The following is a 576716-nucleotide window of genomic DNA, read 5'->3' on the forward strand; positions in this document are numbered from 1 at the left end:
TTGAAGCCTACTCGTGACAATAAGTGATTTTCTTTTCATTATCCACCAACACCCCCTCACCCTCACAGAATAGGCAGGGTGCCCGTCAATGCCTAAGAACCCCCCCCCCCCCCCCACACCCCCCACACTCGACCCCCCCACTATGTTGACCTCCGAGAGCTCACACCAGACTCTTTGCCGAGATATCTGCAGGTATAAATCCATAACTCCCGTTGGGAAGAGTATTCGGAAGGGAAAAAGAATCAAGGATCGGGGATGGGGGGGGGGGGGGGGGGGGGGGGTGGGGGGGCTGCAAATGGAACAATAGGCTCCTTGTCGGCAGAGTAACCCTGGAGGTAGGGTGGGTGTGGGGACATGGGGGGAGCTGCCGATTGATTGAAAAGCCAGTTAGAGAACACGAGCCCGAGGTGCTGGTGTGAGAAGAAATTGGATATGTCAGTCGATGTGTCAGTGGTGTGTATTTTCTCAGTTCTTCAGACGGTGACTAGTTTAGCTGCCGAGATGAGCTTTCGCCTTGTGAGCGTGTGCAGGCGGCAATATCAATTACAGCCTGTCAGTCAACACCTGACTGGCCCGAATATTCCTCCATCATTGCCTACCCAGACTCCCACTTGGACACGTCCCCCTGGCTCTCACTCTGTAACCCTAGGTCAGGCACGACCAGATCCCCAATGTGTTGATGCAGCTTTTCTCGTTTTCTAGCCTGACATTCGAGTCTGCCTCAACCTCAATTATCAGTTGGGTGTCATTCTGGGCCACACTGCCCTGACCCTCCCTGAGGCCAGGGAGGTGCACTGACCTGTGACCAAGGTACAGCACTTAACATCAGCCAGGTTCACCCTCCTGACCACTGTCCCCTAATGAGGCACACACATACAGCCTCACAGACAGGGAGAGGATCAGAGAGAGAGAGGAAGACACACACACACACACAGACAAACACAGGGATAGAGAGAGACAAAGAGGGAGTGACACAAACACAGATAGCGAGAGAAAAGGAGAGACAGAGAGGGAGGGAGGGAAGAGAGAGACAGAGAAAGACAGAGGCACACACGCACAGAGATAGAGACAGAGACACACACACACACACACAGACAGACAATGAGAGACACAGACAGACAGAGAGGGGGGAGAGAGAGAGAAGAGAAATAGAAACAAGGAGAGACAGAGACAGAGAGGGAGAGAAATACAGAGGGATAGAGAGACAGCGAGAAAGACACAGAGAGAGGGAGAGAAGAGAAATAGAAACAAGGAGAGAGAGACAGAGGGAGACACAGACAGAGAGAGAGAGGCAGAGAGTGGGAGAGAGACACAGAGAGATAGAGAGATGAGAGACAGAGACAGAGCGAGAGAGACAGAGAGAGACAGAGACACACACAGACAGAGAGACAGAGAGAGAGATACACACACTGAGAAAGAGCGACAGAGAGAGAGAGAGAGACATGGTGAAAAGAGAGGCAGGCATACATATAAACACAGATATGCCTGTAAACACACACTTACATGGAGGCATCAACACATGCAGGTGGAGATGATACGATGAGGGTTGGACACAGCTAACTCTGGCTGAGCGAAATCTTCTAATTTCTGGAGCAAAATTATTTATTTTCGTGATTTGTAAACTGGTCCTCAGATGGTGATAATTAATCTAGACTACCTCCAGTTGTGTGGTTTTGCCCTCTGTCTACACAGATGTGGCTCTCTCTAACCCTGCATGTGTTTCTCTATCGTTTATTCTACACTCTCTCAACATGTGACTTTTCTTCACCTTCTCTCGCTCTCTCTTTCTCTCTGATATTTGTTTCACATCAGTAACTGAGCTTCCATATGGCTCTTTGCCAATTTCCCTCCCCACGCCCACACACCCTTGTCCGATTTCCCTATGTGCCAGTGATTCACCCTCACATCACTTCACCGCCTCAATTGCGATGCTAGCAGAGTCGAACAGCCCACCCGTACTCGCTGTCATGATATGCAAACATGCAACCAATGAACACTCAGAATAGGACACAACCAATGGGCAGTCAGGACACTCAGAGGTGGCATCACCACAAGGGGGCATGACATAAACACTATAAAAGGGATGAGGCACTCGTACCCTGCCAGTCTCCACAGACAGACATCTAGAGAGTTAGACAGGATTGATCAGCAGCATCACACCCCAGCACGTGGCTTAGAGCAAGCTGGTACTGTTAGACTGAGTTACTACAGTTAGATTAGCAGAGAGTCGAACTCATTTGAGAACTGTGTTAATAGTTCAATAAACACGTTGAACTAATTTCAGAGTCTTGAGCATCCTTTAGTTAAGACTGCATCAAGTAGCAGCCTGTAGGGGCAGCACGGTGGTGCAGTAGGTTAGCACTGCTGCCTCACAGCATTGAGGTCCCAGGTTCGATCCCGGCCCCGGGTCACTGTTCGTGTGGAGTTTGCACATTCTCCCCGTGTTTGCGTGGGTTTCGCCCCCACAATCCAAAAATGTTCAGGTTAGGTGGATTGGCCACGCTAAATTGGCCCTTAATTGGAAAAAAAATGAATTGGGTACACTAAATTTATTTTTTTTAAAGTAGCAGCCTGTGTAACCCGAAGCAGTGTAACACAAGATTCGCTCTCGAGGTTTGCCATGAAGGATGCTCACTGGCACTGCTGCCTTGAGTGCCCACTGATGACCCACCTCCCCCACCCCCTGCACCCCTCAGCTCCTCCACCCCATGCCCCTGCTCAACGAGGGGTCATATAGTAGAGAGAGGGGAGCACACAGTGGTGACTGTAAAAACCAGGGGGGTGCTGCGCACCTCGCTCACCCAGGCCATGACCGCCATTTCCACTCTCCTGAGTTCTTACTGCAGGGGCCAGGAGGGGGAGAAGTTGCCTGCAGAAACTTTAACGAGTGGCAATCTGTGGCGGTCTCCAGGAGGTCAAGCAATTTCCCGGGTGGATCCAGCCGGTACATTGTAATAACATGTTATTCCACAGCATCCAGCGGGTTGGAGGACATTCCCGGGATTAAACATGCAGAACCGCTATTTGTGCGAGGCTGCACCGAAGGAGAGCCACCAACACTTCCCTTCCCCTTTCACTGGATCTCGTTGTCAAATCCAGCCTGCATTCTTTTTTTAAAAAGCTATCCTTTCACGGGATGTGTCCATCCCTAATTGCCCTCGAACCCAGTGTCTCGCTCGGCCATTTCAGCGGCCAGTCAAGAGTCAACCCCATTGCTGTGGGTCTGGAGTCACGTGTAGGCCAGACCAGGTAAGGGCGGCAGATTTCCTTCCCAAAAGGACGTTAGAGAACCAGATGGGTCTTTACAACAATCGGTGATAGTTTCACAGTTTCATTAACGAGACAACCTTTCTATTCCAGATTATAACAGCTAAATTTAAATTCCTTTGTCTGACACGATTCTCCCTGCCTCGAATGCCACTCGTTTGCTGATCAAGATCGTTACTCCCCTGGTCTTTGAGTCCAGTCCTGAGGGGAATACTTGGCTAACCCACCCCCTTCCTCAATCTCGTCTTGTCTGTAACCTTTAGGTGTGTCTCTTGTAGCATTGCCACGTCCGCCTTCAGTTCCCTCAAATGCGCGATCACGCGAGCCCTCTTGACCGACTCATTCGTTCCATGTGATCAGCCTGGACGGGGGCTTTACTCTGTATCTAACCACCCCCCCCCCCCTCACCGACTAGCCATCACCCTTTTTAGGCCAGCCTCGAGCTCGCGCCCTCCGCTTCCTCAAGTCCCCACTCAGGCTGTCGCCGTTCCCGACCTCCCATTTGTCCCCTAGTAACAGTTCCTCCCCTGTCAGCAAAGCAGCTCCCCCCCCTCCCCCCCAGGCAACAACAGGACTAGAAACCCAACCCCCAAGTCAAGCTCCAGCTTAACACCTGCTCACCCCCCACTGTGCTTCTGAGAGTCAGCTGACCCATGCTGACTCGATAGCTCCCGCCCCTGGCACCAAGCAGTCTGTCTCCCTATTGTACTCTCCTCTCTCCCCCCCCCCCACATGAATAAACATTTTAAAAGCATCACATTCCCCAGTAAACAAACAACAGAAAAAACAGTGAAGAAAAAGTCACTTTAGAAAAATAGTCACCCAAAAAGCAGAACTAAATTCAAAGCCCACCCCCACCAACAAGGTCCCTTCAAGACAGATCAGCCTTTAACCATCCACACAGCCCATTATTTCACGTAGAGCTACTTAAATTTATACAATCCAGCACTGCAAATCGCCGCCACAGTACTTCTCCAAGGCTTAAGTGTCTTTTAATTCGCCTCCAGCTTCATTTCTTTAATAAAGGTCCATACTTTGTCTGGTGTTTCAAAGTAGAAGTCCCGTCCCTCATGTGTGACCCACAGACAGGCTGGGTACAGCATCGCAAACTTTACCCCCTTCTTAAAGAGGGTTGTTTTTGCCCGATTGAACCCAGCACGCCTCTTGGCCGCTCCCAGGTCCTGATAGATGGGCAGCTCACAGCTCTCCCACTTGCTGCTCCGTTCTTTCTTGGCCCACCGCAAAACGTGTTCCTTGTCCATGAAACGATGAAAATGTACCACCATGGCCCTGGGCGGCTCGTTCGCTCTGGGCTTCCTCACGAGGGCTCTGTGCGCTCTGTCCAATTCCAGGGGCCGAGGGAACGCCCCAGCCCCCATCAACGTCTCCAACATGCCCGTCACATCCGATCCCTCACTGCCTTCAGGGAGGCCGACAATTTTGAGATTCTGCCTCCTGGACCTATTCTCCAGGCCCTCCAGCTTCTCCTGCATTCTTTTCTGGCGGTCGTTCATCATCCCCACCTTGCTTTCCGGCACGGTTATATACTCCTCGTGCTATCTGAACCACCAGCTTCAGCTTGGCGAAGCAATCCTCGAAAAACTTCCCCAGCTGCTCCCTCGACCACTGTGTCGCCTCCCCGCGGCCCTTGCTCTCCGCCAATGCTGTCCCCTGTTACCAGCTCTGCTCGCGTCTCCCTGAGAGGACTTTGTCTTCTCACACAACCACTTCTGGTCCAATTCTCCATACACCGGAGGGGGATTTCTCCTTACTGTCTCACTCTTCACCGATTTATCCCATAAAATCCGAAAAAAACGGGAGGAAAAGGTCCAAAAGTCCATTACAGGTGGGAGCCATCATGGCCGCCACCGGAAGTCCAACCTCTCTCTTCATAACTGAAATGTTCCATCCCAGGCAACATCCTGGTGAATCTCCTCTGCACCCCCTCCAGTACAATCACATCCTTCCTATAATGTGGTGACCAGAATTACACACAGTACTCCAGCTGTGGCCTCACCAAAGTTCTACACAATTCCAACATAACCGCCCTGCTTTATCAATCAAGGCATAGATTACAAAGGATAAGTGTCCCCTATTAACCTTCCCTTCTGCCTTCAGAGAGCTATGGACAAACACGTTAAATGTTACACAGCAAGATTCCACATACAACAATCTGATAACGGTCAGGCAATCTATTCTTGGGTGACGTTGGTTAGCGGTTAAATATTGATCAGGACACATGCGAGAACTCACATGCTTGACTTTGAAAAAGTGCCAGGGCGTCCTGTGTGCCTACCGAAGTGGGCAGGCAGGGTCGTGGCACTTCTGACAGTGCAGCACCTCCTCAGTATTGCCAGCCCGGGATTGGCGCTCCGGTATCGGGTGCGCCAAAGAGCATAAAATACTCCAGGAAACGAGTTTTTTAAAACTCCTCCTTCACCGACGGCCCCACTGAATGCTGAGGCTGCCCAGAGTATACACCAGACACATTCACATCCACTCCCCCAGCCACTGCCCAGGGGGCTGTCTGCTCCAGCCATGCAGAGGGCGGGCTTTGATCATCTGCCTGCCACATGTAACATTGAGCAGCGACCGTCCACATCCCCATTACCCAACCTCCACCCCCACCCACCGGCAGATTCGATTGAGGTCCCAGACAGGAAAGTTCACAGCCCATGCTGTAACCCAGATGTACGGTGTCACAGGCTGGAAGTATTGAACAGCTAGCTGCCTCCCCATGGGGCCGGAGACAGGAGTCTGTGACAAAGCAGTAAGCCAATTGTAATTGTATTAGTTGCAAGATTCCAGCAAGAAAACAGATTTCACACCTCCTCTGCTCAAATGTTAATCAAGCTTGCTTGACATCTCCCTGGTGAAGCCACGCAAATGGCTCTGCACATAAACACAGCACAGGCAACAGACCCAGTGCCACATGTACCATCAGAACCCCAGCTCACCCAACCTCCCTCTCACTACCCTTCAAAGATTGTGCCAAAACGGGACAGTGTAGAGGGAGCTTTACTCTGTATCTAACCCCGTGCTGTACCTGTCCTGGGAGTGTTTGATGGGGACAGTGTAGAGGGAGCTTTACTCTGTATCTAACCCCGTGCTGTACCTGTCCTGGGAGTGTTTGATGGGGACAGTGTAGAGGGAGCGTTACTCTGTATCTAACCCCGTGCTGTACCTGCCCTGGGAGTGTTTGATGGGGACCGTGTAGAGGGAGCTTTACTCTGTATCTAACCCCGTGCTGTACCTGTCCTGGGAGTGTTTGATGGGGACAGTGTAGAGGGAGCGTTACTCTGTATCTAACCCCGTGCTGTCCCTGTCCTGGGAGTGTTTGATGGGGACAGTGTAGAGGGAGCTTTACCCTGTATCTAACCCCGTGCTGTACCTGTCCTGGGAGTGTTTGATGGGGACAGTGTAGAGGGAGCTTTGCTCTGTATCTAACCCCGTGCTGTACCTGTCCTGGGAGTGTTTAATGGGGACAGTGTAGAGGGAGCGTTACTCTGTATCTAACCCCGTGCTGTACCTGTCCTGGGAGTGTTTGATGGGGACAGTGTAGAGGGAGCTTTACTCTGTATCTAACCCTGTGCTGTACCTGTCCTGGGAGTGTTTGATGGGGACAGTATAGAGGGAGCTTTACTCTGTATCTGTCCCCGTGCTGTACCTGTCCTGGGAGTGTTTGATGGAGACAGTGTAGAGGGAGCTTTACTCTGTATCTAACCCCGTGCTGTACCTGTCCTGGGAGTGTTTGATGGGGACAGTGTAGAGGGAGCTTTACTCTGTATCTAACCCCGTGCTGTACCTGTCCTGGGAGTGTTTGATGGGGACAGTGTAGAGGGAGCTTTACTCTGTATCTAACCCCGTGCTGTACCTGTCCTGGGAGTGTTTGATGGGGACAGTGTAGAGGGAGCTTTACTCTGTATCTAACCCCGTGCTGTCCCTGTCCTGGGAGTGTTTGATGGGGACAGTGTATAGCAGGGGTGGGCAAACTTTTCCGTGCAAGGGCCACATTCAGAAATTCACAATTTTAAAGGGCCGCATAGTATATTAATTAATAGTCCCGGTTGTAACCAATTAGCGTGCGGCATATACCTCAGCGCTTCCCCCGGCGGCATCCTGCCTTTAGCCCTCTTTTTCTCTACTTTTCAAAAATGGCGCTTCACCCGGTTATGATTCTGGACGCCTCATATAGAACATAGAACAGTCCAGCACAGAACAGGCCCTTCGGCCCTCGATGTTGTGCCGAGCAATGATCATCCTACTCAAGTCAACGTATCCACCCTATACCCGTAACCCAACAACCCCCCCCCCCCCCCCCATTAACCTTATTTAAAAAAAAAAAATTGTAATTTAAAAAAAAAAATTTTTTTTTTTATGACTTGACCTTGGTGGGCCGCATAAAGACCTTTGGCGGGCCGCATGCGGCCCACGGGCCGTAGTTTGCCCACCCCTGGTGTAGAGGGAGCTTTACTCTGTATCTAACCCCGTGCTGTACCTGTCCTGGGAGTGTTTGATGGGGACAGTGTAGAGGGAGCTTTACTCTGTATCTAACCCCGTGCTGTACCTGTCCTGGGAGTGTTTGATGGGGACAGTGTAGAGGGAGCTTTACTCTGTATCTTACCCCGTGCTGTACCTGTTCGGGGAGTGTTTGATGGGGACAGTGTAGAGGGAGCTTTACTCTGTATCTAACCCCGTGCTGTCCCTGTCCTGGGAGAGTTTGATGGGGACAGTGTAGAGGGAGCTTTACTCTGTATCTAACCCCGTGCTGTATCTGTCCTGGGAGTGTTTGATGGGGGCAGTGTAGAGGGAGCTTTACTCTGTATCTAACCCCGTGCTGTACCTGTCCTGGGAGTGTTTGATGGGGACAGTGTAGAGGGAGCTTTACCCTGTATCTAACCCCGTGCTGTACCTGTCCTGGGAGTGTTTGATGGGGACAGTGTAGAGGGAGCTTTACTCTGTATCTATCCCCGTGCTGTAGTTTTTGGGATGCCGCCAGTAAGGTGCATTTGTTGCCCATCCCCAGTTGCCCTTTGACCCGAGTGGTTTGCTCATCCATTTCAGGGGGCAGTTACGAGTCAACCCCATTGCTGTGGGTCTGGAGTCTGGTGTAGGCCAGACCGTGTAAGGATGGCAGATTTCCTTCCCTGAAGGGTGTATTGGTGAACCAGATGGCTTTTTACAACAATCGACGATTGATTCATAGCCACCGGTACAGAGACTTGCTTTATATTACAGAGCTATTAATTGAATTTAAATTGCACTAAATGCCATGGTGGGATTTGAACCCATGATCCCAGGCTGTTAACCTGGACACCTGGATTACTAGCCCAGTGACATTTCCCTTGGGTCCTTGACTCCCCCTTGTGCTAGGAGAATATTGGGTATTGGCTCATCGTCCACAGGAGGCATCATAGTCTTGTATTGCTTTGTACTGCCCAAGAGCAGTCACTGATACGTGGATCCGGCCTGGCCTGTCTGACCGATGACCACCTCTTGCTTGCCCAGGGAATGCTTCACAAAATGATGCTGTCCCAAGCAAACGCAGCCGGGTCAGCACGGGCATGGGCAGAGCAGGGAACCAAAATCCGGGTCGTTCCCTGTCTCTGTGGCTTCTGACCAGACTGGGCCACAGAGCGGAGGAAGCAAGGCAGTTCTTTTAGCACCAGACACACTCCTATTTATTGTGAGTAAACTCCCCAAGCAGATGCTAAATCGTGATAGGAACATTCTGTTTTTCTGCATTTCAGTTATAAATGTGCAGGGTCAAATCCCAACTTATTTTTACACCGAGTTTGGTTTGCCAAAACAATGTTCTGTTGGAATAAAGATTTCTGCAATCTGCAAAAGACTAATTTGCATATCTCTGCTTCGCAGTGAGTTTAGTCACAGCCACTTCTGACAGACGAACGCAAGCGGCTCGGACACGCCCAGTGATCCAGCGAGTGAACACGCTGCCCAGACTGGTGCCAACTCTGCCAGCCAAGGGCAGGCTCAGCTTCGATCATTGGTCCATGGCCAGGTTATTGTTCTCAGCCAGGCAGACGGTCAGGGGCTGTAAACTGCTTAAGAGTTCCTGAGCTAGGGTGTAGAGGGAGCTTTACTCTGTATCTAACCCCGTGCTGTCCCTGTCCTGGGAGTGTTTGATGGGGACAGTGTAGAGGGAGCTTTACTCTGTATCTAACCCCGTGCTGTACCTGCCCTGGGAGTGTTTGATGGGGACAGTGTAGAGGGAGCTTTACTCTGTATCTAACCCCGTGCTGTCCCTGTCCTGGGAGTGTTTGATGGGGACAGTGTAGAGGGAGCTTTACTCTGTATCTAACCCCGTGCTGTATCTGTCCTGGGAGTGTTTGATGGAGACAGTGTAGAGGGAGCTTTACTCTGTATCTAACCCCGTGCTGTACCTGTCCTGGGAGTGTTTGATGGGGACAGTGTAGAGGGAGCTTTACTCTGTATCTAACCCCGTGCTGTACCTGTCCTGGGAGTGTTTGATGGGGACAGTGTAGAGGGAGCTTTACTCTGTATCTAACCCCGTGCTGTACCTGTCCTGGGAGTGTTTGATGGGGACAGTGTAGAGGGAGCTTTACTCTGTATCTATCCCCGTGCTGTACCTGTCCTGGGAGTGTTTGATGGGGACAGTGTAGAGGGAGCTTTACTCTGTATCTAACCCCGTGCTGTCCCTGTCCTGGGAGTGTTTGATGGGGACAGTGTAGAGGGAGCTTTACTCTGTATCTAACCCCGTGCTGTCCCTGTCCTGGGAGTGTTTGATGGGGACAGCGTAGAGGGAGCTTTACTCCGTATCTGTGCTCACGTTCACTTTCTTTTATTAAATATAAATTTTTAGAGAACCCATTTCATTTTTTCCCAATGAAGGGGCAATTTAGCATGACCAACCCACCTAGCCTGCACATTTTCTGTGGGTGTCCACGCAGACACGGGGAGAATGTGCAAACTCCGCACAGACAGTGACCCGAGGCCGGGATCGAACCGGGGTCCTCGGCGCCATGAGGCAGCAGTGCTAACCACTGCGCCACCATGGTGCTCCCTCAAGGTCACTTTCAAGTGGACCCTTTACTGAGAAGCACAGCCCTGTGGAACGGTGGCCGAGGACCTGATCCAGCTCAGCTGTGATGCCTCCCCTGGTCCAACTGCCTGCTAATTCACAGGAGTGAAGTGGAAACAGTCTCTGAAATCAGATGTCCTTCTTAATGAAAACTGTCAGAGTCTTACAACACCAGGTTAAAGTCCAACAGGTTTGTTTCAAACACGAGCTTTCGGAGCGCAGCTCCTTCCTCAGGTGAATGGAGAGGTGGGTTCCACAAACATATATATAGACAAAGTCAGAGATGCAAATACTCGCATTCAAAGCATCGTATTGCATCTCTGACTTTGTCTATATAAATGTTTCTGGAACATACCTCTTCATTCACCTGAGGAAGGAGCTGCGCTCCGAAAGCTAGTGTTTGAAACAAACCTGTTGGACTTTAACCTGGTGTTGTAAGACTTCTTACTGTGCCCACCCCAGTCCAACGGCGGCATCTCCACATCTTAGTGAAAACTGGCCTTGAATCAGCTACATTCAGAGCACCAATTACGTCAGTGGAGAGTTTTGGAACAAGTGTAGAATTTTACAGAGCAGGGGCGGGATGGGGTTTTTATGTGAAGTGGCTTTCCAAAAATCGGAGTTGATTGCATAAGAGAATGAAACTAATTTAAAACACAATAGAGTCCAGTCTAATCAGCAATCAGCAAACTGCAGCTACAGACAGAATCTATGGCAGAGTCTGACCTGTCCCTACCCATTGCGAATATGTTCCAGATCAGAAGCTAAGTCAAAGTGAACATCAAAAACCGTTTGGACATCGAGTAAAATGCTTTATAATTATTTCAGCTTTTCATCGCTCATCCATGACTTGCTTCATTTGTTTCACAGTGAGTATGATTCAGATTAATATAGTTTACAGCTGCTGGAAGCCATTACCACAAGGGAGAATTCTTTGGACAGAGCTAAGGAGCATTTCCTTTCCATTTTCAATTTCTCAGCTCCGCTTTCTGACTCCACAGGTCCCCAACCAACAGCTCAGCCAAGAGGTCTTTCTTCACGTGAACCGCACCCACCGAACTCCCGGCTAACAAGTGCTGTTCCGCAGTGGAAGGAATCACAGAGTTATAGTCAAGTTTAAACCTGTCCTCATTCTCGGCGAATATCCGGGCAATAGAAATCCATAGGATCCCCCCCAATGCAGGAGGCCATTCGGCCAATCAAGTCTGCACCAACCCTCTGAAAGAGCAACCTAACCAGGCTCCCATTCTATCCCTGCAACCAGCACCCCGGAGCACACCCACGCAGACACGGGGAGAATGTGCAAACTCCGCACAGTCACTCAAGGCCAGAATCGAACCCAGGTCCCTGGTGCTGTGAGGCAGCGGTGCTAACCACTGTGCCACCGTGCTGCCCTTCTATACATTGACAGGGGCTGGTTGAACAGTGATCCAGAGAGGGATGGTCACAGGTCATTGCTCAGGGCAGATGGGGACCGAGGGCTCACAGCGGAGGGAGCGATGGCCACTTGCTGCCCGGCCAGGGGAGGGAGAGATGGCCACTTGCTGCCCGGCCAGGGGAGGGAGCGATGGCCACTTGCTGCCCGGCCAGGGGAGGGAGCGATGGCCACTTGCTGCCCAGCCAGGGGAGGGAGCGAATGGCCACTTGCTGCCCGGTCAAGCAGGTGTGTTACCCTCACAAATGTTCATTACAGTCGGGTTTGGTAACGATAAGTGAAGATTCTACAAGGAAACCACAGATAGACAGAAAGTCTAAGGTCATAAGAAAGTAGTAGGCCAGTCAGCCCATCGAGCCTGTTCCACCAGTAAATAAGATCTGATTGTGGCCTGAACCCCACTTTCCTGCTCTTGGTCAATCAAAAACCTATCAAACTGTGGCTGGAATATACCCGCAGCCTTCACTGCCCTCTGGGGAATAGAATTCCATAGACCAACGACCCTCTGAGGGGAGGGGTTTCCGCCCCCCGAGGACCCTTCAACTGAGGGCAACAGCTGTTCCCTATCCACCCTGTCCATGCCCCTCATAATCTTGTCCCCCTCGATCAGGTCGCCCCTCAGTCTTCTCTGCTTCACCGAAAACAGCCTACGCCTATCCAACCTCTCGTCATAACTTCAATGTTCCATCACAGGCAACATCCTGGTGAATCACCTCTGCACCCCCTCCAGTGCAATCACATCCTTCCTATAATGTGGTGACCACAACTGCACACAGTACTCCAGAATTCCAACATTATCGTGAGATTAGGCCTAACCTGATCAATCTTTCATCCGTAGAGAACGCCTAAATCTCAGGAATCAACCTAGCGAACCTTCTCTAAACCGCTTCCAAAGCAAATGCATCCCTCCTACAATCAGAAGTGTAAAACTCTACACAGTATGCCAGGTGTGTACACCGTATGCCAGGTGTGTACACAGTACGCCAGGTGAGTACACCGTATGCCAGGTGTGTACACCGTATGCCAGGTGTGTACACCGTACGCCAGGTGTGTACACAGTATGCCAGGTGTGTACACCGTATGCCAGGTGCGTACACAGTACGCCAGGTGTGTACACAGTATGCCAGGTGTGTACACCGTACGCCAGGTGCGAACACAGTACGCCAGGTGTGTACACAGTATGCCAGGTGTGCACACAGTATGCCAGGTGAGTACACAGTATGCCAGGTGTGTACACAGTAGGCCAGGTGTCTACACAGTATGCCAGGTGTGTACACAGTATGCCAGGTGTGTACACAGTAGGCCAGGTGTGTACACAGTATGCCAGGTGTGTACACAGTAGGCCAGGTGTGTACACCGTATGCCAGGTGTGTACACAGTAGGCCAGGTGTGTACATAGTACGCCAGGTGTGTACACAGTATGCCAGGTGTGTACACCGTACGCCAGGTGTGTACACAGTACGCCAGGTGTGTACACAGTACGCCAGGTGTGTACACAGTACGCCAGGTGTGTACACAGTACGCCAGGTGTTTACACAGTACGCCAGGTGTGTACACCATATGCCAGGTGTGCACACCATACGCCAGGTGTGTATACAGTATGCCAGGTGTGTACACAGTACGCCAGGTGTGTACACAGTACGCCAGGTGTGTACACCATATGCCAGGTGTGTACACCATACGCCAGGTGTGTACACAGTATGCCAGGTGTGTACACCATATGCCAGGTGTGTACACCATATGCCAGGTGTGTACACCATATGCCAGGTGTGTACACAGTATGCCAGGTGTGTACACAGTACGCCAGGTGTGTACACCATACGCCAGGTGTGTACACAGTACGCCAGGTGTGTACACCGTATGCCAGGTGTGTACACAGTATGCCAGGTGTGTACACCATACGCCAGGTGTGTACACCGTACGCCAGGTGTGTACACAGTACGCCAGGTGTGTACACTGTACGCCAGGTGTGTACACAGTACGCCAGGTGTGTACACAGTACGCCAGGTGTGTACACTGTATGCCAGGTGTGTACACAGTACGCCAGGTGTGTACACAGTACGCCAGGTGTGTACACAGTACGCCAGGTGTGTACACTGTATGCCAGGTGTGTACACAGTACGCCAGGTGTGTACACAGTACGCCAGGTGTGTACACTGTATGCCAGGTGTGTACACAGTACACCAGGTGTGTACACAGTATGCCAGGTGTGTACACAGTACGCCAGGTGTGTACACTGTATGCCAGGTGTGTACACAGTACGCCAGGTGTGTACAAAGTACGCCAGGTGTGTACACAGTACGCCAGGTGTGTACACAGTACGCCAGGTGTGTACACTGTATGCCAGGTGAGTACACAGTACGCCAGGTGTGTACACAGTACGCCAGGTGTGTACACCGTACGCCAGGTGTGTACACAGTACGCCAGGTGTGTACACCAAGGTCCCGTCCAGCTGTAGCATCTTCTTCATTTCTTTGTTTTAAGTTCAAAATATTGCAGAAAAATTGAACGGGTGATTTGAGGGACTCTCAACTGTTAAGGCGGTGACCAGCTGCGACACTCGAAGGGGACATTCTTTGAACAGAGGAAGCCAGCTGGTTTTTAACGTACCGACTGAAGCAGCACAATGCCTCCCGGGAGATTGTGCAGCTGAGGGACACCCAGCCGGCAGTTTGAATTCCACTGCGTTTGATCAAAGTCTCTCTCGATTTTAGTCCCGGGGGAGAGTTTGCCCAGAGGGTTTTGCCTGTTCCAGTGCGCAGGCCTCTATTTCACTGATTCTGAAGAAGGACAGGGCGTGGGTTGTACTGGCCTATCTCGTTGTTGAAGACCAATGCCAAATTGCTGGCTGAAGTGCTGACAATGCGGTTGGAGCCTTCCAGAGGTGATCTCGGAGGAACAGGCGGGTTTTGTCAAGGGTCGACCAATTTATGTTGATTAAACATCGTCCTCTCCCCCTCCCCGAACCGGAGGCGATTCTCTCGATGGACGCCGGAAAGGCGGTTGATAGGGTGGAGTGGGGATATCTCTTTGAGATTCTGGTGAGGCTGGCTTTTCGGTTCAAAGCGGAATTCTCCGCTGTCGGAATTCTCCACTGTCGGAATTCTCCGTTGCGCTGACAGTGTGCACACACCCGTGGGTTTCTCCACGGCGTGCGACGGCCACAAAGGGAAATCCCAGTGGCAGGTGGCGGGAACAGGGAATCCTGCTGCCGGGGATGGGACGCGCCCAGGAAAACACGGCTGGCGTACCGGATACTCCTGTCTTAGATCTTGGATCGGTCTTCTGTACAGGGCCCCATCTCAAGTGTTTGCACAAAGGGCTGGAGGCCGGGTTACTTTCATTTGAATAGGAGTACGAGGCAGAGTCCATTCCCTCTGCTTTTGTAGCTGATTCTAATTTGTTGTTTTATTATTGGGCAGCTAATAGTGAAAAAGTGCTGGGGGTGGCTCAAGATCCAAATTCTGTATGGGAGCAGGTGGATATAGAGGGCGGAATTCTCCGACCCCCCCGCAGGGTCGGGGAATCGCTCAGGGTCGGAGTAAATCCCGCCCCCGCCGTGGCCAGAATTCTCCGCCACCCGGGAATCGGCGGGAGCGAGAATCACGCCGCGCTGGTCGGCGGGCCCCCCTGCGGCGATTCTCCGGCCCGCGATGGCCAGCTCCGACGCCGGGCAGCGTAACGCCAAAGGCCGTTGGCGCCAGTTTTGGCGCCATCGGCGGATCGGGAGCCACTCCGGCGCGGGCCTCGCCCCTAAAGGTGCGGTTTGTGGAGGCCCGACGCTGGAGTGATCGACGCCACTCCGCTACGCCGGGACCCCCCCGCCCCGCCGGGAAAGGGAGAATTTCGCCCAAAGAGTTCATATTTAACAAACATGGTTTAAACTACAAGACAACTCTGAAAGTTGTTGAAACATGGTTCAATCGTTGTGCCAACAATAAAAGGACTCAGAGACAATAATATCGGCGGCACGGCGGCACAGTGGTTGGCACTGCTGCCTCACAGCGCCAGGGACCCGGGTTCAATTACAGCGACTGTCTGTGTGGAGTTTTCACTTTCTCCCTGTGGGTTTCCTCCGGGTGCTCCGGTTTCCTCCCAAAGTCCAAAGATGTGCGGGTTAGGTGGATTGGCCATGCTAAATTGCCCGTAGGTTATGGGCATAGGGTGGAATGGATTGGCACAGCCTCGATGGGCCAACCTGACTCCTTCTCCATTTGGGATTCTACGATTCTAATAGCAAAACACATGATAAAGGCTACATCCCAACCTCCCCCTTACCCAATCTCACAAATAAAGCTTACCTCCTGCTCCCCCCCCCCCCCCCAACAGCTGATGGTAATTGAAGTATGGGATCTACTTGACCTTTCCCCTCCATCCCCTGGTTGAACAGCCTGCTGACACCCCTCACCACAGCACAGACATGACAACATGGGAGAGATTTGCACCTCACAGAATCTCTACAGTGCAGAAGGAGGCCGTTCAGCCCATTGAGTTCCACTGGCTGCCTGAGAGGGTGTTTTACCTCTCCTCATTCCCCCCCCCCCCCCCCCCCCCCCCGCCCGATCAGTGCCTGTGGAAGGGAAAACCAGCCAAGACCAGAATCAACACTTCAAGCTGCAAGAAAGCAATGCCAACAGGCTAATATCAACCCACGGCACTGATACTCTGCTCGTATTATGCTATCCCCATGGCCGACAATCAGGTAAACATACCCAATGCAGTTCGAAATTGATTAACAAAATGAGGAACAGTTTTGTGTTCTAGAATGGGGGAAACTTCCCTCCATTTCCCCTTGCTTCTGCCCTTCTGCTCCCCCCCCCCCCCCCCCCCCCCACGCCTCTTCCCCCTTGTCAAACGAACTGCTCCTGAAACTAAAACAGTAAATCGGAATGGTAAACACACACACCCAGCACTGGAACATTCTTTGAATGACGGTTAATTAAACTCAGGTATTAGTCAACGGTGTTCATTCCGACAGCGTTGCCACCATGCGGGATGTTGCATACTTCTGTTACAACATTCCTTCACTCCCCGATGTTCAATCAGTGTCAACACCCCCCTCGGAATATAATTATCCTCTTCCTCCTAGATTCCTCACGTCCAACCTGTAATCTTTTCACCCTTGCAGTGTTGCAATCTCTTAACTCCTGCTTTGCCAAGAGACCGCAGATCTGTGTAGTTCCTCCTCGTCGCCCAAACTCCACCTTGGATGAAGGTTTGACGGCAGGCATTCCGGAGTGGTCTTTATCATGTCAATCCAGGCACTGACCTGCAATGTGAACCGTGACCCCTTTAACTGATGAACGACACATTTTTAAAAAAAAATTTAGATTACCCAATTATTTTTTCCAATTAAGGGGCAATTTAGCGTGGCCAATCCACCTACTCTGCACATTTTTGGGTTGTGGGGGCGAAACCCACGCAGACACGGGGACAATGTGCAAACTCCACACGGACAGTGACCCAGAGCCGGGATCGAACCTGGGACCTCAGCGCCATGAGGTAGTTGTGCTAACCACTAGGCCACCGTGCTGCCCTACGAACGCACACATAAAAGGCCGGGTAATTCGATGGCATCGGTTAAGTTTGACCCTTCTTTTTTTTTAAATATAAATTTAGAGTACCCAATTTTTTTTTTTTCCCATTAAGGGGAAATTTAGTGTGGCAAATCCATCTAGCCTGCACATCTATTGGGTTGTGGGGGTGAAACCCACACAGATATGGGGAGAGTGTGAAAACTCCACACGGACAGTAACCTAGGGCCAGGATTTGAATCCGAGTCCTCTACGCCGCAGTCCCAGTGGTAACCACTGCACCACATGCCGCCCCTAAATTTGACCCTTCTTCAACCACTCAGCCAAAGGACGGCACCGCTGACACCATGGCACCTCCCTCTGCACTGCACTGGCAGTGCCAGTCTGGACTGTGCTCTCAGGCTTCTGGAATGGGGACATGAACCCACAGGATTCTGAGCCCAGACTGACACTTAAAAAAAGCCCCAACAAGATCCTTAACCTCAACAAATGTGTAATTTTAAATGTAATGAGGCACTAAGGGAGCTCAGAGGGCAGGGGCACAGGGAAGGGATGTGTGAAATGAGGCAATAGTTCAGCCCTGGGCTTAATGAATGGAGGTGGAGGTTTGAGGAACCAAAATAACCCAATCCTGCTCTGTGTTGTGACGTTAATGTATTGTTATATTTTGACAGGTTCAGCAAAAGCTATCAAAGTTGGTAAAGTACGGGCAGCACGGTGGCCTAGTGGTTAGCACAGCTGCCTCAAGGCGCTGAGGACCTGGGTTTGATCCCCGCTCTGGGTCACTGTCCGTGTGGAGTTTGCACATTCTCCCCGTGTCTGCGTGGGTCTCACCCCCACAATCCAAAAATGTGCAGAGTAGGTGGATTGGCCACGCTAAATTGCCCCTTAATTGGAAAAAATAATTGGGTAACCTAAAATTTTTTTTTTTAATTGGTAGCGTACCAGTTTCCAGCAAAAACCTCTTGATAGAAGCTTGAATTTATTTTTAAAATATTAACGCACCCAATTCTTTTCCCCCCAATTATGAATTATACAGTGACAGACCTGTCCCCACCAGTACTGTACCCCAGTGTTATACAGTGACAGACCTGTCCCCACCAGTACTGTACCCCAGTGTTATACAGTGACAGACCCGTCCCCACCAGTACTGTACCCCAGTGTTATACAGAGACAGACCCATCCCCACCAGTACTGTACCCCAGTGTTATACAGTGACAGACCCTTCCCCACCAGTACTGTACCCCAGTGTTATACAGTTACAGACCCGTCCCCACCAGTACTGTACCCCAGTGTTATACAGTGACAGACCTGTCCCCACCAGTACTGTACCCCAGTGTTATACAGTGACAGACCCTTCCCCACCAGTACTGTACCCAGTGTTATACAGTTACAGACCCGTCCCCACCAGTACTGTACCCCAGTGTGATACAGTGACAGACCCTTCCCCACCAGTACTGTACCCAGTGTTATACAGTGACAGACCCGTCCCCACCAGTACTGTACCCCAGTGTTATACAGTGACAGACCCTTCCCCACCAGTACTGTACCCAGTATTATACAGTGACAGACCCGTCCCCACCAGTACTGTACCCCAGTGTTATACAGTGACAGACCCGTCTCCACCAGTACTGTACCCCAGTGTTATACAGTGACAGACCCGTCCCCACCAGTACTGTACCCCAGTGTTATACAGTGACAGCCCCGTCCCCACCAGTACTGTACCCCAGTGTTATACAGTGACAGACCCATCCCCACCAGAACTGTACCCAGTGTTATACAGTGACAGACCCTTCCCCACCAGTACTGTACCCAGTGTTATACAGTGACAGACCTGTCCGCACCGGTACTGTACCCCAGTGTTATACAGTGACAGACCCGTCCCCACCAGTACTGTACCCCAGTGTTATACAGTGACAGACCCATCCCCACCAGTACTGTACCCCAGTGATATACAGTGACAGACCCATCCCCACCAGTACTGTACCCAGTGTTATACAGTGACAGACCCTTTCCCACCAGTACTGTACCCAGTGTTATACAGTGACAGACCCATCCCCACCAGTACTGTACCCCAGTGTTATACAGTGACAGACCCATCCCCACCAGTACTGTACCCCAGTGTTATACAGTGACAGACCCATCCCCACCAGTACTGTACCCCAGTGATATACAGTGACAGACCTGTCCCCACCAGTACTGTACCACAGTGTTATACAGTGACAGACCCATCCCCACCAGTACTGTACCCCAGTGATATACAGTGTCAGACCCATCCCCACCAGTACTGTACCCCAGTGATATACAGTGTCAGACCTGTCCACACCAGTACTGTACCCCAGTGATATACAGTGTCAGACCTGTCCACACCAGTACTGTACCCCAGTGTTATACAGTGTCAGACCTGTCCACACCAGTACTGTACCCCAGTGTTATACAGTGTCAGACCTGTCCACACCAGTACTGTACCCCAGTGTTATACAGTGTCAGACCTGTCCACACCAGTACTGTACCCCAGTGTTATACAGTGACAGACCCATCCCCACCAGTACTGTACCCCAGTGATATACAGTGACAGACCTGTCCACACCAGTACTGTACCCAGTGTTATACAGTGACAGACCCGTCCCCACCAGTACTGTACCCCAGTGATATACAGTGACAGACCCGTCCCCACCAGTACTGTACCCCAGTGTTATACAGTGACAGACCCGTCCCCACCAGTACTGTACCCCAGTGATATACAGTGTCAGACCTGTCCCCATCAGTACTGTACCCCAGTGATATACAGTGACAGACCCGTCCCCACCAGTACTGTACCCCAGTGTTATACAGTGACAGACCTGTCCACACCAGTACTGTACCCCAGTGTTATACAGTGTCAGACCTGTCCCCATCAGTACTGTACCCCAGTGATATACAGTGACAGACCCGTCCCCACCAGTACTGTACCCCAGTGTTATACCGCGACAGACCTGTCCACACCAGTACTGTACCCAGTGTTATACAGTGACAGACCCATCCCCACCAGAACTGTACCCAGTGATATACAGTGTCAGACCCGTCCCCACCAGTACTGTACCCCAGTGATATACAGTGTCAGACCCATCCCCACCAGTACTGTACCCCAGTGTTATACAGTGACAGACCCATCCCCACCAGTACTGTACCCCAGTGTTAAACAGTGTCAGACCCGTCCCCACCAGTACTGCACCCCAGTGATATACAGTGACAGACCCGTCCACACCAGTACTGTACCCAGTGTTATACAGTGACAGACCTGTCCCTGCCAGTACTGCACCCCAGTGATATACAGTGACAGACCCGTCCCCACCAGTACTGTACCCCAGAGTGAAACAGTGACAGACCCGTCCCCACCAGTACTGTACCCCAGTGTTATACAGTGACAGACCCATCCCCACCAGTACTGTATCCCAGTGTTATACAGTGACAGACCCGTCCACACCAGTACTGTACCCCAGTGATATACAGTGACAGATCCATCCCCACCAGTACTGTACCCCAGTGATATACAGTGACAGACCCGTCCCCACCAGTACTGTACCCCAGTGTTATACAGTGTCAGACCTGTCCCCGCCAGTACTGTACCCCAGTGTTATACAGTGACAGACCCGTCCCCACCAGTACTGTACCCAGTGTTATACAGTGTCAGACCTGTCCCCGCCAGTACTGTACCCCAGTGTTATACAGTGTCAGACCCGTCCCCACCAGTACTGTACCCCAGTGTTATACAGTGTCAGACCTGTCCCCGCCAGTACTGTACCCCAGTGTTATACAGTGACAGACCCGTCCCCGCCAGTACTGTACCCCAGTGATATACAGTGACAGACCTGTCCCCGCCAGTACTGTACCCCAGTGTTATACAGTGTCAGACCCGTCCCCGCCAGTACTACAATTCACTATCTATCTCATGAATCTGCTTTATGAGTCAGTCCCAAGCAGGTTTTTTTTTGTAATTGCTTTCTGTCAATGTCCCACGTAGTTGATGGTGGATTAATTCCACGCCAGAGAGTTAATGATTGCGATTAAATCACTGCATGTTAATTTAAAAAGAACAGCAGGAGATGCTGACCACGGGAGCCGCTGTCCACTACCCTCACCCCTCCAAAACTGACTTTACAATCCACCTTTAAACAAAGAGGTAATAAGCATTTGGAGCACCATAATAACGTGTTTGTTTCAAACTCAGTACTTGGCAGAGAGAGAGAGAGAGAGAGAGAGACATCAGCAAATACAAGTTGAAACCTGGAGCACTTTCCGGAAGTGAGCGGAGACAGTGGCTGCAGACTGCTATTTGAAGGATTGGAAAAAAAATCACAAATCTTCACCCTGGGGTTTCATCCAGTTTAACATTCCCTCCCAAGAGCCAGTCCAAATTTGGAAGGACAGATCTGTCAGCACTAAGCCTGGGCATGTCTCCAAGTTGACAGTGTGTGAGAATGTAATCATTAAACCAGCACGCTTTCCTGAAAATTACAAGCAGGACATTTAACCAGCAGAAAGCAGGGAGGAGTTTTCACTTTGATTTTGAGGAAGGTTCCACTCAATACTGAATTAGCTGAATTCAGTCAGAAATAGCATCTCATGGGGTGCAATTAGTCCAACTAGTTAGAGCCAACTAGTTAACTGATACCCTTTAGGGAATGAACTGTTTGGGGGCAGCACAGTGGTTAGCACTGGTGCCTCACAGTTCCAGGGACCCCGGTTCAATTCCAACCTTGGGTGACGATGTGGAGTTTACACATTTTCCCCGTGTCTGCGTGGGTTTCCTTCAGGAGCTCTGGTTTCCTCCCACAGTCCAAAGATGTGCCGGTTGTGTGGAATGGCCGTGCTAAATTGCCCCTTAGTGTCAAGGGGCGTAAAGGTTAGGTTACGAGGATTGGGCCTAGATAGAGTGCTCTTTCAGAGGGTCGGTGCAGACTTGATGGGCTGAATGGCCTCTTTCTGCACTGTCGGAATTCTGTAGCTCTATGGTTCGTGAGCTGAGGACGGGGGCGGGGGAGGAAGCAGGCAGCGTCCCTGCTGTACCATTCAGTGACACCACCTCCCCATCTGGAGCACACACTGTGACCAATCCCTGGGCTAGAAAGTGGACATGGGGGAGGGGGTGAGAACACTTCTGTGGTGCTCCGCATAGGCAAGTAGCATGGTGGCACAGTGGCTAGCACTGGGACTACGGCACTGAGGACCTGGTTTCAAATCCCTGCCCTGGGTCACTGTCCATGTGGAGTTTGCACATTCTCCCCGTGTCTGCCTGGGTCTCACCCCGACAACCCAAAGATGTGCTGGGTAGGTGGATTGGCCATGCTAAATTGCACCTTAATTGGGGAAAAAAATAATTGCCTACTCTAAATTTATTATTTAAAAACCTTACTGCATTGCAGCATGGTGGCGCAGTGGGTTAGCACTGCTGTCTCACAGCGCCGAGGTCCCAGGTTCGATTCTGGGTCACTGTTGGTGTGGAGTTCACACATTCTCCCCGTGTTTGCATGGGTTTCACCCCCACAACCCAAAGATGCGCAGGGTAGGTGGGTTGAACACGCTGAACTACCCCTTAATTGGAAAAAATGAATTGGGTACTCTAAATTTTTAAAAACCCTTGCTGCCACACTGTGCCAGGCACCCGGATTCAATCCTAACCTTGAGTGACTATGTAGAGTCTGCACGTTCTCCCCGTGTCTGCATGTGGGTTTCCTCCGGGTGCTCTGCTTTCCTCCCACAGTCCAAAGATGTGCAGATTAGCTCTCTCAACCCAGATTGATATAAAGAGCCAGTTTACAGTGCAGGAGTCCACTTGTTCCCTTGGAACAAAGTGCTTTGAGCACTCCCCTCATATTCCTGCAAATGAGGCAGCACGGTGGTGCAGTAGGTTAGCCCTGCAGCCTCACGGCGCCGTGGTCCCAGGTTCGATTCTGGGTCACTGTCCGTGTGGAGTTTGCACATTCTCCCCGTGTTTGTGTGGGTCTCACCCCCACAACCCAAAAAGATGTACAGGCTAGATGGATTGGCCACGTTAAATTGCCCCTTAATTGGAAAAATGAATTAGGTACTCTAAAAAAAATTTTAATATTCCTGCAAACATTTGCCCAGTTTTTCCTCACAAGATCATTCTACAAACCAAGAGCCTTGTATCTCCAAAAAAAAACAATTCTTCCCTGTTCTCAGTGCCAACTCTAAATTGGTGACTCTTCCAAAGCCCTTTTAAAGAAAAAAAAATCTCTTCAGGAATGTCTGTGCATTCCCCCAGTCCCCCACACCTTCCCCAACTGCACATCGCCGATCCAAGGGACCAAGTGGGGATGGAGAGAATGCTGCAGACAGTCAGAGAGAGAGAGAGAAATTAATAAGTTTATTCTCTCTCTCGTGGGATAAGTGGTGAATTCAAAGAAACAAGATGAGAAAAGAAAATCTTTAATCGCAGCTCATTGCTGACACTGAAGAGTTGGAGGCCAAGTATCTTTTAAGAAAAATATTCGCATCTTTAGAAACAAAGTATTTCATTTGAGAAACAAAGTATTTGATTGTGGAAACAAAAAATATTTCTTTAAACAAAAGAAAAAGGTATTTGGTTGGAAACAAAGTATTTCATTTTGGAAACAAAGTATTTAATTGGAAACAAAGTATTTCATTGGAAACAAAAAGTATTTGTTTTTAGAAATAAACTATTTGATTGGAAACAAAGTATTTCCTTTTAGAAACAAAGTATTTGTGAAATACTTTAAAGATAAAGTATTTGGTTGGAGACAAAAAGTATTTCTGTTTTAGAAAGAACTATTTGATTGGAAACAAAGTATTTCATTGGAAACAAAGTATTTCTTTTTAGAAACAAAGTATTTGATTGAGAAATACTTGAAAGATAAAATATTTGGTTGGAAACAAGAAGTATTTCTTTTTGAGAAAGAACTATTTGATTGGAAACAAAGTATTTCTTTTTAGAAACAAACTATTTGATTGAGGAACACTAGGGCACTCCTGCAACACTCACCTTGCCCTGGCTGTTGTCCTCGGGAGATGTTGGTGACTTGCTGGAGCTTTTCTCGGGGTTTTCCACTTTGATGAGGCGGTGTTTGGGGGAGATGTATTTGACATGGGGAGAAGCTGCTTTCTGGGCCGGGTGGGGATGTGGAGAGGAGCCGGTGGAGGGGGCTCCTGGAGCGGTAGCAGTAGCAGCCTGGCCCGGGCTGGAGCGCAGACCCCGGTAGCCGCTGTAAGGATCCTCGAAGTCTCTCTCCTTCTGCAGCTTGTAGGCGGTCAGGATGTCGGGCTCGCCTGCAGCCCGGGGCCGGTAGTCGGGTTTGGGAGGCTGCGGGGGCCCCTTGCTGCTCCTGAAGCCCAGGTGCTCCTTGAACCATTTGGCCATCGCTGCAGCCGCGCATCGCTCTGCCCGGGCCGGTCCCGCTCGGCTCCTCTCACCGACTGGCACAGCCTCTAACCCGGCTCCAACTCACTGGGCGAGGCTCCCACACACAGAGAGACATCAGCGCCGCCAGCCGGCACTGCGGTCCCTTACAGCGGGCAGAGAGAGGGGGCTGGCACAGAGAGGGGGGGGGGGGGGGGGGGGAGAGAGGCTGGCACAGAGAGGGGGGGGGAGAGAGGCTGGCACAGAGAGGGGGGGCTGGCACAGAGAGAGGGGGGGGGAGAGAGGCTGGCACATAGAGGGGGGAGAGAGGCTGGCACAGAGGGGGGGGGGGGCTGGCACAGAGAGGGGGGGCTGACACACAGAGGGGGGGGGGGAGAGCGGCTGGCACATAGAGGGGGGAGAGAGGCTGGAACAGAGGGGGGGGGGGGGGGCTGGCACAGAGAGAGGGGGGAGAGAGGCTGGCACAGAGAGGGGGGCTGGCACAGAGGGGGGAGACTGGCACAGAGAGGGGGGGCTGGCACAGAGAAGGGGGGAGAGAGGCTGGCACAGAGGGGGGGGAGAGGCTGGCACAGAGAGGGGGGCTGGCACAGAGAGGGGGGGGAGAGCGGCTGGCACATAGAGGGGGGGAGAGGCTGGCACAGAGAGGGGGGGGGGAGAGCGGCTGGCACATAGAGGGGGGGAGAGACTGGCACAGAGAGGGGGGCTGGCACAGAGAGGGGGGGAGAGGCTGGAACAGAGAGGGGGGCTGGCACAGAGAGGGGGAGAGAGGCTGGCACAGAGAGGGGGGAGAGAGGCTGGCACAGAGAGGGGGGCTGGCACAGAGAGGGGGTGGAGCGGCTGGCACAGAGAGGGGGAGGAGAGCGGCTGGCACATAGAGGGGGAGAGAGGCTGGCACAGAGAGGGGGGAGAGAGTCTGGCACAGAGAGGGGGAGAGAGGCTGGCACAGAGAGGGGAGAGAGGCTGGCACAGAGAGGGGGGGCTGGCACAGAGAGGGGGGAGAGGCTGGCACAGAGAGGGGGAGAGGCTGGCACAGAGAGGGGGGGCTGGCACAGAGAGGGAGAGAGAGGCTGGCACAGAGAGGGGGGCTGGCACAGAGAGGGGGGAGAGGCTGGCACAGAGAGGGGGGGGCTGGCACAGAGAGGGGGGAGAGAGGCTGGCACAGAGAGGGGGGAGAGAGGCTGGCACAGAGAGGGAGGCTGGCACAGAGAGGGGGGGGGGCTGGCACAGAGAGGGGGGAGAGAGGCTGGCACAGAGGGGGGGGAGAGAGGCTGGCACAGAGAGGGGGGAGTGAGGCTGGCACAGAGAGGGGGGCTGGCACAGAGAGGGGGGGGAGAGAGGCTGGCACAGAGGGGGGGGGGCTGGCACAGAGAGGGGGGGAGAGGCTGGCACAGAGAGGGGGAGAGAGGCTGGCACAGAGAGGGGGGAGAGAGGCTGACACAGAGAGGGGGCTGGCACAGAGAGGGGGGGAGAGAGGCTGGCACAGAGGGGGGGAGAGAGGCTGGCACAGAGGGGGGAGAGAGGCTGGCACAGAGAGAGGGGGAGAGGCTGGCACAGAGAGGGAGGCTGGCACAGAGAGGGGGGGAGTGAGGCTGGCACAGAGAGGGGGAGAGAGGCTGGCACAGAGAGGGGGGAGAGAGGCTGACACAGAGAGGGGGCTGGCACAGAGAGGGGGGGAGAGGCTGGCACAGAGAGGGGGAGAGAGGCTGGCACAGAGAGGGGGGAGAGAGGCTGGCACAGAGAGGGGGGGCTGGCACAGAGAGGGGGAGAGCGGCTGGCACAGAGAGGGGGGGCTGGCACAGGGGGGGAGAGAGACTGGCACAGAGAGGGGGGCTGGCACAGAGAGGGGGGGAGAGAGGCTGGCACAGAGAGGGGGGCTGGCACAGAGAGGGCGGGAGAGAGGCTGGCACAGAGAGGGGGGGCTGGCACAGAGAGGGAGAGAGAGGCTGGCACAGAGAGGGGGCTGGCACAGAGAGGGGGGGAGAGAGGCTGGCACAGAGAGGGGGCTGGCACAGAGAGGGGGGGAGAGAGGCTGGCACAGAGGGGGGAGAGAGGCTGGCACAGAGAGGGGGAGAGAGGCTGGCACAGAGAGGGGGGGAGAGGCTGGCACAGAGAGGGGGGAGAGAGGCTGACACAGAGAGGGGGCTGGCACAGAGAGGGGGGGCTGGCACAGAGAGGGGGGAGAGGCTGGCACAGAGAGGGAGGCTGGCACAGAGAGGGGGGGGAGTGAGGCTGGCACAGAGAGGGGGAGATGATTGGCTGGCACAGAGAGGGGGGAGAGAGGCTGACACAGAGAGGGGGCTGGCATCAGAGAGGGGGGGAGAGGCTGGCACAGAGAGGGGGAGGAGAGGCTGGCACAGAGAGGGGGGAGAGAGGCTGACACAGAGAGGGGGGAGAGAGGCTGGCACAGAGAGGGGGGAGAGAGGCTGGCACAGAGAGGGGGGGGGGGAGGCTGGCACAGAGAGGGAGGCTGGCACAGAGAGGGGGAGAGCGGCTGGCACATAGAGGGGGAGAGAGGCTGGCACAGAGAGGGGGGAGTGAGGCTGGCACAGAGAGGGGGGGCTGGCACAGAGAGGGGGGAGAGAGGCTGGCACAGAGAGGGGGGAGAGAGGCTGGCACAGAGAGGGGGGAGAGAGGCTGGCACAGAGAGGGGGGCTGGCACAGAGAGGGGGAGAGGCTGGCAGGGAGGGGGGCTGGCACAGAGAGGGGGGACTGGCACAGGGGGAGAGAGGCTGGCACAGAGAGGGGGAGAGAGGCTGGCACAGAGGGGGGGAGAGAGGCTGGCACAGTGGGGGGAGAGAGGCTGGCACAGAGGGGGGGGCTAGCACAGAGAGGGGGGAGAGAGGCTGGCACAGAGAGGGGGGACTGGCACAGAGGGGGCTGGCACAGAGAGGGGGGAGAGGCTGGCACGGGGGGGGGGCTGGCACAGAGAGGGGGGACTGGCACAGAGAGGGGAAGAGGCTGGCAGGGAGAGGGGGCTGGCACAGAGAGGGGGAGAGAGGCTTGCACAGAGAATGGGGCTGGCACAGAGGGGGGCTGGCACAGAGAGGGGGGCTGGCACAGAGATGGGGGACTGGCACAGAGAGGGGGAGAGAGGCTGGCAGGGAGAGGGGGGAATGGCACAGAGAGAGGGGGCTGGCAGAGAGGGGGGGAGAGATGCTGGCACAGAGAGGGGGACTGGCACAGAGAGGGGGAGAGGCTGGCAGGGAGAGGGGGACTGGCACAGAGGGGGGAGAGAGGCTGGCACAGAGAGGGGGGACTGGCACAGAGAGGGGGAGAGAGGCTAGCAGGGAGAGGGGGACTGGCAGAGAGAGGGGGCTGACACAGAGAAGGGGGAGAGAGACTGGCACAGAGAGGGGGCTGGCACAGAGAGAGACTGGCAGAGAGAGGGGGAGAAAGGCTGGAAGAGAGAGGGGGCTGGCACAGAGGGGGGAGAGGCTGGCACAGAGAGGGGAGCTGGCACAGAGAGGGTGAGAGAGGCTGGCAGGGAGAGGGGGGACTGGCAGAGAGAGGGGGCTGCCAGAGAGAGGGGGAGAGAGGCTGGCAGAGAGAGGGGGAGAGGCTGGCAGAGAGAGAGAGAGAGAGAGTCTGGCATAGAGAGAGGGGGCTGGCACAGAGAGGGGGAGAGAGGCTGGCAGGGAGAGGGGGAGAGAGGCTGGCAGGGAGAGGGGGAGAGAGGCTGACAGGGAGAGAGAGGCTGGCGCAGGGAGGGGGGAGAGGCTGGCAGAGGGGGAGAGGCTGGCACAGAGAGGGGCCTGGCACAGAGGGACTGGCACAGAGAGGGGAGAGAGGCTGGCACAGAGAGGAGAGAGAGGCTGGCAGAGAGAGGGGGAGAGGCTGGCAGAGAGAGGGGGGACTGGCAGAGAGAGGGACTGGCACAGAGAGGGGGGAGAGGCTGGCAGAGAGCGAGGGAGAGAGGCTGGCACAGACAGGGGGAGAGAGGCTGGCAGAGAGAGGGTGGACTGGCAGAGAGAGGGAAGAGAGAGAGGGAGACTGGCAGAGAGAGGGGAGAGGCTAGCAGAAAGAGAGGCTGGCAGAGAGAGGGGGAGGCTGGCAGAGATGGGCAGAAAGAGAGGGAGAGGGAAAGAGAGAGAGGGGGCAGAGAGAGGCTGGCAGAGAGAGAGAGGCTGGCAGAGAGAGGGGGAGAGAGAGGGGGAGGCTGGCACGGAGAGAGAGGCTGGCACAGAGAGGGGGAGAGGCTGACAGAGAGAGGGGGGAGAGGCTGGCAGAGAGAGGGGGAGGCTGGCACAGAGAGGGGGGACTGGCACAGAGAGGGGAGAGAGGCTGGCAGAGAGAGGGGGGAGAGGCTGGCACAGAGAGGGGAGAGAGGCTGGCAGAGAGAGGGGGAGAGAGAGAGAGAGACTGGCAGAGAGAGGGGGAGAGAGAGGGGGAGGCTGGCAGAGAGAGAGGGGCAGAAAGAGAGAGAGAGGGGAGAGAGAGAGGCTGGCAGAGAGAGGGGCAGAAAGAGAGGGAGGGGGAGAGAGAGGGGCAGAGAGAGGCTGGCAGAGAGAGGGGCACTGGCAGAGAGAGGTGGGACTGGCAGAGAGTGGGGGAGGCTGGCAGAGAGAGGGGAGAGAGAGAGAGGGGACTGGCAGAGTGAGGGGAGAGAGAGAGGGGGAGAGAGGGGACTGGCAGAGGGGAGAGAGAGAGGGGACTGGCAGAGAGCAAGAGGCTGGCAGAGAGGGAGAGGGACTGGCAGAGAGGGGGTGAGAGGGGACTGGCAGAGAACGAGAGGCTGGCAGAGAGAGAGGCTGGCAGAGAGGAGAGGGACTGGCAGAGAGAGGGAGAGACTGGCAGAGAGAGGGAGAGGGGCAGAGAGAGAGGGGACTGGCAGAGAGGGGAGAGACTGGCAGGGGAGAGGGAGGCTGGTGGAGAGAGGGGGAGGCTGGCAGAGAGGGGAGAGACTGGCAGAGAGAGGGGGCGAGAGAGAGGGAGACTGGCAGAGAGAGGTGGGACTGACAGAGTGGGGGAGGCTGGCAGAGAGAGGGGAGAGAGAGAGGGGGAGAGAGGGGACTGGCAGAGGGGAGAGAGAGAGGGAGGCTGGCAGAGAGGGGAGAGACAGACAGAGATAGGGAGACTGGCAGAGAGAGAGGGCGAGGCTGGCAGATAGGGGAACTGGCACCAGAGAGAAAAAAGGACTGGCACTACAGAGAAAGAGAGACTGCCACGAGGGAGAGAGAGAGAGAGAGAGAGAGACTGGCACCAGAGAGAGAGAAACTGAAACTGGCACCAGAGAGAGGGCGAGGGATTGTCTGTAGAGAGGGGTTTTAACTGGCACCAGAGAGAGATACATCACCATTCAGTATCCAATGTGATTTATAGTCAGTTCAGTATTTCTGAAGTGTAGTCACTGTAGTAATGCAGGAAATGCAGCAGCCAATTTGTGCACAGCAAGATCCCAAACCGCAATTATGTATGAGCAGATAATCTGTATTTCTGATGTTGATTAAAGGATAAATACTATCCGGGACAGTAGGGAGAACTGTACTCCTGTATAGGAACAGTGATTGTACTGGCTACAAAGCACTTTGTGTCATCTTATCCAGGTGATCCATTCTCTCCTGGGCATGCTCAGGAACCATTTGTATACATAGCGGCGTGGGCAGCAGAGGGCACCAGTTTAAGCACAGCCCCTCACTATCAGGGGGACAGGAGTGAATGGGGTTTAGACTGGGAACGAATGGAACCTGACCCCAGCTTCGAGGAGCGGAACAGAGAAACACAAAAAACGAGCAGGGGAAAGAACAAATGAAATGTATTCTGTATTGTGTGGAAGTAAATAAGATTTATAACTGGGCATGCGGGAACAACTGCGACAGATAGAGAAATCATTCAATCTCCTCATGAAGAACATTTTGAAAAATACCACTGGCTTCTCGGGATTCTGTAATGGGTTCGGTTATCTGTTTTTTTGTTTCGCTCTCTTTGACTCTAATTTCAGAAAGCTTCGTATTTGTACAGCATCTCAGCACATTTCTTCAGGACAATCTTCTGTCTTTGCATGCAGGCTGCAGGTGGGCACCTCTACCAACGTAGAACATAGAATTTACAGTGCAGAAGGAGGCCATTTGGCCCATCGAGTCTGCACCGGCCCTTGGAAAGAGCACCTCACTTCAGTCCCACACCTCCACCCTATCCCAGTAACCCCACCTAACGTTTTTGGACACTCAGGGCAATTTAGCGTGGCCAATCCACCTAATGTGCACATCTTTGGACTGCTCCTGACACACGCAGTGCACTGCAGGACCAAGGGGGAGCTAAGATCTCTCAGCAAGACCTCGAGTTAAGGCCACATAACAGGTTGAAAGCTTTAGAACTATAGAATTCCTACAGCGCAGAAGGCTTTCATTTTTATTACATTAATTTGATGAAGAGCGGCTGGGGGTGCTGATGAGCTGCCCAATATTAATCCTTCAATCACTAATCTGGCCATTATCACTTTGTTGTTTGTGGGATCTTGCTCTGTAAAAATTGGCTGCTGCGTTTCCCACATTACAACAGCGGTGATAAAGTGTTTTGGGAGTGTCCGAGGTCGGGGGGGTGGGGAGGGAGAGGGGAGTGGGCACGATACAAGTGCAAGCGTTTCTTTGACTGCGATTTTGTGCATTGCAAGGTCCCAGGACAAACGTTTTGATCTGATGGTATCGGTGAAGGGAGAACATTTGCCTGCCAGACTCTGATTATCCACATGGGAACTTCAACACTGAGGTGAACTGAACCCCCACCACAATAGGTTGACGGAAGCGGGCCAGGGGTGGAGGGCGATGGGGCATGACACGGGCGCGGCGGTGGGAGTGGAGTTCTTGGTTTTCACCTCTTATCTAAGCAACGGCGCCAGGCACCTCCTCGGAGTGTCAACTAGAGCCTGGACTACATGGTCAGGACCCCGCAGAGCGTCTGCACATTCTCCCCACATCTGCATCGGTTTCCTCCGGGTGCTCCGGTTTCCTCCCACAAGTCCCGAAAGACGTGCAGTTGGGTGAATTGGACATTCCAAATTCTCCCTCTGTGTACCCGAACAGGCACCAGAATGTGGCGACTAGGGGCTTTTCACAGTAACTTCATTGCAGTGTTAATGTAAGCGTACTTGTGACAACGAAGATTATTAAATACTTCGATGTCCATGGATCAGGAGACAGAATGGTTCCACCTTCATGTAGCGCCATTCACAGCCTCAGTCTGTCCCAGAAAACTTTCCCCTTCTTGACCTTAATGTGGCTGCCAATCTATACACAGCAAGCTCCCACAAACAGCAATGTGATAACGAGCAGGTGACCTCTCCTTTTGGTGATGTTGGTTGCAGGTAAGGTGGCGGGGAGAATAGAGCCCCCCACCCCAATCTTGGGTACGATGGGATAAGGCTATTCGGGACGATCGCAGGACGTGACAACAGCTTGGCATTTATATGGCACCTTGAATGTCGCAAAATGTCCCAAGTCTCTTCACCAGAGCGTAATTCCGCCAGGTTTGGCAATGAACCACGCCATGAGATATTAGGGCAGGTAATTTAAAGCTTAGTCAAAGAGGAAGTCTTAAAGGACAAAAGAGAGGTAGAGAGAGACGGAGAGGTTTAGGAGGTAATTCCAGAGTTTAGGATCTTGACAGCTGGTGGTACAGCCATCAATGGTGAAGTGATTAAAATTGTGGACTTTGCACGTCCTCCCCGTGTGTGCGCGGGTTTCCTCCGGGTGCTCCGGTTTCCTCCCACAGTCCAAAGATGTGTAGGTTAGGTGGATTGGCCGTGATAAAATTGTCCCTTAGTGTTCAAAGGTGAACGGGCGAGGTGGGGTTATGAGGTTACGGGGATAGCGCGGGGGAGTGGGCCTAGGTAGGGTGCAGACTCGATGGGCCGAATGGCCTGCTGCTGCTGTTCTATGAAATGAAATGAGAAATGAAAATCGCTTGTTGTCACGAGTAGGCTTCAATGAAGTTACTGTGAAAAGCCCCTAGTCGCCACATTCCGGCGCCTGTTCGGGGAGCAGCAGAGTTTTCGATGGGTTCACGTTGATGAGGGCTGGGAGATTTCGCTTTGCCCTGACACTGAGTGGAGAAGGAGGTGAAAACTGCGGCGACAATGGAAAGAGCCGTGAAACTCTGAAGAAATGGAAAAGAAACATTCTGAAAACCCCAGCTAACAACACATGCATAAATAAACAGGATTTACTGGGGAGGGGAGTAAATCAAATTGAATTCAGCAGCAGAAAAGGACGACGCTATCATAAAACCTGATCTGAGGAATAGGTTTACGAAGGATTATATTCAGCTCCGTACATTATACATTATGCATGTATGTAAACAGCCGCGAAGTAGGACTGTGTAATAAATTCACAATATAATAAATAAAGTCACCAGCCTTTGCAGTGAACGCTGCTGCAGCCCATGTGGGATTTCTCACTGAATTTATTTTATTTTCAAACGCCGTTTTTGTTTTCTTCTCTCTCTTTCTTTTTCTATCCCCCCTGAGCCCCAGCGTGTCTTTGTACATGTTTGCCGCAGCCCGGGGTCTCCGTGCACAGGGGGCAGAGGAAAGCGTCCAACATTCGCTCTGTCACAAGGTCATGAGAGTTGGACTCGTGGGGCCGACATTCCCGATGCCAACACTGAGGGAGTGCCGCATCGTCTCAGGCGCCATCTTTCAAATGCAGCATTAGATGTCTGCCCCCCCCCCCCCCCTCAGCTGGGCACAGGAAAAAATCTTCCAAGGGCCACTATTTTTAAAAGAAGGCGCAGGAGGGTGTTGCTCGTTCTACTGTTAGTGTGATTAACACGCCTCCAATAAAGGACATGTGCTTAACACTGATTTGGCTCTGTATCTGTATCTATGCTCTGGAGTCACCAGGTGCCGTAAGAGACACCGTCACAAGTTATCAAGGTCAAGTTCAAAGCAATAAATCTAAACACCGATCAGTAAGTCCAAATAATTAGTGTTTATTATAACAAATATAATAAATACTCATGCACACACTAAAAGACTAATACTTATTCCTACTATTAAACGACTAAATACTTATCTAGAAAGGAACAGGCAAGGTCAGGGGGGCAAGGCCTTCGTCCCGTTCTTGGTCTGCAACTTCTGGTTATTAAAGTCGGCAAGAGTATAAGCAATGCCTGGGTCACGTAGCGATCGTTGTTTTGGCACTTACTGATAGATGGCTGATGCTCAACGGCCGGTGATGAAAGACAGGATCTGGAGGCTGGAGTCGGAGGCCGGAGTCAGGATGCAACAGCCTAGGCCGGAGTCAGGAAGCAACAGACCGAATCATGTGTGGGACCTTCTTTTAATAGGCCCCAGAAGGTCCAGGCCCCCTTGGGGCGGTTCCCTCATCGATTGGGTCTTTCCCGATCGATACGTTTTGAACTCCCCTATCCTGGGGTCGTTTCTCGATGGCTGGGGCGGTTCCTAGGGGTCATTGTTCTGGTTTCTCTGGCGCCATCCTGGCTGGGTAGCTATAGAAAAGTATCGATTGATACTTTTGTATCTATTGTATCTGGGACTGGCCGGTATCACCTCATTAGTATGCAGATCACTTTCCTATTTGCACCTTTGGCTGGGTTTCTGCCTTGAAACCGGTTTTGTACGTGCAAAATGCTAAATGCTTCTGCAAGCTGTGTGTCCTTACTATGGCTGTTTTTCCCTGTATTCTTTGCGGTTCTCCATTTTGTAGACTGGTGTCCATCTTAGAGGGCTACAAGGGCAGACCAATATTTATCCCTCACCCAATGTTGTGTTCTGCTGCTTCGGATAACACTGGCTGCTACTTCATGCAGTCTTAACTAAAGGATGCTCCAGACTCTGAAATGCGTTCAGCATGTTCATTGAACTATTAACAGAACTCAAATGAGTTCGACTCTCTGCTGATCTAACTGTAGTAACTCAGTCTAACTGTAGCAGCTTGCTCTAAGCCACGTGCTGGGGTGTGATGCTGCTGATCAACCCTGTCTAACTCTCTAGATGTCAGCCTGTGGAAAGAGGCAGGGTGTGAGTGCCTCATCCCTTTTATAGTGTTTATGTTATGCCCCCTTGTGGTGATGCCACCTCTGAGTGTCCTGACTGCCCATTGGTTGTGACCTATTCTGAGTGTTCATTGGTTGCATGTTTGCTTATCATGACACCCAACAATGCCAAAAACAGATCCTTGTCACATTCATAGAATTTACAGTGCAGAAGGAGGCCATTCAGCCCATCGAGTCTGCACCGGCTCTTGGAAAGAGCACCCTACCCAACACCACGCCTCCACCCTATACCCATAACCTCACCCCAACACTAAAGGCAATTTTGGACATTATGGGCAATTTAGCGTGGCCAATCCACCTAACCTGCACATCTTTGGACTGTGGGAGGAAACCGGAGCACCTGGAGGAAACCCACGCACACACGTGGAGAACGTGCAGACTCTGCACAGACAGTCCCAAGTTCGATTCCCGGCTTGGGTCACTGTCTGTGCGGAGTGTGCACGTTCTCCCCGTGTCTGCGTGGGTTTCCTCCGGGTGCTCCGGTTTCCTCCCACAAGTCCCGAAAGACGTGCTTGTTAGGTGAATTGGACATTCTGAATTCTCCCTCTGTGTACCCGAACAGGCGCCGGAATGTGGCGACAAGGGAATTTTCACAGTAACTTCATTGCAGTGTTAATGTAAGCCTACTTGTGACAATAATAAAGATTATTAATATTTTGTGTTTTGTATCTATTTTCGACATTCCTTTGGGCGAAATAAGCCCACCTTGTAATATCAGTTTTACATGTCGAGATTGCATTTTTATGTACGATAATTGAAGCTACTGTTTGTTTTGTAACTTTTGTTACATGTGTTGGTTTCGTCTTGTTCTGTGACTGTTGATATAAAATGTGAAAAGTCAATTAAAAACACTTTTGAAAGGGCAGCACGGTGGCCTAGTGGTTAGCACAACCGCCTCACGGCGCTGAGGTCCCAGGTTCGATCCCGGCTCTGGGTCACTGTCCGTGTGGAGTTTGCACATTCTCCCCGTGTCTGCGTGGGTTTAGCCCCCACAACCCAAAAAAATGTGCAGGGTAGGTGGATTGGCCACACTAAATTGCCCCTTAATTGGAAAAAATAATTGGGTAATCTAAATTTAAAAGAAAAAAAAAACACTTTTGAAAAAATTTGAAAGACTTGCATTATTATAGCATTTTTCCCGGTGACTGGACACCTCGAAGCAGCTTACACACAGCGATGCACCTTTGGTCAGGGCGGGCACGGTGGCGCAGTGGTTAGCACTGCTGCCTCATGGCACCAAGGACCCGGGATCGATCCCGGCTCCGGGTCACTGTCCGTGGGGAGTTTGTACATTCTCCCCGTGTTTGCATGGGTTTCACCCCCACAACCCAAAGATGTGCAGGGTGGGTGGCTTGGCCACGCTAAATTGCCCCTTGATTGGAAAATAATAATTGGGCTCTTCTATGAAATAGCATAATTGGATCTTCGACATCGACCCAAACAGGCAGGCAGGGCCTCAGTGGAAAGATGTACCAGACCCTCATTACAGCACTGGTGTCAGTCCAGATTACATACTCAACCCTTTGAGTGGGGCATGGAGGCATGTCTGACTGCACTCCAGGGCTTGAGCATATAACCTAGGCTGACATTCCAGCGCCTTCTGAAGGGGTCCTGCTGAATTGAAGCTCCCGCCCTCTGCATAAGAGTTTAAACCAAGCCCTTGTTTTGTCAGTTCAGTTTAAAGATCTCATAACACTGTTTGACAATGAACCGGGAGATTTGCTGGTGAATTCGGCAGTGCCTCAGCCAAGATCACATATCAACACTCCCTGGATTGTAAATTGTCTGCCGCACATGAAGTAGTTTCGGGATATCTCGGAGAGATGAGGCGCTCTACAAATTCGAGATTTTCTTTACCTTTTTTGGAAAATTCTCTGAAATACTTTGCATCTAGTACCCAGACATCACTGACTGCAACTGACAAGGTTTTGTTCTGATAAATTTAGTGCGTCCAATTATTTCTTTTCCAATTAGGGGGCAATTTAGCCTGGCCAATCCACCTACCCTGCACATCTTTGGGTTGTGGGGGCGAAACCCACGCAAACACGGGGAGAATGTGCAAACGCCACACGGACAGTGACCCAGAGCCGGGATCGAACCTGGGTCCTCGGCACCGTGAGGCAACAGGGCTAACCCACTGCGCCACCGTGCTGCCTTAAATTTCAATAACTTAAAGCGTCACTAATGAGTCACTGCTGATCTTTATGGTGTAAAACTGCAATTGTGGAATGATCTTAATCTTAGCACACAGGGCTAAATCGCTGGCTTTTAAAGCAGACCAAGGCAGGCCAGCAGCACGGTTCGATTCCCGTACCAGCCTCCCCGAATGTGACGACTAGGGGCTTTTCACAGTAACTTCATTTGAAGCCTATTCGTGACAATAAGCGATTTTCATTTCATTTCATTTCATCTAAATTTATTTCATCGTATTACAGAGCAAGTCCCGGGCCACTGTATGAGTGATGCCGCGGGGGCAGTTCCTCTCACAACCTGGTCAATATTTCTCCTTTCAGCCAGCATCATTGCAAAGCCGGATGATCAAGCCACTTATTTTGTTGCTCCTGGTGGAATCTTGCTGTGCAGAGCAGCGGCGGCACTTCGAGACGATTTCAGTGGCTGCAAAGTGCGACGAAACCATCTGAAGTCCTGCAAAGCACCTCGAGAATCGCAAACTCTCTCTTTCTCTGGTTCTGAGGAAGGAGACTCCCGACGTGGATCCCTCATCCAGAAAATCAGATGTGCTTGCTGTAAATTGTCTCACAGTTGATCAAGCTAATTGAATTTACGTGGAGGGAACTCAGTAATCAGGGCATTACCGAAATATACAACAATCCTTTTCATTATATTACCACTGACAAATTAGCACAGTAAGCACGCCAGCTAGGGGACTTTGATGCAATTACTTCACTAATTAATGACCGCAAATATCATAAGCATTTTACTAAATAGTGACCGCCTAGGCTGAATTATATCTTCAATGAGCTGTCGCGTTGTACAAGTCCTGTTAGAAATATTAAAAAGTTCAGACAGTTCCCTTTCCCCTGATCTCCCCGCTCACTCCGCCATCTCTGTGTTTACAATGATGGAAAGCCCATTAGTGAAAGCTGAATAGGGGAAAGAATGAAAGTGTTTATTGATCACTCAGTAAACACATCAATCAATGTGAAGCTGTTATCAATGAATACTGGATGCTCCTCCAGAGCATATGCCTTGCGGGGTGAAAGACAGAGTTCGCTTTTATATCGTACCATTAATGTCCTTGGAACATTCCAAAGTGCTTTTATTTCGATCGATTTACTTTTGAAACCGGCTCACTGTTGTAGGCAAATCTACCTACTGTGATGTCCAAAGCCGCAGCATTGAGATGAATGGCCGGTTGATCTGTTTTTGATCCTGTTGTTTCAGGGATAAATATTGGCCAGGTTGCCGGGAGAACTCTCCTGCTCTTCTTCAAATGCTACAATGGGAACTTCGCAGTGGGTGCAGTTCGTGGGCATTTTATAAACATGGGCACATTGGGTGTATCAGAGAGGATTTGGACAGGAGTTGAATAGGTTGGTTTGATTTAGATTTATTGTCACATGCACCGAGGTACAGTGAACAGTAAGTTGCCACACCAGGCTGTGATTCAGCCAGTTAGGATGCTTCTGTCTATGAACATAGAACATACAGTGCAGAAGGTCATTCGGCCCATCGAGTCTGCACCGACCCATTTAAGTCCTCACTTCCACCCTATCCCCATAACCCCTCCCTTTTTTTTATCTTATAAATTTAGGATACCCAATTTATTTTTTTTAACTTAATTCAGCATGACCAATCAACCCAGCCTGCACATCTTTTGGTTGTGGGGGCAAAACCCACGCAAATACGGGGAGAATGTGCAAACTCCAAATGGACAGTGACCCAGAGCCGGGATCGAACCTGGGGCCTCAGCGCCGTGAGACAGCAGGGCTAACCCACTGCGCCACCGTGCTGCCCTCCCAGTAACCCCTCCTAACCTTTTTGGTCACTAAGGGCAATTTATCACAGCCAATCCACCTAACCTGCACGTTTTTGGACTGGGGGAGGAAACCGGAGCACCCGGAGGAAACCCACGCAGACACGGGGAGGACGTGCAGACTCCGCACAGGCAGTGACCCAAGCTGGGAATCGAACCTGGGACCCTGGAGTTGCGAAGCAACTGTGCTATCCACAATGCTACTGTGCTGTCCGAGTCAATGTGGACATGCCAAATTTCCTTAGTTCCCTGAGGAAGTAAAGGCGCTGTTGTGCTTTCATGGTCGTAGGGTCGACGTGGGTGGACCAGGACAGATTGTTGGTGATGCGCACACCGAGGAATTTGAAACTATCCACCATTTCTACCTCGGCACCATTGATACAGACAGGGGCGTGGATGTCACTTTGCTTCCTGAAGTCAATGACCAACTCTTTAGTTTTGCTGACAATGTGGGAGAGATTGTTGTCATTACACCACTCCACTAAGTTCACTATCTCCCTCCTGTACTCTGACTCATCGTTGCTTGAGATCCAACCCACTACGGTTGTGTCATCGGCAAACTTATAGCTGCAGTTGGAGCTGAACTTTGCCACACAGTCGTGGGACTATAAGGAGTATAATGGGGGCTGGGGGGGGGGGGGGCTAAGTACGCAGTCTTGCAGGGCCCCGGTATTGAGGACTATCATGGAGGATGTATCACTGTTTATCCTTACTGATTGCGGTCTGTGGGTCAGGAAGTCCAGGATGCAATTGCAGAGTGAGGAGCTGAGTCCTAGATTTTCGAGTTTTGATATGAGTTTGGCTGGGATTGTAGTGTTGAAGACGGAGCAGTAGTCAATGAACAGGAGTCTGACGTGGGTGACCTTGTTGTCGGGAGGGTAGGGGCAGGGAGATGGTGTCTGCTGTGGACCGGTTGTGGAAGTAGGTGAATTGCAGTGGAACTAGGCAATCTGGAAGGTTGCCGTTGATGTGCTCTAAGTTATGAGATCTTTGCATACCAACCATCAGCTCTTTAAGCTGCGAGTCAGCGTTTTAAGCCATGTGTCAGCTTTTCAATGGTTTATAAGAAAAATCAAGTTTTATTTTGTGTGTTTATTTAGTTCTGCCCCTTCAAAGAATTCAGCCTGAAAGGAACTTCTGGGAGTGGGTCCAATAGTTGTTTTTTTGTGGAGGTTTATATCTTAAATGCAGATATAAATGAGGGGCAAGATTTTTTTTTTTTTTTTTTTTATAATAAATTTAGATTACCCAATTATTTTTTCCAATTAAGGGGCAATTTATTGTGGCCAATCCACCTACCCTGCACATTTTTTTGGGTTGTGGGGGCTAAACCCACGCAGACACGGGGAGAATGTGCAAACTTCACACGGACAGTGACCCAGAGCCGGGATCGAACCTGGGACCTCAGCGCCGTGAGGCGGTTGTGCTAACCACTAGGCCACCGTGCTGCCCTGAGGGGCAAGATTTTAACACTGGGTTAGTGAATAAGCTGGAGTTCCTGTTGTGCAGAGGGTGATACCCGTGCCTCTGAGCCAGACGCTCCGAGTTCTAGACCCACTTCAGCTCTAAATGGCCAACAGAGGTGTGTTCGTGACGCAGCCAAACAGGTTGATCATCCACCTGTAAACCCACACCTGGTGACAGAGTTCTGTAGAAAGGTAAATTGGGCTCGAAACGTTAACTCTGTTTCTCCCCACAGACCTGCTGAATTGATCCAGCATTTTCTGTTTTTATTCAGGCTGGCAGAGTTCCCTGGCCTTTTTTAAAACATCTATTTCTTTCTCTGAGTTTGAAAGCACGGTGGCACAGTGGTTAGCACTGGGACTACGGTGCTGAGGACCCGGGTTCGAATCGCAGCCCTGGGTCACTGTCCGTGTGGAGTTTGCACATTCTCCCCGTGTCTGCGTGGGTCTCGCCCCCCCCCCACAACCCAAAGATGGGCAGGCTAGGTGGATTGGCCATGCTAAATTGCCCCTTAATTGGAAAAAAAATAATAATTGGGTACTGTAAATTAAATTTTTTAAAAAGCTCTATTTATACAGGTACAACTGCTAATGATTCCCTCGCACCCCATCATTGGGGAACTCATACTCCCCAAGAGTTATGGGATAACCAACCTTCTGCTTCCGTGCTCGCTGGGCACCGCAGGGGTTGGACTGTTGTATTGACCCTCTTTGCACATTCAAATTTGATGTTTTAAGTCTCCAATCCTCTTTGTTCTTTTTGGGCTGTGCTTCTTTTAGCAATGCCCCCTTTAATTTACCCCTCAGTTAATTTCTGTTCTTCTTTTTTGACTGACTATCTTAAATTCTTGTTTGTCTAGGTATTGGCGCACTCAGAATTGTTCAGCAAGTGCTGTCTTTTCTTCTTTTTTTCAATTTAGAGCGCCCAATTCATTTTTTTCCCAATTAAGGGGCAATTTAGCATGGCCAATACACCTACTCTGCACGTCTTTTGGGTTGTGGGGGCGAAACCCGCGCAGACACGGGGAGAATGTGCAAACTCCACACGGACAGTGACCCAGAGCCAGGATCGAACCTGGGACCTCGGCGCCGTGAGGCAGCAGGGCTAACCCACTGCGCCACCGTGCTACCCTTCATAAGGTTGTTAATTGGCTGAAAAGCGCATTGAAGCCTCCAGTGGTTGTGGAAAGCGCTATACAAATGCAAGTTTTTCCTTCTCTCTCTCAAGGAGCCAGCACAAACGCAATGGGCTGAATGGTCTCCGGGACTGAAAGATTCTCTAATTCTAGATTGCAAACCCCTGGAAGTTCTAACTGATCTCCCAACAAACCCCAGCCCCCATGGCCTTTCCCCACATCCCTCGGCTCTTCTTTGTGCATTCGCCTTTAATTTTAAATTGCCCGACGTCTTATTTTATTTTCTGTGCTTTTTATTTTTACCCAACCATTTCATGCATGCAGTCCCAAATTCCCAGTTCAGGTTATTGAGAAAGTGTCTTTAAATAAAACATCATTTCATCCTGTACTCTTAAGCAGATTCTCAGGTGACTGGTTGAAACTATGAATAAAGGATTATGGAGAATAATTGCGGAAACTTGGGAAATCGAAGTTGCATTGCAAATTCATGGTGATATTTTTCTTCAAGGAAACAGTTTTAATTCTCTAGCATCTCGTGCCTGGCTGGAAATTGTTGAAAAATTGCAGACCAGATGTCCTCCTAGACTCATATTGCAAATTATGCAGATAAAGCAATAGCCCTAAATTAGGGTACTTTATCCGTCTTATTCTCTATTTTGCTGTGATCAGCATTGCAAATCACCATGTGTACAGCAGAGCTGGGATGGTTCAATGTTGAAACACTTGGATCAGAACACAAACTGTCTTTTAATGTTCATGCTGTCTCTCAGTGGATAGAAGAAGTTGCATTTCTGTAGCCTCTCTTGTGTTCCAAGCAACTTACGTTCGATGAGGTTTTTTTGGGGGGGATCACTGTTGTCGTGTAGGAAACGTGCCAGAGAATCTCCACACAGCAAACTCCCACAAACAGCAATGTGTTAATGACAAGATAGTGTGTTTTGGTGATGTTGATTGAGGGTGACTGCTTGGGTTTCCTCCCATAGTCCAAAGATGTGCAGGTTAGGTGGGTTGGCCGCGCTAAATTGCACCTTAGTGTCCAAAATGTTAAGTGGGGTTACGGGGATGGGGTGGGGACGGCGGCCTAGGTGCGGCTCTTTCGGAGGGTTGGTGCTGACTCGACGGGCTGAATGGCCTCCTTCTGGATGGTAGGGATCCTATGATCCTATAAATATTGGCATGGACCCCGGACAGACTTCCTCTGCTCTTCCTCGAAATAGTGGCCGTGGATACATTTAGAGAGAGCAGACGGAACTCTGTTTAACCTCCCATTCAAACGACCGCTCCTCTGGCTGTGTGGCATTCCCTCAGTACTGCACTGGGAGAGGGGGGTCGACCTGAATCGTGTGGGATTTAAAGGCACAACCCCCTGGTTCAGGTTAGAGGGTGCTGTCCTGAGCTATGACTGACAGCAGATAACCCAGGTTTCTGTTCAGTGACACTGTCCCATTAATGTGGTTGGATTTAGCAGTTGTCAAAGAAAGGTCATAGTGGAGCTGATTGATGGCAGGAAGCCGTCAGTTGGCAGCATGTCGGGAGATATCACACACGAGGTGGCTCCTGCCACCGTACTTGTTTATCGGCCCGTTTTGTGCAGTTTTGGGGGAATATTTTTGCATAAATTCCCACTGGATCGATGGTATAAGGTGCCCACATAAGGAAAATGCCCAGAAAGATCAGGGTAAGAAAACGTGCTGATCAAAATTCATCGACGGATTGAGAGGCTTCTCAAGGTTCCTCGGTGGAGAACATGGTGGATGGTCCCCCAGTGAGACAGGCCTGTGACTCGATTCAGCGATTGAACCATTGGCCGTGGCATTGTGACCTTCCAATAGGTGGAATGGGGTAGGTCGGGAGGGAGGGAACAAAAGGTCTCATTGGATGCAGACGATCTGCTTCTTTATATTCTCCACCGTGGATGGGATAATGAAGCTACTTTGGAATGTTAGCTCCTTTTCTGGGCCTAAATGTAACCTGGATAAGAGCAAATATTCCCAGTCAATGGGCGAGATGAGACCCCAAAGATCCGTTGGGCGTTCCTCCAGAGAGATAGACGGACAGGTGGTCTATCTTTCCCCAATTTGTTATTTTATTCTTGGGCTACCGGCATCTCCACATCACATCTACCGGTGGTAATCATCTCTGTGTCGGTGAGTTTAAACTCCACGTTTAGGTCACGGGAGGGGAGGGGAAGGGTCTGGAAAGGTTTGGGGACTTGTTTGTGATGGGAGTTGTTGGTAAAGGTTCAACTCTCTGGGATCAATTTATTTCTTTGTTTCCAGATTCGTGACCTTTCTGGTGGGGGGAGTACTTCGGGTATCTGTGGCCAGATTCTATCAGCAGAGTCGACCCCGTTGGACGAGGCGAAGACAAAGTGGGAGAGTGAATTGGGGGCGGCAGGGTAGCAGAACGGTTAGCACTGTTGCTTCTCAGCTCCAAGGTCCCGGCTTGGGTCACTGTCTGTGCGGAGTCAGCGTGGGTTTCCTCCGGGTGCTCCGGTTTCCTCGCACAGTCCAAAGATTTTTTTTTCCCTTTAGAGCGCCCAATTATTTTTTTCCAATTAAGGGGCAATTTAGTGAGGCCAATCCACCTACCCTGCACATCTTTGGGCTGTGGGGGGGGGGGGGGTGTGAAACCCACACAAACACAGGGAGAATGTGCAAACTCCACACGGACAGTGACCCAGAGCCGGGATCGAACCTGGGACCTCGGCGCCTTAGGCAGCAGTGCTAAGCACTGCGACACCGTGCTGCCCCCGCACAGTCCAAAGATGTGCAGGTTAGGTGGATTGGCCATGCTAAATTGCCCTTAGTTTCCAAAAAAGTATAGGTGGGCTTGCTGGGTGGAGGCGTGGGCTTAAGTAGGGTGTTTTTTGGACCGGTGCAGACTCGATGGGCTGAATGACTTCCTTCTGCACAGCAAATTCTAAGATTCTGGGTCCCTTTTCTGGTTGAGGAGATGTGGAGGGAGGTTCTTCGCAAGGTCAATTCCACATCCTCCTGTGCACGGCTCAGTTTAATCCTCACCTTTACCTCGTTAATAGGCCGGAGACGGATCCTGCTTCGGTGGAGATCTCCTAGCCCTGGTTGGGTGACCTCATGGGATTTTTACATTTGCAGAAGGCCAAGCACATTAGGGGGTCGGTTGAGAGGTTCTATCTAGTAAAGCAGCCATTCATTCCCTTTTTTAAAGAGTTTTTAAAAAATACATTTTTCGAGTACCCAATTCATTTTTTTCCATTTAAGGGACAATTTAGCGTGGCCAATCCACCTAGCCTGCGCATCTTTGGGTCATGGGAGGGCAGCGCGGTGGCACAGTTGGTTAGCTCTGCTGCCTCACGGTGCCGAGGTCCCAGGTTCGATTCTGGGTCACTGTCCGTGTGGAGTTTGCACATTCTCCCCGTGTCTGTGTGGGTTTCGCCCCACAACCCAAAGATGTGCAGGGTAGGTGGATTGGCCCCGCTAAGTTGCCCCTTAATTGGAAAAAATGAATTGGGTACTCTAAATTTATATTTTTAAAAAAATCTTTGGGTTGTGGGGGCGAAACCCACGCAGACACAGGGAGAATGTGCAAACTCCACTCGGACAGTGACCCAGAGCCGGGATTGAACCTGGGACCTCGGCGCCGTGAGGCTGCCCCACTGCACATCCGTGCTGCTCCCCTTTTTTAAAGAGTTAGTCACTGCCAGGTGTTATGGGAGGGGGGGGGGGGGGGGTTAGTTTATTGTTGGGGGGGGGGGCTTAGGTTTGGGATGTGTTCCAAGCTGTTGACTGTGTTACTTTTACATTGTAACTTGCAGCATCCATTTTATATCATACTGTTCGAAACAAAAAGGCTTTCAATTAAAACATAATTTCTAAAACTCTTCCCGCAGAATTGGAACAAAAGCCAGTGCCAGGAAAGGAGCGGGTGTGAAATTCTTTCTTTTTTTTTTCTCATAAATTTAGAGTACCCAATTATTTTTTCCAATTAAGGGGCAATTTAGAGCGGCCAATCTACCTACCCTGCACATCATTTGGGTTGTGGGGGCGAAACCCACGCAGACACGGGGAGAATGTGCAAACTCCACACGGACAGTGACCCAGGGCCGGGATTCGAACCCGGGTCCTCAGCGCCGTAGGCAGCAATGCTAACCACTGTGCCACCGTGCTGCCCCTGGTGTGAAATTCTGATGGGTAATCGGGAAAAGCAAAAAGGAAAATTGCACTGCAGGGTGCAGGATTGTCCCTCTGCTATGGTGCAGTTAGCAATTACTGGCAGAGTCCAAGTAAAGCCATCCACTTTTGATGGGCTGTTTTCTTTCACCCGCCCTGACTGCGGGATTAGTTTGTGTGTGTGTTTCTCTTTCACTGTTACAGAAAGGGACAAAAGCAACTGTGCCGTTTAATGGATTTCACTCAGGCACTTCAAAAGAGGGCTTGGTACAATAAACATCTTTACAATCCACACTTCAAGCGGCTTGTGAGCAGCAGACAAAAGATACAACCTCTTTGGTGTGCGCTTGGCAAATGGCTCCTTTTGTTGGCCATTTAATTACCTACTATGCCCCGAGATTCTGTGCGAAGATAACACTTGTACGTTACCTTCAATCTAAATTGCACAGCGGGGGTGGGATGGGACAGAGCCACCGTTAGCTTTGCTGGTGGAAATTAATTCACAATTGTCTGAGCATCGCTGAATTACAGAGAAAATAATTGACTTTTTTTTATATAGTAAGAAGCCTTACAACACCACGTTAAAGTCCAACATGTTTGTTTCAAACACTAGCTTTCGGAGCGCTGCTCCTCCCTCAGGCTCCTCATTCACCTGAGGAAGGAGCAGTGCTCCGAAAGCTAGTGTTTGAAACAAACATGTTGGGACTTTAACCTGGTGTTGTAAGGCTTCTTACTGCGCTCACCCCAGATCCACATCATGGCTTTTTTTTTTATATAGGAAGAAAGGTCACCGAATTAAATTTTAGTCATTCTGGGTAACCCAGAGTCGGAGGGAGGAAACTGCATTTGTTTGTCTTTAGGGCAGTGGCTGGAGGGAGGTGAGGTGACCACAGTCTGTGTCTGGGGCGGAGAGACTTACAACAATATATTAAAATAATGTCCTGTAAAAGGGGAGATTATGGGAGGGGGGTGGGGGGGGGGCTGTATAATCAACTTACAGTGACAGTGCTAATTGTGTAGAATATGTTCAGAAATAAATCGCTTTTCACAATCACCAGCCATCTCTTTAAGGCCGATTTAGTATTTTTTTTACGTCTGGCATCGATGGTTAGGCCAGCATTTATTGCCCATCCCTAGTTGACCTTCAGAAGGTGGTGGTGATGGGGCAGCACGGTGGCGCAGTGGTTTGCACTGCTGCCTCACGGCGCCGAGGACCCAGGTTCGATTCCAGCCCTGGGTCACTGTCCGTGTGGAGTTTGCACATTCTCCCCGTGTCTGCGTGGGTCTCACCCCCACAACCCAAAGACGTGCAGGGTAGGTGGATTGGCCACACTAAATTGCCCCTTAATTGGGAAAAAAAAATAATTGGGTACTCTAAATTTAGCTGAGATTCGAACCTGGGACCTCAGCGACGCAGTCCCAGTGCTAACCACTGCGCCACATGCTGCCCACCACTTGCCATCCTGACGTAGAAATATATTGGCCGTTCCTTCACTGTCACTGGGTCGAAATCCTGGAACTCCTCCCTAACAGCACTGTGGGTGTACCTACATCTCACAGACTGCAGCGGTTCAAGAAGGCGGCTCACCACCACCTCCTCTTCAATAAATATAGAGTAATCAAACATACACAAACACATATAAACACATATACACACGCAGACACAGACACATATAAACACACATACACACGCAGACACAGACACATATAAACACACATACACACGCAAACACAGACACATATAAACACACATACACACATATAAACACACATACACAGGCACATATAAACACACATACACACGCAAACACAGACACATATAAACACACATACACACACACATATAAACACACATACACACGCAAACACAGACACATATAAACACACATACACAGACACATATAAACACACATACACACGCAAACACACATACACACGCAAACACAGACACATATAAACACACATACACACGCAAACACAGACACATATAAACACACATACACACGCAAACACAGACACATATAAACACACATACACACGCAAACACAGACACATATAAACACACATACACACGCAAACACAGACACATAAACACACACACAAACACAGACACATATAAACACACATAAACTTGCAAACACAGACACATATAAACACACACAAACACAGACACATATAAACACACAAGCACAGATACTTATAAACACACACACAAACACAGACATGTATAAACACACAGAGATGGACACACACAATTACACACATAAACCCTTGCACATGTATACACAAACACAGAGCCACATAAAAACACATTTACATATACATGCATACAAACACGGAGACATACATAAACACACACCGAACTATGCACACACACAAACAAAAGATGCATATTGAGACACCCATAAATACAGACACACACACACACATTGACACATACACATTCACACACACATATGCAAAATACACAAACAAAAAGACAAACACAAATAAATACTCATAAACACAAAAATGCAGCAACAAACACACACATCGGCATTATCACAAACACAAACACACACACACACATGAACAAAAGCGCATCCATGCACACAGGATCACACAAATACAAACACGAACACACAGACATAGTTACTACACACATAAAATGCAGGTGGTGCTTTCAAAGTAATCATGGGCTGGATTCTCCGCTGTCTGGACTCGCCAATGCGCCGGCAGCGCCCCCATACCCAGGGATTTCCCGACGGCGTGGGGCTGCCCTCAATGGGAAACCCCATTGGCCGGCTGATGGGACGGTTGTTCGGAATATAGTGAGACTGGACAACCCGTGAGGGGGAGGGGGAAGGAGATGCAAAGGGAATCAGAGTTGGTCGGATGGAGCGTGCGATTGTTGGGGTGCAGGGCTGGAAGAATTTGCAAATGCAGGAAGGCAGGATGGCGGCAGCTGCAGAGACAGTGGGGTTGGGCTGGGAGGGTCTGGAAGGGTGTGGGAGGTGGGTTGGGGTGTGGGATTTGTGGGAAACATTTTGAACTTGACACATCATAGGGTGCAAACTAATCGAGGTGAGTGATACCATCAGAGGTGGGGGAATTGAGGCTGAGGCTCTTTGAGTGCAGACTCAATGGGCCGAATGGCCTCCTTCTGCACTGTAAATTCTATGATTCCATGAAACTGCAGTTTATGTGTGTGGGAGGTTGGCAAAGAGAGGATTTGAGAAGGTGACAGCATGGATGGGGGAATCGACCAATATCCACAATATGGAGCATTCCGATAACAGCTTCAGAAAAGCACAGGAAGCTGAACAGAAACATCCTGTAATCAAAAGGCAGTATATTGTAAGAGTCATCAAGGAGGCTGAAATTACCGCAAGGTAGTAATTTAAAAGTAGTCCAGAACACAGCTGTAAATCACTCACTTGATTTATAGCATCACCAGGAACTCACAGTGACATTACTGTCTTGTAATCAGTTCCCGAATCTTTATATATACCATGTAAATTTCATAGTTTACTTACAGGACCCGATGTTCAGCATATTAATTATTCCAAGGACGCCAAACATGCCGTAGTTCAGTGAATGACGACACAGGAACATAAAATCTTTTGCAGAATGGACTGTTTTGCAGTTGGAGTCTATCCCTCGGATAAAACATTGGGAGCGGGATTCTCCGGACCCACAGCCGCATGTTTCTCGGGAGTGTGCCGTTCGCTGGCAGCGGGATCCTCTCTTCCGGCCTGGATATTTTACATCAACGTCGGAATGTTACCCAGTCCACACCAGTGACAGTACCGGCCATTACAGACGCCGTTCATTCAGCCACCTCCGTAAACATCCTCCAGCCCCACAACCCACCCAGATCTCTGCATTCCTCCAATTCCGGCCTCTTTGCATCTCCACCGCCCCCCCCCCCCAATTCCCTTGTTGCTCTGCCCTTGGTGGCTGTGCCTTCAGCTGTCTGAATCCCAAGCTTTGGTACCCCCCTCCCCCTCCCCCTCCCCCTCTCCCCGCCACGAAGCCCTCTTTCCTCTCCCCGGACACTCCTTAAAACACAGCGGGCCTTTGAAGCCCTGTTCCAATATCTCCTTATGGGGCTGGAGGTGAACATTTCCTTGATAATACTCACTCTCGTGAAGCCCCTTGGGGCTTCTTTCAGTGGGGGTAAGGTCATTATTAAAGCTGGGTTCGATAAACTCTTGATTGACAAAGGAGTCGGCAGGAAAGTGGAATTCTAGAATCATTTTTTTAAAATTTAGATTTCCCAGTTCATTTATTTCCAATTAAGGGGCAATTTAGCGTGGCCAATCCACCTACCCTGCACATCTTTGGGTTGTGGGAGCAAAACCAAAGCAGACACGGGGAGAATGTGCTAACTCCACACGGACAGTGACCCAGAGCCGGGATCGAACCTGGGACCTCGGCACCTTTACGCTGCAGGGCTAACCCACTGCGCCACCGTGCTGCCCACAGTCACATTCCTTAACAGACAAATATAAATTAAACTTAAAGCTATACTTTGTTCCTAATGCTTACGAATGAAGCTGGACAATGCAATTCAGCCACTTCCCAGCCACCGGGAAACAGTCTTTCTGCATCTTCTCTGTCAAACCCACAAGGAATTTGCTGTTCAATTCTAAAGCGTGACCAGGGGATTACAAAAATACAAATAAAAGTGGCACCTCTGACAGGTGAAAAGCCTTCCCAAAGACGGTGGAAGCTGAACATAGAACATAGAACAGTACAGCACAGAACAGGCCCTTCGGCCCTCAATGTTGCGCCGAGCCATGATCACCCTACTCAAACCCACGTATCCACCCTATACCCGTAACCCAACAACCCCTCCTTAACCTTACTTTTTAGGACACTACGGGCAATTTAGCATGGCCAATCCACCTAACCCGCACATCTTTGGACTGTGGGAGGAAACCGGAGCACCCGGAGGAAACCCACGCACACACGGGGAGGACGTGCAGACTCCGCACAGACAGTGACCCAGCCGGGAATCGAACCTGGGACCCTGGAGCTGTGAAGCATTTATGCTAACCACCATGCTACCGTGCTGCCCTTTGAATATTTCTGAGGCAGAGGTGGATAGATTCTTGGTGAGTGGGGACGGGGGGATGATAGGTTTCCGGGGGTAAGCGGGATGCAGATTTGACAGCTATCAAATGGCCGAACAGGTTAGATGGGCTGAATGGCCTACTCCTGCTCTTTGTTTCCTTAAAATAAATTCAGAGTACCCAATTCTTTTTTTTCCCCAATATAGGGGCAATTTAGCGCGGCCAATCCACCCACCCTGCACAATATTTTGGGGTTGAGACCCACGCGGACACGGGGAGAATGTGCAAACCCCACACGGACAGCGACCCGGGGCCGGGATCGAACCCGGGTCCTCGGCGCCGTGAGGCAGCAGTGCTAACCACTGTGCCACCCTGCTCCTTGTTTGTATGTTCGGAAGGTTATTGAGATGGAGGAAATTACATTGATCGGGAGGGGCGGGGGTGGGGGGGGGGGGGGCAAGGTGAGAATTTTAGAATTGAGGCGTTGCCAGAAGAGGAACCTACTTGGCGATAGAGAGATGGGGGAAGAGGCAGGACGCGGACAGCCTGAATTTGAGTGAACGGAACATTGCAACACTTGCGGCGAATGTGTAACAGAGGCGCGGCTGCCATCTACTGCCACCGTCTGTGCCCGTGATTTAGCGACTGATTAGCAACCCACCAGACTCTTCCCATCCTGATTCCTTGCTCCTAATTGTAGGTCATTTGTCAAAAGGTTTCAATGCCAAACGCAGTTAATCTCTCTGAGCGAAATTTGTTTCACGGAATGAATAATTGAACTCCTTTCATCAGCAGAGCTTTTGAAACGATCAAAAAAAAGTCTTTTATTCGAGGCTCTTGCTGTTTGAAATTTTGAAATGAATGCATATTAAATCTCAAGCGGTATTCTCAAATCCCCTGATAGCTGGGTAAGGCAAGTTGTTTTTAGAATTGGTCTGGGCTGTGGGAGTCGCTAGAAAAAGTGGCATCTGTTGCCCATCCATAGTTCCTCAGAAAATAGGACAGTGAGGAACATGAAAACAAGGGGGTCATAAATATACGGTGGACTCCATTAAATACAAAGGGGGAGGGTGAGGAGAAATGTCCTTTGCAGACAATACTGAGAATGTGAGGGCAGCACAGTGGCCTAGTGGTTAGCACAACCGCCTCACGGCGCTGAGGTCCCAGGTTCGATCCCGGCTCTGGGTCACTGTCCGTGTGGAGTTTGCACATTCTCCCCGTGTCTGCGTGGGTTTCGCCCCCACAACCCAAAAAATGTGCAGAGTAGGTGGATTGGCCACGCTAAATTGCCCCTTAATTGGAAAAAATAATTGGGTAATCTAAATTTATTTTTAAAAAATAAATAAATAAAAAAATAAAAATACTGAGAATGTGGAACCCTCGACGACAAGAAGTAATCTAGATAATAATCTTTATTATTGTCACAAGTAGGCTCACATTAACACTGCAATGAAGTCACTGTGAAAAGCCCCTAGTCGCCACATTCCGGCACCTGTTCGGGTACACAGAGGGAGAATTCAGAACATCCAATTCACCTAACAGCACGTCTTTCGGGACTTCTGGGAGGAAACCGGAGCACCCGGAGGAAACCCACGCAGATGCGGGGAGAGCGTGCAGACTCCGCACAGACAGTGACACAAGCCGGGAATCAAACCCGGGTCCCTGGCGTGGTGAACCCACATTCAGTCTTCAACCAAAGTCTATTCAATCAGCAAACAGTCTACAGAGTCTACTTGAAAAGGCCCTTTATGAGCTATGGTAACTGTGCTACCGTGCTGCCCACTATGGCGTTCAGGAGGGAAATTGGGCTCCGACAATAATAAAAGAATAGCAAATAATGCCCTCACTGATCAAGATGGGGTGTTACTCAGATAGGAATTGGCAGACCATGATGTTCCTGCACTGGTCTGCTCAGGTCATTTGAGTTTGAGGGCTGGAGGTGACGTCAATGTACATCGAATATAGTGACAGCACTATTCCCAGACAGTCTGGAGATGACTGGTTAATTCTGCACCCCATCAATCAAACCAGAGACCGTGCTGCAATCGGTCATTGACTTTACACAGGTAACGTGTATTGTGTGACTGCTCTCCACTCACTGCGTTCTGTTACATAAATCACCCTGCTTTTATTGGGAGAGTTTGCTGTAGCTCCAGTCACCAGCTTGCCGTAGATCATAGAGGGTGTTTTCAAATAGACTCTGTAGACTGTCTGGTCATTGAACAGACTTTGAAGATTGAACATGGTGTCAAAAAACACCATGATCAATACCTGTTTGGCACTGTTGTTATGAGCCAGGTTTAGAAACTCCAAAGTGTATTATGAAGCTCACCTGACCTATAACCTTTATGTTGAATTTAGCTAGGATGAGCCCAAGAGCCTTCACTTCAGCTGTGATTCATCAGATTTCCGAGGCACTTTTATCAAAATGAACAAATCGAAAATGAAACCAAAACAATAAACCCTCTCTCATCTGGCAGCCACAACCCAGCTCCACCCACAAATGACATCACTGAAGCCATGCTACAAGCCATGTGATAAAACAAAACCTTTCATAAAGAGACACTCACATGACACTGTGCTATACAAAGAAAAGAGAGCTATATAGAGAAAGTAGAACTTGCATTGATCAAATGCTTCTCCCATCCTCATAACAGCAGAAAGCCCTCTCCATCCCTTAAATGCATCGATACTATTCACTTGCCCGTGAAACAGTGCGAGTCACCCTACCCTGCATCCACGGCAGTAGCAAAGGTCTCAATTTCCACATTTCACTGGCCTCAATTTGCTCATCTCGATTGGGATGCCAGGATTGATCTCTGGGAGGGCGGCATGTGGCGCAGTGGTTAGCACTGGGACTGCGGTGCTGAGGACTTGGGTTCGAATCCCGGCCCTGGGTCACTGTCCGTGTGGAGTTTGCACAATATCCCTGTGTCTGCGTGGGTTTCGCCCCCACAACCCAAAGATGTGCAGGTTAGGCGGATTGGCCATGCTAAATTGCCCTTTAATTGGAAAAGAAAAATAATTGGCTATTCTAAATTTTTGGAGTTAGTTCTTGCTGTCTTAACAATGCTTCTCTTAAACTCTCATCACTTATGCCATGCACAATTTGATCACGGATCAGCGAATCATGCATAGCTGCATTGTTACAAGTTTGTGGTAGTAATTTTAAATCGGTGACAAAGCTGGTGAATGATTCCCCATTTTTTTGCAAACGTTTGTTGAATCTGAATCTTTCAATGATTTATTTCATCTGCGTTTTACAATGGTAACCAAATTTGTTAATTAGTATGTCGAATTGTTTTTGTCCTCCCCTTCCGAATAGATAAAAGAGTTATAAATTTCTATTGCCTGCTGTCCTGCCATGGATAAAAGCTGTGCAATCCTCCTAGCCTCAGTAGCGATGGTTAAATCATGACCCTCTAGATAAATCTAAAACTGTTGTTTGAACAATTTCCAATTAAGATTACCAGTTGCCTTGAGTTGACGTGGAGCTCGTGCGTGGTCCATCGAGGTGACTTTTTTTGGGAAGGATCCGAGTGCTGTGAAGCTTTCCCAGTTTAAAAAAAAATTTAGAGTACCCAATTCATTTTTTCCAATTAAGGGGCAATTTAGCGTGGCCAATCCACCTAGCCTGCACATCTTTGGGTTGTGGGGGCGAAACCCATGTAAACACGGGGAGAATGTGCAAACTCCACACGGACAGTGACCCAGAGCCGGGATCGAACCTGGGCCCACGGCGCCATGAGGTTACAGGGGCAGCACGGTAGCATGGTGGTTAGCATCAATGCTTCACAGCTCCAGGGTCCCAGGTTCGATTCCCGGCTGGGTCACTGTCTGTGTGGAGTCTGCACGTCCTCCCCGTGTGTGCGTGGGTTTCCTCCGGGTGCTCCGGTTTCCTCCCACAGTCCAAAGATGTGCGGGTTAGGTGGATTGGCCATGCTAAATTGCCCTTAGTGTCCTAAAAAATAAGGTTAATGGGGTTGTTGGGTTACTGGTATAGGGTGGATACGTGGGCTTGAGTGGGGTGATCATTGCTCGGCACAGCATCGAGGGCCGAAGGGCCTGTTCTGTGCTGTACTGTTAAAAAGAAAAGGGCTAACCCACTGCGCCACCCTGCTGCCCAAGCTTCCCAGTTGAATAGTCGGCACAAATTTATTCTTTATCTCGCTTTTTCTAATCTAATCTAGTTAGTTTTCCTGACATCAATCTCTGGTACCATGTTATATTAAGTTGTGTAATATCTTGTTACTCATTTGCTTTCTGCCAGGATGGTCATATGCGTGATGTTCAGTAACACTCGAAGACTTCAAATAAAGCAAATACTGTTTATTGAGTAACAATAACAGTTTAATTATGAGTTCACTCTCTCTTCAATAACTAAACTGTAGATTAAATTAACAAGACTAAATATATATAATGATTAACTACACCTGCACACTAAGCTATCTCTCTCTACCTCTGTTCACTAATCACTCCTAACACAAAGAGACGGGAACTCTCCTTGAGTTTATCTTTTATACTGTTATGGGCCAGGGTTTAGAGAACCCGAAAGTGTATCATAGAGTTTACCTGACCCATAACTTTTATTAGATTGTGGTATGGGGAGCACATGGCCCACTCTACAGGTGTGGTACAGCAGAAATGGAAAAGTATTTTTTAAAGCAAAACAATGTTTATTCTTTGAACTCATGTTAACCTTTTTAAAACATACAGTGAACATCTTAGCAACCATAAATTCAAATACAACCCCCAAATAATACAACACTAAGTAATCCTTACTTTTCTTTTAACATCCATAAGACATTAAAAAAAACTTTTAACAGAAGCACATCAGGTTTAAATTCACTACTGAGAACAGTTATCACTCTGAATTCACCAAATGATCACAAGATAGTCTTTACATGGCAGAGAGGAGAACATTACATCTTCTGTGGCTGACTGCAGCTCCAACACTGAAACGAAACGAAGAAAACACAGACACCCAAGGTTTTCTCAAAGTGAAACGAAAGGCTGACAGACAGCCCAGCTCCACCCACACTCTGACACCACTGCAGTAACATGAGCCGACAAACATCTCTTAAAGTGACATTCTCATGACAATACCCGTATCTGGTGCTGCCATCTAGTGGTTATCTAGCTGTTACTTCTGCATGTTAACCCTTTACATACACGCAGATATGCAGATCACTACAGTGGCGACCCTGTGCGGAGACAACGGTCAACAAGATGTCTTGTGGGGCCGCACTCTGAATCCAGATGGGCCCATGAAGCCCACCGCCGTTTCACTCTGGATGTAATTATATTGAAAGCGGGGGTTCTTAAAGGGGTCAGTCCTTTACTTGGGAACCACAGCCCCCATTCTTTCTGCTACAAACACGCAACTCTATAAACACACACGTGTTCACCAGGGAGCGATGGCTGGGGTCCAGTGATGGATGGGGTGTGCGGGGGGTGGGGGAGAAAACGTCGCAATTAATTTCCCATACACTTAAGTTTTGTTCTTAAAATTGGGCTACAATTTATTTTCTCTCCAAGATTGCATCTCTCTCACTGGCTGCCTGCGTGAGATCATAAACTCGCCCCTTTGTGCGCACATTCATCCTCCAGCTGTGGGTGGCCATTTTTCCTGAGTACAGTCACACCTCCCGTCCAAACAGCAGAGACAGAAATTCTTCCCCTGGGAACAATAAAGCTGTTTCTACACCACATAAAGCAGAAAGACTGCCAGGCTGCCGACAGACACAAGCCTCTCTGCTTGTTATTGCTCAGTTGCACGTGGACAGGCTGCACGTGGAGGAGTGGGGCGATTGACAAGTGGATAAAAAGCCTGGCGGAATAGTGGAGCATTGAACAGCAGGCCCTTGAGAGCCCCTCAAACGGTTAACGCTACGCCTGTGAATTTTAGCAAGCGAGTATATTCAGCTTTGACCAGAATTGCCATCAGCAATGCTCGTTTATAACGAGTGAAACATTTCGATTTGAATCGGGTGGTTAGTACACCAAAGGCAGGCTGGCTAACAAACAGCTCCATTTGAAATACCTCAGACCAGATAAGGACGGCAGATTTCAACCTTTCCCAAAAGGACATTCGTGAACCAAATGACAGCCAACGATAGTCGTCAGTTTTCAATTCCGCATTTTATGAGTTAAAGTTCAATTCCACCAACTGCTGTGATGGGATTTCAATACGTGCCCCCGGGGCATTGGCTGGGCCTGTGGATTACTGATCCACTGACATCACCATTAGCCACCATCACCCCCAAGTGCTCCGAAGAAGCAGGTACCCAGCAAAGGCTGCTCTGGCTGCTCACTGCTACAGCTCACGCTGTGGTTCAAACCTCAGACTACAATGTGGGTCAGTCATACACAGGATCACTGGCACAAGAAATGAAATGAAAATCACTTATTGTCACAAGTAGGCTTCAAATGAAGTTACTGTGAAAAACCCCTAGTCGCCACATTCCAGCGCCTGTTCGGCAGGGGCTGGTACAGGAATTGAACCGTGCTGCTGGCCTGCCTTGGTCTGTTCTAAAAGCCAGTGATTTAGCCCAGTGTGCTACACTACCTCCACACTGAGGTATGTAGTCTACTCTACAAAACAGAGGATTGAGCGATGAGCTGAGAGAGAGAGCTTTCAAATGGCGATGAGATTTGATAGGGTGGACATGGGGAAGATGTTTCAACTTATGCAGAGTAGACCAACACTCGGGGTCGTCCCTATATCACAGTCACCAATAAATCCAATGGGGATTTCAGGGAGAAACGTCTTCACTCAAGAGAGTGGTGAGAATGTGGAACTGGCTCCCACCCGGAATGGTCGAGGGGAATATTGCAAAGGGGAATGTCACATTTAAAGGAAAACTGGATGAGCACACGAGGGAGAAAGGACATGTTGTTAGCGTTAGGTGAAATAGTTTGGGAGGTGTTATAATCCCCACGAGACCCACGGGGATGATCTCCCCGTGGGGCTCGTTGAGTTTGATAAATGCTCCAGATAAAAGCCAGCCCAGGAAGGGGCAGGAATCTCCGGATTGTCCCGGCTGGGACTTGAACTGTTGTTTAATCATTGTGCTTCCCAGCTGTGAGTCGGAAATAAACTACTTTTGACTCACCTTTTCGGAACTACTCATTTAAAAAAAAAAAAACTTGCGAGTATCCAATCCACTTTTTTTTCAATTAAGGGGCAATTTAGCGTGGCCAATCCACCCACCCTGCACATCTTTGGGTTGTGGGGGTGAGACCCACACAGACATGGGGAGAATGTGCAAACTCCACCCGGACAGTGACCCAGAGTCGGGATCGAACCCGGGTCCTCAGCGCCGTGAGGCAGCAGTGCTAACCACTGTGCCAGCGTGCCGCCTCTTTGGGACGTCTCATTGACCACAATGGGGAGAAGTATGTGGGGCAGCTCAATTGTCTCTGTGCTGGCATCTTGATGAAACTCAATCCAATTGCCCACAGCTCTGGATATTTTTTTTAAAATTTAGAGTTATTTTTTTTTCCAATTAAGGGGCAATTTAGCGCGGCCAATCCACCTAACCTGCACATCTTTGGGTTGTGGGGGCGAAACCCACGCAGAAACGGGGAGAATGTGCAAAATCCACACGGACAGTGAACCAGGGCCGGGATCGAACCTGGGACCTCGGCGCCGTGAGGCAGCAGTGCTAACCACTGCGCCACCGTGCCGCCCTCTCAGATCTATATATTAAACAAAACGCTTACTGTGTCGCAGGAACCTGCGAAAGCCACGAGCGAATTCCAAGACTTTAGCTGACAGGAGCTGAGAATTCACCTGAGGCAGGAGCAGTGCTCCGAAAGCTCGTGTTTGAAACAAACATGTTGGACTTTAACCTGGTGTTGTCAGACTTCTTACAGTAGCCGAGAAGGCAAGCTAGGTTGCTACCGAAGCAATCGCCAATTCTCAGTCGTCTTCTTGTTTTAATGCTCTGCTTTTGCTCTTTATCTGCGATGCTGGTTTTATTTTCCTCCAGGGTCAGTTTGGGTTTAATGTAGGTCAGCTGTTACCCAGCACAGCCAATGGCAGCTTACCAATGTTGTTTCTTATCAGCCAGTGAGTTACACAGTCATAAAAATTCTATTTAGTTGAGATCCCTTCCATTAGTGTTCATTAGCCCTACCTGCCATTTTCCAAAGCATTAAACAATAATCCATGCAAATATGCCTCATGAATATCCAATTATTACCGCTGCCTCCCACCAATTTAACTGGCGATCAGAACCTGACTACAGTCAATGTGAAGGAAAGAGACTTCCTTCCATAAACCAGCGATCTCACGTTTTGCTGCTGCCTTTGACTGATTTCCTAAATTGTATCTGGGGAACATAGCAAGTTAGCTATATTAACCCACTCCACTTAAGTGAGCTATCTGGGTGGTTGCCATGGCAGCAGTTCGCTTCTTGCATTTGGTGCTTGATTCGGGAGTTGAGAAGAATTAACCAGGGCCCTGGTGGCTGCTTCTGGGGAGCGTGGGTGATGGCCCAACAGCTGGATTTCAGGGTCCAACACCGACACAAAGGCCCCCAGGGGCCGGCAAGCCTGCCAAAGCTCGCTGTTTACTCTGACAGCTTGTCTGCTGCTGGAACCCTCAGCCGCGCCTTTGTTACCTTGAGACTCGTCTATTCCAACGCACTCCTGGCCAACCACCCACCTTCTCCATCCTCTGCAAACAAAACTCTGCTGCCCCTATTCGAACTTGCCTTAGGTCTGCTCCATCTATCATCCCTCAGCCGCCAACTTAAATTCCTCACCTTTGCATTCAAATCCCTCCATGGTCTTGCCCCCTCCTTAACTCTGCAACCTCTTTCAACCCCCAAACTCTCCAGGATCTGGCTTCTTGTCCAGTCCCCATCTCTTTCACCACAACAGCCACTTAGGGCTTAAGCTCTGCCATTTTTACCCAAAAAACTTTCTGCCTCTCTCTCTTTATTTAAAAAAAATAAATTTACAGTATCCAATTTATTTTTTCCAATTAGGGGGCAATTTAGCGTGGCCAATCCATCTACCCTGCACACCCTTTGGGTTGTGGGGGTGAAACACGGGGAGAATGTGCAAACTCCACACGGACAGTGACCCAGAGCCGGGATCGAACCTGGGACCACTGCGCCACTGTGCTGCCCTTCCCTCAGCCATAAGATACACTTTAAAACTTCCCCAGCCTCTGGTTACCCACCCTGATATGTCCTTCTGTGGCTCTGTACCAAACCTTGTTTGATAATCATAGACACATAGAATCCCTACAGTACTCAAGGAGGCCATTCAGCCCATTCAACATGCACCAACCCTACAAAAGAGCACTCAGCCTTGGCCCAATTTTCTGCCCTATCCCCGTAGCCCCACCTAACCATTGGACACTAAGGGCAATTGATCATGGTCGACCCACCTAACCTGCACATCATTGGACTGTGGGAGGAAACCGGAGCACCCGGAGGAAACCCACGCAGACACAGGGAGAACGTGCAAACTCCACACCGACAGCCACCTGAGGTCGTAATTGAACCCGAGTCCCGAGCGCTGTGAGGCAGCAGTGCTAACCACCGTGTCGCCCTGTTACTTCGGCAAAGTTGATAGGCGCTGTACAAATGGAAGTTTCTGGTGTGGCTCCCTGGACTCGAAGAATGACTTATTGGGGAGTTGGGTAGGGTGCTGAGGACCAGTGACCCCAAGTGACTCCAGCGGCGATGGACACGCCACCCCCACCCCCAACATACCACCCAGCAAATTTGCTATTGTAATGACAACGGCCAATTGAAAACCAATTTGTTTTGTAACGAACACAAGAGTCAGAAGGTGCTTGAACCAGGTTCCAGAGCTGATGCTGCAGCCGCAGAGCAGAGGATTAAGTGCAGGCGTTGCTTTTCATGGGATCTTGCTGTGTACGCAATGGCTGCAGTGTTTACTGTACAACATTGATTCTTCCGCCTCAACATAATACATCACGGGGCCTTCCCAAGAGTGGGGACAAGGCAATGTACAAAGGCAGGTTCTGTCCGTACCCGGTGCCCTCACCCCTTCGCCACCCCCCCCCCCCCCAGCTCAATGGTGTTGAAGCTGAGTAAAGAAGGGTGTCACGTGCTCCACTGGGCCACGGAGGATGCAACACGGAGTGGGGACGAACAAGGCAAATAATCAAGGCGAAAGGAAGTCTTTCATTGGCACGGTTAACAGTCCCTGCTTCCCCCCCCCCCCCCCCCCCCAACTCTCCGGCAAAGCTCCCCCAAGTGTTTTCACCTCCTTGCTGATACTGAAACGATTGGAGTTTTACTGTCATGCCATACTGGAACAAGCCCCCAAGGAACAATTGGCCTCAAATGTACTTGAACTTTACAGCATTTTAAATGAAACTACAAAATCCTCCAGCACATATATATCCTCTTCAGAAGCCTATAAGGATTCAGAGAGGTACTGGGGAATGGGCAAGAGGGGGAATCCTTGTTCTAGGGTTTATTGGGCAAGTTTTTTCAATGCTCTATCTGATACTGAGGGGAGCGTTTCCAATCTCTCTGCCCTGTAAGGTACAAGACAAAAGCGTTTCCCTCTTTCACCTCTCGCCTCCAGCTTCCCCTTTACAAACTCTCTCGTTATCTCATCTGAACTGCCATAATCGCTATTGCCCTGAAGGCTTCCTCCTGAGAGATTCAAACATTCCTTCCTAACTGTTCTCCAACGCCACCCCCCCCCCCCCCCCCCACCCCCCCCCCCCCATCCTCACTGTGTAGACAGTGAGAGGAAGAGAAAGAGTGGGAGAGAAGTGAGACAGGGGAGAGTCGGATAGAGAGCAAGACAGACAGAGAGAGCGAGATGGAGAGTGGGAGAGACTCAGAGAGCAAGATAAATAGAGCCCTGCTCATTGAGCGACAGAATGAGTGAGAGAGGAAAAGGCAGATAGACAGAGGAGAACGGACAAGGACAGATAGAAACAAATGGGGCTGGTTTAGCACACAGGGCTAAATCGCTGGCTTTTAAAGCGGGCCAAGGCAGGCCAGCACCACGGTTCAGTTCCCGTACCAGCCTCCCCGAACAGGCGCCGGAATGTGGCGACTAGGGGCTTTTCACAGCAACTTCATTTGAAGCCTGACTAGTGACAATAAGCGATTTTCATTCATTTCATTTCAAGTGAAGAATGCAAGACACGAGTGCGAGGCAGAGAAAGATTGAGGGCAGATAGAAAAAGAGAGGGCGAGGGCAGGCACGGTGGCGCAGTGGTTAGCACTGCAGCCTGACTCCACTGAAGACCCGGGTTCAATCCCGGCCCCGGGTCACTGTCCGCGTGGAGTTTGCACATTCTCCCCGTGTTTGCGTGGGTCTCACCCCCACAACCTTGAGATGTGCTGGGTAGGTGGATTGGCCAGGCTAAATTACCCCTTATTTGGGAAAAAAAAATTGGGTACTCTAAATTGGGAAAAATAAAGAGAGAGAGAAAAGCGTGGCCATTGGTTCAATGCATGAAATTCCATAGTGCATTGCCACTGGTGCAAATATTCACTGAGACATCAGCATATTTATTCAATATTTATCTTTTAAAAAATATGTTTAGAGTTAATCCAGCATATTACAATAATAGACCTCGCTCTGACCCCTTTGCAGATTTATTCCAGTAATATTGAGTTGTTTCAGAGTGCCTGTCCCAGGGAGATTGCTTCTCTGCAGTTCCTGAGTGCGAGGTAACGTGGGTTTCAGCTTCTTTCGGAGGGCAATGGAATTTACAATTACAGAAATTAGCATGGAAATGCCATCACCATTGGGGAAGAGTTCGGGAATTGAACTGACTCAGCAGGGGCCAGGACAGAAGTTATGAAAACTAAAATGATCATTAGCTCCTCCGTTCAAACATAACTTCAATTAAACACTAATTGGACTGTCTCTTCCGATTGATGCCAATACCACGGAGGTCGAGGTGAAGGTTCACAGCTGGATCAGTCTCTGCCAATCAAATCTCACGCCGCCATTGACAGCCCAACACCACCGTCACAAAAGGTTTTTAAAAAATAAATTTAGAGTACCCAATTATTTTTATTTTTTTATTTTTTATTTTCCAATTAGGGGGCAATTTAGCATGGCCAATCCACCTCCCCTGCACATCTTTGGGTTGTGGGGGTGAAACCCACGCAGACACGGGGAGAATGTGCAAACTCCACACGGACAGTGACCCAAGCCGGGATTCAAACCCGGGTCCTCAGCGCCGTAGGCAGCAATGCTAACCACTGCGCCACCGTGCTGCCCCTCGCGACGAAAGGTTAACCTCAACGCCGCGCTCAACTTGTAGCAGTCTCCATGGAAACCCAACTTTAGTCTTCAGTGTATAAGATGTTTGCATTTCTATCGCATCTTTCACAACCGCAGCAACCGCATAGCAAGATCCCAAAAACTCATAGAATCCCGACAGTGCAGAAGGAGGCCATTCGGCCCATCGGGTCTGCGCCGTACACCCTCCGAAAGAGGGCCCTAACCTAGGCCCACCCCCCCTGCCCCATCCCCGCCCTACCCACGCGCTGCTCATGGGGAATCCACCTCACCTAACCTGCACATCTTTGGAACGTGGGAGGAAACCGGAGCACCCGGAGGAAACCCGCGCAGACACGGGGAGAGCGTGCAGCCTCCGCACAGTGACCCGAGGCCGGAATTGCACCCGGGTCCCTGACGCTGTGAGGCAGCAGTGCTAACCAAATGACCAATGACCAGGTAATTGTTTTTGTGACGTTGGTCACCGGGTTAGTGATATTGTTGGGGGCTGAACATTGGCCAGGCCACGGAAGGTTAACTCTCCTGCTCTTCTTTCAAATAATGGTGATGAGATCTTTCATTTTAGTAAATTTAAAGCATCCAATTCATTTTTTTTCCAATTAAGGGGCAATTTAGCGTGGCCGATCCACCTTCCCTTCACATCTTTGGGTTGTGGGGGGTGAGACCCACACAAACACGGGGAGAATGTGCCAACTCCACACGGACAGTGACCCAGAGCTGGGATCGAACCGGGGACCTCGGTGCCGTGAGGCAGCAGTGCTAACCCACTGCGCCAGCCTGCTGCCCCCGGTGATGAGATCTTAAACATCTGACTGAGACGACAGGCAGGACCTTGGTTTCATGTCCCATCTAAACGAGGTGCCTCCAGTCTGTGGCACTCCTGCAGTGCTGCAGGCAAGAGCCACCCTAGTCTTCATGCTCTCGGACTTCGGCCCGCAGCCTGCCGACCTGGGCAAGAACGCTGCCCAACTGGTGCCTGTACTTGTCCTGGGGTAAGTGGGTCAGAGGTCAGAGTCCTGACGGGCCGGATGGTCAGGAGCTGACCGCGGAAGAACAGAATTAGGGTCACAGGTGGGACAAGGCTGGGTGTCGTGGTTGCTGAACATGAGGTGGTGGTGGTGGGGAGGAGGGTGGGCGGTGGGGGGTCTGGGGGGGGGGGGGTGGGGAGTGATACCAGTGTGGCACTGGACGGGCGGAACCCCCTCAATGACTGAACGCACTGGACTGAGAGTCTGCAGCACTGCAGATGGACTGAGTAGGGACCTGCGCAGAATGAGCGGAAACCGGGGACAGCAGCCTTTAAGAGCGGCAGCAACTTTGACAATGGCACTTCAGCCCAGAGCCTGAGCATCTGGCGGCCACTACAGCAACTGCCCCCTGCTGCTGACCCTTTGCAAACCCCTGCTAGTGACCATATTATGTGGGCAGCGGAGCGCTGATCCTTGAGCTCAGCTTCCAATGAAGTCGGGCAGGTTTGAGGCAGTGAGCGGGGAAAGGGATCAGAGGAAGTACTGCCTGGCCATGTGCTCTTTCACATCGCTCCTGCACATCAGCCAATACATCAACAGTACCATCCCACGGTTAGAACAAAAATGCACCAAAATAAACAAGGATCAAACACTGGAATTATCAAAAAGGAGCAGGCAGGGGTTAACCTTATTTAATGAAACTATGTTCGGGCGGCAGTATTGAACTGGTGGTGTTTTGATTGGCACAGGGGTATAATCAAATGTGAAACAGCTTCGACACTCAGTTGTGTTCTCATTTTTTAATTGAAGATTTCTGAGTAACTGGTATAGACTTTCCTTGGCGATGCCATCTGATTAACTTGCTGCCGTTCCACAAGCCGTTTTCTGTCATTGTTGGCCGGGGGGACTGTTGGCGTCCAGTGTTTTGTGTTTTATCTCACAGTTCCTGTAATATCTGAGCGATTGCCGATCACCAGGTTCGAACAACAGCAGATTATTTATTGGAATAACTACAACTTTGCTCAGAGTGCCGGAGCGCGTTTCCGGCTTCTCCAGCTCCAGGATCGATTCTCCCGGGAAAACCCTCGCTCCGCCGCCCAGTTCTGCAGGCTCTGGCGCTACTGGCCGATCGGTTCTGCACTGTAGTCATATCATGGTTGTGTTGTAATTCCCCGACTAACCATTAGGAGTCTCACTGGTATATAAATTAATGTTAGAGTCAGCTGACCTCAGACTGGCTGTAGGATGTTGAAGAGAGAGATTGCTTATCCATGTTTATACTGTTATTAATCTGTTATCTTGTATATAGTTTTCCCACAGTTAATGTTAATAAATCGTTTATAGCTTTCGCTACAAGTGTTCTTGGAATAAATCAGGCCATCCGACAAGAAAGACTCATTGGATTCAAAACGTTAGTTCTTTTCTCTCCCTATAGATGTCCCCATGGGGCTGGTTTAGCTCACCAGGCTAAATCGCTGGCTTTTAAAGCAGACCAAGGCAGGCCAGCAGCACGGTTCGATCCCCGGACAGGTGCCAGAATGTGGCGACTAGGGGCTTTTCACAGTAACTTCATTGAAGCCTACTCGTGACAATAAGCGATTTTCATTTCATTTCATTTCAGATGCTGCCAAACCTGCTGAGATTTTCCAGCATTTTCTCTTTCGACATGAACATTACATGCGTGACCCTTGGAAAGAGCACCCTACCTAGGCCCACGCCTCCACCCTACCCCTGTAACCCCACCTAACCTTTTGGACACTAAGGGGCAATTTAGCGTGGCCAATCCACCTAAACTGCACATCTTTGGACTGCGGGAGGAAACCGGAGCACCCGGAGGAAACCCACGCAGACACGGGGAGGATGTGCAGACTCCACACAGACAATCGCCTGAGGTAGGAATTGAACCCGGGTCCCCGGAGCTGTGAGGCAGCGATGCTAATTAGGAGTCTCACTCAGGCACTGTGCCGCCTGAGTTCAGATGTAGGAGTCGGCAAGCTTTCTTGGCCAGCTCGGTCTGTGGCCACGGAATGTGGAGAGCCAGATATAAAACAATTCTAACCAAATCATCTACCTCAAGTAATTGATATTGACAGACCTCAAGGTCCCAATTTAGGATTTGCCCACAAACAGAGCAGCAGCCATTTCCAAACCTCACAGTTTATTGGTAGTTTACAGAAAGGTTCAGCTTTTGTTTTAAACAAAGGCTAGCGTCGATTGCTGCTGTACATCTCTGAAGGAATTCTATTGTGCTACCTTCGAGTGGGGTGGGGGGTCCCTGCTCTATAACCCTCTGCTGTATTTACCTCTGCTGTATTTACACTCCCAATTAGCTTACAAACATCACAATGAAAAATGATGGGGAATGATTTAAATTAAATGGTGAGTTCAGTACGATGGATTTTCAGACTCCGCGTCTATTGATTAAAGACATAAATAATGAGTCACAGAGGCTTAATTCCATGTCTGTGTTAATGCCGTGGGTCCAGCATTCAGGACAGTCACAGTCCAAAGCAAGAAGCCAGTTTGATTTGTCGCCAAGAAAGATAATCCGATTGGAAAGCAGGACACAGGAATAAAAGCCAGCAGCTTCCAATGTGAAAAAAACTTAAATTTAAGTGCCTCCTTTCAGATTCGCAGGATGTTGCAAAGTGCGGACAATTAAAAACCTTTGACTTCATCATGTGGGCAAAAGCTACAAAGCAAGATTCCAAAATATCTATGAGTCAAATAAGTAATTTATATGATTGTGGTGGAGGGAAACATAATGGCCAGGACTCTGGAAAAACCCACTGCTCATCTTGGCATTGTCCTGTGCAAACTACAGCACTCAGATCAGCATCAGGAAACTCAGCGCTTCCGATAGTGCAGCACTCCCTCAGTACTGACCCTCTGACAGTGCGGCACTCCCTCAGCACTGACCCTCTGACAGTGCAGCACTCCCTCAGTACTGACCCTCTGACAGTGCGGCACTCCCTCAGTACTGATCCTCTGATAGTGCAGCACTCCCTCAGTACTGACCCTCTGACAGTGCAGCACTCCCTCAGTACTGACCCTCTGACAATGCGGCACTCCCTCAGTACTGACCCTCTGACAGTGCAGCACTCCCTCAGTACTGACCCTCTGACAGTGCAGCACTCCCTCAGTACTGACCCTCTGACAGTGCAGCACTCCCTCAGTACTGACGCTCTGACAGAGCGGCACTCCCTCAGTATTGACCCTCTGACAGAGCGGCACTCCCTCAGTACTGACCCTCTGACAGAGCGGCACTCCCTCAGTACTGACCCTCTGACAGTGCGGCACTCCCTCAGTACTGACCCTCTGACAGTGCAGCACTCCCTCAGTACTGACCCTCTGACAGTGCGGCACTCCCTCAGTACTGACCCTCTGACAGTGCGGCACTCCCTCAGTACTGACCCTCTGACAGTGCGGCACTCCCTCAGTACTGACCCTCTGACAGTGCGGCACTCCCTCAGTACTGACCCTCTGACAGTGCGGCACTCCCTCAGTACTGACCCTCTGACAGTGCGGCACTCCCTCAGTACTGACCCTCTGACAGTGCGGCACTCCCTCAGTACTGACCCTCTGACAGTGCGGCACTCCCTCAGTACTGACCCTCTGACAGAGCGGCACTCCCTCAGTACTTTTTTAAAAATTTAGATTACCCAATTATTTTTTCCAATTAAGGGGCAATTTAGCGTGGCCAATCCACCTACCCTGCACATTTTTGGGTTGTGGGGGCAAAACCCACGCAGACACGGGGAGAATGTGCAAACTCCACACGGACAGTGACCCAGAGCCGGGATCGAACCTGGGACCTCAGCGCCGTGAGGCAGTTGTGCTAACCACTAGGCCACCGTGCTGCCCTTCACTCCCTCAGTACTGACCCTCTGACAGTGCAGCACTCCCTCAGTACTGACCCTCTGACAGTGCGGCACTCCCTCAGTACTGACCCTCTGACAGTGCAGCACTCCCTCAGTACTGACCCTCTGACAGTGCGGCACTCCCTCAGTACTGACCCTCTGACAGTGCGGTACTCCCTCAGTACTGACCCTCTGACAGTGCGGTATTCCCTCAGTACTGACCCTCTGACAGTGCAGCACTCCCTCAGTACTGACCCTCTGACAGTGCGGTATTCCCTCAGTACTGACCCTCTGACAGTGCAGCACTCCCTCAGTACTGACCCTCTGTGAGGAGGGTCTGCAATGTGCTTTGGGGAAGGGGCTGGAGTGTCGACTTCGAACTAGAGCTGTCATTCCCTCTGTTGGCGGCTGATACTTCGGAGCCTGATTCTATCTCGAGACGTAAGTGTGAGTGCGTTAAAATGTCGCTCTGTCGGAAGCTGTGTGTGGAACAATGGCAGAGAGAATACCACATGAACACTCTCTCGGTCCTCGACCCATCTCCCCCCCCCCTTTCACCCACCTACACCCCCACCACCGCACCCCCCTCACCCCCGCCCCGTAACACCTCTCCCCTCTTTGGCCAGAGCAGTGGGTTTGCAAGGCATACCTTAAAGCAGGTGGAGCGGTTTAGGGAGTGAATTCCAGAGTTTGGGAGTCAGGCAGCTGAATGCGTGGCCTCCAATGATGGAGAGAGTAAAATTGGGGGGCACTCAAGGGGCAGGCGTGGTGTTGGGCAGCTGGCATTTCACATAATGGTGGCATTGAGGAGACTTCACACTGTACAGAGCTCAGTGCTGATGGGGTGGGTGGGAGGGGGGGGGGAGATCTCATTCATTTCGGTAGGCTAGGCAATGAGCCGATCCTCAAATGCTGGCCTGTGGGTGGAGTGTAATAAACAGGTAAAAAACATTGTTGAAATGATTCAGGTTGGTATGCACATGGACGCGCTAACCGAGGCCCTGAGCTGACTCCCAGGCTCTGTAGGTGAGCGGGAATTTAATAATAACACGCTGTGCCAGTGTGCAGATTAACACCCGTTTAAATTGGTATTGCAGACACGGACATTGCCACATGAAAACATCGCTTCCTCTTGTTTGTACATTAGCAGCACAAGTGCTTTTAGCAGTTAACGACTCAATCGGGCGGCACGGTGGCACAGTGGTTAGCACTGCTGCCCCACAGCGCCAGGGACCCGGGTTCGAATCCCGGCCTCGGGTGACTGTCCGTGCGGAGTTTGCACGTTCTCCCCGTATCTGCGTGGGTTTCGCCCCAACAACCCAAAGATGGGCAGGGTAGCTGGATTGGCCGCGCTAAATTGCCCCTTAGAGTCTAAAGATTGGGTGGGGTTACGGGGATAGGGCTGGGGAATGGGCCTAGGCAGAGTACTCTTTCAGAAGGTCAGTGCAGATTCGATGGGCCGAAGGCCGCCTTTTGCCCTGGAGGCATCCTGTGGTGAAATGGGATTAAACTGTGGACGTGGAGGAATAGCTGGACGTTGGGCAGGTACACCAGGGTGGAGTGTGTCTCCATAATGTGTTGCTGACTGACTGTCCCTTCATGCACTGGTTACACTGAAGACATGCTGCTGTTTGGCTCAGGGAGGCTGAGCTACAGTTCAACAGGAGTCACTGGTCCCCTAACCTGGGGTCAAAGGTTAATCTTAGCACCACTCGCTCCATCACCAACGCACAGGGGCTGGTTTAGCACACTGGGCTAAATCGCTGGCTTTGAAAGCAGACCCAGCAGCGCGGGTTCAATTCCCGTACCGGCCTGCCCGAACAGGCGCCGGAATGTGGCGACTAGGGGCTTTTCACGGTGACTTCATTTGAAGCCTACTCGTGACAATAAGCGATTTTCATTTTCATTTCAATGACAGCCGTGTGTGCCATCTGACACTGTACAAACTCGCCAGGGCTCCTTCGACAGCACCTTCCAAACCCGGGGCATCTACCACCGAGAAGGACTGAGGCGGCGGACACATGGGGGACATCATCCAGCTGCAAGTCCCCCTCCAAAGCACACACCACCCCGATTTGGAAATATATCGGCCGTTCCTTCACTGTCGCTGGGTCAAAATCCTGGAGCTCCCTCCCTCACAGAACCTTGTGACCACACGGGGGAAATTTAAATGAGTTTTTCACCTCGCAGTTTCCAAAAACCTTGCTGGGAAAAGCCACATTTCTTGCCAGGGTATGTGTGCAGCAGGATTAACACCCCCCCCCCCCCCCCCCCCCCCCCCCGGACACATAGCTAAGCAGACATTGGCGAGTGCGAGAAGGCAGCTCACCACCACCTTCTCAAAGACGATTAGGGATGGGAGATAAATACTGACCAACGTTCACGCTCCGGGATTGAATCAGAAAGGAATGCCGTATAGAGAGGGAGGCTGAGCGGTCCGACAATTACCCTGGAAAAAGGTTCTCTCGATAAAAGTCTGTGACAGTACTGATAGGTGAAGCAACTCCAATGATGAGATAGAAGCGAACACACACACACACACACACTGAGGTACCGAGGGGCAAGGAATGAGCGCTGTGGAATCTAATCCATTTTAATTACAGCGGGCTATCAAATACGAAGACCAGCCCTTTCCCGTATTTCTGCCTGGGATGATTTTCCCGATCAGCCTCCAGTTAGGAATACTGCTCCATTTAGAACGGCGCAGTGTCTCGCACAGGCACGAATCTCGCTCCAATCTGAACAGTTAACCATCTGCACAGGAAGTGGAGCAGGTGCTCGGCATATGGCTCAGCGAGGGAGCTGAGCCAGGAGCCCATCCTGGGCAGGGGGTGGGGGAAGGGGGGGGGGGGGGTCTCCTCCGCTCCGGGGGGGAGGGGGGGGTTACATTTACAACACCTCTCGCTTCTGGTTTTCCATTGCCGTTTTAACCCCAGCCCCGTGTGCCTGCGATGGAATCGTGTCCTTGCTGACTGAGTGGAAAGTGTGTTCTGACAAATCTTTTTCCCCCCGCCTGCTGGTCTTTCCTTGTCAGAGGAGCAGGTCAGAGCCTCCACCTCCAGGCCCCGATGGGGTGCTCGGGCCGAGACCAGGATCAAGCCAGCAGGAGGGGGAGAGGGGGGTCAAGGGGAGCGGGGAGTGGGCTAATGGGAATGGGGGAAGGGGTTAAAAGGAAATGGGATTAAGGGGTGTAGGGAAGGGGATTAAGGGGAGTGGGGAAGGGGATTAAGGGGCGTGGGGAAGTGATTTAAGGGGAAGGAGTTTAAGGGGAATGGGGAAGGGGTTTAAGGGGAAGGGGTTTAAGGGAAAGGGGGTAGAGGGTTAAGGGGAGGAGGTAGAGGGGAATGGGGGAAGGGGGTAGGTGGGAAGGGTATTAAGGGGAAGGAGGTAGAGGGGAAGGGGTTTAAGGGGAGTGGGGAAGAGGGTTAAGGGGAGGGGGTAGAGGGGAAGGGGTTTAAGGGGAGTGGGGAAGAGAGTTAAGGGAAAGGGGAAGGGGGAAGGGGAAGGGGAAGGGGAAGGGGGAGAAACTCTGATGTGAATCTATTCAATGATCAGACGGTAGGAGTTGGGTCCAGATTCCCCCAGGAGCAGCGATCTCACTGCCCCCGGGAGGTTTTAATGTTGGGAGCGAGGGAGGGTAACCCTGGCTTTAAGGGAGAGTTGGGGATTAGAATTAGAACAGTACAGCACAGAACAGGCCCTTCGGCCCTCGATGTTGTGCCGAGCAATGATCACCCTACTCAAGCCCACGTATCCACCCTATACCCGTAACCCAATAACCCCCATTAACCTTATTTTTTAGGACACTACGGGCAATTTAGCTTGGCCAATCCACATAACCCGCACATCTTTGGACTGTGGGAGGAAACCGGAGCACCCGGAGGAAACCCACGCACACACGGGGAGGATGTGCAGACTCCGCACAGACAGTGACCCAAGTCGGAATCGAACCTGGGACCCTGGAGCTGTGAAGCCATTGTGCTATCCACAATGCTACCGTGCTGTACTCACACCGACTCCCACCCCCAGGCATCTTTACTCCCTTCACTTTATCCCTTACCCCCTTTACACCCTTCCCCCATTCCCCTCTACCCCTTCCCTTTAAACCCCTTCCCCCTACCCCCTTCCCCTTAAACCCCTTCCCTTTAAACTCCTTCCCCTCTACCCCTTCCCCTTAAACCCCTTCCCCTTAAACCGCTTCCCTTTAAAACCCCTTCCCCCTTCCCATTAAACCCCTTCCCCTCTACCCCTTCCCCTTAAACCCACTTCCCCTTAAACCCCTTCCCCTCTACCCCTTCCCCTTAAACCCCTTCCCCTTAAACCCCTTCCCTTTAAACCACTTCCCCTTAAACCCCTTCCCTTTAAACCCCTTCCCCTTCCCCTTCCCCTTAAACCCCTTCCCTTTAAACTCCTTCCCCTCTACCCCTTCCCCTTAAACCCCTTCCCCTTAAACCCCTTCCCTTTAAACTCCTTCCCCTCTACCCCTTCCCCTTAAACCCCTTCCCCTTAAACCCCTTCCCTTTAAACTCCTTCCCCCTACCCCTTCCCCTTAAACCCCTTCCCCTTAAACCCCTTCCCCTTAAACCCCTTCCCTTTAAACCCCTTCCCCTTAAAACCCCTTCCCTTTAAACCCCTTCCCCCTTCCCCTTAAACCCCTTCCCCTCTACCCCTTCCCCTTAACCCCACTTCCCCTTAAACCCCTTCCCCTCTACCCCCTTCCCCTTAAACCCCTTCCCCCATTCCCTAGAACCCGAGGGCACAGCCTCAGACTGAAGGGACGATCCTTTAAAACCGAGATGAGGAGGAATTTCTTCAGCCAGAGGGTGGGGAATCTGTGGAACTCTTTGCCGCAGAAGGCTGTGGAGGCCAAATCGCTGAGTGTCTTTAAGACAGAGATAGATAGGTTCGTGATTAATAAGGGGATCAGTGGGCAGCACGGTGGCACAGTGGTTAGCATTGCTGCCTACGGCGCTGAGGACCCGGGTTCGAATCCCGGCCCTGGGTCACTGTCCGTGTGGAGTTTGCACATTCTCCCCGTGTCTGCGTGGGTTTCGCCCCCACAACCCAAAAGATGTGCAGGTTAGGTGAATTGGCCATGCTAAATTGCCCCTTAATTGGAAAAAATTATTGGGTACTCTAAATTTATAAAAAAAAAAAAAATAAGGGGATCAGGGGTTATGGGGAGAATAGAAGAGAATGGGGATGAGAAACATATCAGCCATGATTGAATGGCGGAGCAGGCTCGATGGGCCAAGTGGCCTAATTCTGCTCCTATTGCTAACAATGCTAACATTACTAAATGGAGTTTCAGGTACAGATTAGCTGGTATCTAGTTGAATGGGGCTGTGGGGGGGGGGGGGGAGAACAGGCTCGAGGGGCTGAATGGCCTTCTTTTGTGCACAGCTGGGGGGAAGACAGCCTGCTTTGGCTAAATGCCGCCACCCGGTGGCCACAAGGACATACTACAGGGCACTGAGCCGTTCAAGGAGAGCTGGTGACCCACCGGTGGAGTTGAGTTGTTTTAACTCCCCCTGCAATCAAATTAATCAGTGTGAGGTTCTTCCATTCTGTCTGCTTTCCCGTTGGAAAGTTTATTCTGTGTGGATCACAGCGGTGCAAGGGCAAATAAAAAAAAGCGTGCAATCCGACAGCATCTTCCACAGCCTCGCCAATGAAATATAGAATCACACAATCCCGACAGTGCAGAAGGAGGCCATTCGGCCCACCTGGTCTGTACCGAACCTCTGAAAGAGTGTCCTACCTAGGCCCGCTCCCCCACCCCATCCCCATAACCCCACCGAACCTGCACATCCCTGGACACTTAGGGACAAATTTATCATGGCCAATCCACCGAACCTGCACATCTTTGGACTGTGGGAGGAAACCGGAGCACCCGGGGGAAACCCACACACACACGGGGAGGACGTGCAGACTCCGCACAGACAGGGACCCTAGCCGGGAATCGAACCTGGGACCCTGGAGTTGTGAAGCAACAGTGCTAGCCACTGAGCTACTGTGCCGCCCTGTTTCTGTGCCTGGAAGGGGCCTGTAGTTAGAATCATACAAAGGTGTTTGTACGTGTGGGGGGTTGGTTTCTGTTCCAAGTGGATTCTAGTGTGACGTAGAGATCTGCAGCATGAAAACGCCACAGGCCAGCTGCGGTATGCAGGCGTTGCCGAGCAACTGGAGACCCTTGTAATGTAAAACCAAAATCTTCTGAGTGCCACGGGAGCACAGCGGTTAGCTCTGTTGCTTCACGATGCAGGATCCCGGGTTCGATTCCCGGCTTGGGTCAATGTCTGTGCGGAGTCTGCACGTTCTCCCCCGTGTCTGCGTGGGTTTCATCCGGGTGCTCCGGTTTCCTCCCACAAGACGGGCTGTTAGGTGAATTGGACATTCTGAATTCTCCCTCTGTGTACCCGAACAGGCGCCAGATTGAGGCGACTTTTCACAGTGTCTTCATTGCAGTGTCAATGTAAACCTACGTGTGACAATAAAAAGATTATTATTATTGTTATGATTATTTTGTTTGTTCTTAGTATTTTTTAAACGGAAAGGCAGGGCAGTTGGAGATAGACAGCCAGAGAGGAAACCTTTATCAGTTCTGCTGAGGGCGAGGGAGGCTGTACAATGGAGTCATGTCCAAGAAAGCAAGCCCCAGAGAAGGTAAACGACGGTTGGTTCTAGAAACCTGGAAATAGAACAGGATGCTGCTTATGAACACCACAGACAAAGCTGAGAAGGAATCGGCCAATGAGAATTTAGGTTTCTAAAGTAATCTTAAAGTGTGGAATGTTTAACCACAGTCTGAATAAACAAATGTTCACGTAATTGGGAAGACAGTATTGATTGGATATCAGAGTTTGTGTAAAAATGGAAGTCAGTCAAGGCAAAGGAATCCTCAAGCGGTTTGTGTAAAATCCTGGCCTGGATTCGCTAGTAAAAGTGGAGCAGACACTCTGTCCGCAAGAGTATTTTGGAAAATGTGGACTGGATTTTGGAATGCAAGCCGCCAATGGAACTGGTGATTATGGCAGAAGATTTCCAAGCATGTTTTGGGAGGTATCGTTTGGAAACTCCTATGTGACAATCACCTGGGGGTGATTCTGAGGAGGCATTCCCTTGGTGTTTCAGAGTGGTGTCTGTATTTGACCACAGGTATTTTGAATTTGTCAAAGGGACGTTTTGTGTAAGTGAGCCCATTTAGCTTCAAATGTACTCTGTTTGTTCATCTTCAAACCTCTGTGTATTTATTAAACCAAGGGGGAGCAAAGGAATATTGAATTGTAATCCAATTTTTCCATGGTTTAATAAGTGTTCCTGCACGTTTGATTAATAAAAGGTAAAGGTTATAGGGTGGGATTCACTGTCCCGCCGCACCTGTTTTCTGGCGTGGTGCGCCCCCACCATCAGCGAGATCCTCCGTACCGGCAGCCCGTCAATGGGGTTTCCCATTGTGGGCACCCCCACGCCATTGGGAAAGCCACGGGCGTGGGTGCGCTGCCGGCGAAACGGAGGCTCCCGCTGACGGAGAATCCAGCCCATGGTTTTTTGAACCAGGATTCCACTGGGTTTTATGCCGGATTTTGCACCAGCGGTATTTAACGATCCCAAAATGTTTTTTTAATAATCTTTATTAGTGTCACAGGTAGGCTCACATTAACACTGCATTGAAGTTACGGTAAAAATCCCCAGGTCGCCACATTCCGGCGCCTGTTCGGGTACACAGAGGGAGAATTCAGAATGTTCAATTCACTTAACAGCACGTCTTTCGGGACTTGTGGGAGGAAACCGGAGCACCCGGAGGAAACCCACGCAGACACGGGGAGAACGTGTAGACTCCGCACAGACAGTGACCCAAGCCGGGAATCGAACCTGGGAACCTGGCTCTGTGAAGCAACAGTGCTAACCACTGCGTTACCATGCCCACCCCCGTTTGAACGGTTCCCCGCATTTCAGAGCCCACCCTCGCCGCCAGCCCCCTACCCCACTCACCCCAGCTGTCATGCAGCTGGGAGGTATCGCCCTATACATTCCAATCAAGACGGGGGGATGGGGGATGGATGCGGGAGGGGAGGGTCAGGTTGACGCAGGTGGCTGGACAACAGTGTGGATCTTATTGGTGCCAGCAGCTCTCGGTTCCGACTGGGTGGATGTGGGACTGCCTCCATGCCCCACCCGTTGGGGGGGAGCCCACTGTGGGCCTGCCCTCGGTTCAGAGAAACAAAATCGAAAAAGAAGGAAGCGGCTAAATTTATATCGAACCTTTGTGGGACCCACTTGGAACGCAGTCTCAAAAAGGAGAACCGGAGACAGCGCAGAAAAGATTTACAAGGCGGCTACTAGAATGGGGAGGATGTGACCATCAGGAAAGATAGTGGATCTTACTGCTCTCCAAAAGAGATGATGTAGTATAGCTCTGAGGGAACGATTAGATTGAGTAAATCTTTAAAAACTGGTCCAGCCGGTGTGGAAGGGGGAAATCCAGGACAAGGTGGTCACAAACAAATCAAATAAAGAATGTAGCGGAATTTCATCACATTAATAGATTGTAGAACTCACACACCCTTGGAGAGGCCATATAGTTATGGACACGCTAAGGTGAGGTTTGGTGTGCGCAGCGATATAGGCGTCAGGCCTGGAAGAGATGATTCGAATGGAAGGATGATTGTGTGGAGTATAAACACTGAAATCTGCTGTACTGTCGACTCTGCAACTCATCTTTTATTTTGTGTAATTACCTCTGCCCTCCACAGGGTGGCAGTGGAACTCTAGCATTGATGTATCATTCCAGACCCTCAAGGAATGGCTTCCAATTAGGGCGGCACGGCGCGCAGTGCTTAGCCTCTCAGCGCCAAGGTCCCAGGTTCAAACCCGGCTCTGGGTCACTGTCCGTGTGGATTTTGCACATTCTCCCCGTGTTTGCGTGGGTTTCGAACCCCACAACATTAAGATGTGCAGGGTAGGTGGATTGGCCACGCTAAATTGCCCCTTAATTGGAAAAAATGAATTGGGTACTCTAAATTTAAAAAACAAAACAAAAAAAAATAAATGTAATGGCTTCCATTTATATAGTGTGACGAATGGAGGATTTTAGGAATATTGGCTTCTAAATATTTGGACTATTTAAGAGTTAAAGACCTGGGGTTATAGTGTGTTTGACTGCAGTGGTCATGTTTTTCAAAAGTATTGTGTTTTGTAAAGGCCTGGGAGCTGCTTGGGGCCAGCATGTGAAATTGACCAAAGGAACATGGTTTTTCAGTCTGGGAAAGTCCCTGGGGAGTTAATGTGCTTTCAGCTTGCAGCCTTAATTTGTTTTCCATCTTGGGGAGGTGACGTCTTTGCCGGAGGGAGCCAAGGAAGGAAGAGAGTCAGTTTTGGAGAAGGCTTTAGAGAGAGAAGAGGTGAAGTCTGATCTGTCTGACACCGAGTCCACCATTCTCTCACACTAGGATAGTTTGCGCAAGAGTAATAATGTTTAAAGCAGAGCAGTCTTGTCTGGGGGACATGGAAGAAGCTGAAACAGGCCAGGTGAACCAGCTGAAGATATTCAGCCAGAGTCTGAGGGGTTCTAACAGAAACTAATTCTGTTTTATCAAGCAAGTAGTATGCAAGCCATGTTTCTTTTCTTGTTGTTTAATGGGAAATTGAGTAGTAGTGTTTAAGGTATAATTGTGAGCCATTGTTTTTGGATGTGAAGCTAAAAAGTTTAATATTGAATCATTCTCCCGCACAGTCTTACAAAATATACTACAATATTGGGGTTTCGGTCCAGTACCCTAGTCACTGTTGGGGTTTGACCTGGGACCGTAATAATAGCATCTTTCACAATTCCACAACCTCGTGGCTCTGGGAATGGGGGTGGGAGGGGGGGGGGGGGGTGTACGGGGTGGTGAGGGTGGAATGGAGTATTGATAGTTCATTAATTGTTTGGTGTCTTTAAGAAATTAATTGAGTAGATGGCTGGTACTGAATGATTTTGAAAGAAAATACCTAGTCTGCAGAAATACAGTCACTGTTCTAGATAATTAATGAATTGTTGAACTGTGAGGTCATGCCTGCAAGATACAGACATTGTTTCAATAAATGTTCTATGTAAACTCTACCTAATGAAACATAATATGAATAAGCCATTGTATTGAAAAGGCTTTTAACAAAAATGTGCAAAGTCCAAAGATGTGCAGGTTAGGTGGATTGGCCATGCTAAATTGCCCTTAATGTCCAAAATTGCCCTTAGAGTCGGGTGGGGTTACTGGGTTATGGGGATAGGGTGGAGGTGTTGACCTTGGGTATGGTGCTCTTTCCAAGAGCCGGTACAGACTCGATGAGCCGAATGGCCTCCTTCTGCACTGTAAATTCGATGAAAAACTGATACAAACAACTATAGCAAGATTGATTGCTAGCCATGATGCAAAAGATTCTAGCCCGTGAGAAAGTGCGTGAAGATATTAGGTTATGCCAGGGGAACATTAGTTAATCTTGATTAAATGACAAATGTTTAATTAATTAATCATCTTTTAAGTAATTGACACTTATTTGAACAAATCAGGACGCCTTAGCTGAGAATTAGAACCAATGAAAAATGAACAAGGGACTAAACTATAGATAAGGATTCCCTTAAGAGTAAGACCCTATGATCAATAATTTGTTCTGAATTCTTGCTGCCCTTGTCCTTCTAGATGGTAGAAATGATGGGTTTGGAAGGTGCTGTCTAGGGAGACTTAGTGAGCTCCTTAAATGAATCTTGCAGATGGTACACACTGCTGCTTCTGTTCGTCGGCGGTGGAGGGTTTGAATGTTTGCGGAGTGGTCGGGGGTTCTATTTAAATAGATTCTGTTTTCATAGAATTTACAGTGCAGAAGGAGGCCATTCGGCCCCATCGAGTCTGCACCGGCCCTTGGAAAGAGCACCCTACATGGAGGAAGGGGGGGGGGAGGACAGCTGAGCAGGGAGATAGATGCCGTGCTCCTTCCTGACGCCAGGACATAAGCTGTCCCAACAGTGCGAGGGTACGGGGTGGGATTTGCCTGCGGCACTCCCATGATCCAACAGTGGAAAAGGCTTCACAGGCCGTCTGGTCTATTCTGCTCCTATTCCTTCTGTCAACAGCCTGTCAATACTCTCCACTTAGGCTGACACATGAAGGACACACACATACACACACACACACACACATAGATGGGGTACAGAAAGCCGACTGACCCTGGTGATAAATATCAGCACTGCCAGCGAAGCACAGAATTAAGTTTTTAACAAGATACTTTCAGCATCTGGAGCCTTCTTCCAGGCTTAGAAAGGGTTAACATCCTTGAATCTTGCAAGCAAATTGTCAGGGTGTTTACCAAGACTGTAATAGTTTAATGATAAACCACCTCGTCAACAACAATGAAAATGCAGCCAGATCTGACATCAAGTACTGTGTGATGCATTCGCCCTGGGATTCAATCTTCTTTATGGATTATGGAATAGTTACTTAAGGCACTGAGTGGGTACGAGGACTTCTCACTGGCACCAAGGTAGGTTTACACCATACAATCGATTCACTAATCTCAGGAGCCAACCAGCCTGACTCACTGCAAGGCTAACCTGAAGGGCTATGGCCCAAGAATTGGATTTCTGTAGCACCTTTCACAACCCCAGGATTTGAGAAAGCACTTTCCAGCCCAATGAGGTGTAGTCAGTGCTCTAATGGAGGAAACTTGGCAGTCGGTTTCTGCATAGTTAGATCTCACAAACAGCAAGGAGATAGTCATCAGAAAATCTGGGCGAAATTCTCCGACCCCCACGACGGGTCGGAGAATAGCGGGAGGGCCTTCCCGACATTTTTCCCGCCCTCCCGCTATTCTCCCCCACACCTGGTCTTGCCGTTCGTAAAAATGGCGTCACAAACTCGCTTTTCATAACCATGGCACCGATTGGCACGGCAGTACCACGGCCGTGCCAAGGGTGCCATGGGCCTGTGATCGGTGGGCACCGATCGCGGGCTGCGGGCCCGATGCCCGCGCACTCTTTCTCCTTCCGCCGCCCCGCAGTATCCATTCGCGGGGCGGCTGAGGGGCAACCCGGCCCGCGCATGCGCGGGTTTCGCGCAAATACGCGATGACGTCATCCGCGCATGCGCGGGTTGGAGTCTTCCAATCCGCGCATGCGCGGCTGACGTCATATGACGCGTCAGCCGGCGCTAACTCCGGCAAGCGGGCTTAACGATATTCGTTAAGCCCGTGATGCCGGAGCTTGCGGCGTCGGGCTGCTAGCCCCGACCGGGGACCAGAATCGGTTCCCGGTCGGGAAGGGGCGCGCTGTGCACCCGCCCGGGTTTGACGCCAGCTTTACGATTTCTCCCGTTTTGGGAGAATCGCGCCCTCTGTTTTGCACGGTGGAAAGGGAAGATGGGGTTTTAGCTGAAAGGATGTTGGTACCTGCGACAGTGCAGCCCTCCCCTCAATACTGCCACCAGCTTCCTGCACACAAGTAAGCGTTTCCTAAGCAGGATTTGGACCCACAACGTTTTGGATTGACAGACACAAGTGCAGCCCACTGAGCTGATAACAACAATGCTCTTGGCACAACGAAAGCTGTCTGTGAGATTCTCCTGAGCACTAATTTATGGGCCTACTTGAAATCACTCCCTATTTTCCCAAGTATTTAATTGTTTAATGAAACTGAAGGGGAATAAGGTGTTATATAACAGTTTCCTCTTGTCCAATTGCACTTTAAGTCTAACTCAAAGTTTAAAAAAAAATTTAGAGTACCCAATTAATTTTTTCCAATTAAGGGGCAATTTAGCCTGGCCAATCCACCTCACCTTGCACATCTTTTGGGTTGTGGTGGGTGAAACCCATGCAGAGAATGTGCAAACTCCACAAGGACAGTGACCCAGAGCCGCGATTGAACCTGGGACCTCGGCGCCATGGGGCAGCAGTGCTAACCACTGCGCCACCGTGCTGCCCACAAATCTTTTTTTTAAATATAAATTTAGAGTCTCAAATTCATTTTTTACAATGAAGGGGCAAATTAGCGTGGCCAATCCACCTAGCCTGCACATCTTTTGGGTTGTGGGGGCAAAATCCACGTAGACACGGGGAGAATGTGCAAACTCCACACGGACAGTTACCCAGAACCGGGATCGAACCTGGGACCTCGGCGCTGTGAGGCAGCAGTGCTAACCCACTGAGCCACCGTGCTGCCCTGCTGCCCACAAATCTAACCCAAAGTTAAAGGGTGTCTTGGCATGGAGCAGTGGTGATGTTAGAGCTAAGGAGCCAATCACATGAAAGTATTCACACGTACAGCAAACCAGGAAGTTGAAAGCAGTTAATATAATGATTTAAACGATAAACAAACTCTTTTTTGAAATAAATCTGTAGAATGTTAAATCATAATGGGAAAACAGGACATTGCACAAACACAAAATTTGTTTTTCTGGGACAGAGAGGCTGTTCTGAAGTAATTATGACTTAGTATTTTTGAGTATTGCTGAAAAGAGACATCCTGTTGAAGCTTTTCCTCTAGCACCCATCAGGACAAATGCAAGAATACCAAATTTCAAAGGAAGCAACAATTTATACATCATGAGAAAAGGGCGCTGGTTGGTTGGCAAGTTAGCTCTGATTGGTTGAGGCAGTGCCATGGAGAATACACCAGGGAGCTTTTTCTCTACCAATCAGAATGGACTTGACAACCAATCAGCACTCATTTCTCATGCATATTTCAAGTTCTGCATTACCAGATGGCTCAGTATTTAGTTAAAAATCCAGTTACACAGGATGGCACGGTGGCGCAGTGGTTAGCACTGCTGCCTACAGCGCTGAAGACCCGGGTTCGATCCCAGCCCCCAGGTCACTGTCCGTGTGGAGTTTGCACATTCTCCCCGTGTCTACGTGGGTTTCACCCCCCATAACCCAAAAGATATGCAGGGTAGGTGGATTGGCCACGATAAATTGCCCCTTAATCGGACAAAAAAGAATTGGGAACTCTAAATTTATTTTTTAAAAACAATGCTTTCATGCTCATCGTTAGACTTTTAAATCCTGATTTTTATTGAATTCAAATTTCACCATTTGATTTGAACCTGAGTCACTGGAACATTACTCTGGGTCTCTGGTTTGCTTGTCCAGTGAGAAAACGCACACCGTCTCCCCTGTGTTCTGGTCAGTGCGTTGATTTCTCATTGATTACAGTCTGAGATGCCTCAACAGCGCACCATCTGGGCAACAAGGGGATTGCCGACAGCTACTGCTGGATTTACACATGATGCTGTCCATGTGCTGGGTTCCAGAGGAGTTGCTGTCAGTTTTCGGCGAGTAGCAAACGGCGACAGTTACTGCCACACATTCCAAACCGCTGTGTTATACCAGCGGCCTCTGTGTTTGCTTTTGGCTGGAATTGGCCACGCGAAACGTCCACATATTGACATAAAACGTAGACGGGCAACCAGCAACAAGTACCTGCCCCCGACAACGAGCTCCCAACAAATTGCTTGCTGTCGACATTTAGCTCACAGCGGGCTAGAGTTTACAGAACAAACCATAAGTAATATATTTAACCCTGTCACTCTTCAGTGATCTGTTTTTGCAATGCTGACTGTATAATCTGTCAGTACCGCACACATCATCAAGTGACTGCCAGATATAGTTCAATCACACGCTCCCTCTCCCTTGTGATAATTCAGAAATGTGACACTTGGGAAGAATTCTAACTCTGAAATCCATAATAGATCTCCTGACATTTTGTCCCTGGGAGGAAGGGTGGTTTCATAAACATAACCTGCTTTCCTGTGCTTCAAACTGAGAACAGAAAATACAGAGGAAACAGAACAGAAGATAATAATAATAATAATCTTTATTATTGTCACAAGCAGGTTTACATTAACAGTGCAATGAAGTTACTGTGAAAAGCCCCTAGTTGCCACACTTCAGAGCCTGTTCGGGTACACAGAATGTCCAATTCACTGCCTCACGGCGCTGAGGACCCGGGTTCGAATCCCGGCCCTGGGTCACTGTCCGTGTGGAGTTTGCACATTCTCCCCGTGTCTGCGTGGGTTTCGCCCCCACAACCCAAAGATGTGCAGGGTAGGTGGATTGGCCACGCTAAATTGCCCCTTAATTGGAAAATAAAAAATAAAAATAAAAATAATTGTGTACTGTAAATTTATTTTAAAAAAAGAATGTCCAATTCACCGACAAGCCCGTCTTTCTGGACTTTGGGAAGAAACCGGAGCACCCGGAGGAAACCCACGCAGACGCAGGGAGAACGTGCAGACTCCGCACAGACAGTCACCGAAGCTGGGAATCGAACCTGGGACCCTGGCGCTGTGAGGTGCTACCCACTGTGCCGCCCAAAGGGGGAAGGGGGAAGGGTTGAGATTACTGACCCATTTGAAAATGGGACCTCCAATCGAAAAAGATTGAGAACCACAGAGTTGAAGGCGGGCAATGGTGCGACATACCCTGGTTTGAAGATGGCGAGGGTACTGAGGGTACTGAGGGTACAGAGTGAAGACCAATTTGAAGGTTGTGAGAGGAATAAATGAATAAAACTACTACGCGAACCATCAATGGCGGGTGCTCTTTCCTTAATTTCCCAACAGGTCAAGTGACGAATAATAAACAAGGGCCAATCTCCATAAAAACAAATAATAAGATCACTTTGCATGAAGTATTAAGACCATTAATTGTGCAATATAGCTGTTGATGGAATGATTGGAATTAAGCCAGGCATCAATGTTACAAAGAAAGATTGAGCCGGGATATTTTAGTTTGACAAAGCTGAAGGAGATGTGAGGGAGAAAGATAGCCACAAATTCTGGAAGTCTAAAATAAAATTGCTGTAAACAGTGTGGTTAAAAAGGAGGTGGCTTAACGCATATCCGGGAAATGTCGCTCAGATTTTCCCTGAAATTTCTTTCTTTTTTTTCCAGAATGCACCCTCAGAAGCAAAGTTCCCTGGATAGTGGTTGTTAAATTGATCGGGAGAGGGCCGGTGAAGTCTGAGACTGTACTGGGCACTGCCACTTTTCTCATAAATGGGTTTATTGGCTGAATGCAGCAATAGGTCTGCTTCCTACCTCCCAATACCTTAGTGTCCCAGAAGCCTCTCTTTGTAAGACAGCAAAGGTGGTAACCCCACCCCATTCCCCCACCCGCACCCTCCCCCCAACCTCGGAACTTCTCCAACAACCAGGCCTCGGTCCCTGAAGGACAAGCAGCCTCCCGACCTAATCGTGGTTGTCGTGACCAAGTCCTTGCCCTGCCCAATGAACATTGAGGCCGGTTTCTGGAAGGAGCTGAAGACTGGCGCAGACCTCGGAGATCTGTCATTGACCAATGGCATGGTCTGGATGAGGCCTGATGGTGAAACCGGCAAGAGCCATTCTCTGCCCCAAAACACTGTGCCTGATTTGGACAATGCTGAGCAACTGACGGCAATGTGTCCGTTTTGGGGACAAGGTCAGTTTGCCGCAGTCCTTGGCCAATGGGCTGCCACAAGGGTCAGTACTGGCACCAGGGCTTTTCAACGTCGACGTGAGCAACACGCCTCCAACAAATTCGCACACATGGGCAATCTTGCCGCGGAAAGCGAGCAGTCCTTCGACAATAAGAGTCCACTTTGAACAGGGACCTCAACATCATGTCTGAGTCCTTCCAGAAAAAGAGGCTCAAACCAAACCCCCACAAAGCAACAGGGGAGTCAGTAGCCCTGACCTAGTACCCGGGGAGATAATCTAGTTCACGAGTTCGAATCCCACCGCAGCAGATGGTTCGTCGCGCAAACTGCTCCGGCTGTAGAGAGAAGAATCCAGTTCTGGGACGCATGCACAAACCTACATTGAATTCAAATTCACTATGCTCCTGCAGAATCAATGGGAAAGCTGAAAACCAGGGGCTGGATTCCCCGATCCCCAATATCGCGTTCGGCGGCGGGGCGGAGAATCCACGGTGACGGTGAAATCGGGGTCGGCGCCACTTTCACGATGCTCCGCCCCCTGAACATAGAACATAGAACAGTACAGCACAGAACAGGCCCTTCGGCCCTCGATGTTGTGCCGAGCAATGATCACCCTACTCAAACCCACGTATCCACCCTATATCCGTAACCCAACAACTCCCCCTTAACCTTACTTTTTTAGGACACTACGGGCAATTTAGCATGGCCAATTCACCTAACCCGCACATCTTTGGACTGTGGGAGGAAACCGGAGCACCCGGAGGAAACCCACGCACACACGGGGAGGACGTGCAGACTCTGCACAGACAGTGACCCAGCCGGGAACCGAACCTGGGACCCTGGAGCTGTGAAGCATTTATGCTAACCACCATGCTACCGTGCTGCCCCTGAAAAGCGGCGTACTCTCGGACTACACCGCGTGCCTGAGACCCACCCTCCGTCCCCGACCGGCCGAGTTCCCGACGGCGTGGGACATATGTGGTCTCACTCTTCGGGAACATGGGGTGGCAGCTGCGGACTTGGTCCAGCGTCGCCACAGTCGGAGGAGGGCGGGGGGGGGGGCCATTATTCGGGGCTGGAGGCACTGTGGTGGGGCGGTCCAGGGTGTGCGGGCCCGGGTCTGTGAGCGGTATCTGGCTGAAAAGAAAAATGAAAATCGCTTATTGTCACGAGTAGGCTTCGATGAAGTTACTGTGAAAAGCCCCTAGTCGCCACATTCCGGCGCCTGTTCGGGGAGGCTGGTACGTGAAGCACGGCGCGACGGCTGTAGGCCGCAGCCATGCGCATGGGCGGCCAGGGAATCCGACAATTCTCCAGGCCGTATTGGCAGCTGGAGCTGGGAGCTCCACGCTGCCTCCCTGCTAGCCCCCAGCAAAACGGCGAATCGATGGCCGTTTTGTGCCAGATTTCCTGGCGTAAAACACCACCGTTTTCACACCGGAGTGGGAACTTAGAGAATCCTGGCCCATGACTTTGATCCAACCTGAGGAAATGGTCGGGACACTGGGAGGCTTGTTGAAAAACCGGAATAAATGGTTATCCTGGAAGCACAGGTGAGAGAGAACTCCCATTTGGACAACATTTAAAATGCTCCGTGGTCTGGCTCCAGTCCAGCTGGTGAGAAGCTTGAGGCCCATCAAAGCTCTCAAATCACCGAGAAGCAAATGTTACCAGACCCTCCTGACCAATGTACCATCTCTCGAGTTAACCTACCATCTCACACCGACTGCAATATCCAAATAAAGGAAGAATTGCATTTATATTGTATCTGTAACAACTCCTGGTCTTCGCCAAGCATGTTAAAGCCAATGGAGTATTTTTGGACTATGGCAATGTCGGAAACGTTCCTGTTAATTTGTGCACATCAAGATCACAGTGATGTGATAATGCCGCAATCGTGTGTTTTTGAGAAGTAACTATTGTCCCAGGGTGCCGGGGAGATCCCTGCTTCTTCTTCCAGATAGTGCCGGGGGAATCTCTTACATGGGGATTTCTGTCTACCATTCTGACCCCAGAGGTAAGTGCGCTACACGCTGAACCATGGAAGTATCGAAAGAGTTGCGTTAACTATTGCTTCTAGCAACACGTCAATTTTAGCCTGGTCAGATTCCTAGTGCACCTCAATAAAAACCACAAGGAAGGAGTCCAGCTCTCACAGGTAAACACTGAACCTCGTCGCCACATTTACATTGCCTTGTGATATGGCTACAATAGTTGAGGAGTGTTTGAGGGAGGTGAGCAAAGGAGCTCCAATGATAAACTGAGGAGATTAAGAAGGGCAGGGCCAAGCTCGTCCTCTAACATTCCCCAAATGAAAGTTCCTGCTGGGTAAGCGGGGTGGCTGGGCTTTGACTGATCCCAGTCTGAGTCCCGGGAAAAGGCAGCTGGATTCCCAACCCGCACCTCCGGAATCTAAAGGAAAGTTTCAGGCTATAAGACCATAAGACGTAGGAGCAGAAGTAGGCCATTCAGCCCATCGAATTTGCTCCGCCATTCAATGAGATCATGGCTGATCCTCAGCTTCACTTTCCTGCCCCATCCCAGAACCCTCGCTACCCTCACTGATCAAAAACCTTTCTCTCTCAGCCTTGATGTTGCATCAACTCTAACGGATGATGCAAAAGTCAAGGTGAGTGAGATAAATTTGGTAGTGAGCTCCACATTCTCTCCACTCTCTGGCTAAAGAAGCTTCTTCTGAATGTCCTGTTGGATTTATTGATGACGACCTTATGTTGGCGACCCCTAATTCTGGTCCCACCCACTGGTAGAAACACCTTCTCCATATCTACACAGTCTAACCCTTTCATAACCTTTTTTTTTTATAAATTTAGATTACCCAATTATTTTTTCTATTAAGGGGCAATTTAGCGTGGCCAATCCACCTATAGAACATAGAACAGTACAGCACAGAACAGGCCCTTCGGCCCTCGATGTTGTGCCGAGCCATGATCACTCTACTCAAACCCACGTATCCACCCTATACCCGTAACCCAACAACCCCCCCCCCCCCCCCCCCCCCCCCCTTAACCTTACTTTTTAGGACACTACGGGCAATTTAGCATGGCCAATCCACCTAACCCGCACATCTTTGGACTGTGGGAGGAAACCGGAGCAAACCCACGCACACAGGGGGAGGACGTGCAGACTCCACACAGACAGTGACCCAGCCGGGAATCGAACCTGGGACCCTGGAGCTGTGAAGCATTTATGCTAACCACCATGCTACCTACTCTGCACATTTTTGGGTTGTGGGGCGAAACCCACGCAGACACGGGGAGAATGTGCAAACTCCACATGGACAGTGACCCAGAGCTGGGATCGAACCTGGGACCTCAGCGCCGTGAGGCGGTTGTGCTAACCACTAGGCCATCGTGCTGCCCTACCCTTTGACAAGGTCCCTCATGGTAGACTGGTACAAAAGGTGAAGTCACACAGGATCTGGGGTGAGCTGGCAAGGTGGATACAGAATTGGCTAGGTCATAGATGGCAGAGAGTAGCAATAGAAGGGTGCTTTTCTAATTGGAGGGCTGTGACTAGTGGTGTTCACAGGGATCAGTGCTGGGACCTTTGCTGTTCATAGTATATATAAATGATTTGAAGGAAAATGTAACTGGTCTGATTAGTAAGTTTGTAGACGACAAAAGGTTGGTGGAATTGTAGATAGCGATGAGGACTGTCAGAGGATACAGCAGGATTTAGATCATTTGGAGACTTGGGCAGAGAGATGGCAGATGGAGTTTAATCCGGGCAAATGTGAGGTAATGCATTTTGGAAGATCTAATACAGGTAGGGAATACACAATAAATGGTAGAACCCTCAAGAGTATTGAAAGTCAGAGAGATCTAGGTGTACAGGTCCACAGGTCACTGAAAGGGGCAACACAGGTGGAGAAAGTAGTCAAGAAGGCATACGGCATGCTTGCCTTCATTGGCCGGGGTATTGAGTATAAAAATTGGCAAGTCATGTTGCAGCTGTATAGAACCTTAGTTAGGCCACACTTGGAGTATAGTGTTCAATTCTGGTCGCCACACTACCAGAAGGATGTGGAGGCTTTAGAGTGGGTGCAGAAGAGGTTTACCAGGATGTTGCCTGGTATGGAGGGCATTAGCTATGAGGAGAGGTTGAATAAACTCGGTTTGTTCTCACTGGAACGACGGAGGTTGAGGGGCGACCTGATAGAGGTCTACAAAATTATGAGGGCCATAGACAGAGTGGATAGTCAGAGGCTTTTCCCCAGGGTAGAGGGGTCAATTACTAGGGGGCATAGGTTTAAGGTGCGAGGGGCAAGGTTTAGAGGAGATGAACAAGGCAAGTTTTTTACACAGAGGATAGTGGGTGCCTGGAACTCGCTGCCGGAGGAGGTGGTGGAAGCAGGGATGATAGTGACATTTAAGGGGCATCTTGATAAATACATGAATAGGATGGGAATAGAAGGATACGGACCCAGGAAGTGTAGAAGATTGTAGTTTAGTCGGGCAGTATGGTCGGCACAGGCTTGGAGAGCCGAAGGGCCTGTTCCTGTGCTGTACTTTTCTTTGTTCTTTGTTCTTTGTTCTCCGAGGAGAACAGGTTAGTGGAGGCAGAGGGACACGCAATTGTGGAAGAACTTCCAATCTTGTGGTCCTGAAAAGGAAAAGTGAGAGGCAAGGCAGCGAGTCCTGACTTCAACACAGCGAAAAATTATTGCAGCCAAGAAATTGCAAGGTGATATCCGTAACTGCTTTTCAATTAGTCAACCATGCATCATCCAATCCCCACGTTAAAAAAAAAATCCTTTCAAATGGAAAGCACTCATCTAGTTTAAATTTACATTTTATTTATGGTTTGGATAAGATCCCAGAGATGGATACACTAATGCGTTCTGAGACCTTGCAAATGATAAGCCCTTCAATGCAACGAAGATCAGTTGACAGACTTTAAATTATTGAACTGTTTATAAAGACAACACACTTCGGCATTCACACGGACACTTGAACACAAGAGATCAGGAAACAAGCAATAAGGCGGGACATGGATTTGTAGGTAGTTTGATAATGGACTTAACCACTAACCTTTACGCGCACTCATGGAAGTCTGGGGGATATCTTTCAAAGGTGGTCAGTGTTAATTGGTCGCTAGTTTTCTCCTCTTTTGTCCCATATTCCCCCTGGTAAGCAATCCCATGATTTGTGCCACACAAAAGGTTGCTGCATAAGATAAAGATGCATGGCATTAAGGGTAGAGTAGTAGTATGGATAGAGGATTGGTTAATTAATAGAAAGCAAAGAGTGGGGATTAATGTGTGTTTCTCTGGTTGGCAATCAGTAGCTAGTGGTGTCCCTCAGGGATCCGTGTTGGGCCCACAATTGTTCACAATTTACATAGATGATTTGGAGTTGGGGACCAAGGGCAATGTGTCCAAGTTTGCAGATGACACTAAGGTGAGTGGTAAAGCGAAAAGTGCAGAGGATACTGGAAGTCTGCAGAGGGATTTGGATAGGTGAATGGGCTAGGGTCTGGCAGATGGAATACAATGTTGACAAATGTGAGGTTATCCATTTTGGTAGGAATAACAGCAAACGGGATTATTATTTAAACGATAAAATATTAAAGCATGCCGCTGTGCAGAGAGACTTGGGTGTGCTAGTGCATGAGTCACAGAAAGTTGGTTTACAGGTGCAACAGGTGATTAAGAAGGCAAATTGAATTTTTTCCTTCATTGCTAAAGGGATGGAGTTTAAGACTAGGGAGGTAATGCTGCAATTGTATAAGGTGTTAGTGAGGCCACACCTGGAGTATTGTGTTCAGTTTTGGTCTCCTTACTTGAGAAAGGACATACTGGCACTGGAGGGTGTGCAGAGGAGATTCATTAGGTTAATCCCAGAGCTGAAGGGGTTGGATTATGAGGAGAGGTTGAGTAGACTGGGACTGTACTCGTTGGAATTTAGAAGGATGAGGGGGGATCTTATAGAAACATTTAAAATTATGAAGGGAATAGATAGGATAGATGCGGGCAGGTTGTTTCCACTGGCGGGTGAAAGCAGAACTAGGGGACATAGCCTCAAAATAAGGGGAAGTAGATTTAGGACTGAGTTTAGGAGGAACTTCTTCATCCAAAGGGTTGTGAATCTATGGAATTCCTTGCCCAGTGAAGCAGTTGAGGCTCCTTCATTACATGTTTTTAAGGTAAAGATAGATAGTTTTTTGAAGAATAAAGGGATTAAGGGTTATGGTGTTCGGGCTGGAAAGTGGAGCTGAGTCCACAAAAGATCAGCCATGATCTCATTGAATGGCGGAGCAGGCTCGAGGGGCCAGATGGCCTACTCCTGCTCCTAGTTCTTATGTTCTTATGTTCTTATTAACCAACGTCACTAAAACTTGTTGCCATGTTCCCTGCAGGTATCAGCAACATTTATTTGGAAATTGATTATGAATGAAAAAATGAAAATCGCTTATTGTCATGAGTAGGCTTCAATGAAGTTACTGTGAAAAGCCCCTAGTCGCCACATTCCGGCGCCTGTCCGGGAAGGCTGGTACGGGAATTGAACCGTGCTGCTGGCCTGCTTGGTCTGCTTTAAAAGCCAGCGATTTAGCCCAGTGAGCTAAATCAGCCCCATATTTCCACAAGACCACAGGCATAGGAGCAGACGTTGGCCATTGGGCCCTAGCAGTGAATAGAGAGCTGAGTGTGTAAGCCTCTTCTGCCAGTACATAGTCTCATCATCCCTGGTGTTTTAAAAAAATCGGCGGCGCCCCCTCACCAATCTTCCTACCGGTGAGGGGCGAGCAGCAACGCCATGTAAAACACCCGGCCTCCACAAAATAAACGGGCGGAGAATGGCCCGTGTCCGTGGCCGCTCATGGCTGTAAAACAGGGCGCCGTCCATACAGGGATCCGACCTGTCAGATAGGGCAGCACGGTAGCACAGTGGTTAGCACAGTTGCTTCACAGCTCCAGGGTCCCAGGTTCGATTCCCGGCTTGGGTCACTGTCTGTGTGGAGTCTGCACGTCCTCCCCGTGTGTGCGTGGGTTTCCTCCGGGTGCTCCGGTTTCCTCCCACAGTCCAAAGATGCGCAGGTTAGGTGGATTGGCCATGATAAATTCCCCCTCGTGTCCAAACAAAAAAGAAAGGTTAGGCGGCGTTACGGGGATAGGTTGGGGTTTGGGCTCAGGTAGGGGGCTCTTTCCAAGGGCTGGTGCAGACCCAATGGGCCAAATGGCCTCTTTCTGCACTGTAAATTCTGTGAATAAAACTTCTGTGAAATAGTGCCCCCCCTGGACAACCCCTGGCCACCCCCCTGGCCACCCCCCAGCAATCCCCCATCCCTCACATAAGCCCACCCCCCCCACAGCCAGCGGCAGGGCTCCTGTCTAACTGTGACCGCTGGACACCGCCTACAGCCGCCACGCCGGATTCCCGCACGGCTGAGACTAGACGTGAACCGTGCCACCGTGAACTGGGCCCATCGGCGGTGGAGCATCGGGGGAGGATCTTCGGGTACCGCGCTGAGGCCATCCCAACGACGTGCGGCACGTGACACGGTGACGCTGTTTTGAAGGGGGCGGAGAATACGAAACCTGTGTCAAACAGGCATCAAAAGGGATTCTCCGCCCGATCGCCGATTACGAAATCGGCGTCGAAGAACGCAGAATTCCGCCCGTCGAGTTTCTCAGGTGTCGATTGAGTGAGGACTGCTGTGTGGCGGGGTCAATGGAACACACCCTCCTGCTCTACCCGCATTGTTCCACGGCATCGTTTATGTCCATGCAAGAGGGCCGATGAGTCTGTGGATTAACAGCCCATCCGAAAGACGGCCCCTCCAACAATGCAGCACTCCCTCAGCACCGCACCGGGAGTGTCAGCCGAGATGATGTCTTTAGCTTTCTGCTGCAGAGCTTGGAGCTTGCTTGTAGCAATGTAAAAGGCCCAGTTAGATTCTATACAGGGTGGCTAATTACTGCCTGAATCAAGGGAGGGCAGATTTACGAAATGTATTTAACGGAGTCCGTCTGTCTGTGCTTTTCTGATTCAAACCGGACTGCAAATAATTATAGGAAGTAAAATTGCAACAACCCAATCTGCCATTCAGATTCATTCCAAATACCTTAATATTATTTTCTTTACAGCAGAAGATAAAATTCATACAGTTTAGAACCATGTGGCTCCAGAAGATCTGCAGCCTCTGACATTTTTTGAACTACTTTTATTAATGAGAGAAACGTGTAACCCGGAACCCAGGTTCAATAAACGGTTTCGAGCTATCATACATTGCTCGCTATAACTGCACAGGCACCCGGTCAGGCAATGCTTCGATATTAAAATTCCCATTCTGTTTTGAAATCCCACTCCACAGACTCTCTCTTCTCCATCACTGTAACCTCATTCCGGCCCTTGCAATCCTCTGAGATTTCTCCACTACTCCAGGGCTGGCTTTTCGCTGTCTCCCAGTTGTAATCTGTCTTCAGGTACCTTTATAATAATCTTTATTAGTGTCACAACTCGGCTTACAGTAACACTGCAATGAGGTTACTGTGAAAAGCCCCGAGTCACCACACTCCGGCGCCTGTCCGGGTACACAGAGGGAGAATTCACCCAACAAGCACGTCTTTCGGGACTTGTGAGAGGAAACCGGAGCACCCGGATGAAACCCACGCAGACACAGGAAGAACGTGCAGACTCTGCACAGACAGTGACCCAGAGCCGGGATCGAACCTGGGACCTCGGCGCCGTGAGGGGACCTGTCTTAAAGACACTCAGTGATTTGGCCTCCACAACCTTCTGCGTCAAAGAGTTCCACAGATTCACCACCCTCTGGCTGAAGAAATTCCTCCTCATCTCTGTTTTAAAGGATCGTCCCTTTAGTCTGAGATTGTGTCCTCTGGTTCTAGTTTTTACTCCAAATGGAAACATCCTCTCCACTTCCACTCTATCCAGGCCTCGCAGTATCCTGCAAGTTTCAATAAGATCCCTCCCTCATCCTTCTAAACTCCCAACAAGTATAGACCCAGAGTCCTCAACCGCTCCTCATGTGACAAGTTCTTCATTCCAGGGATCATTCTTGTGAACCTCCTCCGGACCCATTCCAAGGCCAGCACATCCTTCCTTAGATACGGGGCCCAAAACTGCTCACAATGCTCCAAATGGGGTCTGACCAGAGCCTGATACAGCCTCAGAAGTACATCCCTGGTCTTGTATTCCAGCCCTCTCGACATGAATGCGAACATTGCATTTGCCTTCCTAACTGCTGACTGACCCTGCACATTAACCTTAAGAGAATCGTGAACAAGGACTCCCAAGCCCCTTTGTGCTTCTGATTTCCTAGGAGCCGTGCTCCGAAAGCTCGTGTTTGAAACAAACCTGTTGGACTTTAACCTGGTGTTGTAAGACTTCTTACTGTGCTCACCCCAGTCCAACGCCGGCATCTCCACATCCTGATTTCCTAAGCATCTCCCCATTTAGAAAATAGTCAATGCCTCCATTCCTCCTTCCAAAGTGTATAACTTGTGTCTGCTTGTGGAAACCCACCACCAACATTCTGAGCCTCAAATCATCCTTATCTAACCATCTTTATCTAATTGCATAGTCATCCTTCAAGCCTTTGCAACTAAGGACTTAAAACTGCTTTAAAAAGAAAGCAACTAAAACTTTACTTAAAGAAAAACCGTGAGTCGGGAATTGACCATCAGGATGTGAAGCAAGTCGCCAATCTGCTTACAAATTGGAATTCAAAAGCACCAGGACGTTCCCTTTCTCGTTCCCACGGTAAGTCTGGAAAATTAAATCGGACGGAGCATCTAAATTTAAGTATCTGTAATTTTCTAGCTGGAGGCCGGTGTGGGGGGTCCAGGTGAGTGAGTGCCTCACCTGAGAGGTCGCCTGTAGAGTCACTGCTGCTCTGTGATTGGCTGTTAAACCCGGTCTACCTGCACATGCACTTTTCCAACCCTCTCAACCTCCAGCATGGAAATAATTTAGCTGCGATGTCCCCATTATTGAAATTATTGCTGACAGAAAGGTGCAGATGCTGAGACCCCCCCCCCCCCCCCCCCCCCCCCCATGTCTATCTGGGTGGATATTCAAGACACGCCTTGGCCCAGACATATCTACTGCTTCACAAATCCACAAGTACGGATCCTCATGTCTTTATGACACGGGACGCTCCCACATCACGTATGAGCGGCCCGGTAGCACAGTGGTTAGCACTGTTGCTTCAGAGCACCAGGATCCTACGTTCGATTCCCGGTTTGGATCACTGTATGTGCGGAGTCTGCACGTTCTCCCTATGTGTGTGTGTGGGTTCCTCTAGGTGCTCCCACAAGTTCCGAAAGACGTGCTGTGAGATGAATTGGACATTCTGAATTCTCCCTCTGTGTACCCGAACAGGCGCCCGAATGTGGCGACTAGGGGATTTTCACAGTAACTTCATTGCAGTGTTAATGTAAGCCCACTTGTGACAATAAAGATTATTATTATAGACAGCATTTGTGTTGTTACCCTACCCACTGGGCACACTGGGCTAAATCGCTGGCTTTTAAAGCAGACCAGGGCAGGCCAGCAGCACGGTTCAATTCCTGTACCAGCCTCCCCGAACAGGCGCCGGAATGTGACGACTAGGGGCTTTTCACAGTAACTTCATTTGAAGCCTACTCGTGACAATAAGCGATTTTCATTTCATTTCATTCATTCATCATGGAGGACACATTTGGAGATATGCCAGTTTCTATTTGACCGTGTCTGTCTGGGTTTCCTGCTGGCAAAATACCACCAGTACTGGACAGACCGGCTAAAAACCTGAACGTCTGGTTACAGATCCAAAGGCTGGAGTCTCCGCTCCCTGATGGCAAAATTGCGTTCGGCAACAAGGCAGAGAATCCGTTTTGGCGCCGCAATCAGGAGCGGCAGCGGTTTCTGAATTCTCCACCCCCTGAAAAGTGCCGGACTCTAGGAGTCCGCCGCGCCGATTATCCACCGCCTCAGGCCATTGCCTGAGGCTCGCCCGGCAATGCTCCGTCCCTGACCGGCCGGGATCTCGATGGCGTGGGTTTCGTGTCCTCACTCCGCCCGGGAAGCTCGCTGTCCGGGGCCACCACAGTCGGGGAAGGGCCGATCGGCGGGCATGGGAGGATTCATTCGGGGCCGGAGGCAATGTGGGAGGACGGTCCAGGGCGCGCGAGCGTTCGGAGGGGGGGGGCACTACTTTGGTGGTCCAAGCCTGCAGGCTGAGTCCGCCATGGAGCAATCCGCGGCTGCTGTAGGCCGTCGTCGTGCGCATGCGCGGCCTCTGAGCCGGAAGTGCTGAAGGCCGAATCAGCGGTTGAGCTGCGAGCTCTACGCTGGCTCCCTGCTAGCCCCCAGCAAAACAGGGAATCAGTGGCCTTTTGACGGCAGTTTTCCTGGCATAAAAGACCGCCGTTTTCACACCGGCGGAGGAACTTAGTCTCCGTAACGGAGAATCCAGCCCCAGACTTTGGGCCTCCCTAATCTGCCCCGTTGAATCCATTTCATTGTCTTAAACACAAACCTGCTCTCTGTCTCGCTCAACAAGACCAACTGCGTCGATGTCAAGGCAACATTTGAAGCCATGCATAGTTTCCCCTTGGCAGGAGGCACTTGGAAAATTAACCCCTTATTAACCTCATCATGTTGTGGTGTGAATATCAGGAAAGTTAAATCAAAAGCTGGCAATTGAGAGGTTCATTAGTGTGGTCAATATTGTTTCCCAAACAGTGGAGCAGTATTAATCCCCATTGAAACTATCATCAATTGTTGTAAAAACCCATCGGGTTCCCTAATGTCCTTTAGGGAAGGAAATCTGCCGTCCTTACCCGGTCTGGCCTACATGTGACTCCAGACCCGCAGCAATGTGCTTGACTCTAAACGGTCCTCTGAGAAGGCCCCAGCCAGACATTCGGCCCAAGGGCAATGAGGGATGGGGAGGAATGTCAGTGACACCCACTACCCATGGATAAATAAAAGAAATAAAATTGTACCAATCTTAACACAAACCCGGGTAAAATCAACTAAGTCTGCAGGGCTGTACTTCAAACCTGGAATCTCCTGATCAGTATTATCCTTAATAACAAACCCAATACTCACAATTATCCATGGTCAGATATCCATGTTTCTTTCCCATTACAGTCAGCAACTGGATGGATTGAGAGAGTCACAATCCCTAATGGACACACTTGTAATATCACGTAATAGGCACTTGCAAAAGTATGTGATAGACATGCTTGTGCAACGGAACGAAACGTGAGGTGTTTCTCAGTGATGGTGTTGAGTTAAAATTAATCAGCCGAAGGGCAGCACGGTGGCCTAGTGGTTAGCACAACCGCCTCACGGCGCTGAGGACCCAGGTTCGATCCCGGCCCTGGGTCACTGTCCGTGTGGAGTTTGCACATTCTCCCCGTGTCTGCGTGGGTTTCGCCCCCACAACCCAAGAATGTGCAGAGTAGGTGGATTGGCCACGCTAAATTGCCCCTTAATTGGAAAAAATAATTGGGTAATCTAAATAAAAAAAAAAAAATTAATCAGCCGTTCAGCCGGTGGTGGTGAGGTTTAATTTGAGAAGGGAACTGACTATATTTCTACAGGAAACAACCACAGAGCCATGGGAAACGGCATGGAAGTGGGGCTAAATTGACAGATCTTTCAAAGGGCCAGCACAGGAATGATGGACTGAATGGTCTGATGCTCTGCTGCGCAAATAATTGATTGTATAAGCTTCCAGTTGCATGGAACTACTGTGTGTGTGTGTGTGTGTGTTTGTGTGCACGTGTGTTATATGTACGTGTGTTTGTGTGCATGTGTGTCTGTTTCTGCATGTGTGCGTGTCAGCACGTTTGTGTGTCTGTGTGTGTGGCTCCATGTGTGTGTTTCTGTGTGTCTGTTTCCGTGTGTTTGTGTGTTGCATGCTGCTTGTGTGTCTGTGTGTGTGTGCGTCTCCATGTGTGTGCACGTGTGTCTGTTTTCGTGTCTTTGATTGTGTGGGTGTGTGTCTGTGCATGTATGCGCATGTGTGTGTGTGTGTTTATCTGTGTGTGTAAGTGTCTTTGTGTGTGTCTGTATGTGTGCATATGTGTTTGTGTCTGTGTACATGTGCGGGTTTGTGCATGTGAGAATTTATTTGTGTGTGTGTTGTATGTGAGTTTGTGTGTGTGTACACGTGTGTATGTACTTAGAGGCCTGATAATTACCTTTAAATGTATTCAAATGGAGATCCCGATGTTGAAAGTCGAGATTCCCGTTATGTGATTGGAGGGGAGTGGGCACTCTCGCTGTGGGCAATCCCATCGACGCAAATCTCGTTTTGGGACTCTTGCGGGATTTTCCAGGCCGGCCGCCAATCCCGTCTCCCTGAAAACAGGAGGGGAAAATCTCCCCCCACATGTACTTTTTACATGTCGGATGAGGGCTAAATTCTGATCGATATACCGGGACGACAATTGCGCTCTTGTTCAAAACAGTGGCTGTGGGATCATTTCACCACGGAGCACAACTCCCTTTGCACCTTGGGGGTGTTATGCTTATTATGTTGTCAGCCGAGATTACATACTGAAGTCTTTGGTGTGAAACGCAAAGCTATACTCCAAGTTAAAGTCTGAATTAAAGCTCAACAGTTATCGTTACCAATATTATTGGGCGGCCAATGTGTCGATGGTGCACAAGTGGGTGATGGAGGGGGCGGGGGCAGCATGGAAAAGGTTGGAGATGGCGTCCTGTGGAGGCACAAGCCTGGGTGCCCTGGTAACGGCGCCGTTACTGCTCCCTCCTACGAGGTATACCACGAGCCCGGTGGTGGCGGCTACCCTCAAGATTTGGGGGCAGTGGAGGCGACATAGGGGGGAAGTGGGGGGCTCGATGGAGGCTCCGCTAAGGGGGAACCATCGGTTCATCCCAGGGAACATTGATGGGGGGTTCCAGGGTTGGCACAGAGCGGGCATCAGACAGCTGAGGGACCTGTTCATTGACGGGAGGTTTGCGAACCTGGGAGAGTTGGAGGAGAAATTTGAGCTCCCCTCGGGGAATTGTTCAGGTACCTGCTGGTAAAGGCGTTTGCTAGGCGGCAGGTGGAGGGATTCCCTTTGCTGCCCGCGAGGGGGGTGAGGGACAGGGTGCTTTCAGGGGTCTGGGTCGGGGATGGGAAGGTATCTGATATCTACAAGGTAATGCAGGAGGTGGAGGAGGCGTCAGTAGAGGAGCTAAAGGCTAAGTGGGAGGGGGAGCTGGGGGAGCAGATCGAGGATGGGACATGGGCGGATGCCCTGGAGAGGGTTGACTCTTCCTCCTCATGTGCGTGGCATAGCCTCATCCAATTCAAGGTGCTGCACCGGGCCCATATGTCCGGGACTAGGATGAGTAGGTTCTTTGGGGGCGAAGACAGGTGTGTCAGGTGTTTGGGGAGTCCAGCGAACCATGCCCATATGTTCTGGGCATGCCCGGCACTGGAGGAGTTCTGGAAGGGGGTGGCGAGGACGGTGTCGAGGGTGGTAGGATCCAGGGTCAAGCCAAGCTGGGGACTCGCAATTTTTGGGGTTGGGGTGGAGCCGGGAGTGCAGGAGGCGAGAGAGGCCAGTGTGCTGGCCTTTGTGTCCCTCGTAGCCCGACGAAGGATTCTGCTACAGTGGAAGGATGCGAGGCCCCCAAGCGTGGAGACCTGGATCAATGACATGGCGGGTTTTATTAAGCTAGAGAAGGTCAAATTCGCCCTGAGGGGATCGGTACAAGGGTTCTTTAGGCGGTGGCAGCCTTTCCTCGACTTTCTGGCTCAATGATAGGGAACTGGGTCAGCGGCAGCAGCAACCCGGGGGGGGGGGGGGGGGGTTTGACTATGTTTATTTAATTTAATTTATTTTCATGTTCTCTTGTTGTTTACCAGGTTTGGGGAGGTGGGGGGGGGGGGGCTCGATATATGCGTTGTTACGGTCTTGGGGGTGTTATGCTTATTATGTTGTTTTATTGTTGTTTTTTACTGTTTGTTGTTATATATTTTGTAAAAAATTTCAATAAAAGTTATTTTTAAAAAAACAGTTATCGTTACCAATATTAGCAAACTTAATCCAATATTAGCAAATTTAATTAATTCATTGACAATTGTTCGACCTGTTTATATCTGGTTAAGTCATTCTTGCAGAGAGCCAGCATTGAAGCAATGGGCCAGAAGGCCTCCTTCTGGACTAATAACCATCCAATGATCCTATGATTAATATGGTGGCAAAGGAACATTAAAGAAACTCAGGAATGTTTTGTCACTAAGATTGTGTGGCCTGATTTCAACCCACAACCATTTAAACAAGTCTCAATGAATCAATGAATTTAATCACTTCGCCTTCCCGACACAATATGGTGGGATTGAATATGATGTTTATCGGCTTTCAAGTGAAAAGGGAGCATGACATGTTTCATTTCTTGAAAGGTTAGCATTACCCTGTTACAGAATTATATTACGCAGCTGACATTAAGGGCATCAGAATGGATCCGTTGAGACACGCTCGCTCAGTTTCATTTCAGTTATGTTGAAGAAACACACCATATATTTCTCCCACACAGATTCATTCTGTTAAGTATAGCAACAGCCTGCCTTGGATTGAATAAGCGCAACAAAGCTTCTGTGGCTACTGCGCGTGGCTAAGGTTTGCTCTGCATCTGACGATGCTCTGCCTGGTCTGGGGACCCTCCATGTCAACACTAGTCACCCCCCCCCCCCCCCCCCACACTGCCCTCCGTCTGTGATCTTCACTACGCTCATACCTGGTATGCACTAAAGTGTAACTTTCTGGCACTTTGTAGACCCCAGACGTCACATTTTGGGATTTCTTTGGCCTATTTTTCCACTGAATGGAGTCACAATTAAACATTCGGAGTGTCTGTTGCCAGTCCAAGTGTTGGGAATGGGGCGCAACCAACAGCAGAATTGCAGCAAACAGTCTACAGAGTCTGTTTAAAAAGAGCCTCTTTGAAATAGTGGGAAATGAACTCATTTAAAAAAAAGTAATTTTAGAGTACCCAATTCATTTTGTCCAATTAAGGGGCAATTGAGTGTGGCCAATCCACCTACTCTGCACATCTTTGGGCTGTGGGGGCGAAACCCACGCAAACACGGGGAGAATGTGCAAACTCCACACGGACAGTAACCCAGAGCCGGGATCGAACCCGGGACCTTTGCACCGCGAGGCAGCAGTGCTAACCCACTGCACCACCGTGCTGCCCTCATAGCAATGGCATTTTGATTAACACTGATGGAAGAGGACAAACCTGAAGCCATTACTTGTCCGGATTGCTGTGTTCACATGATCCTGTCCATGTATGGAATTTCCGGGATTCACTGCTGTGGACTCGGGATCAAGAATGGGAATCGTGGTCGAATTTTCCCTCCCCTCACCCCATGTCCGGTGTACAGAAAGATCGAACCTTGCGAGATCAGCTAACCCGGCTGAACTCAGGGTGCAACAAAATTCCTCTATTCCCCAATCTGGGGAAGTTGTTACCACCGAAGCCACAGATGCGCGGGTTTCTATAGAGAAGTAATTAACCTCGGTCACCAGCTCTCCCTGTCTGCCCAGCTGTACTCTGCTATCAGTTCATCAGCAGAGGCTAACAACCTCGGCGCCCATCACTTCTGTTTGAAAGCTGCCTGGCTGGACACTGATGTTGGATTTGTTCTCGGAAGCTAATGAGATGTGTGTGCATCACTGTCTGAAACGCCTCAGGATACCAATGGCCTACTGCTTGCCCAGATTGCTCACTAAATCTTATTAAGTATCATAACCCTTGAGCTCACACTGTGCGCTTTATTGTATCACTCCTTCATTTACTGAGCTGATAGCCCCTGCCTCGCACAAGTAATTGAATTTCCTCTATCTGCTTATTTGTTTGAAATCCTAGATATATCTAAATGAGCATCAGATATCAGCGGTAGGAAGTAGTACATGGACTATTTACTTTGTTAGTCCCAGGACAAAAATGGGTTCAGGGAACTTCACGCCAAAAACAAAAATGAACAGTACCATTTAGCTTGTTGAAGACTTGTTAACAAAGCGTGGCTCCTGTAGTGTGTGTGATGGAATATTCCCCACTTGCCTGGATGAGGACAGTTCCAGCAACACTCAAGAAGCTCGACACCATCCAGGACAAAGCAGCCCCGCTTGATTGGTACCCCATCCACAAACATTCACTCCCTCCACCACCCTGGGGCACAGTGGCAGCCGTGTGCACCATCTACAAGATGCACTGCAGCAACTCGCCAAAGCTCCTTAGGCAGCACCTTCCAAAACCCCCGACCGCTACCATCTAGAAGGACAAGAGCAGCAGACACATGGGAACCCCACCACCTGGAGGTTCCCCTCCGAGTCACTCACAATCCCGACTTGGAAATATATCGGCCGTTCCTTCAATGCCGCTGGGTCAAAATCCTGGAACCCCTTCCGTATCAGCACTGTGGGTGTACCTACACCCCCTGGGCTACAGCGGGAGACGATCCGCCTTATCACAGTCTGTAGTGGTGCCAGGAATCGCATTTCAGGAAACAAGCGATTAAGGCCTCGCTCACCGACAGAAATAAAAACATTTAAATACAGCCACCATTGCTGCCTCGGCACTCACCACACCAGTCCCGTGACCCTGCTGGGCAGGGGTGGGGAGGGTGGCACCACGACCCACAGTTCGATAACCTCGCCGTCAGGATTGCCGTTGCGTGGTCGCTGCTGCCAGTCTTGCTGCCTCTTAAACAGACTGCGTTTCTTTCTCATTCTTCTTTGTTCTGAACACATGGAACTCTGGGGCTTAGATTGCGATGCAAGCACGGTCAGCCTAGACAGTGCCAGCGACGAGAATATATTTCATTTTCGTACTTTCTTTTCTGAAGGCAGAAGAGAAAACGATATCCTGCCCTGAAGAGCGACAGAGAAAGACACGTCCACTGGGCTGTTTCGCAGGAACAGCAACATTATTCTGTGTCAGGCGTTCAAGTGTAGATAAGCAGCTGGGCTGTAACAGCTTGAGATGGGGGCGACAATACATGTTAATAAGATAATAATCATAATCTTTGTTGTTACAAGTAGGCCTACATTAACACTGCAATGAAGTTACTGTGAAAATCCCCTCGTCGCCACATTCTGGCGCCTGTTCGGGTACACTGAGGGAGAATTCAGAATGTCCAATTCACCCAACAAGCACGTCTTTCGGGACTTGTGGGAGGAAACCCACGCAGACAGGGGGAGATCGTGAAGACTCCGCACAGACAGCGACCTAAACCGGGAATTGAACCTGGAACCCTGGCGCTGTGAAGCAACAGTGGGAAAACCCCGCCCTCTGGCCCTGGTGTTCTGTGTTCGAGGAGGTACAGGTATATGGTGACACGCGATATGTGAGGAATTACAGACAATGGCTGAGATTTTCTGGGCGTTCTCGCCGTTCCGGACCTGACGATGGCGATCTCCCCCCACCTAACCACATCCACCCCCCAACCACCGTGCCCCCCTCCCTCCCCCCAACCCCACCCCCGCCCACACCACAGGTTCCCCAGCGGCTGAGGGTGCAAACAACGGGTAAACCTGTTGACAGCCGGCCAATATCGAACTAAACATGCCCCCCCCCCCCCACCCCCGGGGGAAGGGGGGGGGGGGGGGACGTGCTGAAAATCCCGCCCTGTGACACTTGCAAACCTGCGTGGCCTTGCTCACGCTAGGTCAAGAGATTGCCGTTTTACACGGTTCACATTCACAAAACACTGGCCATTCGGCCCACCGATCCATGCTGGCACTTGTGCTCCATGTGAGCCTCCTTCTACCTCTCTTCATTTAATCCCACCAGCATCACTTTCTATTCCCCTCTCCAACTTGTAGCTTGCCTTTCAAATGCATCTTCGCTATTTGCCTCAATCACTTCTCAATAATGCAGCAGCGGTGTTTATTAACAAGAAATGACAGGGGAAATGTGGCAGGATGTAAATGTCATACATACAGACAGTGAATACCATAAACAAGGCATTTAATATTCAGATATTACTTGTTAACCTTCCATGACACTGCCTAGTAGACTTGAGTATATCGCACTTTTCATCGATCTTGTTTTTAGGAGCTTGCGATTCCGTGAAGAAGTCAGAGCAATGTGACTCCGTGTTGTCCTTTTCAATGTATTATGTCTCAAATAAAACACATAAAGTGCCTTACAATCCAGCTGGTTTCACAATTAGGGCCTGCACAGCTCAGCTGTCAGTAAAGATACATCTCAGCATAATTAACAACTCTGAAGATGATTCAATAAAACCAATTAAAGAATCTGACAGGCTAGTAGAAAATGAGTAACAGCCCAAAATGTCACAGCCAATATTGCAACCCAGTGGCTGCAACTTAAGTTATCGAAACAAAAGCGGTCACTTTCAAATGGAATATTTAACAGGTTTATACATAAATTCAGCATCAAATACCCAGCGCACCAGAACTTAATTTCCTCTGACGGTTGTAGATCGAGACAGAAAGAAACTTTTTTGAAAAATTCATTCGTGTCGATTGCACTTATTATCTATCACTACCTTGCTGGTGAAATGTCTTCTATTACACAAATAAGCGTCTTGCAAGGATAATTTCAGACGGCAGTTAAAAGTCATGGATGTGGAGTCACATGTAGGCCAAACCGGGTAAGGACGGCAGATTCCCTTCCCTAAAGGACATTAGATTTTTCTGATGATCCAAGTGTTTCATGGTCACCTCCCACAGCCCAAAGATGTGCAGGTTTAGGTGGATTGGCCATGCTAAATCACCTCTTAGTGTCCAGAGGTTAGATGGGGTTACGGGGATAGGGAGGGGGAGTGGGCGTAGGTGGGGTGCTCTTTCAGAGGGTCGGCACAGACTCGATGGGCTGAATGGCCTCCTTCTGCTCCGTAAGGATTCTATGCTATGGTGGGATTTGAGATAGTCTCTGAGCTTCTGGATTTTGTTAGAATAATATCGACGGTGTCGATAACTGCAGCCTAATAGCCTAGTGACCTCACTATTTAGACGCCTAAGGTCAAGGACGTACAGCAGAGCAACTTCCCAGCAACTGGGAAAGAAGTTACATCACTCACAGCCAAGGAAATGAAGTTGAAAAACATACATTGCTATGAGTTACATTTGATGACTTGGGGAAACATTAATGATACAAATGTGTAATGTATAATCACTACTTGGTTACATTTTACTTGCTTAACCCTCCTTCCTCTTTTAGCTTGTCCCATTTTACATGGGGTCACCATAATGTTCATTGGCCACCCTCCCTCATCTGCTCCTGTCAGTCACTCATTCCTCTCCCAAACCCATTGTGTTTACGTCTCCCGCCTCCTTATCTTTCCATCTGGTCAAAGAACAATGAAGCACAGGCCCTTCGGCCCTCCAAGCCTGCGCCGACCATGGTACCTGCCTAAACTAAAACCATACCCAGTTACGGAGTCTAGATGCCCCTTAAATGCTGATATCGTACCTGCTCCCACCACCTCCCCGGGCAGCCCGTTCCATACATTCACCGCCCTCCCACATCAGTTCTAAACTTTTCCCTACGCACTTTAAACCTATGTCCCCTAGTACTTGACTCTCCTATCCTAGGAAACAGCTATCCATTGTGTCCATGCCACTCATAATCTTGTAGACCTCTATCAGGTCGCCTCTCATCTCTGTCGTTCCAGTGAGAACAGACCGAGTTTATCTAACCTCTCCTCACAGCTAACGCCCTCCCTACCAGGCAACATCTTTGGTCTCCTCCTTCCAGGGCAATCCCATCCCCATCACTCACCTCACCGCATTCCCTCTCCCTCTCTCTCCAACAGAGAACCATCTAAAAACAGAAAATACCGGACCATCTCAGCAGGTCTGACAGCGTCTGTGGGGGGGAGGAGGGAGCGAACGTTTCCAGTCTGGATGACTCTTTGCCAAAGCCAGGGAGAACTGGAAATAGGGTCAGGCTTATACTGTTGTGGGCAGAGGGAGCAGTGGGGCTGGATAGAGGGCCAGTGATAGGTGGAGATAGACAAAGATGTCAAGGACAGAAGATAAAAGGAACGTAAATGTGGGTGATTAAGGCCAAGAAGGGGGCCCAGAAAGAGATTAGAGTGTGTGAATAGCAGAACAAAGGTGACCAGTGTGTCAAAGGGCAACTGAAAACTGATGACCCAAGTGGGGTGGGGGGGAAACAATGGTCAGGGAAAAACAAATCAATGGAAGAAATGAAAATAAAAATAAATTGATAGAAATAAAAATGGAGGAGAGAGTTCACAGTCTGAAGTTGTTGAACTTCTGTCCTCGACATCTTTGTCTATCTCCAGTAATCGCTGGCCCCCTATCCTGCCCCCCTGCTCCATGCACCCCCCCACTACAGTATATCCTCTCCTCCTCCGTACAGTATGTGGTGATATGATCTGCATACTCGTCTGCCATTGGGCCAGAACGTCGGCTTACCATTGACCCTGGTCGGTCATGTGCCTCTCGACCGATTGGCCGAGAGGCTGAGTTAACCACGCCTCTATTAACGAGGTATAAATGGTCAGACGACTGACGATCGTCCCTTTCCATTGTAGACGATCGCAGAGCTGTGTTCTAGTCAATTAAAGCCAGACTTTGGTAAATCACTCGCCTCGCGTACAATCGATGGTACATCACAGTATATGCCCAGGTCTGTGTACTGACATATTTGAACTGGAGAGCTGGAAGGAGATAAAATTGCAGCGCTCTGAGGAGTGATTCCTGGAGGGTGTGGGAAGGTAAGTAGGAGGTGGTGTCATCATGGCATTGGCACTGGGCTAGTAATCCAGAGACCCAGGGTACCCGGGTTTGAGTCCCACCACGGCAGATGGTGAAATTTGAACTCAATAAAAATCTGGAATTGAAAGTCTAATGATGTCCATGCCTCATGGGGTGGCACGGTGGTTAGCACTGCTACATCACAGCGCCAGGGACCCGGGTTCAATTCCGGTCTCGGGTAACTGGCTGTGTGGAGTCTGCACGTTCTCCCCGTGTCTGCGTGGGTTTCCTCCGTGTGCTCTGGTTTCCTCCCACAGTCAGGTTAGGCCGATTGGCCATGCCCAATCCAGGGATGTGCAGGTTAGGTTCTGGGTTACGAGGTTAGGGCGGGGTGGACGAGGATGTAAATGGGTCGAGTGCTCATTTGAAGGGATCGGTGCATGCTCGATGGGCCGAATGGTCTTCTTCTGCACTGCAGGAATGCTATGATTCTTTGAAACCATTGTCGATCGTTGTAAAAGTCCACCTGGTTCACTAATCTGCCGTCCTTACCTGGTCTGGCCTACGTGTGCCTCCAGATCCACAGCTTAATTGACTCTTAATTGTCCTGAAGTCCAGGGGCAATCGATGGGCAATGAATGAATTTTTAAAATACTGAATTGTCCTTTGAAAAAGCTGCTGCAAACCCGATGGCCTCTTTCTGTGCGCTGTGATTTTCCTGATTCTATGAACCTGTGGCTGAACATAATGAACTTTGCAGAGTTAGCCAGATCAACCCCGGTGTTATCTTGAACTTTTTCTGACTGGAAATCCTCACTTTGAGGCTAAGTGAGAAATAAATGCTGAATAAATAGAAGAAGCAAAAACAGCAGCGAAATCATTCACCAACCACTCAGCTGTCAGACAGAACAGACCCTCAGCACGGCATTAATTGTCAATGTATAGTTTACACTCTGTAGCGGATTGTTTTTCTGCCAGTATTAAACTGGAGCAACAGGGAGGGCTTTGCTGCAGTCAGAATCACACAGCCTGCCAGTTGAACTGCGTGACAACCTTTCCAAGGGCAATTAGGAGTGGGCAATAAATATTGGCCTGGTCACATTCCATCAACAAATTTTTTTAAAATGTAAGAGTAAGCCATATGCTGCCTCGAACCTGCTCTGCCTTTTTAGAGGGTCTGACTGAACCTTTACATTAACTCCACTCAGCCTCAAGTCAAAGAACAAAGAACAATAACAAAGAACATATAACAAAGAGAACAAAGACCAACAAACAAAGAAAAAGAACAAAGAACAATATCAAAGAACAATATCAAAGAACAAAGAACAAAGAATAATAACAAAGAACAAATAGCAAAGAACAATATCAAAGAACAATATCAAAGAACAAAGAACAAAGAATAATAACAAAGAACAAATAGCAAAGAACAATATCAAAGAACAATATCAAAGAACAATATCAAAGAACAAAGAACAAAGAACAAAGAATAATAACAAAGAACAAATAGCAAAGAACAAAGAACAAAGAGAACAAAGAACAGTACAGCAGAGGAACAGGCCCTTCGGCCCTCCAAGCCTGTACCGGTCATGATACCACCCGTGGCCAAAACCCTCAGCACCTTCTGGTGCCGTATCCCTCTGTACCCAAGGTCTTTTCATCCTGAGAAGCTAATGAATCTCAGTCTTGTATATACTCAACGATTGAACATTCAGAACCATCAGGTTGGAGAACTCTAGTGAGATTCACAACAGCCTGAGTGGCAACATTTCGTCTTCTCTCAGTTCGAGATGGTTGACCCCTTATTCTTGAACACTGCCTCCCCAGTTCTAGACCCTCCAGCCATGGGGGAAACAACCTCTCAGCTCCCACCCTGTTCAAACCCACAGGGAATTTCTTGTGTTTCAGTGTGATCTCCTCCCACTCTGCGCAGCTCCAGAGTCAAGTGTCTACGAGAGAGCTCGATTAACCACACTACAGCAATCTTGGGCTTTGGGGACCTTTTGAATGTAGCTGCCAAACAGCTCAGGCACTGTCTCAGGAAAGGCAGATGTGTTTGTAAATGTACATTAAGCACATCTCACTTTTGGAAATGTTTGGACTTAATCCCACACAATTTGGACCTGGTAGATGCGGTTTCCTTCGATAGTTGAAAGGAGTGTAATTTAATTCTGTTCCTCTGGATTTATTAACCTACCCAAGATGAATGGCTGAGGCAACGCTGAAGCTTTATTGTAAGTGGTAGGTCAGGCTGAACAAAGTCATCAGTGCATTCTGTGCGATTCTGCCAAGTGACTGATGATGAATGTGCTCTGGAGTTTATTGAACCTGGGGGAGGAGAGGAGTTTAAATTGGCTCCAAGTGGGAGACGAGTAAACATTACACTCACACTCAGAGAAGCTGGCTGGTATAGAGGAGCAGAGATCAACACGGGTACAGTAGTGGCGGCTCTCCAGAGTTGAGGGTAAATCATGTTTTTGAAACCATAGAGGGAACTTTACTCTGTATCTAACCCCGTGCTGTACCTGTCCTGGGAGTGTTTGATGGGGACAGTGGAGAGGGAGCTTTACTCTGTATCTAACCCCGTGCTGTACCTGCCCTGGAAGTGTTTGATGGGGACAGTGGAGAGGGAGCTTTACTCTGTATCTAACCCCGTGCTGTACCTGTCCTGGGAGTGTTTGATGGGGACAGTGTAGAGGGTGCTTTACTCTGTATCTAACCCCGTGCTGTACCTGTCCTGGGAGTGTTTGATGGGGACAGTGTAGAGGGAGCTTTACTCTGTATCTAACCCCGTGCTGTCCCTGCCCTGGGAGTGTTTGATGGGGACAGTGTAGAGGGAGCTTTACTCTGTATCTAACCCAGTGCTGTACCTGTCCTGGGAGTGTTTGATGGGGACAGTGTAGAGGGAACTTTACTCTGTATCTAACCCCGTGCTGTATCTGTCCTGGGAGTGTTTGATGGGGACAGTGTAGGGGGAGCTTTACTCTGTATCTAACCCCGTGCTGTCCCTGTCCTGGGAGTGTTTGATGGGGACAGTGTACAGGGAGCTTTACTCTGTATCTAACCCCGTGCTGTCCCTGTCCTGGGAGTGATTGATGGGGACAGTGGAGAGGGAGCGTTACTCTGTATCTAACCCTGTGCTGTACCTGTCCTGGGAGTGTTTGATGGGGACAGTGTAGAGGGAACTTTACTCTGTATCTAACCCCGTGCTGTATCTGTCCTGGGAGTGTTTGATGGGGACAGTGTAGGGGGAGCTTTACTCTGTATCTAACCCCGCGCTGTACCTGTCCTGGAAGTGTTTGATGGGCTAGAATTGCACAGAATCTATAACACTGAAACAGGCCATTCAGCCTATATTGTCTATACCAGCGCTTATACTCCCCCTATTCTTTTTTTTTAAATTTAGAGTGCCCAATTCATTTTTTCCAATTAAGGAGTAATTTAGCGCGGCCAATCCACCTACCCTGTGAATCTTTGGGTTGTGGGAGCGAAACCCACGCAAACACGGGGAGAATGTGCAAACTCCGCACGGACAGTGACCCAGAGCGGGGATCGAACCTGGACCTCAGTGCCGTGAGACAGCAGTGCTAACCACTGCACCACCGTGCTGCCCCTACTCCCCCTATTCTAATGACCAGTTCTCACCCAATCACTGTACGGTTCCGCTCTGTTCTCTGTCCTGCGCAGTGTGAAGGGACTTTTGTTCAGTGAGTAACCCTTGCTCGCTCGTCGAAGTGAGTTTGATGCTTAACGTGGGTGCCTGAATGGAACATTCTTCAGGACCAAGAGCTTTTACCCTAACAAACACAAGTCCCTCCCCTGAAATTAATTGCCTTGGTTTTAATAGACAGCGCCATCTGTGGAGATAAAATATTCCTCTTTATTGCGTTTAAATCCAAGACTATTCGGAAAGTTAGTGTTCAATAAGATAAATATGGGGGGATTAAAGTGGTAATCAAGCTGGTTAAAAAAGCCACACAGTAACAGAAATCTTTCATGATTCATTAGAAATCTCATTCTCAATCCAATATCCCAGCAGATAAGTAAGTGACTCTACGCACCATAACAAATGGTGCTGTTAAGGTTTAATTAACAACATTGATTGTAGAATCTACAAGAAGAATAGACTGCCAACGGGATTGAGTGATTCGCTGCCCCGTTGCACTTTTATTAATCAGTAAAGCCCACCAAAGTCTGAAGGAGTATTGAAAATTGTAACATGTTATTCCTACAAGATGTTATTTCTAAAAAGGCAAAGGCGATGTGATTGTTCATCCAAGATTAGTGCCAGGGAATGGGAGGTTATAGGAACAATATCCCTGTAATACTGTGCAGACGAGGAAATATCAGTGCAGCAGAGGACACAGGGGCAGGAGGAAGCCATCGAGCCTACTGCACCATTCAATCAGATCCTGGCTGATCTCGTTATGGTCCCACATCCACTTTCTTCTCTGGTCCCCATTGACTATCAAAAATCTACCACTCCCAACCGTGAATAAATTAAATAACCCAACTTCTACTCCCGTCTGGGGAAGAGAATTTCTACTCTCCAATGGCCCTCTGGGAGAAAAATATCCTCTTCATCTCTGACATAAATGGCATAATTTTGTATTCTTAAACTATGTCCCTGAGTTTCAGCTTCCCTCACAAGAGGAAATATCCTCCTGGAGCCCGAACTATTCAGTCCCCACGTGGGGCAGCACGGTAGCATTGTGGATAGCACAATCGCTTCACAGCTCCAGGGTCCCAGGTTCGATTACCCGCTGGGTCACTGTCTGTGCGGAGTCTGCACATCCTCCCCGTGTGTGCGTGGGTTTCCTCCGGGTGCTCCGGTTTCCTCCCACAGTCCAAAGATGTACAGGTTAGGTGGATTGGCCATGATAAATTGCCCTTAGTGTCCAATATTTCCCTTAGTGCTGGGTGGGGTTACTGGGTTATGGGGATAGGGCGGAGGTAGTGGAGGGTGGAGATAGGGTTGACCTTGGGTAGGGTGCTCTTTCCAGGAGCCGGTGCAGGCTCGATGGGCCGAATGGCCTCCTTCTGCACTGTAAATTCTATGAAACCTATATGTTTCAATGATGTCTCATTCTTATGAACTCCAATGGGTTTGGGACAAAACTGTTCAACCTTTCCTCATAAGTTAAGTCCTTCACCCCAGGAGTGAGTCATGTGAACCCGCTCTCAACTGTTTCTAAAGCCAGCTCGAAGCCCATTGACTTTTGGCATGTCGGAAGGCCCCGGCCAATATCTTTTCCGGTCGATAAGAGTGCACAATTGTACACAGTGCTCCAGATGTGGTCTTACCAATGTCCTTGTACAGCTGCAGTAAAAGTTCCCTACTTTTATCGTCCATTCGAGGAGGTGAGTAGCCATTTCCATTTTCTGGCATGCGGCTCAAGGGCATTGGATGCTCGGGGAGGGGGGGGGGGGAATGGGGTTGGGCTTGGTCGGGGGGCTGAAGTGTTCCAGGTTGGGGGTCGAGCCATCTTTAAGTATTGTGGATACCCACAATAGGGGAGTCTACATCTGTCGCCTGTCTGTCCCACCAAACACTTCCAGGACAGAGCTTCGCTCTTGGTTCTATGTTGACGGTCACGTTAACTCCCTTTGACAGTGAGCAGCCTCTAGCTTCACATCTGAAGGCTATTTCTAATGAGTAATTGGCCTTGTTAGTTGTGAGAGCACTTTAATGCTCACCAGTGATTTCTCGTGGGTACACGCGCCATGTCATGGGCGATAATTATTGCACCGCAATTCGATCAAACTTTGAAACCTGAACAGTGTGCATGAACTCTAGAACCGTCAGCACTATAGAGGCAGCAGCCAACAATCAGACACTCGAGGGCTGGGCCTTTCTGGGAAAACTGGGGTTTTCCCTCAACCAACGTGTGAATCAGGGCAGAGCAGCTGAGTACGGCCTCCCTAATGTTCCTAGCAGGAGTCTGGGGTGTAGGGGCTCCTGCTGTGGCCGGGGGGAGGGGGGGGGGGGGGTGCAGAGCGAGAGTCTCCAGCACAACTTGCTCGGTGGACGGCCGTCTTTTAGGTTCACTGGTGACACATCGACCGGAATTCTCCCGGCAACAGCGCACCCCCACCAGCGGGTTTCCCAGCGGTTTGGTGTGGCTTCAATGGGAAATCCTCATCGCTAGCGACAGGAATAGAGAACCCACCGCCAGCGAAAGACACGCTGCCTCCCGCCGCCGAGAAACACGGTGGCTGGGAACCCCGGAGAATTTCGCCCTCTCATTTTTGGCAATAGGGTTAGACAACACATTTGTGAAGCACACTGTGAGCCTGAGCTCCACAGCAAACGTGTGGCTCTGGACAACGTGAGCGTACACAACAGCACGGCCCGATAATGGACGTGACATTGAAAGCTAGGTCATTTGGCCAACCCTGCCTCTCTTAAAGGGCTGTCCAATTTGTCCCAATCTCCTGCCCCCTCTCTGTGACCTCTCACAGGCAGTCCTTAGTCTCACAACTGCAATTGGTCCCTGAAAAAGGCATCTCAAATCAAAATGTCTAACTTCAAACCGGTTTTCCGGTAAGAGCAATGTTACAAATCGGGGATCCGGTTCTTGGACCAGGGCCTGTTGCTCTATTTTGACCAGAATCTTTTACTCAACCAATTCTGAAAGAAGCAATATAGCAATAAATGAATACGATAAAATATCTCTGCACTTTCCAAGGGCAGGTGCAGACTCGATGGGCCGAATGGCTTCCTTCTGCACTGCAAATTCTAAATTCCTAAATTCTAAATAAATTTCAAGAACACATTTGGAAAAACAATGATCCAAGTGAAGCTGCATCAGGACAGCAAATCCGTGGCGGGTGTCGATTTGGGACCATATCACAAATCCCCGTCACCTCGACAGCGGCATCAAAGCGGTCCGCAACGCACGTACAGTAAACACCGTTTGCATATCATTAGTGTGCCCGACCCGGTATTCTCCGGGGGCCTCCGCGATTCACCACCTCCACCAGAGCAATTCCCGGCCGCGAGGTTCACTTGTGCCTTTAAAAACCGTGAAACAGGCAGCGTGGCTGCTGAGGGAGAGAGAGGAGGGACAGAAAGTTTTCTGACAGTTGTGTCGCTGGCCGGGGGAGCTTCTGCCAGGGTCGGGGGGAGTAGCAGGAGGTGGCCAGGAGGTGGGCTGTGGAGTCGGGGTGGACGGGCACGGAACACCATTGCCGCAGCTGGCAAGGCAGCCACGTAGCTGGGCACACCGTTAGCAGCCCACTGTGAACTCAGAGCTACAGGTCGTACAGGTGTCCCCCCCCCCCCACTGTGGGTGCCCTCTGGCCCCAGCCAACCCTTCATCTGTATGGGCGCGCTCCAGCGTAACCAGTGCCATCTTGTTGGCTGGGAAGACTGTGTGTGTGGGGAGTGTAATGTGTGTGCGTGCGGCTGGGATGAGTGCGTGTGGGGAGTGTAATGTGTGTGTGCGGCTGGGGTGAGTGTGTGTGGGGAGTGTAATGTGTGTGTGCGGCAGGGGTGAGTGTGTGTGGGGAGTGTAATGTGTGTGTGCGGCTGGGATGAGTGGGTGTGGGGAGTGTAATGTGTGTGTGCGGCTGGGATGAGTGCGTGTGGGGAGTGTAATGGGTGTGTGTGCGGCTGGGATGAGTGTGTGTGGGGAGTGTAATGTGTGTGTGCGGCTGGGATGAGTGCGTGTGGGGAGTGTAATGGGTGTGTGTGCGGCTGGGATGAGTGTGTGGGGAGTGTAATGTGTGTGTGCGGCTGGGATGAGTGTGTGTGGGGAGTGTAATGTGTGTGTGAGGCTGGGATGAGTGCGTGTGGGGAGTGTAATGTGTGTGCGGCTGGGATGAGTGTGTGTGGGGAGTGTAATGTGTGTGTGCGGCTGGGATGAGTGCGTGTGGGGAGTGTAATGTGTGTGTGCAGCTGGGATGAGTGCATGTGGGGAGTGTAATGTGTGTGTGCAGCTGGGATGAGTGTGTGTGGGGAGTGTAATGTGTGTGTGCGGCTGGGATGAGTGCGTGTGGGGAGTGTAATGTGTGTGCGCGGCTGGGATGAGTGTGTGTGGGATGTGTAATGTGTGTGTGCGGCTGGGATGAGTGTGTGTGGGGAGTGTAATGTGTGTGTGCGGCTGGGATGAGTGCGTGTGGGGAGTGTAATGTGTGTGTGCGGCTGGGATGAGTGTGTGTGGGGAGTGTAATGTGTGTGTGCGGCTGGGATGAGTCCGTGTGGGGAGTGTAATGTGTGTGTGCGGCTGGGATGAGTGTGTGTGGGGAGTGTAATGTGTGTGTGCGGCTGGGGTGAGTGTGTGTGGGGAGTGTAATGTGTGTGTGCGGCTGGGATGAGTGCGTGTGGGGAGTGTAATGTGTGTGCGGCTGGGATGAGTGTGTGTGGGGAGCGTAATGTGTGTGTGCAGCTGGGATGAGTGCGTGTGGGGAGTGTAATGTGTGTGCGTGCGGCTGGGATGAGTGTGTGTGGGGAGTGTAATGTGTGTGTGCGGCTGGGATGAACGTGTGTGGGGAGTGTAATGTGTGTGTGCGGCTAGGATGAGCGTGTGTGGGGAGTGTAATGTGTATGTGTGGCTGGGATGAGTGTGTGTGGGGAGCGTAATGTGTGTGTGCGGCTGGGATGAGCGTGTGTGGGGAGTGTAATGTGTGTGTGCGGCTGGGATGAGTGCGTGTGGGGAGTGTAATGTGTGTGTGCGGCTGGGATGAGTGCGTGTGGGGAGTGTAATGTGTGTGTGCGGCTGGGATGAGCGTGTGTGGGGAATGTAATGTGTGTGTGTGGCTGGGATGAGTGCGTGTGGGGAGTGTAATGTGTGTGTGTTGCTGGGGTGAGTGTGTGTGTGGAGTGTAATGTGTGTGTGCGGCTGGGATGAGTGTGTGTGGGGAGTGTAATGTGTGTGTGCAGCTGGGATGAGTGCGTGTGGGGAGTGTAATGTGTGTGCGGCTGGGATGAGTGTGTGTGTGGAGTGTAATGTGTGTGTGCGGCTGGGATGAGTGTGTGTGGGGAGTGTAATGTGTGTGTGGGGCTGGGATGAGTGTGTGTGGGGAGTGTAATGTGTGTGTGCGGCTGGGGTGAGTGTGTGTGGGGAGTGTAATGTGTGTGTGCGGCTGGGATGAGTGTGTGTGGGGAGTGTAATGTGTGTGTGCGGCTGGGATGAGTGCGTGTGGGGAGTGTAATGTGTGTGTGCGGCTGGGATGAGTGCGTGTGGGGAATGTAATGTGTGTGTGCGGCTGGGATGAGTGTGTGTGGGGAGTGTAATGTGTGTGTGCGGCTGGGGTGAGTGTGTGTAGGGAGTGTAATGTGTGTGTGTGGCTGGGATGAGTGTGTGTGGGGAGTGTAATGTGTGTGGGGCTGGGATGAGTGCGTGTGGGGAGTGTAATGTGTGTGTGCGGCTGGGATGAGTGCGTGTGGGGAGTGTAATGTGTGTGTGCGGCTGGGATGAGTGCGTGTGGGGAGTGTAATGTGTGTGGGGCTGGGATGAGTGCGTGTGGGGAGTGTAATGTGTATCTGCGGCTGCAGCTTATCAGCCTCCCGAGCGTCAATCACGGACCCGGCAAATCCCGCACCATTTTTCATTGGAATCGATTGTATTCCATGTAGCGCCGGTGTTAGCCCCCCAAGGGTACGGAACTCGGTCCAGGTTCAGTGCCAGTTTTGCTGTCATGGCAGTCCACGAATCCTGCGTCAGCATCAACACTGAGTCTCAGGAATGGACAATTCCACCCATGATAATTCGGAGACCCCATGGAGTACATTAATGTGTACACACGGAGTACATTAATGTGTACACACGGAGTACATTAATGCGTACACATGGAGTACATTAATGTGTACACACGGAGTACATTAATGCGTACACATGGAGTACATTAATGTGTACACACGGAGTACATTAATGCGTACACATGGAGTACATTAATGTGTACACACGGAGTACATTAATGCGTACACATGGAGTACATTAATGTGTACACACGGTGTGCATTACTTCTTTTAAAATTTAGAGTACCCAATTCATTTTTTCCAATTAAGGGGCAATTTAGCGTGGTCAATCCACCTACCCTGCACATCTTTTGGGTTGTGGGGGCGAAACCCACGCAAACACGGGGAGAATGTACAAACCCCACACGGACAGTGACCCAGAGCTGGGGTCGGACCTGGGACCTCGGCGCCGTGAGGCAGCAGTGCTAACCACTGTGCCACAGTGCTGGCCCTGGAGTGCATTACTGAATACACCTGTAGTGCATTAGTGCGCACATATCGAGTGCATTAGTGTATTCACATGGAGTGCATTAGTGTGTACGCGTAGTGTGCATTAATGCATAAAAATGGATACATTAATGCGTATACATGGAGTACATTAATGCGTGTACATGGAGAGTCCATTAGTGCGTACACATGGAGTGCATTAGTGTATACACATGGAGTGTATTAATGCATACATATAGAGTGCATTAGTGCGTACATATAGAGTGCATTAATATGTACACATGGAGTGCATTAATGAGTACATATGGAGTGCATTAGTGCATACACATGGAGTGCATTAATTGGTACACATGGAGTGCATTAGTGCGTACACATGGAGGGTATTAATTGGTACACATAGAGTGCATTAGTGCGTACATATAGAGTGCATTAATGCATGCTCATAGAGTACATTAATGTGTATGCATGGAGTGCATTTTTGCAAACACATGGAGTGCATTAGAGTACATATGGAGTGCATTAGTGCGTACACATGGAGCGCATTAATTTGTACACATGGAGGGCATTAATGCGTACACATAGAGTGCATTAGTGCGTACATATAGAGTGCTTTAGTGTGTGCTCATAGAGTGCCTTAATGTGTACACATGGAGTGCATTAGTGCAAACACATGGAGTGCATTAGTGCGTACACATGGAATGCAGTAGTGCATACACATGGAGTGCATTAGCACCTATACAGAGAGTATTAGTGAGAACACATAGAGTGCATTAGTGCGTGCACTTAGAGTGCATTAGTGCATACACATGGAGTGCATTAGTGCATACACGTAGAGTGCATTGGTGCATACACATGGAGTGCATTAGTGCATACACATAAAGTGCATTCGTGCATACACATGAACTGCATTAGTGTGTACACATAGTGTGCATAAGTGCATAAACATGGAGTGCATTAGTGCGTACACATAGAGCGCATTAGCACCTACACATAGAATACATTAGCACCTACACATAGAGTGCCTTAGTGTGTACACATAGAGTGCATTAGTGTGTACACATAGAGTGCATTCGTGTGTACACATTTCTACCAGTCATGTCAATATTTACAGAGGGTCCCTGGAATATATCGTTAATTTGTTGGGATTCCTTGTTCACAAACATCCAAATGCCATTGTCCTGACTCAGTTGTAAAATCCAGCCTTTCAGTATTTCTCTGCTCTGCCACCCATTCTCTCGCCAACATCTGCCTAACAGCACCGTGGCTGGACCTACAGCTCGGGGACTGCAGCAGTTCATCACCACCTTCTGAAGGGCAACAAGGGATGGGTAATAAATGCTGGGCCCAGCCGGCGACGCCAACATCCTGTAAAATTAATTTTTTAAAAAATAGACTGTATCATTGTAATGGGATTTGTGAAAACTTATTTGGCTCCATCAAGTGACTTGATGGTTCAACCAGATTTATATCCTGTTGCTGGAGCAGTAATTGCCTTTCAATAATTTCATTATGCCATCAATTATTGAATTCCAGAAGCACTCTGCAGCTTTGCAAAATACACAGGGACAAATTCGCTCATCACACATGCAGTGGGTATGATTCCTGCCGCTGTGCTTAAAAGATTTGAACTCAAAGAGTTGAGCACAACAATCCAGGTGCGGTGCTAAGGGAGTGCTGCATTATCAGAGGCCCTGTCTTTCGGATAATGTGCTAAACCTGCCCTCTCTGGGGAGTGTGCAAGATCTCATGACCATTATCCTTGTGGAACAGTGGGTATCATCCCTAACGCTGGACCAGCAACACCGGGTTCCAGTCCAGCACTGGCACTCATTGGCCATGGACAAAGTCTTCCAAGTGGTTCAACGGACTGATAATCAGCTCGGGGATCCTTCCCCCACTCCGCCCCAAAAGGGTAAAAACACAGTGTGGGTGTGAAGATACACTTAAAAGAAAAATGGAATGGCTACAACAAAGAATGTCTGTGCAGAAAACCCCGCAGTTTTCTCTCTTCAGACAATAATCCAATCACCCACATAACTGGAGTCCTTCATCCCTGGAATCATTCTCGTCAATCCCCTCTGCACCCTCTCTGATTCCATCACCTCCTTCCTCAAGTGCGTTGCCCGGAACTGGACGCAATGTGAGGCCGAACCAGTGTTCTGTAAAAGTGCATCGGACCGACCTTGCTTTTGTTCCCGATGCCTGATTTATAAAGCCCAGGATTCCATATAATAATAACAATCCCTATTATTCTCACAAGTAGGTGTACATTAACACTGCAATGAAGTTATTGTGAAACTCCCCTAGTCGCCACATTCCGGCGCCTGTTCGGGTACACAGAGGGAGAATTCAGAATGTCCAATTCACCTAACAAACACGTCTTTCGGGACTTGTGGGAGGAAACCGGAGCACCCGGAGGAAACCCACGCAGACACGGGGAGAACGTGCAGACTCCGCACAGACAGTGACCCGAGCCGGGAATCGAACCTGAGACCCTGGCGCTGTGAAGCAACAGTGCTAACCACTGTGCTACCGTGCCGCTTATTAACCACTTCCCCAACCTTTGAAGAAGGACATGGAGTTCTCCACTAGCACGAAGATCACGTGATGTGTGAGGAAATCTGTAATTACTGGGGAAACTCATTCTCCATGTGAAGGGCTTCGCTGTAAAGTGAATAATAATCCTCAACCGACACTAGTAAAAACAGATTAACCAATCAGTGGGACAAATTGGTTGCCACACTTCCCATAAGTGACTAATCGTCAGAAAGTTCTTCAATGGTTGAAAAGCAGCTGGGGACATCCTAAAGGTGCTATTTAAATGCAAGATCCCTTTTACAACGTACCAGCCCGTACCGGGCCTAAGGGGTGAGAATGATTTTTTTTCAATGAGCAGTCGGATCCCCAGCTAGGGCGGGGGATCTCTGTAACCTCAGTGCAAAAGGTCAGCCAGTAAGGGCTGTGTAAATAGCGTGTGCACCATCAAACACTCCCAGGACAGGTACAGCACGGAGTTAGATACAGAGTAAAGCTCCCTCTACACCAGGGGTGGGCAAACTACGGCCCGCGGGCCGCATGCGGCCCGCCAAAGGTATTTCTGCGGCCCACCAAGTCATTAAAAAAAAAAAAATTTTTTTTTAAATTTTTATTTTTTTATTTTATTTTTTTTTAAGGTTAATGGGGGGTGGCTGTTGGGTTACTTACTGGTATAGGGTGGATACGTTGACTTGAGTAGGGTGATCATTGCTCGGCACAACGTCGAGGGCCGAAGGGCCTGTTCTGTGCTGTACTGTTCTATGTTCTATATGAGGCGCCCAGAATCATAACCGGGTGAAGTAATTATTTTACTTAATATACTATGCGGCCCTTTGTGAATTGTGAATTTCTGAATGTGGCCCTTGCACGGAAAAGTTTGCCCACCCCTGCTCTACACTGTCCCCATCAAACACTCCCAGGACAGGTACAGCATGAGGTTAGATACAGAGTAAAGCTCCCTCTACACTGTCCCCATCAAACACTCCCAGGACAGGTACAGCACGGGGTTAGATACAGAGTAAAGCTTCCAATACACTGTCCCCATCAAACACTCCCAGGACAGGTACAGCATGGGGTTAGACACAGAGTAAAGCTCCCTATACACTGTCCCATCAAACACTCCCAGGACAGGTACAGCACGGGATTAGATACAGAGTAAAGCTCCCTCTACACTGTTACCATCAAACACTCCCAGGACAGGTGCACCACGGGGTTAGATACAGAGTAAAGCTCCCTCTACACTGTCCCCATCAAACACTCCCAGGACAGGTACAGCATGGGGTTAGATACAGAGTAAAGCTCTCTCTACACTGTCCCCATCAAACTCTCCCAGGATAGGTGCACCATGGGGTTAGATACAGAGTAAAGCTCCCTCTACACTGTCCCCATCAAACACTCCCAAGACAGGTACAGCACGGGATTAGATACAGAGTAAAGCTCCCTCTACACTGTTACCATCAAACTCTCCCAGGACAGGTGCACCACGGGGTTAGATACAGAGTAAAGCTCCCTCTACACTGTCCCCATCAAACACTCCCAGGACAGGTACAGCATGGGGTTAGATACAGAGTAAAGCTCCCTCTACACTGTCCCCATCAAACACTCCCAGGACAGGTACAGCACGGGGTTAGATACAGAGTAAAGCTCCCTCTACATTGTCCCCATCAAACGCTCCCAGGACAGGTACAGCATGAGGTTAGATACAGAGTAAAGCTCCCTTTACACTGTCCCCATCAAACACTCCCAGGACAGGTACAGCACGGGGTTAGATACAGAGTAAAGCTCCCTCTACACTGTCCCCATCAAACACTCCCAGGACAGGGAGAGCACGGGGTTAGATACAGAGTAAAGCTCCCTCTATACTGTCCCCATCAAACACTCCCAGGACAGGTACAGCACGGGGTTAGATACAGAGTAAAGCTCCCTCTACACTGTCCCCATCAAACACTCCCAGGACAGGTACAGCATGGGGTTAGATACAGAGTAAAGCTCCCTCTACACTGTCCCCATCAAACACTCCCAGGACAGGTACAGCACGGGGTTAGATACAGAGTAAAGCTCTCTCTACACTGTCCCCATCAAACACTCCCAGGACAGGTACAGCACGGGGTTAGATACAGAGTAAAGCTCCCTCTACACTGTCCCCATCAAACACTCCCAGGACAGGTACAGCATGGGGTTAGATACAGAGTAAAGCTCCCTCTACACTGTCCCCATCAAACACTCCCAGGACAGGTACAGCACGGGGTTAGATACAGAATAAAGCTCCCTCTACACTGTCCCCATCAAATACAGTTAGAACCTTTTTATTCTTTCCTGTCAATCCCATGAGGCCAGTTGGCTATTTGACCATGTGGCGCATCACTGAACACATCATTTGCTATTCACCCAAAAACTGCCGAAGAGCAGCTACCTAATCAAGGAATACGAAAGCTAAAATAAATTTAGAGTACCCAATTCATTTTTTCCAATTTAGGGGCAATTTAGCGTGGCCAACCCACCTACCCTGCACATCTTTGGGTTGTGGGGGCGAAACCTACGCAAACACGGGGAGAATGTGCAAACTCCACACGGACAGTGACCCAGAGCCGGGATCGAACCTGGGACCTCAGCGCTGTGAGGCAGCAATGCTAACCACTGCGCCACCGTGCTGGCTTTAAAATGGCATATTCACTGCTACCATCAACCTTGTAGCTCCTTTCAGTGTTTTGTACCCGTTGTGTCAGTATTCAACCTGTTACAATTTGGCACAGATCCCCAGGGCTTAAAGAACATAAGACACAGGAGCAGGTAGTAGACTGCGTGGCCCCTTAGCCTACTTCACCATTCAGTATGGTTATGGGTGCTTTTGGCCCTGAATGCCACTTGCCCACCCATTCCCTGTACCCCTTGATTCCCTGAGGGCCTTAAATATATTCAGCAATGGAGCACCATCATCCCTCTGGGGTAGCGAATTCCAAAGATTTTTACGTGAAGACCTTTCTCTTCATCTCAGTCCTATATGATTCAGCCCCTTATCCTGATGCTGTGCCCCGTGTTTTAGATTCCTCGTGCAGGGAAACAATTTCTCTGCGTCCACCGTATCAAACCCCTTCAGAATGGTGTGTGCTTCAACCACCCACACTTCGTCTCCTCAGAATATAGGCCCAGTTGACATGCCATAGGACAACCCACATGATAGGAACCAATCGAGTGAATCTTTGCAGCAAGGGGGAAATTTCAACTGCAGATTTCACCTGAATGACGCTTAATGGGAGCAATTGGGAAACACTCGCTGTCTAGGCTGACTTGGATAAGTTAACACCTTGGGAAAGATGCAGGTAAAGGTTGTCAGGCGCAGCTCCACACTGGCAAAGGCTGGGAAGAAGCTGGCGGACAAAGCAAGGCCATTTACCTGTTTTCGTTACATTTAATTTACGCTGCCTTGTTAAAAGATTATTCCGGAATGGATCACTGGAAATGGCTGGAGCTTCTTTCTGATTGAATAAGAAGAGAAACGCAGTCTCGTTAAGAGGCTGAGGTCAGTGATGCCAGTGCAGTGATTACCATTGTGAATTACTGCACTGCACGATTACATTAACATCTTTTGTCATGACGGGGCACCCTTCAACATCCATTATTGTGAATTATAGCTTTCAAACCATTATCATTGTATGAATTTTATCATGGATGTTATCACAATCACTTGTTATGCAGCAATAGAGAAAATAAATTAGACACTGAGCAATGAACAAGGTTAAGGCCAGGTGCTCATATAATCGGCACTTCGCACTGGTAACAATCTCAGTCACAAAGAATGTTGCTTGTGGTGGGTCCTGTTTGAGACACATCCATGACTGAGCTAATCCCTCCAACTGAGCATAGCCCCTGTTCATTTCCAAGATCACCCCCTCCTCCCTCCCTCCGAACTTCAGAGGAGGAGCGGGAGGAGGATAAAAAGAAACAGGAAGGAAGGAATCGTGGGCCAGGAGAGAAAGCTTGACTGATTCCATTTCACCCGTACCAGCTCAGTGGGACCGAGGACAACCCTACCAACCCCCGCCTCCCCCACCATCTCCACCCCTGGTTGAAATCAACAAACAGTACAGATGAACATGAATGCTCTTCATCTTTCTGGCACATCTGTAGAGGTCTAGAGGAAGGACATTTGGCAAGTTAGTCTCAATGAAGGTAAGTGAGAGTGCAGCTCAAAAGTGAAGTCCTTCAGCAATTATATTAATTAGTATTCCTATTGTTTGACACGCTAAATCATCCCAAAGTGCTTCACAAGAGCATTATCAAACAGAATATGACACTGAACCACATAAAGAGATATTAAGGCAGATGGCCAAAAGGCTAGTAAAACAAGTGCCCCAAGAGGAGGATAGAGTGTCGGGAATAGAATTCCAGAGCTTAGGGCTTTGGCAGCTGTAGGAACAGCCAATGGTAATGCGATTAAATTCAGGGATGTTGGAAAGGTCAGGCACAATTTCCTATCTGGGTCTGTGCCAAGATACATTGCCGAGGAACAGTGAATGTCAAGTTCATCATAAATTATCCGGACCGCTTTCCATAAAAAAATGTGGCATGTGAGCATTTCTGACCAGGCCAGTATCCATTGCCCAGCCCTCATTGCCCTTCAGAAAGTGGTGGTGATCCCCCTTCTTAAACCGCTCCTGCCCTGTCGGTGTAGACACACCCACAGTGGTCCTTCTGCCTTGGCTTAGCGTTGAGTATCTGCTCACAATGGGGCAAATGGTTCCAGCTAATTATTTATCAAATCAGAACCTCGGAATTGCCAAGGCGCTGCTTATGTGCTGCCTCTTCTGGGTACTCTTTACATTAGATCCCTTATTTTAATAGATCTCCCAGCTTCAGTAACTGCAGGTTTTTGTTCCCTGTCCATTCCTTACCCCTATTGGATGCCTGCAAGTTTGTTTTCCTTCTGCCACTTTCTTTCCTTTGTGGGCTTTCCTTTCCTTGCTGTGTGCCCCCGTCAGGTTGTCTAATAGGCTAGAACAAAGTCTCACAAAGTTGCACAGATCGGCAAGAGAGGTTTTAAATCAGTTTTGCTGCTGATTCATTGACAGAGCAGAAATGCCGTGCTTAAAAATGCAGCAGATGTTTTTATCAATTGTAAACACAGCTGTTTATTCGAGCTGCTTCTCCCTACACTTGTTTTACCGCTCACTGCCTAACATTCACACTTACGCACACGTATAATTGCTGAGGTGCTGCAATTCAAGGAAGGTTGGAACAATCGAACAAGGAACCGCAGGTTCAGATCTCCAGGATCTCTGCACTGCTCTGATGCTTGTCCTTTGCACAGCCCTGGGTACCATCGCTCCACCATTGGCAGCCGTGCCTTCTACTGCTGAAGTTCTGTGTCTGCAGTCTCTCCGAAACCTCTCTATTTCTCTCTCTTCCCTCCTCCTTTAAGACATTCCTTAGCATCTACCACTTTGACCAAGGTTTTGGGTACCAGTCCTAATGTCACTTGTGCGTCTCGATGTCAAATTTTGTTTGATAATGTTGCTACTTTACAGGTGCTATCTAATTGCAAGTTGCTGTTTTAGAATGTTAAGATGAAGAGAAATGACATAAAGAATGTCGCAGTAAGAAGTCTTACAACACCAGGTTAAAGTCCAACATGTTTGTTTCAAACACTAGCTTTCGGAGCACTGCTCCTTCCTCAGGTGAATCAGTGCTCCGAAAGCTAGTGTTTGAAACAAACCTGTTGGACTTTAACCTGGTGTTGTAAGACTTCTTACTGTGCTCACCCCAGTCCAACGCCGGCATCTCCACATCGTAAAGAATGTCTTAACACTTGGAGTTCTGGGATAGGGTAAATAAGTTGAGTAAATAAGTTGAGTTGTCCATTCTAGGGTGGCACGGTAGCGCAGTGGCTAACACTGCTGCCTCACGGCACCGAGGTCCCAGGTTCGATGCCAGCCCTGGGTCACTGTCCGTGTGGAGTTTGCACATTCTCCCCATGTAAGCGTGGGTTTCACCCCCACAACCCAAATGATGTGCAGGGTAGGTGGACTGGCCATACTAAATTGTCCTTTAATTGGAAAAAAATGATTGGGTATTCTAAATTTATTAAAAAAGAGTTGTTCATTATCACAGAATTGTTATGGCACATTCGGCCCATCGTCTCTGTACCATCTCTCCTAACGAGTATCGTGACATAGTGCCGTTCCCCTGCCTTTCACCCCTGCACATTGTTTCTATTGAAATAATCATCTAACACCCTCTTGAAAGTCTCGATTGAATCTGCCTCCACCACACTTCCAGGCCGTGCATTCCAGACCTCAAAGGGGCTGGTTTAGCGCAGTGGGCTAAACAGCTGGCTTGTAATGCAGAGCAAAGCCAGCAGCGTGGGTTTAATTCCTGTACCAGCCTCCCCGCACAGGCGCCGGAATGTGGCGACTAGGGGCTTTTGACAGTAACTTCATTGAAGCCGACTTGTGGCAATAGGCGATTATTATTATTATTATTATTAAACGCTCGCTGGGTGAAAATGTGTTTTCTCACATCACATTTAACCAGTTCAGTGCTACTTTAGCAAAACTGTCGGGCTTTTCACTCTGATAAGCTTGGGGTAGCATTTCACATCTGCATTGACTCTTTAAACCCTGGGGTTAACGTAACTTCACATCTGTACTGACTCTGTAATCCAGGGTTTAACTTCCTTGTGATGGTGGTTTCTGAGGGAGATGATGTGTCGACGGGGGCAACAGGATGAATATCCTCTTCCGAACAAATCACCTTTCTCGATGATTTGGTGAAGAATGCAGATGATGGAGGGTGGTGGTGGTGGTGGGGGGGCGGGGGGGAGCGGAGGGGCCTTTTTCACTCTGTGAACCATTTTCAACACCTAGCATCTATTGGCTCAAAGGATTCCAAGCGAGTTTAGATGATGCTGATGCTGTTGACAATTTCTCGAATTCGGGCTGGAGTATAACATTTTGCTTTACGACCAAACAGAGACTCTGCAGACAGGTGCCATTACGGCATTTAAACATCAATGGGCAAGTTGCCCCTCGTGCATTGGAACTCCTTTGGGCCCAGCAGATGGTACAGTCTTTCTTTTAAGCAGATGGCCATGCCTTCAGGGAGTCAATCAGTGCTGTGCACAGTTGTTGCCTCCGTCAAATAGTTGGCCGGGTTTTAAAGAGAAAGTCCATCCCTGTGGGTGTCCACCAGCTCTCAAAGGAGCAGATGTCCTTCTATCCAAAGGCCCCCTCCCTTTGAACAGTTTGGTACAGTTCTTTTAATTCAAGAAATCTACAGCTAAAATATATCTTTCATATGTATACCACTGTATAAAACGGAGGTAGACAGCTCCATCCTTCTAGAGTGCTGCCCTGGTATTGAAGACTAGACTTATATTCCATTGAGTACAGAAAACTAAGGGGCAATTTTGGTATGTAGTAAGTGTAGGACACCATCAAGCATCACTGACCAGGAGTCTTTCCCACTCCTATCACCTGCCATAGGCACATTGGAAAGATTTACCGGTTGATAAACAACCTGTTTGGCCACATTATGAACCTGCCTTCCTTAACCATCAAATCCTGGGCCAGGATTTCGTGGCCCCACCACAGCATGACTCCCCCTCGCGGACGGGGCAAGCCATTTAAATTGCCGTCCACTTTGGCAGGACTGAAATATCCCGTCAGTCAGGAGGGGGCTGTAAAAGCCTGGCCCTGGAGTCGGACTCCAACCTGGAGCTTCCAGTTTAGATATAGGGGCACGAACCACTGTAAAATGAAATGCAAATCGCTTATTGTCACAAGTAGGCTTCAATGAAGTTACTGTGGAAAGCCCCTAGTCGCCACATTCCGGCACCTGTCCGGGGAGGCTGGTACGGGAATCGAACCGTGCTGCTGGCCTGCCTTGGTCTGCTTTAAAAGCCAGCGATTTAGCCAGTGAGCTAAACCAGCCCCTAGCTAAACCAGCCACTCCACTAAAACCTCCACTACGACAATTCGAAAATGAAAAAAAAAAGAAAATCGCTTTATTGTCACGAGTAGACTTCAATGAAGTTACTGTGAAAAGCCCCTAGTCGCCACATTCCGGCGCCTGTTCGGGGAGGCTGGTATGGCGCAATGGTAATTCCTTGACTGCGAAGTCATTTAAATAATCCACAGCTCTTAAAATCCAGGCTTGGTATCATTTATCCACTATTAATTGCCCCTTTTACTCCTTTACCTCTTTCAACCTTGGAATTGCCCCTGGACTGCAGTTTTTCTCGATAAAGGCAATTTGTAGGAGTAACTGCTGTCCCTGTAAAAACAGGAGTTAATTACCCTGCAAAGTAATTGGCAAGACGTTAGCAACCACTGGCCTGGAAATGGGTGCTGAATATTACATTCAGCAGAATTACACTAATTGAATCACAGTCATGAAATTCTGCTTGTGGGATTCCAGAAACATCTTTCTGCTTTCGTGTGAGTTTCAAGTGAAATTGCTTAGCTCTGCCTCTGAAGTCAACCCATAAGAAAAAAACGAGTGCATTTGTCTGATTTTCCCCCCACTATATTTTGGGGGAATTAAGCCAGTTTTTTTTAAGTTCATGGTTCAACTTTAGTAATGTTACATTTTTAAAAAATAAATTTAGTGTACCCAATTCAATTTTTCCAATTAAGGGGCAATTTAGCGTGACTGATCCACCTACCCTGCACATCTTTGGGTTGTGGGGGCGAAACCCACGCAGACACGGGGAGAATGTGCAAACTCCACACGGACAGTGACCCAGATCCGGGATCGAACCTGGGACCTCGGCGCTGTGAGGCTGAAGGGCTAACCACTGCGCCACTGTGCTGCCGTAATGTTACATTTTAAATCTGCATCTATTTACTGTCAATGTTTTCCATGCTAAATCCCCATGTTTAGATTTATGATGGAAACCCCCGATGTAAACAGTCACACTGCAATTACATGCTTTGACCAGTGGAGGTGCTGCAGTTGTTGCTTCTCTTCCCACGCCTAGTTGTTCATAAAGCAGACTGTCATCTGTTTCCGCAGCTGGCTTTTCCTGAAACAGGTCACTACCCTGTCGCCAGAGGTTTATAGTTTGAGGAGTGCCGTTCCCACATCAGGCATGACTGACCAATTCTGACATTCTCCGCCGGCGGGATGCTCCGTTTTGCCGGCAGCCCAGGGGTTTCCCAATGCGTGGGGCTGCCCCACAATGGGAAACCCCATTGACCAGCCAGCATAACGGAGCATCCCGCCGGTGGGGTGGAACAGAAATGTGGCGCGGCTGGGGCGGAGAATCCAGCCACAGGAATCTCTCCTGCGCTTACCGCCAGCCATTCGGCGTGTGTTGGAAGAATTTGGTAATATAAATATAATCTTTATTAGTGTCACAAGTAGGCTTACAGTAACACTGCAATGAAGTTACTGTGAAAAGCCCCTAGTCGCCACATTCCAGCGCCTGTTCGGGTACACAGAGGGAGAATTCAGAATGTCCAATTCACCTAACAAGCACATCTTTCAAGGTTTATGGGCAGAAACCGGAGCACCCGGAGGAAACCCACGCAGACACGGGGAGAACGTGCTGACTCCGCACAGACAGTGACCCAAACCGGGAATCAAACTTGGGACGCTGGCGCTGTGAAGCAACAGTGCTAACCACTGTGCTACCGGGCAACAGGTTGATTTGATACTCAACCTGTTGGCCGCACTATGACCACACCTTCCTTGGCCATCAAGTCCCTGAGGTGGGACTCAAATCCTGAGCTTCTGGCTCAGAGATAGAGATGGCAACCACTGTGCCACAAGCCCTCATAACCATCGGTGGGAGGTTGTTATTACAATATTACTAGTTTACACATGGTAACAGTAAGTTATTTGGATCTGGAATCCTGTACCTGGAAAGGCAAATGAAGCAGGTTGTAAAACTTTCAAAAGGCTATTTACATTGAGTAGCTCCTTCATGATGAGTTGAATAACCTCCTTCGATGCTATATTAATCTCCGTGTCTAAAAGCTATTTTCATTATAAATGTGGCCATAGAGTTGTATAATGAAAATATAAAACTAAAGAATGGATTACTGACATTAAAATGAAGGTTTAATTACACCTGTGAGCTCAGGTCCAATTCACCCATCTAACCCCAAAATTACCTGAAAAGATCTCTTGGTCAGGACTCTGTGTACAATGCCACGGAATAGTTTATAATATGGAACTGATAGAATCATAGAATTTATAATGCATAAGGAGGCCATTCGGTTCATCGAGTCTGCACCGGACCCTGGAAAGAGCACCCTACTTAAACCCCGCCTCCACCCTATCCCGCAACCCAATAACCCCACCTAACCTTTTTGACACTAAGGGGCTATTTTGTGTAGCCAATCCACCTAACCCACGACTGTGGGAGGAAACCGGAGCTCTTGGAGGGAACCCACGCAGGCGCGGGGAGAAGGTGCAAACTCCACACAGACAGTCACCCAAGGCCAGATTTGGACCTGGGACCCAGGCGCTGTGAAATGAAATGAAATGAAAATCGCTTATCGTCACGAGTAGACTTCAATGAAGTTACTGCAGCAACAGTGCTAACCACTGTGCCACCGTGCCGCCCCTATCCTACCAATTGGCCTCCCTAGATATTGTGGACAGTGAGTTGAGAGAGTGTATCCTCAGGTGAAATGGGCTCAGAGTATTTGGAATAATCGATGCCGTGCATACAGATCAAAGATTTTTGTTTTACTAAGGTCTGTGGATATATTTTGAATTGAGTCGTATGTGTTGTGTACAATAACCAGATGCCTGAGCAATCCAATCAGCCACAAAATGAATGAGGGTTATAATCTCATCGGAGCGCCAGTAGTCTGGTTGCTCAATATATTTATCAGGTGGATGACACATTTCACTCACCACTCTCACTGTTATTAATAACACAAAACTACTTCCCTCAGCAGGCTACGTGGGAGATGAGTCATATCCAGCCCTTCCGAGAAGTGTGGGGGCCTCCTCGTTGTCTCAGTAACTAATGGGTTAGCTTTTCTGTAATATTGAAGTACGTTCAGTGGTCGGGCCCTGGCTTGTTCTGGATTTGCTAAACTCAGCTGAGGAAGGATTTCTAGAATTCCCTACTGGGCCTGAACCATTTCCATTTAAATGGTGCATTGGAAGCTGTACAATTGTCCTCAGTGGGATCCAGGCTAAGGTTGAGGGAGACCTCTGAATCTTCTTTTCCTGTTTGAAGAAATAAAAGAAGTTGCACTTAATGATGTCAGAGTGTCTTCAAGCACTTTACAGTCAGTAACGAACAAAAGAAGTGAACTTACTGTTGTTGAAGGCTAAATATTGTCCAGGACGCCAGGGAGAATCATTACTCTTTTTTGAATAGTACCAAGGGATCATTCACAAAGACCAGAAACAACAGCTCATCTGGAGGACTGCACCTCCAACAGTTCAGCACTCCCTCAGCGGTAGGCTCAGGTACCTGGCTGAGGTTATTCACGACGGCCCCGCCTTCTCAACTTTGCCCCTCGCCTGAGGTGTGGTGACCCTCAGGTTAAATCATCACCAGTCAGCTCGCCCCCCTCCCCCCCCTCCCTCAAAGGGGAAAGTAGACTATGGTCATCTGGGACTACGGCGTCTTTACTTACACACCCGCAAAATTGTACTGAATTATCAGTCTGGATTTTCGCTCAAGACTCCAGACTAGAAATTAAACGCATGACCTTCTGACTTAGAGGGTTACTGACTGAGCCAGGGCTGACACCCCTACTTCTTACTGCTTTCTTGTGATACCTGAATAAAATTGGAGATAGTGGATGAAAACAGATTGCGACCTAGCCTCGGTTCTCTTTATCACATAACTTATCACATAGCTGTATCAAATCCTTTTCCAAGCCACCGTATTGTGAAATAGTTTTATGTTTTATTCTTTCATGGGATTTGGGTATCGCTGGCTAGGCAGTGGCAGACCTACATTTCTGGGGCCCTGAAGTTTGAACTGTTATGGGGGCCCCTTCGCAACCAGCAATGAGGTTTGGGGCACTACTGTTATCTTCTTCAATGGGGTTGTTCCACGACAGATCACCACAAATTTTTTAAAAATTTAACCATTACATCTCAGATTTTGATTAAAATTGCTGTACTGGATTATCTCACATGTCAATGTCACTGGTGTGAATAAAAAATTCCTATGCCTTATAATCTTCGAGTTATGGGGGAGGAAAATTAGGGAAATGTTATATACATGCATGATGCATCATAGAATGATGAAATCAAACATAGAAAAGACCACAGTCAATATAATCTTTTATTTTAGACACCTATGACACATACTACATGAAGCACATTTTACAAAATACTCTTTTCTGTTTTTTTCTAGCAACATAGTCACTTTTCTAAATATAACATTTATTTTTGAGTAGGGGTAATTAAAATATTGTATCCTTATGAACACTTTATTGAAAAAAATTCTTGTCTAGATCGCTATCACGAGTGCTATCACGTTGAAAATTCACGTTAGCATTGTGAATGCCTTTTCAACGGCTCCGTCTTTTTTGTTACGACGCGTCATCTACTGTTTGTATTTCTGTCATAACTGTTATTAGTGTTTTAAATTATTTATAATTATTTTATATTTAATATATTTAGAATGAAACATCCTTAATTTGAACGTTTTTTCGTTTACGGCTAGCCTACATGATACTTAAATAACCTTTTAATTTTTATTTTAACTATTATTTTGTATTGAATTACACTATATTATTAATATTATTATTTTTTAAAAACCTCTTCTCATACAGTAGACCCAAAATTTTTAAGCAATGTGGACTAAAGTCTCTTCTGGGGCCCCTCCGGGATTAGGGGCCCTGAAGTTTAAGCTTCATTAGTTTCATAGTAGATCCGCCCCTGTGGCTAGGCCCAGCATTTATTGCCCACCCCTAATTATCCTCGAGAAGGTGGTGGTGAGCTGCCTTCTTGAACCGCTACAGTCCATGTGGTGTAGGTACACCCACAGCGCTGTTCGGGAGGGAGTTTCAAGATTTTGAGCCAGCGACAGTGAAGCGGTTGAGACTTACCCGTTATCTACAGACCCCGAATCGGGATCTCTCTGATGCATAACTGTAACTTACTGAAGGACGTGGCGGTTTTGTAGTGAGGTCTGGACTAGCTGACCAAAACTCCAAAGAAATTTAATCTGGAATACAAACCGATCCATTACTGTCTGCATTGACCAGGATAGCTGACACGAATAGTTGAAATGTCATCGTGCATCAAGCTCTTGCAAACCTAGTGTTCCATCTCACAAAGTCAAATGGTTCTGCTTCTTGTCATCATGTACCATCTTGCATTTGTTTCAGTGTGTCTGTAAGTGTGACTGGGGGCAGTCAACTCAATGAAACTCTTTAAAACATTCTTGTGAAAGTCATTAAGCAAAGATTCCAGATCCACCCATTTCAGCCAACTCAGTGTGAAACAGATTCAGAGGACTATAAATGAAAAGGGAGGCCATCTAACAGTTCAGATCATGCTGCCGACCAGGAAAAGTTTATTTCACGCTGACCAGTTTCACTCTGAGTCCAAGACCTTCACTGAGAGAGGTGCGGAGAACCTGGCTTTTATTTTAAGTAGGTTAAGCGGTTATTTGAACAAGTTTTCAAGGTACCAAAGAAAACAGATACAGTTGATTGGGAGAAACAATTCTGTTAGCTGGGGACTGGGGCTGGGAAGCACAGTCAAAAATTACAGCCGGCACATTCTCCCCGTGTCTGCGTGGGTTTCACCCCCATAACACAAAGATGTGCAGGGTAGGCGGATTGGCCACGCTAAATTGCCCCTTAATTGGAAAAATTTTTTGGGTACTCTAAATTTATAAAAAAATAAATTACAGCCAGATCTTTTTGGAGGGAAATTAGGACATTCTTCCGCAAAGGGCAATTGATTAATTGTTAACTATAAAACCGAGATTGATAAATTTTCATTAGCCAAAGGTATTAAGGGATACAGGGGAAATGAAGATATATTTTATAAAAGCAAAATGCTGCAGATGCTGGACATCTGAAATAAAAACAGAAAATGCTGGAAAAATTCAACAGATCTGGCAGCATCTGTGGAGAGAGAAACAGAGTTAACGTTTCGGGTCTGTATGGCTCTTCTTCAGAGTGAAAGAGAGGGAGAAATGTATAAGAGAGGGTGGAGCAAAGTAGAAAGCCAGTGATTGGTGGGAGAGAGGAGATTGCAACGAAGATGACACAGGAAATGTTCTTGGCAGTGCGAGGGACTATGGAAGGTGCTGACAGTGGCAGAAAGGTAGAGGGAGTTAGGTTGCAAATAAGCCATGATCTCATTGAACTTACCAAAGTGGTCATGAGCAGCACCTTCCAAACCCACAACCACTACCATCTAAAAGGACAAGGGCAGCAGATGCATGGGGAACACCACCACCTCAAAATGATCCTCCAAGTCACTGACCATCCTGATTTGGAAATCTATCACCATTCCTTCTCTGTCACAGGATCAAAATCCTGGAACTCCCTCCCTAACAGCACACTGGGGTGGACCTACACCACAGGGACTACAGCAGTTCAAGGAGGCTCCCCACCACCTTCTCAAGGGCAATTAGGGCAATGGGCAATAAATGCTGGATTAGGCAGTAATACGCACATCCTTCAAATGAAAAACAGAAAGGGGCAAAATGACATACTACAGTTCCGATATACCCAGGTATATAGCCATCTTTGATCAATAAGGTGTTTCAATGTTGAGCCTAAGTCCTATTTTACAGTCAGTAAGTTTTCACTAGCCCACCAGAAGGTGAATGAAATATACAAACAGAAAATACTCAGCAGTTACAAAGTTAACATTGCTAGTCTGTGATTCTGTCTACCTGATCCGTAGAGTATTTCTGCCACTTTCTGTTCATCCATCAGATTTCCAGCATCTGCACTATTTCCCTTTTTGTATTATATAGTGCCAGGGATAGGGTGAAGGTGTGGGCTTGGGTAGGGTGCTCTTTCCAAGGGCCGGGGCAGACTCGATGGGCTGAATAGCCTCCTTCTGCACTGTAAATTCTATGATCTATGAACAATAAGTCTAACACAACTATCCTCAGAACATAGGCATGAAATGTTAAAGGAATCACCGTTGAAATAGTAATGGCCTGCAAATGTGTTAATCGTTCTCTGCCAACATTGTTCCTGATTTGTAGACAAGGGCAGCACAATAGCACAGTGGTTAGCACTGTGGCTTCACAGCGCTAGGGTCCCAGGTTCGACTCCCAGCTTGGTGACTGTGCGGAGTATGAACTTTTTCCCAGTGTCTGCGTGGGTTTCCTCCGGGTGCTCCGGTTTCCTCCCATAAGTCCCGAAAGAAGTGCTTGTTAGGTAATTTGGACATTCTGAATTCTCCCTCTGTGTACCCGCACAGGCGCCGGAGCGTGGCGACTAGGTGATTTTCACAGCAACTTCATTGCAGTGTTAATGTAAGCCTACTTGTGATAATAAAGATTATTAAAAAATATTATTAGACTAGTATTTGGTAGAGGTCTAGCTTGTTGGGAGAAATATGGAGGGCTGTGGGGAAAAGGGTTAGACGAATTGGATAGCTTCTTCAAAGAGCTGGCAGGGGCACCATGGGCCGAATGGTCTCCTCGTGTGATGTCTGATTCTATATAGTCCAATACACGAATACACACACTGAGCTATTGTGGTACATCTGGTATTGGACAATGTTCAAGAGTTGTAGGCGCAGCAACATAAGATATGTAACTTGATACGGAGCTGGCGATGTTTATTAGCTCCGAGGCAGAGCTGTCGTTGAGTTGCCTGCTGACACGGGACTAGTTCTTTACCCGGAGCGGCTCTGTGTATCTCGCCTGGCTGCTATATCCTGAACACAGTGCCGCAGCCTGCGGTTGAGCGACGCCTCCCTCCATCCAGCCTTGCCCTTCCTGGACCGGATTCAGCACCGCGGACAGCTCCCAAGCAATTGAACCTCCTTTTCCCTTACCTCTCTCAGACGCTCTGCTAAATCCGTCCTCTTATCAGCTCCTGATCCTGACCAGAGGTTGTTAACTATTGACACTTTTTTAAAAAAAAAGACACATTGATGATTTGAAAGACTCCGGTCCCGAGGCAGAACAGCGTGGGGAGGTCCGCGGAGGAGATGGGTTCAATGCTGTACCTGTGCCTGCTGACTATTGCAACAAGTAAGTCCTTCATTTATCCCTCCTGGTTAGCAGAAGTTAGTCTGAACCCGTGCAGAATATGTAACTGGACGGGTTTGCATTGAGCAGTCGGGCAGGCTGTGAAGAATTCGTCTTATTTACATTGGAAACCGCGCGGGTCTCTCTCTCTCACACACACACACAAACACATTGCCTGTTGAAATTCTATTGCAATTGGGATCCGTGTGACTGCACCCGAACATTTAGGGTCAACTGTGAAGAATGGTCATTTTATGTATTTATTTATTCTGAGCCTTTTGAAGCAGAGGGAACTGAACGGGCGACTTCTGCCCAGCCCCAGGAGGGTGAAACTGGCAAATTGGTCAAAGAGACCATATGATAGTGACTTTCAGAGAAAGAATGAGTGGGAGAACAGACAAGGGGGGAGAAAAATACCTGCCAGGTCACCTCCAGGTCCAAAGTGTCGATCCTCCTTCGAAACCCGAAAGGGATGTTGAAATGTGCATTACTTTGAACGGTTTGGTTAAGATAGAATAACATTTGTGTTTCTCCCAGTCACTTTCAGTGTTGCAGTTTGGGAAGGGAGCAATGCTCTATATCAGTGTTTTCCAAACTTTTTTTCCCCGGACCCACTGTTGCCAACCGGCCGACATTTGGGACCCATGCCAACCAACACACGCCATGTTCTTCAATGCAAAATTGGAGCCTGCTTTGTCCTCATGATCTCACTCCAGTCACGTTCAGAGGAGGAGAGGGCAATGCGCATGTCAGATGCAGACTTCAGTCACATCCTTTGTGCCGTCTTCATCTTTATGAAAACGGAAAAAATCCAACCTCGCACATGTAAGTCGAAGTGAAATGCAATAGCAACAAAATGCTTGTTTTACTCAGCAGAGATGCTACACCAAAATGCTGACAGCGTCATGGGCTTTTGGCATGTTTTTAATGTGCTATCACAGGTCAGGTACAGCAGCGTAGTCTTTTAATTTGGAGTCAGCTCTAAGTTAATAACTGACTCTGGGGTCTCAACTGCGAAAGGAATTGTTCACCCACCACTTCTCTTTCAAAATTTGAAACGTCTCCTCTCATTTACCAGTACTTCCCTGCATATAACACGCATGGGCTTTGCATCCTTATTTGGATTGGCACAATTGACAAAACCATATATCAAGAAATCATCTTTATTTTTCTTTGTTCCCAATTTAAGTTTCTTCTTTGCAGGCTGTTAACCAGAGGTCCTGGAGCTCTGTACAGAGCCATCACTAGCACTGCTCTGTCCTGACCTGGACTCTCTTGAGCAGCTCTCTCCAGCAGATTCTGTTGTGATATCCTGTCCAATAGGTAAAGTGCCTATTAGATTCTCTTTAAGAAAATCATTCATCTTCACAGTCCGCTTGCCTTGCTTGCCAGTAACTGGAAAATGGAACCAAAATGCTCCATGATTTGCAGCAAAAACATATCCAATGTTCACGTAGGGGGCATTACCTGCTCTCTACTGCTGCTTCTGGCTGGAAGACTGCACACAGCCTCAATTATTTCCATTTAAGAGGTGCCAGAGACCACCATTCTCAATATAAAAGCCGGTAGAGGCTGTTGGCCACTTCTCCCACGATCGGGAACATTGCAGGAATGGCGTGACTGATTGGTCTGCGATCCTTCCAACACCCACCCGCAGGTCACGACCCACACTTTGAAAGACCCTGCTCTGTATAAATGCAGTTTACACTGGACTTGATTTGGATTGCACCAGGTCAATAGGTTAACATCTCTGAATTCACCACGAGCTCTGCTTCCTGGAACTCTCTGCCAACCGGGAGATTGCAATTCCAATTCCTTCTCTAGTGTCTTAGGGCACGTTAGAGAAGGAATGTACTACCCTCAGTGTATTACCCTGTATGAAGGTGACTACCTGGTTTGAAGCTTGACACCAGGTCACTTAATTGATTGAGTGCTCTCAGGATCACAGCTGATTAAAACAAATAAAGTAGAATCATAGTGTGTGTGTATGGGCGTGTGTGTGTGTCTATGGGTATGTGTGTGCATAGGGGTGTTGTACGAAAATGGACATGTGTGTGCAGGTATGTATGTTTGTATGGTTGCATGTGTGTGTATGAGTCCTTATGAGTGTTTGTGTGCACGAGCATCTGGATGTGTGTATGTGCATATGAGCACATATGTATGTGTGAGCCTGTTGGTATGTGTGTATGGGTGTCTGTGTGTGTATAGATGCATATGCATGTGTGGGTGTGTGTATGTATGGTTGTGTGTGTATGGGTGTGTGTGTGTGTGTGTGTGAGTATGTGTGCATACAAGTGTGTATGTGAAGGTGTATGTGTGTGTACGAGCCTGCGTGTGTGTATGGGCATATGAGTGTTTATGGGCATGCGTGTATATGAAATGAAAAATAAAAATCACATATTGTCACGAGTAGGCTTCAATGAAGTTACTGTGAAAAGCCCCTAGTCGCCACATTCCGGCGCCTGTCCGGGGAGGCTGGTACGGGAATCAAACCGTGCTGCTGGCCTGCTTGGTCTGCTTTAAAAGCCAGCAATTTAGCCGAGTGAGCTAAACCAGCCCCTGGCTATGTGTATGGGTGAGCATGTGTGTGCGTATGGACATGTGTATGTGCATTGGGGTGTTGTATGTGTATGGACATGTGTGTGCGAGTATGTTTGTGTGTGTGTGTATATGAGTGCTTATGTGTGTTTGTGTGCAGGAGCATATGGGTGTGTGTATGAGCACATGTGTGTGTATGAGCTTGTGGGTGTGTGTGTATGGGTGTGTGTCTGTATAGATGCATATGCATGTGTGGGTGTGTGTGTATATGATTGTGTATATGGGTGTGTGTATGGGTGTGTGTGTGTATGGGTGCGTGTGTATGTAAGTGTCTATGTGTGGGTGTATGTGTGCGTATGGGCACGTGCATGTGTGTATAGGCACACTGTGTATGGGCATGCATTTTTGGGTATGGGTGTGTATGTATGGGTGTGTGTGAGCCTATGTGTGTGGTTATGGATGTGTGTGTGCATGGGTTCATGTGCATGTATGGGTGTGGGCATGTGTATATGAGTATGTATGGGGGGGTGTTGTTATGATCTTCCCCTCCCCCCGGACTAGTGCATGGTCAATTCCAGCCCCACATGACCCAGAGTCGCAACATAATTGAATTAACCAATAATTCTTAGAAAAAGCCACAAGTTATTTTTGCTGCCCAACAATTACAATCACCAGGTTTGTAAATTCAAACACAAGGGACTGCATTCTCCATCAGCGGGATCCTCTGTTTCGCCTGCAGCGCACTCATGCCCATGGATTTCCTGAAAGCCTAGGGTGCCCACAATTGAACCCCATTGGCCGGCTGTTGGGATGGAGGATCACACTGCCAATGGGGCCGCACAACATCAAACAATGGGTGCGGTGGGACAGAGAATCCCACCCAATTACTTTTTATTTATAACAAGGAATATAATGAAATAGGCAGCAAATGCAACTAGTTAACTATTATCTAATTCCTAATCCCCCACATTAACTTGCTCTCACCCTCACATACACACACACACACACACAAGACAGACAAACATAGAGGCGAGGAGAGGGGTGAAAATAATAAGTAAAAGGAAAAATAGTCTTTGTTCAGATTGCTTGTCTTTAAGCAGATCTTCCTTTAAAGTAAGATTTCAGATCCAGGTCTCTGTTTGCCGCCTACTTGTGACAATAAGTGATTATTATTATTATTATTCATGGTTGATTCATTCATTCAGGTTCTCCGTAGGTTCAGAAATACATGAACTCATAGACTTTCTGGAGGGAGAGGGAGAGTGAGACAGGAAGAGAGAGGGAGAGAGCGAGAGCGAGAGAGAGGAGAGCAGGTCCTTTCCCCAGAGCGTCCAGGATTCAAAACTCTGCTTTACTTCGGTCTCTGGAAATCACCCCATCCAGGCAAGGTCCAATCACCACCTGTTACCGGACGGAATGAGGCCTTTTGGCCAATTCATTGACCACCAGCCAACCAATTGAACCGAGTCCCACCCCATCTCTCGGGGGCTGCGAAGTCTGAGTTCTCCTGTTCGAAAAGCCAGCACCATTTACCATGTTGCAACTTTTTGAATTCCTAATTCTCCCTGCTTCTTGATTTAAAGACACATGTCCATTAACCATCTCTGGATCAAAATGATAACAGCAAAAATAAAGGGGGAATAAGGGAATCATCAGGAAGAGCCCTTACAGCGTGTATGGGTGTGTATAGATGAGCATGTGTGTGTGGGTGTGGATGTGTGAGTGTGAGTATGGGTGTGTTTGTATGAGTGTGTGTGTGCGTGTCTGTATGTATAGGTGTGTGTGTATAGGTGTAGGAGTGCATGGGGGTATCTTTATATATGTGTGGGAGTGCATGGGCGTGTGTGTATGTATGGGTATGTGAGTATATGTGTGGGAGTGTATGGGTTTGTGTGCCTGTATGGGCGTGTATGTATGGGTGTGTGTGTAACTGGGTGAGTGCACATGTATGTGTGTGTGTATTGGTTCTGTGCTTAAATGTGTGTATGGGTGTGTGTATGAATGAGTGTGCTTATATATGTCTGGGCATGGGTATGTGTTTGAATGTGTGTGGGTCTGTGGGGTGTGAGTATGTATGAATATGGGTCTATGTGTGTATGGGTTTGTGTGGGTGTGCGTATGTATGCATAGGTGCGTGTGTATATCTGTGAGCATGGGTGTGTCTGTGTGTATGGGTGTGTGTGTATGTGTGGGAATGTGTGTGTGTGGGTCTGGGTGTGTGTGTGTATGTATGTCTGTGTGTATTGGTTCTGTGTGTATATATGTGTGTGTGTATGAGCATGTTGGGTGTGTGCATGTGTGGATATGGATCTATGTGTGTATGAGTGTGTGTGTATGTATGTATGGGGGCGTGTGCACAAGTGTGAGCATGGGTGTGCCTGTGTGAGCATGGGTGTGCCTGTATGTGTATGGGTGTGTGTGCATGTATATGTGTGTGTATTGGTTCTGTGTGTGTATATGTGTGTATATGAGTGTGTGTGGGTGTGTGTATGTGTGGATATGTGTGTATGTGTGTGCATATGAGTGTGTGTGTGTGAGTGTGTGTGGGGGTGTGTGTGTATGTGTGGATATGTGTGTGTGTATATGAGTGTGTGTGGGTGTGTATGTGTGGATATGTGTGTATGTGTGTGCATATGAGTGGGTGTGTGTGTGTGTGTATGAGTGTGTGTGGGTGTGTGTATGTGTGGATATGTGTGTGTGTATATATGAGTGTGTGTGTGTGTGTGTGTATGTGTGGATATGTGTGTATGTGTGTGCATATGAGTGTGTGTGGGTGTGTGTGTATATGAGTGTGTGTGGGTGTGTGTATGTGTGGATATGTGTGTGTATGTATGTGTGGATATGTGTGTGTATATGTGTGTGTGTGTGTATATGAGTGTGTGTTGCTATGTATGGGTGTGTGTATGTGAGTGTGTATGGGGGTGTATGTATGTGTGTAAATGTGTGTGTGTGTGTGTATATGTGTGTGTGTGGCTATGTGTGGATATGAGTGTGTGTGGATATGAGTGTGTGTGGATATGAGTGTGTGTGGCTATGTATGGGTGTGTGTGTGTATGTGTGTGTATGAGTGTGTGTGGCTATGTGTGGATATGAGTGTGTGTGGCTATGTGTGGATATGAGTGTGTGTGGATATGTGTGTGTGTGTATATGAGTGTGTGTGGCTATGTGTGTATATGAGTGTGTGTGGATATGAGTGTGTGTGTATATGAGTGTGTGTGGATATGAGTGTGTGTGGCTATGTGTGGATATGAGTGTGTGTGGATATGAGTGTGTGTGGCTATGTATGGGTGTGTGTGTGTATGTGTGGATATGAGTGTGTGTGGCTATGAGTGTGTGTGGATATGAGTGTGTGTGGCTATGTGGCTATGTATGAGTGTGTGTGGATATGAGTGTGTGTGGATATGAGTGTGTGTGGCTATGTATGGGTGTGTGTGTGTATGTGTGGATATGAGTGTGTGTGGATATGTGTGTGTGTGTGTATATGAGTGTGTGTGGCTATGTGGCTATGTATGGGTGTGTGTGGCTATGTATGGGTGTGTGTGTGTATGTGTGGATATGAGTGTGTGTGGATATGAGTGTGTGTGGATATGAGTGGATATGAGTGTGTGTGGATATGAGTGGATATGAGTGTGTGTGGATATGAGTGTGTGTGGATATGAGTGTGTGTGGATATGAGTGTGTGTGGATATGAGTGGATATGAGTGTGTGTGGATATGAGTGGATATGAGTGTGTGTGGATATGAGTGTGTGTGGATATGAGTGGATATGAGTGTGTGTGGATATGAGTGGATATGAGTGTGTGTGGATATGAGTGTGTGTGGATATGAGTGTGTGTGGCTATGTGTGGATATGAGTGTGTGTGGATATGAGTGGATATGAGTGTGTGTGGATATGAGTGTGTGTGGATATGAGTGTGTGTGGCTATGTGTGGATATGAGTGTGTGTGGATATGAGTGGATATGAGTGTGTGTGGATATGAGTGTGTGTGGATATGAGTGTGTGTGGCTATGTATGGGTGTGTGTGGCTATGTATGGGTGTGTGTGTGTATGTGTGGATACGAGTGTGTGTGGATATGAGTGTGTGTGGATATGAGTGTGTGTGGCTATGTATGGGTGTGTGTGGCTATGTATGGGTGTGTGTGTGTATGTGTGGATACGAGTGTGTGTGGATATGAGTGTGTGTGGATATGAGTGTGTGTGGCTATGTATGGGTGTGTGTGTGTATGTGTGGATACGAGTGTGTGTGGATATGTGTGTGTGTGGCTATGTGTGGATATGAGTGTGTGTGGATATGTGTGTGTGTGTATATGAGTGTGTGTGGCTATGTGTGGATATGAGTGTGTGTGGATATGTGTGTGTGTGTATATGAGTGTGTGTGGCTATGTGTGTATATGAGTGTGTGTGGATATGAGTGTGTGTGTATATGAGTGTGTGTGGATATGAGTGTGTGTGGCTATGTGTGGATATGAGTGTGTGTGGATATGAGTGTGTGTGGCTATGTATGGGTGTGTGTGTGTATGTGTGGATATGAGTGTGTGTGGCTATGAGTGTGTGTGGATATGAGTGTGTGTGGCTATGTGGCTATGTATGAGTGTGTGTGGATATGAGTGTGTGTGGATATGAGTGTGTGTGGCTATGTATGGGTGTGTGTGTGTATGTGTGGATATGAGTGTGTGTGGATATGTGTGTGTGTGTGTATATGAGTGTGTGTGGCTATGTGGCTATGTATGGGTGTGTGTGGCTATGTATGGGTGTGTGTGTGTATGTGTGGATATGAGTGTGTGTGGATATGAGTGTGTGTGGCTATCTGTGTGGGTGAGAGAGAATTGGAAAGGCAGAGTTCTGCTTCACTGGGAAAGAAGCCAGTTTTAATACTGCACTTTTCATTTAACTCACTGTGTTGGAACTGCCGACTCTGACATTTACAGCCATCGAGATGACGAAACTCCTCGCACACTGAAACCTTCAGCTGCTAATTGCCTACGCACCCAGTCCTGGTAAATGTAGCTTGAGGATGTTTCCAGAATGGTGTCTGAAATGTGATCAAAAATATAAAGGTGCCCAGCTGGGTTTCAGACACCATTCTGGAAACATCCTCAAGCTACATTTAGTTTTAAATAGTTATTTTAAATCAGATTTTTTTTTAAATTATCATTCTTAACAAGCTTTTATTTTTTTCAAATCCAAAACTACAGATTTGCCAATCTTATATCTCAGTTCGAGGAGTTGACTCTCTTGCCTCTTTCAGCTTCCAGCAGAGTCTACATCTGGTGCTTTGCTCTGTTCCTTTCACATTCCAATTCAAGAGAGTATCTCTCCTCCCTCAAGGGTGTAGTTCTACACAAACTGACTCAAATTTCATTCCTATTTGACAGGGTGCATTGACAACAATTACAGCCACTTTCATTTATGTAGTGTAGTCAAAGCTTTCTATCTCCTAAGATTAAGGAGTGGCACAGTAGCACGATGGTCAACACTGTTGCTTCACGGGCAACACGGAGGCGCAGTGGGTAGCACTGCTGCCTCACGGTGCCGAGGTCCCAGGTTCGATCCTGGCTCTGGGTCACTGTCCGTGTGGAGTGTGTGCATTCTCCCATATCTGCGTGGGTCTCACCCCCACAACCCAAAGATGTGCAGGGTAGGTGGATTGGCCACGCTAAATTGCCCTTAGTGTCCAAAGCTTAGGTGGGTTTACCATGCAGACACGGGAGAATTATATGGGATAGTCATAATGTCAAGGGCTTAGATGGAGGGAGTTCTTAAAATGCATACACTCATATAAAATGTATGCAGGGTAAAAGGCACATGGGACACTTGCCTTTATCAATCGAGGCTTAGATTACAAAAGCAGGGAGGTCATGTTGGAGTTAGAACATTAAAAAAAAATACAGCACAGAACAGGCCCTTCAGCCCACGATGTTGCGCCAAACTTTTGTCCCAGATTAAGTCAAAAGAAAGAATTAAAAACATGTTTGTCTTCTTTGGACACTTCCTTCAGTTCTAAAAGTACTGGAGGTGTGGAAAGCAGGCTATTTGACTGGGTGGGGCGGGTAATTCAGGAGGCCATGAAGCCTCCAGGAATACCTCCAACGAGAGTTGGCAACCTGACTAAGTTACACAACAAACACCAGGAGCCTCCACACTGTCAAATTGACATTGTTCAGCTGCCCCTCCCCAAGTTTGAGTCAGTGTCGATCCAGGGCAGCTGCTTTTACCTCCAAGCAGCCAGCTCCAGATCATTGAAGGGAGACTCACCAGAAAATAGATTGTGCTTGGGGAAGGAGATGGGAAAACGAAGAGCTTTATAAATCCGGAGCTTGTTGTAAAGAGAACTGTTTCTTTTTCTGCAGGAAGCCACAGTGCAGAGGTCGAGGAGAAACTTATGACTCACCTTCTGGATCCGAACAGGTACAATAGGCTGATTCGACCAGCTATCAACAGCTCGGAGCTGGTCTCTATCGTCTTTCAGGTTTCACTGGCACAGCTCATCAACGTGGTAAGTGGCATATTAACAACATGCATTTATGTCGTGCCTCTGGCATCGCACTCTGCTCAAAATTGGCACCGAGTGCAGAAGGAGATATTAGAACAGGTGACCCCTCAAACAGGTAAGTTAAAAGTAGTCTTGTAAAGGAGGAAGGAGGCAGGGGAGGGATTTGGGGGGAGAATTGCAGAGCTTAGGGCCCAGACCGTTAAAGGCATGACTGCTGATAGGGGATCGATGAAGAATTGCTGAAGAATTGATGAAGTGAGTTTATATACAGCAGTAGTCCAGATCCACCGACACACGATATCCACTTCTGAGCACTGGAACACGAGGGGGACATTTGAGCTTTGCCACGGCTACAAAGGGAACCAGACCAAAGGCAGTTTGCGCTTGGTGAAGATTCTCAAGGTCTGAAAGTGCAGATGAACTGAACTTTGGTCGATGATTTGACCCAATTGTGGACTTTGTTCAGCCAGAAGCACAGATTGCAGCTCAGAGGGTGAGACCTGATCAGACCAGATATATCTAACTGCTTAATGCCGAGGTGGTGATGTCCACAGTGTCAGTGGAATATACATTTAAGTGGGAGCAAGATCATACTTTGTCAAAATATGCGATCGTCATCTGAAATAATAGCCTGCTGGTGACAATAGCCTACTAAAAATTAGTTTTTGGATTGTGAGCATTTATGCCCATTCGTAGGGTAGTACGGTGGCGCAGTGGGTTAGCATTGCTGCCTCACGGTGACAAGGTCCCAGGTTCGATCCCGGCTCTGGGTCACTGTCCGTGTGGAGTTTGCACATTCTCCCCGTGTCTGCGTGGGTTTCACCCCCACAACCCAAAGATGTGCAGGGTAGGTGGGTTGGCCGCGCTAAATTGCCCCTTAATTGGAAAAAATGAATTGGGTACTCTAAATTTATTTATTTTTAAAATGTATGCCCATTCATGTTTGCTCCAGGCGTTTAACACTGCAATGAAGTTACTGTGAAAATCCCCTAGTCGCCACTCTCTGGCGCCTGTTCAGGTACACTGAGGGAGAATTCAGAATGTCCAATTCACCCAACAAGCACGCCTTTCGGGACGTGTGGGAGGAAACTGGAGCACCCGGAGGAAACCCACGCAGACACGGGGAGAACGTGCAGACTCCGCACAGACAGTGACACAAGGCGGGGATTGAACCGGGACCCTGGCGCTGTGAAGCAGCTGTGCGAACCACTGTGCTACCATGTAATACCCTTTACAAGGCCGTTAAGAGTCGCTCCGGACATGTGGGCACTGTAAACACATGTACGTCAGCCTGGGTAAGGACGGCAGATTCCTTTCCTGAAAGGAAGTTTTTTAATGGCAATCTAGCAGCTTTACGGGCACTTATACTGATGGGAGCTTTTCATTTTCAGTTATTTTAAGGTGAATTCGCAAGCTATTATGTGACTTCCTCTACCCACCAGCTTGTTGTAAATAGGTAAATGCCCGCATTAAGGTGACAGATAAAGGAATGTCAGATAAGAACTTGCTCACTATTTTGGCCTATAGCAATTGTTTATCAGAGATATTGCTTTGTAGTGTTTTGAATCCAGATTAAATGGTCACATCTAATGTTTCAAAATCAATACTGCCGTTCACTTTGGCAATGTATAACTATCCGCAAAGGCTGGAGGCTGGGCGACATCATAATTCAATCGTCCTGACAACCCAAAAGCTGAGCCAATGAGCTGCCCCGCTGTATTTTCATCCTACAATTAAAGAAAGACCTCGCCCTAATGCAGCACCTTTAATTTCCTCACATTAAACCTTGGAACGTCACAACCCATGAATTACGTTTGATGTGCAGCTACTGTTGTAACACAGGGAACCACAGTGTTCAATTTATACACAGCAAGCTCCCACAAACAGCAGTCATAAGTAATCATAAGATGTAGGAGCAGAAGTAAACCATTCGGCCCATCGAGTCTGCTCCGCCATTCGATGAGATCATGATTGATTTGATGTAATAATCCTCAACTTCACTCTCCCCCCTTATCCCTGTAACCCTTGATTCCCTCACTGATTAAAAATCTGTCTGTCTCAGCCTTGAACATACTTTTAAAAAAAATTTAGAGTACCCAATTCATTTTTCCAATTCAGGGGCAATTTAGCGTGGCCAATCCACCTACCCTGCACATCTTTGGGTTGTGGGGGTGAAACCCATACAGACACGGGGAGAATGTGCAAACACCACATGGACAGTGACCCAGGGCTGGGATTCGAACCTGGGACCTCGGTGCCGTGAGGTTGCAGTGTTACCCACTGCACCACCGTGCAGCCCCAGCCTTGAACATACTTAATGACTCAGCTTCTGCAGCTCTCTGTGGTAAAGAATTCCACAGATTCACTCCCCTCTGAGAGAAGAAATTCCTCCTAATCTCTGTCTTAAATGTTATGTTCTATGCATATGGACGATAAGGGAATAGTGTAGAGGGACTTTAGAGGGGTTTCACAGGACGGCGCAACATCGAGGGTTGAAGGGCCTGTACTGCGCTGTAATGTTCTATGTAAATATGTGACCCCTTACTCTGGGATTATGCCCTCTGGTCCACAAGGGGAAACAACCTCTCAGCATTTACCCTGTCAAGCCCCCTGAGAATCCGATCTGTCTCAATAAGGGTGGCCTTTCATTCTTCTAAACTCCAATGAGTACAGGTCAATTTTCTTTCGTGGTGTTAGTTGACAGATAAATACCAATCAGGCACCAGGGAAAAACCCCCCAGATCCTCTCTTACAGTGCCCAGGGACCAGTTTAACATTTTAGCTGAAAGGAAGGACCTCTGACAGTACAGCACTCCCTCAGTGTCAGCCTCGGTCAAGCAGTCAAGTATCTGGAGCTAAGCATGAATCCACAGCCTCTGACTCAGAGTCAAAACCACTGAGCCGTGGCTGAGGCTTAATTACCTCTGCAATCAAATAGTAGTTGAGGATTGCCTTCTGGCATGATGCGTGCAAGGGGTTGTCGGTGTTCCTTCCCCACACACAGCCTCTCTTCCCCTCCTGAAGGTGCTGCTTCACGCGGGCTTATAGTTTTGCAGGCATCTCCTCTGATCTTTTGCCCAAGTGGCTGGTCCTGTAACATGTGCCCAGATGGTGAGTATCGGCTGAATATTTGATCGAGTGAGTGGAAACAGCGAGATAGAACACTCCTGGGGATTCCTGTTGGATTTGGTGACACCCATGTAGAACCTAGGCCATTGAATAACCGCTGTTCCTAGCTGAGGTAGGTCATCGCTGCACAGACTGGGATTCTAACCATGTTGGCATTGTAATAGTGTATCAACCTGGGGCTACACGCTACTGTACATATAGGCTTCAGAGGGGTTCAAGTATGTGTAAAACCATTTCATGACATTTACAAATATTGTTCATGTTAACTCTACCTGTTCCCCCCCCCCCCCCCCTTTGTGTTTAGAACGAACGGGAACAGATAATGACGACAAACGTCTGGTTGAAACAGGTTAGTACCTCTCAAAATGTTTTGCTAATGTGTGCGAATGGCCACTCACAATATGGAGACTGGATCACTACAACTTGTGTGCTCCATTCTAGGAGTGGAATGACTATCGGCTACGCTGGGATCCTGAGGAGTTTGAAGGGATTCGCAAGCTAAGGATACACGCTACCAAAATCTGGCTCCCAGACATTGTATTGTACAACAAGTAAGTTCAAAGCTCATACACCAGAAGGGGGAAAAAAGAGACATTTCTATAGCATCTTCCATGAACTCTGGGCATCCAAAAGGACTTTATAGGCAATTTTATTTAATTATTTTATAAAATTTAGTGCACCCAATTCTTTTTTCCAATTAAGGGGCAATTTAGAGTGGCCAATCCATCTAACCTGCACATCTTTTGGGTTATGGGAGTGAAATCCACACGAACACGGGGAGAATGTGCAAACTCCACACAGACAGTGACCCAGAGCCGGAATCGAAACCGGGACCTCGGCACCATGAGGCTGCAGTGCTAACCACTGCGCCACCACGCCGCCCTTAATTAAATACCTTTAAGGTGTGGTCACTATTGAAATGTGGGAAACGCTGCAGCAATCTGCGCACAGTAAGATCCCACAGACAGTAGGCAAAAGCAAATTACTGCAGATGCTGAAGAGTGGACAATCTCAACTGGTCTGACAGCGTCTGTGGAGAGAGAAGGGAGCTGACGTTTCGAGTGTTGGATGAACCTTTGTCAAAGCTTCGGCAAAGAGTCATCCAGACTCGAAACGTTGGCTCCCTTCTCTCTTCACAGATGCTGTCAGACCAGTTGAGATTGTCTGGCCTTTTCTGTTTTTGTCCCACTAACAGTAATTTGATGCAAACTAGATATTTGTTTCCTCTTGTCGATTAGGGAATAAATATTTGCCCAATGAGAACCCCTATAATTCTCCTTTGAAATAGCATCGTGCTGTCTTTTAGGCCCAGCTTAGAGGACGTACCTCATCTGGAAGACAGTGCAGCATTCCCTCAGTACTCCATCCGAGTGGAGTGTTGTGCTCAATTGTACCTATCCATGTCCCGTACTGATGTAATGGAAATTCAACAACTCCTGGGGCAAATTGTGAAAGCAGTAATTCTGCGTAACATGTTTCAACTTTGCGAAGAAGTATTAACAGCTCATACAAAATGCTTCTGTTAAGACATTGTTAAACCATTAAAATAAACTGAAGCCTCTGTTGAATAGAAAATGGAGGGACTGCATGTCAAGACATTCATAGAGTATTACAGCACTGTAGAAGGCCACTCAGCCTGTGCTAGCTCAATCCAAAATGAGTCCCACCAACATGTTCCCTCCCCCAAGACTTTGTGTCTTCCTCTGCTTCAAACGTTCCTCCAATTTGTGCCTTAAAATTGCTACCAGCGGCTGAAAAGCTCCAATAACCATCAGTGAAAAGAAATGGCTCCTAAACTCCTGCATTAACAGTGATGATTGTAGCTGTGAGGAGGGATTGGGGGAGCTGGTTCTCCTTGGTACAGAGGAGGCTGAGGGAAGATTCAAAATGAGTTGTACAAAAGTGTGAGGGGCCTGGATAGAGGGGGTGGGCAAGGCTGATTTACTTTAGCAAAGAGATCAGTCACAGGTAGGGCATAGATTTAAAGTAATTGGCCGAAAGGTTAGAAGGGTGATGAGGAAAAGTCTTTTCACACAGAGGGTTGTGGGGGGGGGGGGGGGGGTCTGTAAATCCCTGACTGAAAGGGGGTAGAGGCAGAAGCCCTCAACCCATTTAAAAGCTGTCTGGTTCGACACATTAAGTGCTGAAACCAGCAGGAATATGGAACAAGTGCTGGATTAGGTTGGGGGAGGGGCTCCGTTTTCCAGCCAGTACAGACGCGATGGGCCAAATGGCCTCTTTTTGTGTTGTAAACTTTCTATGATTATTTTATATAATGAAAACATGCAGGTGCTTTTTTTTTAAATTATGCATTTAAAATTTCACCGGAGATGGCCCTCAGGGGAAGCAGCAGGCACATTTCTGACGCACAATATGTGATCTGCCCCACTCCAATTTATTTTCTTGTCCCCAGGCGCCTCCTTTTATTCATACTCTCTGCCTTCTTTATCACTTCCCTCTATTTGTGTCTGCTAACCTTTCTCTCTCGTTGTAGTGCTGATGGGACCTACGAAGTCTCTCTGTACACTAACGCCATTATCTCCTTCAACGGAAGCATCTACTGGCTGCCGCCTGCCATCTATAAAAGTGCCTGCAAGATTGAAGTGAAGCATTTTCCCTTTGATCAGCAGAACTGCCCCATGAAATTCAGATCATGGACGTACGACAACTCCGAAATCGACCTGATCCCCAAAACTGATGCCGCGAGCATGGACGACTTCACCCCCAGCGGTGAGTGGGACATAGTGACACTCCCCGGGAGAAGGAACACAAATCCATCCGACCCGTATTATGTCGACATAACGTACAATTTCATCATTCGAAGGAAACCCCTCTTCTACACCATCAACCTCATCATCCCATGTATTCTCATAACCTCTCTGGCCATTCTAGCCTTCTATCTCCCGTCAGACTGTGGCGAGAAGATGACTCTGTGCATCTCCGTCCTATTGGCACTGACTGTGTTCCTCCTGTTGATTTCCAAGATTGTCCCTCCAACATCCTTGGATGTTCCATTGATTGGGAAGTATCTCATGTTCACCATGGTGCTGGTGACGTTTTCTATCGTGGCCAGTGTCTGCGTGCTCAACATTCACCACCGCTCCCCCAGCACACACATCATGCCCCAGTGGGTGAAGACCATTTTCCTCGATAGGCTGCCTTCCCTCCTCTTTATAAAGAGGCCTCAAAACAACTGCACCAGGCAAAGGTCACACAAGTGCAGGAACAGCAGCCTCTGCAGTGGGCACATGAGCCCCGAAGAGAAGAACTCTGCTTTCTTTATAAACCCAACATCCTCCAAGGTTTTTGACTTCAATTTGATGGAAGCGTCCGATGGCTTTAGCTGTCGTCAAGACGCAAGGCTGAGAACATCCACAAAGTACCCAGCCGAGTTGCAGGATGCTCTCGACGGGGTGAAATTCATCGCGGATCACATGAAGAACGATGATGAAGATCAAAGAGTGAGTGTGATTTGATTGAATCAAGTGGGACCGCAGATCCCCAGGTTTTATTGAGATGGTATCCCTGACCCAATGATAGAGTGATAGAAATGATAGAGTGATCATTCTTCTGGTTTCTAGCAGCTCCATCCCCCATCAAGTTTTGGACACCTTTATGTCGGATATTTTTAATTTTTGAGTCACTAAACATTCCCAGAGGAGACCTTGTGGCGCAGAGGGTAGCATCTCCAGAAGGTCCGGGTTCGAGTCCTACGCCAAGACTTAATGGCCACGGAAGGTGCGTTCATAACTCGGCCAACCAGTTGAGTGTGTCAACCTGCCAATCCTTCCAAACATGCCAATGCCTGGCGGTAAGAATGCCACACTTGATGTGGAGTGGAGCCCCCTCAAGTTATATACCTTGGCGACAGACGAGTGACCTGTTCCAGGAATTACTAGCTAAGGAAATAGATGAAAGTTTGCCTTAGTTCACTATTGGGTGCGGAAAGAGAATTGGAATTAGCAAAATGCCCAGATCCACATATGATGTGGAGATGCTGGCGTTGGGCTGGGGTGAGCACAGTAAGAAGTCTTACAACACCAGGTTAAAGTCCAACAGGTTTGTTTCAAGCGCAAGCTTTCGGAGCGCAGCTCCTGAGGAAGGAACAGGGCTCCGAAAGCTCATGTTAGAAACAAACCTGTTGGACTTTAACCTGGTGTTGTAAGACTTCTTACAGATCCACATAGATTTGGCTCTGGACAATATGTGGGCCCTGAAATGGTCATGGGCTCACCTCACCAGCTACCCTTCCAGCCCCTGTCCCCTGCCCGACTTCACAGAATTGTCACAATGCAGATGTAGGCCATTCAGCCCATCATGTCTGGACTGGCCTAGTAGCCTGCCTCCGATCACAGAAACTCTTCATATTAACAAGATCCCCACTTGGTCAATGCTGAAAACAAGGCAATAACTCAAGACAAGCTCAGTCAGCTCAGAAAGGGGAAACCGAGACAGACTTGGGATAAGGGTTGCCAAAGAACTTTCACACAAAGAGAACCTGAACCCCGACAATACCTGGTTTCAATCCACCACCCCCGTGGATAAACTAGTCTGGGATATCCAGTCCCGTCGAACTCCCAAAGAAAATTCCAGATAGGCGGCACAGTGGCGTAATGCTTAGCACTGCTGCCTGACGGCACCAAGGACCCTGGTTCCATCCCGGCCCCGGGTCACTGTCCGTGTGGAGTTTGCACATTTTCCCTGTGTTTGCGTGGGTCTCACCCCCACAACCCAAAGATGTGCAGGATAGGTGGATTGGTCACGCTAAATTGCCCCTTAATTGGGAAAAATTAATTGGGTACTCTAAATTTATTTTAAAAAAGAATATTCCAGATATGGAAAAAACACTGCCATTTTGCAAAACTAAAGGCCCCATTTATTTATAACTAGTTGATGTTTGGATTTATATATTTTTTAAACTTTTGAATTACAAAATAGAGCGCTGAGCAGGTCTTGTGTCTGATGTTCCTGAGTTAGTGGCCATCTTATTTAGTGGGAATCACTTTTCAGATAATAAGCTTCTTCATTGATTGTGTCCATTAGTGACACTTAAGTAGTGGAGTTCAAAAAATAAATTATTCCATTCCTAAAGTTAAAAAGCCAATTCATGGTCTCCACAAAAGAAACATACATGATTCAAGCTGTTAGAATTTTTTGAGGAGGTAACAAGGAAGTTAGACAAAGGAGAACCAGTGGATGTGATCTATTTAGATTTCCAGAAGGCCTTTGACAATGTTCCGCATAGGAGGCTGTTAAATACATTAAGAGCTCATGGTGTTAAGGGTAAGATACTCGCATGGATAGAGGATTGGCTGACTGGAAGAAGGTAGAGAGTGGGGGTAAAGGGGTCTTTTTCAGGATGGCAGCTGGTGACTAGTGGTGTGCCTCAGGGGTCAGTGTTGGGATAGTATTGAGGAAGGACTTGGACAGGCTAGGAGAGTGGGCAAAGAATGGCAGATGGACTACAATGTGGAAAAATGTGAGGTATGCACTTTAGTTGAAAGAATGGAGGCATAGACTAGGCATGGAAAAGCCTTAGGAAAGCAGAAGCACAAAGGGACTTGGGAGTCCTTGCTCAGAATTCTCTTAAGGCTAATGTGCAGGTTCTGTCAGCAGTTAGGAAGACAAATGCAATGTTAGCATTCACGTTGCAAGGGCTAGAATAGTGATGTATTTCTGAGGCTGTATAAGGCTCTGGTCAGACCCAAGCAGGCCAGCAGCACGGGTCGATTCCCGTACCAGCCTCCCCGGACAGGCGCCGGAATGTGGCGACTAGGGGCTTTTCACAGTAACTTCATTGAAGTCTACTCGTGACAATAAGCGATTTTCATTTTTCATTTCATTTGGAGTATTGTGAGCATTTTTGGATCCCGTCGGAAGGAAGGATGTGCTGGCTTTGAAAAGGGTCCAGAGGAGGTTCACAAGAATGATCCCTGGAATGAAGAGCTTGTCATATGAGGAACGGTTGAGGACTCTGGGTCTGTACTCGTTGGAGTTTAGAAGGTTGAGGGGGGATCTTATTGAAACATAGGATACTGCGAGGCCTGGATAGAGCGGACATGGAGAGGATGTTTTCACTTGTAGGAAAAACCAGAGGACACAATCTCAGACTAAAGGGACAATCCTTTAAAACAGAGATGAGGAGGAGTTTCTTCAGCCAGAGGGTGGTGGATCTGTGGAACCCTTTGTGGCAGAAGGCTACAGAGGCCAAATAACTGAGTGTCTTTAAGACAGAGATAGATAGGTTCTTGATTAATAAGGGGATCAGGGGTTATGGGGAGAAGGCAGGAAAATGAGGATGAGAAACATATCAGCCATGATTGAATGGTGGAGCAGACTCGATGGGCCGAGTGGCCTAATTCTGCTTCTATTTCTTATGGTCTTACGATGACAAGAAAAGGGATTGCACCGCATCTTGTGCTAGAAATGCCGAGAAGCAAAGAAGTGAGATTATTCCAAATGTTTAATTAAAGGAGCTTTGCTCATTACAGTAGTTTATCCAGTTTGCTCCCTCACAATAACCAACCCCATTGTAGTGGGATTAACAGTTACTCAGTAACCAGTTTGTGCAGAAATACCAAATGATGGCTACGAAAGGAAATATAAATGAGAGTATGGCACGTTGCAGATTTTCTGTCACATTGGGGCTGATGTGGATTGTTGGGGAGAGGTGTGAGCTTTAACTGCAAATTGGGAAAAATGTTCCACTTGTTCAGCATGAATATCGCTTACTTGATGAGCACTAACTGCGCCAAGAATTAAGCAAGTATTTATTAAAGATAGGAGAGATTGAGTGCAAACCTAAATCTCGCCCTCAAGTCACGGAAGGCGGTATATAATTCTTCTCCCACATGAGATCAGAGGGATGGCTCTGATGAATGCTTCTCTCTCTGATTCTTCACGAGCCTTTGCCAGAGGCTTTGACTCGCTGATTCAAATTGAAAACCAGCAGTTGGAGGTTTACTGGAGTCAGCGAGTCAACATTTCCCAGAAGGATTTTCAGGCAGCATTGAGCAAATGTTAACATCTGCATAAATATACCAGGAAAACATTATAGAACCGCAGGACCATAGAATCTCTACAGTGCAGAAGGAGGCCATTCAGCCCATCGAGTCTGCACCGATCCTCTGAAAGAGCACTCTACCTAGGCCCACTCCTCCACCCTATCCCTGTAACCCCACCTAACCTGCGTATCCCTGGACACTAAGGGCCAATTCACCTCAACCGCACATCTTTGGACTTTAATGAGGGAAGTAACAAAATTACACTTTGAACACAATGCCGATAACAAACAGAAATTTTATTACATAGACATAGAATTTACAGTGCAGAAGGAGGCCATTCAGCCCATTGAGTCTGCACCGACCCTTGGAAAGAACACCCCATATCTCCACACTATCCCCTATCCCCTAACCCAGTAAGCCCACCTAACCTTTTTGGACACTAAGGACATTTTAGCGTGGCCAATCCACCCAACCTGCGCATCTTCGTACTGTGGGACGAAACCGGAGCACCCGGAGGAAACCCACGCACACACAGGGAGAACGTGCAGACTCCGCACAGACAGTGACCCAAGCCGGGAATCGAACCTGGGACCCTGGAGCTGTGAAGCAACTGTGCTAACTACTGCGCTACCATGCTTCCTTCATAGAACTGATTAAACATAAAGATGCGATCTGCCACTAACTACGTTCAGAGAGACACCATGGATGACCCCAGAGGTCTAAAGGTTCCCACTCTCCTGTGAGACAATCAGAATGTTACAATGGGCATTGGACTGACTCCTCTGATAGGAAGGTCAGTAATCAGAGGACACAAATGAAAGCTAATTAACAACCAGAGGGGTAGATGAGGAGATTTTGTTTTGACACACTGAAGTGGGATGATAAGATTATTACACATATAAAATGTAACATGTTACACTTTTTGGAATGCAGTGCCTCGAGAGGGTAGTGGAAGCAGATTTAACAGGAAGTTTCCAAAAGGGAAGTGCTTGAAAAGGGAATATTTGAGGGGGAATGGGGAAGAGCAAGAGAAGAAAGACAAATTGGATAGCTTTGACAAAGAGCCTGAAATGGTCCCCCTTCTATATTGTAAGATTCTATGGATGGTGAAAGAAAACACAATCAACCAGTGTTCCCTCTCTGTTCAGTTAACTTTCACCAGAATGCATAGATCAGAACTTGCCTGCTTGCCTGGCAGTCATACCCTCTGCAAATAATACCCGGCCAGTATTGCACATCAACTTTGGCTCCTGAGGTTATCTTTTTTATTATTCATTCACAGAATATGGGCATCGCTGGCTAAGTCAGCATTTGTTGCCCATCCCTAATTGCCCTTGAGAAGATGGTAGTGAGCTAGTTCTGGAATTGTTGCAATCCATATAGTGTAGGCACACCTGCAATACTGTTAGGGAGGGTGCCCCAGGATTTTGACCCAGCGACAGTGAAAGAACGGCCGATATATTTCCAAGTCCGGATGGTGAGTGACTTGGAGGGGAACCTCCAGGTGGTGGTGTTCCCCATGTGGCTGCTGCCCCAGTCCTTCTATGTGACAGAGGTCACGGTTTTGAAAGGCGCTGTCTAAGGAGCCTTGGTGAGTATCAACAGTGCATCTTGTAAATGGTACATGGCTCCCACTGTGCGTCGGTGGTGGAGGTGGATGGGGTGCCAATCAAGTGGGCTGCTTTGTCCTGGATGGTGCTAAGTTTAAGTGTTGTTGGAGTTGCACTCATCCAGGAAAGTGGAGAATATTCGATCATCTTCTGACTTGTGCCTTGTTGTTGTGGACAGACGTTGGGGAATCAGGAGGTGAGTCACTCTCCGTAGAATTCCCAGCCTCTGCTCTGCTCTTGTGATCACAGTATTTTTCAAAAAAATATAAATTTAGGGAACCCAATTTATTTTTTTTAAATTAAGGGGCAATATAGAACATAGAACAGTACAGTACAGCACAGAACAGGCCCTTCAGCCCTCGATGTTGTGCTGAGCAATGATCACCCTACTCAAACCCACGTATCCACCCTATACCCGTAACCCAACAACCCCCCCCTAACCTTACTTTTTTAGGACACTACGGGCAATTTAGCCTGGCCAATCCACCTAACCCGCACATCTTTGGACTGTGGGAGGAAACCGGAGCACCCTGGAGGAAACCCACGCACACACGGGGAGGGCGTGCAGACTCCGCACACACAGTGACCCAGCCGGGAACCGAACCTGGGACCCTGGAGCTGTGAAGCATTTATGCTAACCAGCATGCTACCGTGCTGCCCCATGGCCAATATAGCATGGCCAATCTACCAAGCCTGCACATCTTTTGGGTTGTGGGGGTGAAACCCACGCAGACACGGGGAGAATGTGCAAACTCCACACGGACAGTGACCCAGAGCTGGTTTCGAACCTGGGACCTCGGCGCCGTGAGGCAGCAGGGCTAACCCACTGTGCCACCGTGCTGCCCTGTGATCACAGTATTTATACGGCTGGCCCAGTTTAGTATCTTGTCAATGATAACCACCCAGGATGTTGACAGTGAGGGATTCAATGATGGTAATATCACTGAATTTCAAGGCACAATGGTTAGGTTCTCTCTTGTTGGAGGGAGATTGAGAATTGGTTTGTCACCTGTCAGCTGATGAGGGCCCTTATTCCCCCTGTCAGGATATGGCCTTTGAAGAAGCCTTTAAACAGTAATTACAACTGAAGTAGAGGGAGACTTTCCTCAGGCAGTGGAATACAAAAGAGTGAGATTCAAGAGAGGTGCACAAAAGCTGAAGGAGACACTGTGTATAAAAGAAAATGACTGCACATCGGAAACAAGAATAGAGCGAGTGCTGGGAAAACTCAGCAGGTCTGGCAGCATTTGTAGGGAGAGAGGAACAGAGTTAAGGTTTCGAGTCCCTATGACTCCTCTTCAGAGGTGAAGAGAAGGAGCAGTGTGGTGAAACAGCTGGAACTGAGTCGAAGGTCAGTGATTGGTGGGAACTGGGAGAGATTGCAACAGAAATGTAGCAAAGCCTAACAACAAGTGACAGATAGGGCGGCAAGGTGGTGCAATGGTTAGCACTGCTGCCTCACAGCGCCGAGGACCCGGGTTTGATCCCGACTCTGGGTCACTGTCCATGTGAGGTTTGCACATTCTTCCTGTATCTGCGTGGGTTTCACCCCCACAGCCCAAAGATGTGCAGGTTGGGTGGATTGGCCACGCTAAATTGCCCCTTAGTTGGAAAAAAAAAGAATTGGGTACTCTAAATTTTTTTTTAGAAAAAAGAACAAGTGACAGATGGCCCAGTGGGGGAGGGAGGATTTTCGCGTTGGGACAAAATATGTTTGGAATATATTTTTTAAGGTGGAGGAGAAAGAAGAACCAGCTGTTCCATCCTCTCTTATGCAGCATATAATCCATCACATTGTTCCCTCTCTTTAGCTCTGAAGAAGAATCATGCCGACTCGGAACATTAATTCTGTTTTCTCTCCCTACGGGTGCTGCCAAACATTTTCTAACATTCTCTGTCCTTGATACAATCTGTGGCCTTGTTTTGTATGGCGTGAAATATAAAAAAATGTAAGTGAAACTGGGATAGCTTGGGGGGGGGGGGGGGGGGGGGTGGAGCTGCTCCATGTGGGAATAAGGAACCTGATGTAACTATCACTAAGTATATAAAAGTGTATTGGATGTCTTGTCTTCCAGGTGACCGAAGATTGGAAATACGTGGCCATGGTGATAGATCGCCTCTTCCTCTGGATTTTTATTGTGGTTTGTGTTCTGGGGACGATCGGATTGTTTCTACAACCGTTTTGCCAGTCACAGTATCACTGAGCCCTGGTGGATCACTGCTGGTGGACACAAACGCAGGGCCTTTTAAACATGGAATGCCCTGTGCGAGAAAGGTGAATGGTCCAAAAATGATGTACATGCTTCATCTGTCCTCCAAAAAGCCCTCCCTTTATCGGCAAAATGTCTGTACTATATCAAGAGGCATTATTATATGAATTGTAGCATACCTTTGCCTTAATTATCAACTTTTATTAAATACGCAAGGCTTTGATTTGATACAAGATACTTTTGAATTTAACTTTGTAAATTTTTTTTCCAATTTTTGACAGCTGCATTGTTCTAAATAAACTCTAACACTGTAAAAAGTTTGTGATTCTCTTTGTGTCGAACTTCAAGAAGAAAGAACTTCCAACCATACAGTCCTTTAACGTTGCAAAGTTCTTTGACTACAATTACTTTTTTCAAAAGAAGGGTAGACAATTCAGACAAATGGAACAGCAATTTATAAGCAGCACTTAGCCACTCCTGGCAGTATGTTTAAAAAAGGCATACATTTATATCTTGCCTTTCATGACCAGCCAATACAGTTCATTTTCAAGCGCAGTCACTGTTGGAAACACAGCAGTCAAATTGCACACAGCAAGATCCCACTAACTGCAATGGACTAAAGACCAGGTTATCTGTTTTCTTTTCGTGAAATTGGTCAGGACTCCGAGGAAATACCCCTGCTGTTATTCAAAATAGTGTCACGGGAACTTTTTTTGATTTTTCCAATTAAGAGCCAATTTAGCGTGGCCAATCCACCTACCCAGCACATCTTTGGGTTGTGGGAGTGAGACCCCACGCAAACACGGGGAGAATGTGCAAACTACACACGGACAGTGACCCAGAGCCAGGATCGATCCCGGGTCCTCGGGACATGAGGCAGCAGTGCTAACCCCTGCCCCACTGTGCCGCCTTTGTCACTGGAACTTTTATGTCCCCCTCAGAGAGCAGCCAACAGCTTAACCGACGGGCAGCACCTCCGACAGTGCAGAACCCCCCTCAGCACTGCACTTAAAGCCTGAGTTATGTGTTTACATCTCTGAAGTGTGGCTTGAGCCCAAAACCTCCTGAACACAGAGGTAAGAAAGCTTCCTTAATTGTGACAATTAAAGGAATAGCAATTGCTTTTGATGGTTTTGATGGAGTGTGATGAATGTAGGAATTTCAGATATATTTGGTGCAACATGGGTTAAAAACTTCCCTGGAGTGAAACCTGAACTAATGAGCTTCAGATTCAGAACCAAGAGTACTGCCCACTGAGATTCAGCCAGAGAAACTTTCCCCGACCACAGTTTCCATTCATTGTCAGCAGAATCTGCCTTGGAGATACTAACCTATAATGGGCCTCAGGATGTGTCTGTACAGCAATTAGAGACACAGCAGTTACATCACAGCAGAACACTGTGTTGTGTGTTCCCTGGTATAATGTTCCTGTCCTTTGTTAAAATTATTCATTCAAGTGATGTGGGCATCGCTGGCTAGCACAGCATTTATTGCCCATTGCTAATTGCCCTTGAGAAGGTGGTGGCGAGCCACCTTCTTCAACCGCTGCAATCCACGAGGTGTAGGTACACCCACAGTGCAGTTAGGGAGGGGGTTCCAGAATTTTGACCCCAGCGGCAGTGAAGGAACGGCCGATATATTTCCAAGTCAGGATGGGGAGTGACTTGGAGGCAAACCTCCAGGTGGTGGGGTTCCCAGGTATCTGCTGCTCTTGTCCTTTGAGACAAGAATGGTCGTAGGTTTGGAAGGTGCTGTCTAAGGAGCCTTGATGAGTTCCTGCAGTGCATCTTGTAAATGGTACACACGGCTGCTACTGTGTGTCAGTGGTGGAGGAAGTGAATGTTTGTGGAAGGGGTGCCAATCAAGCGGGGCTGCTTTGTCCTGGATGGTGTCGAGTTTCTTCAGTGTTATTGGAGCTGCACTCATCCAGGCAAGTGGAGAGTATTCCATCACACTCCACACCCATGCCTTATAGATGATTATCATAGATTATCATAGAATTTACAGTGCAGAAGGAGGCCATTCGGCCCATCGAGTCTGCACCGGCTCTTTGAAAGAGCACCCTACCCAAGGTCAACACCTCCACCCTATCCCCATAACCCAGTAACCCCACCCAACACTAAGGGCAATTTTGAACACTAAGGGCAATTTATCATGGCCAATCCACCTAACCTGCACATCTTTGGACTGTGGGAGGAAACCGGAGCACCCGGAGGAAACCCACGCACACACGGGGAGAATGTGCAGACTCCGCACAGACAGTGACCCAAGCTGGAATCGAACCTGGGACCCTGGAGCTGTGAAGCAATTGTGCTATCCACAATGCTACCGTGCTTGTGACAATTAAAGGAATAGCAATTGCTTTTGATGGTTTTGATGGAGTGTGATGAATGTAGGAATGATGATGTGGAGATGCTGCCGTTTGACTGGGATGAGCACAGTAAGAAGTCTTACAACACCAGGTTAAAGTCCAACAGGTTTATTTTGAATCACTGGCTTTCTGAGCACTGCTCCTTCCTCAGGTGAAATGAAGATATATGGACAGGCTTTAGGGAATCAGGGGTGTGCTGCAGGATTCCTAGCCTCTGACCTGTTCTTGGAGTCGCAGTATTTATATGGTGGTCCTGTTCAGTTTACATAGAACATAGAACATTACAGCGCAGTACAGGCCCTTCAGCCCTCGATGTAAATTTACTCACCCATCCTTCTACGCCCTCCTCCACGGCATTTATAAAAATGACAAACAGCAGTGGCCCCAAAACAGACCCTTGTGGGACACCACTAGTAACTGAACTCCAGGGTGAAGATTTCCCATCAACCACCACCCTCTGTCTTCTTACAGCGAGCCAATTTCTGATCCAAACCGCTAAATCACCCTGAATCCCATGCCTCCGTATTTACAATAGCCTATCGTGGGGAACCTTATCAAATGCTTTACTGAAATCCATATACACCACATCAACTGCTTTACCCTCGTCCACCTGTTTGGTCACCTTCTCAAAGAACTTAATAATGTTTATGAGGCACGACCTACCCTTCACAAAACCGTGTTGACTATCCCTTAACAAATTATTCCTTTCTAGATGATTATAAATCCTATCTCTTATAAACCTTTCCAAGACTTTGCCCACAACAGACGTAAGGCTCACTGGTCTATAGTTACCGGGGTTGTCTCTATTCCCCTTCTTGAACAAGGGGTCAACATTTGCTATCCTCCAGTCTTCTGGCACTATTCCTGTAGACAATGACGACATAAAGATCAAAGCCAAAGGCTCTTACTATCAATGGAAGCTCCCAGGAGGTTGATAGTGGAGGATTCAACAATGACAAAGCCATTGAATGTCAAAGGGTGATGGTTAGATTCTCTCTTGTTGACGATGGTGCTTGCCGCACACTTGTGTGGAATGAACGTGACTTGGCACATGTCAGCCCAAGCCTGGATGTTGTCCAGGTCTCCTCCCCTTTCAGGGGCCCTGCCGAGGATAATGATCTGTTCCATTATATTGGACAAAGCACTGCTGTCTTTTTCCATTTCCTTCTGCACGATGGATACCCAGGGAACTCGCCCGCATTACCACCTGCCATCAGATGCATTGGAAGGATTTACAGGCTGATATTTGGTCTGTTTGTCCACATTATGAAGACACCTTCCATGGCCATCAAGTCTTGGGATGGGACTTGAATCCAGGCATCTGTCACACAGGTACTGATGCTTCCACTGCACCACAAGACTTCCCTCCTGTCCTTATAAAATATTATTATAACAAGTACGTCTTTGGGGACTTGTGGGAGGATACCAGAGCGCCCGGAGGAAACCCACGCAGACACGGGGAGAACGTGCAAACTCCGCAGACAGTGACCCAAGCCGTGAATCGTACCCGGATCCCTGGCCCTGTGAGGCAACAGTGCTAACCACTGTACTACCGCGCTGCCCCTTTCGCAATCGTGGTATGTGCCAAAGGACTTCACAGCCAAAGGAATATCTTTGCAAGGCAGTCAATGTTGTAACAAAGGAAAACATGCTCAAATTTGTGCACAGCAAGATCCCACAAAAAGGTCATGAAATAAATGGCCGGACGGTCAATGTTGGTTGAGGAATGGTCATGGCCCCATGGAGAATGTCTGGTTTGTTATCTTAAATAGTGGCGGTGGTATCATTTGTGACCACCTGGGAAAGCAGGGTTACGTTGGTTTGACATCTCATTTGAAAGATGGCGACTACAGCATTCCTTCAGTTCTGCTTTGACATATCAGCCTACAGATTACGATCTCAAGTCTCTGGAGTATGACTTGAACGAACAACTTTCTGATTCAGAGAGAAGGCAACTCACTGAGCTACAGTAGACACTGGTACAAACAGATATCGTATTCCTTTCATTATAGAATAACTACCAACCCAGCTACCATGAGTAAACCCCCATGGAGTTGTACTTTTCACTATTAAAATGGAAGAGGAAACGATGTATAGTTTTTAATCTGATTTGTCCAAATTAGGACCTTTAATTGGGCGACTATCAGATATTAAGAAAGTGGACATAACTCAATAAGAAACTGCTGACTCCTGGGAAATATAAAACAAGATATCATATTTTAAAAGATTTTTATTTTTTCTGCAGAATCTTTTCCATTTTTAACAATGTTTTTGTTAGAATTTAATTGGCGAATCATATTTGTAAACCATACAGATGTATCAATAAACCACATTGCAGATTTATCGATCCGGGTCTCTGCTTCCAGAAGGAACAACAATGTGTCAATTTATTTGCCAGATTGCAATATAATCTGATTAAGAATTCTCCAATGTCCCTGGATTTGATGGACCGTTGACAGAACCATAACTCACTGAGTGCAAAAACAGATTGGAGTTTAGTTTTAATATTTATCCACAGCTATAGAGCTCACAAAGACACACCCCGAGGAGTGTATCTGTTTAATTTATTGTGGGATTTAATAGCAATAAAGCAGAATAGTCTGTAGGTATGAATATCGGACTGATAGCATATGAACTGTTTTTAGGTGTGGGACAGAGAGAGGGTGTGGCAATTATATCTGTGTGAGAGAGGGTATGTGATGCACAATAAAGAGGGTTTATGAATTGTGTGTGTGAGGGTTTATGAAGTATGAAACAGAGCCAGGTCAGCTCTGGGGGCTAGACAGCTGGTTGGTGATGCAGAGCAAAGGGGTGGGTTCAATCCCCGTAGCGGCTGAGGTCATTCCTGAAGCTCCACCTTCTCAACCTTGCCCCTTACCTGAGGTGTGGTGACCCTCAGGTTAAACCACCACCAGTCAGCTCCCCCCTCAAAGTGGAAAGCAGCCTATGGTCATCTGGGACTATGGCGACTTTTATATGAAGTCTGTGTGAGTGAGAGGGTGTATGAATTGTGTGTGAGGGTGAGAGGCTATATGAATTGTGAGAGGGTACTTGAATTGTGTGTGAGGGTGAGAGGGTGTATGAATTGTGTGTGTGAGAGGGTATTTGCATTATGTATGCGAGTGAGAGGAAATGTGAAGTATGTGTGTGTTTGTTGGGAAGTGTGTGTTTGAGATTGAGCGAAGTGTAAGAGAGAAGAAGTGTGTGGTTGAGAGAGAAGGGTCTGTGAATTGTGTATGAGTGGGAGCGGGTAAATGAATTGTGTGTTTAAGAGGGTATATTAATTGTGAAACTGAGAGGATATATGAATTATGTGTGAGAGGGTATATGAATTGTGTGTGAGTGGATATATGAATTGTGAGTGAGAGGGTATACGAATTGTGAGAGGGTATATGAATTGTGAGTGAGTGGGTATATGAATTGTGTTTGTGGGTATATGAATTGTGTGTGAAAGGGTATATGAATTGTGTGTGTGGGTATATGAATTGTGTGTGAGAGGGTATATGAATTGTGTGTGAGTGGATATATGAATTGTGAGTGAGAGGGTATATGAATTGTGTGTGAGAGGGTATATGAATTGTGTGTGTGGGTATATGAATTGTGTGTGAGAGGGTATATGAATTGTGTGTGAGTGGATATATGAATTGTGAGTGAGTGGGTATATGAATTGTGTGAGTGGGTATATGAATTGTGTGTGAGTGGGTATATGAATTGTGAGTGAGAGGGTATATGAATTGTGAGTGGGTATATGAATTGTGTGTGAGTGGGTATATGAATTGTGTGTGAGAGGGTATATGAATTGTGAGTGAGAGGGTATATGAATTGTGTGTGAGAGGGTATATGAATTGTGTGTGAGTGGATATATGAATTGTGAGTGAGAGGGTATATGAATTGTGAGTGAGAGGGTATATGAATTGTGAGAGGGTATATGAATTGTGAGTGAGTGGGTATATGAATTGTGTGTGTGGGTATATGAATTGTGTGTGAGAGGGTATATGAATTGTGTGTGTGGGTATATGAATTGTGTGTGAGAGGGTATATGAATTGTGTGTGAGTGGATATATGAATTGTGAGTGAGTGGGTATATGAATTGTGTGTGTGGGTATATGAATTGTGTGTGAGAGGGTATATGAATTGTGTGTCAGTGGATATACGAATTGTGTGTGAATGGGTATATGAATTGTGTGTCAGTGGATATATGAATTGTGTGTGAGAGGGTATATGAATTGTGTGTGAGTGGGTATATGAATTGTGAGTGGGTATATGAATTGTGAGTGGGTGTATGAATTGTGAGTGAGAGGGTATATGAATTGTGAGTGAGAGGGTATATGAATTGTGAGTGAGAGGGTATATGAATTGTGAGTGAGAGGGTATATGAATTGTGAGTGGGTATATGAATTGTGTGTGAGTGGGTATATGAATTGTGTGTGAGAGGGTATATGAATTGTGAGTGAGAGGGTATATGAATTGTGAGTGGGTATATGAATTGTGTGTGAGTGGGTATATGAATTGTGTGTGAGAGGGTATATGAATTGTGTGTGAGTGGGTATATGAATTGTGTGTGAGAGGGTATATGAATTGTGAGTGAGAGGGTATATGAATTGTGAGTGAGAGGGTATATGAATTGTGTGTGAGTGGGTATATGAATTGTGTGTGAGTGGGTATATGAATTGTATGTGAGTGGGTATATGAATTGTGAGTGAGAGGGTATATGAATTGTGAGAGGGTATATAATTGTGAGAGGGTATATGAATTGTGAGAGGGTGTATGAATTGTGAGAGGGTATATGAATTGTGTGAGGGGCATATGAATTGTATGTGAGTGGGTATATGAATTGTGTGTGAGTGGGTATATGAATTGTGAGAGGGTATATGAATTGTGAGAGGGTATATGAATTGTGTGAGGGGCATATGAATTGTGTGTGAGTGGGCATATGAATTGTGAGAGGGTATATGAATTGGGAGAGGGTATATGAATTGTGAGAGGGTATATGAATTGTGAGAGGGTATATGAATTGTGTGTGAGTGGGTATATGAATTGTATGTGAGTGGGTATATGAATTGGGAGAGGGTATATGAATTGTGAGAGGGTATATGAATTGTGAGAGGGTATATGAATTGTGTGAGGGGCATATGAATTGTATGTGAGTGGGTATATGAATTGTGAGTGGGTATATGAATTGTGTGAGGGGCATATGAATTGTGAGTGAGAGGGTATATGAATTGTGTGTGAGTGGGTATATGAATTATGAGTGAGTGGGTATGTGAATTGTGAGTGAGAGGGTATATGAATTGTGAGTGAGAGGGTAAATGAATTGTGAGTGAGTGGGTATATGAATTGTGAGTGCGTGGGTATATGAATTGGGAGAGGGTATATGAATTGTGAGAGGGTATATGAATTGTGTGACGGGCATATGAATTGTGAGTGAGAGGGTATATGAATTGTGTGTGAGTGGGTATATGAATTATGAGTGAGTGGGTATGTGAATTGTGAGTGAGAGGGTATATGAATTGTGAGAGGGTATATGAATTATGAGAGGGTATATGAATTGTGAGTGAGAGGGTATATGAATTGTGAGTGAGTGGGTATATGAATTGTATGTGAGAGGGTATATGAATTGTGAGTGAGAGGGTATATGAATTGTGAGAGGGTATATGAATTGTGAGAGGGTATATGAATTGTGAGAGGGTATATGAATTATGAGAGGGTATATGAATTGTGTGAGAGGGCATATGAATTGTGAGTGAGAGGGTATGTGGAGTATATGTGTGAGTGAGAGAGGAAATATGAATTGTAAGAGGGAAGGGTGTGTCTGAGGGAGAAGAAGGGTTTGTGAATTGTGCGAGACAAGCCAGACAGGGAGTATGTGAAGAGCATTCTTTGTCTCGGTCTGGTCCCTTGGGGGCTGCCGGCTCCTCCTGCTCCCTCGCCAGCTCTTTGCAGACAGGGATTGCTGCGCTCTGCCTGTTCCGTCCCTGTGGTCGCTGTTCTTTCAGCACCTCCACCCTGTCCTGCGTTGCTCCTCAACCAACCCCATGGAAGGTAGACACTGGACACTGCCGCTGGCCAGTAGTGTCTTTCTCCTGTTTCTTGCAGGTAAGTTTGCCTTTTCCACCTGTTGCAGATTTAGTTTAATGGGATCAGATCTACTGCAGTGTGTGTAAGGTTATTTCTGACCTGTCTGATGTGCATTCCAGTGTTTAAACTAATTAAACACAAACGAGACAATTCCCAATATATTCTGGTCTTGGAAACTGAGAGTAACGGTTTGGGAATAAATATCTTTCAGTTACTCTCAAATTCAGTTTCTAGATCTGTTTTCCATCCATTTGGTGTTTGAAAGATTCTGAATCCAAGTCCAAATTTTTTTTGTGCACAGAAAGAACACAGTCCTGTCAGTAGTGCTTTCATTGACTGGTTGAGCTTTCTATCATTCGAATAAACGCTGTTTCCAACAACCTCCCTTTAACCAGGTGTCCTGTCCTCGGAAGCAGAGAGAAGCCTCTATAAAAAACTCTTCAACAACCACAATCCTCACATCCGACCGGTGGAGAACCAGTCTAAGGCGGTGGAGGTTCGGTTCGAAGTATCCCTATCTCAGTTACTGAAATTGGTACAGTAGCCTATCCATTCTCACAGTGCTCTCTGTCTGTCTGTCTCTCTCTCTCTGTCTCTCACTCTCTCTGTCTCTCTCACTCTCTCTCTCACTCTCTCTGTCTCTCTCCCTCTCGTCTTGGTCAATTGTGTAATCGGATTAAACCCTAACAAGGTCCTCAAGTTGATCTGAATATTTCCGTTCGCAGGACGAAATCAATCAAATTATGGAGACCAATCTCTGGCTGAAACATGTGAGTGTTTAGATTTGGTTGTGTTGACTGGTTATTTTCACAGCCAAGGGAGGTTGAACATTTGGGTATCTGATGAAGAATTACTGTCAGTGTCAAAATCGCCAACTCCCCCACCCAAATCCCAAACTCCCCCAAATCCCCAACTCCCCCAATCCCCAACTCTCCCAAATCCCCAACTCCCCCAATCCCCCAAATCTCCAAATCCCCAACTCCCCACCCAAATCCCCAACACCCCCAAATCCCCAACTCACCCATATCCCCAACTCACCCATATCCACAACCCCCCCCACCCAAATCCCCAACTCCCCAACTCCTCCAAATCCCTAACTCCCCCAAATCCCCAACTCCCCCAAATCCCCAACTCCCTGAAATCCTCCAAATCCCCCAAATCCCCAATGCCCCCAAATCCCCAACTCCCCCAAATCCCCAACTCCCCCAAATCCCCAACTCCCCCAAATCCCCAACTCCCCCAAATCCCCAACGCCCCCAAATCCCCAACTCCCCCAAATCCCCAACTCCCCCACTCCCCCAAATCCCCAAAACCCCAAATTCCCAACTCCCCCAAATCCCCAACTCCCCCAATCCCCAAATCCCCCAAATCCTCAATCCCCCAAATCCCCAACTCCCCAAATCCCCAACTCCCCACCCAAATCCCCAACTCCCCCAAATCCCCAACTCCCCCGTCCCCCAAATCCCCCAAATCCCCAACTCCCCCAATCCCCAAATCCCCAACTCCCCCAAATCCCCAACTCCCCCAATCCCCAAATCCCCCAAATCCCCAACTCCCCCAAATCCAACTCCCCCAATCCCCAATTCCCCCAACCAACTCCCCAACTCCCCCACCCAAATCCCCAACTCCCCCAAATCCCCAACTCCCCCGTCCCCAACTCCCCCAAATCCCCAACTCCCCCAAATCCCCAACTCCCCCAACTCCCCCAAATCCCCAATCCCCCAAATCCCCAACTCCCGCAAATCCCCAACTCCCGCAAATCCCCAACTCCCGCAAATCCCCAACTCCCCCATCCCCCAATCCCCCAAATCCCCAACTCCCCCAATCCCCCAAATCCCCAACTCTCCCAAATCCCCAACTCCCCAACTCCCCCACCCAAATCCCCCGTCCCCCAAATCCCCAACTCCCCACCCAAATCCCCAACACCCCCAAATCCACAACTCCCCCACCCAAATCCCCCACTCCCCCAAATCCCCAACTCCCCCACCCAAATCCCCAACTCCCCAAATCCCCCAAATCCCCAACTCCCCCAATCAACTCCCCAACTCCCCCAAATCCCCAACTCCCCTAATCCCCAACTCCCCGTCCCCCAAATCCCCAACCCAACTCCCCAACTCCCCCAAATCCCCAACGCCCCTAATCCCCAAATCCCCAACTCCCCTAATCCCCAACTCCCCCAACCAACTCCCCAACTCCCCCACCCAACTCCCCAACTCCCCTGTCCCCCAAATCCCCAACTCCCCCAAATTCCCAACACCCCAAATCGCCAACTCCCCCAAATCCCCAACTCCCCCACCCAAATCCCCAACTCCCCTAATCCCCCAAATCTCCAACTCCCCCAACCAAATCCCCAACTCCCCAAATCCCCCAAATCCCCAACTCCCCCACCCAAATCCCCAACTCCCCCGTCCCCCAAATCCCCAACTCCCCCAAATCCCCCAAATCCCCCAAATCCCCAACTCCCCAAACTCCCCCACCCAACTCCCCAAACTCCCCAACTCCCCAACTCCCCCAAATCCCCAACTCCCCCACCCAACTCCCCAACTCCCCCACCCAACTCCCCAAACTCCCCCACCCAACTCCCCAAACTCCCCCAACTCCCCCAACTCCCCCAAATCCCCAACTCCCCCAACTCCCCAACTCCCCCACCCAACTCCCCCAACTCCCCCAAATCCCCAACTCCCCCAAATCCCCAACTCCCCCAAATCCCCAACTCCCCCAAATCCCCAACACCCCCAAATCCCCAACCCCCCCAAATCCCGAAATCCCACAAATCCCCAACTCCGCCAAATCCCCAACTCTCCCAAATCCCCAACTCCCCCAAATCCCCAACTCCCCCAAATCCCCAACTCCCCCACCCAAATCCCCAACTCCCCAACTCCCCCAAATTCCCAACTCCCCCAAATCCCCAAATCCCCCAAATCCCCAACTCCCCCAAATCCCCAACTCCCCCAAATCCCCAACTCCCCCAAATCCCCAAATCCCCCAAATCCCCAACTCCCCCACCCAAATCCCCAACTCCCCCAAATCCCCAACTCCCCCAAATCCCCAACTCCCCCAAATCCCCAAATCCCCCAAATCCCCAACTCCCCCACCCAAATCCCCAACTCCCCCAAATTCCCAACTCCCCCAAATCCCCAAATCCCCCAAATCCCCAACTTCCCCAAATCCCCAACTCCCCCAAATCCCCAACTCCCCCAAATCCCCCAAATCCCCAACTCCCCCACCCAAATCCCCAACTCCCCCAAATCCCCAAATCCCCCAAATCCCTAACTCAAATTCCAATTGAATCCAATTCATGGTTGCCACAAGAGAGACATACCAGATCTGAGCCAAAAGGCACAGCAGATATTACACTTGATCTTCTCAGCCTCTCAAGTGCCAATCCCGATCCTGGGGAATGTTCTCCGTGGCCCTGGTTCTAGCCCATTCATGGTTGTGGAATTGCTCCGGGAGCAACGCTAATTTTGCTGTCGTAGAATTCCAGAGATTCTCTCCTGGCGTCAACACTTAGGGCTGGATTCTCCGATTGCCGACGCCGAAATCGCGTTCGGTGATTGGCCGGAGTATCCGTTTGTACAGCGAAATTGGGGACGGCGCTCCAGATGCTCCACCTCCTCTAAATAGCGTCATCGCTGAGTACTCCGCACGTCATTAGGACGGCCTCAGGACGTCACCTGAGGCCCTCCCCTGATGTCCCGCCCCAGATGGGCCGACTTACCGATGGCTTCGATCGCGTGCCCTCTGAGTTTTCATCAGCCTTTCGTGGCGGCTGCAAATTGTGTCCAGTGGCGCCGCAGTCGGGGTGCGGGGGGAGCCGGCGGGGGGTGGCTTCAGCAAGGGTTGGGGGACTAGTGGGGGGTGGGCCGGGGTGGCGAAGGGGGTTACGGGGGGCACTATCTGGCAGGCCGGGTCCACACCGGCGCCATGTTGTACGGCACGGCCGCCGCAGGTCGACGTTGTGCGGCCACGAACCCGACCATTCTCCGTCCATATCTGCAGGTAAATAAAGCCGGGGGCTTTACTTACCACTGGTGCTAGCCCCCCACCAGGCTGAGCATTGGTGCAGGGGTGCCGCCACCTTTTTGGTCAAAAGACCAGACGCTTCCTCCAGACATTACCTCAAAATGAGAGAATCTTGCCCTGTATGTTTGAGGCCAAAACATTGTGGGCGGGATTTACTGATCAACCCGCCGCGTGTTTTTCAGCGGCGGTGGTAACCCGCCAGCGGGGTTTACCGACTCCGCCGTTGTCAATGGTATTTCCCAATTACTGCACCCCTCTTATTCGGGAAACCCACACGCCGGCATGTGGCTGGAATATTTGCCGGCACAAACAGCCGGTAGATCGCACCCTGTATGTTTGAAGCCAAAACATTGCGTGTTTTCAAGAAGCAGTTAGACATTGCACTTAGGGCAAAGTGGATCAAAGAATATGGGGAAAGGTGGGAACAGGCTATTAGAACATAGAACATAGAACAGTACAGCACAGAACAGGCCCTTCGGCCCTCGATGTTGTGCCGAGCAATGATCACCCTACTCAAACCCACGTATCCACCCTATACCCGTAACCCAACAAACCCCCCTTAACCTTACTTTTTTTGGACACTACGGGCAATTTAGCACGGCCAATCCACCTAACCTGCACATCTTTAGACTGTGGGAGGAAACCGGAGCACCCGGAGGAAACCCACGCACACACGGGGAGGACGTGCAGACTCCGCACAGACAGTGACCCAGCCGGGAACCGAACCTGGGACCCTGGAGCTGTGAAGCATTTATGCTAACCACCATGCTACCGTGCTGCTATTGAGTTGGATGATCAGCCACGATCATAGTGAATGGCGGAGCAGGCCCGAAGGGCCGAATGGCCTCCTCCTGCTCCTATCTCCTATGTACCAACTCAAAGGGAAGGACTCACAAAATTAAGGAAGGCTGGGATGGGCAATGGGTGCCAACCTTGCGACACTAACATCTGTGAACAAATAATAATTAAAGACGGATCAGGTCACGTGAACATTGAATCCATGAGTGCTCCCAGGAGCATTGTAATATTTAACAAAGAATATGTTTGCATCTTTTGGGTAGGACAGAACATTGGGAGTCAAAACCTCAGTAAGAAAAATGTAATAATGTGACTGACTCCAGCAGGATTTAATTAATTTTATCTTACAGTTGGAAGGAGGACATTGATTTTCCATTCAACTAAAGGCTGCTCATTTCATGCACGGTGGCAGTAATATATTGGTGATGTTTAAATAATTAGTAAAACTTACATTTCCAATTCAAAGTGATAATAACATCATTCAAAGACACTCAACTGCAAACAAGCCATTTCTTAGCAATTCCACATGTCAATAATACTTGTTTATGTACAAATATATTCAAGAATAATCACTGGTGAAGCGTCAGTAATACTGTTCCGATCACAGCGTAGTATCGTGGAGCTTAATCTCCCTCCAGTTTCCCACAGTCCAGCCAGGAAACAAGTTCCTCTCCAGCCGCTTATTCGAGCATATGGGAGACCTTCAATTACACACAAGGTCTTGTGGTCACCAGCCATCCACTTCCCCTCATTTTTTTTTTTTAAATTTAGAGTACCCAATTATTTTTTCCAATTAAGGGGCAATTTAGTGTGGCCAATCTACCTATCCTGCACATCTTTGGGTTGTGGGGGTGAAACCCACACAGACACGGGGAGAATGTGCAAACTCCACACGGACAGTGACCCGGGGCCGGGATTTGAACCCGGGTCCTCAGCGCCGTAGGCAGCAATGCTAACCACTGTGCCACCGTGCTGCCCTACTTCCCCTCATTTTAAGCTTCCCCCATTTTGATACTCTGTTTAAATTTAATAAATCCCATTAATCTTTTTCCCTCTTTCATGGCGAAATGTCACAGAGCAGAAACACCAACTCTCTTTGTCTCTCTCCCAATGCTGCCTGGCATGCTGAGGATTTGCAGCATTTTCTGTTTCTATTGCGAACAGGACAGACTTGAGCAAGACAGTGTACATATTTTCTAATTTCCTGTGAATCGCTGGAGATCCACTGTGGCGGCACGGTAGCACAGTGGTTAGCACCGTGGCTTCACAGCGCCAGGGTCCCAGGTTCAATTCCCAGCTTGGGTCACTGTCTGTGCAGAGTCTGTACGTTCTCCCTGTGTCTGTGTGGGTTTCCTACGGGTGCTCCGGTTTTCTCCCACAAGTCCCGAAAGACGTGCTTGTTAGGAAATTTGGACATTCTGAATTCCCTCTCTGTGTACCTGAACAGTCGCTGGAATATAGCGACTAGGGGCTTTTCACAGTAACTTCATTGCAGTGTTAACGTAAGCCTACTTGTGACAATAAAAAGATCATTATTAAAGCTTGAAGGTTACAAATACTTTGTTTAGTTGCCTTCTGGTACACTATTACTGACACGGCCAAAACTCCAGCAATCTGAGCCAGGATGTTGTGGTTTCAGACACACATTCCAGGTCAACACTCCATAAATTCTATGATAATTTCAAATAACTGCAACTCCTGTCCTGGCTAATATTTAGCTGTCAATCAAAGTCACTGCTAAAAATAGATTGTCTGGTCATTATTGTATTGGTTTTTTAAAGTTTTTCCAATGAAGGGGCAATTTAACGTGGCCAATCCACCTACCCTGCACATCTTTGGGTTGTGGGGGTGAGACCCACGCAGACACAGGAAGAATATTATTGCATTGTCGTCAGTTGCGTATAAATAGGCTGCTGTGTTTCTCACATTGAAACAGTGACTAGAATGCAACAGGACAGGCTATTCCAATGGTAGACCAAATAGAAAAGAATGATGAAAGGCTGAAACTACAACAGGGCCATTTTAAAAAGCTATCCATGTTATGGTTTTGAATGTATAGTATACAAAAAAAGCGCTACATTCAACAATTTACCACGTTTGTGAAACATTTGGTTTCCTAAAAGTGTCACTTCTCCATCACAACCAAATATAGAAAAACGTTATCAGGCAATTATTTTTGCAGCAGATTTATTACTATACATTAATTGTGAAAAATTGAAGGGAAGTTTATTGGGATACATTGAGAGCCTGCCTCGTCACATAACGTATTAACGTCACACAGGTGTCACAAAGGCTATACCTATGTCATACATAGTTCATTCACCAAACAATTAAACTCTGACTGACCTCACCATGCACAGTTTATTCACCAAACAATTAAACTCTAACTGACCTCACCATGCACAGTTTATTCACCAATTAAACTCTGACTGACCTCACCATGCACAGTTCATTCACCAAACAATTAAACTCTAACTGACCTCACCATGCACAGTTTATTCACCAATTAAACTCTGACTGACCTCACCATGCACAGTTCATTCACCAATTAAACTCTGACTGACCTCACCATGCACAGTTAATTCACCAATTAAACTCTGACTGACCTCACCATGCATAGTTCATTCACCAAACAATTAAACTCTAACTGACCTCACCATGCACAGTTCATTCACCAAACAATTAAACTCTAACTGACCTCACCATGCACAGTTCATTCACCAAACAATTAAACTCTAACTGACCTCACCATGCACAGTTCATTCACCAAACAATTAAACTCTAACTGACCTCACCATGCACACAATTCATTCACCAAACAATTAAACTCTGACTGACCTCACCATGCACAGTTCATTCACCAAACAATTAAACTCTGACTGGTCTGACCAACAATAATTTTATGCGCCAAAAAGGGCAGGTTCACCTGGAGAGCAGAGTTATGGATCACAGAAATATTCTGTTACAGGAAGGTTTGTCAGCAGACTTGCCTTGAGCCAATTCTTGCACCTAGTGGACGTCTGTCACACACACAGTTGTCAAGTAGATTAGCTACATGACACCACATCCCAATGGGAGCTCAGCAATGCTCCTTGCTATCCATCTATCCTCATGGACCAATCAGATTATTGGAAAAACATATTAAAATTTGCAACACTTATGCAACTAAGCTTTTCACAGTAACTTCATTGAAACCTACTCGTGACAATAAGCAATTTTCATTTCATTTTTTCATTTTTTTCAACTAATTCAGCAAAATTGTGGGCATTAGATTAAGACGTTCCTTGAATAGGACATTTCATACAAAGATATTACATGTTAAGACCATAAGACCATAAGACCATAAGACATAGGAGTGGAAGTAAGGCCATTCGGCCCATCGAGTCCACTCCGCCATTCAATCATGGCTGATGGGCATTTCAATTCCACCTACCAGCATTCTCCCCGTAGCCCTTAATTCCTTGCGACATCAAGAATTTATCTATCTCTGCCTTGAAGCCATTTAGCGTCCCGGCCTCCACTGCACTCCGCGGCAATGAATTCCACAGGCCCACCACTCTCTGGCTGAAGAAATATCTCCGCATTTCTGTTCTGAATTTACCCCCTCTAACTCTAAGGCTGTGCCCACGGGTCCTCGTCTCCTCGCCTAACGGAAACAGTTTCTTTGCGTCCACCCTTTCTAAGCCATGTATTATCTTGTAAGTTTCTGTTAATGGATTGATCTGACAAACTGCAATTTCACTGCATTTGTTGGCCTCCACATTCTCCCCTCTGAAAACGTGAGGAAATTCAAAACTGTCCGGATCTTAACTCATGCCAAGTCCAGTTCCCCTCTCATCCCTGAGCTCGCTGAATAACATTGCCTCCCAGTTAATTAAAGTTCTCAACCTTGTTTGCTTATCCCTCCTTATCTCCGTAATCTCCTCCAACCTCACGACCAGCCAAGATATCTACACTCCCCTGATTCTGGTCTCTTCTGACTTTCCAGATATATTCCCCCTCCCCCTCCCCACTGGTGCCCTCACTGACCCCATCGCCTAGCTCTGGATTTCCTAGCTTACCCCTCTCTGTCTCCCTTACAGCAGCTTTTTAAAACCTACGTCCCTGACCAAACCTTCACTCATATGATTCGCTGTCACCTGATGTGTCTCGGTGTCCTACTTTGTTTTAATGTTCCTGTGGAGTGCCTTGGTTATCTCATTACATTGAAGTTGCTACATAAATATAAGTTGCTGTTGTTGCCGCAGGCATCACAGGCCACAATTGACTTCATGCGATGCCTGTCACCTATTTTCTGTTCTTCGTTTTTGCCTTCCTCAGGCCTGGAATGATTATAAACTCAGGTGGGATCCGGCTGAATACGGAGGCGTCGAGATAATTCGAGTTCCTTCTGAAAGAGTCTGGAAACCAGACATTGTCTTGTATAACAAGTAAGCAACGGAGGAACGTGGGGTCAAATTAACCAATTACTGGCAGAGATGAATGATCATGTGTGCCACCCAATCGCAGCAGAAAGTAACATTAGCATTGTTGGGGCCCTGCATTAGATGGGCAGCATGATAGCCGAGTCGATAGGCAGCACGGTGGCCTAGTGGTTAGCACAACCGCCTCACGGCGCTGAGGTCCCAGGTTCGATCCCGGCTCTGGGTCACTGTCCGTGTGGAGTTTGCACATTCTCCCCGTGTCTGTGTGGGTTTCACCCCCACAACCCAAAAATGTGCAGAGTAGGTGGATTGGCCACGCTAAATTGCCCCTTAATTGGAAAAAATAATTGGGTAATCTAAATTATAAAAAAAAATGATAGCCGAGTCGTTAGCACTGTTACCTCACAGCTCCAGGGTCCCGGGTTCAATTCCTGGCTTGGGTCACTGTCTGTGCGGAGTTTGCACGTTCTCCTCGTGTCTGCGTGGGTTTCCACCGGGTGCTCCGGTTTCCTCCCACAAGTCCCGAAAGATGTGCTTGTTAGGTGAATTGGACATTCTGAATTCTCCCTCTGTGTACCCGAACAGGCGCCAGAATGTGGCGATGAGGGGATTTTCACAGTAACTTCATTGCGGTGTTAATGTAAGCCTACTTGTGACAATAATAAAGATTATTATTATGATAAGCAGACACACATGTTTGCAGTGTAATCCCAAATTGGGACAGAATTAACTGCTCTCAGATGTGCTATTGATGGGAATATTAGGGACTTTCAGGGAAAAATCAGGGCTCCAGCAGCCCAATGATCCACAGTTATTTTTTATTCAATAATGGGATGTGGGCATCGATGGCTAGGCCAGCATTTATTGCCCATCCCTAATTGTCTTCGAGAAGGTGGTGCTGAGCCGCATTCCTGACCCGCTATGTGGTGTAGGTCCACCCACCGTGTTGTTAGGGAGGGAGTTCCAGCGACAGTGAAGGAACAGCCGATATATTTCCAAGTCAGGGCAGTGAGGGGCTTGGAGGGGAACCTCCAGGTGGTGGGGTTCCCATGTGTGGAAGTCAGTCAGATGAGGCTCTCATTTCAAATGGCCCAGTGTCCAAATGAGGCTGGGATACCCAAGCTCTCCCAGTGTCCGAGGAACTTTCCCCCAACGTACGTCAGTGCGGTCACAGGAGGAAATTCCTTGGGCTCAAAAACAACTGAACATGAAATTTGAATACACTAAAAAATTAGCCTTTCTTCTACCCAACATCTCCCGTACCAACCTGTCCCATGATGCACCCAACACATCGAGGCACTTGAGAAGCCATGAGCTTCCATACTACCATGACTTAGAACATAGAACATAGAACAGTACAGCACAGAACAGGCCCTTCGGCCCTCGATGTTGTGCCGAGCAATGATCACCCCACTTAAACCCACGTAACCCGTATACCCGTAACCCAACAATCCCCCCATTAACCTTACACTATGGGCAATTTAGCATGGCCAATCCACCTAAACCGCACATCTTTGGACTGTGGGAGGAAACCGGAGCACCCGGAGGAAACCCACGCACACACGGGGAGGACGTGCAGACTCCACACAGACAGTGACCCAGCCGGGAATCGAACCTGGGACCCTGGAGCTGTGAAGCATTGATGCTAACCACCATGCTACCGTGAGGCCCCTTGATGAGTTTTATCATCATTAGGGGCGGCACAGTGGCTAGCACTGCTGCCTCACCGCTCCAGGGTCCCAGGTTCGATTCCCGGCTGAGTCACTATCTGTGTGGAGTCTGCACATGTCTGCGTGGGTTCCCTCCGGGTGCTCCGGTTCCCTCCCACAGTCCAAAGATGTGCGGCTTATGTGGATTGGCCATGCTAAATTGCCCTTAGTGTCCAAAAAATGGGGGTTAAGTGGGGGTTACTGGGTTACGGGGATAGGGTAGATACATGGGCTTCAGTAGGGTGATCTTTGTTAGGGCCGGTGCAGATTCGATGGGCTGAATGGCCTCCTTCTGCACTGTAAATTCAAGATGTATGTTCTATGATCTATGATGTGGAGCAGGCATATTCATAGAATTGAACAGAGCACATTGGCTAGGCAGTAAAGAATCAGACCATGCGGTCCAACTAATCTGTGTTAGTGTTTATACTCTACACAAATCTCTTTCAAACGCAGCCTTGCATCATCCCTTTCTACAGTACTCCCTTTAACCTTGAGTACCTGTCTAGTTTCCCTCTGAAAGCATCTGAGTAAACTGTCTCAACCACTCCCTCTGGTGGTGAGTTCCATATCCTGACCACTCTGAACAAAAACATTTCTCCTGTTTCCCGATTGGAATTATTGTTTATGGTATACAGAATGGATCTATAATTTAATGTGGGACAGTTACAAAGTTATTGGATGCATCCAATATGAAGGATCGAATCAAAGTGTCGTCAAAGGATATAACGTAGAACTGGCTCGAAAAGACAACATTAATGAAAAAGTTATTGTCTCTAGACTTCCTGCAGTTATTGTTTTAGAATTAACGTAAGATAAAGCGACAGTTTAGAGGTGATTCGATCCATTTTATTTTGCTGAAATCAACCAGACAAAAATTCTGCCAGAGTACGATTGAAGCAACATGACATTTATAGGAACGTTAATTCGCATTAAAATCAATAAATTATTCTGCATGAGCTGCGCACTTAATGAGACCGGGCACCCATTTCATGAATAAGAAATATAATTCCCTTTGCATATTGATTTTCTCGCAGACGTTCTGTAAAAGTGATCTTGTTCAAACCCCAGTGTTTTTTTAATGCATGAGATCCACGGGATCGAATAACCAGGCCGGATTTGTTGCCTCTTCCTTGCGTGCAAGTTTATGGGCCATTTCCAAGGGCAGTTAAAAGTCAACCACATTACCGTTGGCCAAACCAGGCCAGGAGGGCAGGTTTTTTTCCCTAAAGGATATTAGTGGAACAGTTGGAGTTTTTAAACAAAAGAATTGGATGATCAGTGCCCAAATTCCATTCAAAGGCAGCAATTTAATTTTAAAGTGCTCCCGGATGGTTTGTGAAGAGGTGCAATTAGCAAAAACTCCCAATGGTGATTAGTCATCTAACAAGCATGATGACTTGGGTCAGCTTCTAACTGGAAACTTTTTTAATGATCCCGGAAGGGTGGCACAATGGAGGGGCACGATGGCACAGTGGTTAGCACTGCTGCCTCACAGCGCCAGGGAGCCGGGAGACTGTCTGTGTGGAGTTTTTTTCTGTAACCCCATAACCTAATCTACACATCCCCAGACACTAAGGGCAATTTATCATGGCCAATCCACCTAACCTGCACATCTTTGAACTTCTTGTTGAATGTTTTTTTTCTTGTGGGAGAGTCTTGGGCCAGGGAGCATAATCTCAGAGTAAGGGGCCACCCATTTCAGACAGAGATGAGGAGAAATTTCTTCTTCATAGAATAGAATAGAATAGAATCCCTCGAGTACAGAAAGGGGTCATTCAGCCCATCGAGTCTGCACTGATCCTTTGAAAGACCACCCTACATGGGCCCAATACCCTGCCCTGCAACCTCACCCTTAGGGGCAATTTAGCATGTCCAGTCCACCTCTTTGGGCTGCACATCTTTGGACTGTGGGAGGAAACCAGAGCACCCAGAGGAAACCCACGCAGACACGGGAAGAACATGTAAACTCCACACAGACAGTCACCCAAGGTAGTGAATCTGTGGAATTCTTTACCACAGAGAGCTGTCGATGCTGGGCCGTTAAGTATGTTTAAGGCTGAGAAAGACAGATGCTTAATTGGTGAGGGAATCGAGGGTTATGGGGATTAGGCAGGAAAGTGGAGGTGACGATTATCACATCAGATCGTTCATGATCTCATTGAATGATGGAGCAGACCCGATGGGCTGAATGGTCATAAGCAATCCCATGCCACCAAGGTTGCCAAACTTCCAGGGTTGGCCTGGTATCTCCAGGAATTGAAGACACTGCTTTGTACAATCCTGGAGAAAACTCATTGTCGTGCTAAGCACACTGAGGTAACACGGGCTGCAACTGGATGCAGCTTTACCTGAAAGATACTCCAGACCTTGAAGTTAGTTGAATTTGATTTATTGAACCTGTCAGTTAGCTCAGTTCTTTGAGAGTTCGACTCTCTGTGTGATTACTCTGTCTGACTGAACCAGACTAGCTCTTAGCCACGTGCTGTAGGTGTTATGTGATATATACACCTGACTCACTCTGCAGATGTCCCCAGTGGAAAGAGGCGGAGTGTGAGCGCCTCGTGCCTTTTATAGTGGGAAACCACTCCCAAGTGTTCTGCCGGCTGATTGGTTATGTCCTGTTCTCTGTGTTCAATAGCTGCCTGTCTGTATTTCATTATGTGCATGTCTGCATATCATGACACTCATGAGGGACATTTGAAAAAGATTGTATCTTTTTGGCCATTTCTTTGAACATTCCTCTTTACCAGATGTAAAAATATTGAGGGTGTGGGGGGGTGGGGGGGCGCGGGGGTGGAAATGTGTTTGGTTGAGTATTGCGTGCAGTTCTGGTCACCTCATTATGGGCAGCATGTGGAAGCATTGGAAAGGGTGCAAAAGAGATTTACCAGGATGCTGCCTGGATTGGAGGGTAGGTCTTATGAGGAAAGGTTGAGGGAGCTAGGGCTTTTCTCATTGGAGCGAAGGAGGATGAGAGGCGACTTAATAGAGGCTTATAAGATGATGAGGGGGATAGATAGAGTGGACATTCAGAGACTATTTCCTCGGGTGGATGTAGCTGTTACAAGGGGGCATAACTATAAGGTTCGGAATGGGAGATATAGGAGGGATGTCCGAGGTAGGTTCTTTACTCAGAGAGTGGTTAGAGTGTGAAATGGACTGCTAAACTGTTACTGGATAGGCACATGGAGCACACCAGAATGAAAGGGAGTGGGATAGCTTGATTTTGGTTTCGGACAAAGCTCGGCACAACATCGAGGGCAGAAGGGCCTGTTCTGTGCTGTACTGTTCTGCTGTACTAATTCCCCGATTGGATGATGCTAGTTTGTCAACCAATTCTTTGCTAGAGCAATTGATAAAATACGTCAGCTTCTCCAGAATAGTTCCACAAGTTCCATTGTTCCAAACATCTATTTGTTTTTCCTTTAAAAGATCCAGTGATCTCTGCCCAAATCACTCCCTGTGGTTATATATTCCATGTTCCAACAATTATCTTTTCTTCTAATTTCTTCTAATCTCTAAATTCCCTATCTCTTTTTAAAAAAAATTAAAGTCGCCAAATTTTTTTTTTTTTGCAATTACGGGGCAATTTAGCGTGGCCAATCCACCTACCCTGCTCATCATTGGGTGGAGGGGTGAGAGCTGCGTGAGGGAGAATATGCAAACTCCACACAGACAGTGACCTGGGGCTGGGATTGAACCTGGGACCTCAGTGCCGTGAGGCAGCAGAGCTAACCACTAGGCCACCATCCTAACTCCCTATCTCAATAACAATTTGATATTGATCACTTGTGGCTTAGACTGGGACTTTTTTTCCCCTGGAGCGTAGGAGGCTTAGGGGTGATCTTAGAGGTCTATAAAATAATGAGAGGCATAGATAAGGTAGATAGATAGTCAACATCTTTTCCCAAAGGTAGGGGAGTCTAAAACTAGACAGCATAGGTTTAAGGTGAGAGGGGAGAGATACAAAAGGGTCCAGAGGGGCACTTTTTTCTCACACAGGGTGGTGAATGTCTGGAACGAGCTGCGAGAGGCAGTAGTAGAGGCGGGTACAATTTTGTCTTTTAATAAGCATTTAGAAAGCTATATGGGGAAGATGGGTATAGACGGATTCAGGCCAAATGCGGGCATTTGGGACTAGCTTAGTGGTAAAAACTGGGCGGCATGGACAAGTTGGGCTGAAGGGCCTGTTTCCATGCTGTAAACCTCTATGACTCTAAAAAATACTTCCAGTCAGAGGAAATAGATTTTTCTTTATTAACTCTGCTAACTCTCATCTTAACCACCTCTGCTTAAGTACCCACTCAAATTACCTACATTTCAAAAGAACTTCATCGAGCTGTGAAGCATTTTCGAACATACTGTGGTCATGAAGGGCACACTTAGGGCAGCAGGGTGGCACAGTGGTTAGCACTGCTGCCTCACGGCGCCGAGGTCCCAGGTTCAATCCTGGCTCTGGGTCACTGTCCATGCGGAGTTTGCACATTCTCCCCGTGTCTGCATGGGTTTCGCCCCCCCAACCCAAAGATGTGCAGGGTAGGTGGATTGGCCACGCTAAATTGCCCCTTAATTGGAAAAAAATAATTGGGTACTCTAAATTTATTTTAAAAATGAAGGGTACATTGCCTGTTCTCACTTCCTTTGCACGAATTTATCCTCACCACTTTGTATTTTGTGCCTTTAAAATGTTGTCCTTCCCGATTGAGATCTCTATGAATTCCCATTTTAGCTGCACTGTGCATAAGACAGCAGCTGGACCTTCACTGCCTCCTTCAAAGCACCTCTGACAATGCAGCACTCTCTCAGTGCTGAGTATTAACCTGGACTATGGGTGGGGTTTGGGCTATGACCAGAGAACTGTAGAATCCCGACAGTGCAGAAGGAGGCCATTCGACCCATCGAGTCTGCACCAATCCTCCAAAAGAGCACCGTGGCTAGGTCCACTCCTCCGACATCCTCATAACCCCATCTAATCTTTGGACAGTATGGGGCAATTTTAGCATGGAAATCCACCAAACCTGTACATCTTTGGGATTTTGGGGGGGGGTGCAACCCATGCAGACACGGGGAGAATGTGCAAACTCCACACGGACAGTGACCCGGGGCCGGGATCGAACCTGGATCCTCGGCGCCGTGAGGCAGCAGTGCTAACCACTGCGCCCGCCCAGAAACACTGCAACTCACGGGTGGTATTCACAGCGGAATCTATACAATGCAGTAGGCCATTCAGCCGATCATGTTTATGCTGGCTATCTGAAAGGGTCAAGGTTATCTCCTCACATCAGGAAGTTGTAGTTAGTAAACCAGAAATAAGTCAAAATGTATTTGAGGTGGGTGGGGTGGGGTGCAGGAAGTTGTTGAACATTGGAGCGATGACCGATAATTGCATTCATTTCCTTTGTGACCCAGTGCGGTTGCCGATTTCCAAGTGGATGAGAAGACCAAGGTTTTGGTGAAGTTCGATGGCAACATGACCTGGATATCACCAGCCATATTCAAAAGCTCCTGCAGGATGGACCTGTCTTATTTCCCCTTCGATTACCAGAACTGCAGCATGAAGTTTGGCTCCTGGACCCATGACAAAAGCAAAATCGACTTGGTCTTGACTGGTAACGAGATCAACAGGTTGGACATCTGGGAAAGTGGTGAATGGGCAATTATCGCTGCCCCAGGTTACAGGCACGAGATCAAGTACAACTGCTGTGCTGAGATATATACAGACATAACCTATTCCATGTACATGAGGCGAATGCCTCTGTACTACACCATCAACATCATCGTCCCTTGCCTGATGATCTCTTTTCTGAGCATCTTGGTTTTCTATCTGCCCTCTGACTGCGGACAAAAGATAACTCTAAGTATTTCAGTCTTGCTTTCCCTCACAGTGTTTCTCCTGGTCATTACCGAAAGCATACCATCCACGTCTCTGGTCATCCCTCTAATTGGGGAATATCTGCTCTTCACCATGATCTTCGTGATCCTGTCGATTGTTATCACCGTTTTTGTGCTCAACATCCACCACAGAAGCCCCTCGACCCACACCATGCCGGCCTGGGTGAAAGCCGTCTTCTTGAAGTTGCTGCCTCGGGTTCTGTTCATGACCAGACCCACAGCCGGTGGGGACGCGCAGAAGACCCTGACGCCGAAGATTCTGGAGAGCTCCACCGAGCTCACCTGCATCAAGGGTTTCGGCAAATGTTCTAAACGTAGATGCTCAAGGGATGTCCTCTGCTGCCAGGACTCCCCCTGCGGCTGCTGCAGATTCGGTAAAGCGAAGGACCGGGGCGCAGGCACGAATTTGAGACAGAGCTCCGGCACGGAGGGCCTGCTCGCAATCTCCGCCTTCTCCGCTGAAATTCAAGAAGCTATTGAGAGCGTTACTTACATTGCAGAAAGTATGAAGCAGCAGAACGAGTCCAAGGAGGTGAGAGAGTGTACTCATATATTCTTATTACACAAACACACACAAGGGTAGGGGGGGTGGGGTCACAGGTGTGAGCGGAGTTCTCATGGCCCTGCTAACCACACGATCTGGTCCTGTCCGAGGATGATGAGCTGTTGGGTCTCCTTCTTGAGAACCCTGTTAGCGATTCTTAACATTGATCTGGGGCTGTGTCGGTGGGTGGCCATTTTCAGGGTGTCGGACTCGCCGTGGTTACGGACCGAGGGGGTGAAGGCGGATGGTCTGCCCTTTGCCTCGTTGATAGCCAGAGGCGAGTTCTGCTGGGATGGAGATTTTCCGCTCTGCCCAGTGCCTTGGCTTGGTTGGGTGACCTCATATAACTTTTATATCTGGAAAGGTTTGTACACAGTTAGGGGGCCAGTGGAGGGGTGGCGGCCATTAATTTCCTACTTTAAAGAGTTAGTCACAGTGGTGGAGGATGTAGTTATTATTATTGTGGCCGGTTAGTTTCGTCTTTCTTTGGGTGGGGTTTAGATGATTGGTTGTGCGTATCTTTGCAATATTATACTACGCAATATTCCTTTTCTGGGCTGTTTGGTGTTTACGTGGTGTTGGTTATGAAACTTTTAAGGGTGGCATGTGGCGCAGTAGTTAGCATTGCTGCCTCACAGCACCGAGGACCCGAGTTTGAATCCCGGCCCCGGGTCACTGTCCGTGTGGAGTTTGAACATTCTCCCCGTGTCTGCGTGGGTTTCACCCCCACAACCCAAAGATGTGCCGGGTAGGTGGATTGGCCACTCTAAATTGCTCCTTAATTGGAAGAAAAATTATTGGGTACGCTAAATTTATGAAAATAAAAAAAAATGAAACTTTCAGTAAAAATATTCTTTAAAAATCACACACAAGTGGTCAAGTATTCAGGTGAAGTAGGCTTTGAGAGTTGAGTGTAATTGAACCAGGGAAGCAATCCTCATTTTAAAGCCACATATCTCAGAATCACAGAATTGTTACCGTGGAGGAGATCATTCAGCCCATCGTCTCTGTACCGACTCTCCAAACAAGCATCATGACTTAGTGCCCTTCCCCTGCCTTCTCCCAAGTACCCCTGCACATTGTTTCTATTCAAATAATCATCTCATTCCCTCTCGAAAGCCTCGATTGAACCTGCATCCACCTCACTTCCAGGCCGTGCATTCCAGACCCCAACCGCTCGCTGTGTGAAAGTAATTTTAAATCTGTGTGTCTCGTTAGAATTTACAGTGCAGAAGGAGGCCATTCGGCCCATCGAGTGCACCGGCCATTGGAGCAAGCACCCTACCCAAGCCCACAGCTCCACCCTATCCCCATAACCCACCCAACACTAACGGCAATTTATCATGGCCAATCCACCTATCCTGCACATCTTTCGGGACTTGTGGGAGGAAACCGGAGCACCAGGAGGAAATCCACGCAGACACGGGGAGAACGTGCAGACTCCACACAGACAGTGACCCAAGCCGGTAATCGAACCTGAGACCCTGGAGCTGTGAAGCAATTGTGCTAATCACTATGCTACCGTGCCGCCTATAAATGTTCTCGATCCTTTTATGAATGGGAATAGTTTCTCCCTGTCTACTCTGTCCAGCCCCTCATGATTTTGAACATCGCTATCAAATCTCCTCTCAGTCTTCTTCTCTCCAAGGAGAACAGTCCCAATCTCTCCAATCTATCCTCATCTCTGGAATAATTCTGTCCTTCATTCTACATATTTCCATTATAAATTCTTCTATTCATTTCTCTATGTAAATTTAGCATGTTGTAATGACCAAAGCAAAATACTGCAGGCACTGGAATTCTAAAATAAAACAGAAAAAAATCCGGAGACCCTCCACAGGCAGCAACCGTGCAGAGGGAAGCAGAGATAGCGTCAGAACCAGAACAATTCAGAGGCACAGGAAGACTCTCAGCAATACTGAGGCAGGGAAAGGACAGAAGGGGGAAGACAGAACAGGGGAGGTCTGTGACAGGGTGGAGAACACGAGAGGTTAAATTAGGACTGTAATTATAGAATTTACAGTGCAGGAGGCCATTCGGCCCATCGAGTCTGCACCGGCTCCTGGAAAGAGCACCCTACCCAAGGTCAACACCTCCACCCTATCCCCATAACCCAGTAACCCCACCCAACACACTAAGGGCAATTTTGGACACCAAGGGCAATTTATCACAGCCAATCCACCTAATCTGCACATCTTTGGACTGTGGAAGGAAACCGGAGCACCCGGAGGAAACCCACGCACACACGGGGAGGATGTGCAGACTCCGCACAGACAGTGACCCAAGCCGGAATCGACCCTGGGACCCTGGAGCTGTGAAGCGATTGTGCTAACCACCATGCTACCGTGCTGCCCTTAATTGCCCCACCAGTCCAGTGATGTTACAGCTTTCTGTTGAAGGTATAATTGCAGTGTGACAGGATTACATAGCAGTTTTACTGTAAATGTGGACCTCTAATTTATAACAGGAAAAATTGATAAAGTGTGTGCAGACGCAATATTTTAATATATTTATAATCATGTTAAGGCATTAGTACTTTGAATTATAAAAGTAGGGAATATTGTCAACCAAATTGAGAGGGAAAATGATACCTAAGTGTAGCGCTTTAGGGAAATTGGTGTAATATGCATTATGGATAGAGGCTGAGCTCGTTATCTAACTCTTAAGTGCCTGTGGGAGCTCAGAGTCCCGGGTGGTCCTAATTCATAATGTTGTCACCAAACTATAAGACAGTAATAGGTGCATAATCTTCACACGAACTGAAAGAATTCAACAGGACAAACTGAGATCAGTGGGCACTTTCAGCAAAGCATTGCTTCCAATACAAGAAATCCTCCAATATAAAGGGGGCAGGAAATTTCAATGGCTTCTGAGCATCATCAGAGCAGGAATCCTTCCTTCCTTAATTCCGCTGGCACGATCTGTCTCCTGGGCTGGATCTTTGAGAAGTCTTCCCGAGTCCTGCTTCTTTCATCAAAAGGTCAAAATTAAGACCGGTGGCAGAAAGGCTTTCTTCAAAGTGTCACCAACTCATAGAATGGACTTCAGGTTAGAGTAGCAGAGAGGGAACCCTGGAATCACTTATTTATTTATTTTTTTAAATTTAGAGTACCCAATTCTTTTTTTTCTCCAATTAAGGGGCAATTTAGCGCAGCCAATCCACCTCGCCTGCACATCTTTGGGTTGTAAGGGCGAGACTCGCGCAGACACGGGGAGAATGTGCAAACTCCACACGGACAGTGACCCGGGGCCGGGAGCTGAATCATTTGTAAGACAAGTTGAGCGAGGGGCAGGAATGTCTTTCCGGGTGCCTTTGTGTAGGTGAGTTGCAAGGCTTTCGCTTATTGGGCCAGATCTTCCGATACCAACAGCGACGAATGTCCATTTTTCCCATCTAATGTCTGTTCTCTGTGACCTTCTCCCCATTCATTCAGCTCTCCTTTCGGAAGCACATTTCCTTTGAAGTCTGGCTCCTTTTTCATTACACTATTAAAAGTCTTCTCCTCCTTTTTGTTTCTGCTTCCCTATTGTTGGGAATGTGCCTGTAACCAGGAAACTAGGGCGGTACTGTAACACGGTGGTTAGCACTGTTGCTTCAGAGCACCAGGGTCCCAGGATCGATTCCCGACTTGGGTCACTGTCTGTGCGGAGTCTGCTCTTTCTTCCCGTATCTGCGTGGGTTTCCTCCGGGTGCTCCGGTTTCCTCCCACAAGTCCCAAAGACGTGTTTGTAGCTGAATTGGACATTCTGAATTCTCCCTCTGTGTACCCGAACAGGCGCCAGAGTGTGGCGACTAGGGGATTTTCACAGTAACTTCATTGCAGTGTTAATGTAAGCCTACTTGTGACAATAAAGATTATTATTATAAACCATGTTGTCCACAGCAACTAATTTGGATCACTCCTGTGCATGGTAGGGCATTGTCCTTTTGACGAGAGAGACCGTGACCAATTGCTTTGAAGAGTCAATGGTACAACTTCAACAAACGCCCGTGTAAAATGGTAATTAAAAGACGTCCTCTTAGAGCTTGGGAGTGAGACACTCAATCAGGAAGTACCCTTTGTAAGGGATAAAAATCAAAGGTGAAATTCCATCAAATGAACATACTGGAGACATTTTCATTCTGTACTGAATGGCGAAAACATGTCTAAGATTAATTATCAAAATCTATTTAGTAAATTGATTAATAGCCGATTTCAAAAGACAATTGGATGGGCACTTGGAAGGAACATGGCTAGAAGGGGAATGGGACAGACTGGATTGTTTCACAGAGACTGGATGGGCCAAATAACTTATTTCTGTGATGATTATAAGAACCTCTTTAAATGCACAAAGAACTGCTTCTCTTTTTAAGTGATTTTCTCCTCCCTCACCTCCGCTCCCCGAATTCCATATGCACAAGTTGCCATCTATTGGTGAAGGTTTGTACTGCACATGTCACAGTCTGCAAATCTGCAGCCGAAGCTGCTATCTTTAATTAAAACTGTGCTGAGTCACTGCGGGAAGCATGGCATTTTCAAAAAAAAAACATCACCATCTACTTCACCTTTTTAATCAATAGGGTTATGTTTCAATGGTCCTGTTTCATACTCGGTTCGGTGGTGTGGTACAGACCCAGGGTGCAATGTGCCAGTTTTGCCAATTTGAGCTCAGCTGGGTCTCAGCCAAGGCAGTAGCACAAATGCAGCTGTTGGCACAGTATGGCCGACGGTACAATCATTTATGGTTTCTGTTTCTGAATGATGTCCTGTTGGAGACTGTGCCTGACCATCAACAAGAATTGATTCAATTGTGATGCCTTCACAGTGGAACAGCAAAACTTACGGTGGCATCCAGAATTGCCACTTCGGCGATGTACCAAGGGACAGCGAGTTAAATTGTACCGGATAGCTTGAGTAGCAGCAAAGGGACAGTGTAGAGGGAGCTTGACTCTGTATCTATCCCCGTGCTGTACCTGTCCTGGGAGTGTTTGATGGGGACAGTATAGAGGGAGCTTTACTCTGTATCTAACCCCGTGCTGTACCTGTCCTGGGAGTGTTTGATGGGGACAGTGTAGAGGGAGCTTGACTCTGTATCTAACCCCGTGCTGTACCTGTCCTGGGAGTGTTTGATGGGGAGAGTGTAGAGGGAGCTTTACTCTGTATCTAACCCTGTGCTGTACCTGTCCTGGGAGTGTTTGATGGGGACAGTGTAGAGGGAGCTTTACTCTGTATCTAACCCCGTGCTGTACCTGTCCTGGGAGTGTTTGATGGGTACAGTGTAGAGGGAGCTTTACTCTGTATCTAACCCCGTGCTGTACCTGTCCTGGGAGTGTTTGATGGGGACAGTGTAGAGGGAGCTTTACTCTGTATCTAACCCCGTGCTGTACCGATCCTGGAAGTGTTTGATGGGGACAGCGTAGAGGGAGCTTTACTCTGTATCTAACCCCGTGCTGTACCTGTCCTGGGAGTGTTTGATGGGGACAGTGTAGAGGGAGCATTACTCTGTATCTAACCCCGTGCTGCACCTGTCTTTCGAGTGTTTGATGGAGACAATGGACTTTAAGAGTCCCTTCTTAAGTTCCACCCTTCTCCAGGATGACATAGCCTTTCACCATTCACTGAATGCTTTTAAATTAATTTAGTTCTAACTCCCCAAATCTCTCTCTCTGGGTTGCACTGGTGAGCAGCAGGTCAGCTCACTTGCTGTTTTCTGGCTCCATCTCTATTAAACATGGGTAACTTTCTGAACGGCCACTTTCTTTTAGGTGTTCTGCCAAGCTCTAAAGACCAGCATTTTAGTTACATTTCCTTCACAACAATAATCTTCCCAATGCTAGTTAGCCGGCACAAAACCCTGTACTGTATCGGTCTTGGGAGTGTTTGACAGGGCAGGTGGGTGAGCTTTATTGTGTATCTGATCTGTTGCTACAGCTGTCCTGGGAACAATTATAAATTCAGTCTCATCATTTCTGATTTTTCTCTTTATGGTACTCGACTCAGATACAGGATGATTGGATGTACGTTGCTATGGTGATCGATCGACTCTTCCTGTGGATCTTTATCCTGGTATGCATCTTAGGAACAACAAGTTCTTTCCTACAACCACTGATTGCAACACACGAGTTATGAATGTCACAAATGGGTATGTTGCCGTAAATACAGATAACCTTTATTACTGTGTGAAAGAGCCAGTCAGATACCTGGTGGCACTATGCACAGAGGGAGAGAAACTAAAGATGCTAAAGAACACCTCTCCTCCCTCTTTGTCTTTCAGATACCGGCCGTACCCTGCTGCAGATTGTTTTTAAGCTTAATATTAAAAAGGGCCAGTCACCAAGTGCTGCATGTAATAAATAGGTCATCAGATTTGACCACCCGAGTTACTGTTCTGCAGACCAACCTGCACAGGATGGGAGAGAAGGGGAAATCAGATCAGGGAGTCAGTGTGATGGGGATCATAAAAAGGTAATAACTGGCTAGTGCACCTCTCAGGCTCCAAACACCACACCGTGTCTTATATCAGAGACAGAAGATAGTTACCAAGTTCAAGAAGCAAGCATTTATTTATAGTGAACCACCTATTACAGAGCTGAGCCACACCAACCAGGAACAGAACTGCCTCTATCTTGTCCTGTGCCCAGAGAGAACTGATCGTTACTGGATCAGAACATAGAACATAGAACAGTACAGCACAGAACAGGCCCTTCGGCCCTCGATGTTGTGCCGAGCAATGATCACCCTACTCAAACCCACATATCCACCCTATACCCGTAACCCAACAACCCCCCCCCCCCCCCCCGAATTGGAATCATAACCCACCTGAGTATGGGAGGCTCAAAATCATCCCGCGAGTCCGACTACTGCCCCAGGACTCAAAACTTGCAACCGACTGGACAAAGCATGTCATCTCAAGGGGAAATTGAGAAATACAAATAGAACCCCACCCCTTTCGGTACAACTGGAAGATTTCTGACTGCTGAACTCTACACTCATTCCCATAGGTAATCACATACAGCCCAGGAGGTCACTCTGGCCCTGATTAATGGCTTACAGAACATTATGCATGAGGTGATCACTGCCTAGCAAGTGTATGTGTAAAGGGCAGCACGGTGGCACGGTGATTTGCACTGCTGCCTCACAGCACCAAGGTCCCAGGTTCAATCCTGGCTCTGGATCACTGTCTCTGTGGAGTTTGCACATTCTCCCCATGTTTGTGTGGGTTTCGCCCCCACAACCCAAAGATGTGCAGGCTAAGCGGATTGGCCACGCTGAATTGCCCCTCAATTGGGTACTCTAAATTAATAGAATAAAAGAAATAGTGTGTGTGTGGACGTCAGCTGAGGGCTGCATTAGGCTTGTGTGTGAAGGCCCCCCTGGTCAAACAGCCTGCTGTCTTGGTTCACTGGGCAGCACAGTGGTTAGCACTGTTGCTTCACAGCTCCAGGGCCCCAGGTTTGATTCCCGGCTTGGGTCTGCGTGGATTCCCCGCGTTCTCCCCGTATCTGTGTGGGTTGCTTCCTACAGTCCAAAGATGTGGTTAGGTGAATTGGCCATGCTAAAATTGCCCTTAGTGTCCCAAACATTGGGCTGGGTTGCAGGGATGGGGTGGAGGTGTGGGCTTAAGAGGAGTGCTCTTTCCAAGGGCCTGTGCAGACTCGATGGTCCGAATGGTCTCCTTCTGGGCTGTAAGTTCTATGGCCTAATGGGCTTGTAGACATGATGTTTGAGAAACTGTACCATGGCATGCAAGAAATACGGCACGTAGACAGCTAACATTCCGGAGAGTAAAAGTGGGAGCGATGTACTGACACGGTGAACTTGATGGGTGGCAAATGTGTTCATCAACTTGGGACGATATTCATCTAAATTTGCCATTTCAGCAGAGATGTTGATACGTACACAGGTTAAGGAATTTCACGCAGGTCCAGGAGCACATTTGTTCTTTCAAGGCACGGAGTGATGGAGTGTATAGAAGCCTCTGCCCTCTACGGCACTACTTACAACCCGACTGACAAAGGAACTTGCATGGTGGAGTTTTGTTTCTTGCAATGGATGAGACGTATTGCATTGTTTGCAGCTTGTAAAAGCCCATGTATAACCTATAACTGTGCAGGGGCTGGCGAGTGCAATGCTGTTGCCTGTTCTCTGATATCTAATAAAAGAACACTTAAACCATCACCGTACCGCTTTAACTAACTCTGCCTGTTAACGTGCCGCAGAAGCATCATCTTAATTCGGATCTTTAAACACCTCAAAATACAGCGCTAACATTTATATAGAGCAACCTTTGGCCCAAGGGCTAGAAGGAAGAGTGGAGGTAGAAAGGTGTAATGTTGGCAGTCTGATTTCACAGGCCTAATTCTCTGCCAGCTTATCTCAGCTAGTGGAGCTTTTAGCCTCTGGGGGAAACCTCCTTGTGCCCTTCCCATATCATCACCTAGACTTGGCTCCTCAACGCAGCATGGAAGGTGCTGCCCTTTGTATTAGGAAGTTAACAGAGGCCATCCAGCCTGTTCAAGAATTGCTTGGTGATAAAGATCAGAGAGTTTTCTTTCTACCCTATTGCACGATACAATAATAATGAAGTTGCTGATTAATCATAGTAATTAATGGCTAATAAACATGGAAAGGAAACAGGATCTTAAGAATTCCAACCCCCCCCCCCCAGGCAGCACAGCGGCGTAGTTAGCACTGCTGCCTCACGGCGCCAAGGACCCGGGTTCGATCCCAGCCCCGGCTCACTGTCCATGTGGGGTTTGCATTCTCCCCTTGTCTGCGTGGGTTTCGCCCCCACAATCCAAAGATGGGTAGGTGGATTTGCCACGCTAAATTGCTCTTTAATTGGGGATTTTTAAAAAAAGAATCATGAGCCCAAACTCACCTTATTTCTGACCCAAGCAGGTTGTATCTAACATATCAAATTACAATATATCCCACAATCTTTTTTTTTAAATACCTAATTTGCATTTGAATAAATCAAAACTGGCTGCTTCCACCAACACCACTGGAGGCCTGTTCCATAGAGTGACCCACTTGCTCTTCAAAGCATCAGGCTCTATTTTATCTCAATGAGTGTGTGGGTTTAAAATCTTGCCTGATACTGTTTCCGAAGATCAGTTTAGAGTTTACCCTTCTTTCCAATGCAGTTTGTGAGCTCTCGTCCGACTGTTTTGGATTATACGGTCCATTAGAATCCTACAGACAGTAAATACATCACCTCAATTTCCGTTTCCAGCAGGAGGATATCCACTGTACATCACTCAATCCAGTCCAATCCCTCAGATCCTGAATGCTGTCTTTTGTATCTTTTCAATAGCTGGGCAAGCAGCAAGTTCTTGCAATGTCGCAGCCAGCAATTCCCATTCCCGGCAAGCACGAGTTTGCTGTTTGTCGGATGTTTCTGCGCAGATTTAGCTGATAACAATGGTGAGGTGCACAACATGTTGGGATGTTCTGACAGATGGGGCTAAGCAAAAATGCAAATTCATTCTCAAAAAACATCAGCCGCACTTCGGAGGAAAAGATGCGAGAAACAAACAGCTCAAAAAAAGTGAGACACACGTCCGCAAAAAATGCATTGAAGTTTAATGGTCTACGTACTTGCAAATTAACAGCACACAGCAGTGATATCAGCCCGACAACCATTAATGGAGCAGTTATTTAGGAAGCTCAGCTGTTGAGGTTCCCAAGGAGAACTGGGTTTTACACTGACCACTGCGGAAAGCTTCACAGTTAACGAAGGTGCTGTCAGGTGCATCTCACCCAACGTTAAAATGTAACACTAGCCCACACAAGGAAGCAGTCATTGGGTAGCAACGGGTTGGCACCATCAGCTGCCGGTGGGTGGGTCCCATGCACTGGCTGGCAGCTTCCAAGTAAACCTGCCGGTCAAGGACAGGCGAGCCAAACACACACGGTGGGACCGTCCAGCACCATCATCAGGTTAAAAACAAGAACATTGTCGAAGAACGTTTCGGCATCCATTCATCTCTAAGGCAGATTGAACCATAACACTTATTTATAACAGCCTCCCCATGCACCCACCCCAACCTAAAAACAAACTCCCACATTTGGACCTCTGTCTTCATCAACGTCACAGCTTACGTCTAACATGAAAGAGGAGGCTGGAATTTTAACAAACATTCCAGTAAGAAACGCTCTGTGTTTGCACTTAAATCGATGCATTTTGAAGAGAGAGACTTTAGAGTGAAGATGTGGGTTAGCAGAATGGCAAGTGCTGACTGAAGGCAAGTTTCAAGCACCTCCACTTCTATTTTTGGGTGGTGGGGGTGGGTGGCATTGCTTTTTTAAATAGATTCCCATGAACAGGAGACTGTATGACCCAAACTAATAAACTGACGATGCTCAAAATATAGGGAAAGCGCCATGGCATCTGGGATTTTCAATATTTATCAAGCGTGGCATGTTCTGCCACTCATCAACGCAAGATAGTAACACTAGCGGTCTAAAGCTCCTAACTAATGGCTTATATTGACATCAGGCCAGGCAGTCCCACCCCACCTTATGGACTCTATCCCCACCCTCCGACACAGAAATTGACCGTAACATACATAGTGGGGCCTGTGACAGCAACATATTCCTGCCCCTCAGTTTAGCAGAACCAATGCTGGTCACGAGGGCTCTTGAAATGGGTGTATTTTTAAAACAAACTGGTGCCCCATCTCACACTCCAGACACAAACATCCCCGACACCTGAAGGGGCCAAGTGCTCAATAGTCCTAGTACTCTCCCCAGAGCGCCAGGTCCCTTTAAAACAAATGGGTGCGTCGAGTTAAACATTCTGCCAAGCACCCACTCCTCCTGCAGATTCTGAGGCACTGTCCAGCAAAGTTAAAGGGCTCCTCCGGCAAATATGAGTTCCAGAGCAGCCTGGATGTCGCCGCCGGTGGCTTGCAAAGCTCGCAGGCTCAGCTCGCTGTCCTGAATCCCCATGTCTCTCAGCTGTTGCAGTTGTGGCTGCCACTGGTTCTGAAAGAGGCAAACATGGCCAGAGTCAAATTTTATTCCCCAATCTGTTCCACTTGGTTGCGAACCAAAGGCAGCAAAGGAACGCAGTTTGACAAAAGATTATAAACAAAGGAGGTTCGACAGGTGCCGTCTTCCATTCCCCGCCCCCTCCAACCCCCCATTATCCGTGTGTGAGACCATCTCAGAGGGTAACTAGGAGTCAGCCAGTTGGTGTGCATGTGGAGACACGGACAGGCCAGAGTGGGCAACGACGGTCGGTTTATTTCCCGAAAAGGACATTAAAAACGACAGTTGGGTTTTTATTACAATTCAATTGTTTCATTGTTCTTTTTAAACTCGGGTGCTTTATTTTCGTCTCACCACTCCACCCCTATACACCCCCCCCCCCCCCCCCCCCCCATGCATGCGCGCTCACACACACCCTTAGACACACTGTCACTGGATTGAGATTAAGGGTATCTAGAGTCAATGTAAAAGGATCAGGATTCACGTGACTGATTTCTCCATGTCTGGTTCAGTGATAGAGGTCAAATGCAGCAGACCAAACTAACATTAGCCCACATGGCACAGACCATGGATCAAATTCACAGCCCGTCCTGATCTGTGATACACAACACCGGGTGAGTGGGGTGTCTCTCCAAAGACGTGAAAACCCCCTCATACTGCACAGCAGCCAGACGTTACTGGAACCTCCTTTAACTTCCAAGAGTGCGAGAAACGCAATTGAAAGCACTAACCTGAAGTGCTGAGATGTTGGAGGCTTGCAGAGCCTGCTGCAGGGCCTGGCTGAATATGTCGTGACTGATCGGGGCAGCTGACGGTATCCCCGAGTTCATCACTGGAGACAGACCTGATGTCGTGCCCTGCGGGGTGAAAAGCCGAGATTGGGGTGGTAAGTGAGGAGGAAGCGGGGAGGTGGAGGGGGGAAGCTGGTGGTCAGATGGGTAAGGCTCACCTGCGTTCCTGTGGTCGGGGTAGCGGCGCTGCTCTCCGGGGTACTGGCTAGGGCCAGCGCAGTGGCCAACTCGCTCTGTGTGATGGGCCGAGGTCCCACTGAGCCACTGTAGCCCAAGGTAGCTGGACGGGAGCCAGAGGCACCGCTTGAAGAAGCACTGCTCCGGGCCTGTGTAGACAACGTGAAGAGTTTTAATAGTTGGTGGCAAAAACTTTTGAGTGTTAAGTGAAGGTGCTGGTAAGCCTGTCAGGACAGTAAGGTTTATACAGCCTTCCATTTTTATCAGCAGCCAGAACCATTCGTTATCAGGACATCAAGGGGGGGGGGGGGGGGGGGGGGGGGGTTGCCTGCAAGATTCTCAACAGAGTACAGTATTGTAGCACAGCGGGTAGCACTGTTGCTCCACAGCTCCAAGGTCCCAGGTTCGATTCCCGGCTTGGGTGACTGTGCGGAGTCTGCATGTTCGCCCCGTGTCTGCGTGGGTTTCCTCCGGGTGCTCCGGTTTCCTCCCACAAGTCCCAAAATACGTGCTTGTTAGGTGAATTGGACACGGGTTAGTTCTCCCTCTGTGTATCCGAACAGGTGCCGGAATGTGGCGGCGAGGGGACTTTCACAGTAACTTCATTGCAGAGCTAATGTAAGCCTACTTGTGACAATAATAAAGATTATTATTAACAGGAACTCCCCTGCTCCCAGCAGAGGCCAGCACAGGAAAAGTGAGTTCAATAATATTGTCAGCCGTGTGAGAAACATATGGTTTGAGCTCCACTCCAAAGATTAAAGCACATCATTTAGGCTGACAATCTCATGTAGTACTGAGGGAACGTTGCAATGTTGGGAGGTGCTGTTTTCCAAATAGGACATTAAAAGGGAGATGACCACGCTTTCAGCCGGGTGCAAAGGATCCGATGGCACTATTTCAAAGAGCTGGGGTGCATGGTGTCCTGGTCAAATTACCTCAATTAAATCACCAAAACCGATTATCAGATCGCCATCCGTTTGCTGTTATGTGGGATCTTGTTGTGTGGAAATCAGCTGCTGCGTTTCCCACAGTACAACAGTGATATGCCTCAAAAGTATTTCACGGTCTAAAAGACAACGTATTCATACACCTTCCTAGCCCACGACCTCTAAAATCCAGAAGGACAAGGCCAGCAAACGTATGGGAACACCACCACCTGGAGGCTCCCCTCCAAGGCACACACCGTCCTGACTTGGAAATATATTGCTGCTCCTTCACTGTCACTGGGTCAAACTCCCACCCTAACAGCACTGTGGGTGGACCTGCACCACTCAGACTGTAAGTCGCTCAAGAAGGCAGCTCACCACGACCTTCTCGAGGGAAATTCAGGACGGGGAATGATTGTTGGTCTAGCCAGCGACACCCACATTGTATGAATGATTTTAAAAATTAAATCTTTCTTTACACAGTAAACTGTGTCATCCTGCACTCAACCAACCAGAATGATCTGGTAAGTGTCATTTCTGTCGACTCGATTTTTTAATAAAAAAGCCAATTACTTTGTGTGCAGATAACGCATTCTTTATAAAAAATAACTATTATTATCGATAGATTGTAAACCTGCAGTAGTTCTTTGATTTTATATTGAAATGAATAGATTATTGGGTCAGTTTTGGTTATTGCGCCCAAACGAAGCACCTAGTCTTGTGCCCGGAATAATGCAACTTCCCGATTAACCGACATTTTTCATTCACTGGCACCACTCATTCCCCAAGCATGCGGGATGACAAAGACTTTACTGTATTGCTGACCACAGATGATCATGCCGCATTGAACACAGCATTTAGTTCATGGAATCAAAATCAACCGTCAACTAAACAGAAGCAGTTAAAACGCACTTCGAATTACACAATATTTTCTGAAAACGAAGTTGCATATTCTTAACAAAACTGTTTTTCCTTCTGACCACATTAGAACGCTCTGCGTCCAGCAGCAACCCTGAGCTATAAACAGCGACGGTGTTTAATTCGATTCGTTTGAATCAGTTTAGGCCGCTTCAGGTGATCAAGGTGCTGCATACACACAGCACTCTCCTCAATTAGCTGGAACGTCACACTTACCTGCTGGAACTCATCCTCATCGTCAGAGAGCCCGTCAAAGAGGAATCCTCCTGGAACATGAAGCGGACAGGAATTGAGGCTTTGATCTATTGACGTCTCCCCCCCCCCCCCCCCAACATAAGCTTATTCAATAGTCGGTGCGCAAATAAGCGGCACATTGGTAACTAAATTCAGCAGAAATGACAAATGTTAAGTGGGTTTGGGGATGCGGTGAAGAGAGCGTGGGGATGGCTCCAAAGCAGAAGACCCCAACCAAAACGGGAACCTACTTTCCCTCTTTTCAGACACCAGGTGTGTGAATTCCAAGATTTTCTGTCCTGGTTTTGTACTTCAAGCTTTATTCCCCTCATTACAAACCTCCTTTCCCAAGAGAAAAGGGCGTGAAAAATGTGTGATAAAAGCAGTGCCAGAAAAATGCAGGACGGTCAAGCTGGGCTACGTTTTAGCGACGATCCCTTGCTGGAAATAAGAGGCCTGGGTCAGCCAGTTTGATGAAGGATCACAGCGTAAATACTAACCTGCCTGGAGTTTTTGCTTTGTAAATCTCACTCTAAACCTCTTTCCCCTACTTTAAGACGCTCTTCAAACCTATTTCTTTGACCTGGAACAATAATGCCACATTTCTGCCTGAATGCTTCTGTGATGCACTTTACTACAATTAAGGAGCTATATAAATTGCAACTTTCTCCAACACCGCAGATGTGGGACTTACCTGGTACCTCACTGTAAGAACTGGATGGGATATTCCTCGAGTTACTAGCGGCTGTCGGCGAAGGGGCCACTCCAGTCACAGAGTGCAGGACCAACACCATCGCATTGACCAGTGCAGGATGTGAGGAAACCAACCTGCAGGGGGGGGGGAAAATCACATACATTAAAGGCCCACACGGCACAGCAAGCAATTAGCAAATGGACTCATGCACAGCTTAATGCAAGTGAATGCTTGGCTGAATGACAAGCACTCTCTCTCTCTCTCTGAAATGAAATGGAAATCGCTTATTGTCACGAGTAGGCTTCAATGAAGTTACTGTGCAAAGCCCCTAGTCGCCACATTCCGGCTCCTGTCCGGGAAGGCTGGTACGGGAATCGAACCGTGCTACTGGCCTGCTTTAAAAGCCAGTGATTTAGCCCAGTCAGCTAAACCAGCCCACCAGGGATCAAGTTGTGGATATATGACCCACACACTGACTTCACAGTATAACCAAGGGTGTCCAAGAGAGTCTGGGATTGTTGTGCTGAGCCATTAGGTCAATGTTAAGCCTGATATATACAGGAGGATGTTAACACTCTCACTGCGGCGCCAAAGCTTCTCTCTCCTTTAAGACAGTTCACTGCCGATTCTGGGAAGTCGCAATCACATGAAAACAGACACTACATTTCAGATCAGTGATATTGTCGACCTGACATGCTGCGTGTAAATAAAAATGTTCGACAGTTACTTCCCATTATCAATGGAACATGTGCAGTACAAGACCAAAGGTTGAAGGAAGAGTCTAGATTGTCAGACTAAACAGAGGCAACTCCAGAACTGGGCAAGAGGAGGTGCTGTGCTCTCTAAACCAGGAGGATTAACAAGAGCAAAACTGCAGCCGAATGAATTCCATTGCCTCAATCCCAGGGGATTTCCAGGCTCGGAGGTCAATTTGCTGGTCCCACCCTGTAGGGAACTATGATCGAAGGAACACAGGGCAGAGACTCTGCACTGATGTAGTCCCGTCACAGTCTGCCTGCCCCCCCCCCCCCCCCCCCCCCCCCACACCACTCTGCAGCTCCCTGCTGGGTACATGCTTATTCTCATGCTTGAATTGTAGTCGTACCCAGCTTTCCCTTGAATCATCACCTCCTGCACACAATTGCTTGTGATAACCATGTCCAAAATGCATTGTATTAGAAGTCACAAAGCCGGCCCATCTAGTACACAATTGCGTGGTCACGCCACGTGGGGAGCGCGCGCTAACAAAGGGGAAATCCACCCCCATGAGTCCCACTGGGTGACTGTTCCATGCTCTTTGAATGGGAGAGGTTCAGATTGACGCTGGGCTGCAGACCCAAGGTCCTCGCAATGGGAGCTCTGCAAACACACAAGCGTTTTCAATATGATTGTCGGGTTTGACATTTACACAGTCAGCACTTACGTGTCCAGTAGGCTTGGGTCAGTGAAGAGCACAAACAAATCTTTGTCCTGCAACACACCTGGATCAAAAATGTTAAGAACACACAAGGTCAGAACTTGCACAAGATTCAGTGGGCTTCACGGGGGATGGGGGATTTTAATCTACATGTCGATTGGTTTAACCAGGTCGGTCAAGGCAACCTTGAGGAGGAGTTTATAGAATGTATCCGCGATAGTTTCCTAGAACAGTATGTAATGGAACCTACGAGGGAACAAGCGGTCCTAGATCTTGTCCTGTATAATGAGACAGGATTGATTCATGATCTCATAGTTAGGGATCCTCTCGGAAGGAGCGATCACAATATGGTGGAATTTAAAATACAGATGGAGGGTGAGAAAGTAAAATCAAATACTAGTGTTTTGTGTTTAAACAAAGGAGATTACAAGGGGATGAGAGAAGAACTAGCTAAGGTAGACTGGGAGCTAAGACTTTATGGTGGAACAGTTGAGGAACAGTGGAGAACCTTCCAAGCGATTTTTCACAGTGCTCAGCAAAGGTTTATACCAACAAAAAGGAAGGACGGAAGAAAGAGGGAAAATCGACCGTGGATATCTAAGGAAATAAGGGAGAGTATCAAATTGAAGGAAAAAGCATATAAAGTGGCAAAGATTGCTGGGAGATTAGAGGACTGGGAAATCTTTAGGGGGCAACAGAAAGCTACTAAAAAAGCTATAAAGAAGAGTAAGATAGAGTATGAGAGTAAACTTGCTCAGAATATAAAAACAGACAGTAAAAGTTTTTACAAATATATAAGACAGAAAAGAGTGGCTAAGGTAAATATTGGCCCTTTAGAGGATGAGAAGGGAGTTTTAATAATGGGAAATGAGGAAATGGCTGAGGAACTGAACAGGTTTTTTGGGTCGGTCTTCACAGTGGAAGACACAAATAACATGCCAGCGACTGATAGAAATGAGGCTATGACAGGTGAGGACCTTGAGAGGATTGTTATCACTAAGGAGGGAGTGATGGGCAAGCTAATGGGGCTAAAGGTAGACAAGTCTCCTGGCCCTGATGGAATGCATCCCAGAGTGCTAAAAGAGATGGCTAGGGAAATTGCAGATGCACTAGTGATAATTTACCGAAATTCATTAGACTCTGGGGTGGTCCCGGTGGATTGGAAATTAGCAAACATGACGCCACTGTTTAAAAAAGGAGGTAGGCAGAAAGCAGGAAATTATAGGCCAGTGAGCTTAACTTCGGTAGTAGGGAATATGCTGGAATCTATCATCAAGGAAGAAATTGCGAGGCATCTGGATAGAAATTGTCCCATTGGGCAGACGCAGCATGGGTTCATAAAGGGCAGGTCATGCCTAACTAATTTAGTGGAATTTTTTGAGGACATTACCAGTGCAGTAGATAACGGGGAACCGATGGATGTGGTATATCTGGATTTCCAGAAAGCCTTTGACAAGGTGCCACACAAAAGGTTGCTGCATAAGATAAAGATGCATGGCATTAAGGGTAAAGTAGTAGCATGGATAGAGGATTGGTTAATTAATAGAAAGCAAAGAGTTGGGATAAATGGGTGTTTCTCTGGTTGGCAATCAGTAGCTAGTGGTGTCCCTCAGGGATCCGTGTTGGGCCCACAATTGTTCACAATTTACATAGATGATTTGGAGTTGGGGACCAAGGGCAATGTGTCCAAGTTTGCAGATGACACTAAGATGAGTGGTAAAGCGAAAAGTGCAGAGGATACTGGAAGTCTGCAGAGGGATTTGGATAGGTTAAGTGAATGGGCTAGGGTCTGGCAGATGGAATACAATGTTGACAAATGTGAGGTTATCCATTTTGGTAGGAATAACAGCAAACGGGATTATTATTTAAACGATAAAATATTAAAGCATGCCGCTGTTCAGAGAGACTTGGGTGTGCTAGTGCATGAGTCACAGAAGGTTGGTTTACAAGTGCAACAGGTGATTAAGAAGGCAAATGGAATTTTGTCCTTCATTGCTAGAGGGATGGAGTTTAAGACTAGGGAGGTTATGTTGCAATTGTATAAGGTGTTAGTGCGGCCACACCTGGAGTATTGTGTTCAGTTTTGGTCTCCTTACTTGAGAAAGGACGTACTGGCGCTGGAGGGTGTGCAGAGGAGATTCACTAGGTTAATCCCAGAGCTGAAGGGGTTGGATTATGAGGAGAGGTTGAGTAGACTGGGACTGTACTCATTGGAATTTAGAAGGATGAGGGGGGATCTTATAGAAACATTTAAAATTATGAAGGGAATAGATAGGATAGATGCGGGCAGGTTGTTTCCACTGGCGGGTGACAGCAGAACTAGGGGACATAGCCTCAAAATAAAGGGAAGTAGATTTAGGACTGAGTTTAGGAGGAACTTCTTCACCCAAAGGGTTGTGAATCTATGGAATTCCTTGCCCAGTGAAGCAGTTGAGGCTCCTTCATTACATGTTTTTAAGGTAAAGATAGATAGTTTTTTGAAGAATAAAGGGATTAAGGGTTATGGTGTTCGGGCCGGAAAGTGGAGCTGAGTCCACAAAAGATCAGCCATGATCTAATTGAATGGCGGAGCAGGCTCGAGGGGCCAGATGGCCTACTCCTGCTCCTAGTTCTTATGTTCACGTCTGAGGTATGGGGTCTGGATCCTGAAAGAGTGACTCGCCAATTTCCCATTTAATTTATTCATCAAAAGTTGTCGATATCTGTGTCTTACCTGGAAGCCTACCATCAGTGAGGCCTTTCCAAATGCATGCATCTCAAATATCCAAGCACAGCCTGTTGCAGGATTTCGCTATGCACAGAACATTGTGTTGTTTATGCACATTAACCAGTGTCAGTCTGACTGGATTACAAGGTTTAACCCTGTTCCAGAAACCAAGTTCACATCCTAATGCAGTACTGAGGGGGTGCTGCATTGTCAAGGGGAATGCCAAAATGATGTTCCATCTTCCTATTCAGGTGTAAGCTAATAATCATCACAGGGAAAAACGGCAGCATGTTTTCCTGATGTCCTGGTCAACATTCCTTACTCAAGCAGCACCGGGGGGGGAATTTATCCGGTGATTTATCACAATGCTGCTTGTGGGATCTTGCATAAACAGCACGTGACAAATAGCAACAGGTCAGATCGAAGATCTGCAGTCCTGTCACATCCAGCCGTGGATGGCGGTGGACAATTAAACTGCAGACGAAGGCTCCACAAATATCCCCATCCTCAGTGACGGGGCAGCCCAGCGCATCAGTGTGAAAGACAAGGCTGAATCATCTTCAACCATCTTCAGCCAGAAGGGCCGAGCGGGTGATCTATCTCAGCCTCCTCCCGAGATGCCCAACATCACAAATGTCAGTCTCCCACCAATTCAATTCACTCCCACGTGATATCAAGAAACTGAAGGCACTGGATACTGCAAAGTCTATGGGCCCTGAAAACACTCCAGCAGTAGTACTGAAGACATTGCTCCAGAACCTGCCTCTAGCCAAGCTGTTTCCAGTACAGCTGCAACACTGGCATCTACTCGGCAATGTGGAAAATTACCCAGGTATATCCTGTATGCCAAAAGCAGGACAAATCCAACCCAGCCAATTACTGCCCTTTCAGACTACTCTCAATCATCAGTAAAGTGATGGAAGGGGTCATCAACAGTGCTATCAAGCTGCACTTACTCAGCAGTAACCTGCTCACGGATGCTCAGTTTGGGTTCCACCAGGGTCACTCAGTTTCTAACCTCATTACAGCCTTGGTTCAAACATGGACAAAGGAGCTGAAGTGAATGCGATTGCCCTGGACATCAAGGCAGCATTTGACCGAGTGTGTGGCTTCAAGAAGCCCTAGCTAAACTGGAGTCACTGGGAATCAGAGAGAAATCTCTCTACTGGTTGGAGTCATACATAGTATTTACAGTGCAGAAGGATGCCATTCGGCCCATCGAGTCTGCACCGGCTCTTGGAAAGAGCACCCTACCCAAGGTCAACACCTCCACCCTCTCCCCATAACCCAGTAACCCTACCCAACACTAAGGGGAATTTTGGACACCAAGGGCAATTTAGCATGGCCAATCTACCTAACCTGCACATCTTTGGACTGTGGGAGGAAACCGGAGCACCCGGAGGAAACCCACGCACACACGGGGAGGATGTGCAGACTCCGCACAGACAGTGACCCAAGCTGGAATCAAACCTGGGACCCTGGCGCTGTTAAGCAATTGTGCTATCCACAATGCTACCGTGCTGCCTGGCACAAAGGAAGATGGTTGTGGTTGTTGGAGGTCAATCATCTTAGCTCCAGGACATCACTGCAGGAGTTCCTCAAGGTAGTGTCCGAGGCCCAACCACGTTCAATTGCTTCTCCAGTTACCTTCGCTAAAGTGCAGAAGGGGGATATTCGTCAGATATTGAAGCAGCCCATATCCATATACACAGACTTGTACAATATTCAAGCCTGGGCTGATAAATAGCAGTAACATTCACACACACAAAAATGGCAGTGAATGACCAACTCCTGTAAGAGAATGGAACCATCTCCTCTTGCCATTCAGTGGAATTTTCAAAACTGACTTCCCTACTCTCGATATCCTGCGGGTTCCCATTGACCAGAAACTGAATTGGACTTGCCATATAAATACTGTGGCTACAAGAGCAGGTCAGATGCTGGGAATTCTGTGGCAGGTAACTAGCCTCCTAACTCGCCAAAGTCTGTCCATCATCTACAAATTACAAATCAGGGGCGAAATTCTCTGACCCCCCGCAGGGTTGGAGAATCGCCGGGGCCGCCGAAAATCCCGCCCCCGCCGTGGCAGAAATTCTCCGCCACCCGGCAATTGGCGGGGGCGGGAATCGCGCCACGTCGAGCGGCGAGCCCCCTGCGGTGATTCTCCGGCTCGTGATGGGCCGAAGTCCCGCCGCTGGGAGGCCTCTCCCGCCGCCGAGGTTTGAACCACCTCTGGCGGCGGCGGGATCGGCGGCGCGAGCAGGCCCCCGGGGGGGGGGGGGGGGGGGGGGGGGGGGGAGGCGCGGGGCGATCGGACCCCGGGGGATGCCCCCACGGTCGCCAGGCCCGCGATCGGGGCCCACCGATCGGTGGGCAGGCCAGTGCCATGGGGGCACTCTTTCTCTTCCGCCGCCGCCACGGCCTCCACCATGGTGGAGGTAGAAGAGAATCCCCCAGCACGCATGCGCCGGTGGTGACGTCAGCGGCAGCACCACCGGCGCATGCGCAAACCGGTGAAGGCCTTTCGGCCAGCCCCGGGCCTGAAAGGCTGCTGGTGCCGGTTTTCGCGCCAGTCAACGTGGTGCTAACCGCTCCGGCGCGGGCCTAGCCCACAAAGGTGCGGAGAATTCCGCACCTTTGGGGACGCCCGACGCCGGAGTGGTTGGCGCCACTCCCCTACGCCAGGACCCCCCGCCCCGCCGGGTAGGGGAGAATCCCGGCCCAGGAGTGTGATAGAATACTCTCCACTTGCCTGGATGAGCACAACTCCAACAACACTCGAGATTCCACACCATCCAGGACAAAACAAACATTCACCCCCTCCACCAGCGAGGTACAGTGGCAGCCGTGTGTACCATCTACAAGATGCAGTGATGCAATTCACCGGGGTTCCTTTGACAGCATCTTCCAAACCATCAACCTCTGCCACCTAGAAGGACAAGGTCAGCAGATGCAATGGGAACGCCACCACCTGCACATTCCCCTCAAGTCACACACTGTCCTGACTTGGGAATATATCGCAGTTCCTTCAGTCGCTGGGTCACAATTGTGATATACATCCAGGTTAGGACACTGTGATGAAGTGAATCTCCTGTAGAATGACTGCCAAGTGGCAAGGAAACCACTTAACAGCGAGTAGCAACGATCTCTCAAACTCACCTAAAGCAATGGGGTCATTGCTGAGACCCGGAGTGGCAACAATGATCTGATCCAGCGATTCCTTGTTGGCTAACATCTTGAAAACCTGCAATTTGATAAAGTGGGTTGAGAGAGAACTCAGAGCGTGACAAACACACTGGCAGAACCTATTCATTAGCCTCCCAAACTGCCAAAACATTTACTGCTTCTAGTTCCTTTGTGTAAATTTACAGTGTTGGCCAGCAAACCGAGATTTATAGCATCTTTCTTCACTGCTTTCCGGGCCGGGGTGTGTCACGTGGGTGAAGCAACATTTATTCCGTTTCAACTAGAGCAAAATACTGCTGGGAATCATTCTCTGGAGGAATTCATTGGATTCCAATTTCACGCACAGTTCACTCGTGAAATGCAGCACAGATGTGAAATCTGATCAATGTGGCAAATTAGATTTGAGCTGCAGCTTCTGTCCACAGCTTGCCGCGTGCAACAAGAAAAGGTTTCAAAAAGCCTGCTGCTTTATTTCACTGTATGGTCCTTGTTGGAGCACCGAGTATGGGATCAACATCCTCTCTGCACTCCTTTAACACAATTATAAACAAAAAAGAGTAAACAGCAGGACCAACAGAACAAAAGACACAAGTCTAACTTCGAATGGTGTTGGTCTTTGGGGTTTCTTGGCTGGCGGCGGGTAGGGCTCAAGCGATTTGGGGACCTCTTTTTGGGGGGGCAGTTTGTCGAGTTTAGAGGAATTGGAAGAGAAGTATGAGCTGCCCAGCGGGAATGGGTTCCGGTACTTACAGGTCCAGGATTGCATCAGGAAGCAGGTGCTGTCCAATCCCCACCTGCAGCCCCTGGGGTTGCAGGGCAAGGTGGTGTCGAAACCAGGAGTTGACGGGGGCAGGGTGCCGGAGATTTATAATGAGTTAATGGACTGGGAGGGAGCCCCGATAGGAGACGGCAAGCGGAAGTGGGAGGTTTTGCGAAGGGTGAATGTATTCTCTTTGTGTGCATAGGGTGCGTTGGCAGAATGAGTAGGTTCTTTGAGGGTGTGGAGGGCAGGTGTGGGCGATGCCCGGGCAGGCCCGCAGGCCATGCCCACATGTTTTGGGCATGTCCGAAGCTGAAGGGGTTTTGGCAGGGGTTCGCAGACGTAATGTCTGAGGTGCTGAAGGTGAAGACGACCCAGAGTCCAGAAGTGGCGATTTTCGTGGTGTCGGAAGACCCGGGAGTCCAGGGTCGAGAGAGGCCGACATCTTGGCCTTTGCCTCCCTGGTAGCCCAGACAGATTTTCTCCTTATATGGCTCAGTGTCAAATTGTTTGATAATGCTCTTGTGAAGTGCTTTGGCTATTAAAGCACTAACAAGTGGTTATTGGTTAACAGGTTCATTAATAATAATGAAGGAATCAAGCTCCAAACACCCAGTGCTCCTTGGAGAGGGTACGGAGCCATACAGACCACAAGGGTTTGATCTCTGGTCTTTTGTAAGCTGTTAGTGGCAGGAGCAGCCAATGCCAACCCAGCATGAAGGTGGGCAGGAAAAATAATTAACCCATTCATTATTATTCAGCAACTCCCACTGGTAGGTTCAGGGTAGGACAAGGCTGGGCTTAGCTGCAATGCTCCCACAGTCAAAGGGCTTGACATTCGGCCCCTCGAGTCTGCACCGACCCTCTGAAAGAGCACTCTCCCTAGTCCTACAAGTCTGCCCAAATCCCACAACCTCGCGCACTGATCATGGCCAATCCCCCCCAACCTAGAAATCTTTGGACTGTGGGAGCAAAGCGCAGCACCCGGAGGAAATCAACGCAGACATGGGGAGAACGGGCAGATTCCCCACAGTCACCCGAGGCCAGAATTGAACCCGGGTGCCCATGATCTGAGGCAGCAGTGCTAACCACTGTGCCACCCACCATCGGACCTTCACTGTTCAGACTCAGCCACCGTGTGCCAGACAATCAGATGAGGCAGCGGAGGTCAATGAGCAGCCAGAGCCTGGTAGGAAAGGAGAGCCAGTTCAGAAAGGGGAAGCGGACTAAGAGCCATGGTTCTGGAGATTTCCACTTACCGCTTCCCTGTAGGCTGGGCTGGCATGCAGTGCTGCCTGGAGTACACGGAACTCCCGAGCTGCGGCTGCCTGGTCGACGGGCTCTGCGGAGGAGAAATGCGTCAGTACGCGCCATAACATGCAGCTCAAATGCACAATGTGCCCAAATGTGCTTTCCCAGCCAACTCTATTGCTCCCGATTCCCCTGCCACCATGCATCCAGGGAGTGAAGCCACGTGCTCCTGGTTAATCCCGGTGCAGAGCAGACTAAAAGCCGGAATCCCATATCACCACGCACTGTTCTCAAACTACTAGCAATCTGCTTCCAAACCAGGTCCCAACCACAAGGACCATTTGGGGCAGCTCGTCCCAGTTCACTAAATCCTTCCTGATTTTGCTTCGAACTCAAATCTTCACACCCCGTGCCAGCCTGGCCCATCTGCAAATATTGTTCCAGGCTTATATTCTTTACTCAGTTAAGTCGTTTTGGTCTGTTTCTAGTTTCTCCTTTCGAGGCTGAAGAACCCTGTCCCACATCATAATTAGGATAAGTGTGAGGTTATTCATTTTGGAAGCAAAAAACAGGAATGCAGATTACTACCTGAATGGTTGTAAATTGAGAGGGGAGTGTGCAGCGGGACCTGGGTGTCCTTGTGCACCAGTTGCTGAAGGTAAGCATGCAGGTGCAGCAGGCGGTAAAGAAGGCTAATGGTATGTTGGCCTTCATTGCGAGAGGTTTTGAGTATAGAAGCAGGGATGTGTTGCTGAAATTATACAGGGCCTTGGAGAGGCCACACTTGGGAGTATTGTGGGCAGTTTTGGTCTCCTTTTCTGAGGAAGGATGTTCTTGCTCTCGAGGGTGTGCAGCGAAGGTTTACCAGACTGATTCCAGGGATGGCAGGACTGTCATATGAGGAGAGATTGACTAGGTTAGGATTGTTCTCACTGGAGTTCAGAAGATTTAAAAAAATATATTTTTTATTCTCCTGCTTTTCACATTTTATCCCAAATTTACACCCCCCAACAATAAACAATAGTCAGTAACAAATATATCAATCCCCATATCAATAACAACGATCCCACCCTCCTACCAAACCAACACCGATGTACCCCCCCCCCCCCCCCCCCCGCGCCCCTATCCTGCACATTTTTGGACTGTGGGAGGAAACTGTGACACCCGGAGGAAACCCACGAAGACACAGACAAACTCCACACAGTCTCCCAAGACCGGAATTGAACCCGGGTCCCTTGCACTGCGAGGCAGCAGTGCTAACCACCGTGCTGCCGTGTTCGCTGAATGCTTCTCATCGCTCCTTAAATAAGGAGATCCCTCTGGCCATGGCGCTCAGGGAGACGGGGAGGTGGAGGGGCCCGGTGCGGGGTGGGGAGGAGCACCGAATGTCGCTGTATGCAGATGACTTGCTGCTGTATGTAGCAGACCCGGTGGGGGGAATGCCGGAGGTGATGGAGATTCTTGCTGAGTTTGGGAGTTTCTCGGACTAAGTTGAACCTAAGCAAGAGTGAGCTGTTTGTTGTACACCTGGGAGATCAGGAGGAGGGGATTGGTAGGCTCCCGCTAAAAAGGGCAGGGAGGAGTTTTAGATACCTGGGGGTTCAGGTGGCTAGGAGTTGGGGGACTTTGCATAAGCTTAATTTTACTAGGTTGGTGGAGCAGATGGAGGAGTTTAAAAGGTGCCGCTGTCGGGTAAAGTACAGTCCGTTAAAATGACGGTGCTCCCGAGGTTTTTGTTTTTGTTTCAGTGCCTCCCCAATTTCATTCCGAGGGCCTTTTTTAGGAGGGTGAACAGCAGCATTCGGGGATTTGTTTGGGCGCACGGGACTCCGAGGGTGAGGAGGGTCTTTTTGGAGTGGGGCAGGGATAGAGGGGGGCTGGCGCTGCCCAACCTCTCTGGGTACTATTGGGCGGCTAATGTCTCGATGGTATGCAAGTGGGTAATGGAGGGGGAGGGGGCAGCATGGAAACGGATGGAGATGGCGTCCTGTGGAGGCATGAGCCTGAAGACACTGGCAACGGCACCGTTGCCGCTCCCTCCAACAAGGTACACTATGAGCCCGGTGGTGGCGGCTACCCTCCAAGATTTGGGGGCAGTGGAGGCGACACAGGGGGGGAAGTGGGGGGCTCAGTGGAGGCCCCGCTGCGGGGGAACCACCGGTTTGTCCCAGGGAACATTGATGGCGGGTTCCTGGGGTGGCACAGGGCGGGCATAAGGAAGTTGGGAGACCTGTTCATTGACGGGAGGTTTGCGAGCCTGGGTGAGCTGGAGGAGAAGTTTGAGCTCCCCCCAGGGAATATGTTCAGGTACCTTCAGGTCAAGGCGTTTGCTAGGCAGCAGGTGGAGGGGTTCCCTTCGCTGCCCCCGCGGGGGGTAAGGGATAGGGTGCTTTCGGGGGTGTGGGTCGGGGATGGGAAGGTGTCTGACATCTACCAGGTGATTCAGAAGGTAGAGGAGGCGTCGGTAGAGGAGCTGAAGGCTAAGTGGGAAGTGGAGCTGGGGGAGCAGATTGAGGAGGGGACATGGGCTGACACCCTGGAGAGGGTGAACTCCTCCTCTTCATGTGCAAGACTTAGCCTCATCCAGTTCAAGGTACTGAACAGGGCTCATATGTCCGGGACGAGGATGAGCAGGTTTTTTGGGGGCGAGGACAGGTGCATTAGGTGTTCAGGGAGCCCAGCGAACCATGCCCATATGTTTTGGGCATGCCCGGCACTGGGGAATTCTGGCAGGGGGTGGCGAGGACGGTGTCGAGGGTGGTAGGGTCAAGCCAGGCTGGGGACTCGCAATATTTGGGGTGGTGCCGGGAGTGCAGGATGCGAAAAAGGCCGGTGTTTTGGCCTTTGCGTCCCTAGTAGCCCGGCGGAGGATCTTGTTGCAATGGAAAGATGCGAGGCCCCCCAAGCGTGGAGACCTGGATCAATGACATGGCGGGATTCATTAAGCTCGAGAAGGTCAAATTCGCCCTGAGGGGGTCGGTACAAGGGTTCTTTAGGCGGTGGCAGCCTTTCCTCGACTTTCTGGCTCAGAGATAGGGAACTAGGTCAGCGGCAGCAGCAACCCGGGGGGGGGGTTCATTATATGCGTTGTTATGGGTGCCGGGGGGTGTTTATTATTGTTCTGTTGTTATACATTTTTCAAAAATCTCAATAAAAATTATTATTTTTAAATAAGGAGATCAAAACTACACACAGTAACCCGGATGTGGTCTCACTAAAGCCCTGTACAGCTGCAGTAACACATTTATATTACATTTCCCTTGCAATAAATACCAATGTGACATTTGCCGCCCTAATCACTTGCTCCACATGCATATGAACATTGTGATTCCTGTGTCAGGACACCCAGCTCCTTCTGTACTGTCAAGCTCCGCAGTCTCTCTACATTCAGATAATATACTGCTTTTTCTATTCTTTCTGCCAAAGTTCACATTTTTCCACATCTGTCAAATGTCTGCCCACTCACTTAACCTGTTTATATATCCCCTTGCAGATGTCTTATGTCTTTTGACAACTTACTTTCCTACCTATCGTTGTGTCGTCAGCAAATATAGCAACCATATCTTCTGTCCCTTCATCCAAATCATTCATTGTAAATAGCCCCCAGCAGTGACACTCCACTAGTCACGGTCTCCCAACTCAAAAATGATCAATTTATCCCTACTTCTGTTAGCACCCTCTGGGTAAAGTTTCTCTTGAATTCCCCCATTGGATTTATTGGTGCAATGATGTATAAACAACAAATCATTTTCCAAACCGGTTTTCTGTTCCGGTTCCGGCCATGACTTCCTCAGGACCTGGATTGTGGAGCCAGCCTGAATCCCATAGAAATCCAGTGTCTGCTCATCTTTCAGCTTCCGCCCACAGTACACCAGCTCTGCAAAATAAATCAAATCAAATCAACCAGGGTGGCAACAAACCGTTGGCGTGCTGCACTCGAATGTAGGCATATGCCAATCGGACAAGCGTAGGAACAGCAACAGCACCAGTTGTGGCCGGGACTCTTCGCTCAGTCAGGAGGTTGTGGGTTCAAGTCCCACAGGGGGACAACAACTTGTATTTACACAACTTTCAAATTCAACACATCAGCCAGGACAGGAGAGAGCAGGTCAGGGGGCAAGGTGTTGGGTCGGGGGCAAGGTGTTGGGTCGGGGGCAAGGTGTTGGGTCAGGGGGCAAGGTGTTGGGTCAGGGGGCAAGGTGTTGGGTCAGGGGGCAAGGTGTTGGGTCAGGGGGCAAGGTGTTGGGTCAGGGGGCAAGGTGTTGGGTCAGGGGGCAAGGTGTTGGGTCAGGGGGCAAGGTGTTGGGTCAGGGGGCAAGGTGTTGGGTCAGGGGGCAAGGTGTTGGGTCGGGGGGCAAGGTGTTGGGTCGGGGGCAAGGTGTTGGGTCAGGGCAAGGTGTTGGGTCAGGGCAAGGTGTTGGGTTATCCCCTCCCAACCCCTTCGCCCTCTCCTCCCACCACTTCTCCCTCCTCCCCCCGTCACTCTCTCCCCTCCCTATCGTCGGTCACTCACTCCTCCTCCACCCCCTCTCAGTCACTCCTCCTCCCTCCCCCCCCACCCCGTCAGTCACTCATCCTCCCTCCCCACACCCCCTCTGAATCACTCCTCCCCCCTCAGTCACTCCTCCCACTCCCCCCACCCCCTCTGTCACTCCTCCCTACCCTCCCCCACCCCTTGTCACTCCTCCTCCCTCCCCCTCTCAGTCACTCCTCCCTCCCCCTCTCAGTCACTCCTCCTCCCTCCCCACACCCCCTCTGAATCACTCCTCCACCCCCCTCAGTCACTCCTCCCCCCCCACCCCCTCAGTCACTCCTCCCTACCCAACCCCACCCCTTGTCACTCCTCCTCCCTCCCCCTCTCAGTCACTCCTCCTCCCTCCCCCCTCTATCACTCCTCCTCCCTCCCTCCCCCTCTGTCACTCCTCCTCCCTCCCCCTGTCACTCCTCCTCCCTCCCCCCTGTCACTCCTCCTCCCTCCCCCCCGTCACTCCTCCTCCCTCCCCCCCACTAACCCCTCTGTCACTCCTCCTCCCTCCCCCCCACTAACCCCTCTGTCACTCCTCCTCCCTCCCCCCCACCAACCCCTGTCACTCCTCCTCCCTCCCCCCACCCCAGTCACTCCTCCTCCCTCCCCCCACCCCAGTCACTCCTCCTCCCTCCCCCACCCCCTGTCGCTCCTCCTCCCTCCCCCCACTGTCACTCCTCCTCCCTCCCCACCCCCACTGTCACTCCTCCTCCCTCCCCACCCCCAGTCACTCCTCCTCCCTCCCCACCCCCACTCCTCCTCCCTCCCCACCCCCACTCCTCCTCCCTCCCCACCCCCACTCCTCCTCCCTCCCCCCCCCCACTCCTCCTCCCTCCCCACCCCCACTCCTCCTCCCTCCCCCCCACCAACCCCTGTCACTCCTCCTCCCTCCCCCCCCACCCCAGTCACTCCTCCTTCCTCCCCACCCCCACTGTCACTCCTCCTCCCTCCCCACCCCCAGTCACTCCTCCTCCCTCCCCCCACACTGTCACTTCTCCTCCCTCCCTCCCCTCTCACCCATTCCTCACCCTCCCCTCTCACCCATTCCTCACCCTCCCCCCTCACCCATTAACTCGGGCGCGGCGGCGGCTCCGGGCAGTTTCTGGACGATCAGCTCCTTCAGGGCGGAGATACGGACCCCGCCGCCAGGGCCCTGCTGCAGGCCCTCGGGCAGCGGCAGCAGCAACTTGGGGGCCCGCGGCTGCTCGGCCAGTTTGACGGCGATCACCTCCGGCCGCATCGTCACCGCGAAGCCTGCGGCCTGGGCCCGGTTCCCATGGAGACCGAGCGGAAGTGACGCCGGTTTCGCTGTGTCACCAAACCGGAAATAGCCCTGCACAGAAAATAAAAATTAATAAAAAGTTCAAAAAGAACCCGAATTAGATCATGTTTGTCCCCGAGGCCGGCGTGGGGAATCATTAATCTGAAAATTCATCAGTTTTATTACCATTTTTAATCGAATCAGGCTGGAACTACAAATTCCACAATGCATGGCGAATGGTCCTTGTTGTTGCCAACCCTCCCGGTTTGCCCGGGAGTCTCTCCCATTGTCTAGATAAGTCTCCAGCTTCTTTATTTGTCACATTGTCAGTCTCCTTGCCTTTTGCACCGTGAAATCTCTTTATTTTAACCTGTCCTGGCCCTCCACTGTATCACAAACTTCTTTTGTTTTTTTTCTCCCTTTTATTTACTTGACATCTGTGTGAGATTTCAATATTTTTCCCCAATTCTGATGAAAGGTCACGGCCCTGAGCTATTAACTCTGTTTCGCTATCTGCGGATGCTGCCGTACCTGCTGAGCTCAACAATTTCTGTGAGAATGCCACAATGTCACTTTTTAAAAAATTTATAGTTGAGAGGAACAAAAGCCTTCAGTTAGGCCGATAGCTTCACAAGGCCAGGGTTGTTTTCAAAGAGGCCACGCAGAGGAGATCTGATAGAGATGTTCAAAATGTTGAGGGGGGCCTGGACAGAATGGATAAAGAAAGGTTGTTTGCGGCAGCACGGTGGCGCAGTGGGTTAGCACTGCTGCCTCACGGCGCCGAGGTCCCAGGTTCGATCCCGGCTCTGGGTCACTGTCCGTCTGGAGTTTGCACATTCTCCCCGTGTCTGCGTGGGTTTCGCCCCCACAACCCAGAAATGTGCAAGCTAGGTGGATTGGCCACGCTAAATAGCCCCTTAATTGGAAAAGATGAATTGGGTAATCTAAATTTATAACAAAATCGGACACCAATATAAGGTGATTGATAAAAGGTGATATGAGGGAACATATATTTTACACAGTGAGATTTGTAAGAATGTGGTTCTAAGGTGCTTCAGTCATGTGGCTAAATTGGAGAAACGGGCTGTTCTGGTAAAAGAATTAAGAGAAGATTTGAAAGAAGTCTTCAAAATCATGAGAGATTTGGAGGGGACAGATAGGGAAATTCCATCAGAGGAACAGTCGAAAACCAGAGGATACTGTTGTAAGATGAGTTGCAAAGAAGGGAATGTGACATAAGAAAAAAGTTTTTAAAAAACGATTGAGTGGTTAGGATCAGGAATGAATTGTCTGAGGGTGGCACAGTGGTTAGCACTGCTGCCTTACCGCACCAGGGACCCGGGTTTGATTCTGGCCGTGGGTGACTGTGTAGAGTTTGCACGTTCTCACCGTGTCTGAGTGGGTTTCCTCCGGGTATTTCGGTTTCCTCCCGCGGTCCAAAGGTGTGCAGGTTAGGTGGATTGGCTATGCTAAATTGCCTTTAGTGTCCAAAAAGGTTAGGTGGGGTTACTGGGTTTTGGGGATACAGTGGGGGCATGGGCCTAGGTAGGTTGCTCTTTCCAATGGTTGGTGCAGTCTTGATGGGCCAAATGGCCTCCTTCCGCACTGTACAGATTCTTTGAGTGTGCTGGAGGCAGATTCATTCAAGGCATTCAACAGGGAATTGCATAATTGTTTAACATTTATGGGATTTGCGCATTGCTGGCAGACCAGCATTGATTGTCCCCTCCCTACCACCCCATTGCTATGTATCTGGAGTCACTGAGTTCCTTCTCTAAAGGGGACATTCATGAACTAAATGGGTTTTTACAACAATGGTCATCATTAAACTTTTAATTACAGATTTTTATGGAACTCAAATTTCACCATCTGCTGTGGCAGGATTCGAACCTGGGTCCCTGGAGCAGAACTCTGGATGTCTAATCCAGTGGCAACTGCACCACGCACGACCTCCCCATCAAAGATTGACCAGAAGAGAAAAAAATTGAGGTGATGCGGGAAATGGCAGAGGAAAGGGGTCAAATTAAATTGTAGAATAGATACACCAACAAGGGTGGCGGACTATGGTGTATCTGGGACTGCCGAGCTTCTGTACAAGCCGGCAGTACTCATAGGAATTGGGAGCAGAAGGCGGCAATTCAGCCCTTTGAGTCTGCTCAGCTATTCAATTAGGATTTGCAGAGCAGCAGGTTATTTGACCAATCGATTCTGCATTGGCTTTTGGAAAGAGCACCCCACTTAAACCCACGTCCCCACCCTCTCTGTACCCCCACATAGCCATGATCACTTCCTCGTCTCAAATCCACCTCGTCACCTGGTCCCCCTTTCCCTTCAACCTTTTTTTAAAATCAGAAATATATCTAGTCCCTTCTTGAAACCATTTGATGATTCAGATTCCACCGCACCATGGGGGCAGATGATTCAGATTCCACCACACCATGGGGGCAGCGACTTCCACAATTTCACCACACTCTACAAGAAGTAGTTCCTCCTCATCTCAGTTACAAATCTACCACCTCTCATCCCCTATCCGTGACCTCTCATTCCGGATTGCCCACGGAGGGGGGGGGCGGACACTGGGTCTGGGATGAGGGGATTGAAAGGAGAAAATTCTGGAGAATCTCATCCTGGAAGGAAAACATTTGGAGGAGCAGCTGGCGCCGGACTTCCGGTCTCGGGGGGGGGGCGGGAACTCGGTGTCATGGTGTCACATCCGGTGTCTGGAGGGGCGTGGCTTCCATCTTTGGCTCAGAGAATTTACAATGCAGAGGTCACTTCCGGTGTTTGGAGGGGCGTGACTTCGGCTCAGTATGTCACTTTCTGTGTTTAGGGGCGGGACGTCAATCTCGAGATGTCACTTCCGGTATGTAGAGGGGCGGGTCTTGGTATCGGTGTGTCACTTCCCGAACTTGGAGGCGCGGAGCTTCGGTCTGGGGTTCAGAGAATTCATAGTGCACTGTCACTTCCGGTGGTTTGAGGGGGCGGGACCTCAGTCTCTGAGGTAACTTCCGCTTGCTGCAGGGCGGGTTTGTGCTGACGCCGCGGTGGTTCCGGTTCCGTCAGGTCAGGGGTCAGCAGTTCTGGTTCCGGCTATGGCCTATCAAGAGGGTGACAGCCGGAGCTGCGCTGTCCGCGGCTGCACCAACACCCAGAGTGTCCTGAGCCAGTGGCGAGAGGCGGCCTGTACCCAGCACTGGCCGCAGCTACACCGCGAGTGCCCGTGCCTGGAGCCTTTCTGCTTCTACAGCTTCCCGAGCGGCTGTGACGAGCGGGGCCGGTGGCTGCAGGCGCTGCGCGGCCGCGGGCTGAAGCTACTGTCCGGCCCTGACCCCGGGCCCGAGGCCGCCGTCTGCTCGGTCCACCTGGAAGAAGGGACGCTGCTGCTGGGCCTGGCCTCCGCAAGAAGCCGCGGGCCGACCAAACACCACCGAGCTGGGAGGGGGGCGAGGCCGAGTGCCGGCACGGCCGGGAGACGCGGGCGTCGCGGGCCCGCAAGAAGCAGCCCGAGACTCCGCGGCCCTGGCGCTCGCCGCCGCCGCCCGCCGTCAGCGGCTCCTGGGAGCAGGCGGCCGTACAGGCCATCATGCGGCTCCGCTGCAGCTCCAGCCAGCGGGTGGCCCGCACCCTCATCGCCTGCCTGAAGGGCGAGAACGACCACCTGCGGCAGCGGAGCCGCCAGCTGGAGGCGGCGCTGGAGGCCACGTCCCGCCAGCTGGAGCGGATGCAGCGGGAGTGCCGCTGCCGGGAGCGGCCGGGGGCTGAGCCGGGGCCGCAGCTGGAGAGCGCCGAGCCGCTGGACACAGTGCCAGGGAACGAGGTAACGGTGGGCTGAAGGCTGGAGGGTGTGAGAGAGAGAGACAGACACCGGGGCCTCTGCCACCCCTCTTCCCCCCCCCCCCCCCCGGGGCCCCGGGGCTGGGCTGCCACCCCCACCCCCTGCCTGCTCTCTGATCCAGTGCATGAACCACCTCCTCCCTCCCTCTCCGGCTCCAGGAAGGGGCAGGAACCCCGCAAAACCCTCCGCATCTGGGCAGAAAGAACCTCGGATTCCCCACCGGCTGAGGGGAGTGAAGCTGCTTTTTTTTTTCTCCTCCTCCCCATCCCAATTCTGGGACAAATCGCCTCCTCCTCTTTGTTGTGGCGAGGTTGACTTTATTCTCTTCCTAATTATTCCAGAGATTATAACACAAACCGGATTGGAACTGTTCACTGTCACAGATCATCAGTTCTTTATATATATATATTTTGCAAAGGCTGGATGAGGGAATCCTCCGCTTGTAATGAGAATTAGACGAGTCTTTGGACTGCAGAGATTAATGGGGCACCCTTGTTGGCATGGTTTTTTTGGCATCGCCTGGACAGCGCAGACTGCATTCATCCTGGTGCCAACCCACGAACGAGGGGATTCCAGATAGTGGCAGGATTGCAGCCATAGAGCTTGTTTGCAAACAGGTGCAGAATGTGAATTGTGTTTTTAAACACTTGAACGGTTCTTGCTGACTAATGGAATAAGCGAAGCCTGGCAGAACAGTTAGACCCGTTGCACCTTCCTTTTGCGGACGATTTCCTCCAGGCGCTACTGGCCTTTTCCTCCCCCTTCCCCCTGCAGCACATGGCTTTAACCAGGACATCTGAATTAAGTTCTTCAGCTGAACACGGCCAGATGATTGTGGTGGAGGACAGCAGAACTATAAGAGATGGAGAAGCTGCCACAACATTTGGCAGCTGTGTGACACTAGTGGACTGGTAATGTACACACGATTTATTGTAGCTCTGTACCTGTTAGCTTTTTTAGGTCATCTTCAAAGCGAGTGTCTACTCATAGTTGGCACTAGGTTAACATGGTTACCAAAGGGGCTTACATTGTGCAATGTTCTTAATTCACCCTCTGTTCCCCAGTCAGTATTTCACATGTTTTACAGCTCAATGTTCCTTCCTGAGTGGATCTGAACCACGCTGCAAGTTGTGAAAATGGATTAGAATAAATCTAGCGACACTAAGTGACAAAACCATAACGTTGCCAGGTCATTCGAAAATCCAACCGAGTTTGCTGAAGGGAGCCTGCTTTTTGCATGGTCTAGCCTGTGTGACTCCTGTCTCGTGTCATTTACAATGGCCTCGCAGACCACTGAGTTAAGGCAGGGCCTGCAGCAGTTCCATCAGGTTTAACTAGGGATAGGCAATACCTATGGCCTCAGAGTCACCCTATTCGGAAAGAATTTGAAAGCGTGAAATCCAATTGCACAGCTATGTTATTCACAGTTCCATTATCAGTGACAGCACAGACATGTTCATGGCATCATGCATTGAAATATTTAATCACTCTATAATAAATGTAATACATGATTTAAGTCATCTTAGACTGGCAGCAGTTCAAGTTAAGGATTTGAGTTGTACTTTTCAGATCTTTTACAAGTTTCAATACTACTAAGTGAGCAGAAGCAGCGTTGTCTTTTTCATGTACTGAGACCTGACTGCAAAGGTGTCCTTGTTTACTGTTGGTTAACAAGCAGAGTGTTAAGAAAATTATATTAGGGTATGCATTCAGATTATTCCAATTTGTGTGTATATATTGAATTGTACTTCAATCTTACGGAATTGTAAAGCAAGCCACAGCAGATTTTTAAATGTTTTGGGAGAAAACCTACCCATTTACAATGTTTGTTCAGTTAACTACTTTGTCTAAAGACTGTACAGTTTAAAATTGGTTTTGGTTTATGTAAAATTCTGTTCAGAGAAATATTTTTTTAAAAGCATTCTGTATTAATGTAACACTTCATTAAAAACCTGTGCTGCAACACTTAAACCTCTGCTGCTGCATGTGTTGTCACTTGCCATCAGTGAATCTTGGGTTCATGGACATTATCGGCCAGCACTGTGACTTCACAGCGCCAGGGTCCCAGGTTTGATTCCCAGCTTGGGTCACTGTTCAGTTTGGGTTTCCTCCCACAGTCCAAAGACGTGTAGGTTAGGTAGATTGGCCATGATACATTGCCCTTGGTGACCAAAAAGGTTAGATGGAGTTACTGGGTTATGGGAATAGGGTGGAAGTGAGGGTTTAAGTGGGTCAGTGCAGACTTGATGTGCCGAATGGCCTCCTGCACTATGTTCTTTGGGGGTTTGACCAGACTTAGTTTTGGTAGCCAGGGATGGACAAAGGTGTGCAGAAAGGGAGGCAACTGTGCCTCTTGCAGTTCAGACAACCGTAATCCCAGATCTACAAAAGTATAGATTGTGATTAAGTCATGCACCCTACCTTTTGGATCAAGTAATGTTTCTGCCTCAACTAGCTCCTGCTCCCCAGAATGTGGATGCCAGCACTGAAGGAGGTGGCTGTAATCTGGGATTACTCGGTTTGCAGGCAATCTCAGAATTGACAGAAATTAGCATCAAAGCAGAGCCCACCTACTTTATTCAAACCCCTCACAGCTGGCTGTCCCTATTACGACTCATGGAAGAGTTGTGGATGCCTTGTTTCTAGAGGGCTGCCAATCCTCCAAACTTGAGTATATGATCCAGGAAGCAAAGATTAATCACAAAACCACTGCTGCAGGCAATCCAGGGGGAAACACTGGATTAAAATTTGCAACATTTTGGGCCAACATTCCTTCCTCAATTGCCAGCACAAAAGCTGATTCAAACAATTGTTTGCAATGTCTTGTACATGTGATGAATGCAATAAATCATTAAATTAAATGTTTGAGCTGTGTTCCTGAGGGATCTGAACTAAGACCTCTGCTGTTGGATGTATAATAATGGGATTCAGAGCAGTTTCAATTTGCAGACACCACAGACTTCAAGACAATGGCATCCAGTGAGATGTTGCAGCAGAAGAAATGGAGGCAAGAGGATACAAAACCAGAGACTGTGTTCAAGTATTTGAAGATCACTAGACTGGTTAATGAAAAATCAGGGATTGATAAGAGGCAAAATTAAAAAGCTGCCCTCCACCAGAATATTGTCTAATTCGGGTATCACGTGGACGGTGCAGAACACATTTACTAGAATAGTGCGAGCGGTGAGGATTAGCAAAATAGACTGGAGAAAGGGGCAGCACAGTGGTTAGCACTGTTGCCTCAATGCCACCCATGGGCCTGGTTTGGATCCTGGCTCTGGATCACTGTCCATGTGGATTTCTCCCCATGTGCTGGGTGGGGGGGGGACACATTGGAAATTCACTGCTGCTGGCTTGGGTGGTTGGTGGGGGTGGGGAGGAGAAACACATTGGAGATGGGGTGTTGACACTTAGTAAATTTCTAAAAGGAACTGGATAATTCATTCTTGGAGGTAAACTGCAGGGATCTGGACAGGTGCCGCTCTGATGGGCTGAATGGCCGTCTTCTGTGCTCCATAATGATTCTAGGGTCACGTAAATGCAAGTCATTCCTTCAGTTTCCATTTAGATACAGCTTTTTCCAATGACCTAGCCACTGAAAACACAAGATTCCATCTAATGTTGAACAGTTGTCACTTTTTTAATGAAACATAACCATTTACATTGTGATACAACTGAATGATTACAGAAATCACACCAGATTAGAATCTCAGCTCCCATTTTGAAGTATTGCAATTCACACCACATACCTCATGTTTTCAGCCAACCACTCACAAGCAGCAGAATATAAGTTCCAGGATGGCAGGGTGCTGCAGATTAGTTACACTGATTATTTAAATGCAGTAGGATCCAAAAAGGTTATACATATCAGATATTGAATACCGATGGCTTGCATTTTCACAAAGAAACACGGTCCTGCCATCAGCAATACAGAAAGCTATGTGCAGTCCTTGGGTCAGTTGCACACAAAATATTTGATTGTTTGTCCAAGGCAGCGACAAAAAGGCACCACTCTCACACCAAATTGCTTCACGGCAAAATTAATGGCAGTACTCGAATGAAAATAAGGCAATCTTCAACCTCTCGGGATTGTGCTATTTATAGAAACAAAGACAGCATGGACCAAAACAGAAAATGCTGCAATATACTCCATTTTAACAAGTACCCACCTGAAATATTAACAGATATTGAAATGTGCAGGGTGCATTTCAGCACCATTCTAATACTCGGTGTGAGATTTTTTTTTTTCTGGGATGGAGTCAGACACTAGGAACTGCTCCCTGAGCCCATTTACATTGGAAACCCTCATATTTAGTACATTACATTGAAATGGTCTCTACTGCTCGAGAAAGATATTCTGGCACTGTATAATTTTAGTACCAGGGAAATACATTCATCTAGGTCATTCAGCTAATGGAGTCTGGTATTTTAAAGTACCCTGTACATAAATGGTAGTAATATCTAACTTTGTAAACATTAGTTTGGCTACTTTTGACAGAAGTACATTTATGCACTCTGCCATTCTGTACACCAAATAAAAATGTATTTTAAGAGTCACATTATGTGCTATTTCTTGTCTAATACTGTTGCCTATAAACTAAAGAGAATCAGGCACTTCACTCATGCGCAACCTGTATTTGGGTTGCTTTCACCCGAAGTCCATAGTTTGGATAAGTGACGGGACCAGCACAGGGAGATTGATCTATTTGCTTTGTAAATTATGAAACTCACTTGACAGGTCCAAGATTACTGAATACTAGCAATCATCAACAGGAATAAATATGGGAGGGGAAAAATGCAACATCTAGTTCAGGAACTTATAGCACAAGAAGCTTTCAAAGTTTGAAATAATCCCATTCCAATTTATTTATTATTTTAAAAAATAATTTTAGAGTACCCAATTCTTTCTTCCCCCCCCCCTAATTAAAGAGCAATTTAGCGTGGCCAATCCAGCTACCCTGCACATCTTTGGGTTGTGGGGGTGAGTCCCACGCAGACACAGGGAGAATGCAAACTCCACACGGACAGTGACCTGAGACCTTGGTGCTAACCACTGCGCCACTCTAATCCCATTCAATTTAGTCAGCAAATGTGCCATTGAATAAATTCCTCAACAGTTCGACAGGCAAGTACGCCCAATTAAACAGCTACTTGTATTTCTTTTGCACCTTTCAAGTCATAAAAATATCCCAAGGCACTTCGTTGGAGTGTAATCAAACAATAGTTTGTGTCGCATAAGGAGACAATAGGGCAGAAGATTAAAAATCCTGGTCAAAGATTTCATAGAGCATCTTGGAGAAGAGAGGGATGAGGCACATAAGTTTGGAAAGGGTTTCTAGAGGTTAGGATCCAGACATCTGAGGCCATGGCCACTAATGTTGGATTAAAATCAGGGATTCTCAAGAGGGCAGGATTGGAGTAGAGGGTATAGAGACTGGGAAGGGCGAGGCCATGAAGAGATTTGAAAACCAGGATGAGAATTTTTTTCAAATGGAGGCATTTTCTAACGGGAGCAAATGTAGATCCGGAAGCATGGGGTGATCAGAGAATGGGAAATGGACACAAGTTTGGGGACACAATCTCGTGTTACAGAAACCGGAATGTGGGAGCCCAGACAGGAGTATGCTGGAATCTAGAGGAAATAGTGGGATGGATGTGGATTTAAGTAGGTGGTGTTGGCATGGATGTGGTTAGAAGGTCATTGGAGGGTCAAATATGACACCAAGGTTGCGGGCAGTCTGGTTCCGCTTCAGAAGGTCGGCATGAAGAGGGATGAAGTCGGTGACTAGGGAATAGAGTTCTTCCAATATGTAAATGATGGCAGTTTCTACTCATCCAATTTTATACCGTTATGTCAACAAGCAATCTGGCAATTTTATAAATTTAGAGTGCTCAATTCATTTTTTTTTCCAATTTAAGGGCCAATTTAGTGTGGCCAATCCATCTACTCTGCACATCTTTGGGTTGTGGGGGTGAGACCCACACAAACACGGGGAGAATGTGCAAACTCCACATGGACAGTGACTCAGAGCCGGGATCGAACCTGGAACCTCGGCACCATTAGGCAGCTGTGCAAACTACTGCACCACCGTGCAGTCTAACAATTTAGAGATGGTGGAGGGAACGAGAGAGATGGATGTGAAGAAGAGCCGGGAAAACCACGTGGCCATAGCATAAGAAATGAGAGCCAAGAATTGATCCTTGGGGGACACTGGGGTAAAGGTGTAGGTGCAGGGAAAGTCGTTGATGTAGGTGATTCTCCTGGATAGATATGAATAAAACCAGGTGAGTGCAGCGGTATGGTGGAGAGGCATTGGAGGAGGATGGCATGGGCAACCACATCAAAGGCTGCAGACAGGTCGAGCAGGATTAGGGCGGCACAGTGATTAGCACTCTTGCTTCACAGCTCCAGGGTCCCAGGTTCGATTCCCGGCTCGGGTCACTGTCTGTGCGGAGTCTGCACGTTCTCCCCGTGTCTGCGTGGGTTTCCTCCGTCTGATCCGGTTTCCCCCCACAAGTCCCAAAAGACATGCTTGTTAGGTAATTTGGACATTTTGAATTCTCCCTCTGTGTACCCGAACATGCGCCGGAATGTGGCCACTAGAGGATTTTCACAGGAACTTCATTGCAGTGTTAATGTAAGCCTACATGTGACACTAATAAAGATTATTATAGTTTACCTTTGTTACAGTCACAGAATGTCATTTCAGACTTCGATAAAAGACTTGGCACAAACCTGATCGGAGAGATGTAGTTCTGGGAAAGATGGGCATAGATTTGGGAGGCGACAGTTCGTTCAAAGACTTTGGAGAGAGGAAAGGGAGGTTTGAAGTGGGGCAATAGTTTGCAAAGATGGAGGGATCAAAGGTTGCTTTTATTTTGAAGACAAAGAAAGGTGATAATATCAGATTTGGAGACTGCCAGTGGAGAGAGAGCGGCTATCAGCTAGAATGGGAGTCAGGAAGGGAAGTTAGGCGATCAGTTTCATGGGAATACGGTTGAGGAAGCAGAAGGTGGGTTTCAAGGACAAGGTGAACGGAAGAGGGCATGAGGAGAGATGAGAGAGAAAGATGGGTCCCATGGGTTAGTAGGAGAAAGGGATGACATAGAGACAGTTTATTGGATTATCTGAATCTTAGTGACAAAGTCATGCATGAGCTCTTCACACTTGTTGGAGATTAGGGTAGAGGGATTAAAGGTAAATGTATGAAATGGGGGGGGGGGGGGGGAAAGCCAGGATTATCTTTCCATTCCAAGATGATCTTTATTCAGCGGATCTGGTGATGAATGGCTAAAATCAACTGTCCGCCATATCCATTCAAGGCCGTGTCCCTTGGACATATGGGAATGGAAATGAGGGCTGTATCTGGTCAGAGGGGTCTACTAAAGCGAGAGTAATGGACAAGCACAACTAAAGGATGAGCAGATTGGTAGCAGCATACACGTTATGGGGAATAGAAAACCAGAGGCTGAGATTTTGAAAGTGCAGTTTGTGTAAAGCGAGAAATGGTTTATTCCCCTGGTTTGGGGTGGGGGAGGGAGCTTTGGGTGGAGAACGATGGAAGGAAGCTATCAGTGCTTGACAAGATAGGAGTAGCAAGGCCACGTGAGATGGTTAAGTTTGGGGGTGCTGGAATTATAATTTTAGGATATTTAGGTGGAGAAAAAGGATGGGAGGGCACCAAACCTGGAGAGAGAACACGGTGAATTGAGATAGAAGTTGACAACAAAAATTAGGTTTTATATATTCAGACCATTTATAAAATAGCGATAATCCTCATAGCATCTCCATTGATGAAAAATGAAATGAAAATGAAAATCGCTTATTGTCACAAGTAGGCTTCAAATTAAGTTACTGTGACAAGCCCCTAGTCGCCACATTCCGGCGCCTGTTCGGGGAGGCTGGTACGGGAATTGAACCGTGCTGCTGGCCTGCCTTAGTCTGCTTTCAAAGCTAGCGATTTAGCCCAGTGTGCTAAACTATCTGACTAGCCAAAGGGAAAGGTTGGAATTCAATATGAATTAAATATTCCCATTCTCTTATTGTCAATGTGCAACTGCTCCAATGGGGAGAAAGCACAATCACAATTTAGAATTTGTTATAACTTAGGGAAGGTCTGATGAAGACGGGTGGTCTTAGCAGATTTCAGAAATAGACAGTGATTGGAAAAGACATGACCTACATCTGGAAGACTACAAAATGCAATTTGGCATCTGGCATGTGCAATTTTATTTAAGTTAATTAATGAAGGTCAGCTGTAAAAGCCTAAATTTCATTCTGTAAAAGGGACTCGGGAGCAACAGACAGTCACTCCTGCTTCATCAATCTTTTTCGTCCACAGCTTAAATGTGATCGTTGGAGAGTTAGAAATTAATACCTTCAATCTCAGTATCAGCATTCAAAGATTTGTAAGAAATTCTTTTGTTTGCCATGAACCTGTTTATTTTTGTGATTACTTTCTTATAAAGTAGGAACCAAAAGAATTTCATGTCACACCAGTTAAGTATTCCTACTAAAAGAGCTTGTTTTGAAGCACAAGATGAAGACAGGGTATGACAGCTTCCGGGGTCTGTGGCAGTCGGTTTCAGCTGATCTTTTATTGATTTTCTTTAAACCGGGGAGAATTGACACCATATCTATTCAGGACCGGTTGGAATTATGATACTGAAGCATGATATCACATAGAGCCACTGACAACTATACCTCAGCATACAATAACATGGCAGAAAATGTAATACATCTCTTTTGCCTTTGTGTTCATAAATATTTTGATCAGTTAGCTGTGCTAAAGTAATACTCTAATATTAACATAATTGTTCCTTTTAATAATCTTGTGTAATGAAAAATATACGTGATAAGGAAAATCTACCCACACATATACAATCGCCACAATCACTTCAAAATACAGGATCGGAAGTGCAGACAAGTGTTGCCAGGCTGTTGCTAGGGAGAAAACACAGTTGAAGATAGCGTGCCTCTTGAACTGAAGGTCGAGACAGTTTGCTGTACTGTACCCTGAACAGAGCACTTGCAACACTGCCAACAGGCACCAAGTTCACCCCTTTTTCCATTTCGCCCTTTATAGGAAATACAGGGGCTGGTTTAGCTCACTGGGCTAAATCGCTGGCTTTTAAAAGCAGACCAGCTGCACGGTTCGGTTCCTGTACCAGCCTCCCCGGACAGGCGCCGGAATGTGGCGACTAGGGGCTTTTCACAGTAACTTCATTGAAGCCTACTCGTGACACTAAGCGATTTTCATTTCATTTAAATTCCTCCGGGGTCACTCATACCCTCCCAGCACGCTATTGGCACCGTTTGTACGGTATTGCTCTAAACCTCCAAATGGTACATTGAGGCGTTCATGGGAGGGAACGCGAGCTGAAAAATTCCCAGAGAGATGCCAGTGATACCAGTGCCTCCAATTAGTGCTCTCTTTCATTTAAATGATGCCACACTCACCAAACTGTCTCGAAATCCAAACAATCCCAAGTAATAAGTAAGCAAAGCAAGGAACTCTATACATTGCCACTGTGTTTAATATATGGTTTTCCATTATCAGTAAAGATGAACTAAAATATTTTTTGCTGCAAAGTAAAACTAGCAGGGACAGGAACTATATAGATTCATGGTCGTATAAAGTTCATCCTGGAGTTCCATTACACGTCTGACTAAAGTTCAATGAAATGGCATTGAGTAGCTTACAGAAAAGCTTTCAAAGATATGACCGCCATGATATTAAAGATTTCTAACGCTGCATCCTTAATCACCGACAGACTCAGTACTACCAGATTCCAACTCTTCTTCATCTCCTGGCTTTCACCCTGGTTTGTCTATGCCTTTAAACTCCTTGCTTCAGCCATATGGGGGGGGGCTCCAAGTTCTCCATGATTGCCATGAGCCCCACGATGTAACGGGCCAGCGACTGACTCAAGCAAAACAAGTTGGCTGACTGCAGATGTGTTTCCCCCGCCCTGCAAAAATCTGATAAACTAAAATATTTCGCAGGTTTCTCAATCTACTTTTGTGCAACTGACCCATTAATGCAATTTTAGCAAAGTGGCTGTAGTTTTTTTTTCTCCACGGTATGATAGAAGTAAACATACAAATTGTCATAGCTTCAACAACAAACATCCAAGCATCCATTTTAAGAGCAAGTTACAGCTTGCATATGTGCCTAGGAAAGAAAAAAAAAATATCTGTTGCTTAATGTAGGCATCACATTCCAAAATGTAGAAATCTATTACATACACTTTAAATACTGCCATTTACAAAGTTGGAACATTTACAAAAAATTGCACATTAATCCAAATTTGGTGAGAGAGAGAAGTGGCGAGGAAGGAAAGCAAGCAGTAGTCACACAGGTTACTGGAGCTGGAGGAGCTTCACAATATGACTGAGGGATTCTACCGAGGCAAAGGCCAAGTACTGGCAACAGAGCCAGACCTCCAGGCTAACACTGCATTCGGTGTCTATGGCCTTCTCTGCAAATTTGATCATAAGTAGCGTCCGCTTTAGGTCCAGCCAGTTCTGCAGCACGTTATTCCTCTCTGCAGTGCTGTTGAGGGAGTTGAGTGTCTGGAGCAAGTCATCACGTGGTCCCCACAGGAGGCACTGTAAGTAGACTTTGGCATCTGAAATGAGGATGCGCTCCGAGGGATTGGGGTGCAGGAGCAGACCCGCCAGCTGCTGCAGCCCCTGCGAGTAGACAGAGCGTTTAGGGATGGCAGGTAGGTCTGTTCGAGTGTATTCCTTTTCTTTCAGTTCTGGGTTTTCTTCAAAAGGATTGGGTAGGTGCAACATCTCATAAATGAGTATTCCTGTTTGAAACTCGTCACACTTTTTGTACTGGGTGATGGTGATGATCTCGGGAGCGAGCCTCGACTGATCCCTTAAGACCTCGAGATCTACCACCTGACTCTTCTGCTTGGCCTGGGAGAAGTTGCTGACAATAAGTCGTGCCAATTGCGTGTTTAGGTTGGTGTTTTCTGATTCACAGTTTACGGAGGTTCCTTGTCGACATCGCACCAAAAGCAAATTCTCCAAACCTTAAGTCACAGTGGGTAACATGGTGCGGTTTTAAGTGATTGAGCCCGGCACACAGTTGCAGCAGTAGTAAGCACACTTGTCGCTCATAGATGTCGGGGCTCTTTGTATGCCGAGGGGCCGATTCATGCACAAAGTCAGCAACAGTTTGGTACGGAACCTCTCGCGTGATCACCACCACACGGCTCCTGTGTTTGCTGGAGGTTCCCTTGGAGGTGGAATTGTTCCTTTTTGTGGCATTTTGAATATCGGAGCTGTCTTCATCTTCCTCCTCTTCTAATACTGGGGCGTTGGGATCCTCCCAGGGAAGCATGCGGACTGGCACCTCGGCTAGGAAGTGCCCACAGTCCTGTTGGATGTTGAAGTGCACGGCAAGGCTCTGTCTTACAGCCAGACTGTGATAGTACAGCTGCTGGGACGCTTTTGCTTGACTTTTACAAATCTGGGAAAAAAGATAGAAGGTAAAAGTTTAAAGGTGGGGAAGAGTGGAAGACATCTTTCTTTGAAAGCACAAAAAAAATCTCAGCATTCTGTCACACAGTGTCTCCTCGAACTTCACAATGTTACCACCAGATGGAGCTTCATAATCTGCAGCTTCTCGGGCTCCACAAGAAAAAGCTTCCATTTACACTAGTCACTCTGAATTTATAGCTCAGAAACAGGCCATTCGACCTAATGCCAGGATTTATGATCTATGGAAGACTCCTCCCAACCATATGAATCGAACCCCATCAAAGCAATTATTATTATTATTCTAACCCTTTCTGTCCCATGAGTTCATCTAAATTCTGCTCAAGTGCCCCACTATTTTTTGCCAGCAGGTTCCACATTCTCACCATTCTCCGAGTGAAGACATTACCCCAGAGTTCCTTCTTGGATTTATGAGGACGGATGTATATTCAAGACCCCTAGTTTTGGACTCCCAGAATATTTTCACTGAAATTATAGAGGGGTATGACGAGGTAAAGTTAAAGACTTATATTAGGCGTACAACTGTGAGAAACATCACTTTCTGTGCTTAACTGACAGACAAGTGTGCATGGACACACACACACACACTCGCAGACACACACACACTTGCAGACACACACACACACACCCTCGCAGACAGACACACACACACACTCGCAGACAGACACACACTTGCAGACACACACACACACACCCTCGCAGACAGACACACACACACACTCGCAGACAGACACACACACACACTCGCAGACAGACACACACACACACTCGCAGACACACACACACTTGCAGACACACACACACACACCCTCGCAGACAGACACACACACACACTCGCAGACAGACACACACACACCCTCGCAGACACACACTCACCTTCGCAGACAGACACACACTCTCACTCGCAGACACACACACACACACCCTCGCAGACACACACACACACACCCTCGCAGACACACACACACTCTCGCATACAGACAAACACACACACTCGCAGACACACACACACACACCCTCGCAGACACACACTCACCTTCGCAGACAGACACACACTCTCACTCGCAGACACACACACACACACCCTCGCAGACACACACACACACACACCCTCGCAGACACACACACACACACACCCTCGCAGACACACACACACACTCGCAGACACACACACACACACCCTCGCAGACACACACTCACCTTCGCAGACAGACACACACTCTCACTCGCAGACACACACACACTCTCGCAGACAGACACACACTCTCACTCGCAGACACACTCACAGACACACGCAGACACACACACGCAGACACACACTCTCGCAGACAGACACACACACACACTCGCAGACACACACACACACACCCTCGCAGACACACACTCACCTTCGCAGACAGACACACACTCTCACTCGCAGACACACACACACACACCCTCGCAGACACACACACACACACACCCTCGCAGACACACACACACACTCGCAGACACACACACACACACCCTCGCAGACACACACTCACCTTCGCAGACAGACACACACTCTCACTCGCAGACACACACACACTCTCGCAGACAGACACACACTCTCACTCGCAGACACACTCACAGACACACGCAGACACACACACGCAGACACACACACTCGCAGACACACACACATACACACTCTCGCAGACACTCACAGACACACACACTCACTCGCAGACACACACACACTCGCAGACACACACACACTCGCAGACACACACACACTCGCAGACACACACACACTCGCAGACACACACACACTCGCAGACACACACACACTCGCAGACACACACACACTCGCAGACACACACACTCGCAGACACACACACACTCGCAGACACACACACACTCGCAGACACACACACACTCGCAGACACACACACACTCGCAGACACACACACTCGCAGACACACACACTCGCAGACACACACACTCGCAGACACACACACTCGCAGACACACACACTCGCAGACACACACACTCGCAGACACACACACTCGCAGACACACACTCGCAGACACACACACTCGCAGACACACACACTCGCAGACACACACACTCGCAGACACACACACTCGCAGACACACACACACACTCTCGCAGAAACACACACGCAGACGCACACACTCTCGCAGACACACACACACTCAGACACACACACCCTCGCAGACACTCACCCTCGCAGACACACTCACCCTCGCAGACACACTCACCCTCGCAGACACATACATACACACTCACCCTCGCAGACACATACATACACACTCACCCTCGCAGACACATACATACACACTCACCCTCGCAGACACATACATACACACTCACCCTCGCAGACACACACACACTCACCCTCGCAGACACACACACTCACCCTCGCAGACACACACACACTCACCCTCGCAGACACACACACACTCACCCTCGCAGACACACACACACACTCACCCTCGCAGACACACACACACTCACCCTCGCAGACACACACACACTCACCCTCGCAGACACACACACACTCACTCGCAGACACACACACACACCCTCGCAGACACACTCACTCTCGCAGACACACTCACCCTCGCAGACACACACACACTCACCCTCGCAGACACACACACACTCACCCTCGCAGACACACACACACACTCACCCTCGCAGACACACACACACTCACCCTCGCAGACACACACACACTCACCCTCGCAGACACACACACACTCACCCTCGCAGACACACACACACTCACCCTCGCAGACACACACACACTCACCCTCGCAGACACACACACACTCACCCTCGCAGACACACACACTCACCCTCGCAGACACACACACACTCACCCTCGCAGACACACACACACTCACCCTCGCAGACACACTCACCCTCGCAGACACATACACACTCACCCTCGCAGACACATATACACACACCCTCGCAGACACATACACACACACCCTCGCAGACACACACACACCCTCGCAGACACACACACACTCGCAGACACACACACACTCGCAGACACACACACACTCGCAGACACACATACACTCGCAGATACACACACACACAGACACACACACACTCTCGCAGACAAACTCACAGACACACACACACACTTGCAGACACACACACACACCCTCGCAGACACACACACACACCCTCGCAGACACACACTCACCTTCGCAGACAGACACACACTCTCACTCGCAGACACACACACACTCGCAGACACACTCACAGACACACGCAGACACACACACTCGCAGACACATACACATACTCACTCAGACACACACACACACTCGCAGACAGACACACACACACACTCGCAGACACACACACACTTGCAGACACACACACACACACCCTCGCAGACAGACACACACACACACTCGCAGACAGACACACACACACCCTCGCAGACACACACTCACCTTCGCAGACAGACACACACTCTCACTCGCAGACACACACACACACACCCTCGCAGACACACACACACACACCCTCGCAGACACACACACACTCTCGCATACAGACAAACACACACACTCGCAGACACACACACACACACCCTCGCAGACACACACTCACCTTCGCAGACAGACACACACTCTCACTCGCAGACACACACACACACACCCTCGCAGACACACACACACACACACCCTCGCAGACACACACACACACTCGCAGACACACACACACACACCCTCGCAGACACACACTCACCTTCGCAGACAGACACACACTCTCACTCGCAGACACACACACACTCTCGCAGACAGACACACACTCTCACTCGCAGACACACTCACAGACACACGCAGACACACACACGCAGACACACACACTCGCAGACACACACACATACACACTCTCGCAGACACTCACAGACACACACACTCACTCGCAGACACACACACACTCGCAGACACACACACACTCGCAGACACACACACACTCGCAGACACACACACACTCGCAGACACACACACACTCGCAGACACACACACACTCGCAGACACACACACACTCGCAGACACACACACTCGCAGACACACACACACACGCAGACACACACACACTCGCAGACACACACACACTCGCAGACACACACACTCGCAGACACACACACTCGCAGACACACACACTCGCAGACACACACACTCGCAGACACACACACTCGCAGACACACACACTCGCAGACACACACACTCGCAGACACACACTCGCAGACACACACACTCGCAGACACACACACTCGCAGACACACACACTCGCAGACACACACACTCGCAGACACACACACACACTCTCGCAGAAACACACACACTCGCAGACACACACACACTCTCGCAGAAACACACTCGCAGACGCACACACTCTCGCAGACACACACACACTCAGACACACACACCCTCGCAGACACTCACCCTCGCAGACACACTCACCCTCGCAGACACACTCACCCTCGCAGACACATACATACACACTCACCCTCGCAGACACATACATACACACTCACCCTCGCAGACACATACATACACACTCACCCTCGCAGACACATACATACACACTCACCCTCGCAGACACACACACACTCACCCTCGCAGACACACACACTCACCCTCGCAGACACACACACACTCACCCTCGCAGACACACACACACTCACCCTCGCAGACACACACACACTCACCCTCGCAGACACACACACACACTCACCCTCGCAGACACACACACACTCACCCTCGCAGACACACACACACTCACCCTCGCAGACACACACACACTCACCCTCGCAGACACACACACACACCCTCGCAGACACACTCACTCTCGCAGACACACTCACCCTCGCAGACACACACACACTCACCCTCGCAGACACACACACACTCACCCTCGCAGACACACACACACACTCACCCTCGCAGACACACACACACTCACCCTCGCAGACACACACACACTCACCCTCGCAGACACACACACACTCACCCTCGCAGACACACACACACTCACCCTCGCAGACACACACACACTCACCCTCGCAGACACACACACACTCACCCTCGCAGACACACACACTCACCCTCGCAGACACACACACACTCACCCTCGCAGACACACACACACTCACCCTCGCAGACACACTCACCCTCGCAGACACATACACACTCACCCTCGCAGACACATATACACACACCCTCGCAGACACATACACACACACCCTCGCAGACACACACACACCCTCGCAGACACACACACACTCGCAGACACACACACACTCGCAGACACACACACACTCGCAGACACACATACACTCGCAGATACACACACACACAGACACACACACACTCTCGCAGACAAACTCACAGACACACACACACACTTGCAGACACACACACACACACCCTCGCAGACACACACACACACCCTCGCAGACACACACTCACCTTCGCAGACAGACACACACTCTCACTCGCAGACACACACACACTCGCAGACACACTCACAGACACACGCAGACACACACACTCGCAGACACATACACATACTCACTCAGACACACACACACACTCACAGACACACACACACTGACAGACACATACACACTCACAGACACACACACACTCACAGACACACACACACTCGCAGACACACACACACACTCGCAGACACACACACTCGCAGACACACACACTCGCAGACACACACACTCGCAGACACACACACTCGCAGACACACACACTCGCAGACACACACACTCGCAGACACACACACTCGCAGACACACACACTCGCAGACACACACTCTCGCAGAAACACACACTCTCGCAGACGCACACACTCTCGCAGACATGCACACACTCAGACACACACACCCTCGCAGACATTCACCCTCGCAGACACACTCACCCTCGCAGACACACTCACCCTCGCAGACACACTCACCCTCGCAGACACATACATACACACTCACCCTCGCAGACACATACATACACACTCACCCTCGCAGACACATACATACACACTCACCCTCGCAGACACACACACACTCACCCTCGCAGACACACACACACTCACCCTCGCAGACACACACACACACTCACCCTCGCAGACACACACACACACTCACCCTCGCAGACACACACACACACTCACCCTCGCAGACACACACACACACTCACCCTCGCAGACACACACACACTCACCCTCGCAGACACACACACACTCACCCTCGCAGACACACACACACTCACCCTCGCAGACACACACACACTCACCCTCGCAGACACACACACACTCACCCTCGCAGACACACACACACTCACCCTCGCAGACACACACACACTCACCCTCGCAGACACACTCACCCTCGCAGACACATACACACACCCTCGCAGACACATATACACACACCCTCGCAGACACATACACACACACCCTCGCAGACACATACACACACACCCTCGCAGACACACACACACCCTCGCAGACACACACACACACACCCTCGCAGACACACACACTCACCCTCGCAGACACACACACACTCGCAGACACACACACACTCGCAGACACACACACACTCGCAGACACACACACACTCGCAGACACACATACACTCGCAGACACACACAGACACACACACACTCTCGCAGACAAACTCACAGACACACACACACACTCTCGCAGACAAACTCACAGACACACACACACACACTCACAGACACATGCACACACTCACAGGCACACACTCTCACACTCACCCTCGCAGACACACACACTCACCCTCGCAGACACACACACTCACCCTCGCAGACACACACACTCACCCTCGCAGACACACACACACTCACCCTCGCAGACACACACACACTCACCCTCGCAGACACACACACACTCACCCTCGCAGACACACACACACTCACCCTCGCAGACACACACACTCACCCTCGCAGACACACACACTCTCGCAGACTTGCTGCAAGGAACAATTCATACCATTCAGAAGCAGGATCCCTGGGTGATTTATCTCTCCTAACATATTTAGTGGTATTGTCGTCGAAAAAGCCCCAAGTTTGTCAGTGGCACATCTTTTTGGATTGCTGCCCATTAAAAAACAAGTTTGAGAAGCTGAAACCAAATGAGCCAGATTGTGAGTCATGAAGACGGGGGGGGGGGGGGGGGGGGGCACAAATGGCTTAAGGCACAGCTGTCAATGTTGAGGCAAAGGTAAGGGAGGTGGTCGGGCAGGAGAGGGAGAGCAAAATGCAGAATAGCAGTCAAAGCAGACGTGAAACAACAGATGACCAAGGATTGGAGAAACATTCAGACATCGTCAGTGGCTCAGTTACAAAATGATACATCTCGTGTTTGAGTCACAGTCTGTAATGTGTAGGTTGGCCTCAGTTGTGATGACAGTCAGAACATTGGTTACATTTGATTATTGCCAGGGCCGGCGCAGTGGTTAGCACTGCTGCCTCACAGCACCAAGGACTCGGGTTCGATCCCGGCCCCGGGTCACTGTCCATGTGGAGTTTGCACATTTTCCCCGTGTCTGTGTGGGTCTCCCCCCCCCATAACCCAAAGATGTGCAGGTTTAAAAAAAAGATATGCCGGTCAGGCGGATTGTCCACGCTAAATTGCCCCTTAATTGGAAAAATTAAAAAAACCTTGATTTTAAAAAATGACAATAAAAAAACAATTGAATGATGCCTGATTGTACCATAAACATGTGGGTGTGGGAACAATCTGGCTGAATTGAGATGCCTCCAGGACCGAATAGCTCACCGGTAGTCACGGTCCGGGCTAAAACATGGAGTCGGGTTACTTTGCACAAAATTCGGGGTGATGGCCACGGAGCAATGATCTGCTCTCAGTACTGGGGTGAGTCTGACTGAAAGACTTTGATCGTGCATCTCTTTGCTCAGTACTTCCCTTGCAAGGATGCATCATTTACAGCGATAAAGATCACTCCTGATAATTCAACATTGTTCACAGCACCAAGACATGTACATTTATCAAATCATGTGAACTTAGTAAATAACATAGCATAGTGGGAATTTAGTCTTAAATTCTGAATTATCAAATACTTTCAATTAAACATCTTTGCATTAAGATGATCTTAAGTGCACCGAAGCAATGTTCACCCTTGGTCACAAAAAGCTGTAATAAGGCAACAAATCGGTATTACAACTGACTGTAGTGAGGAAAGGTTTGAACTGGTCTCTGATGGATAAAGTGCCTTATAATTTACTTTAAGCAGGACAGCACGGTGGCGCTGTGGGTTAGCACTGCTGCCTCACGGCGCCGAGGTGCCAGGTTCGATCCCGACTCTGGGTGACTGTCCGTGTGGAGTTTGCACATTCTCCCCGTGTCTGCGTGGGTTTCGCCCCCACAACCCAAAGATGGGCAGGGTAGGTGGATTGGCCGCGCTAAATTGGCCCTTAATTGGGGAAAAAAATTAATTGGGTACTCTAAATTTATTTTTAAAATAATTTGCTTTAAACAATCTCAGGTGTCTCAAAGTTCAGACAGTCCAGCTGAAATCCTAATAGAAACCCGATATGATGGCGCTTGTTATCCATCAGGTCCCACAGGGAAAACATCACAAAAGGAAATGACAAATGAAAGGTTGACCTCCGAGCTGGCAGTAAAGTTCCTTTCGTTCAACTGCTTTAAAAGACAGTAGAGTAAATGACCAGGTAACTTAACTAGAGCATTAAAGTTACCCATGATCGCAGTAATAACACGCAAAGACCTGGAATTTCTGAAAGTGGAACTTTTGGTTACCTTTGAATGCGGAATATCCATTATTTTGGGATTTCCCATTCCCAATAAAGATTTTTCTCAGTTATGAGCTATGCAAATTCTCTCAGTAAAACGACAAAGAATTAACAGGAAATTAAAACATAAATTTTAGCAGAGCCGCCAATTGGAGATGGTACAGTACACACCACCAAGACCCGAGGACATACCTTCTTCTGATCAGAGCTTGACCACAGGAGCACAGGGTGGCAAAAGTCATAAATGACCCCCTGTTAACTCATCCACTTGCCTACTGAATCAGGAATGTCCACGGCTATTCGTCAGGGTGACCAGGTGGTGCTGGCAGGGGCACTGCCAGGGTGCCAGGTTGCCCGTACCAGGGATCAGGCGCAGGGGTGTCCTGGCCTTACGGACCCCCTAATCGGTAAGTTGGGGCATGGGGAAGGATCCAGAGGCAGCGGTGGAGGGGGTCAAGAGATCGGGGCGGCATTTTAAAATGGCAGCCCGATCGCTACCTGCACTGAATGCAAGTGTGGCCTCAGCGAGGTGTTTCCTGCAGAGGGCCCCCCAAAAAGAAACAAAGTCCGGTTTGATAGCAGGGTCGTTCTTGGCACTCCAGGCTCCGTAAACACCCTGTTAATTGCACCCAATGATTAGTCATTTGGATGAGGTACAAAATGGTGACTGGTTGAAAGCCACCCCAGGCCAGCGTAAGTCAGCACATCTGGGTGGCCTGGTGGGGGCGGAAATAAAATGATGAAATATTTGGAGTAACCACAGGTACATTCAGACTATTTCTGTATTGTCACTGTTGTGACTATGTAACATTTAAACTTGAGGAGAAATCTATTAGAACAATCATCCAATTAATATCTGTAACTTCAGCTGAAACAACAGCACCAAGAAACTAATCAAGGCACAAACTGGTTAAGAACAGAATATATAAAATTATAGATTTGCTAAAATAAACTATTTATGGGGGTTGCTAACCTTTAGATACACACTTCCAAAGAAGCATTTTCTGTTAAAATAAAAATTATCGACGCTACAGGCGGCACGGTAACACAGTGGTTAGCACAGTCGCTTCACAGCGCAAGGGTCCCAGTTTCCATTCCCGGCTTGGGTCACTGTCTGTGCGAAGTCTGCACGTTCTCCCCGTGTCTGCGTGGGTTCCCTCCGGGTGCTCCGGTTTCCTCCCACAAGTCTCGTAAGACGTGCAGTTAGATAATATGGACATTCTGAATTCTCCCTCCGTGTACCCGAACAGGTGCCGGAATGTTACAACTAGGGACCTTTCACACTAACTTCATTGCAGTGTTAATGTAAGCCTACTTGTGACAATAATCAAGATTATTATTATTCTCCATAGTTTGCTGGCATCAGACGTCATTCAAAATATGATAAACGTGGTCGAGTGAGACAAGGAAACGGGATCTGCCAAGCACTGACTTTAACTCAAATTGAAATTTCATTTCCCCACCAACAAAGCAAAGGCAAAATGCAGAGGCTGCCCGTAATCTGAAATAAAGATATAAATAAAAATAAAAATGAAATAAAAAATAAAGTTACATCACTGGAAATGTTCAGCTGGTGAAGCGAGAAACAGTGAAGATTTCTGATTGATTACTTTCCATCAGAACTGGGAAGGGTAGGAACATAATTGGTTTTAAGCAGAAGGGGGCTGCGGAAAAAGAACAAAAAGATGGGCCTTTGATAGGGTGGAAGCTAGGAGAGATTAAATAACCAAAAAGCTGGTGATGGGACCGGAAGATGAGGTAAGGAATAAGTTAAGAAAAGAATGTCTGGGACAGGTGTGGATGGCAGGATGACGAGTGCCATCCGAAAGCAGACAGCGTAAAACTAAAGTAAAATCAAACCTGCAAAGTAAAGTAACCAAATGGCTGCATGAGGTTAAATCATCGTACATGACCTGCTCAACATCAGAAGATAATTAATTTATGATCGGCCACCTTAATATAAATTCCAAACACATCAAATTGTTTTTAATGGAACCATGAACTGGTTTACTGCAAACTTGCTAATATTTGTGTTACAACAGTAGGGAGATGACTCACACAGGAACAGAGCAAACATACTTACAACAAAATCGCTTACAGCAATTTTTTGAACAAAGGGGCAAAGAAAGAGAACAAAGGCAATCTCGCACTTTACTGAGCTTCGAAGTCTATGGGGCTACAGAACGCAAATCTATTCTCGTCAGAAAAAAAAGGGGAATTTTTTTTCACGTTTAATGCAAAGACCATTGATAAAAGGTGACAGAAGAGGACTTAAGTAGTAATAATAATCTTTATTGTAACAAGTAGGCTTACATTAACACTGTAACGAAGTTACTGTGAAATGAAATGAAATGAAAATGAAAATATCTTATTGTCACGAGTAGGCTTCAAATGAAGTTACTGTGAAAAGCCCCTAGTCGCCACATTCCGGCGCCTGTCCGGGGAGGCTGTTACGGGAATCGAACCGTGCTGCTGGCCTGCTTGGTCTGCTTTCGAAGCCAGCGATTTATCCCAGTGTGCTAAACACTGGGGGGAAATCCCCCAGTCGCCAAACTCCGGCATCTGTTCGGCTACACAGAGGGAGAATTTAGATGTTCGAATAACAGCACGTCTTTCGGGACTTGTGGGGGGAAACCGGAGCACTCGGAGGAAACCCACGCAGACACGGGGAGAACGCGCAGACACGGGGAGAACGTGCAGACTCCGCACAGTGATCCAAGCCGGGAATCAAACCTGGGACCCTGGAGCTGTGATACAACAGTGCTAAACACTGTGCTACCGTACAAAAAGACAACAAAAGCTCGGACAGAGAGAGCTGGAGGATTTGAAGGCACGGACATTAATGTCGGAGCTAAGGAAATGGGGGATGCAAAAGACAGCAGAGCTGGAGGGTTCGAGTGTTCTGGGCTGTGGTGAGGGTGTGTCGGTTAGAAGCTCAAAAAGATGACCAAACATTCATAACTGGCCAACCTATGTGCTGAAGCCGTGACTAGATATTAAAAATTGCTACTGTACAATACTTGCCATCTAAAAAGAAATACCCTCCCAATAATTTGAAGACGTTTAAAATTCAAACCGTGACAAATGTCTAGTCCACCAACGTTTGGTCTTTCTTCATTGTAATAAAAGGGTTTCAGGGAAAAAAACCATTGCGGACTACTTGTTTTACTGCTGGTTGGCAGATTAAAAGTACTGCAAATTGGAGTTTGCAAACTGCTATTGAAGAAAGCCGAAAAATGTATTTATGGGATGTGGAATTTGCTGGCTGGGCCAGCATTTATTGCCCATCCCTTGGGTAGGTGGTGGTGAGCTACTTTCTTGAACCGCTGCAGTCCATGAGGTGTAGGTACGCCCACAGTGCTGTTAGGGAGGGAGTTCTGGGATTTTCACCCAGCGACTGTGAAGGAATGGCTGATATATTCCCAAATCATGATGGTGAGTGATTTGGAGGGGAACCTTCAGATGGTGGCATAGAAACAAAAAACAGGAGGCCATTCAGCCCTTTGAGCCTGCTCCACCATTCACTTTGATCATGGGCTGATCATCCAACTCAATAGACCGAGGTTATTAGGGGAAAGAAACTGGAATGAGACAGGGTACAGGGGGCACTCTATAATGAGAAGGCACAATATACATTTCTTTTGTAGATTATTATTTTGTTAATTTGCCTATTTTAAACATAAACATTCTTGATCATTCACAAGATTGTGAAGCTGTGTCATGAAGAGTAAGGTGGCATGGAATGAAAAATTAACTGCAACCATCTTGAAAGTCACAAACCCAGCTGAGAGCAAGAGGAAACTGAATGGTTCAAGTTGAGCATGACAGGATAAGCTGAGTTAACACTTGAGGCATCGGGATCTAAGGCAACGCTGAAGTTAATCTAATATTCTCAAGTTTTGAGTATGTACCTTAGATTCAAAGCACTTTTGAATCATAGGTCTGAGGAGGACACAGTAGGAACATGGTCCAGGCAAAACTTTGTCGGAACAAGTAGTTGCCATGCATCCGAGGAAGTGGAAGCAGATATGTTCGCAAGACCACCCAAGACAGAAAACCTGATATAAGCTGCCAAATTCTGCAACCAACAGCCACAGTTAATGAGCCTAAATTTTTAAAGAAAGTCGCATCTTTGCTCTTTTACTCAAAAGGCCCTAATCCAACAACATGTTGTTAATTACGCCTAAACTTTAAGAATTTGACCCTGCACTACTTATTTTAAGTAATTGAAAACTCATGTGATTTATCACAATATCATGAGGCAGGGGGAAAATGTGATGGTTGGACGCTTAAGTGACTACATTCCCAAAGAGGAATGTAGCCCCCCCCCCCCCCCCCCCCCCCCCAAACAGGACGCCCCCGCAGCATTCTCGCGCTGTTCACGCCGGCAGCGACCAGATGTAGTTGGCACCGGCAGGAACAGGTCGTATTGGGCAGGCCGCTCGGCCCATCCGGGCCGGAGAATCGCTGCTCACCCGTTACAAACGGCGAGCGGCGATTCTCCAAGCGGCCAGCCGTAAATCTCAGCGCGCCGGTTTGGTTGGGGGTGGGGGGGGGGGGGGGGGGGGGGTGGGGAAGAGAATCGAATGTGGGTGCCGGGGCGGCGTGGCAGGACTCGCCCGGCACCCCCGCGATTCTCCCACCCGGCGGGGGGGAGGGGGAGAGAATTGCGCCCCATACTTTCCATGAATGGTATAATATATTGACTCGTTATCACACTCACAATACTCACTGCACTGGCAAACTTTAAGTGCAAGAAGAAAGAATGAATTGACACTTATCGTTTAACTGGTCATAAGTACTCATGGAGATTAAACAAGTAGAAAGTCTGCTGACTACAGACTCATTTGAAATTTTGAACGTGGCATGATATTCCTTTGTTCGACTTCATCCAATAATGGTCACCTTTGAACAGAAGCACAAGTTGCCTTGCACTCTTGGAAGGAGCAGGAAGAAAATGATGTCGCTGTGATTAAACACCAGAAGAGAGTAAAAACTTTCTTTGGGCAAGTTCCGAGTGGTGATTATTTACATTTGACATTGTACAATGAAATAGCAGCAGAGGATAGGACATTCAGTCCACCGAGCCCATGCCAGTCTTTATGCTTCACACAAGTTTCTTTCCTCACCTCACCCTAATCCTTTGTCACTAATATCTAGCTTCCCCTCAATTACACCAGAATTCGGTGATTCTGTCCAAGTTCCTTGAAATTTGTTGCCTTGGCTATGGCTTTTTGATGACTATATTTATTTTGATGACAACAAATATCATTCAGGGAGCTTACCTTGATTGCATATTGGTTGTGGAGGTCCTTAGCATAGGATGCCGTGTAGTAAACTGCATCGCCTGCTTCACAGCAAGGTTTATCGCTCGTCAGTCTGAAGTCTGACCAGTTGTCCAATCCGAAGCGAAGCTGGTTCTTTTGGCCTTCCATAAACTTGTCCTCACATTTAGCTGCCAGTTTCCGCAGCGAGTCTGTATGGAGGTTTCGAATCTTCATGATCACTTCCTCTTTGTTCTCAATCCCTTTGTACAGTGCATGCCGTTGCGGCTTTTGTATGTTTTTACCAGGTCTCTGGGGAAAGCGATTCTTCTCGGAGAGCGAATCCAAGCTATTTGAGCACCTTTCCTTACTGCTGCTCATGGTGAGGCTAGACGTACTGTTGACCGACGACGATGCTCTCGCTTTAGTTGCTGACTTGCCCACTGCTCTTTCCAGCGAATCGCCTGACTCAATGTCACATATTCTGGCATCTGAACTCAGTGAGGAACAAGCACTTGATGCATCCCAGTTTGCATCCCCAGGATACTCAACATCATATAGTGGGTTTGCCAAGTTTACACTGTGCCCGGAATTTCTGACTTCTATCATTTTCTGAGAATAATCCTTTGAAGTGGGATCAGTGTTTGCTCGGATGATGGTTTTCTTTGGAAGAGGTGGTGGTGTTGGCTGACTCTCAGACATGGTTTCCTGTTCTGGGGAGCCCACAAATGCAATGGCATCATCTGACGCGCCTTTCACTTGTCTTGGCTGCTTCAGGGGTATCATATTGGCCCGCGATTGCCCTGTGCAATCACATATAAAAAGATTTAGAATCATACTAGTGAGGCAACATATTCACTTTGGTGAAAAATAGCAATTTTAATAGAAACACACTTTAGGTTGAACATGCCTTCTGAATGCTAGCTTAAAATTTTGCATTCCATTGATCAATTTTAAGAGTTTAGCCTTAACAAAATTACAAATGATCAGCAAAGCATGATGAAAATAATTGCAGTGTACTGGGGCCACAGTGCAATCATAGTTCATTACCCGGCTATGAAAACCTTTACACTTCAAACATCATCGCACTGATCCATAAATTAGTACCAAGTGAGTGGCAACACTTAATGAAGATCTTTATACAAGTAGATTATATACTGCTGTTAGACACATCTACCATCAACTGAGTTTAATTTCATTGGGGTTATATTGATTTTGATTCTCCCACTAGGGCAGTGCAATGGTTAGCACTGGTACCACACAGCGCCAGGGACACGGGTTCAATTCTGGCATTGGGTATCTGTGTGGAGTTTCTCCCAGTGTTTGCGTGGGTTTCCTCCGGTTACTCTGGTCTCCTCCCACAGTCCAAAGGTGTATAGATTAGGTGGATTGGCCATGATCAATTGCCCCTTGTCCAGGGATGCACAGGTTCGGTTACAGGGTTTGGGGATAGGGCAGGTTGGGTGGGTCTAGGTAGGGTGCTCTTTCAGAGGGTCGGTGCAGACTGGATGGGCACAAGGGCCTCCTTCTGCCCTGTAGGGATTCTATAAAATTCTATGACTTCTCACTTTAGGCTGTTTATGTGCAGCAGCAGCAGCAGCAATCCTCTATGCAATACAGAGAGCACATTTATTTTTTAGCAAAATTAATTCAAATGCATGCAAGTATCAAAGATGCAGTAAGATTGATTCCAGAGATGAAAGCAGGAAGGACCAATTTTCGTTACGGTTGTGATCCTAGAATTTAGGATTATTGTACTACAACTAGCCATGGAGTGGAACCAGTTAGTTAGGGAGCCAATTAAAAGGTGAGTAATGTATTGATGATGATTCAATACCTGGAATGAGCGGGTTGTCTTATGAGGAAAGGTAGGACAGGCAATGCTTGTACCCCTTGGCCGTTCAGAAGAGCAAGAGGTGATTTGACTGAAACATACAGATCCTGAGGGGTATTGAGAGGGTGGATGTGGAGAGGAGGTTTCCTCTTGAGAGAATCTAGAACTAGGGGATACTGTTTAAAAGTAAGGGGCCACCCATTTGAAACGGTGGTGAGGAGAATGCTTTTTCTCTCAGAGGATGGTAAGACATTCTCCTCCTGAGAGGTAGTGGAAGCAGAGTCCTTGAATATTTTCAGAGGAGGATAGATTCTCAGTAAGCAAGGGAGTGATAGGTTATGGGGGGTAGGTGGGATGGAGGTAGATTGGAGGTTTACTATCAGATCAGTAATGATCTTATTAAATGGCAGAGTAGACTCAAGAGGCTGAATGGCCTCTTCCTGCTCTTCAATCCAATGTTTGTATTTGAATTCATGACATCAGGTATGAGACAGACATGGCCACAAAGAAATGATAAAAGAATGTTTTGAGTAACAGTGAATTGATGATGAAGAGCTACAGGAGGGTTGAGTGATTAAAAGGGTTTGTGAAAGCAACAAAAATAATGGATATACTCAAAAACATGAAAGCTCTGGGCAAACTAAATACTGAAGCTTCATAAAGAAAAACTGGAAGTACCTCAAGAAAACCACCAACTAAAATGATTTCCATAAAAGGGGATTTGAAAAGCTACATTTAAGAAATAGACATCTGCATATATGGCTCACACTGCTGACATTTAATGTATTGCATTGAATGATGTTCACTGAAGGAATGTGGTTCTGAAGTGATGCTTCATTCTCTTGTAGAATGAGAACCCAGGTTCGTCTATTCCAGACGCTAGTGTTCAGGTCAGATCAGCATTTTCAAATTCAAAATTTCTACTGACAATTAAAAATTCTTACCTGTATTAATACAAACACGGTTCTACAGGTACTTGAATTACACATGGCCAGCACATAGATGCAACAAACATTTTCTATGCTGCAAAAACCACTACGTAACCATGATACATTTCACCACAGCCATTACATCAAGGAGCCCAAGGCAAACAACTGTGGGACAGCATTTCCGTCCATAGAACGATTTCAGCTGCACCTGAAATTTGTGATCTTAAATCAAAATTTCAGTAAAATCCGAAATCAGAGGACTTCTTACCAGGAAAAAGCAGGTCGAAATACTTTGGATGGTCTTTACAAAATACACCTGTCACTGTTAATGGTGAAAACTGAATAGACTTCAAAGCCACCTCACCCCTAGAAAGTTCAAATGCCCCTGTGACAGGTTTGGCCATCTGATTCTGCAACAGATTGATCAGCTAGTCTGCCTCATGAATGGAACCTTTAGTCTGTCACTGAGAGCTCATTCTTCCCACTCCATTCCAGATGGATCTACGAGACAATGCTTCAGTGAGCAGAGAGATGTTTACAGTCCTCTAAACTGGTAATACTCTCTTTCGCCTAGTTAAACTACATCAGTACACCCCTGCACAAATTTCAAGGCTGTCTAACCTTTAGCCCTGCCATCAATAATCTCGCCGGTAAAAGTAAGTGGGTATGTTCCTCTGGGAGGAGAGGTATTCTCTGAACTGTGTGGACAAACAAAATATTCTTATTAAACACTGACTAATCGCGACAAATACTTTTAACAGAGGGTGTAAGAAACTGTGCCATTGTGTGTGGCTTCTAATCCAACAACTAATTTCCAAAAATCTTGAAGCATTTAATTGGTACATGAGTCAATAAATCCATGTGATGTCATCCAGATACAAAAACCACACCCACTGGAATTATTCACATGGTCAGGATACATAAGCCGATTTAGCTCAACTAATTAATTTCTGCCCGAACTTCAGGAATACTCCAATGCTAGGCTTATTAGAAAAATACAAATTAGGAATCCCCATAAACAGCTCAACAGATGGTGAGGAAGGGAAGGTTTCAAATTCTTAGCCCGCTGGGTAACTTCTAAAGCTTTAATACTGGATTCCCTCAGTGAGGAGCCATATTTATCTTCACTCATTCAACTAGGAAGGGTTTAAACTCAGGAAGCAGGGAAGGGATAACTGTGTGCGACAAATCATTAGACATGAGTCATAGGGTGGCATGTGGCGCTGAGGACCCGGGTTCGAATCCCGGCTCTGGGTCACTGTCCTTGTGGAGTTTGCCCATTCTCCCCCTGTCTGTGTGGGCTTCACCCCCACGACCCAAAGATGTGCAGGTTAGGTAGACTGGCCATGCTAAATTGCCCTTTAATTGGAAAAAAAATAATTGGATACTCTAAATTTTTATTTTTTTAAAAAAGAGACGAGTCATGTGAATATAGGACGGAGAACGATGCACTACTGACAAGGATGTCAGGAGCAGAAGAAATAAAATTGGAAGTGATAGTAAATAGGGAGATAAGAATGTGCAGAAGAAACTTGCAGGACTCTGTTTCGGGAAGGATAGGGAAGAAAGGAAATGGGTGGATTGGCACTGTTTAATCAGGAGAAAAGTATATGTTGCTGAGAGGAAGGGACTAGGAATTGGCACAATCTCTTTGGATGGGTCTAAGGGGTCGATAAAGGGAAAACGTGGTAGATCGGGGATTTAACATGGCAGCGCAGTGTGGGGCAGCTGCACTTAACTTGAAGCAACTAAACAGAGCAGAAAAGCTGAAGAACTTGGGATCGAGAAATCTACATAGAATTTACAGTGCAGAAGGAGGCCATTCGGCCCATCGAGTCTGCACCGGCTCTTGGAAAGAGCACCCTACCCAAGGTCCACACCTCCACCCTAACCCCATAACTCAGTAACCCCACCCAACACTAAGGGCAATTTTGGACACTCATTGAACCTAATAATCTGTTTGTGGTTGCCAGAGATCCTCGATCCAGGGAGCATGTTCATATTTCGGAAAAAGAAGCAGCACCGACAGTTTGGATTGTTAAATGTAGAGGATAGAAACACTTGGAAAGAAAAGCATAAGGAAAGGTTGGAAATAGATATGGGGAAAGATTTAAGGGAGGATTGACTAGATTATTTGAGAGAATTGTCAATTGGTGGATACTGTATTAAATTTGGAATTAGCCGAATAGAATGCAGAGTTTTCTGGTCATCGTACATGAATATGTTTTAGTCCATGGTCAGTTCGTTTGACCACTATTATGGATAATGAAAGGTTCATTTTAGTGAAAAAAATTATAACAGCTAATTATGATCCATAGCACCAAATATTGATTTCCAATTCAAGTTATTATTCTCTTCATGCATGTACTCTTTCAGGAATGATACTGCATCCATGTTTCCAGATTTTAGCAATACTACAACCAAAGACATGCAGAGTGAAGGTACTCAGAATGTAGCCGGGGTCATTTACAGGCCCCCCTCCCCACCCCACCATCATTCCTCCTCACCTGTGGCCCTCAGCAGAGGCGTAGTTCCATGTGTCTCTGAGCCTCCGTCCACAGCTCGCCGGCTCTGAGATTTTGCTGGAGCCAGGATTACATACAAATAGAAAAGACAGAAAATAGAGGAGAGGAGAAAGAAAGACAGAGAGGAAGGAGAGCAAGATTGGGATTGTGAGATCCTCAACGTAAAGTTAGTAACAGATTACAAATGATCACACAATTAATCTTACCACTCAGCGCTGCTGCTTTCTGCATCGGTGCCTCATAGGAAATGCCTTTCATGGCTTGAGCGATAACCACAGGACCGATATTCATGGTGCAATCATTTGAAAATTGTTCAGGGGAACAATCACATAGTGATGGGGCGATGGAAGGGGAGGGAGGCAGTAGTATAGTGGTATTGTCGCTGGGCTAGTAATCCAGAGACTCGGAGTCATGCTCTGGGGACCTGGGTTCGAATCCCGCCATGGCAGATGGTGAAATTTGAATTCAATAAAACAAATCTAGAATTAAAAGTCTAAAGGTGACTATGAAACTATTGTCAACTGTCAGAAAAATCCCTCTGGTTCATTAATGTCCCTTTAGGGAAGGAAATCTGTCGTCCTTACCTGGTCTGGCCTACATGTGACTCCAGATCCACAGCAATGTGGTCGACTCATAAATGCCTCAAGGATGGGCAATTAATTTCCAAATAAATAAAAAAAACTGCTGAGACAATTGTAGGAATGATCCACGAGGCAGTGAAATATTCATTCGTCAATGTTAAAAATCTCAAGGTTGTTTTGGAACAAACAGAAACTCGTTCCTGGAATGACTGCGACGAGCTATTTCTCTGGAATGAATTCCATCCAGGGAATGACTGAAACTGGGTGTTATTATCCTGGAATTGATCCAGATGTAGGTCGACTGAACACCTGATGGATTCTTGGTGTGGCTTACCTTCTGGAAAGTTCCTTCAGTGACTCAGCATTTGCATCATCGGATGTGATTTCCCCCCCCCCTCCCCCCGAAAGAGTCAACGAAAATGCTGGCTCCTGCCTGGTATCTCTGCAGAGGCAAGTGCATTCTGGACACCACCTAGCGTGTGATTCATTATGTAAATACACCATCTCCATTCTAGCTATGCTACGACAGACACAGTATTGACACTGAATGGTCAGAAGTGTTGCATCGCAGTAGTTTGGAGCATGAATACCGAAGCTGCTTTGTCAATCACGTGCGTGGCCAATCAATGGCTGGTCAAATAGCAAAAGATTCCTGTCGGATTCTTTCTGGTTTTAGTCACAAACAATAATCACAAAAATCAATAAACCTGGACAATTTGCAATTATATCGCACATTTAACAAAGAAAACATCCTATGACATACAAAATGATCAAAGAGAACTAAATGGGCAAAGGATCTGTCACCTGAACAATTGGGAGAGAGAGAGAGTTAGGAAGCACGACCAAAAACTTGGCTGAGATATTGAATTGAGCAAACTTCTAATAGCTAGATGGAGAAAAGGAGGGCTTTTTAGTACAGTACTGCTTCATTAACCACTCAAGGCTCTGGCACCAGCAATGGGTTAAAGATAGATGAGATACACAAACGGCCTGGGTTGGAGGGTGTAAGGAAAAGGATAAAGCTACAGGAAGTTATGATGCTAGACAGAGTTAGGATGTAAAAGGGGTTTGAAGACAAGAAACATGATCTTAAATTTAATGTGTTTGGTTCCAGGGAACCCAGGTAGGTCAGAGAGGGCTGTAGTAAAGTTAAACATAATTTCACAAACTATGATTGCACATTCATTCAAAAATTAGATTAACACTGACTAAATCAGTTAAAACTGGGCCTTTTGACGAGAGAGAGAGGCCGCTTATTTGGTAGCTCCCGCTCGTGGTGGACCTTTGGGACCTTTCCTTCTTCCCCCCCCCCACCCCGATTGTTGGCAAAGAAGGGAGTGGAGTCTGCAGCACAGAAAAACATGGCGGAAGCTCAGGGATTGTGGGATTGCCGGCCCAGTGGTCAACGGAGCAACTGGTGGAATTCCTTCAGGAGAGCTTCGCCAAGCAAAGACAAGAGTACCTGGACACAATTAAGACGGGGATTGACCGGTTGCAGCAAAGATTGGAAGCCCAGGGCCAGGCGATCCAGAAGGTGGAGGAGGCAGTGGCTGAGCACGATGACCAACTAGCCGCGATGGTAGCAGAGATGGGGCTGTTGAGGGACCACCAGAAAAGGCTGCAGGAGAAGGTGGAGGATCTGGTGAACAGGCAGAACCCGAGGATCGTTGGCCTCCCGGAGGGCATTGAGGGATTGGACGCAGGGACATACGTGGCGTGGATGTTCGAGAAGCTGCTGAGGGTAGGTGTGTTTACTCGACACTTGGAGGTGGACAGGGCGCACAGAGCTCTTGCGAGGAAGCGGCGGATGAATGAGCCGCCGAGGACAATGGTGGTACGAATGCACCGGTTCCAGGATAAGGAACAGAGATCTTGAGGTGGGCCAGGCAGACGAGGAGCTGTAAATGGGAAAATAACGAGCTGAGCATTTACCAGGACTTGGGTTCGGAACTGGCCAAAAGAAGGGCGAGCTTCAACAAAGTTAAAATGGCCCTCTTCAAGAAGGGGGTAAAGTTCGGCATGTTGTAACCAGCTCGTTTGTGGGTCACTTATGAGGGTAAAGAACTTCATTTTGGATTGCAGGATGAGGCAATGAACTTTAAGGACAGAGGACTGGCAGGTGATGGAGGACATTGAAGTTGGGGGCAAGTAATTCTGTGCCTATGCTGCTAAAATTTCTTTTCTTTTAGGGCTGTGAATGTCGTGTTTTTGTCCCAATTTTTGGGCTGTTGCTCAGTTTTGTATGTGGGTTAACTTTGTTCTTGTGGGGGGGGGGGGGGTTGGGGGAGTGGAATTTTCTTCTTTGTGTTTGTTGGGGATTGTTATGTTTTGCATATGTATGTTTGAGCGGGTGGGTGGAGGGGGGGGGGGGGGGGGAAGATCAGTTGGGGATAGGATGCTTGGCGCCAAATGCGGGAGCTACCAGGCTAGCTGGGCGGGCTAGCTCATGGACGCACAGTGAGGTGACTAGTTTGGTATGGGGGGTTGGGATTGATGTTTTGTTAATGGGGGGGGGGACGAGATTGTTCTGCTGACAGGGGAGGGACTGCTGTTGGGAGACAAATTGGATTCCGGTGACGGTGGGCACCCGAGGGCAGGCCTGAGGAGACTCTGGACGCGAGCTGGAGGCTGGCCTAGGAAGGGTGATGGTTGATCGGCAGGGGTCGGGCGAGAGGGCTGAATGGGCTGGTGAAGAGGGCACAAGTGTGCGTGCATTTGAGGAGGTTGAAGGCGGACGTGGCAATGCTACAGGAGACACACCTGAGGGTAGTGGATCGGACGAAGCTGAGGAAGGGGTGGGTCGGGCAGGAATTTCGTTCGGGGCTAGACTCCAAAACTAGGGTGGGTTGCGATCTTGATCAATAAGCAGGTGTAATTTGAGGTAGGGAATATAGTGGCGGACTCAGGGGGTCGGTATATCATGGTGAGTGGGAAGCTGGACGGAATGTCAGTGGTATTAGCGAATATTTACGCACCAAATTGGGACGACGCGGAGTTTATGAGATGGGTGTTGGGGAAGAGTCCGGACCTGGACTTGCATCGGTTGATCATCGGGGGGGGGGGGGGGGGGGGGGGACGTCAATATGGTTATACATCCGAGGTTGGATCGGTCGGGCACGAGGACACTGAGGGTGCCAGCCGTGGCGAAGGAGTTAAAGAAGTTTACGGAACTGGTGGGTGGGGGGGGGGGGGGGGGGGGGGGGGGGGGTAGACACGTGGAGGTTCGGAGGCCAAGAGCGAAGGAGTTTTCCTTTTTCTCCCATGATCACAAAGTGTACTCCCAGATTGTTTTTTTCATTTTGAACAGGGCTTTGCTGGCATGGGTGATGGATGGCGAGTACTCGGCTATTGTTGTGTCAGACCATGCCCCACACTGGATGGACTAATGGGTGAGCAAGGGGGGAGGGGTCAGTGCCCACAATGGAGATTGGATGTAGGATTGTTAGCGGATGAGGGGGCGTGCGGGCGGGTGAGGAAGGCCATCCAGAACTATTTGGAGATAAATGATATGGGGGAAGTTTCTGCAGCAACGATATGGGAAGCGCTGAAGGCAGTGGTTAGTGGGGAGTTAATTTTGATAGGGCTCATAGGGAGAAAAAGTGGAGTGGGCAGAGATGGATAGGCTGGTTGGGGAGATACTCCAGGTGGACAGAAGGTATTCTGAAGCCCCGGAGGCAGGGTTGTTGAAGGAGCAGAGGGAAGGTGGTGGGGCAGGTGAGGAAGGCGAGGGGGGCGGTATACGAGTCTGGTGAGAAGGCCAGTAGGATGCCAGCACACCAGCTAAGGAAAAGGGAGGCTGCCAGAGAGATAGGAAGAGTGAAGGACAGACGGGGGAAACACAGTCTTGACCCGGGGGGGGGTGAATGGGGTTTTCAAGGAGTTTTATAGTCAGCTGTATGAGTCAGAGCCCCCAGCTGAGGTGGACGGGATGAGGCAGTTTTTGGAAGGGCTGGAGTTTCCGAAGGTGAAGGAAGGGTTGGTGGAGGGGTTGGGAGCCCTGATCAGGATTGTAGAAATAGTAGAGGGTTTGGAGGCCATGCAGTCGGGTAAGGCCCCGGGACCGGACGGCTACCCAGTGGAATTTTACAAGAGGTTTTCTGGGATGCTGGGCCTGCTGCTGAGGAGGGCATTTAATGAGGCAAGGAAGAGGGGTGTCCACCCCCAACAATGTCACAGGCCTCTATTTCATTGATTCTGAAGCGGGAGAAGGACCCAGAGCAATGTGGGACATATAGACCAATCTCCCTACTGAATGTCGATGCCAAATTGCTGGCCACATTCTGGCCTCGAGGTAGAGGACTGTGTTCCGGGGGTGATAGGGGAAGACCAGGGAGGGTATGTTAAAGGCAGGCATCTAACGGCCAACGTTAGAAGGTAAACATGATGCCCTCCGAGGGGGGGGGGGAGGCAGAGGTGGTGGTCGCTATGGACACGGAGACGGCCTTCGACCGGGTGGAATAGAATTATTTGTGGGAGGTCTCGGTGGCGAGTGTGCGGACGAACCGGGTGAGTTCGGACTACTTTAGACTGCACCGAGGGACAAGGCAAGGATGTCCCCTCTCCCCACTGCTGTTTGCCTTGGCTATAGAGCCATTGGCAATGGTGCTGAGAGCGTCAAAGGGGCAGGAGAGGAGACTGGGGGAGTTGCCATTTAAAGTGGTGGGAGGGAGCTTTCGCTACTTGGGTATTGAGGTGGCACGAGGATGGGAGCAGCTACATAGGTTAAATCTGGCCCATTTGGTTGAACAAATGAAGGAGGACTTTCAGAGGTGGGACATGCTCCCGTTGTCACTGATAGGGAGGGTGCAGACTGTAAAAATGACGGTCCTCCCGAGATTTTTGCAGTGCGTCCCTATTTTATACCAAAGGCCCTTTTTCAAGCGGGTGAATAGGGTGATATCTGGGTTTGTGTGGGCGGGTAAAACCCCGTGGGGGGGGGGGGCTGGAGCTGCCGAACTTTAGGAACTACTACTGGGCAACAAATATAGCCATGATTAGGAAGTGGATAGTGGGGGAGGGGTCAGTGTGGGAGCGGGTGGAGGTGGCCTCATGTAAGGGCACAAGTTTGGGAGCATTGGTAACAGCTCCTCTGCCGTTCTCACCGGCCCGGTACTCCACAAGCCCGTTGGTAGTGGCGGCCCGGAGAGTCTGGGGGAAGCATATGGGAGAGGAGGGCGTGTCAGTGTGGGCTCCAATCTGTGATAATCGCCAGTTTGTTCCAGAGAAGATGGATTGGGGGGGGGGGGGGTTCAGAGGTGGCAGAGAGCAGGGATTGAGACGCTGGAGGATTTATCTATTGATGGGAGCTTTCCCTGGTTGGAGGAGGAGTTTGAATTGCCGGATGGGAATGGGTCTCAGTATCTGAATGTAAGGGATTTTACGCAAAGGCAGGTTTCGATCTTTCCGCTTCTACCACCGCTGGGAATACAGGACAAGGTAGTTTCTAGAAAGGTGGTGGGGGAGGGGAAGGTATCGGGAATCTCTCAAAAATTTATGGAATAGGAGGGAACCCAGATAGGTGAGATAAACGTAAATGGGAAGATGAGCTGGGTAAGGAATTAGAGGCGAGTCTGTGGGAGGATGCTCTGAGCAGAGTCAACACAATCTCATCATGTGCCAGGCTCAGCCTGATACAATTCAGGTGGTTCACTGGGCACACATGACGGTGGCCTGGATGAGCAGGTTTTTTGGGGTGGGGGACAGATGTGTGAGGTTGGCAGGAGGGCCCGCAAACCATGTCCACATGTTTTGGGCATGCCCGAAGCTTAGGGGATTCTGGCAGAGGTTTGCAGATGTCATGTCCACGGTACTGAAAACAAGGGTGGTGCCGAGTCCAGAGGTGGCGATCTTTGGAGTGTCGGAAGACCCGGGAGTCCAGGGGGTGAGAGATGCTGGCGTTTTGGCCTTTGCCTCCTTGGTAGCCCGGAGACGGATATTGCTAGCGTGAGGGACTCAAAGCCCCCAAAATCAGGGCTATGGGTTAGCGACATGCTGGGTTTCTCAGACTTGAGAAAATTAAGTTCGCCGCGAGAGGATCAACTTTAGTGTTCGTTCGGAGGTGGCAGTCGTTCATCAACTTCTTCGAAGAAAATTAAACGGTCAGCAGATTCAACAAGGGCGGGGGAGAGAGAGTGTTAGGTTATTTTCCGACTAGATTAGGCAGAAACAGTGGGAGATGGAGGAATGTGTTACGCACTGAACTATGTTTATATTTGTATTTTTTGTTAGAAAACTATAAATGCCTCAATAAAATGTTTTTTTTAAACTGGGCCTTTCAGGCATTCTATCAGACAGCTACAATACAGCTTTGATGCCACAAGAGTCTCGATACATCTCACTGCCATTTGTCATGGTGCAAATATAGAACATAGAACATAGAACAGTACAGCACAGAACAGGCCCTTCGGCCCTCAATGTTGTGCCGAGCAATGATCACCCTACTTAAACCCACGTAACCCGTATACCCGTAACCCAACAATCCCCCCATTAACCTTACACTACGGGCAATTTAGCATGGCCAATCCACCTAACCAGCACATCTTTGGACTGTGGGAGGAAACCGGAGCACCCGGAGGAAACCCACGCACACACGGGGAGGACGTGCAGACTCCACACAGACAGTGACCCAGCCGGGAATCGAACCTGGGACCCTGGAGCTGTGAAGCATTGATGCTAACCACCATGCTACCGTGAGGCCCCCGCAGCTAATATACTGTCAAATTAAGTCTAGTTAATTTCAACTAGCAATTACCCTCTGCGGAAGAATGGAGTAGGTGACAAATGATACTTCTTTGGTATCAAATGGATACCAAAATGACATGACTTATAATGGAAAAATGGAAAAGTGGAACGGATTCTAACGTCCGTGGTAGACACAATAACCAGGTACCTGAGCCAGGCAGGTCCACAAGGGACAGCTGATGACTGCTGATCAGCCACGGTGAGTTCAGGAGGCCTGAACCCTGATGATATAATGCCTAATGATGCCTAACCACGGGCTGATATTTTTCTCACTTGGCTGAAAAAACTCCTGAACGTTCCAACAGGTCGGAGTGTCCTGGCTGGCATCGCAGCTGGATCCTCGCCTGTGTTCTGTGCAGTGCTAACTTGATAAAACTCCAGGAAACACAGGTTTTTTAAGTTATGGCTCTTGCTATGTTTTGCCAGTTTCGGCCTAAACTCTAGGGAGAGAGTGTATACTTCATCGGATAAACAGAAATTCCATTTGCATGGCTTTCTCAATAGCCAGATTTTTGAGCGCACTTTTCGCGTGCCAGATACCCAGCTAATCAGACAAAAGTCTTTCACACCAAAATATGCAGTAGTTAGGGCGGCGCAGTGGTTAGCACTGCTGCCTCACGGCACTGAGGTCCCGGGTTCGATCCCGGCCCCGGGTCACTGTCAGTGTGGAGTTTCGCACATTCTCCCCGTGTCTGAGTGGGTCACACCCCCACAACTCAAAGAGATGTGCAGGGTGGGTGAATTGGCCACGCTAAATTTGCCCCTTAATTGGGAAAAAAAAAAGAATTGGGTCCTCTTATTTTAAAAATAAAAAATGCAGTAGTCACGGAGGACTCCTGCTTAACAGATTTCTACAGACCTCACTTAACAGCATAGGACAATTATCAAATTTGGTAAAGATCTTTAGTACTCCCATGTTATTTACATAAATTTGTTTAGCTTGGGAAATATACATTTTTTTAAACTAAGAAAATCAGTGGACTGAAAAGCACATGACTTCTTTTGTAAAAGTTTGATCGTACATTCAGGGGAGAGAGAGAGAGAGAGAGAGAAGAAATAATTTATAAGCAAGTGCTGTGTGTACCCGGGCATCTCTCCGATTAAGAATAAAATCAGTTTTAACTAATAATTCTTAAACAAAAGACAGCCTCCAAAGCCTGCAAGTCAGATACCGATTGTTTAGTACGGTTCTGTACACCAGAACACGATGAATGAAAGCGGAATCTGAAACAATGAAGGTATTCCTACAGTGCAGTTAACATGTTGAAAGTGCACATTCCTGTCATATCACCCACAGCGTTTCTTCCCTCACCAGTTCCTCCGTTGGGTTTTGAGCAATATTCAGCATTTTCTAAGGTATAAAATGCGCAAAGTTAAAATGTTACGGGCCTACCTTTAATTGAAACCAGAAGTTGTCAAGCAGGGAACTGAGCGGTCATGTTGGCCCTTTATACACGGTACAGCATTTGATAGGGCGTTTAAACTTTAATCTAATCTCTTCCTGTTCGCTCTACCTAAACAGGATTGCCCACATTACAGCTGCATTCCTCACTCTGTAACCTACAATACTTACTGGCAGCCAGCAGGGACACTCACATCAATTAAACACACATACATGGCTAACAGTGCGAGGCTTGACTGATCAATTTTAAATGCAAGAAAGCTCTGGATGTTACAATAAGCCGAGAGCAAAGGGAAAGGAGAAACCGAATCCTCTTCCTCCACCCGCAACTTGTTCCTGTAGTCTCTTACCCAAATTACTGTAAGTCGCACTGGTGATGCTGTCGTCAGCAGATTCACTGCCCGTATCTTTATCGTCCTGAGATCCTGTGGTGACCAGCATCAAAGTCATCGTACCAGGTGTCTCTTGGTTCGCTAATGCTGATCTTTGAACTTCTGATACTTGTGGTGGCATGTCTTCAACGGTCATCTCACCCGGAAGGCTGCTGAATAAATTAAAGGTTTTCCTTCAGCTTCCATAATTCACTAAATGTTCACATATAATTCTTGGTCTAACAAAACAGGGGTATTTATCTTTAACACTGCACTCCAAAAATTTTCCTGACTTTTAACTCAACCATTGTTGAAACAAAAAATGCACAACTCAGGTACAGTTAAACATATGTTGAAATTTATTAAGCGAAGACTTGCAAGAACTTGTTTGTTCAAGGATCCCTGGGTGATTTTAGCTTAATTTTACAGTCTCTTCAATTAATCTTGTTCCAAGGCACAATCCAGCAGAACAGGTTTCTTTAAAACTTGTGATTTACCCTTATTTAGCCATAGAGAAAGTCCTAATTTGAAATCCACCATTTATTACAGTTTCTACAGGGCGCCATACCTCAACAAAGGTTTATACTTAACTAAGGTGTGTCCCAATTGATAACTACAAAACCCTTTGGTGTTTACACTGCATTTGGTCAAAGTGCCAACAATTTAAACTAAAGTTCTCCATGCGTTCTTAAGCCCTGAAGAACACTTTTTTAAAGACCATTCCTGGGATAATTTATTCCTTTTTTCTTCAGCTACTTATTTATGAATCGATTTTAAATTCTTCAGTTCAAATGCAATTAAGTTTCAAATCAGCAGAACTACAGCAAAAGGTATCAAGTTTGCTCCTGCACTATGCTCCCACTGCCGTAAAACAGAATTTGCAACTGTTAACTTACCTACTCAAATCACTGACACAACTTCCCATTGAAACAAGTGTTTTGAATTTGCTTCTCAACTTCATAAACATGTTTTGAAAGCAGCTGATTAACTCGAGCTCTAAAGTTCTGCACAGTGATATCATCAGCCAGACCTGCCTATCGAAGGTTGAAAATCTGCCAGCATTCTCTCTACCTGTCGTATTTTGAGGTCACTAACTGAGTCAGACTTATTAACACTTACAGAGCTGCTGTGTTCAATGTAATTTCTGGAGGCTCCAATTCAGTACAGTTGGAGAATAAGACAAAGCATGTGTTTGTGCCTAACTAGGAAGCACAATTCCTGCAATCCTACTTTTAAGTTTGAATGCAGGAACATTGAAAATATTTTTCTAACTGCAGCCAAAAGTTTTTTTGCCAGCTTTCAGTTATGTACAAAAACAAGTGTGCCTTCTAGAATCGTACCTGAATTTCTCAATAAGTAAATACAAAAGAAAATTTACCACAATGTGAACTGTCTTTCGTTCCCTCTTATTTTGCACACGGTTTTCTTAACTACCCATGTCTCTCTCCATTGTTGTCCTCCCCCATCCAACTCACTACAATCTCCCCCAGTTTGTCCCCCTAGCTTTGTTTGAGAGTCTCCAGATTCAAAACGTTATCTCTGTTCCCTTTCCACAGATGCTGTTAGACCTGTTGAGATTGTCCAGCATTCTGTTTCTGTGGTTAGCACTGCTGCCTCACGGTGCCGAGGACCCGGGTTCGATCTCGGCCACAGGTCAGTGGCCGTGTGGAGTTTGCATATTCTCCCCGTATCGGTGTGGGTCCCATCCCCACAAACCTAAAAGAAATGTATGGTAGGTGGATTGGCCACACTAAATTGCCACTTAATTGGGGAGGGGGGGGGAAGAATTGGGCATTCCAAATTTATTTTTCAAAAATCATTCTCTGTTTTTGTTTCAGATTCCTGCATCCGCAGTAATTTGCTTTTATCCCCAGTTGTGGAATAGGTATACAAGAGAGAAACTGGCTACATGATCCATGCCCGAGAACTGCTGTTGAGCACATTGGGTGATTGATATTTCACACACTGTTCCACTGGGGTAGAGGGGGGAGGGTAGATTAAGCACTCCATCTCTTACCTTTCTGCCTTTTCAGATAGCTGAGCAGAGAATAAGAGGGGCAAAGCTGTCATTTATTATTCTGGATTATTTTCCAGGGGTCTCTCCTGAAAAGAGATGTGATATGCCCATGGTTAAAGTTTGCCGATAGTCCATAGAATCCATACAGTGCTGGAGGTGGCCATTCAGCCCATCGAGTCTGCACCAACTCTGCAAAAGAGCACTCTACCTAGGCCCACTCCCCGCCCTATCCCTGTAACCCCACGCATTGATCATGGCCAATCCTCCTAACCTTCATATCGTTAGACTGTGGGAGGAAACTGGAGCACCCGGAGGAAACCCACGCAGACACGGGGAGAAACTGCAAACTGCACACAGTCACCCAAGGCCGGAATCGAACCCCGGGTCCCTGGTGCTGTGAGGCAGCAGTGCTAACCACTGTGCTACCCAAATTGAAACTCTACGATGAATGGGTCACACACCTGACTGAACTGGAACTCACAAGAAGATATGCTAAAGAAGAGGCATCACCTTTAGGAGGGGAATGGAAAGATTTGGGTGGCAATGTAATTTTGAAGTAGGAAAAAAAGTAAGCTTACTACAGTTTCACAAATCTACAAAAAGCAAACTTCACTTCCCAACTGGTTACCTGTAAATATGAAAAAAATATGAAAATACACAAAGAACAATACAGCACAGGAACAGGCCCTTCGGCCCTCAAAGCCTGTACCGGCCATAGTACCTGCCTAAACTAGAATAGTATTTACTGACAGAGTCCGTATCCTACCATTCCCACCCTATTCATATATTTGTCCTGATTCCTCTTAAATGCCAATATCGTACCTGCTCCCACCACCACCCCAGGCAGCACGTTCCATATATTTACCACCCTCTGTGTAAAAAACCTTGCCTCGCACATCTGTTCTAAACTTTTCACCACATACTTTAAACCTATGTCCCCTAGTACTTGACTCTCCTACCCTAGGAAAGAGCTATCCACTCTGTCCATGCCACTCAATCTTGTAGACCTCTATTAGATCGCCTCTCAACCTCCGTGGTTCCAGTGAGAACAGACAGAGTTTATCGAACCTCTCCTCATAGCTAATGCCCTCCATACTAGGCAACATCCTAGTAAACCACTTCTGTACCTCTCTCCAAAGCATCCAAATCCTTCTGGTAGTTTCACGACCAGAATTGTGCACAATATTCCAAATGAGGACTTACCAAGGTCTTGTACACCTGCAACGTAACTTGCCAATTTTTATATTCAATGCCCCGGCCGATGAAGGCCTGCATGCCGTATGCCTTCTTGACCACCTTATCCACCTGTTGCCACTTTCAGTGATCGGTGGACATGCACGCCCAGATCTCTCTGCCTGTCAATACTCGCAAGAGTTCTACCATTTGTTGTGCAAATTTCTACATGAATTGGACCTTCCAAAGTGCATTACCCCACACTTGTCTGGATTAAACGGCATCTGTCATTTCTCCACCCAAGATTCCAACCAGTTTATACCCTGCTGTATCCTCTGACAATCCTCTTCACTATCCGCAACTCCACCAATTTCTGTGTCGTCGTGAATTTACTAATCAGACCAGCTACATTTTCTTTGTCATGTGAGAGTACCTTTAAGAAATGGATTTTTAAGCAATGTACCTTTAAGAAATGGAGCAGCTTATATTACTGACGTGATGTCAGAGGGTGGGGGGGGGGGGGGAGCTGAGCTCACTTCTGCTTTTAGTTTCAGTTTGAGAGAGAGCAGCTGAAAAGTGCCTGGCTGGTTCGCTGCGAGCTGTTTGAAATGAGAAAGCCAGTTTTGATAAAAAGAGCTTGGGTGTGTCTGTGTGTGCAGTGAGCTGGATCTGCTGTGATCTCTGCCATGAAAGACTATCTCTGAATCATTTGGGTGACTTAAACTCATAATAGTGATGTCTTTAACCTGATGTGTTTCTGTTGTTAAAGGTAAAGTCTTTTGGAGGTTTGAAGGAACATTTTGAGGGATTATTTAGTGTTGTATTATTTTCGGGGTTATCTTTGAAGGGGTGTTAAGTGATCCAATGTTTATTTAAAAGGTTAAGTTGAATTCATGGAATAAACATTGTTTTGTGTTTAAAACCTTACGTGTCCATAATTGTAATACCACACCTGGAGAACAAGCTGTGCGCTTCAAAAGCAACAATACATTAAAGGGGGTGGTTGGTTGAATTCCATGGTACATTTTGGGGTTCTGAAAACGCCGCTCCCATAACATCTTCCAAATCATTTATATACACCATGAACAAGAAAGGCCCCAGAACTGATCCCTGTGGAACGCCACTAGTCAGCATTCCATTCAGAAAACCATCCTTCTACTGCTACCCTCTGTCTTCTGTGCCCTAGCCAGTTCTGTATCCAACTTGCCCACTCTCCTCTGATCCTATGTGCCTTCACCATTTGTACCAGTCTACCATGAGGTGCCTTGTCAAAGGCAGAAATGTTGCTGTAATATTTATTCCAGAGTTCCTTACACTCTGCGGTTTTAAACTTCACAACTAGTGAATTACGTGGGGAAAATAGGCAAGCAATAGAGACTGTTGTAGCAGAAAAACAGAACCTACAATGTTGAAAGTTACAAGCGATAGAACAAATTACAACTCTAAGACATCCCAAAGTACCTTACAACCACTGGAATGCAATTGAAGCACAGCCACTGTTGTAATTTAGGAAATACGTCAGCTTCATTTGTGCAGCGGAAGTTCCCACAAGCAGCAATGGGATAAACAACTGAATACAGTGTTAATGTAACCCTACATGTGACAATAATAATGACTATTATTATTAGAATCTGCTTTAGTGATACTGACTGAAGGATGAATATTGGCATAAATATTACAGGACAAAGTCCCCTCCCCTTCTTAAAATATCCCATAGAACTATTAAATGTCTACCCGAGAAGGCAGACTGGGCCTCAGTTTAACACCTGCAGCACCTCCAACAGTGCAGGATCCCTCAGAAGTGTCGGCTTCAATTGTTCGTCCATTTCTGGAGTGGGGACTGACCCACAACCTACTGCGTCAAAGGGAGGGTTGTGTCAATGAGCGCTGGCTGACAGCTCTGTGTTGTGAATAAAGGGATCATATAGTTGTTAACCTACAACTTTTCAGGCTATTTTGAAAGGCACAACTCAGGTCAGGGCTTAGTGCAGGAGTGCACTTTGCTCCACTCTCAGTGGACTATCCGGATTTTGGTATCTTCTATCTTACTGCCACTTCTCTCAGCCGAGAAGTCAACATGCCACAAATTAAACAGGGAACTTGAGAAACAGTGTGTGTTGCATATGTAATTAGCAAAAAATCTGGACTAATAGTTGTTTACAATTACCCATCAACAAAACTGACTAACCACAGTCAAGATTTCAGTCGATCATTATTATAATTAATATGTACGAAGCTATTCAGCTTCCAACCACACAGAACATTCCCACTAAGCTGCGTAAGTGCTGATGCAGCAGTCTGGGGGGCATTGCGCAAGTCTTGCTCTACGATAAATACCATGTGCCGCACCACAGAATGTAATTGAAAACAATCACCTTCTGAAAATACTGCGCATGCACAAAAACTACATTTTAAAGCAAAAATTGGCCACGCACAATATATACTTCAGTATCCATTATGAGAATGGAGTGTAATGTTACCAAATCGTGAAAGCTACTGAATCACCACGAATGTGATTCAAGATGATGATTGACATTCAAGTCACCTCTTCATTCAAAATACTTATTGCGCTTCTCTCTCCTCGCCACTATTTCACAATATATAGGACAGGTTCGTTTTAATATTGCTCATACTTCAGCAATAGGAAGTCACACAGACAGACGGTAAGTTGTATGTGGATTCACCCATGTCGAGTTCTTTTTTTCCCCCAATTTTTATAAATTTAGAGTACCCAATTCATTTTTTCCAATTAAGGGGCAATTTAGCGTGGCCAATCCACCTAGCCTGCACATTTTCTTTTGGGTTGTGAGGGGTGAAACCGACGTAGACACGGGGAGAATGTGCAAACTCCACACGGACAGTGACCCAGGGCCGGGATCGAACCTGGAACCTCGGCACCGTGAGGCCGCAGTGCTAACCCACTGCGCCACCGTGCTGCCCTCCATGTCGAGTTCTTTAAAACTTTGGTGGATTTTAAAGTTTGTAGGTGTAACATGCAACCTGCTAATCAGCTGGATGCATACAATTTGCACCTAGCATTAGCTTAATCTCAGGTTATGCTTCAAACACATTTGAAAAATTGAACTCCAAATCGTCAGTTGATTCTCATTCTCCAATTGGTACTTTTCCACACCTTCAGCATCAGGTCATCAGCGAGGTGTTAATATTGATATTGATTCACTCTCTGTTTCCTAGTGACAGACAGTTCGACAATGTAATCATTCTGAATTGCCTGATGTCACCACAACAACGCATGCAGGTTAAAAGCAATGAGGTCAACATTAGTTCTTCCCCGGTCGACAGGTTTAAAGGGCCCGTTGCCCAGGTGTGACAGGGGTAAGAGGGGCAAATTTGTTTCAAGGTCTTGGTCGCATTTAAATAGAACCAATGAGCCACCCCAAAGCAGCTTGCCATATCTGGTGCAATATTGGCACACCGACAAAAAAGTTAGTCCAGAAATGAGGGTCAAGGAAACTTGGGAGTGGCAACAACCAGATTATCTTTGGAGCCCAGAGGAATCCTTGCTCAACAATAATTTGCCTCTATACAACACCTTTAACAAAACATCCCAAGGCATTCCACAGGAGCATTATCAGATCAGAAACTTTGACACTGAGCCACTTTGGGGAAAAGTTTGGTCAAAGTGGTAGGTTTTAATAAACGTCACAAAGGATCGTCAGGATCGGGTAAAGGCCCTGCAAGCATTTTAAAACAAGGAGGAGATTTTTCAATTTCAAACAAGGGGGAAAATAATTAAACTGATGCTCAATTCAAAAGAGCATTAATGTACATTTATAATTGCATTGTGCAACCAACAAGACATCAATACAGTAATCAGATGGGAACTTTACTTGCCACAAATATGGTTTACTTTTTCCTGGTTTCACAGAATCCTCCACATTTCCCAGCAATATATTTCCTTGCTGGATTAGTGGGATTGTCCAAACCCCTGGAAGCCTTGGCAGTTCAGGTGCACAGAGGAGAGCACTGATACTGGGACAGTGGTCATATTGGACTCTCAATAGTTCACACTAATTCCCTGGCAGGCTAGGAAAACTTTTGCACTGGCCTGTAGAATCATTTTCTGCTGACTCGATAGATTTGGGTTATGAAAATCGGAGCTAGTTTAGAAAGGCATTGTTTCTTGCAAGCTCGATGCTGCTTGTGGGCTGGCACGGTGGTTAGCACTGCTGCCACGCAGCGCCAGGGTCGCAGGTTCAATTCCGGCCCTGGGTCACTGGGCGGAGTTTGCACGTTCTCCCCGTGTCTGCGTGGGTTTCACCCGGGGTGCTCCGGTTTCATCCCAAAGTCCAAAGATGTGCAGGTTAGGTGGGGTTACAGGGATAGGAGAGTGGCCTGAGTAGGGAACTCTTTCAGAGGGACGGTGCAGACCTGATGGGCTGAATGGCCTCCTTCTGCACTGTAGGGATTCTAAGCGTCATGTGTTTTTTAAAAACCTCAGATTTTCGACGTAACATTTCACAAGGCTGTGAAAACATCACCGAAGAAATTTTCGCCATTCTCTTGGTGCCACAGAAACAATATTAACTAATTTCTAAAAACATTTAGAGGTTGTTAGGAATGCCTTCCAACTCATTGTATCCTATCCCCAATTATTCCAGGCTCAAATTTGTTCAAGATTACAGTGCATATAGTGTATCCAAGCTTATATAAGCCCCTGGGAGCCTGAGCTCTCATGCTGTACTGCTGGTGTAAATGTTTTGAGAGCAGACACTTCTGCCAAGTATGATCCTGATTTAGAAGATAAAATGCAAGAGGGGCCTGGATATGCTACATCCACAAATATTAGAGGTTAGGGAGGAGAGAGCAGAGGCACAGCTTTAGATAAAATCATGAGAGAAGGGATGATGCCAAAGAACTGAGGGACAGCTAACATGAATCTAATATACTAAAAAGGAAGCTAGCCCCGTGTCTGCGTGGGTCTCACCCATACTACCCAAAAGACATGCAGGGTAGGTGGATTGGCCACGCTAAATTGCCCCTTGATTGGAAAACAAATAATTGGATACTCTAAATTGTAAAAAAAAAGGAAACTGGAACAAGTCCAAGGGACAGCCAACCAATGAGGTTAACCTCAATGGTAGGAAATTTCAAAACAAATTTAGAGTACCCAATTCTTTTTTTTCTCCAATTAAGGGCAATTTAGGGTCAATCCACCGATCCTGCACATCTTTGGGTTGCGGGGGTGAGACCCACACAGACACGGAGAGAATGTGCAAACGCCACACGGACAGTGACCTGCGGCCAGGATTGAATCCGGGACTTGGACGCCCTGAGGCATCAGTGCTAACCACTGCGCCACCCTGCTCCTGCCCCCCCCCCCCTCCCCCCCCCACAATGGTAGAAAAGTTAAGGAAATCTTTGCTCTAAGAAGTAGAAAAACAAGCAGTCATCAGCCTGTTCCAAGAGGAAGTGGTGGGGAGGAGGAAAGGAAGACAAGGGATGCACACACAAGAGAAAAGAGCTGGGAGGAGGGGGTGGGGAGGAGGAGAGAAAGGGACCCCAAGGGAAGCACAAAATGAAGCACAGGGACAGGCCACGTAGCCACCCCCACTCCTCCCAATAATAAAAAAATAAAATCTAAAATCCCTAGCAGAAAGAAGCGGAGTACAGTACGTGGCACCCAGGGCAGACAGCAACACTAAGAGGGGGACTAAACGACCAGCGAGGGATGGGGAGGGAGGGGGGGAATCTCATGTAAAAACTGTTGCAAATAAGACACAAACTTGTTGTAAAAACCAGATACACTTGAGCTGGGAAATAGCAATAAAATACTTTTTGAACAAAAGCAACTAGAAACGGAAAATAAAGAGCAATCACAGACTGCAAAAGAAGTCATGCTTGACCAACCTTTGAACAATTAACAGAAAGGGTAGATAAGGGATTATGCAATATATTTGGATTTTCAAAAATGCCTCATGACTAAAGTAGGAATATGTGGAATGGGGAGATAAGTAGTAGAAAGGATAGAAAGCTGGCTCCAAAACAGAAAACAGAAGGTAGGCATATTATAATAATAATCTTTATTAGCATCACAAGTAGGCTTACATTAACACTGCAATGAAGTTACTGTGAAAAGCCCCTAGTCGCCACATTCCAGCACCTGTTCGGGTACACAAGAGGGAGAATTCAGAATGTCCAATTCACCCAACAGCACGTCTTTCGGGACTTGTGGGAGGAAACCGGAGCACCCGGAGGAAACCCACGCAGACACGGGGAGAACGTGCAGACTCCGCACAGACAGTGACCCAAGCCGGGAATCGAACCCAGGACCCTGGAGCTGTGAAGCAACAGTGCTAACCACTGTGCTGAAAAGGTAGTTAGTTACTCAAGACTGGCAAAGCCAGAGTCCAATTATAAAATTTGTGGACAATATCAAATTGAGGGAAGGACTGAGACAAAATTGGCGTGTAATTACAAAAGTCATTCACCAAAGATAAATGTGAGGTGCTGCATTTTGAGAGGAGGCCTCATGGTACTGAGAAAATAAGTAGCTAAATGGGGCAGCGGGACAGAGGGATCTAGGAGGTACAGATACACAAATTGCTGCAACAAGGAATCGTAGAGTGAAAAGCATAGATGAATTTAAAGGAGAAGCAAGGTGAGCACATAATGGAGAAAATAATAGAAAGATTTGCGGATGGGGTTAGATGAAGGAGGTCCGGGGGGGGGGGGGGGGGGGGGGGGGGGGGGACACGACTATAAACCCCGGCATGGATCTGTTGACCAAATAGCCTAGTTTCTGTACTGTAAATACTTCTTTGTTCAACTTTGCAAAGACAAAGGTCTTTTGGTCCATCAAGCTTACTGCCTTCAAAAGATCAAATACAATTTGTAAGATACACTTTCTCCAATTTCCTAAACAAGGCTGAAAAGTAAAACTTCTGAGAGCAATTGTAAAATTCATTCCTGACCCTGAACAAAGGTGAGACTACCCCAATATTAATTCATCCTCAATCACAGATTCCCCCCAGCCATGCTAGATACCACCTTCAAAAGATGGAGGCGGGAAGGGGGCACACCGAGGAAGGGTGCTGAAACCAATGGAGGGAGGGGGGAAAGAGAGGAGGAAGGGGGGTTATCATAGACCAATCCAGAGGTCAATTAAACAATAATCAGATTATCCAAAATTTTGGCAAACACCTCATGGTCTTAATGAACGAGCAGTGAACACTCTCAAGTTCCGGTCTCGCAATGTTATGAATGCAAACTATGGTAATTCATTCTTGTTCAACGGGCTTTACTGGAGAAGAGTTGCACAATGTCACTGGGAGGGGAGCTACGCAACTGTCTGCTTCCAGTTTGCCTCCACTCAACAGCTTCAGAGAACAGGCCAGAGACATAACAGTTGATGAGATCATAAAATTATCTTTTACAATTTGGGATTGTATTCAGTACCAGCCAACTGAGAATATACCTCTCTTTTGTTCAAAAGTAAATATCAGTGGTTAACAATGTAATTAAATTCTACGATCATCTTTTTCTTTAGGGATGCACTGTATCATTTTAGTCATTTACAGGGTGTGTACATCACCGTTTGGGTCAGCATTTATTGCCCATCTCTAATTGCCCTCGAGACACTGATGGCGAGCTGCCTTCTTGAGCCACTACAGTCCCGGAGCTGCAGCCACACCTGCTGTTAGGGAGTGGATTCCAGGATTTTGACCCAGCGAAGTCCATGTCTATCCAGGCTTGGGCTGACAAGTGGCAAGTAACCTTCGCGCCACACAAGTGCCAGGTAATACCCATCTCCAACAACAGAGAAACTAACCATCGACATTGAATGAGATTACCATCGCTGAATTCCCCTGCTGTTGACATCCTGGGGATCACCATTAACCAGAAACTGAGCTGAATAAGCCATATAAATAATGTTGCAACAAGAGCAGGTCAGAGGCTAGGAATCCTGCAGCGATTGACTCCCCAAAGTCTAACCAACATCTTCAAGGCACAAAGTCAGGAGGGTAATTGAATACCCTCCACTTGCCTGGATGAGTGCAGCTCCAACAACACTTAAGAAGCTTGATACCCAGGATAAAACAGCCCGATTGATTGTTACCCATTCTACAAATATTCGCTCCCTTCGCCACTGATGAATAGTGGCAGCATTGCGCACTATCTACAAAATACACTGCAGGAATGTACCAAGGGTCCTTAGGCAGCACCTTCCAAACCCACAATTGCGATCATCTAGAAGGTAAAGTCGCCATAGTCCTGGATCACCACAGGCTTCTTTCCCCTGAGGGAGAGAGCTGACTGGTGGTGATTTCATCTGAGGAACGCCACACCTCATGTGAAGGGCAAGATTGAGGGCACAAGATGAATAACCTCAGCTGATATGAGAATTTAACCCGTACTGCTGCCTTAGCTCTGCATCATGAACCAGCTGTCAAGCCAACCGAGCTAAACTAACCACCAGCCGACTCCCATCTAGAAGGACACGGGCAGCAAATACCTGGAAACACCACCGGTAAGTTCCATGCTAACTCACTCAACCATCCTGACTTGGAACTTGATATCAAGGGAGTCACTCTCACCTCTGGATTTCAGATCTTCTGTCCATGTTTGAACCAAGGCTATAATGGGTTCAGGAGCTGAGTGACCCTGGCGGAACTCAACTGAGCTTCAGTGGGAAGGTTATTGCTAAGCAAGTGCCGCTTGATAGCTCCCTTCCATCACATCACTAATGATCAAGAGTAATGGTACTGCTTGTCTGGATGTTCCATAGACCCATGTGGCAGACTGTAAATCAAGTGTTCACCAAGAAAAAAGGTTCACTTTATTTACTATTTGTATGTCTTTAGAAAAATACATTTATTCCCAAAGATACCCCTGAGCCTTGCCCCAACCAAGAACAGTGGCCAGAGGCCCAGGCTAATGCTCTGCGGACTCAGGTTCAAATCCCACTATGGTAGGGGGTGGAATTTGAATTCAATTAATAAATTGGGAACATAAAAGTTAGTCTCAGTAGTGGTAACCATGACCAACACGTTTTTTCACACAATTAAAGAAAGGCATCTATGCAGCTTTTTAATGAGTGAACTACAGACAAGAAATATGCAGTTCAATGGGGTTGAAAAAAAAATAAACAAGCTCAGTTAACTAGATGATATTTTTAAATTGCACGAAACTATAAATTTCAGTTATAAAAGTTAAGCAGTTATACATATAGTGGCTGTGTGGGAATTTTTTTAACCTATAAACTTTTATAGTTTTATCGGCTATATTTATTTTAGTTTCAATGGGTTTTCATGGGAACATGAAAATTTGAGGGAAATAAATGTGACCATAGCACTTTAACATGTTTAAAACATCATGAAGCCAACATAGGAACGCAATCAACTAAAAGAAATTAATACGGAGCCAATGTTGACGACTTTAATACAGGCGCCCAAAAACTTGATGAAATATATTGCATTTTTTTTGTTAAGGAGTGTCTTCTCGAAGGTGGACTGGCAGAGGTTCAATGAGGAAATTCAAGAGCTTAAATACTAGTTGGTTGATGGCACAGCCACCTGTGGTGTGGTATAGGTAGTTAGGGATGAACAAGAGGCTATAATTGGCCAACTGGAGATTTTCTAGACTGGAGGTTGTTACAGAGATAGGAATAGGCGAGGCCATGAAGGGATTTGAAACGGAACATGGGAATTTTCAAACTGTAGCGCTGTCAGACCTGAGCCTCATAGGTGAGCGAGCAGGAGGAACATGGGTGAACAGAGCTTGGTGGGGCTAAGGAGATGAGCTGAAGTTTATGGAGGGTGGAAATGGGAGGTCAGCCAGAAAAGCATTGAAGTAGGAAATTCAGAAAGTAACAAAAGAACGGGTGTGATTTCAGCATCCGGAATGATATTTTCACCATAACCACTGCTGTTTTTAATTTTTACAAGAGTACTCTAAGTTCCAACATGTCTGGGCATTGAAAATTCCATCCATTCCTGCAGAATATCTTTCACTATAAAATAGTCTGTGCAGAAAGCTTATGTTATACTAGCAGCAAATACAGGCATGCCTTACACATTCTTATAACCTGCAAAAATCAATAGAAACACAAGCATTTTTCAATATGGCTCACTGCAAAATCTGCAATTTTAAGACCATACTTTATATGTATAAAATATATAATATACAAAATTAACAATATTCCTCACGATATTTGATCTGCAATACTTCAAACTATGAATCAGAATTTTATTTCCTTTTGCATGTGTCACAGCAAGTGGTAATATCCTTCCGGTGTTGTCAATTAGGAAGGGTGTAATTAAATAACTGATGAGCTTATTAGTGCAACGATTACTACCAAACCGTCAGGACATAACTGCAGATACTGGGAAGAGAGTTAATGATTGCAAAGCAATCTCAAGATTCTTACATCGGAATTCATCTTTCTTTCCCTGATTCGTCTTTATTTATTTTGCCAAGAAGGCAAAGGAATGTTAGTAGATATACGATATTTCCAAAACTAATCGAGCAAATGGCAAGATTATTAAAGCCTACAGCTTTAACTGAACCATCAGTCTGGTGATTTTTTTCCCCATCCGCCTCTTCAAGCAGGGAGAGTGCCGATCTTCATTCGGCAATTGCAAACAGGTGTGCAGTCTGAGGGAAAAACTGCAGGATCAATGCATCACTCAATGATTCCGTGCGTCAAAACATTACTCGGACTAGGTCTTGCAAAGCAACACTTTGGACTGTTGCTCTAGTCTAGACAAGTTAGTTTCAAATAGATGTGCTACTTGGCTTGCCAAACCCGCACTGAGTGGTCTTAATGCGTTCAAGTGAAGTGTTCCTACACAGTGGAGCAAGAAATTCAATCCCTCTACGGTGTTCCAGTGGCAGTGGAAACAACAGGCAGCACAGTGTATTTAAGAAATCAATGTTCAGAGTTTAGGCAAATCAGTCTGGTGATGCAAGTACAAGTGACTGGAATAAGAGGGGAGAGTTGCCATTCGTTGTCAGCCTGAAAACGTAGAGGCTTCACAAAAAGCTCTGCAAATCAAAGACCTGAGAGTTGGTTGGTTGAGAACTCCTAAGACAACAGGTCAATTCAAGTGAAAGCCAATTTATAAGTAAAGGTGGGCAATCTATTTTACTTCATTTTCGGAATGCTCAAAATGCTGCAGAAGGCTAACCAAGTAGTAGGAGAGGAAGAGGAACATGCAAGTCCTTGCTTATATTTACCCCCACTGTCCACTGCAATAAATAAAGAAATAAATGCACAGTTGCAAAACAGGTTTAAATACATTCACGTACTTGGTGGAGAAGGTTAGGAAGAGGACTGGCATTTGATAAGTGAAAAATAAAAGGCAACACTTACTTGTTACATTTCTTTGGTGGTGGAGGTGGGGGAGAATTTGGGCTGCTTGGACATCTGATTTCCTTTTCACTGTCAGAAACACCCACTGCAGACTTTTCATCATCTTGCAATGCAGATACAGTGACCTGTGCTTCACTGGGGGTAGAATGGATTTCAGTGTCTATTGCAGTAGCATCCAGTTTGCCAGTCTCAGCCTTTACACCATCCAGTCCAAGCTCCTGTTTGTAACTCAGTATGGTAGCCAGCTTCTCAGATGGTTCTAATATCTTCTGATCACTGCACAGGTGATGCCGCTGTATGGGTGGCGGTGGCAGCATGTGTATCACGCGTCCATTCAGCCCAACTAATTTGTCTTTGTCTTTCTCCTCCTCTTCCTCAGTTTTACGGCGACGGAAAAAGCTTTTGAAGGAGATCCACCGTTTTGGCTTTGCCTCCTGTAGCCGTTGGCGACCCTCTGGATTCAGCAGTGGAGATTCGGTCTCAGGTGTTCGTACAGGGCTGGTTGGCTTCCCCCAGTTACTGAAATGCTTGTGCAGAAGGTTGCTGGCATGGTATGGGGATGATGTAGAACGGGGTGGTGGAAATGGAGGCAATTGTTCACTCTTAGGGCTCAGGCTAGCTGCGCCAGGAGATTGTGCTGTACCAGGTTTAGATGTGGGAACAGTGATCTGCTTTGGTAGAATGCTTTCTTTCTGTCCTTTTGTAAGAGTACTGTCTATCACTTTGGACACTTCTGCTTCACCATTTGCTTGTGGGGAGAATAACGACTTTGGACGGATGTGTATGTCTCCATTGCCTTCGGAGACGGTAGGTGGTTGGGAGTAAAGCTCTTCTGCGCTACTAGCTTTCGACTGTGGCTGGGGATTTTCAGGGGGCAGTTGTGGAGGCTGAATAGATGCAACAATTTGGGAAAGCACAGTGCTGGCATTTTCCCTGCTTCCTGATGAAATCTGCCTTTCTGGCGTTTCCTCTTTCCTGGCTGGAGAGTCTTGAACAGATTTCTGAATTCTAGAAGGAGAGCTGTGATTGGATCCAAAGCTTTTATGCGGTGAGGACTGTGGCAGAATGTGCGGTTTGTTCTGTGCATTGTTGAAGTCCTGCACTTTCTGTGCAACAGAGCCAAGTGTCTTTCTATCTGTGCTGGCACTCGGTCCTTTTGGTTGAGGCATATCTGTGGATTTCCTCACTGTTGATCCGATTTCTTCATATGTGTGACTTGCTGCATTTTCTAAAGCTTCCTTTTTCAAACGTGATCCACTCGGACCCAAGAAGCTTTTATATATGGCCAAGTTATCATAGGCGTTTGGATTAATTACTATTGGTACTTTTATAGCCTTGTGCTTTGAACTCTGCGCATATGTTGGTTCATCATGTATGATAATAGGAAAAGGAGGCATCCCAGCATTGTTGTAACTATTGAATTTGATCTCAGACAGATTTGGAGACTTCACAGGAATAGTTTTCGAAGTAATATTTGTAGTAGTAGGTGAAGTAGGAGCTGATTTGTGACTCATTTGTCCCGGGGGAGGTGTAGGCCCAGAACTGCTTGACATTAAAGCCACTCTGGGCATTTTCTGACGAGGACTAGTGCTGGAAGTCCACACCTCCTGGTATCTATTGATACTTGACTTTTTCTGGTTGTTTATCTGGCTCGAAAGTGATGTGGGTGGGCTTGGACTAACTGGCGAAGTCTTTGTGCCTTGAAGAGATTCGGGTCCACCGTCAGACTTTTTATTGTTCATTGCGGCAGATACGTCAACTACGGTGTACGGCTTACACATACCTGGCGGTTCCAAATCTACAACTCTATATGGTTTTGCTTGTTCTTCCTTGGGAATAATGTTAATTGTCACGGTTTGCCCTGGATTGTCCATGGGGGTTATGGTGAATTCCTGCTTCTCGCTCTGTAGGGCTATCTTTCCATCCTTCTCTTCCAACCGCAACGCAAGGACAGCTTTGTGAGTTTCTAAAGACTTTACTGCTGTGCCCCTTGCTGGCTTAAATGGAGGCTGCTTAACTTGGGGAACCTGTTCATTTTCGTTTAGGCTTTCATAATCCGCCTGAATAAACTTGCTACTTTTGCCATCACTTGGAGAAAGATCGCCATTGCAAAGTTGTTGGTGTACAGATTTTGATGTCCCACTTTGAGATCCCTCAGTTATTGAGGAATCAGGAGATGTAGATTCCGATGATAAAATGCTTGGCATACTGTCCTGACCATATGGGATCAACGCTTCATCACCATATCCATTTAGAATTTCATCATAGCTATCATCATAGTCAACAGCACAAATTCTCTGCAGCGACTGCTTTCGTAGTGGTACCGTATTCCATTTCTTGTCACTGCAGAACCTGACAGGAGACAGGGTGTTGGCCCTAAAATTGGCAAACCGCGGCTGGCCGCGCATACGTATTTCCATTGCCAACAGCTCCTCATCACTTTCATCCCAACTTTCTCGCTCTTCGGTCACACTCTCACTTGACTGATTATCCACTCTTCTTATTTCGCTGCTAAAGGAGCAGCCCGGATAGCAGAAGAGTCCTCCCTCACTGCTGATGATATCGGAACAACTGCTGAGCACCACCCGCTTGCCCATATTCTCTTTCATACCTGCCACAATGCAGCTGGGAGGAAGCTTTCTTTCCAGTGAGCGCTGATAACACTTGTTGATCCTTCCAAGAAAGGACTCTCTGTCACACTCTTTGTTTTGTGAATGGGGCTCAGCCTCAAATCCAACAATTTCCTTCAATACATCAGTTAATCCGTTGTTGTTGTTGTTGGGTATCCTATTATTAACAATTCTGTCTGGGCCACAAGCTCTCTGAGAATTGCTGTTGTTTGCTTCATTGTTGTTGTTCATTGGTTTCCTGTTGAGGAGGACACCGTTCCTATTCCATCGCAGCTTATTTTCACAGCTTTCCGACACCTCCATTTCTGTACTCACAGTTTGCCCATCCATGACCATCATGGTGGGCTTCACAGCAATTGTGGGCTTCTTCGCAACAGGAGGGCGAAAGTTACCAGTGCCTGACCTGCCCCGGTGGTTGTTGCTGTGGTTCGCATTAGTTTTTGAATTGTTACACGAAAGAGGGGGAGTTTCAGAGGCAGCAGACAAACAATGCAAACTTTTGGGTTTAAAACAGTTCTTGCATTCACCAGGCTTCCATACGTGTTCAGTGAAGGCGTTGCAGGCGGACATTTTTCATAGAGCTGTTCATGAGATACCCCTCGCTTACTGCATTCTATTACACTCATTGAAAAGTCTCATTTCCCAATCATCACCAAGATCTTTCATCGGTGTTGCGTGTCAACTCCCACCTGGAAATTAAACAAAACATTCATTAAAGAAAGTTGCATTGAAAGAAAGTTCATGTTTTAATTTATATACAGATGAGTACTAATATTTAATTGCTCCGATTACACTCAATTCACCTCCAGTGAATAGAGGGAGCAATCTTTCTCCATCTATATCTTCTCAAAACAAACATTTTCCAGACCAGGAATGAGTTATAAATCAGAGTGTTCCCCACTTTCTTCGCAGTTCCAAAAATACAGGAGTAAAGGGGCTAACAGTGGCAGTGTTTTCATTTTTTTTTTTAAATTTAGAGTACCCAATTATTTTTTTCCAATTAAGGGGCAATTTAACGTGGCCAATCCACCTACCCTGCACATCTTTGGGTTGTGGGGGTGAAACCCATGCAGACACGGGGAGAATGTGCAAACTCCACACGGACCGTGACCCAGGGCTGCAATTCGAACCTGAGTCCTCAGCGCCGTAGTCCCACTGCTAACCACTGTGCCACTGTGCTGCCCACGTTTTCATTCTTTTAAAAGTGGAATGCGTGTTTGTCATTCCACCCAATAGTTTACAATGATATTATACTTTTTTCAAAATTTAGAGTACCCAATTATTTTTTCCAATTAAGGAGTAATTTAGTGTGGCCAATTCACCTAACCTGCACATCTTTGGGTTGGAGGAGTGAAACCCACACAGACACAGGGAGAATGTGCAAACTCCACACGGACAGTGACCCAGGGCCGGGATTCGAACCCGGGTCCGCAGCGCTGTAGGCAGCAATGCTAACCACTGTGCCACCGTGCTGCCCTGCAATGATACTATACTTGAGGTACATTGAGCCATCAGTTTCAAACCCATGTTCTCCTGAGCCACTGCCTATCTGGCCAGGTTAATGTAATTCTCCCTCAGGCGTTCCCCACCTTAAACTCAACCCCATAACCTCCTTGGGGGAGCAATCAGCATCAGATTGCCACTCCGTACCCACTTACCTGCACCAAATTCCACCCATGGCCTCTCTTACCTGACCCTCCTGGCTCAGGCCGGAGGAGGTGCAGGCAGCCCAGGAATCACAGGGGCTCAGTGTCAAAGTGTAAAAGAATTGGAGAAGGAAGACATGTCCCCCTTCTTTACTGCGCAAACTTCTGTAAAGCAGGCGAGTTTAAAGGTCCCATTGAAAATGACAGGCTTAGCACTGCTGTCTCACGGCGCCGAGGTCTCAGGTTGGATCCCAGCCCTGGGTCACTATCCGTGTAGAGTTTGCACATTCTCCCCATGTTTGCGTCGGTTTCGCCCCCACGTCCCAAAGATGTGCAGGGTAGGCGGGTTGGCCATGCTAAATTGCCCCTTAATTGGAAAAAATGATTTGGGTACTCTAAATTTAATAAAAAAATAAAATGACAGGCCGGTGCTGTTGGGGCCAGTGCACCTTCTCGCTCCACTCCTGCCGATGCTCCCACTCGCAGTCCTGAAATGACCCCCCCCCACCATTCCCACCTATAACACCCCAGTGTTTGCCCTCACCACTGTAGTGGTATTGTCGCTGGACTAGCGATCAGGAAACCCAGGGTAATGCTCTGTGGTCCCAGGTTCGAATCCCAACGTGGCAGATGTGAAATTTGAATTCGATAAAAATCTGGAATTAAAAGCCTAATGATGATCATGAATCCGTTGCCAATTGTCGTAAAAACCCTGTCTGGTTCACTAATCTGCCCTCCTTACCCGGTCTGGCCTACATGTGACTCCAGACCACACAGCGATGCGGTTAACTGCCCCCACTGAAACGACCTAGCAAGCCACTCAGTTCAAGAGCAATTAGGGATGCTGGCCCCGCTCGCCACACCCACATCCCAAGAATGAATTTTTTTAAAAATTCTTTGCTGACTCCCGACTCCTCTCCCCCCTCACTCCCATTTCCAGTTAAACTCCCAGTCAAATCCTGGGATGACGTCAGCTGCTACCTGCACCAACCAGTTTCTGCCAATAGATGGGTGCTGAGTCCATCCAAAACCAGGCAGCTGTCGAGTAAAACTTGTTACATTTACCTTACACAGTGGCCGGAATTTTCCGGCCGTTCACAGGCGGCGGGGTTCTCTGGTTTCACCGGCAGCACACCCCTGCCCGTGGGTTTCCCGGCGGCGTGGAGTGGCTTCAATAGGAACTCCCAGATGCGGGAGCAGGGAATCCCGCTGCCAGCGGACAGCGCACCACCTCCTGCCACTGAGAAACATGCGGATGGGAGGCCAGAGAATAAAACTTTATTTTAAAGATTATTTCATATTAATGCGGACATTTAATAATCAACAGCATTTCAACTTATTATGGCCTAATGGGCTTTTTTCTGCTGGGAAAGTCCTAAAGTACCCAAGCTTGTACAGCATTTCTTCTATATTTCGAGGTTTATTTTATTTTACAAGTTATTTCAGCTCGGAATGCACAATACTGCACACATACGGTATAGTATTTAAACTTGTACATTAGCTTCTCCAGGCATGAAATTTCAGAAGGAACCCAACTCCAGTTTCAATATCGATCGCTTTGATTTACTTAGTCATTTCACTTAAAGTCATCATTTTCAGGAAGGCAGCCACAGACTTACTGTGTCCATACAAACCGCTTCACTTTATTGAAGTCTGTTTTACAAGGCTGCTTTTAAGTTAATTGGGTATTTGTAATTTTAAATATCACATCATAGTTCTTCAAATCTAACTCACTAATACCACACTTGAGAAGTGCAACCAGTACCAGGTTCGAACACTCAATAGTCTGCGTGCTTTCATTTGATTTGTCAGAAATGTAGGGCACTTGTATTTGAAAACTACAGGAGGACAGCAACACGGATTCACTGCAGGTACGATGCCTCATCACGCTGTGATGTTTCACTCACTTTGCATTACTGTGTTCTGAACAGAGAGAAGCACAACTGAGCGAAATGACCTATTGCCCCAGATCTTTAGAAAACGGTTAAAAATCCAGAATATAATCTTTTGAGCAAGTATATGCTGCTCCTATTTAACCAGATCCAGTTTTGAAACTGAGCTATTCAGTTTTCATTATGCGTTGTAACTGTGACATTGGTCATGGAACAGTTCATTTTAAAATATCTTCAAACTTTGCTCATGTGAGTCAAGTTCCCAAGCCACTCAAAAACTGAATTTTAACAAGAGCTTAATCAGTTGGCAAGCCAGATCCTTCTCAGATTTACTGTAGGTACCATAGGAAATAGTTATTATGAACAACAATCTTAATCAATACAAATTACAGTCCAGTCACTTCATGGCTTAAGGATATTTAATTTGAGAGTAAATCTAGTACATACTAGATTTAGAATCACATTTCTCATGTGCTTACATTCATCAGGAAAAGCTTCCTCTACTCGTCCCAATGATTTACCTAAATTGCAAAAGGCCTATTCCTATGAATGAATTGGATATATTTCCATTTTCTTGCACCAGCCCAATTGGGGAAGATAGTTTATGCCATGGGGTTATCCTGGACTAATACTGACCAAATGTGTTTCCTGTCGGGACCTTGCATCTGGCGGAGAGAAGATTTTCATCTATGTCATAGAAATGAAGAGAGTGTCTGAATCAAGATGCTATTATGTATTCCTCCTCCCACACAACACCCACTTGCACCTCCCCAGGTCCCCAAAGGATTACTCTGGGTCTCTGCATTATGAGTCCAGAAACAATAGCACTGTGCCACCCTAAATTGACTCCAATTGCATCAATGAGTTGATTGCATGCTCTACCAGTGCGACAAAGGTAATGAGGTCCTCTAGCTCTCTCTGCTCAATGAAAAAAATTTTACCAAATTCTTACTGAGAAAGTTAGAAGGCATGAATGAAACAATAGTGGATCATTCTAATATACAATATACACCGCGTGGCCCCTTTAAGGGGGTGGACTTTGTTAACTACTGGAAGCCTCCAGTGTAAGTCTCAAGCCACCACAATCTCCAAAAGGACAATTGCTGAAATATTTTCTTTGACTATTAATCAAACAAAATGCAATTCTTCCCAAGAACTTTGGCTGGCTGCTTTCCAATCACATTTTCTTTGTTCCAGCACAAACATTCCACGTGCTCCATTAAAATGATGCTCGGATTTGCAACTCATCTTTTCAATCTTTGATCGTCAGACAATGCTCCTATTGACTTCCGGTGGCGGCAATGCGGAGCTAAGCCGCACGATCGTCAGCTCCCGCGAATAACGGACTTTGGGGCTCTTTTCAGGGCCCCCAACGGAACTTCGTCGACGAATCCCGACGTGGGAAATGGACTGGAGTCGATCCCTACGGTCCTATGGTCCGGACCAGGAGTGGGGTAAGAAGAAAAATGGTGGAAGCACCCCTGGAAAAGCGGGGGAAGAGAAACAAAATGGTGGCCGGCGGAGGCCTTGAGGAGCTGAGGCAGTGGGCGCAGGAGCAGCAGGCGACTCTGCTGCGCTGCTTCCAGGAGCTGAAGTTGGAGCTGCTGGAGTCGCTGAAGGTAACCAACAGGGAGCTGATGGAGACTCAGACAGCCCAGGGGGCCGCGATCCGGGAGCTGCAGCAGCAGGCCTCCGAAAGGGAGGATGAGGCCGTGGCCGTGGCGGGGAAGGTGGAGATGCGCTCCATAAAAGGTGGCAGGAGCGGTTCGAGGAGCTGGACAACCAGTCGAGGCGGAAGAATTTGCGGATCCTGGGCTTCACGGAGGGGCTGGAGGGGTCGGACCTGGCGGCCTACGTGGTTGTTGTGCTGAACTCGCTGATGGGAGCTGGGTCCTTCCAGGGGCCCCTGGGGTTGGAGGGGGCCCACAGAATTCTGGCTAGGAGGCCCAAGCAGAACGAGCCACCACGGGCGGTGTTGGTGCGGTTTCACCGGTTCGTGGATCGTGAGTGCGTGCTCCGGTGGGCCAAGAAGGAGCGGAGCAGCAAGTGGGAGAACACAGAGGTGCGGATCTTCCAGGACTGGAGTGCGGAGGTGGCTAAGCGGAGGGCCGGCTTTAACCGGACAAAGGCAGTGCTCCACAGACAGAGCGTGAAGTTTGGCATGTTGCAGCCGGCGCGTCTGTGGGTCACCTACAAGGACCGGCACCATTATTTTGAGTCCCCGGAGGAGGCGTGGGCCTTTGTGCAGGCCGAGAACCTGGACTCAAGCTGAGGGTCTAAGATGGGCGATTTTGTATGATAATGTACTTGTGTTTGCTCTGTTTAATGCAAGATGTGGGTTGGCTTTAGGGTGTGTGGGGTGTCGTTATGTCTTTTTGTATGGGTCTGGTGGACGGGTTCGGGCAGGGAGGTAAACGGGGAGTGCGGGGAGCTGGTGGGGGGGACTGGCAATGGGAGTTGCCCTAGAGGAGTCGGGGCTGGGCAGGGCGAAAGCGCGGGCTTTTCTCTGGTTTCCCGCGCTGTGGGATGGTGGGGGCGGAGTCGGGGCTGAGAAGCGCGGGCCGTTGCTGGCTGTTATTTTCCCGCGCAAGAGCGGGGGGGGGGGGGGGGGCCTGCTGATGGGCACGAAGGAGGAGGGGTAGTCCCACGTGGGGAGGAGTCGGAGGTAGGGTGGGAGTCGCCGGGGTCAGCAGAGGTTAGCTGGCTCACGGGAGTGCTATGAAGGGAGCGGCGCGGCTAGGAGGGGTCCTAGCCTTGGGGGGGGGGGGGGGGGGGGTACCGGGTTGCTGCTGAAATGGTCAGGAAGGGGCGGGAGGATGCGGGGGGGGGGGGGGGGGGGGGGGGGGGGGAGTTGCCGCCGTGGGGAACTGGCCGAGCGGGGTACGCTGGCCAGTGGTGGGCAGGGGGTGGGTTATGGCTAATCAGCAGGGGAGGGGGCAGGGAGCCCTCTGATCCGGCTGATAACCTGGAATATGAGGGGGCTGAATGGGCCGGTCAAACGGGCCCGGGTATTTACGCACTTGAAGGGGCTGAAGGCGGATGTGGCCATGCTCCAAGAGACACACCTGAAAGTGGCGGACCAGGTTCGGCTGAGGAAGGGATGGGTGGGCCAAGTATTTCACTCAGGGCTGGATGAGAAATGAGAAGAGTCGGGGAGGGGGGACCTCGGGCTGGGGGAGGAGGGGGACCAACGTCCGCTCTGGCGCTTGGAGGTGGGGCTGCTGGCAGATGAGGAGGTGGCCGAGAGGGTTCGGGGGTGTATTAAGAGGTACCTTGAGGCCAACGATACGGGCAGGTCCGAGTGGGGACGGTCTGGGAGGCATTGAAGGCGGTGACTAGAGGGGAGTTGATTTCCATCCGAACCCATAGGGAGAGGGGGGAGCAGAGGGAGAGGGAGTGACAGATAGGGGAGATGGTGCGGGTGGATAGGAGATATGCGGAGGCTCCGGAAGAGGGATTGCTGGGGGAGAGGCGTAGCCTTCAGGCCAGGTTCGACCTATTGACTACCAGAAAGGTGGAAGCTCAGTGGAGGAAAGCACAGGGGGCGGTGTATGAATATGGGGAGAAGGCGAGCAGGATGCTGGCACACCAGCTCCGAAAGCGGGACGCGGCCAGGGAGATTGGGGGAGTGACGGATAGAGCTGGGAAGGTGGTGCGGAGGGGGGTAGATGTTAATGGGGTCTTCAGGGACTTCTATGGGGAACTGTGCCGGTCTGAACCCCCGGTGGAGGGGGGTGGAATGGGGCGCTTCTTGGACAAGCTGCGATTTCCGAGGGTGGAGGAGGGGCAGGTGGAGGGACTGGGGGCGCCGATTGAGCTGGAGGAATTGGTTAAAGGGATAGGAAGCATGCAGTCAGGGAAGGCGCAGGGGCCGGATGGGTTTCCGGCGGAATTCTATAAAAGATATGCGGACCTGTGGGCCCCCTGTTGGTCCAGACCTTTAACGAGGCAAGGGAGGGGGGGGGGGGGGGGCTTTGCCCCCAACTATGTCACGGACGCTGATTTCCTTGATCCTGAAGCTGAACAAGGACCCTCTGCAGTGTGGGTCATATAAGCCGATCTCGCTGCTAAATGTAGATGCCAAGCTGCTGGCAAATATCTTAGCCACAAGAATAGAGAATTGTGTGCCGGGGTCATTCATGAGGACCAGACGGGGTTTGTGAAGGGAAGGCAGTTGAATACAAACGTGCGAAGGCTCCTCAACGTTATTATGATGCCGGCTGTGGAAGGGGAGACGGAGATAGTGGTGGCATTAGATGCGGAGAAGGCCTTTGATAGGGTTGAGTGGGGGTATCTGTGGGAGGTGTTGGAGAGGTTTGGGAAGGGGTTTGTCCGTTGGGTGAGGTTGCTCTATGAGGCCCCGATGGTGAGTGTAGCCACGAATAGGAGGAGGTCGGATTACTTTTGGCTGTACCTGGGGACGAGACAGGGGTATCCCCTGTCCCCCTTGCTCTTTGCATTGGCAATTGAGCCCCTGGCCATGGCGTTGAGGGAGTCAGGGAACTGGAGGGGCTGGTGCGGGGTGGGGAGGAGCATCGAGTGTCGCTTTATGCGGACGACCTGTTGCTGTATGTGGCGGACCCGGTGGGGGGGATGCCGGAGGTGATGAGGATTCTTAGTGAATTCGGGGGCTTCTCTGGGTATAAGCTGAACCTGGGCAAGAGTGAGTTGGTCGTGGTGCACCCGGGGGATCAGGAGGAGGGGATTGGTAGGCTCCCACTGAAGCAGGCAGGGAAGAGCTTCAGGTACCTAGGCGTCCAGGTGGCTGGGAGCTGGGGGGCCCTGCACAAGCTCAACCTCACAAGGTTGGTGGAGCAGATGGAGGAGGAATTCAAAAGGTGGGATATGTTACCGCTGTCACTGGCGGGGAGGGTGCAGTCCGTTAAGATGACGGTGCTCCCGAGGTTTTTGTTCCTGTTCCAGTGCCTCCCCGTCCTTATCCCGAAGGCCTTTTTTAGGAGGGTCAACAGGAGTATTACGGGATTTGTGTGGGCGCATGGGACTCCGAGGGTGAGAAGAGTGTTCTTGGAACGTGGCAGGAATAGGGGGGGGCTGGCGTTGCCCAACCTCTGTGGGTACTACTGGGCTGCCAACGCAGCGATGGTGCGTAAGTGGGTAATGGGCGGGGAAGGGGCAGCATGGAAGAGGATGGAGGTGGCGTCCTGTGTGGGCACGAGCCTGGAGGCGCTGGTAACAGTGCCGTTGCCGCTCCCTCCAACGAGGTATACCACGAGCCCGGTGGTGGTGGCTACTCTCAAAATTTGGGGGCAATGGAGACGACATAGGGGAGAAGTGGGGGGCTCGATGGAGGCCCCGATACGGGGGAACCATCGGTTTGTCCCAGGGAGCATTGATGGCGGATTTCTGGGCTGGCACAGGGTAGGGGTTAGGAGGTTGAGGGACCTGTTTGTGGAGGGGAGGTTTGCGAGCTTGGGGGCATTAGAGGGGAAGTTTGGGCTCCCCCCCGGGGAACATGTTTAGGTACATGCTGGTTAGGGCGTTTGCCAGGCGGCAGGTGGAGGGGTTCCCTTTGCTGCCCCCACATGGGGTACGGGACAGGGTGCTCTCCGGGGTGTGGGTTGGAGGAGGGAGGATTTCGGACACATACCGGGTAATGCAGGAGGTAGACGAGGCCTCGGTGGAGGAACTGAAGGGTAAATGGGAAGAGGAGTTGGGTGAGGAGATTGAGGAGGGGACGTGGGCGGATGCCCTGGAGAGAGTGAATTCCTCCTCTTCCTGTGCTAGGCTTAGCCTCATACAGTTCAAGGTGCTGCATAGAGCCCATATGACTTGGACGAGGATGAGTAGGTTTTTCGGGGGCGAAGACAGGTGTGCTAGGTGCACGGGGAGCCCAGCGAGCCACGCCCATATGTTTTGGGCGTGCCCAGCGTTGGGGGAGTTTTGGAAGGGGGTAGCAAGGACGGTGTCGAGGGTGGTGGGATCCAGGGTCAAGCCAGGCTGGGGACTCGCAGTTTTTGGGGTTGCAGTGGAGCCGGGAGTGCAGGAGGAGAAAGAGGCCGGTGTTCTGGCCTTTGCGTCCCTAGTAGCCCGGCGGAGGATCTTGCTTCAATGGAAGGATGCGAGGCCCCCAAGCGTGGAGGCCTGGATCAATGATATGGCGGGGTTCATCAAATTGGTGAGGGTGAAATTTGCCCTGAGGGGATCAGTACAGGGGTTCTTTAGGCGGTGGCAGCCTTTCCTGGACTTCCTGGCGGAACGGTAGGGAAATAGGCCGGCAGCAGCAGCAACCCGGGGGGGGGGGGGGGTTTGGCTCGGTGGGTGGGAGAATTGTGTACATGGGTTTGTGGGATGTGGCGGGTGTTATCTCTTTCCCTTTTGTTGTTTGTTTTTTTTTGTTTTTTCTTTTGTTTGCAGTTGCTTTTGTAGTTGGGTGGGTGTTGTTCTTGGGTTTTTACCATGGTTGTTTTGTTAATATTGTTTTGTTGTTTATATTTTGTGAAAATCTTAATAAAAATTATTATTTTTTTTTTTAAATACAATCCTCCTATTAACAATAGAATGTACATTTCACACCCGGGAGTCCAGGGGTAGAAAGAGGCCGATGTTTTGGCCTTTGCTTCCCTGATAGCCCGGCGACAAATACTATTGGCGTGGAGGGACTCAAAGCCCCCGAAAATGGAGTGGTGGCTTGCGGACATGTCGAGCTTCCTGGGTATGGAAAAAATTAAGTTCGCCTTGAGGGGATCTGTGCAGGGGTTCGCCCGGAGGTGGCAACCATTTATTGACTTCTTTGCGGGAGAGTGAGCGTCAGCAGGGGGGAGGGGTGGTAGAGTAGAGTAGGAGGGAAAATATGGCGGGTAGTACCGGTGGGAGAGGAGCAGGCTTGTGCAGTATGTTACGATGGAAGTATTGAAAGTACGTGGATGTTTGCACATTTTTGCCTTTTTGCTTTCTTTCTGTTGATGTCTGTAACTGTTTATAAAGCCAAAAACTACCTCAATAAAATTGTTTATTAAAAAAAAGAATGTACATTTCACAAGTGAATTAGATTACGTTTTAGAGAACTCAACTCAACCAAGCTGAGCAATTCACAGACTGTAATGTAATGCATTCTTCCAATTGATAATTTATAACTGCAATAGCAAACAATTCTACTTTGCAATAAGAGTCTCATCAGCAGCATGAAGCCACATCACATTCTTGAGACAATGTTCGTGTTTACACGTATTCACATTCTCAATTAGAATCCTACAAAACTTCAGATGGCTGCCTTCATGTTCGAGTCACAACTTCAGAGATGGTGTAGCAGGAAAGGTTGCAGATACAAATACAGCGCTTTGTCAGCTGTAGAATCAGGAGAAGATAGAGATGGTACAGGCCCACCTAAAATAATCTAGCATTGATATCCTGCTAGAAAGTAAATAGTACAATGTATGGGTGCAGAAGAGAGAGGCAGGGGAAGGAAGTAAAGGGATAGAGGTTGGGGTAGTAGAGGTGCAAATTTTTACAGAAACAGAGCCAGTTACCAGTAGCAGGGGTACTAATAAAGCAGGAAAGCAGTCAATCAAATCAATCTCGTTTCTACTGTTGTAAATCAGCTTAAATCAAGATAAAGAGATTTGATGCAGTCGTAATTAGAGGCTTTTTTGAAGGCTGGCAAGAATGGAAGCTAAATATACCAGGATATATATAAAATCATCGAGCAAGACTTCAATGCAAAAGTGGATCTTCACAATTTTGCCTCAATATTTCCCAGAGATATAATAAATCCAATAAAGTTTTTGAAATATTGAAGGGTGTTTCAGGATATAATATAGAATATTTTCTCCAGTTCATAACTCACTCATAACTCAAACTAAGGCAGTTAAAAAAACAAATCCAAGAAAAACTTCTTCACACAAAGGCTTGCAAACCTGGGGAGAATATTGCAGCAAAAGCTCCAAATTCAAAGTCAATAGGGACACATAAAAGGGATATCAGTATTTACTTGACAAGATGGAAAATAGACAGGGAATTAGAATTAAAAGCACCATTGCTAATAAAACGAAAGTACACAATAACGTGAATGGCAGACTACTGCTCGCACGTTCACCTCATCCCCTACACAATTAAGATCAAAGCACCCTCAATGCACACCTCAACATAGGAAGATACAGCTCAGCAAACATTACTTTCAGAGCTTTTTCTGGGTTGCAGTTAAACATGACTAACCAAATACGAACATCCACAAATGCTTCCGGTCTATAAAAATACAACAGATATGTATCGATATGACATGAAATCAAGAGTAAATCACGAGTTCACCAGACTACAATGGAACTGAAAGCATTTTGATCTCACAGGATGCAACCGAGCTGTTAACAGCCTATCAACCACTTTTAACTTTATAAGGAACGTGGTGTAAAGTTATTGGGGGGGGGGGGGGAGCAATTTCCCAGTCAGAAGCTCCCATAATATTAGTTATTTTACTCGAGAGAATACAGTTATTCAATTGTGTTTTTGAACAACACAATTGATCTGTAGCATCTGATAAATGTGAACTACTAGCATTTATAGAATAAGGCTGTTAGCTAGCATGTACAAGCAAACAGCATACATAGCAAACCAATTCTTTGTATAAGACACAATTGCTATAAAATGATTATTTAATCTCTACTTCAAAACACAGAATTAGAGTTCAGGGGGAAAATATCAAGCCGTATTTAAATAACCTATATGATATTAGGGTCTGAATAGTACACGTCTGTTCCAGACAAGAATACCAGTTAGGTTCACGATTTATAATATAGTAAAGGAACTCTCAAAATGAATTATGAATCATAAAAAATGTTCAATTTTATGACTGCATTCAAAAATTGTAAATTTGTTAAACAAATTTAAATGCTGCAGCGTTGAATATGAATCTTCCAGTCTTAAGCAAGGTGATCTGCATAAATAATGACTGAAGTCAGAAATCAATGCACCTTCCCAAAGTAATTTAGAATCTAGTGTCCATTTGTATCTTACTGAAGGCATGGGGTAAGACCGAATTTATGTTCAAATCTAGCAGGAACCCAAAGTGAAATGAATATCGTTTCAACCCAGTTCTCAGTATGCAGTCAGACAGCAATGGCTTCTCTTAATATGACAATAACTTGGTTGTCTATTCAGATGTGTCACAGAGATGGATGGCTATGAGGTGGAAATTGTCTACTGCCATAGTAGTTGGGATGAAGGCACTTCTTGCAAAACTCAGGGAATTTCCACATCTAAATCATGCCATATATATAATTCCAACCTCAGTGACTAGAATGGAGAATCATTTCATTTCCCAGAACCAACATTCTTCATCGACATAAGCAAAATATTTCACAAGACATCAGGTACATGAGTTTCTGGAATTCTGATTTCAAAGTAAAAGTGATAATTCTATTAGCCTTTACCACTCCTCATAAGCATGTTCCTTGACCCTGAGGCAAGATTACATTCATTTTTAACAACTACAAAGCTTACAGTCAGAATTTAGCTCAAAATCAGACTTCAGAGGATAAATGCTGCCAGATGTAAAAATCGATTGCACAGTCTTGACCGAACAGTACACGTGTCAATTTTGCTGAAGAATTATTCAACTGTACCCTAAATATGTTTTGTGTTTATAACTTGACTTATTGGTAATGAGAGCTTGAAACGTGGACATTTGTTTACACAATATATTTTTGTCACGGTGGATGTGGAAATCCTTAATCAATCATTGTTTATCTTTTTAAAATTTGATGAATCTGGATTATCATGGTTGCATTCAGAACAGGACTTTTTACCTCAGCCACTGAAGGTGGCTGGAGATAATGCTTTCTCCCTTGTTTATTAGTCTGTAAACAATATATCTCAAAAACTAATGGATGGATTTCAACAAAATTTGGTATACAGATAGGGTGCCAAGCAGAACTGATTATTTTCCGTGAAGATGTGGATTTGGATCGTGGAACTTTTTTTTTAAAAAAAAGGATTTGCAAACTTTTTTTTAATATAAAGAGTACCAATTATTTTTTTCCAATTAAGGAGCAATTTTTAGCGTGGCCAATCCACATCCAACAAACTGCACATCTTTGGGTTGTGGGGGTGAAACCCACGCAGACATTAACCCAGGGCCGGAATCGCAGGAGAAAATGTGCAAACTCCACACAGACAGTGACCCAGGGCCAGGATCGAACCCAGGTCCTCAGCGCCATAGTGCTAACCACTGTGCTACCGTGCCGCCCTGGCCTCGCCTTCTCAGCCTTGTTCCTTGCTGGAGGTGTGGTGAGCCTCAGGTTAAATCGCACCATTCAGCTCTCCCCTTCAAAGGGGAAAGCAGCCTATAGCTTCACCTTACCTTTACATTCTATACCTTTACATTCTATACCTTTACATTCTATTGGAGTCCGACTGCATGAGACACAAAATTGGGATGCGGGGAAAGTAAATTCAGGCACAGTTAGTACCTCTGTATTGTGTATGTTTATGTTGTCTGAATAAATAAATAAAAATCCTAATCAATCTGTTGGAGCAATGAAAGTTACAGATGTCACAATCAAAATATCAGTGCGTTGAATAAGAGGACTAGTTTCTAAACCTTGTACATGAACTCATCACAATAGAATATCTGCAATCAGGGACCCTCCCCGCAGTCAGGAGAAGTGTGTTCCACTGTAACAATGTAAATATCCACACCAGAAGCTCTGGTCACACCCCCTGTCCCTTATGTGCAAAGATCAATGAGATTCTGGGCGTTCAGAATAATCAGTGTTTGGATGCTACTGTTTATATACAAATTTACAGGGGTTCTGTTACTCGGTATTCGCACTGATCAGAGGTTAGGGTCATTACAAGCATGCAGGTGTATCTCCTGCCTGCATCTTTTCATTAAGGCACAATTTCCATGCTATCGCATTGAGGCTAAGTGAGAATGTAAGCAGCACGATTAGTAATTTAGTCTGCACAGCTGCTGCTGTCATTAACTACACATAGCTTCCTTCAGCCTAAGAAATTAGGATGATGGCACTTTGGGCTTTTTAAAAAAAAACCTCACAAGCTTACATCATCGCCTACACTAGAAGAAAAATACCAAAGCAGCTACTCTTGCCTCCTGGACAATGCATTCATGTAACAAATCAAAGTGGAAACACATTCAGGTTAGTGAGATTTGTAGGAATTGAAGAAACCTCTCTTGCACATTCTCCCCTTGTCTGTGTGGGTCTCACCCCAACAACACAAAAAGATGAGCAGGGTAGGTGAATTGGCCATGCTAAATTGCCCCCAATTAGAAAAAAAGAACTGGATACTCTAAAAAAAATTTTAAAAAGTAATTTCTCAGGAACAGAAGTTGCCAACTGACCAGGTAAGATACCCAAAATCACTTCTGGTCTCTCACATTAAAAAAATAATAAATTTAGAGTTTTTATTCAAACCAGCTTTTCATTATATGGAAGATAGCGTACAGCTGAGTATACAGCAAATATTCAAAGGTGGCATCGGAGTGTGCGACTCTGTGCGAGCTCTCTTAAACATACCCTCTTCTTACATCTCCTATAACCGTAACTAATCTCATAAAACTTAATTCTAACACTAACACTTATCACTAACCTCTTTCTTTGACGTTCCCTTTCAGGTTTGAAGATCCTCAGAGGCCTGTGGAATGGACCTGATGACCGGACCAACTTTTACAGGTGCAGCATAGAAAGCATCTTATCCGGCTGCATCACAGCCTGGTATGGCAACTGCTCGGCCCAAGACCGTAAGAAACTAAAGAGAGTCGTGAATATAGCCCAGTCCATCACACAAACCTGCCTCCCATCCATCGACTCTGTCTACACTTCCCGCTGTCTCAGGAAAGCAGGCAGCATAATCAAAGACTCGTCCCACCTGGCTTACTCCCTCTTCCAACTTCTTCCATCGGGCAGGAGACACAAAAGTCTGAGAACGCACACTAACGGATTCAAAAACAGTTTCTTCCCTGCTGTTACCAGGCTCCTAAACGACCCTCTCATGGACTGATCTGATCTCTTCACACATCTTCTCTAACGAGTAGCACTACAGTCCGTATGCTTCACCAGATGCCTGCGTCTATGTATTTACATTGTGCATTTTATGTTTGCCAAATTATGTATTCTCTTTTCACGTACGGAATGATCTGTCTGAGCTGCAAGCAGAACAATACTTTGCATTGTACCTCGGTACACTTGACAGCAAACAAATCCAAATCCAAAGATAATCAAATACAGCACACAACTCCAATGCAATTATTACACATGTAACAAGTTTCAAATTAGTACGAACGTCACATTAGGCAAGACTTTTAAGTTGAATAGTGATGCCTGCAAGAATCTGATCAGTTTAATTCTCCCATCTGTCAGCAAAAAACAAAGCGCAATATTGTTCAGCTATCTGAAGCAGTACAGAAGAGAAAACTCAGGCGAAAGAGGCCATGAGCTGAACAATATTGTGCAATTTCAGAGATTAATGGATATTTAGGTACACATTCAATACTTAAAAGCAGGGAGTTCTGAAGGCTTGAACTGCAAAAACAAAGCTCAGGGGTTTAGAACCATCCGCAAACTCATACATCAGATTGCAACGTAGCAGTTTTCATTCAACATGCTATCTAGTGCTACAATGCACTAAAGCGCCGATGGGTTGAGTGCTAAGCTGCAAGAGAAAAATCTGCTCAACAAATAAAAATAAATTGTTAATAAAAATGTACTCCCCTGGAGTACATAGTACAATGAGCATTTTAGGTGTTTGTGAGCCTGTTGTACCTCAAGGGGAAGTATTGATCAACAGCATCATACTCAGATGCATAATATTCAAAACATTGTTTTTAAATTAAGCCCAATTACTTGTTATATTCTCATCCTGTACCCAAGGTTGGTGCTAGTACGGAACAGAGAAGAAAACCTGTTTAAGCTTGCACGAAATGTTTCAGCATTGATTGTACTGAGTAGATAAATATATCAGCCATTTATGTCTACCTAATCACATAGCTAAAGGTTACAGGGCAAGCTAAATAGGTCTGAAGCCAGATCCCAGTCCATATTCTCAAGTTTCTGGTCATAGAATCATGCAATCTTACAGTATAGAAGGCAGCCATTTGGTTCTATGAAAGAGCTGTCCAACTAAGTCTCTCAAGGGCAGCACGGTGGCCTAGTGGTTAGCACAGCTGCCTTACGGCGCTGAGGTCCCAGGTTCGATCCCGGCTCTGGGTCACTGTCCGTGTGGAGTTTGCACATTCTCCCCGTGTCTGCGTGGGTTTCACCCCCACAACCCAAAAATGTGCAGAGTAGGTGGATTGGCCACGCTAAATTGCCCCTTAATTGGAAAAAATAATTGGATAATCTAAATTTATAAAAAAAAACTAAGTCTCTCATTCCAGATTCTCCCCCACTACCTTGCAAATTGGCCAAAAATATTTGTCCATTTGCAAGTTCTTATGGAATCTGCTTCCACTACATTACCAGACAGTGCACTCTAGATATTAATAATGTTGGGAAATTAATTATCATTTTCTTCAATTATTTTAATTAACTAATTAAATTTACTGCATGTGGTTAGCAACCCACTTGCCAAAGGAAACACTTCTCCCTATTTGCTCAATCGAAGCACCTCATTTTTTGGAGTATATGTATTAGATATCCACTTAGCCTACCTACTGTAATCTCTGGATTGAATTCCATTTGCCACTTCACCGCACACTCAACCAAACCACTGATATTATTCTAGAGTCCACAGCAATCCTCTTCACAAACATCTACATTCCAATCATGCCTCCCACATTTAAGTCCAAATCTACTATATACAACAAAACAGCAAAGGACCCAGCATTGAACGCTGTCGAAGGTACTGGAAACTGCTTTCCATTCTCAAAAACATCTATCGACCATTACCCTTTCCGTTCGGTGGCTGAGCCAATTTTGGATCCAACTTGCCACAATCCCCTGAATCCCATGGGCTTTTACTTTTCTGATCAGACTGCGGTGTGGGGCCTTGTTAAATGCTATACTAAAATCCACGTAGACCACATCCATTCCACTACCCTCACCAATCTTCTTTGTTACTTCCTATTTGATCAAATTAGGAAGACAGAACCTTTCCCTGACAAAACCATGTTGACTAGCGGATCAATCCATGTCTTTCTAGGTGACAGTTTATCCTGGCTCTCAGGATTTATTCTATTTGCCCAGCATCAAAATCAAACTGACCAGCCTATAATTATTTGGCCTATCCCTCACAACCTTCTTAAATAATGGTACAAAGTTTGCAAACCTCAATCCTCTTCACCTAATGGAGATTGAAAAATGATCTTCAGAGCATTCGCCAATTTCCCCCAGCTTCCTTCAACACCCTGGGATACAATCAATCTAGCCCAGGTGATATATCACCTCTGATGAGGTCAGTCCCTCCAGTACTTCCTGTCGCATTAAGCTGGTGTCTAATATTTCACATTCTTCCTCTTTAACTAGAATGTTAGCATCATCCCTCTCCTTAGTGAAGACAGGGACAAAGGCCCTTGGGTCCATCGTGTCTATACCAGCCATCTAGCACCTACCTATCTAACCAGGGGCTGGTTTAGCTAAATCGCTGGCTTTTAAAGCAGACCAAGGCAGGCCAGCAGCACGGTTCAATTCCCGTACCAGCCTCTTCGAACAGGCACCGGAATGTGGTGACTAGGGGCTTTTCACAGTAACTTAACTTGAAGCCTACTCGTGACAATAAGCGATTTTCATTTCATTTCTATTCTGATCCCGTTTTCCAGCATTTGGTCCATAGCCTTGTATGCTACATGATTTCTCTTTTTTTTTACAATTAAGGGGCAAATTAGCGTGGCCAATCCACCTATCATGTACATCTTTGGGTTGTGGGGGTGAAACCCACGCAACCATGGATGCTACGGCATTTCAAATGCTCATCTAAATGCTTCTTAAATGTGGTGAGGGTTCCTGTCTCCACCATCCTTTCAGGCTGTAAGATCCAGGTTCCACCACCCTCTGGGTGAAAAAGTTTTTCCTGAAATCCCTTCCAAATGCCCTCTGCTCTAAGGAAAACAACGCAGCCTAACCAGCCTCGCTTCATATCTGAAATGCCCCAGCCCAGGCAACACCCTGGTGAATCTCCTCTGCACCCTTTCTAGTACAATCAAATCCTTCCTATAGTTTGGTGACCAGAACTGCACACAGTACTCTAGTTATGGCCTAACAAACATTTTATACAGCTCCATCATAACGTCCCTAATCATTGATTCGCTTGCCTAATTATCTACCTCTACCTTAAAACTATTTAATGACCCTCTTCCTTTCCGCCAAAGGTAGAGTGTTCCAAAGTCGCAAACCCTCAAATAAAAATTCTCCCCATCTCTATCCTAAAAGGGCGACCCTGATTTTAAAGTAGTGCCCCCTAGTTCTGGACTCGCTCATCTTTTCCACATCCATCTTATCAGGACAGTTCCAGGATCATATATAGTTAGACAAAGCCACCCTTCACTCTTCTAAACATCAGCGGGAACACGCCCAGCCTGTCTAAACTTTCCCCATCATCTATATCCCCTTGCCAATCTAGTTTAAACCCTCTCAACAACGTGAGCAAACCTTCCGGCAAAAATATTCGTCCCGGCCCTGTTCAGGTGCAGGCCGTCCAGCTTGTACAGGCCCCACCTTCGCCCAAACCATTCCCAATGCCTCAGAAATCGAATGCCCTTTCCTCCTACACCAGCCTCCAGCCAGGTGTTCAATTCTTCCATCTCTATGCTCATGAGCACGTGTTCCATCTGTAACAATTCTGCGATTCTGTGAGAAACACTACAACATTTAGAGAACCTGATACAAGGCTATGTGGATGGTGCTTTGTGGTTGGTTGACGTAGGGGTATATGGGGATATGGCAATTGAGAGCAAGTCATGCAATTAACAGAAATTACCTTCCATTACAGCCTGCCTCAGCACTCCGACTGACTGGCTGTTGATTAGCCTGATGCATCTTCTGGCCAGGTCATCTCCTGCAACTGGTGATGGCAGGTATTTTCTGGAGCCTGAAGACTGGCAAGGCCCATTTTCAGGGCCAAGTTGTATAAAAGGCACCATACAACAATTTTGGACAACTTTCGTTGACATGATGATACAGTGGCATTCCCTTTGGTCACCTCAAACATGTGGTCATTTGCTTCAGAATGTCAATAAGATCCCAACCTAGATCTTGGCAGCAGCCCTCACTTAATTCCAGTTTTCAGATTGGCATACTCATTGGGCAAGCAGTCATGCCCCAGCAGGACAGCCTTGGTCCCCCAACGGTCATCCATCTGGTCTTGGCGGCCCTTCAAAGAATGGCAGAATCACATCTTGCTGTCATTAATGCCTTACTGTCACGTTCAGGAACCACTAACTATTTCTCCCATTGAAAAGAGAGCTGATTTTCCTTTAAAATCATTAAACGTTGATTTTAAAACAAAGTTTATTCACATAAACTTAAAGAAAGCTCTGATGTTTGAGGCTGTAAATAATAACAAATTCATTAGTTTGTGTGGGCAATTAAAAAACACCCCAACTGTGTTCGATAATCTCTGGTCGTTTTAAGAGGCAGATAAAACACAAGAGACACAAACTGACAAGACACGGCAGTCATACCCAGCAAAGGTGGCAAGGTGATTAAAATGCAGGATAGTACAATCAGAAATTATTCCCTTTAAGCACTTGCTTGTGCAGCAGACTAGCACGTTCAATATTTTGTATTAAGTGAAGTCAAGCTGTAATGATTGGATTCACTTTTATCAATCATAACTGATGTTTGCAAACCCATCTGCTGTGAAATAAAGCAGTCAAAAATTGATTTCTAACCTTCTTACCCCATAATCTGTTTGAAGTGCATTTCAGAAGAGATTGACAAAACAAATGAATGAATATCCAGTTAAAAGTCACAAGGATACCATTGCCGAGCTTCCAGGGTGCACTGTTCCATTGGTAGATATTGAGCAAGGCCAGTTAACTCTGGGATTCAACATGATCTGCAATAGTCAAACCCTGTGCCATAGCAGACCTTAAATCTGTACTGTTGGCATTATGGATAATCCACACAGTCCATAAAAACTGTGCGACTGTGCTTTCCACAGGGAAACCCATGAATCAAATGCCCAGCAAAAATAAGGCATTTGCAGCTTGCATCTTAACGTCAGAGATTTAGCATATTCTCCTGCAGTTGTTTGGATCAAACCCATTACAATTACAATTCAGGTCTGCAACCAGCTTAACTGTGACTAGGAAAACAGTCCTGTTGTTAACAAAATTTTCACGTGTGGCTTCAAGAGTATACACGGTACAGTGCGTTTGATAATCACTATCTCTGCGAGCAGATTTCACCCATCATGTATCTGCACACGTGGATGTCAACATAAAATCAGATATGGACTAACCAGAGCCTGTCCGGCATGATCACCTTCTACAAAAAGGGACTGCACAGTTCCTCTAAAGGCATAAAATAATGACTATTCCCAGGGCAAACAAGTGCAAGTAGCAGTGAAACTGAAAACTGAGCAAGATCATTTTTTCCACTAATTTTCCCCAAAAATTTACACAGAAATTAGCAAAACAACCAAAAAATGTCAACAAAAATCCAAATTGAAGGACGAGGTCTTTCCCGCAGTGCTCTTGTGGCTGCTGTACATCTGGAGTCCGGGCGCGTATACACCCATTTGTTACAGGGCATTACCAGCAGAGCTGTTAACACCACACAAATGTTTGGAGTGAAATTCATCACCAGCAAGCATGGCACATGTTGAATATTTATTTGTACATAGCAATTATGTCAATGAATCAAATGACACTAATTCCTTGAATGGCATTTCCTGCATCTAAATACTTTTTTCAAAATCTTGAAGCTGTTGCTAGAATGAGAATCAACTATTTATGTGGTTCAAACTTTCATTTACATGATATTCCCTACCAGAGTTGTTAATACCTGTGCCCAAATGTCTCCACAATGCACTTCAGTGCAGGGCTTTCCATTTCAGTGTAATCCTTTCCCACCTTGATGACAGCAGCAATGAGAAACAAAGCAAGCAAATGAGAGAAATAAGCTTTTATCCAACAATTTATCTAGACTCCCAAACATTTAAAAAGCACTCCAGTAACAATAAATTATCCTTTCATGTGCAATTACTGTCGTGTGGGTGACTTATGTATATAGGCTTGCACCATTAACATGATAGTTGATGCACAGTGTTGCACAATAATTGTGACAGATCAAAGGAATGCAAGCCATTAAAACATTGCAGAAAAGGAACAACAGGTTACAAGAAAGCACATTTTACAATGGACTTACTGAATCTAATGGGTGGCACGGTGACACAGTGGTTAGCATTGCTGCCTCGCGGTGCCGAGGTCCCAGGTTCGATCCCGGCCCTGGGTCACTGCCCGTGTGGAGTTTGCACATTCTCCCAGTGTCTCCGTGGGTCTCACCCCCACAACCCAAGGATGTGCAGGGTAGGTGGAATGGCCACGCTAAATTGCCCCTTAATTGGATACTCCAAATTTAAATCAAGACTTACTGAATCTAAACCAAAGGTATCATTAGACAAGTACTTTTCCTGTTACAGTAACAAGCTGGCATGAAAGATATGAACAGGTCTGAAATAGATTGAATAGTCAATGGGAAGTTGGATCCATGTTGGTGCCTCTCACCCTGTCAAAACTTTTAAAAAGCATCAAGAAGCCCTGCCGTCAGGGCGGCACGGTGGCGCAGTGGTTAGCACTGCTACCTCACGGTGCCAAGGATCCCAAGGCCCGGTCACTGCCCGTGTGAATTTTGCACATTCTTCCAGTGTCTGTGTGGGTCTCACCCCCACAATCCAAAGATGTGCAGGGTAGGTGGATTGACCACACTAAATTGCCCCCCAATTGGAAAAATAATTGAGTACTCTAAAATTAAAAGAAAAGCAACTGTTGACAAAGATGAGCATCACACATCCCAGTGCAGTAGTTATGTAAAAATAATTGAACCTCTTAACCCCTTACGAATTGAATCTCTAAGTTATTTTTCCACAAATCACCTGGTATATCTTTTACTCTTTAAATTGCATAATCATCCCCCATCTGTGCATCGGGAAGGTCAAACAAGGAGTGTAGTGGGAGATTACAACATGCATCTTGTAGTTCTGCTTACACAGCCACTGTTCAGCAGATCTATCTGGTGCAGAGATCAGCTAATCATATGAGGAAGCTTATCTCCCAATTCCTGCGTTTTACCTCTGGGTTCCCAAAGGATCTATCCTTGGTCACCTCCTGTTCCTCATCTACATGCAGCCTCCCAGTGATGTTATCCAAAAATACATCAGATTCAAGTGTGCTGACGACACCACTACTGCTCTTGAACCCTTCTGTCTCACAGGTCACCCAACAGCCAGAATCACATTGATCAAACAACATTGTGTGTAATTTCAAAGTGCTGATGAGGATCACACAGCCAGCTTCTTTTTTTTTTAAAAGAGGGGGGGGGCTAAACCCACCAGCAAAACTAGGATCATGGGCACTCCAATATTAAAGTCAAGTTAAAGGCCCCTCACCCTCAAAACATCAGGACCCCTGGCGGAAATGGGGAACACTTCCAACCAACAGAGGAGCAACCACCCCCTTCCCCAAACCAGTGGAAGATTGGGGCTTCCCCCCACCCCCTATTTACACCAAGCAAGCATCAGGGTGCCCCCCACCACCCCCCACCCCTTGAATGGGGCTACAGAGAGGGCCCACCCCGGCAATGCCAACCAGGTACTGCCAATTTGGCAGTGCCAAAGGAGCTGGGGAAATGCCAAATTGGCACTGCCAGGATGCCAGATCATGCCCCTCTCCACCGCGCCTCCGGTGTGGTCACCACGACTGGTTTGGGGGTTTTTGAAAACCAGTAGGGATTCCTGCCGGAAGCAATGATGCTAAACCATATAGTGATAATAAAATAAATTCAAATTCATGGAAGTCAGATTCATGCCCAGAAAGATTACATCGCTGGCAGGGGGCAGGCAAGATATCAAACTGAGATCTCACCGCTGCAAATCCAGTGTTGGCCCTCTCCCAAGATTTAGCGACCAAAATGGAATTTGTATCCGGACCCCGAGAATCTTGCCCATTGTCTTTACCACAAGCTCCACTCCCTAGCCCCCAACCCCATCCCTTTCCATGAACACGGTCTTTAGATTGAACCACAGCCATTGCAACCCTGGTGTCCACTACAATTCCGAGGTGAGTTTCCAGCCCCCAGGTTTGCTCAGTCTTCCACCTCCATAATTCTGCCGCTCCACACTCTAACCCCTCATCTGTATCTTTTGTAGTTCTAGTCACGGCTGTTCCAACGGTCTCCTAGATGACTTTCCATCTTCCTCACTTTATAAACAAGTACTTTCCTGTATACGCATTGGTGCCTTTTGGGTGGTTTTGGGGGGGGGGGGGGGGGGGGGGCCTGACTCACCAGCTGGCATTATTGTATTCTGTTTTTTGTGTTTTGGTTTTGTCTTTGGTGGGCAGCTGGTTTCCTCCTCATTTTCCTGTCTGCTTTGTGTTTTCTTTCAGTGCACGCTACTGGTGCTGTTGAGGGGATGTGATGTTCTCTCTCCTTTCACTGGACCCATGTCGGTATCCTTTTCCCGTGGTTGGAGTTGCTTCTTAGCATTCTCCTGCCGATGTAGGTCTGATGCTGGGGCCAGGGGGCGTAGCACTGCCTCGGCAGCTGGTGGCATTGTTAATTTGCCCTGGTTTTCGTCCTTGGTGTATGACTGGTGGCTTTGTCATCTTCCTGACTGTTTCGCTTCGGTGGTTATTCTGAATTTGGTTTTGTTTATAATGTGCCAGACCTGTTCTGGACTGAATTGTGCCCCTCTTGGCAGGGTTAGAGTGGTTTACTCTCTCTCCTCCGCTCGGTGTTGGAGCGGCCTTTTCCGGTAGGCTGGGCTGGTAAGCATTTCAATTGGTGTAGGTCGGGGGGGTGGAGAAAGTGTGTGTTCTGGGTGCTGTGATGGTGTCCTCATTGTATTGTCTTTTTTATTTTGATACAGTCAATAAACTAAAATATTTGCAAGTTGTTTGTGCCACTTGCTGCTGCTGGCGGCTGCTTTTGTTGTTTCCTTACTTTTGTGTAGCTGGAAAGAAGGACAATCTTTTCTAAGATAACTGGGTCCTCGAACAATCGGGTTCAGGGGGGCGTATGAATCCAGAAGGCAATCCAGTTTGAAGCAAGACGACGCTGTGGGACCTGGTGCGCGACACTGATCCAAATGAGCCACCTGATGATGCCATTGAAGAAATGCTTTTGGAGATTGCTGATGCTTTTGTTGTTGGAGGGGTGAGTGCTGCATGTAACAGGCACCTCACCGCGTGTTAAACACACCGGACGTCAAGGATGTTCAACTGCACCTTAAACATCAGTGGAATATGTAGATGCCAGGATTTGGTTCTGGTGAGATTGGGCTCCTTGGTGGCAGGCCTCGGCTTGGCCTCGAGTGCTCCCTCCTCCCTGATAGTGTCTGGGTCCCTGGGGGTCCCCATGGAACAGAGGGACAGTTGGAGTGAGCTCCAGGGTCCTCTCAGCCATCTGGCTTGGCCAGTGCTGGTGGCTCCACGTTGTCTGCACCACCCTCAGTGATGGTAGTCAGTGCCTCGGCAATCTCCACCTGCATCTGGGACATGTCCCTCAGTGACTGGGACATGACGTGGTGACTGAGACATGACGTTGAGGCCCTCAGCCATGGTTGTGACGGATTGAGCCATGCCTTGGGCACGACCACTCAAGTCGCTGACTTCGTGCTCCAGATTTTCCACTGCAGTCGCCATCCTAGCGGTGCTGGCCTCAATGTCACGCATCGGCAACATCATCTCCAGCACCCATAGTCTTTGAGACTTCTCCAATCAGATATGCACTCGCTGGAATGTCACTGGCATCCCCTCATGAATGTCATGGCTGTGTACTATCATCTGCACCAGCACTGGGAGAACCTCGTCCAGAGGCTCAGCATCTGACTGGGAGCTAGCCGAGTCTGGGATCCAGCAGACTGCAACTGCTGTCTCCCTTGGATATTCCTGCCTCCACCTGATGTGCATCAGCAAGTGTGGTGCGGACCAGGTTGTGCCCCAAAAGCCTGTCCAACAGTGTCACCCCGATACGGAGGTGTATGTCTCTGCGCTGGTGGAGAGTGCGGGCGATGATAGCTGTGATACATTGATGGTGGTCTCCTCTGAGCTCTCTGAAGGGGGCGGGGGTGGGGGCAACTTCAGATGGCTCAATGTAGATCCAGCGAGAGAATGGACATGTGGTCAGTGAGAGGGAAGAATAATTTTGTCTGACATGAACAAATCACTTGAGACAGTGCCATTAAATAGGGGCCATGATCTCGTCAACGCGGCCATCGCGAAACATCCCGCCAACGCGCCCAAAAAGGCACTTAGAAATTCTTCCAATAAATCGTGCCCAATAGTGTCCGAAAAGAAAGCAGCTATTTTCAGATTTTGCTGAACCTGAAGACCATTTCCCAGATGTGGCCACCTTAACCTGCTTGTGGTAATTATTTGCTGGATTTAAAATTAGATGTTGCTTGGGAAATGAGATGTCTCTGAGTCAGGTAAACATAGAACATTCAGTGCAGAAGGAGGCCATTCGGCCCATCGAGTCTGCACCGACCCACTTCAGCCCTCACTTCCACCCTATCCCTGTAACCTAATAATCCTCCTAACCTTTGGACACTAAGGGCAATTTAGTATGTCCAATCCGCCTAACCTGCACGTCTTAGGACTGTGGGAGGAAACCGGAGCACCCGGAGGAAGCCCACACTGACACGGGGAGAACGTGCAAACTCTGCACAGACAGTGACCCAGCGGGGAATCGAACCTGGGACCCTGGCGCTGTGAAACCACAGTGCTATCCACTTGTGCTACCATGCTGCCCAGGTTTGGTGATCAAGGGATAGTTTCATGTAAAATTGAGAGAGTATAGTCATCAGTATACTTATAATAATGATAATAATAATCTTTTTAAGTGCATAATAGTCCATCTTGAACATAGAACATACAGTGCAGAAGGAGGCCATTCAGCCCATCGAGTCTGCACTGACCCACTTAAACCCTCACTTGCACCCTATCCCCATAACCCTCTCCTAACCTTTTGGTCACTGAGGGCAATTTATCACGGCCAATCCACCTAACCTGCACGTCTTTGGACTGTGGGAGGAAACCGGAGCACCCGGAGGAAACGCTCGCAGACACGGCGAGAACGTGCAGACTCCGCACAGACAGTGACCCAGCGAGGAATCGAACCTGGGACCCTGGCGCTGTGAAGCCACAGTGCCAGCCACTTGTGCTACCTAAGGTTGAGGTTGTCCACAATTCCTCATTATACCAAAAAACACCTCACACTACTATCCTATTGGGTTTTGGAACACGCTTGCATTTATCGGCGTGGTTTGTAACAACTGACAGAGCAAATAGACAAAGAAACAGCATAAACATATTGTAAACGTGATTCTAATAATGAGATCCCATGTTGTCACACTGGCAAATTGTTACTTAAAATAATAGTTTAAAAAATAATAGTTCCTGTGAGATCTCACTAACCAATAGAGAAACCAAGCAGGTAATGATGCAAGCCATAATTATACTTCCACTTTTATGGTAAAGCTGTTTGTAATGTGGGCAAGATGACACATCACAAGGGCTCATAATAAAAATGTAGTCATCATTTAAATCTGTTTAAATATAAAACCATTCCCAAATTTTGTTCATATTCATCTGCTATCCAGATTGGTTCAACGTTAGTCTGACTTGAGAATAAAGTTAATTGTCTGTAATAACAATGAAAAAAAAAACACTTGAAAGTTCTCTTAACTGCTACTGCATAGTTTATTTGTTGTTACTGTTCCTTCCTTACAGCTGTTCCTATGAATTCAGTGCTCCCGTGACACAGCTCACATGTCAGATGGTACTGAGTAATCAGTCTAACACAATTAAAGTCATGATGTGGAGGCCCATTCACCTGAAGAAGGAGCCGTGCTCCGAAAGCTCGTGTTTGAAACAAACCTGTTGGACTTTAACCTGGTGTTGTAAGACTTCTTACAATTAAAGTCATCATTGGTTTAGGAAATTCACGTCAAGTGTCAAAGTCTGCACGATGAGCAATATTTCATTTTCTAGGCAAATTTCCACGTACAAGCATATATTTTACTTAAGCTACTGTCTTCCATTTCCAGCATGGACTGTTATAATTCAGGTTTCTCCCAACTCTTCACAGCCGAGATGTAATTCCTGTAAGCAAGCCAGTGCCTTCTGATGATCTGAAATTTACAAGTGCGCGCACTTTGGAAGGGAGTGCCAAGCTACAGAATTAACAATGATATCGTTACGGAGGTATTTTGCACAGGTGGTTGCATGGAAAATGTGAACTTGTTCACTTTGGTACAAAAAACAGAAACTGGAGAGATGTTGCAGAACTCCGAGGAGGGGTATAGGCTCAGAGTGCCTTGATGCATGAATCACAAAAAAAAATAGTATGCAGGTACAGCAAGTGATTAGGAAGGCAAATGGAATGTTGGTATTTATTGCAAGGGGAACAGAATGTGAAAGTAGGGAAGTTATATTACAGCTGTACAGGAAATTAGTGAGACAACATCTGTAGCACTGTGTATAGTTTTGGTCTTCTTATTTGAAAAAGGATATAATTGCGTTAGCAGAGCGGGGAAGGATCACTTGACTCATTCTTGGAATGACAGGATGTTCTGAAGAAATGTTGAACAGCTTGGATCTATGCCCATTGGAGTTTAGAAGAATGAGAGGTGACCTGATAGAAACATATGAGGGGACTTGATAAGGTGGTTATGGATAGGATGTTTCGTCTTCTGGGAGAAACTAGAACTAGTAAACGCAATTTACGAATAAGAGTCTCCCTTTGAAGAAGAAAATATTGTGCCTCGGAGGGTTTAATCTGCAAAATTCTCTTCCTCTTAGAGGTTAGGTGACTAAATTTATTCAAGGCAGAGTCAGGAGTCAACTGGAATACTCTCTACTTGCCTGGATGACTACAGCTCCAACAACACAAGAAGCTCAACATCATCTAGGACAAAGCAAAGCAGTCCACTTGATCAGCACTCTTCCAATACCTTAAACAATCATTCCATCCACCACCTACACAGAATGGCAGTAGTGTACACCATGTAGCACGGCAACAACTCACCAAGGCTCCTTAGGCAGCACCTTCCAAACCCATGATCTTTCCCATTAAGAACTAGTGCAGCAGATGCATGGGAACACCAACACCTACAAGTTCTCTTGCAAGGTACACACCATCCTGACTTTACTGTCGCTGGGTCAAAACCCTGGAACTTCCTAGTAGTAGTGCGCATGTACCGACACTACATGGACTACACTGGTTCAAGGAGGACACTGCCTTCTCAATGGCAGTTATAGATGGGCAATAAATGCTGGCCTTGCCAGTGATGCTCGCATCCTGTGAAAGAAAAATAATAATAATTTGGAAAATGTATGAATGTACAGAAAGAAAATAAATATGAAAAGATAGTGCTAGAATTTTTTTAAGTTTCCAAGTTGGAGGAGGTGTTGCCCATGATGGGGTTGGGGGGGCATCTCGGCAATTTATGGGAAGATTCTGGAGAAGGATAGAGCATCGTTGGAGGGTGCTAAGGCCAAGTGGGAGAAGAAGTTGGGGGTGGTGCTGGAGGAGGGGTCGTGGTGTGAGGTGTTGCAGAGGGTGAACACCTCAACCTTGTGCGTGAGACTCGGATTAATGCAGTTAAAGTGGTGCGCAGGGTACACCTGATTAGGTCAAGGATGAGCCGGCTGTTTGAGGGAGCGGAGGATACTTGCAAGAGGTGTGTGAGGGGCCTGGCCAACCATGTACATATATTCTGGTCCTGCCCGAAGTTGGATAAATTTTGGACGTCTTCATCAGCACCATGTCAGAGATCTCGCGCTTGGATTTGGAGCCCAGTCCCCTGGGGGCCATATTTGGGGTGTCGGACCTGCATGCCTGGGGGGGAAACGGATGTTTTAGCTTTCACTTCACTGATTGCTCACAGGCTGGTCTTGTTGGAGTGGAGGTTTGGAGCTCTTTTTGTTTTGTGTTTGTTTTACGCATAAAATGTTAAAAAATAAATTCAAATATTTTTTTAAACATTTTAAAAATGTTGAATCTGTCCACTGGACTACAGCTATTCTTCTCAAAGTTTTTGAAAAAATTGAGTACCCAATTAATTTTTTCCAATTAAGGGTCAATTTAGCGCGGCCAATCCACCTACCCTGCACATCTTTGGGTTGTGGGGGCGAAACGCACGCAATCACGGGGAGAATGTGCAAACTCCACACGGACAGTGACCCAGGGCCGGGATCGAACCTGGGACCTCGGCCCGTGAGGTGGCAGTGCTAACCACTGTGCCACCATGCTGCCCTTTCTTCTCAAAGTTGATAGTCAGATAATTTTCTAGTGCATTCAAATTTCCAAATGTAATATTTATACACAACATAAGCTGACGCTGCAGTGTAGTACAGAGAGAGTGCTAAACAACAAACTAAAGAGGAGTAACCACATCTGAGCCTTTTAAAAAGGGTTTTAATGTCACAGGTGCTATTATTTACACCTTCCTTACTTTCAAAAGATCCTGATGAATCAGCCATTATAGATAATGACTGTCACTCTGAAAACATTAACAAATCAAATGTGTGCCTCAAAGCTAAACAATTCCAAATGTCTGCTGGGTTGTTATGGGAGTTTATAGATTAAATGCCTATGATCTTCTTTAGAAACCATTGACAACTGGAGTGTTCAAAAGCTTCTAGAACATGGGCCAGGCAACCTAGTTGTGGTCTTCACAATAGCTACAGTAAGCTTCTTGCTAGAAATATGACTGAGCAAGATCCATTGTATATTCACAATATATTGGTCAATCTTAAATTTCATATTGAAAGAAATATGCAGTTTGAAGCAGGCTGGTATTCTGCATCATCACATTATCATTAGGGATGTGAAATAAATGTTGGCCTAGCCAGCAAAGCCCACATCATGTCAATGAATTTTAAAAAGGTCATCTATAACCATCCCAGCTCTAGTGAAATAAGCACTAGCGTAACTTGTATTCTTCATTCCTAACAGTCTTAGGAATTATTCAAGTCTTGAGCCACAATTCCAAAACTAAAATGATTTGCGAGAAACAAAATGGTCCATTTAGATTGACAAAGATAAACAACATATTCCTTTTAATTGAAATCGTATTAGAATAAAAAAATGCGGGCAGCACGGTGGCGCAGTGGGTTAGCCCTGCGGCCTCACGGCGCCGAGGTCCCAGGTTCGATCCCGGCTCTGGGTCACTGTCCGTGTGGAGTTTGCACATTCTCCCCGTGTCTGCGTGGGTTTCGCCCCCACAACCCAAAAGATGTGCAGGATAGGTGGATTGAACACGCTAAATTGCCCCTTAATTGGAAAAATATGAATTGGGTACTCTAAATTTATTTTAAAAAAAGAATTAAAAAATGGTTTAACATTAAATAGAGCAAGTCAAAGCCACATCAAGTATCTTGGGGAAATGGTTAAAAGATCAAAGAAAAACAGAAACATCATTAGGAAAATCCACAAACTTTAAAGTGCTTGGGGCCTGATTTAACCTTTCACTTCTCTCAACTGTAAAACTACGTTTTGTTGCAAATTAAAAAGAAAAACTTGCATTTATAAAGTGCATCTCCCACCCACTGGACATCTCAAAGTGCTTTGCAGTCAATTAAGTACTTTTCTGATATGTAGTCACTGTTGGAATATAGGAAACGTGACAAAGCTAACTTGCTCTCAATGAACCTCCACAAACGGTAGCGTGATATCAACCAAATAACTTGTTTTCTGTGATTGATTTGAGACAAATATTCATCAATACACATGGGATAACTCTTCTGCTCTTCGAATTAATGTCACGGGATATTTTACATCCACCCAAGCAGACCTCTATTTAAACAACTCATCAAACAATGGCATCTCTGACAGTGCAGAGTGCAGTGCTACTTCAGTACTTCATTAAAGTGGAAGCCTTGATTTATGTCCTCAAGCCTTAAAGTGGGCAGAGCCAGTGAGGGAAATCATGGCCCCCAGTGCTTCTCCTGTTTCAGGGCCCGCAGGAGCCTGTGAAACAGAACTTTCAGGAGGCCAGGTTGAATGGTTCAAAAATGCATTGTTTCATGATCCGCAAATCTGAAGAGTTTGCTGATTGCTTCTCCTCACTACAATTTTAAAATATCAACTATTCATCACACCTTCGCCATTTTAAGGGATTTATATGTGTATTGGTAAACATTAGTTTTAAGTGTGTTTAATGTTCCTGTACCTGGAAGGGTACAACTTATAGTTAGATTCATGTTAAACAAATGTGTTTGTATGTGGGGGGTTGGTTAAATTCCTACTGTATTTCTATTGAGCTCGAAGAGGGCTACGGCATGAAGGACAAATAAACCAACAGTGGTTGCTTAGCAACTGGGGCCTTGTAAGGTAGAGAAGCTTTTAAGTTTTAATTCAGCTAATTTGATTGCAGTTGGAGATAGGTCATGAAAGAGAAGGCAGCTCTCACAGCTCTGCTAGAGAAGCAGTTGGTGTAGAAGGCAAGAGGGGGAACATCTCTCTCAGCTTTGCTGGGAGAAAAGCCATACCATGGAGTAATGCTTAAGAAAACAAGTGCAGAGATTTGAAGAGCAGTTAGTTAAGGAAACTTAGAGAAATGATGAGAATTTTCCGATATGTCTGAGGTTCAAGGTACTAGCACAGTGAACTGTTCAGTAAAGGCAGGCAGAGCTGAGGAGAAGACGAAGACAATATCTGAAGGATTTTCAGGTTTGTCAGATTTTGCTACAGCCTGTGGAGTGAGAGTTGATATAATAACTATGGAAATTGTGGCTGGATCTCGGAGTTTGTGTAAAAGCAGTTAAGACAAAGGAAACCTAAAAGGGTGTGATGTGAAATCCTGGACGGCATTCCCTGTTAAAAGTGGAGCGGACGCTTTGTTTGAAAGTGTCATTTGGAAAACCTGGTCCGGATTTCAGAATGAAAACCACTAAGGGAAAGCATATTTATGAAAGATGATTTTAAAGCATGTTTTTGGGAGTGGCATTTGGAAACTCTCGTGTGAAAATCATGTGGGGGAATTCTGAGGAGAAAAACCACAGACACTAACTTGGGTTCAGAGTAGAGTGAGTGTATTTGGCCACAGCCAAACGGTGTGCTTAAAAGAGACTTTGTGTTAATGAGACCATTGCAGGTTAACGTGTACTTTGTAATCCATATTAATCCTTAAATCTGTGCATATTTGTTAAACTATTGTATAATAATCCAACTTTTCATGTTTAATATACGTTTTTGTCCTTGTTAAAACAAATTAGCGGTCCTGTGACTCTTCCTCCACTGTTTATTTTTTTTAAAAGGTAAAAGTTACAGTCTTTTAAGCCAGCTTTGCATTTTGGAATCTTCCTATCCAGTTATATCAACTGGGATGGTAACACAATATGCAAAAAGAACCCTCAAAATGCACCACAATACAGTGAGATATCAGGTAAGTAGACAAAGGACAAGATTGAAGACAATGGAAAAGACGTGAGAATCATGTGCAGTATAAAACTGGTTACTGATGCACTATGATCCACAAATAAATTACTACATTTATAAAAACAATTTAAATCTGTAACTAATCTCCTCCCACTTTCCCTCTCCAATCTTCCCCCAAAACCAACTACCAACAATGGTAAAATTGTAGGGTTTGACTGACTTATTTTTCAAACAGGAACACTCAGTTGTTGCTGTTGCTCATCTTCAGGCAGGTTTGTGGTTTCCTCGCAACTTAACAAAAACTGCCTGTATGTTGGCAGCAGCATCTCGAGAAATTGACCTGACACTGGCAGACCAACTTAAACATCTCTGGCTGTTCAGTGCGGACAAGGAGAAACTTTGAAACACAAGGAGCCTAGGCCCGGGACCTCCCCAGATCCCGAGCCCCAGTGTTTGGCACCATCTGATCCTCCATCTCCTGGGCTTTGGGAGTGGCACTTGAACCCTGAACCTTGTGAATCAAGAGCGTGTGCTACCAACAGGCGCCGGAATGTGGCGACTAGGGGCTTTTCACAGTAACTTCATTTGAAGCCTACTCGTGACAATAAGCGATTTTCAACAGCTGACACACAATTTGAAATCTTCATAGAATTCATGGCAGATTTTGCCTGCTGATGATAAAGTTCTTAAGATTGGATAGACATAGACATAGAACAGTACAGCACAGAACAGGCCCTTCGGCCCTCGATGTTGTGCCGAGCCATGATCACCCTACTCAAACCCATGTATCCACCCTATACCCGTAACCGAACAACTCCCCACTTAACCTTACTTTTTTAGGACACTACGGGCAATTTAGCATGACCAATCCACCTAACCCGCACATCTTTGGACTGTGGGAGGAAACCGGAGCACCCGGAGGAAACCCACGCACACACGGGGAGGACGTGCAGACTCCGCACAGACAGTGACCCAGCCGGGAATCGAACCTGGGACCCTGGAGCTGTGAAGCATTTATGCTAACCACCATGCTACCGTGCTGCCCACGATAATCGGGGCGGCACGGTGGCACAGTGGTTAGCATTGCTACCTACGGCGCTGAGGACCCGGGTTCAAATCCCGGCCCTGGGTCACTGTCTGTGAGGAGTCTGCACATTCTCCCCGTGTCTGCGTGGGTTTCACCCCCACAACCCAAAGATGTGCAGGTTAGGTGGATTGGCCACGTTAAAATTGCCCCTTAATTGGAAAAAATGAATTGGATGTTCTAAATTTATATTTAAAAAAAGATTGGATAATCATCCGGCTTGACATTTATAGAACATTTTTCAAGGTAGTCAATCAACCTACTTGGAAATGTTAATTTGCGCATTGATTTTCTATCCAGAATAGCAGCACATGTGCAGCTCACAGCATCTACCATGGTTTCAAGTGCCAGTGGTGTTCAAAGAAATACAGAGAAAAGTCACACCACTTTTAACTATCTCACCAATCTGACAACAATTAGGCCTTCGGCTGCCAATGCAGTCAGAGCCAAAATTTAGTATTCCTATGGAGTGGATGGAGAGCGTGCTGCCATTTGTGACATGTTACATCACAAGATTATCAGATCATCTGGCTGAGACAAGTCGCCCACAAGCTACAGTTGCATATCAGTCTCCTTCCCTTTCCAAATGCTACTCATGTGACCATGTGCATTTATTTGAAACAAAAAGCCTCCAGAAATATTATTAGTCTCTACTGTATATTGACTGGTATGTAAAGAGTTAACGATAAATGATTCATACCACTAGAGGGAACCACAGAAGAGTCATATATATCACGTGACATGGACATTCTGGGATTAGAAGATGATCAAGAGTTGAGAGTTAGGAGAGAGCTGGAAGAGTGTCAGGCGTAGAGCGCAGTTGTATACTTGACAGTTCTGTAAGTTAGAGATAGCATAGTTTTATACAATAACCTTCTACTTTAGGAATGTGAACGAATCTTAGTTAGTAGTGTAATAAATTTATAGCTTTTTTCGTTAACAAAGCTTTGTGTTCTTTAATCAACACTACGCACCCGAGCCATGCAGGTAAAGCAGAATACAGGACACAACATCTACTGCTCAAGGTAGATTTTTGTAAAAATGCATTCATTAGAAGAAAGGTTTTTTTTCCTTAAAATTTAGAGTGTCCATTTTTTTTTTCCAATTAAGGGACAATTTAGCGTGGCCAATCCACCTATCCTGCACATCTTTTGGGTTGTGGGGGTGAAACCCACGCAGACACGGGAAGAATGTGCAAACTCCACAGGACAGTGATCCAGGACCGGGATCGAACCTGGGACCTCGGCGTCGTGAAGCCACAGTGCTAACCACTGCGCCACCGTGCTGCCCTCCATTAAGAGAAAGTTAATTAACTTGTTAGCCAAGGTGCGCAGAACATTTATGCTGCATCAAGATTCAAATTCATCAGTAGAAAACCAATTATTTGTCAAAGGATGGGCAGAAACCTGGGGTGAGATTCTGTGATCCTGAGGCTGTGTTGGCGCCGTCAGAAACGCCATCGCGTTTCTCAACGGCTTCAACACAGCCTAAGGATCAGTAATTCTGGCCCCTGCCAGTAGTGGCACCGGCGCCAACGCGCACATGCGCAGTCGCTTCCTTCAAAGCGCCGGTCCCGATGCAACATGGTGCACGACTACAGGGGCTGGCACGGAAGGAAGGAGGCCGTCAGCCAGAGAGGCCGGCCCGCCAATCGGTGGGCCCCGATCGCGGGCCAGGCCACATCGGAGGACAATCTGCTCTGCAGAGAATCGCGTGGTGTGATTCGCACCGGTCGCGGGGATTCTCCAGCCTGGCCCCGGGCTGAGAGAATCCCACCCCAGCTTTGTTGTAAAGGACTGAAACTAGTGCAATAGGTCTTTCCCTAACCTAATATTTTTTTTTAAACTGTTGAACTCTGGCACCAGATTCTCCAGTTACAGCGTTTCCATATTGTTTTTTGCATCAATAAAAATCAGTGGTACATGGATAGATTACGAAAATTGGAAACACGCAGCTATACCTGAAACACTTAAACTTTCACCTCTCAACTAGGAACTAGATGATCTAAATTGATGGTCCTGCTGTTGGCAATTCAGAATTCATTTTTACAACAGAGCTTTTCGAGGATGATGGCTGCACTGGGGGAGGAATTGTAGCATGTTTGAGAATATTGGTCTGCAATATTTCTTTGCACTTTAAGTGCACAAAAATGGGTTGTGAAGCTATTCTCATATGACGCAAGTGAGTAAATCTTTTCACCTACAAGTATATCAAAATCAGATCCAGCATTCTTGAGCCTTCATTCTCACTTTCAGGCTTCCAATTATTGTACTCAGTCTAAAATATAAACATAGAGTCTAATATATACAACATTCACTTTGGGTGGAGACCTTCATCTGAAGTTTCCTATTTTTGTTTGATATCAAGCTTTTAGTTTCCTCAAAGTGGTGAAAAGTAAGTTTGGTGCAGCAATAATCTTCGGTGCCCTAGATCAAACTTTGTAAATCTGTTATGATATTAGAGGAAGTAACATCAGTCAATCTTCAGTTTTAATTTACTGACAGGCTGTCCAATTGTCAATGGTTCTGTTCTCACCATCAAAACTAATCAGAATCCAAGTTCCCCAAAGAATGGTCAGTTAGTAACTCGGGTCCATTACTGTAAACCTGCTACGAATACACATACAGTATTTGAACCAACAATAAATCTGAACCTCCCACATGCTGTTTCAATATAAAAGCACATGATCCAAGAGCATAAAAATGTACAATACTGATGCCAACATGCAACATTCTATAAGTACACTTTTATTTCTCATAGTAGTGAACGGTCTTCATATCATTCCCATGCTAATTTATTTGCAGAAAACTAATAGCAACATTATTTTGATCCAGATTCACCTGCAATGTAAGTCATTCAATGGGTTGAGGCACAAGTATTATATAAATTATGCCATGAACAACTTTAATCCACCAGGATTTTGATAATCTGGTTATTTAATTTGATGCAAGTGTTATGGACACCTGGTCAGCTCTCAGCAGTGGCTAAGATACTGGACCAGATCCATAATGGTTTTATGTTTAATGCGGTGAGGAAAGACCAACTCATTCCATGAGTGACAACATAAGAAATAGGGTTTGGTTATTTTATAAACAAACTTTATTAAAACAAAAGATAAACAAAATTTGAAACTTCAATCCTACAGATTACATGTAGTTTCTTAACTCTAACACACAAGTTCCCATTAAAGAGCACTTCAAAGTAACATGCAGCTCTCATACCACGTGCACTGGCAGGCAAAGATGATACTTGCAATTACAAAGCAATTTTTCTTCTGTTAAGTTACTTCAGAACCCTTTTCTGTCTCTGGAACAGCTTTCCATGACCTTTGTAACTTTTCAAATCCTTCTCCCTCAACCTGTTTAATCAGGATTCTTCCTCTCTCTCCGAGCTCCACCCAGCCCCTCAAACAAAGATATTCTCCGAGGTGTCCAGACTAGAACCCGTTATCTTTATTCTATGTTCTTTATTTTGGCTGTCTGATTTCTTACTCCCATTGATACAAAAGAACAGAACCTTGCAGTTGATACATAACGAACCTCCCATTTACAGACAAAAAAAGAGGCCATCAGACTCTGTAATGGGCTAATGGCTGGTCAACAAGAGTGACCCGAAGGACAATGGATCTTGAGTGGATCACCATGGCTGAACAGGGACATCCTGTGTATTCCCACTAAATCTGAATGGGACAGCTAACTCAGGCTAGGTGTGGGTGTATCCCTCTGACTCCATGCAGTTTTTTTCTCTCAGTCTGTTAACCCTTAAATTGCCTACTACATCTTTATATACATCAAATTGGAATAGTCAGAAAATTAACTTGTCGCCCTCACAACCCAAAGATGTGCAGGTTAGGTGGATCCCATGTCTGGAACCAAGTTCCTAATATCTCCCCCTCATAACACAAGAGCAAAATTAATGCAGATGCCATCAAATCTGAAATAAAAGCCAAAAATGCTTCAAATACTCACCTGGACTAAGCGCATCAGAAGGTCATCAACCTGAAACATTAACTCTGTTTCTCTCTCCACAGATGCTGGCCAGACCTGCTGTGTATTCCCAGCATTTTCTGTTTCTATTTCATTTACTTTAATGGTTTAATATATCAAATAAAATGGAGAACTATGGCATGCTGCTAGTTTGGAATTCCACATGGACCAAACTGCTAAGCACAGCTTTAATTTTTTGCTGATTAAATAAAGGTCTATAAAAGTACTAATCCAGAAATAAACTGGCTGGCTGTGAAGCAATTCTCTCCAGCTAGTACTACTTTCATTGGGTCAATCGGCAGGGAGAAAGAGACAAAAATAAAGCAGTACCGCATTGGGGCCAAGTTGGCTTGGGTACTGCTGAATGGAAAGGAGGTCAAGTTCACTAATGGTGCCTGTAGGTGTACAGCCATCACTGAGAACTGGAATATTTCTTACTTAAGCTCCAGAAAAACCTGCAAATAAATGTCTCAAAGCATGGGTCTGTCCCAGCCAAACAAGCAGCTGGAAACTTACATTCTCTATGCTGGCAAGCTGTACAATTTTAACTCACTAAACTCCAACATATACCTGTGCACACTTGTGAGCTGTTGCCAACGACCTGTGCACACTTGGGAGCTGTTGCCAACCTGTGCCAAAGCACTGTGGACTTGGCTAAATAGATTTTTCAATAGGGAGAGAGTGTGCATTCCATATGTGAGCAAGTCTAGAAAGCTTTGGTGGAAAGGTTTTCAAGTTAATTTTTTTTAAATAAATTTGAAACGAAATGAAAATTTAGAGTACCCAATTCATTTTTTCCAATTAAAGGGCAATTTAGTGTGGCCAATCCACCTAACCTGCACATCTTTGGGTTGTGAGGGCGACAAGTTAATTTTCTGACTATTCCAATTTGATGTATATAAAAGCTCTCTATAATTACTTCCTGACAAATATTTCTTATAGGAAGAAATCGTTCTCATTCTTTGCAATGAAGTAATTCAGTAGTCTAAACATCATCAGATATCTTTTCCATATACAAATCATGGCTCTTTCCCAATATGGAAAATTAATACTTTTTCCACTCGGCTATTGAAATTTTAGAACTCAGAACATAATCTACCATTTAAGGGACAATAATTCTATTCTCTTACCAACATCACAGATCCTGACAATATGCAGTTTACTTGATAAACTGTTCAACATTCATTTAAATTGAGACCACTTTTGAAATGTGAAGCATAGCCGCGATCTGCAATTTTTAAGCTTCGCATCCTTCCACGTATTAAGTCACTTACCACACTCCGATGTTATCCTGAATTCCAGCATTGCCACAGACCACAGCTTGTTTGCGACCATTGTTCGGGAGCTTTTAATGTTACAAGTAATAATATGATGGAACTCAACTTAAATTTGATATTTTCATATAATTTGGTACAGCTTTCAATGTGCTTTGCTGCTATATTGTTTGCTAGGTTTCTGGATGGACTGAATATGTGGGCTGGAGATAAATAGAGTCGTCATATGGAAAAAATGTACTGTGAAAAGAATCTTACTGTAGCCTACAATTGATGCCATAGCAACACAGCTAAAATATTGGGATCATATGCCAGAAACTAAAGCAACCACAAGCAAGAGCTTGAAGGTACATCTTTACAGCTGTAAATCACTTCAACCACTGGCCAGCTGTTACCTGCCATATTCAAAACCAATCTCAGACAACAATGGTGCAGATCTTTCCTTTTTTTGATGTGGTTTAACTGATGTAAAACTAAACCATTCCATTACACAGCCTGGTTTGCAGGACAGACCAATCTCATGACTATATAGGGGTTATCTTACAGCACTGTTTTTCAAACTATTTTGCTCAGGATCCATTTTTACCCATCGGCTATCCTTCGCAGCCCACCATTTTCTTTTACCTTTAATAAGACCATAAGACCATAAGACATAGGAGTGGAAGTAAGGCCATTCGGCCCATCGAGTCCACTCCGCCATTCAATCATGGCTGATGGGCATTTCAACTCCACCTACCAGCATTCTCCCCGTAGCCCTTAATTCCTCGCGACATCAAGAATTTATCTATCTCTGCCTTGAAGCCATTTAGCGTCCCGGCCTCCACTGCACTCCGCGGCAATGAATTACACAGGCCCACCACTCTCTGGCTGAAGAAATGTCTCCGCATTTCTGTTCTGAATTTACCCCCTCTAATTCTAAGGCTGTGCCCACGGGTCCTCGTCTCCTCGCCTAACGGAAACAGTTTCTTTGCGTCCACCCTTTCTAAGCCATGTATTATCTTGTAAGTTTCTATTAGATCTCCCCTTAACCTTCTAAACTCCAATGAATACAATCCCAGGATCCTCAGCCGTTCATCATATGTTAGACCCGCCATTCCAGGGATCATCCGTGTGAATCTCCGCTGAACACGCTCCAGTGCCAGTATGTCCTTCCTGAGATGTGGGGCCCAAAACTGGACACAGTACTCCAAATGGGGCCTAACCAGAGCCTTATAAAGGCTCAGTAGCACATCGCTGCTTTTATATTCCAACCCTCTTGAGATAAATGACAACATTGCATTCGCTTTCTTAATCACAGATTCAACCTGCATGTTTACCTTTAGGGAATCCTAAATGTAAGGGGTGAGCCTGCTTGGTCCTCACGATCTCACTTGCTTTCTCATTTTCAATGTTACATTTCTGTTAAGGACTTCAGCTGATGATTTAAGTTCTCACTGCATCACAGAACACAGAACACACAGTGCAGGAGGCCATTCGGCCCATCGAATCTGCACCGACCCACTTAAACCCTCACTTCCACCCTATCCCTGCAACCCAATAACCCCATCCAACCATTTTTGGTAACTATAGGCAATTTATAATGGCCAATCGATCTAACCTGCACGTCTTTGGACTGTGAGAGGAAACCAGAGCACCCGGAGGAAACCCACGCAGACATGGGGAGATTGTGCAGACTCCGTACAGACAGTGACCCAACAGGGAATCAAACCTGGGACCCTGGTGCTCTGAAGCAACAGTGCTAATCACTTGTGCTACCATGCTGCCCCGAAAAAAAATGCTTAGTCTTCAAATGCCTTTGAAGTTTTGAGGGTTTTAAACTTTTATTTGCCACTGCTTACCTGCATATAACACACATGAACTTGGCATCCTGATTTGCAGTGGCACCAATTAATTTTTTTTGTTTTTTTTGTTTTTAAATTTAGGAGTACCCAATTATTTTTTCCAATTGAGGGGCAATTTAGCGTGGCCAATCCACCTACCCTGTACATCTTTGGGTTGTGGGGGCGAACCCCACGCAGACACGGGGAGAATGTGCAAACTGCACACGGACAGTGACCCAGGGCCGGGATTCGAACACAGGTCCTCAGCGCCGTATGCAGCAATGCTAACCACTGTGTCACCGTGCTGTCCAGTGGCACAATTAATAACCCACACCTCAAGTAATCACCTTTATAAGACCATAAGACATAGGAGCGGAAGTAAGGCCATTCGGCCCATCGAGTCCACTCCACCATTCAATCATGGTTGATTTCAACTCCATTTACCCGCTCTCTCCCCATAGCACTTAATTCCTCGAGAAATCAAGAATTTATCAATTTCTGTCTTAAAGACACTCAACGTCCCGGCCTCCACCGCCCTCTGTGGCAATGAATTCCACAGACCTACCACTCTCTGGCTGAAGAAATTTCTCCACATCTCTGTTCTAAAGTGACTCCCTTTTATTCTAAGGCTGTGCCCCCGCGTCCTAGTCTCCCCAGCTAATGGAAACAACTTCCCTACGTCCATCCTATCCAATTTCTAGTTATTCCAATAACCAATTTCCAATATCTAGTTATGCTGCTTTGATCCTGTTTACAGCTCCTTCTTCATTTCATGGGTTGTTCACCAAAGGCCCTGGAGCTCACACCAGCACTGCTTGGCCTGCTGTGGACTCTCCTGAGCCGCACTCTCCAGCAGGTTTAGTTATGATATTCTGGCCTGTTTGTGTCTCTGGCCCCCTCTTCCTCATTACAAAATGATTCATTTTAAATTCTTCAGTCCTGTTGCTTGCTGCTAATAAAATGGAGGAATCTCTCTCATCCGAGGGCATGTGACGTCAGTGTATGGAGCACATGACCTGTTCTCTGCCGCCACTCCAGGTAGGAAGACTATCAATTTTTTTTAAAATCTGCTCCTGGATCAGCGCGCTGACATCAGGAGGGGAGGATCTGCCCCTTTGGGCTCCAGGCCTGCGCACTTCTGAGGGGGCACGCATGCGCGGGACAGCCAGTAATCTGAAAGCCGGTCACGGCCGTTGGGCACTACTTTCCGCGATCGGGAATGCATGGCCTTGCGACCCTCCCGACCCAGGGTTTGAAAATGACTGCCCTACAGGATCAATTGCAGCGTGTTGTCTTAATGCAGGCTTAGCCATTACTTCCAAGGCAAGCTGGCAGCACGGTTCGATTCCCGTAACAGCCTCCCCGGACAGGCGTCGGAATGTGGCGACTAGGGACTTTTCACAGTAATCAACTTTATACACCCAAGTATTTATGCATTCCTCCGGCCTTTAGATTTCTTGGACACAAATCCATTAGTAGCACTTTACCTCTCCTCGCGCCATGTTTTGAAAGCAAATCTGATCTTGTTCTCACCCGATAATCACCAGTGCACTTTCCAACAAGGATCATTAGTCACTCAATAGCAAATAGAAGCAGGAACACTGGTTGATCTTTTACTCCGAACAGTGGGGCCCACCTGTTGCTTCAAATGAAGATCAGTTAACTCAACACACATTGTAAATCAATCCAGGCACCCTTCTGGTGTGTATGACTTAGCGTCACATCACAGGATGCATTTGCTTAAAAAACCTTCAGAAGTGCTCAGTCCTGATTCAAAGTAAGTTGTTTAACTTCAAAAATCAATGCCACATGTTTAACTATCTAGTAATGGCCAGAACCCAAAAGACATACACCATTCTGTATTGAATGGTTAATCTTTGTTAATTTGTACTACAATCATTACAATCAACAATTAGCATACATATTTAATTGTGAGGTTAAACACTGAAATCATCCACAATCATTGTGTTTTCCCACCTTTATGGGAGCTGCTTCATGCCTGCAAATGTATTCATCAAGGATGTGCTTAGCAGTTAGTAAACTCATTTCATTTGACACTTTATAGTTACCAATGGCAAAGAAGTAAATTCAAATTTGTCCAGACCAAAATCCAACTTACTTCCATGGTCAAGAGCACAATGTTTTCCAATCAGCTCCACTGCAAAATCCACTTTTCTTCACTTTCTTTTCATCAGTTACATTTTTACGTGCTATCCCATCCTGCATCCAATTTATGCCACAAAATAAAATTTAGTATTACAGAAGTTATTCTATCTTCATATACATAGAGTTTACAGTGCAGAAGGAGGCCATCCGGCCCATCGAATCTGCACTGACCCTTGGAAAGAGCACCCTACTTCAGCCCCACACCTCCTCCCTATCCCTGTTACCCAGTAACCTCACCCAACATTTTTGGACACAAAGGGCAATTTAGCATGGCCAATCCACCTAACCTGCACATCTTTGGACTGCGCAAGGAAACTGGAGCACCCAGAGGAAACCTGGATCACCCGGAGGAAACCCATGCAGATACAGGGAGAACGTGCAGACTCTGGGAACCCTGGAGCTGTGAAGCAACAGTGCTAACCATCATGCTACCATGCCATATACTTAACCATATCAAATATACTGCTTTCTAAACATTACTACACAGGTTTTTAAAAAATTCTTCATCTACAATTTCAGCCTCAATTTTAACTCTTCCTTTCTAAATCAAAATAATCTAAAATACGAACTTTAGCTTTATTTCCATTCACCTAACATTTTCCCCATTGTTTTCATGGCTGATACACTTGGGCTGCCCCACATAGCTGCCCGAATGCTCAATTGGTAAAAGAAATACGCTGCTGGGCTGCCCTGACCACAATGCCCTGGGTCTATTTTGCCGTCTATGTTGAATTAGTTGTTCCGATTCTGGCTAACATGATCAGAGGTCAATAACTCCAGCCTGGGGAGGGAACAGAGGGTACCACTGGCCACTGCTGAAAGCATTAATTTGAACATCCAAGTGGAGGGAAATTGTGCTCAGATGTGATCCATCAAGCAACTGGAGAGCTTGGCAAAAGTCACTGTCGAAGCACGAGGTGAAATAATATACCAGAGGGAGTCTAAATGTGGAAAGATCAGCACATTGAGAAAAAGTGAAAAAAAGCAAAGAAAAATGGACTTCCAACCAATATGCATTCATACTGATAATGCAGTAGCTCGAGAGCAGGTCCTTTGATACAGATACATTATTATAGTCTAAAGTCTCCAGTGCTAAAATATGCTGTTACTTTCTATCTGCTCACAATAGGAACCAGATGTAGCAATAAAATATAGAATTTTGCAACAGAAAAGGGTCATTCAACCTACTGCTCCTGCTCTCTAAAAGATACTCTAAATTCTTACATGTTTCAAATATTTATCCACTTCTCTTTTAAAAACTATGCAAGATTCTGCTTCGACCACCAAGGATATTGTATCCTAATGTGTAAAAAAGGTTCTCTAAACATATCTTTAGGGTAAATATAAATTTATACCCTCTGGTTGTTGAGTCAGCAAACAGTGTAAATAGTTTTGGTGGACGAACATCTTACACCGTTTATTTTGAGGCCATCTTTTAATCCACCTTAACTTCTCAGTGCTCCTAAAGTTTCTTCAGTTTAATCATAGCTAACCCCTCTCTAGAACTTCATTTTAGATAATTTATTCTCCCTCGTGGCCTTGTAGAGTAGTGCATAAATGGACGGTATATTATCAGGCTGGCCTAACCAGCAAGATGCATAGGTTTCACATCACTTCCTTGATTTTATACTTTTAAATCTCCTAATTATAAAACCTAGGATTCAAATTTTTGCCCCCAAACTCCTTTTTCAACATGTTTCAACTTATTTCTAAAACAACAATGGCAAAATATTGTCACTGAACCTACATCGATGGTTCCCTTAAAAATTGGGGATAAAATGATCGTATAGGATCATGAAAATATCTGCAGTGTGAAATAAATATGCTAGCTGCAACTAAAATCTATCCAGCCTTTTGTTATTCTGCAGCAGTAAAACAATGAAGGTCACATTCCAAGCTTGGGTTACTTAAATGTCAGATATATCAGTGTTTGTACAGACCGAGGCAATTCTCACAGCTTTAATTCAAACCAGGTTGAGGAACTGCACTTCTCATGACAATCAAAATAATTTGCCAAGCACAAATACACCGACATATCAGACAGCATATTATTAGTGTTACCAAAGAGACAATCACAATCCTTCATTTCTGTAAAATCCAATTACTCGTGCAAGAACTTGTGAAATATCCAGACTTTTTATGCGGAAAGTACCCATTTTAAATGCAAACAATATTCGAGTGTAATACGTTGTGCCCAGACACGTTAATTGTGCAGTTTATAATATGTTACATGGTAATACTGTGCCATGCACAACACAATGCAGAACCAACTACTGAACCCTTTTATGAAGAAACAGGTTTTGCAGTTTTATAAAGGCAGTTTTAGAAAGGAAAATATTTTCAGTCAAGAGATATCTCAGGAAGGATTTGAAACGGTGCGTCACCCTCTTTTCCATCATCTATGTATTATAGGGCAGAAGGATGGCACTGGAATGCAGAATGCTTATAACAATTACAATTCTACCTTCAAACTATATTCCGAATCGCATTTCCTCTTTAACATCTTCCAGCACCTTCTAAAGCTTAATCAAAATCTGATCATGCTTCAAGTCACCCCTCAGAGTTCTCAATTTCTGCTAAATATATTACTTTTTTTTTAAATTTTAAATTTAATGTACCCAATTCATTTTTCCAATTAAGGGGTAATTTAGCGTGGCCAATCCACCTAACCTGCACATTTTTGGGTTGTGGGGGCGAAACCCATGCAAACACGGGGAGAATGTGCAAACTCCACACGGACAGTGACCCAGAGCCGGGATCGAACCTGGGACCTCGGAGCCGTGAGGCAGCCGGGATAAGCCACTGTGCCGCCCAATATATTACTTTTTAAGCTATTTTAACTGGCACTCTAACCAATTACTGTACTTGATACTTATATTTCACACAGTAAAATTCAGAAAAGAAGCAAAATGCAATGCAATAACAGGGGTATGTGTCTGTCATTAATCAGGCAAATGCTTGATAATTATTCATCACTAGTCTATGAAGATATCCAAATAAAGTTGTAAGAAGAGTTTTAATCAATTCGTTCACTAATATTTTTTCAGGTCCATCAGGTTTTTCTAAGTCCAGCCTTTCTAAATCGCTGAGAGATATTGAGAGCATTCGCTACTAAACATGCATGTGTCAGGGATGGTGGTCCTTTTCATTCTGCCACCTGCGGTGAAGGTATGCAGCAGCCCTTCAGACATCTCTGCTTCCCAATACATCTTGACAGCAACAATGAATGTCTTGTTAACTGGTATATCTAGCAGCTGAAGAATTGCTCAAATGAGGCCTCCAGGCACCACAGCTGGTGCGGTGTTTGTTCACCATGTGGCACTCCGCGTCCATTTTGCAGGTTTGCACAGACTTTCATGCCAAGCACACAGTGGGAGTAAACCGTTCTTTTCTTTGTACTGATGCCAGGCCTCCTTAACCCATCCCAGAATCAGCTCTCCTTATAGGTGGTCTCGAAGTGTAACCGTGATGCTGAAACACATTTTTCACATGCTAGAGCCTTCTGTCTAAAGTAAACAGAGGATTCAACATGGCATTGACCATATATGCCAATTCAAGCCAGTTGTTACCAGCACAGACTGCTTGCTTAATTCACAGTGCTGTTTTCTCTTTTGATCTGGCCACAGACCTAATTGTTTTAAAGTGGGTATAGTTTTTGTAAAAACCGCCCTGAAATATAAACAGATTTCTCTTATGTTACTCTTTGGTAAAGTATCGTTACTCTTTGCTTCGTAATCCAGAATGGCCTGATGGTGTGATTATAAAGAGACCACCAATCTCTAATTTAAAGCAAAACTGATTTATTGAATAACGATTGATTAATATTGAGTTTGCACACTCCACAGAACTATAACTAGTAATAAAGTAATCTATATTTAATTAATAACAAATTTAAACTACACGTGCTGCTTCTAACTAGTCTTAACTGTGCTGTGATCTATCTCTCTCTCTGCTTACACTTTACTGACTAGAACCCAAGATTCCCTGAGTTCTTATATTTATACTGGGAACTGGTGGTGCCCTCTAGTGTTTGTATTACACCGAGATGTAATAATTAACCCTTTACTTGTCTACATATATACATATCATTACAATTTCCACAACAGGTCAGGATTGACAAGCAGAGTTGGAAGAACAGCTTCTGGATGCTTTGCTGAAGGTGCAGGGCACAAATATGCAAAACCATAAGAAATAGGAGCAAGAATAGGCCATTTACCCTTGCAGGGCTGCTCCATCAGTCAGTAAGATCATAAGAACAAAGAACAAAGAAAAGTACAGCACAGGAACAGGCCCTTCAGCCCTCCAAGCCTGTGCTGACCATGCTGCCGTCTAAACTAAAATCTTCTGCACTTCCAGGGTCCTTATTCCCATCCTATTCATGTATTTGTCAAGATGCCCCTTAAATGTCACTATCGTCCCTGCTTCCACCATCTCCTCTGGCAGTAAGTTCCAGGCACCCACTACCCTCTGTGTAAAAAACTTGCCTCGTACATCTCCTCTAAACCTTGTCCCTCACACCTTAAACCTATGCCCCCTAGTAATTGACCCCTCTACCCTGGGAAAAAGCCCCTGACTATCCACTCTGTCTATGCCCCTCATAATTTTGTAGACCTCGAACAGGTCGCCCCTCAACCTCCGTCATTCCAGTGAGAACAAACCGAGTGTATTCAACCTCTCCTCATAGCTAATGCCCTCCATACGAGGCAACATCCTGGTAAATCTCTTCTGCATCCTCTCTAAAGCCTCCACATCCTTCTGGTAGTGTGGCGACCAAAATTGAACACTATACTCCAAGTGTGGCCTAACTAAGGGTCTAAACAGCTGCAACATGACTTGCCAATTTTTATACTCAATGCCCCGGCCAATGAAGGCAAGCATGCAGTATGCCTTCTTGACTATCTTCTCGACCTGTGTTGCCCCTTTCAGTGACCTATGGACCGGTACACGTAGATCTCTCTGACTGTCAATACTCGAGGGTTCTACCATTCACTGTATATTCCCTTCCTGCATCAGACCTTCCAAAATGCATTACCTCACATTTGTCCGGATTAAACTGCATCTGCTATCTCTCCGCCCAAGTCTCCAAACAATCTAAATCCTCATTCAGTCCTCATCGCTATTCGCAATTCCACCAACCTTGGTGTCGTCTGCAAACTTACTAATCAGACCAGTTACATTTTCCTCCAAATCATTCATATATACTACGAACAGCAATGGTCCCATCACTGATCTCTGTGGAATACCACTAGTCACAGCCCTCCAATTAGAAAAACACCCTTCCAAGGGCAGCACGGTGGCACAGTGGTTAGCATTGCTGCCTACGGCGCTGAGGACCCGGGTTCGAATCCCGGCCCTGGGTCACTGTCTGTGTGGAGTTTGCACATTCTCCCCGTGTCTGCGTGGGTTTCGCCCCCACAACCCAAAGATGTGCAGGTTAGGTGGATTGGCCATGCTAAATTGCCCCTCAATTGGAAAAAATAATTGGGTACTCTAAATTAAAAAAAAAGAAAAGCACCCTTCCATTGCTACTCTCTGCCTTCTATGACCAAGCCAGTTCTGTATCCATCTTGCCAGCTCACCCCTGATCCTGTGTGACTTCACCCTTTGAAGGCCGACCTGCATCAGTGACTTTCCCCACTTTATCCCCAGATCTTTTCAAACTCTTGCTTCATGCTTATGAGGTGCATTACATTTCTTTTCTCCACACACCATCCCCCCCACCTGAATCTGATTCTTTATTGAATACACTAAGTAACCTATTAACAAACAGTTGCATGGAGTCTAATGTGCAATTCAAAAAAGGCATTTTGTAAGTTTGAAAATTTTGTGTATGATATTTTGTACCAAATTGATAGTAAAATATTTAAAGCTATCAGAGATATATATTAATCTGAGAGAGGGATGAGAGATTTGTAGCTTTAGAAAAATTTGTTTTTTTTATCATTGAAGCATCTAGTCCAGTAGTTTTATTATTCAAGTGTTTCAAGTATGTGCCAAGTAGACTCATTTGGATGCTGACAGTAAACAAAGCGATGGCAATATATTTGACGTCACTTGACATTGATGCACCATGAAGATATCCTGTAAATGATTGGTAATATACATGCCTGTATCTATGTATAAATAATTCAAATGATAACTTTCCACTGGTTCAACTGGTTCAATATCAAAGCAGCAGTCACTAAGTCCATAACATCCACAGTTCATATTTAGCTTTATTCAAAAACACTTTAGTGAATCACAAGTGTGAATCACAGCTATGACCAATTCAAGGTACACTGCGCAGTGTAAATAAATCATGAGGAGAGTGATGGTCACAGTTTTGCATAGAGAAATTAAAACAGCTTGTTAACATGCCAATACTGTACTGTCTGCGAGCAGTAATGCACTTTTATCTGGCTAAAAGCTTGCTCTGTCAGTATCATGGTATTCAATGGGTATTGTTAAAAATTCAAAAATCTTACTAATAGTATTTGACTAATTGGAACACAAAATCAACTTTAAATGAAATAAATTTGTTTGGAATTGTGTACCAATTAGGTACCGTAAAGTCGCCAGAGTCCCAGATGACCACAGGCTGCTTTCCCCTTTGAGGGGGGAGCTGACTGGTGGGGATTTAACCGGAGGATCACCGCACCTCAGGTGCCAAATTGAGAAGGCGAGGCCTTCATGAATAATCTCCCATCTGTTAAGGCCTATATACACACTAAGAACGTAGTGCAGGATATGCCACTATACAAAATATACTTAGGATTAATCTATTTTCAATAAAAGACATCAGGGAGGGCTTCCAATGCCACTAATATAATTCGGGGCTATTTGGCAGATAAAAATTGCTCTGAGTCTTTATGGCACTGAACTTTAATCCCTTAGATTACAACCTCATTAGCCTCATGGCCATTCTTCTCTGTGGATATATTTCAATATGCAAAATTATGATTAGTCACACCATTGGTATCTCTTTCCTAAGAAGTCTCACCACACCAGGTTAAAGTTTGAAGGACCTGATGAAGGGGCAGCTCTCCAAAAGTTAGTGATTTCAAACAAACCTGTTGGACTATAACCTGGTGTTGTGAGACTTCTTACTGTGCTCACCCCAGTCCAACGCCGGCATCTCCACATCTTTCCTTATTGTAATAATCTATAATTGCATTACTCGCATATCAAAGCCACAATGAGACCTATATTAGAAATAACAAAACCATTATCGTCACCCTGGAATATTAAACATTCAAGCACTGCAGGTTACAAGATATCATTTTCTTCAAGAGGACATAACTTCAATTTTGTAAAATGTAATGCCCATTGTAAAGAATATTTAGCCTTTGCACAAGCTGATTCTCTAAACTCCAGCAGAATTCCAATCTAAAAGGTCTGCATAGTCTGACCTGTCCCAGACACTTCATAGAATCATACAGAGAGGCCCTTCGGCCCATCAAGCCTGCACTGACAAAATAGACTACTCCTCTAATCTACACCAATCCCACTTTCCAGCACCTGGTCCATGGCCTTGAATATTATGACATTTCAAACGTTCATCCAAGTACTTTTTAAAGATTGTGAGGTTTCCTGCCACAACTACCCTCCCAGCGCCGTGCATTTCACCACCCTGTGGGTGAAAGGACTTTTCCTCAAATCCCCTCTAAACCTCCTGGTCTTTCATTTTACAATTCTGTTCCTGGTTACTGACCCTTTAACCGAGGAGAATGGCTGATTTCTATCCACCCAGTCCATGCCCCTCATCATCCTATACACCTCAATCAGGTCCCCCCTCTCAGCCTTCTCTGCTCCAAAGAAAATGCCCTGAGCTTATCCAGCCTCTCTTCACAACTAAAATGCTCCATCCCAGGTAACATCCTGGTGAATCTCCTCTGCACCCTCTTCAGTGCAATCACATCTTTCCTATAGTGGGATGACCAGAACTGAACACAGTGCTCCAGCTGTGGCCGAATCAAAGTCTTGTACAGCTCTCCCTGCTCTTATATTCTATGCCACAACTGATAATGGCAAGTATCGGGTCTGCCTTCTTAACTCCCCTATTAACCTGTTCTATTGTCTTCAGGGATCTGTAGAGAAACACCCCAAGATCCCGCTGTTCCTCTGAGCTGTCGTGCCATTCGCTGAGTACTCCTTGTAATGTTACTTATTCTAAAGTGCATCACCTCACACTTTTCAGGGTTAAATTCCATCTGCCTATATCCTCCTTTATCCCAAGACCCTCTTCGCCGTCAACCACCCAGCCAATCCTTGTGTTGTATGCAAACTTACTTATCATGCCCCCCACATTTTCTTCAATATAATTTATATACATCACAAACAATACGGGACCCAGCACTGATCCCTGTGGTACACCACTGGACACCGGCCAAAACACGGCCCTCAGTTTGATCATTTGGAGGTGCTGTATTAGTGCATATGTTGTGCTTTCTCCAACATTCTCTGCTAATATCAGCTTTCAAGGTACAACACACTGATACAAAACATTTTGATGCCAAATATATTGAATGTTCCTTTCAGTACTGAAGGAGAGCGTATACTCAGGATGCTGACTGGTTTGCTGCACATTTCCAGCATTTTCTGCCTTAAAGTTTGTAGTCTCAGTTAGATTCGTTAGTTATTACAAAGGAAATTCTCTTGCACCTACAATAGTTCTTAAAGAAACTTCTGTTGCAACAATAATCCCAGTGTTTAAACGGTTAAACATTAAAAATTAAAATAAATTTCAGTATTCATTCATTCCTGCGCTTTTGTGAATCGTACATCTTGTTATTAACACCACTTCGCTATAGGCTGTGAAAGTCTCAATGCAATAAAGATACAATGAAATGAAGGCTCCACTTACAAGCTTGCTCAGATTTCATCCATTACAATTTCCAAAAGGATTTGGCGAAGGCTTTTCTCGGCCTCACAAAATGTTGTTCCTCCCCAGAAGATCCTTTTCTCTTTTCAATGTCCTCTTTCCTGGTGCTAGGAAATGAGAGCGATTGTTACTAACTTAAGGGGTCAATAGTCAAATCATCTTTTACTAAAAGCAGAGAATACCGATGTTAAAATCTCCAACTGCACAGGAAGATTTCTAATACAACACTCACTGCAAATTAGCTGGAACAAGTTCCTTGCAGCCCTGTGTGTGGCCTCTTGTCTGCTAAAAGAATAAATCTGCCTGAATCGCTTTCCCCTCATTCCTGATTGCAAAACCCTGGCAAATGTGTCTTGTTGTTTGATAATGCAGGCAGACAAGTATTCAAATTCTGCAATTGCACCACCCAAAAAAAATGAAGATAAAATCCAATCTCATCACTTCAAGTTATGGGGCAATATCAAATTGAAAAAAGGGGCAAGCTCTGTACACTAGCATGGATAATTACTTCGCAATAAAACCAACTGTTTGACACCCCACAAAGGGGGGGGGGGGGAAGCATTTTCTGCTCAGTTAAACTGACAGCTCAGTTCTTGATGAACATAGCTGGACTATGCTATCCAGCATACGCTGCCTGTTGACACCATATGGTGCAATTACTTCAAGTAATGATCCTGAAAATAGCTAGGTTTCCATGCAAGAAAACCTTCCAAAAATGTATAACTTAATCAGATTTTAAGATGTTCAATTTCCAAACACATTTCCATAACCCGGAGTTTAATTACTGACTGCTAGCTTAACTAACTGGATCACATTTGTCAGACAATATCCCTGCATTAACCAGTCATGCCTTCGCTGAAAAATATGATTCTATTGAAGGGTTTTAATTTATTTAACTTCATTATGTAAAGGAACTGTAGAGCTGAAAGCAGAACCTCATACAATTTCAATCATCTTACAGCTATTCTACACCATTTTGCAAAAAAAAGGAATTATCCTTAAATACCAAGTGTCAAACTCACATTTATGCAATGGAATAATATCATACACCAACAAGCTTCATAGAAAGATATTCATGATGCTTCTCAATGAACAAAGATGTCATATACATAACTAATAACTCTTCTTGCTCAAAAACCGGCCTGCATCAAATTTTATTAGATTGTTCGAAACATGGTTACTTTACACATTACTAAATTCATTTTTGACTCATTATATAACTGTTATAGCACACCAACTGGAAGAGTAACCTATTTTAGTAAATTTGGCAAATTAGAAGGAATGATCCCTATGGTCTTCGTGGTAACTTAGCTGCTTACAAGAAGGGGGGGAAAAAAAGCCTATCACATAGAAACATAGAAAATAGAAAGAGGAGGAGGCCATTCGGCCCTTCGTGGCCTGCTCCTCCATTCATTATTATGGCTGACCATTCAACTCAACAACTTATTCCCACTTTCCCCCCAGACCCTTTGGGTCACGTTTGCCTCAACTGCTTCTTGAAAACATACATGGCAGAATTCTCCATTCCTGAGACTAAGAGTTGGCACCGGGGGGGGGGATTCGCAGACTTCAACAACAGCAAAACTGGCATCGGACCTGGACCCATTCAGCAACTGTGCAGGGGCTAGCACCGGCGCCACGTGGAACACAATTGATTCCAATGAGAAACGGTGCGGGATTCGCCGGGTTTGTGATTGACATTCGGGAGGCTGACAAGCCACACATACACATTACACTCCCCACACACTATCCCAGCCAACAAGATAGCACTGGTTGAGCTGGAGCGCGCCCATACAGATGATGGGTCGGCTGGGGCCAGAGGGCACCTAGGGGCATGGCTTGGGGGGGGGGGGGGGAACACCCATATGATCTGTTGCCTTAAGTTCATAGTGGGCAGTCAGTTGGACATCTGTAACCTGTCCCTACTCCGCTCTGAGGTCCCCACCTGCTTCAAGAAGACCACCATCACGGTGCCAAAGAAAAACCAGACAACGTGCCTCAATCACTACCGTCCGGTGGCCCTGACTTCAGTCGTAATCAAGTGCTTCAGGAGGTTGGTCATGAAGCCTATCACCTCCATACTCCCAGAACGCCTTGATCCACTGCAATTCGCATACAGTCGCAACCGGTCCACAGCAGACACCATTTCCCTGGCCCTACACTCATCCCTACAGCATCTCGACAACAAGGACTCCTACATCAGCCTCCAATTTATTGACTTCATATCCACCTTCAAACCATAATCCCAGCCAAGCTCCTGTCAAAGTTCCAAAACCTAGGACTTGGCTCCTCACTCTGCAAGTGAATCCTCGACTTTCTAACCCACAGAGCACAATTAGTAAGAATAAACAACACCTCCTCCACAATACTACTCAATACCAGGGCCCCACAAGGCTGCGTACTTAGCCCCAAACTATACTCCCTGTACACACACGACTGCGTGGCAAAATTTGGTTCAAACTCCATCTACAAGTTTGCTGATGATACGACCATAGTGGGCCGGATCTCGAATAAGACGAGTCAGAATACAGGAGGGAGATAGAGAACCGAGTGGAGTGGTGTAACAACAACAATCTTTCCCTCAATGCCAGCAAAACTAAAGAGCTGGTCATTGACTTCAGAAAGCAAAGTACTGTACACACCCCTGTCAGCATCAACGGGGCCGAGGTGGCAATGGTTAGCAGTTTCAAATTCCTAGGGGTACACATCTCCCAGAATCTGTCCTGGCCCACCCACGACGTCACTACCACGAAGAAAGCACAACAGCGCCTATACTTCCTCAGGAAACTAAGGAAATTTGGCATGTCCACATTAACTCTTACCAACCTTTACAGATGCACCATAGAAAGCATCCTATCTGGCTGCATCACAGCCTGGTATGGCAACTGCTCGGCCCAAGACTGCAAGAAACTTCAGAGAGTCATGAACACAGCCCAGTCCACCACACAAACCTGCCTCCCATCCATTGACTCCATCTACACCTCCCGCTGCCTGGGGAAAGCGAGCAGCATAATCAAAGGCCTACTCACTCTTCCAACTTCTCCCATCGGGCAGGAGATACAAAAGTCTGAGAACACGCACAAACAGACTCAAAAAACAGCTTCTTCCCCACTGTTACCAGACTCCTATACGACCCTCTTATGGACTGACCTGATTAACACTACATTCCTGTATGCTTCACCCAATGCCTGTGTTATCTAGTTACATTGATTACCTTGTGTTGCCCAATTATGTATTTTCTTTTATTTCCTTTTCTTTTCATGTACTTAATGATCTGTTGAGCTGCTCGCAGAAAAATACTTTTCACTGTACCTTGGTACACGTGACAATAAACAAATCCAATCCAATATTCATATCCTCTCGCTATGAAGGCCATCATACCATTTGCCTTCTTTACTGCCTGCTGTTCCCGTGTGCTTACTTTCAGCGACTGATGCATGAGGACACCAGGTCTCGCTGAGTATCCACCTCTCTCAATTTACGCCCATTCAAATAATAACTGCCTTCATTTTTTTGCTATCGAAGTGGTTAACCTCACATTTATCCACATTATACTGCATCTGCCTTGCATGTGCCCACTCATTCAGCCTGTCCAAATCCCACTGACGCATCTCTGCATCCTCCTCACAGCTCACCCTCCCATCCAACTTTGTATCATGTGCAAATTTGGAGATAATACATGTGGCATTCTGAGATTTTAAAATGTGCAGTTTAAGAATTGAATTGTCAACTTTTCTGTAAAAATAGTGAATCTAAGGGCAGCACGGTGGCGCAGTGGGTTAGCCCTGCTGCCTCACGGCGCCGAGGTCCCAGGTTCAATCCCGGCTCTGGGTCACTGTCCGTGTGGAGTTTGCACATTCTCCCCGTGCTTGCGTGGGTTTCGCCCCCACAACCCAAAGATGTGCAGGCTAGGTGGATTGGCCACGCTACATTGCCTGTTAATTGGAAAAGATCAATTGGCTACTTTAAATTTATATAAATAAAAAAAATAGTTATATAAGGAAGTCTTGTGATGCAGTGGATATTATTCCCGCCTCTGCATCAGTAGCTCTGGATTACAATTCCCACTCTGGGACTTGGTTGGCTGCATTGTCCCTTGGCCATGAGATAGAGTATCAACCTGTAAATCCTTCCAAACACAACACAAATGGCAGGCAGTAATGAGCAGGGGAGATTCTTGTGATAGAGGTAAATGGGAGGTCGCACCATCATATCCATTGTCTCAGGCTATAACATTCATGTAAATGTTGCCACCGCAACTTGGACTCCTTGGGGGACCAATTGACTGGAGAAACCAAGCATCCAATTGATTAAATAAATATTCAGCAGAGGTCGTGCTAGTGCTATAGGGATGTATCGTGCTTGAAAAATGATTGTGGATGGATATACTATAGTACTGGAACTGCTTTATCCTACAAATAGAACTTTTCTTCCCTGTAATATCGGAATGGACGATTTTCTGTAGCTGCGCAATTATGAATTTTGTATACCGTAATAAGGTAAATGTACAAAACAATGAACATTTCATTAAAGAACTGCATTGGGAAAGGTGGCATTTACGCAGTCTAACCTCCTCAAGCAGCTCAAAACTTACCCTCTTGGGTACTCAGTATGTTTGCCAGGCAAAGCAGAGCTTTTTTTCTCGTGCAAATCTCTTTGCAATTCATTGTGCACATTTTTGCTTTGCGACTTCATTTACCCTGCTGCTTCAATATAAAGTGATACTCGAGGCACACATCAATTTAAAAATGGCAATCCAGCGCTCAAGTACCGAGCACACCAAAGCTTTGGAGCGCGGGTCTGCCTCAAAGATTTGTTTCACACTGGCGTCAGCTCCGAAGAAGTAGTTTACTAATCTAATTTTGCATTTGTACTGAAGCACCTCAAAGTGAAGCATGCCCTTCGGAGAAAAGTTGAATTTTATTGCAATTATTGTAATATTCAATTTGAAATTTCTTGCAATGTTTTTTTTTTCTTTTAAAAATTTTTTACAGCACCCAATTATTTTTTTCCAATTAAGGGGCAATTTAGCGTGGCCAATCCACCTACCCTGCACATCTTTGGGTTGTGGGGGGGTGAAACCCACACAGACACGGGGAGAATGTGCAAACTCCACATGGACAGTGACTCAGGGCCGGGATTCGAACCTGGGTCCTCAGCGCTGTTGGCAACAATGCTAACCACTGCGCCACCGTGCTGCCCTGGCAATGTATTTTTACAGATTTTCTGAATAAAATCTATTTGAGGGTGGACGGTTCTCCCAGGAGGATGAAACTGCTGCTGCTTCAGATCAGTGAAAGATTATCTTTGATCTGCCCAAAATTTGATGGTCTGCCAGTACAAAAAGCTGCCCCAAACTGGATGAATGAAGAGCACCACATTTGGCTTTTATTTGGTTGTAGGAGATGCCGGAAAAGATGACATAGCATCAGTCGCCTTTGGGCTCCACTCCAGATTTTCTGTCAGGGTTTATTTCCCTTAGCCCTCATCTCTCCCGGGGTATACAGAAAGCAGTGGGCTCTTTGCCTTAGCTGGGAGTTTTGTTCTTTGAGCGACAGGGTATGTGCACACACTGGCGGGCTTGCTAGCTGCATGCCCAGGGGTCAACCCTCTGAATTTCTCTGAAGCTTTAGCCTGGGGTGGCAAGAAACCCAGTTTCCGTGTGACACCATGAGGAGGCCAAGTCGAGGGCTTGCCTATGGAGAGGCTGTGTTCTGACTGGAAGAGACTCTCATTGTTTGGCTCTTTTTCGCATTGCTGATAGACTGCAGCGTAGGCTGAACATGAGAAACACATTAGCACACAAAAAGCAAGAAGCAGGCACTTTATGTAATGTCAAATTTGAACTGTTATGTAATGCACTTTTAGAAATTTTATAAATATATTTGGGGAAAGAATCCAGCTTTAAACTGAGGCAACAGGCCTTGTATACAGTTTATAAAAAAGCAACTAGTCGATATCCATTTACTGTCTTTTAATAAGCTCTGAAATGTTATTGAGACTCACAATTCAATAATATCGCAACTATATTTTATAAAGAATCAGCTTTGATATTGTTCTAACTACGGGCTCCCAAAGCCGAGGGCTCGAACAAGCAGTGGCTGAAAAACAATATTAAGCAAAAATGATAAAGCAAAAAATGATGAAATGTGTTCGATTGTGCATCGAAGTGAATCCATTTTTTCCTCAGGTCTTGGGTGTCTGATGCTGGTCTAGCTGTGCTTAGTAAAAACAGCTCAGAATGTTGACAACGGTTCAATTTGGACATACCCATTTTATATAATACAATAAAAAACATATTTTTAAATATATACCTTATATATTCATATCAGCCCATCCCCTTTATTTGGTGCATCGTGACATAACTTGATGATGACATCTTAATGCAATTACAACATGTCTATGCAATAGATAATTTGTCATGACCAGTCTACACAAGTATTACTTAATTGTTGCCAACATAATTTAAAAACAACTTTACGAGACTGATTTTCTAGGCATAACAATAGAAACCCTTAAAACATAAGCCAAAGATTCCATGTGCACTACACTATTCAAATCTGTGATGACTGAGCTTTCAGGTTCATTAAGTACATCTGGGCTGCCAGGTGATGGTTACAATCACATATACTGTCATTGACGGTACCATTCGCAGAAGAACTCTATCAAAAAAGAATGAGATAAATACTAATGGAGTCAAAGCTGGCAATGTTGTCCAATAAGAGGGAAACTAGTGTAGAATCAGTTTGTGATTAGTTTGTAGGTTCAAAATCCTGCTCCAAAAAGCAAACACGAAGGGCGAGATCTTCCAGTAGTTCACGCCGCAAGGTCCCGCCGTGGAGCACCCCTGTTGCGGGTTTCCCGGCGACATAGGGAAATCCCACCGACAACAGCAGGACCACAAGATCCCCCTGCCAGCCAACGGGCTGCCTCCCGCGCCACTGAGAAACACATCACGGGGAGGCCAGAGCATCACGCCCGTAATCCAGGCTAAGGGAACTCTGCATCGTTAATGACCCTGTCCGGAAGATAATTAAATTAAGGTTTTTTTTCTCTGCTCTGAAGTAAAAAGAAAAGCACTGGAAAAAGTTCGCTGGGGTCTGGCAGTTGTGTTTATCCAGCACTTTGGTTTTTTTTCATTTCAGATCTCCAGCATCCACAGTATTTCACTTTTATCTTCTTTGCTCTGTTAGTTGGGATGGACATGAAAGATCTCACAGCAAGAGTTGAAGGGTAGAGAGCACTTCCAGTTCTCTCTTTATTCCCTCAAACAACATCCAAAGCAGAGCTTAAGTGAACATTCATCTCATTGTTATTTGCCAAATTACTGTTGCCTTTAACTACATCAAGAGTGATCCATTCAAAGTCAAATGTATTTGATGTACTACACAATAAATGCAAGCTATTTATTTTTAATTGCTGTAGGTAATGGAGAAATTTCATTCTCTCTCAGCAGTCTGTTACAAGCTATTAGTCTGAAATTAGGTGTCATCCACTGGGAGAGAGGCACGTAGGGGAAACAAAGCAATATTCCAAGGCAAAAAGTAAGAAAATCAAGGTAACTTAGCCAAGAGGAAAGTAGACACTAAGCACGTGCTTCCTAGTCTGTGTAGCAAAGCAAATCCTTGTATTTTGCAGAAATCCTATGACAACCCTTGCTCCAGATACAACCTCCGGAGAACAACATCATTCCAAGTTCCCAATCCTCTTTCTACTCCCATGTTAATGTGCCCAATAATTTCGCAGGAAGTTTCAATATAAACAGAACTTCTCAATTTAACATTTAAAAGGTTCACAAATTAACAGATATCAATTACCTAGATATGCCCAATTTCGTCAACATTCATATATCACAATCCCTCCCAACCCAAGTAGTTCTTTTTAAGCTTGGCATCTTAATCAATTGTGTGAAGAACAATGGCTGAAGATTGCAGTGAAGATTGTGGCATATTGAAACAGATGCGATACGAAGACTCAGACACCAATAAAGCGAACACTGGAAACCATACAAGAAATTTTGAAATAAAAGCAGAAAATGCTACATAAAGAAATCAGCCCAGTGAGATAGTGCCTCTGGAGAAAAAGAACAGAATTAATCTTTCAGGTCAATGATCTTTCATTAGAATTGGAAGATGTTAAAGATGTCAGCTTCTAACCAAGTGCAGAACTATGAGGTTCAAGACACTTCAAGATTTCATTTTAATGTGACAAAATAACAACATGCAACATTCTGCAGTACATAAATAAAATAAATACCCAATAACATACAGCACATACATGGCTGAGCAGAGGGTGGGTTCGTCAGGAAAATTAGTAATGTGATGGGGTGGAGGGCAGGAATTATGTAATAACAAAAGTGGGTTGAAGACAAAATGAGCTGACATAGACCAAAGATAAGTCCACATGAGGTATAACTATAGAAATACAATGTGGAGATGCCGGCGTTGGACTGGGGTATGCACAGTAAGAAGTCTTACAACACCAGATTAAAGTCCAATAGGTTTGTTTGGAATCACTAGCTTTCAGAGTGCAGCTCCTTCATCAGGTAACACTCCAACTATTTTGACTCACCTTTCGCCTGAGATGGTGTTGGCCCCTGATGGGAATTTGATTTTACTGACATAATGGCAGTATTAATGCGATCAGATCATTAATTCACATTCAAAATATATATTTTTTTTAATTTAGAGAACCCGATTCATTTTTTCCATTTATGGGGCAATTTAGCGTGGCCAATCCACCTACCCTGCACATCTTTGGGTTGTGGGGGTGAAACCCACGCAAACACGGGGAGAATGTGCAAACTCCGCATGGACAGTGACCCAGAGCCGGGACCGAACCTGGGACCTCAGTGCCATGAGGATGCAGCATTGCGCCCCCGTGCTGCCCCACATTATAAATATGAGAACTAAATCAAATAATACATGTTGAAGCGATTATAACCATCACAACAAACATGTAACAGATGTATTGATCAGACTTCACCGTCTCCTTTGCACTGTATCTATGTCCTGTCTGCAACATTAAAAGAAACCCTGACCCCCACCGCAAATGGTGGGGCTGGTTTAGCTCACTGGGCTAAATCGCTGGCTTTTAAAGCAGACCAAGCAGGCCAGCAGCACGGTTCGATTCCCGTACCAGCCTCCCTGGACAGGCGCCGGAATGTGGCGACTAGGGGCTTTTCACAGTAACTTCATTGAAGCCTACTCGTGACAATAAGCAATTTTCATTTCATTTTTCAAATGGAAGTTGGGAATTAGACACAGGGAGGGGGAGATTAGTCAAAACAATCGAGCCTTTGGGGCAGCACGGTGGCACAGTGGTAGCACTGCAGCCTCACGGCGCCAAGGTCCCAGGTTCGATCCCGCTCTGGGTCACTGTCCGTTTGGAGTTTGCACATTCTCCCCATGTTTGCGTGGGTTTCGCCCCACAACCCAAAGATGTGCAGGGTAGGTGGATTGAACACGCTAATTTGCCCCTTAATTGGAAGAAATTAATTGGGTACTCTAAATTTCTAAAAAAAAACAATGAAGCCTTTGGACAGAGAGATAGATAAAGAGATTTAGGGAGAAAGTTCCAGAGCATGGGCTCAAAGCAGTGACAGAGTTCCTACTTATGGCGAGCTGACGCTGCCGTACTAAATCCAGCAGATTCATCATTGGAATACTGCTGGCTACACAAGATCATTGTGCGACTTGTGGGTAGATCCATACTTGTACTACCGTGGGCAGCATGGTAGCACAAATGGATAGCACTGTGGCTTCACAGCTCCAGGGTCCCAAGTTCGATTCCCCGCAGGGTGACTATCTGTGCGGAGTCTGCACGTTCTCCCTGTGTCTGCGTGGGTTTCCTCTGGGTACTCCGGTTTCCTCCCACAGTCCAAAGACGTGCAGGTTAGGTGGATTGGCCATGATAAATGGCCCTTAGTAACCCAAAAAAAGGGTAGGAGGGGTTATTGGGTTAAGGGGATAGGGTGGAAGTGAGGGCCTTAGTGGGTCGGTGCAGACTTGATGGGCCAAATGGCCTCCTTCGGCACTCTATGTTCTATGTTATATCATGGATATCACTGGTGCTACCATAGGTGCCACATAACATCCATGGAGTTTGAGAACTAGTAGAAGCAAATTCCATTCAACCAATAAGGTGAATTTCACAAGCTGCTCAGAGTCTCCTACAGGATTTGCAACACATCTGTCACCTCACAGCATTCTTCAAGACTTGTTAATGAGGTTCTATCTAATTTTCTTATGGACAGGACTGTGACTGCCCTAAAGTTTAGTGCTGACAACAAGTAACATGGTTGTAACAATTCACTTGTCCCTTGGACTTAAATAAATTGAGGCAGTCACTTTACCTTTGATTGACAAAGTAGAATATAACAATAATGTTATTCAACACCAAAATAGTTTCCAGTTTGTTTGATGAACAAGCCATCAGTGAAGCCAATGCAATTATCATAAAATGATACAATATACAAATGATACAATATAAAAATATTCGCACAGAAACAATTACAATGAAGCAACATTGTCTGGTTGAAATTTTACTGATCCAAAAAATAAAAGATGCATTAATTTCTGTGGCCCCAGGAAGTGGTCCCAGGAATTGTGGGACCAAGGTTAAGGGGGAGTTGTTGGGTTACGGGTATAGGGTGGATACGTGAGTTTGAGTGGGGTGATCATTGCTCGGCACAACATCGAGGGCCGAAGGGCCTGTTCTGTGCTGTACTGTTCTAAATCTAAATCTAAATCTAAATTAAAGTACAGGCTCATTTAGCTCTACTATCGTACAGTCTGAGAGCTACCCACTTCGCGACCCACTATTTTCGCTTAACTTTACTGTGAGAAGTGAGTCTGCTTGGCGCTTGTCATGATTTGCATAAGCAATCATGTATATAATGATGTAAAAGACCTCCGACCAACAGAGGCAGTGTAAATCTACCACATAACTCTACCTCGAGGAGTTGGGAGTTAGTCGTGCTAGGGGATAGTCATACTTGCTCTTGGGTAATTTATCAGTATTAGTAATTTGTAATATATTTCTTATAGTTACCTTTATCACGCATTTATTTTATAACAAAAAAACGAACTAGTCAAGAGCTAGACGTGCTTCTGTGCAACTTTCCTACCAGCCAAGCACTAGAAAGTAACAGTGCTCACGATCTCACTTGCTTTGTTATTCAATGTTATATTTCTGATAATGACTTAAGTTGATGAGTTACGGTCTCACTGCATCCATTGAAAAAAATATCAAGAGGTTTGGCCTCGACTCGTCTTGAAATGTTTTTGAGATTGAGACTTTTAATCTTTCATTTCCAGTGCTTCCCTGCAAATGACACACGTGAACTTTGCATCCTGATTTGCAGTGGCACAATTAATAAACACACACCTCAAGAAATCATCTTTAGGCTGCTTTGTTCCTGTTTTCAGCTTTTTCTTCATGGGTTGTTCACCAGAGGCCCAGGAGTTCAAAACAAGTACTGCTGCAGCTGCAAAATGGAGGAATCTCTCTCACACCCAAAGCACGCGATGTCAAGTACGTGACCTGCTCTCAGTTGTTGCTTCTGGACAGAAGACCCATCGATTTAAAAAAAATTTTTTTTAAAAAGAAACTGCTCCTGGATCAGCGCGCCAACGTCAGGAGGCGGCGGTCTGCCTCGCTGGGCTCCAAGCCTGCGCACTGCTGAGGGGGCACACATGTGCATCCCGCATAAACAGGAGGCCGGCATTCTGAAAGCCGGTCACGGCTGGCATTTTTAAAAGCCAATCGCATCCAATGTCCACTTCTTCCCGCGATCAGGAACGCCGCGACCGATGGCCCTGCAACCCTCCCGACCCACCCGCAAAGCACCCACGGGTCGCAACTCTGACTTTGAAAATGACTGCTTTACCCTCCTATTCTTCAACTCAGTAACATATCTTTGGATGCAAAGTAAATTCATTTCATGGCTAGAATATTCTGGGATGAAATTTATGCACAGTTTTGCACTAATTCCAGCCAACTCTGGAGCTATTAAAAATAGCGGGTAGGACCTGATTCTACGGTTCCCAACTCCATTCCACGTGGCAATTTTTGTCAGCACTGGATAAGGATGTAGAGTAGCAATCACTCACTCTTTACTCCTGACCTGGCTGGCTCCATTGTCAGGGGTATGTATCTCACAACGACCCCCCACCCCCTTGCAACGTCTTGCAAACGAATTGTAAAACCTGTAAAGAAAACTTCATTCTGGTGAAGCTTTATTTCTTCCAAGGGCAAAGCAGAGGTGAGGAACTCAAAAGCTACCCACCTTGGCAATAAAAATCCAGCCCTTAGTGCCCATACCAGTTAAACAGTCCCATTCCAGAACAAAATTAATGGAGAATCAAACTGTGCTTAAACAATTCTGGTATGGCAACCTAGCTGATGTTTGACTTCTTATTTTTACGATCCGCAGCAGATGTAGCTATAATTACTGTTGGCTAATGTACTCCACATATTATGAATGGCACCTTGTGTTCAATAATAAAATGGTTCATGGGTGAAGTGAAATACATCCAACTTCATTGCACTTGCAAGAAGCAATTTACATAATGTAATAGGATTGTATACACGAGTAACAGATACATGGGATCAAAACTCTGGCTTGCCCAGTCACAGCACCAGTAAATTATTTTAACTTTTTGCAACATCAATATAAAGTTTCACAATTTGGGCTACAGTTGTCACAAAATTGCATTATGCGTAAAAAAAAACACTGGTGCATTCTTAGAATTTTATTTACTGCCCAACTTGTAAACTTGGTTAGCCATATACCTTAGCTACAAACCAGGTTGAAACCAGTTATCGAGCCTAGATTGTGAGTAATCCCAAGTGAATTGTAGGGATAACAACACGGAATCGTTATCGAATCTTTTTTTTAAAGGAAGCTATTGAATAAATTCTTACAGATGACATTGCTGGAGCTAAGAAAGTATTTCAAACGATTTACTACATAACTACAAATTGTAAAAATCTTATATTCCAGAAAAAATTTATTCCTTTTGGGCATTTCAAGAAAATGAATTTTCCTTCCAATACTTTCACATATGCAAAGTCCACTCTGCTTTTTATTTTGCTCGATCAGAAAGTGCTCCAATGTAAAACCAAGTTTGATCATTCATTTTTCGACATTCATCAGCTTAACATTAAAAACATCTGCATTCATACCTTAAAAACTGGGGACAGTGGGTAGAAAAGGATCACTGCACAATCAAGAACTGACAAAATCGTATGCTAAAGTAAAAGTAAGCCTACTATGATCAAGGTTTACACTCACTTTCACAGTTAAGTGCGATTACATAATCGGCCAAAAACAGTTTCAATTTTGCTAATAACCATCAGTAATAAACACTTCAACATTTCAGCATTACAGGTTCCCAATCTACAACACATGTATATAGACAAAAAGGACACAAACGCTTGACATTTTCAAAGATGATTACTTCATCTGACACACTGAGGTCCAATAAAACATCAACGATTTCTAAAATTGTCCTTCTCTCTTTTCAAGGCCAGTCAATACCTGTGATAATGAGAACTACTTCACCTTTACTCTGATAATAATCACTGATACTGCAGATGCAATCATTTGCAGAACTTATATGCAAAAGAAAATCAAATTCTGCACATTCTCCCCGTGTCTGCGTGGGTTTCACCCCCACAACCCAAAGATGTGCAGGGTAGGTGGATTGGCCACGCTAAAGTGCCCCTTAATTGGAAAAAAATAATTGGGTCCTGTAAATTTATTTTTTAAAAGTCTAATTCTAACAAATTAAAATGTATCAAATTGCAGAGAAATTTTAAACTTACATATATATTTTGTTCAGCTTTGCTGCACACAAGATTATTTGATTTCTTGGGCCTCTGGCTCATTTATGCCTTGCCCGTCGCAAAGTCAGACTCCACATAACTCCCATACTATATACTGATGGAAGGAATTTTTTAAAAACTTACAGTTAGAGCAATCTGATCTGTAGACTGCATCTTAAACTTCCATTTTGAGGCTTACGCCTGAACATAGTAATGAGAATCAAAAAATCATCACGTTAGCACTGACTCACCCACTCACTGTACGTCACTTCATCGTGCTTCCTTTAAGCAGCTGGCTTCTTTTATAAACATTAATAATTTACCATGCATTGTCACCCAATGGGCTTGAGAAAAGCATCTCAGCAAGTCCCAGACCAAGATATCAACTTCCTAATGGAACAATAACTGTCATTTTGCTGGGCTAATGTGTAGTCTTTGTTCGATTCAAAGACTGCCCATCACCAATATATCCATTGGAGACAGATTTGCTGTGCAAAAAGTGCACTATTGACTAGTTTTAAATGCATCTAAATAACAGAAAATCATTCTGGCATATAAATCCACCATGCCTTTTTTATGGCAACATCAAAACAATCAATTTGGGGTTTTTCCTTGGCATTCAATAGTCTAGAACAGAGGTGGGCAAACTACGGCCCGCGGGCCGCATGCGGCTCGCCAAAGGTCTTTATGCGGCCCACCAAGTCATTAAAAAAAAAAATTTTTAAATTATTTTTTTTAAGGTTAATGGGGGGGGCTGTTGGGTTACTTACTGGTATAGGGTGGATACATTGACTTGAGTAGGGTGATCATTGCTCGGCACAACGTCGAGGGCCGAAGGGCCTGTTCTGTGCTGTACTGTTCTATGTTCTATATGAGGCGCCCAGAATCATAACCGGGTGAAGTAATTATTTTACTTAATATACTATGCGGCCCTTTAAAATTGTGAATTTCTGAATGTGGCCCTTGCACGGAAAAGTTTGCCCACCCCTGGTCTAGAAGGTTGCTAATGATACAATTGAGATTTTTACTGCTTTTAATACTATATTAAAATAGCTAGTTGCAGCCTGCACAGGAGCAAAGCTAGTCAGGCAAATGTGGTGCCCTAAAGGAGAAGGAAAATCTTCAGAAAGCTCTATGCGCAACTCATTTTTCAGGAGACAGAGTCCGAACACAACATAAAAGAATGAAGCAAGTGCAGCAAGTAAATGTCCTCACCGGTCAGCAATGCCATGCAGCAGCTTTGGAGGGAAGGAATCCAAGATACTGGGCTAAAGGTTCAAATAATTTTTGATAAGTTGAATTCAAAATGGTTTTTATCGGTGGAGGCAGATATTAGCAAGTAGTTATTTCCTTTTTATGTCATAATTATCTTTTAAATCAAGCTGTGGTGCTTGATTAATAAATTCTGAATCCTGAGGCATTTGACCATTTTCATTTTGGCCGGAAGTTTCTGTTGTTATGTTCAAAAGAAATATTCAATGATAGAGCCTTAGGATTTACTGTTGCATGTCTTTTTTTAAAAATTTAGAGTACCCAATTCTTTTTTTTCCCCCAATTAAGGCTGGCCAATTCACCTATCTTACACATCTTTTTGGGCTGTGGGGGTGAGACCCACACAGGAACGGGGAGAATGTGCAAACACCCCATGGAGTGACCCGGGGCGAGGATCGAATTTGGGTCCGTGAGGCAGCAGTGCTAACCACTGCGCCACTGTGCTGCCCTTGTTGCATGCTTTTAGAGAGAAAGACTCGCCTATTGATCATTCATACAGTCAATCATACTTTAAAAACAGGAAAAAGTAAATACATTTACATTTATTTATATTTGGGAGATATTCACTCTGTAGATAGCAGATGAGCAGCATCATGCAGTACAGCAAATGTCACTAGCAATAGGCCTTTTTAGGGGTCATGGTTTATGGGGCAAGGTATGAACTTTGAACTAGTGTTTAACGACAGCTCATCTATCAGCCGGAATGGGCAATAAATCTATGCAACTCTTCCATGGAGTTGAGCCAGAAGAAGTGCTCAACAATGCTTAACACGGAAATAAAACACTACTAATTCCTATCTTTTGTCTCCAGTCAAGCAAAATCCATCTCAGCTCAAAATCCACTTTTAAATACAGTTAGCCAACCAGGGTTACCTGCTGAACATCTGAACAGAGTTCCTTCTAAAAGACTTATTGAAGATGGAGACTGAGAGCAAGAACGAGAGGGAGAGGGAGAGGGATCGCTAAACTCATCACCTGACTGCTTCAGCCCCGGATCCTACCATCAGCTACATCATCTTACTTAATAAGCTAAAGCTAAACCCACAGTCTCTAATTATCTACTCCCCAGGGAACCTTCTTTGCATAAACAAAATTCCATTCAACCTTACTTTTACAATGCTTTAATTGTCCCTTTTCTGGCCACAAAGTCTGGCTGCCTTTCAAACAAGGATTTTTTTTTAAATGACTGCAGCATTCACACACACACTAATCCAGGCTTTAAACCCTTACTGCAGCAAGTGCATATAAAAACAACATGCATCTGAAATTCCTCCATTCTTCACAAAGAGCAGGTTGGTGACAAGACTATGGTGGTGGAGGATCTCTGATCTGGACTCGCGCACGAGCCCCTCATCGCAGCTGTACAAACAGAATCTGATATTGCCACCGCCGCCTGGGAATGCAGCCCCAAGACCTACTGTACAGTCACCAACCCAAATCACCCACCTGCTGAAAGAGGTGATGTGTCAGCCAGGATCTACACATGCGCAGACAGGGATGATGCAGACACGGAGGAAATCTGAGATAATATGTCTCAGGAAGGCCCGACTCCGGATGTTTGGTTGATAGTTAAATTATACGACATCCCAGAAAAGCAGGAATGGTTGGGCATCCTGAACTGGCAGGTCAACAACAGTTGGCAAGAATATTATGGGGCCAGGTGGGAAAGTCTGAAAATAAAAATCAGTGCCACGACACCATGGTTGTTAAAGTTCTCTCAGTCAGTGAAGGAGGCCTAAGTCAATCTTTAGTCAAGTTTTAGATCTGTTCACAAACTGGGACACTACAAATGTATAGTTCCTAACTCTGCAACTCACTACCAATGTCTGTGTGTGCACAAGCAATTATTCAATGAGTGCCTCCCACCTGTAGACATTTAGCCTTAATTTATACAATTAACAGCGGTGTCATGCAAGTGGCCTGGAACTTTGTTTCAAAGATTTTGGTAGGCCACTCAGTCTAAAAACAATGGACAAAGCAAACGCATGGGCGACATGGTGGCACAGTGGTTAGCACCGCTGCCTCACAGCGCCACGATTCCAGCCTTCGGTGACTGCGTGGCGTCTGCACGTTCTCCCCGTGTCTGCGTGGGTTTCCTCCGGGTGCTCCGCTTTCCTCCCACAGTCCGAAGATGTGCAGGTTAGGTGGATTGGCCATGAACAACGCGCAGGGCTATGGAGATAGGGCGGGGGAGTAGGCCAAGGCAGAGTGCACTTTCGGGAGGTCGGTGCAGACTCAAATGGGCCAAATGGCCTCCTTCTGCACCGTAGGGATTCTGTAAAGCATCGATACCTCAAAATTGTGCCAGAATCCTGCAAACGACAGAGGATCCTCAATTAGCCTAATAACGTGCCAAGAAACAGCTGGACACTTTGGCCGCTGATTTGCAGGGCTAATCAAAAATGGAGAGGCAACAAAAGCAGCATCGGAAATAAGGTGGCAAAATGCTGCACAGTGATTTTTGTCTCATTCCCACAAAAGGAGGCCTGAAAATTGACATTAAGTATTATACAATCTCAAGCAATTTTCCACATTACTCAGAAATATTTAATATCCATAGTTAGAGTAGCAGTTGGAGCAGACAATTTCCAATCCCTCCCACGGCCTCAATTGTATTAATGTAGAGGCTACACTGCTAGCTACAACCATCAATATTTAAATGCACTGCGGGAGCTCCAGCTGCTGATACAATATACCAAGAACAATATACCAAGAATATTTTAACATGCCCCCCCCCCCCCCCCCCCGGATGTTTTAATACTTTTGCCCATCTCTGAAGGTTTGCTATGATACAATTACTTCAATGGATACTAAAATTCGAATACAAGACACTGAACAAATGATAATTAAAAAGAGTTTAGCCAACAACTGTTCAAATTATTTTTAGCCAGACGGGTCAGTATATGCTTAATGCTTAGTGTGATTTGCATGTCTGCTTAAAAAGCCCCGTCACCTGGTACCATTTCATAGCAATACCCGTCGCCAATTCAACACCAACATCAGTCATACATCTATTGCTGTTTTGGATCTGCAATGCTACTGGGAACCAGCCACAAGAAAATGCATAAAATTGTGCCAAGGTATCACCAATGTATTTCCTCCCAAGTACAGACAGAAACCCAGCAGAAAAAGCGATCGGTTGTCAGTGGCACATATTAAATGCAAAAAGGGTATTTTAATTACTATTTCTTGATACTATTTTAATCTAGCCCTATGGCTGTGGGAAAATATAGCTACATTTTTTTTAAAATGTAAGCAGGCAACCGTTTCAAGCATAAGCCACAAGACATAATCTCTCCCTAATATGTGGCCAACCTTCATTTATTGAGGCCTTTCCCTCAGTTGTAGCAAGGGAATTCAAGTCCCCTGCAGATCCAACAAAAATCAAACAACATTTCAACTGCCCTTTTTGCTGCTCACATCTGACATTCCAACTCCAACCGGAGTTACACACAGCATACCAGAAATAACACAAAGATATTAAAATAGGGTCAGTAGCATCTACATCACGATGGGAGTTCAACTCATTTAGGTGCTGGCAACATGGACTGCATACAAATCAGAAGCTGCTCCACTGTGGCTACTCTATCAGCCCGGCAATGTCCTGATACAGCAGCTCTCTGTCTGGTTCTTCATCCAAATGGTAATCCTTAGTGAATGATCCTAAACAGTGGACATTTGGACTCTTATTTGGACATTTGAACTCTTATTGACAGCAGGTTGACACAATCCTGTCATCATTTAATGTATACACACACACACAAATTTGATCTTTTCTGAAGAGGAGAATGGATGTAGTGAGGAATCTAATTCTGATATCTGCCCTTCTCTTTAACAGGATGTAGGCCAAATACAGTGCTCTAGGCAACTCAGTACAAACTATGGATCAAACCAACATCGATTTTAGTATGTGTGGCTCATACCACATTAGCAGTGCATTTGCCCAATGGTCTTATCATGAGAGCCAATAATCACACAAGTTAATTTAGCAATGTCTCAACTCCCCTCCACATTAATAGATACAAGCCACATCACTATTTGAGATCTTGTTATGAGATGATAATCGGTACAATAAGGATGAGGAAAAATAAGTATTTCAATATAAATTTTAACTTTGTATTGACCTAATAAGCAGAGCACTCTTTTTTTTTTAAATTTAGAGTGCCCAATTATTTTTTTTCCCAATTAAGGGGCAATTTAGCATGGCCAATCCACCTAACTGCACGTCTTTGGGTTGTGGGGGGTAAAACCCACGCAGACATGGGGAGAATGTGCAAACTCCACACGGATAGTGAACCAGGTCCAGGATTCGAAACCGGGTCCTCAGCGCCGTAGGCTGCAGTGCTAACCATTGTGCCACATGTCGCCCCTGCATAGCACTCTTACAGCTCGGAGGATACCTTCATCCAATCAGTTTGATGAGATATGCGCCCAAATCCACAAGATGAATTACCAGTGCCTAACCCGCTGCGTGACCCAATCTCTCTATTCTCAATACTTGGAAACACAGAGAAAAAAATAATTCCTTTGAAATCAATAACTGGACAAACTTCAAGCTATATATCACAACTGACAGTCTTCCACAATGGTCATGGGTTGACGATCACAATTTTTCACAGTTTATGAGACCAGAACATCAAGTAAAAACTCCAAATGGATGAAAGATAAAAGGCTGTTTGGATAAAATGAAAGATAAATTGGCCTCCTCATTTATGTACAACAAATCAAAATAGAGTTTCTACATCAATTCTAACGAGCATTTGATCTGATAAATGTAAATAGGTGTCTTAGTGTCAGAGTCAGTAATTTATCATCTCATGTTGTGCATCATCCATTTGTTTCAAAGAAATGTTCCCATGCGTCTTGTAGGCCTTCTTTCAAAGATGAATTACTGAGCCAGTCACAATATTTTTGGTGTACTTGTTCTGTAATTGTTTTTGCATGACATTCACACACAGTACAGGGACAATTGAAGGCAATATGGAAAGTAGATAATCAGGATACACTAATTATTTGAATCTTTTTCGTTTGTCCTTTTGTGGAATTTTCTTATACATATAATCTATTAAATTATATATTTCACAAAAGTGAAATTAATTGAATTATCCTGATCTCTTTTCATGATTCAGCATCATCTCAAATTAAAACTTGATTGACAGTGATGTGCACAAAAGGTGGCTCTCCATTGAAGAACTAGAAAATTGACACTTTCGACCGAATTTAGCCCGCAAAAATAAACAGACAAAAAATTGCCTTCTTCTTCTACAACATACAGACAGAAAGGGATGCTGGGTAGCTCCAGATGCCACAAACAGACCAAAAGCAGCAGCAGAGGACAGGAGAAGCAAGCGAGCAGATTGGCGGACCCACAAGGCCACAAGAGAGAGAGAGCCCAACTAGCCGCAAAATGAGCTCGCCCTCGCCGAAGAGTAGATGGAAGAATTTCCTCATGAGGGAATTAAAAGTGCTGAAAGGTGAGATCAAGATTAAGATCAAGGTGGCGGAATGAGGGGATGGGTGAAGGAACCAGAAGCATAATGGGTGAGGATGGAAGAGAGTTCCTGCAGAGGGACGCCCCTCCGAGCCCTCACCACAGCAGCACCCCAATCCCCGCCAGCCAAACACTCCACAAGCCCAGTCGTAGTAGCCACACTCCAGACCTGAAACCAACGGTGACAGCACCTCGGTCTGACCGAAATGTCCACCATGGCCTCCATCTGAAATAACCACAAGTCTATGCCAGCCACGATGGACGCCACCTTCAAAAGGTGTAAACAGGACGGGGAGGCAGTCAGAGACTTCTACTACACGGACGATAGGTTAGCAATGTTAGACAAACTAACAAATTGACTCCAGCTGCCTTGGGGAAATGACCCACGGTACATCCAGCTCAAAACCTCCCTCCGTAGGGAAACAGCAACACACCCACTGAGCCAGGACACCCACTACTAGACCAACTGTTGGACGAGGGCAACATTGGAGAGCCGTGATGTCAAGATGCCGGCGTTGGACTGTGGTCAGCACAGTAAGTAGTCTTACAACACCAGGTTAAAGTCCAACAGGTTTGTTTCAAATCACTAGCTTTTGGAGCACTGCTCCTTCCTCAGGTGAATGAAGAGGTAGGTTCCAGAAACATATATATAGACAAAGTCAAAGATGCAAGACGATATTTTGAATGCGAGCATCTGCAGGTATTTAAGTCTTCACTGAAAGGGGTAATCCCAGGTTAAAGAGTGTTAAGTAATGGGTTAAGAGACATTGCAATTAGTTGTCTCATTTATGTTAAGTGTTCAATGATTGTCTCATTTATGTTAAGTGTTCAATGATTGACACTGATATGTAAAGGGGCTTCAGGTGGCCTCTGGATCAGGTGATGTGCAGCGTTCTGTGCAGAGTCAGTTGGAACAAATAAAAGTGGTTTGATGAAAAAGGAGTAGAACTTTTGCCTCTTCATATCACAGCATCGAATAAGTCTAATAATTGGTAGCAGAGGATGGTTGCTGTGTAAATGTGAAGGGTTGAAAGATACAATTTTTCCAGATCAAACCAAGGAGTGAAAAAAAAAGGGATATATGGCTGAACCCAGGACAAAGATGGCTGGATATGACTATCCTCCCTTATTTTCTGAAAAGGAAACATATGACCAATGGAGAAGTGCGGTAGTTACAGAACACAGAATTTACAGTGCAGAAGGAGGCCATTTGGCCCATCGAGTCTGCACCGGCTCTTGGAAAGAGCACCCTACCCAAGTTCAACACCTCTGTATGCCCCAGATTTGTCGGGTTCTGGACAACCTTCTTTGAGGCTATAGCCTCTTCAGGGTCTCAGAGCAGCCAGAACTCATCATGGGGGTGGGGCCGATGCACTTGCCTTTGCCTCCCTAATCTCCCACCAAAAAATCCTGCTCAGCTGGTGATCAGCAGCACCATCCAAAGCATTTAAAAAAAAAAATTTTAAGTACCTAATTTTTTTTTTCAAAGGAGCAATTTAGCGTGGCCAATCCACCTAACCTGCACATCTTTGGGTTGTGGGGGTGAAACCCACGCAGACATGGGGAGAATGTGCAAACTCCACACGGACAGTGACCCGGGGCCAGTATTGAACCGGGGCCCTCAGCGCCGTGATGCAGCAGTGCTAACCACTGCGCCCACCCAAAGCTGCAGACTGTCTGTCTGAATTACTTCACCTGGAGAAATCAAATTCGTCATACGGGGGTCAGAGAGGGCTTCCAAGATGTGGAAGCTATGAGGACTTGACAGTGCAGAATGGGGACAAACACACACCACACCCCAAACTAACCTTGTCTGGCTGCAGGGGGGGGGGGGCAGGTGCGCAAGCCACTGTAGACACACAAGGGTGGTTGGAATACAGGGCAATGTTATCCGGATACTTTGCACGTATGGGAGTATGATTGTACTGTCACATGTGAAAAACCTAAAATCCATTTAAAAAAAGAAATTCTATTGGAGATCCTTAATGAGAAAAGATCTAAAATAACATCATTTTATTACCAAAGTGCACGACTACAATTTTGTTCCTAAATATGGGAGCCTGCCATACTAAACACCCTACGCCCAATTATCTGCCCATTTCCTTTGATAACAAATGCAATTTTAAAAAGTAATTGTAAATTATCTTCAACTTGTCAAATTATTGTGACTCACGACAGTGCAGGAGGCGGCTATTTGGCCCATCGAGTCTGCACTGACCCTCCGAAAGAGCACTCCAACCAGACCCACTCCCCCACCCCATCCCTGTAACCCCAACTAACCTTTGGACATTATGGGCAATTTAGCATGGCTAATCCACCTAATCTGTACAGTTTTGGACTATGGAAGGAAACCGGAGCACCCGGAGGAAACCCACGCACGGGGAGAAAGTGCAGGCCCCACACAGACAGTCACCCAAGGCCGGAATTGAACCTGGGACCCTGCCACTGTGAAGCAACAGTGCTTACCACTGCGCCACTCATTCAGTCTTCCTCCTCTCTTCACTTGCATGCATTCTGCCTTCATTTTCTCAGTATTACTCCAACCCCAGCAAGTGAATCCAGCTCATGCATTGTAGAGAGGAGCTCTTGATAGAGTTGGAACGTCTGCCTACAATATACAGATGCCTGCACTGAAACTAGTTACTTAAAAAGATTACATTAAAATACAGATCTTAGGGCAGCACGGTGGCCTAGTGGTTAGCACAACCGCCTCACGGCGCTGAGGTCCCAGGTTTGATCCCGGCTCTGGGTCACTGTCCGTGTGGAGTTTGCACATTTTCCCCGTGTCTGCGTGGGTTTCGCCCCCACAACCCAAAAAAATGTGCAGAGTAGGCGGATTGGCCGTGCTAAATTGCCCCTTAATAGAAAAAATAATTGGGTAATCTAAATTTATTTTTAAAAATACAGATCTTCCATCCATGACTATCTAACTTAGTATCTTTTCAAACAATGACCCTTATTTTGCAGATGATGCTTTCAGTCTATGTTCATGTAGAGTAATTATATTGACCAGGAAAGCCTGTAAAATTATTTCCTACTCAAGATTGAACCTACAGTTTGAGTCACTAAGGAAGTACATGTTCCAATTTGCTTGCCTCACTGACAATGCCTAATTAGCAAAACATTTTATAGCCTCCAGGTTGCGTAAAGCAAAACCTAAATCAAGAACATCTATAATGAAGGGGATCAAGTCTTTGTTTTGTTCCACATTCAAGCTTCAAGTCATTTGACAACTCAATCAGTGGTGATGCATGCTCACTTTGCAATGTAATGACGGCAAAAGAAAGTCTTATTTTCTCATTTGTCCGCCTTGCCACCATCGTATTTAATGCATTGGCATGGTTCACGTGATTTTTTTTTTTTAAACACCCCCCCCCCCCCCCGGATTAAACATATTGTGCACTTAATGAGCAAGGCTATTTTTTTTCAACTTCTCCCATCAGTGGTACCACCAGTGATGAACATTAATCACCAGTCGTACTTCACTAGCACCGCCACTGAGAGGGAGAATGTAATTGTGACACGTTTACGTTAGCAGTTTCCATTATTAATTAGGGAAATGAATTAATAATGGAATATAAAAATAAGGACAGAAAATATGATATTAAAATGCGAATTCGATCTCTGCACAGACATGCGTCAAACCTTCAGCGGAGAATTGTACTTGGTCTTCACTCCCTTAGTACAATGCAATAGAAGATCAACTGGTCTCTCTACACACTCTTGCTCTATGACAACCATACACAGATAGCAGCACAGAGAAAAGGCGACAAGAGGAAAGACAGGGAAATTCTCAAGATGCAAAAAGAATTCGGAAATACATCTCAGTCACAATGACAGCAAGAGTGAAAAAGAAATAGAGGTGGACAGATGTAGACAGGCATTCTTCTTTTACTTTGCCCATGAGTATACATGTAGATGCACTCTTAAATCGTAACCTGTATTTATGTTAGAAAAGTAAAGGGAGCTTTAAGGGATTTATATTTGTATTGCTAAACATTAGAAATAAGGTATAGTTTTGAGTGTGTTTAATTTAATGTTATTTCTGTGCCTGGAAGGATAAAACGTACAGTTATATTCATGCTGGGCAAAGGTGTTTGTATGTGTGGGAGTTGGTTAAGTTCAAAGTGTGTCTCTATTGTGCTTAGAGGGGGCTGCAGTGTGAAAATAAAAGACATAAGCACGTGGGTGCTGCTTGGCAACTGGAGGCCCATCTAAGATAAAAAGCTTTTAAGTATTAGTTTAAGTAATTTGACAGTGGTTGGAGACAAGATCTCTGTAACATCTCCCAACTCAGCCAGACGACAGACTGCACGGGGGCAGGCAGGGGCGCAGAGGAGCTGCAAAGGGGCAGTCTTCCTGAAATACAAGTTACAGTCCAGATAACCAGGGAATTGCGACGTCAAGACTATCTCAGAAGACTAAAGTTAAGTGATCAGAGACAAAGGTATTGTTCAGAAGAATTCAAGGAAGAGTAAGCAAATTGTTCTGTGTTGAAGACACAATTCGAGTAACTAGATTTAAAGTGGGACAGCAGGCTTCAGAAGTAGATGAAACGTCTGATGTAATTTTAATACTGTCTGGGAATCGAAAGTTGAAGCAATTGTGAACAATTTGCATGGCAATCAAGGCAAAGAAATTGTAATGGGGTTCGCATGAAATCCTGGACTGGAATCACTGTTAAAAGTGGCGCAGGAACTTTGTTTGAAAGTGTCATTTGCAAAACCTGGACTGGATTGCGGAGTGCTAACCAACAAGGGAAAGCATCATGGTGAGAGAAGAATTTAAAGCATGTTTTTGGGAGTGGAGTTTGGAAGCACATGTGACAATCACCTGGGGGGGGGGGGGGGGGGGGGGGTGCAGAACAGTAGCTGTAGGAGGGGTGAATTACCAAGCGAGTCCATACTCTCACTTAACCGGCAGGTTTGTGTGGACTTGTAGCTTGCCATCCATGTTAAGTACTGGTCCTAAGTCAATTTGGCTCTAACGTGGTTTCCACTCAGATCAGAGACAGGTGCACAGGTAAACATTTTTAAAGCAGACCTTTAGTTACAAATCTGAAGTCTGGCTGACATAATACGCACACTGACTTGTGACTTGGATATTAACACATTCCCTGATGTTCCTCAGTTAGATTCGAACCATCTGGAAAACATTTTCTTTAGTCTCTCCAGTACTGGCAACTATAATCCAGTCTTTCAATCTGTTTTCTGACACCCCAAGATTTCTAAAGTCGGTATGGCAATTTCGATATCCGATTTCTTTTTAAATAGGAGAACGGAGGGTGGGTTTGCAAAAAAAGCAGCAGCTACTGAGAGCTCTTGTGCCAACTATTTTTCAGAGCAAGCCACTCCTTCAACCCCAAAAGCTGGAATTCTGCACAAGTCTCAGCCATCTTAGTTTTGTTGCCATGGTTAAGTATTTCTTTTACATACAATTCTGCCACATTCCCAGAGCAGTTCTGCAGTTGAAAATAAAAACTCATTAGAATGCGCCATTTCCCAGGCTACTGATGAGCTATTTAATTTTTCATTCCATTTTATTTTTGAAGATCAGTCTTAAACGATGCAAATGTTTCACCTGGTCACTCCAATCAAACAAACAGGTAAAGCTTAGATACTCTGTCCAGAAATTTGGCTCAGGTAAGTTTTTTTTTAAAAAGCCAACAGGGACTGTATTATAGGGATGCAGGTCTCGGTGCCAGAATCAAAACAACTGCATGGAGAGATGCAAATAAATTACGACTAGTACCAGAGACGGATTTACAGTTTGTGGGGGCTGACGCTTGTGGTGATTGTAGATCTGACTAGATGCAATACAACTGAGCAAGCACTAGAGGGAGCACGGGAGAGCTATATATACACAGGGACAGGAAGTGAGGCCTCACGCAAGGCAGAACTCGTAGCAGGACACAGACAGGCAGCATTTGAGGTAGCCGTAAGGTAAGCTCTGAAGAGAGAACGAATTCACAATAAAGCATCTTCTCCACCTTTGAGACTACGAACTTTATTAAGACACGATGAACACCACAACGCTCACCTTCATTTCTGCTCCCCGCCTCATACCCTTCTGACTCCATTCATTCTCATCCCACAGAATGCAACCTTGGCTAACCCCCTCACATAATCTCCTGTCTCTTCTCCCTCCTCCACTCCCCTCCCCCACACCCACCCCCGAAGAGTAGCAAGCTTGCTCACCTTATGCAAAAATGTAAAACCTCACCAGCCTTTGCCTATCCGCCCGTGCCATGTTACCTCGCTTCATTGCTTGCGCATAAGGTGAGCCAGCTTGCTACTCTTCGGGGGTGGGTGGGGGAGGGAGAAGGGACAGAGGAGATCGTGTTGGGGGGTTAGCCAAGGTTGCATTCTGTGGGATGAGAATGAGTGGAGTCAGAAGAGTATGAGGTGGGGAGCAGAAATGAAGGTGAGCGTCAGCCCCCACAAACTGTAAATCTGTCTCTGGTACTAGTCGTAATTTATTTGCATCTCTCCAATGCAGTTGTTTTGATTCTGGCACCAAGACCTGCATCCCTATAATACAGTCCCTGTTGGCTTTTTTTTTAAACTTACCTGAGCCAAATTTCTGGACAGAGTATCTAAGCTTTACCTGTTTGCTTGATTGGAGTGACCAGGTGAAACATTTGAATAGAAGCTATGGTGATCAAAATCTGGAAAATTCAGAGCAGCACGGTGGTGCAGTGGGTTAGTCCTGCTGCCTGATGGCGCTGAGGTCCCAGGCTCGATCACGGCTCTGGGTCACTGTCCGTGTGGAGTTTGCACATTCTCCCCACGTCTGCATGGGTTTCACCCCACAAACCAAAGATGTACAGGCTAGGTGGATCGGCCACGCTAAATTACCCCTTAATTGGGAAAATGAATTGGGTACACTAAATTTTTTTTCAAAAATCTGGAAATTCACCAAACCAAGTTGAACATGATCATTTTTGTACAAATATTATTTTTGGATTAATCAAATCTGCAGCTAAAATCACAGTTCGACACAAAACTATAAAGCCAGATCAAGTGCGAGAAGTTAGTTGTATTTTTAACTGAATGGAAATGTGGTTAAAACATGGTGGAATCAGCTACCCAGATATACACACTGTTGTGTATTGATGTCTATTCCTGGTTGAAACGGTTATTTTCAGAGTTTGATCACATGATGCATTGATGTCATCATCGGAAGTTTGGGCAGGCTAACAGTTAGGTTAATAAAGCAGCCTGCTGAAAAACACCTTTCCAATAAAGCTCGTGTGTTTGGATTTCGTGGTCTGCAAGCCTATCCTTTTGAAAATACCAATGAAACTGGCCACGACGAGGAGGTCGGAAGCACGTTGGCAGGCTCCCAATATAGACAGAAAATCATTGATCAGTGCACAGCCATCCAAAAAGGATGATAAAAACATTGCTACACCAAAGCTGGCAACGGAGGGATGCTGAGAAGAGCCGCAACTATCGAAGGACATTCAAACACAGATTTTGGAGAAAAGAGCATCGCAGGAAGCTTGCGATGTGCTCTGCCCTGAAAGTTCTGAAACAGTGCTTCCTTTACTGCAGGGTTTTTCAAAGTGCAGGTCGAGACCCAGGTCGCGGACGTGTGTCGGGAAGGTCCTGGAGCGATCAGTCGCGCCATTCCAGCGGTGGTCCCAATTGCGGGATAAGCACCCAACAGCTGCTACCGGCTTTTACATTGAGAATAGTGGCCGCTGTCACCTTTTATGAAAATAAATTAGGCTGGCCAGAAGTGGTAGCAGACAGCAGGTCATGCGCCCTGCATGTACACTTGATGTCAAGCACTCTCCATGTACATGCATTTGGTTCCAAATCACCAGAGCTGAGCTGCTTCCATTTTTACAGCTGCTAGCAAGAGCTCCAGGGCCTCTGGTTAACAGCCTATAAAGAAGAAACTTAACTCAGGAACAAAGCAGGATAAAGATAATTTCTTGAGGTATGGTTTTGTCAGTTGTGCCAATGCAAATAAGGATGCAAAGCTCATGTGTTATATATGCAGGAAGTACTGGCAAATGAGAGGAGAATTTAACATTTTGAAAGAGAAATGGTGGGGGAGGTCGAGACCCCAGAGTCAATTATTAACTTACAGCTGACTTCAAAATGAAACGCTGCTATACCCGACCCATGATACACATTAAAAACATGGCAAAAGCCCATGAGGCGGTTAGCATTCTGGAGTAGCAGGTCGGCGCCGTGGCACACTGCTGCCTCATGGCGCAGAGGACCCGGGTTCGATCCCAGCCCCGGGTCACTTTTTATGTGGAGTTTGCATATTCTCCCCATGTCGGTGCGGGTCTCACCCCCCAACCCCCCCCCCCCCCCGCCCCAACCCAAAGGATGTGCAGGGTAGTTGGGTTGGCCACGCTAAATTGCTATTTGTTTTCCGGGGACCCGTTTTTACCAACCGGCCAACGTTCAGGACCCAACCTGGCCGACCTTCGCAGCCCACGCCGGCCGCAACCCACGCCGGCCGACCTTCACGGCCCACGCTGGCTGACTTGCGCGACCCACCATTTTCTCTTACCTTGTTTGTTGCTGACAAAAATGGAGGAAATGGTTTTGGGTCCCTTTGGCCCCCCGAACTTGTCAAAAAAATAAGGCTGCGACTGTATTTAAAAAATTCGGCCGCACTGCGCATGCGTGCCCAATCATCGGGGCGCATGCACAAACTATGCGCATATGCGGGCACCGATGATCGGGCACACATGCGCGGCCACATTTTTTTTACTTTTTGAAGGCCGCTTGCAGCTGGCATAGTTAAAAGCTGGCAGCTGCGCTGCAGCTGTTGCGCGTGGATTTGCGCGATCGGGAGCGCTGCGACGGACGGATCCGCAACCCACGCGACACTTGCCCACGACCCACCCGCGGGTCGTGCCCCCGATTTGACAATGCCTGCTCTAATCTGACTTTGCTCAAAACAGTAACCACAAAGGATAAATTTGTCATGTTCTTAAAGGGGCGAGAACATTTTGGAAATCTTCAGGGGCAACAGCTTCAACGGGAGAGGTTAGAAGTTGCATTCCAGAAACAAGACCTAAAACGCAAGGGTGAATGCAGCAAGAATGAGAACTCGAGCGGAGACACGCAGTGTCTGGCAGAGGCACGCCACAATCTGGCAAGGCTCCGTACACGCTGCGCTATGAGATTCAGGTAAAGGAGACCCAGGCATGCAGGCTGGAGGGGCAGCGGTTGGTAATGAGGCTGGAAATGGAGCTGGAGCAAAGTCAGAGAACTCCAACGCCGCAGAATGCCAACTCCAACTTATTCCAGCTAAGGCTTATCCTGGGTGTACCACATTCAGCAATGCGGATGAAGGTTGGAAGTAAAAAACTCTTAAAAAGCAGTTAAATCAGGATTTGCAGCGTGAGATAAGGACTAAACACCGTGTTTTTCAGAAAGGTCAGACTTATTGGCAAGGAACTGTACCACCAGGGGAAGTGGATACCTGCTTGGCATTTACAGGACCGGTCCCCTACAGTGTTCAAACTTGGGATGGTGTGGTGTGCAGGAGACACGCTGATAAACGTTTAGCAACTAGAACAAGGTTGCCAGAGACAGTCAGCTGAGAGTCCGCAACAACGGTACCAAGTGAAGACCTGTTTGGGTGGGGGCGGAAGAAAGAGAAGAGAAGAGAAACCTGTATTCAGAAGACAGTACCTCAGTTGAGAACATATCAACACCGAGTAAACCTCCAAACCCTATGTCGACTCCGGTTGAGGCAAAGGACGATGTCTAAACCCAATCAAAACGCCAGAGGTTACACGAAAAAGCAGGTGCCTGAGGTTCACCGACCACTACACTGGAATCAACATCTTCCGAAACATCTAACTTATTGACTGTTATGTTTCTTAATTGTCAATTTAAAAAAATAATAATTTAGTGTACCCAATTATATATATTTTTCCAATTAAGGGGCAATTTAGCGTAGCCAATCCACCTACCCCGCACATATTTTAGGTTGTGGGGGAGTAAACCACGCAAAGGTTGTGGGGGCGAAACCCACACAGACACGGGGAGAATGTGCAAAATCCACATGGACGTTGATCCAGGATCGAACCTGGGACCTCGGCGCTATGAGGCAGCAGTGCTAACCACTGCACCACCGTGCTGCCCGTGTTGTGCTACCGTGCTACCGTGGCTGCACGTTAGCAGTGTGGATAGCACAATCGCTTCACAGCTCCAGGGTCCCAGGTTCGATTCCGGCTTGGGTCACTGTCTGTGTGGAGTCTGCACATCCTCCCCGTGTGTGCGTGGGTTTCCTCCGGGTGCTCCAGTTTCCTCCCACAGTCCAAAGATGTGCAGGTTAGGTGGATTGGCCATGATACATTGCCCGTGGCCTAGTGGTTAGCACAACCGCCTCACGGCGCTGAGGTCCCAGGTTCGATCCCGGCTCTGGGTCACTGTCCGTGTGGAGTTTGCACATTCTCCCCGTGTCTGCGTGGGTTTCGCCCCCACAACCCAAAAATGTGCAGAGTAGGTGGATTGGCCATGTTAAATTGCCCCTTAATTGGAAAAAATAATTGGGTAATCTAAATTTATAAAAAAAAAAAAAATGATACATTGCCCTTAGTGTCCCTTAGTGTTGGGTGGGGTTACTGGGTTATGGGGATAGGTTGGAGGTGTTAACCCTGGGTAGGGTGCTCTTTCCAGGAGCCGGTGCAGACTCGATGGGCCGAGTGGCCTCCTTCTGCACTGTAATTTCTATGATAAAGACCCAGGAAGCCAGGGCAGCACGGTGGCCTAGTGGTTAGCACAACCGCCTCACGGCACTGAGGTCCCAGGTTCGATCCTGGCTCTGGGTCACTGTCCGTGTGGAGTTTGCACATTCTCCCCGTGTCTGCGTGGGTTTCGCCCCCACAACCCAAAAATGTGCAAGCTAGGTGGATTGGCCATGCTAAATTGCCCCTTAATTGGAAAAATGATTGGGTACACTAAATTTATAAAAAAAAAAAAGACCCAGGAAGCCTAACAGTAGGGTGAATGCTAGTTCATTCACTGCGATACGAATTTTCCCTAAGGCAGTAAATACACACACACACACAGTATAAGTCCCGTTCAGACAACCAACATGCTGGTCCCTGCCCGGGCCGGCCTTTATACTAGATTATGAACCCCAGCTGGGCAGGCCTCCGTCCAGTAGCAGGGTAGCTCATATTCCACGATCAAGGTCACTTTAAGAGTTGATGACCTCATCAGCAGTTTGGGCGGGCCAGTCAGTCTATGCTTGTTTGTACCTTCGTGGTCTGCAAGCCTATCCTTTTAAAATACCACACATGCCATAAAGGAATCAGTGGCAAATGATTGGGTTTAGTCCTTTAAATTACCAGCAATCAGTAGAAATGCAGCTTCTGCCATATTCATTAAGTTATTCCAAACAGAAAACACAGTGGAATGATTAGAAGTAATTCACTATATCTTTGGCTTGCATTTGTCAAAATAAAGATTGAAAACAGCCCCAGGACAACTTTTTAAAATGCATTTTTCAAAATAATTACCTAAGTTCACTGGAAGGAGAACAAGAGCTTATAATTCACTTAGCTTTCCAGAACAAAACATTGAATGACAAAGAACACCACGATCTAATGCGATTGTAGGGACAAATGAGATAAATGTCACAACAGCTACCACAATAGATGGCCTCTTACATTTGGAAAAAATATTGTGCTCTTGAAACCATGTCCCCATGCAAAGTGTGTGTGGCTGGCACAATTATTTTTGAAACTGAAAACATGGTAAAATATTCTAAGAAATTCACAATCTGTGCAGTCAAGCAGTTATTCTCTCTATGTTCAATAGATGACTATGTTCTGGGCCACATCCTTTGCCATGGATTTTGCCAGAGTCAGAATATTATACTTTAAAGAACCACTCCAAAACTAGAACATATAATTGAGATCAACACCTCGGTAAGAGAAAGTGCTACATGTCACTTCTTGGATACGACAATAATTTGAGGCCTCATTTATTCAGCATCCACATACAAACAGGAGTATTTCAAAATCATATATATTTGACAGTTTATCTCTGAAGAGCTTAGTGATTATACCCCTGAGCAGTCAAATATACTTGGTAAAATATTTGAATAAAGGAAAAATGCATCACCTCATCACTTAAAATGGTTTTCATTCTTTAAAATTTCAATATCCAACATAGTTCCTGCCACTTGATCCCTTGAATAGTGTTGAGCAATTTTATAGTTTTGATTAATTATCTTGTTTTTATTACACCTGGGCAGAACCTTTTCATCATGATCTGAGTTAATGACTTGTGGGTGGCACAGTAAGTAACCCTCTGCATGTTAGCCGAATAAAACCACCAGAATTAACTGCCAACTTCATAATTCCGTAATATTTTTTCTTTGTTGCATCCCTCCTGTTTTTTTTAAAGTGTGTGCAGAGGTCACCAAGCCGGGCAGTAGCTTCCGCAATGGCTAAATGGAGCTCTCAGAACCCTTCACTGAATTTGGTCAGGGGGCAGCCTTCAATGATGTAGGTTATCGATTAGGCCCCGCAGCTAGTCTGGGTTCCCTTGCAAGGCCCCACTTGTGCCTATTTGCTGCACAAAGGGCTTAGCCAGTGTGGAAAGGGTTGAGGGGTTCCCAGTGTTGGTGTGGCAGGCTGAAGCTGGGTGGGCGGGCTGTGGGATCTGTGATGAGGAAATGGTTTATTTTTTAATTTTCAATTGAGGGGCACTTTATCATGGCCAATCCACCTAACCTGCCCATCTTTTGGGTGGTGGGGCGAAGCCCATGCAAACAAGGGGAGAATGTCCAAACTCCACACGTAGCTGGGACCTCGGTGACTTGAGGCAGCCATACTGCCCTCGGAAGTGGTGTTTGATGGTGATCCAGGTTCCATTCCAGCTGCCACAGGGCCTCGTTGTTATTTTTTGGCACGATGGTCTTAGCCATACAGGCTGGCAGAATGGGAAACGAGCAGCAGGTGGAGTGTAAGGTCCTTGGTAGCAGCAGGTTTGGGTTGAAGTAGACCTTATCCATGCCCTTTCTTGTAGCAATATCCCTCCTTACGTGAGGAGATGGGATGTGACTAAGAACTGGGAGCCAGGAAGCTGAGTTGATTGGAAGATACCAAAGGTGACACACATTGTTGTGTCAAGCTGGATATCTAAAAGACTAGTAGAGGATGACACTCTGCAGTAGCGTAGACAACGGCAAGAGCGGAGATCCTGAAGGTTGGAGGGTCTGCACCCCAAGAAGGGCCAGCAAGTTTGCAGAGGAGGTTGTTTCATAGAATCCCTACAGTGCAGAAGGAGGCCATTCAGATCATCAAGTATGCACTGAAAGAGCACTTCACCCAAGCCCACTTCCCCACCATATCCCAAAACACCTTAACCTAACCTATACATCCCCGGACACCAAGAGGCAATTTAGCATGGCCAATCCACCTAACATGCACATCTTTGGACTGTGGGAGGAAACCAGAGCACCCAGAGGGAACCTACTCAGACATTTTAATGGGAGAAGAGAAGAGGAGTGCAAACTCCACACAGACAGAGTCAAGGCCAGAACTGAACCCGGGTTACTGGCTCTTTGAGGCAGCAGTGCTGAACCACTGTGTTATTGTGCCGCCCTATCTTTGCTTCGATGTTTGGCTCAGATTTTTTTTGCAAGCCAATATTCAATCAAGGGTAACACCAAGATAAATGGGATGTTATTCATGATTCAGTCTCTTGCCTTTCAGGGGATGTCGAGTTCCCTCTTGGCACTGGCATTGTGGAAGTGGAAAACCTGTTTGGTTGCCGCTGGGCCAAAGATGGCATGTCTTACAGTAATTGGCCAGCTCTGCAACATCGTTTACTGTTGCTTCTAGTTGAGAAAATGTCTGAGCATGAGGGGCACAACAGGTATCGTCAGCACAGAAAGAAACCCGGAAACCGGGTTCGAGGCAGATGATTGATATCGACAAGTTAGTGCTTCCTTCCTTTAATTAACCCTTTTCCACTCAAAAAGAAAGATGGAAACAATACATTCTTTTGCATTTAATAGCAACATTAAGGCAAAGTCACAACTAAAATTTCTAAATACTTTTTTTTCAAAAAATATATTAGTCTAAATCATGTTTACGAAAATTTCCCCAGTTGCCACAATCCCTTGGGTATATTAGCGTAAATCTGTAGCAAAGGGTAAATGTATTTCCCATATTTAAAAGGGCCATGAAGAGCATTTGTCAATTGTCTTAATTGTCACTTAGTGCCTCATACATAAAGTGTTTTTCAGGTAATGGATTGGATAAATTTTAGATGGAATGGAAATGGGGCTGTTTCTTTTCAGACCTTTAACAGACGTAGGCAGGATCTAAATCATAGTATATGAATGGAAAGGTTCTATGCAAGTGTATAACACAAGAGTATCAACAGAAGCCAATCATAATAATCTTTATTATTGTCACAAGTAGGCTTACATTAACACTGAAATGAAGTTACTGTGAAAAGCCCCTAGTCGCCACACTCCAGCGCCTGTTCGGGTACACAGAGGGAGAATTCACAATGTCCTATTCACCTAACAAGCACGTCTTTCAGGGCTTGTGGGAGGAAACCCGAGCACCCGGAGGGAACCCACGCAGACACAGGGAGAACGTGCAGACTCCGCACAGACAGTGACCCAAGCCGGGAATCGAACCTGGGACCCTGGCGCTGTGAGGCAACAGTAACTTTGTTGCAGTGTTAATCTAAACCTACTTGTGACAATAAAAATTATCACTACTGGCTTATTTAAAAACAAGGAAGAGAGACAGCAAATGCTGGCCAGAATAATGACAGTCAAATTCCAAGTACGAATTAGACAAAAACCTAGATCTTGTTTTGGCTTCCACTCCTGAAAGGGACAAGAAAGCACAGTTGTATATTTTTAAAACCATAAAGGACACAGTACAAAAGGCTGAATGCTCCATCCCAATGTTTGTTTTAAATACAGTACACGCACACACCAAACTGACTGATCTTTTTCAGCCCAGGCTCCCAGCTTTTTTGTTCTAATATCCTTGAACTAGTAACATGTAACTGAAACCACAGTCTGAGCTGTAACTCATTTGGCAAAGCGCAACAGAATGTAAATGGTTTTTCAAAGTAAAGTCCCAGACAATAATGTGATTAGTCAAAAAAACTGTAGCTAAATACTGAAGCATTATAAAGATTAGATATTTCTGAATCACATCTTTGTTTGCTGAAACTCAAATAAAAGAATATTTTTTTGATGATGCCAAGACAAATCAGGTCAATAAGTGTTGACCTGATGACAACTTATAGATAGTAACTGGTGAAAAAAATGTTCATTTTGCAATCTTTAAACTCTCAATAGAAAATTGGATTCAGGTCTGGCAGATAATTAAAGCCCCAGCTTCTACAATTCTGTGTCTCATAGAATTTACAGTGCAGGAGGCCATTTGGCCCATTGAGTCTGCACTGGTCCTTGTAAAGAGCACCCTACTTAAGCACATGCCTCCACCCTATCCCCTGTAATCCAGTAACCCCACCTCACCTTTTTGGACACTAAGGGGCAATTTATCATGGCCAATCCACCTAACCTGCACATCATTGGACTGTGGGAGGAAACCAGAGCACTCGGAGAAAACACAGGCAGACACGAGGAGAAAGTGCAAACTCCGCACATCTCTGTCAAACAGCCCATCATCTCAGCGTAATGAAGGGACACACTGTACCATGTATTGGTAGAAGTAGATGCTCCCCAGGGATTCAAAGCCCATTAACCCCTATTCAGATGCAGCAGTATTTCTTGGTTCGGATAAAAAATGTAAACCTACTGTGACGTGTTTCTGCCTTGAAAATTATCCTAATTTCATGTTTACATTGCACTCACTTTTTTTTTCTTTTTTAGAGTACCCAATTCGATTTTTCCAATTAAGGGGCAATTTAGCGTGACCAATCCGCCTAACCTGCACATCTTTGGCTTGTGGGGGTGAAACCCACGCAAACACGTGGAGAATGTGCAAACTCCACACTGATTGACGCAGCGCCGGGGTCAAATCTGGGACCTCAGCGCCAGGCAGCAGTGCTAACCCACTGAGCCACGTGCTGCCTTGCATTCACTCTTTTGACTACATTGTTGGCTCTAAGCTTTGCTGATGTTCGCAACTTTTGGGTTGAGTTTGCAACAGGAAAGTTCCCACTGTACCAAGCCTTTCTAGGTAACTATATTTTTTAAATGTGTGTTACAGTCAACTCAAAGCAAACATTTGGTCTTGAAACTTGCCCAAGGATTTTGAAACATTTTCTTTTTTTTTAAATTTAAAGTGCCCAATTCCTTTTTTCCCCAATTAAGGGGCAACTTTGCCTGACCAATCCATCTACCCTGCACATCTTTGGTTGTGAGGGTGAGACAAGGGAGAATGTGCAAACTCCACAGGAACAGTGGTCCAGGGCTGGGATCAAACCTGGGTCCTCAGTGCCATAAGGCAGCAGTGCTAACCACTGTGCCACCCTTTGGCAGTGAAACTTTTTCTATGTGGGGACACCCCCTGCAAAGATTGACGCGCTACTAGGGACCATTCGTATCCTTATTAAAGACAGTAAGCAACTAAAAAAAAACTGGCATAACTAAAAAGATACATAGAGGAACAAAAACACGAAAAGAAGAATTGCAGAAATGTTCCAAAAATTTCGACGGGTTGACAGAAATTACACAATCGTGTAGAAATCCTGGTAATAACCAGCTTGAAAATCCATGACTAAATTGGACTCAGCATATCTTAAATGTAACAGAATATTTGCTTTGTAGGTGCAGGGAGCGGGGAAACATATTTTCTTCTCTTTTGAAGTCTCTGCCTGTCTCTCACAATCTAACTCTTCACACTCTATTCCTACTAAAGTCAGTGTTGCATTCCCCGCAGGTTGCCTAATGATCCCGTGTCAAAGGAATGGTGACGGAGCTTGGAAAGACCAGAAGGGAGAAAAATAAACATTATCAAAATATAAAGTTGAGAACCAAAATTTATGCTCATACTTGTAGACATAAAAGCCTGTTTGATCACTTGAATCTGAAGCCTTTTTTTGCATTAGATATGTACAACCTCACTTCAGGGGCCATGTACAAAGTTTAAATTATGTCTTATTAATTCTCACATATCTCAGGTTACTGGTACTAACACATACCCTGATTTATGAATAATCCCTACATAAAGCAACAGTGATCAGGGCATCTCTTCCCAAACTAAGATTCAAAATTCAAACAGAATTAGCAAATTAAAAATAAGCACACACTGAATAGACTGGTGGGATGCATTTTGAACACCAACTTAAATTAGTTTCTCCAATAAAATATATTGAATGAGTATTTTAATAGTGACGTACAGTTCTTCTCAAAGGGGAATGGTAAAAGCACTTTAGAACTGACAAAGAAATGAAGGAAATTGTGTCATCTTTTCATCTTCTGTAACAAGAGATGTGCTGCAGCTACGAAAGAGGATTGCAGTCTATATCACTCTCAGCTTCAACAAGATTCAATTTCATCCCTTATAGAAAATGTCAATTCATAAAACAGAGCCGAAGGCAGAATGAGATATAGCATAAAACCTAGTTATGAACAGGGCTTCATTATAACTGCTATTTAGAATTCCTTCCTGGGGTGCTGGAGTACTAACAGCTGCAGACTACAGTGTTTGTGCCAGTTATATGCCTGGCCGCAGCATTAAGCAACAGTAATTTTGCAGCACCCGAGTAAATTTTACCACGTTATTTTATACTGGAAGGAAGTGAACAACTGCCACTGAAGGGCTACTTTAAGCAAGGTTGTTAATATAGTACTCTTGCTCTCATTATACTTGATAAATTGGTATTCATCCAATCAACTATTTTTAAGGGCCATCTCTCATGAGCTAGAACACGCTGTCTACAAGGGCGGTGGAAGCGGAGACAATTAATGACTTCAAACAAATATTGAATGAGCACTTGAGGGAAATAAACCTGCAGGACTAAGGGGTGGGTGGGGAATGGCACTGACTGGATTGCAATACAGAGTGTTGTATGGACTGCAGCTGCACAGTTACCATCATTCAAGTATGGCTACTCTGCATGAACTATGAACAGCAATAAATTTGTCAAATGGTTAAAAAAAAATCTTATGTATTGCATTGAACATCATGAATGAGTATGCTAGGGGCAGCACGGTGGCCTAGTGGTTAGCACAACTGCCTCACGGCGCTGAGGTCCCAGGTTCGATCCCGGCTCTGGGTCACTGTCCATGTGGAGTTTGCACATTCTCCCTGTGTCTGCGTGGGTTTCGCCCCCACAACCCAAAAATGTGCAGAATAGGTGGATTGGCCACACTAAATTGCCCACTTAATTGGAAAAAATAATTGGGTACTCTAAATTTATTTATTTTTTTAAATGAATGAGTATGCTAGAAGGAATGAAGTCCAGAAATAATATACATATCATATTTGTATAATGCAAAAGAATCAAGCATCGTTATGTAATTTCTAATATGAATTATAAAACTGCGCAGCATCCTTCAAATGAAATGAATACAGCAGTGCGGAAGCAAAACTGAGAGGCCAGTATTCTTTAAAAATTGGTACGGATGAAATGTCTGGAAGATATTATGTGGGTGGGAGTGTCAACAGTAGCTTGAGCATGATAATGTGGAAGAGTCATAAGCAGTCCTAATGAAATAATGTATGGAAACTTACAGATACTCTTAAGGAGATTTGTATTATACTCATCTCCTACTAGGGGCTGTTTAGCACAGGGCTAAATTGCTGGCTTTGAAAGCAGACCAAGCAGGCCAGCAGCACGGTTCAATTCCCGTAACAGCCTCCCTGAACAGGCGCCGGAATGTGGTGACTAGGGGCTTTTCACAGTAACTTCATTGAAGCCTACTCGTGACAATAAGCGATTTTCATTTCATTTGTTTCAATTCATACTAGCAGAACTATATGGTACATTATATTTGTGAAAATTGCAGCTCTGGTTGAACTGTTACTTGTTTATTCATGGACTTCATGTGGGTTAAAAAGTGTGAAACCTGCAGCATACAAATTCATGCTTCTTCAATCAAAAATAAAATTGAATGACTGGTAACTGAACAGATGAGTAACGTTTTTGGAAGAAACAAGTAAAACATGAAATAAAGTGAGTTGAAAGAGAATTGCTGTGTGCATAAGGTGCACCTACACCCCCTAAACCATGAAACTTTGTTCAGTTGTCCCGGACACAGCAGGCAACAAAATCTCTACTGGGTTATTGGTGCCCATTGGAATGCAAAGTGCTCTCTGAGACAAACAGCTACGTGCATTCCATCAAAATTGCAATTTCTGATTGATCCAGTTACCCCAAAGGTTCCCCCACTTATTTTCTTAGTTGATCTAGCCAGGATCTAACAACCCGACCTTTACACTGTTTATATTTAATTGCTATCTAATGAAACCAAAATCAGGCTTCTAAAGATGGCAGCTAATAATGTTGCAGGAAATCACTTCAGAAACATTTGACTTGATCTCTTGTGCAAGTGGCTGAACAAGTTAGAATCTCAGCCATTGTCTAAATTTCTATTACAGGAGAAACAAAGCAATGACTAAAGAGAGTTTCCGGCACAAATACATTGATGGGTTGCATCTGCATTGTGACTTTCAATTGGTGCCAATTCTGAAGTTTAAAAATACAACTTCAATTAGGTTATCCATCATATAAACCACAGTGACAATATGCCATTGAATAACATACAATTATGGTAAAAAAATAATTCTTTAATTCCTGCATAAAGGTAATTATTTTCTTGAATTTTGTTTAATTCCCTTTTCTTCCATGTACTGAATGATCTGTTGAGCTGCTTGCAGAAAAATACTTTTCACTGTATCACTGTACCACAGTACACATGACAATAAACAAATCCAAACCAATCCAGTTGCTGTGTACTGGAGCAATGTCAGACAAACAAACTTTGATTTGATTAACTGATGATTATAAACTAAGGTCTGCATGAAGAACAAATGCAGCCATTATCTGCAACTTGATCAATTGGGTGGATACGTTATTGTAAGTGTCAGGCTCAGACTGAAAACTGCTATGTAGCTCTCCTGTTGCACAGACCAGTTTTCTCTCCAGATCTTGAGCCTCTTTACAGAAAAGATGTTTGTAATTTACGCCACTCCGGCAGAGCGTGGCCCGCCAGCACCTAGCTCCAGAGAGATTGGGGCACCGTCTTTAAAGGGTGCCTTCCTCTCCGTAATTGTCATTTTGCCCGACAGCTATCGTGGCTGAAAATCGCCCCTCTGGTCTTGGTTCCTTCTGCACTATTGCATCGATCATTTATTGCCATTATAAATACACTAACGTCTCAAACATCATCACATTTGAATATAGAATCCCTACAGTGTATGAGGCCATTTGGCCCATCGAGCCCTCTGAACGAATACCGTACCTCAGCCTACTCTCCCACCCTATCCCCGACACCTCATAACCCCACCTAACCTGCAATCTTTGGATTGTGGGAGGAAACCGAAGCACCCGGCGGAAACTCGCGCAGACACGGGGGGGGGGGAAAGTGTAAACTCCACACAGATAGACAGTCACCCAAGGCCAGAATTGAATCTGGGTCCCTGGCACTCTGAGGCAGCAGTGTTAACCATTGTGCCACCATGCAGCAGCCCAATATCACAAAGATGTCACACTCTTTCTCCCCCTCAATCTTCGCACCTTACCATTTCACTCCCAAGAATAGTAACGTTTGCTGGTATACATTTGCCGGTATACAAAGGCGCTGGCAGCTCTGTGGTGTGAGCCAGGACAGTGATTCCCAGCAGACTACTAGGAATGGGTGGATATGGAGAAGCAGTGGGAACTCCAGTATTTGCTATGTTGTTATTTGATAGCAGATTTGGAGCTCATGGAATGTGGTGCACATTGAGAGAATAATGAAAGCCATGCTAGGGGCACTTCCAATATTATTGATTTATATCCTGTGTAAATTACTGCGCATCTTTTTGTCAAACAGCCAGATTACCCTGAATCACCAACACTTAGATTTATTCAGATGGTATAAATTACACAGCTTGTTCATTGGCTTCCTGGAATGACAGCTTAAAAGTTGACTTTTGGTCCAGCCTTGATCCTGGAAATGGTTGAACAAGGGAAATTTATAGCGATTGAACTGGTCAGTGAACCCATCTGTCTTAATTTAACACCGATCTAGCATCTGCAGCTTGAGTCAACTGGTTACACTCTTATTGATGACTCAGAAGGTTGTTCGGTCAAGCCCCACCAAAGGGGGAGGCATTTCAGCTATACTAATAGTTCAGTGCAGTATTAAGAAAGTCCTGCATAGTGGGAGGTGCTTTTTTTTTGAATGACATTACACTTTTGAGACCTAATCTGCATGTTCAGATGAATGCAAATGATGGTATTATTGAAGGACAACAAAGAAGCTGAATGAAGTAGTTGACCACTCGTTTCCATCACTCTCAACCTTTTAAAAGCAATATTGCAACACCCAGCACCTCTTAAAAACAATGCAAATGCAGAAGCAGACTGATCGATTGGTAATCATAACTGGTAGGATTATGTATAATGCAGGACTGCACCCTTGCATAAGATGGGACTCCTGCCTTTCAGTTAAATCTGCAGTTTGAGAAAAATATGAGGAGTGCAGGGCATTAAATAAGGTCGCTCATAGGGAGAGAGCATTGAGAATAAGGAGCAGAAAACAGTGCTCATGACCGTGTGTGAATGGGAAAGGGATTTCATTGCCCCAGCTAACATAAACCAAGTGTACTCATGCACCAATTCTACAAGGTCAAAACTATCGACACATCAGTCCCAATTGGTCCCCCAAGCTTGGTGACCCTCTGTTGTGTTACCCTTAAAGGAACAATCACCAGGGGGGTAGACCATTTAGAACTGAGAGGAGGAACGATTTCTTCACCCAGAGAGCAGTGAGCCTGTGGAATTCTCTACCACAGAAAGTAGGTGAAGCCAAAACATTGTATGTTTTCAAGGAGTTAGATATATCTCTTGGGAGAGAAAGAGATCTGTAATAACTTTGTCACAGCCAGCCTAACAATAACTCCCTTTATTAAAGTAACAAAAGAGGACACTATCTCAGCATACAACACTTGCATTCCAGCCGGGAACCTACGGAGATGTTGATCCAGGTCAGAACCGCGTGTTTTAAATACCCACCACACATCTCCTATCAGGCGAGCCTTCGCCCGTTCAATAGGGGAATACATAATCCATAAAGCCCATTGGGAGATCTATTGTCAACCCCCTGTGTCCTTTGTTGTCCCCATAACAGGATCAAAGGATATGGCGGGAAAGTGGAATAGGTTACAGATCAGCCATGATCATTTTTATTTTATAAATTTAGAGTATCCAATTAATTTTTTCCAATTAAGGGGCAATTTAGCGTGGCCAATCCACCTAGCCTGCACATCTTTGGGTTGTGGGGGCGAAACCCACGCAAACACAGGGAGAATGTGCAAACTCGACACAGAAAGTGACCCAGAGCCTGGATCGAACCTGGGACCTCAGCGCTTTAGGCAACAGGACTAACCTACTGCACCACCGTGCTACCCAGATCAGCCATGATCATAATGAATAGCGGAGCAGGCTCAAAGAGCTGAATGGCCTCCTACATAGATAGAACAGTACAGCACAGAACAGGCCCTTCGGCCCTCAATGTTGTGCCGAGCCATGATCACCCTACTTAAACCCACGTAACCCGTATACCCGTAACCCAACAATCCCCCCATTAACCTTACACTACGGGCAATTTAGCATGGCCAATCCACCTAACCCGCACATCTTTGGACTGTGGGAGGAAACCGGAGCACCCGGAGGAAACCCACGCACACATGGGGAGGACGTGCAGACTCCACACAGACAGTGACCCAGCCGGGAATCGAACCTGGGACCCTGGAGCTGTGAAGCATTGATGCTAACCACCATGCTACCGTGAGGCCCCTAATGCTCCTATTTTTTTTATGACCCTCCTCTCGATGAGGACAGAGATCACTGATGAAACTCGACATCACCTCCTGTGTGCCAACACAGCCTTTAGCTGAATGAGGGGGTGTTTGTGACAAAGACCTCAAACCCAGCACAAAGCTGATGATCTGCAGGGCTGCAGTGTTACCTATATTGGTGCATATTACTAAAGATAACAAATGACTTCTTTATTTTTGAGTATTCATACCTGCATTGTCAGCAAAGAATAAGGATTATTCGAAGGGCTAACATCTCCGTCCTCGCCACTTATCAACTTACCGATTAACAACGTTCAGGGGACACAAGTAGCCCACCCTGTAATTTTCATCAATAAAGCTGCTGTTATTCTAAGAGGCAGTTTAAAATGGTAGCATGCAATGGACAGAAAAGTGAAGTACGAAATGAGTGCTGTTGTTGCATAACTATTCACCATGGCAACAATGTCCTTTCAGAGGACATTAGACCAGCTTTTCAATGATTTCGCAAAACACTGCCTGTGTCTTTTCATCTACGAACCTATTATCCATGGTTACCAAATTCAAATGCACAATTTTCATCTACTGTAGAATATCTACATTTATCAGCTAAATGGATACTTTTGTTCTGATTTGTTTAGCAGACATCGTAATGAAAATGTGTTCTATATGAAGTGCAGCAAGTATACGGTGATGTCAATAACCTCTACAGAAAATAATAGCATTAGCTCCAACAATTCTTTTTGAACCATTCCAAAAAGCTCATCATGTTCACCAATCATTGAAATTATATTGCATTTAAATCTTTCCAAGATTCACAGGCAGATATTTTAAACCAGATTGCTTTCTCGCAGAAGCCTTTAATAAAAAGAGACTTATCCTTACTCTCAACTTTGAATTAAATTTGGTATTTTGAACAGACTCTCATAATGAATCATACTGAACATCTCTTACTCTACAAAAGGAAGGAGCTGCGCTCCGAAAGCTAGTGATTTGAAACAAACCTGTTGGACTTTAACCTGGTGTGGTAAGACTACTTACTGTGCCCACCCCAGTCCAACCTGGCATCTCCACATCATGGCTACCATCTACAAAAGCCATATATTTAAAAAGGAAGAAAGGGGCAGCACGGTGGTGCAGTGGTTAGCACTGCTGTCTCACTGCGCTGAGGTCCCAGGTTCGATCCCAGCTCTGGGTCACTGTCCATGCGGAGTTTGCACATTCTCCCCATGTCTGCGTAGATTTTGCCACCATAACAGATGTGCAGGGTAGGTGGATTGGCCACACTAAATTGCCCCTTAATTGGAAAAAATGAATTGGGTACTCTAAATTTATTTTAAGAAAAGAAGAAAGTGGTCAAGGCAGCTAGCAACCAGTGTACATCATAAGAAGAGCAGGCCATTCAGCTCTTCAAGCCTGTAGCATGACATGCAGCACGGTAGCACAGTCGTTAACATGGTTGCTTCACCGCACCAGAATCCCAGGTTCGATTCCCGGCTTGGGTCACAGTATGTACGCAGTCTGCACGTTCTCCCAGTGTCTGCGTGGGTTTCCTCTGGGTGCTCCGGTTTCCTCCCACAAACAAGTCCTGAAAGACGTGCTTGTTAGGTGAATTGGACATTCTGAATTTGTCCTCTGTGTACCCGAACAGGTGCCGGAGTGTGGCAACTAGGGTATTTTCACAGTAACTTTATTGTAGTGTTAACGTAAGCCTACTTGTGACAATAAAGATTTTAAACCCACTCTGCCATTCAATGAGATCATTGTTGATGTCCTTCAACACCACTTTCATACACTATCCCCCTATCAATTGATGTTTTTAATATGTAGAAACCTATCAATCTCAGCCTTGAACGTACTCAACAACTGAGCCTCTCAGGCAGAGAATTCCAAAGACTCACTATGCTCTGAGTGAAGAAATTCCTTCTTATCTCAGTCCTAAATAGTCTGCCCTTTATTCTGAAACCGTGTCCCTGGTTCCAGACCCTTCTGCCAAGGGAAACATCCTTCCTGGATCTACACTGTTGAGCCCTGTAAGAACTTTATATGTTTGAATTTGATCATCTCTCAATCTTCTAAACTTCAGGGAATAACAGCCTCGTCCATTTCATCGTCCCTCACAGGACAATTCCACTAACCCACAAAGTTATTTAGTGAACCTTCATTGCACTCCCTCTATGGCAATTCAATCTTTCCTTGGGTAAAGAGACCAAAGATGCACACAATACTTCAGGTGCTGTCTCACCTAATATCTATAATTGCAGGAAGAAATCTTCACTCCAAAATTCTAATCCGCTTGTAATAAAGGCAAATGTAAAATTTGTTATCTTAATTGCCTCCTGTACCTGCAAGTTAGCTTTCAATGACTCATGAACAAGGACACCCAAGTCCCTTTGAAGTTCAACACTTTCCAGCCTCTCAGCATTAAAAAAAATAAATTTAGCGCACCCAATTATTTTTTCCAATTAAGGGGCAATTTAGCGTGGCCAATCCACTTATCCTGCACGTCTTTTGGGTTGTGGAGGTGAAACCCACGCAGACACAGGGAGAATGTGCAAACTCCACACGGACAGTGACCCAGGGCTGGGATTCGAACCTGGGTCCTCAGCGCCGTAGGCAACAATGGGTCTCAGCATTTAAGAAATACTCTTACTTTCCGGTCACTGAGCCAATTTTAAATGCAACCTACCATATTCCCCTGCATCCCATTCACTTTTCAGACCAGTCTGCCATGTGTGACCTTGTCAAATACCTTACAAAAATCCATGTGGACCATATCCACTATACTACCTACATTAATCCTCATTACTGACTCAAAAAATTCCAATAAGTTAGTAAGACACAAACTTTCCCTTTAAAAACCATGCTGACTATCCCAGATTAATTTGTGCCTAATTGACAGCTTATGTCTCAGAACTGATTGTAATAATTTGCACACCGATGAAGTCAGACCAAACGGCCTATAATTATTTGGCTTACCCTTCACACCCTTTTTATTTTTTTTAATTTAGAGTAACCAATTCTTTTTTTTCCAGTTAAGGGGCAATTTGGCGTGGCCAATCTACCCATGCTGCACATCTTTGGGTTGTGGGGGTGAGACCCACATGAGGAGAATGTGCAAACTCCATACGGACAGTGACCCAGAGCCGGGATCAAACGTGGGTCCTCAGTGCGTGAGGCAGCAGTGTTAACCACTGCGCCACCGTGCTGCCCACTCACACCCTTTTTAAATAATAGTGCAACATTCACTGATCTAAAATCCTCTGGTGCCTCACTTGGATCTAGTGAGGATTGAAAAATTATCCTCCGAGCATCTGGTAGTTCCTACCGAGCTTCCTACAACAGCCTAGAACACAACCCTTCCAGCCCTGGTCATTATCCACCTTCAAGGAGGTACTTCCCCTCTCATTATGCTTATTGTGTCTAATATTTCACATTCCTCCTCATTAACTAGAATGTCTGCATCATCTCTCTCCTTTGCAAAGACAGAGACAAAGTATTAATAAAGAAGACTACCAACATCTTCTGAACCCACACAAGTTACCTTGCATATTGCTGATAAGCCCTTTTCTTCAGTGTCCTCCTGCTCTTAAATGTAATGGTAAAACATATTTGAGTTTTCCTTGATTGTACCTGTCAATATTTTTTCACATCTTCTCTTTGCTTTCCAGATTTCATTTATTACTTCACCCGTCTATTTTCTATACTCCTCTAGGCTTTCTAATGCATTAATTTTTCATGACTGTCATAAACATTCTTTTTCTGTTTCATCTTACCCTGTATGCTTCTAGATAGCCAAGGGGTCTAAACTTGGCTGTACCGCCCTTTTTCTGAGCAGGGACATGTCTACACCATGCTGGTAGAATCTCATTTTTGAATGCCTGGTTTGCCAGAGATTTATCTTCAAATAGCAGGTCCACTTTCACCAGATCACCTCTCTACTTCATACAATTCATCTTTTCCTGTTCAACTTTATCCTTTTCCATAATTATGCTAAATCTAACCATATTATGGTCACCTTCTGCCACTTCATCCACTTGCCCAGCCTCATTTCCCAAGACTAAAATTAGAATCGCGCCTTCTCTTGTTGGATGTGTTGTGTGCTGGCTAAGTTATTTTGAATGCAGTTCAAGAATGTTGTGGCCTTTACACTGTCCGTATCCCAGTTGATACCCAACTTTTATTGCCCTATTATTTTCGCACTCAGGAACATTTGCCTACATATTTGTTCTTCTATCCCCCTCACTTTTTGGGGGTCTAGATAGCACACTCGCAGTAGTGTGTTTAAAATTTGAGATAAATTCAATTAATTCAGCTGTAATTGATTCTCTAATCAATAATGCTACACCCCAACATTTTTAACCTCAGCTTTATGCTGTCTGAACCCCCTATAAACAGGGATGCCAAGTTGGCAATTTTGGCCCTCCTTAAGCCAAGTTTCTATTATAGCAATGATATCATTCTGCCATGTATCCCTCAATTCATTGGCATAGTTTGCTACACTCCTTGTATTTCATAGAATTTACAGTGCAGAAGGAGGCCATTCGGCCCATCGAGTCTGCACCAGCTCCTAGAAAGAGTACCCTACCCAAGGTCAACACCTCCACCCTATCCCCAGTAACCCCACCCAACACTAAGGGCAATTTTAGACACTAAGGGCAATTTATCACGGCCAATCCACCTAACCTGCACATCTTTGGACTGTGGGAGGAAACCGGAGCACCCGGAGGAAACCCACGCACACACGGGGAGGATGTGCAGGCTCCACACAGACAGTGACCCAAGCCGGAATCGAACCTGGGACCCTGGAGCTGTGAAGCAATTGTGCTATCCACAATGCTACCGTGCTGGTATAAATATTTACTTATATACATCTTTTAACATTGCCAAATTCAAGGGCAGCACGGTGGCCTAGTGGTTAGCACAACCGCCTCACGGCGCTGAGGTCCCAGGTTCGATCCCGGCTCTGGGTCACTGTCCGTGTGGAGTTTGCACATTCTCCCCGTGTCTGCGTGGGTTTCGCCCCCACAACCCAAAAATGTGCAGAGTAGGTGGATTGGACACGCTAAATTGCCCCTTAATTGGAAAAAATAATTGGGTAATCTAAATTTTTAAAAAAAAAAAAAAAACATTGCCAAATTCCTGCGCTTTACACTTTTAAAAAAAAATTTAGTGTACCCAAATCTTTTTTCCCCCAATTAGGGAGCAATTTAGAGTGGCCAATCCATTTACCCTGCACATCCTTTTGGGTTGTGGGGGTGAGACCCACGCAGACACAGAGAGATAATGTGCAAACTCCACACGGACAGGGACCGGGATCGAACCCGGGTCCTCAGCGTTGTGAGGCAGCAGTGCTAACCACTGCGCCACCGTGGTGCCTCTTGCTTTACACTTTAAACCTTTGCTTCTTCCATCTTGCAGAGTCACTCACCAATGTTCTGACTCCCGCTCCCTATTCTGATCTTGCCCTTTCTGAATCTACCTTCAGATTCTCACTTCCCTTCCCTCCGCAACAAGATTAGCAAGTCTCCCTGCAAGGACATTCGTCCCAGTCCTGTTGGGGTGTTGAACATCCAGCTTGTACAGATTCCACCTTCCCCAATGCCAAAAATCTGAAGCCCTCCCTCCTGCACCATCTCTCCAGCCAGGCATTTCCTGGTGTAATTTCCTATATCTATATACACACTAGCATGTGGCCTTACACTTTTTTTAATGGGCCAAATGAGGAGTAGTCCGGAGATTACTACCTTGGAGGTCCTGTTCATTAATCTATTTCCCAACTCCCTACTCAGCCTGCAGACTCTCATCCCTTCTTCTACCTATATCATTGGTATCGATGTGGACCATCTGGCTGTACATACACACCTTCCAGAAAATTGTGTAGCTGTTGCGTGCTATCCATGACTCTGGCACCAGGGAGAGAACATGCCATCCTGGAGCCATCTCTACAAACACAAAGGTTTGCTCCTCTAACTAGCTAATGCCCCATCACTACTGCTCTTCCCTTCTTCCCCTCCTGTACAGCTGAGCTACTCATGGTGCCACAAACCTGGATCTGACTGCACTCCAACGAGCCAATGCTCTCACCAGGATCCAAAACCAGAAAACCAATTAGTGAGTGAGACCTCAGGGGGCCCCCTGCATCCGCATCACCTCTCCAAATTCCCTTGAAGTGCCTGAGCATCCTCCTCACATCTCACCAAGGCTTCTTAGACAGCACCTTCCAAACCCACGATCACTGCAATCCCGAAGGGCAAGGGCAGCAAGCACATGGCAATATCATACCTGGAAGTTCCCCCCAGAGACTGCAGTGGTTCAAAAAGGCAGCTCACCACCACCTTCTGAAAGGCAATTAAGAATGAATACTGGCCGAGCGAGCCTCCCTTAAATGAACAAAAACTCATGCTTCCATCTAGTTTTGAATGAAATGAAATGAAAATCGCTTATTGTCACCAGTAGGCTTCAAATGAAGTTACTGTGAAAAGCCCCTAGTCGCCACATTCCTGCGCCTGTTCAGGGAGGCTGGTACGGGAATTGAACCCATCCTGCTGGTCTGCCTTAGAACATAGAACATAGAACAGTACAGCACAGAACAGGCCCTTCGGCCCTCGATGTTGTGCCGAGCAATGATCACCCTACTTAAACCCACGTAACCCGTATACCCGTAACCCAACAATCCCCCCATTAACCTTACACTACGGGCAATTTAGCATGGCCAATCCACCTAACCCGCACATCTTTGGACTGTGGGAGGAAACCGGAGCACCCGGAGGTCTGCTTTAAGAGCCAGTACTTTAGCCCTGTGCTGAACCAGCCCCAGATTGTGCAATCTTCAACCTTTATTTTTATTTTTTTTTTTTAAATTTAGATTACCCAATTATTTTTTCTATTAAGGGGCAATTTAGTGTGGCCAATCCACCTACTCAGCACATTTTTGGGTTGTGGGGGCAAAACCCACGCAGACACGGGGAGAATGTACAAACTCCACACGGACAGTGACCCAGAGCCGGGATCGAACCTGGGACCTCAGCGCCGTGAGGCGGTTATGCTAACCACTAGGCCACCGTGCTGCCCTATCTTCAACCTTTATTACATTTGATCCCCAAATCCAAAACATTTTTTTTTTTAAATAATTTTTATTGAAAAATTTTGAATTTATACAACATTGAACCATAATAAAATACCAAAAATAACAATAATAATAGCAATCATAAACATCCAAATCCAAAACATTGATACAGATTGTGAATAGCTGGGTGCCCAAGCACTGATCCATGCAGTACACCCACTAGTCCCGGTGTACATTATAAAAAGGTGTTGGGTAGATGCAGTTGTAATTTGACATAACAACTCGCTCATTTCCACTCCTTCCCTCGATCAAGACAAATTGGTGCCTTGGGGACACACCATACCCAATCTTATTTTGTAATCTGACCAAGACCACAAGGTAAATAAGGATGAGAACGGCCATTCGGATAATGTTAGTCCACGCATCCAGAAAGACTCCTCAAATATCTTCTGGTACTTTTAAACTACTTACAATTTCCAAAATTGTTGCCAAGTTTTACTCTCAATTTAGTGTGGCCAATGAGTACGAAGAACGATCTTTCAATACCAGTTGGAAATTTGCTAATTTGATTCAGTAATTCATAGTCTATTCATACAATTTAAGTTGAAGTGATTTTCCATTTTTACTTTTTTCATATTATTTGCACACGTCTGTAAGGTTACCTCAGTCACCTGCTTTCAATCAGGAAAACAGTTTTCCGCAGTTATTATTTTTACCTCAGACACTAGGATTTAATGCTAAGGCTTCTTGAATTCCATTGCTTAAATGTCTCCATTGTGTCTCAGTGGTAATAACTGAACAGTGCTCGGAGCACAGCATGGTGCAGTTTGAGCAGAATTTCTGCTCAGAATCTATTTATTTTGTTGTTCTACAGTAATTGCGCTTTGAATTTACTACAACTCCTCGATGTTTTCCACTTAATTTCAAGCCATACAAATCATATTCTGTTCATTTTTCTTTCCTCTCTGCAGCAATTTCAATTACCCACATGAAAAGTCATCGGCCATCGTTCACTCCTATTTTATCCCCCTAATTTGATCTTTTGCACAAATCATCTGGCCCTCCTAATTTGATGCCATCTGAAAATGTGATCAATTTGCATTGAGTTTCTTAGCTCAAATCACTGATAGAACATAGAACATTACAGCGCAGTACAAGCCCTTCGGCCCTCGATGTTGTGCCGTCCTGTGAAACCCTTCTAAAGTCCCTCTACTCTATTCCCTTGTCGTCCATATGTCTATCCAATGACCATTTGAATGCCCTTAGTGTTGGCGAGTCCACTACTGTTGCAGGCAGGGCATTCCACGCCCTTACTACTCTCTGAGTAAAGAACCTCCCTCTGACATCTGTCCTATATCTATCTCCCCTCAATGATGTAACAAGAAGTGGCCCCAATTCTGTTCTGTGGGATATGTCACTCTGCATTTCCTCCCAGCTCCAACACAACTTCTCTGACAAACTACGTCTGCTTTCTACCTTTCAGCCAATATTTCAGCAATTCCCAAGATATACCCTGAAACCCCACTACAAAGTTCCCCACAAAAGGTTTAGCTCAGTCAAATGTTTATTGGAAGTCTAGGTACATGATGCCAACAGACTTTCCTCGGTCTCCTTAGGTTGAAAGTCAAGACAGTTATTCATTCAGGATCATTCTTCTCTCAGTCTATGTTAACCGCTATTTACTAAAGAATCAGTGTACCAGATTATCAAATGCATTGTTTTACATGACATTGAAGCAAGATTAATGAGTCTGTAGGCGTTTGTACTTCCTCTGTCATGTTCTTGAAAATGGGCACATTAGCCTGATGCCAATCTATTTCTACCATTTTAGTGCTCCTAGACTCCCATCACAATGATTGGTAGCACTTCACAAATATCCTCTCTTAGTATTTTGAGATAAGCACCATCCATCACTGGGAATTTGATTTTCTTGAAGTTAAACCCATCGTGACACGATCTGAAAAATAGCATCAGTCCCACACATACGTTTAATGCACCCAGCTCTAACCTCACCATCATCTCCTCCAAATCATCAGACTGCTTATCCAATGTCTAATACAGGATGACAAACATTTCTTTACGTGAACATTGGAAAGACTGAAGCCATTATCTTCTGTTTCGGCTCAAACAGTGATCCATAGCCACTAACACCATTCCTCCATACAGTTTGCAAACTTGGTGTCACCTTTGACCGAGACATGTGCTGCCAGCCACAGATCTACCTATACCATTGCCAAGACCACCAATTTCCACCTCCATAACATCAACTACGTCTCAGGCCTATCGCTGGTGAAACTATTTTCCGTTTCTTGTCACTTCGAGCTTTGACTGCTCTGACACACATCTGACTGTTTCCTATGTTTTACCCTTCATACTCCAAAGATGATTTAAAACTCTGCTCTCCATGTATTAACTCACATAAGGCCCTGTTCACTAATCACTCCTCTGCTCGCTGATCGACATTGCAGTCTGGTTAAGTGAGAGGTCTTGATTTTTTTTTTTTAATTCTCATCTTGGTTTTGAAATTCCTCCATTGCCCCTTCCCTCCCCATCTCTACATCACTCTGAGCCTTCCCTCCCCATCTCAACATCACTCAGCCTTCCCTCCCCATCTCGACATCACTCCGAAGTAGCTGTGCTGCTCCCATCTGGCCTCTGGAGCATCCAGATTTTTAAATCACTCTGGTGACCAGTCGTTCAGATGCCTGGCCCTTAGCTCTACAATTCCTTTCCTAAACATCTCCATCACCCTTCCCTTCTTCAAAATGCTCTTTAAAACCTACTATGTGGACCAAGCCGTTGGTCACTGTTTGTGTTATTTATAATTTTAATGATTTTCATCTTTTTTCTGACTGATCTCTTATTGGTAGAAAGATTATTTATATCTATGACTATGCTTTTTTTCTAGCTTTGTTTTGCTCGTGACTACCTTTTACTTAGGTTTCTGCATGTTCCTACGTTCATCTGAGAATTCCAGGGCATGTATGTGGCAGGCAGACCCGCTAGAGAATCTCAGGTAAGTGGTTATGCCCGGGCACTGCTGGATAGCTGGATTACTTGCATATCGGGGTAGCCTTAAAAATGACGCTCTGATCTTTCAAGCTGCTGACAAGAGCAGCATGACATTGTGGGATCCACCTCTTTGCTTTTTTTCCCAAGATGCTAACAATAAGGCAGAGAAAGCCACCATTTGGGGCTAGCAGCTTCAACACCGCTTTTCCTATCCGCTGTGACACTCTGGCTCAAACAGGGAGCATTCCGCCTATTGTCTGTTTGATCTAACACTACAAGCATCTCTGCAACACTACAAGCGCTTCTTTTTTTAAATTTAGAGTACCCAATTCATTTTTTCCAATTAAGGGGCAATTTAGCGTGGCCAATCCACCGAGCCTGCACATCTTTGGGTTGTGAGAGCGAAACCCACGCAACACAGGGAGAATGTGTAAACTCCACACCGACAGTGACCAAAGCCAGGATCGAACCTGGGACCTCAGCGCCGTGAGGCAGCAATGCTAACCACTGTGCCACCGTACTGCCCCCATTACAAGCGCTTTTACGAAGATCATCTACTGAGTTTTCATGTGATTTTTCAATGATAACCTCCACATTCAGTGCAAAACCTCCACATTCAGTGCAAGACCCATGAAAACAAATACGGTTTTTAAGTACTATACATTTAAAGTCAACCCCAGTCAACATATTGTGATCAGGTGTAGATATCAATATACACATTATGTCCAGGTGCAATTAATGTTCGGTGGTGGGGGAGGGGGCGGGGTGGTGCAATGGATAGCACTGCTGCCTACGGCGCCGAGGACCTGGGTTCAATCCCGGACCCGGGTCACTGTCCATGTGGAGTTTGCACATTCTCCCCATGTCTGCGTGGGTCTCCACAATCCAAAGATATGCAGGGTAGGTGGATTGGACACGCTAAATTGCCACTTAATTAGAAAACAAAATTATTGGATACTCTAAATTTGTTTTAAAAAGCAATCAATGTTTACGTTTAGGCTTTTTGAATCATACTGGTGCTCAGATTTGTGTTTATATGTGAAATTGTACAGGCCAGCAACATTAATTATAGATATTAAAAGAAACTCCAAAAAGAAAATCTAAAAAGTTGCATACATATTATTTTTAAACTCCAATTACAAGTAACACAAATCTGTTCAAGTTACTGATGATAACCAGGACTGGTGTCACAATTCACAGCTTTTCCATATTGAAAATGGCTGATCTAAAACCCCATTCGAATCAGGCTGACTAGATCAGCAACGGTTTGATTAATTCACAGGATTTCTTCAACCAAAGGGACAGTATCACCGAGAAAAGGGCACTGTCAAAGCAGCTGGTGCCCGGTAACCTCATGCTTGTGAGTCATGTCGCTATGTTGTTTAAAATGTTCAATCCACCACGTTGCACATTTTTGTCCATAAATCCAGCCACATCAATCAGTGCTGCAAACTCAAGGTTACAGGAAACAATTTTCTTTATCAGAACAATTGGTGCATAGAAGTTCTACTGTCCATTTAACTAGAAAACTTGCAGAAACTAGGAAACATCAAGCAGCAGTTTATCGGGCAGCATGGTGGCCTAGTGGTTAGCACAACCGCCTCACGGCGCTGAGGTCCCAGGTTCGATCCCGGCTCTGGGTCACTGTCCGTGTGGAGTTTGCACGTTCTCCCCGTGTCTGCGTGGGTTTCGCCCCCACAACCCAAAAATGTGCAGAGTAGGTGGATTGGCCACACTAAATTGCCCCTTAATTGGAAAAAATAATTGGCTAATCTAAATTTAAAAAAAAAAAAAAAAAAAAAAAAAAAAAAAAAAAAAAAGCAGCAGTTTATCAGCAAAGCACAGAACATTCAAAGAAATCACAAGCGATTAAATGATATGGATACATTTTAGAAAGATGAAGAGAGGAAATAGAAATTAAATTGCACAATCAATTTGAAAGAGAATGCAGGAACACAGACGGCAGGGAGATTCACATACAAAAATCGCTTGATAGTATGCTGCTTAAGTATTATTGGGGGGGGGGAAAACGGGTTGTCGATGAGGCGTTTTGCCTTGCACTCATCAGGACAAATGTAAGAATACCAAATTTCAAAGGGAGCAACAATTTATACTGCATGAGAAAAAGATGCTGATTGGTCGGCAAGTCAACTGACAGGTCAAGGCATTATGGAGAACTGTCTCCCACACTTTTTCCTTTCAAGGTGGCATGTTGCTCGAAAAAGAATTCAAATCCATCTTCTTTATAGAGGCAGATGGTACAAAATCAAGGAAGTAATGTTAATCCTTTCAAAATTACTGATGAACTCTCGGCTGGAGTAGTGTGTCCAATTCTGGGTACCACACTTTAGGAAGGGCGTCAAGGCTTTGGTGTGGGTGCAGAGATTTAACTGAATGAAATTAGGAATAAAGGAGGTTGGTTATGCAGAGTGTAGAGAAACTAGAATTTATTGCATTAGAGCAAAGGTGACGAAGGGGGATATTTAATAGAGATGTTCAAAATTAGGAAGAGTTTTGGTAAAAGTAGAAAATGAAATGAATGAAATGAAAATGGCTTATTGTCACGAGTAGGCTTCAATGAAGTTACTGTGAAAAGCCCCTAGTCGCCACATTCCGGCACCTGTCCGGGGAGGCTGGTACAGGAATCGAACCGTGCTGCTGGCCTGCTTGGTCTGCTTTAAAAGCCAGTGATTTAGCCTGGTGAGCTAAACCAAATAGGGTGAATCTATGTACATCGGCAGGAGGGCTTGTAACCAGAAGAGACAGATTGAAGATAATTGGGAAATGAACCAGAGCAGAGATGTAAGAGTTATTTCTAAATGCAGTGAGTTAGCGTGATTTAGAAGTTTATAGAGAAATACAGCACAGAACAGGCCCTTCGGCCCACGATGTTGCGCCGAACTTTTGTCCTAGGTTAATCATAGAATTTTGGACAATTTGTCATGGCCAATCCACCCAACCTGCACATCTTTGGACTGTGGGAGGAAACCGGAGTACCCGGAGGAAACCCACGCAGTCACGGGGAGGATGTGCAGACTCCACACAGACAGTGACCCAAGTCGAAATCGAACTTGGGACCCTGGAGCTGTGAAGCAATTGTGCTATCCACAATGCTACCGTGCTGCCCTTAAGAAGTTAACCTACACTCCCTTATTCTACCCTAATCCAAGTACCTATCCAATAGCCGCTTGAAGGTCCATAAATTTTCCGACTCAACTACTACCACAGGCAGTGCATTCCATGCCCCCACTACTCTCTGGGTAAAGAACCTACCTCTGACATCCCCTCTATATCTTCCACCATTTATCTTAAATTTATGTCCCCTTGTAATGGTGTGTTCCACCCGGGGAAAAAGTCTCTGACTGTCTACTCTATCTATTCCCCTGATCATCTTATAAACCTCTATCAAGTCGCCCCTCATCCTTCTCCGTTCTAATGAGAAAAGGCCTAACACCCTCAATCTTTCCTCGTATGACCTACTCTCCATTCCAGGCAACATCCTGGTAAATCTCCTTTGCACCTTTTCCAAAGCTTCCACATCCTTCCTAAAATGAGGTGACCAGAACTGCACACAGTACTCCAAATGTGGCCTGACCAAGGTTTTGTACAGCTGCATCATCACCTCATGGCTCTTAAATTCAATCCCTCTGCTAATGAACGCTAGCACACCATAGGCCTTCTTCACAGCTCTATCCACTTGAGTGGCAACTTTCAAAGAACAATGAACATAGACCCCAAGATCTCTCTGCTCCTCCACATTGCCAAGAACCCTACCATTAACCCTGTATTCCGCATTCAGATTTGTCCTTCCAAAATGGACAACCTCACACTTGTCAGGGTTAAACTCCATTTCTCTGCATTTGGAATGCAGAGCCTGAAAGGATGATGAAAGGCAATTCAATAATAACTTCAAAAAGGGAATTAGGTATCTGCTTGAAAAGGAAAAAAGTTACAAGGCTATGGGGAAAGAACGGGGGAGTTTGATAAATTGAATGGCTCTTGCAAAGAGCCAGAGGTACGATAGGAATTCTCCTGTGCTGTATGATTTTACATACAGATATTTATATTACTGCTGCAAAGGGACCTGAATTCCACGAATTACAACATGAAGCCCCACAATAAATGTTTGAAAGACTGCAGAAGTTGAGGGCGGCATGTGGCGCAGTGGTTAGCACTGGGACTGTAGCGCTGAGGACCCGGGTTCGAATCCCAGCCCTGGGTCACTGTCCGTGTGGAGTTTGCATGTTCTCCCCGTGTCTGCGTGGGTTTCGCCCCCACAACCCAAAGATGAGCAGGACAGGTGGATTGGCCACGCTAAATTGCCCCTTAATTGGAGAAAAAAATAATTGGGTACTCCAAATTTATTTTTTTTTAAAGACTGCAGATGTGGATTGCATGGCACAAATTGCAGTAAAAAGCTACAAATATTCTGAAAGGAATAGCATCACTGAATGATAAATCACAAGAGTTAATTTGGCCCATTTTGCCTGTGCCAGCTCAGAGTTTTCCCAATTAGTTCCACTCCCCTGCCCTTTGCCCAAAACCCCATCATGTTTTTCCTTATTTTAAAAACCAATCTGCTTCCACCAGCCTTTCAGGCAGTACATTCCAGATCACAACAGCTTGTGTCATTTTGTTTCCCCTCGTGCTGCCAGTCTTTGGTCATCAACCCTTCTGCCACTCTCTGCTCTCCTTGCAAGAGCCTGGATTACCTAACATGATAGATTCATTATACATGATGGAAGAACTCCAATCATCCCCGATGTACAATCTCACATGGGTAATCTAAAAGATACATGGGGCAGCAGGCAATTACTTTTCAAATGAGAAACAAATCGTTGCAATTTTCTCTTCTGGCTTTATTTTTAATCTCTCAAATTTCTCCCTCTTCTAATGAAAGCAGTTGTTTATCGTTTGGATGCGGCCCCACGGGCAGCAGAGACCCTTCCGCCCACCACCTAGTCCTTCATCCCAGCTGCCTTACGAGTCATGTGTGCACGCATTCAAAATAGTTATTAGGATTAGGGCCTATTATAAATTCCTCCTGTTTTCCCTCCCCAGTCCAGGAAAATGAAAACCAAAGCAGAGTGCCTCATTCATCCAGAGACTGGCTCAACTCAACACAGTCCAGCAGTTGGAAATGAAATTTTGCAGATGTATACGGCTTAGCACCACAACATTATACTACTCATGTAAGTGTACAAAACAAACCAATTGTTCAAATGGACTCTAAAATAAGCAAAATTCTCTGGAATCTGAAACAAGAACATAGGATACTGGAACAACGTAGGCCTGGCAGCATCTCTAGGGACAGAATATAGTGTTAACGTTTTGAGTTTGTTGAGCTCTTCATCAGAACTCAAGAGGTAGAAATATGTTAAATATGAAACTGCAAATTAATTGGGCACTCTAAATTTATTTTATTTTTTTTAATGAAACTGCAGCTGTGAGAGATTGCAACAAGATATGGAAACTTGAAGAACGAAAGATGGATGGCATTGAGGCAATATATGTATGGGACGTTTTTTAAGGGCTTAAGATGGAGAAGAAAGGTTACAGTCTAAAGTTGTTGACCGCCATTTTGGGTCCTGAGGGATGTAATGTGCTTAATCAAAGAAGTGATGCTGCTGCTCCAGTTTGCGTTGGGCTTCACTGGAACATTGCAGCAGGCCAGGGACAGACATGTGGGCATGAGGGCAAGGTGCGGAGTTAAAATGGACCACTGTTCTTGGTCAACCAGCCTGCTTTGAAATGAAATGAAATGAAATGAAATGAAAGAAATGTTCAACAATTTGTGTATCAAACACGTATAAAATTTTAAGGAATGTTGCAGCAAATATTATATCTACTAAATGTTATTTTGATCCGTAATAGTTTTAAAAATAAGTTTAGAGTACTCTATTCTTTTTTCCAATTAAGGGGCAATTTAGTGTGGCCAATCCACCTGCCTTGCACATCTTGGGGATGTGGGGGTGAGATGCTCGCAGACACGTGGAGATGTGCAAACTCCATGCAGACAGCGACCCAGGGTCGGGATCGAACCCGGGTCCTCAGCACAGTGAGGCAGCAGTGCTAACCACTGCACCACAGTCCCATCCTTGCATCAGTAATGTTGATGCAAATTTTAAAGCAGGAAACATTTCCAGTGACCGGCACAATCAATTATCTTTTGTTGCTTCCCAACAAAATGTATTAACATTTCACTAAAAAGTCTTTGGAAAGAATGGTTGCCAGCCTGTACCACAGATATGATGCCTCTGAATAACAGAATTGCATGCAAGAGTGTTTAATATTCAAGATTTTGTTGAGAACAAGTGATTAAATGCACCAAGGAAACATGCCAGACAGTTCTTTGAAATTAACTGTGGAAGTGTAGAGATGTATAAATCGTATAATAACCCACACAATAACATTCAAGGAAAATTCATGGGTTTAGAAGGAGTTAACTGCAACAAGTGTCCTGATTCACTTCACAATTAAATCGTGTACTTAATGCAGCTTTAAATGGCCCTATCACTAAACTTTATGGCTATTGTTTAAAAAATCTTCTCAAAATTTTGAGCATACCTTGTCCTCATATTTCACATAAATCCACTATATAAAATTAATTATTAGTGACAACATAATTGAGTGCATTTAATCAGACACTGCACTTAACTGCAGTCACATAATAGCTTCTTCAGCATGAGCTCTTTATTGTAAACATAAAAAGGAGGCCGGTTTTCTCCCATTTTAAAAAACACATTTTAATTGCTAAAAGAACTGGCTCCCCAATCAGTCCACAAACTTTTTAACTACCCAAGAAAGGAGCGGGAGCAGGCCCTTTGAACCTGCTCTCCCATCCAATAAGCATGGTTGACTGATTGTGGCCTTACATCCACTTTGCTGCCTGTCCCCCATAACCTTGGTCTCTCTTGTACATCTCCCAGCCTTGGATATATTCAATGACACAGCCTCAACTCCAGAGTGAATTCCAAAGAAAACCAACCCTCAAGAGGGGAAATTCTTCCTGATCTCGCTCGGAGACCACTTATTTTGAAATCATGCCTCCTAGCTCTAGATTTCCCACTCAAGGGAAAAGATCCTCTCAGCATCTACTCTGTCCAGCCCGCTCAGAATCACACATGTTTTACCACCCCTGGGGAGAGAACACTGCATCTCCCTGGATGCAGAAAAGGCCTTTGACAGATTGGAATGGAGCTACCTCCTCGAGGTACTGGAACGGTTTGGGCTAGGAGCGGGATTCACCGCCTGGGTGAAGCTCCTGTACAACGCTCCCAAAGCGAGTGTCCGAACTAACACCACCAGCTCTGAATATTCCAGCTACAGAGAGGAACAAGACAGGGCTGCCTCCTGTCCCCACTCTTGTTCGCGCTAGCGATCGAACCCCTGGCGATAGCCCTGCGGGACACAAAAAGCTGGAAGGGAATCCGGAGAGGAGACACAGAGCAGAGTCTCTCTCTATGCAGATGACCTGCTCCTCTATGTCTCAAAGTCACAGGAGGGACTGAAGGCAATACTGCAAATACTGAAAGAGTTTGGAACCTTCTCGGGCTACAAACTTAACCTGTGCAAAAGCGAGACATTCCCAGTGAACCCAAAAGGGGGAGGGGCAGAGCTGAAGGGGCTCCTGTTGAAAATGGTCCAGAACAGATCCCATTACCTGGGGATCCAAAAAGCCAGAAACTGGACACAGATCCACAAGTGGAACCTGACCAGCCTGGTGGAGGAAGTAAGGAATTACCTTCTAGGGAGGGGCTCACTCCCACTCTCCCTGGCAGGAAGAGTGCAGACGATCAAGAGGAACGTATTGCCAAGGTTCCTCTTCCTGTTTCGATCCATCCTGATCTTCATTCCCAAGGCCTTTTTCCAAAACATAGACAGGCGTTTGTGTGGTGGGGCAAGAACCCGAGAATTCCCAAGACGACACTGCAAAGAGGGAAAGTCAGAGGGGGCCTGGCTCTACCGAACCTACAATACGACCACTGGGCAACAACGGCAGAAAAAGTGAGGGGATGGGTACAAGAACCCGACACAGATTGCGTACAAATGGAGGAGGCATCCTGTAAAGGAACAACCCTCCGGGTCCTGGCCACAGCAGCACTCCCATCCTCCTCAACAAAATACACAACGAGCCCAGTGGTAGCGGCCATGCTGAGAATGTGGACCCAGTTGAGACAGCACTTCGGGATAACCAAAATGCCCCTTATGGCCCCCATCTGCGGCAATCACAGATTTCCCCCCAGCCATGCTAGATACCACCTTCAAAAGATGGAGGCGGGACAGGGGCACACTGACGGTCGGGGACTTCTACGTAGGGCGCAGACTGGCAACACTGGACAAACTGACGAGGAAGTGGAAACTAGCAAGAGGATAGGAATTGAGACACCTCCAAATAAAGCACTTCCTCTACACTTGTAGAGGACCTGATAGGCACAAGCAGTGAGAAGGGGGTGGGGGGCTATGTGGGGAAATATACAGACAGCTACTGACAGGACCAGACAAAAATGGGAGGACAAACTGGGGACAGAGGTAGGATGGGGACTCTGGAGCGAAGCACTGAGCAGGGTGAACTCCACTTCCTCCTGCGCAAGGCTAAGCCTAATGCAGCTCAAAGTGGTGCACAGAGCGAATCTGCCAGAAGCCAAATGAGCAGGTTCTTCCCAGAGGTGGAGGACAAATGTGAACGGTGCCAGAGGGGCCCGGCCAACCACACCCACATGTTTTGGGCTTGCCCCAAGTTTGCTGGGTTCTGGACAGCCTTCTCCGAGGCAATGTCCAAGGTTGTGGGGGAGAGGGTGAAGCCATGCCCAATAGTGGCAATCTTCGGGGTATCGGAGCAGCCAGAGCTACACATGGGGAATGGGGCCAACGCCCTTGCTTTCGCTTCCCTAATCGCAGGCTGGAGAATCCTGCTTGGCTGGCGATCGGCAGCAGCACCCAAAGCTGCAGACTGCCTCTCTGACCTCTAGGAATTTCTCCACCTGGAGAAGATTAAGTACGCCATCCGAGGGTCAGAGGAAGTTTCCTGGATACTTGGGGGCAGTCCGTCAGCCTGTTCCAAAACCTGTTTGAAGCCAGCAACGAGGTGTAAGCCAGAGGGGAAAAAACCCAAAAAGATGAAGAACCAAAGGACTAAGCAACCTTGCCGGGGGTGGGGGGGGGGGGGGGGGGGGGGGGGAGAACCACAAAAGAGGATGGGTGCTGAAACCAATTTGCACAGAATGCAGGATATAGGCCTATGTGAACTCAATTAAATTAAATTAAATTAAATTAAATTAGATTAGATTAAAAACTGTTCTGGAGACTTCTAGTGGTGTTATGTTGGGCAAGACAAGCACAAGGTGACTCCTGGCAGAGCACCGCACATTTAGCCCTTTTCTTTCACTTCCAGGGGGTATTTTCATTTGAAAACCCACATATTTAGTGGGATATTGATCTTATACAGGTGAAATGCCCTGGGTTGCTTTGGGGACCACCACAAATCGACAGAAGAGGCCTTGGCAGGGCAGCACAGTGATGCAGTGGGTTAGCCCTGCTGCCTCACGGCACCAAGGTCTCACGTTCGATCCTGGCTCTGGGTCACTGTCCGTGTGGAGTTTGCACATTCTCCCCGTGTTTGAGTGGGTTTCACCCCCACAACCCAAAGATGTGCAGACAAAGTGGATTGGCCATGCTAAATTGCCTCTTAATTGGAATAAATTAATTGGGTATTCTAAATTTTTTTTAAAAAGAGACCTTGGCTCCTATCCGAATGGCTTTGGAGAGGACCAACAAAATGGTACAGCATAGCGACCAGATTGCCCCACTGAAAGCAGAGATATCTCTGGTGGCCGAAGCGCAGGCCAAATGGAATGATTTGGGAGAATCATTCCAGAAGGCAAAACTTCCGAATTATGGCGCAGCTGGAGGGGATGGAAGGTTCAACTCCCAGAGAGCATTTTTTTAAAATATAAATTTAGAGCTCCTAATTCTTTTTTTTCCCCAATTAAAGGGCAATTTAGTGTGGCCAATCCACCAACCCTGCACATCTTTTTGGGTTGTGGGGGTGAGACGCAGGCAGACACGGGAGAATGTGCAAACTCCACACAGACAGTGACCCAGGGCCGGGATCCAACTTGGATCGGCGGCTCAGTGAGGCAGCACTGCTAATCAGTGGCCACTGTGCTGCCACCCCACAAGAGAATTTTGTGGAGATGTTCAGGAAGATGGTGGGGGACAGTGGATTCACGTCCCCTCCCATGTTGATGCTTGGCACAAAGAAACATGTGTTGCATGAGGTATGACTTAGTTTTTTGGTCATTGAAGATGGCATTTTGAATTGTTGGGGTTCCATGTTCATGTTTGTTTTCATTGGTTTGCATTTTCCTGTTGTTGGGGTTGAATTTTTTCAGAGATTGAGCGTAGGTTTGGGGTTTAGTTTTATGTGGGGTTCTATTTAATTATGAAAAAGTGTAGCTCTCTCTTGGGGTACAATGTTTTACGGATTTATTTTATACTTTGTTTTTTTTTTGTAATCATTCTTCTTCACTCTAGGAGGGAGTTGCCCTGCTGACTGAAAGGTTAGCCAACAGGAGCGGTGTTGACTGCAGCTCATTATAGCACTTTATGTTTTAGATAATGAGTTTAGTGTTCTTGTTTTGTTTAGGTTTATTAAAAGTAGGTTTTAGTTGTTTATGTACTGTTGTTATCTGTATGCGTAGTTGGGTGTGGCAGTGTCTGAGGGCGAGGACGAGGGGGGGGGGGGGTAGTTTGCTGAAGGTGACTGCAGATTTTTTAGTCTTGAGTGGGTTTGGCAGCCATCTTGTGTGGGCCTGATTGTACCTTCTATGTATCAGCAGAAATAGCTGATTGAAAGGGGTGGGAGGCCCCCAATTGTTTGGTCACACTGAATGCCAGGGGGTTGAATGGCCCAGTGAAAAGGGAGAGAGTATTTCCTCACCTTAAAAGAGTTTAAATGTCGACGTGGTTTTTCTGCAAGAGACTCGCTTGCGGGTCAAGAGAACAGACAAGGTTGCAGTAGGGGTGGGCGGGACATGTTTTTCATTCGGGCATTGATGGTAAGACCCGGGGTGCGGTAACGTCAATCAATGAAGTAATCAATTAATGGGCAGCACAAGTGATTAGCACTGTGGCTTCACAGCACCAGGGTCCCAGGTTGGATTCCCTGCTGGGTCACTGTCTGTGCGGAGTCTGCACGTTCTCCCCGTGTCTGCATAGGTTTCCTCCGGGTGCTCCGGTTTCATCCCACAGTCCAAAGACGTGCTTGTTAGGTGAATTGGCCGCGATAAATTGCCCTTAAGTGACCAAAAAAGGTTAGGAGGTTATATTGGGTTACGGGGATAGGGTGGAAATGAGGGCTTAAATGGGTCGGTGCAGACTCGATGGGCCGAATGGCCTCCTTCTGCACTGTATGCTCTATGTCAATCTAATCAAAGGTTTCAGTTTTCTGCCGCCAATTTCTTGGCTGACCCCATGATCGGCATGTTATTGTCGGTGGCTCTTTGGCAGGCACCTCGGTGATTTTGGTTAATATCTATGCTCCAAACTGGGGAGATACGGATTTTATCAACTGGCCTCCATCCCAGATTTGGATTCGCATCAGCTGATTTTGAGTGGGTGACTTGTGTTCTGGATGACAGTTTGGATCAGTCCAAGCCCAAATCTTCGACTCCCTCAGAGATGGCCAGAGCTTTGTTACCTTTCATTTAACAGACTTCTCTTTTGGGAGTGGGGGGGGGGGGAGCATATCTGTGGTGCTTTTTGCACCCAGATGATAAAGATTTCTGTCTTCTATGTGCACTAGGTATCGTCTTTTTTTGTGCTGGATAGGTCTCGCCTCCATTTGGTGGCGGCGACAGGTTATTCAGTGAATGTGATTGCGGACCATGCCCCCCACTATAATTTGTTATTAGAACCAGGTATCTACCAGCACCCACCATGAAGGTTGGATACGGCATTATTAGTGGATAAATGATTTTGTGAACACGTGTCCATCGTCATTGGGGAAGATATTACATTTTATAAAAGTGAACCTATCTCGCCTGCTACGCTGTTCGAAGCCCTGGAGGTGGGTTGTGGGAAGCCCTTAAGCTGGATATCAGGGAGTAGATCATTTATTTCAAAGTGCACATGGTTACAACTGCGAAGGCGGAGCAGTAAAGGCTGATGGACTCCACACTGGAAATGGACCAACGGTACTCACTCACCCAATGCCAGAGTTGCTGGCCAGTAGGAAAAAGCTGCAGTCACAATTCAGACTATTGTCAACAGATAGGACAGTGGCCAGTTGCGACGCTCAAGGGGATATATTTTATGAATATGGGGAGAATGCCAGTCACCTTTTAGCTCATCATCTGAGGCAACAGGTGGCATCCCGGAAGATCGCACAGGTAAGGGACTCCAACGACAACCTGGTTTCCACCTCAGGTCAATGCGGATTTTGAAATATTCTGTAGATGTCTTGATAGATCAGTTCATGTTGGATTTTTTGGATAGATTATCAATCCCAGCTATGGAGGTGGAGAGGCGTGAGGAGTTGGAGTGCCCATTGGGCCCAGAGGAAATTATGAAATTCATTGGGCTGATACAGACTAGGAAAGCTCCTGGCCCTTATGGCTTCCTTGTTGAATTTTATAAGTAGTTTGCAGAGGAATTGTTACCCCTAATTCTATATATGTTTAATGATTCAGTATCCCAGGATTTGTTGCCCTCTACCACTGCACAGTCAAAGAACAAAGAGAAGTACAGCACAGGAACAGGCCCTTTGGCCCTCCAAGCCCGTGCCGACCATGCTGCCCGACTAAACTACAATCTAAACTACAGACTAAACTACAGTCCTCTTATGCCCTTGATTCTCAAGAGAGACAAAGATGCAACAGGGTTGTATTGGCATATTTCACTTTTTAAATTTGGATGTTAAGCCACTTATCAAAGTGCTGGCACTGCAGTTGGGAGCCCTGCCTCTCAGAGGGGGTTAGACAGGTTTCATTAAGGGTCAGCAACTGTCGGCCAATATACGTTGTCTGCTAAATGCGGTCCTTCCCTCCACACACACACACCCCCCCCGGGTGCCCAAACTGAAGATGATTGCTTCCCTAGATGCCGAAAAAGCGTAATTTCAAATTAAATTAAATTAAATTATAATAGTCGGATTAATGGTGTTACATCTGACTTACAGAAGTGGAAAACCTCCCTCTGTATTTGTGGGCAGGATTCAGACGATGAAAACGAATGTGCTCCCGCGATTTCTCCCCAAGTCCTTTGTCAAAGTTAATAAATTAATTTCCGCATAGGAGGTTGCTCCAGAGAGATAGGCAGTCCTGGCTCTACCCAGTTATTTTACTATTGGGCAGCCAATATTCAGACGGTACAGTTGCGGTTCAGTGACCCAAAAGATGTGGATAGGTGGATTGGCCACCCTAAATTGCCCCTTAATTGGGAAAAATAATTGGGTAATCTAAATTTTTTTTAAAAGACATGGTAGGGGAAGGGGTTGGGAGAGGTTAGGGTGACCTGTTTGTGGAGGGAAGGTTTGCCAGCTTTAAGGAGCCGATGGAAAAAATTCAACTATCTGGTTCCGATCTCTTTAGATACTTCCAGATTTTAGAGTACCCAATTAATTTTTTTCCCAATTAAGGGACAATTTAACGTTGCCAATCCACTACCGTGCACATCTTTGGGTTGTGGGGGTGAAACCCATGCAGATACAGGGAGAATGTGCAAACTCCACACAGACAGGTGACCCAGAGTCGGGATCGTACCTAGGGGTGGGGAGAGAGGTATTTTGCGCATATACGGCCAGGTCCCATCAGCGGATGCCATTGCCTTTTGCCTCGTTAATAGCCCGGAGGGGAGTTCTGCTTCGGTGTAAATGCGGAAATTAATTTATTCGCTTTGATAAAGGACTTGGGGAGAAATCGCGGGAGTGCATTCATTTTAATCGTCGGAATCCTGCCCACAAATACAGATGGGGGTTTCCCACTTCTGTAAGTCAGATGTGACACCATTTATGAAATGACACCCAATCATGGGCCACCCAGACATCCAGATAATGAAAGCTACTTCTGACGAGTTGAATTGTCCCCAGACGGGCTCGCTTAGCCCAGGGGGGGGGGGGGGGTTGACTGGGAATTCGCTCTTACCCAAGTTCAACTTGTATCCCAAGGAGTCGTCAGAACACCCAAACAACTTAATTATTCCGCCCAGAGCCTCGGCTTGGTTGAGAGACCTCATATCGTTCTTACATTTGGAGGCAGGCAGTCAAGTACGCGATGAGGCGGTCTATAGAAGGGTTCTACCCAAAATGGTAGCCATTCATTCCCTTTTTTAAATAACTAGCTACCATCAGTTGTTAAGGGGTTTAGTTTTGGTTTTTTGGATTAATAGGTGCATTTTCTTGTTAAACTTGTTTCGTGCTTATTGTGCAAGTCTGGTTGGTATTTTTAGGATTTTGCTTTTATGAAAAATTAATAAATATATTTTAAAAAACCAAGTTCTGGAACGCAAATTCAACATACACAGCAAGTATCACAATGACCACATACTGAAATTACAAGGCAGCTGCTTAGCCAGGTACTGTATATTACTGAACAGTAACACCTACTGTGCAGTGTGAATTCTGTGCGATTATTCGTCAAATCTGATGTAATTGAAATGGTTGCAAATCCTTGGAAATGCACTATTTCATTTTTACATGTGGATTCACAATTAACAACTGAATTTTAGGGTTCTCATCCAGCAGTGTTCTGATAACAATTTAGTTTAGTTTTTAATGATGATCATCATTATGATATTAGACATCAGTAACTGAGTTAACAAAATATACCTGAGGTTCTTGGAAATGCTGGTTTCAAAAAGCAAAATGACACATTGGGAAACATAGAAATCGGCAAACGGGGCGGGAATGTGGCAACTAGGGGCTTTTCACAGAAACTTCATTGCAGTGTTAATGTAAGCCTACTTAAACATAGTTGTGACAATAAAAAGATGAAATGAAATGAAATGAAAATCGCTTATTGTCACGAGTAGGCTTCAAATGAAGTTACTGTGAAAAGCCCCTAGTCGCCACATTCCAGCACCTGTTCGGGGAGGCTGTTACGGGAATCGAATCGAACCGTGCTACTGGCCTGCTTGGTCTGCTTTCAAGGCCAGTGATATAGCCCGGTGCTAAACACAGGGCACATTGTGCCAGAATTTTAATTCCCTGAAATAGATGATTTATTATTTTATTCATTTAAGTATTTGAAATGATGGTTCTGGATGAGGAAAACATGATCAGGTGAAAGGAGGAAAGGGAACACTGAAATCACTTGGATTCCGTTTTCCCAAAGTTTGCAAGTGACGACATGCCAGCGTTAGAAATTTTAAATGCTAGATATAGCACACAATAGAAATGAATGCTAGGCTATTTACATGCTCTTCCCGGTTCTTAATCCTTTTCATTTTGAACTACTATGTATAGCTTCTCCAATAAATGGACTCAAGTTGCATATACTGTATTTCATCGCTCTCAACATGACATGCAGTAATTTCCATCTTACATTTAATTTAAATACAAAAAATGCAATATCTTGCCGTACAATTTCCCTCACAGAAGACTGTTTATTCAAATGGTAGTAAAAACATTCTAGCAATACATCAGTTACAGTGAAATAATTGTAATCACATTAGCACATAATAAACTACACACATTCCAGATTATGAGTTGATACTTTTGTGTATTTAATAGAAATCTTCAAAGGTAAATTAGAACAGTCTGTTAAAGGTCTTGGGAGTCTTCTTTGCGACATATGTTTATGTTGATCCTTTCACCATAAATAATGCAATGGTACGCTTAAATTGCTGGTAATGGCTTCATACCATCTATAACCATTGATCCAAGGTTCACAGGGAATCATTCAGCACTTGGTGAATTGTCAATTAAAAACACACAACTAAATCCAGAGGTGAAACATCAATAATTAATCTTTCTAAACAACCCATTCACTTGAGCAGGAGACAAACTGGATAAAGACACCATCTGAATTTAATTGATGCAGGCAGCGAGTGGCCACACCCCACAGGAAGGTCCTAGATTTGCTCCTAACTTTGTAACAAGGAAGCCAATCCCTGCTGAAGATAGAATAACAGCATAACAATTACCCACAGCACCCTGGAAAGTAAGGCATCTACTGGTACAAAATCAGGATTTTCTCACCCGATTGATCATTCCACAACACCAACAAAGGTTGATAAAAAAATAAAGGCGATAAGTGGCTGGGGGAACAGGGAGGTGAGCAGGTGGTGAAGATCAAGGAGAAATGGGAAGCGGAGTTGGGAGGAGAGATCAATTGGAGAGTATGGAGTGAGGGACTGCGTAGGGTTAACGGGACCTCCTCTTGTGCAAGCATGAGCCTGATACAGTTTAAGGTGGTGCACAGGGTGCATATGATTCAGGCCAGAATGAGTGGGCTCTTTCAAGAGGTAGCAGATGAGTGTTGAGGGTGTGGGCGGGTACTAGCGAATCACACGCACATGGTTTGGGGTTGCGAAAAATTGGGAAGATTCTGGGCAGGAGCGTTCAGGGGCTTAACCAGGATAGTAGAGGAGGTGGAGGACCCGGACGCTTTGGTGGCGATATTTGGGGTTTCAGAGAAGCCGGAGCTCATGGAGAGGAGGAAGGCCGATGTCTTGGCCATCGCCTCTCTGATTGCACGGCGGCATTGCTGGGAAGTATGTTCCCGGGGTATTTACTTGCTGTAACCAGTTTTGATACATGTTTGTAATAAAATACGTTTTAAAAATAAAATAAAATAAAGGCAAACGTAGGTGTAATGTCATTGTCGTGGTGGAATCGACTGTCAATATTCACTGTCGGGCTTACATAGATTAGCCAGGGCAGCACGGTGGCCTAGTGGTTAGCCCTGATGCCTCATGGCGGTGAGGACCCAGGTTTGATCCCGGCTCTGGGTCACTGTCCATGTGGAGTTTGCACATTCTCCCCGTGTCTGCATGGGTTTCACCCCCACAACCCAAAGATGTGCAGAGTAGGTGGATTGGCCACATTAAATTGCCCCTTAATTGGAAAAAATAATTGGGTAATCTAAATTTATTTTTTAAAAATACATAGATTAGCCATTTAGGTAAGATACTGGCATGAGGGGCAGCACGGTAGCACAGTGGTTAGCACCGTTGCTTCACAACTCCAGGGTCCCAGGTTCGATTCCCAGCTTGGGTCATTGTCTGTGCCTCGTCTGCACGTTCTCCTCACGTCTGCGTGGGTTTCCTCCGGGTGCTCCGGTTTCCTCCCACAAGTCCCAAACTACGTGCTTTTAGGTAAACTGGACATTCTGAATTCTCCCTCTGTGTACCCGAACAGGCGCTGGAATGTGACGACTAAGGGATTTTCGCAGTAACCTCATTGCAGTGTTAATGTAAGCCTACTTGTGACAATAAACATTTTTTATTTTATAAAAGGTAACTGGACACCTGCGAAACCACACTCTAGAAAGGAGACATCCTTAAAAAGAAGAATAAACAAATTATCAGCAGTAAAGAAACTTTTAAAAATATGAATTTGGTCTTTTTTTTGCCCAACTTACAACATAAATACAAATTACATGATAAACATTGGCTAATCAAATAAGGGATTTCTCGAATTTGATAGGCAAGTAACAAATAACAGAATGGATCTGTAATAGCGCAGCACAGTGGTCAGCACAGTTGCTTCACAGCACCAGGGACCCGGGTTCAATTCCCGGTCACTGTCTGTGCGGAGTCTGCACGTTCTCCCCGTGTCTGTGCGTGTTTCCTCTGGGCGTTCTGGTTTCCTCCCAAAAGTCCAGAAAGGCATGCTGAGAGGTGAATTGGACATTCTGAATTCTCCCTCAGTGTACCTGAACAGGGCGGAGTGTAGCGACTAGGGGATTTTCACAGTAACTTCATTGCAGTGTTAATGCAAGCCTACTTGTGACATATGTATAGAGCAGATTAAATACATTTGGTATAGCCTATGGAAATATAGATTGCATGACTCCAATTTCTCTCAATCCCATTTGATTATATGAATCCACTTTGCTTTTAGGGTATGGATGTTCATGGCTAAATGCCCAATTTATTATTCCATGCGTAAAACATAACAAGAATACGAGATGATTAATGGTTCTCATCTTTATCACAGCAAATGTGCAAACCTGTTAGTGTTTATCTACTGTAAAGGAGTACCTCAGTTACTTCGTTCTCTAGAGTTTAACCAGCATAACTGTAATGAATCCTTTCTCTAAACACAGCACTTTACTGTACTTTCCATACTTCTCAATGATTATCCACCATTTCTGTTAAGCATTTCTCCCCTCCTATCTTCAGAATACTGGCCAAGGTGTAATTTTACAGGCTTGGGGGTACCCTCTGATATCTTACCCAAACAGCTATTCTTAAAATCCAAGGCTGGACCGCGAATACCTGTTTGAAATGGCGATCTTTGGTGAAGAGTTTTATATCATTCACAACAGAAGTTGTATGGACGCTTTGCAACAATGCATAAATTTGGGGTAATCAGGAGCAGGAACATGACTGGTTTTCCTCTTGACCCAGAAGTCAAAATGCATTTCCAGCACAGAAGTGACAAAGTTAATTGATGAGGGAAGGGCTGTAGATGTCATATACATGGACTTTAGTAAGGCGTTTGATAAGGTTTCCCATGGCAGGTTGATGGAAAAAGTGAAGTCGTATGGGGTTCAGGGTGTACTGGCTAGATGGATAAAGAACTGGCTGGGCAACAGGAGACAGAGTAGTGGTGGAAGGGAGTGTCTCAAAATGGAGAAGGGTGACTAGTGGTGTTCCACAGGGATCCGTGCTCGGACCACTGCTCTTTGTGATCTACATAAATGACCTGGAGGAAGGTATAGGTGGTCTGATTAGCAAGTTTGCAGATGATACTAAGATTGGTGGAGTTGCAGATAACGAGGAGAACTGTCAGAGAATGCAACAAAATATAGATAGATTGGAGAGTTGGGCAGAGAAATGGCAGATGGAGTTCAATCCAGGCAAATGCGAGGTGATGCATTTTGGAAGATCAAATTTAAGAGCGGACTATATGGTCAATAGAAGGGTCTTGGGGAAAATTGATGTACAGAGAGATCTGAGAGTTCAGGTCCATTGTACCCTGAAGGTGGCAATGCAGGTTGATAGAGTGGTCAAGAAGGCATACAGCATGCTTGCCTTCATCGGACGGGGTATTGAGTACAAGAGTTGGCAGGTCATGTTACAGTTGTATAGGACTTTGGTTCGGCCACATTTGGAATACTGCGTGCAGTTCTGGTCGCCACATTACCAGAAGGATGTGGATGCTTTGGAGAGGGTGCAGAGGAGGTTCACCAGGATGTTGCCTGGTATGGAGGGTGCTAGCTATGAAGAAAGGTTGAGTAGATTAGGATTGTTTTCGTTGGAAAGACGGAGGTTGAGGGGGGACCTGATTGAGGTCTACAAAATTATGAGAGGTATGGACAGGGTGGATAGCAACAAGCTTTTTCCAAGAGTGGGGGTGTCAGTTACAAGGGGTCACGATTTCAAGGTGAGAGGGAGAAAGTTTAAGGGAGATGTGCGTGGAAAGTTTTTTTTACACAGAGGGTGGTGGGTGCCTGGAACGCTTTACCAGTGGAGGTGGTAGAGGCGGACACGATAGCATCATTTAAGAGGCATCTAGACAGGTATATGAACGGGCGGGAACAGAGGGAAGTACACCTTGGAAAATAGGAGACAGGTTTAGATAAAGGATCTGGATCGGCGCAGGCTGGGAGGGCCGAAGGGCCTGTTCTTGTGCTGTAATTTTCTTTGTTCTTGTTCTTGACTAGTTATGTTAGGAACAAGAATCTAAAATGAAATCTAATCTGGCTGACTCACTTGAACAAAGTAACACTGGTTTTGCCAACTGAGAAATTGGGGAAGGGACTTCAAATACAAGGCCAAGCTCTTTGCAGAATAGTTACAACACAACAAAGTAAATTAAACCGATAAAATGGGACAAAAAGCAAACCAAAGCAATATCACTAACACTTAGTGACAAATACAATCTTGAGGTGCAATGCCATGCCCAAAATGAATATCAGCAGTTAGCTATTCTGACTGGAGTATCACCAATAAGTATTATAGCAACATGGGAGTTCAGTGCAGAGTGCAGATCTGTAAGAGTGTAGAATGGAGTTGTGCAAATCTAAATGACGCCAAGTTTATATTCAATAACTGCCCATTAAGGTTCTTAGAAAAATAATTGAAGATTCAATCAATATGAAGATTAGCAGCTCATCCAAGATACTATGCAATCTTTTCAGTATAAATTTATTTCCAAAACATTTAGAACAATATAGATATATAAATTTATATCAACACTTATTTGGTAGAAGGTATCTGCCAGTTACAAGAATTAAAAGAGTTAATGCCTTTCAGCATTTATTTCATTAAAAGATTTTGAGTGCAATCAAAGGCAATTGGTAGCAGACAACATAAAGCGAGTGGAATAGCTTTGGGACAGCCAAAAAAGTCAAACTGCTCTAGTATTTCCGTTTGCACGATTAATTTACAGGAATATACATTTATATTTCTCATTAGTTCCACAAACCACCTTTGAAATTTAACAGATTGAATTGTAGATGAAGTTTATGACGAATAGTACAAAATTAATTCAGAGGAAACTATAGCATGCATATATACACAATGAATGAATTCAGACAGACGCAGTTGCAATTCAGTAGATTTTCCACTGAACAGGCATTTTAATATATACACTGCATGACTGACAGAAGAAATGAACTGTTTTTAATTTGTGTGCCTTCCTACCCTTCAAAACAGAGAATGAACAGTAAATTAATATTCTGGTGCATGCTTTTAAATTGTGTACAACAATCGCTCGATACTAAACATTATTAAATAAGATCATTTTAACAAAAAAACAGGTATCCTAGTTGAATAGGTACATCTCAGTCTTCCAAAAACAAATACGCACAATAGCTCAAAAGTACAGAACAAAGAACAGCACAGGAACAGGCCCTTCGGCCCTCCAAGCCTGCACCGACCATGCTGCCCATCTAAACTAAAATCTTCTACACTTCCGGGGTCCGTATCCCTCTATTCCCATCCTATTCATGTATGTGTCAAGATGCCCCTTAAATGTCACTATCGTCCCTGCTTCCACCACCTCCTCCGGCAGCGAGTTCCAGGCACCCCCTACCCTCTGTGTAAAAAAAAAAAAACTTACCTCGTACATCTCCTCTAAACCTTGCACCTCGCACCTTAAACCTATAACTACAACTTCTATTCCAGTACAAATGTTTTGGAGCCTTTTTTTTTAAAACAAAACCAATCGGGTTGAAGTATTTATAGGATCACAGCAAATGATGAGATTAAATGAAATAAATCTTCTGAAACTTGAGACGACATCAGCTGCAGCCTGTAAATCACCCCCTATGCAAGTGCTGTGTAATCTACAGCAGCTACATTATCTTTGTACCCTGGAGTAGATATAATGATTCAGAACCCAGAGGTATCATTACAATTTCACTAAGTGTTATGGATCAATGTGACATTGCCACAGACTAGAAATCTAGTTGTGTGCTCTCCTTGACAACCACCCCCACTAAAAATGCACTAAAGCGTTAAGGTTGGGCAGGTGACATTTTCATGGTAAAATAACACCCAGAGGAGTGCAGGTTTAGACTCTGTCCTTCCAAAACGCAAGTTGTTTAAGGAGGCATGAGTTGTGACACTTGGGTAACATTTGGCGAATGCAAATCCATCAATGGATCACTTTGAAGTCATGCGATAGGGTGCAATTGAAACAAGACAGGAGGAATAATTTTTAAATTAATTGCTGACAAGTTCAATCCTTCCATGTCGTGAACAATGACATTATAAAAGTAGTGACAATACAGCAATTTACAGTAACAGAGTTTTACTACTATATTGGCTTGTGATAGTTAGCTTCATAAATACACTAGCATTTTTATTAAGTGGATGAAATAGCTACTGTCAATACCTGGCAACACTGACTCTACAACCTTCGCAGGTCCAAGTTGTGGATAGGCACACCAAGGATACACAATTTCTGTCAGCTTGCAACAAGGACTTTAGGAATCCCACAACAACCAACAATGGATTCAAACATTGTGGCTGCTGGTCACCAGAAAAAGAAATAAAGGCAGTCTTGCATTTATACAGTGCTTTTCTTTTTTTTTATATACAAGTTTAAAGTACTGAATTCTTTTTTCCAATTAAGGGGCAATTTAGCGTGGCCAATCCACCTACCCTGCACACCTTTGGGTTGTGGTGGTGAGACCCACGCAGACACTGGGAGAATGTGCAAACTCCACACGGATAGTGATCCAGGGTTGGTATCAAACCCGGGTCCTCGGTGCCCTGAGGCAGCAGTGCTAACTATTGCACCATATGCTGCCCGCAATACAATGTTTTTCATGTCCAGAGAGCCCAAAGTAATTTACAGCCAATTAAGTACTTCTGGGTGTAGTTGTTGTTGGAATATAGGAAATGCGACAGGGCAACAGTGGTTAGCACTGCTGCCTCACAGTCCAGGGACCCGGGTTCAATTCTGGCCTCAGGTGACTGTGTGGAGTTTGCACGTTCTCACTGTGTCTGCATGGGTTTCCTCCGGGTGGTCCGGTTTCCCCCCACAGTCCAAAGATGTGTAGGTTAGGTGAATCGATTGGCTACATTAAATTGCCCCTTAGGTGTCCAAAAAAAAAGTTAGATGGGGTTACTGGGATGGGGGGGAAATAGACCCGTTTTGGGCAGAATAGCCTCCTTCTGCACTGTAAATTCTATTATAACTTCGGGGGAACCATAGATTTGCGCCAGGGAAGTGGGATGGAAATTTTCAAAGATAGGAGGAGAAAGGAATTAGGACACTAAAAGATTTGCTTCTTGGGGTTTGTTTTGCGGGATTGAAGGAGCTGGGAACGAAGTATGGGCTGGTGCAGAGGAGAAATATTTAGATACATGCAGGTTCGAGACTTTGCCAGAAAGAAGATACAGAGCTTCCCAGTAGAGCCCGCTTCCACATTGCTGGAGGAGGTGCTGACGGCAGGGGGGCCTGGAGAAGGGGATAGTATCAGCGGTTTACGGGGCTATTTTGGAGGAGAAGAAAACGCCGCTAGAAGGGACCAAGGCAAAGTGGGAGGAAGAGTTGGGAGAGGGTATGAAGGAGGGGTTCTGCTGTGAGGTGCTCTGGAGGGTGAACACCTCCACCTTGTGTGCAAGGTTGGGGATGATACAGCTGAAGGTAGTGGATAGAGCGCACCTAACAAGTGGTGCACGTGAAACTGGGCCCATGCCCTCAGGAGGCCATATTTGGGGTGTCAGACCGGCCGGGTAGGAAATGGGCACGGAGGCAGATGTTGTAGCCTTCGCCTCATTGATCGCCCGAAGACGGATCCTGTTAGGGTGGAGATCAACCTCCCCACCCTGTGCCGTGGAGTGGTGGGGAGGGGCCTGCTGGAATTCTTGAAGCTTGAAAAAGGTCAAATGTGAACTGAATTTAGGGCAGCACGGTGGCCTAGTGGTTAGCACAACCGCCTCACGGCGCTGAGGTCCCAGGTTCGATCCCGGCTCCGTGTGGAGTTTGCACATTCTCCCCGTGTCTGCGTGGGTTTCGCCCCCACAACCCAAAAACGTGCAAGCTAGGTGGATTGGCCACACTAAATTGCCCCTTAATTGGAAAAATGATTGGGTACACTAAATTTAAAAAAAAAAAAAAAAATGTGAACTGAATTTGATGGAGGGATTCTACAATTCATGGGCGTTATTCATGATGCACTTTCAAACATTAGAGGGGGGGGGCTGTATGTGTTAATGGTGACTATGGGTGATTCCTCATTCTTTTTTGTAATTTGTTTATGTTAACATGCGGGCTAATGTTTGGGGGTTTGGTGGGAGGATGGGATTGTTGTTATTGATATGGGGATTGACATTACATTCGTTACTGATTATTGTTTATTGTTGGGTGTAAATTTGGGAGAAAATGTGAAAAAGGAAAAGAATGAAAACTTTTTTTTTTTTTTTTTTAAACATGCGCACAGCAGACTTCCACAAAATGTTGTGTGATAACGGCCAGACAATCTGTTTCTACGATAAAAAGCAAATTACTGCAGATGCTGGAATCTGAAGCAAACCAGACAATTCTGGGCAATCTTAGCAGGTCCGACAGCATCGGTGGAGAGAGCAGAGTTGATGTTTCAAGTCTGGACGACTGTCAAAGCTAGAGTGAACTGGAAATGGGATGAGACTTAGACTGGTGTGTGTGTGTGTGTGTGTGTGTGGGGGGGGGGGGGGGGGGGGGGGGAGAAGAGAAAGAGAAGAGGTGGAGCAGTTTTAAAATCTGTTTTTATGATGTTGGCCAAGACACTACGCATTATTCTCTAATTCTTTGAAACAATGCAACATCCCAACAGGCCTGGCATGTCATTCAAAAACACTGTACCTTCAACAGTGCAGCATAACCTTGGTACTGCACTGGAGTGCCAGCCTAGATTTCTGTGGTCAAACCCTGCAGTGGGACTGAAAACTGGGACCCAGAGACAAGAGCACTGGCAACAGAGCCAAGGTTGTCAAAGTAAAGAACTCGTGTGCTCAAAGACGGCTGCTAATTCAATATTGGCTTTCACTATCTGTGTGGGATCCTGTGTCAGATGCAACTGCTTCCTCTGCTAGTGGGATGAATTTAGAGTGCCAAAGCAGTTGGCAAGAGATCCTGCTTTTGAACACAGGCATTTCACAGGCCTTGGGTTGTCAACAATAGAGGCAGTTTTTCTGCCTTGTATTCAATGCTTTGATCAAAGTGACAAAGTCAATCGTCAATAAGATCATCAGTGTTCACACCTTCGTTGTTTGTAGGCAGGGTAAAAGCATCATTGACACAGAAGGTTTTTTTGCAAGTCAAACTCCAGCAGCTTTATTCCCTGCCTGCCCACCCCCAACACTAGCCCAAACCACAAAAGCAATTTGCTGCTGAGCATTTTTCACTGATGAAAGCCAGTGTTCCACTTTGTGTAGCTTGTTTAGAATAAAGGACACTTTCATCTACATTAGGGATGTCTTCAGGCTTGTAACAAGATAAAATTTCAAAGATGTTAATCAATTGTTGACTGTCCATGAGAACTCCACTCGCTTCTCCATGTTTTGACCAGGGCTTAATTGCATGGTTGTTTTTGAAGTGGCTGATCCACGATGCAAATAGGAGTTTGTTCCAAATTCTTGGAAGAAATTATTCACCTTTTGTAGGAAGATGACGCGAGATAGCCCGGCTGTGCCCACTATAATCAGGTTGAATGTGAATTATAGCAATAGATCTCACTGGTTGGCAACATTTGGGTGGGAATTCAAATTAATTAATTTAAATTACTTTCTGGATAAAATCAAAAATTAACACATTTTCACAATTTCAATTCACATTAATTTTTGAGTTTTTTTAAAATATAAATTTAGAGTACCCAATTCATTTTTTACAATTAAGGGGCAATTTAGCATGGCCAATCCACCAACCCTGCACATCTTTGGGTTGTGGGGGTGAAACCCACGCAAACACGGGGAGAATGTGCAAACTCCACACGGACAGTGACCCAGAGCCGCGATCAAACCTGGGACCTCGGCGTCGTGAGGCAGCAGGGCTAACCCACCGCGCCACCGTGCTGCCCCCGATTCATATTAGTTTAAATTTGCAAATTACATTTTTTTTTAAAATTTATTACCATTTTCACCATTATGTACATTGACGTTCATGTTTATTTATTGTACAGTGTAATGCTAAAAGGAGTTTGTCTTGCTGTACTTTATTTACAGATTGCTGCCGTCTAGTCCGGTGTTCCCCCCCCTCCCCCAGCCCCCCTTTCCTGAATCACTCCCCGTCTCCCCCCTCCCAACCCCATTGGTCAATATAGAGGGGTTTCCCCATTTTCTTTGGTGGATGGGGGGGGGGGGGGGGGGGGGGGGGGGGGAGAGAGGGGGGCAGGTTACCCCCCCCCTCCCCCGTGCTGTCCCTCTTTGTCAGTCTCAGACTTTCTGCCCCCCCCCCCCCCCCCCCCCCCAAACGCCTGGGTTGTGCATCGCTGGCGTTGCTCCGTGCCTTTTTCTTTTCCCTGTTTGCTCTGTCCAGTTCTCCCTCTATTGGTTGTTGCTGGCCTCAAATGTGTTTTGGAACGGACTGACAAATTGCCCCATGCAGTAAGGAAACCTTCCTCCGACCCTCGGATGGCATATTTTATCTTCTCCATGTGGAGAAATTCCAAAAGGTCAGCGAGCCAGTCTGCAGCTTTGGGTGGTGCTGATCGCCAGCCGAGCAAGATTCTCCGGCGTGCGATTAGGGAAGCGAAAACTAGGGCGTTAGCCCCTTTCCCCATGTGTAGCTCTGGCTGCTCTGATATCCCAAAGCTTGCCTCTATTGGGCATGGCTTCACCCTCTCCCCCACAACTTTGGACATTGGATTTGCCTCAGAGAAGGCTGTCCAGAATCCAGCAAGTTTGGGACAAGCCCAGAACATGCTGGCGTGGTTGGCCGGGCCCCTCTGGCACCGTTCACATTTATCCTCCACCTCCGGGAAGGACCTGCTCATTCGGGTTGAGGCTGAGCCTTGCGCAGTTGGAGGTGGCATTGGCCATGCTCAGTGTTTCACTCCAGAGTCCATACCCCACTTCTGTTCCTAGTTCGTCCTCCCATTTACGTCTGGTCTTGTCCGCGTTCAAGCTCTGTCCAGTAGCTGTCTGTATATTTTCCCCCACAGAGTCCCCCCTCCTTACTGTCCGTGGTCATCAGGTCCTCTAACAGTGTAGTCTCCAGGGTATCCTATTGTCTCTTTGCAGAGGAAATGTTTTATTTGTAAGTGTCTCATTTCCTGTTCTGTCGGCAATTCCCATTCCTCACTCAATTTGTTCACCGTCGCTATTCTGTGCCTATGTAGTTAGTCCCTAACTGTCAGTGTTCCCCCATCCTGTCTTCATTTTTTAAACGTTGCATCTAGCATGACTGGCGGGAATCTGTGGTTGCCGCAGATGGGGGCCATGGGTCCCATCCCAGTTAGCCCGAATTGTTGTATTAGCTGGCCTCACGTTTTCGTGTGGCCATTACCACTGGGATCGATGTGTATTTCTCCGAGGGGGATGGGAGTGCTGCCGCGGTTAGGGCCCGGAGGGTCAGTCCCTTGCAGGAGGCCTCTTCCATCTGTACCCTCTCAGAGTTGGGCTTGTGCACCCATCTCCTGTAAATCTGAATTATAAAAAAGGATCTATTGTAGTTCATTTTAGAAACAGATATTAAAAAATATGTTAGCACTGTTGTTTCACAGCGCCAGGGGCCCAGGTTCGATTCCCGGCTGGGTCACTGCCTGTGTGGAGTCTGCACATACTCCCAGTCTCTGCGTGGGTTTCCTCTGGGTGCTCCGGTTTCCTCCCACAGTCCAAAGATGTGCAGGTTAGGTGGATTGGCCACACTAAATTGCCCTTGGTGTCCAAAAAAGGGTCAGGTGGGATTACTGGGTTCCAGGGATAGAGTGGAATTGTGGGGTTAAATAAAGTGCTCTTTCCAAGGGCCAGTGCAGATGTGATGGGCTGAATGGCCCCCTTCTGCACTGTAAATGCTACGGAATCTATGGACACGGGTTCGATTCCCAGCTTGGATCACTGTCTGTGCGGAGTCTGCACGCTCTCCCAGTGTCTGTGTGGGTTTCCTCCGGGTGCTCCAGTTTCCTCCCACAAGTCACGAAAGACTGCTTGTTAGGTGAATTGGACATTCTGAATTCCCGTGTACCCGCACAGGCGCTGGAATATGGCGACTAGGGGCTTTTCACAGTAACTTCATTGCAGTGTTAATGTAAGTCTTCTTCGTGACAATAAAGATTATTAAAAGCAGTTCTTTGTTCCAAGAGTAATTTTACATTACATGGAGCTTCTGTGGGTGATAAGCGGGGCCACTTCTTTACAGAGCATAAATAAATCAAATTCCATTTCCATTGAAATGGAAGCCAGGGATTTTTTTTGTTGTTTTAGAGGACCACATTCCAAGATTTGGTCCATTTATAACTGAAGGCGGTGTTAAGTGTTGCCAAGTTTAGGCATTCAACCAGTTCTCAAATAAAAAAAGAATGGCACTGGCCACATGTGGGTGTGTAGGTTATTTAAATCTAACTAATGGTGATGTTTCGTGGACAACCACGACACCTGGCAATTATCTCATTCCCTAATTAAACTGGTTTGTGAGAACTACATCACAATTACTTCTCCAATACTAATCATACCAACTAATGCATGAAATTTCACAATCTTGTATTTGCAAAGCATTTAAAGATAATAGAAGATTGCATGCAGCTTCTCACTAAGATAGACAAACAGAGACACAGTAAAAAGACCAGTTTTGCAGAAAAGGTGTGTTGGGGGGGGGGGGTAACTGTAGTCTCTGCCACCAATTGAGGAATGAGATTTGAAGGGAGGTGGGGTGTACAGGAATCTTTCTGCTCTCTCTCACATTCTAATGCAAATGCATTGTCAATATGATCTGGCACATTCCTTAGGTACCTGCTCCAAACACATTGATTTTGTCAGTTATTTATTTCAGGAATGCGTTAATAGGAGATCCAAAAGAAAAACTACTTTCAACACCGACAGCAAATTCAGTTGTCACAGTTTTTAAAAGAATTATGCTACCCAAAATATAAACAGTACTGAATATTCATTTGTGCTTTTAAATCAATAATATGTCAACAGTTTCCTTTCAATAATGCCAATTTCTGTGAAGAGATACGCAAATTATGTTGACAGTAGTTATCTTTGTGCTCTGCAGAAAAGTAAACATTTATAAAACATGCATGGAAAGCCAGCACTTGAAGGAGGTTAAATAGCAAATGCTCACCAAGCTAAATTATATCTTTCAGCAATGCGAATGCGGTCAGACCAGAATGTTGTCAGCACCAACCACCATCATGTCGTACAGACTGCACTCTTCACAACCCACTATATAGAACTGGATTCAAAAAAGGGAAAATAAACATCAATCCTACTCACACCAACCATTTCATTCGTAAATTTCTTCCCGTTTCATATGACAGTAAAAAATGATTTAAGAGTGGTCATGTTCAAGTTACACAGCAGAATATTATTTTCCATTTCAACAGCATATTAACAGCCAAGCCCCGAATATATATGCACATTCCTAGTCATAACAACATTCTCACAAATGACTGTATAAAGTTACCAGTGTGGCAAGAGACTATAGTCTGACTTTCCACACAGTTCTGCCTCCAATCCAACTTTATCGCTGTGGACAAGTTTTGATGCAAACGCTAAAAATGTCTCCGCTGGAGAAAATGAAATATCAGAGCTAAGAACCAGCTCAAACTCTCACCTTCTTGGCCGCGGTGGCACATCTAAATACTGCAAACATGCACATAATCTTTGCACGCACACAAATATTTCCATATAATTCCAAAATAAATAAATTATAACACTGCAGCCAACACAGATTCAGGAATGAAAACAGCTATCAAAATTATTCCCAAGTCTGGTGGGTATGTGGAGTGCTCTGAATATCTATAGTATAGTATGGTATAATATGGGGCAATTATATTAATGGTTTGATGTCCTTTAAATAAGAGTACAACTCACTGAATCTTTAAAAAGGTATATTAAAAAATTCTCATTCACAAGAATTTATCAGAAAATTAGTTCCCTTTTCGACAGTTTTTTTAAAAAAGGACACGGAAAACTGGACACCAACAATCGAAAGCGTTCCGTTTAGTGTTAAAGCAACTTCACATTCAATTTAAACTGTAAATACGCTATATAGCAACTCTGTTCTGGGATTATTCATCATCAACTCTGCAATCATATCTTTAATCTACCAAATACCCTATTATTGCACTATCATCCATGAATTGAGTTTGCATTCATTTTTATTTAAATCTTCTCCATGAGCAGCACAGAGAGCATCCACACTGTTTCACAAAATATTTCGAACATCAATTTTAAAACTATGTAATAAGAGATGGATTGCACTGCAGGTCACATGCCCGTCTCGCCTGAAATGTCTTTATTTAAAAATGACCTCAGTGGGTTTTTTTGTCTGCATCTTTTAATTTCCATTTTACATTCAACCAAATGATATCTTATTCACCTTAGTTTGTTTCCATGGTTTCTCGACTTCACCGTTTTATTTATTTTCCTGCATGTGTTTGCTTCTTCACACATATTCAATTATTCAGCCTCCCTGGTTTCTCCATGTCAAACTTTCCCCGAGTTGATTTTCCCAGGCTATCTTCTCCCCTCCCCCCAACTCTCTCCAGTGTCCAACTTCAAACAACATCAGTATGCTCAATAGACTTCACAGAAATAGGAATGGTGGGGGTGGGGCAAGGCTTTAATACTTCGGAAACAAGCCCTTAACAGTTCAGATGCTCCAGATAAATTCCATAGAACCCTTTTAAAATCACAGTCCACAATCCAAAAGAGGCTGTAAAAATATTCCATTTTTATCATATCTTGGATAAAATCTTGGTATACAGAAAATTGATTTACAAAGACCACCTTAAGGATATATGCAACCTTAGTAGGCAAGTGCTTCCCTTTATTCAAATCTCAGTATTAGTATCTTGACTATGTTGTCCTAATAACTCAGTGGATAAAAATATACCAAGCAGGATCCAATGCAGTTTAGGATGCTGAAAATGAAAATCGCTCGTCACAAGTAGGCTTCAAATGAAGTTACTGTGAAAAGCCCCTAATCGCCACATTCCGGCGCCTGTTCAGGGAGGCTGGTACGGGAATTGAACCGTGCTGCTGGCCTGCCTTGGTCTGCCCCTGTGGGCTCTACTTATAGCAGAGGTTCAAATATGCTGAAGGGACCATTGGAATAGCAGAATCTGAAAATGACAAAAGCATGGGAAATCAGATTGGATGAGACAGGGCCAGAGACAAGCAATATTACAGAATTCATAGAGAGTACTAGAAGTAGGGTTAGGGCGTGTTGCTGAACTTGGGAGTCAAATAGGTTGTGAGAAGCCCAGTTCGATCAGAGACAGTGGAGGGAATTGATGACAAGGACATGGATTCTGCAGCAGGCATCAAAAATAATGGATTTGATCTTACCAATGTTTAACTCCAGGAAATTAGGAAAGCGCTTACTGAAGGTAGTGGTGGTAGTAGTGTTAAGATCCCGGAGATGACCCCAAACTTTGTTAGCGCATCAGACAAGAAACCCCCAAATTATTTTTTTAAAATATAAATTTAGAGTACCCATTTATATTTTTTTCCCCCAATTAACAGGCCAATTCAGCGTGGTCAATCTACCTACCCTGCACATCTTTGGGTTGTGGAGGGGGGGGGGGGGGGGGGGGGGGGGGGGGAGACCCACACAGACACTCCACACGGACAGTGACCCAGGACCAGGACCGAATCCAGGCCCTCGGCACCGTGAGGCAGCAGTGCTAACCACTGTGCCACCCTCCAAAATCTTTTTTAATTTATAAAACTGAGGGGAAAGTATACGTTGCTGGAGGGGTGACTCCACTGACCAATAGGTATCATTTATATTAAAACAAACATTATTAATGCATTTAAAGGGGCGGCATGTGGCGCAGTGGTTAGCACTGGGACTGCGGCGCTGAGGACCCAGGTTCGAATCCCGGCCCTGGGTCACTGTCCGTGTGGAGTTTGCACATTCTCCCCATGTCTGCGTGGGTTTCACCCCCACAACCCAAAGATGTGCAAGGTAGGTGGATTGGCTACACAAAATTGCCCCTTAATTGGAAAAATAATTGGGCACTCTAAATTTATAAAAAAAAGAAAAAAAAAAAAAAAAGAAAAAAAAAAATAAAAAAAAAATTAATGCATTTAAAGTACATGATCACAGTACCCAATTCATTTTTCCAACTAAGAGGCAATTTAGTATATATCCCTTATTATTAGTCACCATCATTAAATCAATTAAGTTGCAAACCCGGGATACTACTTTGTTGGAATCAAGACTCCCGAGGTATCTGTTGGACCCTGGGGATCAAATAAAATTTCTGCACTACTAGTTTCCTGTCACTAGAGGGAACTCAATAATTGAGAACTTTGTATACTAAACTAGATTAAGGTACACCATCCGTCTGTGCATGAAGGCATGATAACCTAGTTGAAATATTACTTCCCATTAGGTTGAAATTGTTCCAGCTGCATCAACAATTTCTGTCCCCACAAGAACTATTGCCTGGCTGTCTTTACTCATGCTGCACAATATCTTAGCTAAATGCATTGCTGATAAGACCATAAGTCATAGGAGCAGAATTCGGCCACTCGGTCCATCGAGTCTGCTCTGCCATTCAATCATGGCTGATATTTTTCTCATCCCCATTTCCTGCCTTCTCCCCATAACCCCTGATCCCCTTATTAATCAAGAACCTATCTATCTCAGTCTTAAAGTCATTGATTTAGCCTCCACAGTCTTCTGCAGCAAAGAGTGCCACAGATTCACCACCCTCGGGCTAAAGAAATTCCTCCTCATCTGTTTTAAAGGGTCGTCCTGTTAGCCTGAGATTGTGTTCTCTGGTTCTAGTTTTTTCTACTAAGGCTCGAGACAGATATACTGTGTACTTCAAGTGTTATGACAACCTTGGGAGTTGCATGTAATATTAAGGCCCAACTCCTGCTGGTCACTCCGAATCGGGAGCATTCAGATTTAACAACGTGAAGCAGCAAAACCACATGAGTCCAACTGTGCCTAAACTGGCCTGTAAATACACTTAGTAGTTGTCAGACCAGCTAATGTAGTTCTTGGAGATAGAACTGCTTTCCTTCAATTTACTATAAATCTCCAAAAGCCTTGTGTTACGATCGGGAGATGTTCGGAAATTGGATCAGGAAATGGAATCAAAGATGTAGTGGGCAACTTAGAGGTTAACAGACTGAGGGTAAAACTGCTAGCACCAAGTCAGAGGTATATGCCCACAACTGGTCCGAGTTACATTGTCCTATTCCGACTTGGCTCATTAGTGGGAATAAACAGGATACCCCTGTTCAGCCAGGGTGGTTCACGAGAGATCCGTTGTCCTCTAGGACACTCTGGTCTGACCAGTCATTAGCCCAGATAGCAATGATGAGTTCAAGCCTGGACAGAACCATCTCCAAGGGACTGGGGGAGCAAAGCGAGATAAAATAATCCTGTTTGAACAGGTGGGGGGGGGGGGGGGGGGGGGGGGGGGAAGGAACGGTTTTGCAAAGCCACCGGGAGAGGTCATGAAAAACTACCATAGAGACAGGCTTGTGAAATTGGGTCCAGGGTCTGAAGGAGCTACACTAACAACAGGAATATATTCTCTAAATGCAAGCATCATTGTTGCCTGCATGCCTATGTGGCGTCGTGAGCTGTATGTTCATTTTAATATTCTTTAGTGGGCATTCTAAACAAAAAATAACCACATCCTGGACGGGATTATCCCATCGGGCGGCAGGCGTAAAAACAGGTGTGTTTTACTCCGGCGTCGGCGCCCGTTCCATGACCCTATTCTCCGGCCACAGTGGGGCAGCACGGCGCTGGAGCGGCCCACGCCACTCCAGCTGCTGATCCCTGCGTGAACTCGGCGCCGCGGGGTCCATGCATGCACAGTTGACCCAGCACCAACTAGCCCATGAGCAGTGGCCTTCTTCCCCGCACCGGCCCCATCGCCAAATGCGCAGGGCTGCAGGAGCCGGCGTGGAGGAAAGGAGGCCCCCCCTCCTCCCTCCCACAGGCCACCGGACCCTTCAATGCAGAGGTCCCGCTGGCTCATGCAGGACTCGGCATTTTGTTGATGGCTGTGCGGCCCATCCCGGCCGGAGAATCGCCGCGTCTGCCCGTTCGCATACCCCAACCGGCGCCGCGCCAACCACGCTGGCCCCAGTGGTGCCAATTCTCTGCTCTGCAGCGATCGCATCCCGGCATTGGGGCGGCATTACACCATTCACGCGGCCCGCCGATGATTCTCCGACCCAGGGGGTCGGAGAATTCCGCCCCCTATTCCTTATGCAATCACCTCTGGAGCGAGTCGATCTTTCTGCACAGTCTTATAATTTACAAATTGTTTTGTTTCTGGCCTATCTTCATCACTGTTGGGAAATTAACAGGCATCCATAACACTTGATGTCTAACAAATACCAATGCTGCAGTTCTTACACCACAACAGGGTCCTTCTCATCAGTTTACAGATCAGGATTGGGCAACACAATGGCGTAGTGGTTAGCACTGTTGCAGCTAGGACCCGGGTTCGATCCAGCCCCAGTTCAGTGTCTGTGTGGAGTGTGCAGGGTACGTGAATTGGCCATGCTAAATTGCCCCTTAATTTTGGGGGGGGGGGGGAGAAGAAATGAGGAGGAGGAGAATTGGGTACTCTACTTTTTTTTTAATTTTTAAGTTTACAGATCACTGTACTGTTGCAGGCCTGACCAGAAATATGAAACAGAAATATATTTGCTCCTCGGTCACTGTTTATTTAGCAAATTGTTATTGAATAAAATCAAATTTGCATTTACCGTTTCAATAAATATCACAAATGACTTCACAAAATGAGTTGACTGAAGAAAAGTGGCTTTGTAACCATGACATATTACTGTAGGTGTGTCACGTTTCCTTATATACACTGAGGTATTGCAGAAACGTGGTGACTAAGTTACTCTTCTGATTAATAGATTCAGGACAATTTAGAGAGGTGTGTAGCAGAGAGAAAATGCAGAACAGCTTAGAATTTTTATCCCTGCAACATAATGCACAACGTTGTTCATACCTACTTGGCTGCAGTGATACGAGTCTTTAAATTGCTGAGGTTTATGTTGAGTATAAACACCAGTATAGACCTGATTCTGTGTGTTAAATGCTATGTAATTCAAAATAAAACTATAAAAATAAACTTGCCAAAAGAGAGCCAAAGGACAATGTGAAATACTCAAACTAACAATTACCCATGTTGCCTTTTTTTGCCACCGGAAACATGGGTCCACACTATTGTAAAACGAGAAATTCCACAGCAGCAAAATGTGACAAGGATGTGCAAACAGGAATCTCCCTTTACTACATTCAAGGTTACAAAACTATTTGGTCAAGATGTACTTCCACCGTTAAGGGTTTGAACGAGAGCTATTGTAGCTCAAGTTGGAATGTTTTTTTTACCATCATGGCTGCCCATTCATTTGTAACAAGACCTAAATAATAATTCTACAAATCCATCCCATGAGGCAACATAAACTTTCAACAGGAAGAAAATCCAAAAGATGGCCATTGTTTTGAAGTGCCAGTCGTTACCCTGACAGGTTTATGCAGGTTGCAACTTTGTTCCCCAGGTCATAAATACTTAGCATACTTTTGAAGGCCTTGGGAGATAAGGAAACAATTACAGCAAACAAGCTGTCACACTAATTTGCACTTTGCAAAACTATATATGCATGAAATAGTAGTTACACATTTCCTGGTAATTCTCCATATCTCCTGTGTACGGCACTTTTCATCAAATTCATTTTTAAATTTAGTGTCTAAGTAGTTCAGATTGCAGAATTACATACACTGGCTTTCCACATATGACAGAAGTTAGCTCCCTCATCCCAATATTCTTGACCCACATTTTTGTCATCGCTTCCCTCAATATCTGGTCTCAGATTAGGAATCAAGATTGAGGCAATGCTATTTTTTGGCACCGACTTCAAACACCAAAGTCTGTTCAATGCTCCAATCCCTTTTAAAGGGTGGTAGACAAAACCTATCCAACACATTTTACAACACAGGACCTAATCTCTTAGCAGAGTTGGCTGAAAGACTGTACCTGGGCAAATACAGTTTAGTCTTGTATTTAGATTCACTTCTGGAGAAGTGAAATATTAAATCTGCATGCTGTGTACATTACATTACCCAGACCACGGGAGGTGGTACAGTAAGTAGTTTATTGGTCTCTACTTCAATAAAAGCTCCTCCAATTAGTTTATTAATTTACAGAATGTAGATGTGAAGAGTTTTTCCCCTCGTAACTAATTCCACCAATAATTAAGTTACCCTGATTTGCAACATATTTCATTTTTCCTTTTAAGTTTATCTGTTCTTTAACTTGCAACAACCTTTAAAGTGCAGCCCGAAGTTAGATGGCCAAAAGTTCCAATAATACTAAACACACGGCAATCAATTATGAGAACAAATGTTCTCGGCAGCACCATGTTGCCCATTGACCAGTAAGATCGTGTGGGTTGGTAATCCTGGCCAGCTGCAATGCATAAGAGGCCTAACCAAACCACGAAAGGCCAGTTAGTATGGAATTCAAAGATTCTGCCCTTTAGTTGCCAGAAATCCAATTGTGATGAACTTTGCAAGCTGCCAAGCAAATAGTTGAGCACGCAACAACCCAATGTAAAGGTTTTAAAATGGATTTGCTAAAATGAAATATCAGAGGTAATTGAACTGAGCTTTGAAGCTAGTGAACGCAATTCCATGGTAGACGTTCCTGATGAGAACTGTACAAAACAAAAATCAAGGTACTGACAATGCTGGGCAGCATGGTGGTTCAGTGATTCGCACTGCTGCCTCACAGCACCGTGGTCCCAGGTTCGATCCCGGCTCTGGGTCACTGTCCGTGTGGAGTTTGCACATTCTCCCCGTGTTGTCTGGGTCTCACTCCCACAACCCAAAGATGTGCAGGTTAGGTGGATTGGCCATGGGAACAAAGATAGGGAGGTTCTGGAATGCAAACAAGAACCTGGACAGCACTGTCATTTTCACCATCTGCACGCGCCCAACCAGTGACAGCTGGTTGCACCTTTTGAAAAGGTTCCACCTTTTGAAATCCGCCTTCATCCCTTCTACCAGTCGTGCCAAGGATCGTGCCAAGTTCAATTTGTACAGCTGGACCCTGTACAACAGCTGATTCCAAACCACAAACCCCTGGCCAAACCCGAACCAACACCTCCAACAAATATGCCCACTCCACCCAATCAAAGGCCTTCCCCGCGTCCATTGCCACTACTACCTCTACCTCCTGCCCCTCCAGGGGCATCATACTAACACACCTATGCACACTGGCCAACAACTGCCTTCCCTTCACAAATCCCACCTGGTTCTCTCCCATCACCTCTGGCACACAGTCCTATATTCGCAACACCAGCACCTTCAAATCGACAGTGAGCACAATAATTGGGTGGTACGACGAACACTGCTCTAATTCCTTAACTTCAAAGGATCAAAAATAATGATCATTTGAGAGAGGCTATCACCCAGACCCACAGCAAACAATATCTTTAGGAGAGAAAGAGGAAGAAGAGAGTGCTTGCTAAAAGAGGAAACATAAAATTCATATTTTTATTTACAATTTTATGCTATTTACATTTCACAAAGATGTCACATGGCATAAGCAAAGATTACAGGACCAGGGCAGCACGGTGGTTAGCACTGCAGCCTCACGGCGCCGAGGTCCCAGGTTCAATCCTGGCTCTGGGTCACTGTCCGTGTGCAGTTTGCACATTCTCTCCGTGGTTGCGTGGGTTTCGCCCCCACAACCCAAAGATGTGCAGGGTTGGTGGATTGGCCACGCTAAAATTGCCCCTTAATTGGAAAAAATGAATTGGGTACTCTAATTTTATTTTACAAATTACAGGCTCTTATTTGAGCTGTTAGTTACCAAAATATTCATCTTACTGTTTAGAATTAATAATTGCATTTCACATACTGAAAATTATGCATGTGCAATTAAAAATGCATCTCCCAATGATTTTACATTCTGCACAACTCCCAATGACACAAATAAAATCAGGCAATTAGTATTTCCTTCCCATCCTAAAAAGGTCACGGTCAAAAGGATGTTAATTCATCATCTCTGCACTACTCCCATTCTTGAGCAATGCAGGTGTGAAGATCTACAGTGCGTCATATTCCCAGTGCATGGACATTCACAGGAAATAATCAAAACATGGAAGTGCTGAGTTTTATAACTGGATGCGATGCAATAGATGCAGGAAGGGTCTGGTCAGGAAGTAAACACTATGAATACTACAAAAAGTTATCGGTTTTAAAAATAAAGTACATCTGTAATGACACATTAATAAATAAACTGAGGCGATGAATATTGTGGCGGACAATGGAGGTCGATACGTGATGGTGACTGGTAGGTTGCAGGGGACGCGGGTCGTACTGGTGAATGTTTATGCCCGGAATTGGGATGATGCCAGATTTATGAAACGTATGTTGAGTCGGATCCTGAGGTTTGGGTTCAGGGAAGGGTTCATAAGGTGGGTCAGGCTGTTATATAGGGCCCCAGTGGCAAATGTGGCTACGAACCGGCGGAGGTCAGTGTACTTTAGGTTGTACTGTGGGACAACCTTGTTGTTTGCACTGGCAATTGAGCCGCTGGCCATGGCACTGAGGGAGTCGAGGAACTGGAAGGGGGGGGGGGGGGGGGGGGCACACTGTTGTTATATGCTGATGACCTGCTATTATATGTTGCAGACCCAGTGGAGGGGATGGAGGAGGTTATGCGGATCCTTGGGGAATTTGGGGACTTTTCAGGTTATAAGCTCAATGTGGGGAAGAGTGAGCTCTTTGTGGTGCATGCGGGGGACCAGGGAAGGGGAATAGACGAGCTACCGCTGAAGAGGGCGGAGAGGAGCTTTCAATACCTGGGGATCCAGGTAGTTAGGAACTGGGGGGCCCTGCCTAAGCTCAATTTGGCACGGTTGGTGGAACAGATGGAGGAGGATTTCAAGAGATGGGATATGCTGCCACTCTCCCTGGCGGGTAGGGTGCAGTCGGTCAAGATGGTGGTCCTCCCGAGGTTCCTGTTTGTGTTCCAGTGCCTGCCCATCCTAATCCCCAAGGCTTTTTTTTTTTTAAAAAGGATAAGCAGGAGCATTATGGGATTCATATGGGCGAATAAGACCCCGAGGGTGAAGAGGGTGTTTTTGGAGTGTAGCAGGGACAGAGGGGGCTGGCACTGCCGAATCTATGTGGCTATTATTGGGCAGCTAATGTGGCGATGATCCGTAAGTGGGTAATTGAGGGAGAGGGGGCGGCGTAGAAGAGGCGTCTTTTGTGGGTACAAATCTGGGGGCGCTGGTGACGGCACCGTTGCCGCTCCCGCCGACAAGGTACACCACAAGTCCAGTGGTGGCGGTGACTCTGAAGATCTGGGCGCAGTGGAGGCGACATAGGGGCGAGGTGGGGGCATCGGTCTGGTCCCCAGTACAAGAGAACCACAGGTTCGTTCCGGGTAGGATGGATGGGGGAGGTTTCTGAGCTGGCATCGGGCAGGGATTAAAAGAGGAGACCTATTCATCGATGAGACTTTTGCGAGGCTAGGGGCGCTAGAGGAGAAATTAGAGTTACCTCCCGGGAATGCTTTTAGGTACATGCAAGTGAGGGCGTTTGTGAGATGGCAGGTGAGGGAATTTCCACTGCTCCCAGCACAAAGGATTCAGGACAGGGTGATTTTGGGCGTATGGGTTGGAGAAGGCAAGGTCTCGGCGATCTATCAGGAACTGCAGGAAGTGGAGGAGGCCTCGGTGGAAGAATTAAAGGGCAAGTGGGAGGAAGAGCTCAGGAGGAGCTGGTTGAGGATGCCCCGAATAGGGTTCATTCCTCCTCAGGCTCAGCCTAATACAGTTCAAAGTTGTTCATAGGGTGCATATGACGGGGACGAGGATGAGTAGGTTTTTTGGGGGTGGAGGACGGGTGTGTGAGGTGCTCGGGGAGCCCAGCAAATCACGCCCATATCTTCTGGACGTGCCCGGCGCTGGAGGGGTTCTGGAGGGGCTTTGTGAGGACTATGTCCAAAGTGGTGAGCACGCGGATCAAGCAGAGCTGGGGGATAGCATTATTCAGAGTATAGGACGAGCCGGGAGTGCAGGAGCCGAAAGAGGCCAGTGTTCTGGCCTTTGCGCCCCTGGTAGCCCGGCAGAGGATCCTACTAATGTGGAGGTATGCGAAGCCTCCAAGCGTGGAAGCTTGGATTAATGATATGACAGGGTTAATCAAGCTGGAAAGGATAAAGTTTGCCTTGCGAGGGTCTGTGCAGGGGTTCTCCAGGCGGTGGCAACCGTTCCCAGACTCGCTCACGGAACGTTAGGTGGAGGTCAACAGCAGCAGCAACTGGGTGGTGTGGGGTGGGGGGGGGGGGTCTCGTGGAGGTCAACAGCAACGGGGGGGGGGGGTGGTGTCACTGGCATGTTTATTTGTTAAATGGGGGTTATTGTATTTTGTAGGAAATCCCATGTATACTTTTTGCTTGTTTTGTGCTTTATTATTCCCTTTTCTGTCTAGTGTTTTGTTGAAAATCGCTGAAAATTTGAATAAATATATTTAATTTAAAAAAATAAACTATCATCTATGACTCGAATATACTGTATAGTCATTAAAATTATTTAAGCAATATTCAGAAAAATAAATTCATGTTGTCACAACACTTTTAGAAAATTGCAGCAAAAATTGAAGAATAGGCTTGCCAGTGGCGAGTTCAGTACATGTAGAATAGAAGGTCTCGAGTTCAATTCATTCTGCATTCACTTAGTTAAACTACCTGGGGCAGTCAAATTGCCTTCAAAGGGCTATGAAGGAGTAAAACGTCAGGAGCAAATGAGAGTGTAGTCAATGTCCCAAGGGAGGAACAGTTTGCTGACATTTTCTTTAAATCTACAATAACCTTTTATCTTTTTTGTCACAAGTAGGCTTACATTAACACTGCAATGAAGTTGCTGTAAAAATCCCCTAGTCACCACACTCGGGCGCCTGTTAGGATACACCAAGGGAGAATTCCAAAATACCTAAAAGCAGGTCTTTCGGACTTGTGGGAGGAAACTGGAGCACCCGGAGGAAACCCATGCAGACATGGGGAGAACGTGTACACTCCGCACAGACTGATCCAAGCCGGTAATCGAACCTGGGACCCTGGCACTGTGAAGCAACAGCGCAAACCACTTTGCTACCGTGCATCTATACTAATGCGTGAAGATTGATCAGTCAAGAAAGGCACAGACAGGGCAGCACGGTGGCACTGTGGTTAGCAGTGCTGCCTCACGGCGTCGAGGTCCAGGTTCGATCCCGACTCTGGGTCACTGTCCATGTGGAGTTTACACGTTCTCCACGTGTTTGCGTGGGCTTCTCCCCCACAACCCAAAGATGTGCACGGTAGTTGGATTAGCCACGCTACATTGCCCCATAATTAGAAAAAAATAATTGGGTACTCTAAATTATTAAAAACAAAAATTAATGAAAGGCACAGACACCTGTAACTCCAAAATACTAAACTCCCAGGTGAGGAGCTGCATGCAGAAGGTGGAAAGTTGAAAAATGAAGTCAAAGTTGAGTGTACAAAAATAGTCATTATATAACCCTGCAAGAATCAACTTCTTCAATAGAGAAAATGGAGACGCTAGCACAAAAGAACAAAGCAACAGGCAAATCCAAGTGCAAAATGGGGAAAGGTTAGTGAATGAGAAAATAAATGGAATGAGAAAACACTGTCCGTGTAGAGTCTGCACGTTCTCCCCGTGGATTTCCTCTGGGTGCTCCGGTTTCCTCCCATAGTCCAAAAACGTGCAGGTTAGGTGGATTAGCCATGATAAATTGCCCTTAGTGACCAAAAAGGTTAGGAGGGGTTATTGGGTAACGGGGATAGGGTGGAAGTGAGGGCTTGTGGGTCGGTGCAGACTCGATGGGCCGAATGGCCACCTTCTGCACTCTATGTTCTATAAATCCCTCTCTGCCTTATCCAGAAAAGTTTCCCCATTCATTCATCCACAACTTTTCAAACACCTTCTGTCATTTTGATACATTCCAGTTTTCCAAATCCAACTGCCTTCTTTTCACTGTTGGCATAATGTATCCATGGGAAATCAGCCAGAATTCCTGCTTATGATTATCCAGTGTTCTAGATATTATGCATGACCAGTCGTCAAACTCTGACAGACGCAGACGCGAGGCTACCATGGAAAACGAGCTTGTTCATAAACTAACAGCTAGTTGGGGCAAAGTACTGTAAGGTGGCCAGTGCCTAATGATCCACAATACAGCCAAGTCTTGAGAGGGAGAGAAGTAAAAGAAGAAAACTGCTCTTGGAGGCTAGAATTTAAAAATCATGAACATACTTTCACATTCTTCATCAGTTTAGACAGCTGCAATTCTTATGGGATAAAATGAGAAGAATGTTTCAGACTTGTTGTTAAATCATCAAACATTTGGTGGCAGTCACCTCTTCAGTATTTCCAAAACAGTACCCTTCATTCCTCTGTCCAAGACAGTATTGGTAGAGTGACCACCGAACAGATCTAGTTGAGACAAAATCCCATCTTCACATGGAGGATACCCTCCATCGTATTGTGTGGCACTACCACCTTGGTAACCGAGTAGATTTCACACAGATCGAGCAACTCAAGACTGGGCAACCATGAGACACTGTGAGCCATCAGCGGCAGCAGAATTGTACTCAACCACAACCTATAATCTCATGGCCCAGTATATCCCTCACTCCTCATTAATATCCTACAACCAACCATCCTCATTTGCTTCAATTACCTTCATTCCATCAGAAGGTCAGAAATGGGGATGTTCACTGATGATTGCACCATTTGCAACTCCTCAGATACTGAAGCAGCCCACGTCTAAATGCAGCAAAACCTGGACAATATCCAGGCCTGGGCTGACAACTAGCAAGTAACATTCGTGTCTCACAAGATCTCGGCAATGACCATCTGCAAAAGAGGAGAATATAACCATCACCCTTTGACATTGAACGGCGTTACCATAACTGAATCCCCCACTATCAACATCCTGGGAGTTAATAGTGACCAGAAATTGAACTGGACCAGCCAAGTAAATACAGTGGCTACAAGACAGGGCAGCACAGTAGCATTGTGGATAGCACAATCGCTTCACAGCTCCAGGGTCCCAGGTTCGATTCCAGCTTGGGTCACTGTCTGTGCGGAGTCTGCACATCCTCCCAGTGTGCATGTGGGTTTCCTCCGGGTGCTCCGGTTTCCTCCCACAGTCCAAAGATGTGCGGGTTAGGTGGATTGGCCATGATAAATTGCCCGTAGTGTCCAAAATTGCCCTTAGTGTTGGGTGGGGTTATTGAGTTATGGGGATAGGGTGGAGGTGTTGACCTTGGGTAGGGTGTTCTTTCCAAGAGCCGGTGCAGACTTGATGGGCCGAATGACCTCCTTCTGCATTGTAAATTCTATGTAAAGACCAGGTCAGAGATTAGGGAGCTTGTGACAAGTAACTAACCTCCTGACTCCACAAAGCCTGTCCACCATCTGCAAGGCACAAGTTAGGAAGTGATGGAGTACTCTCCACTTGTCCGAGTGAGTTAAGCTCCAATAAGAAGCTTGACACCTTTTCAGGACAAAACAACCCACTGGATTTACACATCATCCACAAACATTCACTCCCTCCACCATTGACACACAGTAGCAGTGTTTACCATTACAACAAGATGCACTGCAGGAACTCACCAAGCATCCTTAGATAGCACCTTCCAAACCCAAGACCACTACCATCTAGAGGGACAAGGGCAGCAGACACATGGGAGCACCACCAGCTGCAAGTTCCCCTTGAAGCCACTAACTATCCTGACTTAGAAATGTATCACCATTCCTTCATTGTGGATGGATCAAAATCTTGGATCTCCTCCCTACAGCACTGTGGGTGTAACCTACTCTGCAGTAGTTCAAGGCAGCAGCTCACAACCACCTTCAAGAGCAATTAGGGATGGACAATAAAGACAGGCCGAGCTAACGACGCCATCCTCAAGAATTAATTTATTAAAATAATAAATTCTATAAAATAATTATTTTATACAGAAAAAAAACTTTTGCAGAAATTCTCACCTGAATTCCTTAAGAAAGATTGGCATATGAATAAACAGTGCAATGTTCAGTGCAACATTGTCTGGAACAACATTTAGCTAATTCTACAGGAAAAGAATTACTGCAACTCAGTTGTCAAATTCAATGGTCAGAGTTCAAAACAAAATGACAGGATGTTTTACTGAGAAAATAACACAGAACATGTACAAATCACCACAAAACTCTTTATTCCTGTTGACCTGAAGAGATTTAGTTTATACACATCTTGAACAAGCTCAGAAACTGAAGTGTCCATCACATATTGTAATTCACGGAACACTTAATGAAATATATCCACTTGCAATACATTTTAAGCGCAGTACAGAAAACACACTTTGAATTTCAAATTGAGCATCTAAAATTATAATACCTCAAATTGCTTTGTTGGTAAAGACGGCAAGTAATTGTGCCATACAGAACAAAGAGGTCTCCGGTTAAGTCCTTGGTTGTGTCAAGTTAAAACCACAATGGGGAGAAGGGTGTTAAAAATGGACTGAGGACCGTTTTATTTGGAGTCGGGAGCAGGGAGAAGAAATCCCAGTTGCTATTCAGCCATCCTTGTTGAAAACTGCCTGCGTATGAACATTTGTGGAGGACACAATTAGTGTTGGTAGCGAATGTCCCCTACAACCCACCGCACACATTCTACAATAGTGTCCTGATATTCAAAACAAGGCATCAACAACATTAGTGACCAACTAAATTAGTGGGGAATCAGTGTCCCAAATTTGTTGTTAAAATAATGGGGAGGCTACTGGGGACCACAGTAACTTCAGAGGCAAGAGTAGATGGACAATTAAAAACACAAATCTGTGTCTGTATTGTATCGTGCCACCATCAGCTTTACAAAGAGATTATCTCGTTGTCCAGCTCCTCATTCAAATACAGTGAACAACATGAAGTTCCTGTAGTTGCATGGCGGATAAGATATAAACTCACCACAAAGTCAATTCAAGTTACAAGTACCCCTTTAACGGTGAGGTGTTAATTATAGCCATTCAACCTCCCTGGCACTGAAATTAACTGTCCCAGGTATGAGGCCTTATTCTTCTGGTTTTAATTGTTGCAGATTTTATTTTAAAACTTATGTCAATCCTTTTAATTTCTCACTATGCACCCCAACACTTTAATTTGCAGTTCCTCCTCAGTCGTTCACAGAATCATTGCAGCACAGAAGATCAGTCAGCCCATCAAGTCCATGTTAGCAGGGTGGCATGTGGCACAGTGGCTAGCACTGCAGCGCTGAGGACCCGGGTTTGAATCCTGGCCCTGGGTCACCGTCCGTGTGGAGTTTGCACATTCTCCCCATGTCAGTGTGGGTTTCACCCCCACAACCCAAAGGTGAGGGGTGAGATTCTCCGCAAATGCGGAGAATCGTAAAGGCTGCCGTGGGACAGGCCGTGACGCACGGCAGCCTTCACGCCCACTTCCGGGGCCGATTCTCCCCCCCCGGGCGGGGCTAGGAGCGTGGCCCCATGCGTCACGGCCGCACGTCAAACGTCACACCGGCTGACGCGGCCGATGTCCACCGCCAAACCGCACATGCGCAGTTGCTGTCTTTTCCCTCAGCCGCCCCACGGCACGGCCGTGGTACTGCCGTGCCAATCGGGCCCCCAGATGCCCCAAACGGGCATCTGGCTCCCGTTTCACGATGGCAGTGCGCGGGTGTGTTTGCTGCCATGTTGAAACGGGCGAGAAGGCCCGGCCGCTCGGCCTCGGAGAATCACTGCAAAAAACGGCGAGCGGCGATTCGTGGCGTGGGTCGGGCATGGGGTTGGGAGAATAGCGGGAGGGTGTGAAAAATGTCGGGAGGCCCGAGTCCCGCTATTCTCCCACCCGGCGTGGGGGCGGAGAATCGCGCCCGTGCAGGTTAGGTGGATTGGCCACGCAAAATTGGCTCTTAATTGGGAAAAAAAATAATTGCCTTCTCTAAATTTAAATTTTTTCTTATAAATTAAATTTTAAAAGCCCATGCTAGCGCTCTGTGGTGCAATCTGGTCAGTCTCTTTCCTCACCCCCCCCCCCCCCCCCCCCCAAATTTTAATCCTAAAGCCATGCAAGCTTATTTCCTATCCACTTGCTTTTCGAAATCATTAACCATTTCTCTGCTTCCATCAATCTCAAAAGCAGTGAGTTCCATCAGATTGGTTACGAAGATATACAATTATTCTCCCTGTTTGCTCAGATGCCCTGTGGAAGGTGTTGCCCAGTTTCCACTGCCAGCAACCTGCAGGGCAAAATATCATGGATTAAATGAGTACAGGGAAGTCCAGTTAACAGCGGGTACCATTCTGGGGCAGCACGGTGGCGCAGTGGGTTAGCCCTGCTGCCTCACGGCGCCAAGGTCCCAGGTGTGGGTCACTCTCCGTGTGGAGTTTGCACATCACATTCTCCCAGTGTTTGGATGGGTTTCGCCCCCACAACTCAAAGATGTGCAGGCTAGGTGGATTGGCCACATAAAATTGCCCCTTAAATCAGAAAAAATGAACTGGGCACTCTAAATTTATATTTTTAAAAAACAGTGGGTACCATTCTTTGGCAAGGTCAGATAGCTTCATGATACTTTAGTTACTTATTTTATCAAAGAGCAGTTTTCTCAAAAGTTTTCAATTCTTAGCATGGAATTAAAAGCCCGAGACTTGCATTGCAGTTATAATAAAGAAGCCGCCTGAATTGCCAGAAATGCAGGGTCAGTTCAGATGGTGCTGCTTGTGATATTTCATTGGAATTGTTAATTCGCTAAAAAGCAAATCATTTCAATTTCTTCCAACCATTCACCACATCCATATTATGGCATTTCTATTGCACAGTTGATGGTGTTCATTACATAATGCAGTTCAAGACAGCGCGCGCCAACTTCTTTTATCAGTACAGCAGTGTTAAAGGAAGTGTTCAAGGCCATTAAAAGTGCTCAAACATCCAGTTACCAAATACAGAATTGCTGAAAGTTTAACCGCCAGTGAATCCCAACAGTAACTTTCAGGCTGGAAAAAGCAGCTAAAAAATGTGGGTATAATTTTCATAAATTTGAACTTTTCTTAAATGCACTTCAAAAAGACTTCCATATCGTAACAGTGCAACTGAAAATCAACAAGAAAAATTCAGCTCAAAAACAAAATTTAAAAAAATAAATTTAGAGTACCCAATTCTTTTCTTTTCAATTAAGGGCAGTTTAGTGTGGCCAATTCACCTACCCTGCACATCATTGGGTTGCGGGGGTGGAACCCACGCAGACACGGGGAGAATGTGCAAACTCCACACAGACAGTGACCCAGAGCCGGGATCGAACCCGGGTCCTCGGCATTGAGGCAACAGTGCTAAACACTATGCCACCCCAGATAGATGTATTTCTGGTAGAAATGACGGATTAAAGGGATATTGGTAACATGTGGGGGAGGTGGATTTGACACCATGAAGAGATATACCATGATCTGATTGAATGCAAGCTCAAAGGGCTGAATTGCCTACTTCTGCTCCCAATTCAGATGCTGCTATATAACACACATGGGCTTTGTATCTGGATATGCATTGGCATAATTAACAAAGCCATACCTCAAGAAATCATCTTTATACTGCTTTTGTTTCCAATTTCAGTTTTTTCTTTGTTTAAAACAATCCATCTTCAGTTCTTCACTGTCCTGTTGCTTTGCTTGCAGCTAGAAAATCGAGGAATCTTTCCGTGACTTCATGCCAAAAGTATGGACAGATATGGCTAGTGTACGTACCAGGTGTCACAACCTGCTGTCTGCCGCCTCTTCTGGCCGGATGTCTGCACCGTTCTATTTAAAAGCTGGCTACAGCCAGCATTCTAAATTTACAAGTTGGTCACAGCCATTGGGTGCTTCCACCGCAAATCAGGAATGCCGCAATCAATCGCTCCGTGACCATCCTTGCACCCGCCTGCAGGTCGCAACCTGTAGTTTGAAAAGCCCTGCTGTGCTGCCATTGAAGTATTTCTGACACGTTTTTCCTGCTGTAATGTGAGAAACAATGCAGCCACTTTGCACACAGCAAGGTTCCACACCAAACCGCAATGGGATAATGGCCAGACAATCTAGTTTAGTGACAGTGACGGAGGGGTAAATATTCACCAGGATATCTCTCCTGCTCCTCTTTGAAACATAGTGCGGTGGTAGGTTTTTTTTATAATATGTCTACCCAAGGTTTAACATCCCACCTGGAAGACTGTACCTCCAACAGGGCAGCTCTCCCTCAGTACTGGTTCTGATTGTGCTGCACTCCCATGGTACTGCACTGGGGTGTCATTCTAGATTTGCGTACTCAAAGTGAGACTTGAATCCACAACCCACTGTAGGACAGTACTTGATGAGTAATCAAGCGACACATATCCCCTCGATCTTTTGCCAAGCTTTTTGTCACCTGTCCCCAACATCTCCCGATGTAGCTGGTCATGTTTTGATCGATGCCCGGTCCTGTGAAGTGCCTTAGATCGCTTTTTATTCTGTTAAAGTGACAGGTTCTAAACTATTTTGCTTTGGAGGTTGTGAGTAATATGGTGAATGTAACCAATGAGTGCTGATCACAAGTCAGAAGGTAGAACTCCTGAACCAAATACAGGTATGGGATGTTGATGTCCTGACAAGCCTCAGCCGATTCCTCATCTGTGACGTTAGGACAGCAGTTGCCCATTTCTTTCTGGGTGTGAGAAGCAAGATCATTTTTCCAGTACTTCCGCTTCATGCTTTACTTGTTCTTTACCCTCAACAGCACACAATATTATAGGATCCGATTTTAAGTTTTAAAAACTGCTGTACAACACAAATGCCATCCAGTAACAAACTTCCATCACAAGATGTTTGTCCAATAATCAAAATCAAATAGATTTTCATTATTTTTCTCTTAACATTTCTTGAGATCTCTAGTTTATTAGGCAACAATCCAACAAATCGTACAGCCTTATTGTTTATGATGTTTATGAAAAACGAGTCCTCAAAACACTGATGTGCTCCCCATCTTGTTGAAAGTCAATATTGCAAATAAAAAATAAATCTGTGCTAGTTGCAGAAGCATTACACTTGCTTTGCAACTTATAAAGTGCAACGGCATTTTATAACGAATTGAAAATGTATGCGCCAAGTTATACCTGTAGAATGAGGTACTTCCCATGACTAAACAGATGTGTCCGCTGGTATCACAATCATCATGAGCAAGTTGGTGGAATTTAGTAAGGTAGCAGCTTGAACAATTGGCCTGAGTGTCCTTATTCATAAAGGAGGAAACCAACCAGAGTTTCCACATTTGATCATTAACCAGTGATCATCATTGGAAAGAGCACGTGTGGAATTCTGATCAAGGAAAGATCACAATTGGATCTGAAGCCGTCCCATGCCCTGGAGATACCCAAGTGTTCATCCTCCATGACTAAAGGTGAGATTTAGGGGACATGCACCGTTGTGGTAAAGTTCCAAGTATATCAAATGTTTGAAACAAAATCATAAAAACTATGTTTGCTATTCGTGCTTTTTAATGACTAAAGGGAAAACATATGGCACAATAGAGAAAGTGTCACTGCACATAGCAAAACATGGGAGTCAGTTAGCTCAGTTGCTTCGATAAGAGTGTGGTGCAGAACAATACCAATGGCACAGGTTCAATCCCTGTACCAGCTGTGGTATTTCATGAAGGCTTGCCCTACTCACCTTGTGCTGTGCTTGATGCAGAGTGGTGTCCTTTCAAGCTATTTAACCATGAATCTCCCGCTGACAGAGTGGGATGTCTTCTGTCCCTCGTGGACTATGTTTAATTATCATTACAGAGCAGCATATTTTGGGACGATACAGACCAAATATTTAAACATTCTTACAATTGATAGTGATTTAAAAAAAGATTGTATTCTCAGCTAATGTTAATCGTTGACTTTAACCAGACTTCAAAGTGGAACAGAATTCCTCAAACTACAACACCATTTTTATCATGCTAGAAATGCAGCAGTTTGAACATCCTCATTGTGTTTTTGCTCATGGTTTCAGAAAAGGAGCCAATTTTGAGGAATCCCACCAGAATCGGGGTTGATAAATTATGACCCTCAGGCATACAACAAAATATAAAATTTATATACATTACCTTTCGAGAAGCCCCAAGCATTGAAAACTTTTCCATCAAGTGCAGCTAACCACCTACCATAAAACACTGCGCCAGAAAACCTGTTTTAGAAAAGTTTCAATTTAGTCATTTTGCACATTTTTATTGAAAATCATTCCAATCTGAAATTAGAGGATATAATGAGATTCTCAGAGCCCACACTCATGTAAAGAAAACTTGTCTGCAACACTGACAGAAAGACTAAAACTGGATGACTACACTACACAAAAAACTCCCAGTTCAAATTTGGGATAACCAAACCAATTAAGAAAGCACAATAATCAAGTAAAAATCAATTAAAAACTCCAAATACAAGTCGAAATGTTAATCACGTGAGGTTTTCTTCAAGGTCAGGTGTTATGGGCCAGGGTTTAGAGAACCCCAAAGTGTATCATGGAGTTCCCCTGACCCAAAACTTTTAATAGATTGTATTTATGGGGAGCACACAGGCCTACCTTACAGGTTTGATGCAACAGAGATCTACAGTACTTTTAAATTAAAACAATGTTTATTTATGAAACCAGTTAACACTTTTATAAACCCACAGTAAACATCTGAACAACTAACACCACCAATAAATCCCCCAAAGAATACAGTACTCGATAAGTAACTCTTAATCTTTCCTTGCAACATCCATAAGACAAAGAAAGAACCCTTTTTAACAGAAAGACATCAGGTTTAACTTCTCTACTGAGAGCAGTTACCACTTTGAAATCACCAAATGAACATTCTTTAGCTTGCAGAGATTCATACACATCTTGCTGTGACTGCTGCTTCACCAAATCTAAAACAAATCTAAAAATGTACTCTGTAGCAGACAGCCCAAAAGCGAAAGTAAAAAGCAGACAGAGAGCCCAACTCCACCCACTCTCTGACATCACTGCAGCCATCCGATAAACACCCATTGCTTAAAGGTACACCCACTACAGCTATCCGATAAACGCCCATTTCTTAAAAGGTACTCTCACATGACACAGGTAATGCTAAAAGACAACTATGGAGCTTTGATTTACAAACAAGGTTTTTTAAAAATGGAGATGTCTTATTGTGATTTAATATCAAGACTTAAGGACATAAAGATCTGCTTTGAAAGTCAAGTCCTTACAACAGTGTTAAGCTGAGAGGATTATTCTACATGACCGACAAAGTCTATACTGGTTAATTCGCTATTGGTGCATTGCATTCATACACAAGTGGAATGACTTTTCACTTCATCTACCAGTTGGCATGTTGCCAATTCATAAAGATGGAAATTCCACAACCATCCATCAACAAATTCCTTTTTTGAATGGCTAACCAAAGTTTAATCCCCAAATGAAACACTTAAATCCATCTAGATTTACATAAAAACTTCAGACCCATTCGTATAGTTGTGCTACACATCTTGAAAAATCCATCGAGCAAAACGTGTTTAATTTCCAAGAGGAGAGACAATGGAAGAAATTGCAACACCATAAACTGGTGAATGACAGAATGTTGAGACTATTTTAGTTAAGATATTCACAAATGCAAAATGGATTTCTCATGTCAGGCGTAAGAATCATTAACTTTGGTTTCATACTATCCAGGTAGGGAAGATTCAAAAGACAGAATCTGCTTGCCAAGTTGTTTCTATCACAGGTTTTAAATATTTCCACTAAATCAAAATAAATTTCATATCATTGTTCCTGCTCCTAAATGTGATGGGCAAGGTTTCATATCTTGTACAGACATTAACTAAAGCCTTGTTAATCAGGAGAACAGCTTGTAACACTCGCCATTTCCAAGATGCAATGGCAGGAAATCCAGAAGACTAAACTGGCCCTGGTTTGCTTCAAACTAACTGTTTAATACCCTAGCCTCAAAAGGAAACATGCCTTTATTTTTTAGGAAGAACAGTTAGGAAATTACCCTCTAGTATCCGACAGCATAATTTAAGGGCTAGAAAATTAGCAAGCTATTTAGTTGATGAACATACATTTTAAGCAAGATCACCAGATAGCAATCAGGAGTGGGCATCTGTGAAAATTTACACCAACTTAAGTGGCAAAATCAAGACAAAATTAGCCCACTCACCATCGGCAAACTCGAAACCCAAAACATCATAAAACAAAACAATGATCCAGCATGGATGCACCGAACATCAATAACTATTTGTGCCAAGAGGAGTAAAGAAACTAAGAACTGGAAGTATTTAACTTTTTTCATCAACTCATGGTTCCCCCAAATTTCTGTTCCCTTTCCACATCAGCAGTCTCCTCCATTTATCCGACTGTGTTCATTTCATTCTGCATGGACAGAGTGGCAGAGTGGTTAGCACAGCTGCCTCACAGCACCAGGGACACGGGTTCAATTATAACTTGGGTGACTGCGTGGAGTTTGCACGTTCTCCCAGTGTCTGTATGGGTTTCCTCCCACAGAACAAAGATGTGCAGGTTAGGTGTATTGACCATGATCAATGCACGGGATAATAGGGATGGGGCTGGGGAGCAGGCCTTGGTAGAGTGTTCTTTCAGAGGGTCAGTGCAGACTCAATGGGCTGAATGGCCTTCTTCTGCACTGTAGGAATTCAATGTAAATTGTTCCAAATTGCAGGTGTCTAATGAACTCAATCTTAACTCCTCAGAGTGCAATATCATTGCAGCCCGTTCTGTGCATTTTATATAGGTCACTTGAAGACAACTTCTTGACTATCTCTATAGTCACTATCTACCAACCTTGTTCACCTCACTAGCACGGTCTGTATAGTGGTACAACTTACTGTACAATGTTTTATATTTTTAAATAATTAAACATTTAAGGCAATCACTTTCAGCTAAAAAAAAACATCTGATTACAACATTTTGCAGTTTTCACTAACACAGTGGTCCTCAGTAATCCTCTAACACGGAGAAGGAGAAGGGCAGCAGGCACATGGAGCACCACCACCAACTGGAGGCTCTTCTCCAAGCCACACAAGATCTTGACTTTGAAATATATCACCATCCCTTCACTGTTGCTGGGTCAAAATCCTGGAACTCCCTTCATAAACAGCACTGTTGGTGTACCTACACCATGTGGACTGTAGCAGATCATGGTGGTGGCCCACCACCATCTTCTCAATGACAATTAGGGATGGGCAACAAATGCTGGCAACACCCATATCCTGTGATTGTATTTTAAATGACTTGTGATTCACTTTCATATTTGCTCCTCTTCCCCCTGTGGCTTATTTTCTGCTTAATATATTTCTAGGATTCCATTTATGATCTAACTGGCCGTAAAAATTACCCCTTGTGATCACATCCTCCTCCAGTGTCTCTCCACTGTGATTCAGTTAAGTGGGACTACACTCACTTGGTTCCATTCTTATCTAATCATATCCAGAGAATCGCCTGCAAAGGTTTCACTTGCTGCTCCCGCACATTTACCTCTTGTGCCTCATTGTCCACCCTTGACCTCTTCTCACCTGCATGTTATCCCTCATCAACAGCATCCAAAAGTAGATCCATTTTCATATACATGCTTACATATCTCTAGCTCTCTGGAAACTTCTCTAAACTGTCAGGGTGTTTATCTGGATGAGCACAAATTGCCTCCAATATTGGGGAGAATCAAAACTACTACCTTCCGTCTGTGTCAAACTCCACTCAAGATGCCAACTCCATTCCTCTCTCACAATTGAGAGACTGTATGAAACCTTGGTGTCACATCTGACCCCAGATAAGCTATCACATATCCACACCATCACTAAGATTACCTATTCCCACCTTGCCATCACAATTATCTATTTCCACCTCCATAACATTCCCCCTACTCACTTCTGTTCATCTGCTGCTGAAAGCCTCATCCATCCATCAGCTATCTGTAGATGTGACGACTTTAAATACACTTCTGGCTGATTCTCACATTCTATCTTCTGTAAACTCGGCATCATCAAAAATTCTGCTTCACCCATCACCCCTGTGCTCACTGACCTACACTGGCCCCCAATCAAGCAATGTCTTACATTTAAAATTCTCATTCCTCCATGCACTCGCACCGCTCCTCATCCCCAATTTTCTCTAGCCCCACAATCCTCCCATGGCTTTTCCTATTCTGGCTTCTTCAGCATCCCAAATTTAAATTGTCCCAGTGTTGGTAGCAATACCTTCACCTGACTGGGCCCTAAATTCTGGAATTCCCTCTCTAAATCTCTCCACCCTAGGTTTCCTCCAAAATCTATCGCTAGCCAAGCTTTTCGTCATCTACCCTTGTATCCCCTGATGTGGCTTAGTAACATTTTGTTTTATAGTTATAAACACATTGGGACAATATATTACATTAAAAGGTGTTATATAAACAAAAGTTGTTGTTTTAAGCATTCTGCTACAATAATTAATGTTGTTGACTGTCCTACCACATCTCCCAGAAATACTGTGAATTGCTTCACATGCAATAAATTACTTTGAAGTGCAGTCACTGTTTCACTTGGGTGTATTTACAGCCATGTTGTATACAGCCAAGTCACACAAAACAGCCGAGAAATGACTAACCAGTTAAAAGACAGAAGATGGTGAATATGCACAGCAAGTCTTTTAGGATCTGAGCTTTCCAGGTATGCTACATATTTCCAGCACTTTCTGCTCCTGGTTCAGATTTCCAATAGTTACAGTTTTGTTCATATTTATATTCTTTGTGATTGTGTTGGAATGTAGGAGGTTGGGGGAAGATCAGTCAGAACATCACAAGCACTCCCTATTCCTAATAGACTAAAAAATAGTGAGACTGATAATGTAACATTGCTACATGACTGTAAGGAACTGCCAGTCTAGGTTAGGTGTGCAATTGCTGCTTAAGCTCACACTGTTTGGACCCACGAAGTGCTGGTCCTTCTCCCTCTTGTGCTCCTAGCATTCACAGCAATAGTAATAGGGTCAACATAGAACATACGGTGCAGAAGGAGGCCATTCGGCACTTGGCAACCTTGTATGCTGGCACATGCAAATTGAATTCTAATATAATCTTAACATTACAGCTAGGGCACTTAGAATTTAGATTTGCCATGTGTACCAAGGTACACAGTGAAAAGTATTGTTCTGCGTACAGTCCAGGCAGATCGTTCCAGACATGAAAAATGTCAGACGAACGAATCAAGGGAATCAGGAACTCATTCCCCGCAAAAAATTGCAGATGCTGAGTCTACTGAAATTTTTCAGATTTTTGTTTGGTAAGAGTATCAAGGAATAATGCTGGTAAATGAAACATGCTCAACGGGTTAAAAAGTCGACTACTGTTACTATGTTACAATGAATTAAAGGGTATCATCACTGCATATATTGGGAGGTTAGTCCTCTGTCTAGTAAGGACTTGTTGCAATTTGGTCCATAAAAATGTGATTGAATAACACTGCTCACGCAGGTCACACAATTTCATAACCCCTCACATAATGCAACACTATCAGAGTGCAACTGGTGCCTGTGGAACCATACATACCCCAACCAGGTGCTCTGCCTTCAGGAAAACGGCAGAGTAAAGGCAATAAAATGGACGAAGAAGAAAATGATATCAATTGACATTTTTTAAATTATCATATTTCAAGATGTTATTACACATTGTATAAAGAATCTGCTTTGTGGCTGCTGCAGGGAAAATGCATTTTTGTTCTCTGCGTCTTATACTTAAAATAAATTGGATAATGAGGGGTGTGGGGGAGAATAAATTCATTTAGACAGCAAATTTAACATTCCAAAATGCCCCAAACCAAGACACAAACAAAGGAGGAAGAGATGGGTGGGAGTTGGGACGGAGAAGGCGTGTGACTGCAATTTCCACTATTTGTAAATGAACTATGTTGTGAAATTATAAACAAACAGATAAACAGTGAGCAATGGAAAATTTCTCTACCTTACAGTTTGCATCCGCTACGGTTTTCTGCCAGTTAGGTATAGCAGACAATTTTTCTGACTACTCTGTTATGGGTCAGGGTTTAGAGAACCCCAAAGTGTATCATGGAGTTCACCTGACCCACAACTTTTAGTAGATGGTGGTATGGGGAGCACACGGCGCACTCTACAGGTGTGGTACAGCAGAAATGGAAAAGTATTTTTTGAAACAAAACAATGTTTATTCTATGAACTGAAGTTAACCTTTTTAAAACATACAGCGAATATCTTAGCAACCATCAATTCAAATACAACCCCCAAAGAATACAACACTAAGTAATCCGTAAGCTGTCCTTTTGACATCCAGAAGACTTAAGAAACCCCTTTTAATAGAAGCACATTAGGTTCGCATTCACTGCTAAGAACATTTATAATTCTGAATTCACCAAATGATCAAGAAATAGTCTTTTGATGGCAAAGAGAACAGCTGTACACCTGCTTGGTCTGGTTTCAGCTCCAACACTGAAAACAAAAGTAAAACACACCCTGCCGCAAACAGCCTAAAACAAAAGTAAAAAGCTGACAGACAGCCCAGCTCCACCCACACTGACATCACTGCAGTAAAATGAGCAGCCAAACATTTCTTAAAGCGACATTCTCATGACAACTCAAATACCCATCCCCAAATGTGATTCACTCCTAAGCACAGGACTAGGAAACCAATCCCTTAGCCAACTAAATTAGAGGTTGGAAGCTAGTAGTGAAGGATTTCCTATTGCACTTTTTCTTTAAATTAGGGCCGATGTTTCAAAGCTTTCACGTTGATTAGTTAAGTTTTTCAAGGGATACATAATTTTCAGTTATTCAAACAAACACTGTTGCATATTAAAATGAAAAGAGCCAAAAGTACAGCATGAAACAAAATAAGAACAGGGTATTGCCTGCTGCTGCTGCCAATAGTGGGCTATAATGCAAGACAAGAGGAAACACAAATAAAAATAAATCTCACTTTAAAGTTATAACATGAATTGCCCATTGTCAGATTGAGTGAATGTCCCTTTATAGTCAGAAACAGGGGAATTTATAATGGGGAACAAGAAATTGCTGACCAACTCAATACATATTTGTGTCCTGCTTTGCAAAGACAAATGTAACACACCATAAATGTTGGGGAACACTGGGTTTAGAGAGAGGGAGGACTGAAGGAAATCAGTATTGGAAGAGAAATGGTACTGGGAAAAATTATGGGATTGAAGGCTGATAAATCACTATGCCTGATAATCTATATCCCAGAGTATTTAAGGAAATAGCTCAAAAAAAAAGAGTGGATGCATTTGTGGTCATCTTCCAGGATTCTATAGATTCTGGAACAGTTACTACAGATTTAAGGGCAGCTAATGTAACCCCACTATTTAAAAAAAGGTAGGTGGAGAGAAAACAGGGAATTAGAGACTAGTAAGGCTGACACCAGTACGGGGAAAATTCTAGAACTCATTATTACGGATTTTATAGCAGAGCACTTGGAAAACAGTGGGAGGATTGGACAGAATTGGCATGGATTTATGAAGGAGATATCATGCTTGACAAATCTACTGGAATTATTTGGGGATGTAACTGGTAGAGTTTTTTAAATATAAATTTAGTGCACCCAATTCATTTTTTCCAATTAAGGGGCAATTTAGCGTGGCCAATCCACCAAGTCCACACATCTTTGGGTTCTGGGGGCGAACCCCACGCAAACACAGGGAGAATGTGTAAACTCCACATGGACAGTGACCCAGAGTCGGGATCGAACCTGGGACCTTGGCGCCATGATGCTGCAGGGCTAACCCACTGCACCACCATGCTGCCCTGTAACTGGTAGAGTTGAGAGAGGGAGCCTGTGGATGTGTTTATTTTGGACCTTCAGAACGCTTTCAAAAAGTCCCAAATAAGAGATTAGCGCGTGAAATGAAAGTGCATGGGATTAGGGTAGTGTATTGAAATGGATAGAAAACTGTGGCAGACAGGAAACAAAGTAGGAATAAACAAGTCTTTTTCCAAATGGTAGGCAGTGACAAGTGGAGGACCATAGGAATCGATGCTGGAACCCGTTATTCACAATATATATTAATGATTTAAATGAGGGAACAAAATTAAATCTCTAAATTTGCAGATGACACAAAGCTGGATGGGAGGGCGAGTTATGGGAAGGATGTAGAGATCCTGCAGTGTGATTTGGACAAGTTGAGCGAGTGGGCAAATGAATGGCAGATGCGGTATAATTTGGATAAATGGGAGGTTATCGATTTGGTAGCAAAAACAGGAAAGCAGATTATCTGAAATGGCCATAAATTAGGACAGAGGAATGTGCAATGAGACTTGGGTGTCCTTGCACACCAGTCACTGAAGGTAAGCATGCAGGTGCAGCAGTCAGAAAAAGGCGGCAAATGGTATGTTGGTCTTCATAGCGAGTGGATTCAACTACAGGAGCAGGGATGTCCTGCTGCAAGTACACGGGATGCTGGTGAGCCTACACCTGGAATATGGTGTGCAGTTTTGTCTCCTTATCTGAAGAAGGGTGTTCTTACTCTAGAGGGAGTGCAGAGAAGGTTTACCAGACTGATTCCTGGAATGGCAGGACTGACATACAAGGAGTGATTGAGTAGGTTAGGACTCTATTCACTGGAGTTCAGGAGAACGAAGGGGGTCTCATAGAAACCTATAAAATTCTAACAGGACTAGACCAGGTGGATACAGGAAGGATGTTCCCGATGGTGGAGTGTCCACAACCAGTGGTCACAGGCTGAGAATACAGGTAGACCACTTAGGCCCGAGATGAGGAGAAATGTCTTCACCCAGAGAGTGGTTGGCCTGTGGAACTCGCTACCACAGAAAGCAGTTTAAGCCAAAATGCTGTTTTCAAGAAGCTGTTAGATATAGCACTTGGGGCAAAGGGGAGCAAAGGATATTTGCAGGATGTTGGGGGGGGGGGGGGGGGGGAGGAAAGAGAGAGAGGCAGGATCAGGTTATTGAGTTGGATGATCAGCCATGATCATGATGAAAGGCAGAGCAGGCTCCAAGGGCCAAATGGCCTCCTCCTGTTCCTATTTTCTATGTTTCTATGCTATCAATAGAGAACCGAGCCACAGTAATTTTTTTTTCAATAAATTTAAGAGTGCACAATTCTTTTTCTCCCCCCAATTAAGGGGCAATTGAGCGTGGCCAATCCACCTACCAGGCACATCTTTGGGTTGTGGGGGAGAGACGCACACAGACACGGGGAGAATGTGCAAACTCCATATGGACAATGACCTAGGGGCGGGGTCGAACCCGGCTTTTCAGCGCTGTGAGGCAGCAGTGCTAACCACTGCGCCACCCGAATCACAGTTATAAAGAATATAGATTTATACAGTGACTTACATGTCCGCAGCACTGCACAGCAAATACCTTGCTTTGGAACTATAGTTACAGTTGTTACAGGCACACAAAGCTCCCAATCTGGGTACAGAAAGATCCCTCAAATGAATTAATCTGTTTTTTGTGGTGTTGCCAACAGGATGAATATCAGCTGGAACATCCCTGGCCTTCAATTAATGCCAGGCCAGGGAGTATTTTACATTCACCTGTTGAAGCAGACTAGGCGTGTGTTTAACATTACATCTGAAAGACAACACCTCTGACAATACAGCACTACCTCAGTACTCTAGCGAAGTGTCAGCCTAATTTATCAAATTCCTGAACCATATGTTAGACAATACATGTTGATCCCTAAAAACTGGTGCTCAGCTCGGCCTCCACACCTGCTTAATCCTGAAAGCACCATAGTCAATCTGCTATGGAGAAGATAGGTCAATAGGCTTAGTAGTGCCATTAATACCTCGTATGTTTACTCAACAAAGTGAAACCACCTTTTATTTTACTTTCAAATTCTCTCTGAACGTGGAAAATTATGAGCCAACCTTTGGAGTATGTTTCTCTACCAAAATATATGCTAATTGGACAGGCGTTTATCTGAAAAGAAGATTAATTGCTTCAGCAGTTAACAACACCGAAAGCAGAATGCTACTTTATCCCTAAAACTGCCTTTTCTGGTTATTGTCACAAAAATAATGAAGCACTTCAGTCTATTCAGTATCAGAAGGAAATCAAGCCACAAGGATTCGAAATTAATTATTTAAAAAATAATCAGCATTCCCAGTTGGCTTCATGCCTGATAAGTACTCTAAATGTATCTATTAGTCTGCATTTTGCACTGTTCTGAAACACAAATGGGTCAAGTACTGTGAAACAGTATCCGACAGACTTTAATTCTTTCAGATTACTTAATAATTTAGAACATTTTTATTGAAAAAAAATAGTGATTCCTGCAAAGAATTTCAGCACCATAACCTTCTACAGCCTAGAATACTCCAAATGCATTCCTCCAACTCCAGCCCGTTATGTATCTCCACACAATGGCCTTTAGCCATCTAGGCCCCAATCTCTGGAATTTCCCTTGCAAATGCCTTACCCTCTCCACCACTCTCCTCTAAGAGGCCATATGAAACTTACCTCTTTAACCAAGGGTTTGGGCATCTGTCCTAATGTTTCTTTGGCAGAGTCTCAATTTATTCTTCCTGCGACATTTATAACATTAAAGGCATCTATACATGCAAATTGTTGAAAAGTATTTCAACCATCCGCTGGGATGGCAGCCCAATACTATGATATGAATCTGACCAGACATAAATGAAATGAATACATATATATTTAGCACAATCATTACTGTTGTGTTATGCTGCTTGGGATAACACAGGCTGCTACTTGGTGCAGTCTTAATTAAAGGATGCTCCAGACTCTGAAATGAGTTCAACGTGTTTATGAACTATTAACACAGTTCTCAAATGAGTTCGACTCTCTGCTAATCTAACTGTAGTAACTCAGTCTAACAGTACCAGCTTGCTCTAAGCCACGTGCTGGGTGTGATGCTGCTGATCAACCCTGTCTAACTCTCTAGATGTCAGCCTGTGGAAAGAGGCAGGGTGCGAGTGCCTCATCCCTTTTATAGTGTTTGTCATGCCCCCTTGTGGTGATGCCACCTCTGAGTGTCCTGGCTGCCCATTGGTTGTGTCCTATTCGGAGTGTTCATTGGTTGCATGTTTGCATATCATGACAATTACAGCACAGGGGGCAGCCATTCAGCCAATCCTATCTGCACCGTCTCTTCAAATGAGCATTTTGTCTAATGTCATTTCTCCTACCTTCTCATCACAGCCCTGCATTGTTAATTTTTAAATAATCATTCTCCCTTGAATGCCTCAACTGAACGTGCCCCCCCCCCCCCCCCCCCCGGCCTCAGGCAATGCATTCCAGACAGTACTGCTGGCTGCGACAAAAAGTATTTTTTGCATATTCGGGTGTTCGGGCCAGAAAGTGGAGCCGAGTCCACAAAAGATCAGCCATGATCTCATTGAATGGCGGAGCAGGCTTGAGGGGCCAGATGGCCGACTCCTGCTCCTAGTTCTTATGTTCTTATATTGTTTTTGCTTTTTTAAAACCAATTACCTTGAACCTGTGTGCACTGGTTCTCGATCCTTCCAAGTTTATTCCTATCTACTTTGTCCAGGTCCCCCTATGACTTTGAATGCTTCTTTCAAATCTCCTCTCAGCCTTCTTTTCTGCAAGGAGAAGAGTTCCAATTTCTCCAATCTCATCTTCATAACTGACTATTCTCATCCCTGGAATAATTCTTGCAAACCTCTTCTGCACATCCTTCCTAAAATGCAGTGCCCTGAACTGTTCACAGTACTCTAGCGGAGGTCTAATTTCTGTCTTAATCAAGCTCAACATAATCTCCTTGCTGTTGCTCTCCATGCCCTTATTAATAATCTGAATGTACTGTATGCTTTATTAGTTGCTCTCTTAACCTATCCTGCCATCTTTAATGACTTGTAGACCTAGGTCCCTATGCTCCTGTACCCTAGAGTAGTGCCCTTTATTTTATACCATCCCTTTTAATAGCTTACTATCAGATCTCCCATAGCATTGTATTATCTGATTTACCACAAATGATGTTTTCTAATGACAAAGAGTGTCATACCAAGTAGTCTCTGAAAATGTTTTATTGGAAGAAAAAGGAATATCTAGGCAAAAGCTATCCACTGCTAAATTGGGTGTGTTTAAATGGCATGTTCCTTTAAGGCCATGAAGTCTAGCTAACGAGAGCAGAAATTTAATCTAGTTGCTCACTAACTCTGGGAAATAGATCTAAATGAGTACTTCTTGATGTTAGAAGCTGTTTAAAGTGCATTTTTGTGTAAGATGTTACTTGCTCATTGATAGATGTTGGAGAATTTTGGTTGCATTTATTGCGAATTTGAGTCATGGCTATAAGAGTGAGATGCCTATTACATTTGCTTTTTAAAAAAAATAAATTTAAAAGTACCCAAATCTTTTTCCCAATTAAGGGGCAATTTGGTATGGCCAATGCACCTACCCACGCAGACACGGGGAGAATGTGGCCAACTACATTTGCGGTGACTAACTGTGACAGTCCCAAACTTCATGTGGCATTATTCCTTCATGGAGCGCCTATTAATTTTCTTCAATCAGAACAAAATAACTCATTCCACTTCCCAACAGCCATGCAAACGATTTAAACATGAGCCTCCTTCACCTTCAAGTTATACATAATGATATAATCGAGCAGTTTTAACCTATGAATTCCTTTTTCTTGATACTATTTGAATTAGCTACATTGCCATCCTGACTTGGAAATGTATCACCGTTCCATCAGGGTTGCTGGGTCAAAAACTGAGAACTCCCTAACAGCACTTGGATACGTCTACACCACACGGACTGCAGCGGTTCAAGGTAGTGGGTCACCATTCCTCAAGGGCAAATAGGGATGAGAAACAAATACAGGATTTGCCAGCTGTGCTCACATCCCTTGAAATATTAAAAACAAAATAGTTACATCTCCAAAACGCAAGTATTCAATAGGAAGCAAGTAATACCATGCAAAACCTATGCAGAGGTAATTTGACGTTACTATGGTCTAAATAAAGTACTTTTCAGAAAATAAATTACAGAAAATTCCCCGTCTGTAATCTGAATTTACAAAATATTCTTGTTGCAAATTAATGTAGTTAGTGCCAAAAGCCCTCAAGACATACTGTATTTAATGTAAACAAATGATTGGACAACATTAAAGCAGAAAACCATGCCAATTAAATATAAATTGATAGCACAGCATACTCCACCTATTTTACTTGTCTCAATGCCTATTAAAAATGTTAGTATCTTCAGATGTTGTATTATGTTGCATGTATTTTAGCTATTAAATTTTCAAGCTTCTGGAATAACTCCCCCAGTGGTTCAATGGGTAATTGTACAGTGTGGGGACATCAAATCGTCTCAACATTCTTAAGCCAGCAAAGGGAAAAAGCTAATCTCACTGGTTGGTAAACTTTCTCCTGATTAATGGCATTTGCTCCACAATTTATGCAGAAGAAAAGCACAGAATGTGTGCCAGACGGTTTATCATTGTCACCCAAAATAAATGACCGTTATAAAACCAACTCCACCAAATTACAATTTATACACGAACACAGGGCTTTCGACCATTTTAGCTTATTCCTTTACAGACAGGTTTTTGTGATATATACCAATGGGCAACAAGCCTAGTTCATGTGATTTCACGAAGAGTGGTAGCAAGATTTAACTGAATGGGAGTGTAAAATACACAGCTGCGTCAGCATCTAATCTGAAGTTAAGGCAATAAATCCATCAACAGAACTAGAAGAAATTTGTAACTGAATTTTGTAACAATTTCTAAAAGGATAGTTTTTGTCCCTGACGAGCCTGATTGAATATTTGAAGAGGTGACCAAAATAGTGGGAAGGATCTGGATTTCATTTATTGTCACCTGTACTGAGGTACAGTGGAAAGCATACAGCCCAGACAGATCATTCCATACACGAAAAAACAGGCCGGGCGGCACGGTGGCTAGCACTGCTGCCTTACGGAGCAGAAGACCCGGGTTCAATCCCAGCCCCAAGTCACTGACCGTGTGGAGTTTGCACATTCTCCCAGTGTCTGCGTGGGCCTCACCCCTGCAAACCCAAAGATGTGCAGGGTAGGTGGATTGGCCACACTAAATTGCTCCTTAATTGGAAAATTTTAAACAAAGAAAAAACAGAGGACAGATGATAAATACATAGACATCGGGTGAAGCATTCAAGTGTGGTATTACTCAGTAGAGAAGATGTGGAGAGGTGTTCAGTCAATAAAAAAGTCATTCAGGAGTCAGGCAGCAGCAGGGAAGAAGCCATTTTTGAACCTATTAGTGCGTGTTCTCAGACTTTTGTATCTCTTGCCTGATGGAAGAGGTTGGAAGAGAGAATAACCCGGATGGGACGGGTCTTTGATTATGCTGCCCGCTTTCCCAAGGTAGTGGGAGGTGTAGATCGAGTCAATGGATGGAAGGCGGTTTTGCATGATGGACTGGGCTGTGTTCATAACTGTAGTTTCTTATAGTCTTGGGCCGAGCAGTTGCCATACTAGGCTGTGAAACAGCCAAATAGGATGCTTTCTATGATGCATCTATAAAAATGGGTCAGAGTTGCTGTGGACATGCCAAATTTCCTTACTTTCCTGAAGTATAGGTGCTGTTGTGCTTCCTTGTTCATAATGTGGACGTGGGTGGACCAGGACAGATTTTTGGGGATGTGCACATCTCACAATTTGAAACTGTCAACCTTCTTGACCTTGGCACCATTGATGCAGACAAGGGTGTGTACAATACGACGCTTCCTGAAATCAATGACCAGCTCCTTAGCTTTGCTCACATTGAGGGAGAGATTGTTATCGTTACGCCATGCCACTAGGTTCTCTATCTCCCTCCTGTACTGTGACTCATTGTTGTTTGAGATCTGACCCACTACGGTTGTGTCAACAGCAAACCTGTAGATGGAGTTGGAACTAAATAGTCCTGGGTGTATAGGGAGTATAGCAAGGGGGCTAAGTATGCAGCCTTGTGGGGCCCCAGTTTTGAGGGCTATCGTGGAGGAGTTGCTGTTTATCCTTACTGATCGTGGTCTGTGGGTCAGGAAGTCGAGGATCGAGTGCAGAGGGAGGAGCCAAGTCCTAGGTTTTGGAGTTTTGATACGAGCTTGGCTGGGATTATGGTGTTGAAGGCGGAGCTGTAGTCAAGGAATAGGAGTCTGACGTACGAGTCCTTGTTGTTGAGATGCTCCAGGGATGCATATAGGGCCAGGGAGATGGCATCTGCTGAGGACTGGTTGTAGCGGTGTGTGAATTGCAGTGGATCAAGGCGTCTTGGGAATATAGAGTTTGAAGGGGAATGTTCATGGATGTTATTTATATCAACACCCAAAAGACATTTAATAAAACTCTCTAAGAGACCATAGCTATAATTGAGGCTCAAAATCAAGGGAAAATATTGACCTGGTTAGGAAACTGGCTGAATGGCAGGAGACAAAGAGTAGGGATAATGGTCAGGTACTTTCACTGGCAGGATGTGACTCATCGTAGCCTACATGGACCTGTAATGCGATCTCAACTAGTCATTGTATTTATTAACTATTTAGATTAAGAGATAGAAAGGCAAATGTAGACAGAAAGCATGGAAATTTTAAGATTCCGTGAATGAACAAAACTGCCCTTCTGGCAAATGAGGTCACCCATTTTGGACCCAAAAGGATAGAACAGGGTACTTTCTAATGGTAAAAGGCGAGAGACAGAGAACATCAAAGTCTTAAATCGAGGTACAAAGATCATTAAAATATAATGAACAGCTACATAAAATAATCAAAAAGGCTAAGGGAATGGAGACGTTGATATCTACAGGACTAGAATGCTAAGAAATGTGGTTGGATCCAGGGTCAAACCAGGGTGGGGACTCGCGATTTTTGGAGTTGCGGTAGAGCCGGGAGTGCAGGAGGCGAAAGAGGCTGGTGTCCTGGCCTTTTTTTTTAAACATAGAATTTACAGTGCAGAAGGAGGCCATTCGGCCCATCGAGCCTGCACCGGCTCTTGGAAAGAGCACCCTACCCCCTACCCAAGGTCAACACCTCCACCCTATCCCCATAACTCAGTAACCCCACCCAACACTAAGGGCAATTTTGGACACTAAGAGCAATTGATCATGGCCAATCCACCTAACCCGCACATCTTTGGACTGTGGAAGGAAACCGGAGCACCCGAAGGAAACCCACGCACACATGGGGAGGATGTGCAGACTCCGCACAGACAGTGACCCAAGCCGGAATCGAACCTGGGACCCTGGAGCTGTGAAGCGATTGTGCTATCCACAATGCTGCCTAGTAGCCTTTGCATCCCTAGTAGCCCGTCGAAGGATTCTGCTACAGTGGAAGGATGCAAGGCCCCCAAGTGTGGAGACCTGGATCAGTGACATGGCGGGATTTATAAAACTGGAAAGGGTCAAATTTGCCAAGAGGATCAATACAAGGGTTCTATAAACGATGGCAGCCTTTTCTGGACTTCCTGGCTCAAAGATAGGTATCTTGGTCAATAGCAGCAGCAATTCTGTAACTTTATATTGTGTTAATTTGCATTGTTGTTAAAATGCTGTATTGTTCATGGAGGTGGGGCGAATGTTTATGATTGTTAATATTATTGTTATTTTTGGTATTTTACCAAGGTGCGTTATTGTTGTATAAATTCAAAATTTTTCAATAAAAATGATTTCAAAAAAAAAATAGAATGCAAAGAAATGGAAGTCATGATTCAGTTATTCAAACCACTGGTTGAAACACACCCGGTGTACTGTGAACAGTTCTGTGCAACACACCTTGTATACTTCTGTACTGCCTTGAAGGAAGTACAACATAGATTTATCAAAATAATACCGAGACTCGAGTTAAATTATGAGAAGAAATTACACAAAGTACAGTTGGATTTCCCTGGAATTTAGAATGTTACGAGGTGACTTGATCAAAGTTTTCCAAGTATCAAGAGGAAAAAGGGATGTTAGACAGAATTAGTTCAGCTAGTTGAGGAATGTAGTACTGGGAGCAGTGTCTAAAACTAGAGCCAGAACACTCGGGAGTGAAATTCGGAAATATTTCTTCACGGAAAGGGTGGTAAAAATTTGGAACTCTACAAAACGACAATGGATGCCAGACCATTGTTAATTTTAAATCTCAGTGATAATATCTTTTGGTTAACAAAAGTCTACAGGAAATGGGGTAACGGTGGGGAAAGGCAGTTAAGCTATAATAAAAATCTTCATTATTGTCACAAGTAAGCTTACATTAACACTGCAATGAAGTTACTGTGAAAAGCCCCTAGTCGCCACACTCCGGCGCCTGTTCAGGAACACAGAGCGAGAATTCGGAATGTCCAAATTACCTAACAAGCACGTCTTTCAGGATTTGTGGGAGGAAACAGGATAACCGGAGGAAACCCACACACACACGGGGAGAAGGTGCAGACTCCGCACGGACAGTGACCCAAGCCGGGAATCGAACCTGGTAAAGCAATTGTGCTATCCACAATGCTACCATGCATCAGCAGGGCTTCATCTTTAAAGGACGCCGCAATCTGCAGTATAACGGCCCCAGCCCCCATCACGGAGGTATCGGGAGGCTCGCCCCCACACCTGACAATTATTGCTGGCATTCCCTCTATTCCCCCCCCCCCCAGCCTGACAATCAACAGCAGCATTCAACCCCTCCTCCCCATTGCCTGCTCTCTCCCCATCACACATCTATGAATGCCCCCATCCCCATGGGCTCCCACTGTGCCAGGGCACTGCCAGGCACGTCCCATTTCCCAAGCATAAAATGACGACTAGACACATAATTTCACACCAAGACAGGCCACCATTACTTAATATACTGAATAAGTAGAGCACTTCAGACTGACGTCCTCTACTTGACTGACAGCTGAAAATTGATCAAGGAGATGCCCATTTTCTCAGAGCAAAACAAGAAGCGTCAAATCTCTGCAATCACTTTACTGGGTGGAGTGCAGGCAACATTGGAGTGATTTCTCACTCATGAAAGGTAAATAAATTTGCAACGAGTACATGTAAAACAAATCCCGTGTTAATCTCCATAAACTTTACATGCGAAGGCGCATTGCCAAGGGAGGTGGGAAACATGCAACGAGAAACGCATTGCAATCCGCACATTTAAGGACTGCAGGTCACTTTTCCGGCTTCATAAAACGCACAACGAGCGGCAATACCTGGATTTCGTCTCCCACTTTTGGAACGGAACATAATTACTTAAGTCTATCCACTCAAAAAGCAGATGTCTAATCCTCCAGCTCACCACCTTTATGTCTGCACATAACGGATCGACAATGTTGCTACAGCTGTAATTAGCACCCATGTAAATCAGCAATGTAAATACATGTCAGACACGACGTGCCTTCCAAAACTGGCTTGATTCGAATCACTGTCACTGCACCAACTGGGGATATAATTCCTACATTCAAATACCCCCACATTCGTCCAGAAGAAAGCTCAACCGCTTTAAGCCCTAGCCCTCCGAGCATCACCGATGGGGGGGGGGGGGGGGGGGGGGGAAGAGAAGATGTAAACAACATGAAACTTGAAGATACACAAATGTTACTCTCTCCGTGCCAGAGTTCCCCCCCCCCCCCATAAAAACACATTCTCCAGCACCAAGAATCAACACAACTGATACAGATGTTTTTTAAATGAAGCTAACACTTATTCATGCAGACGTTTTTAAATATAATTTGCACAGCTCGAGTCCACACAAAATAACACTTTTGCTGATATATACACCATATATTAGCGTGCAGGCGCGTTTAAATATACTTTGCAAAGCTCGTGTCCATACAAAATAACACTTTTGGTGATATATATATATACACACACACACATATAAAAAAAGTAGTGTGAAGTATTTAAATATAATTTGCACACTCCATATGAAAATGGCACTTTTGCTGATACTGTATAGTGTCTTTCTCCCCCAAAATGCATGAAACTGCAGCAAGCAGCTAGGGGACAAGAGCTCAGCCCAAGCAACACAACTCTGTCCCAGTGTTCACAGAATAACACCCACCCCCGCCTCCTTTTACCAAAACCAATTCGATCAGAGGGACAAAACGGATGCAAGGTTTTTAAAAAGGCCAAGGTTTTTTAATTCCGGGGGGGGGGGGGGGTGAGGGAGAAGGGGGGGGTGAGGGAGAAGGGGGGGGTGAGGGAGAAGGGGGGGGTGAGGGAGAAGGGGGGGGTGAGGGAGAAGGGGGGGGTGAGGGAGAAGGGGGGGGGGGGGAGGGAGAAGGGGGGGGGTGAGGGAGAAGGGGGGGGGGGGTGAGGGAGAAGGGGGGGGGGGGGGAGGGAGAAGGTGGGGGGGGTGAGGGAGAAGGGGGGGGTGAGGGAGAAGGGGGGGGTGAGGGAGAAGGGGGGGGTGAGGGAGAAGGGGGGTGAGGGAGAAGGGGGGGTGAGGGAGAAGGGGGGGTGAGGGAGAAGGGGGGGTGAGGGAGAAGGGGGGGTGAGGGAGAAGGGGGGGTGAGGGAGAAGGGGGGGTGAGGGAGAAGGGGGGGTGAGGGAGAAGGGGGGGGGGTGAGGGAGAAGGGGGGGTGAGGGAGAAGGGGGGGTGAGGGAGAAGGGGGGGGTGAGGGAGAAGGGGGGGGTGAGGGAGAAGGGGGGGTGAGGGAGAAGGGGGGGGTGAGGGAGAAGGGGGGGGTGAGGGAGAAGGGGGGGTGAGGGAGAAGGGGGGGTGAGGGAGAAGGGGGGGTGAGGGAGGAGGGGGGTGAGGGAGAAGGGGGGTGAGGGAGAAGGGGGGGTGAGGGAGAAGGGGGGGTGAGGGAGAAGGGGGGTGAGGGAGAAGGGGGGGTGAGGGAGAAGGGGGGGTGAGGGAGAAGGGGGGGTGAGGGAGAAGGGGGGGTGAGGGAGAAGGGGGGGTGAGGGAGAAGGGGGGGTGAGGAGAAGGGGGGGTGAGGGAGAAGGGGGGGTGAGGGAGAAGGGGGGGTGAGGGAGAAGGGGGGGTGAGGGAGAGAGGGGGGTGAGGGAGAAGGGGGGGTGAGGGAGAGGGGGGTGAGGGAGAGGGGGGGTGAGGGAGAGGGGGGGTGAGGGAGAGGGGGGGTGAGGGAGAGAGGGGGGTGAGGGAGAAGGGGGGGGTGAGGGAGAAGAAGGGGGGGGTGAGGGAGAAGGGGGGGGGTGAGGGAGAAGGGGGGGTGAGGGAGAAGGGGGGGTGAGGGAGAAGGGGGGGGTGAGGGAGAAGGGGGGGGTGAGGGAGAAGGGGGGGGGGAGGGAGAAGGGGGGGGTGAGGGAGAAGGGGGGGTGAGGGAGAAGGGGGGGTGAGGGAGAAGGGGGGGTGAGGGAGAAGGGGGGGTGAGGGAGAAGGGGGGGTGAGGGAGAGGGGGGGGCGAGGGAGAAGGGGGGGTGAGGGAGAAGGGGGGGTGAGGGAGAAGGGGGGAGAGGGAGAAGGGGGGGTGAGGGAGAAGGGGGGAGAGGGAGAAGGGGGCGAGAGGGAGAAGGGGGGAGAGGGAGAAGCAGCGAGGAGGGGGGGGGGAGAGAGGGAGAAGCAGCGAGGAGGGGGAGAGGGAGAAGCAGCGAGGAGGGGGAGAGGGAGAAGCAGCGAGGAGGGGTAGAGGGAGAAGCAGCGAGGAGGGGGAGAGGGAGAAGCAGCGAGGAGGGGGAGAGGGAGAAGCAGCGAGGAGGGGTAGAGGGAGAAGCAGCGAGGAGGGGGAGAGGGAGAAGCAGCGAGGAGGGGGAGAGGGAGAAGCAGCGAGGAGGGGGAGAGGGAGAAGCAGCGAGGAGGGGGGGACGCTGCCTGCTGACAGACTGAAGCCGCAGTGAATCCAGTCAGGGGGGATTTGCTCTGCACCGGGGCGGCCGCCAACTCCCCCGCCCCGCGACAGTCACAAAGTTAGTCGGAGAGGGTCTTTAAACTTTGCAAAGAAGTTTTTTTTGTTTAACCGGCACGAATGCCGACTGGATCCCCCTCCCTCGGCTGAGGAGGTTCAGTAGAAAAAGTCTCTCACACGCAAAAAAAAAACATTGTCATTTTCATTCAGAAGAAGACGGATTGCGAGCCTTACCTGGGAGACCGGGTTGATGCCGTTTATTTTTTGGGTGGGGGGAGGGGTTTATATTTTATTCTCCGCCCGCCACCGGCTCTTGCCCCGGGTTGGAAGCGCTCGCTCGCCGGCCGCTCAAACACTCAGCCCGCCGGCTGAAAACAACTGGGCTGGCGCGCGCCCCCGGCGCCCAGCAGCGCGCGCTCACCGACACGGCGCGTCCGCGCCCGCGCCCGCGCGCGCCGCTCACCACCCCAGTCAACCCGCGCGCCGCGCGCGGTTGGGTCTTTTTCGCCGTTCCCACCCTGCCGACCCCGCCCCCTTCGCTGCCGGCCCCGCCCCCTTCGCTGCCAGCCCGCCCCCCTTCGCTGCCAGCCCCGCCCCCTTCACTGCCAGCCCGCCCCCCTTCGCTGCCAGCCCCGCCCCCCTTCGCTGCCAGCCCCGCCCGCACCTACGCCTTTCCAACGCCGCCTCCTCTCCCTTCTAGCCCCGCCCCTTCCCCTCCCGCAATTACAGCGCGGCCCCCTCTCTCCTTCCAGCCCCGCCCTCTCTCCTTCCAGCCCCGCCCTCTCTCCTTCCAGCCCCGCCCTCAATCCTTTCAGCCCCGCCCTCTCCCCTTTCAGCCCCGCCCTCTCTACTTCCAGCCCCGCCCTCTCTACTTCCAGCCCCGCCCTCCTCTCCCTTCTAGTCCCGCCGCCTTCCCTTTCAGCCCCACCCCTTCTCCTGCCCTGCCTTGCAACCCCGCCCCCTTCCCCTCCCGCAATTCCTGCACTGCCCCCTCTCTCCTTCCAGCCCCGCCCCCTTCACACTCCCACCCCACCCCCTCCCCTTCCAGCCACGCCCCCTTCTCTGTCCCACCCCACCCCCTCCCCTTCCAGTCCCTCCCCTTCCAGCCCCGCCCCCTCCCCTTCCCTATCCCACCCCACCCCCTCCCAGCCCCGCCCCCTCCCCTTCCAGCCCCGCCCCTCCTCTTTCCCACCCCACCCCCTCCCCTTCCAGCCCCACCCTCTCCCCTTCCAGCCCCGCCCCCTCCTCTTTCCCACCCCACCCCCTCCCCTTACAGCCACGCCCCCTTCTATGTGCCACCCCGCCCCCTCCCCTTCCAGCCCTGCCCCCTCCCCTTCCAGCCCCGCCCCCTCCTCTTTCCCACCCCACCCCCTTACAGCCACGCCCCCTTCTATGTGCCGCCCCACCCCCTCCCCTTCCAGCCCCGCCCCCTCCCCTTTCCCACCCTGCCCTCTCCCCTTCCAGCCCCGCCCCTCCTCCTCCTTTCGTCTTCCCCAGAGAACCAATTATTTTGGTCAGGGGCTGGTTTGGCACACTGGGCTAAATAGCTGGCTTTGAAAGCAGACAAAGCAGGGTGGGTTCAATTCCTGTACCGGCCTCCCCGAACAGGCACCGGAATGTGGCAACTAGGGGCTTTTCACAGTAACTTCATTTGAAGCTTATTTGTGACAATAAGCAATTTTCATTTAATTTCATTTTTATTTGTTTATGGGACGTGCAGGCTGTCCCAGCAACTATTGCCCATCCCTTATTGCTCTTGAGAGGGCAGTTAAGAGTCAATCACATTGCTGTGGGTCTGGAGTCACATTTATGCCAGACTAGGTAAGGACAGCAGGTTTCCTTATCCTAAGACTAAGAATGGGGTACGGTATGAATAAGAATGGGGTATGGGGAATATGTGGAGGAGGAGAATAGGGGTGCAATAAGATTTAGGGGAAGAATGTGTTTGATGAATGCAAAATTGCCCATTAGTGTCCAAAGATGTGGGGTTACAGGGATAGGGCAGGGGATTGGATCTCGGTAGGGTGCTATTTCAGAGGGTTGGTGCAGACTTAATGGACCTTTGTAACACTGGGAGTGTGAACTGGCAGCAAAGAATGGGGTGTGGAGAATGTTTGGAGGGGAGGAATAGGGGTGGGAAGACTGAGGGGGAGAATGGGTTGGGATGCTGAGTCACAGCGCCGAGGGCCCCAGGTTCAATCCCAACTGATCAAATAAAAATGGTCAGATGAGGGGCAGCATGGTAGCGCAGTGGTTAGAACTGCTGTCTCACGGCGCCGAGGTCCCAGGTTCGATCCTGGCTCTGGGTCGCTGTCTGTGTGGAGTTTGCACATTCTCACCGTGTTTGCTTGGGTTTCGCCCCCACAAGCCAAAGATGTGCAGGTTAGGTGGATTGGCCACACTAAATTGCCCCTTAATTGGAGAAAATGATTTGAGTACTCTAAAATTATTTTAAAAAAAGAATGGGTTGGGGAAGAATTGTGGTCGGTTAAAATAAGTAGTGGAAATAATGGGGGGTTGTGTGATGAATGGGGTGGAGAAAATGGAAGTGAAGATTTGGGGGGGAAGACTAGGGTGTTTGGGAAGATGGATTTGGAAAAACTGGGTGTAAGATTGCAGGTGGGAAAGATTAGGGTTTGGGGAAGAATGGTAGGTGAGGAATATTGTGGGGTGAAGAATGGAGAATGAGGGAAAATTGGAAGTGGGAGATGATTAAGAGGTAAAGAATGAAGATGGAGTAGATTGAGAGTTAGAGAAAATTAGGGATGATGGAATTTCGGGATGACCAGGAAGTGAGTTGCATGAAAGTGGGTAAAATAAAGAATATGGTGGCGGCGAAGGGATGGAGTAGGAAAGGTGGAGGGAAGAGAATAGGGGTAAGAGGAGGGGAGGACCACAGTTCCTAGTATACCATGAAAAACCATATGGTTAAACACAATAAAGCAGAGTATCCTCATGTTTAATGTGAAGCACAAAGTTTCCTAGAACAGTATGTAATGGAACCTACGAGGGAACAATCGGTCCTAGATCTTGTCCTGTGTAATGAGACTGGATTGATTCATGATCTCATAGTTAGAGATCCACTCGGAAGGAGCGATCACAATATGGTGGAATTTAAAATACAGATGGAGGGTGAGAAAGTAAAATCAAATACTAGTGTTTTGTGTTTAAACAAAGGAGATTACAATGGGATGAGAGAAGAACTAGCTAAGGTAGACTGGGAGCAAAGCCTTTATGGTGGAACAGTTGAGGAACAGTGGAGAACCTTCCAAGCGATTTTACACAGTGCTCAGCAAAAGGAAGGAGGGTAGAAAGAGGGAAAATCAACCGTGGATATCTAAGGAAATAAGGGAGAGTATCAAATTGAAAGAAAAAGCATATAAAGTGGCAAAGATTGGTGGGAGACTAGAGGACTGGGAAATCTTTAGGGGGCAACAGAAAGCTACTAAAAAAGCTATAAAGAAGAGTAAGATAGAGTATGAGAGTAAACTTGCTCAGAATATTAAAACAGACAGTAAAAGTTTTTACAAATATATAAAACAAAATAGAGTGGCTAAGGTAAATATTGGTCCTTTAGACAGGATGAGAAGGGAGTTTTAATAATGGGAGATGAGGAAATGGATGAGGAACTGAACAGGTTTTTTGGGTCGGTCTTCACAGTGGAAGACACAAATAGCATGCCAGTGACTGATAGAAATGAGGCTATGACAGGTGAGGATCTTGAGAGGATTGTTATCACTAAGGAGGTAGTGATGGGCAAGCTAATGGGGCTAAAGGTAGACATGTCTCCTGGCCCTGATGGAATGCATCCCAGAGTGCTAAAAGAGACGGCTAGGGAAATTGCAGATGCACTAATGATGATTTACCAAAATTCACTAGACTCTGGGGTTGTCCCGGTGGATTGGAAATTAGCAAACATGACACAACTGTTTAAAAAAGGAGGTAGGCAGAGAGCGGGAAATTATAGGCCAGTGAGCTTAACTTCAGTAGTAGGGAAGATGCTGGAATCTATCATCAAGGAAGAAATAGCGAGGCATCTGGATAGAAATTGTCCCATTGGGCAGACGCAGCATGGGTTAATAAAGGGCAGGTCGTGCCTAACTAATTTAGTGGAATTTTTTGAGGACATTACCAGTGCAGTAGATAACGGAGCCAATGGATGTGGTATATCTGGATTTCCAGAAAGCCTTTGACAAGGTGCCACACAAAAGGTTGCTGCATAAGATAAAGATGCATGGCATTAAGGGTAAAGTAGTAGCATGGATAGAGGATTGGTTAATTAATAGAAAGCAAAGAGTGGGGATTAATGGGTGATTCTCTGGTTGGCAATCAGTAGCTAGTGGTGTCCCTCAGGGATCCTTGTTGGGCCCACAATTGTTCACAATTTACATAGATGATTTGGATTTGGGGACCAAGGGCAATGTGTCCAAGTTTGCAGATGACACTAAGATGAGTGGTAAAACGAAAAGTGCAGAGGATACTGGAAGTCTGCAGAGGGATTTGGATAGGTTAAGTGAATGGGCTAGGGTCTGGCAGATGGAATACAATGTTGACAAATGTGAGGTTATCCATTTTGGTAGGAATAACAGCAAACGGGATTATTATTTAAATGATAAAATATTAAAGCATGCCGCTGTGCAGAGAGACCTGGATGTGCTAGTGCATGAGTCACAGAAAGTTGGTTTACAGGTGCAACAGGTGATTAAGAAGGCAAATGGAATTTTGTCCTTCATTGCTAGAGGGATGGAGTTTAAGACTAGGGAGGTTATGTTGCAATTGTATAAGGTGTTAGTGAGGCCACACCTGGGGTATTGTGTTCAGTTTTGGTCTCCTTACTTGAGAAAGGACAAACTGGCACTGGAGGGTGTGCAGAGGAGATTCGCAAGGTTAATCCCAGAGCTGAAGGGGTTGGATTATGAGGAGAGGTTGAGTAGACTGGGACTATACTCGTTGGAATTTAGAAGGATGAGGGGGGATCTTATAGAAACATTTAAAATTATGAAGGGAATAGATAGGATAGATGCGGGCAGGTTGTTTCCACTGGCGGGTGAAAGCAGAACTAGGTGACATAGGCCTCAAAATAAGGGGAAGTAGATTTAGGACTGAGTTTAGGAGGAACTTCTTCACCCAAAGGGTTGTGAATCTATGGAATTCCTTGCCCAGTGAAGCAGTTGAGGCTCCTTCATTAAATGTTTTTAAGGTAAAGATAGATAGTTTTTTGAAGAATAAAGGGATTAAGGGTTATGGTGTTCGGGCCGGAAAGTGGAGCTGAGTCCACAAAAGATCAGCCATGATCTCATTGAATGGCGGAGCAGGCTCGAGGGGCCAGATGGCCTACTCCTGCTCCTAATTCTTATGTGTCCACAGCACAAAAAACAGGCTATTCAACCTAAATGATCAATGCTGGTGTTAACACTCCACAGAACACTCTCCCATTCCTCTTCATCTAACTCTTATCAGTTTAACCTATTTCTTTCCCACGCTTTTTTGTCCCTTAAATTATATCTATAATATTTAGAACAGTACAGCACCACACAGAACAGGCCCTTCGGCCCTCAATGTTGTGCCGAGCCATGATCACCCTACTCAAACCCACGTATCCACCCTATACCCGTAACCCAACAACCCCCCCCCTTAACCTTACTTTAATTAGAACACTACGGGCAATTTAGCATGACCAATCCAACTAACCCGCACATCTTTGGACTGTGGGAGGAAACCGGAGCACCCGGAGGAAACCCACGCACACAGGGGGAGGACGTGCAGACTCCACAGAGACAGTGACCCAGCCGGGAATCGAACCTGGGACCCTGGAGCTGTGAAGCATTTATGCTAACCACCATGCTACCCTGCTGCTCCTCGACTACTCCTTGTGGGAGCACATTCCACATTCTAGGGTCTGGTTTAGCACACTGGGATAAATCGCTGGTTTTTAAAGCAGACCAAGGCAGGCCAGCAGCACGGTTCAATTCCTGTATCAGCCTCACTGAACAGGTGCCGGAATGTGGCGATTAGGGGCTATTCACAGTAACTTCATTGAAGCCTACTCGTGACAATAAAGTGATTTTCATTTTTATTTCTTACTAGAAATTAATAAAGATGTTTCTGCTGACTTATTGAAAATCTACAGGTGGAGAAAATGATTCAATTTCAGGTCTGTGGAGGTAAAAACTTAATTTATTTTTAAAATATTTTCCCCGGGTTTGCAAGGAATATACAGGAAAACTCCAGCAAGATTAATATCTGGACCCAGGTGCCAACTTTGTAAAATAGCTATGTTTTTCATTATATTCAGCCTTTCACACGTGAATGGTGACATACTTTTGGGCCAAACAAAATGGCAATCCATTGGAAGAAACGGCAGACTTTTTGCCCCCGAGCATATGGCTGGTTAATTATTTTCACAACCCAAAAATGTGACCATCGATGAACAGACTTCAGTCTGCACAAATACATATGCCTGTCCTCCAATCTGCTTGGCCCTGTAAACTTCAGAGAGGAGTTAAAGGAGAATAGTGCTGTCAATCATGTCAGTGATTGAGGAGAATATATAGGACTTAGGAACAGGAGTAATCCACCATTCAATGAGATCAAGGCTGATCCAGTCAGTTGTAGCCTCAACGTCAGTTTGTTGTCTGCCACCCGTAACCCTTGACACATGGTCATAGACACAACAGCTCTTTTTTTATTCATTGGACGTTGGCATCACAGGCTGTGCCAGCATTTATTGCCCATCCCTCATTGCCCTTGAGCAGCAGTTAGGAGTCAACCACATTGCTGTGGGTTTGGAGTCACATGTAGGCCAGACCGGGTAAGGACGGCAGATTTCCTTCCCTAAAGGACATTAGTGAACCAGATGGGTTTTTACGACAATCGACAACGGTTTCATGGTCATCGTTAGACTGATAATCCCAGATTTTTATTGAATTCTAATTTCACCATCTGCAGTGGCGGGCTTTGAACCTGGGACCCTGGAGCAGTACTCTGGGTCTCTGGATTACTAGTCCAGTGACAAGACCACCACGCCACGACCTCCCCAATGTCAAGAATGATTTTTATTCGGACAATTTTTGTACATTTTTAAAAAATAAATTTAGAGTACCCAATTCATTTTTCCAATTAAGGGGCAATTTAGTGTGGCCAATCCACCTAGCCTGCACATTTTTGGATTGTGGGGCGAAACCCACACAAACACGGGGAGAATGTGCAAACTCCACACGGACAGTGACCCAGAGCCGGGATCGAACCTGGGACCTCGGCGCCGCGAGGCAGCAGCACTAACCACTGCGCCACCGTGCTGCCCCAATTTTGGTACACTTGATTAGAGAGAATCATGGAGGGATTTACAGCACAATTTAGCATTGAATTGCAAGTTATTTATTCAACTGTTGAATTGATTACTAAGATTCATTGCACAAAAGACAACATTAGGATGAGGACCGACACCTTTTGTGGAACCATGCCGCGCATGATTTCAGAAGAGGAATTCTTTTTAAAGTATTTTTTGGATAATATTAGCAACCCCTTGCATCACATAAATCCTATTATATTAAAAAAAAACAAAGACCTACAATGGAGCTACCCACCATTGTGCAGTGCATAAGTTTAATCGCTGAGACCACATTGTGCAACAGGCCCCTGAATATATTAGACAAAAGAAAAATGAACAACTTTGGTTTGAAAGATATGTGAGAAAAATTACTGTTTATGTGTTGGACCCTTCTGGTATATATTTGAGATGAAGCAGAATATGGACAGTTTTTTATGACCACGCGTTCTGGAAGTTACTTTTATGACATTTTTCTTCAAGAAAGGAAATGGATTAAATTAAGACACACAGGGCAATTTGAGAGGGGAAAAAACAACCAAATTATCATCACATCATCAATGACATTTTGATTACATGTCTGACTTGTTTAGTGAATCCAGTCGCTAAATAACAAGAGATCCCTGGTGAGCAGCACAGAAATGCAAATCTTTCATTGGCATGCACATATTAGATGTATATATGCCATACATAATTAACACATTGACGTATGTTGTAATGTAACATTTCAGCCCACTGATGGTTTTGTAGCAACCCTGAAAATAAACAGAATATTTCATGTTAAAACCTGTTGAGTTTATCCAGCATTTTCTCTTTCTATTTCAGATTTCCAGCAACAGCAGCATTTTGCTTTTCTTACAGCAGAATATTTTAGTTGCATTATTGTTACTGTTCACCAAGTTATGGACGCCGAGTAAGACAAATGAGAGGGCCATCTGTATCTACAATATCCTGGCAACTGTCAGCACGTGCATTCGACAAGAGAAAAAAATGTCCAGCCCACAAATCCATATTATCAAATAGATCACTGCCAATTAGACCAGAAGACATAGGAGCAGAATTAGGCCATTCGGCCCATCGAGACTGCTCTGCTATTCAATCATGGCTGATATGTTTCTCATCCCCCGGTCTCCTGCCTTCTCCCCATAACCCCCGATCCCCTTATTAAACAAGAACCTATCTCTGTCTTAAAGACACTCGGTGATTTGGTCTCCACAGCCTTCTGCGGCAAAGAGTTCCACATATTCACCCACCCTCTGGCTGAAGAAATTCCTCCTCATCTCAGTTTTAAAGGATCGTCCCTTCAGTCTGAGGCTGTGCCCACGGGTCTTACTAGTGGAAACATCCTCTCCACGTCCACTCTATCCAGGTCTCTCAGTATCCTGTAAATTTCAATAAGATCCCCCCTCAACCTTCTAAACTCCACAGAGTACAGGCCCAGAGTCCTCAACCGTTCTTCATGTGACAAGCTCTGGTTTAGCTGGGGCTGGTTTAGCACACTGGGCTAAATATCTGGCTTTTAAAGTAGACCAAGGCAGGCCAGCAGCACGGTTCAATTCCCGTACCAGCCTCCCCGAACAGGCGCCGGAATGTGGCGACTAGGGGCTTTTCACAGTGACTTCATTTGAAGCCTACTTGTGACAATAAGCAATTTTCATTTCATTTCATTCCAGGGATCATTCTTGTGAACCTCCTCTTCCCTTTCCGCATATCCTCCCTTAGGTACGGGGCCCAAAACTGCTCACAATATTCCAAGTGGTGCCTGACCAGAGTCTTATACAACCTCAGAAGTACATCCCTGCTATTCTAGCCCTCTCGACATGAATGCTAACATTACATTTGCCTGCCTTTTTTAAAAAATGTATTTCATACAAACATGTATCAAAACAGGTTACAGCGGACAAACAGCCCAGGAAACATACTTCCCAACAATCAACTATACAGTCTGTGCAGATTTTTCCCTTTTTTCACCCCCCCTCCCCCGCGATGAACAGCCCCTCAAACACGGTCACAAACATCCCCCACAAACATCCCTCAAACCCCCCCTGAAGAGCCCCTTAACTCATATGTTAACTTCTCTAATCACTGGAAGTCGTACAGATCACCCAACCAAGCCGCTACCCCCGGTGGCGATGCCGACCGCCACTCCAGCAAAATTCGCCGCCGTGCAATCAGAGAGGTGATGGCCAAGACATCGGCCTTCCTCCTCTCCATAGAGCTCCGGCTTCTCTGAAACCCCAAAAGGGTCCGGGTCCACCTCCTCCTCCAGTATCCTGGCTAAGACCGCGAACACTCCCGCCCAGAATCTTCGTAATTTTTCACAACCCCAAAACATGTGCGGGTGATTTGCTGGCCCCTGCCCACACCTCTCACACTCATCTGCTACCCCCTGAAAGAACCCACTCATTCTCGGCCGAGTCATAGGCACTCTGTGCACCAACTTAAACTGTATCAGGTTCATCCTTGCACAAGAGGAGATCCCGTTTACCCTATGCAGTGCCTCACTCCATACTCCCCAATTGATCTCCCCTCCCAACTCCGCTTCCCATTTCTCCTTGATCTTCACCACCTGCTCACCTCCTTGCTCCCCCAGCCACTTGTGTATATTCCCACTTCTTCCCTCCCCTTCCACATCCGGGAGCAGCAGTCACTCCAGCAGGGTGTATCCCGGCAACCTAGGGAACCCGTCCAGACCTTTCGCACAATGTCCCTAACCTCCAGATACCTGAACTCACTCCCCTTCGGCAGCTCCAACCTTAGCTCCTCCAGACTGGCGAACCCTTCCTCCAAATACAGATCCCTTACCTTGACCACCCCCACTTCCCTCCACCTCCTGTATACGCTATCCATTCCAAATGTCCAAATTGCCTAACAGCACGTCTTTCGGGACTTGTGGAAGGAAACCGGAGCACCCGGAGGAAACCCACCCAGACACAGGGAGAATGTACAGACTCCACACAGACAGTGACCCAAGCCGGGAATTGAACCTGGGACCCTGGAGCTGTGAAGTGACAGTGCTAACCACTGCGCTACCGTCCTGCCCCAGTTATATGGCACTGTAGAGTTTTCTGTTGGTCATTACCTTATGGAATGTTCTGTGTGGCAGAAAAAATTATTTATAATTTCAGATAATGTTCTACTATTGTCATTTCAGAAGTTGAGAATAATTTGGCCTACCGGATAAAAAGAAAAGTATGCATACACAGTCCCCTCCATTGATAGGTCCACAGTTTGTCACAGACCAAGAACAGCACAGAACAGGCCCTTCGGCCCTCGATGAAGGTCCAAGGTTTGATTGCCAGTCCATGTTTGAGCTACCTGGTCTGAGCAGATACAACAATAGGGGTATCTCTGGTATCAAGAATAAAAACCACAGCATTTTGTACCATTATCCACTGAACGTTGTGGTCAATTAACCAATATTTATTGATCATGAAGAATGCCATCTGAACAATGCACTAGGGCCATTCAATCTATCAAGCAGCACCCCAGAGTCAACACCGTTGGGACAGTGAATAAGGTCCACATAAGAAACATGGGGCGTTTCAATTCCAAATGCTCTTTCTCTTTATGCAAGGATGCAACAAGCACCTTCTAAATGTGGAGACAAAATTCAGTAGACGCAACATCAAAAAACTACAACAAAATAATTTATGTAGCATCCCGTACCAGCCTCCCCGGACAGGCGCCAGAATGTGGCGACTAGGGGCTTTTCACAGTAACTTCATTGAAGCCTACTCGTGACAATAAGCGATTTTCATTTCATTTTCATACCCTTGGGTCAGAATCACGCATTGTCCTTTATTTTAACATAGAACATACAGCGCAAAAGAAGGCCATTCGGCCCATCGAGTCTGCGACGCACCTAAGCCCTCACTTCCACCCCATCCCCGCAACCCAACAACCCCTCCTAACCTTTTTGGTCACTAAGGGCAATTTAGCACGGCCAATCCACCTAACGTGCACATCTTTGGACTGTGGGAGGAAACCGGTGCACCCGGAGGAAACCTACAAAATTTTTATAAATTTAGAGTACCCAATTTATTTTTTCCAATTATGGGGCAATTTAGCGTGGCCAATCCACCTAATCTGCACATCTTTGGGTTGTGGGGGTGAATCCCACGCAAACACGGGGAGAATGTGCAAACTCCACTTGGACAGTGACCCAGAGCCGGGATCGAACCTCGGTGCCGTGAGACAGCAGTGCTAACCACTGTGCCATCGTGCTGCCCTACGCATTGTCCTTTATAACATGCAATTGTCAACAAGGGTCACTGGGTAACAATCAGGAACAGGAGCTCTGGCTAATTCTGCATTGCAATGGGGCATTGAGACCCTTATCACTTCCTCAGCTTAATACAGATCTCAAATCATCCTGCTTGTTGTACACTGTTCAATTTGACACACCCACCTAGTAATCAATCGAGGAAGCCAACAAAAAAAAGCAAGCTATTTTCCACCCACCCATTCAAGCATGGCCAAGATAAATTTAAATTGAGGAAATAAAATGATAAAGTATATTAAAAATGAAATGGTGGTTAAAAAAAGAACATAAATCGCACTCTTCGAAATAGCCCTGGGCTACCATGTCATCCTTGAACAGGTTGCACAATCAAAATGGGGTGGAGCAAAGCAGCAGGGAGTTAGGATTCAGCTACAAGCAGGCCAACTTTCAAAGAAGTCAGTTTGGATTGAACAAATACTACATGCTGTTTGGGTTGTCCTACTCCATTACTCTTAAAACAATTTTACAGAGATAGACAAGAGCAGTTACATCGTTGGAATATCATCTGGAAGCTCCCCTCCAAGACACACGTCAGCCTGATTTGGCTGTATATCAGCATTCCTTGGTCATCACGATCAAATTGTGGACTTTCATACCTGTCGCCATGATCAGAGCAACTGTTGAATAATACAGTCTAGTGTTTCAAATATAGAGACTGTGTTCCTTCAAAAACTATGTGTAAATCTGAAGACATTGAAAAAATCTTTATGCTACAATTCGAATATGCAAGCCATGTCAAAGGTGTGCTTTGCAGTCTATGCTTTATAGTCATAGGGAAGGGCAGCACGGTGGCACGATGGTTAGCACTGGTGCCTCACGGCACGAGGTCCCAGGTTTGATCCCGGCTCTGGGTCACTGTCTGTGTGGAATTTGTACATTCTCCCCGTGTTTGCGCGGGTTTCACCCCCACAACCCAAAGATGTGCAGGCTAGGTGGATTGGCCACGCTAAAATTGCCCTTAATTGAAATTGGGAAAGCTAAATTTAAGAAAATAAATAAATTTATAGTCATAGGGCGCGATTCTCTTCCCGCGTTGCACTGAGTGAGAGCACAACATGGTCGGAGAATCCTGGGGGAGCCCTCCAGCACCTTGCGGGATTCACTCCACCCAAAAGGAGCGGGACCAAACGGCGCTCCCGGAACTACGTCTCAAACCTATTTAAGATCTACTCACCGAGGATAGACCGGCCTCCCTAGATTCTCTGGCCTCCCCAGGGAGGCTGCAGCTGGACACCAGTCAGCACTGGTCCATGCAAACGTGGACCAGGTGGAACGGCACCCGGGGCTCTCCTGGGCCATAGGAGACCCCTGTGTGTTGGGGTAAGTGCAGGGTGGACCCCTGGCCCTCCCCCTGGAACATGGGTACCTTGGCACTGCAACACTGCCAAGGTGCCCAAATGGCACTGCCAAGCTGGCGAGCACTGCTTGGATGCCAGGGTGGCAGTGCAAGGGTGCCCAGATGCCAGAGTGGCACTGCCAAGGGTCAGGGGCCGAGGGGGGCCATTCCCAAAAAGGAAGCTGGAGGGAGGTTTGAAAGGTGGGGGTGCAGGGCAGGTAAATAGGGGTCTCCAGTGGCTGGGGTGGTGATGGGTGGGGGTCCTGGAAGGGAGGGAATGCTGTCAGGAAGTTTGGGGGTCCTGTAGAGAGCTCACCCCAGGGACCTCATAGCAGGGTGCCCTCACTTGGGGGGTATGGGGTAGTGCCCATATGTGTGGGGGTGACATTGCCCCTGGTGGGGCATGGTGCCCACAAAATGACTTCGAGATTGGGGCACATTTTCAAAGTGGCAGCCCGATCTCTGAGCTCAGCTCCCCTGTGCTAAAAAAAAGTTCTAAGTTTGGGCTAAACCAGCAATAAACTCCCCAGGGCCCAAAAAAGTGACTAAGTGTCATTGAATAGAGGCGGGGAACTCACTGGCAGAGGTGGCAAGAAGCTCCCTGGAAAACCCACCACAAATTAACTTAGACATTTTCCCGGTGAATCGTGCCCCTGGTGTTTCACAGCACAAAAGGAGGCCCTTCGGCCCATAATTTCTCTACCTGTCATCTTTTAATCCCATTTACCAGAACTTGGTTCGTAGCCTTGTGTGCGATGGCACGTGCTCGTCTAAATGTTTTAAAATGTTGCAAGGGTGATGTTTCGTTAGTTTATCTCTTGCTAAGTGCAACTCAAGGCTATTTGCACTGCAGCAATAGGAATGCTCATGACTGAAGTAAAACATTTTGAAGAAAATAATGGATAGTTTTTTAAAATAAATTTAGAGTACCCAATTATTTTTTCCAATTAAGGGGCAATTTAGCGTGGCCAATCCACCTACTCTGCACATTTTTGGGTTGTGGGGGCGAAACCCACGCAGACACGGGGAGAATGTGCAAACTCCACACGTACAGTGACCCAGAGCCGGGATCGAACCTGGGACCTCAGCGCCGTGAGGCCGTTGTGCTAACCACTAGGCCACCGTGCTGCCCTATGGATAGTTATTTTACCCGTAATTATGTAGGGGCAGGGGTGGCATGTGGCACAGTGGTTAGCATTGCTGCCTACGGCGCTGAGGACCTGGGTTCAAATCCCGTCCGAGTGGAATTAGAACATTCTCCCCATGTCTGCGTGGGCTTCACCCCCACAACCCAAAGATGTGCTAGATTGGCCATGCTAAATTGCCCCTTAATTGGGAAATAAATAATTGGGGTACTCTAAATTTATTTTTTAAAATTATGTCGCGGGAAAAATGAAAAAGGACATGTTAAAGAGGATGGAATGCTTTTTCTATTGTTGAAATATTGTATTTTCCAAAACATAATGTACTTTCAATGCATAGAATAGGAATGAATAAGTCCATTTCAAAAAGGCAGCACGAGTTCCAGGCTCACTCAATGCGGGCCGCGCGCTGCATCGTGGGATTGTAGTTTCCCACTGCCTTCCCAAAGCCTCTAACCCCGGGGGTCAAAGTTTGACGCAAACTACATCTCCCGGCAGGCTCGGCGACGAGCAAGAGAGGGGGGGGGAAGAGGCGAGGGGCGAAACACAACCGCTCAGGCGAAAGAATCCGGCGGCGCTCGGGGAGCGTCGGGTTTTCCTCCTGCGGCCTGAATGAGAAAGGATCGAGGGAGGCATCAGCGGAGGGGGCGAACGATATTTTTTTCTTTGAAAGCGCTCGGGTTTCCCACCCACCCCGGTCCTCAAATGTCGAAAGTAGTTCCGGTCCCCAGGGCGGCGCGGAGCGGTTGGGTCCGCCGCGGTTCCCGGTGAAGCGGTGCTGGAGGGGTTGGCGCCATTTTGTTCATTTGTGGAACCCCCCCTATAAGGAGCAAGAGTGCAGCCAATAGTTGGAGGCCGGCTCTGTACCAGGTCAGTGTGAGGCAGCAAAGGGGGAATGGGCTACTGTGCAATGTCCTTACTCACTTGTCTCTGATAATTGTCAACCTCAACTGTGCTTTTTCTCTCAAGAAAAAAAAAATATTGACTTAACTAAAGAGGCAGATTTATTTTTAATTAAAAAAAAGTAAATATGGCCAGACCTCCATCTCATGCAGGTGAGGGACCATTGAAGTCCCACCAGCAATATTGCACCCAGCAGCCTCTCATTGTGCATGGCTGATGAATAAATGTGTGGGGTTTTGGCAGAGTTTCATCGGTTTTTTTGGGGGGGGGGGGGGGGGGGGGTCACAAAACAGCTGGGGTCAAAAGTGAACAGTTGTCCAGCATTGCTCTGGGTCACTGGCCGTGTGGAGTTTGCACATTCTCCCCGTGTCTGCGTGGGGTTCGCGCCCCCCCCAACCACAGCCCAAAGATGTGCAGGTTAGGTGGATTGGCTATGCTAAACTGCCCCCTAATTGGGGAAAAAAAATAATTGGGTATTCTAAATTTTAAAAAAAGTGAGCAGTTTTCTTCCGTGTGGCGTTTGCACATTCTCCCTGTGTTTGCGTGGGTTTTGACCCCACAGCCCAAAAGATGTGCAGGGTAGGTGGGTTGGCCATGTAAAATTTCCCCTTAATTGGAAAAAAATAATTGGGCACTCTAAATTTTTTTTTTAACTCTCAAATTTTACCCCTCCAATTTGATTATCTTTTCATCAAGGTAGGTTGTCCATGATGCAAGAGATGGATTTGGTTCCAGCTTTATTGCTATGTAACCCCCAACTAGTCACTTGGGCAGCATGGTAGCACAGTGGGTAGCACTGTTGCTTCACAGCTCCAGGGTCCCGGGTTCGATTCCCGACTTGGGTCACTATGCACGTTCTCCCTGTGTCTGCGTGGGTTTCCTCCGGGTGCTCTGGATTCCTCCCACAAGTCCTGAAAGATGTGCTTGTTAGGTGAATTGGACATTCTGAATTCTCCCTCTGTGTACCCGAACAGGTGCCGGAATGTGGCGACTAGGGGATTTTCACAGTACCTTCATTGCAGTGTTAATGTAAGCCTACTTGTGACAATAAAGATTGTTCTAAATTATATTTGGCTCTGCTGTCCCCGCACGATGTGCAACCCACCCAAAAAAAAAACAATACTGGTGTGACGAGACTGGAAATGCTGCCTTGTTGCATGCAGTTTGCCATCTTGGAAGCCTGCTGTTGGATTGTGGCTTTCACCAAATTAAAATTGCACCCCAGGGCGTGACTCCTGCCATGTGCTGAATTTAGAAGGTGGCCAAATGTAGGTGGGTATGGTGTTGAGATCTGCAGCCAACATGCATGCTATTGGCTGAGTAAGAAATGGCTGCATTTCTGCTAAAATGGTGACACTTTTGGCTGACCCATGGTTGGCTAAGTTGTTTGCCAAATGTGGTGAATTGTATTTTTGATTATTAAATAAAAATGGAATAATAGATACTGTCAGTGGGCTTGAAATGTCATTTCTTGTATTCACGTTGGAGAGTGCATGTGCACTTTAACCTTGTGTATCTGTTGGCAAATGGTAAGATGCAAAGCTGAACATGCAAGTATTTTGACTGTTGTGATTACTTCCTTGGTTACCAAATGGTGGTGGGTGTTAAGTAAGTATACAGCACATGGAGTGTATGTATGCAAGATATTTCCCATGAGTGATAATGCATAAAAACTGAAAAGTTTCATGATAGTGCAAAAAAAAGGAAATGTTTGAACAAGTGGACTCTACCATGTACAGAATTTAGGCACAGGTGATTGTTTACAAAATACATGATAACAAATGAAATTGACAGGATTTTTTTTCAACTAAAAGGTTGATCGGTATGTGCGGAGGGAAGAAATGGGTTTCAAGGAGGAATGAGACAGATTCTTGTCGATAAATGGGATTCAGAATTATTAGAAATTGAGAAAGGGGCTGCTGTGGATGGGGTGGGCTTTCTGATCAAAACTTTCTGCCTGAAAATTGCAATATGAAATTAGTTCCCATATCACTGCTGCCCAAGAAAATGTGAATTAAAAAATTACCTTATAGTAACTGTAAACTTAATTTTTAATGAGCCAAATTCTTTTAAAATAAATTCTAAAATAATACAGTTTTGCTTTGGTTATTTCTATATGACAGTTTATTTTTATATATATATATTTTTAAAAAATGTGTGTGTATATATATATATAAAACAGGTTGTAGATAATAGGTTATTATATATAATGGGTCTTTTTGAAATTGGCAGGCAGTGATTAGTGGGGTACTGCAGGGATCGGTGCAAGGACTACAGCTATTCATAATGTTTATTAATGAGTTGGATGAGGGAACAAAATGTAATATCTCCAAATTTGCAGATGATACCAAGCTGGGTGGGAGGGTGAGCTGTGACGATGTTGCTGAGGTCCTTCAGTGTGATTTGGACAAGTTGAGTGGGTAGGCAAATGAATGGCAGACGCGGTACAATTTGGAGAAATGTGAGGTTATCCACATTGGTAGCAAAAATGAGAAGGCAGACTTTTATCTGAATGGCCATAAATTAGGGGAGGGGAATATGCAATGAAACCTGGGTGTCCTCGTACACCAGTCGGTGAAGGTAAGCATGCAGGTAAAGCAGACGGTAAAAGAAGGCAAATGATATACCGGCCTTGCAAGAGGATTCGAGTACAGTAGCAGGGATGTCTTGCTCCAATAATACAGGGCCTTAGTGAGGCGACACCTGAAATATTGATGCAGTTTTGGTCTGAGGAAGGACGTTCTTGCTCCAGAGGGAGTGCAATGAAGACTTACCAGACTGAATCCTGAGATGGCTGAACAGACGTATGAGGAGAGTTTGAATCGGTTAGAATTGTATTTGCAAGGTGGTTAGCACTGCTGCCTCACGGTGCCGAGGACCGGGGTTCGATCCCGGGCCCAGGTCACATTCTCCCCGTGTCTGCGTGGGTCTCACCCCCACAACCCAAAGATGTGCAGGGTAGGTGGATTGACCACGCTAAATTGCCCCTTAATTGGAAAAATAAATAATTGGTTACTTTAAATGTATTAATAAAAAGTGACTCACCTGATGAAAGAGCTGCGCTCCGAAAGCTAGTGATTCCAAACAAACCTGTTGGACTTTAACCTGGTGTTGTAAGACTTCGTACTGTGCTCACCCCAGTCCAACGCCGGCATCTTTACATTTGTGAAAGCAAAAGAGGAAACAAAACAGCTGGAATGACAAATCTGAACTGCCTTGGTTTCTGGATCTTACTGCTTGCTATGTTGGTCCACTGACATCTCCGCTGCATCACAATAAAGTCACAGGTTTAATTGCCTGAGTGGATACTACTCCACTTTAATATTTTCGATCCATACCCTTTACCATTGCTGAGAACTTGATTGTTGTATCCCACTGAAATTGCAGTGTTGTTTTGGCTTGCTGTGTTGTAACATAAAATTAGACTGTCTAAAGTGCTTCCAGAAGGCAGGATCAACACCTATCCCGTTGCTTTAATTTCCTGCATCTCGGAGCAAAGCGCTGGCAATAATAAAAGTTGCCACTGCCACCACTTGCTGCTGTTTTGTTTTGTCTGAATTTGAAATTCTCTGGGGGACAGCATTCTGAAGGGGGCGGGGGGGGGGGGGGGGGGGGAGTTGGATACATTACTGCAGAATCGCAGGAACACATGCCACGCCTGACCTTGGAGTTCTTGTTACCCATGGCATGAGGTCTCAAGACAGCAGGGTATGCGCAGCGAATAGAATGATACATTTCAAAATGTGTCCAAAACTGATGCAACCTACTCAATTAATTTTCAGATTTAACAGTCTATCGATGGTTGCATACAGTTGGTTGCACATTGAAGCTCTATTGAAAAAGGGCCCAGAGCTTTGGCTGACTGCCAGTACATTGTCTTGCTGAATGAACAGCAGCTCAGGCAGATCACATTTCTGAGTAATGAGTGTGAATTGCCCAGCTAACAAAGTAGACACCAATACCACATTTCATTTTATTCGAAGGACAGCATTGAATGAAGTCTTCTTTCAAAACGTATTTGTGGTCCTTTGGACCTTCCTGTACCCCTTTAAAGGAGTCTTGAATGGCCAGACATAGGTACAAACTCTACCAGGGTACCGTTCCAAAGTTAGATAGATGCATGGGTTCCCCAGTGGTTCAGCCAGTTAGAACAGTAAATATCTGAGCCATGCAAATCAGGAAGATCCTCGGATTAACCCCCTGTCTGTGTGGAATTAGCTGATCACAGCTGCAAAAGCTGTAGGTGTGCAACAATTGGTCACAGCACATCTCTGTAGAACTGTAGACAGTCACATTCTTGGTCACTAACCAGTGCCGCTTGCAGGAAATTCATTTGTGGAAAGGACCGGGGGCCCTAGGTCACTGTCTATGTGGAATTTGCACATCCCCCCCCCCCCCCCCCCCCCCCCCCCCCCCCCCCCCACCCCACCAGTCTGCACGGGTCTCACCCCACATCACGAAAAGATGAGCAGGACAGGTGGATTGGCAATGCTAAATTGCCCCTTAATTGTGGAAAAAAATAATTGGGTACTCTAAATTTATATTAAAAACAAAGATGCTGTCCACTGGCCAGCTAACCCACAAACACCTATCTCGGCTTACAAGCGCAAAATAGGCACAGTGAAATATCGAAAGTGCCTTTACTGATGTGTCAGTTTGAATCAGCAACTTTGCCATACCACATTGCTGCTGTGGTTGTGATGAGAGAACAAACCATGGACTGTTTGTTATCCTTGGAATGCGCCCTTATTTAATTGGTCATCACAAACTTCAAAAGCTTTCAAATTTAATTATTTGCTCGTCGGCTTCTTTGATACCACAGCGCTAACTCACTGCCTTTAAACTTGACTTTTGTGATAGTTTATGCCGGTTCTGTTCCCTCCAGTGGCCTGTTTGGGGTGAGGATCCCGAACTGTCCCTATTCCTGTCTCTTACTGAAATTGGTGTTTCTTCCCATATGTATGAACAATATGCAGCACTCTGTTCACCCATGTGAATGAACCTTGATGTAAAGGCATTGAAGTAAATCCGAGGTGGGGCATCTGATGTGCGGGGTGGAGGGGGGGCAAAGTATTGGGTGAACCTTGAATGAGTTGCCCAGACTGAACAATGACAGTGGAAGATCACAGCATTAGATTTAATGATAAAACAACTGGAGGGAAAAAAGAAGACACATGGTGAAAGAAACAAAATAGCCACTCATAGGAGCTAAGTAAATAATCTCAACGTGACCAGAAACATTCCAGAGATAGATTTGAAAATTTTACTGCCATTTTCCCCCCACTAGTTTATTATCACTCGGTGACTGTCTGATATGGTGGAGCAATTGTAAAATGCCCGAAAACAATTAGAATGTAAGGGTGTTCAGGTACAGCTTTACCCATTATCCCAGCTAGCTGTTGATTATTATTAGGCGACAGTTTCACCATAGCCATGCCGGGAATGATTTTCTGATGAACAGTTTAACCAGACTTGGATGATGCACATTTTGAGTCTGCTGTGTTAAAAAGTAAAACCTAAAAATCCTTTAAGCATTAAAGTCAAAAATTTAAATAGGTTAAAACAGTTAAAGAATAATGGATAGATGGTTGTGACTTCAAAGCAGAATCTTGGACCAAGTGTCTGACATATTAAGCTGACATGGACCATAAAATAAGACTGCAAGTCCATCAATTTTCATTGTTTATCTCCTGAAGGGGCTCACAGTTTAATGGTTGCCAGCAATGATCCAGTACCTCATCCATTCTTCATGTGCGAGCTTAGAAGGCAAATGTCAGCAAGCTATTTAATCATGAGGATGACGCAGCCAAGAAGACTGTCATGTTTTCACCTTTCATCCACCCACACGCATATTCTGCAGTTTTGCACTGTTACAGAAAGGAACAGGAGCGGTTAGAACCAGAGAATCCCTACAGTGCAGAAGAAGGCCATTCAACCCATTGAGCCTGCACCAGTGCTTTGAAAGAGCACCACTCGCCTGCCCTATCTCCATAACCCCACCTAACCTGCACATCCCTGTACTGTGGGAGGAAACTGGAGGGGCAATTTAGCATACCCAATCCACCTAACCTCTGCAACTTTGGACTGTGGGAGGAAACCGGAGCACCCGGAGGAAACCCACGCAGACACTGGGAGAATGTGCAAATTCCATACAGATAGTAGCCCAAGGCCGGAATTGAACCCAGGTCCCAGGTGCTGTGAGGCAGCAATGCTAACCACTGTACCAACATGCCTACCATCTACAAATGGGAAACACCAGTTGGGTCGGTAACAGTAGTGTTGCCTTGAGTCAGAAAGCTTTGGCTCAAGCCCCACTCCAGGACTTGAGAGCATAATCAAGGCTGACACTTCCCTGCGGTATTAGTAAAGATCTGCCTTTTTATGAGGTGATGTCTTTCAGATCAGCTTTTAAACTGAGGACCCCTTTTCCCTGACAGGTGGGCGTAAAACCTCCCACTGTCAGTTTAGCATCAGTTATGGGAATGTTACTGGAATTTGTCATCGGGGCAGAATGAATAGCCACGGGGTATGAGCTGATCAAACAGCCAGAATGAATTTGTGACGGGTAGGTCCTGCCTGACAAATCTATTTGAACTTTTGATAGGGCAGCACGGCTTTGATAGGGCAGCACGGCTTTGATAGGTTAGCCCTGCTACCTCACGACGCTGAGGTCCCAGGTTCGATCCCAGCCCTGGGTCACTGTCCGTGTGCAGTTTGAACATTCTCCCCATGTTTGCGTGGGTCTCCCCCACAACCCAAAGATGTGCAGGGTAGGTGGATTGGCCACGCTAAATTGCCCCATAATTGGAAAAAAATGAATTGAGTACTCTAAATTTAAAAAAAACTTTTGATGCCGCCCGTGGAATGGGAGATGGGGTGTGAGGTTCTGCTTTTAATATTGTCTATATGGACCTCCAAAAAATATTAGATGTGGTTCCGTACAAGAGATTATCTCTCAAAGGATACCACCAAAACAGAATGCCTGGTCATTCATCTCATTGCTGTTTATGGCACCTTGCTTTACGCATTTTAGGTGTGGCATTTGGCTAAATAATAGTGACTACACTTCAAAAGTGATTCATTGTCAGTTGGGATATGAAAGGCACTATATAAGTATAAATGTGTTTCTCTTCTCTCTCTCTTTTTCTCTCTCTTCCATTTCCCTATCAAAGTGGCACAGAGGTCAATTGTATCCCTCCCTTTACTGCCTGAAGTTTAGGAAGTTGGTCTAGAGGGTGATGAAAACAAGGAAGGAGGAGGCAGCAGGCCACCCTGGCGCCATTTATTTCTGATTATTTTTTTAAGAAGTCTATCAAACATAATTTATAAAATATATTTGCAGCTAAATGTTTTCTGGCCTCCGGAATTGGAATAATTCTATCCTAATCGGCCCATTCTACAATCGGCCTGATTATAAGTTTCTGGTGACTTCAAATAACACTGAGAAGCCAATTCAATTCCATTAGATTCCCACTGGGGGAGTGAGATAAAAATCATCACTCTGATATTAAACCCCAGTCCTTAGAGTGTGCACATTGGGCTGTGATTCTCTTTAAAATATGCAAATGCAGGTTCCTCAAAAACACAATCACTCTAAACTAATAGTACAGTAAATGATTAATATTTCATAAGATCTCGGTATTCCTGAAAGAGAAATAGTTCTTGTTCTGCTTTGCCAATGTGCTGTTTGATTGATGGGCAGCCTTATTCTTGAGTGCTGTTCAATGTGAATTGAAAGTGTAATTAGGCTTGTCTGCCAGAAAGTAGCCGAAAGCTGCAGTTTACTCTTTCTTTAAAACCAATTTTCTATCTCCTTCCTCACGAATCCATTGAACCACAGTCGGGTATGGCTCTATGGGCATCAGTCTCCCTTTGGCATCTCACCCACGTTTCTGATCACTTTCCACTGATGCCTACTTGAAGTGCTGGACTTTGGGGTATCAAGCAGGATTTGGCTGTGCTCGGGCATTCCCTGCAGACAAGTAGCCCACTGGAACTCATTATTTTAGCTAATCCATGAGTGGTAGCCACTTTCATCACTTATGTGAAATAATTATTAAAATAAGCTTGTCAGTGCACTACATTTGTTGCTACTTTTGAGTGGGTCATGTAAAACAAGAATCTAATCATGGATCTGTTAAAATATGGCAATTTTAAACGACAAAGCTTCCACCCTTCCTCTGACTCATTTGCTGTTCATTCTACGAAGGTCCATGGGGCACTAACTGCAGTGAGCTGCTCACCTCACTTAGGGAGCAGCTATAATTCCCTTCTGCATCTCTGAATCAGGCCTGAGGGAGAACCCTAATTGTTCATACGGGCAGCACGGTAACACATGGGCAGCACGGTAGCACAGTGGTTAGCACAGTTGCTTCACAGCTCCAGGGTCCCAGGTTCGATTCCTGGCTTGGGTCATTGTCTGTGCGGGGTCTGCACGTTCTCCTCGTGTCTGCTTGGGTTTCCTCCGGGTGCTCCGGTTTCCTCCCACAGTCCAAATATGTGCAGGTTAGGTGGATTGGCCATGCTAAATTGCCCTTAGTGTCCAAAAAAGTTAGGTGGGGTTACTGGATTGTGGGGTTAGGGTGGAGGTGCGGGTTTGGGTGGGGTGCTTGTTCCAGGGGCCGGTGCAGACCCGATGGGCCAAGTGGCCTCCTTCTGCACTGTAAATTTTATGATTCTATGTTCCTGTACCTCGTGGCTATTCAATGTGCTCACTGCAAGAAAGTCCCCTTGTACGTCTGTCAGGTGGAGAGGATCCAGCTTTGTTATGATGGAGCTTCATAGTTGCCTAGCTTGCTGACATTCAGCACTTGGGTGAGACAATGGGAGTGGCTGCCACAACATGGAGCAGTATTCAAGGAAGAGTCATGACTTTAAAAGTATCCTAAACTGTATTCGCTGCACACAATACAGTGGCCTGTACATGGGGGAGACCAGACAGAGACTGGGTGACTGCTTTGCAGGATATCGGTGTTCGACTTGCAAGATGTTGAGCTTCCTTTTAATTCTTGACCTTGTTCTCACACTTGCATCTCTGTCCTCGACTTACCACAGTGATCCAGTGAAGCTCAATGCAAGCTTCAGGAAATCACCTCATCTTTAGACTAGGCACTTTACAGCATTCTCGACTTAATATTTGTGTTCAACAATTTCAGATTGTAATCTCTGCTCCTCATTTTTTTTCCTCTTCCTTTCATGTGTCAGTCCCAATCTTATTTTTCTTTGTTTTGCTTTTGAATGGCAGCTGTTTATTATTCTGCTATTCTTAACCCCTCTGGATCCACCTTTTGTTTCTTTACTTGACCCATTGCCATTCCTTTTGGCTCTGCCCCAGCAACTCTTGTCATTTAATGTTGTCTTGTTCTATCACAGACCTTCCCTTTTGTTCTCTTTCCATCTCACACTTGTACCTCCTTCCTACGATACACAAATAGAACTGTTTTGGTAGATCTAGCAGCCTGCTCCTGCCTTGTCCTGTCTCTGCCCATCTCCATCCATGAGTCTTGGAACCATAGAAAAGTTACGGTGCAGAAAGAGGCCATTCAGCCCATCGCATCTACGAGCCGCCTCTCAATCCCACTTTATGCCTCATGTCATTTCAACAAATTCCAGTATGCTCACTCAGTTTCTGTCTCCACAGTACTGTCCAGCTGAGCTTTTCCAACATTTTCTGCTTTTATTTCACATGTCACGAGGTTTGCTAGTGTCACATGGGAGGGCTTAAACTAGTATGGCGGGGGGTGGGTACCGGAGCAATAGGTCGGAAGGTGAAAAAAATTGAGGGAGAACTAGGGAATAGGGCCAGTATGGCTCTGAGGAAGAGCAGACAGGGGGATGTTGCTGAAAACAGTGGGACTGGTGGCCTGAAGTGCATATGTTTTAATGCAAGAAGTATAACAGGTAAGCCAGGTGAACTTAGAGCTTGGACTAGTACTTGGAACTATGATGTTGTTGCCATTACAGAGACCTGGTTGAGGGAAGGACAGGATTGGCAGCTAAACGTACCAGGATTTAGATGTTTCAGGCGGGATAGAGTGTGAGGTAAAAGGGGTGGAGGAGTTGCGCTACTGGTTAGGGAGAGCATCACAGCTGGACTGCGGGAGGACAACTCAGAGGGCAGCGAGGCTATATGGGTAGAGATCAGGAAGAAGAGGGGTGCAGTCACAATGTTTGGGGTTTATTACAGGCCTCCCAACAGCCAGAGGGAGATAGAGGAGCAGATAGTAGACAGATTTTGGAAAGGAGTAAAAGCAACAGGGTTGTCATGATGGGAGACTTTAACTTCCCCAATATTGACTGGGACTCACTTAGTGCTAGGGGCTTAGACGGGGCAGAGTTTGAAAGGAGCATTCAGGAGGGCTTCTTAAAACAATATGTAGATAGTCCAACTAGGGAAGGGGCTATACTGGATCTGATATTGGGGAATGAGCTCAGCCAGGTGGTAGAAGTGTCAGTAGGGGAGCATTTCGGGAACAGTGAGCACAATTTTTGTGTTGGTGGACAAGGATAAGAGTAGACCTCGGGTGAATGTGCTAAATTGGGGGAAGGCTAATTATAACAATATTAGGCGGGAACTGAAGAACCAAGATTGGGGGCGGATGTTTGAGGGTAAATCAACATCTGAAATGTGGGAGGCTTTCAAATGCCAGTTGAAAGGAATTCAGGATCAGCATGTTCCTGTGAGGAAGAAGGATAAACATGGCAAATTTCAGGAACATTGGATAACAAGAGATATTGTAGGTCTCGTCAAAAAGAAAAAGGAGGCATTTTTCAGGGCTAGAAGGCTGAGAACAGACAAAGCCTGTGTGGAATATAAGGAAAGTAGGAAGGAATTTAAGAAAGGACTTGGGAGGGCTAAAAGGGGTCACGAATAGTCATTGGCAAATAGGGTTAAGGAAAATCCTACGGCTTTTTACACGTGCGTAAAAAGCAAGAGGGTAGCCAGGGAAAGACCCACTGAAAGACAGGGGAGGGAATCTATGTGTGGAGCCAGAGGAAATGGGCACGGTATTAAATTAATACTTTGCATCAGTATTCACCAAAGAAAAGGAATTGGTGGATGTTGAGTCTGGAGAAGGGTGTGTAGATAGCCTGGGTCACATTGAGATCCAAAAAGACGAGGTGTTGGGCGTCTTGGAAAATATTACGGTGGATAAGTCCCCAGGGCCTGATAGCATCTACCCCAGAATACTGAAGGAGGCAAAAGAGGAAATTGCTAAGGCCTTGACAGAAATCTTTGGATCCTCACTGTCTTCAGGTGATGTCTCGGAGGACTGGAGAATAGCCAGTGTTGTTCCTTTGTTGAAGAAGGGTAGCAAGGATAATCCAGGGACCTACAGGCCGGTGAGCCTTACATCAGTGGTAGGGAGATTACTGGAGAGAATTCTTCGAGACAGAATCTACTCCCATTTGGAAGCAAGTGGACATATTAGCGAGAGGCAGCAGGGTTTTATGAAGGGGAGGTTGTGTCTCACTAACTTGATAGAGTTTTTCGAGGAGGTCACAAAGATGATTGATGCAGGTAGGGCAGTGGATGTTGTCTATATTTATTTCAGTAAGGCCTTTGACAAGGTCCTTCATGGCAGACTGGTACAAAAGGTGAAGTCACACGGGATCAGAGGTGAGCTGGCAAGATGGATACAGAACTGGCTAGGTCATAGATGGCAGAGAGTAGCAATAGAAGGGTGCTTTTCTGATTGGAGGGCTGTGGCTAGTAGTGTTCAGCAGGGATCAGTGCTGGGACCTTTGCTGTTCGTAGTATACATAAATGATTTGGAGGAAATGTAACTGGTCTGATTAGTAAGTTTGCGGATGACACAAAGGTTGGTGGAATTGTAGATAGCGATGAGGACTGTCAGAGGATACAGCAGGATTTAGATCATTTGGAGACTTGGGCAGAGAGATGGCAGATGGAGTTTAATCCGGACAAATGTGAGGTAATGCATTTTGGAAGATCTAATACAGGTAGGGAATACACAATGAATGGTAGAACCCTCAAGAGTATTGAAAGTCAGAGAGATCTAGGTGTACAGGTCCACAGGTCACTGAAAGGGGCAACACAGGGGGAGAAGGTAGTCAAGAAGGTATACAGAATGCTTGCCTTCAGTGGGCGGAGCATTGAGTATAAAAATTGGCAAGTCATGTTGCAGCTGTATAGAACCTTAGTTAGGCCACACTTGGAGTATAGTGTTCAATTCTGGTCGCCACATTACCAGAAGGATATGGAGGCTTTAGAGTGGGTGCAGAATAGATTTACCAGGATGTTGCCTGGTATGGAGGGCATTAGCTATGAGGAGAGGTTGAATAAACTTGGTTTGTTCTCACTGGAACGACGGAGGTTGAGGGGCGTCCTGATTGAGGTTCTCAAAATTATGAGGGGCATAGACAGACTGGATAGTCGGAGACTTTTTACCAGGGTAGAGGGGTCAATACTAGGGGGCATAGGTTTAAGGTGTGAGGGGTAAGGTTTGGAGGAGAGGTACAAGGCAAGTTTTCTACACAGAGGGTAGTGGGTGCCTGGATCTCGCTGCCGGAGGAGGTGGTGGAAGCAGGGACAATAGTGACATTTAAGGGGCATCTTGACAAATACATGAATAGGATGGGAATAGAGGGTTACGGCCCCCGGATGTGTAGAAGATTTTAGTTTACAAGGGCAGCATGGTCGACGCGGGCTTGGAGGGCCGAAGGGCCTGTTCCTGTGCTGTAATTTTCTTTGTTCTTTGTATGTCTAACTTTTTCAAGTTCTGATAAAGTCCAAACCTGGGATGTTATGGGTTTTCTCTTTCCCCAGGTGCAACCAACCTTTTTTTTTATTAAACTTTTTTTTAAAATTTAGATTAGCCAATTATTTTTTCTAATTAAGGGGCAATTTAGCGTGGCCAATCCACCTACTCTGCACATTTTTGGGTTGTGGGGGCGAAAACCCACGCAGACACGGGTGCAACCAACCTGATAAGTGTTACAGCATTGGCCAAATGGGCTGAATGGCTCATTTCTGTACATGTAAACTCTGTGTATTCCACTCCTATACATAGAAAGCAATCCCAATATCACAGCAGTTGAAACTGTGTGATTCACTAACATTTTGATTCTGATTGTGGATGGTGGAGCTTGCTGTTCGTTGCTTTCTGCTGTGTTGTTTCCTGCTGGCAGATTGAAGAAATGTTTGCAGCTGAAATGGAGTAAAACCAATTCTCGATGGCATCTGTGTGTTTATATAAATGTCACACATACTCTTCATGTACCTCGGGGGGGGGGGGGGGGGGGGGGGGGTTTGGAGGGTGAGAAATTATTCAAGCTTTGTGCCCCTCACTCTCCAGGCCCTCTTTGTAATTTGTATGTTACCCTATCTATGGCGATTACTTGAAGACTAAACTGCTCTAAAAGGTGTTAATGCCCTGATGTTTGCCTTGAAAGCTATAGGTACTATTTCTTACACTGATGGATCACCCAAGTTCAGACTCTTAGCTGCCCCCCCCCCAATGGGAGTATCACATATATCACATTAAAATCAATATAGCTAATTTCAGCTCATGATTTGGGGTGATAATGTAATCAATTAGTATCAAGTACCTCATTTTCTGTTAATCTGTCACCTATCTAATTATTGTGGGTGTTGATAATCACAACAGGCATTGAGCAGATGGCCTGGGTTTGATTTTTTTTGGTATGTTGTAACAACATGGCATCTCCGCATCTAGCATGTCTGTAACTAGACCACCTATGAGTCACTCAGTGTCCACAGCTCAGAAGCCAGGGTTCCCAAAATCCATCCCTGTTTCGATCTGTCGCCTGTCTTTCCCACCAATCCTTTTCAGCTTGAGGCGTGTGAAGTACTCAATACGAATTCCCACCACTGAGCACCTGTTCACTGCCACTAGAAGTCCTTTGGTAAATATTTAACAGTCGTACGTAGCACTGCAGTGCATTCCAGTGACGTGAGGCAGCAGAACCAGCTTCTGCTGCTGTATCAAAACTACTTGTGCAGCAAAATATTTTGTCCCGTTCCACCTCCTTGTGACATTCCCTCGCTACAAAATGTGTTTTTTCACCGGTTTCAGGACTAGCTATTAGCACACAACATTCTGCTTACAAATCCTTCGGAAAATGGACTAAAGGGCGAATAATTGATTAATTAGGGGTAGCTTTGAAGAAATAAAGTTGAGATAACTTTGAATCATGAGACATGATTACTGCTTTCAGATGTTTATTTTGAAAGTGTTTGTGATTGCTGCCTTGAACTGATTTTTATTTTGCAATTTTCTTTTTCTCGACTTCTGCTAAAGGTGCTCCTAGCCAGCGTTTAGTTATCCAATTTTGTCTGTGGGCCTGACTACTATGAATGTGGGACAGTTATTTGACTGCCCGGCGGGTCACATCTGAACCTGTTGTCACATAAAAGCAGTTCAGCAGAGCCATCCGATGCAGGTCAGGAGAAAGAATCCTGGCTGTTTTTTAAAAATTTTATCTGAGATGTAATGTCAGTCGTAGACCCCCGCCTTGCCCTGCCCATTTTTACCCTAACAACGAGTCAGCATCAAAGTTTTTTCACAGATTCACAGAAAAATTTAGTGCAGAAAAGGCCCTTCAGCCCATCGAGTCTGCAGCGCCGCCTGAAAGGCACCTGATCTGCCAATCCTAATCCTACTTGCCAACACTTGGCCCATAGTCTCGAATGTTAAGACATGCCAAGTGCTATTCCAGGTTCTTTTTAAAGGATGTGAGGCTACCATTCTCCCAGGCAGTGCATCCAGACCGTCGCCATCCTCTGGGTAAAAAGGGTTTTCCTCAACTCCCCCCGAACCTCCTGCCCCTCCCCTTGAACTTGTGTCCCCTTGTAACCGACCCTTCAACTAAGGGGAACAGCTGTTCCATATCCACCCTATCCATGCCCCTCATAATTATGCACACCCCGATCAGGTCACCCTTCAGTCTTCTCTGCTTCAGCGAAAATAACCTAAGCCTATCCAAACTCTCGTCATAACTTAAATATTCCATCCCAGGCAACATCCTGATGAATCTCCTCTGCACTCACTCCAGTGCAATCACATCCTATAATGTGGTGACCAGAACTGCACACAGTACTCCAGCTGTTGCCTCACCAATGTTCTATATAACCCCCAACATGACTTCCTTGATTTTGTAATCTATGCCACGATAGATAAAGTAAGAAGTCTCACAACACCAGGTGAAAGTCCAACAGGTTTGTTTCAAATCATCAGCTTTCGGAGCACTGCTCCTTCCTCAGGTGAATGACTTCTTACTGTGCTCACCCCAGTCTAACACCGGCATCTCCACATCACGATTGAAGGCAAGGGTACCATATGCCTTTTTCACCACCCTATTAACCTGCCCATCTAGCTTCAGAGATCTATTTACAAGCACACCCAAGGTCTCTTTGTTCCTCAGGACTTCCCAGTATGAAGCCATTCATTGAATATTTCCTTGTCAAATTGCTCCTTCCAAAGTGTAACACCTCATACTTTTCAGGATTAAATTCCATCTGCCACTTATCTGTCCATTTGACCATCCCGTCTATACCTTCCTGTAACTCAAGACTCTCAGCTTCACTGTTAACCACCCAGCCAATCTTTGTGTCATCTGCAAACATACGGGTCCTACCCCCACATAGTCACCATAGTCATTTATATAAATGACGAATAATAGGGGACCCAGCACAGATCCCTGTGGTACGTCACTGAACACTGCCTTCTAGTCACAGTTGAAACACTCCTCATTTTTTCTTCCCTCTTCCTTGAAGATGATCATAATGTTTGCCAGGGCAATGGCATCCTCAGTTTTCACATACGACTCTTGAACATTTCAGCCAAAGTGGGCTTTGGCTAAATTGATTCAGATCTTTAACAACCTTTAATAAAAATTCTTCATGGACAGTTTGGGAGCACTGATAACGGCACCTCTTCCGTTCTCGCTGGCCCGTCCGGTGGTGGTGGCGGCTCTGAGAATCTGGGGGCAATGGAGGAGATAAGAGAGTGGAGGGAGCATCGGGTCCTTAACTTTGCTGTCTGCCTTTCCGAGGCAGCGGAATTGTAGACAGAGTCGATGGATGGGAGGCTGGTTTGCGTGATGGATTGGGCTACATTCACGACCTTTTGTAATTTCCTGCGGTCTTGGGCAGAGCAGGATCCATACCAGGCTGTCATACAAGCAGAAAGAATGCTTTCTATGGTGCATTTGTAGAAATTAGTGCGTGTGTTATGGGCCAGGGCTTAGAGAACCCCAAAGTGTATCATGGAGTTCACCTGACCCACAACTTTTAATAGATTGTGGTATGGGGAGCACACGGCCCATTCTACAGGTGTGGTAGAGCAGAAATGAAAAAGTATTTTTTAAAGCAAAACAATTTTTATTCTGTGAACTCAAGTTAACCTTTTCAAAACATACAGTGAACATCTTAGCAACCATTAATTCAAATACAACCCCCAAAGAATACAACACTAAGTAAACCTTTAAGCTTTCCTTTTTAACATCCATACAACTTAAAAACAAAACCTTTATCAGAAGCACATCAGGTTAAAGTCACTACTGTTATTAGTTTTAAATCACCAGGATCGATTTACAGTCTTTAGATTACAGAGAGAGATTCATACACCTTCTGGCTGTGACTGCAGCTATCCAGCTCTGAAAACAAAACTAAAAACACACCCTGCAGCCTGCTCAAAAACAAAAGTAAAAAGCTGACAGACAGCCCAGCTCCACACATTTTCTGACACCACTGCAGTAGTAAATACCCATTTCTTAAAGGTTCTCTCACATGACAAGTGTCGTCGGTGACATGCCAAATTTCCTTGGTCTTCTGAGAAAGTAGTCATTGGTGGGCTTTCTTAACTATAGTGTCGGCATGGGGGGACCAGGACAGGTTGTTGGTGATCTGCACACCTAAAAGCTTGAAGCTCCCGACCCTTTCTACATCGTTCCCATTGATGTAAACAGGGGCATGTTCTCCACTACGCTTCCTGAAGTCGATGATAATCTCCTTCGTTTTGTTGACTTTGAGGGAGAGATTATTGTCGTCGCACCAGTTCACCAGATTCTCTATCTCATTCCTGTACTCTGCTTGTCATTGTTTGAAATCCGACCCACTACTGTGGTGTCATCAGCAAATTTGAAAATCGGGTTGGAGGGGAATTTGGCCATACAGTCATAGGTGTACAAGGAGTATAGTAGGGGGCTGAGGACACAGCCTTATTGGGCACTGGTGTTGAGGATGATCGTGGAGGAGGTGTTGTTGCCTATCCTTACTGATTATGGCCTGTGGGTTAGAAAGTTCAGGATCCAGTTGCAGAGGGAGGAGCCGAGGCCAAGGCCACGGAGTTTGGAGGTGAGTTGCGTAGGAATGATGGTGTTGAAGGCTGAGCTATAGTCGATAAATAGGAGTCTGACATAGGTGTCTTTGTTATCTAGGTGTTTCAGGGTAGAGTGCAGGGCCATGGAGATGGCATTTACTGTGGACCTGTTGCAGCGGTAGGCAAACTAGTGGGTCAAGGCAATCCGGGAGGCTGGAGTTGATTTGTGCCATGACTAACCTTTCGAAGCACTTCATGATGATGGATGTCAGAGCCACTGAACGATAGTCATTAAGGCACGCTGCTTGGCTTTTTTTTGGTACAGGGATGATGGTAATCTTCTTGAAGCAGATAGGGACCTCAGATTGTTGTAAAGAGAGGTTGAAGATGTCCGCGAATACGCCCACCTGCTGATCCGCGCAAGACCTGACTGCCCATCCGGGCCAATGGCTTTCCCTGGGTTGACCTTCAAGAAGGCTGCTCTGACGTCTGCAATGGTGATCTTGGATACAAATTCATCAGAGGCTTCTGGGGTGGAGGGCTAGCTCTTGCTGACCTCTTGCTCAAAGCGTGCTTAGAATGCGTTGAGGTCATCAGGGAGGGGTGCATTGGAGCCGGTGATTTTACATGCCTTCATCTTGTCGCCCATTATGTCTTGCAGACCTTGCCATAGTCGGCGGGGGTCCGTGTGGCTAGCCTGGGACTCGAGCTTGGTCTGGTACTGTCTTTTGGCATCTTTGATGGATCTCCTTAGATCATATCTGGCTTTCTTGTATAGGTCATGGTCGCCTGACTTGAATGCCTCAGACCTAGACTTCAGCAAGCAGTGGATATCCCTGTTCATCCAGGGAGATAGCCATGAAACCAGCCATTCAGTATTTGCTAATAAATCAACTCTGAAAGAACAAATTCCACAGAAAATAGGGATGGAAAGAATTAAGAGTGGTGCCAGATAAACAATAGTTTAAGACAGACATACCCAACTGATAGAGTCAGCATTGGGCTCCTTTACTAAATATGGGTATTTCACTCAATCTCATGCCAAGATACTCTTGTGATTTGCTAGCTCTCAACTTCTACCACTGAGAAATATTTTACTGTTGCTTTGGAGAGATTCTCCTTTACCCCATTTAATTGAGCTGGCATTTCGAATTCAGCATTGCTATCATTCAGTGTTCCAGTTTCTGTAATTGTTTCAGCTCTGGCAGCACTAGTGAGGTCTGTAAACAGTGTGGATAATTCCCAAATAAAATAGGGTATCTTCACTTTTAGCTGCCGCTTTTTAAAATCCCTATTTTGTCCCTTTCTCCTGAAGGCAATGACTCCTGCTCAGATCTCCGTCCATAGGTTCACCATCCTATTGCAGAGGAACCTGATGCTGCATCACCTCCATATTATCCTCCTCTTTATCCTTATGATATCACTAAAAAAAAATCTAGAATTATCCTGCCACTGGACACAACCAAACGATACAAACACCTGTGGGATTTTTTCATGAATGAGAGGAACTGGTTTAGTTTGTGATCTGACAAAGAGTGTTTAGATTCCCTTCTTCCCAATGGGAATGGTTTAAATGTCGAAACAGTTTACTTAGCTGAGCAGAATGCAGTTTGTATAACTTGAGTCTTTTATTTTGTTTTATCCTGTTGTAAACCTTTTCCAGCATTTCCTCCTTGGTCTTGGGCTGATTGTTTGCTTTAGTGATGCGGGTCAGCATTAGCCAGATGTTGATTCTGTATGGGAACTGAATTAAGAGCTCAACATGGGAATTGAAAAAATATTCTTCCTGCTCTTCAGACTATTTATTCTGTAGAAGAAATATAAGGAATAATATCAAAGTCGAGAACCTCTCACCTGCCCCTTCCATGGGGCGGGATTTCTCAGCCCGGAGCCGAGCCGGAGAATCCCCGCGACCTGCGCGAATCGCACCACGCCACCCCGACGCCGGCACGCGACTCTCCGCAAAGTGGAGAATCGGCGCCATTGGCGCTGGCATGTTTGGTGCCGTCGTGAACCGCTTCAGTGCCGTGCTGGCCCCTTTTGCGGGCCAGAATTAGTCGTCGGGTCGGCCCGTTCACGCTGTCGTAAAATGCAACGGCGTTTACGATGGCGTGGACACTCTGCCGCGGGATTAGAGAATCCCGCCCATGATGTCTGAATTGTATCAGTAATTCGCTGTAACAAAGATGTCTCATTTAATGCATAGTTTGATGCACTGTTTCCCAGTTACTGAAACCATCTATTTACAAAGTTTGAATACTCTGACCTCCTCACTGTTCCAAACCTCAGCAGTGCAGCATTCCCCTGGGCTTTGCATTTGGATCTCAGTTTATTATTTCTGGAGGCCCAGAAGAGGACAACATTTCTGAAACTATCAGTCTTGGGAAACAGACATTCTTTCCTTTTTCTCCCCTACCTCTTCATTTCTATTAAACATAATCGGATCATGTACTGAGCATTAAATAAGCGTGAAGCTCTGCTCCAATCACCCTTATACTCTTCAATGTTGTTATCCCATTTGCTACACCGCTCTGAATGACAGCGTCCCCATTCATACTGAGTCATGGAACAGAAGAATTAGGAGCAGGAGTTGACTAATTGGCTCCTCAAACTTGCTATTCAATAAAATCTAGTCTTGGCTGCAACTCCACTTTCCTGCCTGTTCCCCCATGGCTCCCCTATAGTTAAAGAATCGGCCTATCTCAGCCTTGTATATATTCAATGATCCCCGTCCCTGCTGTTGTCTGGGGTAAAGAATTGCAAAGAATCATGACCCACTGAGAGAAGAAATTCCTCGTCACCTCCATCTTAAATGGGTGACCCCTTATTCTGAAACAATGCCCCCTAGTTCTAGATTCCCCAGGGAACATCATGTCAGCAGCTACCTTGACAAGCTCAGAATCTTATACGTTTCAATTTGATTACCTCTCATTCTTCTAAACTTCAATGAGTACAAGCCCAACCTGCTCAACCCTGCCTCATAATGTAACCTATTCATCCCAGGAATTAGACGAGTAAATCTTCACTGAACAGTCTCCAATCAGCAGCGGCCCTAGGGTTGCTGGCGCCCCGGGCAAGCTGAACTTCAGCGCCCTTACAAGTGCCAATTTTATAGGCCTCCAGCGCTGCGCTCCATCACCTTTCCCCGCTGCGGATAGCCTTTTCCTGCTCCCCTCGGCAGCCCTCCTCCCGCCAAGGACCCTCCGTGCAGCCACTGCCTCACACAGACACTGAGCAGCCGCCAGCGGCTGAACCAGACCGGCAGGCGGCCGAGGCCAATCAACATGGCGGCCGCACAGGGGACAGGGCCGGGGCTGAAGGAGCACCCCACGTGACTCCGGGCTGCACGTGGGCAGCTACTGAGCATGCGTAGCTGCCATCAAGCGGAGGCAACATGTTGCAAATGCGCAGATCGTCCTTAGAATCTTACAACCTCAGTACTGATGGCGCCCCTTAGCACATGGCGCCCCGGGCGACTGCCCGAGTTGCCGGTACCTTGAGCCGGCCCTGTCTCCAATGCAAGTATATGCCTCCTTAACTAGGGAGACTAGTTTTTTTTTAACAAACAATTTTATTGAGGTAATTTTTTGGCATTGTAAGCAATTACAGATTACAGAAATATGCAAACAACAACAGAAAACCAACACTTCAACCAAACCATAGTGCACATAACCGCTCCTCTCCCATTAGCACTACCCGCCTATTTATCCCTCCTACTCTACTCTAGGGAGACTAGTAGTTATAGATAATAATGGATAACCTGCATTGGGGAACTCTCAGTGAGACCTTTGCAGAAGTTGCGGAGAAAATCTTCAGTCTGGAATCAATTTGAATCCAGGCAACAGAAATGAAGAGGCAACATGAAGGGGCAGCACGGTAGCACAGTGGGTAGCACTGTTGCCTCACAGCGCCAGGGTCCCAGGTTTGATTTCCGACTTGGGTCACTGTCTGTGCGTCTGTACATTGTCCCTGTGTCTGCGTGAGTTTCCTCCGGGTGCTCCGGTTTCCTCCCGCAAGTCCCGACAGACGTGCTGTTAGGTGAATTGGACATTCTGAATTCTCCCTCTGTGTACCCGAACAGGTGCCGGAATGTGGCGACTAGGGGATTTTCAAAGTAACTTCATTGCAGTGTTAATGTGAGCCTACTTGTAAAAATACAGATTATTATTATTACATTCGAATTTGTTATATTACCAGCCCATTTAGCCAGCAGAAGATAACCCAAATGCATTGGACATTAGAACATTTTAGAATAACTATTTAAATACCCTTAATGTTGGCGATTGGTCAAATCATTGCAACATGACCGTTTGATCTCCATACCTATGCTGATAGAACAAAATTAGTAGTTCAGATTGCCTCTTCAGTGTGCTACAATGGTTATCTGCCATCTGCCAATGCAATCTAAGAAATAGATTAGAAGTTCCAATACGTCTTTCCTGATACTAATTATCAGGATTATGTCACTGTGAAATGCACATCATTTAGATATGTCTCCTGTACTTCCAGTAAAGTTCCTGATTGTATGTAGATGATGCGATCTAAGTGACAAAGTACAGTACCAGCCTTAGTTTGTCGACAAAGGCATTACATTAAAGCTTGTATTGTCTAAAGGTCAGCTGTATTGTGGCACCGTTCAACGATATTCCTTTCAGGGCAGCACGGTGGCGCAGTGGGTTAGCCCTGTTGCCTCACGGTGCCGAGGCCCCAGGTTCGATCCCGGCTCTGGGTCACTGTCTGTGTGGAGTTTGCACATTCTCCCCGTGTTTGCGTGGGTTTCGCCCCCACCACCCAAAAGATGTGCAGGGTAGGTGGACTGGCCACGCTAAATTGCTCCTTAATTAGAAAAACTGAATTGGGTACTCTAAATTTATTTTAAAAATAAAAAAACTATATTCCTTTCCAGTAAGAATCTGGGAGCATGAAAGAAAGGTTACTCTTTAAGCAGAAGTCTAAACTGTTTTCAGTAGTTTTTCCAAACCCAACCACTTCAAAACAATTCTGTAAATCACTCCCTAAATGTTCTGCACTCATAACAGCCTATGGACTGGCACATGAAGGGGCAGGAGTGAATCTGAGTTGACTTTCTCTTCTCATTTTTGCGGGTGCACTGAGCATTTGGAATTGGTGACAAAAGTTGTGGTCTGTTGTTGCAGCTGCAGGAAATGTTTTAATTACAAGAGAATGGAAAGTGGGCAGAATATGGGCTCCAATTTGAGATTTCTGATGACAAACTAAAGAAGTGTAAGTTCAAGTGGTTCAGGTAATCATGGCCTGTAATTGATCCCTTTTTAGCTTCAGTTTTCACTCTGTTACTGCCTCCACATCCCCTCAAGGCTGTGTCTCGCACCTCAGTAAATTCCATAGGTTTTGGTAACCCTACTATGTTCCCTCAAGTGACCATTCATCTTTTATTAGCCTAGAAGTAAATATTGGCAGGCTATTAAGCCATGATGTGTGTCAGAGCTGATAAGAAACTTGCCAGACATCCACAGATGTACATGATCAAGCAAAGGTTCATAGAGTAGTGATCTGAACCTAGCCACATTCTTTGTTTGTTTTCTCTTCAAATTCAGAGAGACTGTAGTGACAACCCCTTTTTCTGCAGTTCTTTTTTTAAAAATTAAAATTAATTTAGAGAACCCATTTTTCTTTTTCCAATTAAGGGGTAATTTAGCATGGCCAATCCACCTAACCTGCACATCTTTGGGTTGTGGGGGTGAAACCCACACAGACACAGGGAGAATGTGCAAACTCCACACAGACAGTGACCCAGGGCTGGGATCAAACCCGGGTCCTCAGCGCCATAGGCAGCAGTGCTAACCACAATGCCATCGTGCCACCCTTTTTCTGCAGTTCTAATTCAAATCATCAGTTCACTCAGCATAGATCAGCATTAAATTGAGGGTGTTCATAATCTGTACTGGTGACAGAAAATGAAATGAAATGAAAATCGCTTATTGTCACGAGTAGGCTTCAATTAAGTTACTGTGAAAAGCCCCTAGTCGCCATATTCCGGCGCCTGTCCGGGGAGGCTGGTACGGGAATCGAACCGTGCTGCTGGCCTGCTTTAAAAGCCAGCGATTTAGCTGAGTGAGCTACCAGTGGAGTACAATTACAGGAAGCAATTACCAGTGGAGGAACATTAATAATCTCTTTTTTGTCTCGTTTTTCTTTTTAATTGTGACTGTTAGAAAGGAATTCAGCCCCACAAATAACCAGTCCTAATCCTGTCAACTCCTGAGGTCGGGCCTTGCAGAGCTCTGGCATTGGTCACTGGATAGTGACCAGAAGTGAGATTTTCACCTCCCAGCACAGCACGTTAAGAGCTATTTTAAAACCATGCCTGCCACCATAACTGAAATCAGCAAAAGTAGGGAAGAAGCATCACTTCTTCAAGGGCAGCACGGTAGCATGGTGGTTAGCATAAATGCTTCACAGCTTCAGGGTCCCAGGTTCGATTCCCGGCTGGGTCACTGTCTGTGTGGAGTCTGCACGTCCTCCCCGTGTGTGCGTGGGTTTCCTCCGTGTGCTCCGGTTTCCTCCCACAGTCCAAAGATGTACGGGTTAGGTGGATTGGCCATGCTAAATTGCCCGTAGTGTCCTAATAGTAAGGTTTTTTTAAAATAAATTTAGATTAACCAATTATTTTTTTCTATTAAGGGGCAATTTAGCGTGGCCAATCCACCTACTCTGCACATTTTTGGGTTGTGGGGGCGAAACCCACGCAGACACGGGGAGAATGTGCAAACTCCACACGGACAGTGACCCAGAGCCGGGATCGAACCTGGGACCTCAGCGCCGTGAGGCGGTTGTGCTAACCACTAGGCCACCGTGCTGCCCTACCTAATAGTAAGGTTAAGGGGGGGGGGAGTTGTTGGGTTACGGGTATAGGGTGGATACGTGGGTTTGAGTAGGGTGATCATTGCTCGGCACAACATCGAGGGCCGAAGGGCCTGTTCTGTGCTGTACTGTTCTATGTTTTATGTTCTAAGCGTGAAGCATCCTGGCCTATACAGCTTCAGGTCTCCACTGGGGCTTATTTTCATGGCCTCAGTTATGCAGACATTGGGCAGTAGCATTCTTTAAAAACTCAATTGTCCCATTTCTGCTGCTGATGCACCTGTCACCATTTCTGGCCAGTGAGGACAGCCAGAGGACTCGGTGCCTGTCTCAGGTGAGTACCTCAATACAGCATGCAAATAAGTCGCACACACCATGTCACAATTTTCAGGTAATATGTGGTGCCTTTATAGAAAAAGCTGCAAGATTGTCACAGGAACTACAACCTTATTATTTCACTGATGATCTTTGTGTGTGAATGTGGCTGCTGGGCAGTTTCCCCAGTGCCACACCCCCCTGTGATTTCTCACCTTTGCCTCACTCCCCAAAAGTCTCCTAACTTCCATTTTAGCTCGATGAAGGAGTCACGAGACTACGCTTCACTCCCCTGATTGGCGAGCTGCGTATAAGCACTGGTTCAGTATGTGTAGCTCACCTGTATAAGGCCAGCCGATTTAAATGGTTGGGCTCTCTCACTGAGGACACGGGCTGCTACTGCAGTCAGAGCCCCACTGAATGATAAAACCAGCTCCACTAGGGCAGCACGGTCGCACACTGGGTTAGCACTGCGGCCTCACAGCACCCAGGTCCCAGGTTCGATCCCGGCTCTGGGTCACTATCCGTGTGGAGTTTGTACATTCCATCTGTGTTTGCGTGGGTTTCGCCCCCACAACCCAAAAATGTGCAGGTTGGGTGGATTGCCCCTTAATTGGAAAACATTAATTGGGTGCTCTAAATTTTAAAATAAACAGCTCCACTACCTTAAACACACTTGATCTTTTTGTCAGCTGACTCTGTTTCTGTACCGTGTTAGCCATGTCTCAGTTGTCAGCACTTTCATCTCTGAGTCACCAGGTTTCGGGTTCACGTCCCACTGTGGGACCTAAGCAAATTAATAATAATCTTTATCAGTGTCACACATAGGCTTACATTAACACTGCAATGATGTTACTGTGAAAAGACCCTAGTCGCCACATTCCGGCACCTGTTCGGGTACACACAGGGAGAATTCAGAATGTCCAATTCACCTAACAAGCACGTCTTTCGGGACTTCCGGGAGGGAACCGGAGCACCCAGAGGAAGAACAAGGCTGGCACGCCAGTGCAGCAACATCTCTCTGATGAGACGTTAAACCAAGGCCCCATCACTCACCTCGGGTGGATGTGAAAGATTCCTCTTTCAGAAAAGTGCACAGCCAAGAATGGCCAGTATTTATCCCTCAATCAACATCACAAAAAAGAACATTACAGCAGTACGCTTCCAGAGTACTTCACTGACCGTGAAGCGTTTTGAGATAGTCTGTGGTGACGAAAAGTGTTATGTAAATGCAAGTCTTTCTTTCTTTTGTATTCATTCGTTCATGGGATATGCGTGTCACTGGTTAGGCCAGCATTTATTGCTCATCACTAATTGCCCTTGAGAAGGTGCTGGTGAGCTGCCTTGAATTGCTGTAGTCCCTAGTTCCTGTGGTGTAGGTCCACCCACAGTGCTGTTTGGGGGGGGCGGGGGATGGAGAGGCGGAGAGAGCAGTCAGGCCTGTGATGGGGGTGGAAGGAAAGAGCGTTTGGGCCCTGGTCAGGAGTGTTCGGGCCTCAGTGTTTCTGTGCGAGATGAGAGTGTGTGTGTGTCCATGCAGATGAGAGTGTGTGTGTTCCCTGTGAGATGAGAGTGTGTGTGTTCTGTGAGATGAGAGTATGCGTCCTTGTGTGTGATGAGAGACTGAATGCATGCGCATGAGATGTGATAAGAGTGTGTGAACGTGTGATGAGACTGCATGCATGCAAGCCGAGAGGTGCGAGCTGAGAGACTACTTGCGTGCGAGCTAAAAGACTGCTTGCTTGTGTACCTGTGAGATGAGAGACTGTGTGCGCGCGTGCCCATGATATGAGAGACTGTGTGTGCCTGCGTGCCCGCCTGTGAGATGAGTGAGTGTGTGTCTGTGGGTACGATGAGGGAGGGAGTTTGTGTGTGTGTGTTTCTATGAGCTGAGAGTGTGTGTGATAGCGAGATGAGAGTGTGTGTGTCAGAATCCAGCAGCGCTCTTCCCATTTGAACCAAAGGAACAGCAACGCCCCCCCACCCCCCCATTAAAAATGACAAAAGCTAAGACCTATGTACATTTTTTAATGAAAACTTTTAAATTATAGTAAACATATACATATAAGAAATAGAAAAGACCTCGATAAATTTGTTTTTGCGCCATGCGTACAAACCCTATCATTTTTTTGTGGTTTGGCTCTTCGACATAGTAAGAATGTTTCTCGGGGATTTCTTCAGTATCTTGGGAAGTCAAAAGGGTTCCATGGCTGGAAAAAATTGAGAAACCATGGTTTTAACTACTTGTGGCATGTAGAAATATTGCCAAATACGGTCATCTTGGCACAGATTCTGAACATATAAGAAGGAATAGCCTCAACATCACGGTAGCACAGTGGTTAGCACTGCTGTTTCACAGCTCCAGGGTCCCAGGTTCGATTCCTGGCTTGGGTCACTGTCTGTGCAGTCTGCACATTCTCCCTGTGTCTGCGTGGGTTTCCAACGGGTGCTCCGGTTTCCTCCCACAAGTCCCGAAAGATGTGCTGTTAGGTAAATTCGACATTCTGAATTCGCCCTCTATGTACCTGAACAGGCGCTGCTGGAATGTGGCGACTAGGGGCTTTTCACAGTAACTTCATTGCAGTGTTAATGTAAGAAACTGGTGACAATAAAGATTATTGTATTATATCAGTCAGACTGTTTCATCTCCCACCATTGAGCATTTCCTGGCACTGTGGTGGTTCAATACTGAACCTAGGAGGTTGCAGCTGGTCGAGATGTTGCTGATATGGCCACCCACCCTGCAGACGTTCTTGTACTGAACCATTTCTTGGGATGGATGTCAGTCTGTCGGTCTGTCCCTGAAAGCAGTATCCCTCTGCAGCTTAATTCTTCACTCCCGTGCTTGGCTTCCTTCAGGATATTTGGTACTGTGTATAATGTGTTAATTTTAAATGTATTTCACATTTTTTCTCCCCGTTTACTGATGTGTGGTGAATTATAACTGATTCCCACGGTCTGAGCATACATCAAGCAGCACAGTGCTCATAAACTTCAAATTACTTTCACAGGGCATTAATTGTTTGTAATAGTCATGGAAATTTAATGTTGAAAAGCAAGACTGATTTTTCAGTTCCAATCACTGACTTACCCAATCATAAACCCCGTGCTGACATATTACAGTAAGCATCAGTGGAGACCTCCTCTTAGAAACTTAGACTTCAGTGTTTCCCGTGTCATGAGGCAGACAAAGCACACATGCTAATGTCTGTTTCCAGATCTAATTTTTCCCAAGCGTCGCCAGAGGCTACAGCTTGAGGGACGCCACCCGACATCAAACATAGCTGTTCAGGGGACTCTCCTGTTCTTGCTGCCTGCCACCAGCACATTGGAAGGATTTGCAGGTTAATAATCAGCCCCGTTGGCCACGCTATGAATGTGCTTCCCTTGGCCATCAAGTCCTGAAGTGGGACTTGAACCTGGAATTGCTGGCTCAGATGCATTAACGCTACCCTTCGGCACAAGACCTGGTGACCTCTTCAATGCACTGATAGTTACAGAGGATTTACAAACTTCGAATTCAGTGTACTTAAAATATGTATTTTCTAAAACATATTTTCATAAGTGCATTTGGAATATTTTCTTTACCTACAGTGAGAACAAAACTGTTACATTCCTGCATTAATTGTTTGTAATACAATCTAAGATTTGAACTAGTATTTTAGTTTGCTTTGCTGTGACTCTATATATACAGTCTGACCTGTGATCTGACCCCACGGCACTGGGGATTCAGAAATGAAACCCTCAGCTCCTCTACTTGCAGCGCATGTGTGATCGGGGCAGTTCAGTTGCCAAGCTTCTATTTCCTTCACACTTGTAACATCAGGACACCGTGACATAACCTGTTAATTAGGTCTCACAGCGATGAGCTAAAAATACCAGACAGCATCCTGGTAAATCTCCTTTGCACCCTTTCCAATGCTTCCACATCCTGTAGTGAGGTGACCAGAATTGCACACAATATTCCAAGTGTGGTCTCACCAGCGTCATGTATGTTTTGCCGAGCTTTGTCCGAAACCAAGATCAAGCTATCCCACTTCCTGTCATTCTGGTGTGCTCCATGTGCCTATCCAATAACCGCTTGAAAGTTCCGAAAGTGTCCGACTCCACTATCACAGCAGGCAGTCCATTCCACACCCTAACCACTCTGAGTAACGAACCTACCTCGGACATCCCTCCTATATCTCCCACCCTGAACCTGTTCTGTGCTGTACTGTTCTATGTTCTATAAGTATGTAAGAGCCAGAGCAACTGGGCTGTCTAGACTCGCAACAACTTCATACTCAAGCCTGTAGCAAAACTAGCATTTCTACAGTCGCTGTGACATCTTGTGAAAAACCGAAGTAATGTGGCAGCAAATGGATTCCAGGCAGTGAGTGCAGAATGCTGCAGGATATCACACTGACCCAAATACCATGGCACATTATTGTCAATATTGTTGGAAAAGATCAATTTTATAATCTTGCCCAAACTTATCAAAAAAAATCTTAGTACCTCAGACTGGATCTTGGCTATGATGTACTGAACTTACATTTCCAGAAGGCATTTGATAAGGTGCCACATCAAAGGTTATTGTGGAAAATAAAAGCTTTTGGTGTAGTGGATAACATGTTGGCATAGATAGAAGATTGGTTAGCTAACAAAAAACAGAGAGTAGGCATAAATGGGTCATTTTCTGGTTGGCAAGATGTAACAGGTGGTGCGTCACAGGGATCAGTGTTGGAATCGCAACTGTTTACATTTTATATAAATGACTTGGATGAAGGGACCAAAGATATGCAGCGGGGTTCTCTGAGCCTCTGCACCAAAATCGTGATCGGGGCGGAGAATGGGCGGTTACGCCGAAATCTGGTCCGACTCCGCTCCCGCAATTCTCCGGTCCCCGGAGAATCACTGCAAATCAGGCGAGTGCAGTTTACATGGCGCGGGTAGGGGGCCATTGACAGAGGCCCCCCGCGGTGATTCTCCCAGGAAAACTGGCCATGTTCCCGACAGCGTGGTTCTAACCACAGTATGCCTGACGGGAGCGGCCGGTGGCGGCTGCGGACTCAGTCCATGGCCGCCCTGGTGGGAGGGGGGGACGACACAGGCAGCCAGGCAAGCGATTGGGCGGCACCAATCCGCGGGCGCGCACGATCTTGGGGGAACCTACTTCGTTCATCATGGTCTGCGATGTGAGTCCGCCATGTCGCACAGGGCTGCCGCCGCTGTGCGCATGCGCAGACTCCTGACCGGAAGTGCAGGGCCCCCTAACCGCAGCCAGAGCTACGAGGAGCCCTCCGGGGCCCTGCGAGCCCCTGCAGGTCTTAAGGAAAGTCCAGAGTGAAACACTCGCGTTTTGACATTGGCGTGGGGACATAGCCCCATTATTGGAGAATGGCGCCCATGGTTGTTAAATTTGTTGATGATGCAGTTCAGAGAAGGTTTACAAACGTAGGAATGAGCAGCAAGAGTGGGCCACGAAGATTCCATAAGATCATGACTGATCTGATTGTAGGCACAACCCCACATTCACACTTACCCCTGATAACCTTTTACCCCCTTGTTAATCAAGAATCTATCTCACTCTGCCTTAAAAATATTCAGATGATAGTGTGTGTGATAGCGAGATGAGAGTGTGTGTGTCAGAATCCAGCAGCGCTCTTCCCATTTGAACCAAAGGAACAGCAACGCCCCCCCACCCCCCCATTAAAAATGACAAAAGCTAAGACCTATGTACATTTTTTAATGAAAACTTTTAAATTATAGTAAACATATACATATAAGAAATAGAAAAGACCTCGATAAATTTGTTTTTGCGCCATGCGTACAAACCCTATCATTTTTTTGTGGTTTGGCTCTTCGACATAGTAAGAATGTTTCTCGGGGATTTCTTCAGTATCTTGGGAAGTCAAAAGGGTTCCATGGCTGGAAAAAATTGAGAAACCATGGTGTCTTGGCAAATACATGAATAGGATGGGAATGAAAGAATATGGGACCCCGGAAGTGTAAAAGGTTTTAGGTTAGATGGGCGGCATGGTCAGCGCAGGCTTGGAGGGCCGAAGGGCCTGTTCCTGTGCTGGACTTTTCTTTGTTCTTTGACTGTGTTTCCACTGCCTTTTGAGGAAGAGAATTCCAGCGACACTCAACCCTCTGAGAGAAAAACAATTCTCATCATCTCTGTCTTAGATAGGGTTTACTAGACTAATGCTTGGACTGGGCAGGTTGTGAACATAGAATCCCTACAGTGCAGAAGGAGGCCATTTGGCACATTGAGCCTGCAGCCCACCCAGGACCACTCCCCCATTACCGTACCTAACCTTTTGGACACTAAGGGATAATTTAGAATATCCATTCCACCTAACCTGCACCTGTTTGGATTGTGGGAGGAAACCGGAGCACCCGGAAGAAACCCATGCAGACACGGGGAGAAAGTGCAAACTCCACACAGTCACGCAGGGTCGGAATTGAATCCCGGTCCCTGGTGCTGTGAGGCAGCAGTGCTAACCACTGTGCAACCGTATCCCCAAAAGTTTTGAAGGCCAAGGCATGGCTTGAATAGAATCCATACAGTGCAGAAAGAGGCCATTCGACCCTCAAGTCTGCACTGACCCTCTGAAAGAGCTCCCTACCTAGGCCCATTCCCCCGCCCTATCTCCGGAATTCCACCTAAGTGCAATTTAACATAGCCAATCCATCTAACCTGCACATCTTTGGACTTGATTGAAATATTTAAGTTCGTGAGGGGTCTTCATAGGGTGGATTGAGATAGGATGTTTCCTCTTGTGGGAGAATCTGAAACCAGGGGGTCACTATTTAAAAATAAGAGGTCACCCGTTTAAGACCGCGCCAAGGAGTTTTTTTTCTCTCAGGAGGTCTTGAGCTTCTGGAACTCTCTTCCTCAGAAGACAGTGAACGCAGTCTTTGAATATTTTAAAGGCAGTGCTCGATAGATTCTTGATTAGCAAGCGGGCGAAAGGTTATCAGCGGTAGGCAGGAATGTGGAGTTCATGTAGCAATCCAATCAGCCATGATCTTATTGAATGGTGGAGCAGGCTTGAGGATTGAGCGTTTCGCACCCGCTCCGAATTGGCCTGATTGTATGTTTAACTTGGTCATAGTTCAGCAGCGTTCCAGTATGTTAAAGCTCCATTAACTGTCAGCACATTATATTATTTATCCTGCTGCATGGCGAGGTGCTTCTGCAAGGTATCGGATGCCTCCTGTTTCTATCTCGTTTTTAAAAAAAAACTCTTCACCCCAGAATATCTGTCGGTTTAAGGCATCAAACATTTGATTTCCCCAATCACTGTCCCATTCTTTCCTGCCAAACTATAAAGCTATGCAGATTAAAGAGAGTCTTTCACCATGCTACTGGATTTAAGAAATCAATATGAATATTAATGAGTTTCAGAATAAAGAATGAACAAACGGATGAAACACCCTTTTGAGGCTCACCATTTATAAAATGTATCTCTCATTTGTAACACCAACATATATTCACTGAAGGTCGTGCTTTTAGTTTCAAATCCCTAAGCAGTCCAAATGTTTGATCCAGAACTGTCAGTTAGCAATTTACAGATGGGTAGATTGAGTCAGATGATATTGGCACAGTTACAGCATTTTATGCATACAGGATTCTGTCTTTCTGATTTTTAACTGAAGACGACAAACAAGCCGTGTTGTGATGACAGAAGTGCTGAAACATAGATTTAAACCTTTCATTGATCCTTAAGGCCCTATGAGTGGCATAATAACCCCAACCAAACTATTATTGCATTTGAAGCAATATTTTATTTTAACTTAATAGAATCATGAACTATTGAAACGATGAATAAAATGATTAATTCTCAAGGGCAGAAGTGAATGAACTTCCTTTTTTTTAAGAATAAACTAAAACGTAATCTTTTCTTCTTAGAATGATGGATGGACTTATGTCGAACACAGCATTACCTCCCCTTTTTGCTGATGATGATGTATCAAAGGAGAGTGCAGATCTGACAGTCGATGCAGGGTATGTCAGATACATTCTTGCCAAAAGGCACACAATATTGCACTGTATTTAATTAATTTGCACATGAGAGGATACCAGAGCCTGGAAGGTAATTGGGTAAGCACTGCCTTTTTTTCACTTGTTCCCCTGCATGTAGCGACTGTTGTTGCAGTATAGTCCAACGGACGTTAGCAAGATCGATTAACCTGTTCACATTCTCTATGATCACGTGCAGTATATGCGTTGGCAGGTGAGTGAACTGTGGAGGTGTGCACACCTTGGCTTCAAGTCTTTGAGTTAGCTGTTGCCTACACTAGACTAGCGCTACGGGTAACAGAGGACAGAAAACTCCCCTCAATATGCAGCGGTTCGCCTTGAGGAAGGCTGCTCTCCATAGCCTCCTGACGGCTACCGATAGGCTCACAGAGCAATAATAAAGACTTAAGAGCTGTGTTAGTGTGTGCCTTTTGTCAATGGAACTGTACCCCAGTTAAAAGTTAAAATGTCTTTGGACAATGAGAAGAAAACTAACTAGAATTTATTTTGAGAAGAAGGGATTTGGGGGCAGGGAAAAAGGTATACCGCCAGATAGGCGTCCATCTGTTGCAACACATGCATATCCCACCTCCTCTCACACCACATTAGTGCATCCAGGCCCTCTTCCTTAGAGCCACTAAATATGACTTCACAGCAACTATCCACCGTCAGAGCCTCACCCAATTGGCCATCCTTCAGGAGATATCCTATACAAACAGCGTTAGTGGGCCATTGAAAGGTGGGCACATCACAAAAGATTAATCCTGTCCTTGCTCAACATCTACACAATAGCTTGCATTCAGAGGCAGGATAACAAATCCGCAGCAGTAGATTTTAAAAAAATCTTCCATATATAACTAGTTATATAACTAGTCAGTAATTGCTGTAAAAGATGCTAGCTTGGAATGATGCCACGCATTCTCACTTTTTACTTTAACCTATTTCTACAAAAGCAACCTTATTCCATGACATTTTCCATATGTTGATGTTTTTGCCAAAAGTTTGATGCCTCACTTTTTATTCTGCATTTGTGATTGTAACAAGCTGTGTTAAGCTATGTTTTTTGATCATTGAAGATGCTGAAGTGGCCTCAGCCTCTGATTAACTCAGTCAGGACCAAAGACTCTTCTTTATTGAAACCCAGTGAGAACAATGCACCCGGACACACAAACGAGCATTTATAAACATCAGTATTCATTTTTTAAAAAATTTAGAGTACCCAATTATTTTTTTTCCAATTAAGGGGCAATTTAGTGTGGCCAATCTACCTAACCCACAGATCTTTGTGTTGTGGGGGTGAAACCCACGCAGACATGGGGGGAAAATGTACAAACTCCACACGGACAGAGCCGGGATTCGAACCCGGGTCCTCAGCGCCACAGTCCCAGTGCTAACTACTGCGCCACATGCCGCCCCCTCAACATCAGTATTCATAATGTGAACAACCATATTGTAAGGGATGGATTATACGGGTTGATGCCCGTTGCCTCATTTAACCTTAATTCGTACTTTAGGATTACCTGTCAGAATGGTTGAGAAGTACTTGAGAATCAGAGCAGTCACTGGACTTTAGTGAATGGATATACTGTAGAAAGATTTGGAGTTACATGTATCTTCTCTACTGTGTGACACAAGTATTTAGATGTGCACTTCAAATGTTGTAGACCTCTATGACTCTCTGCAGTTGATCAGTTTGAATTGCTCTCGCCATCACCACTACCAGTGACTGACTTGCAACCAGTGGTGCTGCTTCACTTTTGTGTTATAAAGTTGAATTAAGAGACTTGTAGCACTTTCTGTTGATTCTCCACTGCACTGTGCTGCCAGGAAAGTCGCCTGCCTGAAATGCGCTCAACAAACTGATCAATTTCTACTTGTGCCGAAGCAGTTGACCTATGAAAGTGCTAATGAAACATAGTGGAACCACAATGCCTCAATATTTGCTGCAGTAGGGCAGCACGGTGGCCTAGTGGTTAGCACAACCGCCTCACGGCGCTGAGGTCCCAGGTTCGATCCCGGCTCTGGGTCACTGTCCGTGTGGTGTTTGCACATCCTCCCCGTGTCTGCGTGGGTTTCGCCCCCACAACCCAAAAATGTGCAGAGTAGGTGGATTGGCCACGCTAAGTTGCCCCTTAATTGGAAAAAATAATTGGGTAATCTAAATTTATTAAAAAAATAAAAAATAAAACTATTTGCTGCAGTAAATTGATGATCATCATTGAACTTCACAGACCTCACTAAAAGACAGGCTCGTGTGTTTTGAGCCACGCACAGCAAGTGTGGTCATTAGATTTCAGTGAAGGGCAATTGAGTTTCTGAAATTTTCACCGCAAACTTGTTTTTTTTTCTTTGGTGTTTGTTTTTTTTTCAGTGAAGGATACTGGTGGGTGTGTGAATAGTTTGTGCTATATCACTGTGGACTGCAAAGAGCACCCAGCAGTACAATTACAGATTTTGTCCTTCCGGAATTGTGACTTATGCCTGGAAGAGAGCATCTGAGGTACATAATACCAGGGTGATGTCATGGTGGTTACAGACCTCTCTCACTGGCGGTGCTGGTGGGAACGATTTGAGTTGGGCAAGTTAAGAGTATTGCATGAGAAGCACTTAGACTGAAGTAAAGTTTTGGTTTTGCTGCAACATATTTGTGTTAATACGTTAAACAGACCGTGTGACATTGGTGCACTGTACTCTGACCTCCTTCGCACAGCAGACTTTAAACCCTTTTCCTTTCTAATGTAGTTTTTCAGGCCCAGAAGGCTCATACAGTTCAGGGGTGTCTCAGTCCCTGAACAATCCAGAGTTTGTGGAGGATCTGTCGCAGGTGCAGTTATTACAGAATGAGTCCCCTCAGGCAGCAGACAGCAATGAGCAAAGAAGTGAGGAGGAGGTGAGTGTGAAAACCATCTGTGTTCATCGCTGAGTTGCTAAACAGCACAGTAAAAGTATTGTTTCCTCCAGCGCAAATAATCCTATTAATTTTTTTCCTTGCAAAAAAAAAAAAAATTCACATTTCTGTGACAATTAATTTGGGTAAATTCAAATTAAGTCTTTAATGCCATCTAAGAGAATTTAATGAAATAATTGAACAAGGTGAACATGAAATGGAAATAAAAGTAATAAGGAAGGGACAGGTTGGAGTCATGTGGAAAAAGATCAAAGAGCCCTAGCTCAGGCTTGTCCAACCTTTTCGCTTGGGGTTGGGGGCACACTTCCATTTTTTTTCTCACTCGAGGGGCTTATGAGCAGATTTCGGAAAGGCAAAGGGTTGGCACAGCATAATCTGGATTTCAAATAAGGTTGAACTATTATCAAAATAAACAGCTTGGTGAGTGTAGGGGTGGACGGTAGTCTTAATGGCGTGAGGATCCAGGTTCGATCCTGGCCCCGGGCCACTGTCTGTGTGGAGTTTGCACATTCTCTCCCTGTCTCCGTGGATTTCACCCCCACAACCCAAAGATGTGCAGAGTAGGTGGATTGGCCACGCTAAATTGCCCCTTTGTTGGAAAGGAAAAAATGATTGGGTACTCTTAAATTTATTTAAAATATATATATATATTTTGTGGAGTGTCTTAAAAGGAGGAAAGTGAGATAGAGAAGCAGAGAGTGACCTGGGGTCAGGATTGAACCCGGGTCCTCGGTGCTGTGAGACAGCAGTGCTAACCAAAGGGAAGAAAAAAGTATATATCTGGGCCCTAAGGGCTTCCCTTTGATCTCCTCCACAAAATTCTGTTTCGTACTTAGATTATGGTAACCAGGGCGGCACGGTGGCGCACTGGTTAGCACTGCAGCCTCAGGGCGGCGAGGATCCAGGTTCAATCCCGGCCCAGAATCACTGTCCATCGGGAGTTTGCACAATCTCCCGTGTCTGCGTGGGTCTCACCTCCACAACCCAAAGATGTGCAGGGTAGGTGGGCTGGCCACACTAAATTTCCCCTTAATTGGATCAAATTAACTGGGTACTTTTTGGTAACCATGACAGTAGCAGTTCCTTTTGTACTTCACCCAAGTTGCATATTTCGGTCGTGACCTAGCACCTATATGTGGACACTCCCCATCAGGAGTGACTGGACAGTGATTGGGTACAAGTATCCAGGCGGGCTGTTTGTTTTCCTTCTGTTACTTGGCTACACTATGACTGGGAGGAACATCCTTACTATTGCTCTGTCTGAAATCAGTCAATTCAACACAAACGTAGGAATAAAATGGACTTCCATTGTTTCAGTACACTTCATTATTCGATCAGCCATTTACCAACTACTTGTCCATTTTACCCTGCAAAGATTCATCTTTTTGATTCATGAAGGTTCAAGCTAGATGTCCAGCTTTAATTCTGTAAAATTGTAATTTTTCAGCAAAGGATTTTTAAAAAATATAAAATTAGAGTGCCCAATTCTTTTTGTTTTCAATTAAGGGGCAATTTATTTAGCGTGGCCAATCCACCTAACCTGCACATCTTTGGGTTGTGGGGGTGAAATCCACGCAGACATGGGGAGAATGTGCAAACTCCACACGGATAGTGACCCAGGGCCGGGATTCGAACCCAGGTCCTCAGCGCCGCAGTCCCAGTGCTATCCATTGCACCACATACCGCCCCCCGCGAAGGATTTTTTGAGCAAAAATTGTTTAAATCCAGTTCGATGGTTAAAGAAATCTATTTCCTACATTTTCTATTGTTCTCTTCTGGAATGACTCCATGGGGCACCAGGGCGATTTAATAAAAAATCTAATTTAGCTCGGTGATCCTGAGGCCAGTTATGGCTCTTCAGCTGCTGCCTTAGCTGACAGACTTCCTCACAGACCAGGAATTGGACCAGCATCCTCTGGACTGTGTGGCTCACTGTCAAGTGGCACATTTGCGTTGTAATAAAGGGGAGCTAGCTTTTCTCCTGATCACTTGTATTCCTGCACTATTTCCATGTGGGCTAACTAACTCTTATGTTGACGGCTAGGAGTACGACTGATGGATTTACCTTCAGATTATTTCCCTCTCTAAATCAATGAATTGCCAGCAGCTCAGCCAAGTGGAGAGTTCATTGACCCTCTGACTCAAATGAGTTACTTGGGGAGTGGATAATAGCTGGAACACTGGGGAGCTGGTCGTTGAGATCAATGTTGAAATCGAACTCAGTCTGGTGGGATGAAAGTCTTTGTCTCCCAGCTGTGAGAGTTACTCCCTGTCATGCTAACGGCGTAAAACACTCCCTGGCTTGGCTGGAAATTAACATTTGCTCCATCAGAGTGGCCAAAAGCTGTTTGCTGGAGACAAAAATGACACATTAGTACAATCAGAGGTACACATCTCTGCACCTCACTGTGCCTCACCTGACCTGTGAGTACTCAAAGGTTGGCACTTTGTGCCTGAAATGGTTCTGTTCCCCAGCATTGATGTCCTTTACATTGATGAACACAGAATTCACACCGGAAAAGAGTCACATTAATTCACTGTGTGTTCAATGAAGTCGATCTAGCATGATGGAGCAGTGATGAGCATTTGAAGTATTGCACACTGTGTAAGCCTTTTGTTGTTCAGTACAGTGCATGCCTTTGTGTTTAAAATCACATTGGTGACCTCATGATTTTCACCCTGCTTATCTTTCTTGTATGTATTACAGACATAATATATTTGCAGCCTCCCAACATTTCTATGTGTAACATGATCGGCAGCTCTGTGGTTAGAGTGAAATTGGGAAAATTTTAAATACCATTTCAGAAAAGGGTGCAAAAGTGAATCAAGCATAATTTGGACTTTCAGTAGGTGTCGATCCTCCTCCCTGTGGGGAGTGTAGTAAAATGCCTGTGAAATTATATTGTGCTCATAGTTTGAGGTTATTTATCAAAACTGTACATAAAGCTTGTAATGCAGTCACTATCTAGCAAAACGTTAAATATTGCAATTATTTCTATTCTTTCAAGTACCACAGCTGGCTTCTAGGGCATTGCCCAGTTGTCACTTTCCCCATAGCAGTGTAAATGGCATGCGATTGAACAGTGGGCGATACCACACCTGAACCAAATATCCTTCTCACTCAGCATTTTGAGAATGGTTGGGACAAAGCGATTAGCAATGGGAACTCTAGTTCCCTTACCTCCTGCCTTCCTCAGACTGCCCAGGGTATCAGTAGTAACTTGGCTAAGATCAGCTAACTCAGCACAAACTGGGAATTGAATTTGTGGCGTTCTTTGTTCTATGACTTGGTCTTGGCAGTGTCTTAAGCAGAATACCTGTATGTGTTCAATTCTTCTATCTGCCCTTTCGTTGCTCAGAAAGAGGGGCGACGTATGGTGCAGTGGTTAGCACTGGGACTGCGGTGCTGAGGACCCGGGTTCGAATCCCAGCCTGGGTCACTGTCCGTGTGGAGTTTGCACATTCTCCCCACGTCTGCGTCGGTTTTACCCCCACAACCCAAATATGTGCAGGGTAGGTGGATTGGCCACGCTAAATTGCCCCTTAATTGGAAAAAAATATCTAATTGGGTACTCTAAAAACAATTTTTTAAATAGTTGCCCAGAAAGGGAGCTGGTTAATGGAGCTTTGTGAGAGCAAAGACTGAAATGTTTGCTCCAATAAATAAATGAGCATCTTTGAATACTGTACTGGGTTGGTTTGATTCATTCCCGCTTCGCTAATCTTTCTGTGGTCACAGTAGATTGGACTTGAAATAAGTTAAGTTGCCGTTTTGCATGAAATGGCAAGCTGGATAAGTGAATGGAAAAATAGAGGTGATCCAGCTGGTGAGGGACAGATCCTAATCTGAGATGCACATGGGTTGGTTTGTTTTTTTTGATGGGGCTCTGGTATCGAGCTACTGCTTGTAATGTGCTGTATGATGTTGGGAACTTTCACTGCAACGGGGATTTTGTTTAAAGTGCCTTCTGCCGCTACTCGGTCTCTTTGACATTGTAAAGCAGGCTGTCTTTGTGTTGTTAAACAGAAAACTGGCAAGAAAGGGGGCTGGCCCAAAGGAAGAAAAAGGAAAAAAGCAACCAAGGACAGCAATGCGCCTAAAGCTCCACTGACTGGCTATGTGAGATTCCTCAATGAACGTCGGGAGCAGCTTCGAGCACAGCGGCCAGATGTTCCCTTTTCCGAAATCACCAGAATGTTAGGGAATGAATGGAGTAAACTTCCTGCAGATGATAAGCAGGTACCGAGTTGAACAACGCTTGTATCTAATGTTGGGCACAACTGAATTCCCACAACTGCAAACCTCATCTGACCATGGTTACAATCTTGTAATATTTATCTGTAGCAGCAGAGCTTTAACAGGACCACATGAACATGTGGGATGGGTGGCTTGAAGATGTAGCCCATTGGTGTGCTGTGCCACAAGTCTCCAGGTCCACATGGTAAACTCTCATTGTAAACCAATCTAACATTTATGCAGTAGAGCTAAAATTCCCCACTCACCCACCCACCGAAAACAAAACTTTTGAGGGCCGTGAGTACTGAACCGAGGCCCCTATTTGGGGACAGCATCAAGGTGAAGGGGATGAGGAGATGAGGGCAGCACGGTAACACAGTGGGTAACACTGTTGCTTCACAGCTCCAGGGTTCCAGGTTCGATTCCCTGCTTGGGTCACTGCCTGTGCGGAGTCTGCACGTTCTCCCCGTGTCTGCGTGGGTTTCCTCCTGGCGCTCCGGTTTCTTCCCACAAGTCCTGAAAGACATGCTTGTTAGGTGAATTGGACATTGTGAATTCTCCCTCTTTGTGCCCGAATAGGCACCGGAATGTAGCGACTAGAGGCTTTTCACAGTAACTTCATTGCAGAGTTAATATATGCCTACTTGTGACAATAAAGATTATTAAAGAAAAGATAAATTGGAAAGCTTCAGTTATATGATGGGTTTTGAGAACTTCAAGGGCGGTGAAGAATGAGAACAAGACGGGGAATGGCTTGTACTTTGCAGTGGTTGGAATTAAATAAATGCCTCCTTTTGGGAATCATCGATCTGCAGCAGGTTATGTGTTGGTACAAGGGCACGTTGTACCATCAAGGTGGCCTGTCCGCTTACATTTAGCAATAAAGATGTCTACAGTAATGAAAGTGACTGGGGAATTTATATGGTTCATTATGATTTTTCACACTTGTAGAAATCATGCACGAACCAAGTAGAGATCACTGTGAGAGCACTGCGTGCATATATTCTTCATCACTGTGTGCCTGTGTGAATACTCAATTTGTCTGTCTGTGGTAGTTGTGTGTTAGTTGTTATCTAGGTGAATATGTGATCAGTCTAGTGTTCTCTGCTTAGCTCCCAACACTGTAAATTCCAAATGCATCCCATCTCTATAAACCCTTTGTGTGTCATAATCAGTCTGTTCTGTCTATCCAGCACTATTTAGATGAGGCGGAGAAAGACAAAGAGCGCTACATGAAGGAGCTGGAGCAATACCAACAAACCGAGGCTTACAAACGGTTCAGCCAGAAAGCAGATGACAAACGACACACAAAGGGACTGAGTCAAGGTAAAAGTAGGGAGGCTTGTTGCTCACTGAAGTGCTGTCAGTGGTTTAATTCCGGGTACAGCTGAATCCTGTCAAAACCCGAAATTCCGTTTCTTTTAACCCCCCCCCCTTTTTGTTTTGTTGCTGTGTTTCCTTATGCCAGACCGCTGTACAACTTTTAGGCAATTTCACATGAGACCAGTAAAGACAACTTCAGGCACAACTCTTCCTCAGTTGGCTGCATCCCAGGATGTAAAGATCGGGTTCAGAGAACCAACAATAGCTGTGTTCAGGAGAGAAGGATGAAATTCACCAAAAGAAAAATGCATTTATTTGTCTTGTCCTCTGATTTAAACCAAATACCAAACTAACATTAAGGCCTCACATTGTCAATGGGTTGATTCCTTTGAGTACTAACACAAATGGCATTTTATTATTATTTTTTTATATCTCCTCTGTCCTTTAGATGAAGGATCCCGAGCTAATAACATTCCTGTTGCCGAGGTAGGACTGCTAATTCATTACTTTTACCAGCACAAGAGTTAAGAAATGACGAATGTATTAAAAAATACACCTGGAAAATAGAATAGATTTGCATTTATTGTTATTGAACACCATAGAATTGTAGAATGGTTAGAGCACTGTTGTGTCCTTGCCGGCTCTCTGTCCCACAGCCCTTCCTTTTCCCTGCAAATCTTCTCTCTTCAGACAATTGTCCAATTCTCTTGAAGGCCTCGATTGAATCTGCCTCCACCGTACTCACAGGCAGCACATCCCAGAAATCTAACCGCACACCGAGTAGAAGGTTATTCTTCACGCCATGGCTGCAGCTTTTGGCCAATCGCCTTAAATCGGCATCCTCTGGTTCTTAAACTTTCCGCTGGTGAGAGCAGTTTCTCCTTAGCTTCTCTGTGCACACCCCTCATAATTTTGAACACCTTGGGCAGCACGGTGACGCAGTGGTTAGTGCTGTTGCCTCACGGCGCTGAGGTCCCAGGTTCGATCCTGGCTCTGGGCCACTGTCCGTGTGGAGTTTGCACGTTCTCCTCATGTTTGCGTGGGTTTCGCCCACACAACCCAAAAATGTGCAGGTTAGGTGGATTGGCCATGCTAAATTGCCCCTTAATTGGAAAAAATTAATTGGGTACTCTAAAATTATTTTTTAATAATATAATAAAAAATAATTTTGAACACCTCAATCAAATCTGTTCATCTTCACATCTCCAAGCAGAATAGCCACCACTGGGGAGGACGGCAATTTACAGTTGACCACGCCACCAGTTTTTTGGGCTTCTTTTACTGAAGTCACTGGACTACAGTTCTATAGGCAGCAGCTGTCTCCCAGTACCGGCCCCACTTGACCATTCTTCATTCACCAGCGGTCAGCCTAATTTGAAGGTGGTTTGTGGAGGGGCTGTTGTCAAGTGACAGTTAAACCTGAAACACTTTGTCAGTGTTTCCCACCCTACCTCCCCCTATGAACCAAAACCCCCGCCCAAGCGGGCGCAGGAGCCTGTCCTGAAGGTGAGTGAGTGCCTTTAAATTTGCTTACCTTTCAGCGGGAGCAGGGTTTGAGGGAATACCAGGTAAGCTCTTCCTTTATTTTTATTTTTCTTGTTTTTTTTAAATCTAGAGGTGATGTCAGGGAAGGCAGTACAATGCTCCTCCTGCAGAATGTTTGAGGTGAGGGACACCATCAGTGTCCCTGTTGATTTCATCTGTGGGAAGTGCACCCAACTCCAGCTCCTCAAAAACCGTGTTAGGGACCTGGAGCTTGAGCTGGATGAACTTCGGATCATTCGGGAGGCAGAGGGGGTCATAGATAGGAACTTCAGGGAAGTAGTTAGACCAAAGACTGGAGATAGATGGGTAACTGTAAGAGGGACTGGGAAGAAGCAGTCAGTGCAGGGACCCCCTGCGGTCGTTCCCCTGAGTAACAAGTATACCGTTTTGGATACTTGTGGGGGGGGGGACTTACCAGGGGTAAGCCATGGGGTACGGGCCTCTGGCACAGAGTCTGTCCCTGTTGCTCAGAAGGGAAGGGGGGAAAGGAGTAGAACATTAGTAATTGGGGACTCAATAGTCAGGGGCACAGATAGGAGATTTTGTGGGAGCGAGAGAGACTCACGTTTGGTATGTTGCCTCCCAGGTGCAAGGGTACGTGATGTCTCGGATCGTGTTTTCCGGGTCCTTAAGGGGGAGGGGGAGCAGCCCCAAGTCGTAGTCCACATTGGCACTAATGACATAGGTAGGAAAGGGGACAAGGATGTTAGGCAGGCCTTTAGGGAGCTAGGATGGAAGCTCAGAGCGAGAACAGAGTTGTTATCTCTGGGTTGTTGCCTGTGCCACCTGATAGTGAGATGAGGAATAGGGAGAGAGAGCAATTAAACACGTGGCTACAGGGATGGTGCAGGCGGGAGGGATTCAGATTTCTGGATAACTGGGGCTCTTTCTGGGGAAGGTGGGACCTCTATAGACAGGATGGTCTACATCTGAACCTGAGGGGCACCAATATCCTGGGGGGGAGATTTGTTAGTGCTCTTTGGGGGGTTCAGCAGGGGCATGGGAACCTGGATTGTAGTTTTGGGGTATGGGAGATTGAGAGTATAGATGTCAGGAGCACAGATTTGACTTCGCAGGAGGGTGCCAGTGTTCAGGTAGGTGGTTTGAAGTGTGTCTACTTCAATGCCAGGAGTATACGAAATAAGGTAGGGGAACTGGCAGCATGGGTTGGTACCTGGGACTTCGATGTTGTGGCCATTTCAGAGACATGGATAGAGCAGGGACAGGAATGGTTGTTGCAGGTTCCGGGGTTTAGGTGTTTTAGTAAGCTCAGAGAAGGGGGCAAAAGAGGGGGAGGTGTGGCGCTGCTAGTCAAGGACAGTATTACGGTGGCGGAAAGGATGCTAGATGGGGACTCTTCTCCCGAGGTAGTATGGGCTGAGGTTAGAAACAGGAAAGGAGAGGTTTTCTATAGGCCACCTAATAGTTCTAGGGATGTAGAGGAAAGGATGGCGAAGATGATTCTGGAAAAGAGCGAAATTAACAGGGTAGTTGTTATGGGAGACTTTAACTTTCCAAATATTGATTGGAAAAGATATAGTTCGAGTACATTAGATGGGTCGTTCTTTGTACAATGTGTGCAGGAGGGTTTCCTGACACAATATGTTGACAGGCCAACAAGAGGCGAGGCCACATTGGATTTGGTTTTGGGTAATGAACCAGGCCAGGTGTTAGATCTGGAGGTAGGTGAGCACTTTGGAAACAGTGACCACAATTCGGTGACCTTTACGTTAGTGATGGAAAGGGATAAGTATACCCCGCAGGTCAAGAGTTATAGCTGGGGGAAGGGCAATTATGATGCCATTAGACATGACTTAGGATGTGTAGGTTGGAGAAGTAGGCTGCAAGGGTTGGGCATACTGGATATGTGGAGCTTGTTCAAGGAACAGCTATTGCATGTTCTTGATAAGTACGTACCAGTCAGGCAGGGAGGAAGAGGTCGAGCGAGGGAACCGTGGTTTACCAAAGAAGTGGAATCTCTTGTTAAGAGGAGGAAGGAGGCCTATGTGAAGATGAGGCATGAAGTTTCAGTTGGGGCGCTTGATAGTTACAAGGAAGCGAGGAAGGATCTAAAGAGAGAGCTGAGACGAGCAAGGAGGGGACATGAGAAGTCTTTGGCAGGTAGGATCAAGGAAAACCCAAAAGCTTTCTATAGGTATGTCAGGAATAAAAGAATGACTAGGGTAAGAGTAGGGCCAGTCAAGGACAGTGGTGGGAAGTTGTGTGTGGAGGCTGAGGAGATAAGCGAGATACTAAATGAATACTTTTCGTCAGTATTCACTCAAGAAAAAGATAATATTGTGGAGGAGAATGCTGAGACCCAGGCTATTAGAATAGATGGCATTGAGGTGCGTAGGGAAGAAGTGTTGGCAATTCTGGACAAGGTGAAAATAGATAAGTCCCCGGGGCCTGATGGGATTTATCCTAGGATTCTCTGGGAAGCCAGGGAAGAGATTGCTGAGCCTTTGGCTTTGATTTTTAGGTCATCATTGGCTACAGGAATAGTGCCAGAGGACTGGAGGATAGCAAATGTGGTCCCTTTGTTTAAGAAGGGGAGTAGAGATAACCCCGGTAACTATAGGCCGGTGAGCCTAACGTCTGTGGTGGGTAAAGTCTTGGAGAGGATTATAAAAGATACGATTTATAATCATCTAGATAGGAATAATATGATTAGGGATAGTCAGCATGGTTTTGTGAAGGGTAGGTCATGCCTCACAAACCTTATCGAGTTCTTTGAGAAGGTGACTGAACAGGTAGACGAGGGTAGAGCAGTTGATGTGGTGTATATGGATTTCAGTAAAGCGTTTGATAAGGTTCCCCACGGTCGGCTATTGCAGAAAATACGGAGGCTGGGGATTGAGGGTGATTTAAAGATGTGGATCAGAAATTGGCTAGTTGAAAGAAGACAGAGAGTGGTAGTTGATGGGAAATGTTCAGAATGGAGTTCAGTTACGAGTGGCGTACCACAAGGATCTGTTCTGGGGCCGTTGCTGTTTGTCATTTTTATAAATGACCTAGAGGAGGGCGCAGAAGGATGGGTGAGTAAATTTGCAGACGACACTAAAGTCGGTGGCGTTGTAGACAGTGCGGAAGGATGTTGCAGGTTACAGAGGGACATAGATAAGCTGCAGAGCTGGGCTGAGAGGTGGCAAATGGAGTTTAATGTGGAGAACATAGAACATAGTACAGCACAGAACAGGCCCTTCGGCCCTCGATGTTGTGCCGAGCAATGATCACCCTACTTAAACCCACGTAACCCGTATACCCGGTAACCCAACAATCCCCCCATTAACCTTACACTACGGGCAATTTATCATGGCCAATCCACCTAACCCGCACATCTTTGGACTGTGGGAGGAAACCGGAGCACCCGGAGGAAACCCACGCACAAACAGGGAGGACGTGCAGACTCCACACAGACAGTGACCCAGCCGGGAATCGAACCTGGGACCACTGGAGCTGTGAAGCATTGATGCTAACCACCATGCTACCGTGAGAAGTGTGAGGTGATTCACTTTGGAAAGAATAACAGGAATGCGGAATATTTGGCTAATGGTAAAATTCTTGGTAGTGTGAATGAGCAGAGGGATCTCGGTGTCCATGTACATAGATCCCTGAAAGTTGCCACCCAGGTTGATAGGGTTGTGAAGAAGGCCTATGGTGTGTTGGCCTTTATTGGTAGAGGGATTGAGTTCCGGAGCCATGAGGTCATGTTGCAGCTGTACAAAACTCTGGTACGGCCGCATTTGGAGTATTGCATACAGTTCTGGTCGCCTCATTATAGGAAGGACGTGGAAGCTTTGGAACGGGTGCAGAGGAGATTTACCAGGATGTTGCCTGGTATGGAGGGAAAATCTTATGAGGAAAGGCTGATGGACTTGAGGTTGTTTTCGTTAGAGAGAAGAAGGTTAAGAGGTGACTTAATAGAGGCATACAAAATGATCAGAGGGTTAGATAGGGTGGACAGTGAGAGCCTTCTCCCGCGGATGGAGGTGGCTAGCACGAGGGGACATAGCCTTAAATTGAGGGGTAATAGATATAGGACAGAGGTCAGAGGTAGGTTTTTTACGCAAAGAGTGGTGAGGCCATGGAATGCCCTACCTGCAACAGTAGTGAACTCGCCAACATTGAGGGCATTTAAAAGTTTATTGGATAAGCATATAGATGATAATGGCATAGTGTAGGTTAGATGGCCTTTAGTTTTTGACTTCCCATGTCGGTGCAACATCGTGGGCCGAAGGGCCTGTACTGCGCTGTATCGTTCTATGTTCTATGTTCATTCATGAGGTCAGGGGACAAGCGCAAGTGGATTAATATATCTGTGGAGGTATTATAGCAAGGAACAATCCTCCTCTCTTCTGACATACAACTCTGTGTTCTTTCTAACTTGGATTCCAATCAGATGCAGGAAGCCCGGTTGATTTTCCTAGTGCAGGATGTTGAAGACAATGACAGTGCTGCTCACATTGCTCCAGTTAAAAACAGACAATCAGTCCCTCTCTTCTATGTTGGGAGCTGCACTGGGCAGAGTCCTCGCCGTTTAAACACATAGGATCTCCATAGAGTTCTTTTCCTTAGTGGAAAATGCCTGAGCTCCTGACACCATGGTTATGATCAGGATAGAGTTAAAACCGCATTTCTATCCCTACCTCATTCCATCTACTGCTGAAACCTGCATTCATGTGTTGGTCACCCCCAGACTCCACTATCCCAGTGCTTTCCTGGCCCAGACCCACCTTCCACCCTCCATAGAATCATAGATTTTACAGGTCAGAAAGAGGCCATTCGGCCCATCGAATCTGCACCAGTCCTTAGAAAGAGCACCCCACCCAAATCCACACCTCCACCTATCCCTGTAACTCAGTAACTCCACCTAAACTTTTTGAACAATTTAGCATGGCCAATCCACCTAACCGGGCATCTTTGGACTGTGGAAGGAACCCAGAGCACCCGGAGGAAATCCATGCAGACACGGGGAGAACGTGCAGACTCCACACAGGCAGTGACCCAAGCCAGGAATCGAACCTGGGGCGCTGGAGCTGTGAAGCAACAGTGCCAACACTGTGCTACCATAGACTTTTAAAAAAAAAAATCCAATTAAGGGGGCAATTTAGCGTGGCCAATCCACCTACCCTGCACACCTTTGGGTTGTGGGGGTGAGACCTACGCAGGCACGGGCAGAATGTGCACACTCCACACAGGCAGTAACCTCAGGCCAGGATCGAACCTGGATCCTTGGCGCCGCAAGACAGCAGTGCTAACCACTTTGCCACCGTGTGGCCCCTCACTCTCCATAGACTTAAGCGCATCATAATCACTGCTGCACTGACCCTCTGAAAGAGCACTTCACTCAAACCCACTCATCTTCCCTGTCCCAATAATCCCTTAACCTAACCTACACATCTTTTTTGAACACTAAGGGGCAATTTAGCATGGCCAATCCACCTAACCTGTACATCTTTGGACAGTGGGAGTTAACCCACGCAGACGCAGGGAGAATGTGCAAACACCTCACAGACAGTCCCCCAAAAATGGAATTGAACTAGGGTCCCTGGCTCTGTGAGGCAGCAGTGCTAACCACTGTGTCACGGTGCTGCTCCTCTTTCTGCTCATGTTCAACCAATGGTACTAATTCAAACCCAGATTATAATCTTTAAAGTTCCTTTTGAATTGTGAGCATTTAAAAAATCTTTGATTCCTTGAGTCATGAATGAATCACAAAGTGATAGCGACACTGCTCATTTCGCCATATCCACACCTGAAGAATCACCTACGAATGAGGCACTGGTGTGACATAAATGTTAGTTTCTTAAATCAGAAGCAGTTACTCTGCAATTTTGTAAAGAAAGATATTGGCAATTGTGAAATAGTTGAAAACACCACCTTTTCCCCAAAACAAACAGGGAGCAGTGACGATGGGTGTTATTGTGGCTTCAGATTTTTTAAATCGAAAAGGAAAGATCTTCGCATTAAAAGCAGAGAAATAAATCCGAAACATGGGATTTCATGTTTTTACGTTTCTTTTGTGGGTCAGCTTACCTTTGGGAAATTTCTAGCAGTGTCCTCATAAACACAGACTGGTAACAGCCCAGGAACAGACGCAGCTTCCACTGAAGCCTTTCACACAGTCGGGTTTGGTGAAATGTTACACTCTAGGTGCATGCAGCAGAGGATGCTGCAACACCCTCAGCCACGACCACGGCTGACGAATGAAGAATGAGGAGAGGGCGGCACGGCGACGCAGTGCTTAGCACCGCTGCCTACAGCGCTGAGGACCTGGGTTCAATCCCGGCCCCAGGTCATTGTCCGTGTAGAATTCTCCCCGTCTCTGCGTGGGTTTCACCCCCACAACCCAAAGATGTACAGGGTAGGTGGATTGGCCATGCTAAATTGCTCCTTAATTGGAAAAAAATAATTGGGTACTCTAAATTTATTTTAAAAAAGAATGAAGAATGGGGAGTGAGGGAGATAGAAATCAAATTGAGAAAAAAACAAAGAGGTGTAGCCAAATTATAATGGGGTTAAGGTCAACAAATGACATGGCTGAAAATGTTTGCACAACGGATCAGAAGTAGGCTCTGCATTTCCTAGAATGAAGCAAGAAAGAGTTTAAAGAAAGCCCTGTGGACTGCAAGGTTGGCTTTCACTAACTTGGAAGTGACAGCATCTCCGCAGAGGGATGTGCTATTTCCACGAAATAGGAATTGCTTTTTGTTCATTATGGTGACATCTTGAAATGATGTTCTGGACAGAAATTCATTGAATGCTGTTGTTTGCCAGAATTGATGTTGCAGAAATAAATTGTAGAATGTTGGCCCATTAACAAAGTGGAGTGACACGGTTCCACTCGTTATCCCCATGGATTAAACTTTGTTTTTTTTTGTGTTTTGCGCTTGGGCCAGGGCTAGCTTTATCAGTAAACATTAAGACTGTGTATCCTGTGGAATTACGCACAGTCCTGAGTAGATTCAATTATAGGTCATTGATGCAGGCGTGATAGCTGATTACTGACCATTTTGTCAACTATTTTTATATTACGCGATGCAAATGTGACTCTCAACAATCGTACCTAGGTGAATTTGACACCAGATTAAGTAGATAGTATTTAGTCAATGAAATGTCGGGGTCCGTACAAGACCAACGCTGCTTCTGATAACCAACCCTGAAACCAGTGGGTGCTTGCAAGTGCAAGAGATCACATTAACATGGATACATTTGTTTTCCTTGGAGAAGAGAAGGCTGAAAGAAAATTTGATCGAGGTATTCAAAAAAATCCCGAGGTGTCTGGCCAGAGTAGACTGGGACATACTTCCCACTCGTGAAAAGGTTGCGAATAAGTGGGCACAGATTTGAAGTAATCGGCAAAAGAAGTGAAAGAGGCATGAGGAAGAACTTGCACACTGAGCGTTAAGGTCTGGAGTGCACTGCCTGCGAGTGTAGTGGAGGCAGTTTCCATTGAGGCTTTGAAAAGGGAATTAGAGTGTTATCTGAAAAGTAAGAATCTGCAGGGTACAGAGAGAAGACTGGGGAAGTGGCACAGGAGAGCCAGTGCAGATATGATTGGCCGAATGGCCTGTCTACGCATGTGACAATTCTGTGAAAACGCACCAATCTTTTTCTTTAGCCAAACCTGTGTCTTCCTTATCTTTGCCTTCAAATAGATTATTGATTTATCTTTGCAATAAAGCAGAGTTTATGCTTTGTGCTCCCCATGTTCTGTAAATAGTCTTTGGGATAAGAAGCACGATGTACCTTCACCGAGCGATGCACTGTGAGAAAAACAACATGCAGCTCATTGGGGTTAATGGCACAGCATTGCTGAAATGTGCCGTGGGAGGGTGGCAAATGGGATATCAATGACTTCCTGAGCAGTATGCAGGCCACTCTTGCATGCTTCCTGGAAGCCTTTTACTGAGTGACATAAGCAGAGCCTGGAAGAAGATCTCCAGCCAAACCTCCTATTCCAGCACATGGCATGGAAAGAGAGGTGAGGGGAAGAGAAAATAATGTGTCTCACAAAATGTACCTGTGGAACTTGTTCCAATGTGTTTTTGTGGAAGTTGTTTAATTTGGTTTCTATATGATTACGCTGATAGACTCCTGGTAACATGCGTAGGTACAAAAGGAGGGGGAAACAGTGGATTTTCCCAGATGTATAGAAAATGGATGATGATTCTGCATTTTTTTTTACAAAAGCAAGGCGAGCTGAAGGATCGATCTGTGTTGGATATTCCTATTTTCTCTGAGGAATTTTTAGACCACAGCAAAGGTAGGAAGAGCCAACATAAATATTATAGCGCAGGGCATTTAATTATCGGGGGGAAATAACATCTAAGCTTCCCATTGAAATAAATCGAGAGCTAAAACATTGAAGCTGCTTATTTTGGCCAGACTTATCTGTGCCGGCGAGCAACTAGTCCTCATCACATTTACCCACCGTGCTACAGTATCCCTTCAATTCATTCATCAACCTATCCAGTCTAATCTTGAAAGTTCAGTTTCTGCTTAAACCATCAACACTGGAAGTCAATGCCACAGCCTCACAACTCTGTACGCAGATGTTCTTGTGCTGCCTGTTCGAAATAATTTGCATTTAATCTTGGATCTTGACCCCTTACTTCTATCTACCCCTATTCCATCTTTCATAATTTAAAACATTTTTATTGTATTTCCTCATTCTTTTGAGAAAGGACAGGATTTTTTAAGTTTCTCCTTGCATCTCTCCTATTAAGGTTTTATATAGGTTCATCATTATGTCTTGGCTTTTATATTCCATATTTCCTAAACTGAAGCCCGGAATTCTCCAGACGTTGGGATTATTTTTTCCTGCTGGCAGCACACCCCCTCCTGCGGGTTTCCCGGCTGCGTGGGGTGGTTTCAATGGGAATTCTCATTGACGAGCAGCGGGAAGAGAGAATCTCGCTGCCAGCGAACTGTGTGCCGCCGAGAAACACCGTCACGGGGGAACTGGGGAATCCCGCCCAAAGTCTAGAATTAAATTAGCTTTTTGTGTTCTGTGCACCTGTATCCCCAAGTCCTTCTACTCTTCCACACCACCCAGCCTATTTAAATTCAGGGTATAATTACTGCTGTTTATTTTAACACTTGTTTTCATTTCTTTCTTCTGCATTGTCGTTTGAACCCCCACCCCAAATATAAAATTTAATCACTTTGTTTTTCTTGAATGGCAGCTCGGGAAAGGGAGCTTCGGCAGCTGAGGAAGTCCAATATAGAATATGAAGAAAGGAATGCAGCCTTACAGAAACACGTGGAGAGCATGAAAACAGCGGTCGAGAAGCTAGAGATTGATGTGATGCAGGAACGAAACAGGAACGTTGTCCTTCAGCAGCACTTGGATACCCTGCGGCAAGCACTAACATCAAGTTTTGCCACCGTACCATTGCCAGGTATTCCGTCTTTGAGCATTTAGGACTGTCGGCTTTTAAGTTTGACGGGCGAAATAATTTCCAAGCCAAGCATTTTCATAAATAGAAAATAAATGTAATAAGCATCCTTCGTGCCCGCTTGATGTTGCGATTGCTATGGAGAAGCATCAAGATCAGAGCTGCACACAGGAGGGGCAAAACGAGCAAGCTTGAGCAATGTACACTTTGTATGTTCTGCCTAGAGGCGAGGACAATCCATTTATGTGGATTCCTCAGATTGATCCATGGTAATTCAACCCCAGGAGTAAGCTGAGGATGTACTGTTTGAAGAATGAAGATAGTATGACTCACCGAAGACCACAGTATAGTTTTGACAAAGTGAGGATAGAGTTAATCTGGAAGTTTAGTTGTGAAACCGAGGCAAATGGGAAAGTCTCCATGTTCAACCTCCAGTCTGAAGCCAAGACGGGTATTGCGGCACCACAGTTTGTCTTCATGCCCCTTTATGAATGAGGGGGTAAGAAAGTCCGGCAAATTTTTGCTGCTGAATGCTATCCAAAGATTCCTGTTGGAAAGTGCATGTGGGTTCAGACAAAGAAAACAACAGGCATGCAGGTGGTATGGTCACTTAGGCCCAAAATCAAAAAGCTGCCACTGTTAAAGGAAGCATTCCAATAGGAATAAACACTTTCAAAGTAAAAAAGGGAGAAAATGGGCAACAACAAAAAAAGGCAGTGCTTGTTCACAAAGCTCACCTAATGACGGGGTGTTGTCTGTTGTCGATGTTCTTTTCGTAAACTAGAAATGTCCGTTGAAAAGATATTATAAGTCCAAAATATCGTGAGTCCAAGTACAGCTTTGCTGAAATGACATTGAAGACAAGGTCTGATTGTAGGTTATCGAGGATCCTTTGTACTTTTAAAGTCGGAGGAATAATTGGAATTTAGGATTGCCCTGGGAATGGAATGTTCCATATCGAGTGTCTGTAACGGTGCCAAGATTTCAAAAGCTGAACCTGATCTCATGGGGGCTGTGTGCTCAAAGTTAAAAACGAGCAGTGTATATTTACTGCCAGTAGATTACTGCTACATTAGACTAGACTTTGTGCCATTGATGTTAACGAGGGTGGCGGCAAATGGCTCAGAAAGGAACTTGCTACGAACAAATGATGACGGTTAGGTGGATTGGCCATGCTAAATTGTCCCTTAGTGTCCAGGGATGTGTAGGTTAGGTTAGGGAGTTATTGGGATAGGGTGGGCAAGTGGGTTTGGGTGGAGAGCTCTTTCAGAAGGTCAGTGCAGACTCAATGGGCCAAATGGCCTCCTTATGCACTGTACGGATTCTATGATTTCTATGAAGGGATGCAATTGCTCTCCTGGAGTGTACCAGCGCACACCAGATTCTCACCATGATTTCTTATCAGCGGGGTCTCCAGTCTTAACCAGACTAGGGAGGAGGCTAATAAAAGGAATGCAATGATAAGATGCTCTGTGCCATTTCCTGTGCACCTTCTAGCCACTTTATTAGGAGTGATTTTGATAATCATAGATTTTGAAGATTCAGTATGGTATGTTTCCTTATTTGTTATTTATTACTGATTAATGTAGAGATATACAAGCCTATTTTAAAAATCTTTTGGGAAGAATGTGTTATCTTTTTCCTAAACCCATATCCTAGTTTGACTAAATAGGGTATTTTTATTTTCCAATTTTCTCCTTTCCCGAAGATGTGAATATAGTTGGGTGCCTCAAGTGCCAACAGGGCATTTCTCTGCATCACAGGAAAACCAGATCCTGTTGCCATCAGGTAGCACGCAGAATCAATTTTCTGCTGGGAATGTGCGAACACCAGGAGGGAACAGGATGTTAAGCTGGTTAGGCTTGAACTTGAATAGTTGAATATTCTGCAAGTATTCCTCGTTAGTGAATGGTTAACTGGAGGAGCAGAGGGTATGTCAGCAGGTTCTTATTCTTTAAGGCAAGGAATCTTGACAAATTGTCTGGAATCTATTGAGCTTGACAAATCTTCTGGAATTTTTTGAGCTTGACAAATCTTTTGGAATTTTTTGAGGATGTGACCAGTAGAGCGGACAAGGGTGAACCAGTGGATGTTGTCTATTTGGACTTCAAAAGGCTTTTGACAGTGTCCCACACAAGAGACTAAGTGAGCAAAATTAAAGCTCATGGTATTGGGGGTAATGTAGTGACGTGGATAGAGAACTGGTCGGCAAACAGGAAACAGAGAGTGAGAATAAACGGGCCCTTTTCAGAGTGGCAGGCAGTGACTAGTGGGATACCGCAGGGTTCAGTGCTGGGACCCCAGCTGTTCACAATATACATGAATGATTTGGACAAAGGAATTGAATGCAATATCTCCAAATTTGCAGATGACACTAAGCTGGGTGGCAGTGTGCGCTGTGAGGATGATGGAAAGAGGCTGCAGGGTGACTTGGACAGGCTGGCTGAGTGGGCAAATACTTGGCAGACGCTGTTTAAAGGGGGTAAATGTGAGGTTATCCACTTTGGTGGCAAAAACAGGAAGGCCGATTATTATCTGAATGGTGGCAGTTTAGGAAAAGGGGAAATGCAACGAGACCTGGGTGTCACGGTGGAACAGTCGCTGAAGGTTGGCATGCAGGTACAGCAGGCGGTGAAGGTTGGTATGCAGGTACAGCAGGCGGTGAGGGTTGGCATGCAGGTACAGCAGGCGGTGAGGAAAGCTAATGGCATGCTGGCCTTCATAGCGAGAGGATTTGAGTATAGGAGCAGGGATGTCTTGCTGCAGTTATACAGGGCCTTGGTGAGGCCACACCTTGAGTATTATGTGCAGTTTTGGTCTCCTAGTTTGAGGAAGGACATTCCTGCTATTGAGGGTGTCCAGTGAAGGTTCACCAGACTAAGTCCCGGGATGGCAGGACTGACATATAAAGAAAGACTGGATCGACTGGGCTTGTACTCACTGGAGTTTAGAAAAATGAGAGGGGATCTCATAGAAACATATAAAATCCTGATGGGACTGGACAGGCTAAATGCGGGAAGAATGTTCCCGATGTTTTTTTTAAATTTAAAGTACCCAATTCATTTTTTCCAATTAAGGGGCAATTTAGAGTGTTCAATCCACCTGGCCTGCACATCTTTGGGCTGTGGGGGTGAAACCCACGCAAACACAGGGAGAATGTGCAAACTCCACACGGACAGTGACCCAGAGCCGGGATCGAACCTGGGACCTCGGCACCGTGAGACTACAGTGCTTACCACTGCGCCATCGTGCTGCCCTCATGTTCCCAATGTTGGGGATGTCCAGAACTCGGGGTCACAGCCTAAGAATAATGGGTAAGCCATTCAGGGTTGAGACGAGGAAGAACTTCTTCTCTCAGAGAGTTGTGAACTTGTGGAATTCTGTACCTCGGAACGTTTTTGGGGCCAGTTCATTGGATATATTCATGAGGGAGCTGGACGTGGCTCTTGCGGCTAAAGGGATCAAGGGGTATGGAGAGAAAGCAGGAGTGGGATACTGAATTTGCATGATCAGCCATGATATTGAATGGTGGTGCAGGCTCGAATGGGCCGAGTGGCCTACTGCACTTATTTTCCATGTTTCAATGCTTCTATGAATGCAAGACAGTTGACAAAAGAGCAACACTAGCCTCTTTTCTGATGCTGTTGTAACCCTATTATAAGTGCAAGTTTTCCCCTTTTTACAGGTTCTGGGGAGACACCCACCCTGGAAACCATTGATTCCTACATGAGGAAATTACACGGTATTATTCTATCCAACCCTCAAAATAATGAGAATCTCATTGCCACAGTGCGCGACTTAGTAAGCCGACTTGACAGGTGAGGACGCAGTATTCAGCATCCAAGAACACTTTGTGTGTTGCCCCTTCTGAATGCTTTGTGAGAGTGCTGGCGACTATTGTGAATCTCTGTGTTTGACTCTTAAATTGAGACCCTATTTGATATTCAAAACCATCCACCCTGTGAAATATTTGCAGTGTGCTATTTGTACAGTGAGTATGGACCGTGGGGCTGTGTGGGGCAACATGGGATAACAATTCTTTACAGATACAGCACGAAAGCTCCAAAAGATGATTGTCACCATAACATGATGATTGGCAGAAACCAAGGCCACTGACCAGATTAACCCCTCTGCTCTCCCATCCCCGTCTCCAAACCAATAAGGGACGTACAAACGTATAAAATACTTTATATACAACAATCTCCTTGAAATTTCCTATTTCAACCTCCACCCCTAATACGATGGTTGCTGAATAATTCAAGAGTGCAACCACTTGACTGAAATGTTGAGAAGGCTGAAGGTTGAGCCCTGGGACTCCTCTCCAAGCCCTGAAATCTTCGGAGTTACAGGGAAGCTGGGAGGTTTGGTTGAGCACACACATCTATTTTTATTGCAGTCCTCTCAAAATGAAATGCTGAAATCAAGTGAAAACAATTTTTAGCATAGAAGCCACTACCAGCATTTTGTATCAAGTGTTGTACACCTACCAGAATGGCACATAATAACAAAAATAAGAGAAACACACAACACAGTTGACTGTCTGGTGACGAATTGCAGCTGACGTAGGATTGTGTAAAATTGGATTGGATTTGTTTATTGTCACGTGTACCGAGGTACAGTGAAAAGTATTTTTCCGCGAGCAGCTCAAACCGATCATTTAGTACATGAAAATAAAATAAAATAAAAAGAAAATACATAAAAGGGCACAATACATAAATACATAAAATGAGCGGCAATCTCTGACTTGTGCAATGTCACAATGGTCACAATCCAGGAATGCCCTCCCTCACAGTGGCGTGGGTGTACCGACCAAAATGAATTGCAGCGGTTTACCACCGCCTTGTCAAAGGCAATCAGGGGTGGGCAATAAATGCTGGCCTCGGAAGCGACACCCGTACCCCACAAATGAATTCTAAATAATAGGCCTGCCGGAATCGAGCAGAAGAACTGCAGAAACGGATCATTGAAATGGAGGTTTGCGGGTTCCTTTTGGAAGGTGACCCTAACATGGCTGGGGGTCCCCCCTGTGCTTTTCCTTTTAGAAAATAAATGCAGAACTTGAAACCATGGGAACTTCCAACAAGCCACAAAATCCCTGGATGAGGTGCAGCATGACGGCTGACACCTATGGAACTTGACCCCGACCCTGCAAGAAATTGATTCCATCATTGAGGGAGGGGGGGGGGGGGGGGGTTGGTGTGTGTGGATAGACTCATGGTTAAAACATAGCAATGTAACATTGTTTTAAAATTTAATGCCTGCATGTTTTCAAAATATTGCTGGATCGGGGCTGAAACCAGATGTGAAGGGGGAAGAAATGTTGGATAATTAACCAGAAAGGTTTCAATGTTCTAATTCTGGTTAGATTATGAAAAATTTGACAGGTTATAAATCTGAATGAAACTTGTAAAAAATGTTTTAAATTGCTTTTTTTCTCCCTTCCCCTTCCCGCTTGCCCCCTATATCCAGTTGAAATGGTGATTGACTATGGAGGCATCAGCGTCTGTTCACACATCTGGATGGAAGGTGCCACTTATAGACTTGCAATGGGAATGAAATGGCAGCTACTGTCTGAGGCTTTGGATCTCAGCCTATCCCGGAGAAGAATTGTTCCCAGCTGCGGGTCCCCTCCCATTTCCAATGGGCTGATAAATCTGCCGTCCTACAGGGGTTCTGTTGTGTTGCCTCTTGTTAGCTGGAAGCATGATGTCTTCTACCTCCTTTGCTGGGTGACTCAAGCCAAATGTTCCTGTATTATTTGTGTGAGGCCTTCTCTTGTGGCATTGGACGTCTTGGGTGCTTAATCATCAAATTCATCTATTCATTGCTTTTTTTTTATTGACTCTTTTGGACTCTGTTTTCCCTCTTCTGCCCTGAAAGTGGCAACATGTACATAGAAACAAGCTCCTGGATGAAGCTGGTTTTTCACGATTTTAATTGATGTTCTTCAGAAATACTGACAATTACCAAGCCCAGAACTTTTGAAACAAGTTGACCGAGTGCCCCGGTGGTTGAATTGGAATGCATAGAACTGAGTCAGACAGAGTAGGGAAGGCCCACATTCGGTTCCTGATCTGCGCTGGCTTCCCAGATCTCAACTAAGTAGTGGTGCTGCAATTGGCCTCCGCTCTCCTAAAGTGAGCAAAGAGGAAAATGATCCAGAGTCTCCACTCCTGATTGCTGTCCAGTTCTTCCTGCTTGAAGGAACATGTTTGGCGAGGGGACACATCAAATGCCTCTGAAGCACCTTCCGATGAGAAGAGGAAACCAAAAACATTACAGTCTTTACAGTGCATTAAATCCAAAATGAGATTGAATTGGTGCAAATTGTATTGTATCTAAATCATGAACACCAGCTAAATGATGCAGGGAACGCTGCTGTTTTTGTGGTGCTCAGCCACATCATTGTTGAGACTGCGGCATAACCCCAGAGAATACACTCCTAGACTTGTCTGTCATTTTAAGCGAGGCTGGTTTATTTTCAACACTCTTGGGTTTCAGAGTGTTGAATTGTCTGATCTGGGTTTGCTGTAGGGAAAGGCTGACATAATAGCAATGGGGCTTCTCCGGTTGTACTCGGGTGTTTGAATCAGAGCCAAAGTGGATCCTATTTCCTAGGTGGATCTTGGTCACGCAGTGCCAGTGGGTCGGGTGGGTCATGTTGTATCTCAGGTTGTGCTTATTGTTTCAGAATCGTGCCAACTTCTGTGGTGCTTAGCTGTGAATGTGACTGATTAACTGATTCAGTACCAGAAGCTCTTTTGAGTGTTTTGGAATGTACACCTCAGGTGGAACTTTTACTCCCAAAGAATAAATAATAATCTTTATTATTGTCACAAATAGGCTTGCATTAACACTGCAATGAAGTTGCTGTGAAAATCCCCTAGTCGCCACACTCCGGCGCCTGATCGGGTACACAGAGGGAGAATTCAGAATGCCCAGTTCACCTAACAGCACGTCTTTTGGTACATGTGGGAGGAAACCAGAGCACCCGGAGGAAACCCACGCAGACACGGGGAGAACGTGCAGACGCCACACAGACAGTTTCCCAAGCCGGGAATCGAACCCGAGACACTGGCGCTGTGATGCAACAGTGCTAACCACTGTGCTACCGTGCTGCCCAGAATGGACTGTCTTCACCCATGAACTGGGGAGGAAGTGGCCTAATCCCAAGTGCTATCCAGTGATCTCCATTAGAAAAATGCACGCGTAGACATCATGGCAACATAGAAATAGAATTGTATTCTTGTCATATGGCCTCCCCCATATTAAAGGAGTAAAACACTGCCTCATCTGGATGCTGTTCCGTAGGTGTCCAGATAGCCTCTGAAAGCTCACAGCTGGCTGATGTTTAGAGGAGCTCCAACTGGCCTTTCGGGGGAAAATTAGCTTGGGTTCCCATTTCCTCATCACCATCCAGCTACACGTTCTGAAAGTGGTCTTGCTAATTGAGGGTAGGGTTGAACCTAGTTTCTCAGTCTTAATAGTCCACTGATGCTCATTGTGTATGCTTTCATATGATGGATCGCATTTTGTATGGTCACCACTACCTATGGAAGCCAAGTTTCGGGAAGGGAGAACAAATGCTTCTGCCAATGTAAGATATTCTGGTGTAGCGAATGCCTGAAAATCTGGAGTGTCCTCCATCTAATATTTCATCCACCTTAAACATCAAAATGTGCAGAAACTTAACTCTCCTCTTCCAAAACTCTGATTATCCCCGATCGCATTTGCTGCACTAAATGAGAAGAATGAGTTGGTCAGCCTCACAATTTCCTTCAAAATCCCTGCAATTTCTCCTGCAACCTCCATCGTTTCTTGTTTACAGTCTATTTAATCCTCTGAAGTCTGGATTTTAAGGTTTTATTGGAATACAGATTAATTTGTAATCTTAAAAACTACCAACCTTCTTGGGCCAAGCCACACATTTTCCACTCGCAGAGGAACTGTGATCTCTTACTGTTTTGAGAAACTGTCTCCTGGAGGCTGTTAGGAAACACAGAATGATCTACATCATTGCCAATAGACATGATGGTAATAAAGAGAATAGTCCAGAATGGTCCACAGCAGTACAGATGTACTTTCAAGCTGTTAACCGATAAGAGCAATTTATGCATACAGAGATCGCATTTTGAAGGAGTTACAGTGTAACTGCAGTTAAAAATGAAAACTATTAAATATTTATGGAAGTTGATCATGTATGTGTTTTAAGAATGTCCACATCGCTCCCAAGGACAAGATATGGGTACAACAAGTCCTTTTTTGATTTTTTTTCTGAAGGAATTTTGCTAACTCTTGTAATCCTCCCCACCAGAGGGACAAATCTATCCCTGTGAAAAATAACAAATGGAATAATTTAAGAACAGCTTCAAGAATCGCTATGTGGAGTTCCAGCCAAACTGCAGATAGGATAATCCACATTTTGTTTGAAGCATTTTTAAAGAATTTTCTGCTTGTTCTAGTCGAATCTTAATTAAGCAACTTTAGGTAGAGTTTGCTAGCTCAGTTGATAAGTACGCAGCTTACTGTGGTACAGACCAGTGAAGTCCCAGGTTTCGATTGTGGCCCAAACGGTTTTACCTCCATGTACGTGGACTAGGAGAGAATCAGTCCCTGTCCGTATGTTGATTACCATATGCTGGTGCCTGCTGGAAAGGAGGCTTGTGCAGACAGGGGCAGCTTCAGTTGTGACCAATGCTTAACCATTGCATAGCTTGGCAGCTTTTGTTGTTGAGGCTCACGCTGGAAGAATGGGTACTTGTGCTCAGAGGATGCGCATGAAATCATGCCAAAGGGCATAATGCATCTCTTATACAGAGTAAAGGAGAACGCCGAAGAATAACTAAAATCAGAAAGACTACTAATCATGTGTTCTGTTTCATCTGCTGGGTCACTGTCTGTGTGGAGTCTGCACGTCCTCCCCCTGTGTGCGAGGGTTTCCTCCGGGTGCTCCGGTTTCCTCCCACAGTCCAAAGATGTGCGGGTTAGGTGGATTGGTCATGCTAAATTGCCCATAGTGTTCTAATAGAAGTAAGGTTAAGGGGGGGGTTGTTGGGTTACGGGTATAGGGAGGATACGTGGGTTTGAGTAGGGTGATCATGGCTCGGCACAACATTGAGGGCCGAAGGGCCTGTTCTGTGCTGTACTGTTCTATGTCTATGTCTATCTACAATGGGGAAGTGACTTAGGTTAATTGAGGATTAAATATAACTGCAACCTCCGTGTGTTTCCATATAAGGAACATGGATTGTTCAAACATGGTCATTTGGCTCATCTGATGAGCTCAGCCATTGCTATCCCTTGAATCATAGAATTTACTGTGCAGGAGGCCATTCGGCCCATCGGGTCTACACCAGCCTCTGAAACAGCACCCTACCTAAGCCCACACCTCCATCCTATCCCTGTAACCCAGCAACCCCACCAAACTTTAGCACACCACAGGGCGACCAATCCACCTAACCTTGCACATCTTTGGACTGTGGGAGGAAATCAGAGCATCCGGAGGAAACCCATGTAGACACGGGGAGAACGTGCAAACTCCGCACTGACAGTGTAACCCAAGCCGGGAATCGAACCCAGATCCCTGGCGCTGTGAGGCAGCACTGCTAACCACTATGCTGCTGTGCCGCCCATGGTGGTCCCAAGCTACTGATTGAGCCTCTCTTAATCTTTTTGATGCAGTCCTGATGATAACGCAGCTGGAAATATTCATGTTGAAGCTGTCGCAGGGCCCCATCTGTGCGCCCCGCTGCCAAATTGCTTTATACAGAGCCTTATTGATGTATTTGAAACACATTTTTTGCCTTCAGTGGCTTCTCCCAGACAACCAGAGCGCCCAGTGTCCAAAAGGGAACAACAATTAGTTAGCACAAGAACAACATTCACAACAGGGCCCGAGCATTTCTGCAGTGGTAGTCACTCAGTCCAAATCAACAGCATCCTGTGACTACCATGTGAAAGCAGCTTCAGTCTGGTTCACAAATCTCTCTTTTCATTATAAATGGGGTTTAAGTACAAGTGGCTATTTTTATCGCTGCATTGAAACTATTTGTCTTTCTTCTTCAGACAAGTTTTCTTTATCTGAGTTTATTTCTGTGCTGCATTTTTTTTTCTCCCGTCCTTTTTCATGGGGATCCAGATTGCAGCTGTACTGCGCCTTTTGCCTCACTGTGAAGTGATTATTATTGCTGTCCTGCTGTAAGCCTGTGACCCTAACACATTGAAGCCATTCCTTAATTCTGCCTTGGCACTTTGCTCAGTCATTATGCCATTAAAGTTCAGCGCCCTTATAATAATAATCTTTTTTGTCACAAGTAGCCTTACGTTAGCACTGCAATGAAGTTACTGTGAAAAGCCTCGAATCGCCACATTCCGGCACCTGTTTGGGTACACAGAGGGAAAATTCAGAATGTTCAAATTACCTAACAGCACGTCTTTCGGGATTTGTGGGAGGAAACCGGAGCACCCGGAGGAAACCCACGCGGACACGGGGAGAACGTGCAGACTCCGCACAGACAGTGACCCAAGCCGGGAATCGAACCTGGGATCCTGGTGCGGTGAAGCAATAGTGCTAACCACTGTGCTACCGTGCTGTGTTTGTTCTAAACCATTTCACATCACTTAACTTTAAAAACCTATTCTTTAAACACTTGCATTCGTTTCTTCATCCCATTGCTTTAATTTATTCCGTCTCCACTCCGTGTTGCCATTATCCTCGTTAAATGCCAAAACTGGTGTACATAAATTGTTGAGATGAAAGCGCTCTAGTCAAGGTTTCAGACCTGCTTCCCAGTGTATGACATGCAATTTTGCATTTATAAGTCCTTTTATATCATAACATTGTCTTGATTCAAATGGTGCTCTATACCCCTATCCAAACCCCTTGTAGATGTCAGTTTGGCATCCAGTTATAGATTTGACATTGCTTTGGCATCTTCTAAGAGAAAGATGATCCTCGTATCTTTTATTAAAATAAATCTAGTGTATCCAATTCTTCTTTTCCCAGTTAAGTGGCAATTTAGCCTGGCCAATACACCTACCCTGCAATCTTTCGGTTGTGGGGGATGGGACTCACTCAGACACGGGGAGAATGTGGAAACTCCAGGCGGACAGTGACCCAGGGCTGGGATTGAACTCGGGTACCTGGTGCCGTGAGGCAGCAGTGCTAACCACTGCGCCACCGTACCACCCTTCTTATCTTGTAAATTCTGTACATCATGATCATCTGCTCTCTGTTGTACGCAGTAGATTAATTTATTTAAAGAAAATTATGTGTAACGGATAATAGTACTGCAATTCAAGATATTTCCCTCCAGGAACTGTAATAGGATCAAATTTATATAGATGACAGCACAGAGGAGACCATCGTATTCATACTCCGTAACTGGAGTTCACAATTACTAATTCCATTTTCTTGTTACTATTTTACAGTTCCTTCTAAAACACTTATCTAGGCCCCTTTCAAGTGATATAATCTCTGCCTCCAAAGGTACTTGTGATAAAAGAATTCTGTATTTGAATAGAACATTGGAATATCCTTTATTTGAGTTTATTTCTGTTCCGCACTTCTGTTCTTTAGTCCTTTTCCATGGGGATCCATACTGCGCTTTTTGCAACGACGTGAAATGATTTGTGCTGCTGTTCTGCTATAACTGGAGTCAGAGTGGTGATCTGATTCTAGCGCATTTAAGCTGCAAAAAACACTTCCTTAGGGCAGCATGGTGGCACAGTGAGTAGCACGGCGCCGAGGTCCCAGGATCAATCCTGGCTCTGGGTCACTGTCCGTGTGGCGTTTGCACGTTCTCCCCGTGTTTGCGTGGGTTTCTCCCCCACAACCCAAAAGATGTGCAGGGTAGGTGGATTGGCCACGCTAAACGGCCCCTTAATTGCAAAGAAATAAATTGGGTACTCTAAATTTATTTTAAGAAAGGTTAGGTAGGGTTACGGGGATAAGGTGGGGAAGTGTACCTAGGTAGGGTGCTTTTTCGTAAGGTTGGTGCAGACTCGATGGGCCGAATAGCCTGCATTTTGTGGGGGGGAAATTAAGTCGAAGGAACCTTACATTATTTTTAATTTTGAAACCATCTATTATAGTGGGGTGAAGGAAGAGGGAGTTAAAGCCATTTTTAAACCCTTTGTTCTGAACATTAAGCTTTCTGACGTGAAAGTATTCTAATGGATCTTAGCTATACCCTTCCATGCGAGTGACAACCTTCCGTTAATGGGTAGAGGTGGGTAATGGGCAGGGTAGCATGGTGGTTAGCATAAATGCTTCACAGGTCCAGGGTCCCAGGTTCGATTCCCGGCTGGGTCACTGTCTGTGTGGAGTCTGCACGTCCTCCCCCTGTGTGCGTGGGTTTCCTCCGGGTGCTCCGGTTTCCTCCCACAGTCCAAAGATGTGCGGGTTAGGTGGATTGGCCATGCTAAATTGCCCGTAGTGTCCTAATAAAAGTAAGGTTAAGGGGGGGTTGTTGGGTTACGGGTATAGGGTGGATACGTTCGGTTTGAGTAGGGTGATCATGGCTCGGCACAACATTGAGGGCCGAAGGGCCTGTTCTGTGCTGTACTGTTCTATGTTCTAAACTAGGCCAAAATACTTGAAATTTGCGAAGACAGGAGGAAAGGGCACAGGTTTCAGTTGTGGAATACAAGCTTAAAACAGATGGCAGGAAGTATTTCTTTATAAACAGCTGGCTGCCTTTAGAAGCAGATGGTTGATTTAATGGGATATTCCGGAAGGATGAGATCAAATGAGCTAATGGGCCTTCTGTATCTGATTCCAATCTGAAACTCTTCCAGGTATGTTTTTATGACTACTTCCATATTGGAATGGTGCCTTCTTATTCTAACTCATTATTCCAGAATCCCCCGCCCCCGGTTGCAGAGAAAGTAAAAGCAATACCTTAAAGAGTTTTACTGGAACAAATAGACCAATAAATGAATTATTTATTTATATGCAGTAGTGCATTTCATGTCTCGAGGTGCTTCACAGCCAATCAAGTACTTTTTAAATGTAGGCTGGGATTTCCCTCACTGCGATGGGTCTTCCCACAGCGGAGGTGGCTTACCATTGGTCACCAGGTCCACATTAACCCTTACCAATTTTTACAGATGCACCATAGAAAGCATCCTATCGGGCTGCATCACAGCCTGGTACGGCAACTGCTCGGCCCAGGACCGCAAGGAACTTCAGAGAGTCGTGAATACCGCCCAGTCCATCACACGAACCTGCCTCCCATCCATGGACTCCATCTACACCTCCTGCTGCCTATGGAAAGCGGGCAGCATAATCAAGGATCCCTCCCACCCGGCTTACTCACTTTTCCAACTTCTTCCATCGGGCAGGAGATACAGAAGTCAGAACACGCACGAACAGACTCAAAAACAGTTTCTTCCCCACCGTCACTAGACTCCTAAATGGCCCTCTTATGGACTGACCTCATTAACACTACACCCTGTATGCTTCATCAGATGCCAATGCTTATGTAGTTACATTGTATATCTTGTATTGCCCTATTATGTATTTTCTTGAATTTTGTTTAATTCCCTTTTCTTCCCATGTACTGAATGATCTGTTGAGCTGCTTGCAGAAAAATACTTTTCACTGTACCTCAGTACACGTGACAATAAACAAATCCAATCCAGTGGGGTCTTCCAGCCCTGTCGAAGCCAATGGCCACTTGAGCTGCCCACCGGCCACTCCCACGTCCCAAAGATGTGCAGAGCTGGTTTAGATCAATGGGCTAGGCAGCTGGTTTGTAATGCAGAACAATGCCAGCAGCACAGGTTCAATTCCCGTACCGGCTGAGAATTCTGAATTCTCCAGCCGCCGGAATGTGGCGACTTGGGGCTTTTCACAGTAACTTCATACTTGTGACAATAAAATATTATTATAATTTTGTGCAGGTTCAGTGGATTGGCCACATTAAATTGCCCCTTAATTGGAAAAAATAATAATTGCGTGCTCTAAAAAAAATTTTTAAAAAGAAAATCGTGCCCACAGTCAATGTTGTAATGCAGGAAATGTGGCAGTCAATTAGTACACAGCACGGTGCAACAACAGCTGATATTCCATTTTATTGAGGGTTAAATATCGAATTAACTCACCTGCCCTTCAAAATAGTGCCACGGAATTTCTTAACTTCAAGGAAGGGCCTTGTGGGCAGCACGGGAGCACAGTGGTTAGCACTGTTGCTTCACAGTGCCAGGGTCCCCGGTTGGATTTCTGGCCTGGGTCACTGTCTGTGTGGAGTCTGCACGTTCTCCTCGTGTCTGCATGGCTTTCCTCTGGGTGCTCCGGTTTTCTCCCACAAGTCCCGAAAGACGTGCTGTTAGGTGAATGGGACATTCTGAATTCACCCTCTGTGTACCCGAACAGGCGCCGGAGTGTGGTGACTAGGGGATTTCCACAGTAACTTCATCGCCGTGTTAATGTAAGCCTACTTGTGACAATAAAGATTATCATTATGAAAATCGCATGTGGTGCCAGCACTCCATACTACGTTGGAGTTTCCGCTCAAGTCTCTGGAGTGTGACTTGAACCCACAACCTTCTGACTGAGAGGCCAGTGTGCTGCCCACTGAGCTGCAGCTGATACTTGTTCCATACTGGCTCTCCGTGAATGTGATGGTTCCTGGAGAAAGGAACACATTGCAGAATCAGAGCGGCTCCACAAATGGATGGGGGGAGGTTTGTCAAACACAAAAGTTGCATTCACGCCTAATTTTGAAGCCTGCTCAAACTGCTGTGCTTATGCAAGGACAAAGAACCTAAACTCCCAATGCTGTGTGCACATGAATTCAGTCCAGCTTGGGAGAGGGGGTTGGTGGGGAGTGGAAATTCCTGAACTCCCTGCATGTCATTTCCCCTGCAATGTCAGGTGCTAATTATCGGTACAACTGGTCATTAGATTTTGCGAGTTAAGGTACTGAGAGCACAACTTAAAAATGTCAACAGTTTCCTGTTGTGTGAAACAGCTGGAAAACAGGCATCTCAAAGTGGATGTGGGATCTTTCCCCACTGTGTGTCAGTTAGCTCAGGGAAGTAATTGCTTTGAGAAACCCCCCAGAAAAACAGGCTATTTATGGCCAGGAGTGACGAAGATTGCAAAATCATTAATTAGTTTGCTTTCGGGCAGCACGGTGGCTCAGTGGGTTAGCACTGCAGTCTCACGGCGCTGAGGTCCCAGGTTCGATCCCGGCTCTGGGTCACTGTCCGTGTGGAGTTTGCACATTCTCCCCGTGTTTGCGTGGGTTTCGCCCCCACAACCCAAAGATGTGCAAGGTAGGTGGATTGAACACGCTAAATTGCCCCTTAATTAGAAAAAATTAATTGGGTACTCTAAATTTTAAAAAAAATTAGTTTGCTTTCCAGTGAATGTTGCTGCTCTTTACCATCTGTTTCTCTTTGGGCTTGTGTCCTAAACTTGTATTTATCTAAAGTTTTACATCCAAACAACTGAGCAGGCGATGGTCATCCCTGATGTCTCCATGGTCGGCCATGTCAGGTCTGTCATGTGTGCTTCGAAGCACAAATCTGTTCCAAAGAGTCATATGGGCTCAAAATGTTAACTTGGTTCCTCTCTCCACAGATGCTGCCAGACCTGCTGAGATTTCCCGTTTTATTTCTCAATGAATCTGTGTCTCTTACGCTCCACGACGTAACAGCTGCTGGACTATCCCAACTGCCTTTATGATGGCTCAAATATATCTAAAGCAAAACAATATTGTGTGCAGCCACAGATTGTAGGAAATATGTTTTGTTTATTTTTGGTTTACCACATACCCTTGTGTATTGTTGGCTTACCAATCTTTTTTGAGGGTTTTGTTTAAGCAGTTTGATCTGTTTATATAACATTCCTTTTTCTTTTTGTGTGTCCCTTTTTTTTCAGTCTGATTTTGCTCCGATCTTGAAGAATTGATTCATGATAATTTAGAGACCAAATGCCTTACTCAGGATTCCTGAGTGACTGTTTTCCCTATGAGTCTAAACTGTAAATGATAGCTGTTGACTCGGTTTGAAGCCAAATCTGACCATGTCCCTTTCCAAATTCCAGACTTCTCCCAGAGGAACTTGGTTGGTTTACTGACTGGCGATCAGAGTGAGAGAATTGGGCATCCCCCCCCCCCCCCCCCCCCCTCTGTTTAACCCAAAGATGGTTACACTTTGTAACCACTCTCGAGATCAACTAACTTAGGGCGAGCCAACAGTCAAATCTTACTACCGGTAGTCTGTATCATCCAGCAACTTACTATTTCCCCCAGTTGAAGCACCGTAGACTAGTTTCAGCGTAAAGAATGGGCGGCACGGTGGTTAGCACTGCTGCCTCACACCGCCAAGGACCTGGGTTCAATTCCGGGCTTGGGTGACTGTGTGGAGTTTGCACATTCTCCCCATGTCTACGTAGGTTTCCTCCGGGTTCTCCGGTTTCCTCCCACAGTCCAAAGACGTGCAGGTTAGGTGGATTGGCCATGATAAATTGCCCCTTGGTGTCCAAAAGATGTGCAGGTTAGGTGGGGTTTTGGCGTTACAGGTATAAGGTGGGTGACTGACTGGTGCCTAGGAGTGTGCTCTGTCAAGGGGGGTCTATGCAGACTCAGTGGAACACATGGCCTTCTTCTGCACTCTAGATATTCTATGATTCTTATTATGGGAGCGGAGTTTTAAGAACCCCAAAATGTATCATGGAGTTCAGCCAACCTCTCCCTTTAATGTATTGTTGCTTTTGAAGCACACGGCTTGGTCTCCAGGTGTGGTATTACAATTATGGACATGTGGGTTTTTAAGCACAAAACAATGTTTATTCCATGAATTCAACTTCAAATATAACCCCAAAAATAATACAACACGAAATAATCCCTCAAAATGTTCCTTCAAACCTCCAAAAGACTTAACACCTTTAAACAGAAACACATCAGGTTAAAGACATCACTATTATGAGTTTAAATCACCCAAATGATTCAGAGAGTTTCATGGCAGAGATCACAGCAGATCCAGCTCACTGCAAACACAGACACACCCAAGCTCTTTTCCTCAAAACTGAAACCAAAACACTGCAAAATTGCTGAGCAAAAAACCCAGCTCCACCCACACTCTGACATCACTTCAGTAATATGAGCTGCTTCATTTCTTAAGGGTACATTGCTTAAACATCCATTTCTTAAAGGTACTCTCACATGACATTCTATTTAGGACTTAGATGAAGAGAAATTTCTTCATTCAGATGGGTGTGAATCTTTGGAACTTTCCATTGTGGAGGACTGGGTGCTCAGCTGAAGTATATTCATGACTGGACCGGATAGGGAAACGTCGAAAGAGCAGTGGAGTTAAAGTTAGCTATGATCATACTATGTTTGCGAGGGTTTCGCCCCCACAACCCAAAGATGTGCAGGGTAGGTGGATTGACCACGCTAAATTGCCCCTTAATTGGAAAAAATTAATTGGGTACTCTAAATTTTAAAAAAATATATAAAAGCTATGATCATACTGAATGGTGGAATAGGCTCAAGTGGAGTATAGCCTGCCTCCATCCCTGTTACTCGTGTTCTTGTGACCCGTCGACTGAACAATAACAAAATGTGTATCAAAACATCCATGTTTATAAGTTTTATGGCACCAATCATGCCTGTCACTATATCGGTAACTTTCCATGAATAAGGCTCCAACCACAAATTGGCAGTAAATCCTGAAGTGAAACAATTGCCAGCATCACAGCTTGGCTGGGCAATCTGCGCAAGATTTATTCTCCTTTGGATTCAGGCCTTTACCACCCCTTCATGCCTGAAGTATTTGTGACTCTTTCGGTGTTCATCACTTGTTAGAATCTGTATTCAGGGGCGGCACGGTGACACAGTGGTTAGCACGGCGCTGAGCAACCGGGTTTGATCTCGGCCCTGGGTCGCTGTCCATGTGGAGTTTGTATATTCGCCCCATGTTTGCGTGGGTCTCACCCCCACAACCCAAAGATGTGCAGGGTTGGTGGATTGGCCACGCTAAATTGCCCCTTAATTGGAAAAAAAGAATTGGGTACTCTGAATTTTTAAAAAAATAATCTGTACTTAGTGCCCCCCCCCCCCCCCCCCCCCCCCAAGTGTTGTCAGTTGACTCAGTGTTCTTCTGGGTTCAGATGTCTGCCTGGTGAAGCGCACAGGGGCTGCCCTGTGAATCAGTGCTGAACCAGGTGTTGGTAATGGTTTTACATTTGGCCTCCATAATGTAGTTGTAACTTTGAGCCTGCACTAGCATCCCTTGGGATCAGTGGCGCGGGTGGAAAATCCCGGAGAGATTGCATTTCCTGATTTCCCCGAACCCGGCTCCTTAGCGCCGCAGTGCTAGACCACTGTGCCACCCTGCCCTCCAGCAACTGGAGAGTTACATGCCAGCTTTCAGTCTGAGTCTCGCACTTTGCCAAATTCTGGTAAGACTCCTCCAAAAGGTCTTCATTGGCTGTGAAGTATTTGAGTGCTATCTAAATACAAGTGCCTACCTGTCTTCTTCCTATCCTTTCTGTCTCAATAGCGTTAGGTTCTTGAGTAGCCAGGGTTCCTACTTCTGACTGTTGTCCAATGGCTTCAGCGACCTTTGTGCGAATAATTTGAGAACAGGAGCTGGTTTGACCATGTAGCTTTCCGTAGTCCAAATAGTCCATTAACACTGGATAAAAGTGGGCAGCACGGTGGCCTAGTGGTTAGCACAACCGCCTCACGGCGCTGAGGTCCCAGGTTCGATCCCGGCTCTGGGTCACTGTCCGTGTGGAGTTTGCACATTCTCCCCGTGTCTGCGTGGGTTTCGCCCCCACAACCCAAAAATGTGCAGAGTAGGTGGATTGGCCACGCTAAATTGCCCCTTAATTGGAAAAAATAATTGGGTAATCTAAATTAATTTTTAAAAAAAAAACACTGGATAAAAGCAAATTACTGCGGTTGCTGGAATCTGAAACCAAAGAGAAAATGCTCGAAAATCTCAGCAGGTCTGGCAGCATCTGGAGGTAGAGAAAAGAGCTAACGTTTCGAGTCCAGATGACCCTTTGTCAAAGCTAAACGACTTAGAAAGTGGGAAATATTTATACTGTGGAGTGAGAGATTGAAAGATGAGTCATAGCCACAGAAACCAAGGGAACAAGAGTGCTAATAACGACAGAAACCAAGTGGAAAGAGTGCTAATGGCAGTCCCCAGAGAGAACAAGAGGTGTGAGAGGCCGAACAGCAGAGAAACTAACATCAGAGGGTGAACTGTGGCAGATGTAGCTGTGGAGGAGGGGAAGGAAAGGGGGGATAAGATAGGGGGGGAGGGGGGGGAATATATATAAAGAAAATCAAGAAAGAAAAAATGGTAAAAGACAGTTAAAATGTAATGGGTTAAAAATAAAGGGTCGAGGTGGGGTAGAGCTAATCATCTGAAGTTGAATTCGATATTGAGACCGGAAGGCTATAGTGTGGCTAACCGGAAGATGAGATGTTGTTCCTCCAGTTTGCGTTAAACTTCACTGGAACATTGCAGCAGGCCAAGGACAGACATGTGGGCATGGGAGCAGGGTCTTGTGTTAAAGTGGCAAGCAACGGGAAGGTCAGGGTCCTGAATGCGCACAGACCTAAGGTGCTCAGCAAAGCGATCACCCAGTCTGCGTTTGGTCTCTCCAATGTAGAGGTGCCCACGTTGGGAGCAGCGAATGCAATAGACCAGATTGAAAGAGGTGCAAGTGAAATGCTTTTTAACCTGGAATGAGTGTTTTGGGACTGGAATGTTAAGCATGGAAGAGGTAAAGGGACAGGTGTTCCACCTGAGATTGCATGGGAAGGTGCCATGGGTGGGAGAGGTTTTGGATATGGTGGAGGAGTGGACTAGATTAACGCTCCATTAACCCTGTCTGCCTGGGCTCACGTATGAAGAACAGCCTTTTTGTGAATGGGGTGGAAGGAGATTGTATGCATGGGACCTCCTCAGCATGAGTTAGTGCTTTTGGAGAGGAAGACAGAAAAGTAAAAGCTCTTCTTCAAGAAGAAAAGAAAATCTTCCCTGAGTGTAATCAAAACCGATACCCTACCTTTGATGGATTACCAGCAGGTTTTGAGTGAATTTGTGTGGGTAAGGTGGAGGAGGCAACTATCACTAGAGACTCCGAATCCACATTAGCACAGCTGTCCCACGGTCTCAGAATGTGCAGCAACAGAATTTGGACAGAGTGAAGGGATTTATAAAAGCAATACTGTTGTATATTTACCAGTGCCCTTTTCCAATCTTTGTGATTTGATATTTAATGAAATGAACAATTAAAAGGAATTACATGACTGACTGTCCTGGAATAAGACAGTTTTGACCGGTTCTGTTGAAGGGATTCTGTGACTAGTCTTCACTGAAATATTCCTTTTCCTTTCAGATTTTTGACCTGATACTTCCTGTCTTTGCAGTTGTTTTTCTTAAAGCTGTTTCCTTCCATAATCTCTCGCCTCCTCTCCTGAAGGCGCTGAGTCCTTGCTTGAGCGTGATGGTAGGCAGCCACGCTGTTGTATTCTACCCAGGTAGTCATTAGCCACGTCATTCAGTCACAAGCTTCATTGGTGAATGAATTTGGCAAGAGTTGCGTGGCTGGTGGTTTTCAGTCTCTGTGTGTGGCAATGGAGCGAAGACCAGATTGGGGTTACCCGTGGCAGTCCTCGCATTAGAATCACTTACAGTCACTTTCTTTCCCAACTTTCACATGAAGGATGTCCACCTGGGTGGCGTAATGTAGATGGGTGAAGCCCATTGTAACCGCATGCCCCCAGCATAACAAAATGAACACTTTAAGGAAAAGGCCTTGGGTTGCTATCTATCTACATTGGTTAATGCCCTACTGTGGTCTCCTGTCCATTTGTCCGTTGGCATATTCCTTTTTGCTCCCAGCTCATGTTCAGCTGTACCCCCGGTATTTAAATTTGATCACCACCTCAGATTATCCAATTTTAGCTTGTGCAAAATTTAAATGACTGCAGTAGATTAGCTGCTGCTGCTTTCAAAAGTAATTAAAGGTGTTTCATCGCCTGGTAAATTGCTCTGTAAGACAATTTGTCAGGCGAATGAAAGGAAGGAGAGCACAAAGGCACATTGGTTATTGCCATGCGAACGGCGTTTCAAAGTGAATTCATGCCAGGTCTTCCAGTGAAAAGGTCATTCACTCATGTATCCCCCTGTGTCCCTTTGGGCCTTGCTGTGCTCCATTCTAAGTAGATACGATGGCCGATGGTTAGGGTTGAGTTCTGTTCAAAGCAGCATAGGCACCCCATCAGGTTAATATGTGGCAATTGTTTTGGGTGCAGGAGGTGAAAATTGTTTCCATGTTTGATGTCTCCAGTTGACTTCCCACCTCTTCTAAAGGCACTGATTCTTGCTAGGATATAGTCCGCAAGAACCATCTGTTGCGCTGCCAACTGTCATTAAATGTATCCCTGGCGGTTTTAGCGCATGAATTACTCCCCTCCCCCTCACGTTCCAATCATTATTCAGCCAACATACTCATCCTTAAGATCATAGAATTTACAGTGTAGAAGGAGGCCATTCAGCCCATCGAGTCTGCACCGGCCCTTGGAAAGAGCACACTACCCAAGCCCACACCTCCACCCTATCCCAGTAACCCCACCCAATCTTTTTTTGGACATTAAGGGTAATTTAGCATGGCCAATCCACCTAACCCGCACATCTTTGGACTGTGGGAGGAAACCGGAACACCCAGAGGAAACACATGCAGACACTGGGAGAACGTGCAGACTCCGCACAGACAGTCACCCAAGCCGGGAATCGAACCTGGGACCCTGGCTCTGTGAAGCAACTGTGCTAACCACTATGCTACCGTGCTGGCTTCCTACACCAATTGATAAACAAAAAGATTAATTACCCAATTGGATGATGTCAATCATTTTCCCCATTTTCAATATTTTTATAAGTGACAGAGAAATGTTCAAAGAAAATTACAAAAAAAGCCAATCCTTTTTAACGTCCCAAAGACTTATCTCCAGAGTTGCATATAGCAGTTTCCTGGAGATTCCAGGCTAATCCTGCAGAGTTGGCACCTTAACCAACTACCCTCTGGCATTTTGCCCATGCCATGGTTCCTCATGTGAAACAGTGACTACTGTCAGGCTGCTGAACTATTGAGGGCATCACAGATAAGCCCAGTCTTGTTTCTACACACATTATAACCATGGGGGGGAACATTGCCACTTAGTCAAATGCTGCCTTTGCGTAGGGAAGAAAAATGTCACAGAAATGGATTAGGAGGTGTGGGTGGGGGGGGTGTCACTGAATCGGGAGGAAAGGGCTTGGTGGGTGAGCTGTAGTTGCCTTCCTCCCTCCACCCCTCATTGCCAACCAGGCCTGGGCCTGCCTCGCGAATCCCACTCCACTTTGCTTCATTTCTAGGCCTGTTGTCACTGCTGGTCGTACCAGGTTGCAATCCCAGGAGTGGCCACCTCTGGGGATTCAGGCTAATTTCCTCCAGCCTACTCATTTCTTCACTCCCATTTCAAGAAGCTTAAGCTAGTAGCAGCAAGTCAACTGGTCCTCTGGTTGAGATAATCTGACCTATTATAGACTTGAAATGGAATTTTCCAAGTTCTTGTCCATGTGACTTGGTGCAGACGAAACACTGCGTGAGAAAGGCAGTTCTTTGGCACTAAGCTATCAGAGTGGCCATGGATAAATTGTCTCCAGCAATATTGGGCTGAACCCAATAGCTCCTGCTAGCCAGCAGTGTTCCATATTTCCAGCAAATCATAAAAATGATCAGTGGGGGGACTGAAATATTTAAATCCATCCTTTCTCATTGCCAGCAGAAAAGAACAGGGTGGAAAGTTGGACACTATTTGCTGAATCACTCCAAAGTCATGGTGCAGCCATAACTATATTTGGCTCTTTGCTTCATGCAGTCATAGTTCAGGGGACTCGCTCACCACAAGATCCTAATGCTGTCTTATGTTGGCTTCTGCTTAAAGTCTTTGATTTTAAAATTCTCACACTTGATATCAAATCCCTCCGTGGTCTTGCCTCTCCCAACCTCTGTAATCTCCTCCAGCCCCACACCCCTCCAAGATCTCTGCACTTCTCTTGTCCTGGCCTCTTGCCTGATTTTAATTCCTCCACCAATGATGGAGGTGCCTTCAGCTGCCTCGGCTTTAAAGTCTGGAATTTCCTCTCTACACCTCTCTGCCTCTGTACCTCACTTTCCTCTTGTAAACCACTTTTTAACCCCCACCCCCCACCCCCATGAAGCACCTTGGGCTTGTAAAGTTTTATTATTTTAAAGGTGCCATGTGGCTATGAGTGGTTGTTTGAACAGAAACCCACTTTTTTGAGCTCAGGCAAGTTAACATGGAAGAGAGGACCAGTCTCGCAGTCATGCATAAAAAGTCTGCATTTTTCCTCAGCAGATAGTACCCTGCTTCACTAGGCAAGACTTGGAAAACGATATTTTCAGATCCTTAAGTAAGCAGTGAATTCAGCCCAGAATATGACACTTGGGTGCAATAAATTTCCATTCAAGCAAGTTGTGTTGGCCTTATCCAGCATTCCATTTGAAGGAAAAGTGCCACAGTCCAGCTATGCTACTTGATGCAATGTTGACTTGCCAGAGAAGTATCCTTGGGAATGTTCCCTTGGCCTGCACCACTTCAGCAATGGGATGAATCCTAAATTCAACCAGCAGAGACTTGGAAATCGCCCATCCCAAATAATGCTGGAGAGTAACATAAAGAGTAAGTCGCATCCCAAAAGCCGCTACCTCCTGGATGAGTGCATTATGGAAGGAAACCGAGAAACATATTCATTAGCAAAGCCCACAGGAGAAGCAACAGTTGCTCACAAGCAGCACCCAAGCATTACTCTGAAAATGCTGATCAAATTGAAAAGACTTGCCACCCATGGGAAGTCTTGGCAGTCTTCCACCTTGTGAGATGGTTGTGCCTCAGTGGTCAACTCTGTTAACCATTGCCTCGTGTTGAACAGGAGCCCCATTCTTGGCATGTCAGACCACCATATTTGCTACTGAGGAACATACTGAGCTGAGAAGGTACAGGCCTCTGTTTTCTTTGGGCCCTCTTCTTGGCCAGTTGAGCTCTTCGTTTTTCCTCATCTCTTTCATTGACCCTTCAGTCAGCTTCCAGAGGTCACAGCTGTTGGCAACTGTCTCCCAGCTGTCCGTATCAATGGCCAAGTGGAGATGATTTTTTAAAATTGTTTTTTTTTACAACTTTTAGAGTACCCAATTCATTTTTTCCAATTAAGGGACAATTTAGCGTGGCCAATCCACCTACCCTGCACATCTTTGGGTTGTGGGGGCGAAACTCACGCAAACACGGGGAGAATGTGCAAACTCCACACGGACAGTGACCTAGAGCCGGGTTGGAACCTGGGACCTCGGCGCCGTGAGGCAACAGAGCTAACCACTGTGCCACTGTGCTCAAGTGGTTCAGATGATTAACTCAAAATCCATGAGGGTCCCCAGCACAGAGGTTGCGATGGACTGTCAAAGAGATGTGGGATCCTTTCAATAAGTTATTGGCCGCAGTAGGAGGCAACTGAATTGATATTTGGATATTCAAGTTACATGTTAGCCCAGAATGTTCGAGTCTGGATGGTACCAACTCATTCTGAGTATTACGGGTAATAAGCACTATTATTAATTTCATAGACTTGGATTCAGAATTCTTGAAGTTCTGAGAAATTCAACACTTTACGCGAGAGGTAAAGCAACCGCAAGAACAGGCAGCCCATTGCCAGAGAATCAATTGAATTGGCAATGCTTGGCTGCTTTCCATTATTCAGGCTGATTCCAGACTTTCCGCGTACCGTTTAAAGAGCAGAAATGGCTTTTTGGAAGCTTTTCAGAGTCTAAAACTGCAACTGAGGTCATCGAAAGTAGCACCCTGAACATGGGACTTTCTGGATAGCCAGCAAGCTTTGAGTAATTTGTTTGCCTGACCCATAATGTTATTTGCTTACCACTTACATCATCGAAAGTGTTCACTTTTGAGCTGTTAAATTGCCTGCTCTAAATCAATGGCAGTATGTCTCCATGCAGGAATGGATTTTCATAATTTTCCACAGCATGGTCACATGCAATATGAGAATATCACTCAAACATTTATATGTTACTAATATATTCCAGGAAAATAATTTTGTGGGAAGAAACTGGTTGATTTTTTTTGCAAACAGCAGTGATGGCATTCCAATTGTCTGATGTGATCAGTACACATTAAGCAGTTGGAATCTACTAATAAAGCATACCAGTTCTCCCAAATAAAGTTGAATTAGTAAAAGCTTTTAGAGGGGATCGACTAGATGGCATTTAACCAGTCTCTGATATTCACTCCCGAGTGTGTTGTCGAAGGATAATGCAGTGGCTGCCAGTTACAATGCTTCATCTTTTTTAAATACCTCTTGTAGTGATTTGATACATATTTCAGATGCCTCCAGTTCCCAGACCTTCCCCTCCTCTCCTCATCCTTCCCTCCCTCCTTCCTTCTCCTCCACCTCCCGCCTCCACGATCCAGCGTTCCTATCTGTTCTCGCCTTTAGTGTTATTGTTTGTCTTATCTTTCCTTCCCTCCAGAGCCCTTTGATATCTGCACTCCTCAGATATTGGCCTCTTGTGAATTCCCAATTAGCTGCACGATTAGCAGCCATGCCTTTAACTACGTTGGCCTCATACTCAGGAATTCCCTCCCTACACCTCTCCACCTCACTTTCCTCCTTGAAGACCTCTTCTTAAAATCTACATCCTGGGCAGCACGGTGGCGCAGTGGGTTAGCCCTGCAGCCTCACGGAGCCGAGGTCCCAGGTTGAATCCCGGCTCTGGGTCACTGTCCGTGTGGAGTTTGCACATTCTCCCCGTGTCTGCGTGGGTTTCGCCCCCACAGGGTAGGTGGATTGGCCACGCTAAATTGCCCCTTAATTGGAAAAAATGAATTGGTTACTCTAAATTTAAAAGAAATAAATTATCAAACCAATATAAAATGGGATAGTTTTCAGCCGAGTTTTGGACAGGGAGCAACTTGTAAGGGTGTAAGTATTTGACCGTGCTTACTTCCTGCTCTGCTGCAGTTGTTTCCTGTGGTCAGACTGCAATTGAATTTTTAAAAGCCATGCTTTCCGTTGCCAGGAAACCTGAAGAATGTTTTAATGGTGGGGGTTGTGGTGTTGGGTGAGGAGGGGGAAGAGTATGGGGTGGGTGGGGGGGGAGAAGAAAGCTAAACTGCAGGAAATCTCTCAGGACGCATGTGTCACAGGGCTGACAGATTTCCTAACTGTACTTGAGGATGTGTAGGTCATTCCATGGGGACAAGCACTGTGGTTTTGCCAGAGTCTGTATCCGTAGGCAAAAATAACCCTGCATGTTCAGCAAACTTTATTTTTATTATCGTGTGTGTGTGTGAGTCAGATTGAGTCACTGACTGACCCCAGGATTAAGTAGAATGCAAAACTATTTGTGAGGCTTTCGGAAAGCCTTTGTGTCAATTTTTTAAAAAAAACTTTCCTCTAAGCTGGTTGTCACTCTCCGTCAGTGATCCCAAGGCATTGGTTATCCAGTTGGGAAGTGTGCCTCAGTGGACATTGATTGAGACAGCATCAGAGTTGGCTAGGATTGCTCTCCCAGATAACCCACTGACCCAATCCACAGATGTACAATGGCCATTTGGGGCGAGGATCTGAAGGTCAGTGATTCCGCCCATCAGCAGCAGGTTGGGGAGGGGAAAGAGATGCAGTGCTCTTTGCTAAATTGCACTGCACTTCAAAAATACTTCATTGACTGTAAATCACTTTGGAACATCGTGAAAGGCACTACATGAAATGCAAGCCTTTTATGCAGTATAGTGTTTCAAGCAGAAACCCATGTAACTCAGGGGATCTCCATAATTTCCATCTTTTCAGGACTGGCACAATGGATCGTGCTCTCATTTCGGAGTCCTTTTGATTCCCCACTCCAGAGATTAGAGCACATAATCCAGACTGACCCTTCAGTGCGATACTGCGCTGTTGGAAGTATTGGCTTTTGGGTGAGATGTCAGACTGTGCAGTGCTCCCTCAGTACTGGACTGAGGGGTCAGCCTGGAGTGTGGCTAACAACAAGTTTCAAAATTAAAGGAAAACATCTGTTTGTTTTACTTATCAGTTTGAGAGGTAAGTGGGGAGATGCTGAGCATTTGAGTAAACTGTGTCAACAGCCCTATCTTTGGTCCTAGTGGTGGCACTGAGCATCGGCATGAGGCCATTGAGGAGAAAGCGGAACAGTCCCTGTCAGGAAGGGGCAATAACAACTGGCCGAAAACGGGCTGTGAGTCAGCAATGTCCAGCCACGGACCCTCCCCCTCCCAACTACAACACGTCTCAACCATGGACATTAAATTACCCCAATCCAACGCCAGCATCTTCACGTCATGAGCAAGAGCAGCATAGGGCGTTGTGAATAGTGTTCTGACAGGAAACAGATCAGTCCGAGGGAGAGTCATTGAGGAGTCGAGTAGCTGTGGGGAAGAAGCTGTTCCTATGTCTGGATGCGCAGGTCTTCAGACTTCTGTATCTTCTGCCTGATGGAGAGTCTGGAAGGGGGTAATGGCTGGGTGACAGGTCTTTCCTCCTCCCTTTGGGAGGCAGCCTGTGCTCTCAGCACCTGGGTACCCCTACTTGCTGAGTGTAGGCTTCTCGCCCATGGAGCAAATCACAGCCAAAGTCAATCCTCTTTACCCAGTGTCCGCAGATGTAGAGGAACAGGAACCCTGAATATTCTTTTGCTCCCCAAACTCCTCCCCCCGGGATATGAGTACGAATATTTGCTCTCAATGGCTACCCGCGTTAAACACTGGCCAAAAATTGAAACCTGGAATGGATGTCAGTTGAATTGGAAAAACTGCTTTCCACTTCAAAGCATTTCCCCCAGAAATAGTATGTCTATTTTAAATATCTTAATACCTCCCTCTGGGTTAATAGAGAGCAATTACAAAGTGCTTCTGAAAGAGATAGAAATATACCAAGAGTTTTAAATCCAATAATGATGCCTTGCAGATACTTATAATGTGATCTAATTGGACTGTGAGGATCTCTCAACATTGTAAGATCAGTGGGATGAATACGCGGTCGTTGCAGTTCTGGATAACATACTTGTTAAAGCATTTAATATAGCTTTTTTTAACTGAATAATTAACGTGTATATTTTGAGTCACTTTCAACGAGATTCCTGCAAAGCGCATTTATTAATGATGTGAAACCAGGGTTTAAACAGTTGGCCTGACAGAAGATTCTTGAAGCTCTGACAGCAGTATAAAGGAGGTCCTGGGTCATTTTCAAAGATAATGGCAGTGGTCTACTCTCATTGTCAGTGCTGTCAGCGATGGTCTAAATGTGCATGGCCCAGAGAGTAGCCAGCTCTCCTCTTTATTAGTAAATTGTGGATTCAAACCACACTCCAGAAACAGCACAGTCTAGGCTTATGCTCCAGGCAGGACTGGGGAAGTGCTGCACTGTCTGTGATGTTCTTCCACAGGTCAGATGTTAAAACGAGGCCCCATCTGCCCTGCCAGGTGAATATGAAATACCTCCAGAATTACACTATTATCAAGTAGCATTTGCACAGCCCCATATAGCTTCAGATCATGGTCAGAAAGGCTTCCATTATTGTCTGGCCTTCAATCAAACTTTACACAGAAAGAACACTGCTTGTCAACTGGGAAACATTGGTGGAGGGACTTGGGAACATCCACTCTCTCAAAGTATCCAGGAGACATCTGCAAAAGACAATCAGAGCATTTGTTAAACCAGGCTTCAATATTAACTGGATGCAGACTAAGACCACAGGGTGGCACAGTGGTTAGCACTGTTGCCTCACAGCGTCAAGGACCCGGGTTCGATTCCGACCTCGGCTGACTGTCTGTGTGGAGTTTGCACTTTTTCCCATGTCTGTGTGGGTTTCCTCCGGGTGCTCCGGTTTCCTCCCACAGTCCAGAGATGTGCAGGTTAGGTGGATTGGCCACGCTAAATTGCCCCTAGGTGGGGTTACGGGGATAAAGTGGGCGGATTGAGCTTCGGTAGGGTGCTCTTTCAGAGGGTCGTGCAGACTCGATGGGCCGAATGGCCTCCTTCTGCCCTGTAGGGATTCTATGTCGGAGCAGAAGTAGGCCATTCGGCCCATCGAGTCCAGTCTGCTCCACCATTCAGTAAAATCATGACTAATCTGAAGTGATAATCCTCAACTCCACTTTCCCACCAGATCCCCATAACCCTTGATTCCCTTGCTGATTAAAAATCTGCCTCTCTCAGGCTGAACATGCTTAACGACCCGGCCTCTTCAACTCTCTGTGGTAAAGAATTCCACAGATTCACTCCCCTCTGAGAGAAGAAATTCCTTCACATCTCTGTCTGAAATGGGCAACTCCTTACTCTGAGAATGATGCCCTCTGGTCCTAGACTCTGCCACAAGGGGAAACAACCTCTCAGCATCGACCCTGTTAACCCCCTGAGACGGGGAAGGGGGGGGGGGGGATGAGAGGGGGGGAGGATTAGGGTTGCCTCACTTTTCTAAACTCCAATGAGTACAGGCCCAACCTACTCAACCTGTCCTCATAAGAAAATCCCTCCATTCCCGGGGTCAACCTAGTGAACCTTCTCTGGACGGCCTCCAATGACAGTCTATTTTTCTATTCATAAGGGGACCAAAATTATTCACAGTTCACCTGGTGTGAAAGTATTTCACACTCTGGAATCAGCCTGGGACCTGATTCTGGATGAATACACTTTGCTCCAGGGTAGAAGCTGTTTCCAAAGTCAGTAAATGGCCTGTGTTGCTCATTGCTGCAGTAGGCAATGCCTTTCCCTCTTACGCCAACGGGAAAGCTTCAATAAATGTTCCTTTTACACTTGTCACACGCCCACATTTATGTTTTCCTTTTCAAAATACTGAGACAATCTAACCAGGGCGACAGTGTGATGTCCGGGTCAGTGCACTTTTCCTCAGCCTCCGCATCACTTCCATGTTAAAGCGATTTCAATCAATTTATTCAGCTTCAAATGTCAACGAAACTTCAACACTGAGTAGAAAGGAAAATGGCCCCTCTCCCCACTCCTACAAAGGCCAGGTGGGATAAAACTCCACAGGCTCCTTATCGATGTCACAACCTGCCAAGGTGACCCCCAAATTCTAACCATTTTAAAATGTATTCTTCCATGGCATGCCGGTGTCGTTGGCTGGACCAATCCCCAATTGCCCTTGAACTGAGTAACTTGCTAGGTGCTTGATGGCCAGCAGAGATGTCATGGGCCGAATGGCCTCTTTTTGTGCTGTAAAACTCTATAACCATTTCAGAGTCATTGCTGTGGGTCTGGAGTCACATGTAGGCCAGACCGGGTAAGGACGGCAGATTTCCTTCCCTAAAGGGCATTAGTGAACCGGATGGGTTTTTACAACGATCGATGGTAGTTCCATGGTCACCGTTACTGAGACTTTCCAGAATTTTGTTACTAATTGAATTTAAATTCCACCAGCTGCCATAGTGGGATTCGAACCCATTTCCCCAGACCATTAGCTTGGACCTCCGGCTTACTTGTCCGGTGACCACTACTCAGCCACCCTCTCCCCGAATTTAATCACTCCAGCATAGAGGCAGCTACACCCTGAGCTGCCTGCTTCCTAAACTCTGGAAATTCCCCCCCGGACCTCTCCTTCTCGCTACCTCTCTCTCAGTCCTTGAACAGTCCCTAAAACCTATCACTTTCACTGTTAAATTTTGTTTGACAATGCACCTGTGAAACATCTTCGGACGTTCAATGCGCTCTGCAAATGCAAGTTTATGATGAAGTCGTTATTTTGTCAAGAAATTTGCCAGACAAACAGATGATCCCAAGTTCAGTTTTTGGGCTATGCTTATTTTATTATGAGATGGATTAGCAGTTCGATGTTTAATTAACCCGACAAGCCTCTTGTGCAGGAGATGCTATTCTTCCTGATTGGTAAGCCAGTGTTTTTCAATGTGACCTAAGTTCAGTATTTGGCTTTGACGTGATGCCCACCACAGTCAAATAGTCTGCTGCTGCCTATTCACCCAACTGAAGGCATTTGGGATGGCCACTGAGCAGCGCATTGGATGACACCTGGCTCCTCCTGAACCAGCATGGGCAAAGAGAACTGGGGTGAGAGGGAGAAAAAGTTTAATATTCCATCCAAAGTTGTCTAGGTGTCTGGAATAGAAAAGGAAAATGATGGAAATAACAGGTCTGGCAGCAGCTGCGGAGAGAAAAACAGAGTTAACATTCCTGGCCGATGACCCTTTGTCAAAACGCAGGTGCCTGGCCCTGTCGATCAACACTGCCACAGATGGGGAAAATCTGAACGATTGTCTGATCCATCTTGCCCAGTCTGTGCGCCAAAACACAACTTGCACAATGCTCCGTTCAATTATCTTCCGGTGGGACACCTTTTTCGGGTGAGACATTTAACTGCAGTCCCCTCTCCTCTCTCGGGTGGAGCTATTTCAGAGGTTTGCAAAGGTAATGGGCACAGAAACAGGCCATTCGGCCCCACCGGTTCCTGCCAGAGTTTAGGTTCCACTTGAACCTCCTCCAATCTTTCCTGATCTAAATCTATCATCGTAACCCTGTATTCCCTTCTCCCTCATCGACATCTTTAGCTCCCCCTTGGGTACATCTATGCTATTTGCTCTCGCCATTCCCTGTGATAACAGATTTCACATCGTTACCACTCTTTGGGTAAAGTGGACGAGTGTGGGAGTTTGCCACAGTGGGCCTGCTCAATAACTGTCCTTCAACCAACATGAGATCCGGTCATTATCACATTGCTGGTTATGGGATCTTCGTGTGCGCAAATTGGCTGCTGCTTTTCCTTCATCACAACCAGTGACTACAATTCAAAAATACCTCATTGGCTGGAAAGGATGTGCAGAGTTTGCCAGAGGCGCTATATCAATGGAAATTTGTTTATTTTTGTGTACGGTCAAATTAATGTAAACTGAGGGTAAAAAGAGCATCGAAACGAACCCTCAAAAAAATCAAAGGGTAGAAAAAAATATCTGTCAGAAATGGGAAAACATTAGGGCAGCCCGGTGGCGCAGTGGTTAGCATTGCTGCCTCACGGCGCCGAGGTCCCAGGTTCGATCCCGGCTTTGGGTCACTGTCCGTGTAGAGTTTGCGCATTCTCCGCGTGTCTGCGTGGGTTTCGCCCCCACAACCCAAAGATGTGCAGCGTAGGTGGATTGACCATGCTAAATCGCCCCTTAATTGGAAAATATTAATTGGGTAATCTAAATTTATAAAACAAAAAAGAAAGAAATGGGAAGGCATTGAAGGTAAGGTAAAGAAAATGAGTGGGAAACATTGAGAACATTTGAGTAAAGTGCACAGAAATTCTAAGGACATAACTGTGTGCAAATAGTTAACCGTCCTTTGCTTTTCCTGGCTGGAATTAGCTAGGTCGGAGAGTTCCTCTTCCCCCCTCCGCCCATACAAAGGGTTTGACACTATTGTGTGTCAGAGGAAACAGCAGCCGTGGAATTAGGTCCGGCCCTGCCAGTCTATAGGTGGGACAGGCACCTTGCCAAAACACACAATGCGCAATGTTCTACTTAATATTCTTAAGGGAGAAACTAAAAATCTGCGCCCATTCCTTCCCCCCTTCACCTCCTGCCGAATGTTGGGATATGATTCCCAGGGCAGCAGCAGTCCTTCAGGAGCTCATCAGAGTACGGGCCGGAGTATTGATGCGCTGTTCAACAGTGGCAGAATAGCAATCAAGTTCAGGCCCGAAGGGCCGAATGGCCTCCTCCTGCGTTTCTTTTCTATGAGTCGCACCACGTCCTCCATCATCGACTGGTGAACAGTCAGGAGCTGAAATGAATGAAATGAAAATCGCTTATTGTCACGAGTAGGCTTCAATGAAGTTACTGTGGAAAGCCCCTAGTCGCCACATTCCGGCGCCTGTCCGGGGAGGCTGGTACGGGAATCGAACCGTGCTGCTGGCCTGCTTTAAAAGCCAGCGATTTAGCTGAGTGAGCTAAACCAGACCTTCTGGTCTCTGATCTTTCCTGAGCTCCCCTTACCCATAGACACAGAAATTCAATTGCAGCTCCCCAGCTAATGTCTCAGCTGACATAAGCTAAATTAGCACAGGGCAGGGATCAAATCTTACAGATTGAAAAGGTCAGTCCCACACAAGCAAGCGCATCCACGTACTCAACTGTTCGGAAGACACTCTCCCCCCCCCTCCGAGAACACTTCTGTACACCAATGTAATTAGGACTCGAATACATTAACATGATTCATGCTCCTGGCCAACATTCATCCCTCCTTGGACTTGAGGTCGTACAAAACACTGCCACCCGTGCCCGAACTTGCGCCAGCTTCTGTTCACCCGCTCTCCCTACATCAGGTCCTGATTAAGCAACTTTTTAATTTAAATTTTTTTTTAGAGTACCCAATTCATTTTTTCCAATTAAGGGGGCAATTTAGCGTGGCCAGTCCACCTACCCTGCACATCTTTGGGTTGTGGAGGCGAAACCCACGCAAACATGGGGAGAATGTGTAAACTCCACACGGACAGTGACCCAGAGCCGGGATCGAACCTGGGACCTCAGCAAAGTGAGGCAGCAATGCTAACCACTGCACCACCGTGCTGCCCTGCAAAGTCTTAATTTTAAAATTCGCATTCCTGTTTTCAAAATCCTCCATGGCCTCCCCCCGCCCCCCCCCCCCCCCCCCCCCCCCCATCTCTGTAACGCACTCAATCAAGCCCCACCATCATTCAGGGTGGCACAGTGGTTAGCACTGCTGTGTCACAGCTCCAGGACCAGGGTTCAATTCCGGCCTTGGGTGACTGCGTGGAGTTTGCACGTTCTCCCCGTGTCTGCGTGGGTTTCCTCCGGGTGCTCCGGTTTCCTCCCCCATTCCAAAGATGTGCGGGTTTGGTGGTTTGGCCATGATTAATGCGCAGGGTTATGAGGATAGGGCGGGGGAGTGGGGCTAGGCCGGGTGCTCTTTCGGAGGGTTGGTGCTGACTCGATGGGCTGAATGGCCTCCTTCTGCACTGTAGGGATTCGATGGGTATATCTGGCCTCTTGAGCATGTCTGTATTGTCTAGGCCCTAAACTCTGGCTTCACTCCCTAGTATTCTCCAGCTCTCTACAACATAGAACATAGAACATTACAGCGCAGCACAGGCCCTTCGGCCCTCCTCCTTTAAGGCTCTCCTTAAAACCCTCCTTTCTAACCACGTTTCTGGTCACCTACCCTAATATTTCCTGATGTGCTTGATCTTTACATTTTCTTTGACAACACGCCTGTGAAGCGCCCTACTATTTTAATGGTGCTATCTGAATATAAGTTAAATGAGGGATACAATTTAAATGTGGGATTTAATTCACAGCACATTTTATATCGGGCAATTCTTTGACTGCAGTGAAGCAAAGATGACGTCCTTTATGCCGTGCCTCAGATAGTAATTTTTTGATTGTATGAACTCATTAAGGAGGGATTTCCACTGGCCAGCTATTAAAACACAGAGCAAAATGTTCCCGTACCAGCCTCCCCGGACAGGCGCCGGAATGTGGCGACTAGGGGCTTTTCACAGTAACTTCATTGAAGCCTACTCGTGACAATAAGCGATTTTCATTTCATTTCAATGTTCCCCCCTGCCACCCCCATCCCTTGAGAGTGCTGACTCTCACTTCATCACGGAGAAACATCCCAAAGAGTTTCACAGAAGAAGAAGGTCATACTTTTTATTCATTCACAGGACGTGGGCGTTACCCGCAAGGCGGCTATTCGGTGGGCCAACCCACTCACAACAATTGCAGTGCACGTGGTGAGGATTGACGCAGTTTTGATCCAGTCTCGCGACTCTTCCAGAGGGCAGCTATGGTAGCGGCCCCTTTAAGGGGCGAGTTCCCGAAGGTCACGTGACTTAGAACATAGAACAGTACAGCACAGAACAGGCCCTTCGGCCCTCGATGTTGTGCCGAGCCATGATCACCCTACTCAAACCCACGTATCCACCCTATACCCGTAACCCAACAACCCCCCCCCTTAACCTTACTTTTATTAGGACACTAAGGGCAATTTAGCGCGGCCAATCCACCCAACCTGCACATCTTTGGACTGTGGGAGGAAACCGGAGCACCCGGAGGAAACCCACGCACACAGGGGTCTTCGGCCAATCGGGCTCGAGCAGGCATTGTCAAACTCAGGGGCGTGACCTGCGGGTGGGTTGCGGGCGGGTGTCGGGAGGGTCGCGGAGCCTTCTGTCGCGGCGCTCCCGATCGCACAAATCCGTGCGCAACAGCCGTAGCAGCCGGCTTTTAACCATGCCGGCTGTGAGCGAACTTCAAAATGACCATGAACCTTTAAAAAAAAATGCGGCCGCACTGCGCATGCGTCATGCGTGTCCGATCATCGATACGCATACGCAAAACTATGCGTACCAATGATCGGGCACGCATGACGCATGCGCAGTGCGGCCGCATTTTTTTTTATACGGTTGCAGCCTTTTGTTTTACAAGTTTGGGGGTCAAAGGGACCCCAAAACTATTTCCTCCGTATTTGTTAGTGACAAACAAGGTAAGAAAAAATGGTGGGTCGCACAGGTCAGCCGGCGTGGGTCGCGAAGAACGACCGGCGTGGGTCGCGAAGGTCGGCCGGCGTGGGTCGCGAAGAACGACCGGCGTGGGTCGCGAAGGTCGGCCGGCGTGGGTCGCGAAGGTCGGCCGGCGTGGGTCGCGAAGAACGACCGGCGTGGGTCGCGAAGGTCGGCCGGTTGGTAAAAATGGGTCCCCGGAAGAAAAGTTTGAAAAACATTGGCCTAGAGCACGCGAATCCTGGGACTGGGGATGGGTTTTGCGTGCTGGTTAGAAGTTGTGGAGCACGGTAACCTTCATTACTTACCTCAATGAGGTCTATTTGGTGGTCGGCATTCATGTAGGGTACTACAGCTGCTTAGGGTCAAAGTTACATTTATTTGTTCATGGGCTGTAGGCATCGCTGGCCTGAGCAGAATTTGCCGCTCATCCCCAGCTGCCTTGAGAAGGTGGTGGTGAGCGACTGGCTTGAATCGCAGTGGTCCCTGTGGTGTAGGAGCACCCATGGGGACACCCATCGCTGAGGTTCCAAAATTACTCCATGGGCCAGACCAGATGACCGATTTCCTCTCTTAAAGGGGCCACTGATTAACCAGGTGAGCTTTAGTGATAATCTGGTAGTGTTATAGTTACCATTAGATTTTTTTTAAAAATCTGGATTTATTTACTAAAGCAAATTTTAATTCCTCGGCTGCTGCAGTGAGATTAGAACTCGTATCTCCAGAGCAATGGCTCAGGCCTCCGGATTGCTTAATCCAGTAACACAGCCAGTATGCTGCCATACCTACTGAGCAGCAACACTTTGTGGAGGAGTTACAAGAGGTAAATGAAGAGGGAACAACCTTCTGTCTGTGTCTCCACCATTGGAAATATTCATGTCACTGCAAAAAACATCACCTTCATGAGAGGGAAGAAAATGGGAAAGTATAAATAAAGATTTACATGACAGTGCTGATGGTACTGTGGATTGCTAAACTACATGACACACTGTTCCATTGTGATGCAACTCCCCTTTAAGAGAAACATTGGTTTTGTCTTTGAGTTTTTCTGATACTTTTCCCCGCACTTTGTTTCTATTCACGTCGAAGGGAAGCATGAAACTGATTTATACAATTCTAACATCTGAATCCAACACACGCACCACATTCACTGAGGGAAGAATGCAACGTGTCTGGGAGAAGGAGGCAGAACTTTCACTTTGGTCACCAATCAGCCCATTGAACCCCCAACAGCCCCCCCCCCCCCCCCCCCCCCACCCCACACTCCCATTCTATGTCTCAATAGATTGGCCATTCACGTAATGGGCAACTTGTCAGTTCTTGACCGTGTCCCTGACCTGCCCAGAGATTGCAGAGACAGAGTGAGAGGAGATTACAGTGATAGAGTGAGAGGAGATTGCAGTGATAGAGAAAGGAGGGTGCAGAGATAGAATGAGAGGTGATTTCAGCAAAAGAGTGAGTGGAGACTGCAGTGATAGAGTGAGAGGAGATTGCAGTGATAGAGAAAGGAGGGTGCAGAGATAGAATGAGAGGTGATTGCAGCAAAAGAGTGAGTGGAGACTGCAGTGATGGAGTGAGAGGAGATTGCAGTGATAGAGAAAGGAGGGTGCAGAGATAGAATGAGAGGCGATTGCAGTGGGAGAGTGGGGAGACTGCAGCAATAGAGTGAGAGGAGATTTCAGATTAAGCGAGAGGAGACTGCAGTGATAGAGTGAGAGGAGATTGCAGTGATAGAGAAAGGAGGGTGCAGAGATAGAATGAGAGGCGATTGCAGTGGGAGAGTGGGGAGACTGCAGCAATAGAGTGAGAGGAGATTTCAGATTAAGCGAGAGGAGATTGCAGAGATAGAATCAGAGGAGATTGCAGATAGAGTGAGAGGAGACTGCAGTTCGAGCGAGAGGAGATTGCAGTTAGATTGAGAGGAGATTGCAGCGACAGAATGAAGAGATTGCAGCAATAGAGTGAGAGGAGACTGCAGTGATAGAGTGAGAGGGGATTGCAGTGAGAGGAGATTGCAGCGACAGGAGATTGCAGAGATAGACTAAGAGGAGATTGCAGATAGAGTGAATGCTTTGAAACCTCAGAAATTAGTTTTAAAAATCACGTTATCCCTTCAGCAACAGAGTCTGCTGTTACATGATGTGGAGATGCCGGCGTTGAACTAGGGTGGGCACAGTAAGCTTTCGAATCACTAGCTTTCGGAGCACTGCTCCTTCCTCAGGTGAAGAAGGAGCTGCGCTCCGAAAGCTAATGACTCGAAACAAACCTGTTGGACTTTAACCTGGTGTAGTAAAACATTCTGCCATGGTCTCGGTATCTCTCTTTCTTCCGACCTTGTGCCACCTTGTCATAACTGCCGCAAGACACTCACAAGCTTTTTCACATCTGGCACCCAAGAAACACAATGAGCAACAAAATATCGCAGACGATCGGATCATTCAGGGGCCCGGTATATTATTAATTCGTCATTTCAAAATGTTGGGATGCCAATCTCCACACCCGCTAGCCGTCCCTCATTTCAGAGATTGGCATGATGACATTGTCTGAGAACGAACGAAGAACGAAGGAAAGTACAGCACAGGAACAGGCCCTTCGGCCCTCCAAGCCTGTGCTGACCATGCTGCCTGACTAAACTACATTTTTCTGCACTTCCTGGGTCCGTGCCAACACAAATGTCATCACACCCTCTTTTATATTTGCACGGGTGGGGGGGGGGGAGGGGGGGGAGGGAGGGGGGGAGGGGGGGGGGAGGGGGGGAGGGGGGGGGGCACCCAATTGGCAGATGTAAAAAGCAGCTTCAGCGGTCAACTTTCTCCTGTGTCAGCCCTCGTGTTGCTGAGCCGAATGTGTCAGCTGAGTCAGATCTTCGCCCCACACGATGCATTCAACATGGGTCACCAGATAACGACTTCCTCCAATCTACCCAATCCTTATCCTCCCCTCCCTCCCCGTCATTCACCCTCTCTCCCCTCCCTCCTCTCCCTAGCCTCACGAACCTCTTCTTCTCCTCTATCCATCCCAGTCCTCCATTCTATTCCTCTCTTCGCTGAGCCCTATCTGACCTTTGCAAACCCTCTTGGAAATTTCCTGGGACTCTATAATTAGGCTGGGCAATGCACGAGGGAAAGATTACACTTTGGCTGTTTACGTGAGTTTTAACATTCCTGTGCCTTGGCCAAGTATCTGTATTGGCTGAAAACGGTTGTTTAATTGGCAAACAAGAAAAGATTTTCCCAGAAGAATCCCTTTTTTGCAGGGGCTAGATTCCAACTTGCAGCCTGTGAGTCACCCTTCTGACAAAGACCCAAGAGAAGGTCAATAGTCTGAAGCACGAATACTAAAGTCGGGAAAAATTGAATTATCAAACTAAATTTTATTGAACATGTTCTTCTTGAGGTTTGACATTTTCGAGAATAGTGCAACAAAGTTACAAAATAATATTCCCAAGAGCAGGGAGGAGTAAAAGGCTGGGGGGTCGATTCAACTAAATGGGCACAAGGTCCTATAGCGAGCGCGTTTAGCCACGTACTTTCTGGCACCCTGGGAGTGTGACCTGGGCAGTGCCAGGCTGGCATCCAGGTGGCACAAACAGTGCCAGGGTACCACCCTGCCCAAAGGGCATGCAGCTGGTAGCCTCCGATTCCCTGGGAGACCCCCATGAGTATCGCTGCGTCTGGTCCCTGTTTGTGGGGACCAGTTCTAAACAGCGCTTGCCTGAGATCTGCAAGGCAAAGGGGATGAATCCCAAAGCCTCAGGTACTTCGGGATCCTGCATATTAGAGTGAGATTTACTGCCTCGCTCTATTATATGCAGATTTGCCAAAAAGTGATCCCGCCCAAAATGGGCGGCATTTATATTGCAACGTCTCACAAGATCGTGAGTTGGGTAGATCCTAGGAGCGGGATCTCCCGGCTTTCACCAGCCACGATGTGCCGTGGGAGCTGCCTTTTGGGCGCAGTGTGGATCGCGCCCGATGTGTGCAGCGCCGGCCCTAGGGTTGCTGGCGCCCCGGGCAAGCTGAACTTCGGCGCCCTTGGGGGGGCGGGGCCGGGGGGGCGGGGGCGGCGGGGCCGGGGGCGGGGCCGGGCGGGGCCGGGGGCCGGGCCGAGGAGAGGGGGGCGGGGCCTAGGAGAGGGTGGCGGGGCCGAGGTGGACCCGGGGGGGCGGGGCCGAGGGGGACCCGGGGGGGCAGACCCGGGGGGAGCGGACCCGAGGGGAGGGCGGGGCGGGGCGGACCCGAGGGGGGGCGGGGCGGGCGGACCCGAGGGGGGGGGGAGCGGACCGAGCGGGGGGGCGGACCGAGGGGACGGACCGGGGGGGGCCGCCCTGGGGGAGTGCGGCCACCGCGCATGCGCTGGTTGGCGCCGGCCCAACTGCGCATGCGCGGGACCCGAGTCTGGCGCCCCCTAGCACATGGCGCCCCGGGCAACAGCCCGAGTTGCCGGTGCCTTGAGCCGGCCTTGGATGTGTGCAAGAGTACAGATTGATGTGTTGGGTATGCTGGGTCTGCGAGGACTGCGTTTACCATAACAGTGAGAGAGACAGGCTTCCAACACTTGGAGAAATGCAACTCTATTTTATTGAACTCTTAACTATTAAACATACTTTAACTGTGGGTTGACACTATGCTGAGTTGACTGGAGACCTGAGGCTAACTTTTTTTTTAATAAATTTAGATTACCCAATTATTTTTTCCAATTAAGGGGCAATTTAGAGTGGCCAATACACCTACCCTGCACATCTTTGGGTTGCGGGGGCGAAACCCACGCAGACACGGGGAGAATGTGCAAACTCCACATGGACAGTGACCCAGAGCCAGGATCGAACCTGGGACCTCAGCGCCGTGAGGCGGTTGTGCTAACCACTAGGCCACCGTGCTGCCCTACCTGAGGCTAACCTGACCAGACTATCTTACTACCACGTGGTGGATGTTCTAGTTGTTGCTCACGGGCTCTGACTGTCTCAGAGGCTGCATCCCAAGAGAACGGGAAAACTAGTGCCCTCTGGCTTTATAGTGGCCGTGTCCTGTCTGGTGATTGGCTGCTGTGTTCTGTGTGTTCATTGGTCATGCTGTGTGTCAATCAATGTCTGTCTGTGCACCATCATATACTTGTGTGGATATTATGACGCAGAGTGGAATAAGGAAACGACATCACAAAAAGCTCAATACGATGGTTAGACAGGATTAGATACACCTATAGCCCCACCAGCGAGCGAGGGATAGACAGGATAACGTCATAGGAACGTGGCAAAATGGTAACTCCCTCCCACCCCTCAGTCCCACAATCACCATGAAAAATCAGGATGAGTCTCCTGCGCCATGGTTGGGTGCGCACCAACGTACATCCTCCTCTACCCCAGCAGCGTCAAAGGCACCACTGTCTCATCACAGCCTCCTCTCTTTGGTTAACAGACCCGTCTGCGCCCCTGTGGAAGCCCAGAGAGGATTCATCCTTACAAGAAAACAAAAGAAAATGCACAGAGGCCCAAATCCCGAGGGGAGTTACATATTCACCGCACGACACAACTAAACCCCAATCCAGGCCCGAGGGAGAACCACAATCATTCCGGACAAATGTAAAGAGAGGACCGGCAGCGACACGTTCGGGTTACGTCACACCGACGGGATCTCCCAGAGAAGAAATGAAAGGAAGGAGAGACTAGAAATACAGCATGAACCCTCCAAATCCAACACCAGGCTCTACGTTCCAGTGGGGAAAAGAGAGAGGCACGGGATGTCCACAGCAGACGCCATCTCCCTGAATCTGCACTCAACAGCGGAACACCTAGATAACAAAGTCACTATGTCAGACTCCTATTTATCGACTACAAGCTCAGCCTTCAACACCATCATTCCTACGAAACTCATCTCCAAACTCCATGGCCTTGGCCTCGGCTCCTCCCTCTGCGACTGGATCCTGAACTTTCTAACCCACAGGCCACAGTCAGTAAGGATAGGCAACAACGCCTCCTCCACGATCATCCTCAACACCGGTGCCCCACAAGGCTGTGTCCTCAGCCCCCTACTCCTTGTACACACACCTATGACTGTGTGGCTAAATTCCCCTCCAATTTGATTCTCAAATTTGCTGATGACACCACCGTAGTTGGTGGATTTCAAACAATAACGAGACAGAGTACAGGAATGAGATAGAGAATCTGGTGAACTGGTGCGACGACTATAATCTCTCCCTCAATGTCAACAAAATGAAGGAGATTGTCATCGACTTTAGGAAGCGTAGTGGAGAACATGCCCCTGTCTACATCAATGGGAACGAAGTAGAAAGGGTCGAGAGCTTCAGGTCTTTCAGTGTCTAGATTACCAACAACCTGCCTGGTCCCCCCATGCCGACACTATAGTTAAGAAAGCTCACCAACGACTCTACTTTCTCAGAAGACTAAGGAATTTGGCATGTCAGCTACGACTCTCACCAACTTTTGGTGCAACATAGAAAGCATTCTTTCTGGTTGTATCACAGCTTGGTATGGAGCCTGCTCTGCCCAAGACAACAGGAAACTACAAAAGGTTGTGAATGTAGCCCAGTCCATCACGAAAACCAAACTCCCATCCATTGACTCTGTCTATAATTCCCGCTGCCTCAGAAAGGCAGCCAGCATAATTAAGGACCCCATGCACCCCGGACATACTCTCTTCCACCTTCTTCCATCAGGGAAAAGATACAAAAGTTTGATGTCATATACCAACCGACGCAAGAACAGCTTCTTCCCTACTGCCATCAAACTTTTGAATGGACCTATCTCGTGTTTAGTTGATCTTTTCTCTACACCTTGCTATACTTTTCACTGTATACTAATACATGTGACAATAATAAATCAAATCAAATCAAATCAAAATCAAAATCTGGGCAGCACGGTGGCACAGTGGTTAACTCTGCTGCCTCACGGCACCGAGGGCCCACGTTCGATCCCGGCCCCGGGTCACTGTCCGTGTGGAGTTTGCACATTCTCCACGTGTTTGCGTGTGTTTCACCCCCACAACCCAAAGATGGGCAGGGTAGGTGGATTGGCCATGCTAAATTGCTCCTTAATTGGAAAAAATTAATTGGGTACACTAAATTTAAAAAAAATCAAAATCTAATCATCAGGAGCCTTCCGAAAGGGAATAAAAGAAGGAAGAACAGGAACAACCAGATCTAACCTATTGAATAACAATGGATCAGGCCCCAGCCCTGACTCCACACTTCTCCGGCATCCACTAGGAACACATTAACAAAGAGGAGAGCAAGCAGCTCAAACAACAAGATGGCGCCCCCCCCCCCCCCCCCACCCGGCAGGGGAGTGGCAGGATATCCAAGGCACGGAACCCAGCCCAACCCCTCTCTGCGCACCAGAAAAGCCGAACCCAGCCTCTCAGGAAGCCCCTCCCCCAGACAGCACCCACTGTCCCAAGCCCATCCAGACCAATGAACCGTCCCGTCCCCCCCCCCCCCCCACATTAAGAGAGAGAGAAGGGTGGCCCCCTCCTTCCCCTCACAACGAGCATTGAGAACAGTACAACAAAGGACCGTGATCGGAGGGCCAGGCTGACTCTTGTCCCCATCTTGTGCTCCATCTAATCTGATCCACCCAGCCTCCAATTCAAGGCGACCAATGTACGGCAGCCAATTTCGGACTCAATGGGGAAACCACAGGTGCTGACAGACCCGCTGTGATTGTCTAGCATTTTCTGGGTTTTTTTGTGTAGGATTTGGGGAAACTTTGGAGGGGGAGAAGTCCAAAGATGTGCGGGTTAGGTGGATTGGCCATGCTAAATTGCCCGTAGTGTAAGGTTAATGGGGGGATTGTTGGGTTATGGGTATACGGGTTACGTGGGTTTAAGTAGGGTGATCATTGTTCGGCACAACATCGAGGGCCGAAGGGCCTGTTCTGTGCTGTACTGTTCTATGTTCTATGTTCTATAAATCACGATAACGTAAGCAGGATTCATCATGAGGAGGTCGATCAAATGTGAGCCTTCTGCTGGTTCACTGTGTTTAATGACAGTAGGAAGCTGATAGCCACATTTTCATAAGGATGTCTCCTTGGAGAACCATTTCCTGAGCCCTGTGAAAATACACAGCAAACTCTGCCTATTCAATTAGACCCAGAAGAGAGATTTACTGATCCGGAAATGGGAAAGTAACATTCCAGTGAAAAATAAACAACTGTCGCCATGGAATTCCCAGTTGCCTCAGCGTTTTTAGTATCAGCCTTTTCTGTTTTGGAGCTTCGTATCTGGGGAAATATCATTACTAGCTGTTCCCTTACATTGCAGATCACACTTTGAGCCATTTTAGAAACATGCAGGACTTTTGCAAAGCAGTCCGGGACTGCAAATGGGAAATCCATTGTCAATAAACAACAATGAGACTCTTTCGAATATGGAAATGAGGCATGCCAGGGATTTTCCGTTGGGATCCCTGAGAGGAGGAAGAGGGAGGGGAGAGCTGTTTGCGGGTGAGGTCAAAACCCGTGGCAAGTTGAGTGCAGAAGGAGGCCCTTTGGCCCATTGCATCCCCTGCTATATCGTGGCTGGAGCAAGGAATCGAAGACTGATCCCAGTCTCCTGCTCCTCTTGGCTCTTGCCTCGGGGTCACGAGGTTGTGGGCTCAAGTGGAAGGCCCACTCCAGCGACTTGAACCCAAAACATCCAAGCTGACATTCCCAGTGCAGTAGCGAGGGAGTGCTGCACTGTCAGAGGTCTCAGCCTTTGCATGAGGCTTATAACCAAGGCTCTGTCTCCCCTTCCTGGTGGAAATGAAAGATCACATGAATGATAAAATAATCTTTATTTATTTATTTTTATAAATTTAGAGCATCCAATTAATTTTTTCCAATTAAGGGGCAATTTAGCGTGGCCAATCCACCTAGCCTGCACATCTTTGGGTTGTGGGGGTGAGACCCACTCAGACATGGGGAGAATGCGCAAACTCCACACAGACAGTGACCCAGAGCAGGGATCGAACCCGGGTCCTCAGCGCCATGAGGCAGCAGTGCTAACCACTGCTCCACCGTGTTGCCCATCATAATCTTTATTTATAATAATGTTTATTAGTGTCACAAGTAGGCTTACACTAACGCTGTAATGAGGTTACTGTGAAAATCTGTTACTGTGCTATTTATCCTTCAACTAACGCCAAAAAATCCCCCGCCCCCCGCCCACCGAGAAACTTGGGGTGAAATTCTCCGCCCCCACGACGGGTGGGAGAATAGCGGGAGGGCCTTCCCGACATTTTTGCCGCCCTCCCGCTATTCTCCCACCCCCCCGCCGAAGTCCCGACCCGAATCGCTGCCGCCGTTTTTTTACGGCCGGCAGCGATTCTCAGCTGTTAGATGGGCCGAAGTCCCAGCCCTTTCCGCCGTTTTTACGAACGGCAAACACACCTGGTCTTGCCGTTCGTAAAAACGGCGTCACAAACTCGCTATTAATAACCATGTTACCGATTGGCACGGCCGTACCACGGCCGTGCCAAGGGTGCCATGGGCCCGCGAACGGTGGGCACCGATCGCGGGCAGCGGGCAGCGGGCCCGATGCCCGCGCACTACTTGTCCTTACGCCGCCCCGCAGTATCCATTCGCGGGGCGGCTGAGGGGCAACCCGGCCCGCGCATGTGCGGGTTTCGCGCAAAAACGCGATGACGTCACCCGCGCATGCGCGGGTTGGAGTCTTCCAAACTGCGCATGCGCGGCTGACGTCATATGACGCGTCAGCCGGCGCTAACTCCGGCAAGCGGGCTTAACGATTTTCGTTAAGCCCGTCTTGCCGGAGCCTACGGCGTCGGGCTGCTAGCCCCGACCGGGGACCAGAATCGGTCCCCGGTCAGGAAGGGGCGCGCTGCCGTAAAACCCGCCCGGGTTTTACGGCAGCTTTACGATTTCTCCCGTTTTGGGAGAATCTCGCCCTTGATGTATGTAAATTGGCTTTAAAACCGTGACTACACTTCAACTGATCTTCATTTCGGACTTCATCAGGTTAAATGAGGCAGGTGGCAACTGCAAGTTCCTCTTCTCTCTCCGGGTTAGTTTTTTTAAAACCTAAATTTAGAGTACCCTGGGATGGCACGGTGGCACAGTGGTTAGCACTGCTGCCTCACGGCGCCGATGTCCCAGGTTCGATTCTGGGTCACTGTCCATGTGGAGTTTTAAAAAAAATAAATTTAGAGTACCCAAATATTATTTTCTTCCCCAATTAAGGGGCAATTTAGCGTGGCCAATCCACCTACCCTGCACATCTTTGGGTTGTGGGGGTGAGACCGACGCAAACACGGGGAGAATGTGCAAGCTCCACACGGACAGTGACCCGGGGCCGGGATCGAACCTGGGACCTCGGCTCCGTGAATCAGTAGTGCTAACCACTGCGCCACCGTGCTGCACTGTGTTTCTCAGTTCTGATGGAAGTCATCGACCTGAAAGGTTGACTCTGTTTCCCTCTCCACAGAGGCTGCCAGACCTGCTGAGCATTTTCAGGTTTATGTCAGATTTCAGGAATCCAGGGTATTCTGTTTTTCAGACGGACGTCAGTGAATTATGACACAACTACAAGTGATGAACAGCAAAATGCTTATTAGACCGTCAGCTCAGGAATTGTACAAATTGCTCAAAGACAGAAAACATTACTTTCCAGATCTGTGAATCATCGGTTATTCAAATGTACAAGGTGATAGATTCATGAATACTTCATGTTTTCAAGCATGCTTTGTGCTTTTTGAAGTTTTACAAGTGCTGACTTTCATGGTCAATACAGAGACAGGAAAGCAATTCAATTTAAACGTCTAAGACGTTTGCAAAAAATGTGAGGCTTTGGAAATATAATTTAACACTCAACCATTCGTTACCAATTAGGGTAACAAATTTTCTGGCAAACGATTTGGGACCAAATCACTCAAATATTTTTGTCGTGACTTGAGTCACGGATTTGAATGCATTCCACTCTGACTAAAAGTGGCAAGAGTTGGATCTCACTCTTCCAGAAGGTCTGCAAAGCAAAATAATTTTCATTCGAAATTTTCAGTGCAATAAAAAGTTATCAGGGCAATAATGTTAAGATTCTTCCCCCCCCCCCCCCCCCCCCCCCCCCCCCACCTCCACCCCTCCAAGTTTGAGTGTCGGTGGGCCCTGTAGCAGGGGTTGTAGCCACCTGGGTTGACCACTTCCCGAGTTTAAAATGGAGATTTGCAAAGAACGCAGGGAAAAACGGACAGTATCAGAAAACAAGCAGTTGGCAGAGTTCTTCTGTGTATTCGGTCTGCAGAAAGCAGACAGCACTGAAACCAGCAGCCATACATATTAAATGAGCAATTCCCGGGCACAATAGATACAATTAAGGATGACCAAGGTAAAGCCAGCAGGAGTCAAAGACAAAAGAAGCTAACGAGCACCCAAGGACCGCCCAGCGATCAGGAAACAGCCCCAGCACTGGGGAATTCAAACCGATCGATTGGTACGTGATCCAATTGATTGGAGTCAGGTACGGGGTCCGCCCAAATGGACACGAAGCTCCTGGGGCCTATATATTGGAGGCCTCAAGTTCAATTCGCTCTTCTTGGCAGGGTCTCTCAGCAGCTCGAAACAACCCTTGACAGAGACCTGCCTAGCAGCTGCACCAACAAGTAAGTGTCCAGTCAACGCACGCTACGAGATAGGCGCTCCTGACCTTTAGTCCGTACCAGCTGGAAGCCTGCAGTCCCAGGATTAAACAAGAGGCCAATGTTCCCTGACCCAGTGGGTTCCTCTTCCAGCAGATAAGTATTGGCCTTTAGTGGTAGAAGTAGTCTAGTTTTGTAGTATTTATGCATGAGTAGCGATTGACTGTGTATGTAATAAATGTGTTTTGATTTGAACCTTACTAACTGGTGTATTGAGTTATTGATCAGCACTTGAACTTGAACCTCGTGGTGGTATCATAAAGATACCTGGCAACTCTAGAGCAAGGTTATAAAACAGAGCCAATTGAGTGTAAAGCACACTCACCAAAACGAGCAACAGGGTGAACAAGCAACAATCGGTGGGGACGGGGGGGGGGGGGGGGGGGGGGGGGTCAATATTATTCCTGCTAAGCCCAGCATCACTAAAGTCGATTGTAGCCGCCTTCCCACTGCTACTCTGGTAGTTAATCCATAACAGATCAGACACCAAGGTCGCGATCTCCTGGACTGTACAGTTAGTACCAGAACCACTAGCATTACCGATGCTGAACCTTTTCCCTTGAATGCTCCCTAATTTTCGATACTTTCTCAATATTTACACAGCCAGTTATTAGACATTTCTAAGTCGGTGTATGTGGGCCCTTTAGGCTGAGGAATCACTTTTCTGACTCTCTCAACCTTTACACAGATCCTCTCTGAAGTATTGTGTCAGTTGTTTCGCACAATAGTCTTTAAGTCAGAAAGATGTGGGTTCAAATCCCAATCCAAAGGTTAAAAGCACAAAATCTCAGCTCACACCCCAGTGTAGTACTGAGGGAGAGAGAGAGTGCTGCACCGTCAGAGGTACCGTCTTTCCAATGCAATGGTAATCTGCCCTCTCAGTGGGATTTAACACAACCCGTCCTTCGCGACATCCTCGCCAACATTCACCCCCCCCCCCCCCCCCACCTACATCACCACCATATTGCAGCAATGCCGTTATCTCTTCATTGGGTGTGGGAGCTTGCTGTCTCCCACATTAGAACAGTGACTGCTTTGCAAATGGCTGTAAAGCACTTCAGAAACCATCAGACTGTGGAAGATATGGGGGCTGGATTCTCCGTTTCAGGGACTTAGTCCCTACGCTGTCGTGAAAACTGTGGCCTTTCACGTCTGAAAAACCGATGTCAAAAGGCCACATGTTCACAGCCCTGCAGTCGTGAAACTCGCAGCTCCAGTTGCAAATCCGGGCCCCCGCACTTCCAGGTCAGAGGCATACACAGGGCGGAGCCGGACTGCGTAAATAGTGCCCCCCGATCGGCTATGTGCCCGGCGCGGACCACCCGCTAAAAAATAGCCCTCTCCCCTATGAGGCACCCCCGCCCTCCAACGGCCCGCCCGCCGGAGAATCGAGGAACCGGCACTGGTCCCGATTCCATGCGTGGAAATGGATTCTCCGCCCCAGCGCCGGACACGATTAGCCGTCGGAGCGCGGAGAATCCAGCCCATGTGAGTGCAAATCCTTCCTTTCCATTGCTTTCCTTCATTCACTCAACCAGGAGAGCGACGTGTCAATGTCTTATTAATTACATTGTCAAGCGTTAATATCAATTGCATTGGTTTTTTTTTTACAAACATTTTATTGAGATATTTATGGTTTTATAACAGTAACAGAAGAAACAGTGTACATACATATATAAACATAGTGCAAAAGCCGTCTTCCTCCCTCACAGCTCCCACCTTTTCTAGCCCCCCTACTCTAAACTAACCCCACAGCCCCCCCCCCCCCCCCCCTCACCCCGGTTTGCTGACGATTAATTTTCCCCAAAGAAGTCGGCGAACGGCTGCCACCTCCGGGCGAACCCTAACAGTGACCCCCTCAAGCCGAACTTGATTTTCTCCAGACAGAGAAAGCTAGCCATGTCCAATAGCCATGTCTCCGATTTCAGGGGCTTTGAGTCCCTCCAAACTAATAGTATCCGTCTCCGGGCTACCAGGGAAGCAAAGGCCAGAACGTCTGCCTCTTTCTCCTCCTGGAGTCCCGGGTCCTCCGACACCCCGAAAATCGCCACCTCTGGACTCGGTGCCACCCTTGTTTTCAACACCGTGGACATGACGTCCGCAAACCCCTGCCAAAATCCCCTGAGCTTTGGGCATGCCCAGAACATGTGGACATGGTTCACTGGTACTCCCGCACATTCTGCACACCTGTCTTCCACCCCAAAGAATCTGCTCATCCGGGCCACTGTCATGTGGGCCCGGTGAACAACCTTAAACTGAATCAGGCTGAGCCTGGCACATGTTGTGGACGTGTTGACTCTACTCAATGCAATAATTGCATTGTTAAATAGGTATTTATGCACCTATAAAACTGAGGCTCAAAAAGAAAATGCTGGAAAATCTCAGCAGGACTGGCAGCATCTGTAGGGAGAGAAAAGAGCGAACAATTCGAGCCCGATGATTCTTTGTCAAAGCTTCGAAAAGTTAGCTCTTTTCTCTCCCTACAGATGCTGCCGGACCTGCTGAGATTTTCCAGCATTTCTGGTTTCAGATTCCAGCCTCCGCAGCAATTTGCTTTTATAAAACTGAAGATATCTGGGACAGTCAGTTTTGGGGTGGGGGGGGGGGGGGGGGGGGGTAGTAGTGTTCGCTGTGAAATAAGTCAATAAATTCTCCGGCAAAGAAAGGCGTTCGTCTTAATTTTAACTTCACCAAGTGGTATGGATCCAGTTTAATTGTGAAAAGTGAAGATATTATTGGGCATTATTCCTCATGGATTACGCTGGGACTCATTCTGCAAAAACTCTACACTCACTGCCCAAGACCTTTCCTCTATTGGGGGCAGCTGTCTGTGAGTTTAAAACATGTACACTGAAAAAAGAGCAACACAGCAAGATATCACAGTCTCCTGGACCACCATCGGAGATACTGATTGATTATCAAAGTCATGATAATGTTGCTCACTGAGATCAAGGGTATACGTCAGGCAGAACACCAGAGAGAAAGGAAATGTTTTAAAAATACATTTCAGGGGATGCGGACCTCTTCAGCAAGGACTGCATTTATTACCCATCCCTAATTGCCCTTCAGAGAGTCGAGCTGAGCCCTGCAACAATTTCTTGAACTGCTCTCTGTGGTGGAAGTGCTCCCACGGTCCTGTTTGACCAAGTCAGGATGGAGTGTGGCTTGATGGGGAACTTGTTCACCTGGAGCCTGCCGCCCTTGTCCCTCCAGGCAGTGGAGGTTGGGGGTCTGGGAGGTGCTGTTGAAGGAGCCTTATGGGGTGGTTACAATACACCCTGTTTTCACTGCTGGCACGGTTTGCCAATGGCGGAGTGAATGAATGTATAAGATCACGTATCAAAGACTGCGGCTGAGCCTTGGCTTTAACCCAGACTGTTTCAAGATAATTGACGGTTCTGAAAGGTTTGAGAAAGTACAGTTCAAACAGGGGATTTATCGGGTTCCATATTCTCCAAAAACAGAATGCTTTGTGGCACCTTGGTAAACTGCTCATGATCTGACAAAGCTCGCCTGACCCGAGCAAGTCTGGCAGGTCTTGGGCGAGAACCCAGGGCTTGCAGAGTGAAAGCCAGCCCCTGTGTTCTTACCCTCATGACCTAATAATGCAACGCAAAAACCAGACTGTCTTTCTTGAACAGGGCTGATGCCAATCAGTTAGAAAAGGATTATATGTGATGGGAATTAAATGTCTTTTAACTTTTAATAAGATTTTGACCTCCCGCTGGCTTCAATCCAAATGCTTGGCCCAGAGTCCAATCTCTTGAAAGCGTCAGGAAATTCTAATTACAGGATACATCCTTTTCCTTCTCTGCTGTCGGCAGAATTGACGCTCCATTTACATCAAATTGCTTTGACAATTTGCTTGAATGGAAATGAAGGTTGCAGCATTATTCAGCAACCTATTGAGCATTTCTTTCTTTATTCTTCCAGTGTGGCATCTCTGGCTGAGTTGCCCATCCCTAACTGCCCCTGAACTGACCGGTTTGTCCGGCCATTTCAGAGGGCAGTTAAGAAAATGAAATGAAAATCGCTTATTGTCACGAGTAGGCTTCAATGAAGTTACTGTGAAAAGCCCCTAGTCGCCACATTCCGGCGCCTGTCCGGGGAGGCTGGTACGGGAATCGAACCGCGCTGCTGGCCTGCTTGGTCTGCTTTAAAAGCCAGTGATTTAGCCCAGTGAGCTAAACCAGCCCCTGGTTTGCATTGCTGTGGGTCTGGAGTCACAACACTGGACAAGGACGGCAGGTTTCCTTCCTTAATGGGCATTAGCCAACCCCAGATGGGTTCTTGTGACCATTGACAATCGTTTCCTGGTCCCCATTATCAAGACTAGCTTTTCAACTCCAGATTTTATTAATTAAATTTAAATTCCACCAGCTGCCGTGGTGGGATTGGAACCCTTGTCCCCTGCATTAGCCTGGGTCTTATGGATTGATAGTCCAGTGATGTTACCACTGCGCCACCATCCCCTCCTCCTGGTTCAGGTAGCTCGGGCAATAGAAAAATGTCTATGGACTTTGCCCTTGTTTTGTGTTGATTTATCCCCACCCAGCTTCTCCCATTTTGGCTCCTTGCTGGAAGCCCTCGAACACCTTTGACGTCTCACCTTTGTGTAAAGCCTAAACTGTGAGTGTTGGGAAACTGTATATTCACGGAGGGCATCAGAGGAAAGGTCCTTGTCCTCATCTGACAACAACATCTGCATTTTCCATAAAGGGTATTGAACCAGATGGTTTTTTACGACAATCGTTTCATGGTCATCATTAAACTTTTAATTCCAGATTTTTTATTGAGTTTATCATCTGCCGTGGTGGGATTGAACCTGAGATCATTATCCTGGGTTTCTGGATTACTCGTCCAGCAACAATACCACCATACCACCGCTTCCCCTTTAGTGGCTTGAGGGGCTGAATGGCCTATTCCTGTTCCTACATTCTTATTGGTTTCTTATGAAGTAGGAAGGAGACTGGATCAGATAGGTAGAGGAAGGTATAGTATTTTCACTTCAATGCACACTTTATTAAGAGCGTTGGTGCTTGGCATTGACTCCAGCTTTAATCTTGGCAATCCTCCATTTCTGATCTCTCGCCTATCTCTAATTTTCTTTGCTCCACCATTTAGAGCTATCAGCTTGTCAGTTACCTAAGCTGGTTCTGTGCTCTTAAATCGCCTCACTCTATGATGCGCCATCAATTGTACGAGAGACGAGTTGCTTTACAAAAGTTAGGCTTTAATAAACTAGAACTTTAGCCCTGCGGTCGTCTACAATAAAATGGACGACCGCCGAACGTTTGACTATTTATACCTCGGCAAGGAGGCGCGGTTAACTCAGCCTCTCGACCAATCGGTTGAGAGGCACATGACCGACCAGGGCCAATGGTAAGCCGGTGTTCTGCCCCAATGGCAGACAGGTATGCAAATCATATCACCACACTCTACTTTCCACTTCTCTCTCCCTCTTTCCTTTTAGGCAAGACCCTGATATCTGCCTCAGCTCACATGTTGCTGAACTCTTCATCCAGGCCTTGGTCGGGACATTACAATTCCAATCCACTCCTGGCTGAATCCTAGCTCCTCCCTTCCATAAACTGACCTTCATCCAAATCTGCGTCGCCCATATTTGAACTCGCCGCAAGTCCCTTTCGCTCCTTGCCCCTGTGCAAGGTCTGGCAATATATATTTTTTGGAAATTTAGAGTACACAATTTTTTTTTTCCAATTAAGGGGCAATTTAGGGTGGCCAATCCTACTTACCCTACACATCTTTGGGTTGTGGAGGTGAAGCCCACGCAGACACGGGGAGAATGCGCAAACTCCAACTCGAGCAGTGACCCAGGGCCGGGATTCGAACCCGGGTCCTCAGCGCCGCAGTGCCAGTGCTAACCACTGCGCCGCATCCCACCCTAGGTCTGGCAATATATCTTGATTCTAAAATTCTCATCCCTGTTTTCAAACCCTGCCATGGTCTTGCCCCTCCCTATCTCTGATCTCCCCCAGCCACGCTGCCACCTGGTATCTCTGCAACCCTTCCGATTTTAATTCCCGTTTTTCCCGATGCTAATGGCCCTGCCATTGGCAGCAGCTCCTTCAGTTTGCTGAGGCCGTCCTTAAACTGTTCTGCCTCACTGCCTCTCCTTTCCCTTTTGGGACGCTCCGTAAAACCTAGCACCCTGCTTCAGCATCTCCTTATGTGGCTCAGTATCAAATTTTGTTTGATAACACTCCTGTGGCGGTGACATAGTGGTATTGTCACTGGGCTAGTAATCCAGAGACCCAGGGTAAAGCTCTGGGGATCTGGGTTCAAATCCCACCAGGGTTGATGGTGAAATTTGGGTTTTTAAAAAATAAATTTAGAGGGCAGCACGGTGGCGCAGTGGTTAGCACTGCTGTCTCATGGCGCCGAGGTCCCAGGTTCGATCCCAGCCCGGGTCACTGTCTGTGTGGAGTTTGCGCATTGGAAATGAAAGAATTGGGTACTCTAAATTTATAAAATTTATTGTTTTCCAATTAAGGGGTAATTTAGCGTGGCTAATCCACCTACCCTGCACATCTTTGGGTTGTGGGGCTGAGGCCCACGCAGACACAGGGAGAATGTGCAAACTCCACACGGACAGTGACCCAGGGCCGGGATTGAACCAGGGACCTGGGCGCCGTGAGGCTGGAGTGCTAACCACTGCACCGCCGTGCTGCTCTGATGTGAAATTTGGATTCAACTAAAATCTGTAATTAAAAGTCTAGCGATGACCACTGTCGCCTGCCAGAAAAACCCCTCGCTGCATCACCAATGCCCTTTAGGGAAGGAAATCCTCCAGCCTTACCCGGCCTGGCTTACACATGACTCCAGACTCCACAGCGATGTGGTTGACTCTTAAATCCCCTCTGAAGTGGAAAGTCGGGCGAGCCATTCAGTTTAGGAGCAGTTCGGGACGAGTCATAAATTCTGGCCCTGCCAACGATGCCCACACCCCGTGAATGAATCTTTAAAACGTTGGACTGCCGTGCTTCAAGAAGGTGGCTCACCACCAAGGGAAGTTAGGGATGGGACATCCGGCCTAGCTACCAACGCTCGTATCTTATGAAAGAGTTTGTAATGCAAGTTGTCCATATTGCGTCAAGGAATTAGAGATTGTTTACTTCAACCTGGCCACCTGGCAGTGCTCTGGAAAGAGTGCCAAGCACGGCAAGGTGGCAGGCAGAGTGGTTAGCACTGCTGCCTCATGGTGCCAGGGACCCGGGTTCAATTCCAACTTCGGGTGACTGCCTGTGCGGAGTTTGCACGTTCCCCCCGTGTCTGCGTGGATTTCCTCCAGGTGTTCCGGTTTCCACCCAAAGTCCATAGTCATACAGGTTGGGTGGATTGGCCATGCTACAGGCCCCTAGGGGATAGGGTGGGGGATTGGGCCTAGGTAGGGAGCTCTTTCAGAGGATTGGTGCAGACTCGATGGGCCGAATGGCCTCCTTCTGCGCTGTAGGGATTCTATTCTATGACCTGAGGGCTGGTTTTTCCTGTTGGAGGCAGGAATGGGGAGGACGGCTTGATTCCATGTTGTGAAGCTTCATCAATGTGGAAGAGGAAGCAGCTGCTGTTTCAACGGGGTTGGAGTGTTAATTGCCTGAGGGACGGATCTGCCGTCCAATTAACTGGCAGGGACGTGGGAACAGAGGTGGATCAGTCAGAATGCGGGTCACGCTGTGACTTTGCTGCAGCCTTTTCGCATCAATGTTTGAGGACTGGCTTTGTTGAGATTTCCCACATTTTGGAGGGTAACGGGAGGCCTGGAGCCTGGGCCAGGGTAGGCTGATGATGCCCACCCCACTAACCACCGCTACCAACTCAACCTCCTCGGTGCCACTTCAAACGTCACCATCTTACAGCGACCCTACCCACTGCCTCTATCGTGTGGGTCTGATTCCCGACAGCCGCTAAAGTCCGGCCGTCTCGCTAAAAATTAGAAAACCTTCTGTGGACGGACTCTTTAATGAGGCCAGAATGATAAAATCACAGGATCCCTACAGTGCAGAAGGAGGCCATTCGGCCCATTGAGTCTGCACAGGCCCTCTGAAAGACCACACTAGCTAGGCACACTCAACCGCCCTATCCCCGTAGCCCCACCTAAGTTGCACATCTCTTGGACACTACGGGGCACTTTTAGTGTGGCCAATCCACCTAATCTGCACATCTTTGGACTGTGGGAGGAAACCGGAGCACCTGGAGGAAACCCACGCACACACGGGGAGAACGTGCAGACTGCGCACAGACAGTGACCCAGCCGGGAATTGAACCCGGGTCCCCGGCGCTGTGAGGCAGCAGTGCTAATCACTGTGTCACCGTGCCGCCCCATGTTAAGTATCCTGTTGATGGGAGTGGGCCTATTCCAAGGCCCACTCCCTCCCCACCCTCAGGGAAAATGGCAGAACTGGAGCAGAAACAGAAGCCGGAGTCCTGTGCGTATTCCTCGGCAGACATTCCCTTCTCCGGTCCCACCTCTGTCTCTTTGTGGCTGAGACAATCGGAGCCGAATTGTTTTCCCCATGGTAATGGAGCTCAGAAGTGTTGCTTTATAAAATGCTGCTTATCTAAAAGCCGTCTCTTCATTCCAGTAAAGAGCATATGATCTGTGACTCATTCCACCAAACCTGCACCAACGCAGTGCTGTCATCACCTACAGGCCTCTCAGTAACACAACTGCTCCCGACTCCCAGTAACGTGAGACCTAAACTGAATTCATATCAGTACTTTGGAACTGCCAGGCGAAACAGCTGTTCTCATATTCGATACAAAACACGTCCTTTCAAAGCAGACAGATTAATTGCAGTAGTCTTAATAAGCTTTTAATTGTAATGCCACAGTTTCTTCATGGTTATTTGTGGGCAGCAGTGCGTGCTGTTGTCAGTGTTGGTTCAGGCAGTTCTAGCACTGGCTGCTTCCTCTGGTCACCAGGGTCCAGAGTGGTCCAGCAGGGCAGCAGAAGGCTGGGAGTTTGGACGTGGTGTTTCTATTTTCTCCTCTACCATTTCCTTCCCTCTCTCTCTCCCCTGGGTCGTGTTGCGTTGAGAGCAATACAACCTCTGCCTCCTCACCGGGCAGTTGCTGTTTATCTTGGCGGTGAATATCCACAGGTTAGTCCATTGTAGGAGATCGCAGACAGAACTCAGTCCTACCCTCACCTCACTCCACATCATGTGCACTTCTTGCAAGGTTCAAATTACTCGGAAAACTCTCTGATGTTCCCCGCTACGGCTGGTCCCCCACATTCTACCCTCTGTAAACTTGAGGTCATCCATAACTCTGCTGCCCATCTCTTAAGCTGCAGCACGTCCTGTTCTTCTATCACCTGCTGGGCTCGTTGACCTAGATTGGCTCTTGGTGGATTAGCCCTGCAGCCTCACGGTGTCGAGGTCCCAGGTTCGATCCCAGCTCTGGGTCACTGTCCGTGTGGAGTTTGCACGTTCTCCCCGTGTCTGCGTGGGTTTCGCCCCCACAACCCAAAGATGTGCAGGGTAGGTGGATAGGCCACGCTAAATTGCCTCTTAATTGGAAACAATTAATTGGGTACTCTAAATTTATTTAAAGAAAAGCAACACCTTGAATTTAAAATTCACACCCATCTTTCCAAACCCCTTCCTCGGCCCCCTCCCTTATCTCTGTAACCTCCAACCAGACCCGCAGACCTCCGAGAGATCTGTGCTCCTCTCATCCTGGCCTCTTGCACATTGCCCATTTTAATGATGCGTCGTTGGTGGCTGTATCTTCAGCTGTCCGGGTCCTAAGCTCCAGAATTCACTGTGTACACATCTCCAACTCTCTCCCTCACTTTCCTCCTACACGCTACTTCAAACCCATCTCTATGACCAAGGACGTGATTTAGCAGGAACAAAATGTAACAGTTACGTTTTGGGCATGCTTAGTGGGGTGCCTAGGTGCCCGGGTGGCACGGCCAAGGTGCCAGGCTGGCAGTTCCAAGATGCCCAGGGATCCACCCTGACCAGAACCTGACCACCCGGGGCGTCCAAAGGCTTGGGAGAACCTCCCAGGTGCCATTACGCCTCGTCCACATTTTAAAAAATAGATTTAGAGTACCCAATTATTTTGTTTTCAAATTAAGGGTCAATTTACCTACCCTGCATATATTTGGGTTGTGGGGGTGAGACCCACGCAGACACGGGGAGAATGTGCAAACTCCACACGGACAGTGACCCAGGGCCGGGATTGAACCCGGGTCCTCAGCGCCGCGAGGCAACAGTGCTAACCAATGCGCCACCGTGCCGCCCCCTAGTCCATGTTTGTGAGGACCAGTGTTAAACAGCGCCAAGGCGAGGTATCCGAGACGTGAGCGTTCGGTCCCCAGGCCCTGGGAGACTCCAGTACTGACACATTCCCGCCCAGTGCGGGCCGATCCAGATCGTGACGTCTCGTGAGATCTAATTGTGAGCGCCAGCCCGCACCCTCCCTTTTCTCAGCACCCACCCTCTTCCTGCCCTCCCTGGCAGCCCTCAGCCTCACACAGCACACATTTTCCTGCTGCCAACCCATTCATTGGGCAGCCAACCTGAAATCGTGCTCCAGGGCTGACCATGGCTGGCAGTGCGATTTAATGGGCAGCTTCCAGGCGCGCTGAATGAACTCACCCGAGAGGCAAATGATTCAGGCCCAAATATATTGAATTGCCTCATTCGTGCTCAATGGGTGTCGAGTTGCTTCCCATTGACTTGGCAGAGTTCCAAGCGAAATCTTCTTGCCTTGACTCCCGACCAATATTACTTGGATGAAGAGATGAAGATATTTGAAAAAGCTGACTCATGAGAGGGATTTTTGGAATGAAAGAAAACCCGATAGAATTTAATTGGATTTTGGAAAGCTTGCTCTTTGCCACTAAGGTTTTTGACTCGTTCTCTCTCTCTGACTCAACAGCTGTTCCCACATATTAAGAGGTGATGATTGAGTTTTAAACTGAAGGCAGGGTTTTAGACTGGAGATTGTATCGCGATCGCATAGACAGGACAGTGTGTAGGATTCCTCAGGGGGTATTATCGGGGCTGTTGCATGTGAAGTATTTGGAAGTGATGCCAAATCGCAGGCTGACTTGTACAGCTCCCCCAGTGGTGGGATGGCAAGCCAATTAATGACCACTTAAGGCTCTCCTCCTACCGTCGCTGGGATTTTTCTCATAGAAAGATAGAAAATAGGAGCAGGAGGAGGCCATTCGGCCCTTCGAGCCTACTCCGCCATTCATTATGATCATGGCTGATCATCCAACTTGACAGCCTCCCCCCCCCCCATATTGTTTAATCCCCTTTGCCCCAACTGCTATATCTAACTGGCAGAACAGGGCAACACCAAATGTCCAGCAGTCCAACTACAAGCTGGAGGCCTGCCAACCAGGCTGTGGCTGACCTGCGACTGAAGGTGCCACCCAGCAGAGTTCACCGTGGCAAAGGTGTGGGCTTGACGCACTGAGCCAAGCTCCTGATGCTGGAACCCAGCCCCCTTCCCTCATCCGACGGAGCAGCTGGAGGCAGCTTCCCAATCCGGAATTGAGGCCGCTCTCAGGATGGAGGCCCGGCTGGAAAAATTCAGCCCATCGTTTCCCAGAACCTCCACATTCCCTCAATCCGGAGTCCTTGTATGACGAAGAGGCTTTTCAAACTCAACCTTTGGTGTTCCCCGGCCTTGAGTCGCTCTAATTTCTTCTCCATTCTTTTCAACTTTAATGTTAAGGGCAGCACGGTAGCATTGTGGATAGCACAATTGCTTCACAGCTCCAGGGTCCCAGGTTCGATTCCGGCTTGGGTCACTGTCTGTGCGGAGTTTGCACGTTCTCCCCGTGTCTGCGTGGGTTTCCTCCGGGTGCTCCGGTTTCCTCCCACAGTCCAAAGATGTGCAGGTCAGGTGGATTGGCCATGATAAATTGCCCTCAGTGTCCAAAAT

General features: G+C 46.6%; 6 protein-coding genes across 11 annotated transcripts in view; 3 read left to right on the forward strand and 3 right to left on the reverse strand.

The window, feature by feature from the left end:
• The window catches only part of LOC119956719 (SH2 domain-containing adapter protein F-like), a 114595-nt gene extending 89811 nt beyond the window's left edge, over nucleotides 1–24784 (reverse strand). Inside the window, exon 1 of the mRNA XM_038784055.1 lies at nucleotides 24306–24784. Within this exon, the coding sequence (XP_038639983.1) occupies nucleotides 24306–24680 (375 nt within the window). The 5' untranslated portion in view covers nucleotides 24681–24784. The remainder of the gene's footprint in view (nucleotides 1–24305) is intronic.
• A 109423-nt stretch (nucleotides 24785–134207) lies between these two features.
• Nucleotides 134208–158084, forward strand: LOC119956913 (neuronal acetylcholine receptor subunit beta-4-like). The gene is made up of 6 exons (XM_038784478.1): nucleotides 134208–134605; nucleotides 143491–143636; nucleotides 147067–147111; nucleotides 147204–147313; nucleotides 149257–150223; nucleotides 157452–158084. The coding sequence occupies exons 1-6, from the start codon at nucleotides 134563–134565 to the stop codon at nucleotides 157578–157580; spliced, it is 1440 nt and encodes a 479-aa protein (XP_038640406.1). The 5' UTR covers nucleotides 134208–134562; the 3' UTR covers nucleotides 157581–158084.
• A 7845-nt stretch (nucleotides 158085–165929) lies between these two features.
• On the forward strand, nucleotides 165930–190085 carry LOC119956785 (neuronal acetylcholine receptor subunit alpha-3-like). The gene is made up of 7 exons (XM_038784197.1): nucleotides 165930–166053; nucleotides 166431–166570; nucleotides 166761–166805; nucleotides 175180–175289; nucleotides 182405–183419; nucleotides 189413–189554; nucleotides 189687–190085. The coding sequence occupies exons 1-6, from the start codon at nucleotides 165993–165995 to the stop codon at nucleotides 189539–189541; spliced, it is 1500 nt and encodes a 499-aa protein (XP_038640125.1). The 5' UTR covers nucleotides 165930–165992; the 3' UTR covers nucleotides 189542–189554; nucleotides 189687–190085.
• A 2894-nt stretch (nucleotides 190086–192979) lies between these two features.
• Nucleotides 192980–213503, reverse strand: ubl7a (ubiquitin-like 7a (bone marrow stromal cell-derived)). 2 transcript variants are annotated; one of them, XM_038784199.1, is made up of 11 exons: nucleotides 213444–213503; nucleotides 213062–213329; nucleotides 211229–211348; nucleotides 207480–207562; nucleotides 205434–205518; nucleotides 199574–199631; nucleotides 198151–198284; nucleotides 197439–197488; nucleotides 195357–195524; nucleotides 195139–195264; nucleotides 192980–194401 (listed from the first exon to the last, which is right to left on the reverse strand). In XM_038784199.1, exons 1-11 carry the CDS (start codon nucleotides 213486–213488, stop codon nucleotides 194264–194266), a joined length of 1275 nt encoding a protein of 424 aa, XP_038640127.1. In that variant the 5' UTR covers nucleotides 213489–213503; the 3' UTR covers nucleotides 192980–194263. The 2 variants fall into 2 exon arrangements, with proteins under 2 accessions (XP_038640127.1, XP_038640128.1); XM_038784200.1 differs by lacking the exon at nucleotides 195139–195264.
• Nucleotides 213504–225670: 12167 nt separating this feature from the next.
• Nucleotides 225671–451046, reverse strand: LOC119956926 (inactive tyrosine-protein kinase PEAK1-like). The gene is given in 10 exon segments (XM_038784504.1): nucleotides 225671–228139; nucleotides 228141–228578; nucleotides 242720–243501; nucleotides 247969–248043; nucleotides 257061–257254; nucleotides 271607–274925; nucleotides 326460–326584; nucleotides 408976–409086; nucleotides 430026–430105; nucleotides 450896–451046. Coding segments are annotated over 6 exon segments (5373 nt in total). The 5' UTR covers nucleotides 274807–274925; nucleotides 326460–326584; nucleotides 408976–409086; nucleotides 430026–430105; nucleotides 450896–451046; the 3' UTR covers nucleotides 225671–227455.
• Nucleotides 451047–465320: 14274 nt separating this feature from the next.
• hmg20a (high mobility group 20A) lies at nucleotides 465321–524379 on the forward strand. Of its 5 annotated transcripts, none has more exons than XM_038784223.1 (11): nucleotides 465324–465621; nucleotides 498016–498111; nucleotides 498248–498340; nucleotides 500869–501016; nucleotides 505062–505274; nucleotides 506465–506597; nucleotides 507043–507080; nucleotides 516336–516408; nucleotides 517331–517546; nucleotides 521229–521361; nucleotides 523013–524379. In XM_038784223.1, the coding sequence occupies exons 2-11, from the start codon at nucleotides 498017–498019 to the stop codon at nucleotides 523014–523016; spliced, it is 1146 nt and encodes a 381-aa protein (XP_038640151.1). In that variant the 5' UTR covers nucleotides 465324–465621; nucleotide 498016; the 3' UTR covers nucleotides 523017–524379. The 5 variants fall into 5 exon arrangements, with proteins under 5 accessions (XP_038640152.1, XP_038640151.1, XP_038640154.1 ...); XM_038784226.1 differs by lacking the exon at nucleotides 498248–498340 and adding an exon at nucleotides 500498–500626 and having other exon boundaries at nucleotides 465328–465621; XM_038784224.1 differs by lacking the exon at nucleotides 523013–524379 and having other exon boundaries at nucleotides 465321–465621; nucleotides 521229–521365.
• Nucleotides 524380–576716: the final 52337 nt, after the last annotated feature.

The sequence above is a fragment of the Scyliorhinus canicula genome, chromosome 24, assembly GCF_902713615.1.
Source record: "Scyliorhinus canicula chromosome 24, sScyCan1.1, whole genome shotgun sequence".
Classification (NCBI taxonomy): Eukaryota; Metazoa; Chordata; class Chondrichthyes; order Carcharhiniformes; family Scyliorhinidae; genus Scyliorhinus; species Scyliorhinus canicula.

Bases quoted from the DNA above. Each gene is read 5' to 3' on its own strand.
- ubl7a (XM_038784199.1), bottom strand. From the start codon at position 213,488: ATGCATTGTGGAATTTGTAGTTCCAGCCTGATTCGATTAAAAATG. The intron at 211,349-213,061 runs GTGAGGGGGGAG...TTTATTTTGCAG, and splicing joins CGCCGCGCCCGAGTTAATGG to AGCTGGTGTACTGTGGGCGG. The intron at 195,525-197,438 runs GTAAGTGTGACG...TTGTCTACACAG, and splicing joins ATGAGGATGAGTTCCAGCAG to GCCCGGAGCAGTGCTTCTTC.
- LOC119956913 (XM_038784478.1), top strand. From the start codon at position 134,563: ATGGGTTCAATGCTGTACCTGTGCCTGCTGACTATTGCAACAA. The intron at 143,637-147,066 runs GTAAGTGGCATA...CTTTGTGTTTAG, and splicing joins TGGCACAGCTCATCAACGTG to AACGAACGGGAACAGATAAT. The intron at 150,224-157,451 runs GTGAGTGTGATT...CTTGTCTTCCAG, and splicing joins ACGATGATGAAGATCAAAGA to GTGACCGAAGATTGGAAATA.
- hmg20a (XM_038784224.1), top strand. From the start codon at position 498,017: ATGATGGATGGACTTATGTCGAACACAGCATTACCTCCCCTTTTTGCT. The intron at 505,275-506,464 runs GTACCGAGTTGA...CTGTCTATCCAG, and splicing joins TTCCTGCAGATGATAAGCAG to CACTATTTAGATGAGGCGGA. The intron at 507,081-516,335 runs GTAGGACTGCTA...TTTTTACAAAAG, and splicing joins ATAACATTCCTGTTGCCGAG to CAAGGCGAGCTGAAGGATCG.
- LOC119956785 (XM_038784197.1), top strand. From the start codon at position 165,993: ATGGAAGGTAGACACTGGACACTGCCGCTGGCCAGTAGTGTCTTTCTC. The intron at 166,054-166,430 runs GTAAGTTTGCCT...CCCTTTAACCAG, and splicing joins CTTTCTCCTGTTTCTTGCAG to GTGTCCTGTCCTCGGAAGCA. The intron at 183,420-189,412 runs GTGAGAGAGTGT...TACTCGACTCAG, and splicing joins AGCAGAACGAGTCCAAGGAG to ATACAGGATGATTGGATGTA.